The sequence below is a fragment of the Hemicordylus capensis genome, chromosome 4 (assembly GCF_027244095.1).
Source record: "Hemicordylus capensis ecotype Gifberg chromosome 4, rHemCap1.1.pri, whole genome shotgun sequence".
In the NCBI taxonomy this organism is placed as follows: domain Eukaryota; kingdom Metazoa; phylum Chordata; class Lepidosauria; order Squamata; family Cordylidae; genus Hemicordylus; species Hemicordylus capensis.
The window spans coordinates 186852689-187429404 of NC_069660.1; the positions used below are offsets into that span (position 1 = coordinate 186852689).

At 44.2% G+C, this 576716-nt stretch overlaps 4 protein-coding genes, 3 long non-coding RNA genes and 1 pseudogene across 22 annotated transcripts; 2 read left to right on the forward strand and 6 right to left on the reverse strand.

Annotated features, from left to right (window-relative positions):
- Window positions 1–149146: 149146 nt before the first annotated feature.
- Window positions 149147–158614, reverse strand: LOC128324826 (uncharacterized). The gene is made up of 2 exons (XR_008307115.1): window positions 158366–158614; window positions 149147–150332 (listed from the first exon to the last, which is right to left on the reverse strand). It is a non-coding gene; the product is annotated as an uncharacterized LOC128324826 (long non-coding RNA).
- A 4190-nt stretch (window positions 158615–162804) lies between these two features.
- Window positions 162805–164294, reverse strand: LOC128324825 (uncharacterized). Its single transcript, XM_053249878.1, has one exon. It carries the CDS (start codon window positions 164186–164188, stop codon window positions 162806–162808), a length of 1383 nt encoding a protein of 460 aa, XP_053105853.1. The 5' UTR covers window positions 164189–164294; the 3' UTR covers window position 162805.
- A 3182-nt stretch (window positions 164295–167476) lies between these two features.
- On the reverse strand, window positions 167477–407836 carry LOC128322773 (dynein axonemal heavy chain 5-like). Of its 7 annotated transcripts, none has more exons than XM_053244679.1 (80): window positions 407583–407836; window positions 387392–387526; window positions 382242–382326; window positions 380956–381113; window positions 380434–380655; window positions 376271–376408; window positions 370546–370722; window positions 368066–368179; window positions 364756–364863; window positions 362838–362960; window positions 362227–362442; window positions 358821–358928; window positions 355927–356012; window positions 351561–351882; window positions 350895–351101; window positions 349747–349918; window positions 347474–347619; window positions 338665–338827; window positions 335896–336138; window positions 332276–332466; window positions 332091–332187; window positions 329341–329474; window positions 328194–328395; window positions 327203–327438; window positions 325397–325615; window positions 323985–324047; window positions 316644–316882; window positions 315613–315853; window positions 313165–313364; window positions 312920–313073; window positions 312527–312690; window positions 305216–305372; window positions 302238–302450; window positions 300209–300433; window positions 298060–298232; window positions 295954–296132; window positions 295003–295190; window positions 293561–293755; window positions 292152–292286; window positions 291125–291232; window positions 289032–289185; window positions 275894–276040; window positions 274877–275118; window positions 270911–271087; window positions 269784–269988; window positions 269060–269202; window positions 267362–267496; window positions 262731–262853; window positions 260070–260283; window positions 259159–259382; window positions 257206–257404; window positions 255662–255688; window positions 250520–250692; window positions 247751–247881; window positions 246833–246986; window positions 245373–245640; window positions 243418–243649; window positions 238495–238609; window positions 231751–231927; window positions 231379–231582; window positions 229682–229861; window positions 228935–229072; window positions 225175–225310; window positions 221828–222144; window positions 219134–219289; window positions 216848–217030; window positions 202913–203156; window positions 196654–196768; window positions 193289–193479; window positions 192146–192267; window positions 189569–189718; window positions 187120–187365; window positions 183927–184146; window positions 182699–182904; window positions 182041–182244; window positions 180725–180940; window positions 177241–177453; window positions 175552–175704; window positions 172622–172853; window positions 167477–169384 (listed from the first exon to the last, which is right to left on the reverse strand). In XM_053244679.1, the coding sequence occupies exons 1-80, from the start codon at window positions 407703–407705 to the stop codon at window positions 169233–169235; spliced, it is 13977 nt and encodes a 4658-aa protein (XP_053100654.1). In that variant the 5' UTR covers window positions 407706–407836; the 3' UTR covers window positions 167477–169232. The 7 variants fall into 7 exon arrangements, with proteins under 7 accessions (XP_053100654.1, XP_053100655.1, XP_053100653.1 ...); XM_053244680.1 differs by having other exon boundaries at window positions 327203–327435; window positions 335896–336141; XM_053244678.1 differs by having other exon boundaries at window positions 335896–336141; window positions 407583–407835.
- Window positions 373673–400197, forward strand: LOC128322774 (uncharacterized). The gene is made up of 4 exons (XR_008305981.1): window positions 373673–374097; window positions 387407–387487; window positions 392511–392659; window positions 398577–400197. It is a non-coding gene; the product is annotated as an uncharacterized LOC128322774 (long non-coding RNA).
- Window positions 407837–413209: 5373 nt separating the features above from the next.
- LOC128322105 (uncharacterized) lies at window positions 413210–433166 on the forward strand. 2 transcript variants are annotated; one of them, XR_008305525.1, is made up of 2 exons: window positions 413210–414383; window positions 428507–433166. It is a non-coding gene; the product is annotated as an uncharacterized LOC128322105 (long non-coding RNA). The 2 variants fall into 2 exon arrangements; XR_008305524.1 differs by having other exon boundaries at window positions 413210–414329.
- Window positions 433167–436594: 3428 nt separating this feature from the next.
- Window positions 436595–463583, reverse strand: LOC128323196 (dynein axonemal heavy chain 5-like; annotated as a pseudogene).
- Window positions 458395–541442, reverse strand: LOC128322103 (dynein axonemal heavy chain 5-like). Of its 9 annotated transcripts, XM_053242839.1 has the most exons (18): window positions 534486–534700; window positions 530941–531094; window positions 522798–522944; window positions 521776–522018; window positions 517784–517960; window positions 516658–516862; window positions 515935–516077; window positions 514238–514372; window positions 509635–509757; window positions 507029–507151; window positions 504460–504582; window positions 501921–502043; window positions 500352–500524; window positions 494419–496800; window positions 487150–487305; window positions 484879–485064; window positions 459501–459762; window positions 458395–458783 (listed from the first exon to the last, which is right to left on the reverse strand). In XM_053242839.1, exons 4-13 carry the CDS (start codon window positions 521917–521919, stop codon window positions 500510–500512), a joined length of 1311 nt encoding a protein of 436 aa, XP_053098814.1. In that variant the 5' UTR covers window positions 521920–522018; window positions 522798–522944; window positions 530941–531094; window positions 534486–534700; the 3' UTR covers window positions 458395–458783; window positions 459501–459762; window positions 484879–485064; window positions 487150–487305; window positions 494419–496800; window positions 500352–500509. The 9 variants fall into 9 exon arrangements, with proteins under 9 accessions (XP_053098814.1, XP_053098815.1, XP_053098813.1 ...); XM_053242840.1 differs by lacking the exons at window positions 530941–531094; window positions 534486–534700 and adding exons at window positions 539355–539404; window positions 541375–541442 and having other exon boundaries at window positions 494419–500524; XM_053242838.1 differs by lacking the exon at window positions 494419–496800.
- An 8800-nt stretch (window positions 541443–550242) lies between these two features.
- Window positions 550243–559496, reverse strand: LOC128323197 (dynein axonemal heavy chain 5-like). The gene is made up of 4 exons (XM_053245915.1): window positions 559374–559496; window positions 550882–551081; window positions 550637–550790; window positions 550243–550410 (listed from the first exon to the last, which is right to left on the reverse strand). The coding sequence occupies exons 1-4, from the start codon at window positions 559494–559496 to the stop codon at window positions 550243–550245; spliced, it is 645 nt and encodes a 214-aa protein (XP_053101890.1).
- Window positions 559497–576716: the final 17220 nt, after the last annotated feature.

The window sequence follows — 576716 nt, forward strand, 5'->3', positions numbered from 1 at the left end:
CAACATCATATGCCAACGGGTGTGGACTGGTCAGGTTCGGAAGCTAATGCAGAGGAGGTACCGACCTACTCTCCAGGAGATAGTCAATGGGTCATGAAGTGAATAGTGAATGGCGGATTTAAGCCCAGCCTTTTTCTCAAAGCAAGCCCATGTGGGGGGAGGGGTGGAATGCTGCATCATTCCTTCCATGTTTGTCCCGCAAAGGTTGTTCCTCTGGTATCACTGCCACCACACTGACTTTTTAACAGAGTTTAATTCCTCCCTGGTGTGGGCAAAATCCTTTTACCAAATGGAAAAATACAAAAACCTCCCACATACAGCCTACATGTGGTGACAAAACTTGGTAGGTTGCTGAACAATTAACCTTGAGGCATGTCTGCACCAGAGTAAAACCCCTTTTTCCTGAGTTAAAAATCCACTCAGAGGCAGGTGAAATTTCAAAGAATAAAAAGAGAAATACTTTATTCAAAAGACTACAGATTGCTTCAGTCTGAAGCTCTAGCAGCTTCAGTTACAGGTAACAGAGGCACTCAGAACGTGCAAGAATACTTCAAAAAGCACTCCAGTTAATAGTGGGAATGGAACACTTTAAAATCATGGTTACCCAGTTGCAAAGATAATTCAAGGAGCACCCCCAATTGCAAGGAACCTTTAAAAGCACCTTTACAGGGTACAGAGACTTCTACAGAGCCCTCGTTGGAAGAAAGGGCTCAGGCTAGCATTGCTCTTAGCTTGTTATGTTACAGATAGAAACATAATAAACCAATTGTAAGGATCTGCAGTAGTGCAAAAAGAATGAAATCTAACACGAGTAAGCTAACAAACTCTTCCCTCGCTAAACCCTTCAGAAGCCCTGACTTCCTTCCCCCTTTAAACTTACCCCAAACTCCAGAAGAGAATTCAAGCTTCCTGCAATCCTGTCTCCCAAGGATCTTCAGATGTCCTTCCATGAGAGAGTTCTTCAGGCTAGCTTTCGCCATGAGGCGCAAACTCCATTGCTCCCCACTAAGCCTTCTGACCATCCTCCCTCATCTCCTGCCTGGCTCCAACTGAATAACAAAGACCCCCTTCACTTCCTGCTGCCAGGCCCTCTATGTCCCGGTCACTGTGTGCTGAGTGGCTGATCCCTAGAGGTCACTGCCTGATGGACAGGACAGGGTTCATTTCCGGTTCATTCTTTAGGGGGGAAAGGAAAGCTGTTCCTGACTGATCACAACAGGTCACTTCTAGCACTTTGAAGTATGTCCCTTGTCTTATAGCAGGATCCAGCCCAGACACCATTCTCCCTACTCTTCCGCATGGGATGACAGATATGTAGTTTATTCAAGGTCTCTGTTTCCACACTACAGTTATGTTCATGCTCAAGACAATATGTCTTTCCTGATTACACTATGTCTACTATGCCCACTCATCCCGGGACTATTACAGGTTATCCAAGTTCCCCTTTCAGATCCAGAGTCAATCTCGATCCAGGTCCCATTCTTGAACCCATGCTCAGGAATGAAGCATCTCATGATCCCGAGATAGGAGATGGGTGAGGGGACATTACATAAGCTGCTTGCATTTCCCCACCATCTGGAGAAGGGTCACGAGTTCCTATAGTTTTGCGAACATCACAGATGCCTAAAGACTCCCATCAACAGAAACAGCTTCTGCATCAATCTCCAACTGTGCTGCCTTCATTGCCTAGCCTTCTGAGACAATACTGGGCTCTGCCTCCTCATTGCCTGCAGCGACTGACTATCCATCTGCCTTACCTCAAGAGGCTGGTTTTCCTGCAGAGTTGGACCCACTCATACACCACTTTGAGGTGGAGCGCCACTCGCATTCTGAGGTAGAATCTGAGGGTTCTGATATTAGCACCCACTCCTCTCCAACAGATGGCATCCCAGAACCAAAACCTGAATCACCATCTGATGATGTCTGCACAGACTCAGAATACATCCTACACATGGCGACTACCTTGGGGCTCCAAGTGAAGTGACAGGTGCAATCCACTGAGGATCCTATCTTTGGGTTGACTGAGGTGGATGCAAATGCTCCAGTTGCTCTTCCAGCGTTCAAGCCACTCTTGGATATTACCAAGTCCTGCTGGGAAAAACCATCTTCTACTCAACCAACCCCCAAATATTTGGAATCTTTTAACTGTGTACAGTTGGAGGACTGCTCCTCTTTGCAGAAGCATCCTACACCCAACTCCATTGTTGTGGAAGTTGTGCAGTCATGTTCTAAGCACTGATCCCTGTCCAATTGACATAGGGGGCATAAGTTGGACTGTAATGCTCGTAGACCCTACTCCACCTCGGTCCTGAAGTTGAAAGTGGCTAAAATATCAGGCCTGCATGGGCCGTTATAACCTGTCCCTATCTCGACCTACTTCCTAAAGAACAGAGGGACCTTGCCTATGTTATTAAGAAGGAGTCCTTCCATTTAGTGAAACAGCTTCACTCTTCTCTCCACCAGGATGATTGTGCAGCATGTACTATGGCAACCTCCATTGCCCTATGCTGGCATGCTTGGCTGTGGTCTTCCAGATTGAACCCTGAGGGTGAAACGCACAGATGGGGAGTCCCTCTTTGGATCAAAAACTGATGAGACAATGGAGCACATCCATAATTTAAGAAATACCGCACACTCGATGAGCCTGACTTCCACCCAATCTAAACTGTCCAGATAATATAAGTGGAATAAACCATCTTCATATAGATAGTCTTTGCAATCTCAGGGCTCAGAATATTCTTTTCATTCCCAAAGACCATCACAGTAGAAGAAGCCCTCTCACTTCATCAACCAGTGGGCTACCCAGTCCAAGTTTAAGCCACTGGCCTTTCCGAAGCGCACACATCAACTTAGTTAGCTTAATTGGTACTCACCTGAGGCCGTACTTACCAACTTGGGAAGCCATTACATTGGATGAGTGAGTGCTCACTATTATTCGTATGGGATACGCGATGGAATTTGTAACTCTCCCTACTACATCCCTTTTACATTCCACATGTCATACGACCGCACTACGGGAAGAAGTAAGAGCTCTTCTGGACAAAGATGCCATAGAACCTGTACATCCCCAGTCAAAGCACGGTTTCTTCTCCCAGGATTTCATGGTCCTGAAATCAGAAGTTGGGTTGCACTCCATACTTGATCTCCAGGCCTTCAACAAGTTAATCAAATACAGACATTTCAGGATGCTCACTGTAAAGGACTCAGCTCCTGTCAGAGGGAACTTGGTTCATGTCAATAGATCTAAAAGATGCTTATTACCATATAACTATTCGCCCACCACACCGGATGTACCTGTGGTTTTTGGTCGGCTCCCAAGAGCACCAATTCAAGGCTCTTCCCTTTGGCCTCTCCTCCACCCCCAGGATGTTTACGAAGTGCTTGGCTGTTGTTATGAACGGTCCATAACATATCAGAACCAGAGGTACCAACTCAGAAGTATATGAATATAGGCCTGTGTCTGATTTCATTTTATATTAAGAGTTCAATTAGATCTGCCTGGGTACTGCCTGGTAAATGATTTGTAGAGGCAGGGGTAATCTAGCATTGGTTATCAGCGTCTGTGGAAACTCACTGAGACAATGGGTCAGGCTTAATTACCAGTCTCACACTGCTGAAATTAACCTGCTGTCCAGTAATCCCCTCACCTCACTAACAGGATGCTCCTGCCATGTCCAAATGTGCTGTTTAACTCACATGTGCCCCTTTTTGATGTTACTTTTTGATGTTACTTTGAATATTCTTTTGTTATAAATACACTAGATAGAGGTACACAAGAAATAATGTAATTGCTGTCTCACACTAACTTTCCTGACTTTTAACACCTTTTGGGTCCAGGCTAGCACATCTGGGATGCAGATTTGCTTTGGACTATGTCCCCTCCTCAAGATAGCAGTTTACAGAAGATAAGATTGAGATCTCTCTGAACTGACCAAATATCCTGAGCTAATTTTGGTAATTAAAAGACAATATTCAGAGGATAGCAGGAATGAACACCTTTTGTGATCCAGAAGACTCAAATGGACATCAGAGGATGGAACCACTATAAGAAGGAGTCTCTGGACATGGCAGTTTAGCAATCTTTTGCCTACAGCAAAAGCTGCTCACGAGGATCCCAGAGTTTGCTGCTAAGCCGCGGGGCAAAGCAGGAACTCTGTCCATGAACAGGAACTGTCTCCTACAAGCTATCTTGTGCCTACAGCAAGATTTGCTCACAGCAAGCAGTTCTGTGCCTACGGGCCATCTGCTCACACACCCAGAGTTTGCTGCTAAACCGTGAGGCAACAAGCAGGAACTCTGCCCATGGTCAGAGGCTGTCTGTGACTTCTACTGCGCAGTGAGAAGGCAAGACTCCCCAGCCATGGTGCTCCGGCTCTCAGCCATGATCTGAGCACTGCAACAACTCCTGTCTCCAGCCAAGCACCTCACTCCTTCAGCTGACGAGAAGTCTCTGGTCCTGGGTAAATATGCTGCTCCTACATGCCTGGAATTCCCCCCCATCCTTTCCCCTCCTTCTCCTTCCCCCCCTTTCCCCCTCTACTAATCCCCTCAAACCATGCCAGCCCTCAGCCTATCTGAATTGTATTAGGCTCTAGGAAGATTTAATTGCACACACATATGTTAGTTAGGCACACAGGTGAATATTGGTACTGGTTAGGATGTCCTGTTTAAATACTGTTGCTGATATGATAGAGTGTTCTGCTTTCTGCTTTGCTAGATTATGTTGTTAGTCTTTTTATACTCAATAAAGCCCATTGAACTCTTTGAGGATTGGTTTGATCTCCTTTCTTCCATGCATCCAGATCACACATGGTCACCATATAAAAGAACTTGGTCACGTTGGTGACACTATTTATGAGCCAGACCTATTTTGTATACTAGCTAATGAGCATATTTAGTATATAGATCAGGCCTGGTCTGTAACACTGTGGTCATCGCTTTCTTGCATGAACACAATGTTAAGTTTTCCTCTTTCTAGATGACTAGCTCCTAGTAGCGTGAACTCCAGAAATCTTAGCCAGCAACGTCTGCACTACCCTGCTCCTACTCGAAAACCTCAGCCTCCAAGTCAACTTAAAGAAGTTGAACTTGGCCTCCTTCCAGATAATCCACTTCTTCAGCATAGTATTCAGCTCGGTCACAAACCAGATGTACTTACCCAGAGAGCGGGCCCAAAATCTATCTATCTTTGGCCCGTTGCATTCTGGCCCTCCAGGGCCACTCTCCCAGGACCCTCCAGAGACTTTTAGGCCTCATGGCCTTGACCACAGTGGTTCTTCCGCATACACACCTGCAGATGCGGGTGCTACAACACTGGTTCCTGGATCATTTAAATCCACTTCAACCACCCCAAATCCACATGACTACTCTGCCTGAAGTCATTCACCAATCTCTTCATTGGTGGATGCACTGTCAAAATCTAGAGCATGGCATGTCGTTCATCGCTTGCCCCCTGCAAAAGACAATAACAGCAGATGCATCAGAATCCAGCTAGGGAGCCCATTATTCCAGTTTTCAAATGAGTGGGCACTGAACCCCGCTCCAAAGCATGATTTCATAGAAATTATCTCAAATACAGGGACCCATTGTGCATACATGGCAGCCTCTAAAATGGCCACCAAGATGTGGGCAAGGTCTGGAAAGGACCAAAGATCAACTGAATGGGCACTTTTATACATAAGCAGGTGGGCGGGGGAGGGGGAGCATCCGTGGACCCCCTGTGGCCTCAGAGAAGCCCCCAGAGGGGGTAAGTAGTAGTACCAAAAAAAAATCGTGAATCCCCTGAATGGCCGGCGGGGGTTCGGTCCATTGTCTAGCCAAACCAGGGTGGTTTCAGCTCGACATTGAACCATCGAACTGAACTGGTTTGACTTTGAACTGGTTTGAAATCGAACCTGTTTGCACATCCCTACTGCAAAGTTGAGGTTTTCCACCATTTTATATGCATGCTTTTGGGAGAAGAGGATATTCATATTCATGATTGTAAATACTGTAAGTATCCTATATTAATTATCAAAGACTCCAGTGTATTGACCTTGTCAATTTAACATTATTAGCTTAACTTGCACAGAGCATCTGTATGCTAGTACTTGATTGCTCCCCTCACTGCACCGCCACAGCCCCCTCACTTCAGAGTACTCTCCACCCTCATCTGAGCTGCATTCCTGCTCCTGCTCCTCCATCCCATTGTTCTATCGCCCTCACTCCTCTTGGTCATGGCTGCAATTTTGCCGGCAACAAATGGCCAAGCCACAGCCCCCTAACTTCAAAGACCTCCGAGCCAGAGCCCCACTCCTGCTCCTGCCCCTCCCTGCAGGAACAGCAGTTAACCGGGCCCTTCTTCACTGCTGCCGCCATGGCTGCCTGTTCTCCTCAGGACACTGACAGGTTTGAGCCCATCCCTTGCCTGCCTGCCTCCCTCCACCAATGGCCTCTGTAGCTCCGAGCAGTGACAAGGGTTGACCAGGCCCTTCCTCGCTGCCACCACCATGGCCACTTGTTCCCCTCAGGCTGCTGACAGGCCCAGGCCCATCCCTCATCCTTCCTTCTTTCTCTCTTCCCCTCCCTTCTTTTTCTCTCTCTTCCACTCAATCTTCCCCTCTGTTTTTCTTCCCCTCCCTTCTCTCTCTCTCTCTCTGTTCCTTCCTAACAGACCTCTTTCATCTTGTTTCCTCATCTAATTCACACAGTGTCGGCCTCCTTCTCCTGAAGGGGCTCTTACTTCCCTCAGAACCCCTCTCTTCACAGACCCCTGCCCTCTATCCTTTTTAAACCTACTTTCCAGTAGGCTTATGAGATCACCCGGCATTCTGTGTGTGTGTCCGTCCGTGTATGTGTTCTTGTGTCCGTCAGTGTGTCCCCCCTCTCCATCAACTTCACAGCACCTGGACCAATATGAACCAAATTGGTTACAGATGTAGGGACACATAGGAACACCTCAATGGCATAGTTTGTGTTGATGTCATCCACCCCAATCCAAGATGGCAGACGCATAAACTTTTGAGGCACAAGTGAGGCACTGATTTGAACCCAATTTGCTACAGCTGTAAGGACACATAGGGATGCCCAAATAGTGTGGTGTGTGATGATGTCATCCACTCCAATTTATGAACATGAACATAAATGAACATCTGGGGTGCAAGAGGGCTAATTTGTGGACTGTCTAACAAATTTAAACAAAATTAGGTACAGTTGCAGTGAGTGACAAACAGGGACACTCCGTGGTGTAGTTTGTGATGATGTTATCCACCCTGATTCAAGGTGGTAGACACACAAACTTTTGAGGAGCAAGTGAGCTAACTTGTGGAAAGTCAAACCGATTTGAAACATATTTGCTACAGCTGTAGGGACACGTAGGGACAACTCAACAGCAAAGATTGTGATGATGTCATCCACCCCAATTCAAGATGGCAGATGCATAAATTTTGAGGTGCAAGTGCACTAACATGAGGACTGTCTAACCAATTTGAACCAAATTTGGAACAGCTGTAGTGAATGACACACAGGGACACCTCAGTGGTGCAGTTTGCAATGATGACATCTACCATGATCCAAGTTGGCGGACACATGCACATTTGAGGTCCGAGAGATCTAACTTGCGGCCCTTGATTTGCACCAAATTTAGTCCAGTGAAACATGACTAAAGACTAAAGAAAGGACTAGAGACAGTGAAAGGAAAGTAGGCTGATTAGTTCTTACTAGAACAACTTGTATATATATAGATTCTTTTCTCTTCTACAATCTTCCCACCAATAACAGCTGCATTCCAATTGAACTTAACCATCACAGACTCCTCTTCCCTATCTACATATGGAATTCCCACTGCCCAATCACCATGATGCTCCTGCTCTGTTACCTCCAATTGGTAAAGCACTGTGTGGGCAGGACTTGCCATGTACCATTTGCCACGGATCACCTAAGCCATATATATATATTGCACTGCCCCTTGTTCAATCCTGTGCCAGCCAGCTGGTCCTGTTGAAAGATCTCAGTATGATTCAGCTAATATAGTTATTTGATGGTTCCTGTTTGGCATCTGTTTGCAAAGGCTTCTTCCTCAGACAGACTGTTATAATAAACTTTGCAAGAAACACAATCCCTTCAGTCCACAGTGCAGTTATATGCCTTATCTAAGGATTTGCATTTCTGATTTCTTTGGTCCCCTTAGCACATAACAGAAAGCCATGGGTCCAATAGACCTGCAGTTTGCCTCCACACACACATACCACAACATGCTCCCAGATGATCAAAATCCCTGCCTGGGAGACAGCAGTGGAAGCAGGACTAGCTGCGCAGGGTTCCTCTGACCCTGGAAGGACAGCCTGCACCAGCCAATAGTGTGAAAGTCCACAGGAGGAGCTTCCCCCCTTAACTCTGGTTTGGAGTTAATTCAGAATGCAGAAGTCACGCTGTAGGGAAGGTTGGGTGAGTGAAATTCTCTACAATCCAAGAGTTCATTCAGAGGTTTGGTGGCAAGATCGGAACCCTGGTTGGGTTCAGGAACCATGGTTCCAGTTATTCAGATGACACAGCAGGCGGACAGGAGGTGAGTTCACCTCCGGTTTGGCATTGTGTGCAAAAGCGGCATTTGTCTTTTCCATTCTAAGAGGGCATCATTTCACAGGTATGTATGTATGTATGTATGTATGTATGATTATTATTATTATTATTATTATTTATATTTTATATCCCACTCTTCCTCCAAGGAGCCCAGAGTAGTGTACTACATGCTTAAGTTTCTCCTCACAACAACCCTGTGAAGTAGGTTAGGCTGAGAGAGAAGTGACTGGCCCAGAGTACCCAGCTGTGTTTGCATTTGGAGCCTCAGGTGTATCCTTTTATTCAGGGACTATTAGAAACCCCTTTGGTACCCACAGCTGGCTCTGACCAAATATGCAACCTTCTGGAAAAATTGAGAAGCAAGAGACAGTTCCTTCTAAAAACAAAACTACTAAAGACGAACAGGAAAAGGGCAATGACAGAAAGGAGCTGAAAAAGTGGAGTAGCTGTCTGTCAATAAAAAGAGCATCTGAGAATATTTTTAGTAGGTAAATTCTGAGAGACACTTTGAGAACTTCTTGAAAATCAGTATATAAATATTCTAAATAAATAAATAAATAAAATGTCCCTCATATATTTTGCAATTGGCTCAATGGATAAATTATCGCACCCACACCTACATACTCCAATTGCCATGGTGACCATAGATCCATTCTATAAATGTCTAGAGGCCAAGTTAGTAATCTAAGCAGGGGCACAGAATATTAAATGTGTCTGGGCCTAGTAGGGGAATTGACTCCAGATGCCATGTAATAGGTGCCCTTGATCAAAATGTTTAATAGATCTTCAAAGATAATGAAATAAATTTACCTGACTTTCATTTCTTGAATGCACATTCTTCTTTGAATCCACAATGTGAACTAAAGGTCCAAATGCTCTGTTTCAGTGTGATGACAGTACCTTTATCTACAGATGCCTGGAACTTTTTTCCTGAGGTCATTAAATATTGGCCCATCTCCAGAATCCCACCATAAGACAAAGCCGGGTCTCACGATCCAGTTTGTGATCCGGTTTGAGACCCGGTTTGTGGCAGTGAGTGGGAAGAGCGGGCTAAGCCGCTCTCCCCGCTCACGAGCTGAGAGGGAGCCCTGGGTGGCCGGATTGGCCACCCACATGATTGCCGGCTCCGAGCCGGAGCTGGTGGGGGCTGGGGGGAGCGGGGGCCAATTGGCCCCCACAGGCTCCAGCATGCCCTGCGCAAGAGCACAGGGCATGCTGGCGAGACCCCCGGAGATGGGAGGCAGCTTTTCGCCTCCCCTCCAGGGGTCTCCTCATGAGTAGGTGTGGCGCGAAGCTGCACTACGGCTACTCATGACCTGGAAAACCAGGTTTGCAGAGCACTCGCTCCGCAAACCTGGTTTGGGGGCAGGGTTCTTGAGCGGGTTACCAGCTCTAGAACGAGCCCGGTGGTTCTGACGATCTGCAAAAATCGGGCTAGGCTCTCCTAGCCCGATTTTTGCAGATTGTGGGAATAGCCCCAATGACTGCTTTTGCCCCTCAATGATGACCACCAGTCAGTGTGATAGAAGGAAGGCTTGGGGGCACAGAGGTCAAGAAGGAGTCTTGATGCAAATAATTGTTGAGGGATAGATATATGAGAAAACCAAATTAAAAATTGAGATATGAGATTAAAATCTCAAAACCCTAGCCATCCATAAGCACCAATCTGCAGTTGTCAGCTCATCCCTTCAAAATCATTCCAGAATTTTTAAAAAAGTATTCAACAATTTCCCAAACACACCAAGAAACCCGATATACTGCCCTGACCAAGAAGTTCCATAATAAAGATTCCATTGCTGGAAAGGCTCTGCTTTTCTCAAAAACCAGCTGAGGTACCTGAAGCAGAGATTCTGCTGGGTGTTTTCTGGACTACAAAATTTATAATGGGTAAAGCATTGCGAAATGTGATGGAATCGTGCAACAGTTTAAAACCAAGAGTAAAGCGTTATTCAGTGCTTTGTTGTAGGCTGGTAGCCATTCATATTTTCCATCCATTGCAATGGAAATATACAAAATCAGTTAAAATGAGAGAGAAAATCATTAAAAATCAACCATGTGCCTCATTTCTTTGAAATTTGGGTGGTAAGTGGCACCCATGGGGATCTACCCACCACTCCAAATTTGGTGCCCCTAGGACCTTGATAAGTGGTCCAAATCGATCTAAATCCAAATTGAATCAAATCCAAATCAAATCTGGGGTGATTCAGGGGGACAGATTTGGACACAAAACAAATCGGGGTGGTTCAATTCAGGCACAAATTGAATTTTTTAAAAAATCAATTCATGCATATCCCTACCATCAGGGGAAAGTGCCATACCAAAATAAAAAATCTAACTTTGTCTTGCGTCATTCCAGTTTTCCAGTTTTCCACAAGAGAAACCGAAGAAAAGTTTTTAAAAGAAAAGAGGGGGAGTGGGGTGCATGAGGAGATAATTTGGAGTGACAAAACAAGGGAACTGCTTATGGGATCCCATAAGCATGGCAATTCCATGGGAGAAGAAATTTTAAAAGAAAGAACACCTGGACCCAAACTGCTTAGGGCTTTAAAGGTCAAAAACAGCATTTTAAATTGCACCTAGAATTGCAGCTAGAAGCCAGTGAAGACCTTTCAAAACAGATTAATAGGTTCTCTATAGCCCCTGCTATTTAACACCCAAGTTGCTACATTCCAGAGCAGCTGAAGTTTGCAAATGGTTTTCAAAGGCAATACCACAAAATAATATCCTACCCTCATGTGATTCAGTATAACTGTTTTGCCATATACCTTTACCTCATTACTGTCATTCGGGTGCTCTGAGAAGATGCAGAAGTGAGGGGACATGAAGCATTTAGGAGAAAGAGAAAGAGAAAGAATTAGCATAATGAAGGGTCATTAAGTGTCACTTCTTTGCATAATGTATGTACATATATAACAGCCAGTTCCATACATTCCATCCCACTCTCCCAACAATTGATCATTGTCTTAACATAACCAAGAACTGGAAACCCAGGAATGGCTGAGTGAGTTCTTGGTAACTCTCACCGAGTTCCATTTGACAAAGTAAAGGAGTTGCAGTCTGGGGCATGTATGCACCCCACCCATCATGATAATGAGCATTTGAGTAGCTCATTTAGTATTTCAGACTAGGCTTCAGGTGTCTTGTTTGGCTGAAGAACATTTTTAGATCGTTTTAGTTCTCTGTGCCTTATAGTTTTGCCTCTGGTAAGGCTTTGTGAGAGTTGATATGTTGTGCATTTCTTGAGGTGTTTTGTCTTTTTTGAGCTCTCGTCTGAGGCAATGTCTAAGACAGCTGGAGATTGCCTACCACACCTTCCTTTCTTTCCATAAAAAGAGCACACAGACCCATTAATTGCCTTGTCAGAAGATGCTCTTTTAAAACCTCAAAAGGAAGAAAGATCTGAAGATTGCACAGCCAGAAATTGTCAGGACAAAGCTCCACATAAGGCCCTTCCTGGCAATGTCCCCATTGTTCAGTACCATGCAGGAGCTTTAGATTATGAAGAGAATGGACGTTTCAGGCTGGTGTATTAGTGTTGCCTGCTCATTTGGAAATGATGTTTCAGGGCCAAACTAGAGATTATATGCATTGAGTTGCTGTCCTCTGGTTTTGTGTTTGTTTGTGTTTGTTTTTGGGGGGGGGGTTGGCAATGAAAAGCAGCCCAAAATATCTTTAACCCCCCACCCCCGCCCCACTGCAGCTGCTTTTCCATCACAGAATTTCCAGCATGGGTGAAAAAAACATAAGCAGCCTGTGGAGCAATTTTAAGTGAACAAATGGCTGGAGGGGAAAGGATTAAGCAGCCCCTCTCCCAATCACTCTTCTGCTTCCTATCATACTTTTCAAGACTGCCTTTCATTAAACTAGCATTGCCAGCTATTGGTGAAAAGAGACATGTGACCTTCTGTCATGTCAAGGTTGGCTCTAAGGCCTTTGACATTAGGAATGGTGCACTATGTCTACTATGGGAAAGATTAAAAGAGGCTCTGCAGTCCACATACCCAAGCAGCCACTAGTGTCCTAAAAGCTGACTAACTGGCAATGAGAGCAAAGAGAGCATGAAGCAGTTAGTAAATAAAGGGGCGAAGGGCTGTGAGCATACGCAGAATGCCTTTTTCTCACCTCTGAGTAATTGTAACCAGAAGTCACTCAGAGGAACGTGGCTCCAAAGTCAGAGTCTATGACCTCTAGATAGGCTTGACCCTGACACAGTTCAATTAAGCACTGCCTGGAAGGAAGGTGATTAAAAGGAAGAGAGAGGGAGGGGGGGAGGGCAGTGCAAAACAGGATTCCTCCAGTCACTAGTCCACCAGAAAATCCAACTAACTCATAAGTTTCACAACAACAAACAAAAATGCATCCTTTGTTAAAGGGGTCATCCAGGTACTTGGATTTTTAACTCATGGCATTACTATCCATTTTCCATGGGGTTGATTCCTATGAGGCAGGGTTTTTTGGAGACATGATACTGTTTGTCATTATACTGATCATCTTGATTGGTTCCATTTGGTTGGTTGATTGGTTCCATTTCACTTCCAAATGGATAGGCACTTGACCGACTGAGTTTGCTATTCAAGGAAATGATGGTGATACCCACAGAAAAGCAGTGGCAAGGGCGGAATGTAATTCCATTGCAGAAGCATGGTCTTGTCCCCTGCAGAAGCATGGTTTTGTTCACTGTCCTGACATTCTTCACCAAGTACAGCCCCACTCTCAGAAGAGTAAGGAAGGGGAAAGGAAGAACACTCTTACCAAACACCATTTTAAATATACCACTGCCCCAGTCCAGATATTCTTGCACAAAGCAGCAGGCTGCAAGAAAAAGACTAGGGTACAAGGATTGCTCCACACTCACCTATGGAACAGTGATGCTTTGGTAGAAGAAGGGCTAGAAATTACAGAAAGTTATGCTCTTTAAATTCATTTTATTTATAATATTTATATACTGCTTTTGGGGGGGGGGATTCACAAAGCAGTTTTGCTTACATAGGAAACGAATGAGTTGAAGAATGAGAATGAATATTGAGAAGGGACCTCAGAAATGACTCCAAGAGGAAACGGGTGTTCCCTCCCCCAAATATATCCCACTTCACCAGACTAGAACTCAACAGCAAAGTGTTAGACAATACAATCATAGTAACTTTGTTACTATGGCCTCCATTGTTTAAAGAAATCTCATTCACTCACTCCCCTATTCAGAACAAGCAGTAGGAGTAGTCAGATAAGTAGGAAACTCCTCCAGCCTCCCAGGAGCCAGGTCAACCCCTTCCCTTCCTTCCTGGCCAGGAAGTGGACTGGGTGAGACCATGTTTGTAGGGTTACAGAGTAATTTCCCCAGATTTCAGCTGGCCTGGTACAGACCTCCCTGCCCCATCCCAGTCTTTCCTGCTACATAATCTTGGACAGGAGGAGAAAACTATCCTGGAAAGCAGACTGGAAAGTTTGGCCTACTCCAGAATGTTAGTATTTTGTAAGAGTAATCTGGCCCAATTTCTGAATAAGTTTCAACATGTCAAACAAGTAATCATTGACAATTTCAGAGCTGTTTATGAAACAAAACAAAAAATGCAAAGCAAAACAGATCCTCTACCAGCATTCAACAAGACATGCCTTCCATGTATAGCAAAATCCTCACTCTCCTAAATTAATTGTTCTTTGCCACAGATTTGCTTCTTCAAACTAGCTGCTCTAGAATCGCCCTGAGGAACCCCAAATAAAGTTGATTTATAGACAATACAGGATGAACAGATAATGAGCAAGCAAATACCACAGGTAGGCAGAACTAGCTCCAAACCAACATTTGCAGCACCCCAGGAGGCCCAGGGTAATCCTCGTCAACCAACAGTCTTTTCAGAAAGGTAAGAGAGTAACCAAATATCCATAGAAACAGACTGATATTTGGAACCCAACATACAGAGAGGCTGAGTAGGCCTGGCCAGACTTGGGCAGCCCTACCTGGGAAGGGCTGCTCATGTGAAGCGCCGGGATCAGTCCTGGCGCTGCCTCCCCAGGTGGCCCAGGACTTGTATTCACCCTTTTACCCAGATATGGGGTTGCGTGTATGCTTGGGCTGCATTCAGCCCAAGCAGACACAGAGCTGGACACCTAGAGTGGAGAGCTGGTATTGTGGAAGCAAGCATGACTTGTCCCCTTAGCTTAGCAGGGTCTGCCTTGGTTGCATATGAATGGGATACTTGATGTGTGAGCACTGTAAGATATTCCTCTCAGGAGATGGGGCCGCTCTGGGAAGAGCAGAAGGTTCCAAGTTCCCTCCCTGGCTTCTCCAAGATAGGGCTGAGAGAGATTCCTGCCTGCAACCTTGGAAAAGCTGCTGCCAGTCTGTGTAGATAATACTGAGCTAGATGGACCTATGGTCTGATTCAGTATATGGCATCTTCCTATGTTCCTGTGTTGTAGAGTGCCTGACTCCAGGGGAAATCCCTCAATGCACCATTAGGGATACTTAGAGGCTGGGCTTCATTTTCCTCCCCTCCAGAGATCCACACTGGCTGCCCGGGCTGTGTACCACACAGATGATGACAATCGTCTGAGGGGAAGGTAAGTTCAACCCTGCCTTCCCCCACCCATCCCGGTAACAGTCATGAAAACAACCTTAGAGTATTTTGCATTTTCTGACCAGCATTCTTACATAAACGTGTAGGCAACAACCTCTGTCACATCCCTAAAGCACTTCAGTTGTGTGGTACTTGGAAGATATTTACATTTAAAACTATTAAGGAATCCAAAAAAACTCACCAAAGCAATGCCTTGCCATGTTCAAACTAGTTTCAGTCCATTGCCTTTAGTGCAGATTAGTTGTCTTGTTAGGCTACACTGTTTGTTCATAATCAAAAGCCTTGACATCTTTTATGTTGATTTGTTGCTCAAGTCTAAGAATGTGCCCTGCACTTTTAAGTATCCTAGAAATCAATAAGCCATTGAAATGATGATTGCTTTAAGGGCTATTTGGAGTCCTGAAACAAGTTTTACATTGCTTCTGTTATTGCTTCCTCAGTCTCATACCCCTGAAACTATTAGGTCTCCAGACCTCCAGAACAACCTCTGAATGACAATCACAGATCCTTACTTTAAAAAAAAAAAAAAAGTTGTATTATTGCTCTGTGGAATTTTCCATACTAATATTTTCTAGATCCCCTCTTCTTTTCACCAATGTACAAAACTGTTAAAAAAAACCCCCACTGTACGTTAGGCATCACAGCCTTAATTTGATTTCAGATTTGTGAATGCATTTGCAAATAAACATTAGGCAGACTGATTCTTCTTTGATCCTCATTTCAAGAGAGGCAAGTGGCCAGTTCTGATATCCAGAGAATGGTCCAAAGGCACATGTGGCAGTTCTACCGCTGAAGCTAAGCCATGTAAGCTGCCCAGCTGGGAAACCAGCTGGGAACCATTTGGAGTATAATTCTGAGCTCTTTGGAGGAACAGTGTACTACAATAAATGAGAACAAAAGATCTTCACCTCCACTATAGAAGACCAAAACCTTCATCAATTCATGAGTCCATCTGTGCACAGCCCTTTCCTCTTTATTCCAAGGCAGTCAACCAATTAAAGAACTTTTAGCTAATGAATCATCTGCCCTTTAACCAGTTAAATTATTAAATTTGAACTTATTTACTTGAAATTAAATAATTCAAATTTATTTCAAGAGTACCTTCTTGAGATATTGAAGGGAGTGAGAGAACGTATAAATTTCTAAACTACCCTTTAGTATTTTCTTTTTCATTTTTCATTCTCAACTATGTTGGTTCATCACAACCATAATAGCTTCAGAAAGAAAGAAAGAAAGAGCCCTTAACTCACAGATTAAAATTTGTCTACATCAATTATAATTGGTAGCTACCAATTAATTATCTACAGCTTTAGTTGATAACTCTAAATATTAAAGCTTGCCATCCTTCTTTATTCCTTTTCATAGTAGACTATACCACTTTGCTAACTACAGCCAAATCTGCAGCAAGTGTATCACAGAAGTGTTGCAAAGAATAGATCTGGGAATGATTCCTTGATTATTCTTGTGACGAGGCCTAAAAATAAACGTACACCCTTGGGACACTATAGATGGGATATCAGTAACCAAACTGTATATACCAGTTAAGCCTTCCAGGTGTTGAAGAACATAACAGACACTCTCTCACACACAAACATCATGAACTAAACTCCAATCACACACACCCCATTTTAAATACAGTGCAAAAGTCTATTCATCAGTTGCTTTCATAATGCATGATAGGCACAGGAAATCTTCTTTCACCTTGAAACATGCAAGACTTCATCTCCCAGGGAAGGAGCTAAGGAAAAAAGGCAGAGCCTCCTCCTAAGGCTACATTATTCTCCTGCCTTAGCACAGAAATGATTTTATCTTACTACAATAGATGTGTGCAGTTAGATCAAAGATTGGAGCTGCTGAGTGCTTCTCCGGTGAATGCTTTGCAGTTCACAGTCTCAGCCTCGGGCCAGCTCTGCATGATTTCTTTTGCTCTTTCAAGAGGCAAGGAGATTTTTAAAAAGATTCTGAACAAACATGGAACATGTAAGTGAAAAACTTCAATGATACCTCTGTTTCCTTATTAATGGTGTATAGTTAAATTGAAGAGGTATTCAAACAGTTAGGCTGGGGTGGGGGTGCTGTTTGCCAGGTGTGGTACTGAGAAGTTCCTTTAAAAAGAATTATGTTTCCTTCTTATCTGTACACCACTGTGATGTCCTCTCAAGTACACTGTGGTGCTACAAGGGATACCTTGTAACAATGCCTCCCCCATTGCCGCCTTTGGACATAATGCCAAACCAGAGGCAGCCGTGCCAAAGGTTACAGATTTGTGTTGTCCAGATGCGTGAATCTTTGGTTTCATCCATGTCCCAGCCTGAAGTTTCCAACTGCAAACCTTAATTTGAACCTTCGGTTTGTAGTGAGTTTTGGCACGGAAACCTCAGGTCAAAAAGCAGCATCATGTTGTCTGGATTCTGCCGCTGTGTCCTAACCAGAGTTAAGGGTTGCACGCTCCTCCCTCTCATCTACTCGATTGGCTGCCATGGCTGTCCTTCATGCTTCAAAGGAAGCCTCCACAGCCTGTTCCCCCTCCCCTTTGCAGTCTTCCAGACTGCAGATTGGATTGTCTGGTAGGCGCAGGGGGGAATGGAGGTTATATGCAAAAGCGGCCTCTGGCTACTGTATTGTAGCAATACATGTCTGGGGTGGGGCGGGTACATAAAACAAGACTGTAAATAACGCATTTTCTGCTCTTTAACTTTATAAACAGATTACATTATAGCACTGATAGTTGGATTGGTGTGTCTGTCTGTCCCTGGATTTATTTTAGTTCAGAAAGTAGTCAAGCTTTTTTTTTTTTTTTAAAGAAGAGAAATAACTCAACTTAATCTTTCCAACTCAATCCAAATTTGCTTCCCCACACTCTACCCCAACCTCCAAGCACATTCCTTCTTTCCTTTAACACTCTCAGGCAGGTGGCAGTGCTCTGCTTCAATTGCTGGAAGAGGGGAGATCAAGTCTCTCTCTCCTTCTCCTCTCTGGTGTGCTGCTAGCGCATCACAAAAAGAAAGGTAGCCCTTATAAAGTGTCCTTTTCCTGGGGGGTAGCCATTGCAGTAGCCCTTGAAAAAACTACATTCCCCAAGGGCCACTAGAAACTTTCTTTTTGTCACATGATCAGAGTAAGCCAGAAAGGGGAAGGCGGGGGAAAGAACTCCCTTCTTCCTCTCCTTATGACCAAAGCAGAGCACAGCTGCCACTCATACTGCCTTTCCCCACAAGGTTGAAAGGAAATGGTGCTGGGGCTTTGAGAGACTGCACATGAGGCAGGGAGTTTGAGAACTGAGTAGGGTAAGCCAAAAAATCTCCAGCTTCTAATGCTCACCTTTCCTTTGAATGGAGCATAATGGGCCCTCAAAACCTGTTTCCAGACACAAGTCCAGTGTGCTTCACTAGCATCTCTATTGTGACCATACCATTTCATCAGGCTTATTTCTCTTTCAGGATGTATTGAATGGCTGCCATCTTTCTATAATATGGTAGTTACTACCTGTCCATATTTGTTTAAATGCTGGGGGCCCTGACACTAAAGAAGAAAATACAAATGACAGTTAACTAACTGACAACTTCCTGCTCTCTTGACACTCCATATTTGCCATCTCAGTCTGCCTAATGGTAGAGCCAACCCGGAATAGGTATTGGTTTTCAATCCAGTGGACTATAAACAGAAGCACCCTGCTTTTAAAATGAGGACATGTCAGGTTGAATTGCAATGAGTTAAAATACCTGCCCGCAAATAAGAGGGTAGCTGCCAACCTTATTTGGGAGAATAGCAGAATGCTTTATTCTTTTTTATTCTTTTTTATTCTTTTTCTTTTTTTGCACTGCAGAATAGAAAATGGCTGCATTCTCAAAGGCTTGGCATTATAAACAGGAAGAACTACCACAGGTAGTTGTTTTGCATCCTTGTGGTGGACAGAAATAACTCTTGGATCAACCAAGACATTCTGGCAACATTAAAGGGAATGTATTCATCCTAATATAAATTATGCAATAGATGTGGAATTATGCAAGAATCTCTTCATACATAACCACATCATCTCCCAAGCCCTATAAACAAGACTGAATTGCATATCGTTCAGGATCTCACAGAAGTTGGAACAGAGTAGGAGCTAGAGTTGCAAGCCCCAATTTCTCAAAGGTTGTCAAGTTAAATGCCAAGTTAATATCCTTCTCACTTTATTTACCCTGCAATGAATAATACATTTTGACTTGGCAGCACCCAGCCAATATCTGTTTGGGTGACATTAATAATATACAATTGCTATACTATAGAAATAAAATATTAGTCTTGCACAGTCTCTCTCCTCTGCCCAGCAATATATAATGGAAGCATTTCAGTCTGTTTCACATTTTCTCTAGATGACCAAAGGAGAACATCCTATTACTACCAGTATATAATACTGGGCTCTAGGCAAGCGCATTGAATCCCTTAAGGCTATAGTCCAATTTGTAGCTATGAACTACTTATAATAGCCTCACTTGTACCTGGATTTCAGACCAGATTTGTTCAGGGACAATCAATTAGCTGAGGTTTTGTTCTAAAACGCTGTTAGGTCTGGCCTGGAAATTATTCAACTTGATCAAACAAGATGTCTGCTTTTATTGTGGAGCCCCAATGTGCCTGCATATCTACTGTGGTAACCCTGGTCTAGCATGTTCAACAAGGAGAGAGACCTTTCCCAACCTACAGCTGAAACATTTGTGTCCCTTAAGTCCTTAAGGCACATAAGTCCCAATCAGAAATCCAGAAAGGATCTAAGGATTTGTGGAATCTTGTGGCAGTTCTAGCACTAGGGCTGCCAGATGGATTATCAACCAGCCTCCCAAATGTCAAGAGTAAGCTCTGTGTTGCTTCTGTGTAAGTTCCCTGCTGGTTGCTCGGTGTTTTTAGTGTTTTCTGGCTCGACCTCAGGGCAGTGAGCCAATAGAAATCCATGGAAGCACAACTAGCCCATCTCCAGACTCTTCAAATTGCTCATTAGAATTAAGTCTGCTGGGAGCTGTGTCAGCATCCATTGAGTCCAGCTACAGGCATCAGGTTAAAGCTATCTCAGCCCTTGGCCAGTTAAGCTCATTAATAACACTTCTCTAACCTATGTTCTTCACATTATAGCCTATTATACAAGAAATAATTATGTCATCACAAACCTCTGGGCCACACTGAAACTGATTCTGGCTGAGAGCTAGCCCAGCTCATTAAAAGTAATGGTGTGAGGAATACAGCTATGTTGCTTTTCAAAGAGCTCAGTAATCTGTATTGTTCACTTAACAAGGCATAGAAAGCAGCATCACACAGGATCCTCAGCTCCCATTCACTTTTAAGTGCAGCAGACACACTTAACCATGAAATGGATAAAATCCCAAGGGAAATTTTGTATTCTGTGGCAAATACTAGAATTGCAGTGTTGAAACAAAGATAAAGGCTCATTCTAAATGAGTATCTGCAGTGTTTGGGACTTGGACAGTGGAGACCTGGGTCCAAATCCTTAATCGTCACAAAAGTCACTAAGGGACCTTGGGTCCATCATACCTTCTCAGCCTAAGCTAGCTCACTGTGTTCCTTGAAGATAAAATAGGATCACCTCATGTATGCTTTCCTGAGCTCCTTGGAGGAAGGGTAGGATATAAATGTGAGAAATAAATGCCGGAATTAGAGTAGGGCAAGAAAGCAGAAGAGTTTAGGAAAGGAAGTATAGAAGAAGTAGAGGCCAAAGAAAAGATGATGTAGAAGCCTGATGGAAGACTAGGAAAGAAGGACTGGAAGAGGGAATGATCCACAGAAAAATGTGAAAAGAGAATTTTTTGGGGGGGAGAGGGAGGGAGGGAGCGATCTGGGAAGAAAATGGGGAAGAACAGAAAACTGCATAAAGCCAGAAATGCAAATACAAGGAAATTCATATATTAATTTGATAATAACTAGGCAAGGCATTAGCACTAGGCCTCTAGTCACAGTGGCTGCAAGGAGCGATAGGTTTGAGGTAGTGCTGAACAGTAGGGATGTGCAAAACGTTTTGATGTCAAAACGTTTCTACTAGAAACAGGCCATATCAAGAGTTTCAAGCTTGAAACAAAATACCCGTTAATTAAAGGGACTGTTTCAAGCTTGGAATGAAACAACCCTGTTTCGAGTTCAAACATTTCGATGTTGCAAATGCTGTAAGGGATGTGTGAATCAATTCTGGTACAAAATGATTTGTACCCAAATCTACCTGTCCGGGGCAATTTGTGGACAAAACAAATCATCCCTGTGCTAACTGGCCAGATTCAGGTCCAAAACAAATCACCCAGATTTCAGACCTAAAAAATTTGTAGATTCAGACCTCCATTTTATGATGATCTGTCTTGCTATATCCATTCTGTGTCAGGATTTTTTTTTTTAAAAACCCACCCTCCCAAGCTTCAGATTGGTGACTTACAGTGTGCAACGATTGGCTGGTGATTCCTGCCAGGATCCAGGTTGGTTCGTGTCCATTCAAATCTTGTGTTGCCGGGGTGACAGACCCCAAACTGGCTAGGGGAATGATATAACTGCATTTGTGGTAGGCCATGATGAATGCTACCTACCTTCCAACCCACAAAATAAATGGGCTACCACCCCTACCACCCAACCCATTTTGGTGTCCCTAGGAGCTACCGATGGGGAACAATGGGTGTTTCAAGGTTTCCCGTTGTTCCCTATGGCCAAAACATTCTAAACATTTTGTGTTTTGTTTTGTCAAATCAACTGGTTCAACCACTGTTTTGATGAAACGTTTCAGCCATTTGCATTTTGTTTCAAGCTCGAAACAAAATGCAAAATCCGTTTTGTACACATATCTATTGAACAGTACAGAGAATAATAATGTTTGTTTTTTCATAGTAAAGGTAAAGTGTGCCGTCAAGTCGATTTTGACTCCTGGTGCCACAGAGCACTGTGGTTTTCTTTTGATAGAATACAGGATGGGTTCACCATTTCCTCCTCCCTCACAGTATGAGATGATGCCTTTCAGCATCTTCCTATATCGCTGCTGCCTGATATAGTACCAGTGGGGATTCAAACTGGCAACCTTCTGCTTGTTAGTCAAGCATTTTCCCACTGCACCACTTAAGGTGTAAGGGAGGTAAAATGAGAAGACCGCTAAGAATGATTGATTCTGAAATGGGGAAAAGTAAGTTATCACAATGAGGTAGATAGTAATGTTTCACTTTTTTATGACAGAATAATGTGTGTGCTTATGGCTGTGAACCTTAGCACAGAGCCAAGCAACCTCTATGGTCAGCTCCCAAGCAGACAGCTTGTTCTCCCAATAACCTCCAGAGCAGAACTGAAGCCTACAGAAGCGTTAAACGCCCTGAAGACTGCCTGAAACTTTGTCAGTGAAGAATGGATGGTCTTAAAGACACTGTTCTCTGGTTTGGAATCTAGCACTCTTTTGTTCTATGGTTTGGAATAACAGCACTCTCTGTTATAAATTCTGTTGGTGGACTTGGTGACTCAGAGGGAGAGAACACAATGGGCTGGGTCTCACGATCAGTGAGACCCGGTTTAGGGTGCTGAGTGGGCAGAGCGGCTACTCACAAGCAGATAGCCCAGGTTTGCGGAGCGCTCACTCTGCAAACCCCGGCTAAGGGGCGGGCTGCAGGAGCGGGTTAGCCGCTCCAGAACCACCGGGCTCAGCTGCAAGCCCGATGGTTCTTACGATCACAAAAATCACGCTAGGATTTTCCTAGCCCAATTTTTGTGATCGTAAGAATAGCCCCAATGAGTCAACATGGGATAAGTGGGATTCCAGATAATTGAAGAGGTCACTCCTCAGAAGTCTAGCTACTTGGATGGTATGGACTGTTTCTCTCCCTGTTCAACAGAGGATCTCATCCTGTGAGCAGTCACCACGCTGGGGCTTCAGATTCCTTGGGGACTCATAAACCCTGTGACCCCACAGCCTCTAGTTTCATGTTTGAGTTATGACCCAGGACTGGTAAAGTGATGGCATTCTTCTCTGAGTCTATGTCGTTGATTGCTCCTATGACAACAGGAGTCAAAGAAAGACAGCTGGTATGGTCTCTGAAGCAGCAGCAACAACAAAAATAGTGAAATTAGAAATTCCAAACCCTCAGTATGGAACAAAGGGTGACACACACAGAGACAGGCAGTGATAGCTCTGCCTCTGATACAGTTTATCACTGGCTATTAGTATTACATTCAAATCTGTGAGTAGCCTGTTTCTATAACCACTGCTGCTGTTAGGTGTTTTTTTTTTTAAAGCCCACTTGCCACATCTGGAGTAACCATTGAGCTTTTTAAAAATAAGAGACACACCTTAAAATGTATTCTTCTGATTGCTGCCTTGCATTAGAGAGGCATTTATATGCTAGGAATTAACTTGAGGAGGTTTGAAATTAATGGTGCAGATTTCATGAGTTTTTAATATTCACTTCATGCTAATTTTATTCATTCCATTTTAAATTCACCAGCATTGCTGTGCAATGTCCTAAGGGCTCCGCAGGTTCATTTAGCAGTGCCTAAATCCACAGACACTAATGACTATGCAATCTCTCTCCAGCTGGAATACTTTTAGCACAGTGTTTTACTGAGGCATTGAATGAACCAGTAAAAAACTGCACAAAAATAATTTTAATGCAATCCTAAAATAATCACTTTAATTTTTTCCCCAGTGTTTTATTTTATATTGGTATGGTGCAGGGAAGAAAACATGCAAATCAGCTGAAGGAACATCAGGAGATGTCTAAAAATAAGAATGGTGGGACTGGTTTACTGAGAAGAATACTCTTACTAATGTTTGAGAGATGATCTTGTCTGGAAATATCACAATACTTGTTTGAAATATCTGAAACGCCTACTCTGCCAAACTCTGCAGTTCAGAGAAAACAGCACAGTAATAAAACAAGCCGAAATGTGGGTCTGAGGTGGGTGTTATATTAGGGTGGGGCTGGAGGTCTTGGTTAGAGTTTGTTGGTCCTCTTTTTTATTGGGCTGTGCCAGGCCTCTTGCTGATATGTGTTTGGGCTCTCTTAAGAAGGGTGATGCAGGGGTTGCATCCAGCATCTTTGTGGCAGCTATTACTGTAATGGTGGGGAATAGAAGAACTGGTGCTGGCAGAGAAGCTGGCCATCACAGAGGAAGGGAAACCAGTAATTTAGTAACTGTTTCCACTTCTGGCTGGCCTGTCAGCTCTCAGGCCTCAGGGAGCAGTTCCAACTACCCACAGAACTAGCCATTCTCCTTTGTGATGCCAGGTTGGTTCAGAATAAGACCAAAATCATCCATGACTTGATCATGGTTGAGGGAGCCAACCTGGCATATATAATTGAGACCTGGTTGGTGGAGGCAAGTGGCCCCGTTTGGGCCCAGCTTCTCCCACTGGGCTACCCTGAGCCTTTGGAAGGGCAGTATAAAAATTGAATGAATGAATGAATAAATGAATGAATGAATACATACATGCATACATACTCTGTCATGGCACAGGTTAGGGGACGTGGGTGGAGTGGCTGTGGTCCATAAGAATACTATCACCCTTACCAGGGCCCTTGTGAGACAGTTGAGTTATATTGATTGTGTATTTTTAAGTTTAGGAATTAGGGATGGATTAGGTATTCTGTGGGTATACTGTCCACCCCGCTGCCCAACTGACTCCCTAAATGAGCTGATAGAGCTAGTCTCTGGGTTGGTGTTGGAGTCTCACAGACTTTTAGCATTGGGGAACTTCGATATCCCCTTTAGTGCTATGTCTGGTGCGGCTCAAAAGTAGGGTTGTGCATTTTGTTTGTTTTTCTGTTTTGTTTTTGGCCCAAATCCGAAACACCCCCGTTTTGTTCTTTGTTCGAAATCAGCAAATCCGAAGCACCCCAATTTTGTTCTTTGTTCGAAATTGCAAAATCCGAATCCAAAATGTTTTGGATTTTGAAAAATGGCCCCGGGGGGAAACTAGTGGGTGGGGGTGGTAGTGCCCAATGGGTGGAAACTACCACCCAAATTTCAGAGGAATTGGGCAAAGGGCTGATTTTTGGTGAATTTTTGAAGTATACGATTTTTCCCATAGGGAAGAATGGAGGTTTCAGCAAAAGTATAGCTTCATGTTGGGGGGGGAAGGGGTGGCCCAAAGCAGAGTAGGGTGGGTGGTAGTGCCCAGTGGGGGCAAGGAAGCTGCCAGAATTATTTCAAAGGAATTGGGCAGAGGGCTGATTTTTAAAGATGTAATGGAGTTTGCACGTCTGTAAAGTTCTTCCCCATAGGGAATGATGGACCCATGGGGTACTGGGTTCTGTTGTTTCTGAGATGTTTGAGTGTAGATTCAGATTCTCTGGTAGCATATGAGAGTGGATTCATGGTTTGTCACTGTAAATCTCATATGCTACCAGAGAATCTATACTCAGAACACCTCAGAAACAACATAACCCAGCACCCCATGGGTTAGCACCCCGTGTGCACTACACCACCACTCGCTCCCGGCTACCCTAGTGCCCCCCAGGTGGAGTTATGGGTCTTCTGAAACCTCCTTTATTCCCGGGGGGGAACCTTAAAGAAGCATAAACTTCAACAATTCCTAAGAAATCAGCCCTCTGCCCTATTCCTTTGGAATAGGGCAAGTGGCAGGCACCCCTTGGAGCACTGCCACCCAACCCACTGTTTTGCCCCTCAGGCCCCCTTTCTGCCCCAAATCTGCTCCAAAAACATGTCAACTTGAGAAATTCTTTAAAAATCAGCCCTTTTCTCAATTCCTTTGGAATCTGGGTGGCAGCAGGCACCCATTGGGGCACTATCACCTGAACCACTCTTCTGCCCCCAAAGCCCCCTTTCTGCCCCAAATCCACCCCAAATAACATCAACATCACACATTAACAACAGCAGAGCTTTGGAAAAAATCAGGCAGATTTCCAAAGGTCATACACATCCACATCCCTCCCGCCCAAAATGCAATTGATCTATACACAACAGTGTGAAACAACAACAATGAAATGCACACTGCCCCACTGGGCAATGAGGGTAAATGCACACTGCCCCACTAGCCGATGAAGGTAAAATTTACCCTTAAATTTGCTTAAAAGGAATAAGGAGGCAATTGCCAGCAGATCAGCCCATGCTTTCGCTGGCCAGTCTGTGGGCTGGAAATTCGAACAGATGCCAAAACTCAAAATGGAGACTGAAGGAGAAAGACTTTTTGCGATTGCAAAATGGAGTTCCAAAACAGCCGAAACAAGAAAACATTTTGTATCCGAAACAGGGACGTTTTGTTTTGGCTACAAAATTTTCTGTTTTGAGCATTGGGTGTTTTCTTTTGGCTACAAAACAGCCGAAACGGCCTGTTTTGTGCACAAAACGTTTTGTATCCGAAACGAAACGCACATCTCTACTCAAAAGTTCATAGCAGCCATGACAACTATGGGCCTATCCCAATTAGTTTCAGGACCAACTCATGTTGCTGGCCACACACTTGATTTAGTCCTTTGTTCAGATCGGGGGGTAAGGGATCCTGTGGTTTCCCCATTGTCATGGGCAGACCACTACCTGGTTAAGGTTGGTTTCACAGTCAGCGGAGGGGAGAAGACTGCTCAGCTCCCCACATCTGCAGCCACCCCTCGGCCACGGTAAGAATTAAAAAAATTAACAGCTGAGGTTGGGTGGGGCCTTGCGCACGGGGGGGGGGGGCGGGGCTCACTGCTGGGAGGTCTGGGTGCCCAAATTACTTAGATGCACCCCTCATCTGCGTCCTCGTCTGACTTGGCTACTTCTATCTAGCATGGAAATTGTTGGAGGTGGCCTAGTTAAGACGCCTCCTTGTTTGAAGGAGGCAATGGTTAGACCACTTCTCAAAAGTCTTTCCTAGGTCCCTCAGTGATGGATAGTTACAGGCCAGTATCCAATCTCCCTTGGTTTGGCAAGGTGATTGAGAGAGTGGTGGCTAGCCAGCTCCAGGTAGTTTTGGAAGAAACTGATTTTCTAGACCCATTTCAAACTGGGTTGAGACAGCCTTGGTCAACCTGGAGGATAACCTTTACCAGAGAATCAACAGAGGGAGTGTGACTGCTGGTTCTTTTGGATCTCTCAGCAGCGTTTGACACCATCGGCTATGGTATTGTTCTGGATCACCTGGAGGAGCTGGGGATAGAAGGCACTCTTTGCAGTGGTTCCGCTCCTATCTCTCAAGCAGATTCCAGCAGGTGGCGCTTGGTGACGGTTGCTCTTCAAAATGGGAACTATTATATGGAGTCCCTCAAGGCTTCATTCTGTCACCAATGCTTTTTAATACATATATTAAGATGAGTAAGGTCTCCACTGGGTGAGGTCATCAGGAGATTTTGTGCAGGATGTTATCAGTATGCTTATCACACCCAAATCTATTTATCATCAGTCATCATCATCATGAAATGGCATTCATTCCCTAAATGCCTGCCTAGAGGCAGGATGAGAGATAACAAATTGAAGCTGAATCCAGGAAAAGACAGAGGTGCTCATTGTAGGGGATTGGAATTTGAGGGATGAGTTAGAACTTCCTGTGCTGGATGGAGCTACATTCCCCCAGAAAGAATAGGTACACTGCTTGAGAGTACTCTTTGATCCAGGCCTCACCCTGCTATCTCCGATGGAGGCTATGGCCAGGAGCGCCTTCCATCAGCTTCAGCTGATTAGACAGCTGTGACCATTCCTTGAAGAGAACAATCTCAAAACAGTGGTACATCAGCTAGTAACCTCCAGGCTTGACTATTGCAATGTGCTATATGTCGGGCTGTCTTTGTATGTAGTTTGGGAACTTCAGTTAGTCCAAAATTCAGCAGCCAGATTGGTCTCTGGGTTAACCCAGAGAGACCATATTATGCCTGTATTTAAACAGTTGCACTGGATGCTGATATGTTTCCAGGCAAAAATACAAAGTGCTGATTATCACCTTTAAAGATCTGAGTGGCTTAGGTCCAGGTTACTTTAGAGAGCACCTCTATTGCATGTTGAGGTCATCTGGGGAGGTCCATATCCAGTTACCACCGGTATGTCTGGTGGGAACTCAGAACCGAGCCTTCACTGTAGCTGCTCCTTGCCTATGGAATGCACTCCCAGCAGAAATGCATGGTTTGGGTTCATTGTTGGCCTTCAGGAGAGCCCTTAAACCTTATTTGTTTGGCCTGGCCTTCCAAGGTTTTAAAATGTTCTTCAAAGTTTTTAACTGTTTTAAAATGGTTTTCAACTGTTTTTACATTTATTTTTATATTCTTTTAAATTGAATGTTTTGAATGATTGTTTGTTCTGTTGTTGTGTACCACCCAGAGCCTCTGGATAGGCCGGTATAAAAATGTAATAAGTAAGTAAGTAAAATAGAGAGGTAGCAATACTGTCCTCCAATTGAACTGAATGCTGTAGCAAAGTACATATGCTGCAATTTCAGAATTCATTTTAGGAAATCTTATAGAAATTCAAAAGGAGTGGACTGCAAGGCACAGTGAGTGAGCTCAAAGAATGGGGTGAATCCAGTCACCCCAGTCCAAAATTTGAAGTCTCTTAATTTTTTCAGTAAAAAGATGGTGGGTCAGCTGTCCCAGAATGCTATATGCCATTTGCACTTGAGGCCATCTTGGAGGCATCATCACACCTCCACAGAGTTTGAGAACCAGGTGCGTGTTAAAAAAAGTGAGGCAGGCAGGCAGGCAGGCAGGCAGGCAGGCAGCAAGAAAGAAAGAAAGAAAGAAAGAAAGAAAGAAAGAAAGAAAGAAAGATAGATTTAGTTCAGGCATCATAACAGCTACAAATGGCCATTCCTGCAATGACTTTGAAGCACATAAAGAATATTACACAGTCATAAATATTCATAGCAAACTGAATAAATGGGTTCATTTCAAACTCAGGTTTGTAACAAAGCCCACAACTATCATAGTTCAGCTCCTTCTCTCCTGGCCTTCAAACATGCACTTAAAACTGATTTATTTTGCTGGGCCTTTGGTATATACTGAGATATCTCTTTTGTCTGTGGTTATGCTAGTATTTATGCTGTTGGCTTTTATGCTGTCTCTAATGTTGCTTGCATTGTTCTTACTGCTTTTATTTTGTTAAACAAATATATGAGGGTCATGAGACAAAAAGTAGCATATGAATTTGACAAATATAATTTCCTAAAGAAGTAAAGATTGTTAGGAAAGATTGTTATATCAGTTTCTTTACACACTGAGATTATTCTCACAAGCAGCCTACGTAGGTGAGAATAGGCTATTGAGGCTATTCTCACAAGTCCAGCCTGGGTTAGAAATGTTGAGCACCGGGATCGAGCCCAATCCCAGCACTGCTGCTCTGCCTAACCTGACGTTTTACCCTGGCCTTTACCCCGGGTTAAGGGCGCAAACACACTCTTAACAGCAGTGCCAGAGTTGTGTGTATGCTCAGGCTCCACACAGCCTAAGCATACACAGAGCCAGGCAGCAAGAGTGCCCAGCTGAGGGAGGATCCCTCAATGCACTATGCACCTGGCGTGGTGCATTGAGAGATGCCGGAGGACTTCCTCTTCCAGCTCCCTGCTCTGCCGCTCACCGTGGTGCCACTCATGTGCCTCGGTGAGCAGCAGAGCAAACTGGGGAGGGTGATTGTGTGGGTGGAGGCAGGCAGGACTTTATTGTCTTCATTCTTGCATCCTACATCAGCCATTCATAAGATTTTTTTTAAAGTCAGTGATATTTTTGCAAATGTATCATGTGTTACAATAAAAAATAATCTTCATTAATACCCTTATTAGCCATTCATAAAAATGACTTGATTGATTTCAAAGGACAAAATTCTGTTCAGATGCCAACAATGATTAAAATGACCAACTACATACTTTTCTTCATGCCGAATAATCACAGCTAGTGTTACCTATATTCCTGTTTCATGAAGAAAACTAACACAGTTTATGCAATGGAAATCTAACTATCCAAAGGAAACTATCTTTCCCCTGATATTTCTTCTCTTGTCATTGTGCTGAAATAAAATATTGTCTTCTGGATGGGAGAACAAAGGTATTACTGATGTACACTTGTCATTTTGAGCAACTTTGTCAAACTTTTTGAAAAATGAAAAGATGTAATGCTTAATAAAATCTCATACTAACTAGAGATTAAATGATACATCAGGTATCACAATTAATATTGTCATTGACTTTGGTAATATTGTTCAAATGAGGAGTTTCCTCTCAAAAATTAAATTGATCTAAACAGAACATTTCATAGCGAGCATAAAAAATGTGTCTCTGCTTTGTGAACTAGAGAAAGCTCCTTTCTTGAAGGCTTTTCAGAATCCATAATTCTAGCACAGCATTTTAAATTAATAACATATTTTCCGTGTTCACAGTGGTTAAAATTTAAACCACATCCAGATTGGGTTTACAGTAATAGCTCTCAACAGTGATACGCTGAGAACTGCAGTTCTGTGGAAGAGGTAGTAATTTTTTGAGAGTCTACCCAGTTTCACAAGTAACTCTTCAGATAAGGGTACTTGTATCTGAACAGTGTAACAGAAGGACAACCTTGCATGCTTGTAGCTCCTCTTCTTAAACTGGAAAAAGCAAATCTTGTCACAGGCAGGGGTGTAACGAGGGTGGGGCAGGCAGGGCACATGCCCTGGGTACCATTGCAGGGGGCACAAAGTGCCTGCCATGCCCTGCCCCAATTGCAGTCTGGAGAGCCCCCCCCCCCCGTGAGCACTTGCAGTTTATTTCAGGCAGTGTTTGCTGCCTGAAAGCGTCTATTCCCCTTTCTCTCCCTCCAGAGAGGGAGAGAAAGGAAGAATAGACGCTTTCAAGGCAGCAAGCACTGCCTGAAATGACACCAAAGAGCTTGCTCAGGCTCTTCGGGGCTTAAGGCCATGCCCCTTTGCATGTGATGTCAAAGGGGGCATGGCCTCAAGCTCCGGAGCTTGAAGCCATGCCCCTTTGCATGTGATGTCAAAGGGGGCATGGCCTCAAGCTCTGAAGAGACTGAGCAAGCTCTTCGGCATCATTTCAGGCAGTGCTTCCTGCCTGAATCCCCCTCCCCTTGCCTCGTGCAGGGGGGAGGGTGTTTGTCCCAGCCCTGTATGGCATGAGGCTCAAGAAGCAGCCTGGTTGGCTGATCGGCTTTTGGGGGCGTGGCTTCGACCGCAGTCGGTCGATCCACGCCCCGGCTTCTCAGTTTACTCTCTGTAATCATCAAGGAATGAGCTCTTGGTCCGAGCTCCTTCCTTTTTGGCCTTGGGGAGGGTTTGCCCAAGAGCGGGCGAGGTGCTCATTTGTCGGCTTTTGGCTGCCGCGGGGGCCATAGGTCTTCGGCAGGTTTCCTGCCCATCGCGGGGGCCTTCATGCCGGTGCCCAGGCCGGCTGCATCAGCGGCCGCATCGACGCGGGGCTTTTCGCGGCCGTGCGGGACTCCTCTCGTCGCAGCGTTTGAACTGCTACATCAGGGCATCTGCCCACGGGTTTGCGGGGTGCCTGGGCAGTTTGGTGGGGAACTAGCTGCTGAGTTCCTTCTCCTCTTTTTTCTCCCTCTCCTTTTTGGAATTTCATTCCCTTTCGGGGCATTTGGTGACTGTGGGTGGTGTTGGTGGACGGTGTTGTGTGGTTCCTGGGGCCCCCCCCGGGATTTGGGGCCTCTGTGCCTAGCATTGGGGTGATTTGCTGGGTTTGCTGTGTTGCTGGTCTTTAGCCTGGGCTTGGCCAACGTGGGACTCCCTGCTGCCTTGGGTCTTGGCTTGGGGGGGCTCTGTTTTTTAGACCTTCTTCTAGGGGCCTGGGCGGTAGGAAATTGGAGGGTATTATGCCTAAGAAGGCTAAAGAAAAGAAAGGGGGCGGCCCATTCGGCAACCTAAGTGGCCTCCCCCCCCCCCCACCATCTTCCTCGGACGAGGAAGATAAAGAGATGGTTTTGATTCATGGACTGATTAACAGGATGGAAGCGTTGGAGAAAGCCAAGGCCGCTCCTTCTGACAAGGGTGCTGGGCCTTCAGGTGTGGGGGGGTGCCACCCCCTAAGGTTCCCCGGCGGACCAGGGGATCCGTTAGGAGCCAGTTGCTAACTTCTCTTTCTAGTAGGTTGGAGGCGCTGGAGAAAGGAGTGAACCCAGTCGGCCCGGCCCCTCCTGCTCCCATGTTGCTGCTCCCTTCGCCTGAGAATCCGGTTCCGGAGCTGCCTGTGCCGTCACCACTTCTGCCTGCTGCACCAGTTGACCAGCCGCCTGCGGACCCGACCAGACCAGCAGCACCTACATCTCCCAGCGTCACCGGCCAGTGGCCTTCCATTCCCTGGCCGATGCCTGCCATGGGGGGCTGGGGACCAGACCTGTACTGGTCCCCATACACACAAGCATGGGGTACTGGTTTTCCTTTTACCTTTCCTGGGGACATGGCTGGTCTGCAGGGCACGGCGGAGCAGGTTTGGCTGGGTAACAGGCCTCCCAGTGGTCCTTTGCCCCCTTCTGGGGCTGTTCCCACTCCGGTGCCAGAAGCTGGGGGCCGGCTGGGTTACTACCCAATGGGGATTTTGCCCTCAGCGCAGCACGCTCCCTATGGGGGCATGGGGCTCCCGCTAGGGGATCACCTGCTCTCTGCTACCAAAGAAAAGATCCTCAAAGGAGAGTACATAGATATTTTTAGCTTGCTGTTTAGGGAGCCTGAAGTTAAGCACAAAGAGGGGGAGTCGTGTAAAGAGCATGAAGCCACTAAACGGAAACCGGTCGAAAAGACATGGAATAATTGGTTATCCAGCTTCACCATCTATATGGGTGTGATAGTTCAGGCGCAGCCGGCCCGCGGTCCGGCGCTCCTGAAGTACATGGACATAATTCACAGGGCAGTCTCTGATTTTGCGGGATCCTCATGGATCCGGTATGACGAGAGTTTCAGAATGAGGGCAGCTTTGGACCCCACGTTGCCGTGGGATGCCCCCTTACAGGAATTATGGTTGGTTATTATGTCCCCGGCCCGTCCGGTGGAGGGGGATCGATTGGACAGCTGGCATCTGCTGTCTAGGACATCAGGGGCTTTGCCAGCATCAGGGGTGGGCCAGCATTGGGTTCAACCCCACCTGGTCTGCTGGGAGTACAACACTAATGGCAAGTGCTCCTGGTCCCTCTGTCGTTTCAAGCACGCCTGCGGTGCCAAGCACCCGAGTGCTTCCTGCCCTAGGGTCAAGTTTGGTGGTCCCGGATCGAAATTCCGGCCGGGAAACAAGAAGGGTGGCCCTCCCCCACCCCCTGCGGGTAAAGGGTCCCAGTCCTATCAGGCTTGAGGTTTTGGAATGGCTGCTACTGGATTATCCAGACCGGTCAGCAGCTGCTTATTTGTTCTGCAGCTTCCGGGATGGATTTAGGATTCCTTCTTATGCCCGGAGTGGCCGGGGTAGTCCCCGCAATCTCAAATCGGTGGTAGGAAAAGAGGAAGTAGTGATTAGGAAAATTAACAAGGAGGTGGCTGCGGGTAGGGTGCTGGGCCTGTTTGGCGGCCCCCCCTTCCCGGTTTTCAGGTTTCGCCGCTGGGGGTGGTCCCTAAGAAGATGCCAGGTGAATTTAGATTGATTCACCAGATGATTTTCTTTTTGTAGGGAGTGGTAATTCCAGGGAGTGCAATCATTTGCTGCGCTCCTTTATGGAGCTAGCGGATGAACTTGGGGTGCCTCTGGCGAAGGATAAGACAGAAGGGCCGGTCACGCAGCTCTCCTTTTTAGGTATTGAGCTGGATACGATGGCAGGTTGCTCCAGGTTGCCTCAGGTTAAACTTTCAGTCCTGCTGGAGCTAGTTAGGACGCTGTGTCGCTCCCGTAAGGCTACCCTTAGGGAGCTACAGGTGGTGGTGGGTCACCTCAATTTGGCCTGTAAGGTAGTGGCCCCTGGCCAGGCCTTTTTTGTGCCAGTTATGTGACCTGGCAGTTGGACTCCGGGCTCCCCATCACAGGATTAGGATTACGGAAGGAGTTCGGACCAACCTGGCTCTTTGGGAGGCTTTCCTGCTTGACTTTAATGGGGTTGCGTTCTGGCAGAGTGCCCAGCTCTTGGAAGCTGACCTGCAGGTCCATTCTGATGCCGCAGGTGGTGCGGGATTTGGGGTCTACTTTAGGGGCCGCTGGTGTGCTGCCCGGTGGCCTGTGGAATGGGTTGAACAGGGAATTGTTCACGACTTAACTTTCTTGGAACTTTTCCCAATTGTTGTGGCGGTACACATTTGGGCTTCTGAGTTTGCTGACTCATCAGTCAGGTTCTGGTGTGACAACCAGGCTGTAGTCCAGGTTGTCAACACGCAGACTTCCCATTCTCAGAGAGTTATGGGACTGGTGAGAGCCTTAGTCTTGCAGTGCCTCCGGGCTAACATCCTCTTTCATTCTCGCCATATCCCGGGGATCCGGAAAAACATAGCTGACGCTCTGTCTCGTTTCCAGTTAAACAGGTTCAGAGAGTTAGCACCCGAGGCTGTGCTGCACCCGGATCCCATGCCAGCCTTTCTGTGGGAGCTTGGCAGGCGGAGGCACAGCAGGCCATAGCGGCGTCTCTGGCACCCAGCACCAGAGCGAGCTACGCAGCTAAGCTCGAGGCTTTTTCCCTTTTTCGAAGGGCCGAAGGTTTGGTGGAGGTTTGGCCGGTTCCCGTGGAACAACTCCAGCAGTTTCTGGTCATCTTACGTAGAGCGGGGTGTGCCATATCCACTTTGGGGGGCTATCTAGCCGCACTGGCTTTTGAAGTCCAAGTTTGGGGGATTTGCAACTTTTCCTCTGACCCTCGAGTGAGGTGTATGTTGGAGGGTTGGGCCGGGGGGGACCCAGGAACCAGGGACTCCAGACGCCAGTTTACTTTGGACATGGTGGCCGCTACACTGGGTTGCTTAGCAAGATGCTGCGCGAGTCCTTGGGAGGTGTCCCTGTTTCAGGCGGCGGTGTTGGTTGCCTTCTTTGGCGCCTTTTGTCCGGATGAGCTGCTGCCCCGCAGTAGGGGCTCTCCCAGGGACCGTTGCTTACAGTTTTCTGACCTGTCCTTTGTCGAGGGGGAGGCTCGTTTGTTCTTCCGCCGCTCCAAGACGGATCAGCGGGGTAGGGGCCAGGTTGTTCGATTGGCGGCTGCCAGGGATCTGATTTTGTGCCCGGTAACTGCCCTGAGGTGTTATGCAGGGTTGGGGCCTTCCTGGGGTGTGTGTGTTTGTTTACTCACGGGGATCAGACTCCTCTCACTCAGTACCAATTCTTAGCAGTGGTGAGGAAGGCTCTTGAGGCCGCTGCGGTCCCTCTCGAAGGGCTTACTCTGCACTCTTTTCATATCGGAGCAGCTACCACTGCCACCCGCATGGGCCTTCAGGAGTCTGAGGTGCAGAGGATAGGGCGGTGGAAGTCCGTGGCGGTCAGGCGCTATGTGCGCTGACAGCGGACGCTATCAGTCACTATTGACTTGTTGTTTGGCAGGTGCTGGTGGGGCAGCGGCTCCGGTTCGGGTCCTGATGTGTGGCCATTTGTTGGTCTTCTGGGCCTTCAAGCAGGCCAGCACCTCCCACTGGGGATCCCAGTTGAGGTTTGGAAGACGGGCTTCAGTTTATTGGTTGGGCATGCGGGGCATGCTCTGGAATCAGTTGCTTCCAGCGGTCAGGGATCACCTAGCTAGGTTTCCTATGCCCAATATTCTAGTGTTGCATCTGGGGGAGAACGACTTGGCCCGGCGGACTGGCCTGGCTATTATTCAGCAAGCCTCCTCAGATCTGACGGTTTTGCGTAGGTGGATGCCGGGGGTCCGCATACTCTGGGTTAATTGGCTCCAACGTAGAGTCTGGCGGGGTGCCCACTGTGGTTTAAGCCTGGAAAAGGCTCGGAGGAAGATTTTGGCAGCTATCGGCAAGTTTGTGGTAGCGACCGGGGGGGGGCCATTGTTCGGCACCCTGATTTAGCTGCGCGCTTCCCTGAGTTATATCGCCCAGTTGGGGTTCATCTTTTGGAATGCGGATGTGACTTGTATTTGCGCAACATACAGAGGGGGCTTGCTGAATTTCTAGGCAGGTATGGGACAGGAAGGTCAAGCAATGGCTAACCTTCCTGGGTGGCAGTAACAGTGCGGGCTGAGGGGTAAGGAGGTATAGATTATCGGTGAGCACCCTTGGATATTTAAAGGTGGATTGGTCAATCGCTCCTTTGTGGCCTGTGCAGCATGGGGAGAGTTTGATTGCCATGAAACTTGCTTCAGGAATTCACCAACCTTTGGGCTGTGCGGTCCGGGTGTGTGTGTGAAGATCTGGAGCTGTCCAGATCCCCTCTTCTAAAGGGGGTGGTTGGCTTTGAAGGAATTGGGCGGGATGTATCTGCCTCTTTCCTGAGCCAGGGTGTGTCGCCCATTTAGGTAGGATGTTTGAATCCTAGCCCATGCCTAGGTGCCCGAACTGTTTATGACGGTGATTAATCACCTGGTTTTCAGTCCGCCATGCCTGTTGTTCTGTTAATAAAGCGTGGCCCATTTTTCGCCCATCAAAAATGTCTCTGTGTCTTCTTGGGCTGGGGTCTGGGTACAAAGCATCTATTCTTCCACGGGAGTAGATGCTTTCAGGCAGCAAACACTGCCTGAAATAAACGGCAAGTGCTTGCTGGTGGAGGGGTGGGGCAGATGTGGATTGGGCAATCAGGTGCTGGTGCAAGCACCTAATGTGTTGGTTTTTCCCATTTATAACTTGCTTTTACTCCAAGAAGCTCAGAGGACTGCATGGTTATGTTTATCCTTGTAACAACCCGTGAGAGAGGTTAGGCTGAGAGACAAGTGGCTGACACAGAGTCACCTGTAAGTTTCATGGCTTGAATGGGGATCTGAACTTGGGTCTCCCCAGCCCTAGTCCAACCCTCTAACCTCTACACACAACCATTTTCCTCAACCACCCTCTTCCCCCCACCCCCTGCTCCTGGGTAAATTAAAAGAAAAAAATTTCAACTGTATCAGCTGATCTGCTACAACATGGATGGGGATGCTGACTGTTCATTTGCAAAAGAAATATTCAGTTTCACCTTCAGTGAAAGAGAAGCCATATAATAGTGAACAGAAATCAATATTTCTTTTGGAATGGATGTACTCATGCCTGAGAAATATTCACTCTGTACTCATGCCTGATAAATCTTTAACACAATACAAGCATTTCACCTTCCATTGAAAAATGGGTGTCAGAGGTTTGGATGGCGGGGGCAATTTCAATGCTTGCCCTAGGCGCTATTTTCCCTAGATACACCCCTGGTCACAAGAGACAAATTGCAATCTAACATATATTTGCAGCATCACTCCAGTCCACACAAATAAGTCAATCACTCACATAAGCAGTTATTCACACAAGTGAATAAAAGTTGACCATGAGACCTCATGCAAAATTCCCAGGTTTCTTGAGGGAGGAGTGCCATGACAATTAAATCAATCACTACTATACTATATTAAGTCTACAAATCAAGTGAGCTTCAGGGTGTAAGATTTGGCAATTTCCATCCCATTTTATGAAATTAGTCATCTGTTTAATTTCCAGAATTATTGTCATAATTCTAGACTCCTCAGATTATCATTATAGAAAGTCTTCACACTATATTAACAGATATATTACTAAGCCCCACAAAATTAGTACTATAGCAGTGGTGGTGCATGGTGGGGGGAGCTGAATGCATCACACTGTTGTCACCATTGTATGGTGAACGAGGGAGAGGAGGCCTCTTTAGCAGGGCTAAAAGTGCTGAGGGTGTGTGTAAGCCAATTACACTATTGGCTCACACGGGGCACTGTAACCATTCACCAGGTGCAGAGCCTGCACTGTGAAGAGCCTGCACTGGTATTTAAGAGAACATCTTCTTCGCCATGAACCCCATCACCCATTGAGAGCATCTTAAGAGGTCTGTCTGCATTTGCCACCGGTTCGTCTGGTGGCTACTCGTGGATGGGCCTTCTCCACTGCTGCCCCGAAGCTTTGGAATGTGCTCCCAGTTGAAATTCGAGCCTCCCCATCTTTGACTATTTAAAAAAAATATTGAAAGACACATCTGTTCACCCCAGCTTTTAATTAAATATTGTTTTAATTGTTTTAACATTGTTTTAAAACATTGTTTTAGAATGTTAAATTGTTGCAATGTTTTCACTTTTTTGCTGCCATTTATTTTAACTAATATTATTTCTTGTTTACACAGTCAGACAGGTGTTATTGACTGGTTTGTTTTATACAGACATCGAGTCCTTCCCAAGGACCTGGGATGGCTGAATTTATTGTCAATGTTGTTGTTGTTATAGATATCATGGCAGAATATAGGCTGTTCCCAGCAAAGCTGCTTTTTGTAATTGGCTGGTGGTGATTTCTGTGGCCCCTATGGTGTTGAGGTGCTCTTCAAGGTCTTTTGGAACAGCACCCAGGGTGCCAATTACCACGGATTATTTTGGTCTTTTTCTGCCACAGCCTTTCAATTTCAATTGGTAGATCTTTGTATTTGGTGATTTTTTTCTATTTCTTTTTCTTCTATCCTGCTATCCCCTGGTATTGCTATGTTGATTATTTTAACTTGTTTTTCTTTCTTCTCGACTACAGTTATATCTGGTGTATTGTGTGGCAGATGTTTGTCTGTTTGTAGTCAGAAGTCCCATAATATTTTTACATCTTCATTTTCTTCAACTTTTTCAATTTGATGGTCCCACCAATTCTTGGCTACAGGTAGCTTGTATTTTCTGCAGATGTTCCAGTGTATCATCCCTGCTACCTTGTCATGCCTTTGTTTGTAGTCAGTCTGTGCGATCTTTTTACAGCAGCTGATTAGGTGGTCCACTGTTTCATCTGCTTCTTTACAAAGGCAGCACTTGCTGTTTGTGGTGGATTTTTTGACTTTTGCTCTTATTGCATTTGTTCTTAGTGCCTGTTCTTGTGCAGCCAGTATTAAACCCTCTGTTTCTTTCTTCAAGTTGCCATTCTTAAGCCAATGCCAGGTCTTGTTGATGTCTGATTTTCCACTTATATTGTGTAAATATTGACCATGCAGGGGCTTATTTCTCCATTTTTCTGCTTGGTTCTTGACTTGTTCTTTCTTGTAGGCCTGCTTTCTTTCATTTGTGTTGAATAGTTTCTTGTTATTGACCATTTGAAGTGCATCTTCTTCACTGTCCCTTATATATTCTTCAAGGCCTCTTTTCTCCTCCTCTACTGTTTGATGGACTTGCAGCATTCCTCTTCCACCTGAGCTGGGAGGGAGGTATAGCCTATCTACATCACTGCAGGGGTGCAGAGCATGATTGATGGTCATGATTTTCCTGGTCTTACGATCTAGCGTCTCTAGCTCTGCCTGGGTCCAGTCTATTATTCTTGCAGTGTATCTGATAACAGGTATAGCCCAGGTGTTTATGGCTTGTATGGTGTTCCCGCCATTGAGTTTGGACTTGAGGATTTTTCTAACTCTCCTGATGTATTCACTTCCAATTTTTTCTTTTAACTTTATTATTATTATTAATTCAATTTCTATACCGCCCTTCCAAAAATGGCTCAGGGTGGTTTACACAGAGAAAACAAATAAATAAGATGGATCCCTGTCCCCAAAGGGCTCACAATCTAAAAGAAACATAAGCTAGACACCAGCAACAGTCACTAGAGGTACTGTGCTGGGGCTGGGGCTAATATTTTAATTGTTTCTGTTGTCATTTATTTTGTTTTGTTGTAAACCACCCAGGGACATAAGTTTTGGGAGGTATAAAAATATGTTAAATAAATAATAAATATTGGCCCTGCCTCTGCAGTTGTCCAGCAATGTTCTTTGGTAGTGGCGGGGTCTTCTCACTGTTTGGTCACCACACCACAGCACTCAAGTAGTTCATTCAGTCTCCCCATGCACTGCCACTATTCTCTAACATCAAGATATTTCCACCACACCTGTGTAAATATTATATTGTATATGTCCTTTATTTACAGCCCAAGTGAGCACAAAAATCCCACTTCAATTTGAACTTGTAAAAAAAGACTAAATCATGGACTTGCTTGCTTGAACTACAGCGCAACAGGTAGGCTCTCTATAATGCTCCCCAGTACAATTGTACAATCTGGCAACATACCGTAATTATTCTCACAAAGTACATTGGAAGTAATAGGATGTTTTACAGGTCTTTTACAATTCCTGCAAAGGATTCATTCATGGCCTTCCTTTTGCATCTCTGGAGTACTAACAAAGCATTTCAGATCCTGCTTTAAAAAAAATAAATCAATGTTCCTCTTTAATATTTGGCTCAACAGCAAAAGGTTTTGCTCAAGTAATGGACTGTAATCCTTCCAAAAATCTGAATGTCTCAGATCTGTATTGACATTTACCTCAAAGCAGCCTACTGAAGAGGCTTACCCGAGCACAAATGAATGCCTTCCAATAAATACCTCAAGTATTCTACAACTCAAAGCCTCTCAAAAATATAATGGAAATTAAGTCAGGCCTTCTATTTCTATCGTTTGCATTTCTCATAGCTAACAACTACTTGCATTCTATTCTGTGTTTCCCATACACAATAATGCAGGGTAGAGTAGGTTCACATACAGAGCTCAGAGACCCTATAGCATTGTTCAGACTTTATCAGGCCAGGGTTGCTCTAGGAACAGTGAAGGAGTATATATCCCCCCTCTCGACACACACACACAAATATAATCTCATGCATGAGGTGGGCTCTCTTCACAATGGCCAATCTCCACAGCGTGCTGATCTCTGTATTGTGAAGAAAACTGATGAAAACTGATGTCTGCTAACAACAAAGCTCTTTATTGTCTTTGTACAGAGCCTGCATGCAAGCAAGCCTTTTCAATTTGTTTTCCTGCTCCCTCTGATACATCCCCACCTTCAACCTGTATCTACTTGTTCATTCCAGCCAGCTCTTGAAGCACCCCTGTTGTCAACACAGAAGCCCAAACTGCACAATATATTGGATCCATTTACATCAAGATTTTTGTTTGTTTGTTTCTCTTTTGACAAGGAACTGAACACACATATAGTAGAAAACTTCCTATCTGTGCCCTGCAGTTGAAAAGGTCTGTACCCAGATTCACTTCAAGCATTAATGCATGCAGAGTCATTCACACAAAATGACGCTCCGCCCAGCAAAGAATGCTGTCAGGTGGGGTGGGGTTTGGGCCTGGGCTCCATGGAGGCAGGACAGATGTGTGTGTGACGTGTCCACCCTCTCCATGAGATGGGGGAGGCCACATGACTGGTGCCAGCCACTAGGGAGCAGGAGCCGTGCTTTGAATGTGTGGCCCGCGTTCCCTCCTCCCCACAGTTTTTGCAGCCAGCTGGCTCCAACCCCACCCTCTCCTTACACAGTGAGAGATTAATTGGTCATTTAGCAATAGCACTTACATTTATATACCGCTTTATAGCTGGAGCTCTCTAAGCGGTTTACAATGATTTAGCATATTGCCCCCAACATTCTGGGTACTCATTTGGGGGCCGAGTAGGAATTTTTCATCTTCACCCAGATTGACATGGGGTGTGGATTTTTTTTTCCACCTACTTCTCACTGTAGTGTGTTTAAGGGAGTTAGGGGTGGGTGTCTTTAGGATTAGGCATTAGGTCACATGGGCAGGTGAGTGCAGGGAGGGTCAGGTAAGGAATCAATGGTATGCAACTGGAGGCACCTGTTTTGGATGAAGGGTGGCTCCATGGAACAGAACCTCAGAGTTTTGTGGCCTGAGGTTGGCTGTGAATGGTCCACCTTTTGGAGGCTGCTTGGCTCACCCACTCAGAGCTTTGAGACTCAAGGGGGGCATGACCTGGGCGGTTGCCTCCTTAGCACAACAAACTGTGTGGCTGGATGAAAATATGCAGCAGTCGCTGCTGGCCTCTTTTTGACCCGGTTGCTTCACCCAAAAGTAAAAAGGGGGCAGGTGGTTCTCGATAGGATGCTGAATGCCTCCTAGGGGTTTTGGAGTGACCTGCACTCTAGTTAATTGTTATGCTTGTTGCTCATTCATTCATTCATTCGATTTCTATACTGCCCTTCCAAAAATGGCTCAGAGAGGTTTACACAGAGAAATAACAAATAAATAAAATGGATCCCTGTCCCCAAAAGGTTCACAATTTATCCTTCATTGATAGTTAATGAAGTGTGGCCCTAGATTATCCCATACACGTGTGTCCTGTCTTCATTTTAGGGGGCCTGGGGGCAAACATGTATATGTTCTGTATATAGATAACTGTACACACAAGCACATAACCGTGCTTAAGTCTACTACAATAGTTGATTATTTCCCCCATTCAATCATGACTTCAATTAACATTTTTTCACACATCACACAATTCACGTTTTTTACATTGATACTCCGCTTTTCCTCCCAGGAGCCCAGAGTGGTGTACATAGTTAAGTTTCCCTTCACGACAACTCTGTGAAGTAGGTCAGGCTGAGAGAGAAGTGATTGGCCCAGAGTCACCCAGCAAGTATCATGGCTGAGTGGGGATTTGAACTCGGGTCTCCCTTGTCCGAGTCCAGCACTCTAACCACTACACCACGCTGGCTGGAATTTACTTCACACATACTGCCACATACTAACTAAGCTAGATTATTATTATTTTTTAAGATAAATTCATGGGCAATAGGTCTCTCGATGGCTATTAACCATGACATTTAATAAGAATGTTCCTGTTCAGAGGCAGAATATCTCTGAATATCAGGTGATCAGGACCAACAATGGGGGTGGCTATTACCTTCAAGTCCTGCTTACAAGCTTCCCAAAGGCACCTGCGCAGCCACTGGTGGACATTCTGACTCACTTTATTCAAATAAGTTATTTATGTTATTTTATTTAATACATTTATATACCGCCCAAAACCTATGTCTCTGGGTGGTCTACAATAAGTTAGGCATGCCTAACTTGTCCTTTTAGTTAGAATGGGACTTCCTTGAGAAAATTAGTCATGATATCAGCCACTGTTCACAACAAAATGCTAGTCTAAATGGACCCTTGCTCTGATCCAGCAAGTTTCTTTTCACATTATATCTTACTGTCGGATCTTCAGCATAGATAAGAAAAGTAGTTTGTTTTAACAATGCTTATCTCTTGACTACCCATAGGACTCATGACAAGAGGCATGACTTCCAGGGCTCTGCATCACATCAGGTCAATAATCAGAACCGATTTGATGCAAGCCTTACTGGACAATTATTTCATCAGATATGATCTGATGAAAACTTTGTCCGATAAAATAGGTACAATTTCATACAATACAATATCATATTGTATCACATTGAATTGTTTTGTATACTTGATGGGGGCCTACCTGAATGCAAGCAGCAGGGTTCCTTCTAACTGGAAATTGGTTGCCTTCCAGGAAGCCACAATGGTGTGCTTTACTATCCTGCTCTTTCTCCATGGCGTCTGGCCCACAATGCACTAGGGTAAGAAGTAACACCACAAAATTCATCCTTTCCCAGATGCAGGGGAGGGGGGATTCAGATGCAATGTGAGGGTGGGAGGCCCCCCACATCCCTAATGATACATCAAATGGCCTCCACACATGCACGGTCACATAAAAATGGCCTCCGCGCATGCACAGAGGGATGCACAGAGGCTGGTTCAAATCCGGTCCAGATTCGAACCTAACTGGCCAAACCATTTCCGTATACATCCCTAACTCCAATTATTAAATAGAACTTTTGTTGTTAAAAAACTATTCTCATAAACAAAAAGAATGAAGATTGAGAAACTTCTGTGCACTCTTCAGAATAGAGCCCTACAAGAAACAGCAAAAGATGAAATGAGAATAATGAATGGAAAACTGCTCAGAGATGCACAAGTCAGAACTACGTACCATATATCTTCTTTCATCTACTAGCATAGTTGTAATGTTTGAGCAGACTGGAAGTTTAAAAAAAAGTTAGCAGTGTTCTTAGACATGAATGGCATTCCCTCCAACGTTCCAGTGATGAAAATAGGGAGGACACTTTTATTTCTCTGTAACTGCCCTATTCTCACAGCAAGCCACCCCCCACAGTATTGCACACTGATGGAGCAGATTCTTCTCTGCTCCCTGGATGCTGCATTCATTTATTTTGAAATAGCCTGTCCTCAATTGGTTTCTAAAGCAGGTGGTGTGTTACCAGCTCATCACAATTCCCTCTTTTTCCAAACAAACAAGCAAGCCTTAACAATGTTGATTGAACAGCCACAGCAGCAGCAACATCTAGGGCCTGGAGAATGGGCATTTTTCATAATCAACCTCCTAGAGCCTTCATCAGTCACTCCAGTCAATGGAAACAGCAAAGAATTGCAGACTGCCCAGTTGCTCAGGTGAGGAGATGCCTCGTCTCCTTTGGACCAGAACATCTAGCCCTAGTTGCTAGGTTGCACATTTGAGGGGCTTCTCTTCTCTTTAGTTACTATGGAACCTTCAAAGAGCAGCGGTTGGAACAGCCACCGTAGAAGCAGGTGTAACATCGAAGGATTACAAAACGGGCATTTTACACCCTTCTCCCTTCAGATACTTCACCCACTGCTTTTAAAATAAAACTTATATTTATTTCATAAGTTTTTCTCATTATCAGCTGCCTTAGAGGCCTGTTCTCAGGCAGAAAGGTGAGCTATATAAATATTTGAAATAAATTAATGACCAAATAATGTTTTAATGGGATATTTTTAATCCTACAGTGGATGTGGGTGCCTTTATTTTAGAATAGTTGTGACTCAAATATATTCACAATATTAACTATCTGGGTAGTTGATTATTGGTAGTGGAGGGAATAGAGTATTAGTGGTGTGCCAACATGAATGCATTTACATATATATGCACACTAGAGTGAAACTGCATTTGACCCCACAGACATTTTACTTCTAGAACTTCCGGTCAGGGAACTGAAACTGGAAGAACTGTAATGCATGTAACAGAGGCAGCTAGAAGGATTGGAGTGGAGGGGCATATGGAGGGACTGGGTGACTAGAAAGGTGGAATATGCTAGAAATTTAGCCATTTAAGTATTGATTTAATGGGGGGGGGTTAAGGTGTTGGTTTTAGAGTTTCCTTTTGTATGACGCTGTTAACATGACTGTGCAGGTGGGTGGGAAGGCAGGATTCAACCTGCCTTTCCCCAAGCAACTGCTCGCAGACCCGAAGGTGCACAAGCCACACACCCACATGACCAGCATTGCCGGGAGCAGTGTGAGGAATCTCCATGCTGCTTCTGGCAGCACAGGTAAACAAAGCCCAGGACATGTTGTCCCAGCCTCTGGAAATTTCAAAATGCACCAAGTGACATGCACAATGCATTGGGGGATTCCCCCAAGAGATAGGTGTTCTAGGCGTTTTGGAAGCTGCTCAGCTCACACATGAGCAAGTAGCCCAGATTAAGGGAGCACTCACTCCCTTAACCTCAGCTAGCAGTCAGTCTAAAAAGGGACAGGCTAGGCAGTACTGGCCCTCCAGGATCAGGCCTGATCCTGTCAGTTTTCATATGCAACCTAATCCAGGCTGGGTGTCCCTAGCCTGGGTTAGGCTGTGTGTGAGAACACCCTTTATATCTCATGCATCCTGATCCTATCCATGTTTACGCAGAAATAAATTCTGGCAAATGGGGCTTAGGATGACATGTTGTAACTATCCAGAACCACACAGTCCAGTTAAAAAATAATAATTAAAGTACAGATACATTATTAACTATCATCAGCACCACCACCACCACAATATGGCGGTGAAATATTGATAGCTAACTTGTTGCCTCCCAGTGATCAGCAACTGGGAGTCCCTGGCCAATCTGGCTTCTGGAGGGGAACCATCTCCCCTCCCCTGAGTTGCTAACTCAGAGGCAAGATTGTATGTGAAAAGATTGGTAGCTGTGGCCATGGAGCATCTGCTTGCCTGTTTTGGGTAGGAGAAGGCATTCTCACCTGCTGTGCTCCATCACAACTCCGCAAAGTGGCTGTCCATTAAAACCAGTTGTTGACTAGGCCCATAGGCCCTCTTTTACCTTGAATTTATATCACTTTCGCCTGGGAGGAATCCTGAAATACTCTTCAGTTCCCACTCTGAAGACTTTGAAATTCCAACCATACTTCTACAAATACTTCCAGCATTGTTTTTGAAAATATTTGAAAAGCTTATGGATACAGTTGCCAAATCTTGACATAAAAAATGCTTCACCTGGGTAGAGCCTGGGATGATGTACAGCAGTTTTTCATGGGTCCAGGTGTGGATTTTTCATGATTTATGAAGGTGGAGCCCAGCATGGGATCTGTTTATTCAGCTTAGTATGATTTTATGTAGTTTTTAATAATAAAACTTAACTTGCCCTTTGGTTGTCTAGCAGCTGACCAAAAAGCAAAAATACCTGGCCATCTGGATACTTGGCATATTTATACAAGAGTAATCCTATTAATCTCAATGGGATGATTCCCATGTAAGCATGTATAGGGTTACCGTCTTTCCATTTCCTGCTGCCTCTGACCAGAAGGTTATTCTTTACCACCCTTTTGGTTGTCCTGCTGCTAAGTCATTGGGGTCAACATCTATATATGGTCCATGTGTCTGTTTGTAGTCCACCCACATATGAACTGTTTGTTGTCGTTTTGGTCTCCAGCAGCCAGAAAATAAATAAGAATGGTAAACTGTAATAACAGCAAAGATCTTTTGCCACTCAGCAGTTCTTGCCAGAAGATGTGTTTGTGTGTGCACGCGTGCATTCCACACACACTGTACTAGAGCCAGAAAATCCTGTTAGCACCACTGCTTAGCAGCCTTATTGACATAGCCATATGAAGCACCACCCTAGCTCTGTCCTCAACAGCACAGTGTTGTACATGCTTTAAAGTTGTGCCATAGAGTCGGTGTCGACTCCTGGTGACCACAGAGCTATGCTTTAATTTGGTACTATTGAGTGAGCAGCTGTGTTTTGCAAAGTCCTCTGCCCTGGACAAACTATAGTGAGAAAGAAAAGCGAATTACTCAGCACCATCAAGATAGATGACAATATCAGATTTGAAAGGAAACTGGTGATGTCTACTTGATTGGATGACAGCTCCAAGATCTGTCAAACCTCTAATGCCCTATAATGGAATTTTAATGACGAGTGCACTGAAGCAGAAAATTATTGACAGAAATGGCTTACTGACAAAAATCGTCAAGAGACATAATGAGCCGTGCATCTGTGGAGTAGAAATCGTGTATTTTATCCCCGTGTGGAGCATTTCACCTCTGTAAAGGTGGTAGAGGAAACCAAGACAGGAGAGAAATTGAAGGAGCAGAATGTTGCCAGTTCATTTAAGAATCACTTGGGGGTTATAATGAAAAGTTATACAAAATGAGAAGAAACTGGCAGACAAAGGGTCTTCAAAAACTCAGCACAGCACCACACAGCTATCACCCCAGCATGGTAACTCCTGAATGTGCAAGCCACTACCACACAGTGAAGCGGTCCTAGTGGCAAACTACCATGACCAAGACTTTTCAAGCAATTCCAGTGACATACAGGAAACTGACCTGCACAAATTTCTGTGCAAGTGCTCAGCAGACAGTTGCTGCCTCACCACATGGGATCAGCAGTTGCATGTGCTAGGACAAAGAGCCAGAAGACCCAACAAAAAAAAAATACCCATCTGACAAAGTTCTGAATAAGAGAAAATAACTTTTTTTTTAAAGTCTACAAATTTTTTCAGCACATGGAGGCTGCTCATCAAGAAGAAAAATAAGTGTTTTGGATAAAGCTGCCATGGAATTTTGCCCAAAGCACATTTTTTGCAACAGATTTGGAGGTTCCTCCTCAAAAGAGCCAAGGAATTTCAAGAAAAGAAAACATGATTTTAACATTAGTCAAATATCTCAGAGCAGTTCTGGTAAAATTCCAAACAACTTTAGAGGCTCCTGCTCAGCAGAAAAATGCAAAGATGGTTATGCACTCTTTTGAGTATGGTTTTCAATCCAGTTGTAAATCCACTTAATGGTATTGTCATCTAGCCCATATTTGACCAGTTTATTAACCAAAATATCATGAGGAACTTCGTCAAATGCTTTGCTGAAATCAAAATGAATCATATCCACAACATTCCTACAATCCACCAAGATGCAGTAGTAATCTGATTTTTTAAAAAAGATAAGATTACTCTGGGAGGATTTATTCTTGACAAATTAATGCTGGTTTCTACTCATCACGCCTACTAAAACCAATCTTCTAGTAATAATTTTTTATCAAGATAATTGCAGATTTCTGATTTATAATGTGATTTATAATCTGTCCTAGGTAGGGGTATGCATGGAACTGGTTTCTGCGGTTCAGTTTGAATTCGAACCAGACCACCAGTTCATGAACTGGTTTGATTGAACTGGTCAGTCTGGTTCATTCATCGAACCATTTCAGACTGGCTCACCCATAGGGAAAAATAGGACTCCAACCAGCCCATTATTCCCCATGGGCAGTGCCTAGTGACACTAAAATGGGTTGGGAGGTAGGGCACTGTGGGTTCTACCTACCACCCAACCTGCAAAACAGCTAGGCAACTGGGCAATTTTTAATGAATGTTTGAATTTTTTTCTGGGTCAGTAGGTCAGCCCTAACGTAGGTCAACATCTTTACCTTACACACACTAGAGAGAGCTGAGCCCATAGACCAGTTTGGCAACCCGACTGGACCTAGTTTGGCTGGACCCGGAACTGGACCAGGCTGGTTTGATTCAAATCTGGTTTTTATTCGAACAGAACCAGCACACCCCTAAAAGGCAGCCAACTCTTCCTCCAGAGATCTAGAGGCAGAGTGAAGTAAGGCACACACTGCCTGGCTTTAAACACATTTTGAAATGCTCTCCTTTTTGTTCCCCCCCTGCCTCATCCCTCCCCTCTCCCCCCCCACCAGCTATTGGGGGCAGAATTGCCCTGACAACACTTAATTTTGAATGAAAACAAGCCAACCAGAGCAAAGGAGATCACAAGCCAATCAAAAGGCAGTGGCAGAAAACCAACCAGCAAGGGACAAAATGAGTAAACACACCAGACAAAACGGTGACCGCCATAAACATATGAACTGTCTAACCGGTTCAAATCAAACCCGGTCTGATTCTGTTCGATCACAGAATGACTGCCTTTTTTTGAGGGCAATCCAGTTCATGATCTAACTGGTCGAACCAGGCCAGTTTAATTTGAGCCAGTTTTGCACATCCCCAGATCTAGGATATTCTCTGGTAGCAAAGTCAGACTGACTGATCTGTATTTTCCCAGATCCTCCCTTTTCCCCCTTGGGGAAGACTGGGACAATATTAGCCCACCTCTATGCTGGTGACGCCTTACCTGTTATCCAGGATTTCTCAGAGATTATAGAGAGAGTTCTGAGAGTACATCAGCAAGTTATTTAAATACCCCAGGATTCAATTTATTTGGCCATGAAGATCTGGACCCATTTAAGGTAGACAAGTGTTCATCAACTCATCATCAATCTTGAACTGCAATCCTGATTCCTCACCATTTACACTGCCTTTATGAAGCTGCATGCAGTTCCTCTTTGGAAAGAAGAAAGAGCTAAAATAGGAGTTCAGCTGTCCCACCTCCTTTTTGTCACCCGTTAACATTTCACTGTCATTACTGAGCAGCAAGCCTACCATTTCCTTCCTTTTATTATATCTAAGAAAATCCCTTTTTGTTTCTCTTAGCATCTCTCCCTATCCTCAGCTCACTCTGAGCTTTAGCTTTCCTGACACTGTCCCTACAGGTCTGTACTACTCATCTGTATTTGTCCTTATGCCCTGTCCTTGTTCCAGACATGTCTCTTTTTTATTTTAGGCTCTTCACTAAGCTTTGTGTGTAGCCACACAGGCTTTCTTAAATGTCTCCCATATTTCTTTCTCATTGGAATTGTTAGTGATTGTGCTTTCAGGAACTCCCACCCACCTTGGACTCCTTTCCCCATTAGTTTATTTAGCCACATAATCCTACCTAGCTTTTTTGAGGTTATTAAAATCAGCTTTCCTGAAATCCAAGGTACATGGGTTTGACTATGCTTATCTTTAGCTTTCCATAAGATCAAGAATTTCAGCATTACATGGTCTTTGACCATTGACTTATGACCTGACTTGAATACTGAAGTCAGGTCATTGACTTGAATACTGAAGTTATACTTTGCTATATGCAAAGCCATGATGAGAGACAATGCCCACCTCAGTGAGAAAGCGAGCATCCTCATATGTTCCTGCTGCTGTCTGCCTCAAAGAAAGAAAGACACAAACATTGTGCCTAAAAGCTGCTGCCCACTTCAGGGAGGGAGGGAGGGAGACTGGCCATCCTGATGTTCATCCATGTGCTCTCATCCTCAGGCTGTTCACAACAAAGAAACTGACCAATGTGCCCTCCCACAATTGCAGTGCACCAGATGAAGACATTGGCTCTGGACCAACATGTTGTCAACCTCTTTCATGTGACCTTTACATAGTGGACTAGATGTGGGTTTCTCAGTTCATCTCCCCCAACCCCAGGAGTTTGTGTTGTTGTTACTCTCCCACACCATCAAGTTTCACTTTTCCTCAAGCAGGCAAGCACCACTGTTCTCTGATGCTTTTTATGGCACAGGATGACTGGCCACTAATTCCTGCTGGTTTGCAATAATGGTCACAATCTGTGCTATGTCTACTTTCTATTCATTTCTCTAATGAATGGGAACCACTAAACAGTTAGTAACCACCATTTGATGAAAAGCAGAGATCCAACCTGAGAGGTGTCATAGTTATTTCTAGGCCTGTGCATCAGATATATCTTATATTGGAACAATATCAACTATATTAGATATGATCAAAAACAATTCCAATCTGATATAGGGAAGCCAATTTCAGATTGGAATTATCCAGATCAAATATCAGGGACATGGGGGTGGGAATCAGAGTTACTATCAGAGCACAAAATGGTGGTTGTTGGTGGAAATACAAAATGGAGTCTACATCTGAAGAAAAAGTCTTCACAGTTGCAGATAGAAAATAAAATTGCCACTTCAGTCATCTATTTGCCTGTCTGCACATTTATTTATTTATTTAGCTGAGTATTTGCTTACCAATATAAAAATCTCCCCCGTTGTGTCAGACTGAGACTGGTGACAGGTCTAGTCAAGGTGGAGGCTAGATATTGGATACTGGATAAATTTTTTACTGGATTAAGATCCATAATTCCCATGGTAGTCTGGTACCTCTTACATTACAAGATTCATTTCATGCCTCCTGAGAACATAAAATACTTACTAAATTGGAAACATTTGGGTTGTTTCCGTTTACCCTGCTTAAAATGGAAGTACAACAAGCCTTGGTGAAACAGAAAATATTAGACACGGAGCGGCAGGAATATTTATCTAAGTCCCTAGGTTTTTATTGTAATGATACCACAAGGTAGCTTGTTGCTCCTTTAACTTACTTGCAACCATTAGACATCCCCAAATATAGGTTGGCTTTCACACAGGCTAGATGTAGATGCCTTCCCTCGGCTGTTCTTGAAGGTCGCTACAGTGGGACTCCTTAAGCACAGCGTCTATGCCCATGTGGTGATGGGGAAGTTGAATCAATTGAACATGTTCTGCTTCATTGCTCCTTTTATAGGGACTTGCGTCTAGAATTAATGTTTCCATTGCTGGCTCATTCCCCAGGAAATTTGCCTAGCCAACAAGTGGCCTTCCTGCTTGAGGATAGTATTCCTGCCATTACTTGGAAAGTAACAAAACATATATATAGAACAGTATACAGGTGAAACTCAAAAAATTAGAATATCGTGCAAAAGTTCATTAATTTCAGTAATGCAAATTAAAAGGTGAAACTGATATATGAGATAGACGCATTACATGCAAAGCGAGATAAGTCAAGCCTTAATTTGTTATAATTGTGATGATCATGGCGTACAGCTCATGAGAACCCCAAATCCACAATCCCAGAAAATTAGAATATTACATGGAACCAATAAAACAAGGATTGTAAATAGAACAATATCGGACCTCTGAAAAGTATAAGCATGCATATGTATTCAGTACTTGGTTTGGGCCCCTTTTACAGCAATTACTGCCTCAATGTGGCGTGGCATGGATGCTATCAGCCTGTGGCACTGCTGAGGTGTTATGGAAGACCAGGATGCTTCAATAGCGGCCTTCAGCTCTTCTGCATTGTTTGGTCTCATGTCTCTCATCCTTCTCTTGGCAATGCCCCATAGATTCTCTATGGGGTTCAGGTCAGGTGAGTTTGCTGGCCAATCAAGCACAGTAATCCCATGGTCATTGAACCAGGTTTTGGTACTTTTGGCAGTGTGGGCAGGTGCCAGGTCCTGCTGGAAAATGAAGTCAGCATCCCCATACAGCTCGTCTGCGGAAGGAAGCATGAAGTGCTCCAAAATCTCCTGATAGATGGCTGCGTTGACCCTGGACTTAATGAAGCACAGTGGACCAACACCAGCAGATGACATGGCTCCCCAAATCAACACAGACTGTGGAAACTTCACACTGGACTTCAAGCATCTTGCATTGTGTGCCTCTCCATTCTTCCTCCAGACTCTGGGTCCTTGGTTTCCAAATGAGATGCAAAAGTTGCTCTCATCAGAAAAGAGGACTTTGGACCACTGAGCAACAGACCAGTTCTTTTTTTCTTGAGCCCAGGTAAGAAGCTTCTGACGTTGTTTGTTGTTCAGGAGCGGCTTGACAAGAGGAATACGACATTTGAAGCCCATGTCCAGGATCCGTCTGTGTGTGGTGGCTCTTGATGCACTAACTCCAGCCTCAGTCCACTCTTTGTGAAAGTCCCCAACACTTTTGAATGGCCTTTTCCTGACAATCCTCTCCAGGCTGCGGTCATCCCTGCTGCTTGTGCACCTTTTTCTTCCACACTTTTCCCTTCCACATAACTTTCTATTAATGTGCTTTGATACAGCACTTTGGGAACATCCAACTTCTTTTGCAATTACCTTTTGAGGCTTTCCCTCCTTATGGAGGGTGTCAATGATGGTTTTCTGCAAAACTGTCAAGTCAGCAGTCTTTCCCATGATTGTGATTCCTAATGAACCAGACTGAGAGACCATTTAAAGGCTCAGGAACCCTTTGCAGGTGTTATGGATTGATTAACTGATTGGAGTGGGACACCTGGAGCCTAGACTGTTGAACCTTTTCACAATATTCTAATTTTCTGGGATTGTGGATTTGGGGTTCTCATGAGCCGTACGCCATGATCATCACAATTATAACAAATTAAGGCTTGACTTATCTCGCTTTGCATGTAATGTGTCTATCTCATATATCAGTTTCACCTTTTAATTTGCATTACTGAAATTAATGAAATTTGCATGATATTGTAATTTTTCGAGTTTCACCTGTATATACTGTGTATAAAGGTCTATTCACACACACAACGTACATAAAACGTACATAAATTTGGCATGTATTGGTGAAACACACAATTACTGAAGAAAGAAAGTTTCTATTTGATAAACCCCAAATGGTGTTGCTTGAAGGTCAATTATGTCCACAAATGTCCTCAATTATGTCCTTATTACATGTAGATTCACAAAGTCCTTCCAGATCTTTACTCTTGCAAGTTCTTGTTCAAACTGTTGCTCCTTGTCCAAATGTTACTCAACAAGTATCCTAGGTAATTTTTACCTGTTTCTTCCTGCTTGCGCAGGACTTCATCAGGCGAAGTGAACTAAATCACAATAACACATGTATTATTTTAGCATAAAAGTTCCTTCAACAAATTGCTATGTTAACTCAAAGGGTTAGAAATTTATTTGTTATTACTCACCTTTATCTCTTCAAAAGTGACTCAGCACTTGCCAGTGGTTTCAGGTTGGAAATCCTACTGGATACAAAGTTGTACTAGCTTCACATGATACTAGTGATGTTTAATATATCCTACGGCGTCTGCCAGATGTTTTCACTCCCATTTAATCGCAAGGAATATGCTCCTTATCCAATCTCATGTCTAAATGACCAATTATATTACGTGTGCGTGTGAAAAAAACAGCAATGCAGAACTTCAGAGGAAGCCCTGGGCTTTTTATCCTATAAATTCCTGAATATGATATGGGACCAAGACATAGAGGCTAAGAAAGCTTATCAAAAGTATGAAATATTCCAATTTTCCAACAGAAGAGATAGTAATTATTTTCAAAAGGATATCCATTAATTTTATGTCAATATTAGATTTCACCCCGCTATACCCCTATCCACATCCAAATTAAAAAAAATAAAAAATCTCTAAGTAGCACCAGGATCAAAAAATTATTATCACATGGTACCTATAGGTAACTAGAAAGGTCATTAACCTGATTTAAACCAAAAGGCTCTAAAGTCCGGAATTGATGTATAAAAAATGCCTCCCTCTATAGGAGGACAGTTTTGATATTTGCATAAGAAAATTCTTTTTGTTTATACCTATAGATAACAAAAAATTCAAAACCATTGGAAGAGTGCCCTGCCTGCATGAAATAATCAACCATAGGGCATTCCAAATTTTGATTCCTAATGCGGGAACGAGACCGGACTATTCTAGTCGACATGCCTACATATCTAAGGGAAAATGGGCATTGTATTATGTATATGATGTTTTTTGTGGAACAGTTTGCAAAAAAGTCCAACCTATATTTCTTGCCAGTATTGTTGTCCCTATATTCTGTGGTTTGCAATGCCATACGGCATGCCATGCAATGACCACACTTGAAAAAACCTTTTGGTTCCACACCCTCCCTCCGAGGTAGGCTATCCGCTCTGACAAGAAGATCTTTTAAACTAGGACTTTTTTGAAAGGCTACTATTGGGGAATTAGTGCAACCTGGTAAATCCGATACTAATCTCTGATGTCGTCTAATGATATTTTTAATTCTATAGCTTAGAGATGAATATTGCATCGACCATGTAATCTGAGATTGTTTCCTATTGACATATGGAGTTGTCCTAAGTAAAGATAAACTCTCTCTACTCTGTGTCCTACATCTAGCTTTTTGTATAACTTGAGTGGGACAACTCTTCCCATTAATTGAGAGCTCAGTTTATCAGCTGCTAGCTCAAAACCCCTAGAATATGAAGAATTTCTTTTAAGCCGCAAAAATTGGCTGTAGGGCAAAGAATTTTTTAATTGAAAAGGATGAAAGGAAGAATAGTGTAAAAAACATTTCTATCAGTAGGTTTGGTGTACAACATGAAATATATTCTATTGGACTCACTAATGTTCACCCTAGTATCAAGAAATGGAATAGTCCTACGATGTACTTGGCTGGTGAACTTGATGGTGGGATGTATAGTATTCAACCACTCATCAAATCTCTGAAAATTGTCCAAGTTTTTAAAAAATCATCTAAATACCTTTTGAAAAAGGTTTCTTCAAAAAAAGGATTTCGAAGGGGATTTAATATAATAGTATCCTCCAAATTTGACATGAATAAATTGGTTAAATTGGGGGCAATTTTGTTCCCCATGGCTTATTTGCAAATAGAATTGGGTTTTAAAATGAAAATAGCTATGCTCAAAAATAATATCCACACGTTCCAATAGAAAATAAGAGGGAGAGTCCTGACCTGGTCTGTTATCAAAAGCCTCTTGAATAACCAAACATGCCTCCTCTAGAGGTATATTGGTATATAATGAATTCACATCCAAGGTAACTAACACAGAGTTCTTAGGAACTAACATCCCTTCTGCCTTTATTATAATGTCCCGAGTGTCCTTAATGTACGTTTGCACTTGAAGAACCGAAGATTTCAAAAATTGTTCTATATAAGATTATATTGGTTCAAAAACGAATTAGAGCCAGATACTATAGGTTGACCTGGTGGATGAATTAAGTTCTTATGTATCTTGGGGAGGATATAAAAAATCGGAACCCTAGGGTATTCAATGACCAAAAAATCTGCTAACCTGTCAGAAATTACACCCATCATTAAAGCTTCATTGACCACAATTTTAATGAGTTTCTGAACTTTCAAAGTGGGGTCATGAACTATAAGGACATATGTACCAGGTGAGTATTAATAAGCCAGGTGAGTATTAATTTCTAGATCATACTTTTCCCAGTCCTGAATAACCAAAGCCCCACCTTTATCCCCGGGTTTTATAACTATACTGCCATCATTAGACAGAACTTGAACAGCTTCCCATTCCCACCTTGTTAAATTTCCATGTTTAAATTTTATAAATTTGTATTGTTTTTCCAATTTGTGTATATCTTTTTAAACTTCATTCATGAAAACAGTAACAGCTGGATGTTCACGATATGGAATAAAATGGGATTTGGGTCTAAAATGGTCCTGATCAAATTCCTGGGTATCCCCAAACATAATACATAATTTTATAAGTCTCTCCAATTTGAATAAATCCACTTCTAATTTAAATTCATCATGAAGAGATAATGGGACAAAGGACAATCCTAAATTTAGAACTTTATATTCCATTGGAGAAAGTACTCGACTGCTTATATTTATCACTATGTTTTCCTTCTGGCTGGTGGGCATGATCTTTGTTGAAAAAAAAATTTTTTCATTAAATGAACATTTCAAAGCACGTTCCAATCGTGGTCTTCTACCAGCAGGAACCTCATTCTCTGGGAGAGCACTAGATGAAAGAATTAGACTAGAACTAGAATTAATGTTTCTATTGCTGGCTCGTTCCCCAGGAAATTCGCCTAGCCAACAAGTGGCCTTCCTGCTTGAGGATAGTATTCCTGCCATTACTTGGAAAGTGGTTGACTTCTGTGTGGCAGCTCGAAGATTGCATCGGCTTCTAATTAATAAATCCAGTACTGCCCTGTAGCTTTTTAGTTATAGTATAGTTGGTGGTTTTTGAGACTGTTGACCTGTTATCATTTTAATTGTTATTTATGTTTTTATTTCAACTGTATATTCACTCTGTCTTATTTATAAATTTTTTAGTTTTAGTAATTAACTCCCTCTTAAGATTGGGAGGCTTTTGGTGGTTTCAGTAATATACCCTAGGGTATTGTGATATAAGTGGTATTATGTTTTTATAACTGTGTTATATGTTCTATTCTATTTCCTTGTTGTGCTGGTCATAGACTGTAACAAACCTTGAACTGAACTGAACTGAACTGAACTGATGTAAAAATCAAGTGGTAAGTTCTCAGATGTGACATCACTTCTATACCGCAATTCTTAGATGTGAGTACCATTTCTGGTTTAATTTTTTTAAAAAAAATTTAAAAAATCAAAGTATGGCCAAATTCACTTAACATTAAATACACAGAGTCCTGCCATCCTCTACTAGGTGTTTGCCAAATTTGTATTGGCCTTCCCTTGCTTGGCCTTCCCACCAATTTTTTAAATTTCCCCATAGACTTCTACGGAGATTTTTATGGATATTTTTAATAGATTTCCCATTGGAAATCCAATAATGATGTTGATAACAATATTTAAAGGGCTGATTGATACCTATTGGATCCAATCCAATCCAATATTTTCAGCTGTACACAGGCCTAGTTATTTCCACAGAGAACAATGAACACCTAAAACTAAATGAAAATAATAATGCTGAATTAAAAAAAACACAACACTCTAAACTATAAATATTATCTTCTGCATAGCCCTAAGCCACATACTCCTAAACTCTAAGAATTACTAACTATTAATTACTAATTTACTTAGCTAGGAAACCTGATTCATCTCAACTTGACAAGGTGACCTAGGAGACTGGCATCCTAACCACAGCAGACTAATGAAGCCACCTACAGAGACCTAAGAAGAAATATCAAGGATATACCCATGAATCTTTAACATTACTGTCAAGGAAAACTGAGGAATAAATTAAGATTCCCAAGGAGAAGAGAGATACATTAGATTTAATATCACATTTGAGAGTGCTTGCATTGGCAGCCTTTTTACCCATATCCAGAAAACTCACAGGAATAAAGTTTAAGCAAGGTTCCTTCTTTATCAACCACAGTTCTATACAACACATCACATCCCTACATACTGATATGTAGGCCTTTCCTCAAGCTGTGAGATCTTTTGGGTAAAAGTAAAATTAAATCAGCCAAGCATTCAGTGACTATTGAGAATCAACAGTGTCCATGCTGTCTCTGGCTTTTACAGGAAAACCTCATTAAGAAGCAAGGCAAGCCACAGTGTCTCGGAATTGAAAATTAACATAAGGAAGACATGCTAGAGATCAGAAAGGGTCAAACAACTCCTCTGAAACCTCTGAAAGAGTTCAGCTGTTTGACATGGGCAATACTTACAAAGGAGTGACTAAAGGCATTTCAAGAAAACAGGAATGGTTTTCAACATATTCTAAAAAGTCAGAAGTCATATCATCATCATGCAACAGCACTTCAGAGTGTTCAAAGTGCTTCACATAGTTATCTTAGTAATTTTTACAACAGTCCTCTAAGGCAGGTCAGTATTATTATCCCTACATTGGAAAGGAGTGCCGGAAAATAGAGACTTGCTTAAGACTTGCTTGTGAGTTTGAGACTCAGACAAGATTTGTGCAAGTACGATAGGCCTGCCCATGTGAACAGCCTCATTATGAAAGCTGTTGCCTTAGCATGTTACAACATGGATGCTTTAAACAATGAAAAACAAGGAAATGCAAACTGACCAATGCAATTCAAGCTCTCTTTGGCTGTTGCAGCAGTCGTGAACTCTGCTCTGGGAAACAGACCACCCCATCCCTAACTTCCTACCATGTCTTGTTTAGTCAAGACATGTAGTCAGTAGATTGAGACAAAAAGTATTAGGGCACATGCATTCAGGTTGGCCTTCCACTGCTGAAGAAGCAGAATTCTATAGGGTTACTATTATGAGAATCATTTGCTAGACAGAATACACACAAGAATGCCATAGAAGCAGAATAAATGGAGATTTTTGCCACATGAAGTCTGTGTTAGAACTCAGGCTTTAGATATCAATAAAGCACAGCACAATCTGAGGCTTAATTCCAGTTTTATTTGTACAAAACCTGTCAGCAAAGTAATGCTGGTTTTAAAAGCCAGTCTGCGCAGATTTTCATAGGATGCTACATGACATTTAAACAAAACGAGGAAAGGGTACACAGAAGCAACCTATGCAGTCAAGAAAGAGTCAAAAGATATGAGGCAGTCATTCCTATACAGACATGGCTTTATGCCATCATGTCACTTTAAAGATCTGCATTTTGTTGATAATAAAAAGAAGAAGAGAGACACCTTTGCTGAGATGGTGTCTCTCCCCCACTCCACCCCATAAAGATTTAGGCATATAGTATTAAATGCCTAACTCCAATAAGATTTCAAGGAACCCTCAGGGTTCCCTGAAACATAGTTTTAAAACTACTGGATGGGGTTGTTTTGCTCAGTGTGAAAAAGGACTTTGAATCCTCTCCAACAAAGGTATTGCTGGCTATCAAGTGATTGCCCCCAAACATTTGCCTTGACAGTCTGTTCTCTTTCTCTTCACAGTGTTTAAAATGCTACCAACCTGATGTGGAAATAAAATACAAGCTAGCCCTCTCCTTTGGTTCATAGCTTTTGTGATAGTGGTGGGGGCGGGGGTTCATTCATTGCTTCAGGGGGGATTTTTCCCTCTAGCTTGACAGAAATAATATGATCTTTTTGATTAATTTTATACCTGCACATTTTAGGGCATTCTTTGAAGTACTGGAGTTTACACTTTATGAGCCTAGCCTTGCTCTTGCAAATCATATGGACACTTCTAGTATTATGAACGGCAACCTTTACCTTTTGAAGTTATAACGCACAGCACCAGAGTCAAAGTAAAAAAAAATATTGTAAAGTAACATTTTCTTCTGTCCTAATTTTGAAAGTAAGATATAGGACTCCATCCAGAATGACAGACAGTTGCTAATAGGGGTGTGCGGAACCAGTTCAAATCAAACCAGGTTCAATTCAAAATGGCCTGGTTGGACTGGTTTGAACTCAAACCAGGCTGCCACCCCCCCATAGAGACCAGTTCAACCCAGTTCGACCGCTTCAAGGGCTATGCTTGTAAAGAGGAATCTGGTGAGGATTCCCCGTTACAAGCAAAGGGGTGGGGATGTTGTAAGGGCATCCGGGAGGGCAGCAAGAGGACACATTAATCGCTTCTGCAGTGGGAGCAGCTCGTCTAAGCACCACCGGCACTCCCCGCCCAGCAGGCTCCAGCCCCCGTGGATACAGCCCCCGTGGATACAGCCCCCGTGGATACGATGGCCATTTGTATGACCACAAATGTGTGGATTTGCATCACCACAATCATTCAAATCAGTTTTAGTTTGGTTCAGATTCAAACCAAACCACCTGAACTGGTTCAATGCACACCCCTAGTTGCTATGAAAGGCCTTTCCTCTTCCCTGACTCCTCAGCCTGTTTTATGTGTGACTGGATTGGTCCTGAAGGAAGAACAGAGGTCAGTGAAAAGATCACGGGGCTTCTTCCTTGCTGTTACTTAAGGCCTTTAAAGCATGCAATGGGCTCTTCATGGCCTTTCTCATTTGGATTTGTTGGTTTACAAGCCTTAAGTAAACAACCTCAGTCAGGGACATAGCAAGGTTGGATTGGGCCCTGGGACAAGTAGTTAAGATGGGCCCCTGCCCCCACTTTCCCTGCCTTCTTTTCCTTCTCCCTTAATCTTTGCTGCAGAAAAACAGCAATAACAAGGTAAAAAAAAATTGGCACACGCAGAGGCAGTTCCCATGGTCAGTGGGAGCCGCCTGGGGATGGTGAGCGGGGAGAGTGGGCTTAGCCCGCTCTCCCTGCACACGAGCAAACAGTCTGCTCCAGGCAGCCAAACTGGCCGCCCACACGACTGTCGGCTCAGTTACTGAGCCGGCGGGGGCTGGGAGGATCGGGGGGCATACGGCCCCTGGAAGCTCCAGCATGCCGTGCACGAGTGTGCAGGGCATGATGGTGAGACCCCCGAGTCAGAAGGCTGCTTTTTAGCCTTTCGGTCGGGGGTCTACTCGTGAGTTGCTGCCATGCGGAGTTGCACCGCAGCAGCACATGAACAAAAAGCCCAGGTTAGCGGAGCACTCACTCCACTAACCTGGGCTTAGGGGAGGGTTATTTAAGCGGGTGACCCGCTTTCGTGAGACCGGGCTCGGCTGCGAGCCCGGTGGTTCTCACGGCCATGTAAAATCGGGCTAGGCTCCCTTAGCCCAATTTTGCATGACCGTGAGAACAGCCTCACACTCTTTCCTGCTCCTGTGCAAATATGAAATATATTCATAATATCACACACTCTCTCATACACACACACACGTGTGTATTCCTCTGTTTCAGAAACATTTTTAACATATCTACAACACACACCCCATGTATTTATACTACATCTACAACACTTCTATCTTACTTGCTTACTCATGCTCCCTCGTACTCCCTCCCCCCGCCTCTCTCTCACACACACAACCAGTCAAGGTATTCTGCAGGAAACTGAGTCCCAATTTTGGACCCCCAGGATTTAGGTGTAAATGGAACCTAGTTGCTAAGAAATATAAATAAGGTCTTTTCGGGTCTATTTCAGCTTCAGGAAAGAAATGGGAGGGGGAGGAGTGTCAGGTAGCATTCCTCACTTCCCCTCTCTCCATGACTGGCTGGCTGATGCATAGCAACATTCTTCACTGCAGAGCCTGTCAGTCGGGATCGGTGATCTGAACCTGAGCGCTAGCCAGTCAGCCAAGAGAAGAGGAGAAGAGGAGAGACAGTGATGCTGCTTGACACTCCTCACCTCTTCCCTCCTAGAGAGGACCTATCTTACTTGAAGCCAAGATGAGTATTCTAATCAGCAGTTAACAATGTGACAGCATGTCAGGGTGGTGGAGAACAAAGAGAGAGCCGCCTGTCACCTAGCCAGGGTGCCCCCTCCATCACAGCCCCAGGATATTTGTTCCATATTGCTCAATTATAGTTATTCCTCTGATCTCAGCCATACTGTCTATGTTCGAAGCGGAGGAGGAGGACACATTAAGATGCACCTTCACCAGCTAACATTTCCAATACAGTTTTCAGTGCAGGGGAATAAATTTCATGAATGGCAGTCCTTCAAATGCCATGCCTGCAAGTGCCAGGCTTGCAAGTTCTTATACTTGAACACAGGCCTGCATTCCTTATGACATTACCTGATCTGCTATCTGCTGCACCATTGGAGTAAAGAGGCACAGAAGCACAAGAAAGCAACTCTGAATATTACTTCAAGAGAAAATGGTATAAAGAATAAAAAGATGGAGAGATACAAGATGAAGGATAGCATCAAATGTCCAATGTGAGATGGATGGAGTAGGAGAGGGGAAGAGAAGAGTATTGGTACTGTATAGCAAGTCGTGGGTGTAAAAATGTACTCAGGTTAGTGGAAGATGCACCCTAAGTTTCTGCTTTCCCTTACTGTCTGGTACTTTGAAAGAGCAAGGAACTCTATAGAATATTTAAACTTAGCTCCGCTTTTTGATCAGCTGAGGAAATCAGTGATCCTGCTGGATAAGACATTGGTTTGCAAAGACTGGATAGATTGCAAAGACTTATTTACCCCAGCTTTCCTTTTCTGAGAGACTGGGGGTCATTATTCATTTCAAACACAATAACCCAGGGATACTAATAATTTAATATTGATTGTGGAATCAAGCCTCAAGTTCTACCTCAGAGTTTACACAGACTAAACAGCAGTTTACACATCCTAGAATCGTAGAAAGTGTAAACAGCTGAAGACCCCATAGAACAGATATTACTTCACCCCCAAGAAAGGCAAAGCTGCACAAAAAGTATCTCCATTCTTTAAGAGGAAGTCTACTGTCATAAAGGTAAAAGCTAAAGTGTGCCGTCAAGTTGACATCGACTCCTGGCGCCCACAGAGCCAAGTGGTTTTCTTTAGTAGAATAAAGGAGTGGTTTACCATTGCCTCCTCCGATGCAGTATGAGATGATAGGATTTCAATAGCATTTCAAGAAGCCTTGGAGGGATTTAGTGTCGGCTCTGCTGGTGATCCTGTTGATGCCCTAGTGGAGAATTGGAACAGCAAACTCACTGGGGCAGTAGACATGATTGCTCCTAAGCGTCCTCTCCAACCCGCTTCAAAATTGGCCCATTGGTATACCAAAGAACTATGGGGGCTGAAGCAGTGAGGTAGACGACTGGAGTGCAAGTGGAGAAAGAATTGGCTTGAATCCGACAGATTGCAACATAGAGCTCATTTGAAGACCTATGCTCAGGCAATACATGCGGCAAAAAAGCAATTCTTTTCTGCCTGTATTGCATCCGCAAGTTCATGTCTGGTGGAGTTGTTCAGGGTTGTGAGAGGGCTAGTGAGTGCCGCTCCTCCCTTGAATCAGAATCTGGAACCATCGATTACCTTCTGTGATGTGTTTAATGAATTATTTGTGGGGAAAATCTCTCGTATTCGGGCTAACTTAGACTCCGTCTCCACAATTACTTCAGTGTCTGATGTGGAGGTGTCCAGCGACTCCTCTGGTGTGATTAGGTTGGATCAGTTCCAGTTTGTGACTCCTGAGGATGTGGACAAGCTGATTGGAAAGTTGCGGCCCACCACCTGTTCTCTTGCCCCTTGCCCGACATGGCAGGGGGGGGTTGTTGTAGAAGGCCTGGTAGAGATTATAAATGCATCTCTGAGGGAAGGTAGGATGCCTCCTTGTCTTAAGGAGGTAATTATTAGACCGCTTCTGAAGAAGCCTACCCTGGATCCCTCAGACTTGAACAACTACAGGCCTGTTTCCAACCTTCCATGGCTGGGCAAGGTAATTGAGAGGGTGGTGGCCTCCCAGCTCCAGACAGTCTTGGATGAAACTGATTATCTTGACCCATTTCAAACTGGCTTTTGGGCTGGCTATGGGGTGGAGACTGCCTTGGTTGGCCTGGTGGATGATCTCCAATTGGGAATGGACAAAGGAAGTGTGACTCTGTTGGTCCTTTTGGACCTCTCAGCGGCTTTCGATACTATCGACCATAGTATCCTTCTGGAGCGTCTGAGGGGGTTGGGAGTTGGAGGCACTGCTTTGCGGTGGTTCCGCTCCTACCTCTCGGGCAGGTTCCAGATGGTGTCCCTTGGAGACTGCTGTTCTTCAAAATCTGAACTCTTGTATGGTGCCACAGGGCTCCATATTGTCTCCAATGTTGTTTAACATCTACATGAAACCGCTGGGAGAGATCAGGAGATTTGGTGCATCAGGAGATTTGGTGCAGGGTGCTATCATTATGCTGATGACACCCAAATCTATTTCTCCATGTCAGCATCATCGGAAGAGGGCATAACCTCCCTAAATGCCTGCCAGGAGTCGGTAATGGGCTGGATGAGGGATAACAAACTGAGACTGAATCCGGCTAAGACGGAGGTACTCATTGTGGGGGGATGGAATTTGAGATATAATTTTGATCTGCCTGTTCTGGATGGGGTCACACTTCCCCAGAAGGAACAGGTACGCAGTCTAGGGGTGCTTCTGGATCCAAGCCTCTCCCTGGTCTCCCAGGTTGAGGTGGTGGCCAGAAGTGCCTTCTATCAGCTTTGGCTGATACACCAGCTGCGTCTGTTTCTTGAGGTTAACGACCTCAAAACAGTAGCAGAACAGTGGTACATCTGCTGGTAACCTCCAGACTGGATTATTGTAATGCACTCTATGTGGCGCTGCCCTTGTATGTAGTCCAGAAACTACAGTTGGTCCAGAATGTAGGAGCCAGGCTGGTCTCTGGGTCATCTAGGAGAGACCATATCACTCCTGTATTGAAGGAGCTACACTGGCTGCCGATATGTTTCTGGGTAAAATACAAGGTGTTGGTTATAACCTATAAAGCCCTAAACAGCTTGGGCCCTGGGTATTTAAGAGAACATCTTCTTCATCATGAACCCCACCACCCACTGAGATCATCTGGAGAGGTCCGTTTGCATTTGCCACCAGCTCGTCTGGTGGCCGCTCAGGGACGAGCCTTTTCCGCTGCTGCCCCAAGGCTTTGGAATGTGCTCCCTAGTGAAATAAGAGCCTCCCCATATCTGACAGCTTTAAAAAAGTCTTTAAAGATGCATCTGTTCACCCAGGCTTTTAACTGATACTGTTTTGATTGTTTTTAATGCTGTTTTAAAATATTCTTTAAAAATTTTTAAATTGTTGTAATGTGTTAAATTTTTCATTTTTGTCTTAACTAATGTTTCACTTTGTTTTTATTCTGTTGTAAACCGCTCAGAGACGTAAGTTCTGGGCAGCATAAAAATGTTTTAATAAATAAATAAAATGATGCCTTTCAGCATCTTCCTATATCACTGCTGCCTGATATAGTACCAGCAGGGATTCGAACTGGCAACCTTCTGCTTATTAGCCAAGCATTTCCCCACTGCGCCACTTAAGGTGACTCCTCATCATCATAGACTACTCTAAACACCACACTTGATTCTTTATCAGTCCATGCAGCATAAAGGCAGGTCATATCCAATTGGATGAAACCCAAACTATGTGCTGAGATACAGTAATGTGCCATGAAAGAACCGCTAGTGCACTGCAATAAATAAATGGATGCCAGACTCCTGTGAGCCCAAAGTCTCCACCCACAGAATGGCTGCCCACTGCATGATTTACTGCTCTGGCCTTGTGTCTTTTCAGAATCAACTTCCATTTAGGATGAGTAAAGTAACTCTTCTACTTCTCTGCATCAGTTGTGATGGGAACATTCAAACAGTCCCACCATCAAGATGGAGCAGAATGGCCTGCCCTTGAAGAGCTCTCCTCTTGCAGCTATGTTTGTTTTGCCTCCTTCCAATCAAAAGGCATGTCCAGAAAGTGAGTCATTGCAGAAACACTGGAGGTGAGCTCCTTCAAAACGGGGCGGTGGTGTATTTTTATACCCCCAAAGGCTTGATTCTGGAATGGGTGCATGGTTTAAGTGGGCTTCAGCTTTCAGAAATTTGAGATGCAGTGGTTTAGACATTAAACAACCCTTCAGATAGACTGGTAGTGCAATTTTTTGGATAGCCTGCATGGCAACCTTCTACAGCTCACATCTTCTTTTCTTAGTGAAACAAGCAAAGCCTGTTTTGGTACAGGCTTCCTCTCCACTGTCAGAACAATTTTATGACTCTGTTTTATAGGTTAATTCTGCTCTCATCTCCACTAGCATAAACCTGCAATAACTATATGGATATGATTTATACAGACACAATTATGAAGAAGTAGAAGATTCAAAGATTCGTCAAGCTTAGCACTCTCATTTGGAGAGATATAAGTTAACTTTATGATTCAGACATCTCCAAGCCTGGCATTGCATGCTCTAGCCATACAGATGCTGGTTGTCAAATGACCCGTAACCACCTTGGGCAATGCTTGAAAATGCACTGGTCAAGTTGCATTTTTGGATGTCCATAGTCTTGTTACAGCACTTAAGTCATACAAGAGTACTGAATGCTGGCATGTTTCATATTCTTTTAAGAAGACACTGTTTAGTTGTGCGTACGGTTAGGCAGATTTATTCTGTTCCAGTTCCCAAGTAATTCAGATTTACAGGATTATTTTATCCAGGCAATTAGAGGCTGTTAACTTTTTCTTCCAAAGTCCAAATAGTTTTGCTAGGTTCCTGCACACATGAATGATGGTTTTTGTCGTGAGGCTGCCACCTATGAGGAGTCATCTAAGCAAGTGAGGAGAACCCACTTCATGCCACGTGGGCTCAATAGAGGCAGCATTGTGCCAAATCACAGGAACTGTAGCTTCCATCTACAGTGTGAGACTAGATGCCGTGGCCTGCACAATGCAACATGCAACTCTGCATTACATTGCTATCACGTGATGTTCAAACAGATGGCTTCTGCCCTGCTATCACAACTCAACTTGCCAGGAACTTAAGTGGAAGCATTACCAAGCCAGACTGCAGGACAGTTAGGCCTCCACTTCCTGGTTCATTGCTGCAGTACTTTCACACCCTGAAGCCTGCTGTGCAATTCACTGCTGGATTCCTAGCATAATTTAATGAAAGCTATAATTATTGCCTTGCTGTGCTGGGGACTGACAGTTTAGCAGGATATTGTATAGGTATGTGGTGCTAACAAATCTTATGGTTTATGATCAGCTGAGGTATATTACGTAACTTACTCCATGGCTTAGTGGCATTCCAACCTTCGCCATTTATTTAGAGAAATAGTCTCTGAATAAATTGCCATCATGTCTGCAAAATGTTCACAGGGCTTCTGTCGGGAAATAAACCATCCAAATTAAACTTCTGAAGCAACATTAGCAAGTGCCTTTAAATATGAAATATAAATATATTAAACTTTTTCAAAAGTTGGAGAAGGAGATGGCAGACTGCAGAACTGGTTATGCAAGGGAAGTGGAGCATTTAAGAAAATACAGGGAGAGGTCAGTATGTAGACTGACCTCTTCCAACAGATTGGAAGAGGTCAGTCTACATACCCATACCAAAGAAAGGAGACATAACAGATTGCACAGATTATTGCACAATATCCTTAATTTCACATGCTAGCAAAATAATGCTGAGGATCATCCAAAGTAGATTAGAGCCCTACGTGGAAAGGGAAATGCCAGATGTTCAAGCTGGTTTCAGAAAAGGCCAAGGAACAAGAGACATCATTACTGATGCATGCTGGATAATTGAGAAAGCCAAAGAATACCAGAAAGAAGTCAATATGTGCTTTATTGACTACAGAAAAGCCTTCAATTGTGTTGACCATGTCAAGTTGTGGAATATCTTTAGGAAAATTGGCATCCCAGAACACCTCATTGTTCTCATGATAAGCCTATAAACAGGACAGGAAGCGACAGTCCAGATGGAACATGGTGAAACAGACTGGCACCAAATCGGCAAAGGAGTAAGATAAGGCTGTATACTTTCTCCTTCTTTATTCAATTTATATGCTGATATACTGAGAGAAGCTGGATTGGAAGAAGATGAGCATGGTTTTGAAGCTGGTGGAAGAAACATCAATAACCTGCGCTATGCTGATGACACCACTCTGATAGCTGAGAATGTGGATGATCTGCAAGCTCTAGTAATGAAAGTCAAGGAGCACAGTGAAAAAATGGGACTACGACTAAATGTAAAGAAGACTAAACTAATGACACTAAACTAATGAAGGGCCTAGAGCACCTTTCTTATGAGGCTAGGTTACAACACCTGGGGCTTTTTAGTTTAGAAAAAAGACTACTGCGGGGAGACATGATAGAGGTCTATAAAATCATGCATGGTGTGGAGAAAGTGGATAGAGAGAAATTCTTCTTCCTCTCCCATAACACTAGAATCAGGGGACATCCCATGAAATTGATTGCCAGGAAATCTAGGGCCAGCAAATGGAGGTGTTTTTTCACACAACACATAATCAGCTTGTGGAATTCTCTGCCACGTGATGTGGTGACAGCCAACAACCTGGATGGCTTTAAGAGGGGTTTGGATAACTTCATGGAGGAGAGGTCTATTGATGGCTACTAGTCGGAGGGCTGTAGCTCTGGGTACCAGTTGCAGAGGAGTAACAGCAGGAGAGAGGGCATGCCCTCAACTCCTGCCTGTGGCTTCCAGCGGCATCTGGTGGGCCACGGTGTGAAACGGGATGCTGGACTAGATGGGCCTTGGGCCTGATCCAGCAGGGCTGTTCTTATGTTCTTATGACAATGGGTACAGCAACCAGCCTCAGAATTGACAATGAAGACATTGAAGTGGTGGATAGATTCTGCCTTTTAGGATCAACCATCAACAGTAAAGGATCCAGCAGTCAAGAAATACGCCGGCGACTAGCACTAGGTTGGGTTGCAATGAAGGCCTTGGAAAGGATATTTAGATGCTATGACATGTCTACACCTACAAAGATTAGAATCGTTCGGACAATGGTTTTCCCCATGACACTCTATGGATGCGAAAGCTGGACTTTGAAGAAGCAAGACAGAAAAAGCACTGACGCTTTTGAACTTTGGTGCTGGAGAAGACTTTTGAGGATTCCATGGACAGCCAGGAAAACTAACAAATGGATTATAGAACAAATCAATCCAGAATTTTCACTCAAGGCACAAATGACCAGGCTCAAACTATCATACTTTGGACACATTGTACAAAGACCCATCTCCCTTGCTGGGAAAAGTTGAAGAAAACAGAAGAAGAGGATAACCAGCAGCAAGGTAGATGGACTCAATTACAACAGCAATGACTCCACCACTGAGAAACCTTAAAGGCCAAGTTGAAGACAGATCATCCTGGAGAGAATCTATCTATGTGGTCACTAAGAGTCGACACTGACTTGATGGCACTTAATCAATCAATCAATCAGGGACATGGTGGTATCTGGTTGCTTCAAGGGGGAACCAGAATCCTGATTTATGCCCTTCTGGCTCTCCATTCTTGGAATTTTTCTTTTCTTTTCTGATTCTGATTTCACTTTCTAGATTACAGTGAAGCTAATTGATGGGTGTCTTTGCAAGCCTTCTACTTCCAGTACAACATTCCTCCAGAATTTTCACCCCTGCTTAACTGGGTAAAGTGGCACCTTTTAAAGGGGTGGCTTTCTTATATTTAGCAGGGGGGAGAGCAACTGTCATTCAGTCCAGCATAGCAGCTCTCCCAGTGGCTGTTGCTCATGCTTCGCTTGTGATTCTTTTTTTAGATTTGGAGCCCTTTTGGGACAGGGAACAATCTTCTCATCCCTCTTGCTAAATAATGACTTTGAGAACTATTTTTAAAGCAGTATAGACATTAATAATAACAATAATTTTGGACTCTTTTCCTCCAGTGACCATGAAATTCTGGAATATTTCCTCACTACTATGACAATGAATACCACTCACTGCTACTTACCAACAACAGCTTACCAACAGCTTACCTACTTACCAACATCTTGGGGTGGGCATGCAACCGTCAGTGGTGGTTCTGTTTGAATTCAAACTGAATTGAAACCAAACCATCAGTCCGCATAAGAACTGGCCAGCTGTTTGATTCGTGTGGTTCAGTTTGGCATGGTTCCACTCAGTTCGAGTGCAAAGGGAATTCCCTACATATAAAGGGATTTGAGGGATGGGCAGGTGAAAGGGCACATAATTGCTGGTGGCTCCTCAGCAGTGGCAGCCCCTCTCAGTTGGGCCAGCAAGTGGCCTGGTTCCTCACTACTAGGACTTGGCTTGCCAGCCCACAGTCCAGGGGCAGGAGAGCACCAGCAGGGCCAAGAGAGACCACCGCTGAGGAGCTGCCACCGGCATGCCACCACTGGTAAGGTACCTTCTCACCCACCCACCACCTGCCTCACAAACCCCTTTATAAGCAGGGAATCTCCTTTGCTTGTAAAGGGAAATCCTTACCAGATTCACCTATACAAACATGGCTGAACCAGACCAAACCCTTGGGGGCGGGGGCGGTCCAGTTCAAGCTAAAACCAGTCAAACCAGGCTGGTTTGAATCAAACTGGGTTTGACTCAAACTGGTTTTGCACACCCCTAACAAAAACCACCTGTGAAAATGAAATGGTAAGCAAACCCAGGTTGGTGAAATCAGCTTTCTTAACCAGGTTGTGGATCAGTAGGACTTGAAAGGTAGCTGCTCTCAAAGTGAATCTGTTGCCTGCACCCATCAAGACGTGACAGGTAAGAAACCAAAATGAACCAATAATAACTAAATCAAGAGTACACACAAAGGGACACGGAACTGCAGAGAGGAATTTAGCCAGGAATTTTATGGTATGAAATGAGAAGTCAAGGCCAAATCAGATGAATCTTTATCTAGTTAGGGGCTTGATTTTACTGTCATTTTTAGGTATCTGGGAATAAAATGTCATGATGCACTGAAAATCCACTAGAATGGGACATATGGGAGCATCCAGGCTTCATGTGTTTAAAACTGTTAATGTAGTCTTAAATTTAACATGTTCTAATGAAAGCAATTTAGTTAGCCTAACATTAAAACTTTATGAAGGGAACATTATTCCCCAGTTAACTTACGGAGCTAGAATGTTGGGGATTGCTTTATTTAATGAAAATGACAACATCATTTCTGTACATTCCTTGTGACACAACTTCAGTGATGCTGTGAGCTGAAACTGAAATTCTCATGAGTAAGTCTTAAGTACATTCTGCAATCCTTTCATATTGGCTCAAATTATAATGCATGATGGAGACTGGATTTCTAAAGAAGTGTTATCCATAGGAAATCAAGAAGATTATTGTAAGAATTCATGGACTAAATATGCACATGCATGCACACACACACAACTTCAAATTATATTCTAGCAGACAACTGAACTCTGTTTCAGGGTATTTAGCAGGGTTGTAGTTAGAGTTGAACAAGTAGGGGTAAAATGTCCCTGGGTCCATGGGCAGGGCTGGCTAGGAAACAGCCTGCTCTTTGCTCTCCTCTCCCACCTCCCTGACTCATTGGAAGCTGCTGGCTCCTGATTGGCATATGGGGAGTGCCTGGTATTATTTGCATAGGAGCAAGAGAAAGGGCATGCCAGAATGCTTTGTTTCTCACCATGGTCTGTACATATTCCATACGTTCCTTATGTTATTCTGTAGCAAAGACATGGGGGGGCGGTTAAGGGGCTAGGGGGGCCATATTAATTTCTTATCTCAGAGCCCACTTCAACCTTGCTATATCCCTGGTATTTAGCCAGGAACGGAATTATAAATAATATGTAAATTACATACAGGTTGACAGGAAATTTGTGTCCAACATGCAGTTTTGTCAAAAGAATCGGCTCTTAAAAACTTAATTTTGCTCCAGAGCCATAGTTTAATGATCTAACATTTTCTGCTTCAAGGAAGTCCTATAGTGCTCTGTGCTTTCACACTGTGCCTACCAATTATTTGAAGGTAAGTTACATAAAAAGTCCTGTTAACAAAAACTGGTGTATCTGTGGTCAATAGTGTGTGGAAGATGATGTACATTACTCCTTTTATATGATATGCATCCATTATGTACATTCTCTAGAGAATGATGTCACTCAGATTCCTTGACCAGAATTATGTCTGGGAATAATTTTTGAAACATCTGGTACTTTTTATCTAGCAAAGGGAATTCTGTCAAACATGAAGTAGTGTTATATGCACTTTCTGCTCTAAAAAAATTAAATGAACATTGGCCCAACATGATATTTTCTCCTGTTTGGGGGGACCAGCAGGTTTGTGTTTTAGAAGCTAGAGCTTTGCTGTTGGTTGCACTGTTTTTGTGCATTGTTTTTCATCAAGCTAGTTCGAATCACGTAAGAAAATATGACAGCTACAACTGCATACTCGTGTGCATTTAAAGTTGAATTCTTGTACTTCCCTTTTGATTATATCAATTTGTGATGTTATCTTTTTATTGTACTCTTTAAATTGAAATAGTTGTATGTTGTGATGACATGATTTTAAGGGGGGGAACTGAATTGAATAGAGTAGGTTTTTTAATTTAACATAATGCATCAGAGTCAATATATATGGGACCAATGTTGAGTCATAGACTTTTGAAATGCATATGTGCATTGCATGTACAATGCATATATGCATTGTATACAGTTGACTGTTATAGAAATTTAATAAATTTATCCTGTTAATATATCCATCCAGTTTCTGTCTTCATTTTTAAACACAAGATATAATTTGTTTTTTTGCCATTGAGGTAGGGATGTGCAAAAAAATTGGGGCACAGATTGATCTGTGCCCGAAATGAGCAATTTTGGGTGATTCGGGGCCGAACCGAATCACCCCCGATGTCCCCCGATATTTTTCAGGGCCGAGCCGAATCACCCGAATTTCGGGGCTGAAAAATTCGGGTGATTTGGCTCATGGCCGATTTTAGGGGATCTTTTTAAGTTTTAGTGACTTTGGGGTAGTTTGGGGGCATAGAATGGGATCTGGGCAAAAAGAGTGGGGTGGGGTGGTAATGCCTAATGGGTGCAGGCTACTACCCCAATTTCAGGGGGATTGGGCAAAGGGCTGATTTTGGGGGAATTTCTGAAGTTTTTGTGTCTTTGGGGCAGATTGGGGCAGATTGGGGCAGAAAGTGGGGCCTGGGGCAGAAGAGTGGGACAGGGAGGTAGTGCCTAATGGGTGGAGGCTACCACCCCAATTTAAGGGGGATTGGACAAAGGGGTGATTTTGGGGGAATTTTTGAAGTTTTTGTGTCTTTGGGGCAGTTTGGGGGCAGAAAGTGTATCTGCCCCAAAAGGGTGGGGTGGAGTGGTATTGCCCAATGGGTGTCAGCTAACACCCCAATTTCAGGGGGATTGGGCAGAGTGCTGATTTTTTGGGAATTTTTGAAGTTTTGGTGTCTTTGGGGCAGATTGGGGACAGAAAGTGGATCTGCCCCAAAAGAGTGGGGTGGGCTGGTAGATAGTGCCTAATGGGTGGAGGCTACCACCCGTCCCCAATTTCAGAGTGATTGGCCAGAGGGCTAGATTTTGTTGATTTTCTGAGGTTTTTCTTCATAAAGTGCTTTGTGGTAGATTGATTCATTCATCATATTCATAGTAAATGCGAGTGTGAAAAAGTGAAAGTGGGGTCATGAGAGTTCTTTAATTGAAAAAAATCTCATTTGCTATCATTGAATCAGAATTCACACCTCAGAAAATAAGGGAATAACATCCCTTCAGAAAAACTTCTGAGGTGTGAATTCTCATTCAATGATAGCAAATGAGATTTTTTTCAATTAAAGAACTCTCATGACCCCACTTTCACTTTTTTCACACTCTCACTTACTATGAATATTGAATGAATCAATCTACCACACTGCACTTTATGAAGAAAAACCTCAGAAAATCAACAAAATCCAGCCCTCTGGCCAATCACTCTGAAATTGGGGACGGGTGGTATCCTCCACCCATTAGGCACTATATACCAGCCCACCCCACTCTTTTGGGGCAGATCCACTTTCTGCCCCCAATCTGCCCCAAAGACACCAAAACTTCAAAAATTCCCAAAAAATCAGCACTCTGCCCAATCCCCCTGAAATTGGGGTGTTAGCTGCCACCCATTAGGCACTACCACTCCACACCACTCTTCTGCCCCAGGCCCCACTTTCTGCCCCAATCTGCCCCAAAGACATGACAACTTCAGAAATTTCCCCAAAATCACCCCTTTGCCCAATCCCCCTGAAATTGGGGTGGTAGTCTGCACCCATTAGGCACTACCACCCCATCCCACTCTTTTTGCCCAGATCCCATGCTATGCCCCTGAACTGCCCCAAAGTCACTAAAACTTCAAATATTCCCCAAAAATCAGCCCTTTGCCCAATCCCCCTGAAATTGGGGTGGTAGCTTCCACCCATTGGGCACTACCACCCTACCCCAAACTTTTGCCCCTGGGCCCTTTCCCCCCCGAACCGATTCGGATTCGGTTTAAATCCAAATCCGAACCTAATCAAGGGTGATTCGGGTGGCCCATATCCGGGCACAAAACAGAACAGGGGTTATTCGGTTCAGGTCCTGAACCAAATCACCGAAAATCCAAATTGCACACCCCTACATTGAGGTATATTCCCACATTTTATCCAACCATTCTTCAATAGCGAGTATTTCTATCTATCCCCCAATAACTAGTTTGTGCAATTCTTGCAGTGGTAATGATATGGGGGAGTTATTCTCTGTGTCTAATAGGTATTTTATCATGTCAGATGAAAAAGTAGTGGCCCCCATTTATGCTGTATTGTAAAAACAAAAAATCAATTTAATTTAATTGTTTCAAGCGCCTTTTGTCATCAAACATTTTCACCATAAATGATAGAAATTACTTCTCTCTTTCTGTCATTTCCAACAATTTGGGTAATAGTTCTTATTTATTTTGCTTATCATTATAGGGGTGACATTACCCCTGCTAACTTGACAAAGAGGTACCTCTTAATGTGGTGATTCTCTTTATTTAGCAGGGGGGAAGTAACTGGCCCTATCCACCCCCAGCACAGCACCTCCAGAGACTGTTGCTAGAGTCTATCTTGTGTTTCTTTTTAGATTGTGAGCCCTTTGGGGACAGGGTTCCATCTTATTTGTTTTTTTATTTCTCTGTGTAAACTGCCCTGAGCCATTTTTGGAAGGGCGGTATAGAAATCTAATAAATAAATAAATAAATAAATAAATAAATAACAAAAAACTTGTGAAAATATTTAAGACTTTTTTTATTTTATGATTTTAAAATTGTTTTGTTTTTATTATGTTTTATTTATTTATTTAAGCTGCATACACCACCTTAAGATTTAGGTGTTAGGCATGTAATAAATAAATAAATAACAACAGATAGACAGTATTTTTTAGCCATTATCTCTGAACTTCCATATTCAAAGAAAAGATGTGACTACTGGTTTAGAGATATTCCCGTAACTGAATGGAATAGATATTACCATATATTTTAAAATTGGTATTTTTAACACATTGCCCAGTTGTGATTTTGGCAATGACCCTACCCTGAAACAGGCTGGGAAAGAAATCAGCAGTGGCAGTGGCCGGCGCGCAGGGGAAACTAGAGGCACAGATGCTCTGCACCCAACCCAACTAGTTAATATGAACACATGAAGCTGCCTTATACTGAATTAGACCATGGTTCCATCTACATCTAACTTAGTATTGTCTACACCAGACCTGTTCAACTTAGGCCTGCCCAGCTGTTTTTGGACTACAACTCCCATAATCTCTAGCCACAGTGGCCAATAGCCAGAGATTATGGGAGTTGTAGGCCAACATCTACAGGAGGGCTAAAGTTGAGCAGCCCTGGTCTACACTGAAGAGCAACAGCTTTCTAGGGTTTCAGATGAAAGTCTGTCCCAAGTCTATTCTGAAATGTCAAGAGACCGAACATGAGGATCTTCTGCATACAAGAACAGGTATTCTGCCACTGAGCTACCATCCCTGTAGCTCAGTCACATTAAAAAGTGGCTGGGCATCAGCTAAGAGAACTCTTCCTTTTCCTCCAATTTTACAGGCCAAATCAGATAGTTAATTGAAAGAACTAACCCAACAGGATCCAAAACCTCCTTTTTGAGGTACTATCCATTACACTTGCTATGGTAGTGCTCTAGTCACTGCGAGCTGTTGTCTGGAAACATCCTTAAACTATTCTGGAAGATATAGATCGAATCTTCTTGTTTTTCCTTTCATTGAACTATCTGACTTGTAGTTCTCTCACAAGGCAATTTCTTAGGCAAAATCCTATGATTATTAATTAGCCTGTTATACAACTTTTTCTATATTTACAACTTTTTCTATAGATGCCAAACCAGGTATAAGAGCTAATCACGCCAAGGGAGGAATTGCTGTCTTAATTTCAAACAGGTTCAGCTTAAGGTCATTCCAAATTGGCAGATTAGATGATTTAGCGCTTGCAGTTCTCATTGATGTTCATGATGCTCAAATCTTGGTGATTTCAGTCTATATCCCGCCAGAAGGGTCCAGCTCTATGACTTATGATGTCTGGAATAAATTAGAGGATTTTATATCCTCTCTCGAAGCAAAGTACCCTGGCTCACAGATTTTTAGTTGCAGGGGATTTTAATGCCTGGCTTGGGTCGGATAATAACTCCCTTTTGAGTAGATTTCATTGTCATTTTGAGGACGATTTTGTTCCTTTTCCACTGCTGTCTAGACTCTCTGGAGATGCTAGATTAAATTTGAGAGGGTTTAGACTACTAATGATGTGCTACTGGCTTGATCTTCATATTCTAAATGGTGCTATAGAGTCAGATCATCCGGCCCATTTTACTCATTGGACCAGCAATAATCCTTTGTTGATTGACTATATGGCCATTTCCCGTAATATTATACCCTATTTGGCTTTTTTCAGGGTGATTCCTCGCCCTGAAAGTGATCATCTTCCCCTTGAGTGTTGCTTATGGGTAACTGACCGGACACCTGTGCTAGACTGTGTAAATGCCAGTGGAAAAACTGAAAATTTGGTTCCAGGTAGAAAGTGGACAAAAAGCAGTGCTTTGCAAGTTTCTGCTTAGCTGCACTCTGCAGAGATGTGGATTCTCCTGGCCATGTCAAATTCTAATATGGAGTCTATGCACCCAACCCGACTCCCATCCAAGTGATGGTATGACAAAGAATGTCAGGCAGCAAAAAAGGAATTGGTGGGAGCTTTTAAAAGCTTTACTATTGACCCTGGTAGCTTTCCTAGAGTGGAGGTTGCAAAAAAGAAAGCACAGTATAAACAACTAATTAAGAGGAAGAAGGAGGTATCAATCAAAGAGGGTTGGAAACTTTTGATAGAGGCGGCTTAGGAGAGAAATCAGATTAGGTTTTGGAAATTGGTGACCCCTGCATTAAATAAATCAACACCTTGTCTCCCACCATGTATTTCTGTTGAAATCTGGGAAGCCCACTTTCTTACGTTGTATCAAAAACCAGCCATCAAAGTCAGTGGTAGCACTGACTTTGAACAGCAACTCCAAACTTTGGATACTCCGGTGTGGGCCCCTGTAACACATGCAGAGGCGGAGAGGCTGATTAGTTCATTCCCTTCGGGAGAAGCCCCTGGAATTGACAGTATCACTTTAGAGGTTCTTAAAGCAAATATGACCTGGTGGGTTCCACTCCTCTCCTCTCTCTTCACAGCTATAGATGTAACAGCGTTAATACCAAATGAGTGGAAAGTAGCTATAGTGGTCCCAATTTATAAAAAAGGACTTAGGAGCGATCCAAAAAACTATCGTCCAATCAGCTTGCTAAGCATAATTAGCAAAATATATGCTAAACATTTGTACTTAAAGCTAAAAGATTAGCTTGAGGAAAGGGATGTCCTGGCTCTAGAGCAGGCGGGCTTTAGAGAGGGGAGATACACTTTGGATCATGCCTTCGTTCTTCAATTTCTGTTGACTAAGTATTCAACGAAGCCACATAGAGGACTTTTTGCAGCCTTTGTTGATTTAAAATCAGCGTTCAACCTTATCCCTCGAGAAAGACTCTGGAAAAGACTCTGGGATTTGGGCATCGAGAAAAGACTGCTCTTGTTAATTTTTACTTTATATTCTTGTTCCACTCTAAAGGTACATTACAACCTCCAAGAGGCTTTGACAGCTGCAATCCCCTCAGATAGAGGGGTCCACCAAGGATGTATACTGGCCCCTACGCTATTTAACCTGTATGTCAATTCTATAGTTTCTTTTATTTCCTCCCCTTCCACGCATCCTCCCAAGGTCGTGAATAGGCATATCTCCATTATATTATATGCAGATGATATGGCGATTCCTTCGCTAACACCAATTGGCCTAAAGCGTGCTCTCCTTCTGTTAGATAAATACTGTACACAGGAGAACTTGGAGATCAATTATCAAAAGACAAAAGTCATGGTCTTTGCTAACCGGCCCAGAAGGCATCAGTGGTCAATAAGCTCACATAGGATAGAGCAGGTTAAGTCCTTTAGGTATTTAGGAGTTCTATTTCATTCTTCCTGTTCACGTAAACCTCACCTCGATTAGGCAGTTTTAAAGGCCAAACCAGTAGTTAAATCAATACTCTCTTACTATTACACTAAGGGTGCATCCTATGTCCCGGCCGTGGTCAAACTATTCTTGGCAAAGATTTTGCCTCAACTTTTTTATGGAGCTCAGTTGGGCATAGTTAAAAATCTTGATTCATTGGAGGCACTGCAGTCAAAATTTTTAAAAGCTGTACTGGCTGTTCCCAGATGTGTCCCCACGGTGGCTCTGAGAAGAGAGGTCAGAATGATTAGGCTTCAGACATGCTAATGGAGAGTCATTATTCTTTACTGGTTAAAAATTTATTTTTTGCAGGAGCGTTTGATTGCTTTTATACAACAGGACTCCTTTAAATTTAGATGGCACACTGAGAAAATTGATAAGTTGGCCCGCTGTGGATACTCCTTAGAGGCCATACAGGAGCTTGGTTACGACAGAGCTCGTATCCAAATTATTCAACGCCTAATGGATCTTGAGTTGCAATATGAAATTTCCCAGATATCTAAAAGATCATTCTTGGGTGACCAATTGAGTGGATTTAATTTGGCCCTCTATCTCCAGGTAGTTACGATTCCTGAATATAGACAAGCCATTACGCTGGCCAGGTTGGATGTCCTTCCTTCTACAGTTCTGTTTGGTAGATATGCAGGAATTTCCTTGGCGAATCGTGTATGTCCTTGTGATAAAGGCTGTGTTGAAACAATAGCACATGCCTTTTTACATTGTAGCCTCAATGATGAAGCCAGAGGAAAGCTACTTTCTCCCCTTCTGATAAATTTTAATGGAAGAGCAGGTGATGTTTTATTGAGGTTTTTATTTTCTCCATGTGATGAAGATAAAATTAGAACTGTGCCTAAATACTGTTATATTCTTTGGAAAATACGTGCTAATGTTTAGTTTATGTTTGTATGTCTGTATTTGTAATACTGCTGGTCAAGGACCGAATAAAATATTATGTACGTACTAATTAGCCTGTACACAAGGAAAAAATTCCATTTCAAATTGTGCTCCAAGCCACTGATCATCTCAGTAGCCCTCTTCGGCACCATTTCCAGTTCTACAATGTCCTTCTTAAGATATGGTAACCATAACTGAACACTGTACACCAAATGTGACTGTACCATAGATTTGTATAAAGGCATTATAATACTAGCATTTTTATTTTCAATCCCCTTCCTAATTATCTCTAGCATGAAATTTGTCTTTTTCACAGCTGCCGCACACTGAGTTGACACTTTCCATGAGCTGTCCACCACAACCCCAAGATCTCTCCCCTGGTCAGTCACCAACAACTCAGATCCCATCAGCGTATACGTTAAGTTGGGGGTTTTGCGCCAAAATGCATCACTTTAAATTTGCTTACATTGAACCGCATTTGCCATTTTGTTGCCAATTCCCCCAGTTAGGAGAGAATTCTTTGGACCTCTTCACAATCTGTTTTGGATTTCACTACCCAAATAGTTTGGATTCATCTGTTAATTTGGCCACTTCCCTGCTAAACCCAGCTTCTAGATCATTTATGAACAAGTTAAAGAGCACTTGCCTCGGAACAGATCTTTGAAGACTTGTTACTTCCATCCACTGTGAAAACTGACAATTTATTTGCCGTCTCTGTTTCCTGTCCTTCAACCAGTTTCCAATCCACATATGAACCTGTCCCCTTATCCCATGACTGCTAAGTTTATGCCAGAGCCTTTGGTGGAGAACTTTGTCAAAATCTTTTTTGGAAGTCACAAGCCTCTGAGCCAAGATGGGTGAGCTGGAATACTTGGTTGCTAATGAAAACATAGATATAGTGGGAATAATGGAAATCTGGTGGAATGGTGAGAACCAGTGAGACACTGTTATTCCTGGATACAAACTCTACAGAAAGGGCAAGGAAGGAAGGATTGGGGGTGGAGTAGCACTTTATATTAAAGAAAGGATAGAATCCAACAAACTTGAAAACCTAAGAGGACCAGAGTCCTCCACAAAATCATGGTGGAGGACTCCTCAATGTTGACGTCTGCCACCTTCACACCAGGCAGACAAGTCACCATGCGGTCTTCACAGGGGTCATAAACCATCTCTCCATGCCCCTAACAATCAAATGACCCACTACTACAAGGCTCCCACCCCTGGAGGAATATCCTCTGTGCAAGAGAATATGGGCACATCACCCAAGGAAGGAGTCCTTTCTAAGGGAGAATTCCTCTCTTCCACAGACTGATGTCCTCATTTCCCGAGACCTTCATTCTCCATGACAACAGAGGAGCTGTCAGCCTGGGGGTGCAATGCTTCTATCATATCCTAGAGGATATCACCCACACACCTCTCTCCCTCTCTGAGCTTCTCCAGGTCAGCCACCTTGGCTTTGAAGAAACAGACTTGTTCCGTGAGAGTCAGGAACTGTCATGGCTCAGACTTCTGACTCAGAAGAGTCAGAGCAGGAATGGGAGGATTCACCTGCTAGTGAGGGCTCAGAGGCACAGCAACAGGACTTGGCAGGGAGCCCAGACTTTGAAGCTGAGGATTTGTAACAGCTGCCAGACATTATTTCTGATGGGGAGGAGCCTGGGATTTCACCTGTCTTGAGAAGATGGCTCAAGAGGGAGGCTCAGTGAAAGTCACGCAGGCACAGGAGATCACTAGAGAGGAAGCCGAAGTGCTGATTCAGGGAAGCCTGATTGGCTGCTGGTTCTCTTGAGCCATATATATTTGGTAGTCTCTCAATTGCTCAGGTGCTGTTTGCAACGTACGCTGGCTGCAGACAGTGTGCCATTGAATTCCCAAACTTTGTCCGAGTTCCAGTTTGCCTTGTTTATGCTTCCTGCTTTGTTCTGTTAATTCCTTGCTTCTGTTGTCCTTTGCTATTTTCATTCCTTTGCTCTGTGTTTTCTTTCACTTATTACTCAGTTATTGTTAGAGGGAGGTACCTAGTGCAGTTCAGGGGACTTAATTCATTTACTGTTTTTCTTTGTGAGCCTTTTATTTTTCACTCGTGCAGTTCTGCTGCCGCTCTCTGTTAACTCACCGGGGAGTGCTGAAGGGGGTTGTAAATCCTATTGGGTTAGCCGAGCTAGCAGATTTACGACAGGAACTCTTTGCACCGAGTGCACACCCACAACTTCTGCCCCTCAGGCAGATAGTCATACATGCAACTGGGAAGCACACCATCCCCTGTTGGCATTCTACCTTCATAACCGGTTTGATTGGCTATTTAGAATGTATGGAGCTTGTCCTTCAAAAAAATTACAAAAGTGGGGTAGTACTCAACTTCTCCTTCTGCTGGATGTCTTCTTTGTGATAAATGGGGCCCGCTTGTGTGCCTCCATGCACAGTACTCTGCCAAACTCCCACTAAACTCAAGCAAAACCCATTCAAAATCTGTTTGCAAACTTCCAGGAGGAAAGCTCTGCTGAGGTGCCTCTTGCCTTTTCAAGAGCAGCTTGCAAACTCAGCCAGCTAAGGAATGTGGCCCCTCCCACAAGATGGATTACTCAACTGCAGCTAATCCCTGTCTAGTGTCCCTTGAGGCACAACTGAAACTGAAACTGAAACTGCCCTATCAAAAACACACCCCTAGCCAGCCAGAAATCAAACCCTAGGGAAGTCTGGCCCTAGCAACCTAACCTTATCCTTTCCCCCTTGTTTTCTTGTCAATTTTGCTTGCTTGCTTGCTTGCTGTCTTGAGAAAGAAAGTCAGTTTTTCTGCCTCCCCTGGTGCGCCTCTTGCCTTCTCAAGAGCTGCTTGCAGATTTGTGTGCGTAGGTGCGTCAACACATACCTATGCATTTTCCTTTTCTGTGGAATTTATTTAGTAGCCTATTTCCATGATATTTAGAAGCCTTATAACTGGGAATCTGGCAGTATTGCAAAGAGACTGTGGGGAGTAGCAATGGAGCCTGCAGGAGGCATCTTTGGCAGTGGGAGAAGAAATGCGTATAATCAAGGCATGAGTAAAACTAGACTAGACTTCTCACTTTACTGTTCTCAGTTTTATCAGTCACTTTTATATCTAACATAATACAACTTTTGCATGACTTGAATTTTTGAACACCACAAATGTTCTTTTAGAATAGCACTTTTTATTTTTAGCCTACTTTCCAGTGGGCTTATGAGATCACCCGGCATTCTTTGTATGTATCCATGTGTCCCCCCTATCAACTTTGCAACACCTGGACCAATATGAACCAAATTGGGTACAGTTGTAGGGACACATAGGGACACTTCAATGGCATAGTTTGTGATGATGTAATCCACCCTGATCCAAGATGGCAGATGCATAAACATTTGGGGTGCAAGTGGGCTAACTTGTGAACTGCTTAACCAATTTGAACCAAATTTGCTACAGCTGTAGGGACACATAGGGATGCCCAAATGGCATGGTGTGTGATTATGTCATCCACTCCAATTCAAGATAGCAGCTACATGAACATCCGAGACACAAGCAGGTTAATTTGTGGACTGTCTAACCAGTTTAAACTAAATTGCTTACAGTTGCAGTGACTGACACACAGGGACACCTGAACGGCATAGTTTGTGGTGATGTCATCCATCCTGATCCAAGATGGCAGACACATAACCTTTTGAGGCACAGGTGGGCTAATTTGTGAACCACTTAACCGATTTGAACCAAATTTGCTACAGCTATAGGGACACCTCAATGGCATAGATTGTGACAATATCATCCAACCAAATTCAAGATGGTGGACACAAACTTTTGAGGCACAAGTGCACTAACTTGTGGACAGTCTAACTGCTTTGAACCAAATTTCTGAAGCTGTATGGACACCTAGAGATGTCCTAATGATGTAGTTCATGATGTCATCCACCTTGATCCAACATGGTGGACGTGTGAACCTTTGAGGTGCAAGTGCACAAACTTGAGGGCTATCTAACTCATTTGAACCAAATTTAATACAGTTGTAGTGAGTGACACACAGGGACAACTCAATGGTATAGTTTGTAATAATGTCATCCACCCTGATCCAAGATGGTGGACGCATAAACATTTGTGGTGCAAGAGATCTAACTTGTGAACCTCGATTTGAACCAAATTTAGTCCAGTTGTAGTGACAGTGAAAGGAAAGTAGGCTGATTGGTTCTTACTAGAACTTGTTATTTTTTGAACTGCACATTATGTGTCTGGTTGCACACCAAAAATAGCCCTACCAAATTGCTCAGTTCTTCACTGACTCATCGCTAATGCATTGCTTCTCTTTATTAACATGTATGCAGTGAAATACCTTAGGTGTAATAGGCATCAGATAGGAATAAGCAATTCAACCCCTTTGTCTTTCTGAAGAAAAGCCACCAATCAAGAGTTATCACAAAAAAAGTCTGCTGTCAGTTACTAAGCATGTACAGTACTATAAGAACCATGCACATTGCCCCAGCATTCAGTATTTCAAAAAAATATCCAAGGAATTAGAGCTTCATCTCACAGGATAATTGCTAAAAATGTTTACATAACAGAGGAAGTGCTATATGTACAGAAAACAACTGAACACTCTCTACAATAAGCCTCAGATGTTTAAACCTATTCAGCATGTATACTAGAAATGGAACTTCTGCCTACACAGAGTAATTTAAGTATTTGGAATCCTTTATGTTTCAGAATAAGGAAAATTGTAAGAAAATAACAAAAAGCTTTATGATTTTCTGTAAACAGCAAGCACTCACCAGTCCACTTTAGAAGTTTATCATTTCAGCTTCCTTAGAAACTGACTTCCTCAGGTTGTTATGGCAATTCAGTTCATTCTCTCTGATGAGAGGCACCAAACAAACCAATCAGAGTCCATTCTATTGTTACTATTTGTGTCGGCTGGCAAACATATAAATTGGGGTGTATGCAATCATAAGGTATTAAGAAACACACACATATGTATTTTTCAGAGAAGGTTCTTCATTCAGCAAATCTTCCAAAGCAAGGACAGAGAAATGTTTCTTAGAAATAAATATGTGATGTCTCCCTTCACATTATGTTTGTGTACAGCTGAAGTATTGCTCACTTTTAAAGTAAAGGACAGGATTGTGTGCATGTGCATATTTCTCTCATGGCTACACTGCACCATGGGTTTTGTAGTCTAACACATTCCTGTACATGGGGTTTTAGAAGCATGAAGATGTATACTATAACATACAAATATTATGATATGCAGATTATTTTCAAAAAATCAGCATGCTGCAACTGTGATATCACATGAATACAGAGTGATTGATATCTTATTGAATGGATGTTTCTTTCCATCAGTGAATGACAAATGGGGCCCGAACTCATTAAATTTCAAAAAGAAAGAACTTAAGCACGGGGAGAAGCATGGGTAAAATTAATGGGGAAGCACTGACAATGTTTGCCTTAGAGCTCTTCTTAGTCCCTTTTAGAGGAGACCCAGAGAACTGTAATGCTACCATTAAGCTTTCTCCTATTATTGTTTTGACTCTTATTACACATCAGAATATGCAGTAGGGACTTGTATTTTTCTAATTACATAATGTGCTTGTTCAAACATAATCAGACTTCTTGGTCACAGACATAGGCCTGGTTGACACACAAAGCAGAATGTGGTGGAAGTTAGTAGAGACCTGAGGTAGTACAACATATAATGGCTGATATAATTTCATGGCTGATATTATAATTTAACAATAAATATCCTGGGGCAACAGAAGCAGATTTTGTAGTGGTGCTTCTGAAGAGATTGGCTCTCTTCGCTCTATTGCTAGCTCGGTGGGGTGTGTGTGTGTAAATTTTGAAGGCCTCCCTTTTCCTAAGAAGCACTTTGTGCCACTCAAAAATATGTCCCTGAGGGTCACACAGCACTCAGGGACATATTTTCAGATGACACAGAGGGCTTCCAGGGGAAGGGTAAGTCACTGAAATTTACACACAAACACACACACACACACACACACACACACACCACTGCAGCATTAAAATCTGAAACTGTTCAGAAGCACTGGAACTATACTAGTAGTTCTGCTGTTGCAGTGTTTCATTAAACAGGATGTCAGCCACTGTACCATTTCAGAATGCAGGTGGAGGAATCTCATTTCCCAATTATCCCTTATAATCTATTTTGGAGAAATTGCTGGTCTGTTGGTCTGTTTATGAGAAATAGTCATGCTTCCCGATGACCTACAGATACCAGTACATAATCCTGCCACTGAAATTAGCTGATGCTCTACTTTTTACACTAGAATATGTTAGGGGACAGGGTTTTTAAAAATGTATTTTTGAGAAGAAATTCTGAATATAATCAGCAGATTTTAACTGCTACTGTTTGCAAAAGGTTGTTAACACTCAATAATCAGATCAATAATTCCAACATGATATCATGCCCAAGAAAAGCAGATCTTTTTCAGATTCAAATTTACTATTATTCCAATTTACCATGTATAGTAATTATTAAATAAAATGAATAATGTTTGAAGTTGAAATCCTACAAATGTCAAACTATTCTTTTACTTCCCTTTTGCAAGCATATTAATAAAATCATTCTTTTACATATATTTAATTTCTTGAACTTTCTTATAAGTGTAATCTATGCAAAATGACTTTACCCAGTCAACAACAGGCCTCACCTACTAGTATTAAAATATTGTCAAAAGCAGAAAACTATCACTATAGGAGCAGATGGCTAACAATTTTCTCCCTGATTTGCTAGGTTTTTACTTTATAGGGAGGATTTTATGTGGGAGAACATTCCAACATAGCATCCTCCCACTGCAACCTGACATGGTACAGTCTACTCTGTTACGGTTGCTATTTCCTGGTTTTTACTGGATTTTAAGCATGTTCCTGGCACCCAGTTTCCCAGCTTTCCCTGGATTCCCAACACCCTCACCAACACCATTGTACAAAAAATAGACCTGAGCCATTCAAGAATTCCTGGTTGGGACTGCCTTTTAAACCCGACGCCAGGTATCACCGCCCTGCTTAAGTTGCCATCTCGAGTGCACATGCATGTGAACATACATCTTTGTCACTTCATTTTCAGAGAGCAAAGCACGTGATGCCCATCCTGCCATCGGGCCCCCTTTCCTTCCTGATTTCCAGGAGAGGGGGCAAGGGATGGAGTGGGAAGAGGGCACTTTGCCATTTGACAGGCTGACAAGCTTGGGATGGGACGTGGTGGCATCCCTGTTACCGGGCAACCGCTTTGTTGGATCAGAGACAGTGGGTAGAGCATGTGCAGAGAGGTGGCCAGCGAGAAGCGCCGCATGCATGGAGCGGGCGTGATCCTGCGAGGATCTGCGCTGTCATCTCTATGATTACGGTTCCAGAAAGTGAATGAAACCATGGTTATGGCACCATCTGCATTCAGACATAGCACAGCTGGCAAAACTCACTACAAACCGAAGGTTCAAATTGGAGTTTGGCAAGGCAAACCGCAGGTCGCTTTTGCTACAAAACCAGTTGCATGCATTCAGATGTAATGGTGTTCCAACTCTGCCCTGTTTAACGTTATGCATGAATGCAGCCAATAAGTAATCTCCCTGAAGAATGTTGCCTTTGTTTGTTTTTTTGTCAGCAGGGGATCTCTCTAGGGCAGTTGAGGATCCCTTGATTTTGATGTAAACCACTGCCTACCTATGTATTGTAATATTTAAGGTTTTTGGCTTTATAGTGCAATACATTCTGTGCATGCCTACTTAGAAGTATGTACCATTGGTTTCAATCAGATTTTCTCCCAGGTAAGTGTGTACAGGATTGCAGCCTTAACTGAAAAGCTCAGTGTATTTTTTGTTCTAGTGCTGCTATGAATATCTCAAACTTAATGTAGTCTCCATTTATTTTCTATAGATATTGTTTTATTGTGTGTTTTTTAATTTTGCTTTGAGCCACCATGAATTCGCTCTGCTTCCTGCTCTTTTCCAGCCTATATTAGTACTCTAAATCAAAAGAAGTCATTTCTCAGGACATAAATGGTGACCATGATAAGGCTCAAGCATGAAAGCCTTAATCCTTATAACATGTTTTCTAGGGTCAATTGTAGAATTTAGTACTGATGAAAATGCCCTCAGCACTGCTCCTCAGCATGAGCTTTGATTTGCTATCTTCATCAACCTTATCTGGTATCTTCACCTTCACCAATAAATAACATATTTAAATTATCATATTTAAACCAATAAATAGCACATTTATTCACAAATAAATAGCATATTCCAGTATTGGAAAATGGAGTGGGTGGTAGTTTGCAGTTGGTGAGGAATCCATGACAGCACTACATACAGCTTATTAGACAAGGTTAAAAACTGAACTTGTATATTAGAAAGTGTTGGGATACAAAGCCTGGGTGTTTAATACTCAGGTAAATTATCAAGTAAATAGATCCTCCACAACTGTTGTTGGTAGATATCCAGAGCAAAAAAAGTTGTCTGGACAGTGCATCAATTAATTTGCATAATTTGCACAATATGATAATTCTTTGCAAGCTAATTTGCATATCATGCAAATCTGGGTGCCCAGATTTGGAGAGCTTGAATATAGCAACCCTAATTCTACTGCATGTGTAGACTAGGCCATAGCCTTCCCATAATGGCAACCAATGGGTAGTAATCTATAGGAACCCCAAAAACAGCAGGCCCACAACATACTACTCTTGAGCTGTTCGTAGGTGGTATTATGGAAGCTGAGGCAGTTGCCTCTTGAAAGGGAGGTCCAGCAAATGAAATATTGTTAAAGGGGTGCGCAAAATTCCAAACCAAAATTCTGCCTTGAACTTTATTCATCTTTACCAGACCGATAGATTTTTATCAAAAGTCTATCTGGTCTTTAGGCTTCTGCCTGCTTCTGCTTGTACTAACGTGAATCAGTGGCACACCTAGGTGATTTTGGCACCCAGACCTGAAGGGCTTTGGAGCCCCTCCCCCGCTGCAAGCCCCCCCCCCACACACACACACACCACAAAGCCCCAACACGACTAGGTCTGAGGGACCTGTGGGAGCCCTAATGCCTCTGAAGGGCCGCCACATGAGGTCAGAAGTTGGGAGAAGGGTAAAGAAGGCAAAAAGGGGGCAATCTACTTTATTCTTCAGCCCCATCACCAAAGCCAAGCCCATTGACTCCCGTGAGGTGATGGTGGAGGGAAGCTACCTCCTCTCCCCAAAAAGAAGAACAAATAAAAAGGGTCTGTTGGCCACAAGCCACTGCCACCATCGCAACAAAAAAGGCTCATTTCCAATTGTTTGTGTCAACAGCTCCATTGCGGGGGAATTCAAGAGCCCCAGGGGTTGTGGAGGTTTTCACAAAGCTCCGCACAGCAATGCACCACTGCAACCATCCCAGCAACTGCTGCCTCAAACTGCCCCATGCTCTAGTTGCACGGCCCCTTCTCCAGCCATGTGGCCCCTCCCCCCAGCCACACAACTCACGGTCTGCTGTGGTGTGAGGAAAGGGAGGGGCAAGGACTCCTCGAGAGCTGGGGGTAAGGAGCCTTGCTAGACTCTGGGTCTAGCAAGATGTGGTGGTGCAGCAGGGTGGGTGCAGGGTGGTGACAGGAGGCCCCCCTCAGGATACTTGGAGGCTCCCCCAGAGACAGGAGGCCACGGGCCAGTGCCAAGGTCTGGGGGTAAAAGCGCCTCTGACCTGAATTATTCATGCCATTGATGTTTTTGCACAGGCCTAATCTGATCACAACTAAATTGCATCATAGTTTTTGTAATGGACTACAAAACCTATTGTTTGATGAGGCTCTGGACAAAGTATATTTGTGCAAAACCAGGAGCAAAGAAAGCAATTGGGAGACGGGGGGGGGGAGACGGGACTGAGCAGAAAATGGAAAGGCATAATACGTCCAATAATCAAGAGAAACAGAATAATTCCATGAAAAGAGATTTTAGACTGTGCATAGTCCAAGAATTAAAGTTTGTATTACTATTTAGATGGTTTCTTTTTTCTACACTTTGGACACTGGTACTTGCTCTTTGGCCACCACAGTATAAAGAAAGTATGAAGAGCAGAACACTGTATCCATGGCAGCACTCTCTTGCTCTCAAGTTCTCTGTCATTTATCTGCAGTTTGCTTTTTATAATACGTCCTTCCTCCAAATTATTGTTTCTTACGCCTGCTGGCCATGAGGTTCATAAGAAAAGTGAACTTTATATTCATTTAGTTTCTCCTGGTTCTCACCTTCCCGGTGGGCATAAAATTCAACCTTTAAAAGCCTTGGGGCAGGAGCAATTTCAGTTTTGTTGATATGTTATCATCCAACATTGACTCTTGCCTCAGATAAGGAATGATCAGTGTTGCCTGTTTGGCAATATTTGATGCATTTCTCAAACCCATTCAGACGTATAGGGCTTTTTTCTATATATATATGACAAAAATCCCACCCCCGTCTCTCTCTCACACACACACAGACACACAAACTCGCTGACCCAATTCTGCACATACCTGCAAACATGATTCCAAATGGGGGAAACGGAAAAAACTACTTGAATCAAAAAGCTGCAATATTTTCCCCAAAAACAATTTGGTATGGACATAAACAATATGTCCACAAACTCTGCAGAATCACATGGGGAAACAGTGTGTGCACACATTCCCCCCACCACCACCACCTGGCACACTGTTTTGCTGCAAAACTGCATGGGAGCTGTTTCATCTGAACTGCCCCTCATCATGCTATCTAAATACTACTACTTAAAACATGCAGTGAAGTGGGTCATACACACACACACACACACCCCATTATGTGCTGGCATGACACCACGCCAGATTGGGGAGCAGAGAGACACGTGCATGCACAGCACACACTCCTTCCCTGTGTGATTCTAAGTAGCTGAAGGATGCATCTTCCAAATCAGCCCCTAGGGATTTGTGCCAATGAGCATGGATTGATGTTAATGGCATTTTATTGTGTTTATAAAACACAAGAATCATCTTACGTATGCAACTTGTGATTAGGGATGTGATGGCGAATTCTAATATGGTGTGTAACATTTTTTTCAGGTAGATATTAAAGCCTGTTTTGATGGCCAAAAACTGAAAAGGGGAAGCTTCCAGCCAGGCTCCAAGCCCTGTGCACACTCCTGGGAACTGGTCATCTATTGTCAAAAATCAAGGTAATGAGACGATGCCTTTCAGCACCTTCCTATATCGCTACTGTCTGATATAGGTGTTTCCCATAATCTGAGAAACATTATGTTTCCCAGACTATGGGAAACATACCAGCAGGGATTCAAATCAGCAGCCTCTGGCTTGCTAATCAAGTCATTTCCGCGCTGTGCCATTAGTAGGAGGTCAGAAAAGTGATAATGTGCTAGCCATGATCTGGGTGTAGGTTGACAATGGCCAACCAATGTTGCTTACCCAGCATTGTAATAAAGAGGGAGGAAAAGCACATCCTGCGCCATCCTACCCAGATTGCATCTAGCACACGATCACTTCCCCATTCTCCTACCTCGATTTTTGCCAACACACAATTGGTTCTCAAGAATGTGCATGGAACCTGACTGAACACTTCTCCTACTCAGCTTCTGATCATGTGGACAGACCAATATTATTAAATTGTCTTAATTAAAGGGGCACTCATTTGCCCCTTTAATTAAGTTTTAAGAAGTTTTTCTTAAGTTTTTAAGAAGCTCTACTTGGCAGAATGTATGAAATTGTCCTACTTATACATCATACACACACAAAAACCCATTATGATATTTCAGTGGAGTGGGATGGAATTACAGAACATGGGGTCTCTCGGGATAAAACTCCAGGCTAGCCTCATCACAGAGACAAAGGAAAGATGATCAAGCATTAATGGTGGAGCAACTTTTCTTTTTAAACATTTTTCTTTCAAAGGGGAAACCTTCAACATTAGAATCCACAGTACAAAGTTAATTGATATGAGCTCTTAAAATCCAGAATATACCCTATTTAGTTAATCTGAAGAGCATTTTATTTTCTCCTTTTAAACCACCCCTCATAGCAAATGAGATTTTCAATGACACACCATGAATCCACTCTAATTTGTTATCATAGAATCCACACTCAGAATACCTCAGAAACAAGAGAACCCTATACCCCATGGGTTAGAAACCCATGGGGGTGGTTGGCACCCTATGTGCACTACACCACCACTCGCTCTAGGCCACCCCAACACCCCCCAAGTGCACTTATGGGGCTGCTGAAAGCTCCATGTATACCTTATGAGGAAAAAGCTTAAAGACGCATTAGGCACTACCACTCCACCCCACTCTGTTTGCCCAGATCCCACGCTATGCCCCCGAACTGCCCCAAAGACACTAAAACTTCAAAAATTCCCCAAAAATCAGCCCTTTGCCCAATCCCCCTGAAATTTGGGCGGTAGCCTCCACCCATTGGGCACTACCACCCCACCCCACTATTTTGCCCCTGGGACCTGTTTTTCTAACCCGAATCGATTCAGATTTGGATTTAATCTGAATCCGAACCGAATCGGGGTGATTTGGGTAGCCCATATTCAGGCACAGAACAGAACGGGGGTGATTCGGTTCGGGTCCCGAACCGAATCACTGAAAACCCGAATTGCACACCCCTAACACAGACCTGTTCGGGAGGGGGTGGGGTATGTCCAAACATGGGTGTTCGTCCTGCACCTGCTCTGGGCAGGTCTGAACACACCTGGACTTGAGGGCCTGTTCTGAGCATGCCCAGGCATGTTCTGTGGAGGCTCTCCACATGGTGTCACTATACCCTTAGAAGGCTGTGGCTTAAACTTGCCTTTAGTTAGAAGCTTTCAGCTCCTCCCAGCTGTGACATCATCATGCCCTTCAGAGGGCATGGCTTCAACTTGCCCTTACTAGGCTCTGGCTTCACCTTGCCCTTAGTTAGAAGGTTTAGACTCCACTCAAGTATGTAGGTAATACTACGACCCTTGGCTTGGCAACCTGGACTTGTTTGTTCCCAGTGCTAACAGACACCCCCATGCCTGACAGACTCAACAGCATGGCCATGTAATTTTAAATCTCTCCTTTTCCCTTTGAGTACTCCAGATTGCTTCCACTTTCGCTTCCACTAATTTCTCCCCAGTTTCAAAGCAGTGCCTCTTGCTCTCCTCTTGTCCTACTGCAAAATTCTCCTAGAATGCGGTGATTCTGGTGTTAAAATCCCTCATTTTATCAGTGTAGATCAGGCATCCCCAAACTGCGGCCCTCCAGATGGTGCTGAACTACAACTCCCGCCTTACCCAGCCACAATAAACTGTGGCTAGGAATGCTGGGAGTTGTAGTTCAGCAACATCTGGAGGGCCGCAGTTTGGGGATGCCTGGTGTAGATGTTCATACAAGCTGCCATTTTGTAACTGGCTCCACTTCCTCAAGCTGCCATTTATAACAGGATCCACCTCCCCAAGCCACTGTTTCATGCTGGAAGCTCCCAAGGCTGTAGCACACATACACAAAAGTCCACATTGCATAGATACCCAAACAGTTCTGAAGTTTTCTGTGCAGTTATAATCCTCAATTATAATGTAGTACAGTGGAAATTATGTCCTGTAGTCACTGTCCCCAACTCCACGGTACTATACCCCAAATATAAAATACTTTATATTTTTCTATTCCTGTTCCTCATATGTATTCCCCCGAGTGCCAAAACAAGGGACCCTGAGATTAATAGTAAACATCGACCAGCGGAGGATGGGTTACCTTAGCAACAGAAAGTTCTTAGAATGTCTCTTTGCTTCAGGCTGTAATTGAGTTTATGAGCCTTCACATCTGCTTGTAAAGTGAACGAGGCACCTGGGAATACATTTGTAGAGTGAGGAGCAAGAAATTAGAAAATAGCAGACATTACATTGTTAATTTCCTGCATGCTGTGATGAGAATGAATGTTCAGATGTTTGTAGTGATTGGTCACATAAAAAACCTAGATGGAATAGGACTCAAAACTGGAAAACAAATTGTTGTAATGTTTTAAACTTTTCATTTTTGTTTTAACTAATGTTTTACTTTCTGTTTTTATTTTGTTGTAAACCACCCAGAGACGTAAATTTTGGGCGGTATAAAAATATGTTAAATAAAAATTAAATAAATACATAAATACATAAAATATCCAGGCTGCACTAAACAGTTGTCTTTGCTAAACAGTTAACATGGTGTTATGTTATTGCTAATGAAGATGACAAATATCCCTAGCTGTCAGGGAGAGCCCTTATTTTCTGGTATACAACCCTGGTAAATTACTTTTCCAATTTTACATTTTGGGGAGATTTGGCCATTTTCAAAATGTTGTTAATTTTGAAAATGGCCAAATCTCCCCAAAATGTAAAATTGGAAAAGTAATTTACCAGGGTTGTATACCAGAAAATAAGGGCTATCCCTGACAGCTAGGGATATTTGTCATCTTCATTAGCAATAACATAACACCATGTTAACTGTTTAGCAAAGACAACTGTTTAGCAAACACAACTGTGTCCACTCATGTGTACTAGAATTGCTATTCTTGGTTTTAGCCTCCCCACCTGGTTTTTCAGTAGTTAAATTTCTGAGTGGGGGTGGTGTGGTGTGTGTGCATCTTGGATCTAGAACAAAGCACATGTCAATGTATGCGCAAGAGACATTAGGAGTGAAGATAGGTGATCATGAATTCTTCACCTGTGGCATGAGCCCAAGTTTACCATCATATGACAGATGTGGGTACTAGGTAATTGAATCTTTGTTCAGCTTTGCCTCTCCCTTAATTGTTAGGGCTGCTACCACCCCACCCCGCTAATTCTGTGGTAATTTCTGTTACCATAAACACATTGATTAGCTGATCTGTTCATTCTTCGCCTTTTTAAAAAAAAACCTTGCAGACATTTTAAAAAATGTAGCAAAATTGTGGGGCGGGGGGAGGGTTGGGCACATGACAACATGATGCCAGTCAATGCAGCTATTCAGACGAGCAGAAAACAGGGTTACCCCCTGAAAGCAGATAGAACCCTATTTTTACCTCATAGCAAACAGACGGGCACATGCTGCAAACCCGGCAGGGAGACACACGATTAACATTTTAAGTTTCTCTCCAGCCATTGCTAGCATTGTTGGTCCTCCAGCCACACTCCTCACAACAGCAGTCCCCTGAGTGGACAGGGCAAGCACGTGACCCAAGGAGACCACTCAGAGGGCTCCAAGCTGCAGTCCCTCTTTGCTGCTCTCTGATTGGTAGCCTCAGTTAACCCTTTCCTGGCAACTGCAGCACTGTCAAAGGCATTGAACTCCGTCCCCATGCCCAAAACACCCTGCTCATAACAAGGCAGGAGAGAGAAGAGAGCCACTACAGCTGCCGCTGCCAGCAGAGTAAAAGCCAACATGAACACACACAAACCCCAACACACACCCCAGATCCAGGAGGGACACAGCAGATGCCCCCTGGAGCAGTTGCCAGATGCCCCACAACTAGCCCAGGCACTAAGCTGGTGGCAAGGGCGATGAGATGTGTCCCCTACCACCCCTGTCCAGTTGCCCCCCTGATCACAGTGGACAGGTAGACAAGCAGGCAATGGGGAGTGTGCACCTGCCCTCCTTGCCACATGTGCCACCACCCCCTTCACTCTTGCTGTGGCAGCCCCCATCGCCCCATCCCACCGTACAACAGCATGGTTTGGGATTGCAGAAGGGGGAACCTGCCTCGCCCCCTCACCCTCCCCACAGCTGTGGCCTCCATGCCACCCCTCCATCCCACTGTATAGTGTGTGTATATGGTAAGAACCCCCCTTGCCCCCCCCCACTGCCACTGTAGCCAAGTGGCGACTCTAAGCGGACGGGCAAGTGAGTGAGCAGGCAAGTGAGCAAGCAGTTCTTCCACACTCGCATCACCCTATCAGTAGTGCCCCTTGCCACCCATCCTTCTGCACTCCACCCATCTATGGGTGGGGATTCTCTTTCTTCCCAGGGATCTTGCACCGGGACTGCACCACCTCCCTTGAGAAGAAGCAGCCTTATCTCTCCACAAAGCTCACCCTGTCGTGCCATCCTGCAACACCCTGCGGTCATGCCTACCCCCTACCAAAGGACCCAAGATTTCACTGTCCATACACCTCATCTCCTCTCAGGTACAAGTGCCCATTGGGCAGGCTAACACAAATAAGGGGGGCTATGTTCCAAGAAGCTGGACCCAGCATCTTTCCTCAAAGGAGAAATTCACATGGATTACAGTGTTTCAGAGCGTGTGCAGACAGCAGTTCCTGAAGCCCGACATCTGCATGGCTGCTGCCTTGAGCTCCTGTGCCTTTTGTGCCTAAATGTCACCCACAGGCAAGGAACACTCTTTGCTGTGTGCACTGGCCCTGCTACCTCTGGGAGGGGAGCACCAGTGGGTCCCCGCTAATCAAAGCCATTCTTCCCATGGCAGCTGCTCTCTCCTTTGATGCTGCTGCCCTGCTGCAGGCTTCTTCCCACCATATAGTAGACAAGCATGCACTCCCTCCCCCACTCCAGGCACCAGGACAGGAAGGGGAGAGCAGCAGCCCTGTCACCTGTGCATTTTAGGAACCGGCGGAGCCCAGAGCAGTGTACTACACACTCAAGTTCCTCCTCACAACAACCCTGTGAAGTAGGTCAGGCTGAGAGAGAAGTGACTGGCCCAGAGTCACCCAGCAAGTCTCATGGCTGAATGGCGATTTGAACTCGGGTCTCCCCGGTCCTGGTCCAGCACTTTAACCACTACACCACACTGCAGGCAAAGGCAGGGACACTCCTGCTCTTGTCCAGTGACTTGCAGGGGACAGGAAGAAGCACAACAATCCCCATTCAGCCATGATACTTGCTGGGTGACTCTGGGCCAGTCACTTCACTCTCAGCCTGACCTACTTCACAGGGTTGTTGTGAGGAGGAACTTGAGTATGCCATACACTGCTCTGGGCTCCTTGGAGGAAGAGTGGGATATTCTATATTATTAATTCTTCTAGACGGACCATGTGCCCTGTGGGGTGGCTGGAAAGCAGTTTGACAGTTGGATCGGGGGCGCTGTGAAGCAGCAGGGAGCTCAGAGGCTGGGGGCAGCTTCGGGAGCTGGACAGTTGGCTCTGAGGGCTGCGGGCGGCAGACGGTTGGCTGAGCTGCACTGTGAAGCGGCAAGGAGCAGGGAGCTCGGAGGCTGTCAGGCGAGCAGGCAACAGTCCCTGGCAGTGGCAGGGGGAAGCAAGGACTGTGAGACAGAGACAGAAAGACTAAGGACAGAGAGCAGAAGCACGAGACTTGCGGGGGGCGAGTGGAGGTGGCGAGAGCAAGCGAGAGTGTTGTGGGAGTGGCGAGAGACTTGCGGGGGGCGAGAGCAAGCGAGAGCATTGCGGGAGTGGCAAAAGACTTGCGGGGGCAAGCGGGGGGCAAGAGCAAGCGAACGTGTTGCGGGAGTGGCGAGAGATTTTCAGGGGCTAGCGGGGGGCGAGAGTGAGCGAGAGCGTTGCGAGAGTGGCGAGAGACTTGTGGGGGGTGAGTGGGGGTGGCAAGAGCAAGCAAGAGCATTGTGGGGGGCAGAAAGAGCGAGCAAGAGCATTGTGGGGGGTGCAATGCCACAGGCTCAGTGCAAGACCACACAGATGCTCCTTGCAGGGTCAGCTAGTAAAATGTAAAATGAAAGAATAGTATGACATGTGTCTGTGCATCTATTCCCCTTAGGGGATATAGGAAGAAGGATTTGAGCTGCTTTAGGAAGAAGGATTTGAGCTCTCTGCCTGGCATCTCCAGGTCGGGCTGAGTGGGAATCCTGCCTGAGAGCCTCGGGACAGTACTAAGCTGGATGGACTAATGGTCTGACTCAGTGGAAGGCAGCTTCCTATGTTCATATTTTCCCTTGGGCTCATTTGCAAGGTGCCTGCCACTTTAAGGAAGCTCAGTGCTGTTTGCTGGACAGGCTTTACCCAAGCAAACTTCTGTTGTGCTTTGCAGCCCACTCTGTTATCCTGGCTCTATTTTATCCTGGGGGAAGGAGCCTCAAGCAGCATCCCACAGCGTTCCGTGGCTCCACACGGGTACTGGGAGGGGGTAGGCAACCTCCCCTGCTTGCTGAACCTGGTTTTAGAGGAGGGGCTGGGAACTGGGTGACCCTCTTTTGACAGAGTCCTGTTTAAGGGTTTGCTGAGGTTCCACACAGTAGTGCTAACCCCGCCTTCAGACCTCAAGCCCTGTTTTTGCTGGTCGTGAGAATAGCTTCAGTAAATACTCTCCACAGATTCATCTTCCCCATTCCAGTTCAACTCTTCAGATTTCTTTTAATGAATTCAAAGTGGATTTGAAGTGCACTTATTTACAGAGCCACAAACTACATCTGCCACTCTAATGTCACTAGGGTTCCCTGTTGTGAATGGCTTGCCATGTTATAAACTAGTGCAGGCAACATTCATTTTTAATTGTTAAATGTGATTATATATTTCTAAAACAAATAGGTTTTTCTGGTATTCTTTTTAACAAAAAGAACAAACACTCTCTTTGTCATAGCCCAAGCTTTAGACACCCCACTATCAGAGGAGAGGTCAAATGATATGAAAGATGGGGAGGAATGGATTTCAGGACCACTCCAGGAAAGAGTGCCTGAAGTAACTACCTCGATAGACTCCCATGGATTAGGAGCAGTAGGGCTAGTGATGACTCAGTTCTTGGAACCTGAGGAGATAACTCTGCTCCTCTCCCTGAATTAGAAGACTCATCTTAAGAACCACCTGCTGTATAGGAGGGTATAGCTTGACTACTAAACCATGTCAAGGGGCAGCATCATGTCGAAGGACTGAGGAGATTCCTGCCAGACCCAGTGCCTGTGGAATAAGGCACAGCCCTTTTAAGCTCAAGCATTGGGCACCAGTGATATAGGAAGATGCTGAAAGGCATCATCTCATACTATGAGGGAGATGGCAATGGTAAACACATCCTGTGTTCTACACCAAAGAAAACCACACGGCTCTGTTGTCACCAGGAGTCGACACCGATTCGACAGCAGAACTTTATCTTCCTTCTGAAGAACAGAGCTTGCGACAGCCATTTTATGTAATGCTACTTAAGCTCTCTATGTGTTCCATACTAGTGCTGGAGCAACATTCCAAGCTCTCTGCCTCTTCAGCTCCATTCATTTGTTCCCCTCACATGGTCAATGCATGTATGGGGAGGAAAACAGGACTTTTTAGATTATGAGACCTTTTGGGACAAGGAACTATCTTATTTATTTATTCTTTATTTGTCTATAGAACCCCTTTGAGTACATTTGTTGAGAAGCAGTATATACATATTTGGAGGAGGAGGAGGAGGAGGAGCAGGAGGACTGGGTTGACTGGACATGCCCCAATATCTGCACATTCAGCTGAATCTATGGAGGGACTCCTTACAAACATAGGAGCGTTCACATATACCCTATTCAGACATTGCCTTGCACGAATGTAAAGATGTCTATACACTTGTACATGTTTGTGTGAATGGGTTCATCTTAAAAGTGATCATGGGTACAGGCCCCTCAAATGCATGGCACGTTAGGAGGTGTATCCTGTGTCCAACAAAACATGTGAATTAGGGGTGTGCACGGAACCGCGGAGCTGCGGTCCGGCACTGGGGTGGTGGGGTCCATTAAGGGCGGGGGGGCTTTACTTACCCCTCCCGCGCTTTCCACACTCTGCTGCCGTATTTACTGTAAAAATTGCTCCTCCGATGGCTCCTCCTCCGATGGCTGCTCCGTTTAAAAAAAATGGCTGCCCCCTTGAAGCCCCGGCCCCCTGCTGCTGCTGCCCTCTTGAAGCCCCCTTCCCGCCTCCTTAAATCTCGCCCGGGCCCCGAGATGACTCTTCAGAAGCGGGCGGCGGGGAGATGTCCTCCCGCCCCCTTCCCTGCCGGGCTCAGGCTGCAAAAGACTTTAGGAAGGCTTCTGCGCGCGCACGCGCAGAAGCCTTCCTAAAGACTTTTGCAGCCTGAGCCCGGCAGGGAAGGGGGCGGGAGGACATCTCCGTTTCCCTGCCGGTCTGCCAAAGTACTTTTACTTTTGCAAAACTAAAAGTACTTTGGCAGACCGGCAGGGAAACGGGCGGCGGGGAGATGTCCTCCCGCTCCCTTCCCTGCCGGGCTCAGGCTGCAAAAGTCTTTAGGAAGGCTTCTGCGCGTGCGCGCGCAGAAGGCTTCCTAAAGTCTTTTGCAGCCTGAGCCCGGCAGGGAAGGGGGCGGGAGGACATCTCCCCGCCGTCCGCTTCTGAAGAGTCATCTCGGGGCCCGGGCGAGATTTAAGGAGGCGGGAGGGGGCTTCAAGAGGTCAGCAGCAGCAGGGGGCCGGGGCTTCAAGGGGGCAGCCATTTTTTTTAAACGGAGCAGCCATCGGAGGAGGAGCCATCGGAGGAGCAATTTTTACAGTAAATACGGTGGCAGAGTGTGGAAAGCGCGGGAGGGGTAAGTAAAGCCAGCCCCCCCGCCCTTAATGGAACCCCTCAAACTACCCTTCCGAACCAAAACCACCCCGTGACCAGACCGGTCTGGAGGCCTTTAGAATGGCCTCCGAACCGGTCTGTGCACATTCCTAATGTGAATAGCTGTACCTGAGTACAGATCTGTACCTGTGTACACTGAACACTCATTGTATGAGAGTTGTATATAATGTGTGTATAGGGCTATAGTCTAGAACCCTGATTGTGCAGTGTTCCAGATCATGAGGAAGCCCTTTTGCACATACAGCCGTATGCTCCTTTTATACATTCAGTTGAATATGTGGGCATTAGGGGATGAGACCTTAGGCACAATGTTCAGTGGGGCTCACTGAATACATGAAAAGAACATCTACATGAGGCTTTGGTTTACCTTGTATCTAATCCTACAGTGAGCTGCCAATGGCCCTGAGCACCTGCAACCCAGCCTGGATTCTTGCTGTGCTTCGTCATTATTCCTGTGAGCCCCAGCTTTAAATAGGATAATCTTTGCTGTGTGGTAAGTTGATTATTCCTTAGCTTTCAAAGTACAAAATGCCAGTGTATTGATTCCTTTCTGCTGCCGCCAAGGCCACCAATTCAGAAACAAATATTACTACAGTATGTTTGTTCAAGTTGCAGATAGTCTACAATATGTACACACAAATCCACTGTGAGGTTAAAGTTATCTAAAATCCACTTCTAAATTATAGACAAAGGAAACAGTAATGGTCAGTTTGTTAATACACCCTGACACTGCTCCAGAAGCCAGTACAGGACAGAGGACAGCAGATTACATGAATACATGATGTACAGCAGGTGGAGATGAGCCCTCAGCAGTTATAATGGGGAGGGGGTCATGCTCTGGAAGGATTTGGGACTAGGGATGTTACAAGTATGTAAGAGAGTCATTTACAACTGCAAAATGGTGGTGGGTACTAACAAGCATTTTCTGCAAGAGTTAATAACAAGGCCTTTCTCTTTCAGAAAAACAGATGAGCCAAATCAGGAAAAGAACTAGAGCAAAAATAATCAGAAGTCCTACAAGATTAACTTCACACTTGTTTTTCATTGAAAATGAATCCACTCTCATCTACACTCAGAATACCTCAGAAACAACAAAACCCAGTACCCCATGGGCTTGTGGGTATGGGGGTGTTTGGCACCCTATGTGCACTACACCACCACTCGCTCTGGGCCACCCCGGTGCCCCCCAAGTGCAGTTATGGGGCTGCTGAAACCCCTATTATAATGCACAAACTTCACAAATTCTTTAAAAATCACCCCTTCGCCCAATTCCTTTGAAATCTGGATGGTAGCAGGCACCCATTGGGGCACTACCACCCGACCCACTCTTCTGTCCCCCATACTCCCTTTCTGCCCCAAATCTGCCCCAAAGACATGCCAACTTCAAAAATTCTTTTAAAATCAGCCCTTTGCCCAATTTCTTTGGAATCTGGGTGGTAGCTTCCTTGCACCCATTTGGCACTACCACCCACCACAACCCACCCTGAGCCACCCTGGTGCCACCCCACCCCCAAGGAGTTATAACTAAGGCTGCTGGAATCCTCATTATTCCCTATGGGTAAAATCTTAAAGACTCATAAATTTCAAAAATTCTTTAAAAATCACCCCTTTGCCCAATTTCTTTAAAATTTGGGTGGTAGCTTCCACCCATTGGGCACTACTGCCACCTCTACTCTTTTTGCCCTGGGACCCTTTTTTAAAAACTGAATTAATTTGGATTCAGATTTGGAAAATTCAGGTACCAATCTAATCTGGGGTGATTCGGAGGGGGGAGTCAGATTCAGACCCAAAACAAATTGTGTGTGTTTCGATTCAGGTACAAATTGAAACAAAAAAAATTATTTGTGCACATCCTTAACATTTTGTATAATTTATTCCAACAGTTTTAGTTTGTTGATTTGCATTCACTTGAAGACAACACAAGCATTTCCTCCGTTTATGATATGCAACAGGAAAAGCTGTAGCAATGACCTTGCAAACCATGAGCAAACATCTTGAGCAACAAAGAACAAGAAATTCAGCAGCAGATCAGAGAACTGAAGGATGAGGCAAAGCCAGAGGCGTAACTATAGGGGGGGCAGGGGGGGCACGTGCCCCGGGCGCCATCTTTTCTGGTCACGTGGGGGGCGCCGCCATGACAACTTTTTTTTTTAATTTTTGTTAATACAAATGTTTCCTGCTCAGTGCAGCAGCACTGCAGCAGTCAAGGGAGCGCGTCGGCGCCCCCTCCCCCACGAGCGGTCCCTTCCGCACCACCCACGCCCCCCCTCCATTGCTTTGCTGGCACCTGGCGGCCAGTCAGTGGCCTGGCTTGGCGGCGGCGGCGGGCGCTTGTGAGGAAAAACCTAAGTATAATGTAGTATGTTGGGGGGGGCGGGGGGCACCATTTCAGTGCTTGCCCCAGGTGCCGTTTTCCCTAGTTACGCCTCTGGGCAAAGCCACAGTCTTTAATTGTTCAGGATATGACAAGCCAAAACATTCAAATAGTTTGATCCATTTTTATTTGTTTAGAGTAAAATGTATGAGCTACCTTTTGCCCCAAAGGGCTCCCAAGACATATACAACATGCTGAACCCGTAAGCAATAAGCATAATAAAAAGTAAAGCAGCACAAAAGAAGACAGAAAATGCTATCAGCACTAGAACCTATTGACCAAGGACAAACAAATTATCCAAAGTTGATGGCCCATCAAAACAAGATAGTCACCCAGTTCTTAAAAGCTGATTCAATACATAATGTTCCTAGCACCTAGTGGAGCTGCTTTACCAGCCATTTTAATATAAATTGTATGAGAGTAAGGACTATGTTCAGAATGTATACTCATTGAGAACTAGTTCACACTTGCATGTACACACACGTCACTTGATGACCTGAATATATGTGCTGAATCCAGAATTTATACATCACTGAATATGTGTGCTGAATCCACTGAAGAGCATTGTGCTTGAGGGGACATTGGGTGATATGACATTTGGTCAGTGGTATTATATCTGTGATGGCTCATTTACCGCTGCAAAATATCTCAACTTTGGAGTCATCCAACGATGAACATGCATGCCTGAAACAGACCTCAAGGGGAGTTCTTTTAACACAGTCTTCATATAGGAATGAGTTAAGGCAAGGGTTCCCAACATTGGGTCCCCAGATGTTGTTGGACTACAACTCCCATCATCCCCAGCCTTCAGGCATTGTGATTGGGAATCATGGAAGTTGTAGTTCAACAACATCTGGGGACCCAAGGTCGGTAACCTCTTTTAAGGTGCTGGTGGTCTGCCGTGACACAGAGTTAAGTGTGTTTAATTCTAGCCCTTTCAAGATGTTCCCCTTTTCAGGTGTTTCTACAATGCATGCTATGAGTATGTGATCTGAAAACATGCCAACTTTTCCCAGGATTTCCAAGCACAAAAAGAAAACTGTACATGCATACAGCTGTATGCAGGGAAGTCTTTTCATATTGTACAATAAATGTGCGTATATTCAGGGTACAGCCTGCAGGCATAACACACACACACACACACACACCACAGACAAACTAAAAGACTACAATTAGAATGTCTGAAAAGGGCTTATGTGATGAGTTGCAGCCAGTAGGTATTAAAAGAGACAAATGTCTGAGTACGTCATAGGAATGCAACTATATTTGTCAACATAGTACATTTTGAACATTTCAGATTCTATTCTCTAACACAGCTTTATTTCTATGGCATTCAAGATGCGCAACACATATATGCACTTCTTTTAACTGAGTAGGAGCTCAACATTTCAGACTGTTGAAAAGTTTCTCTTAAAATTTAATAATAATAATAATAATAATAATAATAATAATAATAATAACATCATCATCATCATCGGGTTTAATACTGGCTGCACAAGAACAGGCACTAAGAACAAATGCAATAAGAGCAAAAGTCAAAAAATCCACCACAAACAGCAAGTGCCGCCTTTGTAAAGAAGCAGATGAAACTGTGGACCACCTAATCAGCTGTTGTAAAAAGATCACACAGACTGACTACAAACAAAGGCATGACAAGGTAGCAGGGATGATACACTGGAACATCTGCAAAAAATACAAGCTACCTGTAGCCAAAAATTGGTGGGACCATCAAATTGAAAAGGTTGTAGAAAATGAAGATGCAAAAATATTATGGGACTTCCGACTACAGACAAACATCTGCCACACAATACACCAGATATAACTGTAGTCAAGAAGAAAGAAACACAAGTTAAAATAATCGACATAGCAATACCGGGCAACAGCAGAATAGAAGAAAAAGAAATAGAAAAAAAATCACATAATACAAAGATCTACAAATTGAAATTGAAAGGCTGTGGCAGAAGAAGACCAAAATAATCCCTGTGGTAACTGGCGCCCTGGGTGCAGTTCCAAAACAACATGAAGAGCACCTCAACACCATAGGGGCCACAGAAATCACTATCAGCCAATTACAAAAAGCAACTTTACTGGGAACAGCCTATATTCTATGACGATATCTATAACAGCAACAACATTGACAATAAAATTCAGCCATCCCAGGTCGATGTCTGGATAAAACAAACCAGTCAATAACACCTGTCTGACTGTGTTAATAATAATAATAATAATAATAATAATATAGTCTAGGAATCACGATGACCAAAAAAACCCCTATATTAAAAAAGAAGCCGGAACTTTCAATGACAAATATAATTACACTAGCTGAACCCTCACAGAGCATCTGTGCAGTAGTGCACTGAGCCTGTGGCATCCCCCCCTCACCTCCCACAACTCACTCTCCCCCCCACAACTTGCTCTCTCTGTCTGTCTCCCCCACAACCCTCGCGCTCTCTGTCCCCCACAACCCTCTCACTTGTGCTCTCCCCCCACAACCCTCTCGCTCAGGATCTCCACCCATAACTTGGCCCTCATCCTTGGCCGGCCGGTGGCAGCTTTCCTTTGGCCCGCCAGCGGCTGCTCTCCCCCCCACAACTCAGTCCTCTTCCTCAGCCCACCGGCACCTGCTCTCCCTTCGGCGCGCCGGTAGCTGCTCCCCCTCAGCCCGCCGGCCCGCCCAGCAGCAACCGCGTCTCTTTGGGCCACTGGCCAACCTGGCAACAGCCGCCTCCTCAACCCATGCCCTTTTCTCGGGCCACTGACCAGCCCGGAAACAGCTGCCTCCTTAAACCGGGCCTGCCACCGCCGCCTCCTGCCTCCTCTCTCCTGAGGCTGGTGGGGCTTTGCCCGCTGGCTGGGCTTCTCCTGAGGCCAGCGGGGCTTCTCCCCCCTCCCCACCAGGCCGCTTCTCCCCCTGCTGCCACAGAACCTCCTCCTAAGCCCACCGGTGGCCTCCACAGTGGCGGGGATTTGCCTACCACACGGCTCCCTCCCTCCCTGCCTGCCTGCCAGCCAGGCAGCCATTTGGGGGCAGCCGTGCTGCCGCCACATTGCCTCCTAAGCCCATTGTCTGCTCCACCCCTGCCTTTTCATTGGTTGTGGCTGCAGCGGGGGTGGGGCTTGCCAAACATCCACACTCATCCCCACATCCCCACACAGTTCTCTCCTCAGTCGGCCATAAGAGAATTAAATATATAGATATGAACATAAACATAAGAACAGCCCTGCTGGATCAGGCCCAAGGCCTATCTAGTCCAGCATCCTGTTTCACACAGTGGCCCACCAGATGCCTCTGGGGAGAAAATACTATTGATGGGTGCAGCTGTAGCATTATAATTTGAAAGGAAGGCTTTAAGAAAAAAAATAATGTGCACAATTATTTTTTCCCTTATTAAGAAAAAACCCTTAACAACTATATGTCAAAGTGGAAAAACATTCACTGTTTTACAAAATGTGATAAAGCAAAATTAATCTGTACATGTATTGTACAAATGAGGTCTTCTACATCTTTGTAGATCTTAAGTAAAGCCTCTGTACAAACCTTTGATCCAAATTCCCAAAGGAATGGAAATACAGTTTAAATTCTCCTGTCAGTGCGAGTAACATAGCTTTTACTACCTTCTGCCTTTACTGTTGCTCTGCATGACCTCCTACACAGACTAATCAATCACCCTCAAATTCTGAACCCATGTTCTTCCATTCATCCAGTCTTACCTCTTTTGGCCAAAAGGTACTTACAGTTAACTTGAAACCATTTGGTGAACTTCGACTTCTTAATAAAAGTACATATATAGCACCTTTCAAAAGCGTTTTACATAGCAAAATGAATGAGGGGGAAGAAAAAGAAAATGGTTCCCTGTCCCAAAGCAGCTCATTATCTAAAAGGAAACAAAGAAAGAAAGAAACATTAGCAACAGCCACAAGGGACAGCTGCTCTCCTCCTGCTCACTATAAGAGAGCGTCTATCTATCTATCTATCTATCTTAAAGGCTCATTGCTCAGTTAACAGGGTCCTTATTCTGTGATGTTAATTAACAATGACTTACTTGACAGTCAAAGTATTTTCCTTCCTCCATAATTTAAGTTATTCTCCATATTCAGCAGAAATTGCTTTAGAAACATTGCTAAAGCAATAAAATGTAACCCAGTCTAAAAACACAGAGACACAAATCTAACACAACTACAAGCTGTCATTTCATTTTGCAGCCATAATGCTGGTTGACATGATGGGCAGCAGTACGTCAGCTTAAGAAGGGCTGCAGGTCGGCAGGCTGCCTATAGAGTCCCTAAGGCGATAGGCCATTGCACAGCTGCGTGGGTGCAGAAGGGGGAGTGGCTTTTTGCTTCTCTGCCCCTGCCCCACCCACACACACACACACACACACACACACACACTACAAATGCCCTTTGCACTTGCATAACTATGTTCCTGAGGGTTCCTCAGGTGCACACTTATGCAAGTGCAAAGGGCTTTTAGAGAGAGGGAAGAGAAGAGAAAATCCCTCCACCCTCCACCCTTCCCCTCCACACCTGCTCAGTTGTGCAATGGGCCATTATCACAGGGACACTATCCGCTCCCTGCAGACCCACAGCCCTTCTTAGACTGCCATACTGCTGCACATCATGTTGGCCACTATGTGCAAAACAATACCAAACAAGGCTTTGACCCTCTACCATTTGGATAATTTATTAAACACTATTCTTGGCCTTCTCAGTAGGTTCAAGCCATGATTTCAACTTTCCATTTTAAAAGATTGCTTATAAGAGGAATTCTGAAAAATGTTACCTGTGTCACTAAGATCAGTGTCTGTTTTCCCTGGGGCTTTCAGTTTATGAATCCTGTTTTTTGTGTTTTCTAATGTCCTGAAAATACCTTTAAGCAGATTGTAAGCCTTTGCATAGTCATGCAGAGCTGAACAAGGCTCTGTTTTATTGTGTTTTATCCAGAACGTATATTCTCTGCTCTTTCGTTTATTCTTGGCTGCCCTGATTGAACATCACTTTGGGTAGGTATGTATCTGCACTTTTGTTTGCAGTGCATTTGAGCCAACACTGTGGAAGATTCTGGTGGTGCTTTATTTGTTAGCTAGCAACGGCCAGATGCAACTTGTATCTCATTTTGTCCTACCTCTCATAGCTGAATAGGATTGTTCTTAGCAGTTGGGGAGTTTTGAGCAGTGAGCAGATTGTATATGCAAATGACTCATTTGAATCTTAAGTGCCTTTTTCATCAAGGCCAATTTCCCCACCTGTCTTCACAGAGAAGTGACTAGTCAGAGATAACACAGACCTTTTCCTTCAGAACACAGAACAGTAGGCGTAGAGTCAGTGAACATATTTTCACATTTCCTCAAAACCAAGGCAACTTTGGCAATCACAAATCAACATCTGTTGCGAATCCCGTCCGATTCTGCTCCTCTTTTGAGAAAAAGAGTGCCATTCAGTATTGTTTTCATTTGAGAGAGTGTGTGTACCCGAGGGAGTGTAATGAAGAACAGTTTCTGTTTTCTCATAAAGACAAAACCACATTCTTCCCAGGGGGCATATTCAAATAATGTGTGGGTTCAGTACTACACTTTTTTCCATTTCACTTTATTTTAGAAGCACACAGGAATGTTTAGCAGTGTTTCTTCAAGATCACTGAGTTAAGTCCTTCCTTGTTATATCAGCTAAAGCTTGGATAATGGAGAAGCATTCTATTCCACCATGTTTATACACAATGGCCCAATAACTCTGAGCCAAGTGTAGGGCGTACAAACTTGTATTCATTGGTCTGACCAGTACTGGAATCTGAAAAACCATCCAGGCTCTACCCTGTTCCTGACAGGTTCTGCCAGGACTCTGCTCTCTGGCCCCATTTAGGGGCCCAAGTATTTTTTGCATCAAAAGTTTGCAAAACACCCACCCCCAACAGACCATCGACAATGTCTCTGGGATCAGTTAATGGACCACATCATGTAACTAACCAATGGAGAAATGCAGAGGCAATTCCACATGCGTACAGATCAAAATAATTGCCTGGGCTTTGCACCATGGACCCAATCCTTACCTTGATCAAACACTGCCATCAGTATTTCATGCTGACCCTTAGTTCTCTCTCAGGTGAAAGATAACAGCCAGTGTGGTACTGTGACTATAGAGCTGGGCTTAAATTAGGGAGACCCAAGGTCGATTTCATGCTCAGCTGCAAAGCTTAAAGGATTATCTTGCACTAGTTACTTTCTCAACCTAACCTACCTCATATGGTTGTTGTGACCTCACACATCCACAAGTAGAAATGGAAACCAGCAAAAAAGGTTGATTATACAGAAGGTTAGGGAAAATGAGACTCCCAAAGACAAGATCAAAAGTCCAAAACCAGACAAAGGTTGGAGGGAAAGCAGTTAAGCAGGAAAGACTGGCACGAGTTCTATATTTTAGTTTGTTGGAATCATGAGTCATCTTTTTAAAAAAAGATGCTTCTTCATAAACAGCTTCATTTCTATAAAACCTTGATGCTGGATCACAGATGGTAGGAGAACCAATTCTTTGTTTCTTTATTACCCATATTAACTATTCAGCCAAATGGTAGCTGTCACAGCTATTAATCACAGCAGGAAATGTTTCACGCTGCAATTACTTCAAGGGTCAGTACAGGTGAGAGTTTGGCTTTATTATTTTTGTTCTGCATTCTGCAGGTAGCAGGAGCTTATCATTCATCAAATGGCAGGAAAACAAGCACATATGAAGTAAGGGAAATAAGTTACAAAGGAAGATAAGCACCTTTGATTCATATTCAGCCTCCCTACTGTATATGAAAAATGGTTCATTCTAAAAACATAATATTTTCATAAAAGGTTGTAGTTTATATTCCATTTGCTGTGTCATGATGACACAACGTCAAACTAACACCACTGAGGGAAGCAACAAAGAACTTAATGGCAATTCTGAAGGCTCCCTCCAGATAAGGTTGAAGGTGGATTGCCAGAATAACGCCCCTTTTCTTTTGGTGGTTGAAGCATTGTGGAATGGTCTAAATTTAAATGAGCTACAGTGCACTTAAAAAGAAAAAAAGTAGACTGGTGGCCCTTGTACTATTGAGCTATGTGCTGTATATTTCAAGTGGTGTCATGGTGTCCTTGTGCTTTCTGCCAGATCATCAGATCATATCTGCTAGATCACTTTTTAATATACATTAAAGGAGAGAGAGAGCAGGAGTTGAACTCAAGACCTTTTGCATGCAGAGCATGTGCTCTGCCACTGAGCTTTGACCCTTCCCCTTAATCAAGTTCCTCAACATGTGTGAAGCAAACAATTGGGCTTCTTATGTGCATTATGCCTCACACTTTAAGCCGTTCTACTCACTATTTCTTTATTTGCAGATGAAATAACGTTCTTCCTGGGAGATCTATAAAAACCAAAAACCCCAATACTTATTGCAGATTAATGTTGTCAATGATGACAGAAAATGTACCCAAAATCCTATTTTGCCAGAGCTAAGTGAAAACATTTTAGCAGCGTTAAGTGAAATTTTTCCAGACATCATTACCAAGCCATCTGGTCTCCGGTTCCATATGAATGCATTTTCCATGTTGTTTTCATGCTGTGCCACATTAACAAATTTGTATGGCACCAAACCATGTAAACACCCCAAGGTGCTTCGTAATAGAAATGAATACCACCAGTAGAATAAGAGTGCAACAGAAGCTAATGAGATAACAATACCAGAACACATCCGGTTATATAAGCTGTTGAAAATCAATGACACTAAAATGAATATAACTAAAGCATGCAGAGTTGCAGTCTAAGACCATAGCAGCAACCATCTCTTTGCATTTTCCCTTATACTGTGTTAAAGTATGCCTACCACACACACACATACACACACACAAGCCCCAACAAAGATTAACAAAGATTAGCTGGCACCATATCATCTGTGTAACACCAGCAAATCCCAGGCAGAGTTATCAGATTGTTCTCTGCTGCAAACCTCACTGGGTAGGCTGTTCCATAAATGGAGTACAACCACCAAAAAGGCCTTCTCCCTGTAACCACCCACCTCACCCCTTTTGGTAGGGGAACTCAGAGCAGGGCCTCCAAAGATCTTTCGGTCTAAAGAGGGACATATGGGGCAGGTCACTCTCTCAGGTAAGAACGTAAGGACAACCCTGCTGGATCAGGCCCAAGGCCTATCTGATCCAGCATCCTGTTTCACACAATGGCCCACCAAATGCCTCTGAGAAGCCCACAGGCACAGGCAAGAGCTGAGGGAATGCCTTCTCTCCTGCTGTTGGTCCTGTGCAACTGGCATTTAGAGGCATCTTGCCTCTCAGGCCGGAGGTGGCCTATAGCCACCAGACTAGCAGCCATTGATAGACCTGTCCTCCATGAATTTGCCTAAGGCCCTTTTAAAGCCATTGAAGCTAGTGGCCATCACCACATCCTGTGGCAGAGAATTCCATAGATTAATTATGGGCTGGGTGGAAAAATATTTCCTTTTGTTGGTCCCAAGTTTCCCAGCCTTCAGTTTCATGGGATGACCCCTGGTTCTAGTGTTGTGAGAGAAGGAGAAAAATTTCTCTCTGTTCACTCTCTCTACTCCATGCATAATTTTACAAACCTCTATCATGACTCCCTGTAGTTGTCTTTTTTCCACACTAAAAAACCCTAGATGCTGTAGCCTTGCTCATTAAGGAAGGTGCTCCAGGCCCCTGATCATCTTGGTTGCCTTCTTCTGCACCTTTTCCAGTCCTACACTGTCCTTTTTAAGATACAGTGATCAGAACTGCAAGCAGTACTCTAGATATGGCTCACCACAGATTTGTAGAAGGGTAATATAATATTAGCATTTTTATTTTCAATCCCCTTCCTAATGATTCCTGGCATGGAATTTTCCTTTTTCACAGCTGCCGTGGACTGAGCCAACACTTTAAATGAGCTGTGTCCACCATGACCCTATGATCTCTCCCCTGGTCAGTCAATGACAACTCAGATCCCCTTCAGGAAGGTAAGGTACTGAGGTGAGCCCATTGTGACCTGAGCTCAAACTTCAGTGGGAGGTTGGGTTCAGCTCATAATCAGATAAAACCATGTTTGTCATTCCAACCTCCATCCACCCACCCACCCACCCATATAAAATAGATTATTATATATCTTCTGTTCCAAGATATATAATTATATATATATCAGCACCTTCACCATTACATACTGGACTAATTCAGATAATTCTTAATCCACCAACCTGACCACACATGATAAGGATGTGCATGCGCTGTGAGCACATGTCTCTTCTCCCCCCACCCCCACCCTTCAAACAACTGGATACCTTTCCCTAAAGGGGGGGGCATTCATCCAAACTATTCATCTACATAGTGTTTGCAGTATATCCAGAGTTACAGTTTGGGTGAACCTCTCTGCAAAGCGATAAAGGAAAGATGCCCCAGAGCGTTGACAGGGAGAGGAAGTGTGCACTCATGGCATGTAGTTGAGCTAGTGTACAATGTAGAGTCTGAACTGACCCACGTTCTGAAAGACCTGCCTAAGTCTGCGAAATGATGGACTTAATCACTGAGGACCTGCCCTGGCCACCAACTGTAACAGTAGAATAATCTCCCCACAACTTTGTGGATTTCCACTTCCCTTTCATATTCTCAAGATATCTGAATCACAAGTGTCATGGATAGTTTTTGGAAGGTACTAAAAGCAAACAAAATGCCCCTTTTACCTAACCAACTCGCTGGAACAATTTCTATATAACTGTAGTTTTCCAAGAAGGGCCTTCTGAATTATGGATAGCATTAAAGCCAGCAAGGAATTTTTCCTCCAGCATCTACACTTTGGCCTTAGAAACCTGTTTCATATTAATACAAAGTCCATCTCTAGTAAAGGGACAGCCTTTGGCAAAAGCTGTGCATCTTTGGAAGACAGTAATTTTTATACGTGAACTTGACAGGAAGCTTCAAACAGCTTGTGAGAGAAAAACCTAATTTGGTGGCATTGTATTTACATTAGATTGAATCTGACCTTGCTAGAGGAAATGCGAAAACCCGTTCATATTTTACATACTGCAATGAATCCCGTGCCCAGTATCTTAAAAGGAATTTTTTAAAAAACTGTTTCTCATGTAAGAACTAGTGAGGGATATTTAAACATTATTGGCATCTCTGTCAATTGGAGCATCAAAACTACAAATAGAACAGTCCATGAGAGAGTATTAAGAAAAGTTATTTGCTGAGCAGGTGAGGTGAAATGTAGCACAACATTGCCTTTTGATAGGTTTTCATTAGCCTCAAAACAAATACCAGCAATTAAAAATGAGCTGACAATAAAGAGCTGTTCCAGCAGGGACATTCACTAGCTTAACTCTAATTATAGTTGTACCAAGAGAATACATCCAGATCTTTGCAGAATGGGATCTGTCAGTTTGGATTGACACTTTAGGAATGAAGCAGTGCATGGATTGCTATGGCTCTTGGATAGCATTAATGTAATAAAAGGTTACAATTAAGTGCAATGTCTCCCAGTAATTGATCAATTGCTCTACACTAGAAACAATATCAAGTATTTCCATAGTGCTGAAGTTAAAGTTTTAGTACATTGTACTGGCTAGAAAACAGGTCATAATTTAGAAACCATTCATTCACAGGATTCCATTCCCAATCCAGGTATTACAAGGGCACACACACCTTGGTATTCCCTTGGGATTCCAAGGGATTCTATATGGTCCCCACACATCTGGTCCTCACACATCTGGTATAAAATTTCAGCAAATTTTAGAAAATCAGCGTACGTTGATAGTTATTGATAATACATTGAAGGCCAGAAAGCTCTGCTATGTACTAGAGGTAAGTTTTCAACCCAATCCAATTATCTCAATAAATGACAAAAATTTAATCCTAATTTCTATCATTTACTGGTTAAAGACAACTGTAAAGGAACCCAATGGAGTCTGGGCAGCGTAACTCACTCACCCCTGCTCCAGTGCAGTGTCTGGTAGTGCTGCTGCCACCACTCTCTGCTTCCAGAGAGAACTTGTTTGGGTCTGAACCAACCTTTGGAGGATCCCTCCCTGTCTCTGCAGAAAAGCAGCCTGGCTTAGTTCTAGGGATGTGTGAACCGGCTTGACCTTCAGCCAGTTTGGCATCGAACTTGGCTGGCTTGAGGGCTCACCCTCAAGCTGCACCAAGGCCAGTATGGCTCACAACTGAGCTGACCAACCTCCCCCATGGACCCCCCTACGGGGTCTCCAGTGGTACCCCCTCTCCCACTGCCTCCCCCCATCTCAAACCGGGGTCATGCTGATGGCCTGTGTGCATGCACGGTGGCCTCTAAAACTGCCACTGCCAGCGCGAAGAGGCTCAGAATGGGCTGAAAATAGAGCAGAATGTCCCACAAACCACTCGAACTGGGCCATTTTGAGACTGGGGGGAGGCCAGTGGGAAACGTGAGGCTGCTGGAGAAACCCCCCCATGGCCAAGGCAGTGCCCCCAGAGGCAGTGAGTTCTTTAAAACATGTTTTTCATTAGAACCCCCAGATCAGCTTGAATTCGAGCCGAGCTGGGGGGTCTGTTTGGGGGGGCCAAAACCGAACATGCCTATTTCTTTTCAAACTCAGACTGAACTGGGCATACCGGTTTTGTGCACATCTCTGCTTAGTCCACTCCTTCAGTTAAGTTTCCACCTAAGTAGTTCAACCAAGTGGTCAGTCTGTGCGGAGCCACAACTCCAGAGTCTTTGAGCAACTCACACAAGAGATGAGATTGTTCTCTCTAAAAGATTACTTTATTAATCTACAGGAACCAAGTTGGGGAAGGGGAGCAGGTAGGCACTGGGAAAATAAAGTAAAAGTCATTTCTAACTCTTAGCACAATCTAAAGTCTAAAGCAAAGTACTTACAAATCTTGATGGAGAACAGTTCAGCCAGTAGATGGGGAAGTAGCTGACTTCTAACAAAGGCAACAGACAACTTTCAATAGAGTTTTTTAAGCAACGCAGTTAGGAGGGCGGTGAGCCCCTTCTGCCAATCAGAGGTATGCCACAAGGGCTCAGGATGACATCTTTTCAGTCAGTGAGGAGGTGAGATGCCTTGGTGAGTAGAGGCAACTGTGGGACTGAAAACTGCCCATAGTTCAAAGAGTTTTCAGTTACTGTCTCTACAGGGTAGACGAGGTATGAAGTGTCCATTTCTCCTGTGCTAGACAGGATTAGGTGACGGGTGAGTGGAAGGTCTGGTGGATGCTGTGTATGTGATGTTCTCACTTCAAAATGATGGAGGCTAACTCCCATCATGCACACTGTTCATTGACAACAACATTTACTAGAGCTTGCACCTGGGCCACCCCCAACCTCACTACACCATTGCAAGTAAATGTCTCTAATTAACATGATTATTCCAACCATTCAATGTTAGTAGGCACAAGGAAGAACCAATCTAATATATATTTTGAAAAGTGTGTGTGTTTGTGCAAAATAAAGTCATACCTCCCAATGACCTACTAGGGATGTGCAAAATGTTCCAACATAGAAACATTTCAAATTGAAACAGGCTGTTTTGAATGTCTCAAGCTGAGGGGAGGAAGGTCCTTTAAATAAAGGGTCTGTTTTGAGTCAAAATGTTTCAGTGTTTTGAGCACCATTTTGGAGGCCTGCTTTCCCCTTGCTGATTGATTTTCTGTCACTGGCTTTCGATTGACTTATGATCTCCTTGCTTCTTGGCTGGCCCCTGCTAACTGAGCAAAGAGGCACCTTTTTAAAGTGGTGATTCTCTTTATTTAGCAGGGGGAGAGCAACTGGCCCTATCCATCCCCAGCACAGCATCCCTCCAGTAGCTGTTGCTGGTGTCTGTCTTACATTTTCTTTTTAGATTGTGGACCCTTCAGAGAAAGGGAGCCATTTTATTTATTTATATCTATGTAAACAACTTTGGGAACATTTTGATGAAAAGTGATATATAAATATTCGTTGTTGTTGTTGTTGTTATCATACAAATCAAGTGTTGTCATGGGCAATTGTGCCCACATTGGCTGGTGGGATGGGGAGCCCAAAGAAGGAAGTTGTTCTAGTTGAGCTTATGGCTATGCTTGCTGTTAAGGGTGTTGCTATGGCAGCTGTTGCAATGCTATGAAGTAGCGTGGTGTAGTGGCTAGAGTGCTGGACTAGGACTGGGGAGACCCGAGTTCAAATCCCCATTCAGCCATGAAACTAGCTGGGTGTGACTCTGGACCAGTCACTTCTCTCTCAGCCTACTTCACAGGGTTGTTGTGATGAGAAACCTAAGGATGCAGTACACCGCTCTGGCCTCCTTGGAGGAAGAGTGGGATATAAAATGTAAAAATAAATTAATAATAATAATAATAATAAATTGTGTGTGAGAGAGCAACTTGTTCCAAGGATGTTACTGCAGCACAGGCACTGTGGCTGGCAGTGGATTCTGAGTCAGTGATTCTTTTTTGGCCATTTTTCAACTGTTTTTGAAATGTGTGTTCTGTATTGGGAGGGACAGATTCCCTTTTACTGTGTGCTTCTGCTGTGTTTTTATTTTTCAAGTTAGGGTTGCAAAATGCATTGCAAATTGCAATGCAAAACCTATGTGCACTCTGTGACTGCAGCTTGTTCCAATCTTAGGGAACAATGGGGAAACTCAAAACACTCATTGTTCCCCATGGGTGGCTCCTAGTGTCACCAAAGTAGGTTGTATAGTAAGGCATGATGAATGCTACCTACCACCCAATGTGCAAAAGAAATGGGCAAGCGGGTGATTTTTAACAATTTTTTAACTTCCCCCCAAAACCCCTATAGGATCCTATCAGGGTTATGGGGGAAGGTTTAATTTTTTTTAAAAAAAATCACCCACTTGCCCATCTCTTTTGTGGGCTGGGTGGTAGGTAGCACCCATCATGCCCTACCACCCAACCCACTTTGATGTCCCTTGGAGCTACCCATGGGGAAAATAAGGTGCTTTGAGTTTCCCCATTGCTCCCTATGGCCAAACCACTCAAAACATTTCCAGTTTTGTTCTGTCAAAACAATCAGTTTGACCACTGTTTCACTATTTAAATACAGGCATAATATGGTCTCTCTGTGTTAACCCAGAGACCAATCTGGCTGCTGAATTTTGGACTAACTGAAGTTCCCAAGCTACATACAAAGACAGCCCGACATAGAGCACATTGCAATAGTCAAGCATGCAATTAGTCCATTAGGTGAAAGAAAGCTGCCACCCGATGGAGTTATGACTTGGAATCATGCATGAAAACAGCATCATAGTTAGTACGGCGTGACATAGTTTTCATAGCATAACTGCTGATGCTCTTCAGCTTGTGTCAGCGCATGTGTAGACTCAGCTGGTCCAGTGAGGCTGCCTGGTTCAGGAAAGAGAAGAGACCAGACCAAAGAAGCAGTATAATCTCATCTGGCATTACAGTCAGTTGCTGGCCAGCTGCTTCTATTCTGGCAATGACTATTGATCCAGACCTGTTTTCCTGGTCCCGGATCAATTTTAAATGAACTAACTTCAATGTAGATGAGAATAGGTTTGTGTACATTCTCCTCATCCTCATTTCAGAGAATGACAAAGGGTACTGAATTATTGCCATAAAAGCTTGGACAGTAAACTTGTATGCAACAGGTTAGAGTAGACATATATCAACTCCAAGAAACCTTGAGACTTAGCTCTCACAAACAGCTGTAAACTCTCACAACCTATTTGTAAACTGTACTAATTCAGACCATAAGTGGAAGCTCACATGAAAGTTCATCCATGCAAATAAATTCCCTGCAGATAGAAATCTACCATGTCAAGGAGAAGAGTATCTAACATCTAAAGGCCATTCTCACAACCATGCAAAGCTGGATAGGAGTGGGAAATCTAGAGGAGAGAGGCTTATGTGGAGTCTCGGAAACCATTCCTACCCAGCCACTCTGAAGTAGGGCTACCTCATCTTACTTTGGATTTAACCAAGGTAAAAAGTGAGCAGCCCCTTCTTACCTCTACAGACCTGAGCGCGTGCACATCTGGGGCTGTTTGCAGCAGCTCCCGGCAGCCTGTCTCCCTTTCAATAACAGAGTGCTGCCCATAGAGTGGCCAGGAAGCCAGGAGCTGCTGTATTGATGTGGTCAGCCTCTCCACTGCCTATGCAATGCGTTGTGGGATTCGGAAGAACTTCCTCCTCCAGATCCTTTGTGCAGAGATCTCCCCTACACCGATCATGATCTCTGCCACACCGATCCAGTGCTCCATGACGTGGCGGGGCACTGGACAACCTTTATTGTTTGGGGGAAGGTAGGTATACTCCTGCCGACACCCCCAGCCCTCCCTAGCCCCTGGGATTTTGGTTGTGTGAACAACCTTCTGGTCTTTGATGTGTCCATAATTCTTTAATTGTCCCCTTCACGAAGCAGGTTTTGCCCCAGTTTGTGTTTGAATGGGAGACTACATTTGTGCTCACTGTAAGATATTCTCCTTAGTGGATAGGGTTGCTCTGCATGCAGAAGGTTCCCAGTTCCCTCCCTGGCATCTCCAAGATAGGGCTGAAAGAGACTCCTGCCTGCAACTTGAAGAATCCACTGCCAGTCTGTGTAGACAACACTGAGCTAGATGGACCAATAGTCTGACTCAGTATTAAGCAACTTCCTAGTTCCAGCATTCCAGGGCTATGCATTCACTGGCCAGGATCAGTGAATAACCCCTCCCTCTTCCTAGTCTGCCAAGGCTCCATCCCAGCAACCTCCATTCTGCTCACGTTGCCAGACTGTGGGCATTGCATCGGTGTGTCAGTCACCCAGCAACTATTGGCCGCAATGCGAGGGGGGGGTGCTCTGTGCAATCCTGTCTTCTCGGCATCAATCAACCACCTTTGGTAGAGAAAAGATATATTAAATCTTTCCTACCACTCCTTATAACGGTGACCTTCCTGGAATTCCTAAGCTACACAGCCATGCATATGCACAGTTAGTGATGCCCCAGGATAGCAAGGGGCTCTTCCAGATGGGAAGGGGATCTTGGGGAGAATCATAGAAGACTCACTGAGAAATAGGAAGGAGGGCACAGTGGGTGGGTGGATGGATGAGAGAAGGGACAGTTCAGCAGAGTTTATGCCACCACATAGCTGCACAGCTGCTACCAGATCCAGTGGCAACTGGTGAGGGTGATGCTTGTGGGGGGCAGAGTGAGGTACCTTTTAAAAATGATTACCAGCAGTGCCATCAGCACCTGCAGCTGTCATGGCTCCAGCACTCACTTGGCCTCTGCAGAAGCCATTTGTGTGGTCATCACAGTTTTGCTGACCGTGCAAATGGCCTCTGCACATGCACAGAGGCAGAAGAGAGCCGGAGCCATGATAACCACCATGCAGAATGCCAGGCGGAGTGCTGCAGCTCACAGCAGCTTGCAGGTGCCAGCAGTACTGCTGGCAATCACTTTTAAAGGAACCTCTTGCTGCCCCCCACCCCACCCACCTGCACCACCCTCACTAGCTGCCACAGGATCTACCTTAGACACCAGTAGCGGCTGTGCAGCTTAAAGGTACTTCTCGCTGCCTCCCCAGTGCTGCCCTCAACAGCCGACACTGCTAGAGAGAATCCACTTGCAGTGTTGCTGCACAAAGGTTCCAATCTGGATGGTTTGACAGACTCAAATTAAACATCCAGGAAAATGGTTTGTCACAAGGATCCCTGTGTACCTCTTTTGGGTGTCCTCTTTTAATCTCCCTTGGGAAAGACAAACTGTCTTCTCAGTTGGGGAGGTAGGACTTGGGGCCTCCTCCCTCCCTCCCCTGGGAAGAGAGGATTGGGGCCCTCTCCTCCCACCAATACTTGTGAAAAGAAGACTCAGCCTGGGGATCCTACAACTGTCTGCTGGGGACTCCTTTTCGTACATGCTGCCATTCATTGTTGGAATAACAAAGCAGGGAAAGGTTCCTCAGTCCCCAGAAGCGAAGGGAAGAAAGGGAATGGAGGGAATGCTAAATTGCCTTTCCAGGGTGATGGGGTTGCAAGAAGATCTCAGGAGCATAGGTGAAGTGCAGCTAGCTGAGAATCTTGAGGATGACTTCAGAAGATTGTATACCCAATTCAAAAGTGGGGTCATCTTATTTATGACAAAGTTTCCTTAGCAGAACCAGATTGTACTGCATCATTCTGGGTGACCACATAAAAATATTTTTTTAAAAAATAGGGGCAAGCTATACCTTGAGAAATGTATGACCAATATTGCCATTTACAAAGCAGTAATTTTTTATAAGTGCACATGCACTTTAAACATGTACGTCACATTCAGCCATACTAGACACCTCATGTACTGGTGTCCAGTCAGACCACACATGCAATTCCTTCAACAGAATGGGTTCAGAAACAGCTGCCCCAGATCAGGTGCTAGGTCCATGAAAGGGTTCCTTGCATGCCTGCCTCTTCCTCTTCTTTTCTTGGAAGCTTTCTCATCCATTCCGATGGGCATTCTAAGCAGAGGTCCTCCATGCAAGGCACCTCACTAAGGGGTGACCTGGAGGCTGCCAAAGCAGTCCAAGCAGCAATCGCTTGTAGCATTAGCAATCGCCCAAACCAACTCCCTTCACCTCAGAAGCAAGGCAGACCTTGCCCTTTAAACCTCTCTGAACCCTTGGTTCCTATGGCAACTCAGGCCCACAACCACAGAACCCCTGAGTTTCCAGCCTCCCCCCACATGCCAGTACTCATGCCCCACTGTGAATTTCTTGGGTCACTGGACTGGGAGGGAAAGACCTCTGCCTGGGAGACCCTAGAGTGTCACTGCCATTTGTGTAAACAACACTGACTGACTGATAGACTGACTTTGTAAGAGACAGTTTCATTTGGGACTTTTAATAATGTGCCTTGGGTACCTTTTCAGCATTAGAGTAGCAGTGTTGTAGACCAGGGATTCTCAGCGTTGGGTCCCCAGATGTTATTGGATCCTCCTCTTTGGAGCCTTTCTCCCTTTGGACAAGGTTCCAAACCCCACACCCCGTCGTAACCGGCAATTCAGACAGCATTAATTCATTGACAGGGGCAGCATTAATTCATTGGAGGGGGCAGCATCAAGTCATTGATTGGGGGGTAGCCTTAATTCCTCGATTGGGGGCAGTGTTCCCTCTAAGGCAGTTCTAAGGCATGCTGATGTGTGTGTGCTCACATGATTTTGGTGTCTGCTCAGTTGATTTTGGATCCTGCTCAGGTTGAGTCAAGGGGCACTCTGAGTGCATGTGTAAACACACTGCCTTGGTGCTGCTGCCCCAAATGAAAACTCATTCCACACACAGATTTAAAAATAAATGAATGAATAAATAAAAATAAGTGAGAAAACTGACTGGGGAGCAGCCTTAATTCCTTGACTGGGGGCATCCTGAATGCATCAATTGAGAGCATACCCTCTTGATGGCACTGGAGAGCATTAACTTATTGACTGCCATTGGGGGGCCTTCCCCACTCTGTGGGGGCACTCGGTTGATTTAGTTGCTGGGGGCACTTGATTGGTGGCTCCAGCGATGTGCAGCTAAGAAGGGACCCAGCAAGTCTCCTGGGAAGGCACCTGCCCCTAAGCGTACGGTGCCCTGGACACAGAACCAGAGTCTTCCTTCGCTTCTGAGGATGAGGGCCAGCTTGTTATGGTGCGGATATTGTCCCGCCTAGGGGCATTAGAGTCCTGTTAGCAGGTCCCCCATGGTGTGGGGTCCAGAATGGGTACAAAGGGGGCATAAGAAGATTGAGTACATCTGTCTGACTGGGGGAATGAGCTGTTCCTCCGGTACTTGCAACTAGGTATTCAGGAAGCGCTAGTGGGGTGAGGTAGATTGATTAATGGTGTTTGGCCCTATTTTACTCCATTTAAGTGTGCCCTGTCTTCATTGGGACCTGGGCATTCAATATTAGTTTCACTGAGGCCATACTTCCTCGATAGATGAATTTGTGTTCTGTAGGCAGATTTCTGCCATGGGTGTTTTTGGGTTGTTGTTGTTTTGGCGGGGGTGGGGGTTGTTTGGCAGTTTCAGCACTGCAAGAACTGTTTTTTAATCTTTAAAAGAAGTTATTTGCTCAGCACTTCCATCCGACACAGCATGACTTGGCAGCTACAGCCTTAGTTAGCACAAAGGCAGTAGGCCCTCAAGTGGAGGGAATTAAGCCCATAGCCTCCTTTTTTCTCTGATTTTGACAATCATTTTGTGTGAATAGGTAATTGTGCTATTTTTGTGGGCTCATTACAATCAGTTTGAGAAATGACCTCATTGGGTGCTATTCACTATTCTCATCAGAGCCACTGTTACAAGAGCTAAGAGATCATCGCACAGATTTGGTGTCTTTTCCCATCTCGTTTCCCCATGATTAAAGGCACAAGACTTTAAGAAGCCCTATCATTGTCACACTATCATGCACAGCTCAGCCAACTATTCACAGTTTCCCATGAACATTTTCAATGACATCAGTAAACACCTTGTTTTTGGTGATTTTTTTGGCATATTCTTTGTGAAAATGTTTGCTTATTCATTTAACTGTCCTCACTTGCATCTGTGAACATAGAAAGCCGCCATATACTGAGCCAGACGATTGGTCCATCTAGCTCAGTATTATCTACCCAGACTGGCAGCTGCTTTTCCAAGGTTGCAGGCAGGAATCTCTCTCAGCTCTATCTTGGAGATGCCAGGGAGGGAGCATGGAACCTTCTTCATGCAGATGCTCTTCCCAGTGCAGCTCTACTGTTGGAGATGGACTTCCAGTGCATCAACCTTTTGCACCAACTATCCTAATGACTACTAGGGGCATTGGGAGTAGAGGTAGCTAGTGAGGGTCTCCTTACCTGTACCGGCTTTACTACTATGACCCCTACCTTAACTTTTCAGGTACTTCCTGTAGAGAGTCAGCCCTCTTCCTTTCCTCTTAGACAGTAGATGGAAAAATCTCTCCCTACCTATTCATTATGTAGCTGGTAGTTAGGATAGGTCTTTCCTATCTCGAATGTACTTAACTAACAAACCTATTTAATGTAGATTGTACAACAATCTCCATGAGTGTTCTTAAAATAACTGCAACAACTAAACACTGCACTCTACTCTGTAACTGGAGTGGATAGCTTCCTTTTGACACTTTGCTAAATAATCACAAACCCCAACGTCTACCCCCTAAGGGGAATATCTTACAGTGCTCACATGCAGACATGACATCATCCGGTATCTAAAGTGAATTGTGATGTCTGGGAGGAATTATCCATGCGACTAATCTAGGAAGCAGCTAGGAAAAACAATGGCTCCAAACAGGATCAAAAACATGGTTATTTTCACAGCAACTATTCGAAGTGAAATATGTATGATCCCCCAAAATTGCCAGTGGTATCCCCCCAGTGGTATCCCCCAACATATGGTGCCATATTATCACCTCACTTTGGTTCTCCCACAACAAATTAATCTAATTATGTAGCAAGAGCCATGACTGACATTGGTGAGGGAGGAGGGCAACTTCATCAAGCCCCTTCCTGTGAGGAGTGATTCTCTAGTTAAGTATCATGTACATGAAAGGCACTACATACATAAACAAACAAAACACCAACCAACCAACCAAACAACCAAGAACAATAATAACAGATGTTCAATGATATTATGCTGCATAACAAGTCCAGGACATACAAGCAGAAAGATTTGCCTGCATCTCCAGCTTTAGGGAATAATAGCTAGACTCAAGCCCATACCTTCAATTCTCATTTTCTCATAGCTGGGAGCCAGAGCCTTTTCATTTCAACTGTCACAAAACTAAACAAAACCCCTTGCCGCAGGATACTCTTGTACCCTGGACAACAGTGGGTATTTACAAATCAGTTTATTTCTCCTTTTCTAGGCTTACCGTGCTAAGGCATGAATTATGTGCAGTAACATCTCCATTTACCAGACTGTATTCTTTACTGCATTTTTTAAAAGAAGGAAATATGTTTCCAGTTTGCAAAGAGGAGAGAGAATACAAACAGAAGCCGTTTGTGTCACCTGAAACAGCTGGAATGTTTGATGTCTGCACAGCAGCACAGCTGCTCTCACATAGGGTGGTGTATAATTTTCTGAAGAAGGGCTGCTGCATTCACCTTGAAGTATTGTGCCCAGAGTTTGTAAATTTATAGTGTCCCATCGTGCAAAACTCTTTGGAAAAGACATATGGAAAGAAAAGAACCTGATTCAAAGTTCTACTTCCAAATCAAAAGGAGGGGGAAAGCTGGCCACGAAAGAGGCCCAAACAGACTCTGGCTAGTTTCCAATGAGGCTTGGAAATCAATTCCTCATCATTTTTAGCTCTTTTTCTGTAAGAAGATAAACTCCTTTACTTGGTTCTTGCTGGGTGCATGGGAAAGGCTGCAGGAAGTAGAGTATGTATGGGAAGACTCTTCAGCCCTGGCCACCAGAGCCTAACAAAGGCAGGGAGAGCAGCTTGAAGACCATACAGGTTCAGCACTTAAGAAGGTTGTCTGTAATTTGTCCCCTGCCTCTCCTATAACAATTTACAACCATCTAGAAATAAATGCAGCTCTCAGAAAAAGGAGCTGGATACAGACAGTGGTTTTTAAGAGAGCTGAACATACAACATGATCTAGGTATTAGGACACACTTGTTTTATCAGGCTTTCAATTAAAACTAATTTTAAACTGATTTACTCTGTGAAATTGTCTTAATTGTTTTTATTCTGTTTTTATATTGTAATTTGGACTATGTATACCATGTGTGTTTGTGTATAAATATGATAGATAGATAGATAGATAGATAGATAGATAGATAGATAGATAGATAGATAGATATTATTGCCCGCTCTTTCCTTTTGTCCTACTTTCATCTCTAGTCAAAACAGTTATTAAAGCACTATAAGAAATGTGAACAAAGTTGGTAGTGAGATGAGTGCACATATCACGGGCAATGCCCCTACAACAACAAACTCCCTGGGGGCAGGGGCGTAACAAGGCTGGAGTGGGCCCAGAGACAAAATTTTAAAATGGGCCCCTCACTGATACACACACACACTCTTCACAATATATCGTTATGTGACATGCCTCTGGGGGGCCCCTCGAGGCGTGGGGGCCCCCAGGCAGCCGCCTCCCCTTGCCTAATAGTAGTTACGCCCCTGCCTGGGGGTGGCAGGGGTGGGGCGGCTACTGCCTGTCCGCAGACTAAGCCTCTTTTAAACAAGGCCAGCTATAGATTTCAGGCAGGGAGGCCTCAGGAAACAGGCCTTAAAGACCCACTTCTACCTGGGCGATCCCTGCAAAAGACATTCCACAACCAGCTCAGAAAGGATGTGGAAACAGATGTCCTTAGGAATCAGCAGCTGGCCCTTCTGAGAGCTCCTGGGTTGTCTCCGGCCACCTAATTTGCCAACCCCTAGCATCAGCCTGCTTGCAAACAATGCTTGTATCATTGCCAGAGAGCCAGTTGGGTGTAGTGGATAAATACTGGACTGGGACTGGGGTTCTTAGACCAAGTTTCTCGCTCATCCATGAAGCTCACTGACTAACGCTGAGATACTCATCCAGTTTCAGCCCAATGTTCCTCACAGAATAGGGTGAGGATGAGAAACTGGATAACTCCTATGTATGCCACCCGGAGGTCCTTGGAGAAAATATGAGATACAAATGTGAAAATAAATAAATAGTTGCATTGCCTTGATAGGAGTCAAATAGTGTGTTGCCTTGATAGAGTCCAGAAGGTTGGTGAAGTCAGACTGAGGGCAGAACATCAATAAAGTTTTTCAGTAAGAGCACAGTGACTCTGGCTATGTGGAGAGGCAGTCATGCATAGTCTCCAGCCAAAGACATTATTATTCTGAGCATCTTCTAGTACTTTGCTGAAATATATTCTGCATAAATGAAGGAAAATGCAATGAAAGCAGAGTATTATTGATTTTTTTTAAACTGCCCAGCCCTACAATCACTGTAGCCCTGATTGCTAATCACAGTTAGCAATCACATTACTCCACCTACATCCTCTCTTCATTAGGGATTTTATTCCCACTGTATAAACACTGCTGATCTTTAGTGTGAGCTGTGTGCCCAGAAGCTGCTAGTTCAAATCTTACCTCAACACAAACTTACCATATCATCGCAGGCAAGCGATGGTTCTCTCACCTCAGCCCCATGTCTGCAATACAGGGGGTAATAATACCAAGCAGATTACATGGTATGTTTTATTTATTTTTATTTAAAATAAATTATAAACCACCTTTCACCAAATCCATCCCAAGGCAGTTTACAAAAGTTAAAATACCATAAATGAATAAAAACATTAAAAACAATAAGAATCCTAAAAATGCACAAAAAAACAGCCATCATAAAATACCAAGACAATGCAGCAGGTCTCTTCAATCCAGTTCCAATACATTATCCACTAGACCAGACTGGCTCCTGCTTTAAAAAAGGAAGTATTCTTTTTGGAATAAATTGGTATTCAAGTTCTCTGATAGAATACATTATATTCTAACTTCCTTCACTTCATAATTTGATACTTTTTTCTCTCTATCATTTATCACAAATGTTATCAGTTCAGTGCTTGGTCACATCAAATTGTCATTGCTGTCAAGACCCATACAAAAGAGGGAGGTTATTAACTATTCTTAACTAGGGGGAAAGTCTCAAAATGTATTGAAATCAGATCAAAAATCTATGTAATTTTATAAGAACTCTGGACTTCATCAGATATTGGGACCTGCATTTCCCCCTTTTTAAAATCCCATTAGATGTTGTTTTATAGCTGCTTCCCTCATACACACAAGGAAGTCTTATGTGCTTTTAATTAAAGGATTATTCAGCAACCACTCTCATTTTCTCCTTCTCCTCTCCATCCCTTTTGCTTCCTGACTCCTCCTCCATACTGTGTACAGGATCCCCTTTGGGACAAATGTCCAAACAAACAAACTGCAAAAGATTACTGGATATGTTCCATTGGCTACTAGTTTAAAACATGTGTTTTCTCTTTTTACTGTGTATATGCTGTGTATATTGATGTTTGATCTAAGATCGTAAATAAACAATAACAATAACAAACATGTGTAATGTGAACTATATTATGAGCAGTTTATCGCAGTTTATAATTTTACTGCTGCCATCTTCCTGGTCCTTGGTATTTATTGCCACACCCTTCTTATGCCTATTCCTTGTGCCACTAGTCCTCAGTGAAAGATCTCTCTTGGCAGAACCCCAGTTATGGCCTCCCTTGCAGCCAATATGCCAGGTGAATCCTGGTAATAGCACTGGAATTCTGTACTCAGTGTTCCGCATCTCTATGTCTATAAATCCAGTCCAACTGTCCTGCTGACTGGAAAAGATACACCTTTGAAAGTGTTGGCTCTCATATTTAGCACTGTCCCCTATTCATCCAAGCATAGCATCTCTCCTAGTGACTGTTGCTGATGTCACCACTGTGTTTCTTTTTAGACTGTGGGATCTTATGGGACAGGGAATCATTTTCTCATTTCTTTGCTGTATAAACCAATTTGTGGACATTTTCTGTTGAAAAGCAGCATATAAATATTCTAAATACATATAATTACTAGAATAAATGTAATAGAGGTGGGCCTGAGAAAGGAAACACCTCTTAAAAGCACCTAAATACCATTCAAACACACTAAAATGCCACTTAACTGTGCTAATTGCCATGGTTATATTGGTAAATGTAGCTAAGCTTATGAGTTCTTCCATTTCCTTAATTCTTTTTAATGGATCTTCTTCTCAGGATTATTCAATGAAATGTGAACTTCTTCTTAGCTCTATCTTATCACTTTCTAGGGGAACTAAAATGATTATTTTGCTTAGACTGCTCAGTCTATACTGCTTTTCAAGATGTAGCAACACTCCATAAAGCCTATAGGTCCATAGCGCCTCATTCCATAAAACCTTCAGCAAACTTTCCTTTATACATACAGTACAGATGAGCTAGCTAGGGTCCTATTCAGGTCATTGTTATTGCTGCTTATTCTCCTGCGCTCTTTGAATTACATATGCAAAGAATGACAGATACAATCTAAACAAGGTGGCCTTTACAAAGATCTCCCCATGAGATCTTTGTGTAAAGAAGATAATGTAGTGGCATTCTGGAAAACGTGCTGCTACAAAATGTTTCTGTAATAATACACCCCATTGATTCATGCCATATTTTCTTCTTTGAGATATAAGTCTTCTAAGAGATTCATGCTAATGTCCACAGGAAGAATGTCAGTGTTATGTTGCAACCAAGTGCAGTCACTGAATGCTAAGGAATTGTTTGCACATGCAGGTTTATCTCTTGATGACAGCAAGCAAGTAACTATCAAGTGATACCTTGATCCCTTCTATGTAAAGACCCACACCAGGGTCTTAAGCAGGCCCTGGTGGGCAGCCCGGCCCGGGATGAGTTATGAGTGTGCCTAAGAACCTCCTTCCTAAACAGGGCACTACCCATTGTCTTACCTTCTGACTCCCGGGTCTCCCCACCACCATGGATACTGGCAGGCAACTAGCCCCTCACAAAGTTCCTTTATCATACCAGCCTTGGCAGCATGCTGCTGCATCAAGTCTTCAACCAGTCTTTCTTACTGATCAACAGCCATTGTCTGAACTGAAACATATCTGCTTAATGATAGGGCTATTCACCAAGTGCAGCAACAGACAGGGATGAAGAAACAGCTTGCCCTTTGAATACAATGCAAAAAGTCTATGCAGTCATCCTCTTCTACCAATTGTAGGGTCCTAGGTTAGGTGGTCTCCTCTTCTCGACTGTTGTTTCCTTCTTTGAACCTCAGAAGTGTGGGGAGGGGATTATGTCACTCTGCTTCCTCCTCCACTGGCCAGAGAGAGAGTGCCTTGCTCCTCAACAGGAGATCCAGGCTGCCCTTCCATCTGTCTCCGCCAACTACCTTCATCAGTGGTCAGGGGCGTAACAAGGCTGGAGTGGGCCCAGAGACAAAATTTTAAAATGGGCCCCTCGCTGATACACACACACACACTTCACAATATATAGTCATGTGTCTTGCCTCTGGGGGGCCCCCAGGCAGCCGCCTCCCCTTGCCTAATGGTAGTTACGCCCCTGTCAGTGGTGCCAGGCTCTCTAAATATCCATGCACATTCCTTGCATTCTCCCTGGTTCCACCCCACATCCTGTCTGTCCTGCAGCTGTGCTGGATGTCACAATGACCAATTTCTTGACTCCCTGGTGACCAGTGGTAAATGCTCTCTTCCCTCTTCTGCCTGCTGGCTGAGTGTCTGGCAAGTGGCAGGTCCCCTTCCCCTCCGCCCCTGGTGCAGCCAGAAAGCTGTGCACTGAGCCAATCCTGCCCACCTGCCAACTAGCCTCTCTGCAGGGTGCAGGCCTGCTCCCATGTCAGCAGCTTGGGAAGAGTTGTGGTGGCTGGTGCTGTCGGCAGCTTGGGAGGAGTTGTGGTGGCTGGTGGAGGCCTCAGAGAGGAGGACTGCACTGCTGTGGCTGCAGGGAGTTGAATCCTGCCCCATCCAGCCATGGTGAGTACCGGACATGCATGCAATGTATATCATGTCAGCATACATTGTCCTGCCGCATGATTGGCTTTTGGTGGAAAGGATGGTGCAACAACAGTGCAATGGTGTCATGTCACATGTGTTTAAGTAGATGTTACAAGGAAGGGGGAAAGGTACAGCAAGTGGTCAGGCCTGTAGCCAGCTGGTGGCATGGTGTGTACCTGCCACACCAAAAAATTCTCTTTCCTTCCCAGCCTCACGGTTTGTTTTCACTGAAGATTTTATAACCTGCCTCCCCTGACTTCTGCAATCCCTGCAAAAAAACATTTGAGGCTGGTTACAGCTCTACAAGTAGTGGCAGCTCCATATCTTTGATTTTAGACTCTTTGCTGGGGCAGAATTGATCAAATGAAACCACATCTTGTCAAATATATTACCATGCAGTACTGCTCATTCCTGAACTATAGAGCCACATAAAATATAGCAATAGCAATAGCAATAGCACTTACATTTATATACCGCTTTATAGCTGAAGCTCTCTAAGCGGTTTACAATGATTTAGCATATTGCCCCCAACATTCTGGGTACTCATTTACTGACCTCGGAAGGATGGAAGGCTGAGTCAACCTTGAGCCCCTGGTCAGGATCGAACTTGTAACCTTCTGGTTACAGGGTGGCAGTTTTACCACTGCGCCACCAGGGGCTCTTGTATATAATATATATATACATATATAATATATAGCTGTATGCATACAAATAATCTTGAAGCCATTGACAACACAATCCTATGCATATCTTTTTAGAAGCAAGTCACCCCAGCTGACATCCTGACTAAAATTACTCGATGGAAGTCCTATTGAAATTAAGCAACCCATTAGAATAAGTCCAGAGTAGTACTATTGAGTAGCTTTTTATTCAGGCTTTTGACCAATGAGCTGTCCCTGCTCTTTTTAAATTTTTAGCTACGTTTTGTTCTGTTTGTTTTAATATTTTATTGTATGTTATTGTTTTATCTTGTTGTTAACCAGCCTGGGATTTTAGGATGAAGGGCGATATATAAATATAAAGAAAAAATAAAAATAAAAAATTTAATCTGGGTGTCAGGCACTGAGTTCTATGGGCCTTACTCTCAGGTAGGTGTATACAGGATTGTAAACTGAGAGTAAGTGAACTTCTGGTTTAATAGTATAAAGAGCTGCACTTGTATAATCTCAGTAACCTTTACAACAAACTTGCAAGGTAGGCCAGTGCTATTATATCCAGATAGCAGGTTGGGGTGTGCCAAAGACAGCAATTTAGCTAAAGCCACCCTGTAAATTCATGACTGAGACTGAACAACTTAATGGCTTACAATTTGCATTCTTAATACACTACACTCAGTTACTGCCTAACTGAGGCAGTTACTGCCTAACTGAGGTAGTTACAGTTACTAACAGTTACTGCCTACACTCAGTTACTGCCTAAAAATGTGTCAACCTGTCTTATGGGTTAAGTCTCTGTATCTTTTCCCCTGTGGGTAGAAAAAAAGCTTGAAGGGGGATTTTTTTAGAGAGAAAATAGCTTATAGGAAAAGGGTTATGCATCTCCACCCTTCCTCCATCTCAAAGGTAGCCTCCAGCTTTTCATTTGAAAATAAACTTTGGGGAAGATTGCACAGAACCCCATGTCTTGTATTGTTCAGCCCCAAGTCTTTTTATCTTAGAACATTTTGCAACCCCAAACACAGCCGCTCTTTCCAACACAACCCACATCCATCCATGTAGACTGCTGCGCTCCACAACCCACAGTGGTATGGGTGACATTTCTTGGTGAAAAGGCTGCACATTGTACAGCTGGTATTTGGGTATTTGATCTCTGAAATGTGGTAAGCCATTTACTATCGGACACTTTGAAACTAACAGAACTGTATCGATGTGTTCAGAGATTTGGGCAGCAATTAATGAAATATGCTCATTCCAGTCTAAAGGTCAATCTCTATCTTGTAAAAAAGCAGTCAGATTTCAATTGAGCTAGAAGGGGAATAAGGATAAACAGCGCCAAGGTGAGACGTCAGGGTTTCAACTGAGGTTACCCTTTCCAATACATCAGCTCTTGGGAACATTGATCTTGAGCTGAAGACAGCCCTTCTTTAAAACAGACATGATCATGCCATAAGTAGGAAGCTCAGGGCAATCTTTATACACCTGTCACCAGATCGTTTTCCTCATGGTCTGGCTTGCTTTCTGCAAATCCCTAATGAGAATGAACTTGAAGCCAGGCTGCGCAGCACATTACAACTACCTTGGGGACCAGCATTGCCTTGTTAGGTTTTACATACGCAAGCACAGCCCAGCCAAAGCATTTAGCAGCACTCACCACGTCAATCAGGTCACAATTTGTTAAATAAATAATAATGTAGTGTGTTTATCCAAAGCCTTATCCAGATGATCAAGTTAAAGCATGCACCTATCACAATATAACTGTGGCAGATTGGTCCTATTTCAGAAAGAGTAGCACAATATTCAGTTCACATCCGACGGTAATGAGTAGGCTGTCGAGCATGTCCCCAAATATACTCACCATTTCCATTCCATAGATTATATCTTCCCACACTGAACATATTGCGGGGGTGGGGGTAGCCTTCCTGTAGGACTGGGTGGGAACAGCCATGCACACTCTCAAGGCTTTTTTATTTGTTTGTTTTATTAAGTCGCATTTTGCATCTGGAGTTCCCAAAGCAGCTGACAACATTAATGAAATGTAATTGATAAGTGAAAAACCAGTTCCTCTGGAAAGACTGAATGATATTCAATCAAGTGCATGAAAAGAGAGTGTTCAACCTACTGCATGTGAGAGCTAATACAGACCAACCTCAGGTCAAAATCTGAAGAAGCCCTTTGTCAGTTTCACCTCAACATGAAATCCAACTAGAATCTCAATGCAAAGATCTTCCAGCATGAGATAAAAGGAGGAGCTTCTCTATTCTCTTTGCCTTGAGGCTAGGCAGTGGCAGTTCCTGTGGGAACTGAATCCCCTCACTGTGCCCTGAGCATTACTGTTAGAGTTACAGCACAGTGTGGTCTCATGAGCAAGGAGGAGGAGTTGTAGCTCATCATCAGTGATGCCATAGGGATGATGTGATAGGTACCCTTACAGCATATATTAACTGCATGCCAGCTAGCACTCCCAAACTGCAATGCTGCCACTAGCCAGGAAAAAAGGGGCATTTTCTCAACATCTCTTGCCTGCTAAGTGGTAGGAAAATGTGATATCCCTGAAATAGGAGAGATTCCTATGATGGAAGATGCCTGGACCATGCCCCAAAATAGAGCAAAACTATTTGTTGCTCTGTTAAGAAGCCTAAAGCTAACATCACTTTTCTAACTGAAACTTAAAGCTTGAGTTGGAAATGAATTTAATTTTCCTATTGGTCACTACATGGTCTTGCAATTACCAAGAACAAACCAGCATAATCTCCTTGGCAACAAGACCTGTGGCTTCTTTCACAAAGATACTTGATTCTTTCTGTTCATTTCTGCCTCTCTCTGGGGAACACATTTGATCTGAAACTACCAGTCAGCCTTTGAAATGTGCCGAAACTTCCCGACTGCTCACTACCCACTCTTATCATCCTGCCACAGACAGCCTCCATTCTTCCCCTGAATCATCTCAGTTATCCAATCAATCCCTACTCTCTTAGGGCAATGCTAGACATTACAAGCAAACACTTGGATTGAAACTCCAGCAGCTGCTTTGTCTAGTGCAAAGCAATTCTCAGAGGTGGCAATTTGGAGCAGAAGAGCAGCAGGGGCACGCGCATCTCTCTTCCCACCTGCCACTTTTCCGTTGCAATTCCCCATGCAAGCCGTTTTCCCCTCTGCAAGGGTCCAGATATGCCTTTACCCTAACAGGCGGTTGGCCCCTCAGCCCCCTTCCTTCCGGCCCTTGCCATACATCACTCATTCACACCCCAGTGACTGTATGCATCACTTGCCTTTTCCCATCCTCCATGCCAAACAGTTAACTGGGTGTGTTCAGCGTGATGGACAAATGTGACAATCTCATCCACTGCTGACACATGAGTCCATTGGCTTGCCAAAAAGAACAGGAAGCCACAACAAAGCTGTGCACTGGAAGCAAGCACTGTCAGTTCCACAATGAGAGCCTGTCTCTAAAACATCCTTGATGGTTTCCTACCAACACATTGACCACAACCCCCTAGCAATGTCATCTGGAAGGCAGGGAATAGAAATTCGCAACAAGAAAAGAGAAGCTAAGTGAAAAAGGCTGCTCCAGAGTGCTGATGTATTTTTTAAAAAAAACAACCCAAAATTTAAAAACAACATTAAAACATATATAAAATTCAAATTAAAACCCCAGATCAATAAAATTCAACCAAAAGCCTGGCTGAAGAGACGGGCCTTCAGTTGTTTCCTAAAAGCCATCAGGGATGGAGCAGCTCTAATTTCAACAGGGAGTGTGTTCCACAATCCTGGGGCAACTACAGAGAGTCACCACCAAGTGACCTGGCGGCACCCACAGATGAACCTTAATAGGTTCATCTTAACAGGTGATGGGGGTTCATAATGAAGAAGGTGTTCTCTTAAGTACCCTGGGCCCATGCTTTGTAGGCAATAGCCAGCACTTTGTATTTTGCCCTATTATAATAGTAGTATTGCAGCAGGGAAGTAGCTTGCCTAGGGAGCAAGATGTTGCTGTTTTGAATCCCCACTGGTATGTTTCCCAGACTATGGGGAACTCCTATATCGGGCCGCAGCGATACAGGAAGATGCTGAAAGGCATCATCTCATACTACGCGAGAGGAGGCAATGGGAAACCCCTCCCATATTCTACCAAAGAAAACCACATGGCTCGGTGGTCACCAGGAATCAACACTGACTCAACGGCACAACTTTACTTTAGAGACCAACTAAGCATCTGTACTTATCCAGTACGGATTCCAGCTCATTGGGACAGCAGAATATCCTTCAACATTGCACAGATTAGAACAAGGACTGTAGCCATGTTCAGGCATTATACTCTTCAGCGAGGGCAAAAGTGTGAAGGGCACAGCAGGATCATGCATGCTAGCCGTGCCCCCCCCCCCCGCATCACACCACCTAGCCATACACCACCACCCCCTCTTCCCATTTTCAGTGCTTGTCTGTAGAGGCAAGTGCTGCATGCAGGGAAGGTTTATCCCCGAGTGTTCACTCTTCTTTCTGAGCACTCCAGGGTTCTCAGTGATGGAGAGGGAGCCCCCCCCTGTGCATGTTTCACACTTGCTTTTGCAGACAAAATCTGTATAGGGGCATCCCAGTTGGGGCATGGTGGGCCAGTGCTTCAATGCCAGGGGCGTGTTAGCAGGTGGGAGCCCCTTATGCACCTCACATATATGCTGTCACTAGGAAATAATGTCTGAACAGGCTTCCATGTAGTTGATAACACTTCTGTTCTTATGCCAAAGACCACTGGCTGATTCTCCATCTTACAAAATAACGACAGATAGATAGACTTTATTTTTATTTATTTATTTATTTATTTATTTTATTTTTACATTTCTATACCGCCTTTCATTAAAAGAAAACCCCAAGGCGGTTTACAAAAATTAAAACATACAATAAAAAGCAGTAAAAACATCAAGCTAAAAACAAGCATAAAAACAAGACAACAGACTTTATATGTTAGACACCCCATTAAAAATTGTTCTTTGGGCGGCTCACAATACAACAGTAAAAACATCCCATTAAAACACATAACAGAAACCAAGCAAATTAAAATAGAAAATAAAAAATACAACACAAAACTTGGCGGGGGGGGGGCAATATTTAAAAGCCTCAGTAATAAAAAGCCTGATTGGAATCTACATTCCCAATGATTCTTCTCTGCCTGCTATAATCTACATTTATCTACTCTTACAAATGCTTGCCCTGCACAGAGTTCAAAACCAAGAGCCTATTTCATTATTTTGCTTAGGCAGAGACTTGAAAAGCATATTTGCCAAAGGTTAACAAAAGTTAATGAACTTTGTCATCTGCAGTGTGTGCACAATAGCAACAGACCCACGTCTATGATTTCCCACATTTTAAGAGGGAATTAAGAACAGGACCCTGGTGTGGGAGGAGGGGAGATGAATCATTTCTCCCCATATTGTTTTTCTGATTGAAATCCCTCCCAAACTGCTATCATATTGGTGCTTGTCTGCTTTGGCCCATGGGGCAAATAGCAGCAGGGGATAATTTATCAGGAGAATGGCAGAGATAGAAGTGAGTACATCCTCTCCCCAGAGCCATCGTCTCAATTAGGGATGTGCACATACCAAGGTCCATGCACTGGTTTGGCACTGCGGGGATGGGAGCAGCGAGCAGGATCTTTTTTAAAAAGAAGAGAGCAGGTCCTTACCTGCCCACCACCACTGCATGCAGCTTCCTGCTGCAATGGCGCTGCCCCCAAGAACTCGCACATGACGCCGGCATGCACATGGCATCTGTGCATGCTCAGGCACCATTTGGGGGTCAGAATGGTGTTGCTGGCCATGCCAATGGTGCCTCCACATACACGGATGCTATGTGCGTGCCAGCACCATGCACGGGTTCTTGGGGGCAGTGCCATCACAGCAGGAAGCTGCATGTGGTGGTGGAGAGCATGTGCTCTCCTCTTTTTAAAAGATCCCGCTTATCGCTCCCCTCCCTGCAACACCAAATTGATTCAGTGAACCAATGCATAAACCTTGGTTCATGCACATCCCTAGTCTCAGTTGGTTGATGGGCACTCTATCCATCTCTTAAAGCAGGGCTGCCCAACTCTGGCCCTTCTGCAGATGTTGGACTACAATGCCCATCATCTCTGATTATTGGCCATGGTGGTTGGAGATTATGGGAGTTGTAGTCTCAAAACATCTGGAAGGCTGAAGTTGTGCAGGCCTGTCTTAAAGAGACATGGGAAATCTTACCTGGGAAATGACAATTCTAGCAAATCACACTAACAAAGTTTTAAGGAGGCATTCCCTCCAATTTCTCCAAATAGTCAAAAAGTCAAAATGGGAGCAGTGATTGACCAGGATGTTTGTGAGTGCTAATTGCAACACAAGCATTATACCTATTCTGAAGCAGCTTCACTGATTTCCAGTTTGCTTCTGGGCCAGGATCAAAGTACTGGTTCTGACCTTCAAAGCCTTAGACAGCTTGGGACTGGGATACCTGTTGAACTGCATTTCCCCATATGAAACTGTCAGGGTCATTCATTCCTCCATGTAGACACAGCTCTCAGTCTCACCACTGACACAAATGCAGCTGGTGACCAGGGACCAGTCAATAGTGTCTTCTCAATAGTGTCTTCTCAATAGTGCCCACCTCCCATCTTTCAAATACCCTCCCAATGGAGTTTCACCAATTTATTGTTATTTTATTGTAAGCCACGAGGGCGTTTTTCACACAGGGCATTTAGCTCTCATTTCCTCAGGAATGGAGGTGTGCATTCACATATCAGATTTACCCTGAAGTGCCTGCCTTGGGTCTGGTTTAGGTCTGGGTTGTGACCCCGGCCACGCAGATGGCCAGTGTAGATATGCAGTGGCCTCCAAAATGTCCACCACCAGCACAGAGGTGGTGTCCACCACGAAAATGGCCCAAAAGGGGACCAAAAATGATTGGGGGAAGGCCAGCAGGGAGAGGGGGAACCTCAGGAGAGCCCCTCCCCCATGGCTGCGGCAGCACCCCCTGAAGCCCACAATGATGTTAAGTCTGCCATTTTGTGGTTGTTGTTGTTTAAAAAAGTAAACACCTGAACCAGCCTGGACCAGACCGGTGGGTTTGGCTCAAGCCGAACCAGGCCTAGTTCAGCTCAAGGGTGAGCACTCAAGCTGGGCCAGTTTGAGTGTGAGCCCCGCCAACATGTTGTTTCCAGCGGTTGTTTGCTGCCCACACCACCTGATTTATCGTCCTTGGCCTTAATTGATCTCCTCCCCCGGCCAGCTGCTAGAGATTCGTCTTTCTTGCTGCCTTCCGATGAGGCACTGGCTTCTCCCAAGTGCCTGCACTTGCTGTTGCCTCTTCTCCTGCCTGCTTTCTTGGGGAGTTAAGGGTCATTCACCCCACCCGGCTTAGGGTCTGACATTTCACCCCCAAAGTCCTCTGATCCTGATGTGTATTGAACCTTCGCTCTGGCCCATCTCAACTCTCTCCTGAGGCCCAACGTCAGACCACTCTCCATCAGATGCCTCTCCACCTGCTGGATGGGTGCCTGCCTCCCACTCCTCTTCACTGTCCGCGAGTGAGGGCATGACAAAGCTGGCCTGAGGTCCTGACTTCTGACAAGCATTCTAGAGATCAGCCAAAAAGAAGAGGATTCTACATTTGACTGTTTTTCGATTGCCAGGGATTCAGAGTCCTCAAATGAAAAGTGGAATGCACAGCTCTGTCACATTTCCAGTCATCTCAACTTCTGGCATTAAAAACAGATATTATAGTTGGAGGCTACTCAGAGATGTCAAGGTCCAGGCTCCAAGCAGATTGTAGTGGGGGGCAGGCAGGGCCACACAAGGCTGAGGCCACAACATACTACTGCTAACTGAGCAAAGAGATTTTTTTTTAATTGGTGATTCTCTTTTTTTAGTAGGGGGAGAGAACCTGGCCCTATCCATCCCCAGCACAGCATCCCTCCAGTGGCTGTTGCTGGTGTCTCTCTTATGTTTCTTTTTTTTAGATTGTGAGCCCTTTGGAGACAGGGAGGCATTTTATTTTATTATTTTATTTATATCTATGTAAACTACTTTGGGAACTTTTTGTTGAAATGTGGTATATAAATATTCATTGTATTCATATACTACTATTGTTATCTACTGACAGAGGGCTGCAACACTATTTTGCCCGGGTTACCTCTCCACCGCCTTGTCTTCAAGTCAAAGTGCTATCCGTTTAAATTCTTGCTGACTCGGAACTAGGGGTAAAATTTGGACATTCAGTAGGTCTGCTTTGCTATTTAGTGGGTCACAGTTTGAGCTTAGACCTTCATCCAAGCAACTTCCATTGCTACTGGAAGTTTAAAATTGAGAGCTGTTTCAGGTTCTAGCCTGCCTGGCGTACTGGGAATGTGGGTACTTGCTGCTGGATTGATAACAAACGATTAGCACCTTTCAAGCTTACAACATTACCAGACAAGCTCCATTCTTCCATTGGCAGTTTCAGCAGGTAATAAGCCTGTACTTGGTGCTTCATGTGCAGAAGAGTCTCATAGAGAAAGGGCTGCAAGGCATTCCACCCAGCTCTCCTTGTTACAATATCATATTATTCCACTGTCTCCTCCTCATTTCAACTCTTCCTGGCTGTACCTTGGCTCCACAAGACCTATAGGACATGGAGCTTTTTTTAAAAAATGATGATGATGATGATGATGATGATGATGATGATGTATATAACACTCTTCCAAAAATGGCTCAGGGCAGTTTACATCAAAATAAAAAGCAAAACAATTAAAATCAAAACTAAATCAATTAAACAGTTAAAATCATTTAAACACTAAACATTAAAATCATTTAAAACCAACATTAAAAATTCAAAACCATGAATCTAATTAAAAGCCTGGGTGAATAAAAGTGTCTTCAGTGCCTTTTTAAAAAGTTGCCAGAGATGGGGAGGCTCTTATTTCAACAGGGAGTACATCCCAATGTCCAGGAGCAGCAATGGAGAAGGCCCATTCTCAAGTAGCTGCCAAACAAATTGGCGGCAACCACAGATGAACCTCTCCAAATGATCTTAACAGGTGGTGCGACTCATGGTGAAGAAGGCGTTCTCTTAAATACCCAGAGCTGTTTAGGGCTTTATAGGTAATAACCAGCATCTAGTATTTTGTCTGGAAATGTATTGGCAGCCAGTGTAGTTCTTCAGAAGAATTGCACAAGCATGTCACAATCTCACATGCAGTCGCATATGCAATGGGGGATTGCAGCAGAGTTCAGTGACCTGCTCAGATGTGTGGGCTACAGCTTTTGGACATGAGCACTGTGTGAAAATGCAACTTCCCAGTTTTATTCAAGAAGAAATTCAGGCAGCCAGGACAGATTTCTAGCATTTACACACCCCAAATCTGGAAGTTGGACAGACCCTTTCCCCCTCCATCAATTGGCAATCTTACATACAGGATGCCATGATGAGGGAAATGATTCCCCCAAAAGGCCTCCTTTTCCTTCTACCAAGGAAACCTTTTGGCCATGCTTCATGATATTGAAATTGCTTGACTCTTTACAAGAAGCTAGGCTGGTACCAGGAAGTCAGCCTGCAGAGAAAGCCATCAAGAGGTATGAAAATGTTCCGGATTAAAATATAGGCTTCAGTCAATAGCACCACTAAAGTTGTGAATATTTATGTCATTAGCAAGAAAAAGGACTGCACACTTGTGTCACAAAGGATTGCCAAATGCATGCTGGTAACCATGGAAACCAGTGGCACCATCAACTAGTCTACCTTTGTGTTCAACTTGGTGCATTCTCAAATGGACCTTAAGGCGCAGGTCTGCTCTCCACAATTCTAACAGGCTGTAAACAAAGATGGTATCTTAATTAAGATGTATGTTCAGGGGGAAATCAACTCAAGGGGGATTTCTACAAGTACTCATTCATGACTAACTGATGTTTTTTTAAAAAAGGACTATTACTGTAGGTAACAAAAAGGGTTGCCAACTCAGAAGAAGGTACCATGGCTTGACAGTCCATTCAACAATTTATCACCAAGTAGAACATGAACTGGTTGGCTGGGCTCACACTGTTGCCCTCTAAATGATGCGTATCACTGCAGTATCTATCACCTCTGAAAACTGGCACTATAACAAGTTAACATGGACGTTTTATTGCTGAATGCAAAGGAGGTGCCCAATTAAACACAGAATGAAACGTTCTCCTCTCCCTGGGTTTTATGGTGGTATTTTTAACTCCCCCTTTCCCAAAGCTGGCACTGTGAAAACCTCTACTTCCCTTTTCCTCCAGTCACAATGGGGATATCTTACTGCATATCAGCTAGCCTGGCATTGCAAAAGATTAAATGATTCCAGTTGAAATAGTCCTTCTTTTAGAACAGCTGAGCAAGCATAACCATAGCCAGCAGGCTGGGGCAGCTTAGCTGACTTCAGGCATCAAGTACAATACAGGGCAGTGAGGGCACCAAGCAGTAGTGAGTGTGGGCTCCCTACCACCAGGCTTCACTCCAGTAGCCTGCTGCCTCCTCCTCTGCCTCATCTCCACTGCCAGCTTTTGAGAATGTTATTTAAATAATTTAAGTGAATCACTCTGGGCTTGGCCACAACCTCAGAAAAGATTTAGGCCGCCTTCATACATAATGGGAAACCTCCTGTCCAATGGACCTGAGGTTTGCCCCCATGCCCCCCCCCGCTCCCAAATGATCCTTTCTGGAGTCTGGGAGATGGGCAGGGGGGACTTGCTGCATGGTTTCCCTCCTTCTCATGAAGGACAGCCATAGCAGCCAATTGAGGAAGCAGTGGCAGCCTTCAGATGGCATGGCGCTGCTTTCTAAATGCAGAACCCACAAAACCGAAGAGCAATGGAGGGTGAACACTGAGGTTTGTGGCTGGGAACCTCGGGTCGCTTTTGCAACAGAACCAAGGATTCCCACATTTGGATGATCACAAATCCCAACCTCTGGTATTGTTGCCTGCAGTTTCATGTGATGTCCAAAGGCGCCCTTAGACTCAGAAGGAAAGGTCTTCTCAGATATTTACTCTAAGGACTCAAGAAAATGGCCAGACTCTTAGTGTTTCCCAGCAGTTTATTAGGCCGTACCACAAATCAAAGAAAGGAAGCAGAAGAAACAAGGTACATCAGCCGGCTGAAGGTGCCCAGACTTCCAGTGAAACCTGAAGCCCCTGTGTTGTGGTTACCTGTTTTTCTGCTTCAACGTTGCGACCCTTCTAATGTTTTTAGCATCACTCTATGTTACTTCCCCACTTAGACAGCCTCTGACTCACACAACATCTGTAAGGTCATCCGAGGGGACAAGAGGCCTACTATCTTATAACTGCTAATCAGGTCTGTGCTAAGTTTGGTCAAGCTAAAAGCTCTACACATCAATTGACCCTAGTCCACCATGACACTAAATGGGTGATAGGGAGCAGGGTCAGCAAGATGTGGGGTGGGACAGTATTGGTACTGGGCTTGCCCAGAGGGCGCAGGCAGCCAACCTGAAGTTGTGGTGAATCCCCTGATAACTGGGCAAAGAGGCACCTTTTTAATGTGGTGATTCTCTTTATTTAGCAGGGGTAGAGCAACTGGCCCTATCCACCCCCAGCACACCTCCAGTGAGTGTTGCTGGTGTCTATCTTGTGTTTCTTTTAGATTGTGAGACCTTTGGAGATCCATTTTATTTATGTATTTATTATTTCTCTATGTAAACTGCTTTGGAAACATTTGTTGAAAAGTGGTATATAAATATTGGTGGTAGTTATTGGATAGCTCATTGAAAGTGTTGACTTCGTGTGTGAAAGCTCTAAAAAAGGCAAATTCCATGCTAGGGATCATTAGGAAGAGGACTGAAAATAAAAATGCTAATATTATAATGTCCATATACAAATCTATGGTGCGGCCATATTTGAACAGCTCTGGCCACTGTATCTTAAGTGCATTGAAGAAATTGAAAAGATGCAGAAGAGGGCAACCAAGATGATCAGGGTCCTGGAGCACTTTCCTTATGAGGCAAGGCTACAGCATCTGGGGGGGTTTCGTTTGGAAAAGAGGCAACTATGGAGAGACTTGATAGAGATGTATAAAATTATGCATAGAGTAGAGAGAATGGACAGAGAATTTTTTTCTCACAGTACTAGAACCATGGGTCATCTCATGAAATTGAAGGCCAAGAAATGTAGGACCAACAAAAGGAAGTACTTTTTCACATAGCCCATAATTGATCTATGGTATTATCTGCCACAAAATGTGGTGACAGTCACCAGCCTGGATGGCTTTAAGAAGGGTTTAGATAAATTCATGTAGGATGCATCCTAATTCATGTTAGAATCAATGGCTACTGATTTGGTGGCTATAGGCCACCTTGAGCCTCAGAGGCAAGATGCCTCTAAATACCAGTTGCAGGGAAGCAACGGTAAGAGAGAGAACATGCCCTCACCTCTTGCCTGTGTGCTTTTCAGAGGCATCTGGTGGGCCTCTGTGGGAAACAGGATGCTTGACTAGATGGGCCTGATCCAGCAGTGCTGTTCTTATGACATGCAAACTGAAAGGGGTGGAGACCAATCAGTTTTATGTATCTTTTCCTGATAGCTTTGCATAGTATTCATTCAATGCATTCATGCATGAATAGTGCCTCAAGAAAAATTAATTAGAAGAGGTTTTGTATTCAAAAATATTGAAGTGGTAACAGGTTGATACAAAAAGTGTTTATTTAAAATGGGCACCTTTTTATTGAAGTATTCAAGGGAACTGAAGCTATTAAATCATGCACAATGATGAATTTAACATTCCCTGTGGTCCACCAGCAAGAAAAAGAGCATAAATTAATGCTACTTAATGCTGAAAAATGTCTTTTCTGACAATGCAACAGCTACTTTCATTGGTAATACAAGTGCTACAAGTACAAGGAGGACAACCTATTTCAAAAAGGTATGGAGGTTTAGGTGGACATCAGGGACAACTCATGAACTGAGCTAGACACCTCTTTGGTCAAGGCAGCAACAGCAGTTAATTGACTTTGCAAAGTCTGATCACTACAGGAAAATTCCAAAGCAAATGAAGCATGGGACACATGGGACGAAGACAGAATTTGATATATGCTTGGATTTGAAATATGCTTCGCATGGGCTCATTTGTATCAGAAGGTATAAAGTGGCTGAACATCTTATTTCTATCCCTTCTTCCATCTTCCCATTATATAAGGGTTCCTGGTTGCCTACTAACTTGTCCTTTGGCCTGCTGCATGGCTTAATGCCAAGTTGGTCCAGAACAAAATCTCTATTAACCATAATTTAGTTGTAGTGGAAGGGGCCAACCTGGTTTGTATTACAAAGGTCAGGGTGGGAGGCTAGTCTTTCTCAGCTGCGTCCACCTGAGTATTTAATGCAGCATCAGCATAGGCTGGAGGGCCAGGGAGGAGGTGTCACTGTATCTATACAAATTCTATTTTCCTCTCTAGGACCCCTGTTCAAGTGCCTGGTGTTGGACTCTCGGGCTATTAAAATGGGTCACCCCTGGAGACTGGTGGACACCAATGGATTCCTGAGGGCTTTGCAGGATTTTCCAGGCGCTCCTGTTGAAACTCTAGATGCCTCTGGAATGGAGAGATCGCTCAGGCAGTTGACATGATTGCTCCCAAGCACCCTTTCCTGCAAAGCAGAGCCCACGCAATGCCTTGGTATACACCTGAGCTGAGGGCAATGAAGCAAGCTGGGGGACAGCTAGAATGCAAGTGAAGGGAAACTCAGGGTGAGTCTGAGAAAACATGGATTAGAACTCATGGAAGATAAGAAACTTGTTTTTCATCCATTATTGCATCCTCTCAATTATTATTTATTTGATTTGATTTGATTTGATTTGATTTGATTTGATTTGATTTGATTTGATTTGTATACCGCCCTTCCAAAATGGCTCAGGGCGGTATACAATTAAAACAAACCACTAAAACAGTAAAGAGCTAAAACAAATTAAAAACAACATAACAATTAACAATTCAAAACATTTTTAAACAACAATTAAACAATTACAGTGATTAAAATCCCAAAATTGGATTCTTAATTCTAAAATGTCATCCAGTGAGGCTTTTCTGGGTGGTGCAGGTTCTCCTGAAATCCAGCCCAGCGCAAGATGTGATAGACCCCTCAGTAGCACACTGTGATGCACTTGCACAGCACTTTGAGAGTAAAGTTCACATTCATCATGAGGTGGACTCTACAGTGAATGCAGTGTAATTGGGAGAGGTGTCCAGAGTATAACCTGGCCCAGTTTTACTGGAAGAATTTCAATTACTGGTGCCCAAAAATGTAGACAAGGTGTTCAGTCAAGTTCAAAAGACCACATACATGTTTGACCCTTCTCCTTCATGGCTTATTAAATATATTAGGGAGGGAATCTTTGGCTGAATCCAACAGGTTCTAAATGCTTCATTGAGAGAGGGAGTAGTCCCAGCTTTGTTGAAGGAAGCTATTATCTGACCACTCCTAAAGAAACCCAGTCTGGATTTGAAAATACTGTGTTTGAAAACATGTGTGTCATACATTTACACTCATCAAGGAGCCAAGAATGACTATGGTTCAGGGTTTAGTGTATTTGCAGTGGAAAACTAGGGTTTGTTGCTATATAATAGTGAAACAGCTCCTAGATTACATGCCTCAAAATATCAATGTGAAAATAATGTGGTCAGTGTGTAAGAGAATCTATGGAGGGTTACATTAAGCAAACATATGCATTTAAGATCTGAAGTGCCTAACCCAGGTTCACTAGAGATATTTACTGGGAAATGGAACAAAATGGAACAAAGTTACATCAGTAATACCAATATTTAAGAGAGTGCCCTCTTTGTCATGATCCCCGCCGCTTACTGAGGTCACCTGGGGAGGTTAAGAATGGGGGGTGTAGAAAGGACATATTTAGTAAACCAAGGAGGTTTCGAATTACAAGCTGGGGTTAGAAATCATCAGTCTGGAAAGGCTGAGCACTAATGGGACAGATCCTTGGTAGATTTCAGTTGCCAGTGCCCTTATGTTGAACCTCTAGCGAGTGCATTGCAGCCAATGGCAGTGCATTCCCTCTCAGGGATCTACAACCAGCTGTGCTATAGCGCACTGAACAAAAAACAAAAGAGAAAAAACCCTGACATGACTTGGTTTTCAAATATGTTTATTATTAATGTCCTTAATGCTCATTTTGTTCACATGAAGTAGAACCTAGCATTGGCATCCGATCCTGTTTGGGGGAATTAAGCTATTTTGTCTAAAGATCCATTCAGATTTTAGTGTTTTGTTTTTCAAGAATGTGTCCCTTCTAGTGGAACATATGGTTTTCTTTTCCCTACCCTTAATGGCCTGTTTGTCGTGCTCTGTCTGAGGAGATTCTTTTATTTCCTCTTCAAACTATGTCACGCTCCAAGAGTTTTGTTTGCTGTGACTGCTGTATTTTTATCTGACTACAGTAAGGGTTTTAAAAACAAAAGTTGGTTTCTGACAAGCCGTGTTTAAGCTCCATCATCTTCTGGCTCACCTATGCACACGCGCTTTCCTTTTCTGTTAGCTGATTCACTGCAGACAAAATCCATCCCTCTTAGGTTACCATTTCAACAATAATAAAAGTGCATTCAGTACTGAACTCAAAACATTTTGTTATTTTTCAGTTAATAACACCATTTTGCCTTTCTATAGTGTGCATTTATATAATGTGCTCAAAACGTTTCACATACATTCCTTCGGTATTGCTTTCAGCCCTGTAAAAGAATATTCAACACTCTCAATATTGTGGATTTGTTGGGGGGGAAGGATCAGACTGAGAGACAGTGGCTTGCCTCAACCCCCGCCCTATTTCATACAAAGGTGAGATTCAAACCAGGGACTTCCTAGTTCACAGCTCAGTCTCCTAGTTACTATGGAATACTTCGCTTTTAATATTGAATATTAACCTGATCATGTGTTCTCAGAACAGGCTGGGGTGGGGGGTAAAATAATTAAATCAACACAATAACAATGTAATTTCCAAACTAATTTGAACAGCTAAAAAAAAAGATTTTTAAATGAGTCTTGGGTAGCTGTGTACCTAAACCCACTAGTAGGTGCATGGGAATTGGGCTATTCCAGGTGATGGCTGTGGTGAGGGTGCTACTTCTTCCCTTCACAGCTGACAAGGAACAATGACAGCTGTACTACAGAACAAGGCAGAAAAAGAAGCAAGGGCTCAGTGCAGTGCCTGTGATACAGCCTGCCCCCATAACAATTTGAGTCTATAACATTTTTTAGCTTGCTCTCCCCTGGCCTTCCTATGGACCTTCCTTGCTTGGCCTTCACTCTTCCGGGCTTTACTTTACTCTCACCTCGTTTTTGCCTCCTCCTGCCCAGACTTGTCTTGTGCTCTGGACCTTGCTCCCCTGGCCCTGTTGGAACCATGTGAGACACAACAGTTTCTCCATAATGGGCATGGCTGCTGAGATGGTCAGCTGATGCAGAAATGGCTGCACAATTCTTCCCCTGAGAAACACTGCATCTAGAAAGCCGCCTCAAGAGGGCCAATGACAAAACGAGCTGCTTGTGGGCTATGCAGGGCTCTGTCGGGTAAAGGAGATCCTCTTGAAGAGAGTTGGAATTGTGATCTGTTCAGTTCCCTCAGTGCAGGTAACTAAGCAAAGCTAATGGTGTGCATTTAAACTGAGAAAAGCTTGTTGACAGTCAAAATGGAGATGACAAAGCAGAATTATTTGTCCGCAACTCAAGAGCAAAGTTATTTGAATGAAATTTTGTTATTGATAACATCACAGCTCACCAACACATTCCTAAAGCGTTTACAGCATTGTATAATTTAATTTTATTTCATTTTCTCCCTCTAGAGTCATATAGTTAGAACATGTCTGCAGCTGTCACGACCAGCTATTCTTAGTCATGCTGAACTTTCATTTATTTATTTATTCCATTTCTTTAAAATTTGATTTTAAAGTAATGGTAAGAGGATCTAGTCTTCTTCTCTCCAGGCCTTTAGATGGTGATATCGTCAACTATTTTTTAGCCTGATACCCAGCTTGAATCACTGCCTATGATCCTTCAAGTCCTAGGCTGAATAAGTGGACTTGAATATGGACAAGAGTTCTTCCTGCCCAACAGGGACTTGTGAAACATGCTGCTTTGTCATATTAATGTGGCATGACCCAGGTCACATAGAAGCCCATTGTGCAGGTGCAGCAGCCTCTGAAATGGCCACCACACTGGGGGGGAAAGGCCCCAAACAGGCTGAAGAATGGCCGAAAGGCCAATTTTGCAATTAAGGGAGGCCAGCGAGGGGAGGGGGAACCTCCGTGAACCATGCCTCCCCACTGCTGCCGCCTCGGATAACTCCCCAGAGGGGTAAGTTATAATAATAATAATAATAATAATAATAATAATAATAATAATTATTATTATTATTATTATTATTATTATTAAAAAAATCTCGCAACCCTCCCCCTGGACCAAACCAAACCGGGCGGGTGCTGGACCAAACTGGCATGGTCATTTGGGTCTGGTTCGGACTCTAACTGTACCGGACCAGCCAGTTCCATGTGTACCCCTAGTATCCCAGGACTGATGATTGTTCGTTTGAGTCCATCGTCAGCCCTTTATAAGTGGGATGCACTGGTACTGCAAGGGGATCTGTGATCCATTCTGCATCCTCATCGTCTGAGCTCTCATCACTTGAGCCAGATGTGTGGGATGGCGGGCTGGGGTTCATGACATATGGTGTGAATGATGCTGAGCTAGGAACTGAAGGTAGATGCTAGTGGAAAAGGCTCGTTAGCACTGTCTAGTTTTCCTCAAGTTAAACTGTGCTTAAGTAAATACCTACACTGCTGAAAGATTTCTGCCTTTCATCTCAAAGCAAGCTGCTTTGCTCTCAGACCACATACAAGAATTCCATTGCTTGATTTTGCTGCCACCAAGTGGTCACATCCCAGGGAGGTTTTTGTTGCTGTTGTTCCTTCACAACAGCCATATTTTTGAGAAAGCAAAAAGGGTAAGAAATTTAACTGGCTAGAATATTTGCAAATTAGGGACACTTCACACATTATATGAACTGTAAGTTGTACATATGAGAAGGATGCGGGGAGATTATAGTCAACACAGTCTAGTAGGATGGTTTTGTTTTTGGTAGAATTCAGCTTTTGGCTTACAATTTCCACATGCAAATCCGACATTTCAAAACTCAGTCACAATTCCACCCACCCACCCTAAAATACTTTCCACTCGTAGTCTCAATACTGGTGTGCTTAGAAATCCCAGAAATATAATTAACACATCTATCCCGTTCCCCACAAGAGAAAACACTCAGTATATCATACAATGCACCTTCTGGATATACAGGTGAAACTCAGAAAATTAGAATATCGTGCAAAAGTCCATTAATTTCAGTAATGCAAATTAAAAGGTGAAACTGATATATGAGACAGACGCATTACATGCAAAGCGAGATAAGTCAAGCCTTAATTTGTTATAATTGTGATGATCATGGCGTACAGCTCATGAAAACCCCAAATCCACAATCTCAGAAAATTAGAATATTACATGGAACCAAGAAGACAAGGATTGAAGAATAGAACAATATCGGCTCTCTGAAAAGTATAAGCATGCATATGTATTCAGTACTTGGTTTGGGCCCTTTTTGCAGCAATTACTGCCTCAATGTGGCATGGCATGGATGCTGTCAGCCTGTGGCACTGATGAGGTATTATGGAAGACCAGGATGCTTCATTAGCGGCCTTCAGCAATTCTGCATTGTTTGGTCTCATGTCTCTCATCCTTCTCTTGGCAATGCCCCATAGATTCTCTATGGGGTCAGGTCAGGCGAGTTTGCTGGCCAATCAAGCACAGTACACTGTATACTTTTCAGAGGTCTGATATTGTTCTTTTCTTCAATCCTTGTCTTCTTGGTTCCATGTAATATTCTAATTTTCTGAGATTGTGGATTTGGGGTTTTCATGAGCTGTACGCCATGATCATCACAATTATAACAAATTAAGGCTTGACTTATCTCGCTTTGCATGTAATGCATCTGTCTCATATATCAGTTTCACCTTTTAATTTGTATTACTGAAATTAATGGACTTTTGCACAATATTCTAATTTTCCGAGTTTCACCTGTATTTGATGGCAAAGAGCCAAGGAACGTATACAAGTTGCAAATGCTGCTCATTTTCACTGAAATTTATCTTTAACAACCAAAATTGTATTTTCTCCCAAATATATACAGCCATTTTAAAAAGCTCTCTTGAAACTTAAAATCCAAATTTTACTGAGAACTTTGAATTTTAAAACTCTATTGGATTTTGAGAGGTGCCTATATACATTCAAGCTGAAAATGTGGCAGGTTCTTTCTCTCCCACCAGTAACAGGCAGCAGCAGGAACACCAGTCAGTTGGTAAGAAGCTTAACATCACATCCCGCCCCCCACCCAGCATCTCTCATTATTAATTTTGTTGTTGTTGTTTACACAGTCAGACAGGTGTTATTGACTGGTTTGTTGTATCCAGACATCGAGTCCTTCCCAAGGACCTGAGATAGCTGAATTTTATTATCAATATTGTTGCTGTTATTATTATAGATATCATCGCAGAATCTAGGCTGTTCCCAGTAAAGTTGCTTATTGTAATTAATTAATTAATTAATTTATTATTATTATTATTATTATTACATTTATATCCCGCTCTTCCTCCAAGGAGCCCAGAGCGGTGTACTACATCCTTGAGTTTCTCTTTCACAACAACCCCGTGAAGTAGGTTAGGATGAGAGAGAAGTGACTGGCCCAGAGTCACCCAGCTAGTATCATGGCTGAATGGGAATTTGAACTCGGGTCTCCCCGGTCCTAGTCCAGCACTCTAACCATTACACCACGCTGGCTCTCTCTCTCTCTAATTGGCTGATGGTGATTTCTGTGGCCCCTATGGTGTTGAGATACTCTTCAAGTTGTTGTTGTTGTTGTTGTTGTTGTTATGCTGAATTGAATTATATCATCTTTTTTGTTTAGTTATCATCCTTTAATGTGGCTACATAGAAAAGCAAGACAAACACATTAAATAAATAAAGACACTTTTATAAATTTAAAAATCCACTTTTTTTCTCCACACCAATACCCCATCAGCACAGACAGTGCAGCTTAGAGCTGAATTGATCCAAATTTTCCAAACAGGCATTTCATATGCAGACATTTTTACATAAAAATCATCAATTTGTATATAGTAATAGGGCAAATGGGGTGTTTAGTCTGAGATTGTCAGTTTGCGCTCTCTCTCTCTCTTTTTAATGAAGGGGGTCAATGTCATCAATTAATTGTCTGTGACAAAATCAGCATTCCTTTGCCACCAATATACTGTAATACAAGCACAGTCGTCATATTTATTATACAATAGACAAAAGAAACCAATGAAAAGCAAGTCAGAAAGGAGGGTTAATAACATGTCTTTATTTGGCATGAATACGTGGACCTCACATCAGTTGAAGCAAATATTCTTTTTATGCTAATGCTAGAGGAAATACCAGAGGACCTTTGCCATGCAACCTGTTTACAGCAGATATTATTGGTGAGCGTTTCCTAGTACTAATAATCAGAACTAGAATCCAGTCATGTCACTTAATTCAAAGAGTAGCAATCTATTTCTCCTGAAAGAAATATTAGCTGAAAGCAGAATTTGTCAAGCTCTGAAGGACAGAAATGGAGCAAAACTGTACCCTTCTTTAGTGGCAGTAGGGTACCTATTCACAGCAGAAAACATCCCAGAATCCCCTTTTCCCTAATGAGTCTCATCTTCTCTCAGAAGCAGATGGGTATCTTTTCAATATGGCAGTGTGTGGGTGTGCGTGTGTCTGTGTGCGCATGTTTAGACAAATAAAGGTCGACATTTTTATTATACCATAAGCCTTGTACAAGATAATAATGTAACTAATAAAAGAACCCTTTTCACTCTTGTTGACATTTTTGCCAGACGGGGATATCTAGGACCTGTTTGGTAACATTAAGAGCGTACGTTTGCTCTTGGAGAGTTCACAGCAGACGTAATGGCTTGGCTGACAAGTCAAGGTATGAGAGTTTGCTTCAAATATTTGCTCTAAATGGCAATGTACTACACATCCTTATTATGCTTATTGAGAATCGTGCTGAGGGAAATGGTGGAAACCGCTGTTCTACAATGGAACTGACCCGCAAATGAGCTCCAGTCTGTATGGATGAGATGAAAGAACCCCAGGAAATGTTTCACTTTTAAAACTAAAAAGAAGGGGAAAAGCAACTTTATCTTTCCAGTTTTTGTTAAATCACCCGTAGCCCATCCCTTCCATTTACCTTATGCTTTCCAAGCAAGGAATATACACAATCATAGCACATTTTCAGCATCTTGCAGGCATACCACAAATACTGCTTTCATGGCCACCTGACTTGCTACAGCCCCAATGCGACTCGAAGTTCAGCAGTTCTTTGACTCTCCATCCCTACCCCTACCCCTACCCCCTACCCTTTACACTTCAAACCCCATGACAGATATATAGGAATCAATCAGTTTGAAAATCAACAGCTGACATCTGGGCTAATGCTGTGTGCATACTTCAAGCAACCCTGTGCTTCCAAAATGCAGGCACTCTTCCACAAGAGTGCCACATTGCATTTGTGCACACGTCGCATTTGTCAGGATCAGTTAGCCACTGTATCTTCAAGTTTCAAAACTCCAGGGAATTAAGAATGGATCCTGGTGAAGATCAGTGGAAGGTGTCATAGCTTCCTACCTGAGATACCTCCCTGCTTGTCAGCTATACAATCTGCCCCTCAGGTGATGATCATTTGGGGAAGAGAGCTCTCACGTGGCACCACCCCTGCAACCCAGAAGCTTCACCAGAGGCCTGCCATTTCAAATGGACACTCATCCTAGCCCTTTGGATATTCACATCTGCCTATATTTTGTGTGACTATGTAATTAACCTGTGGTGCTCACAAACACAATATATGCAATGGTCTCTAGCATGGCTTTAAAAAGAACTGAAACACTCAGAGAATAGGTATATCAGCACTCATATTCAGCAGGAGAATATCTATGAATACTAGATGCCAAGGACAAACAACAGAGAAGGTCATCATCCTGCATGCTCTGCCTCTAAGTTCCCGGAGGGATCTGGCTACCTGCTGCTGGAAATGGAATGCTGATCTTGTTGGCCATTGGCCCTAACCTGCAAGGCATTTCCCCATACATTTTTGGGCATTCAAAATACATATGGCTTGGGTCCAGGCTATTTGAGAGAGCACCTCCTTTATCATAATCCCTGCCACCTGTAACGATCTGCTGGAGAGGTCTGGTTACAGTTGCCACCAGCTCGTCTGGTGGAGACCCAGGACTGGCCTTTCTTTGCGGCTGCCCCAGGGCTTTGGAATAAGTTTCCTGCTGAAAAAAGAGCATCTCCTTCTCTGTTTGCTTTCAGGAAGAACCTCAAGACCTTCCTGTTCTCTCAGGCTTTCAATTAGAATTAATTTTTATAATTTTAAAAACTTGTTTTAATAATTTTATTCTATTGTTTTTATTGTCATGTATTTTAATTTGTGACATTTAAATATTTTAAATTTTGTACACCGCTTAGAGATATACATATCAGGTGGGATAAAAAGATGGAAAATGAATGATTAAATATAATGAATATGTTACTAATGCTTACGAAACCACTGGAGCTGAGGCCTGCTTTTTTCCGTAATTAAAACTGGAGGCATACTTTGCTTTTGCAACCAAAGAACTTCCCAAGCTTAGATCTGGGCAAGTTTTGTTCTAGATGTGCCTCCTTTGAGAGCAAATAATTCTGCTGTGTTTCTGAATCAGAAATGGTTAAATGCTCTAAACCACTGTTTCTCAACCAGTGGTCCGGAGACCACTGCGGGTCCATGGAGACTTGAGTGGTGGTCCACAGCTGGGAGGTAACACCCACCACCACAACAACAATGGAAGAGGCAGTGCCGGATTAACCTAGGGCCCCTGCACTTTGTCTTGTTTCTTAACTGCTGCCTTTCTTTTTGTTTCCTTCAATTTGCTTCTTATCATTTGCATGCCTCTGACTTCTCCTTTTCCCACTCTTTTGGACAGGCTTTTGGTCCCACCCCCAAGCACAGGCTCAAGGAGACCCCTGATTGGTCAGGGCTAGGAAGGGGGCACGGAGTGCACACTCTTTGTATGGCTCTCTAGCTTCCCCTTCCTCTTTGGGCTCTGGCTGGCATCCCTTCCTCCCTCCCCTCAGCGCCAAACGGGCTTCAGCTGGTCATCCTTTTGGGAAAAGGCAGGAGTGTTTTCAGACTTCTTTATTTCTCTTCCATGGGTGGAACAAGTTGGAGAAGTGTGTGGCAATGGACTGAAGCTTGTGCATGAGGGATGGCCAGAAAAAGGATGAGCTGGAAGTTTTAAGGGGTCAGGTTCTTAGGGTGAGGCAGCAGTCCTGCTCCTTTTCCCTTGGAAGTGACTTCTAGAATCAGTGGGCGTTTACTTCCAAATAAATGTGTGGAGTGGGGAGGGGCATGGGAACTACTTTCTCCAAAGTGGAGGTGCGTGCATCTTTCCAAGGAGTTTACCCTTGGTTTTGTAGAGATGTGCAAAAGTTGGTGCCCGTTGGCTTACTTTGCCCACAAGCATGAGAACAGATAAAGAGTTGTAGGGCTACTTCTGAACGGGAGGGAGAGACTTCTGTGCCATAATCTCCAGACTGTAGAATCGCCCCATTGACTAGAGCAATAGCTGGTGGGTCTCAGATGTTTGTGGGCGCTGGTGGATCTCGGAACAGCGAGGGTGAGTGTGTGTGCCCTTCTAGCTTGATCCTGCCCAGGAGAAACCAGTGGTGGTGGGACGCTTCTCCTTTTCTAAAGTGCTGCCGACTAGTTGGTGGGATTATATCCAGTTTCACATTAATTTAAAATCTTGTGTGTTTTTTTTATGAGTATGTAAGCAAAATACATTCTTTGTTAACAAATTTTACTTTATTATTAACTGAAGACATATGAAGGCATACTGAAGACATATTTGTTCACCCAGGCTTTTGCAGGGGCTCTCAGCCTTGAGTCCCCAGATGTTGATGGACTTCAACTCTCATAATCCCCAGCCATAATGGCCAAATGCCATTGTGGTTGGTGGTTATGGGAGTTGAAGCCCACCAACATCTGGGGACCCAAAGTTGAGAACCTCTCATTTATAGTTTTAATGTATATTTGCTTTTAAATGATTCCAATTGTAATGATTTAATGCTCATAATATTATTTAAATTGTAAACTGCCTAGAGATGCAAGTTTTGGGCGGTATAGAAGTCTGTAAATAAATAAATTAATAAACAAACTTAAACTTGAAACCTCTTTACTAACTGCTGGTTTGGGAAACTGCACACGAAGAATGTAGCGGTCCTTGACCCCCAAAAGGTTGAGAAACACGGCTCTAAACACATTTTATGCAGAGACATGGCAGCCACTTCAGTGGAGGTGGATTGGAAAGAGGCACAGTCCAAACAGTACATCATACAGAGATGCAGTAGGCAGTCTCCTATGGACACTCCCAGCTCCCAGAAGCCTTTGTTTATTTGGCATACTAGCCAAATAATCATGACATACTAGCAGTTACCTTGTGGCACACTGGAGCACCTCAGCATGCATACTAGGAATTACTGTGTGAAAGTAGTGCAAACATTGTTCAGAATATGGAATGGAATGTACAGCTTGTTTCAGCAATTCCAACAAATATTTAGATTTTAATACATTAAAAAAATCATGAACAGCTAACAAGCGTCAAAGTGGGCGTTTTACTTCTTCCAGGTATTTGTAACACATATTAGCTGGCTACTGTGTACATGATGTGCACTGTGGTGCTCATGATCACAATAATGAAGCCTTGAAAAGCATATTTATACAGAAATCGGTGAAGACATTCAAGCTAAGTATGACAGGAAAACGTAAAGTTTCTATTTACTAGTCAATTAGATGGCCAATGAAAAGTACTCTGAGGAGGAGACATTTCTCTTTACATTTAAGTGGGCAGAAAATGGAATTCTTCTTGGCCCGTCTCATCTGGATTTGTGAGAATGTATTATCCTCTGGCATTCCTTAAGCAGTGATTTCCACCATCACCGTCTCTTGATTATCTAATCATTTGAACGTTTTTGCACTTGAGAGACTTCCAATATTATGCTAACAGCTAGCAGAGTTAGCCTTCCAAAGGAGGAAGGAAGTTTGCACTGTGACTTTTTGAGCTGCCTGAGGCATCTTGTATTTGGACAGTGGGGGACAAAATGGATGAGCCTCAGGAAAGGGTGCCTGAAGACCCACAATGCCAAAGAGGGGAGGACACAGAGGCTGCGCTGAGGCTGTGAGTTCAGATGTGTGAGACTCTTAAAGGCCCACATAACACAGTGATCAGATGCCCCTATTCACATTACATACAGTCCCATGACTAGTACCACAGAATCCATGGAACTTCGCTGCAAACTGTAAAAACATGGCAGCAAAGGACAAAGCAAGATCAGGACATGATGGTGCTCTAGGAGCTGAGGGCTTTGCCACATCCTAGTATTATGCTGTAGCACAGGGGTTTCCAGCAGAGGGTGCTAGTACCCCAGGGTACTTGAAGGGTTTCCAAGGAGTTGCTCAGGGCCTTCTTCCCTCCCCATGCTGTAGCCACACTATTTGTTCCCCATCCAAGAACTGTCAGTTTGAAGCTGTCAGGTCCTTAGCAATGTGTCCCCTAGGAAGGGGAGCGAGGAGGATGAAGACCCCATCCTCCTCTTCTCCTGAATGGCCAGCTATGTTCTGAAGTTCAGCATCCTTCTCCACTCAGCCTGACACATTTCAAAAAATTAGCACTTTGTACTCCCTATGAAATTAAGGGGGAAGTAAACTTGTCCCTTTAATTTCATTAAGACTGCTTATTAGTAACTTAGTGCAGATGTGAACCAGAGACCATAGTAGCCTCTCTCCCTGTAGCGCTTAAATTTGTGTTTTTGTCTATGTGTATGTATGCAGAGACAAATTTAAATGTTATGGGATGGCTACTCTAGTCCCTGGCTTACATCCAGATTAAGCGGTCTTACTGAAATTAATGGGACACATTTACTTGTCCCATTAATTTCAATACAGGGGCGTATCTAGGGGTAGGGCAGGCAGGGCACGTGCCCCGGGCGCCACTTGAAGGGGGGTGCCATTTTGTAAAATTAACTTTTTTAAAAAAATTGGCTGCCAAAAACAAAATGGCCACCGTGCATGCTCAAATGGCCTCTGTGAGGCTCTAGGTCATGCCAGGCTTTGCAGAGGCCATTTGAGCATGCACAGTGGCCATTTTGTTTTCAGTGGCCTTTTTTTTTTTTTAAAGATTATTTTTAAAAACGGCCACTGCACAAGCTCAAATGGTCCCTGCGAGGCCCTAGAGGCCAGCAGGGTGAGGGGGGAATCCTTGCAACCCCCCCAGCCTTTAGGAAGCCCCCCAAAGGGGCTACGGGTAAAATAATAATAATAATAATAATATAATATGACACTGTACACATATTCAGATTGGCACTATGTACAGAGAATCAGGGCTTGTGAATACTGAGCTGACGCTTAAGAGCGAGGATTGTATTCATTTGCTCTTATTTTGCTTCTTGTGATAAGTGAGTTAAATGTGATGTCTTGCTAATATGGCTATTAATGGTGAGTTTGTCTTTGAATCAGTGTGAAACCCTTAATATTAAGGCCCACTGGGAGTTTCTTGCTCTCTTTCTCTCATTTTAACTGTCTTTCTGAAAGACTAGAATATATTCCAAGCAGTGACACAGTTTACTCTGCATATCCTTTAATTATACAGAGTGTCTGGGAAAAGTCAAATTCTCCATTGATTTTTAAAACTTATGTAATAGTGATGCTACAATGCATAGTAGAGAATTAGACAGGCACTTCTGTTTAGTTTTCCAAGTACATCTCCACATAGTATTTGGGTATTTCATGAGCCCCCACATACTGAAATTTGTAGTTTTCCAGCATTTTTTGGTCTGGCTACGTCCACTGCTAAATAGTTTTTGAAATATTAAAAGATTAACGAGCTTGACTTGTATTTTTCAGCTGATATTATGGTAATATACACCCTGCTAACTTGGCAACGAGGCACCTTTTACCATGGTGATTCTCTTTATTTAGCCGGGGGAGAGTAACTGGCCCTGTCCACCCCCAGCACAGTACTTCCAGTGACTGTTGCTGGTGTGTATCTTATGTTTCTTTTAGATTGTGAGCCATTTGGGGACAGGGATCCATTTTATTTATTTATTATTTCTCTATGTAAACCGCCCTGAGCCATTTTTGGAAGGGCGGTATAGAAATCGAATTATTATTATTATTATTAAAGTTATCTGAAAGATGGGTGTCAGATGCTTGTACAGTGGGCGCAATTTCACTGTTTGCTCTAGGCGCTATTTTCCCTAGATACGCCTCTGTTTCAATATGAGTACTTATGAGTAACTTTGGATGTAAGCCAATGACTGGAGTAGCCTATCTCATAACTGCAACATTTGGATTTGTCTGTGTGTGAACACCCACACACAGTCTCTGTTGGATACCTCAGCTGAAGTTTTGCGACAGAAGGGGTAAAACTGTTCCAAAAGGTTGCGAATCCCTGCTTTAGCATAACCCCAAACATAATCCAGAGTCCTATGAAATCCTTTCTAGCTCCTCTCTTGTTCGGTGAGACAATATGAATGGGCTGCCAGCTGGGATATGGCATCAGCATGTATTAAGTGGCGCAGCGGGGTAATGCTTGACTGACAAGCAGAAGGTTGCCAGTTCAAATCCCTGCTGCTACTATATCGGGCAGCAGCGATATAGAAAGATGCTGAAAGGCATCATCTCATACTGCGCGGAAGGAGGCAATGGTAATCCCCTCCCGTATTCTACTAAAGAAAACCACAGGGCTCTGTGGATGCCAGGAGTCGATTTGATGGCACACTTTCCCTTTATGTATGTGGAAAGACTATGTGCTGCTCCATGCTCCATACTCTTACACGGCACAGAGCTTAAATTTGGCCTCTATATCCATTGGTGTTCCCAAAAGCATCCTTCAGTATCTGCCATATATGAATAAGGTTTTGTTTTCTATAGGAAACGTTCTGTAGGCACCAGGTTGAAGGGGAATGGCGCAAAGCCTGTAGTCATGCATTCCTCCCCTGGTCCCTGAATAGAGGCCCTTTCTCCATACATAACTTTGTGCATCAGTCATGGACATGTTATGAGCTTGTTAAGAAACATAACTGAAAAGCTCTTTTGTTGGCTGATGTTGGGGTGAATTGTACCTACTAAATACTAATGAATTGGATGCTAAGCAAACTTCTGCATGTAACCACTACTCCCCCTTGGTTTTTCAGAACGGAAGCTGTTTCAGGAAAGTCATATGGCCGCATAGCTTTGACAAAGAAGATTTAAGGAGGCACAGGGATAGATTCCTGGTCTATCTGCAATCAAATCAAGCCCAGTGAGACATTCTGGCAGACGGTGAGAGTCTAAAGAGTAGCTGTACATCTCTTCCTTTGAAACCCACACGGGGTTGCCCAGACTTTGCTTTGCTTCATGGGCTGCTGCTAGCAAAAGCAAGAACACTCAAAACAAAGGGATGCCACATCACACTTTTTGCATAGTTAGAGGTCAGAAAGGGAAAGGAAAGAACAAGACATGGGCTGTTCTTTTCAGCAACAGCAGCCCTGCAGACACCATAAGACCCAATGGGCTTAAGTTACAGGAAGGTAGATATTCTTAACAGAAATTCTTAACAGACAGAGCCGTTTGGCAATGCAACCAATGGCTTGGGAGTGGATGGGCTCTCTTTTGTGGCAGGTCTTCTAGCAGAGGCTGGACAGCCATCTTCCAGAGATGCCTTAGTTCTGGATTTCTTCCATTGAACAGGGGATGGGCTAGATTGTCTACAGTGACCCATTGGGTGTCATTACTCTAACTTCAACTTAAGGAAGTTGACTGGTGGAATTATTTCAGATCTAGAGCAGTACCTTACTAGACCTGATGGTAGACGCAGGGCTGCTGCTGCTGAAAAGAGCAGCACTCTTTCTTCTCCATGGTCACACCCAGCAATGCAAAACGTGTGATGTGGTGTCCCCTTCCTTGGAGTTGCCTGGCCCTTGCGAGCAGCAGCCCATGACACAGAGAAGGGGCAAGGCCCTTGAATTACATGGCACCAAAGTGGGAAGTGAAGTGACCCCACCTATCAAACAGCAAGAGGAACATTTGATCAGGGTCATGCTCCCTTTCCCACATCACCCGCTGCTTACCATGATTCTGCGGCCAATGCCACGGAATCCAAGGATGGACCCAGCAAAGAGTTAACAAGTGGAAGAAATGCTGAGAAGCCTCTCGTCCCTCTCCCTCCTCTGCCCCTTCCTCTGCCGGTTTTCGAAGTAGTGATGAACAGTCATTAAACTCATCTCCCTGTTGTTGGACATAGGAATAGTGATTTAATTGATTTTCTTTTTGAAAAAGAAAAAGAATAAGAAGCCAACAGAAAAACAGGTTGCTCACCTGTAACTTATGATCTGGTAGAGATCCGTCGACATCCATAAGAATGGGTTCTGCGCCTGCGCAGGAATCCCCGCGGTAGCCATGCCTCAGCTTGTCGAGGCGTCCAAGCCCCGCCCACACGCAGCACGTGCTATTTAAGAGTGGGGCTGGGCGCCATGTTCCTCAGTTCTTTGGACGACTGCCAAAGAGGATGATCATAGCAGATAGACATCATGAGTGGAGACGAATAGGTACGGTAAGCATCACGCACACAGAGGAGCACCACTACTGCAGAGGGGAAGGATGGGAGGGTCTTATGGATATCGACGGATCTCTACCAGATCATAAGTTACAGGTGAGCAACCTGTTTATCTGGATAGAGATCCGTCGACAGCCATAAGAATGGGTGTTTAGCAAGCTCCCCAAGGAGGGGGGTGCAGTAGTGCTATTGCAATACCCGTTTAAGAACACTCCTCCCAAAACTAGCCTCTGCAGCAGAGCGCAAGTCTATGGCGTAATGTTTGACAAATGGGAGATTGGATGACCAGGTAGCTGCTTTGCATATGTCCAGGAAGCCAATCCCCGAGAGGTGCGCAGCTGACGATCCGTAAGTCCGTGTGGAATGGGCTGTGATGGATTTAGGAGGTGTTTTATGCTGCATCTCATACGTGAGTAAGATGAGTTGGACCAACCACCTAGACAATCGTTGGCGAGAGATTGGGGTGCCTTTGGTTGCACCAGCATACGATACAAAGAGACGTGTGGTGGCCCTAAAGTCTTTGGTACGCGCTATATAGAACAGAAGTGCTCTGCGAACGTCCAGGGAGTGCATGGACTGTTCCAAAGCCGATTGTGGGTTTCTAAAGAAGGTAGGTAGAATAATGTCCTGATTTAGGTGAAAGTCCGATACTATTTTTGGCAGAAAGGTAGGGTCCAACCGCATACGCACTTTGTCTTCATGAAATTGCGTGTTCGGAGAGTCGACTCTCAATGCAGTGAGTTCACTCACTCGACGTGCTGTCGTTATCTCAACCAGGAATGCTGTTTTCAAGGATAGCAGTTTTAGAGACGTTGTGGCCAGAGGTTCGAAAGGCTTTAGCGCCAGGGAAGAAAGGACCAAAGATAGGCTCCAAGGTTCCACCGGCGGTCTTAGACATTGGAGAGGCCCTTCAGGAAAGCTTTGCTGAGGGGGTGCGAGTGACACCGTCGCAGCCCGGGTGAATGGATGACAGGGCGGCCAGGTGGACCTTAAGAGAGACATTCGCCAATCCCTGTGATTTTAGAGTGGACAAATAGAGGAGTACCTGACGAACGGAGGCATGCCTTGGCAGAAAACCTTGGGACTTGGCATAGGTCTTAAACCGCAGCCACTTGCTGCTATAATTTCGTCTGGTCGACAATTTCCTTTGGTTCAGTAGTATATGATCTAAAAGTTTATCCGCCAGGCGGTCAGACGGAGAGTGAGAACATCTGGGTGGAACACGAGGCCGTCGTCTTGTGAGAGAAGATCTGCTTCGGGTGGGAAGCGATGGAAGAGATTCTTGGACAGTCTGCGTACCTGTGGAAACCATGGTTGCCTCGGCCACCATGGTGTCACCAGGATGCAAGGCGTTGGGTGCGCCAGGAGTCGAGCTACGACCCTGGAAATCAGGGGTTGAGGCAGGAACATATAGGGTGTTTCTGACGTCCAGTTGAGCTGAAAACATCTCCCAATGACAGGGGGTCGTGACCCGCCCTGGAACAGAAGCGGGCGCACTTCTTGTTCGCTGAAGTTGCAAACAGGTCTATTGAAGGATGAATTCACTTGTGGAACAGCGGATTGATGTATCTCGGATTGATTTCCCACTCGTGGTGAGTGTCGTTCAGAAAAATTCGACTGAGACTGTCCGCTAAGATGTTCTCTAGGCCCTTGATGTGGCTTGCAAGAGGGTAAATCTTGTGGCGGATGCACCAGTGCCATATCTGGAGAGCTAGAGCGCACAAGCTCCTGGAGACTGTCCCACCTTGGTGGTTTACGTAGGCTTGCGCTGTCATGTTGTCTAATTGTATTTGAACGCATTTGCCCTCCAACAGTGGTAGGAAGGATCGTAACGCAAGGAAAACTGCCAGTAATTCCAAAAAGTTTATATGGAGTTGACTCTGGTTGAGGGACCATTTGCCCTGGGCTTGCCTCAACCTTGCACAATGTGCGCCCCTCAACCTTGCACAATGTGCGCCCCACCCTAGAAGGGAGGCGTCTGTCGTGAGCCAGATGGTTGGGGCAGGAGGCTGGAAAGGTACTCCCTCCAGAAGGTTTCTGCGTTCTGTCCACCAGGTGAGAGATTGAAGAATGGGAGTAGGGATCAGCAGGCGTTTCTCTTGATTGTGTCTTGCAGGGTGAAAGACTGAGAGAAACCAGAGCTGAAGCTTCCTCATCTTTAGACGGGCATAATGAATCACAGCATTGCACGAGGCCATGAGTCCCAGTAAGCGCTGGATGGAGCGTGCAGGTTGAACTGGGTGGCCTTGAAATAGCGTTATCATGTCTTTGATCAGGTTGTACCTCTCTCCTGGTAAGAATGCTCTTTGGCGTATCGTGTCCAATACTGCTCCTATGTAGCTTGCCACTCTCATAGGTTCTAGGCGTGACTTTTTCCAATTGACTTGGATGCCTAGGTCGCGGAGGACCGACAGAACATAACGGATATGCGAACGTAACTCGTCTTGATCCTTTGAGGCCAGGAGCCAGTCGTCCAGGTAAGGGTATACCGTGATGCCTTGCGTTCGCAGGTATGCAATCACTGGAGCCATACACTTTGTAAAGACCCTTGGGGCGGTGGAAAGACCGAAGGGTAATACATTGTACTGGTATACTTGGTGGCCGACTGTGAAGCGGAGGAATTTCCGATGTGGAGGTTGAATATTTATATGGAAATAGGCGTCTTTTAGATCCAGCGTTGCCAGCCACTGCTCCCCTTGGGAGGAGCGGGAGGATTTGTTGCAACGCCATCATTCTGAACTTCTTGACCTGGACAAACTTGTTCAGGTTGCGCAAATCCATGATCGGACGGATGCCCCCGTCCCGTTTGGGGATTTGAAAATAACGGGAGTAGAATCCATCCTGTCAGTCCGCCCACCACACCTGGGCAATTGCCCCCTTCTCCAGTAGCTCCTCGACCTCCTTCCGTAAAGCCTCGGAAGGAGGAGTGGATGTTATCCCCCTGAATCGTGGAATTGTCCTGAATTCGATGGCATATCCTGAAGAAACAATCTTCAAGACCCAACGGTCTGATGTTATATGTTGCCATGTGGGGGCATGGCTTGCCAGCTTGATGGAGGGTTGAGCCAGCAAGGGGTCGGTGTAGGGACCCATTGGTTGAGATGTCAATACCCCCGACGGCGGGGATGGGGAGTGGAGAAGTGATGGTGGACGGACTTGTGTCTCAAAGACGCTTCTGGGTCTCTGAACCCTTGGGTCGTTGAGACTGATTTTGCTTGAATTTGTTCTGGTAAGCCCGTCTGTAGTAAGGCTGGTAGGACTTGCGGAAGTCCCTACGGTCTTGTTGTCTGAAGGGAGGACGTTGTTTATTATATGTAGAACGATACCTGGATGTATACGTGGATGTAGAAGACTGCGCCGTAAAGGTCTTCGCCGTGAATTTTGATTTTTTAAGCAGTTCCATTGTGGCATCCGTGGTTTCACTAAATAGGCCGGTGCCATCAAAGGGAAGACCCTCAATTTTATCTCTCATGTCCATTTGTAATGTGGTAGATCTGAGCCAGGCGTGTCTGCGGAGGGTGATGGTGGCAGTCATGGCCCTGGACTCGCTTTCAGCTAGGTGCTTGGCGATACTCAGTTGTTGCCTGGTGAGATCTCCCGAGCATTCTAGGACTTTCCGAAAAGCAACCTTGAATTCTTCTGGTGATAGGTTGTCCAGTTCAGGGAGCAATCCTTCCCAAAGGCTGTGAGTATATTTTGCGGTACATGCCACGTAATTAGCCACCTTGATTGAGAGGCACGCAGTCGAATAGATTTTGCGGCCTAAGAGGTCCAATTTCCTTCCTTCCCTTTCAGTAGGAACGACATGACGCTTTCCAGATTTAGACACAAAGGCACAGTCAATTACAAGGGAGTTGGGTGCCGGATGCTTCAAAAGGTACGTGTTATCCTTCTCCATTATCCAATATAGGCTTTCCAGTCTCTTAGAGGTGGGGGTGGAAGTATGCAGCACTTCTCAAGCACATTTGGCCGCCCTTGTGATTACAGGGAGCATCGGTAGGGCCACCGGGGCCGTCGATTGAGATTTTAACATAAAGTTGTAGACGGGGTTGTCTATAGTGGTCAGTGCAGAACGAAGATCTAGACCTAAGGCGTCTGCCATGGCACGAACGTGACGGTGGTATGCTTTCATTTCTTCATTGGGTGACACATACACCGTTGGTGCCACATCCGTGGGGGGTTCAATGATGGTCTCCTCCCGCTCGGGGTCCGACTCAAAGTCTGATGAGCTGTAGTGTTCGGAAGGCGAGGCTGCCGGGGAAGTTGGCGCTGTTCCATGGGATCGCTCTGAAGGTGTAGGAGGTGACGGCAGGGATGTCGTCTGAGTTGCCATGGCACGGGTTAATGGCGGCTGTGTCTGCACACAGGAGTCAGAAGTAACAACCTTGGATGTCTGTGTTGATGAGTGTCTGGTCGCTATTGAGGGACTGTTAGTGGACGCAGATATGGTGCGTAAAAACAATGTTGCAGGTAGAGATGACCGTGGTTCCCAGGTTCCAGTTGGTAAGGAAGCTTGGGAACTGGTTGAGACTGCTGGACCCGAACCAGGTACATGCGGTGGAGGCGTATGGGTGAATCCACAGGTGTGCCAGGGTAGAGGGCTTTGCAACTGGGCCGCAGAGAGTGAAGAACCCGGGTGTGCAGGAGGAGCTGAAGTTGGTCGCGGCTCCTCTTCAGATGCTGGGAAGCCTCTAAACGTGGCCTGTGAAGGCGTGCTCACTGTGGAGTCCAAAAGCGACAAGAGCGACTGAGTTGTAGATGGATGCAGGCCTATTTCGGCGTCTTGAGGATCCCCTTCGATATCGAAGGTTGGAGGTGGAGATCGATATCGAGGAGTGACATGACTGGACGTCGTAAGCAGTGGTGTGTGTAGTGATAGAGCAGAGCTGGGTCCCGGAGCCGTCGGTGTCGAAGGCGGGGACGAGGGAACCGGTGTTGGAGCAGGCGAGAGGGATCTTGCTCTCGGTGCCGAAACACTCGGCGTCGACGGTCTTGGCGTCGAAGGGTGGGCTGGTGTTGAAGATGGTCGGTGTCGAGCAGACGGGGGTGATGGTGTTGTGTCTCTCATCAGATCGATCATTCTGCGACGTTTCGTTGTCGATGCCGTCGCGGCATCATCGGCATCGGGATCACTGCCAGAGGTCGAGGGAACCTGGCATTCACGGCTGCTCGATGTCGAGACTGTTTTCAGTGTCGAGGGTCCGGAGTCCTTCGAAGTCGAGGATTTGGACTTCGAATGCGGTGATCCCGGACGCGTTGACGTAGAAGTTTTCGACTTCGTACGTGGTGTAGAAGCGGATCGAGCCCTCGATGTCGAGGGGTGAGGTGTGCCCGGCATCGAGGGACTTAACACCTCATCATAAATCGCCGCTCTGAGGCGAAGCGCTCGATTCTTTCGCGTCTGCTTCGAAAATGACAGACAAATCTTGCATGTAGAAACATTATGCTCTTCGCCTAGGCACAGTAGGCATAACTCGTGGAGGTCTTTGGAAGGGAGCTTACATGGAACCAAGAAGACAAGGATTGAAGAAAAGAACAATATCGGACCTCTGAAAAGTATACAGTGTACTGTGCTTGATTGGCCAGCAAACTCGCCTGACCTGACCCCATAGAGAATCCATGCGGCATTGCCAAGAGAAGGATGAGAGACATGAGACCAAACAATGCAGAATTGCTGAAGGCCGCTAATGAAGCATCCTGGTCTTCCATAATACCTCATCAGTGCCACAGGCTGATAGCATCCATGCCATGCCGCATTGAGGCAGTAATTGCTGCAAAAGGGGCCCAAACCAAGTACTGAATACATATGCATGCTTATACTTTTCAGAGGTCTGATATTGTTCTATTTACAATCCTTGTCTTCTTGGTTCCATGTAATATTCTAATTTTCTGAGATTGTGGATTTGGGGTTTTCATGAGCTGTACGCCATGATCATCACAATTATAACAAATTAAGGCTTGACTTATCTCGCTTTGCATGTAATGCGTCTGTCTCATATATCAGTTTCACCTTTTAATTTGCATTACTGAAATTAATGGACTTTTGCACGATATTCTAATTTTCCGAGTTTCACCTGTACAGTGGTGTATGAATGGATTATGTAATACCACACCCTGCTGCCCAAAGGGCCTGCACATTCTGAACCCCAAAATACACAGTCGTCTTTGCTCATTGCAGCACAGCCCCCAATAAACAGCTAGACTAATACGCTACACTCTCTTTCTTGAATATGAACCAAAAAGAAATGGTTTCATACTGGAGTTCCAAATTGACAGCATCATCTTTTTATTTCTGAAATGCCAGAGTATTGCCCCCATATTGATCTGGGAACTCTCTCCCACTGCATCATCAAACCAACGCAGGCTAGTCCTTCGCTCGTCATCCACACAGACTGGGCATTTGACTTCATGAATTAGCAGCCTGTACAGCTCATCTTAAAGTTGGGGTTCCCCTCACTTCTCCTCTGGGATGGGGGTGTGCATCAAAATCACACTAATTGCACCTAGGGCACCAAAACCCCTAAGTCCGGCCCTGAAAGTAACACACAAGTGATCCTAAAACCAAACCAACTGTGGGACAAATCAGACTCTTTCCTGAACCTCAGCCCAATGTTTGTGTGATTTATAGATTAAGGAAAGAAATGTTTAGAGCTGTAAATGGACTTAAAAGCTGACTGAATGTAGCAAAATAAAAATGGCTGGAGTCAGGGCTGATTAGGCTGCCTGGAACTGGGAACCTAGAACCTAGCAACCCTATGCATGGCGGCCCATCAGGGCAGGGCTGACTCCAGCCCTTTGGGTTGTGTGTGTGCATTGTGCTTTAAAATGTTTTAAAACTCAAAATTATTACATTTTTCATACAAAATACATGAAATGTGTACAATTAGTAAGCAACTTGCATTATATGGATATCAGGCTGCCTAGAATTGGGCATCAGGAACATAGCAACCCTATGCATTGAAAAGCACAATGTGTCTGCATATACTGTAAGTGACTAGAACACAACCTCTGCATACAACTGAGTGCTTGATTTGGGCTGGGGCAACTGTACCTGATGGACCATCTTCTGGAATGGACCTTCAAAGACAGAAGGGTCTTCTGTGTGGGGGATTTTTGGCTGGAAATTCAAAACAATCTCAGCCTCATTTATAATCTGGACTAAACTGAAAGACTGCTGTAAGACACTCTCTCTTAGATACCACCCTCCCACAACCTGTAATATAGGGTACAGAGCTGTATTGGCATTGCTAAATGTTTTAAAATATTTTAAAACTACATTTTCCATAGGAAGTGTTTTCTTTCATGGGGAGGGTATGCTGCTGTTCAATTTCAGCTATGCTAAAATGGTGAATTTTGTTTTTGCTGGGTACTGTAATTAAATTGTGATGATAGTCTTCTCCTGTCTCGATGGATATCTCTGCTTCCCTTACATATCAATCATAGCTATGAATCCCCTTATTGGCTACAGAGAGTGAAGGTGGCAGTGGGCTTGTTTCTCAATAAATGATTGGGCAGAATACTGCTGACACATTTTGCTTCATATCAAGGGCTAGAAGCTTGATATTTAAATATGTATATAAGCTGGAAATCTAGCCTAGCTAATGGTTCAAGCTGGATGGCATGCCCAGAACTGCACAAAACCTGAAGAACCTGGCCATATGGCAATCATAACCATGCATGGCATGGTAGTATTTTATAGGTCTCATGTGGGCGAGGAACTTCTGTCTTAACAAATAATGCAGCAACAATAATAATGCTGATGCATTATTTGCAAGTCCAGATAACAAAGAGGCAAGGGAAAATTTGGCAAAAGGTCTTGATGAAGTTCTGAATCTACAAAGCACCTCTGAAATCTTACAAGACTTAAGTAGGTTTACCAGTGTACTCTGCAACACCAAACATTATTGGAATAACAATATGCATTAATATTCTTCTTTAAACTTGTAAGGAAATAAGTTGGTGTTCCACTTTGTTCTTTAAATGTTTCCATGAGTGCTTTGTTTATGCAAGTGACATTGTGCAATGCCAAGCAATGTACTGACTGCAATTAGTCATTCTGAAATTGGTTTTAGTAATGGAAAGGATTCCCCTTCAATCAAGTAATCAAAATGCAGTTCAATATACACATAGTTGTGTATGAAATATGTGAACAGTACACTTGTTTTTTAAATTTATGATTGTGCACTTGAATTCATATTAAAAACTAGTGTCTTTCCTAAGTGTGGAAATGGTTCTTCTCTTTGCATGTGCAAATGATTTGTCATACTAATTAATCTATTTATCATTCATAAACCTTAGACTTTTGACTAACATATTTTGTGGATCTAAAGAACAGCCTCAGCATTATCCACTACAATGCTAAATGCACCTGAATTTTAGTTCTCATTCAAAATTCCTATTGGGAGGGCAGGTTTGCACAAAGCCAAACAACTGCTTTGATAAATCAGCTGAGTCATTGTATGTGTTGCATTCCATTATGGCAATGTCTTCAAAGTTCAGTAACAAATGCACTCAAGGCCATTGTGAATTCTGCCCTTTTCACCTCACAAGTGCCAAGCAAAGCTTTATGCCAAACTTTGCTTAGCATAAATGCACTCTGAATCAATTAGACACACTTTCACATAGGTAATCCTTTTGCAATATTTATTTTGTTTCAGAGATTCAGATCATTAAACAATTTGAGTCTGAAGACAGCTAAAGCAAGACCAACAAATATCAGAAGGAAAGACTCCCTTTTTACAAGCATTAGGCTTATAGAGGGCAGGACATAGTTGCTGTAGGTGGGGGACTGTGGGAGGCAGTTAATGCCCCCCGAGGAGCTGTTCTCTGTCTCAGTTTGGTTTCTGGTCCTTAAGACAATATCCACACATTTCAAAGTTTGACTGTACTTATGAGCAGATGAAGTTGCCTTCTATCCAATCAGACCATTTGCCCACCTATCCATTACCATCTACTGACTGCTAGCTTCTCTTCACCATTTCAGGCAGAGGTCTTTGCTATCTCTGGCACTCAAGAGTCTTTTAAACTAGAAGTGCTTGAGATGAATCCTGGCTTCTTGTGCATGCAAACCAGGTGTTCTACCACTGAAACCATTTAGCTATACACTTGGTGGCTTGTTTGTTTTAAATTAGAGTATCAGATATTTGATTCTGCACTGACATTTTAAATTTGAAAAACACAAAAAAGCAGCATATACATAATCATTCTGGAGATTACTTTAAAAAATCTAGACAACAGAACTGAATTGTAAGGGTTTTAGGTCACGCAAGGGCTGCTTATGCAGATGAAAGCTTTTAAACTTAGTCAAAACCTATTGGACTTGTATTTGGAAACATATTGGGTTTGGATGTCTGTTTCAATGAACTTAAGCTAGGCTGTTTTAACAAATTCTAGATATCCAGCTAGTAGTTTAGCACTGAGAAACAGGACTTGACATGAAGTGTGACAGAGCAAAGTTGGCTGGCATGGTCTACATTTTTCTTCAGCTGAGTCCAAACATGAAATGTTAACTGCACTTAAAAAAAAAAAAGTCAGAAAAGTCTGGATATCAAAGGAAGGAGGACAGGACAGGACAGGAATGATAACAAGGAAATGCATGAATGGAAAAACAAGGCAGAAAAAGATGGTGGTGTCCCCCTCCCCATTCAGTTCCTTGAATAATACTGGCCCAACAATATAGAATTATGCTTATGAACTCTGTTCACTGACATTCTGTCCAATAAAGAGGTTATAATCCAGAGAATATGGTGCGTGCTCAACTCCCATTGATTTCAACAGGACTTCTACCATACCAGCTTTCTCTGGATTGCAGCCAGTGAATTTCAAGTCTGCCAAAAAGGCAGCAAAAACCTTAGTTAGTTGAAGAAACATTGCAAGTCAGTCATCAAAATGCTGCCAGGTTGCTTTCAACAACTGTGGGGGGAAGCCCACATTTTATGTGTAAGCTGGCACTCCATTTTTTTGCTCTAAAGAAATGGCCAAATATTTGTCAGACTAGGAGGTCATGGTGAAAAATTAGTTCTGCCTGACTATACTAAGTCACTTAACTTTGTGTTAAAAAGCACAATTTAGTGACAAAAAGTCCCCTAGAGAAAAATGAGGATTTTTCCCCTCTCCATTGAGCTCTCTAGGTAAAATTCAGCTTTTCCTAACTGTTAAGTCCATAAGCCTTTGAGAAAAAGTAAAAGGTAAACTCTAGTCTTAATTTTAAACACACACACACACACACACACTGACCAGTCACCCCCTTGTGAAGTGGCTTCTCTCTCTCTTTCACTCTTTAATGATGTGGATTCTCATGTGAAGAATGTGAAAGAAAGGGCGTGGTTCTAAAAAGTGTGGTGGAGAAGAACACTTAAAAACATGCAGGTGTTCTCTGAACATTACTTGACATCACACAGTAGGGCAACTCCACGCAGTATCCAGTGCTCGGGAGGTTGGGTGGTCCGCAGGTCCACGACAGCAATACAATTCAGATCTGTCCGAACTGGTTTTTTGTAGATTGGACATGAGTACAGGCGTGGATCTCTCAGTACTAGGAAGAAAGAAATGACCCATTGTTAGGTGGCTATGAACAACTGGACACGTTAACCCTCCCCTTGCTCTGTTGTCTTGGTTCCAAATTGTAAAGTCCTTTGGGGGCAAGGTTGGTGTAACAATCACAATGGAGAAAGCCACCCAAATTAAAATCTGTGTTACAGCTGGGACGTTCAAATTAAACAGAAACATGGGCAAGACTTTGAACATGGAAGGCCCATGGTCAAACCCTATCTCAGCAGTGGAATTTGACAGGTGTGGGCAAGCCACTTTCTCAGAGCTGGCAGAGAATCAGTTGAGCGGGTGCAGGGATGGGGGGCTTTTAACATTTTAACAATGTTAGCCTTTTCTTCTAGGGAAGGTAGTCCCCTTGATCATTTTTGGCTGTCTTTTTCTGAACCTTTTCCAGCTCTGCAGTATCGTTTGCAGGCCATAAATGTGTGCAGTATATCAAGTGTGGTAGCACCATACATCCGTATATGGGAATTATGATAAGGCACTTTTCTTTTCAATCCCTTTCCTAATAAACCTAGAATAGAATTTGCCTTTTTCACAACTCTTGCACCCTGGGTCAGTATTTTCATTGAGTTATCCACCACAATTCGAAGATCTCTTCCACGGTCAATCACCACCCATAGTTATATACGGCTTATTCTGCAAAAGTGCTCCAAGTGCAATAAAAGCTCAAAACACAGAAGTGAATTGCCAAAGCAGCAGATTACATAAGCCCCAAAGGACAAACACCATAGGTCTGCAGAAAGAGAGAAGTCTTAACACATTGGCAAGAAGCAGGAAATGAAAGGCCAGTCTGGCTTCTAGTGGGAGGACCTTCCACAACCTCCACAAGAGGAGAGCTGGTCTTGTGGTAGCAAGCATGACTTGTCGCCTTAGCTAAGCAGGGTCGGCACTGATTGCATATGAAAGGGAGACTAGAAGTGTGAGCAGTGTAAGATATTCCCCTCAGGGGATGGAACTGCTCTGAGAAGAGCATCTAGGTTCCAAGTTCCCTCCCTGGCTTCTCAAAGATAGGGCTGAGAGAGATTCCTGCCTGCAACCTTGGAGAAGCCACTGCCACTCTGTGAACACAATACTGAGCTAGATGGACCAATGGTCTGACTCAGTATATGGCAGCTTCCTATGTTCCTTCCTAACCTAGGCAGCACTGTCGAAAGGTCTTGCTCTCAGTCACCATCAATCAAGCCTCAGATGAAACATGGAGCAGAAGTTCTCCTGATTTATATATTTTTATTTAATACATTTATATCCCACTCTTCCTCTAGGGAGCCCAGAACATGGTTATAGTTACCCTCACAACAACCCTGTGAGGTAGGTTAGTCTGAGAGATACATGACTGGCCCAGAGTCACCCAGAGGCCATTTGAGCATGCGTAGTGGCCATTTTGTTTTTGGCAGCCATTTAAAAAAAATTTAATTTTTAAAAATGGTGCCCCCTTCAAGTGGCACCCGGGGCAAGTGCCCTGCCTGCCCTACCCTAGATACACCCCTGACAGTAGGCTGCCACCATCCACTTTATTTTAATGTGAGACAAACCACTCTCTCCATATAAGAGTCCTGGAAGTTATGCACACATATCTTCATGCCCCAGGATATTTGAAGAGCGAATCTGCTTCTCAACAGATTCGCAAGATGTTTAATTCAGGGATTTAAATTGACAGTTCACATAGGCTTGGCTCCTCTCTGCAATCCCTGGCAGATCTTTTTCCTTTGTGTTCCCACTGGCTTAGTCTGGGTTTTTCTCCAACCAATCACAAATCACAGCAGAAAGGAGAAGAGTGAGAGAGCTTTTTTGTTGCTGTTTGACAGCTATGGAGGAGGAGGAGTGGACGACTGGCGTTGGAGGCTTCTCTGCTGCTGCCACCGATGGACTATGGTCTGCAGAAGACCACTCGTCCCAACAACACAATCATCCCGTCCCTCCCTATGCAGGCATGGGGGGAGGGGTATGGGGAGTTCTGACCATTTTAGGGCTGCTTGCTTTCCTTTTTGTGCTGGCCACCCTGGACAGAGAAGGTGGGGGAGAACCTCTGAGGGACCTAAGATGTGGCAGCACAGTAGAGGCGAGGCAGGGGGCAGAAGACAGGGATACACGCCTGGCACCATGTGTGGTGTCGTTGAATTTGCAAGATGCAGTTGTATGATGGGCTGCAGTGTGTATTTGTTTCTATTCCATGCTTGTGAGGACTGCTGCCACATGCTGGGGGCGGCGGCGAATGGGCCACAAGACTTTGCCCTTCACAGCTCTTGTATTATTTCATGTGGGATTTTCTTTCTTACAACTGACTGTTTTCAGGCAAACAGCACAAGCTAAATTTCACAAAGCAGAACAGCTTGGGCTTTGGATGTCTATCTCTGCAGCCCACAATCCATTTTGACAGCTGCTTCCCTCCTACAAGGACCCCAGAGGTCCTTCTCTTCACTTCTAAAGTTGCTCTTTCAATCTTTTGACTTGTTTGCTCAAGCAGATCCAGACTCCGTACATTTAGCTGTCAACACTAGTGCCAGCAAACCCAGTTACAACTTGTAGCCTCCCCAACACTTGCTGAAAACTTGCATTCTTGCAACAATGAAAAGTTGATTTTAAACTGACTGACATTTCTTTTAAAAATCCTTTAAGGAATCTAAGCAGCAAAAGAAAACCATGTAATTTCCTTTCCCCCTTTGCTATTGAAAGGATTTTCTTTGGTGCATTAACAAGATTTTTATGAATTGCTTTCTTTCTGGATCTCATTGTGGCTTAAATGGCAGATATGGCATACAATCAATGTATATATAATATTTATTAGCCATTTCATTTTTATGAACTAATACACGTAAGTTGTGTCCAGTTGACTAGCCAACACTCCTAGCAGAAGGGGAAGAAGAAGTGACAGAGAGATGAATTCCATCAGTCTTTTTGGACAATATGCCACTTCGCCTCTATCCAACCAGCCCAGAATTTATCAGAAGCCAAGCCCTCCCCACCACACAGCTGACAAAAGGCTCCTCATCTGGCATCATAAGACCGACTGGCCTACATGCTGTTGTGGGAACACCTTCCCTAATCCTCAGGGGCTGACGTTAGCAGTCATTTTCATTTGATTAGCAACTCAGTCTCATGTGCTATGGAACTTGGCTGTAATGAGACTATGGGCAGGAACTGCCACAAAAACTGCAAAAGCACTGTTAAAATGTTAACGTCTGTCAATGTATTATATTACCATCAACTTATGACTTACTGTTGTTTTCCGCATATATCTTTATGACTGGCATCAGTTCGAAGAGCACCTTAGGTTTCGATTCTATGAGCTTCATGTTCCTTTTGTCCCAGCCAGCTCCTTCTAGATAGAGGCCATAAACGTAGACACCTTCAGAAGGAGGACCTGTGATGTCATCCTTCATCCACTTGGTGACCTCATTGCACAGAACTACGCTGTCAAGTGCCCATCCCTTGTTCGCTCGGGTAATTTCCTGTTCAAAGCAATACAGTTGCTAAAGTTTGACACCCTGGATTTCATCAGGCAATGAGCCAATTGTTATACAACTTCAGAATCAGCTATCAAATCATCAAGAAAGACAAATGCTGTCCAGCTTACCATACCTAATATACACACAACCTTTTCCTGTGGCTCACTGAGGTGTAACCAAGGTGTCATTTTTCCAGAAATCATTTTTTTCACATTGCTCATTACCTTTGTACCCAGACCCAATGAAGACACAAGACAACAGTAATGGAGTAAAAAAGGCCACAACTGTATTGATTGACATTCTGATAAATGAAGGAGAGTTGGCACTCCACCCTCTACAGTACGGAAGTTAAAGACTCACTGCTGCTGCATGAGTCAAACCTAAACATATAGGGTGACACACCTTGGCTCCAGACAGCATCAACCCTATGGCTAGTGCTGCCCATCTTAGCCAACCTAATGCCAAGGGACCTGCCTTAGGGATCACCACCCCCAAGCTGCCAAGCCTTTAAGGCTGGTGATTCCAGAGCAGGTTGGAGTAAGTCCTAAGCCAGTGCTCCACAATCTACAAAGCCCCTAAGGACTTTGCCAAAGGCTCCTCCGTATGCCAAACACGTGTCTAAAGTTGATCACCAACCCTACACTACCCCATATAAACTGCACTGTGCCTGCCATAGTTAGGCACTGTGCCTGCCACTGAGTAGGAAACCTAACTAACTAAAGCCCATAGTGCGAGGTAGGCGAAAAAGACCCCCAGCCAAGGCCAATCTTCCAGGGGTAAAAAGTTCCTACCCAGCTCCCCGAAGGACAACCAGCTGAAGCCCACACTATGGTCAGGGATTGGTGGTAGGGGTCAATTCTCGAACACAGACTGAGGGGCTGAGACATGGCCAAAGCTAATCGGAGGCCCATGTTTGCCTCATGCCTCACTAAGAGGCTGGGATAAAACATCTGTCCACCAGATGAGCTGGTGGTGCACTCTAATTCATTACAGACATCTAGTCTTGCACAATTCATTGCATTTCTAACCATCTTATAAGTGAGAAAAGCTGGAGAAACCAATTCCTGAAAAAGAGACACTGAAACAGAATGATGCTGAATGATCAGTTTCAGTGCCCTGGAACCCAGCAACAAGGAATGTTAAGTCCGATCAAGAAAGCCCACGTGATGCCAGTTACCAGAACCCAATCAGAAAGAAGGGGCAAATTTAAATGACTCTTTCCTGGAAGGACCAAGAAGACGTTCTTGTCCAGATAGCAGCCTTTCAATGAATCATCTGTAAGCAGAAGCCAAATTTTTCCCTGCAGAGATAACTGACTAACAGTAGGGATGAGCGAGCCGGCCTGGCTCACTCTGAGATGGGCTTGACATTGAGCCGGCTCAGTTCGGGAGGTCTGAGATCGAACCAGCCTGGCCCCCGGTTCTAAGAACCAGTTTGTGGACTGTCTCAGATAAGGGGAATCCCAGAAGCCGCGGAGAAGCATCGAGGTGGTGGGGGTGGTGGCTCCTCCAAGCTCCCTGCTAGTCTCCCAAATGACAGCCTGGGCTGGCTGCAGCCTGGTTCAGGCCTCTGCACAGATGCAGAGGCCATTTTTGTTACCTCCATGCATGCACAGAGGCCATCTGAGTCACCACACTTTCTCTTGCCACCGCCCCCCCACCCCACGCCTTTACCATTAAGATTAGGGATGCCCAGTTGTGAAGGGGAACCCTCAAGGATTCCTTTACAAGTATATCCAAGATGGTCCGTAAACCTGTTTGGCCTGGTTCAGTGGCCGAACCAGACTGGACCCAGTTCAGCCGAGCTGGACTGGGCCAGGTTGGTTTGAATCTGGTCCAGATTTGAACCAAACCGGCTAAACCAGTTCCGTTTACATTCCTAACTCACACAGTACCAGAACATTTCCTTACCAAACTCCCTTACCCCTTTCTCTCTGCAAGGAGAGCTACTGTTGTCACCCACTTACTGTCTTCATCCTCTCAGAACAACTATTTTTCTTACTGGATGCAAAGAACAAGGATAAAGAAGAAATTCTCATCTCATTGTTCCCTGAATCAAGAGCAATAAAGCATGGCTGCTGTGCAGATGATGGTGGTCAATATACTGCAGCTCAGTACTTCCAGAAAGGAACATGTAAGAGAGGGTTACATGAATGCCTTCTGGCTGTGTAAGCCTAGAGAGCCCATTTGAGCCACAGACATCTACAGGTAAACAAAGGCTTCTGGTCATGTGGTGGTTCATTAATAGGCAATTGTCTCAACCAGAACTTCTGTGTAAAACTTAAAGGAGAGAAGAAATACTATAATTTTAATTCCCTGTATTGTGATTAATAGCTGCTATAAGCTCCAAAGAGCAAGATTCCTGACATTCTCCACTTCTAACAGCAGAAACCCAGAATGCCTGAAAAAGTTAATTTCAAGAAAATAAAATCAACAGGCCTAGTTCACCGTCAAGTCCTGTAACTCCACTTTGCAGTCCACAGCATCAGGACAGGAATATTCTTCACTCACAGCTATGAAGAAATAACAAACCTACACAATGTGAAGTCTCAGGAAGGCCTGCAGGAGCTGCCTTTTAGGGAGGCTAAAATCTGTTTCATAAAAGAACAGGAATGATCTCCTTTCTCATTGAAATAGTAAGCAAAAAAGTGAACAGAAATGGGGGAAATGCACAGAAAAACATTGAAAATGTGTTATTTCACCTGTCTCATTGCAGTTAAAAAGCCCTGAGGGTTGAAGAATCCTGTCATCCAAAAGCAGTTTGGTCGACCCTCAAATATCCAAGAATGAAATTGCTTGTTCCTTTCCAGAAGCTCAGTAAACCAAAATCCAAGAGTGCTAGAAGCCCAAGATGCCTGGGGGAAAAGAGAGAGTGGTTTATTTTAAGAACATACAGAACTGAACTCTAGGCACTTACTGCAATGCAAAAATGTGAACATAGGGTTTGGATATCAAGGCCAGTTTTTACTGAGGTGGCAAACCCGTATCTAGATTGTCCCACTTCAGACTGCAGGAAGAGGTACACATGACTGAATGTTCCTTCACAAAGAAAACTAGATATTAGAGAAAAGGCTAGAAAAAATTATTGGTAGATTTTGATTACCATGCTATTCACATGAGAACTTCAATTTGTTTATCCTAGTAGAATCTACAGATAACAGAAATGATCAGATTGGCATGGTGTGGCGGAGCAATCATATCATAATTCTTTCCTGTGTGGTCTTGTTATATCGAATGTTAGAGTGGCATGGGTTGTAGCTATGCAGAGGTGGCAACCACACCAAGGTCATCAACTGGTCTTCAACTACAAAGAATCTGTTTCAGAAATGCATGTTTTAAAAACTGTTTTCCATGCTTTGTGTAGCAGATTAAAGCATTTGTCTCAGAGCAGGCTCACATGAGGGAAAGAAATGTTGAATCATCCCTGCTGAGCTGCATGGCTATGCTTCTCCCAAAACTATTCTGTATTATTGGTAAGTTCAAAATGCTGCCACTGCCACCCCTTTTGACTACAGAAACTCTCTGGGCTTGAGGTGGGATAACCCAGAAAAAAAAAACTCTTAATATGGCTCTTGGACAAGTACAAGAATCTTCCACATGCAAGTCTACACGTGGTGAGAAAAATGATAGCTGCTGAACGTTTAAGGACATGTTTGCACCAGAGAAATCCCCCTTCACCCTCCTAGCCTTTCTTCCCAAGTTAAAAACCAACTAAAAAACCCCAGCTTTATTCAATTACTACAGACTGCTTCCGTCTGCGGCTTTCTCAGCTTTTAGATATAGTTAAGAATACTTAGTAGGATCACAAAAATAGGTTGTCTTAATCCACACTTAAATGTCAACAGAGGCTTTTGCAACACCCTATGTGTATTAAAAGCATAGGCTAGTGTTTCTTATTCCCATTACGTTGCAGGTAAACTATAATAGAACAGTATCCAGAATATGCACACACCAAAGAAATATAACATCCCTAACACAAAGTCTGACTAAACAAACTTTCCCCTAAACTAAACTCCCCTTTCCCTTGAGCTCACCAAACTCCTGATGGGACTTCAAGCCTCCTATAATCCTGTCTTCCCAGGTTTTAAAGTTATCCTCCTGTAGCCAACCTCCATGGCCACATGTCCTCCTGTGCACCTCCAGCCAAGCTTCTTTCACAAAGAACTCCCTCTTCTTTGCAACAGCTCTCTAGCTCCCACCCACCTGGTGTGCTGATTGGCTGAGCCCTGGAGTTCACCAGCCTGTCAGTCAAGACAAGGGTTCACTTCCAGTTAACTCTTTAGAGGGAGGCAAAGCTGATTACTACCTAATCCTAAAACAGGAGATACAGTCCAGTGCATTGGTGATCAAACACTTTTATTTTCTTCCACAGTAAAGGAAATGGTACCAACCTTTCTCCAGCGTTCTGGAATCCTTGCATCGTACATACAATCCAAAGCATCTCGGAGGTTCTCACTCATTATTATGGTTCCATCAATGGCAAGTTTTAGATCTGTCAGAGTGTTTCGCACCAGGCAAATAATCCTCTGCATTCTATCAATTTCCTGTCGCAGAAAGATGTTCATAGGCTGGATTGCTCCCATGTGCTGCAGTCTCTCCTTTACCTACCATGAGAATAGGAGAAAGAAAGAAAAATTTTTATATATATATATATATATATATATATATATATATATATATATATCTGGCATTGTAAGCTCCAAAGCCCTGTATGCAGCCAACATCAGGGGCGTATCTATGGCAGGGCAGGCAGGGCACGTGTCCCGAGCACCACTTGAAGTGGGGGCGTCATTTTTTAAAATGACTTTAAAAAAAAAAAATTGCCGCCGAAAACAAAATGGCCACCATGCATGCTCAAATGGCCTTTGTGAGGCCCTAGGCCACGCCAGGCCTCACAGAGGCCATCTGAGCATGTGCAGTGGCCATTTTGTTTTCAGCAGCCATTTCTTTTAAAAAAAATTTATTTTTTAAAATGGCCACTGCACATACTCAAATGGTCCCTGCAAGGCCCTAGGCCTTGCCAGGCTCACAGAGGCCATTTGAGCACGCATGACGGCCTCCAAAATGGCCACTACGCCGATCTTTGTAGGCCCGAACAGGTCCGAAAATCAGCCTGGAACAGGCTGCAGCGGTGAATTAAGAGGCCGGCGGGGGGGGGCCTTTTCAGACCCCCCCCAGCCTTTAGGAAGCCCCCCGAAGGGACTACAGGTTTTAAAAAATTAAATTAAATATAATATAAGTCATTGTACACGTATATGGCTATTAATGGTGAGTTTGTCTTTGGATCAGTGTGAAATCCTTAGTATTGAGTCTCACTGGGAGTTTCTTGCTCTCTTTCTCTCATTTTAACTGTCTTTCTGAAATACTAGAATAAATTCCAATCAGTGACACAGTTTACTCTGCATATCCTTTAATTTCAGAGTATCTGGGAAAAGTAAAATTCTCCATTTATTTTTAAAACTTATGTAATAGTGATGCTACAATGCATAGTAGAGAATTAGACAGGCACTTCCGTTTAGTTTTCCAAGTACAGCTCCACTTAGTATTTGGGTATTTCATGAGCCCCAGCATACTGAAATTTGCAGTTTTCCAGCATTTTTTGGTCTGGCTACATCCACTGCCAAATAGTTTTTGGAAGATTAAATGATTAACAAGCTTGACTTGTATTTTTGAGCTGATATTATGGTAAAGTTATCTGAAAGATGGATGTCAGATGTTTGGACGGGGGAGCAATTTCAGTGCTTGCCCTAGGCGCTATTTTCCCTAGATACGCCTGTGGCCAACAAACTAATCTACATAACTTACTATCAGAGATGTGGGGTTGAGAGAGCAGAGTTTTCAAATGGCAGTAACAATTGGGAGCCGACAGTTGAATCCTTTGAATCCCTGCCCCCACCCCCGAGGCCTGTGTGAAAGAGATTTACCCAAGGATCTCTGACTACTGAGAAATATTCTCAGGTTACTAGTATCAATAGATTTTTTTTTGTCTGTACAAGAGCAGGTGCAATCAGTATCAGCTTTGGAGAACTGGACCCTTCTCACACAACAATAAAAGGGAAGCTGCAGACCCACTGGAAAGCTTTTAATTATGTCCTTATAAACTGCAACTGCCTAAATATCCCACTAACATTATTGTTTCCAACTCAAGTCAAGTCATTGAGTGATAGACAGAATCCTCATCCTTCATGATTATAAACTTTATTGATGTCTGTGGAAACTTCCTTTTGATGTTTGGATTTATTTTCTTCCAAATAAGTACAGTTATTTGGATATCTTGATTAGATTGCTTTCTTGCTTATTTATGAACCTGTTGTAGGAAATTTGGAGGTGATAAATGTATTTTGTATTATGGTAATATACTTTTGTATAGCTATACAGATTTTTGTCTGTTTTAGGTTACTTATTCCAGTGTATGTATATTTTACATTTTTGTTTATGTGTCTAAAGTGTGTGGAGAGATAGATAGATAGATAGATAGATAGATAGATAGATAGATAGATAGATAGATAGACAGATAGACAGACAGACAGACAGACAGATAGACAGATAGATAGATAGATAAACCAGGACACCTGATCCACACTCTAGTCCCCAATTCTAATCCTCTAATCCACAATTTGAATCTGATCCATTTGGCATGCTCCTCCTGTAAGCAGCATTCTTAAAAGAAGAAGTACTGGTAAGCACTAATCTGCCTATTTTTCTTTCACTATAATCTTAACTGATAATTACCATCTTCACAAGCTAGCCCATTTCCACTTCAAATGTTCATTCATCCACCATTGGGGTGAATGACATCATCAAAAACTACACTGTTGAGTTTTCCCTAAAACTGTACCAAATTTGATCCAAACCAGTTAGGTGGTTCACATGTTAGCCCACTTGTGCCTCAAATGTTCACGCAACTTCCATTTTGAGGAGTTGTTGTTGTTGTTGTTGTTATTAATTCGATTTCTATACCACCCTTCCAAAAATGGCTCAGGGTGTTTTACAAAGAGAGATAACAAACAAATAAGATGGCTCCCTGTCCCCAAAGGGCTCACATTCTAAAAAGAAACATAAGACACACACCAGCAACAGTCACTGGAAGTACTGTGCTGGGGGTGGATAGGGCCAGTTACTCTCCCCCTGCTAAATAAAGAGAATCACCACGGTAAAAGGTGCCTCTTTGCCCAGTGAACATCATCACAAACTACACCTTTGAAGTGTCCCTACATATCCCTACAACTGTATTCAATTTGGTTCAAATTGGTTCCCACTTCCACATCAAAGGTTTATGTGTCCTCCATCTTGAATTGGGATGGATGACATCATCACAAACTATGCCACTGAAGTGTCCATGTGTCACTACAACTGTACCAAATTTGGTTCAAATTGCTTAGGCAGTTCAGAAGTTACCCACTTGTGCCTCAAACGTTCACATGTCCGCCATCTTGAATTAGTGTGGATGACATCACAAACTACATCATTGAGGTATACTATGTGTCCCTAAAACTGTATCAAATTTGGTTTAAAATGGTTAGGCGGTTCACAAGTTAGCCTACTTGCGCCTCAAACTTTCATGCCTCTGCCTTCTTGAATTGGGATAGATGACATAATCACAAACTATGTTGCTGAGGTGTCCTTACAACTGTACCAAATTCATATCAAACCAGTCCAGGCATTGTGAAGCTGATAGAGGATGCGCGCGCACACACACACGCACACACACACACACACACACACACACACAGAAAGCTGGGTGATCTCATAGGCTTACTTTCCTTAAGGCAAGTAGGCTAAAAAAAGAAAAAGAAGAACAGAATACCTTACTTCAAGCCTATCAAGAAATCAAATGCAGTCAATTTCTTCTGTTGTGAGGATTTCTTAACTTGCCTCAAATGGTGCATAGTCTGCAGGAAGCTTCTCCAGCATGTCATCAGCCAGTCTAGCAACCACAGCCTCTCTGGTCTCACCTCCTCCACTAGAGCTGTCTTTAGGCTGAATGCTGAGGATGGTGTCCAGCACATCTTTTGCAAGCTTGCTCTGGTAAGTAATGTCTGCATTGGGATGCAGCCCAAACACTTCTGGAGTATCATAAGCAGGCAGGCCCTATACACAGAAAACAGACCAGAGTCACTCAATGGATTATGGAACACAAGTTTTACAAACACTGATGACTACAGAAATTAAAAATTAATATTAAGTTTACAACATAAGGAAAGGAAAGGTTGACCACAGAGCCATGTGGTTTTCTTGGTAGAATACAGGAGGAGTTTACCATTGCCATCTCTCATACAGTATGATGCCTTTCAGCACCTTCCTATATCACTGCTGCCCGATATAGGAGTTTCCCATATTCTGGGAAACACACCAGCAGGGATTCAAACCAACAGCCTTCTGCTCTCTAGGCAGGTTACTTCCCCGCTGCACCATTAGGTAGCTTTACAACATTAAACCATATCCTAACTTTCTATTTTCAAACAGAACAAAAATATTACCTTCCAAGAACAAAAATCAAACTTGTATTTTAAAAAACCCTCCATACTTGGCATGCCTTTTTGAGAAAGCATACAAGTCCTTTAGAAAAATATGGATGAAATGATGGACTTGTATTAAAGAATAATTCAAATAGATGGGGTTTAATTAAAGAGCATAAGATAAATATGAGTTACATACTATTGTGCATACATAAGCAAGTATTATAGCAACACATGAATATTCAAAGCAGCCTCTCAAGTGCTGGAATCTCTACAGAATGTAGAAAGTCATCTTGATCATTCCTTGCATACAGATAATCCATTTCTTTCATGTCCATAATGTACCAGACAGTCTTCAAGAAACCATTATATGAGACAGGAGAAAAGTAGTAGCACATTTCACCCAACCCCACATCGCAGCATCCCAGCCTTTCTATCTGAAAGGTCCTTATGTATTTCTTTAGGGCTCCTTAAGTGGCGCAGTGGGAAAATAATTGACTAACAAGCAGAAGGTTGCCGGTTTACAGAGCTCTGTGGGCGCCAGGAGTTGAAATCGACTTGACGTCAGACTTTACCTTTACTTTTTGCATGTCTGTAAATTTCCTACCTGTAACTAGCATAGAGGAAACTTCATTAAAGATCAAGTATACCAATGCAGTGACATACAATAAGGAAGTTTTTTCTTGGCCTTTCTTAGCCTTTCCTCTTGATATACTTGCTAATTTTACCAACCTGTATGTACTGAAGATATTGATCCACTGCAGTGCACTTTGGTATGCTATAGCCTTTATAGAAGGAGAAATCTTGGCTGAACATGGTTTCACTGAACCACACTTTAGCAAATGTATTAAGCAGCCTTTTGTCATAGTCATCAGTAACCCTTCCACCATACTGAATCTCCCCTATCATGTAACGAACAGTACTCCAAGATACCCCCTGAAACAAAAAATTCCAAGTTGATGACATAATTTCATGCAGCAGTACACCAAGATGCATCTCCTTATAAATACATCACTATAAACCAAAGTCAATTTCCACCCCCCAATCAAATAACTTCATTTATTCAGAAACAATGATCACCAAATTGGACTTCATTATGCCCTCAGTCAGTGTCCAAATTCCCTTAACTCCCCTATGAGCTACCAACCCTCTCACCCCTCACTCACCCTCCAATCAAGCACTGCCTGTCTCTCAGGCCCATCAGCATCCTGATGTTCAAAGTTGGGAAGCAGATGGTAGGGATGGGAGAAGGGCTGGACTTTCCCATTGCGATAAAACTGGGTGGTCTTGAATTAGTTATGCAATATGCAGAGCCACAGGAACGATTTCATCACCCATATTTCAAATATCACACCAAGTGCCAGACATTTATTTTTGTGGTGCCAAGTACCTTTTTGATGTCCATGTCATCCAAATGATTCTGAACAAACTGCACCGTGGCATTGAAATCAGCTTGGTTGAACTCATAGGGAATGTTCCATCCTAGAGGTCCAAATTTTCTTCTTTCCTGGACTGTGGAGTGTAGAAAGGCCACAGCATACAGCATTGGTTTCCACTGTGCCATGTTGCTGATATCCAGAAGATCCTGACTCACACCTGTTATAAAGAAACTCTTTGATACTATCATAAACCAGGAACTTGAGGAAGTTTCCTATGTAGCCCCATTAAAGACCTCCATTACTGAAGATACCTGTATATAGAGAGATATTTTCCTATACCAATAACCAGTACAAAAATAGTACCATGATACATAACGATGCTTACTGTTGGCCCCTGCTAACTTTGGCAAAGAGGCACCTTTTAACCTGGTAATTCTCTTTATTCAGCAGGGGGAGAGTAACTGGCCCTATCCACCCCCAGCACAGTACCTCCAGTGACTGTTGCTGGTGTCCATCTTATGTTTCTTTTAGATTGTGAGCCCTTTGGGGACAGGGATCCATCTTATTTATTTTTTCTCTGTGTAAACCACCCTGAGCCATTTTTGGAAGGGCGGTATAGAAATCGAATAAATGGATGAATGAATGAATAAAATACTGAAGTTAAAAGAGCCTGGACAGAGAATTTAAAGTTAAAATAAAATCATATAGCCTTTTCTTCATGCAAAAATGCACCTAAGAGTTTGGGTTTGTTTTTTTTAGGGGGAGGGGAGCACAGAAAACATAGTAGTCTGTGAACAGACCAGATAGAAATAATAGTAAATAATTCTAAAATCAAAGAATAAATAATAGCAAATAATTCTAAAATCATGCTAGCATCATCCACAAACATGTCTGAACAAAACAAGGGGGAAATGTAACTTTCTGTGAAATATTCATATGCAAGAGCTCAGCTTCATGACGAAAATGAACATTACAACATTATTGCCTAGCCATCTATTTATAAACTTATCCAAAGCCATTTATTAGGGCAGCTTATACATTTAGGTAGTTGCATAAAGCAGAACACCCTGTATGGACTCACCACTCAAGATACCCCTTAAATGCTACAGGTGCACTCCAGACAAACTTGGAAATGGTTAGGTCCCACTGAAATCAACTGGACTTTAATATATGAAACTGTGTGCTGGGATTTTCTCTGGAAGTCCTACAGAGTTGGTGAGAGAAAAACAAGTCAATTACCTCCGTAAGTTCTCTTGAGGCCAGCTTTGAGTCCTTGAGGAGGCTCGTTGGTGAATTTGATAGACATTTGTAGAAGGGTAATGGGGAAATGTTTGTGAACCTCTGTAGTCATCCACAAGCGAAAATCCTCATGAACAGTCTCCGTTTCCACAATAGTATCCATCAACTCATCCATGAAGTCAAGACCTAGATGGCAGTTCTGCAAAAGTGCCCATCCACCCTAAAGGAAACAAAATGGGGGAACTTGCCTATATTTATTCTTAATTTTAGAAGTCAACACAATTCAAAACATTTACACTATAATCATCTGCTGGTGACACTACAATTTACATCCTTGTAATGCTGGCATAATATGTCCCATGCCAAGGTGTAAAATTCTATTTCTCCCTGTTCCCAAATGAACACCAAGTTGGGTCAGGAAGACTCAGACTCCGTTCTCCTCTGACCCTCTCTAGGTAAACAGGCAGATGTTCACAGCATAATTCTACTGCAGGAAGATTCTGTCACTAAAGGGATGTTATTTTTGGTGTGAAGAATCAGAATTTTGATGAGCAAGCACTAATATTTTATTTCAACCCCTAATGAACCAATTTTGTATATTAAGGATACTGATCAACTTGGCATATGCATAACGTAAGTGTATGTCACACTAAACAACAGTCCATCTTCATTAAGCAATGGACTTTATAGTCCTGCTGTACAGTCCCTCTCCCCAACCTCCAGCTGCATAGACACAGGTGGTTCTAAAAATACATTTCTGTTATCACTGGTGGCTGACTCTCTGTGCAGTCTAACTTCAGCATTAGGAAGTGAGGCTTGTTGAGGAGATGGGCTGTTCTGAATCTCCTTAAAACAAGAGTGCGGGTGCTTGCTTCACGCCACTTCCATTGTTTCCAATTGGAACAATGGAAGTTCCACAGTCCCACAGTTTCCAATGGAAGTTTCACAATTTCATTGTTTCCAGTGGAAGTGGTGCGAAGCAAGTGCCCACACTCTGTTTTAAAGAGATTCACCAACAGCCTGTCTCTCCAACAGACTCAGAGCTCCCTTTTACCTGTGTGGAGCTCCAACAGCTTCTTACAGCCAAGTTTAGACTGCACAGAATGTCAGTCAGCATGTCATGAATATAGGTCCAGCTTCAGTCTGAAACTATTTGCATCTGAATCTAGCTGATTTGGGTGATTTGTAGACAGAACAAATCACCCCTATGCTCAATTGCCCAGATTTGGGTACAAAACAAATCACCCCAGATTCAAACCTGAAAAATTCAGAGATTTGAAGGATTCATAGGATTCTAATTTAGAATCCACAATCACTGGTCATCTTTGTTCATTCATAATCTTCTTTTGGTGCAAAATGATGAATAAACTTTGAAAGAATCCACTCTCATTTTCTACCAGAGAATCTACTCAGAACATCTCAGACATTGTAAACAACAAAACCCAGTGCCCCATGGGCTTGTGGGTGGTTCGCACCCTATGTGTATTAGACCACAACCCACTCTGGACCACCCTGGTGCTCCCCAAGTGGAGTTATGGGGCTGCTGAAATTCCCCATTACTCCCTATGGGGGAAAAGCTTAAAGAAGCACAAATTTCAGGGGGAAATTAAAAATAACCCCTTTCACCAATTTATTTGAAATCTGGGTGGTAGCAGGCACCCATTGGGGCACTACCACCTGACCTACTCTTCTGCCCCTGAAACCTCCTTTCTGCCCTGTATCTGCCACAAAGAAATGCCAACTTTAAAAAAATTGTTAAGAATCACCCCTTTGCCTAATTTCTTTGAAATCTGGGTGGTAGCTTCCTTTCACCCACTGGGCACTACCACCCACCACAACCCACTCTGGGACACCCTGGTGTCCCCATGTGGAGCTATAAGGCTGCTGAAATCCCCATTATTCCCTATGGGGAAAAGCTTTAAAACGTGCCAACTTCAAAAATTCTTTTAAAATCAGCCCTTTGCCAAATTTATTTGAAATTTGGGTGGTAGCTTCCACCCATTGGGCACTACCACCCACCCCACTATTTTGCCCCTGGGACCCCTTTTTTGCCCCAAATCGATTCAGATTTGGAAAATTCGGCTACAAATAGAACCTGGGGTGATGGGGGGGGCAGATTTGGACCCAAAACAAATCAGGAGTGATTCAATTCAGGTACAGATTGAATTTTTAAAAAATTGATTTGTGCACATCCTTACTACCTATCCCCAGCACAGCATCCCTCTAATGGCCATTGTTGGTGTCCATCTTATGTTGTTGTTTTTTAGACTGTGAGCCCTTTGGGGACAGAAAGCCATTTTAGTTATTTTATTTATATCTATGTAAACTGTTTTGGGAAATTTGTTGAAAAACATTATATAAATATTTGTCATACATTTCCCTGCCATGTTATCCTGGCTGCCATGGGGAGGACACTGACATCACCACATGTTTTAGTGTAAAACATGTGGTGTTTTACCTTCCCTCCATCACCAGGGAAGGAGACATAGAGGCTATTCACACGATGGGAGAAAATCAGGCTAGCAGATGCTAGCTTGATTTTCTCCCATCGTGTGAACCACCAGGCTCGGATTGAAGCCCAGTGGTTCTTAAGCGGCTCACCCGCTAAAGTACCCCTCCCCTTAAACCAGGTTTGCGGAACACTCTGCAAACCCGTTTTTTAAAATCATGAGTTGCCATGGCGCGGCTCTGCGCCACAGCAACTCATGAGGAGAACCCCAACCAGGAGGCCGGAAAGCAGCCTCCTGGCTCGGGGGTCTCTCCAGCATGCCCTGAGTGCTCATGCAGGGCATGCTGGAGCTTCTGGGGGCCGCGCAGCCCCCAATCCACCCCAGCCCCTACCAGCTCCATGACTGCCACCCTGCTTGTGTGTAGGGAGAACGGGCTAAGCCCGCTTTCCCCACGAACCCCCTAGAGGCTCTTCTCAGAGATCGTGAGACGAGCCTCATAGAATGACTGTTATTGGTGGCATCTAAGAAGTCTGTTACATCTAGTGTCAGCCTTATTATGCTGCTGATTACAAATAATCTTATTTTGGCTTTCTAGAAATATAAACAAGTTGGTCCTGCATGGATCAGTAGCCCATTTATTAAGTTCTTCTAATGCTTAGCCTAACTTGCTTTGACGATTCACATCATCCCGAAAAATTCAAAGACGGGCCTGCACTGAAACACACATTCAGAATATGCCTTACATGTGCCATGGTTTGCTGCAGAAGTTTGCGTGCATGGACCTCTTGCCCTTGGCCCATAGAAACATAACGTGTCTCAATCTTCAGTCTTTTCCCCAGAGCAATGATAGAATCGGTAGGATCAGAACCCATGGAAAGGAAGCAAGTGAGAGGCATGCATGGATCAGATTCCTCCCAGGTCTTCTCCAAATCTAAGATGACCCCTTCTGCATATTTTTCTCCCATGGTATCCATAATATATTTCCTTGCCTGGTGGGGAGTGGGGAGCCAAAGCAGGGAGAGAGAGAGATGGAGATGTATTGATTAGTTTACCAAGTATACCTTTTTGTGAAACATTACATTATGGTGGAATTACATACTAGCCTAGGAAACACGGGTTCATATTTCTTGAGTAAGATGTATGCAGTGGTGGCAGGCATTTTCAAGAAAGAATTGGTAAGCAAGAAAGTGGTGCTGAGCTCTTCCTTTACTTTCCTCCAACAACTCTTCAGCTGCTTTCCTCCTACATCTCCTTTCCCCATTCATTGTGCTTCAATTTTTCTCTGAGCAGGTATCAACCCAGCTGGGGGAAGCATTGCAGGGAAGATGCAGAAGGTGAGGCAACAAAATGTTCCTCCCACATTCACATTATCAGGAAAGAGGTAACATGTAATTATTTCAACTCTTTGTTTTCTGAAATCAGGTTATAAGGGCAAAAATAGAGCTAAAGATACAGTAAAAACCAAATACGAGATATCATGAGTAGCAACATGGAGTAAACAAATTCAATATCCTATTGAATCACAAGAGGCTAACTCCCGAAAAGCGATTTTCATCTTAATGCTGTCAACTGCTAAGTTTCTTCACTCATGTAATATGTTGCATGTCTAATTGCAAATTGCTCACATTTTTCTACAATATAGAAATTCTGTTAAACCCTTTTACTGAATGGGAAGTATTCAATTATTCAAAACAGCATTTGAACCTCAAGGTTCCAATGTGATTTTGGTTGTAAATAGGTAGGAAATCTGGTTTGCAAAGTTGCAACTACTAGAGCTTGCTAAAATCCTCCTGCGATATATACATACAGAAATGATAAACTCCGTCATTTCATCAGGTTCACCACAAATATTTACTGGAATTAGTATAAACTGTGGATGGGATGTCTCTGCATTGATCCATCTTCTGAAGACTTCTCATGATACCCCAAAGCTAGGTTTGCTGCTCAGAGTGGCTTTAGGGATGGCCCATAGTTCAAATGCATACTTTGAACAAAGGAGGTTCCAGGTTCAATCACCTGAATCTTGAATGAAAGGATGCCCTATAGCACGACTGGGAAAGGGAATTCTATCCAAGACTTTAAGAGAGCTGATGCTAGTTAGAGTAGACAGTCCTGGGATAAATGAATTAGTGGTCTCACTCACTACAAAGCAGCTTCATATGGTTGGGTCGACTCACATTTGAAGCACCCTCAAACTTTTCTAACACTGACTTATCTAGCTAAAAAGAGTTCTAAGCCTTTCCTAGCTTCAGGATCTTCACCTGCATATACTGAGGAGCCTCTTCAGATGATAGCAGTAAGAATGGCCCCTCCTTGCCTCCTACATTGCATATGCTGCAACAATGCAACACAATATTGAGGACTAGAACAGATATTCAGCAGCTCAGTGCAAGTTGTTCTCCTTCCTATAGAGAAAATTGCCATCTCCATTTTCCTTCTTGTTATGTAAGAGACAACTAACCCTAGCGGTTCCTGTACCCCTGGGAAGTTCAGGTTTAAAATCTGGAAATGGCCAAAGGTCCTATTATGTGTGACTGAACTGTCTGGACCTGTTTTAATGGGATGCTCACTTCACTACAATTCGAAGAGTCCTGTCCTTCAACAAACAGAAAGAATCCAGCTAACAATTCTGCTTTGAATACTAGCAGTCTTGTAGCAAGAATATCCAGTCAATCAAGGCAACCTGGACTAAGCATACAAGCAGGAAAAAAACCACCCCAAAAACTATGATTGATAGACCAGCTTTAAGTACCCGGCATTGCTTGGGCTTATGGTGCGAGCTTCTCTTTGTTATTGCATCCATATACCCATTGTATATCCGTCTGTCTGTCTGTGCGAGGTGGTTGTTGGGGTTCCCAGGTACCCTATGTTGCTCATTGGGTAATAAGAAGTGGTCCCAATAGCTCAAAGGTTGTGGGAATGTATAGGGGACAGACAGACAAACAGACATTCACTTTGAGAGAGAGAGAGAGAGAGAGAGAGAGACAGACAGACAGACAGACAGACAGAGACACTATTTCTGGACTCAAAGCGCTTCAGATCAGTTGATTAATGCAGTAAGCAGAATTAAGAATTCTTGCTGTTCTGTGATTAAAAGGTTTCAAATAGATTATCCAGATTTTAGACTAGAACTGTACTACTCTGTGGCCTGGTACCATTTTATTCATATCATTTACAAGCACACTTGTCTACCTGAGCTATGGTTCTATCAGGACACCAAGACCTAATGAGGAGGAGGCGTCTGAAGCAGTCCAGAGCTTGGTCATAGCCACTGGGAACCAGTTCTTCTTCTGGTGTCTCCTTGTCAAACCAAATTTTCCACTGCTTTTCCGTTCGTGAGATCTGCCAGCACAATGGAGAAGAAGCCAATTATATTCCATTGACAGTAGGACTTTTCAGATTCAAATACCCATATTTACCCAAATTGAAGACAACTCTGAATTTAAGAAGACCCCCTTAAAAAATAAAGGTTAGATCAGGTTATACTTGCATTGAATTGAAAGGAACAGGACTCTGAATTTAAGACAATCTCCTGATATTAAAAAAACTTGGAAAAAACCTAATCTTGGATTCAAGTAAATACAATAGTGTAATTCATGTTCTGGACATTATAAATACACAAACCTATTTGCTAGTAAATTATGTGCCACATTTTTTATAATAAGATGTAATTTATTTAACAAGCAGTAGAAGATAGAAAGGGGATCCGTTCTGTTGTTATAATGTGTGGTGTATGCATTGGATTTATTGTTGTTATACTGGTTATAGACCAAATAAAATGCCTATCCTAATACAAAAACCAGCTTCCCGGGTCCTCTAAGATGCTGCCACTCCAGCCTTAAATGGCCATTTCCCCCCTAGAGGTTGCTCAGAAGCACATTGCCTCCATAATACATACACTCCCTTCTCTTGGGCCTGATAAAACAGCTGAGAGCGCTGGTGCGTGTTTGCCATTAGCCGCATGCTTTGCGAGTATAAAAGCAATGTCAGAAATAGAACTCAGTCATGATGACTGCAGAATTGAATGAATTTCAGTGTGAGGCACATCCTCACACTAAATACTTCTCCTTTCTATCCAGTTCTTATCAGAAATTGGTTGACCAGCATCAGAAGCTTTGCTCCTGAAACATCTCTTCAGCATAGGGCCAAACTAAAAGCATCATTGTCTACTTAGGAGCTTAAAGTCTCTTTAACCCTCAGTTGAAATTAGGGTGAATAATACCCTATTTTGGGGGGCGGGGAGATTGAGAACTTTGTGTTCAGTGTTCTGCAACTCCATGTTCCAGGTCAAGATCAACCTTAATTGGATTAAGTGCCCTGTGATATTTCATCCACCATCCTTCATAATATTTTTTAAAATTGCAGTTTTATTAATATGGTTATTGGGGTACCACAACTTCTATTGCACTGCATGTTAACTGAAAGTACAACGAATTTCAGGCACTGGAATCAAAGAGACCACACAAAATGCTGTTGTAATATTGTAAGCATTTTTAATGTCCTTATATGCTCAGACCAGAACCTGTTCCTTCCATGCCTTGTGGAAAGGAGCATAGAGGTTGAACACACCAATCTTTTCTAGATTCTTAACAGATCAAGTGCTCACTCTTCTCAATATCTATATAATTAATTCCTGTAGAGGGGATGTGTGGGGATGTAGCAAGCTCTGCCCCCGCTGCAGCTGCGACCAATGGCAGGCCCAGAGGGGGCAACACATGCAAGGGTGGGAGGGAGGAACACACGCCAGAAGCCGGTTGGGGCGGCGCATGCCAGGAGGTGGTTGGGGCGGCGGGCAAAGCCCTGTCACCCTGAGGAGGAGGGCGAGAGGACGACAGTCAGTGGGAGGAGGAAGAGGGCAAGCAAAGCCCCGCCGCCCCAAGGAGGAGGATGGTGAGGCAGAGGGAGGCAGCGGCGCCACCCTGAGGAGGAGGGCGAGGCGATGACAGGTGGCGGGAAGAGGACGAGTGGTGGGCGGCGAAATGGAGGGAAGCAGAGGAGCCGCCCTGAGGAGGAGGGTGAGAGGACGATGGGTGGCGGGAGAAGGACAGGCAGTGGGTGAAGCCCCGCTGCCCAGAAGAGGAGGATGGCAAGGCAGAGGGAGGTGGCAGGATGGCCTGGCCCTGGCCCCCAGGGGTGAGACAGCGGTTGCGGCATGGGAGGGGGACAGCTGGGCCCAACTAGAGGCATAGATGCCCACTAGTTTCTATAAACAGTTTAAAATAATAGCTGCATGTGGTGGTGGATCTAGAATGATCCAGAATGGAACTTGGTGCAGAAGTATGGGATGTTTTACATTTACTTCCATGCCATCAATTCTCATTCTCTATCGCACACACAGAGACCAAGCAGGCAATTGTTGGCCGTAAAGTAGTACTGACAGGTTGATCACCCCTCACTTGTGTGCCAAAGTCATGACCCAGATTGTGCCCCCTTTTGGCATTACTTTTAAAGTTAAAATAAACCTTTAATTATGTGAGTGAATAGTTTTATTATGATCATTGATCAGTTATAATTAATTATGTGAGGATTGGTTAATATCACATCAACTTTGGCCCTTGGTCTTTCTAACTGGCTCTCTATGTACCCACTAACCAGGAAGACAATGCATTTCGAGGTGGACGCTAACCTGACTTTCAAATATTCACGTCAGCAATTCTCACCAAATGCAAAAATAATGTGTCGTTATAGTATCTAAGATGTTAAAGTATTGATTTTAAGAGCAAAATATGCCCCTTTGTGTAACCATCTTGCCTTATGTCAGTCACGTACTTGGTCAAGAACATCCGAGAATTGTCTCAGTTTACTAAGCTCCACCAAATTTAACCACGTCATATCCAGGATCCATTTAGCTGGCTTAGGGGAACAAGCCTTCAGATCCAGAGAAGCCCCACCTGAAAAGAGAAATAAAAAACACTGACTGAAAAGAATCTCTACAGCTTTAAAAAAAACACTAGCTGGGCCGGGCACAGAGCATCTGCGCCTCCGCCAGCCTGCTTCTCCCCCCACCACTCACGTGGTTTCCGGCTGGCAGGCCTACCACATTCTCCCGCCCACCAATTCCCAGCAGCCGGGCTGGCCTGCCACCGATGCCTGCTTCTGGTAGCCGGCCCAGCCCACTCCTGCCTGTTGCTCCCGGCGGCCAGCTCGGCCCGCCACTGCCTGCTCCCTCTGGCCAGCCGCTGGTGGGAGCAGCCCGGTTCTTCGCCTGCCCACCCACAGTTTCTGGCTGGCCGGAAAGCCGGCCCACCAACACCTCCTCCGCCCAGTTCCCGACAGCCGGCCCACCAGCAGCCACATCCCTATTTTCTCCCCCATCCTGCCACTAATTGGCAGCTACTTGCGAACTCTCGCGAGAGCTACCATACATAGGATTAGTGGCAGGTACATCTAGGAGAAATAAATATAGAGAAGATGTTTCAGATATTATAATGTTAACAAGAGAGGGCGGGGGTGAGGAGTGAGATCATGGTACTCCACCTGTCACTTGTACGTTGAGCTTTGTGTTTGCATAGAAGCCTACACGACAAAATCAAGGAGCACAGGTACAAATCAAGGAGACAATACATACATATCAAACAAACAGACAAATCAAGGAGACATAAACGTACATCGTACGTAGACAAATCAAACAAACAGACAAATCAAGGAGACAGAAGGTACATCGTACGTAGACAAATCAAATTGTCTACGTATGTAGACAAATCAAGGAGACAGAACAAACATACACATACATAAGCTATGTATGTGTAGGCCCCTATGTACACATGAAGTCCAGCAGGCAGGGTGAGCACACCACACGGGATAGAGAAGGCTGGAATACTCCAGATACACTACTGCATGTTGAATGTGCATGTCTGCACAGGTCTAAAATAGAGAGCAAATAAGCTATATATTTTATATACTGGTTATGACCTTTAACCAATGTTAGGAACTCCTCGTGCTTGACTTTGCCCCGCTGCAGGTCAATCTTCAATGTCAGCAGCAATGTGAAAAGGAACTTGTGCTCCTCATAAAGCCCTCGTGCAGCATACTTATACACTTCATAGGTCATATGCTCAATGATATTTGCGATTCTCTTGCTGGTAATTGGGCTCTTGACAGACCTATTCAAAAGAAAGGGAAAAGGAGAAAATGAAAGGGTAATCTCATGCCTTTTGGGTGAAGGCATTAAAAAGATTTTCCTTTTCCTCTGAAAAGAAAGCATTTTCAAAGAAGCACTTCATAATCCTGAGCTCCTGCAGAAGCAAACAGGGTCACAGAGACCAAATCAACCTGACACTAAATGCTGTTCAATTGACACAATCCAACACAGCTTCTACCAGACTAGATCTATTTGAACTGCTGGGAATCAAGCCTCCTTGTTAAGGGGCTGAAAGGCACAGGGGTGCTTTTTGTTTTTTTGCTTCCTCACCCTTTTGCTTCCTCACCCTGTCTGAATTATTGCTGTTTGTTGTAGTTGGTTTTTTTAAAGCCTGGCACAGGTGAGAAGGTTCTGAAAACAGAATTCTAACTAATAGCATACATTCACCATGTAGAATAGAATGTATGCTACTTGTTTTAGGGTAGTCTTTGTTTAGGGTAGTCTTTGAAGAGTGAGCCGTGAAAAACAGCAGTTTTCTTTGCCAAGGAAGCTCTGTCAGTAGTCATAGCTCTGTAGTAGAACACAATGTTGGACTACATGGACCAAAGCTCTGGTAGTATATGGCAGCATCATACGTACAATCATGTACACACTGGAGCCAGTGTGGTGTAGTGGCTGGAGTGCTGGACTAGGACCGGGGAGACCCGAGTTCAAATCCCCATTCAGCCATGAAACTAGCCGGGTGACTCTGGGCCAGTCACTTCTCTCTCAGCCCAGCCTACTTCACAGGGTTGTTGTGAGGAGAAACCTGTGTAGTACACTGCTCTGGGCTCCTTGGAGGAAGAGCGGGATATAAAATGTAAAAATAAAAATAAAATACATACAAGTAGTACTTGCAAGAAGTAAAAAAGAATACACACACACCCTTACGCAATGCACAGAGGAATTAAATAATTCATTAAGAATTATATGTGTAAAAGGAAGTTATAAATGAAGATCTTGCCGATTTGGCTATCCCTTCTGCAGACTCACCCTTTCACTTCCTACTGGGCAGACTGCTATCGCATGAGAACAGGCCTTCTTCTACAGAGAGATACTGTGACTGTCACTCACACCATGTGACTGACAATGGGTTCCTTCCATCTCAACTGGAAATGCCTCTTCCACATGGTGCATTCAAGGGTGGGCAGGAGATTCAGCATTCATATCACTGTGCATAAGCAGTAGTCTTGGGTGACTTGTTTTTGGACTACAACTTCTATCATCTCCAGACTTTGGCCACTGTGACTGGGGATGATGGGAGTTATAAAAACAATACATGACCCAAGACTGGTCAGAAGACCAAATCCATTCCCACTAGGGCAGAGAGTGTAGCTCAGTGGCAGAGCACAGGTTTTGCATGCACAAAGTCCCAGGCTTAATCCCTGGCATCTCCAGACAGGGCTGGGGAAGACCTCTGTCAAAAACCCTGCAGAGCCACTGCCAGGCAGTGTAAAGGGAACAAACCTAGATAGTTCCATGGTCTGATCCAATATAAAGCAATTTCATATGTTCATATATGCCTGCAGCTTGCTTGCTTGCTCTCTCTCTCTCTCTTTCTCTCTCTCTCTCTCTCTCTCACACACACACACACACACACACTTACTTGCTTATATAGGGGAAAGAATATTAGTTTTCTTTATGGGCGAATTACTTCTGGCTATCTAGCATCCTTCAGGATGCTATCTGGCCTTCTCTGAAGTGTTTCTACCATCAGAGAGAATGAAAGTTCGTACATCTGAAGCAGCTTCATGCTTACTGTGTCAGGACACTGTATACAAACCTTTTTGTATTCAAGGTTGCAGGGTTTTGTTTTGGGGTTTTGTTTTGCTTCCTTTTGTTATGCTGTCCCTTTTCCTCTCCCTTCTAAGAAAACTCAATCTCTTTTTGTGGGGGAAAGCTTAGCAGAAGTAATCAGAAATATTCTCAAAATCAGAAATTGACTGGATATTGATTAATAAAGAATTGTGTAATGTGCTACAGTATTATAATGGGAGCCTTAGATTAACTATCTGATAATATTCCTAGTAGTAGAAAAAGTTGTAGTAACAGCAGCAGCAGCAGAAATGGCAAAGAGGAAAATGGAGAAAGAGAAATCTACCTGACTGGGAACAGACAATAGTTTTGCAGGACTTAAACATATATGACACAGCTGTCACTTATCACAGGGTGTACAAACCCCCGCCCACTTAACAGTGGTCAAACAAATTTGACAGGATTTTGTAGTGATCAAAAATCTGTAAACTTGTTTGACCAGTGATAATTGTGAAACAAGAGAAATAAGTGTGCAGATTATGAGCGATGATGTCAAATGACAGGCAGAATGATAGAATCAAAATCAAAAATGACAGGCAGAATGATAGGGAATAGTTTTTGGTTGTGTGTCACTTTTCTCTCTGTTCAGTTGTCTCCTTTCCTCCCTCCTTTCTTTCTTTACTTTATCTGGAAGAGTCCTTTCTTCCAGGCCTCCCACTCCCCACATTTTCTTCTCCAGATTCTCTCCCTGAAACTCCCCTCTTTCTCTCCAGACCTCCTTCTGCCCACACTTCTTCTCTCCAGCCATGCCTCTTCCAATTTCCTTCCAATTCCTTCTTCCATTCTTTCTTTCCTTCCACCTACTCTCTTCCCCAGCACTTCTTCCTTACCTACATTTGCTTTGTCTGATCCTCCATCCCAGTGCCTAATTTTTCCATCTTCCCTACTCTTCTCTTTCTCAACATTGCTGTTTAGCCATCATCCATTCACCCTTCCCTTCCCAAAGTGCATTTGCTGCTGCTCAAACACAGAACATCCACTGCGTGAACTTCCCAAGAGCCATTGCTCCATTGAAAGCAATGTCACTAAATTGAAGAAAATTAAAGCCACTTAAATGTCTGAAGTGCTTATTTTGTATATGGGCATGGAGTGCCCACCAGTTCTGAATTTTGTAAACCCTTCAATGTCCTAGCAGATGAGAGGAAGAAGTGGTTTTTACGCATGAACAACCAAATCACAAATATACACTTGGAAAATAACTGTATCTTATTTGTGTATCTATATGCTGCTTTTCAACAAAAATTGTGTTCTATCATCCCTTTTTCTGCTCTCTTAAAAACTGTCTGCCTGTCTAATTACTACAATCTCCAGAATGGGAAATATGTCAAGTAATCATAGTTACCTGGCAAGTGAAAGATCAAACAACCCCAAGAACTGTCGAAGAGATGTTTGATACATGACATTAACCATGCTCATCTCAGTTATCAGGAAATAGAGAATGCTGCCTCTTGTAGCAACTGAAGAAAAGAAAATTGGATTTGGTCAATGCAGGATACAGAACAAAAGCATCCCATTAAAACAACAGTAGCAAGCTTTCATATTGACAATTAGTAATACATTTCTCATGACAGAAAGTTGCTTTCAAGCTATAAACTTGACTGCTTATTTAAATCAAAGGACAGGCCACACAATTCCTTCTCTCCCTATTTGTTGCTTTGGTATAATTCATCAACCGATTGAAATGCTGATAAATCTGTCTATTCAAAAATTGCAGTATGGGCGCCAGACTTTCATCTTCTTGTTACTCTTTCTGCATAGGTGAGATTCTAAAAATCCACCAATTCAAGAAACCACTGAAATTTATTTATTTTATTTATTTATCAAATTTGTACACTGCTCCAAACTTTTGTCTCTGGGCGGTTAACAATAGCATAAAACCAGTTAAAAACATATACAAAAACGTAAAAACAATTTAAAATAAACCAAAGATTAAAACCCAGACATTTTTAGGAAGCTGAGAAAGCTTAGGTGAAAAGATGGGTTTTCAGGTGTTTTTTGAAAATTGCCAGAGATGGGGAGGATCGTATCTCAGCAGGGAGCACATTCCACAATCTTGGGGCAGTGACCGAGAAGGTCCATCTCTCTGTAGCTACCAAACGAGATGGCAGTAACTGATAACCTCAATGGGTAGTGGGGCTCATAGTGAAGAAGACACTCTCTTAGATACCCAGGGCCTAAGCCGTTTAGGGCTTTATAAGTTATAACTAGCACTTCTTATTTTGTCTGGAAACCTATCGGCAGCCAGTATAGCTCCATCAACAGAGGAGTAATGTGGTCTCTCCGAGATGACCCAGAGGCTAACCTGGCTGCTGCATTCTGAACTAACTGAAGTTTCTGGACTATGTACAAAGGCAGCCCCACATAGAGCGCATTACAGAAGTCCAGTCTGGAGGTTACCAACAAACGTACCACTGTTTTCAGGTCATTGATCTTGAGAAACGGACGCAGCTGACGTATCAGCCAGAGCTGATAGAAAGTACCCCTGGCCACCGCCTCAACCTGAGAAACCAGGGAGAGGTGTGAATCCAGAAGTACTCCCAGACTGCGAACCTGTTCCTTTTGTGGAATTGTGACCCCATCTAGAACAGGTAGATCACAATCATCTCTAGAGTTCTGACCCCGCACAATAATCTTATCCATCTTGAATCCATCTTATCTGGATTCAGCTTCAGTTTATTTTCCCTCATCCAGCCAATTACTGCTTCCAAGCAGACATTTAGGGAGGATATGCCAGCTCTTGAAGTAGTTGACATGGAGAAGTAGATCTGGGTGTCATCAGAGTACTGGTAACACCCAGCTCCAAATCCCCTGATGATCTCTCCCAGCGGTTTCATGTAGATGTTAAAAAGCATTGGAGAAAGTTCGGAGCCTTGAGAAACACCATATTTAAGCTCAGATTTTGAAGAGCAACAGTCTCCAGTTGACACCATCTGGAATCTGTCCGAGAGGTAGGAGCGGAACCAGTGCCTCCCACCCCCAACTCCCTCAGACGTTCCAGAATGATACTATGGTCGATAGTATTGAAAGCTGCCGAGAGATCCAAAAGGACCAACAGAGTCACACTTCCTCTGTCAATTCCCAATTGGAGATCATCCATCATGCTGACAAAGGCAGTCTCCACCCCATAGCCTGCCCAAAACCCAGTTTGAAATAGGGGTGTGCATTTTGGAATTCTCTTGTTTCGATTTGTATCCAAATCAAAACACCCCCATTTTGTTTTGTACCCAAATTTTCTGAATCCGAATCAGCCCTGTTTTGTTTTGTAGCCGAATTTTCCGAATCCGAATCCGAATCCGAATCGGTTTGGATTTTTAAAAAGGGTACCAGGGCAAAAAAAGTGGGTGGTGCTGGTAGTGTCCAATGGGTGGAAGCTACCACCCAAATTTCAAAGGAATTAGGCAAAGGGCTGGTGTTTTGTGAATTTTTTAAGTTTACACATCTTTAAGAATTTTCCCATAGGGAATAATGGCGATTCCAGCAAATGTATCGCTTCAAATCAAGGGGAAAGGGATGACCCAGAGTGGAGTGTGATGGGTGGTAGTGCCCAAAGGGGGCAAGGAAACTTCCAGAATTATCTCAGAAGAATTAGGAACATAGGAAACTGCCATATACTGAGTCAGACCATTGGTCTATCTAGCTCAGTATTGTCTTCACAGACTGGCAGCGCCTTCTCCAAGGTTGCAGGCAGGAATCTCTCTTGGCCCTATCTTGGTGAAGCCAGGGAGAGAACTTGAAACCTTCTGCTCTTCCCAGAGCGGCTTCATCCCCTGAGGGGAATATCTTGCAGTGCTCACACATCAAGTCTCCCATTCATATGCAACCAGGGCAGATCCTGCTTAGCTATGGGGACAAGTCATGCTCAGCCACAAGACCAGTTCTCCTCTCCATTGGGCAAAGGGCTGATCTTTTGTGAATTGTTGAAGTTTATGTGTCTTTTAAGATTTCTCCCATAGGGAATAATGGAGATTTCAGCAGCCCCATAATTCCACTTGGGGGGCACTGGGGTTTCCCAGAGCGAGGGGCTGTGTAGTGCACATAGGGTGCCAACCACCTCCATACCCACAAGCCCTTTGGATACTGGGTTTTGTGTTTCTGAGGTGTTCATTGTAGATACTCTGGTAGTATATGAGATTTTCAGTGAAAAACAAGAATCCACTCTCATATGCTACCAGAGAATCTACACTCAGAACACCACAGAAACAACAGAACCCAGCGCCCCATGGGTTAGCAACCCTTCCCCTGGCCAATGTGGGGTCAGTAAGGAGTGGCAAGAAGCAAAAGAGCCAATGGGGAACAAGGAGGGAATTGTCAGCAGGTCAGCCCATGATTTAGGTCACCGATCAGAAGGCTGGAAGGGTGGGAAATTCAAAGAGATGTCAAACACAAAATGGAGACTGACTCAGAGATCACCACAAAATGGAGGTCCAAAACAACAAAACGTTTTGTAGCCGAAACAGGGACGTTTTGTTTTGTATACAAAACTTTTGGATCTGGAAAATGGGTGTTTTGTTTTGTCTACAAAACACCCGAAACAGGCTGTTTTGGGTACAAAACGTTTTGTATCCAAAACATTTCGCACATCGCTAGTTTGAAATGGGTCTAGATAATTAGTTTCCTCCAAGACTGCCTGGCACTGAGAGGCCACCACCCTCTCAATTACCTTGCCCAGCCATGGGAGGTTGGAAACAGGCCTATAATTGCTCAACTCTGAGGGAGCTAATGCAGGCTTCTTTAGAAGAAGTCTAATGACTGCCTCCTTAAGGCAAGGAGGCATCCTGCCCTCCCTCAGAGAAGCATTTATGATGTCCACCAGTCTACAACAACCTCCCTGCTAGAACAAACAAGCCATGTTGGACAAGGGTCAAGAGAACAAGTGGTAGGCCTCACTGCTCCAAGCAGCTTGTCCACATCTTCAGGAGTCACAAACTGAAACCGATCCAGTCGAATCACATAAGAGCGGTTGTTGGGCACCTCCAGCTCAGACATCAAATTAATTGTGGAATCTCCATCTAGGTCGGCCCGAATCCGAGAGATTTTATCTGTGAAAAACTCTTTGAACACATCACAGCAGGTAACTGATGACTCCGAATTCTGTTTCAAGGGAGTGGGAGCAGATACTAGTCCCCTCACAACCCTGAACAACTCCGCTGGATGTGAACTTGCAGAAGCAATACGGGCAGAAAAGACCTCTTTGCCACACGTATTGCCTGAGCATAGATCTTTAGATGTGCTCTATGTCACAATCTGTCAGATTCAAGTCGCATCTTTCTCCACTTGCGCTCCAGTCGCCCACCTTGCGACTGGAGCGCCCACCTTCAGTCCCTGTAGATCTTCCGTATACCAAGGGGACAAATTTGAAATGGGTCAGAGGGGATGCTTGAGAGCAATTGTGTCTACTGCCCTGTTGAGCAAGTTGTTCCAATTCTCAACCAGGGCATCAACAGGATCACCAGCAAAGCCAACACTGAATACCTCTAAGGCTTCTTGGAATCTTACTGGATCCAATAACCTCTTTGGGCGAACCATTGTAATGGGCCCCTCAGCCTTGCAGAGGTGGGAAGTGGTTGTAAGTCCAGCCTTGACCAGATGGTGGTCCGTCCATGACAATGGGGAAATCACAGGAGTCCCCACCCATGGAACACCACCCTGATCAGAGTAAAAGACCAAATCAAGAGTGTGGCCTGCAATATGCGTCGGTCCAGAGACCACTTGGGATAGGCCCATAGTTGTCATGGCCGCTATGAACTCCTGAGCTACCCCGGACAGATTGGTCCTGAAATGAACACTGAAGTCCCCTAGCACCAAGAGTCTGGGAGACTCCAATGCAAGTTCCGCGACCAAGTCCATGAGCTCAGTAAGGGATTCAGTTGGGCAGTGGGGCGATCAGTACACCAGCACAAGTCCCAATCTATCCCTGGTCCCCAAACTCAAGTACACACATTCAATATGGTCCAATACCCCAACAGGGACCCTGGTAAAGGAGATGTTATCCCTATAGACCACAGCCACTCCACCTCCCCGCCCATGTCCCCTTACCTGCTCCTCTATAGAATATCCTGGAGGGAGAAGCTGGGACCAAACTGGACCACTAGCCTCCCCCAACCAAGTCTCTGTAATACATACCAGATCAGCCCCTTCATCTACGATCAAATCATGGATGAATTCAGATTTATTTTGGACTGACCTGGCATTACAGAGGAGCAAGGAAAGGCTATGTGGGTTGTTGGCAAGGCTCAAAGAGCTGGCAGGACAGCCAGAAGAGGAGACAGCTATTAAATTTCTGACTACACTTCCCCTGGAACGGCCTGCTGACCTGCCAACGTTACTCGTCTATTCCCCACCACCACCGGGATAGCTGCCCCATAATCAACAAAGGCACCCCCTGTCCCATCTCCAGACGAACCCAAACACATTACAGCAACTTCAACCCAAGTCTAAAACAGCCAACTTCAACCCAAGTCTAATTAAACAGCCCTCTAGCCCTCGCCCTCGCCCTCCACTGAAGTGGCTCCCCCAAAAGGGCGACCCCCTTTGGTGTAGCCCCTTTGGTGGCGGGCCCGCCGCCACAAGCAGTCTTCCTATAAAGCCCAAAACTGAGCAGGTGACCCGAGGAACAGCTGAGTCACTCAGGGCCTGGTCCCAATACTGCGCACACTTCCCACAGATGTTAACCTGAGGCTGCAGCCCCACAGGGGAAGCAAAAGCAGGCATGCAACAGCAGAAGGAACCCCAGCACCCACCTGGTCTCTCACGCCAGATAGCACTGGGTGGGAAGTAGATGGACTCTCCCTTTCCCTCTCTGCTGGGCTTGTTAATGCATCACAGTGATTAATCAAACCTGAAATTGCAGGGATGTGGACAGTGCATTTTTGAAGTCCATGTCCCTGAATCCATTTTTTCATTAGACTCTGATCCCTATGGAGTTTGGGTCCAATTCCAAATGGGTCTGTTTCACCCTGAAGTCATTCCCAGGAGCCATTCCACTGTCCCCTTCCACCAAGTTTGGGAAAAGGGCAAGCTGTATGAAGGACTCCTGAGAACCACTAAAGGAGAACCTGAAGCTCTTAGGGTATAGCACGTGGCAATGTCATTATTGTGTGCCAGGCCATAGGGATCTGGTCCTTTCTAGAAGCAATTTGGAGTTCAGATTAGGGATGTGCAGAACATTCCAAGCTTGGAACATTCTGACTCAAACGGGGCCATTTCAAGTGTTTCAAGCTCAGAACTATACTGGTCTAAGTGTTCCAAGCAGCATTTTGGACTCCAAAATGGCACTCTTCCTGCCTCTGTGCATGCGCAGCAGCCATTTGCACAATACTGCCAATTCAGTAAGAACCGTTGCGAACTGAAGCAAGGCACATCGTTGCAATTCGATTCTGGTGATCATCATAGTTATTTCACATGCTGGTCTGGAAATGCCTGCAAAACACCCTTCAACATTCCACTGGTTTTATAGATATTCAAAGAAAATCACATCTTATATGTATGTATATAAATAAATAAAATCCCTTTGCGTCATGTTTCTGCTCAGAGCTCCAGTCACAATTCTGATCATTGGCTTGGGATGTTTGGGTTACTATCACCAGGGGCTTTCAACTCACCTGGTCTATATTCCTCCCGGGCTGAGTTAATTTGTATTTCAGTCTCAGCAGAAATTTGCAATTTCTGTGTCACCTCTTCTGCTGTCTTCTTTGTGTTACTGAGTACAACAATGAGACTCTCATCTTCCACTAGAGAACCTTGTGTGCTTGTCAGTCGATACAGCAAGTTATCTTCCAGCTCTTTCATCTTTCTTTTGTTAGCAGTCACATCTTCAATAAGATCAGTTCTCTCTTTCTCCAACTCCTGTTGAAGTGCATCACAAAGCCATACATCAATTGAATGCATTGTCAGAAGCAGACTCATTAATGTATACAGTACAGTATATCATATACATTGCAATAATGAAGGTAACACAACTTAACTGATAGCCCAGATAGTTAGAGGAAGACAGATGAAACCTGATACCTGAATTATATTTCCAGAGGGAACACATTTTTTGCTCCTTTGATCTTGGCAGGAGTCTGCACTCTACAATGGCATGGCCTACTTGAAACCCTGAATGTTGTGCACAGTTTGCACCATCTCAAAATAAGATGTAATAGATTGGAGGAGGTACAAAAAGAACAGTTAAAAGGCCTGAAATTTTGGAGCACCATCACTAGGAGGAAAAGCTAAAGCACCTGGGGCTTTTTAGTTTAGAAGAAAATAACGGGGTCGCCGATGCGTGGGGATGTTTGGCAGCGACCAATGAAAAGGCGGGGGCAGAGCTGCTGCTCAGCAATGGACAAAGAAGAAAATGGAGGAGGAAGGGAGAAGCTGGTGAGGACAGAGGAGACTGGCCCTGGCACGGTAATGGAGCTGGCGGAGGCCTGGCCTGGCCACAGTGAGGGGAGGGAAAGGTGAGAGGAGCCCGGCTGGGGCAGATGCTGTGTGCTGGTCTGTGGGCAGACTAGGGTGAGGTAGGGGGAAGGCAGGAGAGACTGGGGCAGAAGATGGGGGAGAGGGCAGGAGAGAATGGGGCAGTAGGTGGGGGGAGGGCAGGGGAGACTGGGACAGAAGGTGGGGGGAGGGCAGGGGAGACTGGGGTAGAATGGAGCATTGGTTTCATTTACCGTGAAGGCTTCTTCTGGTTGCTGGGGCCAGGGACATCTCATGGGTTATCCTCTCCCAGAGCTCCAGGCAGGACAGAAAGTAAATAGTTAAAAAACTAAGCCACACCCACTAGAGCCTGAGGGTGATAACCCCGCCCCAGTTCTTTCGGGCCCAGACATAAGAGGACAAAGGCAATACAAAACAGTAGAAAACAGCAGGTCAGAATAAACAGGTTTAAACATTCCAGAATAACAGAGTGTAGCAACCAACTGTAGAACTAAATGTCAGTCTCCACCATTTCAACAGAAGTAGACCAGAGCGCAAAATCACAACTGGGTGGGCCGAGATGTCCCTTGCCCCAGCAACCAGAAGAAGCCTTCACGGTAAGTGAAACCAATGCTCCGTTCTCGGTTGCTGAGGCCAGGGACATCTCATGGGACATACCACAGCTGTCCAACTCGGGTGGGAGCACTCTGGTCTACTAGCGAGGAAGAACTTGTTGCAAGACCCATCTGCCAAAGGTTGCCCGGGCAGATGCAAAATCCTTGATCTTGTAAAGTTTGGTGAAAGTGGAAGGCGACACCCAGGTGGCCACCTTGCAGATCTCTTCCATTAGTGGAAAATGCCACTGACGCTGCTGCTGCTCTAGTAGAATGTGCAGAGAGATGCGTTGGTGGCCTGAACCTTGTAGGCCATCGATATACACGCTATAATCCACGATGCAATAGTGGTCGAGGAATCTGGGATCCCCATGGAATGCAAACAGAGCGTCTGACAATCTGAATGAGGCTGAGCGTCTAATATAGACCTTAAGACATCGCTTAACGTGCAACTTGTGCCATTTCCGCTCCACAGGATGGACGGGTTTGGGGCAGAATGAAGGTAGGAAACCATCTTGCGATGGGTGGAAGGGGGACACCACCTTTGGCTTCATGAAGGGGTCCGGAATGAGCCTGATGGCCTCTTTCTGAAATATACAATATGACTTGTTTTACAGACAGCGCCTGCAGCGCCGAGATGAGCCTTGCAGAAGTGATGGCCACCAAAAAAGGCCAATTTAAACGATAAGACCCTGATCAGAATAGCTGCCAAAGGTTCAAAAGAGTGAGCGTGCAATGCCTTGAGGACAGTATGTAGTTCCCAAGAGGGTAACCTATGCACTGTTGGAAGTGACATCAGCGAGGCTCCTCATAAGAACCTATGCTGGTGAGGATGTGACTGAGATATTTTGCCCTTTTCTGCTGAGAGCAACTCCACCAATGGCAACGCCTGCCGTTTCAGGGTATTTGGACATAGTCCCTTCTTGAACCCTTCTTGTAAGAAGAGCAGGAGATGACATAACTTAGCCGTGCCCTTCAGAACGGAGTTGCATGACATCCAGCGAAGGAGTGCTCACCATGTATATTGATAAATTCTCTCTGTCGATGGACTTGCGTGACGCCAGCATAGTGCTGAGAACTCCCTCCGAGTAGCCATGTTGGTTGAGGACTCACTGCTAAATTTTCAAGCGGTGAGCCGAAACCAACATGGATCCGGCTGTAAAACTGGACCCTGATGGAGCAGGTCCGGGGTCTGAGGCAACCCCCAAGGTGGCTCCACCGCCAGATGGAGGAGCTCTGGAAACCAGGGTCTCCTGGGCCAGAATGCTGCCACTAAGAATACTGTTGCTCGAAGACACATCCATTGCAGGACTCTGGCCAACAGAGGTGTCGGAGCATACGTATAAAGGAGAGCATCTGGCCATGGACTGGATAGGGCATCCACTGCCATCGCCTCCCTGCGTGGAAATCTAGTCATAAATGCTGGTAGTTGCGCATTCTTCGGAGTCATAAAGAGGTCTACCTCAGGCATGCCCATCTTCTCTGTTATCTGGGTGAAAACTGATGGATTTAGAGCCCACTCCCCCAGTTGGATGTCAGCCCAGCTTAACCAGTCTGCAACCAGGTTCAGCTCTCCCTTGACATGGTGTGCCATCAGGGAAGGGAGGTTGCTCTCTGCCCAGGACAGCAGAAGGACAGCCTCCTGGTGAAGTGACCTGGACCTGGTCCCCCATTGCTTGTTTACATACACCTTTGCCGTCGTATTGTCGGTCTTTACGAATATGACGGTGCCTTGGATGATCTCCTGGAATGCTAGTAGCGCTAGGCGAATTGCGCGGAGTTCCCTCCAATTTATGTTGTGAGAATGCTTCTCCTTGTTCCATAGCCGCTGCGCCGACTGGTTGAGGCAGTGGGCTCCCTAGCCCATCACTTGCGTCTGTTGTTATGATGAACGTCTGTGGGTCCAAGAAGGTCTTTCCCAATTCAGGTTGTTGGAGTTGATCCACCAGTGGAGAGAGTGACGCAGGTCTGGTGGCAACTTCAGAAGCAGTCTACACCTCCTTAAGATTGCCTTCTGGTGGGGTAGGAGAAACCACTGGAAGTCGTGCAGATGAAGTCAAGCCCACGGAACCGAGTCCGGTGCGGCCACCATCAAGCTCAGCAGTCTTGACAAGGAAGCCAGAGGAACTCTTCGACTCGCTAGAACCAGGTGAACCTCTGTCTGGATAGTCTGTAACCTGTCCAGTGGAAGCAAGAGGCAGTTCACTAAGGTAACTATGATTACCCCCAAATGGCGCAGCCTGTGGCATGGCGTCAATTGACTCTTTTATCCATTTATGATGAAACCATGGTTCTCGAGTGTTGCGATAGTTATGATGAAACCATGGTTCTCGAGTGTTGCGATAGTTAAGGGCCATGTCCCGTTCTGCCTCTGGGAGAGATCTCGCTAGCAGCAACAAATTGACTATATATGCAAACAAACGAATCCCTTTCTGATGGAGTTACTTTGTGGAGACATGAGGGGCTGCTGTATTGAAAATGCCTTCCAGCATATTTAAACCGAAGGTACTACCTGCTTTCCGGGTGTATAGGAAGATGCAGGTAGGCCTCCCTTAAATCTATGGATGCCAGCACATCCAGATGAAAGAGTGCCTCTGAAACTGCTCTTAGAGTTTCCATCTGGAAATGAGTTCTGCGGACCCATCTGTTCAAAAATGTTTTAAGTCTAAAACAGCTCTCCTTGAGCCGTCCCTTTTTGGGATGGTAAATAGAAGTATTTTGTTTTGTTGTTGTTTTGGTTTGTTTGTTTTGTTTTAACTCCCTCTCCCTCCTGTGCCAGAGGCACTGGCTCCACTGCCCCGATGTCCAGGAGGTGTTGGATCGCCTGGACCATCAGCAAATGCTTTGAGAATGCTTTTGACCTTGGAGTGGGGATAAAGAAGCAAGGGGAGAGGAGTGAAACTCTATCCTGTAGCTGTGATGGATGAGCTGCAGAACCCAGTTGTCTGAGGCTGAATCTTCCCAGGCTGGGGCGAGGTGAGACAAATGCCCTCCAAGCCTGAAATGCTTCAAGTCATTGTTGTGGCTTTTGCTGCTTTGACTGAGCAGCTTTTTTTTTTGTAGGTACCAAACCCTCTAAAGGGTGCTCTCTGATGATTCCAAGATCCCCTCTGGAATTTTGTATCTCTGTCCCAGCCCATGAAGGGCCGGAAGCTATGAAAGGGAAGGGCCTTTTGAAAGGCTGTTTATCAGTCTTTTTATTGGTTGAAGGCATCGTGTCTTTCACTTATCAGACGACTCTACAAGAATGTCTTGTAGGGCAGACTCACCAAAAGGCTTCTTGCCGTCATAAGAGACAGTGGCGACGTTAAGCCTAGAGGTAGAACCAACTGTCCAACTTTGAGCCACAAGTGGCGTCTGCCAACAAATGATGAAGCCGCCACTTGCGCTGAGAATCTAATCGTATCAAGATTGGCATCGGCCATAAGGGCCTGCGCTTTCTGGATCTTTAATAGTTGCTGTCACATCTTAACTGGGTCCCCTGGAGGATCACTCAGAAGATTGACCACCCATAATAAGGAGGCACGAGCTGCCCTGGATGCTGCCACTGTTGCACGGATCACCAGGGACACGTTCTCATGACACACTCAAATGACAGCTCGGCCTTCTTGTCAGCTATGTCTTTTAGAGAAACCTCACCCTCTCGAGATACCAGGGAATCCGACACCAATTGCGAAATCTGGGCATCCACATTTGGTGTCCTCAACATGTCTGTAGTGGTTTTCTGAAAAGAATAAAGTTTGTTAGTCATGGACGTAGCCTTGCATTTGGAAGCTGGTGTCAACCATTCCCGTTTGACTACATCCACAAACAACTCTGGCATGGGCATCAGCATGTCCTTGGGGCGTGCTCTAGGAAAGACCAAGTCCCCTTTGGCGCAAGAGTCAGAACTCTGCCCAGCCTCTGATTTCAGTCCAATTGTATTAATAATTCTGGACATAAGTGGGCTGAAGTCCTCTGCCACAAAGAGGTGCTGTGACACTGAGGCATCACCAGTGTCCTCCCCTCCAGACCATTCCCCGTCATCCTTGTCTAACGGAGTCTCTGGGTCCGGATCAAAACCTCCCCCTGCATTAATTGGGTCTTCAGAGTCAGAAGGCAGATTAGGCCTCTCTGAGTTTGCAAAGACTTTTTTTTTAAGGTGCAAGTAAACCCCTAGGGCCCCCAGAGTCTGATTGGAAGCATCAGAGGAATGGTCCCGTGCCACCTTGCCAGCCAACTTGCCCAGCTCACTATGCTTAAGCTTGCTTTTGGCCTTCTTGGGAGAAGGACTGACAGACTCGCTAGATGAGGAGCTCACAATGGGTGATCTATGCCTTCTCCCCTTTGGCGATCTCTTACTCCTCTTAGGGGGCCTAACCTGGTAGATGGTGCCAATGATTGCATTGCGAAACCATGCTTGCCACTCAGGTGGCAGCACAGACTTAGGTAAAACAGCAGGGTTAGAACTGGATTCTTTAGGCCCAGTCTCTGCAGCAGACTCCCCCTGCTGGCCAAACACCATAATCACAGTCTTAGGCTTTTCCCGCCCTTTTAGAGACTGTCTCCCTTTTACATTACCAGCTCCTTTAGGTAAAATGGAGGAATTCTTCGCAACCGTCGCCATCTTAGGAACAGAAGATGCCTGTGATGACCTCGCTGCCCTGCCGGTCAGGTTGCTAGCCAGCTTGCCAATCCTCCTAATCTCTTCAGAGGTTGGTACGGCATTGGCAATAGGGAGCCTCCGAAAGTGCTCTTCAGAGCCACTTGAAGCTGCCTGCAGCAGCATGGCGCGCCGGGCCACGGTAGTATGAGTCTCGCAGCCCGAGGGCGGGAGACTCGACGCGGCCCCTTCGACGATCGGGACGGGCGGCTCGAGAGCGGCCGTCACCGACGCGGGAAAATCAAGCCCTTCCAGGGGGGACTCTGTGGCCCATAGAGGAGAGACGGCCGATCACGGACTGTCAACTCACTGCTGGCGAATTTTCTGGGAGGTTTTCAGGAGGTCGGAAAAGCGGCCTTGCTATGCAGAGCTTAAAGCAGCCTGCGCCAGTGGGGCCTACAAACGGCCCTGAAGCCTCCCAGGCCGAAAACACTCAATCTCTTCCCCTTGTTGGAGAAATTGCTCTGTACCTCTCTGACTGGCTCCAAGCAACAGAGAGGAAAGAGGAGATGGGGGGGGAGAGGAGTGGGCGGGGGAGAGAAACAGACGAAAGAAGGGTGGTTTTCTTTCTTTTCAGGTAATAGCAAGCAATAAGGATCAGAGACAGAAAAAAGGATCTGGAGAACAGAATACTGTAGTTAGGAAGTCAATTAGAGAATTAATATCAGCAGAAAATAGAGAGAGCTAGAAAAACGCTGCCTTGGAGCTTGCTGAGGACAGAAAGAACTGGGGCGGGGTTATCCCCCTCAGGCTCTAGTGGGTGTGGCTTAGTTTTCTAACTATTTACTTTCTATCCTGCCTGGAGCTCTTGAGAGAGGATAACCCATGAGATGTCCCTGGCCTCAGCAACCGAGAAGGTGGGGGGAGGGGGATCCGCCGGCCCCAAAGAGCACACAGATGCTCTGTGCGGCTTAGGCTAGTTTCTTTTTAAAATTCAGACTGTTTACCACAATTTTCTGCAGTTTTTGGAGCCATTTTGTCCTTTGGGGGGCATTCCTGGGCACAAGGGGGACCCTCAGAGCACACCCCAATAAGTTTTTTCTATGTTCTGGTCAATTTTGGGCTCGTTTTTTTGGCTTTTTCCATTAATCCTGGAACCTAACCTCCCTTTCCCCATAGCCATAATGCCTTCTTACTCATGGTTTTGTTACTCATGGTAGTAGGCAAGGAATTGAACTCATGCAAGTAATGAGGTTCTTCTGTATTAGCATTTTTATTTACAATTCCCTTCCTAATGATCCCTAGCATGGAATTAGCATTTTTTTTACAGCTGCCATGCAGAGTCAACACTTTCAATGAGCTGTCCACCATGACCTCAAGATCTCTCTCCTGGTCAGTCACCCCATCAGAATAAATGTAAAATTGTGGGGTGGGGGGGTTGCTCCAATATGCATCACATTCCATTTGCTTACATTGAACAGCATTTGCAATTTTGTCACCAACTCCCCCAATTTGGAAAGATCTTTTTGCACAATCTGTTTTGGATTTCACTACCCTAAATAGTTTGGCATCATCTGCATTTGGTCACCTTGGTGCTCACCTCAAGTTCTAGATCATTTACAAATAAATTCAAAAGCACCTGTCCCAGTACAGATCCCTGCGGGACCCCACTTCTTACTTCCCTCCATTGTGAAAACTGTCCATGTATTCCTACCCACCGTTTCCTGTTCTTCAACCAATTACCATTCCACCCATGAACCTGTCCTTTTATCCCATGACTGCTAAGTTTACTCAAGAGCCTTTGGTGGGGAACTATGTCAAGAGCTTTTTGGAAGTCCAAATATACTATGTTGACCAAATCACCTTTATCTACATGCCTGTTGACACTCTCAAAGAACTCCAAAAGGTTAGAGAGGCAAGACTTGCCCTTGCAGAAGCCATGCTGGTTCCCCTTCAGCTAGGCCTGTTCTTCTATATTATTTACATTTATTATTATTATTATTATCATCATTATTTTACATTTTATATCCAGCTCTTCCTCCAAGGAGCTCAGAGCAGTGTACTACATACTTAAGTTTCTCCTCACAACAATCCTGTGATGTAGGTTAGGCTGAGAGAGAAGTGACTGGCCCAGAGTCACCCAGCAAGTATCATGGCTGAATGGGGATTTGAACTTGGGTCTCCCCGGTCCTAGTCCAGCACTCTAACCACTACACCATGCTGGCTCTCTGTTTAACAATTTTGTCCTTAAGTATGCTTTCCATCAATTTACCCGGCAGGGTAAAGAGTTACATTAGCTACTTTCCAGTCCTTTGGTACAGAGCCTGATTGTAGGGACAAGTTACATATTTTTGACAGGAGATCAGCAATTTCACATTTGAGTTCCTTCAGAACTCTTGGTTAGATGCCATTTGGCTCTGGCAATTTGTTAATTTTTAGTTTTTCAAGACAGTTTAGAACATCCTCTCCCGTCACCTCAAATTGGCCCAGTTCTTCAGCTTCCAAGCCTGAGTTCTTCAGCCTCCAAGCCTGAGTTCCAAGTTCAGTTTCGGAGCAGTATATGGTCAGTTATCCTCTGCCATGAAGACAGATGCAAATAACTCATTCAGCTTCTCTGTAACCTCCTTAATAATCCCTTTCACACCCTCATTATCTAAAAGTCCAACTACCTCCCTGGCAGGTTTTCTGCTTCTGATATACTTAATGAAGTTTTTTTGTTATTTCCCTTGACACTTCTAGCTATATGCTCCTCAAACTCTTTTTTCGTCCTTTATTGTCTCCTTGCATTTTTTTTGCCAGAGTTTATGTTCCTTTCAGTTCTCTTCGTTTGCGCAGGACTTCTATTTCCTGAATGAAGTCTTCTTTCTTTTTATCACTTCCCTGACTCTACCTGTTAGCCATGCTGGCATCCTCCTGAACTTGATGGTACCTTTCCTCCTTCTTGGTTGCATTCCAACTGAGCTTCTATTATTTTGGTTTTAAATAAGTTCCATGCCTACAGGCTTGAGTTTCCTCAACTCCAGGTCACTCTCAGTGTTTTGATCCAGAGGGAGATAGAATGTCCCTAGTAACACATTTCCCTTTCAGTCCTTGTATATCATTATACCCATAATGATTCTGTGGAGGATTCCAGTCCTCCTAGGTTTTCTAACTTGTTGGATTCTATTCCTGCTTAAATATAGTGTGCTACTCCACCCCCAATCCACCTCTCCCTGTCCTTTCTGTCGAGTTTGTATACAGGAATTATAGTGTCCCACTGGTTCCCGTTATGCCACTCTATCTATGTTTTCATTAGCAACCAAGCACTCCAGCTTGCTCATCTTGGCTCAGAGACCTCTGGCATTGGTGTATAAACAGCTATACACCAAGATTCTTACCTGGCATTGGCATGTGCTATCTCTCTTACTATCATTTGTCCACTTTGACCAACTGTCATGTGTTTCCATCTGCCACCTTTGGCAGAGGGGATCAGAGACATCACTTAGATCCTTTTAAGCCTTACCAGACCTGTCCCTGTGGGAGGAGTTACCTCCAGCTAGACCAGGGGCTGTAGTATAAAGCCTTCAGCCAGCCTCTGGCTATTGGAGGTACAGTTCATATAGACCTTCTGTGGACTGGTGACTTTATCCTATTGTATTCCCAGTAGTGGTTTAACCATGCTTCTGCCTAGCTCTCCGTATCTGTTGACTGCTGGTTTGACCTTGCCTGCTTGACCTTGTCTCTGCCTTGCCCTTTGCATATCTTGACCACTGGTGAGACTTTGACTTGCTTGATACTGCTCCTGCCCTCCCTTGTAGCAGCTGTACCACCTTGTTCTAATTACTGTAAGTGTCCAGAGCAGGTGATGAGTAATATCTTAGTTTTTAAAAAATTTAAAAGGGTAAGATAAATCCATGGAGGATAGGTTTATTAGCAGATATTAGCCATGAGAACTAATAACTAAAGGGAGTTTCTCTGTTCAGAGATGGTACACTTCTGAACAAGGATGCTAAAGACATACAACAGGGGAAGGATATCATCTATATACCTGCTTGTGAGTTCTCAGAGGTATCCAGTTGGCCTCTGTTGGAAACAGACTAGCAAAACAGTTTTCAGATAAACATTTCTGATCTTATGAGTCTGTATGCAAGCATTAGTTTTGTGGTGAACTGCCCAGAGACATGAGTTTGGGGCAGTATAAAAATATGTTAAATAAATAAACCCAAAATAAAAGATATTGGATGGCACCCTAGCATTGTGTTTATGCTCCTAACAGTAATGTGTGTGCTGTGCTAGCCTTGGTGCTTCCCAAGTGCCGCCACTCTTTTTGTACAAGTGGGATGATTTTTGCTGTTCTTCCCATGTTCTGGAACCATGGAAACATGTCATTGAAGCCTGAATGACCCTCAAGGATGTCTTTCCACAGTCAAACAGCACTTCTGGAGACATTATAAATCTACACCAAGACATTATGCAATTCACAATAAGTTAAGAGCTTATTGTGAATTGCATAATGCCTTGGTGTAGATTTATGATGTCTCCAGAAGTGCTGTTTGACTGTGGAAATACATTTGTCTTTCTTGTGCTGGATGCCTCCATGCTTACATCAAGGGCCAAAGACATCACCTCCTCCATGTGAAAGAGGACAAGGCACATGCACTGAGATCATTTAAGAGCTTGGTTCAAACCAGGCAACAAACAGAACACTGTGAAAACCAGTAGGTTTCATTTCCAGAAATTGGAAATGAAAATGGCAAGTAGAATCCAACTTAGTCTATAACTGAGATAAAATTTAGCAGCATTCCTAATTTCAGCAGCTCCTGATTACTGTGGAATCCATGGCAAATACTGCATATCAGGCATCACAATCAGGTTGAGTGGCAACGGAGGCAGCAATTAGTTCGTCACACCACCACTGGCAAAATTCTTTTGGTGAGTTTTCCCTGCTATGCTGCAGGAGATCTAGACATTCACACAAGCAACGTGATAGGACATATTTACATCGATTAAAATACCACAGTATATCCAAGTGTTGTACAGACAGAAATGATTAATTTCACATAGTTAGTGCTACCAAAAAGTTAATTTGCATCTAATTCAAAATGGGGTCTCATTCTGTGGAATGTGGAATGGCCATAATGAGCTCAATATCTTCCTTGCATAAAAGAAAGACCTATGGCATGTACAATCTGTGGAAACAAAAGGAAATGTAATTGGGGATTGTGAGAGTAACTTATGAGAATTATGAGTTTTCTTTGGACAAGCTGTGATAGGAAATCTGAACATTAAAAATGCAAATATCTTTGAAGCAAAAGGATGAAAAGGTAATCTTGAAAGAAATGAGGGAACATTTGCTCATTTCATTTGTTTTAATTAGCTTCCATTTCAAGATGAAAAGGTTTCAGGGAAGAGATGTCTTTGGAATACAAACAGGTGTAAATTGTAAAACTCCAGCATGTGCTTTCATATCTACAAGCGAGGACAGGGAGAGGTTTGGACAGAACCAGCAATTTGGGCAGTTAGCATGGACAGCCATTTTGCTATTGCATTCTCAACACCATTCTATAAGATATGCCCACAGTGTAGATGTGTTAGACACTTTTCAGCAACCTTAGACCTCAATATGTGCATAACTTCCTCCTGGTAACTGGGCTAAGAGGCAACTTTAAAAGTGATCGCTCTTCTTTATTTAGCAAGGGGACATCCCTATTTAATTGCAGCACTGAGCACAGTGGCCCACCAGCGGCTGTTTCTAGTGTCTACCCTAGACACTACTCTTTTATACTTTCTACCCTTAAGTGGCACAGTGGGGAGATGCTTGACTAACAAGCAGAAGTTTGCCAGTTTGAATCCCCGCTGGTACTATATCGGGCAGTAGCGATATAGGAAGATGGTGAAAGGCATCATCTCATACTGCACAGGAGGCGGCAATGGTAAAGCCCTCCTGTATTCTACCAAAGAAAACGACAGGGCTCTGTGAGCACCAGGAGTCAAAATCGACTTGACGGCACAACTTTACCTTTACCCGAGAAAGTATAAAAATAGGAAGCCTAAATGAATTCATGGTTACTACCAAAAGTGATATGCTCTCCAGTAAGGCTTCTTTTCTGGCTTATTTGGCATCCTGATGATCAGCCACAAATGTACCAGTTCAAACTATTGATGGAGACATTTAGAGATGACCTGAAAACTCCTTATTTTATTAAATCCTCATTGCTCTACGAATTTGAAAGCTCTTTCACAAACAGAAGCAATTTGCTTCTACTTAAGTAATGTAAGGAAAGGAGCTGACAACTTAATATATTCAGCAGATATTTCACTGGGATCAGAAAAAGGGCTGCTTTAGAGAACTAGCACAAGCCTCAGATTCATGCATTCACTTCCCCCCCCCTCCCCTCACGAGCTCCCATTCCATCCCAGTCCTTTTGGTTCCAGAAAATCCATAGTTGTTATATCCAAACCAACACACTATTGTTTCTGCTTGATCTCAAATCAAAATTTGACTTGAATCAATTTCAAACCACGGCTCCCAGTTCTGATTGGGAAGGCGAACGCAAACCATATGTTGCCAGCTCAGGTGCAATGACAAACTGTGAGTCTGTTCACATGAGCAGCCCTACCCAGCCCTTATTTGGGTAGGGCTGCTCTTCTGAAGCACTGGGATTGAGGCAAATCCTGGCATTGCCTCCCCAGGTAGCCCAGGAATTTAACCTGACATTTGACCTGGGTAAAAGGGAACAAGCGCGCCCTTTTACCGAGGTATGGGGTTGTGTGTTTATGCTCAGGCTGCATGCCTAGAGCACCCAGTTCATGGGGGAATTCCTCCATGCACCATGCTCTAGAGGCTGGGATGCATTTTCCCAGCCTCTAGAATGCTGCATGGCTCACAGCAGTGCCAGTCATGTCGGCACATGAGCCACACAGCTGAGATCACCGTTGGATCTTCTGATGGTGTGGGGAGGTAGGTGCTAGCGTGCCTTCCCCCTGCCTACCCTCCCCAGCTCTGTGTGAGTGGCCCGAATCGGAAAGCTAGGGAACGAATGGAGCATATGATGGCAGAAGGAAGCACATGAACCGAGGATGAAGCCTAACAGCCAAATAACTGTCTGGCCATTACATTCAAACTAGTGTAATGTTTGGTATGAAGCCAGGGCAAAGACTAGCCTTTTACCTTTACACCATTGCATCACACAGCTTTAATCGGAGCTTGCAACTCTAGATCTACTCACACAATTGTCCTGATTTTCTCCTCCTGGGAAATGTAGTTCTATGATACGGTCAGTGGCCGCTTACTGAGAAACTTGACCATTCTCAAATAAGACTATCATAGCTAGGCTTAGATTAGAAGAGCAGATGTGCCCTGGTCTCTCAGGGTTAATGTTATGGATACATGAAAGGGGATTTGGAAAGTGACATGCAAAGGAGAAGTCCTGAGAAATACTCTTCTTAAAATCTCTTCTTAAAAAATATTCTTCTTAAAAAATATTTAGTCAACTCCCAGTGGGGTCTTAGAAAAATTAGTTTCTTTGGCAAGGAACCATAGTTCTGTTGTAGAACATATGTTCTGCATGTACAAGGTACAGAATCTGCAGTTAAGGAATTTCAGGAAGTAGGACTGAAACCTTTCTTAAGACCTCGGGAAATCACTGCCAGAGTAGACAATGTCTGAATCAGCATCAGCCAGTTTCATATGCAAGATTTTTTAAATAAATATGCACATAAATAGTAGGTAAACGGGATGGAAGGAGAAGAGGAAGTTCTAAAGAAGGGTTGCAGAACTGTCTTAATTTTGCTTTGATATTTGCCCAGAGGATCGTTTTGTGTTGGCTCCACTGTATCATAGGAAGCTGAAAAGTATATCCTTCCGATGTACGAGTATGAAAAATGACTTCAGTAAATTATTACAAATCAATTTACAAATCTTGCATTCTAACATTGTTGTCAATCATTTCCCCACTAACCTGTTTTTCAGTCACAATGACTCTTCCTAGGAGCTGATCTTCTAGACCCTTCATGGTGACAGTAAAATCAATGATAGAAGTGCGAGCACTAATCTCAGGGGTATATGCAGGATTTGGAAGCTTGGTGGTAATATAAAGTCTGAAGCCATTCATTACATCCACTTCTTTATCCCCAACTTTTACCTAATAAAAACAATTACAGGAGTGACAGAGAAATACAAGCCTACAAGATCTATTACACCTTCAAATATCAGCTGGTTATTTATTGGAGAACATCTAGCTTTCATTTAGTCACTTCAATAAAAGTCATGTTTATTATTTCAAACTACCACCCTGAAAATAGTAACTCTCCAAGTAATGACATCTCTGTTACTGCAACATATAGTAGACCAATGCAGAATGTATCCTTCCTTCTGTCTATTTAATACATGGGGAATGGGTGTGTCCTGGCTAGCCATACATCCCTACACTGACACAGTCACTGGTCTCACCTGTCAGGTGTCCGTGCAGTCAACACTTGTCTGCAAAGGGCAGTGTGGCGGGCTGGCACACTCCCATTCACTCCCTCCACACATCCAATGAGTGCAAGGGTAAAAACCTGCATAGGGCTAGTGTGTGACCTCTAAAACTAACACACAATCCGTACTAGGAACAGAAAAAGCTAGTTCTCCCATTTCTTGTGTGTGACATGTTTATTAAATATATTCATATTGTGTCTTATCAAAAATTATTTCCAAGGCAGTTCAAAACAAGAGCACACTGGCACTTGGTGAAATCATCCCCTGCCCCTACATATCTGAAAACTAGCTGTTCTTGAACTGTGGTCTAGAGACCACCAGAACTCCTTGGCACATTTTCAGGTCATCCCCAAGACCATGATGAAAATGAGAGAGAACCATGACGAAGAGCCAAAAGCTCTCTTGCAAGTGTACACTATATGCTGAAGAGGCAAGCTGCCTTTCAATGTAAACATGAAAACAAACTGAAAAGCAGCTTGCCTCTTCAGCAACACAATGGAGTTGTGAGCATGACTTCAGTCATACACTTGGGAGGGCTAGGGGGAAGGCAGGAGCTTGCCTGCCTTCCCCTGCAGACATGTGGTGGCCATCTTGGCCTCTGATGCACCACGCAGACCCACATGAGCGGCGGCGCATCAGAGTCCAGAGCTGGGATTGGGAGGAGGAAGTCCTCCAAAATCTCCTGATAGACGGCTGCGTTGACCCTGGACTTAATGAAGCACAGTGGACCAACACCAACAGATGACATGGCTCCCCACACCAGCAGTGCAGCGGCTGCTCTCAGTTGAGTAACCCTTGCACAGTGCCTCCCCATGGCTCGCTGCCCAAAATGGCAGCAGGCAAGGGGGAAAGCTACCCAGTGGTGATCACCCAGATGATCACCTGCCAAGGTAGAATGAACTCACGGTCTGTTCTACCTTGGTAAAATGCTGGGTAGAAAAGGCAGGCTACCGTTGACTGGAGCAGCTGGGAGCAGAGGGCTTCCAACACTCCAGATGACATGAGCTGCCTGGGATAATCCGGGCAGCTCATGTCGTGAGAATAGCCTTCATGTGTTAAAGGGGAAAACTGCAAATAATTGAAGGATGATAAATGGAACCAAATGAAGAACATCTGTTTTTAGAATGGGAATGCATTTGGACAAGTAACCAAGAAGCCTGCAACATGAAGGTGGCAGGAGAGCCCCTTGGAATGCACTGAAGAGGGAGAAGGAAGAGAAAATATGGCTCATGAGGAACCAACTAGAGAGAAGCATGTTCCAGAGCACTGTAAAACATTCCCCTTAGGTGATGGAGCTGCTCTGGGAAGAGCAGAAAGTTCCAAGTTCCCTCCCTGGCATCTCCAAGATAGGGATGAGAGAGATTCCTGCCTGCAAACTTGAAGAAGCTGTTGCCAGTCTGTGAAGACAATACTGAGCTAGATGGACGTATGGTCTGACTCAGTATATGGCAGGTTCCTATGTTCCTATGTTCCAGAGTGGGGAGAATTTGGGCAAGGGACCTTACAAGCATCCTTCAATGTGGACAGCCACAGAGTAAGAAAGTGTGGTGGTTCAAAAAGAACAAATGTATCAGAAGGTTAGTCTTCACTAAAGCAAAAGTTAAGGACCACTTTTGTAAACAATTATCTAATTTTGTAAACACTTTTGTAAACAAGAAGAGCTCAAATAACTTCATGACACCAAGACAGGATTACAACTGGAACATGGAACCTAGCATTATTTTAATAACTGAATGTATTCTTTGAAACAGATATTCCCTTTTCTCACCTTGTATGTTGAACCTGTTTTGATGAAGTTTTTTTCCAGCACATTATCCAAAGCTGGATCCAGCTCTTCACCAACATCTTCAATTAACAGTGGTCTACCAAGTGAAAGGCTATCCTCCAAGTGGTTTCTAAAATATTTGTGATTCAAAGAGGTGATCTGAGGGGGAAAACATGCTGCCTTTTTATTAAGCTATTGCATCATCAGGGGGAAACACCAGAAATTTTGTACAGGACAAACTTTGTTTTAAAAACAGCAAAGCTTTCCTAATTTCTGTATCAAGTCAAGCCAAGAAATTAGCACATCTGATTTACCACTGTAGCAACATGCTTGATTAAATCAACATTTAATCCAACACACTTAATGCACCTGAATGTCAGGATTGGAGTGGGTGTTGAACAGGTAATTTGCAGGATGGTAGCTATGAATTCAGTCTGTGTGACATAAGTTATGACCAAAGAAGGAAACTGCAGTGAGATCAGCCACATAAGTTTCTTCACACCAATATAAAACAGTTTAGATTATCATTCCTGACCCCTAAGAAAATGTACTGGGTATACCGAGTACGTACCTGGACAAGGTGCACTCACTAATCTGAACAACCAAGAGACCTTTCCTTGCTGGCTAACGACAGCTTTCTCCTTATCCCCCCCCCCCCGCCTTTTCCTCACCCCACCCTCTGCTTCACAGAAATCATCTGATTCTGGGCTGGTCACATACAAGATTTATTTCCAGTGTTACAAAGCTTCAACTAGACGACAGCACAGATACAGACTTAATTGATTCATTATCTCTCTCAACTTCAGGATGACCAAGTTTGGGTTGCAAATTTACTGGGATTGCTGAAAGGGAGAAGCGTAGTCCCAAGAACCTGCTCTGAGTTCAACAAGGCCGCACTGGCAATAATATGGCATACTGGGTAGAAATGTGTCAATCAATTTTGGTACAAATTGATTTGTACCCAAATCTAGCTGACTCGGGTGATTTGGAGACAGAACAAATCACCCCTGTGGTCTATTGTCTAGATTTGGGCCAAATCAAATCACACCAGATTCATTTTGAATGGATTCGAGATTCGGATTCCTCCTATGAATTTCCCTAGATTCCCAGCGTTCATTTTTTTTAAAAGCTGAACTCTAGCCCTTGTAGAAGTGTCATTATGGAGCAAAATGTGTGGTCACTATTTTTCAAGTGTTTGGATTCTTTGGTGTATAATAACTTATCCTCAATTAATCCCTATAAGGTTTCATTACAAACTTTCATTTCTTCTGTTCATTTTGACTGTCTTTGGACAGTGCCGGCTGTCAAGGGCCATGTGCCAACTATACTCCTCTCCCACCTGCAAAGCAGTGGAATACTACTCAGTTTATGTTCAAGGAGGTGTTTAGACTCTTTGGTGTCTAATAAACTTTCCTCATAATGAATCCCTACGAGGATTCATTACACACCAAAGAGTAAACACTTCAAAAATCTCTAAAATATAAACTGAGTACCCACTGGTTTGTGGGTTGGGGTAGCTGGCACATGGGATGCCACTAATTCCTCACCCTCACCCACAAAGCAGTAGGGTCAAAATGAACAGGAGAAAATAAGGTGTGTAATGAAGACACCAAAGAATCGAAACACTTCAAAAATTCCTAAAAAATAAACTGAGTACCCCGGGGGGGGGGGGCATAGCTGACACATGGCAGTTGACAGTTGGCATGGTCTAATGACAGTCAAAAAGAACTGAAGAAATGAAGGTGTACAGTGATTTCTCATAGGGATTCATTATGAGGAAAAGTTATTATACACCAAAGAATCCAAACACTTGGAAAAGAGTGGCCGCACATTTTGCTCCATAACTCCACTTCTACAAGGGCTAAAGCTTAGCTTTTTAAAACAAAAAATTAAAGCTGGGGGTCCATGTTAAGGTTAGGATATGGTGACTACAATTCCCCATTATTTCCTATGTAGAAAATATACACAATCAGTAAAAACTAAACTAAATCATTAAAAATCAACCAAGTGCCCCACTGCCTTGAAATGTGGGTGGTAGGTGGCACCCAAGGGGACCTACGCACCACTCATATTTGGTGCCCCAGGACCTTTATAAGTGGTCTGAATCGATCTGTATCAATCTGAATCTAATCTAATCGAAATCGAATCTGGTGTGATTCGGGGGGACAGATTTGGACACAAAACAAATCAGGATTCAATTCAAACAAATTGAATCGGAAAATTTTGGATACAAAACAAATCAGGATTCAATTCAAACAAATCGAAAAAATCAATTCGTGCACATCCCTAATACTAGAGTGTGAACAGGAGTTGGGCAGAGATACTCAGTACATTTTCTAAGCTGGATGATACAGGTGAGTCCCTTATTTGGTGGGCAGGGGGAGAAGCAATGACCTAATCAGTTATGCTGCTGGAAAGAAGATCAGGTATACTAATAAGGATATAAATGAAAAGGGCCATTTTACTATGCTGTCATGCTAAATCTAAATTATATGCAGAAAGCTTTGTATGCAATGTTGCTATTTTCCAAATGCACTCTGATGCAGTTGTGCAATCATATCCTCCTAATTAGTTTGCCATTTTGGACTATAACAGTGATGTCTGATGCATGCCATTGATCATATATTCATCACTGCTTTCCAAAACATCCTTATACCGAATGGAAGTATAAGAAAAACTGAATCTCATTTAGTTTACCTGCAATTCATTCCTGGTTTCCTTGTTTTTAATCCAGATCTTGCCCTGTGTCTGTGGATCAATCAGCAAAGGGTAACGAGCTGCTTTTGTGACAATTATGCCATTCTGTATGGATAGATCATCATTTGGCAGTCCTTGAAGGTTCCATTCACTGACAGTAGGAGCATCGATCAGCATCTCTGTGAGATTTAGATTGTTTCCAAATGGGATTTTCCGGGTTTTCATTTCTTTTTGCCAACCAGTTAACAACAGATTGCGGAACTCTTGGTTAAAAGGACCAGAATAGGATAGAAAGGCTGTGGCTAGCAGTACATCCCCTAAATGAACACACAAGAGAGATAACTTTTTACAATGTGAAAGCACCATTGGAAAAAATGAATAAGCTTTCAGGGAATAAAAAAGGATGGATTTTCAAGGAGGAAAACAGAAAACTAAGATTTAAAAGGCCTGCTCCTAAGTGTGTTTTCACATGGAAGGATTAAATCACCTCTCTTGTGCTATTTATGTGAACATTGGATGATAGTTCTTGCAGAAAATAAAGCACATGAAAGGCATTTGTATTATGAATGAGCATTCTGGTCACTGTAAATTTTACATTCTCATTACAAATCATATTTACATTCTCATTACAAATCAAGAGCAGCTTTAAACCTAATCTGTGAAGACACCCCAGGATTTTCTGTATTATTTTATTTATTTATTAGATTTTTATACCGCCTCGCCCAGATGGCTCTACGTGGTTTACAAATATAAACAAACCAACAGGGAAGACAAATATTATATACTGATGTTTTAATATATAGTAATAGAACCATATAATTAAAAGTCTGTGCAATTGCATAAATTATAATAATGCGGAATCAATAAAAATATATCTATGTATTTCAATAAAATTTAAGCAAAAATAATCATTAAAATAGTGCTTAGATCCAATGAAAAGATTGGATCCAATAGTTCACTTCAAAGATATCATAATGCTGGTGAGACAGGAGAAGTGTAAGTGAATCTTCTCAAGATCATATTGTAACCAGAAAATGTCCTGATTGTGCCAACATCAAGTCCTGTGTTTTTGCCATACACATTTCAACTCCACCAAGTCTTTTTCAGTGGCAGTTGTCCCGAGAAGGGAGAAGCTAAAAGCAGCTAAACCCTTGTGTTAGGTAGAGACCACTAGCCGGGAGTGGCCAGTGAGGGCAGCGCCAGAGGCGTGGCAAGAGGCACCTTGAAGGAATACTAAGCAGGTGCTTACCAGCATGCAAGCAGCACCTGCAAGGTGCCACACTCTGCCCGCAATCCCGTGCGGGGCAACAGCGCTCTGCCCGGCATCCAGCGTGGCTGTGGTGTGGCCCTAGCCTCTGCATGTGCGTGGAGCCTCTGCATACAAGCAGAGACCAGGGGAAAGCCGCAAACTCCATGTCAGATGCCGGGCGGAGTGCTGCTGCCCCATGCAGGATTGCGGGCGGAGTGCGGCAGCTGGTAAGCACCTGTTTAGTATTCCTTAAAGGTGCCTCTCACCGCCGCTGCCATCACCACTTCTGCCACTAGCAGAAAGAGATTCTCCAGACAATGGCATTATTGTCAACTAGATCTAATTGAACAAACTATCCAGTTGATAATAAGGTGATGGATATTGGGTTCAGGGAGATCCGGGGTACAGATGGAGCTAGTATTGTGCTGGGTCAAACATTATTTATTCACTATACTTATACCTCATTCTTCCCCCAAAGAGTTCAGAATAGCTTCTATCTGGTTGTTCAGTAGATGCCAAAATTCTGGCTCCAGAATTCTGGGGATCCCTGGGACTTCTCAGCCAATGAAGGGTGGAACTACAGAATCCTCTGCAAGTCCAGCTGACATGTCAAATACTTTAAAAGAAAAATACTTTCCAACTATCCATGGTGAAATTACTAGGACAGCTTCATCACTCTTCATACCTGCATTCTCTATTGGGCTGTCTATGCCAGCCCACAACTTTATATTCTGCAAAGACACCAGCACACATTTGTAGGGGTGTGTGAGCTGGCTTGGCTCAACGGGTTTAGGATCAAACCGGACTGGCCTCGTTTGGTCCACGTTTGAACCAAACCAGGCCCCATTTGAACCAAACTGCCTCAGAACTGTACTGGTAAAGCGAAATCCAGTGAGGATTCCCCTTTACCAGTAAAGGGGGGGAGCGGCTTCCCTAAATGTAAAGCAGGTGGGCGGGGAGTAAGAAAAGTACTTATGAGTGCCACCACTGTCGGCTGTGGTGGTGGCCATGGGGGTGGGTGGCAGGGGCAGCGGCAGCTCCCCCCCACCCCCACGACCTCCCTCAGGGTAGCAGAGCCAGTTCAGGCCTGGTTCAGGTCTCTGTGCAGGCATGGAGGTCACTAAAATGGCCTCTATGCACACACACCAGGCCCCAACAGGCCCTGCCTACCCTGGAAGAGAGGTTGGCAGTTGTGGGGCAGAGCCCCCACTACCCCCCTCATGGCCGCAGCTGCCACTGGTGGCACTCATAAGTTCTTTTCTTATTCCCCTCCTGCCCACTCTTCATTTAGGGAAGCTCCCCTGCCCCCCGCCACCTTGCCCTTTACTGGTAAAGGGGAATCCTCACCAGATTCCGCATTATCAGTAGTGCTCAAAGCCCTTTCGAACCGGCTCGGTTCGAATTTGAACTGGGTCCAGTTCGTGTGTGCACAAAACTGGACCAGGCCAGGTTTTGTGCATATACCTACACAACTGTTGCTTTTTTAAAATCACCCTTCTGTCACCAAGGTGGTAGGAACAAGAAGATAACAAACCTGTTAAGGCTAAGCTGAAAGCAGAAACCCTGTGGTACTTCCCAAGATTTTGTAGAGCTTCCTGGGATCTGTTCAATGGGCCCACTTTCAGACACGGAGACTCAAGGTATACCCCACCTGGCTATCCTATGGAGCTGGCCATGAGTTGCTGATCAAGCAAGCAACTTTGATGAGTTGCTCATCATGGAAGCCACCAAAAACAGATATTACCTTACCTCTGGAGAGGCAGTGGAAGTGTGCAAGAGCCCGAATCTTGCTTCCTTCTGTTAAAAAATGAAGTCTAATCAGGACCTATGATAGTGGTCTGCACTGTTACTGGAACACTTCAGGTAGCCATTACTTACCCAAAAGATATATTTACACACTCAAGCCACCACAGTCTTGTGACTTTCAAGTATAATGGGGCATTGAAAAAAAGAAAAAGATTGAGGAAATCCCCATGGACCTCCAATATTTTAGCTAGAGAATATGAATACAATTTATATTATCTCAGTTCATATTTTCTGAAACATAGTCAACTTTGCTATTTTCCAGAATAGAGAAATGACAGTATATCAGCCTTACCCACAAGCCTCTTTGTTTGTGCAGCAAACTCTTTACTCTGTTCAGTCCACCTCTCTTTTTCACCAGCCAATCCACCGATAAGACTGGAGGCTGTTTGCATTTTATGCCTGCAGCGTTCTGCATCCTCACGCAATGTCTATCAAAATAAAAATGAAGATATGTGAGTGGAGGAAGGAATTTAGCCAAAATTCTATGCATAATGACTCATCATCAGTCACATCTCCATGCATGGGGCATTGTAAATGATGCACTCATTGGCCTACATCCAGACTTATGTGTGGAGAATACGTCTATGCATACACAGAGGGAAGGAGTGATTTTCGGTGATTCCCCCTTCCCTCTGTAGCTGCATATGCCTTCCAAAAATCCATCTGTGGGGCCCTTAGGGACATATTTTCAGGAAGCACAGGTGGCCTCCTTCAAACATGGAGGAATCCTGCCCTTCCCCAGTGAGGCATTTATGATGTCAACTAGGTCATCTCTAACAGCCTCCCTCAGGTGCAGAGCCAGCCGAATGGCACTCTGGGTCCGGCCCCGCCTGCAGCCCCTCAAGCAACGTCCCATGCATGTGACGTCACGTGCACGGGGCGTGGCTCGGGCTCCGGAAAAGCCCCGAAGGAACTCCTGCCCACGCTCTGGCAAGCCCCAAGCCAGCTCTGCATGTCACATGCAAAGGGGGCATGGTCTCAAGCTCTGGAGCAAGAGCTACAGTGAACAAGCTCTACGCTGTCATTTCAGATAGCACTTACTGCCTGGAAGCAGCTATTTCCCTTTTTCTCCTTCAATGGAGGGAGAGAAAGGGAAATAGAGGCTTTCAGGCAGCAAACGGTGCCTGAAATGAAAAGGCAGAGCTGGCTCGGGACTCACCAGAGCCCGGTTGGGAGGAGTTTCTTCAGGGCTCTTCCAGAGGCTGAACCACACAACCCTGCGGGCTTCGGCAGCCCTTCCCATTGGCAGCCCGGCTTCTTTGAACTTGTTCACACAATGGTAGCTCCACCCCTGGCCCCTATTAATAAAATTTGTATACGCTTTTGTTAATTTTTAAAATTATGGATGTATCTGGCTTTACTCCCTGCATAGACTTTGGATCTAGATTTCACAGTTACCAAAATATGCAAATACACTGTTACCAAATGCAAAAAGCATCTGAGAACTGCCTGCCATGGTGGTTTGAATCCTGATTGTACAATAAGACATGCTCTTGTCTGTGTTCCCAGTTCAAGAGTGGGGGAAATGTCCTGAAAGCATCCAGCTTTCTATTTCTAACTTTAAAACAAACAAATCCTAGTAATTTTTCACTAGCACCATGTTGACATGAATTAAATACAAAATCATCAGAGAAGGAAGTAAGAATGTAAGAAGTTTGAAAAGGAGTCTCAGATTGCAGAAGTGGTGAAGGACAACTCAATAAGTAAACATGGGATAAATACAGATGACCACTTGCCAAGCGGTAACTCACCATAGTCCACATTAGGGGTGTGCATTTTGGAATTCTCTTGTTTCGATTTGTATCAGAATCGAAACACCCGTTTTGTTTTGTACCCAAATTTTCTGAATCCGAATCAAGTTTACACATCTTTAAGAATTTTCCCATAGGGAATAATGGGGATTCCAGCAAATGTATCGCTTCAAATCAAGGGGAAAGGGATGATCCAGAGTGGAGTGTGGTGGGTGGTAGTGCCCAAAGGGGGCAAGGAAACTTCCAGAATTATCTCAAAAGAATTAGGAACATAGGAAACTGCCTTATACTGAGTCAGACCATTGGTCTATCTAGCTCAGTATTGTCTTCACAGACTGGCAGCGGCTTCTCCAAGGTTGCAGGCAGGAATCTCTCTCAACCCTATCTTGGAGAAGCCAGGGAGGGAACTTGAAACCTTCTGCTCTTCCCAGAGTGGCTTCATCCCCTGAGGGGAATATCTTGCAGTGCTCACACATCAAGTCTCCCATTCATATGCAACCAGGGCAGATCCTGCTTAGCTATGGAGACAAGTCATGGTCAACCACAAGACCAGTTCTCCTCTCCATTGGGCAAAGGGCTGATCTTTTGTGAATTGTTGAAGTTTATGTGTCTTTTAAGATTTCTCCCATAGGGAATAATGGAGGTTTCATCAGCCCCATAATTCCACTTGGGGGGCACTGGGGTTTCCCAGAGCGAGGGGCTGTGTAGTGCACATAGGGTGCCAACCACCTCCATACCCACAAGCCCTTTGGGTACTGGGTTTTGTGTTTCTGAGGTGTTCATTGTAGATTCTCTGGTAGTATATGAGATTTTCAGTGAAAAACAAGAATCCACTCTCATATGCTACCAGAGAATCTACACTCAGAACACCACAGAAACAACAGAACCCAGCACCCCATGGGTTAGCAACCCTTCCCCTGGCCAATGTGGGGTCAGTAAAGAGTGGCAAGAAGCAAAAGAGCCAATGGGGAACAAGGAGGGAATTGTCAGCAGGTCAGCCCATGATTTAGGTCACCGATCAGAAGGCTGGAAGGGTGGGAAATTCAAAGAGATGTCAAACACAAAATGGAGACTGACTCAGAGATCACCACAAAATGGAGGTCCGAAACAACAAAACATTTTGTAGCCGAAACAGGGACGTTTTGTTTTGTATGCAAAACTTTTGGATCTGTAAAATGGGTGTTTTGTTTTGTCTACAAAACACCCGAAACAGGATGTTTTGGGTACAAAACATTTTGTATCCGAAATGTTTCGCACATCCCTAGTCCACATGTAATTATTTGGTACGCTGGTCATCCTTACTGCCCTCCCCTACTGCTGCAAGTGGAGAGGAGAATCTTATCACTTCCCTGCATTTTTGAGCAGATGTAGAAGTGTAGTAACATTCCCCTCTCCACAACAGAGATGAATGGCTTACATACATGGTACTAAGCTGCCACTTGACAAATAGTTGTCAGTGTGGACCCCATCAACATAAAGAGCTGCCTTATACTAATTCAGACCACTGGTCCATCTAGTCCAGTATTGTCTCCTGTCAAGCTGCACCTGCCTCACAATTCTGAATACTGCTGTCCTCCTGTGACAGCCAAGGCTTCTCGCAGATGAACTCTGGGGATTTACAACTTGGAGCAGGCCCCACCCCAGACTTTCACTCATTGGCCAGTCCTCTGGCACAAGTAGTATGAAGGGATTTCCCAGCTGGAGTAGCCTTACCTCAGTATCAAGGTTCACTTGCTCTGGTATGCATCTCCTTCTTGACTCTCCTGACTACTCAGCATGACGCCTGGCCTGTTAGGACTCTTCCTTGTCCAGCTCTCTAACTCCCTGTTCCTGATCTGGCCCATTCCTGTGGCTCCTGACTTTGACTCCCCTCTCGGTCCCCTGATTTGACCAACCTTCCGACTTGACCCTCCTGCTCATTCCTGGACTTTGTATCCTGCCCCGGACCCTGATTCTGCCTCCTGGTGGACTCCCTGGCTTGACCTCCTTGCATGTGCGTGATTCTGGACCACTGCCTTGTCCTACAGCCCCAGGTCATCGGCCTCTCCAACTCATAGCTCCTGGCGCTCCCAGCCATGGCTCCCTGCACCAGGTCCCACTGCCCATGACTCAACCTTTCTGACACCTCCTCTAATTGGCAGCACTTCTCCAAGGTCTCCAAGTCAGCAGCTGCTGAGATCCCTGCATCTAGAGATGGTGAGGACTGAGCCTGGGACCTTCTGCATGGAAAGTAGGTGCTCTATCCTCAGATCTACTTCCCTCGCCTTATGGAATCTCTCTCTGGCAGAATACTCTATGTACCTGTTTCTCCCTCATGGCCTTCTCATACTCGGCCTGTACAATATCTAGCTCAGCTTGCTTGGCATCGAGTTCGGCTTGAGCTTTCTCTAGATCCAAATTGGCAGTTGTCAGACGGTTCTCCTGGACTGCCAAATTAGCCTATAAACAACCAGTTCACACAAAATAGGTTAACAAAATGCTAAGCAGAATTGCATCACTGACAAAGCTGCCTTTTGAAGAAAACTGTATTTGGGCGAAACGCTAACCCTCTGCCAAAACAATGGAACTAATTGACAGCACATGATTAAAAAGAAATATTGACAAATGAATTATTAATAAGATAATAATAAAGCTGATTTGGCTAGAAGTTGCTTTCCATAGAAATGCTAGTGCCAGATCTATGCACACATAGTAGACCGCAGGGAGCAAATTGTTAATGCTCATCTGTATTTTGTTTTAAAGCCCTCCCTGCAATAAGGGAACAAAGACATCAAGGAGAAAGATTCTAGCTCAGCTATCTCTTTGCTGTGCTACGCTAGTTTTCTGCTTCATGTAGGGGTAGTTGATTTTTGCCCAGAGGAATATTCAAAAATGTACCCCCTCCCCAGCCTGAAGTGTTACAGTCCATTCCACTGGAAATCTACACCTTGTTTTGTTGCATGTGCAGATCCAGCCTATTCTTCTTCCATTGGGTGGAATACTACTATACATACTAGCTGATCTGATTTAACTCTGGTTTCAAGTCATGCCATTTTCATTTGGGCTTACCTTTAAAGGTAGAACTTCCTTGTTGATAGCAAAGAAGGAAGCCATTGCTTTAGTCCACGAGCAAAGGCCAGCCACATTTCCACAAACTCTTTTAGCTGTCTCAATGTTGTAGTCTCCCATTTCAAAGTAAGGGCTCAACAACTCCACTACTTCTTCATTAATTGTATCTTTTGGAAATTGCTAGAAATACCATGAAGAAGCCAGCTTAGTTCCATTGACAACCCAACATTAAATAAATGTGTTGCCTTCCTATTAACTATTACGTGATGTCAAGCACACAAAAGAGAACAGCAATGGGTATTCAAATCTTAAGTGACTCCACATTGGGTATGGCATACTGTTTGGAATAATTCAAAGTTCGTTTTGATTACATTTATTACAAAAATAGGTAGTAATTTGGCTATTCATATAAATACTCTAAACCCAGGAGTGTTAGATGTCCCTTGTTCATCCAAGGTCCTGGTTTCTCTTGCCCAATACAAATCCCTTACCTGAAGCTGACTTGGTTCCTTATCTGCTCCTCTCTTTTAGCTAGTCTAACTTTTGTTGCAACTGCTCTATTTCACATTACAGCCAAATGTCTAATTGGCTTCCTGAATCATCCTAAGTGTTGTTCTCTTTTATTGTACCTGCATTACACTTTCTATTGCTGTACCGCTTCTCAAATTTTACACCCTGCTTTGTGATGCAGATTTTACATCTTCTTTTACATCAAAACAAAACCACAAATTCTGTACTATTATTTTTTGTGCTGATAAGAGCTTAGTCATTTAATGTCTACTGCCACTGTCTGCATTGATCTTACAATTTAATAACCTGTGACCAAGCCTCAAACTGGGGTACAATTTATCCTTATGCATTTTAATTAGACCTGGTTTATGAGTACTACTGCAAAAAGTTTATTCAGGAACAAAATCCTCAGTCATTTACTGTTCAAGAATATAGGATTACATATATTAAAAGGTGGGGAAAGAGAAAAAAGGAAGAGAGCTTCCCCTTGCAATTGCCTCTGAATAAATCCCAAGATAATCATTTATCACAGTACCTCACATTAAATGGTCCTGTGTCCAGGGCTCCAGCATTTTTATTTGTGAACTCAGTACCACCTCCCATGCAGGCACTTTAGAACTAAACTCATACATATATACCCCAGCAACCCATTTTTAACAGGGACCCATTTTTTAAACTGAGAAAAACCCGAAAGGCCAGCAAAATAGGTTCTATCCCACTGATTCAGTCACATACAAGTACACATATGAGCTAAGAGATCTTTAATCCTCTCTTCTTCAGTGCAAACTGCCACAAGGCTTTGGCACAGACCTTCCTTTAGGCACTTAAGCTGCTCACTTCAATTTCTGTATCTCTGGTTTGTGCACAAGAACCCAAGTTACATAATTTAAGGCTCCGCCCAAGTTTCTCTTGCTATTCACTCTGAAGGGGAAAGCACTGAAGAGCCCTGTGCTTGTATCTCAACTTGGGAGAAAGTGGCTGAGGTGCATGTGTGTATGAGGAGGATGTCTTTGGATTCAGGAGCTTTGTTGGGGCCAGATGGAAAAGCCTTTGTGGGAGACAGAATGTTGCCTCTAGCTGCCTATTTCTACTGTATATAGTATTTTATTTCCAACAAGTTTACTGAGTGTTATCGATTCCAATTTTATTCCTACCCATCAGGTCTACATCCTCAGTTATTGACACACCTGCAGGTTCTGTAAGAAGTTCCCTGCTGTCATCAGTTTCAAGGACTCCAGCCATGATGGAATGGTGCAATTTTTCTCCACATCCATTTTGACCACATTGACCCTCCTCTGGAACAGCAGCAGCACACAGTCCATGATACGCATGATAAGATGAGGTGGGCGACCCAGAGTCCGGACAGTGGCAATATCTGCAGGCTTGATAGTCTAGGTTATTGAAGTGGGGTGGGGAGAACAGAATTAGTACCTCAACCATCAGCTCGCGAACTCCTCGTACAAGCAGGACAATCTAGCATTAAATCTGACATTCCTGGGGACTGGGTGACGTATCTGAGTAGGGACAAAGATTACACTCCCCACATGCCTAGTGCTAACCTGCAGAGCAGCCTCCGCCTCTTCTAAGGCGGGTCTGGCAGACTCCAGTTTTTCTTCAGCAATAGCTTTGTCAGCCGAGATACTGTCTACAATAACCTGGGCTTTGTCCTTCACTTTCTGTACTTCTGCCTTCACCTTTTCAGCAGCCTGTGCTTTTACTGTGACTTCTTTTAACACCTATTAAAGGAAATCAAACACCAATGGGCAAATGGAAAGTAAATTAAAAGTATATCCATTCTGCTAGAATATCTTCTGTGTAAAAGGTTAGGTTTTTTGTTCATGAGTCATCAAAGTTGATCATATATCAATAATTCAGCAATAAAAACAGGTTGCTTACCTGTAACTGATGATCTGGTAGAGATCCGTCGATATCCATAAGAATGGGTTCTGCGCCTGCGCAGGAGTCACGCGGTAGCCATGCCTGAGCTTGTCGAAGCGCCGAAGCCACGCCCCCACGCTGAGCGTTCTATATAAGGCGTGTCTTTGGCGCGAAGTCCCTCAGTTCTTGGACGACCGCCGTGGAGGACGACCATCCAGAAGACGAAGGTGAGTTCATCCAAGGTAAGTGCTCAATAAAGGACGTTGCAAAGGGCTGCACACCGCAATGCACATAAAGGTAGTCCTACTGCAGAGGGGAGGTCGGGAGGGTCTTATGGATATCGACGGATCTCTACCAGATCATCAGTTACAGGTAAGCAACCTGTTTATCTGGATCGAGATCCGTCGATACCCATAAGAATGGGTGTCTAGCGAGCTCCAAAAAAGGAGGAGGGGAGCAGTAGGAATTAAGGCAGCACCCTTTTCAAGATGCTTCTCCCGAATGAAGCCTCTGCAGCAGAACGTACATCTATGGCATAGTGTTTGATAAACGGGGACTCAGAGGACCATGTAGCTGCTTTGCAGATGTCCGTGAAAGAAACCCCTGCTAGGTGTGCAGCCGAGGAAGCGTGGGCTCTAATGGAGTGGGCCCGTATAGCTTCTGGAGGTGCTTTGTTTTGTAGTTTGTATGTGAACAGTATCACCTGCACCAACCATCTCGACAGTCGTTGTCTGGAGACTGGGGAACCTTTGGAAGAGCCTTGGTAAGACACGAAGAGACGTTTGGAGGCTCTAAAGGCTTGTGTTCTGGACATATAGAACAGCAGAGCACGGCGTACATCCATAGTGTGCAAGGATCTCTCCAAGGAAGTGGAAGGAAGTCTGAAAAACGTAGGCAGGATTATATCCTGATTGAGGTGGAAGGAAGACACTACTTTAGGTAAAAAAGAAGGATCCAGACGCATTCGGACTTTGTCTGGATAAAAGATAGTATAAGGGGAGTCTACTCTGAGTGCTGTGAGTTCACTGACTCGTCTAGCAGTAGTAATTGCTATCAAAAAAGCAGTCTTCCAGGAGACCAGTTTCAATGAACATGTGGCCATGGGCTCGAAAGGAGGCTGAGTGAGGGATGAAAGAACCAGAGATAGGCTCCATGGTTCCACAGGAGGCTTAACTGGCGGGTACACATTCGAGAGACCTTTTAGAAAGGCCTTACTCAACGGATGGGAAAACAAAGTCTTTCCATCACTGCCCGGGTGTTGTGCGGAGAGGGCAGCCAGATGGACCTTAAGGGAGACATTTGCAAGACCTTGAGTTTTTAGTATCGTTAGGTAACGTAAGACTTCCTTGATCGAAGCCTGCTTGGGTAAAAACCCTCTAGACCTTGCATATATTTTAAAACGGTGCCATTTGCTCTGATAATTCTTACGAGTGGATGCCTTCCGTTGGTTGAGCAAAATTCGTCTTAGGAGAGTATCCGCCAGGCGGTCAGATGAAGGGTGAGAACGTCTGGGTGCAAGATCTGGCCGTCGTCTTGTGTCAGCAGATCTAGGCGCTGAGGTAAGTGGTGGTAACAGTTCTTGGACAGTCTGCGTAGCCGCGGAAACCAAGGTTGTCTTGGCCACCAAGGGGTAATCAAGATCCCGTCGGTCGGTTGAGACAGCAGACGTGCCACTACCCTGGGTATCAGTGGGAGTGGGGGAAACATGTACGGAGTCTCTTCGGACCAGTTCAGCTGAAAAGCATCCCCTAGAGAACGAGCATCGTGGCCCGCTCTCGAGCAGTAACGGGAACATTTTGTATTCCTGGAGCAAGCAAAGAGATCTATGGAGGGAAACATCCATTGGTCGAAGAGCGGGGTCAAGACTTCTGAATGTAGTTCCCATTCGTGTTGGTGATCTTTCAAAAAGACCCGACTGAGGTCGTCGGCTAATACATTCTCCAGGCCTTTGATGTGTACTGCTGCAGGGGCAATCTGGTGTTGGATGCACCAGTGCCACAGCTGGACGCTGAGGGCACACAGGCTCCGGGACACCGTTCCGCCCTGACGGTTGATGTATGCTTGTGCAGTTGTGTTGTCGAGCTGGACTTGAACAATCTGGCCTTGTATGATTGGAAGAAAAGCTCGCAGAGCCAGAAAAACTGCTAGTAGCTCTAGGAAATTTATGTGTAGTAGGGCTTGTTGAGGAGACCACCTGCCTTGGATCTTGTGCCCGTTGCAATGTGCACCCCAACCCTGTAGAGATGCATCTGTGGTCAGCCAGACAGTAGGGGAGGGATTTTGAAAGGGGACCCCACTGAGCAGATTGTTCCGGCGCGTCCACCACGTTAGAGAACGAAGGACTTGAGGAGGCATTAGTAAGCGTTTGTCTTGATTGTCCCTGCATGGGTGAAAGACAGAAAGAAACCATAGTTGAAGCTTGCGCATTTTTAGGCGAGCGAAGTGTATAATCGCATTGCACGAAGCCATCAGCCCTAAGAGGCGTTGGACGGCAAGGGCTGGTTGGGTTGGTTGTTGCTGGAAGAGACGAATCAGGTCTCCAATACAGTTGAACCTGTCCTCTGGTAAGAACGCTTTCTGCACTCTGGTGTCCAAAACTGCTCCTATGTAGGAGATAACCGGAACCGGTTGTAGATGTGACTTTTTCCAATTGATTTGAACACCTAGGTCGTGGAGAAGATCTATCACATAACGGATATGCGAAAGTAACTCTTCTTTGGTCTTTGCTGCCAGAAGCCAGTCGTCTAGGTATGGATAGATAGCAATCCCTCTGGTATGTAGGTGTGCAATCACCACAGCCATGCATTTTGTAAAAACCCTCGGTGCGGTAGACAGTCCGAAGGGCAATACATTGTATTGGTACACTTCCCGTCCGACGGTGAAACGTAAGTACTTTCGGTGGCAAGGTCGAATACTTATATGAAAATAGGCGTCCTTGAGGTCCAGCGTTGCAAGCCACTCTTCTCCCTGAAGGAGAGGTAGGATGTGCTGTAACGCCATCATGCGGAATTTTCGGACGTGAATGAATTTGTTCAGGCGACGGAGATCCATAATGGGTCGTATACCCCCATCCCGTTTGGGAATTTGGAAGTAACGGGAGTAGAACCCGTCTAGCCTGTCTGCCCATGACACCGGGGATATTGCCCCTTTGCAAAGAAGATCCTTCACCTCTTCCCTCAGGAGATCCGATGCAGGAGTGAGCTTCATCCCCATAAAACGAGGAATGGTCTTGAATTCGAGTGCATAGCCTGAGCTCACAATCTTCAGGACCCATTTGTCTGATGTTATGTGGTGCCATGCGGGGACATGGCTGGCCAGCCTGATGGTTGGCTGGGACAGAATAGTCGATGGTGAGGACGGTACCCGCGCTGGCTGGGAAAGGGAGAGAGGAGGAGGTGTCAATGGGCAATTGCAATTTTCAAAGACGCTTTTGGTTGTCCTGCGTCTTGGAACGCTGGGGTTGAGAAGCTTTATGCCTCTGCTGGTAGGCTCGCTTTTGATATGGGGTATATGGCTTTCTGAAATCCCGGCGATCTTGGGTTCGATAGTTGGGCCTATATTTTCCATAATTGGGTCGGTATCTTGATGACTGCCCGGAGGATGATTGGGCAGCAGTGAAGGTTTTTGCCGTGAACTTGGATTTTTTTAACTGTTCCATTGTGGCGTCTGTGGTGGTGCTGAAAAGACCAGAGCCATCGAAAGGCAGGCCTTCGATCTTTTCTTTCATGTCCATCTGGAGATTAGTGGACCGCAACCAAGCATGCCTGCGTAGAGTGATAGCTGCTGTCATGGCCCTGGACTCACTTTCCGCTAGGTGTTTAGAAATGCTTAGCTGGCGACGAGTCAAATCCCCAGTGTTTTCCAAGGTCTGGCGGAACTTAGCCCTAAACTCATGTATAGGCAAAGATTCCAGGTCTTTTTCTAAAAGTTCCCAGAGGCCATGTGTGTATTTGGCCGTGCAGGCCGCATAGTTGGCCACTTTGATCGAAAGGCACGAAGTCGAATACACCTTCCTGCCTAAAAGGTCTAGTTTTCTGCCCTCTTTATCCGGAGGAACTGTATGGCGTTTGCCTGACTTAGAAGAAGTGGCGCAATCAATAACAAGAGAATTGGGCGCCGGATGCTTCAACAAATATTCATTGTCCTTATCTTGTACCCGGTAGAGGCTCTCAAGTTTCTTGGAAGTTGGCGTGGAGGTGTGGAGTACTTCCCAAGCGCACTTAGCCGCCCTAGTGATCACTGGTAGCATAGGGAGTGCCACTGGAGCGGTAGATTGAGACTGAAGCATAAAGTTGTATACCGGATCATCTATTGTCGCCAAAGGAGAGCGAATGTCCAGCCCCAGGGAATCCGCCATCGCACGAATGTGCTTGTGGTAAGCTTTCAGCTCATCATTTGGAGATACATACGTGGGTGGAGCCACATCCACTGGAGGATCCGCAATATTACTGTCCTCATCCGAATCCGACTCAAAATCGGACGAACCATAATGTTCAGAGGGGGAGCAAGGAGACGGTTCATTTCCATTAGTTTGAGCAATGGTTTGTGTCTCTTCAGTGCTGACAGATGAGTGTGGCAGGACATCTGTCTGAATGGAGGCAGATCTTGTGCTCATAGGAAAAGTCTGTGAAGCACGGTGAAATAGTTCTGGGCACTGCGTCTGGGTAGATACAGTAGACACAGAACGCAGTGGCAATCGTTGAGACCCGGTGTCATCAAACACATATGGTTCTCCAGGTGAAGTTGTACCCATGGGATCCTGGGGGTATTCACAGGTGTGCCATGTTAGCGGGGAGCGTCCTTGGCTGGCGGATTGAGGTCTGGAGGAGTGTGCTGTGGAGACTGAAGGTTGAGATGGGCCTGCATCTGTTGGCAAGAAACCCTTAAAGGTAGAGGTTGTCCGTCTACTCGACGTTGAGTCCAATAGCGAAAGCAGTGAGCGAGTCGCTGATGGTAGAATATCCTCGGCATCGACGTCTATGATCTCGAAAGCAGGAGGTGGGCAGCGTGGCGTCACCTGAGAAGTGAGGACCGGGGTGTGCAGTACAGTATCTCGAAGACCGACCGACGGTGTAGATGGCGAAGCCGAGTGTAGTGGGGTCGGAGCTGGCGATAGAGCTCGAGCAATCGGCATCGAAATCGACGTCGAGGCAAGCACCGGTTGAACAGCAGGAGTCAATATCGAGGCAACTGTCGATGCTGAAGGAGCCGTCGACATCGAAGGATTTGTCGGCATCGACTGAGCTGTCGATATCGAGGGAGCAGGTAGCGCCGACTGATCAGTCGTCATTGGTGGCACTGCAGTGGTCGATGGAAACCCCGATGTTGATGGTAAAGCTGACGACTTCGATACACTTGGTGGAGATGGAGTACGCGGAGGCAGGTCTGGGGATCTTCGACGTTTTCTAGGTGGAGAACTATGCCGATCTGTGTTTCGACGCCCAGAAGGAGAGTCGTTACGTCCACTTGAATGAAGATCCGGTCTCGATGGGGAAGACGAAGAAGATGTACACGGCGTCGATGTTGACTTTACCGGTTTCGATGTCGATGTGGATAACTTGGATACACGCGAAGGAGCTGGAGATTCCTTCGACTTAGAATGTTTCTTCGGCATCGAAGTAGGCTTCGAAGAATCAACTTTCTTCGATGCTGAGGAAGACTTTCGGTGGCGGCTCGACGTTGATGGAGGTGCCGACTCCGCCCTCGGGGGCAATTTTGAAGACGAAGTTGAGGTCGAGGGACGATGAGTACCCGGAGTGGAGGGGCTCAGAACCTCGTCATAAATAGCGGCCCGAAGGCGTAGCGCTCGGTTTTTTCTCGTTTGCTTCGAGAAAGAGAGGCAAATCTTGCAGGAGGCGACATTATGTTCCTCACCGAGGCATAATAAGCAAAGGTCGTGAAGGTCCTTGGAGGGGAGTTTCGCCCTGCAGCCTTCACACCATTTAAAAGATCTTTTCTCCTCAGTCATATTCACACTCGTAGTGGAGTCCGTTCCGAGGTCGAAGAGCCGGGATCGTCGTCAGTCAGTCCGCGTCGAGAACCGGGAAAAACCGAGAAGTCAGTCCGAGTCAAATTCCAAACAAAGGTCGCTTTCCAGTCCGTCGTCAAAACCAAAAATCAGTCAGTAAAGGATGAACTCGTTCTTAATGTAAAGAGGAACTTTTCCAACAGCTGAGGTGGCAGACCGAGGTCCAAACGCAAAGGCGGTCGGAAAAGAACTGAGGGACTTCGCGCCAAAGACACGCCTTATATAGAACGCTCAGCGTGGGGGCGTGGCTTCGGCGCTTCGACAAGCTCAGGCATGGCTACCGCGTGACTCCTGCGCAGGCGCAGAACCCATTCTTATGGGTATCGACGGATCTCGATCCAGATTAAATCATTAGATTCTGTCTTCAGGACGTTCCTGAAAGCAAAACTGTCCTTACCATATCTGCTTTTTGATTGGCAACCTGGAGCTCTTTTTCCTTGACTTCCAGCTCTTTGCTCAAAGCAGCCACTGATTCAGAAGCCTCTTTCAGCTTCTCCAGTCCGGTATTCATTCTGCAATTTAACATACAGTGGCATCACAATTACAACAGGATCAAAACACATAAATATGTTTTGCAGTCAGATTAGTTGAGCTGACTGGAAGAAGGCTTGATCTTGTATTTTATTAGTTTTGAAACCAAGATAATTTCTCATTTTTTATTCCACCTAAAACCTTAAGAATCCAATAGTTCACCAAGGGAAGGAAGGGCAAGGGGATGAGGTAGAGCTGGGAAAGCGAAGACAGATGTGTATAAAACCTATACAAATACTGACTTGGCTATGCAGAGCTTTTACCACCGGTTCAGTATAATCATCACCATGTGCTCATGATGGGATACATAACAACTATGCATACATATAAAGGAAGGGTTACTCCAAGAAAGCATCAAAACAATGTACTGTCAATCAAACCCTGAGCAGTCTAATGTGTATTTAATATATAGTGGTATGGGTAAAGGATGTGAAATTCCAGGTGTCCATTTGCAACTGGCACCTGGAAAAAATGGGTTTCTTCTTATGCCATCTTTGCTGTTTCATGTAAGAGCTGGATACCTCCTTTTCTTATCCCCTTGGCCTTACTTCATTCATTAATCTGAACCAGAGCATACCTGTAGTTTCAAAACTCCTTCCAATAGAAGAACTCAGCTCTGGAAGATACAGGGTGACTGGTAATCATTATTGCTGTGCAAAGGGCAAATATTCAGTTCAGAAGCTGCCTTGGAAATTCAGAGGGGAGTGTAATTTGATTTGGTGCCTCAGCTGCACACTGTGCTTTGATTTTATCCAAGCATCACTTCTATTAGGAGACAATGTTTTTGGACTATAATGAGAATCATTAAAAAGCCTAAAACTTTTTTATTTCTTGGCAGAATCATATGAAAACTGAAGGAATGGCACTATCTTCTGAAAGCATGAAGCCTGCCAAATTTCTGATGAATAGGTGCAGGAGTTTTTAAGCAAGAACATTTTAAAGGTTATGTTTTCCTTCCCCTTTTGACATCAAATGATCCTTCAGCTTATAATAAGAGATCACTTTTTATTTCTTGACAGAATGAGATAAAAATTGCAAGGATGGTAGCCCCTTCAGAGGTTATGAAGCCTGACTAATTGCAATGAAATCTGAACAGGGAGGCTTTACATTTTGAATTTTCCTATTAAATATAAACTTTTAAAACCTCTCTGAAGTGACAAATCAGATCGAAGTGGGCCAATTCAGACAGGTTTGCATTAGTTCAACCCAATTTAGATAGCTGCTATTTTGGGTTCCAATGGAAGCAAATCGGTTCAAATAAGCCTGCTTCAGTTCATATCCAGTTCTAGCTTCAAAGCATCACACAGCTCTAGTGGGTAGCAAGGGAGATCAGGATAGCCCTGTGAGAACACTGCACCTCCTCTCTCTGCTCCCTCTCACAGGGATTCCCAGGTGTTGTTGACTACAACTCCCAGAATCCCCAGCTGCAATCCCAAGAGCTGGGCAGCTAGAATGCCTGGTAGCTGGGAAGTTCCCCAGTGTGCTGCACTCTTGGTAAGGCGTATTGTGGGATGCCAGATGACTTCCTTCTCCAGCTCCTGGCTCTGTCAATCACCACCACGCTGCTAATGTATGCATGCAATTGGCAGAGCCCTGCAAGGACAGCAGGTCCGAGCCTGCCTCCCTGCCAGCCCTCCCCAACCCTGTGTAATTTGATCATGTGCACAACCTTATTGGCTGCTTGACATAGATACTAGGCCTGTTTAATATCAGATTGGGAATACTGGATCCAGTCAGATATTCCGGGTATCGGATCTTCTCGGATATAATTCTGATCCAATATAGAGAAGCCTATATCAGATCAAAAATATCCGATCCAGAATTGAGAATATCGGTAAAAATATCTGCAATAAAATAAAATAAAATAAATCAGAGACTCGGAGACAAAGTGTTTCCAAGCCCACTCCTGAACAGAATTTTAAGCACTTCACCCATGAAATTGGGTGTAGGGGCGGGGGCAAAATAACCCACCAGCAAGCACCCTCAGTGGGTGCTTGATGGTGGGTTACCTTGGCCCCCTAACGCCCCAATTTCATGTGCCTGCTGGCGGATGCTTTAAAATGAGATCTTGAGCTGGCTTGGAGACACAATGTATCTGAGCCAGCTCCCAACCTGGAAAATTCCCTGATGGGGCTTTTAGCTCGCTTCTCCACAAGAATGGTTGATGTGTGTTCGCACATTGGCCGGATTCACACCGTGCGAGATAATGGGGAGCACTTCACACACGATTCAGGTTTTTCATTGTGCGTTAGAGCCTAGCTTAATTTATGTCCTGGGGTGGGGGATCCACTTTTTGCATCGTTTTGTTTGGTTTTGGCAAATTCGAACTCACAGTAAAGCTTTGCAGTAAAGCCTGCTGTCTGGGAAAGGTCCTGCTAAAATATGGGATTTCTGGCTGGAACATCTTACTCCAACTCCAATATTTCGAAAGGATCTAAAGACCCAAATCTGACATTTCTGTATTGGATCCAATCCAATATTTTTGATTGTGCATAGGCCTAAAAGACACCTTTTGACACATTTCCCTTCCCTATAAACAGTGGCCTGTCTTATAGGGCCCAATGGTGCAGTCCACCATGTCATGGTACTTACACCTGCTTGTCAACTAATGTGGTGTACTTAACAACATGCATTGAATGCTCTCTGGCAATATATTAAACTGGCCTGTCATTGAGACAATGACTGAATGGATGCAAATTGGATATTAAGACCAAAAATACTACGAAGACTGTTGATGAACATTTTAACCTCCCTGGACATAAGGTCACAGACCTCAGGGTGCTGTATTTAAGAAGATAAGTTCAGGAGGACTGCAACAGCAGAACAAAAACCCAGATGCAAGAAATTTTATCTGCAAAAAATAACCAGAAGTGGCACAGTGAGACATTGTTTCCGAGAACAGATTGGACCCCTCACAACCTGGGACAGCTCTGCTGGACATGAACTTGTGTATGCAATACATGCAGAATAAAATCGCTTCTGCAATATATGCAGGATAAAATTGTTTCATTACTGCATGCACTGCCAACAGAGACAATGTTGGATCAAATGGGAGTGCTCTTGGATCTTCAAATGGGTTCTATGCTGTGTTTTAATTCAAGACTAGTCCTCCTCCATCTGCACTCCAGTCATCTACCTTGCTGCTTCAGCTCCTGTAGCTACACGTGAATATAAAAAGTTCATCATCTTTGGAGTCCTCCAAGAGTGCCATAAAGACTCATCCTTTCAGTCTGGCTTTTAATAATATTTAAGTTTTTTAAAATGGTTATTTAACTGCTAATATCATAATGCCCTTACACAAATCTATGGTGCAGCCACATCAGGAGTACTGTGTACAGTTTTGGTCACCTTATCCAAAAAAGGACATTTTAGACCTGGCAAAGGTGCAGAAGAGGACAACCAAGCTGATCAAGAGCTTATAGCACCTTCCTTATGAAGCAAGGCTAAAATACCTGGGGCCTTTTAGCTTAGAAAAAAGATGACCAAGTGGAGATATGATAGAGGTCAATAAAATCACGCATGATGTGCAGAGAGATACATTTTTCTCCCTCTCTCTTAACACTTGAATGAGGGGTCATCCCATGAAACTGATGGCCAGGAAATTTAGGACGCATAATTAACCTATGTAATTCTCTGCCACAGGATGTGGTGACAGTAACCAGCCTGGATGGCTTTAAGAGGGACTTGGACAAGTTCATGGAGAACAAGATTATCAATGGCTACTAGACTGATGGCTATAGGTCACCTGCAGCCTCAGAGGCATGATGCCTCTCGGTCCCAGTTGCAGGGGGTGCAACAGCAGAAGAGAGGACAAGCCTTCATCTCTTGCCTGTGGGCTTCCCAGAGGCATCTGGTGAGCCATTGTGTGAAAGAGGATGCTGGACTAGATAGGCCTTGGGTCTGATATAGCAGGGCTGTTCTTATGTTTTAAAATGAGTTTTATGCTAATATTTTAACTGGTTTTATGTTTTGGGTTAATACTTTACATGGCTTTATTTCTGACTGTGAACCACCCTGAGCCATTTTAGGATGGGCAGTATATAAACTAAATTAAATTATAAATTAAATAAATTGGATTGGGTCAATTTCTCCTTGAATAGTGATTATGCACATTATAGAGACCATTGGTACTCTCTCCCCTTTGATACGTAGTACATAAAAAACCATTGTAAATATCTCTTTAAATATAGATAGAAAGTTTGCCACTGCCTGCTTCAAGTGACTATCCTTGCTTTCACCCTACAGCTGAAGAAGTGGGTTAAAACCCATGAAAGCTTGTATATTAAAATATCTGTTAGTGTAAAAGGTGCTACCTTATTCCTTTTTGTTCTATATGATTGACTAGCGTAGCATGTCACAACTATTTTTACATGAGTCTCGTATATTTATTTATTTTTACATATTCTGAGAACCAGACTGGACTTTGGGCATTATTTGAAGGGGGAAAGCAGCAGATAGTAACGGGCTGCAAACTGATTTTCAACAAGCTACAGCAACCCCCTCTCTGGGAAACCTGGCTAATCTGAGAGAGAGCAGTTGTGGTGTTTCCCTTGTACTCCTCCCCCAAATTGTGGGGAAAGGTTAATATTGCCCCTCCAAGTCCTTCTCCCCTTCTAATTGTGCTTCCCTCCCCACTGCTTTAGATATTCATCAGACACCTGGATTTCCAGTTTGGTCTTGAGTATGATAGCTTGGAGTACAACAAAGAGATATAATATCATGAGTGGCTAATATATAAATATCACGAGAAGCATAACTGAAGGTGAAAATACCAAAGAAAACACTTCACCTGTTAGCCAAAGTCTGCACCTCTGCATGTTTTTCTTTGTATATAGCTTTATATCCTTGAATAAAAGACAGGTAAGACTTGGGAGTCACATGTGTTGACCGACGGTATCTCTGGAAATAGTCAACACATTTCTCAGCAACTCCATCTTGGAAGGACCCCATGCACTGCACCATCTCTTTTTTAATTTCATCAGTGCAGTCAACTTCATAGGATGACAAGAAATGTTCAGACACTAAAAAGAGAAAAATATTTGAAGTATTAAACATTAATAGGATAACTTTGATTAATAACTCAAAAGTTTAAGGCAAAAGACAATTTCTAGGGGCATCAAGTGCTTCACATAATCTCTCGTTTTAGCCATCATGTAGGACAAGACCAGGGGCCTTGTTTATTCCAGGGCCTCGCTGCAAGGTAGAGAGGGGAAACTCACCCAACTCCTTGCCTCAGCCTGATCAAACTTGAGAGTTATCATGAGCTCACTGTTTGCCCTAATCTCCTGAATCACCAACTCAGATGCTTCCCTTCCTCCCTGTCAACAACCAGTCCCAATCACTTTGAGGGAGTCTGCTCCCAACACACATGACTGGTAGAGCAGTGTGAATTATATAATCTCACTAAACGCAGCCCTGCTAAACATACGGCCTCAGTTATTTGCACTACAAGGCATTTTTAATTCCCCCCGCCCAAAACAGTGATATTTGTATTACTACATCCTTAAACATAATTTGCAGCCATGCATCTCTCCAAATATTTAAATTACAGGCCGAGATTCATACGTTTAATTGTTAAGTCATTTATAACAATTAAATTCATACATTTAATTGTTATAAATGCACAGTTTTTTTGGGGCAATGCCCCCCACCCCCCATTTTACAAGTTATGACTTCTGGCTCTTCTTAATTTGCATGTCATAGGGCTCTCTGATAATCGCCCCAGAAGTGAAATCAGCGTAGCACTTATCTCTTTTCACTGCTGGGTAATCCTCCTTTTGTAATTACTGGGTAGCTATGCTAGTATTCTTGTCTTGATAGGATTAAGAATTCCTTTGGTGAGAGAACAGGTAAGTGGGTTTCATTTAATTCCCGCATTTGCAATTCTCAAGACTTTTTAAAAGAGAAAATATTTCAATTGTGCAATAGGTTTTATGAATGTTTCCTCATTTACTAGTAATCTCATTTGGATTGATGAAACCCTCTAGCATTTTTAAAATGAAATATAAGCTAGGAGTGCTATGCGTCATTACTTAGATGCCCCATCAACATGAAATTAATGCACTTATTTTCTTGTAAATGTGCTATAATGGTCCCTTGAATCAACTTATACCTTTTCAGAACCTAGTGAGCAATACAAAAAGGGCTGGGGATTATGGGAGTTGTTGTTGTTATTATTATTAATTCAATTTCTATACTGCCCTTCCAAAATGGCTCAGGGCGGTTTACACAGAGAAATAATAAATAAATAAGATGGATCCCTGTCCCCAAATGGCTCACAATCTAAAAAGAAACACAAGATAGACAGCAGCAACAGTCAGTGGAGGTACTGTGCTGGTGGTGGATAGGGCCAGTTACTCTCCCCCTGCTAAATAAAGAGAATCACCATGTTAAAAGGTGCCTCTTTGCCAAGGTAGCAGGGGTTACAAAGGAGTTGTAGTCCAAAATCAGCTGGGGGACCTAAATTGAGTAAACCTGGTCTAAGGCAGGGCTAAGCAAGCTTTGCTCTCCAGCTGTTGTTGAAGAACACACTGCAGTTCCAATTGTGGCTGGGGATGATGGGAGTTGTAGTTCAACAACAGCTGGAGAGCCAAGCTTGCCTACCCCTGCCCTAAGGCACACAACCTCTTTTCTACAATGTAGAATCTCATCTGAGAGTGTTTGCTTTGCTATAGAAAGCACTAGCAAAATTATCAGCCATTGTGATGTCAGGAATTTGAGACAGCAAAAGCTCCCAAGACTCACCTGCAATCAGAGCATCTTTGGGCCAACGACTAAACCAGTCTATAGTACAACCAGAAATAAGAGCAGGGAACTTCAGTGCTCTGTTTCGGAATTTTTCACCCACTGGCGAGAAGCAGAGAACTACATGCAAGTTCTGACGAACTCGGGTCATGAAATAATTATACAAGTTCTCATTGGTTGGAGGCCGACGTGGATATTCCTTCTTCATAACAGATATGAGATCACCAGTGATTTCATCTATTTCATCACGTGCAAACAAGTTGGAAACCTTTGGAGGGAAAAGCCAATTTTAAAAATGCAATTGATGTATTCTATGACCTGCCAGATTAAAGAACTCAGTTAATTTGTCATCTGCTTTTTAACTACTGACTAAATTGATCAGTTGAGTAAGAATTCTGTTACAAAAAACTCCACAGAGGCATCTTTTACAGTTATTGGAGAGTATAAAACTATGTTACCACTCCTAGTTAGGAGGCAACTTTTCTTTTCCCTTCTCTATTCCATGTGTACACTAGAACCAAGATGTTCTCAGAAAATAAAGTGCTTCTAACAAGCAGCCCTACCAATTATTATTTACTCAGAAGTAAGTTTGTTGGGTTCAGTGAGGCTGACTTCCTAATCAGTGTATTTTAGAATCAAAGAAGAAGTGGACATTAAATGAGGTGCAATCTTACAATGTTTAAACTTTCTTTTAAATATCTACAGGGGATCTTGATCAGAACTGAAGTGCAGAGACAGGCACTAGTGCTTTTCCTACATGGCTCCAGATCAGACCTCCAAAGTTGCTCTTTGTCCCTGGAAGGAAGCTGCAATTCACACCCATATTTGCTTCCCTCCTGGGGCAAGTAACAATTTTGGGAGCTCAGTCTGGATCAGCACAGAGGAGAAGGTTTAAACTCTCCCTCCCCACCCAGTTCTAATATGGATCCCCACCCCAGTTGAGTTTTTAAAAACATTTAAATAGAAAGACATTGACATCACATCCAGTTTGTGGATTAATCTATAGTTTGCCACTCTAGTTTGACGTAATGAGGACCAATCTAGACATAACATTAAATCACATTATCTGGCCCTGTTGTTGTTTTTCAAAATGGTAACAGCTGTGGGGAATGTTCAGGATCCGAACCCTAGCAAGGATGGAGGAAGGCTTTAACTTTGTACCCTCACTGTTGTTGCCACCCAGACTAGGAACTCCTACAGCTATCATTTGCCTCAAAATGGAGGCTGGGATCATTGGCATCTGGGAGAGGCTTCTCTCTCAGAACAAAATGGCAGCCATGGAAGGGCTCATTAGGAGGGAAAGACTAAGGTCCCAGCTAGTTAGTCTCTTAGTCCCGTTATCATCCAGAAGAATTCATGCATCACCTCCCCTATTTTCATTGTTTGGTCACCACAGGCAGAAAGGAATGATAAACTAGAAGCCAAGAGGAATAATAATAAGAAATATATATATATATTACTTCTCCTGATGAGAGGACATTATTCATGTATTCCAAGAAAGCCTCATCTTTTATTTCATTGTCTGTAAAAATAAAGCTGATTCCTTTTCCTTGCTGCCCAGCAGTCCTATACAAGTGTTTAAGATCTTCCATTAGGTTGGAAGTATTGTAAGACCTAGAGAAACAGAGGGAAAGGAGCATACTTGGTTAGGTCTTGATGGCAAACACACACACACACACACACACACCCTGCACAAGCAAAGATATCACAAGGAAATCAAGTTGTATAGTTCATGTGAAATTTTGACTGAGCCATTTTATGATTTCAGCAAAGTACTTGACCATGTCTCAAAAGCTAATACCATTTTTAAGGTGTAGTAAGATCCAAAAAGCATAGGACATTTTTATATCACAAACACAACTGACAATACCACTGAGGGAAGGACCAGCTGTAGCAAAACTGTCAGTCTGTAATGGCCTTTTTCCCACCAGAAGCTGGACATCACAATATATTGTAGTGGTGGGACCAAGGTAAGAATACTACACCTGCCCTCTCTTTAATCAGTTCTGTAATTGTAGAAAAGCAATTTTCCCCCAAACATATTTGTAACATATAAGTTTGAGATTAGAGAATTTTGAGGATTTTGAAAAGTGTCTTGAAATCTACCTACATTTGGGCAGGGAGACTAGTAAAAAAGTGTGGACTTGGGGAGCAGGGAGTGCTTTTTTTAAAAAAGGCTGCATTAGATCACAGAAGAGGTTTTCCTGTTAATAATGTTATTCTGTTTTATCATTAAAAACCTGCAATGATGTAGCATCAAATCAAGAACACATTTTTGAAATCAAATGTCTGAGCCATCCTTACGCTACAGCTAATATGTTAAATGTGAACAAAAATCATCCTATATCATTCCAAAGGCTTAAAGAATATGTGCCTACCTTGTTAATGTGATCTGGAATATATCATAGCCAGCTATGAATGACGCCAGTTTAGTCAAGCTCTGTTTTCCAGACCCACCAACTCCTACAAGCAGAGCATTTCCACGTGGCGTGCGGATTACACGAGAGATCTGCAGAACATAGTTAATGCGTATTGCTAAATATACTGATGGCCACAAATTACTAAACAGATTTTTTTGGCCAGGACAATGCAGATGCCAGAGGTCCTTGGCCATTCATTGGCCACTCACCCAACCTAACTGCCATCTTCATCCCTAGCAAAATGAATTTTGAGTTTTTCTAATCATATCTGAAAAAAACAAATGTCAATTTCCATCTAACAAGGTAGGGCAATAAGATCTTGAGAAATGCAAAGATGAATAAGGTACCTTGGAACCAAAGTACTTATGAGAAATGTTGAAACTACTGTATTACTTTAACAGTTCAACTCTCATTCCTTAAGGCTAGGATTTTTGATGCAGAGATAAAAGGTTTTACAGAGTACAGAATATTCCTCTGTAACCTAGATTCAACAGACGCTGTGCAATCATCTGTGGGAGCAGTCATGGCCACTAGAGGGCTCATAAACCAGCTGGGAAGTGTGGAAGCACCAACTGTATTAAGTAATATGGAGACTCGACATGCGTCTTCCACAGTTTTGCATGATTGTGGGGCTCCAGAAATGCGCAAATTGATTCAAGTTTGATTTGAGAAATGTTGAAACTATTACATTGACAGTTCAACTATCGATTCAAGTGATTCGAGCGCCATTCTGGTATGCTTTTCCCCCTTGCTGATTGGTTTTCTGGCACTGGCTTCCAATTGGCTTGAGATCTCCTTGCTTCTTGGTTGGCTTGTTATCATACAAAGCAAGTGTTGTCATGGGCAACTGTGCTCTCATTGGTTGTGGCGAGGGAAGGGAGGGGAACAAAAAGGAGGGAATTTCAAAATGTTTTCGAAGGGCCTGGGAAGGGGAGGCAGAGAGGGCCCTTAGAGAACTCTTAAAGAGGCTATATCAGGAGAGGAAGAAGAAGGAATCAAGGGAAGTTTGATTTTATGGTTTTCTTTTCTCAGTACTAAGTATAATATGCTATATTACTAACTATTAGATTTTGCTGCATCTCAGATTGACAAAAGAAGAACTTGGATGCCTGCCTTGAGTTGTGGTTTGGTCTGTTAATATTTACTGTTAAATGTTTTATGAAAAGCTTTGGACTAGATATATGAGCAGTTTGTGAGATGGTGTTGCAGCAAGAAATGGGCAATGTGGCAGTTCAACTCTATGTATGTGTGTGTAATATTTCTTTGATGAATGCTGTGAGATGAGCCCCATGTCTGGCCATGAGACTATCCTGTGCTTCACTCACTGCTCTGGTGTGCTCTGCAATCTCTATTCTGCATTGCAAGGTGTACTCAGTCAAAATGTGGCTGAAAATGTTGCTCTAGTTATGCTTATGGCTATGTTTGCTGCTGCTAAGGGTGATGCTGTGCTGTGGCAGCTGTTGCAGTGCTAAAGTAAGAAGTCCTAATAGTGTGTAAGAGAACAATGTGTGTCAATGATGTCATTGCAGCACAGGCACTGTGGCTGGCAGTGAATTCTGGGTCAGTGATTCTTTTTTGGCCATTTTTGGACTGTGTTTGGAAAAAAAAGTGTGTTCTGTGTTAGAAAAGACAGATTCCTTTAACTGTGTGCTTCTAATATGCAGTGTTTTGCAAGGAAGGGGCATAAAATGAATTGCAATGCAAAACTTGTCGTGTTCATTCTGTGAGTGTAATTTGTTTCAGTCATAGGGAACAATGGAGAACTTGAAACACTCCATTGTTCCCCCTGGGTAGGTCCTAGGGATACCAAAGTGGGTTGGGTGGTATGGCGTGATGGGTGCTACCAACCACCCAACCCACAAAAGAAACGGGCAAGGATCTTATGGGGGTTTGAGGGAAAGATTAAAAACCATTTGCCTGTTTCTTTTGTGGGTTGGGTGATAGGTAGCACCCATCATGCCCTACTACCCAACCCACTTTGGTGTCCCTAGGATCAACCCATGGGGAACAATGGAGTGATTCAAGTTCCCCATTGTTTCCTATGGCTGAATCACTCAAATCAATTTGAGTTGATTAGTCGAAACAGCCGGCAATGGTTGCTGTTTCAACAAATCAATTCAATGATATCGCTATTCAATTCAAGCTCAAACCAAATCGCAAAATCTGATTAGTGCACATCTCTAGGGGGCTCTTATTAAAGCCACTGTAATTGCACAAATCATGGCACCATTATGTATATCCTGCATATTGATGCATCGGTTCATACTTTTACCAGCTCCATGTAATTGGATGTGACCCCAGCCACAACTCTGAATGACCCTGACAATGATGGTGAACATAAATGACCTGGATGGCACAATGGATTCTCAGTGAAACCTTAGGGATATGTGTTTCCAGCCTTCCTAAACCCACAAATACTGGTTATTAAATTCCTTAGTAGCAACTTACCACCTTACAAGTATCAGAAAGAACACCAAGCATTCACCTGCTGGTTGCAGAGTTCCCTATTTAAAATGCCAGACATGCAAATGAAAGAACATGCTAGCATTCTAGATACAGCACCCTGCACAGGGCTTCAACCCAGAAAGATTTCCTAGTATTTTGCTCTTTCCATCATCAATATTTTGTATATGAAATTGAGAAGATGACAGAAATTTATGCTAATCCACTTAAACATTTCAAAATTAAGAATTTCTAATCTAAAACAATCGGCATAGCTCTAAGTACCTTTACTAAATGAATCATAGCATCTTCAAAAAATACCAAATCCATCCCTGCTCCACGGATACTCTCATTGTATATTTGTAAGAACATGTTCAAACGCTCCTTCAGATGATTAAAAGATTCAATTGCCTCATAGATTTTTGGCATATCTGCTTCTGCTTCATCTGGCTCCTCTCCTGTCATGAAAATGGCATACCATTATATACTTCAAATTAGGGACAAGGGTTGGTTTTACACAGTGTTCTTGTAGGTCTTCAAATTGTAATCTCCTCTATCTCTGAGAAATTGAGAAAGCCTTTCAAGTTAAACTTGATTAAAACTAGCAAGATTGTAGTTTGTAACAGTGACGAGTAGCTTTTTCACATGTAGCTTGCAAATCATGGGCCAGTTCAGATGAACACAGCATCCACAGGCCCCCTACATGTGTTAACACTGGGTTATGCCAAGAATGTGTGCACCCCAATATTACTGAAGGATGTGCCAACATGTTCTCAGCATGTCCTTTATTCATGTGTAAAGGGTGATCATGCAAAGTGCCCCTCTACACACGCTGCAAAACCCTGGATTTTGCAGCAATTGTAGAGGGAGGTTTTGCATGATCACCCTTTATACATGAGTAAAGGCTGTCCTAAGAATGCTCTCGAATGCCCTTTGATTATGTCAGGGCAGGCACGTTCTCAATGCAGTCTCAACATTAATGTGTGTAGGAGGCCATGTTCATGGGAACTTGCCCCATTTTAATACTGTTTTTGGACATATCAAACTAGACACGTTCTTGTCCCCATCCTTCAAATCTTCTAGCTATTTGAGCCTGAAGAATAAAAAACAAAGGAGTACCTCATTATACCCAAGGGTTCTGTTCCCGTAGATTAAAAAAACAAGCATCCATGGTAACAAAACCATAGATAATGAGTTATTGAGTCTATGGGATTTATATATTCATTTTATTTAATACATTTCTATACCTCCCAAAACACAAGTTCTCTGGGCGGTTTACAAAACAACAAAAACAGCCAATAAAAGATTAAAACATTTCAACAATTAAAATTAAAACACAATTAAAACAGTATCTAATTAAAAGCCTGGGTGAACAAATGTGTCTTAACTGCCCTTTTGAAAGTTGTAAGAGATGGGGAGGCTCTTATTTCAGCAGGAAGTGTGTTCCAAAGCCTCAGGGCAGTAATGGAGAAGGCCCGTCCCCGAGTAGCCACCAGACGAGCCGGTGGCAACTGCAGACGAACCTCTCCAGATGATCTCAGTGGGCGGTGTGGTTCATAGCAAAGAAGACATTCTCTTAAATACCCAGGGCCCAAGCTGTTTAGGGCTTTATAGGTTATAACCAAAACCTTGTACTCTGCCCAGAAATTTACCAGCAGCCAGTGTAGATGTTTTAAGACAGGAGTGATATGGTCTCTCCAAGATGACCCAGAGAACAATCTGGCCGCCGCATTCTGGACTAGCTGCAATTTCCAGACTACGTACAAAGGCAGCCCCACATAGAGCTCATTGCAGTAGTCAAGTCTGGAGGTGACCAGCAGATGTACTACTGTTCTGAGGTAATTTATCTCAAGAAATGGACGCAGCCGGCATATTAGCCGAAGCTGATAAAAGGCACCTCTGGCCAGTGCCTCAACCTGGGACACCAGGGAGAGTTTTGTGTCCAAAAGCACCCCCAGACTGTGTACCTTCTGGGGAAGAGTGACCCCATCTAGAACAGGCAGATCAAAGTCATCTCCCGAGTTCCAACCCCGCACAATAAGTACCTCCGTCTTATCTTGATTCAGTCTTAGCTTGTCACCTCTCATCCAGCCCATCACTGCCTCCAGGCAGGCATTTAGGGAGGCTATGCCTTCTCCTGATAACGTTGATATGAATAAATAGATTTGGGTGTCATCAGCATACTGATAACACCCTGCACCAAATCTCCTGATGATCTCTCCCAGCGGTTTCATGTAGATGTTAAACAACATCTGAGACAATATGGAGCCCTGAGGGACACCATATCGAAGTTCAGTTTTTGAAGAACAACAGTCCCCGAGAGGCATCATCAGGAATCTGCCCGAGAGGTAAGAGTGGAGCCACTGCAAAACCGTGCCTCCCACCCCCATCCCCCCAGACACTCCAGAAGGATACTATGGTCAATAGTATCAAAAGCCGTCAAGAGGTCCAAAAGGACCAACAGAGGCACACTTCCCCAGTCAATTCCCAATTGGAGATCATCCATCAGGCTGACCAAGGCAGTCTCCAGCCCACAGCCCACCTGAAAGCCGGTCTGAAATGGGTCTAGATAATCAGTTTCATCCAAGACTGCCTGGAGTTGGGAGGCCACCACCCTCTCAATTACCTTGCCCAACCACGGAAAGTTGGAGACAGGCCTATAGTTGCTCAACTCTGAGGAATCCAAGACAGGCTTCTTCAGAAGTGATCTAATAATTGCCTCCTTAAGGCAAGGAGGCATCCTGCCCTCCCACAGAGAAGTATTTATGATCTCTACCAGGCCTTCTACGACAATCTCCCTGCCAGATAGTATTAGCCACGTATTAGGATTGCGTGGGCTAGGTTCTCAAACTTCAAAAAAATACAAATATTACCTCCAAAATGAGTACATGGGCCAAATAAAATGCAATACCATGCTCTGTGGGCCTTAAGCAATCCAAGGATGCCCACCCCCCACAAGTCCAAAAGATGCCAAAATCTGGCAGAAAATCATGCTTGTTTTTTTTTTAAAAAAATTAGCCATATAATTGCTCCCTTCCACAAAATGGCAATCGAAAATTATTTCCAAGGTCATTTCTAACCACCTCCAACCTGCAGATATGCAGAATTAACCCCTTCTTGGCCATGCTTTCCCCCGTGTATGCTGAGGTTGGGCATCCATTACCCAACCACAGATACTTGAAACTGTGGGTGATGAGACTGGATAATGAGGTAAGCCTGTATTGTGCAAATAGCACAGTATTTCCCAGATTTCTGAGACACGACATGGGTTTTTTCTTAATTAAGATTGGAGAGATTTAGTTGGACATTAAGGGAACATTTCCCATCCACTTCCTGCTTTAAGCCTGTCTGTCCATGAAAAGTTTATCATCATGTATAGGCCTGGCAGTAAAAGTAAGAGTTGTCCACTCCTTGTGTTTATGTGAAAGTCATTGTTCTGGGTCTGCCTCCCAAATGGAAAGAGGTAAAGTAAGGACTCAAGCAGCCTGCCTCTTCTCAGGGCAAGTAATTCTGGTGTGTCTGTATCACACCCAATACAGAGACAGGGCAGGCTTACCTACTTTCAGCAGAAGCTGATGAAAAAGAGTCTATGACAGAACAGTAAATTGAAAGAGAGACTCCTTTCAAGGAAGGGATTTTGAATTTTCAGGAACTTTTAATTATTTAATGGTTTATAAAACACAGTAACAGTTCTCCCATGGCACAGTAGCATGCCCACAGTTGGGAAATGATTGAGAAAAGGGATGCCACGATTCCCAAAAGCCAGGTTGTTGGAGTGAAGGGACATCTAATACTACAGGCTTGCTGGGTACTGAAGAAAAATAAAGATAATAAAGAAATTGCTGGTGACCTACCAGAGACAGAGAAGCATCTGCAGGAGAGGAGAAGCAGCAGTAACATTTTCGTTTGGCAAAAGGATGATTTTTATTCATTAAGCTTAAACTTTATGCCACCCCTGCCAAACATACTTCAAAAAGTAAGAAAAGCAAAAAGGAAGGGCTCTTTTGGAGGATTTCAGTTATAGCTGAACCCTGTTATCCACAGGGGTTCTGTTCTCTACTACAACCATGAATAACAGAACTGAGGATAATGGTCATTAAAGTCAATGGGATTTGGGGGGGGGGTTAGGTTCCTGGAGGCTGGAAAATGGGCCAAAAAATGGAGGGATGTGGGAGAAAGGTCCAAAGAAGTGCTCTACCATGCTCCATGGGTCACCAGGAATGCCCTCCCAAATTCCCAACTTTTCCATGAAAAATTGCGAAGAGAGATGATTTTTTTAAAAAAAGCAAATGAGCCACAATATGGCTCCTCTGCACAAAATGGTGGCCAGAAATGACCTCTGAGGTCATTTCCGGTCATCCTGAAACCTCAGATATGTGGGTTTTAACCCTTTTGTATTCACGGATAATGAGATTAAGTGTCAATTTGGCACCCACAGATCTATGGAACCGTGAATAGCAGTATTGCGTATAGCGAGGTCCAGTTGTACTGTGTTTGTGTATTCAAGTCATGTTTCCACAGTTCACTTTACATGGAAGAGCTGGCCAATTCACTCCCACTTCATCTGTCCCTCACATGAGGAATGCCAACAACTTCAAGACATCATGGTTTATTTAAAGACCTAATGAACACCAGGGCAATGCAGAGCAACAGACACTGAAGGAAACCTAAAGGCTTCTCCCGAACATACTTTGGAAGTTCACATAAAGGACAGCTCTGCAAGATCTTCCATCAACTATGCTCTGTTTGCATGCTAAAGCTCACCATTCTTTGCTTAAATTAAATAAAAGCAGACACTAATTTTTCCTACAAGCATTCAATAAAATAAATCCCACAATTAGCAACTTTTGAAACATGCAGAAGTGTGCCAAGACTATTATTAGTTGTACACAATAAGTTCATCTCAAAAGCTGAATCCATCATTAAATGCTATTTAAAGCTGCGTTCAAAACTTTGATATTACAAAATTACACTAACTACAGAATTCTTACTGTATTTCTCCAATATAGGGAAGGCTCCTCAACACTGCTGTTCTGGTAGTTCTGTTCTGTTCTGGCAACTTTTTATTAATTATGACAAAATGTTTTTCACAGTTACCTTTTCTATATGGAGAAAGATAGTATATGAAGCTGTAGTATATGTACGTTAAAAAACAAACAAACCAATATATCAGTGCTTAATTGCAGCTCTGTCAGACTGCAGCATCAGCTATCAAGATGAAGATTGTTTCAGCCATGCATGCTAGGTGCATAATTTAGTACCATTTAAAACTATTGTCCTTTTAAAGCCAGAAAAAATGTCATGGTCTGTTAGACATGCTTAGGTGCATTAACTTCTGTGGAACTAAACATGCACAGCTGGGTGCAAAACTCTGAAAAACCTATACACACCTCTAACTTCTGGCTGGCTCGGGTACCCATAGCTTACCTTTTAAAGACTTTTCCTTCTCCAGACCTAGTTTGAAATAAAATAGGGTTCTTTTTAGGAAAAAGAAAAAACTACGTTCTTTTTCCATAGCTGGCAGTTCGGTGGCTTCTCAGTTTTATTGATTCTGCACTGAATAAGCTTTGAGGTCATTCACACAAACAAAAACTGTGTTCTACCCAAGGTTTGGAAGCTGTGTGTGCTCCCAGTTTTTGGTTGTGTGGAAGCAAGGCAGGAGGAAAAGCTACCCAAGTGTTCCTCCTACCTTCTTCCACACAATCACTTCTATCCAGGTTTTCCTCCTACCTTGCTTTCACACAACCGAAAAATGGGAGAACACACAGCTCCCAAACCCAGGTAGAACACAGTTTTTGTTTGTATGAATGGCCTCAGTATCAAATGACAGGAAAGATGCTGCCACACACATGCTTGTTTCCATCCTGCCTCAGACTTCAGTATATTGGAGTGAGAAACACACAGCCTGATCCTATGGATGTTTATTCAGAATCACAAATTCAATGGTACTTACTTCCAGGAAGTGTGTGCAGAATTGCAACCATGGACTGCAGTCCTAAATACATTTAGTAGGGAATAAGTCAAAGTAAATATACTTAGCATCATACTGCGCATATTACTCCAGTGGTGTGGGGAGGTGGCCTAAATAAACTGGAATATGGGACAGACTGAAAAGAAGACATAATGGAAATTTAAAGTTCTCCCAAATGGCATTCAAGGCTGCTAGTAGCTTAGGTAAATAAAAGTTACAAGGATTTGTCACTGTATCTTCCAGTCCTCCTTGTTCTCTGAACTACTATAAAAAACCATACAGGCCACTAACACATCCCTGCCTGTTATCCAAGCTGTGACCTGGGCTGATTCTCACCCTCCATTCCTTCGTGTATTTTGTTATGAATATACAACTACAAAAATCACAAGCATTCATGGGAGGTATGAAGGGAGCAAAAATTTAGGGATTCCTTAGAAAAAGTATGGTGCCCCTATTTTCAGGTACTTCAATATTTTATTACAGTCCTTGACCAGCTAATTTCCAGGTACTTTAAAGGGATCTATGCCAAATTCCTCATGGCTCCCTTCATCCTTGATTAGGGGCTCTTGCACTCTGTATTTTGGTTTCCATGCACAGTTTATTTTGGGCAGCATTGAAAGATGGATTTCATAGTGCATGTGCACCTGCACTCTCAAACAACAGTGGCAGTAATTTCAGCAGTACAGTACTTCACTTCTATATGGCTGGCACTGCCAAATCAGTTTCTCCCGTGAGTTGGCAACACAAGCAGTCCGGGGTGAAATACTTCACTGCTGCAGTTACTGCTAGAGTGTACTACTGCTGATGAGAACCCAGATATTATATTTTATATTATTTCTTATATTATTATTATTTCTTCCATCCTTCCTCATACAACCTATCTCATTCTGCTGTCTGACTACCAAGTTCTTCCACACTGCTCATTTTATAGATGCCCTCTGACCAAGACCATTAATTTTTCACAGGGTGAACAGATGTTTTTTTAAATTAAAATTTTTACCTGTTGCTTCAGGTGCATCTCTTAGGAAGTCAACAAAGTATGCATCAATGCTAGGATCTACTAGAGCCTTTTTATCCCCACCAAATTCCCCTTCAACCAGTTTTGCCAGGGTCACATCAAACCAATCCACATCCTCAGGAGCTGTGAAACGATCCGCAATCACACGCTTACATTCGTGTTTCCATAGTTTTAGAAGCACCTGTTTAAAAGGCAAATAGAAAAGGCAAACTGAAAAAGGCTTTTCACCACAAGTTAGAATTTTGCAGCTCCAAAACAACATATAGATCTCTATGTGTAAAATGTAGCTGATTGGTTTTTAACATGTTAATGGATATGTTATGGCAAGTATATCTCTATGTGAGAGGCTGATATAAATATGGAAGGTAATCTGGGGGCATTGTTTAGGGATGGTAGAAGCGCACCATCATTCCCGCAGGATATGTTTCATACCTTTCCTCAGAAGCACCTGTACTTCTGGCCAGTTCACAGGTTCCAACGCACCGACTGGAAGTTGTTATAGCCAATTAAATGGGCCTATATATGTACAAGCTGTACAATTAAATGGGCCTTGTATATACACAGAGGCACAAATCTCAGTGCTTTCAAAGTGCCAAGTTGCCTTGTGTTGATATTGGGCTGCACCAAATATTCATGAGGGAACATTTCCACTGATAAAAGGGGAGTTTCAGGCAGGTAGAAAAAAATTACAGGCCTCCCCACACCACACCCCTGTCTTGGTTCACCTTATGTGACTCCTGACTACTACCAGCTCATGGCTGCTTCTTCCTCCCCAACCCATCTACACTTCCTGTCCCCAATCCACCCCACCCCACCCCACCCTTTCCCCACCCCCCACCCCCCTTTTTTTTGCTTTCTCTTACCAGCTATATGATGCCAGCCAGCTGGTGATTATGTATTAGTATTATTATTATTTTATTTTCTATTTTTTACATTTATATCCCGTTCTTCCTCCAAGGAGCCCAGAGCAGTGTACTACATACTTGAGTTTCTCCTCACAACAACCCTGTGAAGTAGGTCAGGCTGAGAGAGAAGTGACTGGCCCAGAGTCACCCAGCAAGTATCATGGCTGAATGGGGATTTGAACTTGGGTCTCTCCGGTCCTAGTCCAGGACTCTAACCACTACACCACACTGGCTAATAATGCATCCAGTTTAGGTTGAAAACAGGAAACATTACCCTCACTATGAACGGGAAGGAGGACAGTGGTCGCCAACACTTTCATTCCATCTGGAGCCCCCCTTCCCAAATCAGTCAAAGGGGCCTTTCCCAGACAGTGTGCAACATCCAGACTAAGTTAGTCATGACTAAGTCCCCTGCAAAGTAATGGTATCAAAGTAATGATCAGTCATGAGTAACTTATCCCATTGATTTCAATGGTGCTAGAACCAGCAAGAACACAAGGAAAGTCCTCTTCCCCCATTCCTTCTCAGCCTTGATATCCCTGCTACAATTATTGCTAGGTAACAGAAATAAACACAACAAATCATCTAAGTTACATTGATTTTGTTTGTTTTGCAGTTCAATTGTGAAGGCTTTTGGATGTTGCTGAGCCTCCTCCCCAGTCCATATCTGAAACACACTGCTCCCCAGTCTGACCTGAAATATTAAACAGCATCCCTTGGTAATCCCTGGCATCTCATCTGAGAGAGACTCTTGCCTGCAATCTTGAGAAGCCACTGCCAGTCTGTGTAGACAATACTGAGCTAGATGGACCAATGGTCTGATTCGGTATAAGGCAACATCCTATATTCTTATGAGTTTATTTATTCATTTGTGAATCTGCTGTTGAATTTAATATTTATTATTTATATGGGACTGCCTGTCTTTCTGTTCTCTCTGGTTGCAGTGAGTAAAGAGCCATAGTAAAGTAAAAATTCTGAACAAAGATTATGACAATAGTTGATACATGAAGATTCTGCTTGCATTACTTACATTGGATTCATTTATTACTTCTGAAATAGTATTTAGCATCCCTTGCCAAATCCTGGAAAGGTCGCGGAGATTGAACACATAATGGAATTTGGCTGGAGTCGGCAGCATCTTGATCTTGGTCATTTGCCACAGTCGACGAGTCAGTGGTACCAACCTGCAAACTGTAGCTCTCACTTCTTCCAAAAAGCCCCTCTGGCTACAATAATGTCCTACACCAATCACACCTGGAGAACCCAAGTTTTATAATGTAACAAGTTCTAAGTAGCACTAATGCAATGCACTTTCTGCCTTAAAAAAAACAACAACATGGTGACTAATCTAGGACACCTTGCCATTTGCAGTGAATTTCTTTGTATCTGAATATTAGCATAAGGGTTACAAAGAGGTGTTGTCTATACTTTGAATGGCTGCCAACTTGAAACAACATGGCAAATTTGCAAAAAATATACTCCTTTTAGGGTCCCCAGTACCCTCTCCCATTTACTATGAATTTGGCTTGTAAATAAACACCTATAAATACAAAAGTTATTATGAGACACACACACAGAAACATGGTGATCTCATAAGCCACTTTCTTCCCTTCAGAAAGTAGGCTAAAAATTCCATGCATCTCAGCATTTCTCTCTGTGAAACCCAGACATCAGTATGCCACAACCAGGGAGTGGATTCACTACAAAAAAATATGAATGAAGCAAATACATCCAGGAGGTTCAAACCAGTACTAAGGCCAGAGAGCAGTGGCCTACAAGGAAAGCAAAGAAAAATCCAGACAGAAACGATATTCCGGGGTCTCCTAATCTACTGCTCTTGTTTATATGAGTAAGAGTTGTCAGCCTCAAAGCCTTAACCAAAGTGAAACAACTCCAAAGTAACATTTATGAGTAACATTATTAACAATTGTACCACATTACCAAAAATCTTGTCAATGGATGAATTAGAAGGCAGAGTGCAGTTAAAAACAGAGAACTGCCTCTTCAGTCTCTGAGGGATGTCATTGCGTCCACCACCAGGATGGATCATGGCAGCCAAGAACTGGATGTCTACAATGTTGGAGAACTCTCCAGGCTTCTCCAGGTTATAGAACCCATTTTGTTCCATCAGCTGTCTAACAATCTCATTGGTTACCTGTAAAATAAGTTGGAGTTTAAAAAAGAGAGAGCACCAAGTTATCCAAATGAGCAACAGAGAGGCTCACACTGTTCCTTCACCACAGAATTTCAGCACTAGATCCCAGTAAATGGATGAAGTGGGGCTACAGTATAGTACTCAACATTTGATGAGGAGCTGCTGAATGTGTGAATGGACCACATTAAAAGCATTGTGCTTGAACTGAAGTTATATGAGGCAGGATGAAAATTCTGTCTGTTGCGTTTAATTTATGGGAGTTCATAAAGACATGCAAATCCTTAATTGATTTAATATTATTTTATTATTTTTATACCACCCTTCACCCAAAGACCCCAGGGCAGTTAAGAACAAGATAACATCAAGTAGCAATGCATCAATGCATCATGATCATCAATGCATCAATGCATCATGCATCACTTTTATGTGAGAACCAGCCCTCAGGTTGTTTACTTTTACAGTGTTCTTTTTTATTAAGACTTGTAATTAACACATACAAGCTAAGCAAATATTTATACAAGCATATTATGTATATCACAAAAAGAATAAATCTATGTAATTTTTCCTTACTGGAACTTGTTTTGTATAAAAATAAAGAATAAGCAATCATTATATTACTTAAAAACAGATGGATGTTAATAACAATACCATGGGGGGTGGGTTCAAGAGGCAATATATGATTACTAATCTTGACAACTGAGATTATTTTAATTGAGATTATTTTTAAGAGTTGATTGATATTTTAATTAAGATTATTTTAATGAAAGGCAATACAGGTGAATTATTTTAATGAATGGCAATATATTATCCATGGGAGCTCTGTTTTCTGCTACAACTGCGGATAATAGGGCATTAAAGTCACTAGTATTGGGGGGTTAGGTTCCTGGAGACTGGAAAATGGGCCAAAAAACAGGAGGGAATGTGAAAAAAGCCTCCAAAAGTGCTCTATTTTACCCTGTGGGTCTTCTGCTGTCCAATGCCTCCCATCCCAAATACCCCATTTTTCTACAAAAAATCACAGGGGAGAATCTTTTTTTAAAAAACCAAATGAGCCGCAAAATGGGCTCCAGAAATGATTTCTGAGATTATTTCCGGCCATCCCGAAACCACAGATATGTGGGTTTTAACCCTTTTGTATCCATGGATAATGAGGTCGGGTGTCAATTAGGCACTTGTGGATATGTGGAGCCACAAATAGCAGTACCGCATATAGTGAGGTCCACCTGTAAATAAATCTAAGAATCAAAAACCAAAAGAAAATCTATAACCAACTTTTTTGCTTTGTCTTCTATCATTCAACTCTTTTCTTTCATTTAATTTCATCAGTTTTGCTATTTTACAAACCTTATTTATTATCTATTTAATTGAAAGTAAATTCAACTATGCCAGTTTTTTTTACCACTATATTTTTTCACAGCATCACTAAATCAGATATCAGGGATTAATGCATTGATGAAACACCATCCTTTAGAAATAAATTAAAAGGAAGGACTTTGGGGGCACATTCAATTTGTCATCACAATTTATCATTCTGTAAACTTCACATTTGTTTTCCCAACACATGTAGAATGTCCACTGATGGAAGAATATTTCCAGCATATTTTCTTCAGCATATTAGGTCTTTCAGGAATATAAGATCTTATTTTCATACAACATGGTATGAACATATCTTGCTGTGCCTGCTACAAATACTGGCTGATATCCCAACTAATGGAACATGTGTGTGCCAGGAAAATGCACCCACATTGCAGAGATCTTTCCTTGCTGCATGGCATTAGGTGTGCAGTGGGGAGGGGGTAGTGGATTTTACCAATCTCCTCTACTTTTGGAATTGCCCTGTTTTACTGGAAGATACATTTCCAAGGGTCTTCTGGAACCTTTTCAGGTGGAACAATGCACTTTCAGAAGCAGAGGAGATTGGTGAAGACCCACCCCCCCACCAACTCCACTACAAGTCTGATGCTACATAGATAGGAAAGCTCTCTGAAGCATGGATGATTCTTCCTGGCATACCCATGCTGCATTAATCAGGATATCAGTCACTGTTTCCCACTCAATTTCCCCACAAAAATGATTCACTTGCATTTTCCCCATTGACTTTGGGAACTATTTTCTGGACTTAGCTCTTTCATAATAAACATAATAATAATCTTGTTACTTTACATCCTTTATCTGCTTAATAAAAATGGGTACCCTGCAAAACTTGGTAATAATCTCTAGTAATCTAAGTATTAGATTAAAATATATTAGGATATGTGTCACATTAATATCAGAAAGCATTCTCTGATAACTTAAAAGGAAATGTTCTGGAATAATTTTAGAGCATCTTCCATTGCAAACAAATACCTGAGTAAAATGACATTCTTCACATTAGTCACTAATTCAAACCAGGAGTGTTGTATAATACAACCTATGATAATAAATTAGATCCTATTGATTTAACTGACCTGGTCTCCCCATTCATTGATTATAGGCATATTCACATCATCAATAAATACTGTCATTTTCTTTCCTGCAGGTGGGCCATATGTTGTGCCCATGCGCTTATCCACGTAACTTTCTATTGTGCGCTGTAAGAAAAAAATATGCATAATTTGCCAAAAACATTACACTCTTCAGAATTGATATCTAAACTACTTGAGATGGATAGATATCTTCAGAATTGATATCTAAACTACTTGAGGTCTTAGAAATGACAGTTATGTGCTTTACATACAGTCTACTTGGGACAATTAATATTAAAAAATGTTAAGGCAAATGCAGATAATATGCACAAAGAGGGTTTTTTTTAATACTTATCCTGTTCTTCCTCTGAGGAATGCCATACATAAGGCTCTGAGGCTTGTCTTACCCAAGCAGTTAAGAGGGTCAGATCTGCCTAGCTTAAAAAACAATCATATCAAGGCAATCTTTGGGCCACTCCAGTGAGGGGTGCTGCATCCGAGTTTACAGCGAAACTTCTCATTTAAAAATTCATGGTGCATTTAATACCTCCCTTTCAATATCTCCTGTTATTTATATTTAAAGTATTTATATGCATAGTTTCCTAGCTCATTTTTTTTAAATTTCTATACCACCAATTAACTCACAGTGGTTTACAACATAACATTATGTCCTTGACGTAACACCTTCCTGGACTGTTTCACTGCCCAGATAATGTATATGAAGCAATTGGCACTCATGCAAATGTTTGTCTGGCTGTCTGGCTGTCTGTCCAGAACAGACACTCACATGCTTTTTTATAATTAAAAGCATCAATCAGTTCCCAACACTGATATGCAGGGCAGTGGGGGGGAGGGGGGCTGATCCCACACTGGGATCATCAGAGGTAAAGAGCAGGTTTAGCCCCCTATCTCAGTGATGCTTCCACACATTATGTGACTCCCTGAGTGAGAGTCAGAGGGCCCTGGTGGGAATGAGAAACTGAGAGGGGCCGTTCTGAGCTGGCATCTCTGAATAACCAACTTAGCACCCAATGAATGGGAGGCTAGGGAAGATGCCACTCCCACCTGGGCTATGGTACCTGAAGGAGAAAGGGGCCAGTGTTCCCTCTAAGGCATGTGCATGTGCCTGTGTCCACAAGTTTTTTGATGTCTGCTCAGTTAATTTTTGATCCTGCTCAGGTTGAATCAGGAAGGCCCCATTCTGAATGCATGTGCACACACTCTGCCTTGATACTCCTGCCCAGAACAAAACTCATTCCACACACAGATGGGGGGAAACAATTAGAGAGAACACTGAAATGGGCTTTTATAATTCTAATCAAAAATCTGTTTCAAGATACCCTGTTCAAAGTTCTTTGAACAGTTCAAAGTTCAACTGTCTCAACAGTTGTGTCCAATCAGCAACTTCAAATATAGCAAGGAGAGTAGCCTGAGAAAAGAGGAAATAAAACTAACTGCCATTAGGATGTTTCTAGACACTATGGGAGAAAGGGAGAGTGAAGAATCAGTGTTACCAAGCAAATAATGTGCTAATCAAGGGTCTTTCAAATGGCATATGCCACAAGAATGCAGTTGGGACTTTCCACTGCTTTGCTGAACAATCAAAAGTCACTAAGGAAAATGCGGAACATAACCTTTAACCTGAAGCCTAAATTCTTTACTCATTAGTATTAAGTAAAAAAAATGATTGGAAAAAAATATTTGGGGCTTTCTTGGGTAATGGGTGAAGCAACTGACTTTGGTAAGCATTAAAAAAGTTGTCCTAGTAAGAACTAATCAGCCTACTTTCCTTTCACTGTTTCTACATCTGGACTAAATTTGGTGCAAACCAAGGGCCACAAGTTAGATATCTTGCACCTCAAATGTTCATGTGTCCACCATCTTGAATCAAGGTGGATTACATCATCACAAACGACATCACTGAGGTGTCCCCTGTGTGTCATTCACTACAACTGTACCTAATTTGGTTCAAATCAGCTAGACAGTCCACAGGTTAGCCCACTTGCACCTCTGCCATCTTGGATTGGGGTAGATGACATCACCACAAACTACAGCATTGTGTCCCTATGTGTCCCTACAGTAGCAGCAAATTTTATTCAAATCAGTTAAGCGGTTCACAAGCTAGCCTACTTGCACCTCACAAGTTTATGCATCCACCATCTTGAATCAGTGTGGATGACATCATAATCAACTATGCCATTGAGGTGTCCCTGTGTGTCACTCTCTGTAACTGTACCCAGTTTGGTTCAAATGGGGTAGGGAGCACACAGATTGGCCCACTTGTGCCTCAGCGGTTCACATGGCCACCATTTTGAGTTCGAGTGGATGGCATCTTCATACACCATGCCATTAGGGCATCCCTATGTGTCCCTACAGCAACTGTGGTTCAAATTGGTTATGCAGTTCACAAGTTAGGCCACTTGCACCTCAAAAGTTTACGCGCCTGCCATCTTGGACCAGGATGGATTGCATCATCACAACCTATGCCACTGAAGTGTCCCTACAACTGTACCCAGTTTCATTCATATTGGTCCAGGCGTTGCGAAGTTGATGGGGCGGCGGGGCCAGGGACACATACACAGAATGCCAGGTGATCTCATACGCCTATTGGAAAGTAGGCTAAAAACCCTTATCTCATCAGGTCAGCAGTCAGGAAAAACCTACATCTATTTTAGCAAACTTGTCAGCAGTCATCAAACACCCACAATACATTTTAACTGACAGTGTGAACATCAGATAGGTGGTCGTTTCCAATCTGTAATAGCCTCTCACAAAGCAAAAAGCAAATTAAGACCTTCTCCTGAGAAATTAAGACCTTCCTTTGAGAAAAAGGCTATACAAGTTTGAACCATGGTGTTGGTAATTGGCATTATATTCTGTCACTACACCAGGTCGTCACATTGGGTTATCAGATACACATCGGGTTTCCAGTTCAGGGTTTGACCATCCCATACCAGTATTATTTTTTCTGAGTTGCTGGGCTTTGATTTGCAGACTACCTGGACTGGTGAGATATATAATAAATTCTAAACTTTTCTCTTTTGAGTGTGCGCTTCATTTTCTGAGCAGTGAGCAAACAGCTAAACACAAACCTCAGTCCCATAGCTAAGTTCTGGCCAAGTAAGGCTAACAGGAAATATGGAGCACAACAAATTCCAACATACCCCAGTTACTGTCATACTTGGGATCAATGGTCAGGGCCTGGCCTCATCTCCTCCATATCCCCCCTTTAAGAAGCTGAAGGAGAAAGTTGGGGAAAGTTAAAGTGGGGGGAGGGGAGTGAGCTACACCCTCTAGCAGGAGACAGCCAAGCAGTGCTGTGGAAGTGGACAGAGGCTTCCTGGGCCCAGTGGAAACAAGTGCTGCTCACTGTAGTCCAGATACCTGACAAGCAATAAGGGATGAGATGAGATGCCATGAGGAAACAAGCCAATGGACATCTGCTTAGGAGGGAGACAGCCAGTGGGCACTCTAACTGCCGTCTCTACCCCATCTAATAAAGACCCTTTGAACACACAACTGGCTACTGGACTCTGATCCATGGACATACTCCACCCCCCCCCAGGGATCTTTGACATGAAGCCACCCCCCTGGAGGGAGGGGCCAACACATCCTGGAGGGAGGGGCCAACACAATTTATCCCGCATAGCTGAACAGTTGCCTCTCACTCCTATGGGGCAAAAATAAAGCACTGCACTCAGGACAGTGCTGAGGTGACAATAAAAGTTGCCCTTCATCCTTTGTGCTGTGTAACCTGGCCTTTTACAGCAGTGATGATGCAGAAGAGCACACTGCACCTCCATTCCAAAGATCTTTCCAAAAATATAAATCTTCCTTCCAGGCATGTCTGCCCATTTTTATGAAAGACATATTTCTAGATATTATGCATATGTAAAAAACTAAGGGATGGCTTACACATACCTAACTAGATCTCATCATTTAACAAACCAACCAAATGTGTGACTTTTTCTCTGTTGAAAAGTATTGTTTTTGGGTGGACACTAATGGGTGACATTCTGTGAGGATTAATCTCTGGTGGTTCAATCATATGCGCAAATCATTGATGCTACAGTCAGAAAATGATGAACATGCACATGTGAACCAGCCATGTGTGCAAGCATATTGAGCTGGAGATAAGGCCAACTCTTCAAAGAGTAAGAGGCTGCAAGTGTAGCATGTGTGTTCAGCTTAGAGTGTCTGAAACACTTCAGTCCAGTTTTTATGGCTTATATCTAATGCACTTTGTTAAAAAGTCTTCCAAAATATTTTAACGGGAACTTGATGAGACTTCTTGGCAGCTGCAGACATTTTGCTAAGCCTCACATATGCTCTAAGAAAATTATCAGCAAAACAGAAACATCCCAGGAACTGTCAGAACATGGCAACATGCAGAATACCTGAAAAATACTTACGTATTAGGAATTGGCTGAAATTTTTCATCTTCAAGTGGTATGAACAAGGTAAAAACGATGCAAGAGAATTTTTTCCCAAAATACCAAAGAAAATATATTATGAAAATATGTACTCTTGAAATTTAACAAAATGGTTTTTCACAGTATCTTTCTGGCATGTTCTCAATGTACCAAAAGGCTAGCTATACTTTCAATTCAGAGAAAGAGAATTCTAAATACTACCTGAAACATGAAAGGGGTTGTTGCCGATGAAAAGTTCAGACTCTTGGCCATGTGGCTTTCAGGATTATATTTTGACATATACCCTTTGATGATGACAGTTTTAGCAGTCCCCTGTTCACCAATTAGCAGCACTGCCTGAAGATGAGAAGAGAATTCAAATGAGTTTGGGGAGCTGAGAGCCAAGGGTATTGGCAAAAGCTCAAATTTCAAAATTATTCATTTCAAGAAATAAAGATGAAGTCAACATGGAGCTTTCATGAGAAATACACCATCACTTGCAGCATTACTACTTATTTATTTTGGGTATGCCCATACATAATCAACATAGAGCTATTTCTGTCAGCAGCACCTATATTTTAATGTACTACAGGATTTTGTGATAATGTTATCTCTAGTAGTGACTTGCTAAGCTACCCTCATGTTAGGACAGACAAGAGAGTCCAAAGGGTCTCTGGCTTCTCTCAGAAGTTACTCTGCTCCTGAGAGGAGGAGGCGGCAGGCAGAATGGTCTAGGCCTGGGCTGTCAGACTCAAGCCTTCCAGCTGTTGTTGGCCTACAGCTCCCATCATCCCCAATCACAGTGGCTAGTAGCCAGGGATAATGGGAGTTGTAGGATGATGACAACAACTGGAGGTTGCAGTTTGACAGTCCTGGTTTAGGCAAAAAGAGGAATGGGTCCTAGGCAGGGTGACAACAGTAGGCCAAGGAAAGTAGGGGAACCAAGGAAAGAGGATTGTCTTGTCCAGGTGAAAGAAGATGAGAAACGGTTATGGTAGAAGTCCAAATGGAATTAAAAAATGGGAGAGAGGCATGGTATATAGCAGTGCTCAAGGTGGTTTACAATCAAAAGAGTTCTAATAAAAATACAGTAAGATACAGTCTAAAGCCAGCAGCAAAGAAAAGCAAAATGGCTTGAGAGAACACGATTCAGCAATCAACTAAGCCCAAACTCTCATTCAATAAAATAGCAACAAGAGGAGAGTGTGCATATGCAACGGTGTTGGTACACATTCTTTCCTCCTAATTCTTAGTCTCTCCCTCCCTTCTTCATTTCCCCATTGTCCATTTTAGATTGTAATCTTCCTGGGAGCAAAGATCTGTCCATCTTGCTTAAATAATTCTGTATGGCATCATGTACACTGATGGGACAGTATAAATAATTAGTAATAATAGAAATCATAATATTGCCAAGAGCTGCAGAACCTCATACCAGTCATATATCTTTTTGGTGCATGCCTCTATCAATATTTGAAAAAGCCACACTATAGCATTTGCACAACCAAGTACCTGGGATATTTGGTCACACAAGGTAACCAGACAGCTGATATATGGGCAGGAGGAAACAGCTTTCGCTTCTAACACACAACAGCAACTTTCCAGGATACTTATTTTTGAAAGAGCTGATGTAATACAATGGACAATGCTACATTTGGATCTGAAAGGCCATCATTCAAATCTCTGCTGACTATAAAGCTCACTTTGTTGCTGTGAGCTAACTCACAACCTTACAACCCAAGCCTAACCTAACTCACAAGCTTAGTAAAAGGATAAAAGGGATAACAGCTATAAGGCACTATGAACAATAAGAATAAGAAAATAAAATGCATACAGTGTTTACAAAATGAAATTCCCTGGCTCTTTTGTTCCTCCTCTCTACAAAGGAAGTAAATATGTCAGCATAAATGGTTAGAATATTACCTTGCATTGCTTTGCCATAGTTTGGATAAGGAAGTCAGTTCTCACATTGTCAACATTTGGTACCAAGATGGATCCATACTCCAGAGTGCTGTTGGCAGGACACACATATTCTTCAACGCAGGTATTCCAGTGCATCCATTTGCCTAGCCAGAAGAGAATGCAATGAACATCCCTTCAATGAGTCTTGTATTTAAAATTAGAGATATTTTAGGAGTTAGACCAAAAGGAGGTAATCAAGGAGAACCAATCGGATGGATTTTTTAAAAAAAAAAACCCTCTTCCCATATGAATAAACTAAAGCAAGGAAGTAACTGAAACCTTTAATAACAGTCATGGAGGATTTAAAATATGGAGCAGCTGTCTCATCATTCTAATCTTACATGTTGAGGACATTCATAAGTCATGGGGACCAAAATGACAGCACAGCTTGGCAAAAGCATATGATAAAAACACTGGCATGACTTACTTTGTCATCTCAACAAAGTGCCTTGGAACTGAAAGAATAAAGATTAGAGGGGAGAAAAGGTGGAAAACTACATAGACTTTTCAAATACTGAAGATTCTTGAACTCAATGTGAGAGAAAGCCATCAATGAGCAAAACGCAGCTGGAGATATATGATAATCAGCTGTAATTTTCAGCAAACTTTATAACCCATTTACTCATTTTTATCATTTGAAGGTGGCAATTAGCTACACCTAGCAACTTATCAGTGGTTCACTAACCATCATTGGTAACATAGTAGTCAAACATAGTATCTTCACATGCTTCTGTAATATTAGGAAGATCAAGTTTTATAGTGTCATGATGACGAAGCCAATGTTCCATCTTGCAGCGGTCTTCTAATTCCATCACTGCTCCAACACTCCACATCAGGGAGAAGACGTACAGTCTTTCCAAGTACACTGCTGTTATTTCTCCTCCCTGCTCCTGGTTGGGAAAATGTCATTACTTTGAGTTATTTAGCTGATAAGAGCTTAGAAACATTTGGAAGGCAAAACATCTACAGGAGTCCATGGTAAGGCATAGTAAAATTGTTTATATCAACACAGATTAGCCAAGATCTCAAATGAATTGCATGTCCACCCCCAAAATAATTTTCTCAAAATTATCCAGCAGTCTTTGGCAATATCTGACATGTAGCAGTGAACAGTAGACAAGATTTGGTAGCCAGCATTCAGTAAACCTCAACATTTGACAGTATCTGACGTGTAGTTGTCATTATTTGAGAGATGACATGCATTAGATGTCAATGTTAGAAGATATAAAATATGCTGCACCTTTGACAGCACCAGACATGGGGCATACAGTATTTGACAAGATCGGAAAGTTTACTTGCAGCAGCATTTGGTACATTTCATTCATTCAGCAAATATAAACAGGAAGGTTTCACATTCTGGTGTCAGATGTTAATGCTTGGATTCATTTGTAGAATTTTGTGAATAAATCATTTTGAATTTGCAAACTGAATTTCAAAAAAGGGGAGCTACATTCGCTTGTTGTAGCAAAAAAAATGGAGGGGGAGAGATTTGTGGCTAATAGAGAAATCTATTACTCTTAGAGACTAATCATTATTTGCAACATCAACTTCTCACAAGAGCTATTTTCACCATTGGTCATAAGAGCACTGTGCTTGACACATTCTTCAGTTACTGGCAATCAAGCATTGTTTTTGATGGCGAGAACGGGAATAGGTCCAATGGCTCTGCTAACGCTATCCTATGGTCAAATATATGGAACAGATACAGACCCATAGATCCCTATCAGCTGGATCATGAACACACCAATAAATTCACATCGGCCCACATCTCCCAGAAGAGAAGTCTACATCTTAAAAGCATAAATCATTTACCTTACAAGGGATCAGGCCCTGCAGTATATTAATGCTCTGCATTATCACAAAGGCCTCCAGCATCTTCATCTTTGACTCCAAAGACTGGATGCTGTAGCAGTACAAATCTGGGAAAGATGCCGTATACAACTGACGCAAAATCTCAGCTTCCTGTGGAGAACGCTTCTTCAAAAAGCCCTGTTATAACCGGGATAGAACCAATAAATGATTTTTCAAAATGTGAAATTAATTTACAATATCCATTTCTACTGCACTGAACACTCAAGTTGTGATTTTGATGGGATACACATTTTCCCAAAAAGGAAAGTCGATTGTGATAATGTTGGTGCTGTTTTTGATTGTACAAATCAAGGAAAAATAGGTTGCTTATCAGTAACAGGTGATCTTTGTGGTGATCCATGTTCACTCACAGTGCACAGTGAGCCACACAGAATAATTCAAAGCTCCTTAAGGTGCTCTTCAGCTCCACCAAATTGCTTGCGTGATGCAGCTGTTATTTTTGGCAGAAGAGTGCCTTTCTCCTCTGTTCCTGTCCAGTGAGGGAAGAAGAATGTCCCTAGAAGGAGTCAAGTAAGACACTATATCTGTGGAGGGATCCTAGCAGCGGGGAAGGCCAGGCAGGTGTTGAGAGTGAACACGGATCACCAGAAAGATCACCTTTTACAGGTAAGCAACCTGTCCATCTTTGTGATGATCCGTGTTCCCACCAGACCTGGGTGGTTAACAAGCTCACCAGGATGGAGGTGGAAGCCAGGATACTGTTAGAGGGCTTTTTTGAGAATTGCCTGATCAAAGTTGGCCTCTGCTGCCAAATGGATGTCCACAGCATAGTGCTTAACAAATGGCAGGTCTGAAGACATGTGAGCTGCCAACGTGGCCATGGCTGCAGTAAAATGTGCTCTGATCTTCAAGGGGGGTTTACTCCTTCTTGGTTGTAGCACAAGATAGGTTCATAAGCAAGATGAGAAGTAAAATCTCCAGACTATAGCATCCAGTTTCCTGCCCTCTTTATCTACTGGGGCAGAATGTGCCCTTCCTGACTTGCTACTAAATCACACAATTCACCACCAGGGAGTTGGGTGTGTGCGCGCGCTTAAACAGGAAAGCGCAAGAGTCTTCCTGGATCCAATATAAACTTCCAAGCCTCTTGGGTGTGGTAGTAGGGCAGACGGGGCACCCCAGAAGACTTTAGCCAAACTAGCAAGGACTGGGAGCATAAGTAAAGCTGCAGGCTGAGCAGCTGACGTACTGGACATAAAATCATTTCACTTCAGGGGTTGGTGCCTTCAATTCTAGGTTCAACGTCTTTCTGTCCCCTGAAGATGGTAGGACCTTGTTTCTTCTGTAGGTGAGCTCAACAATAGATTGGTTACAGTCTCATTTGGAGAAGGATACAAAGGGTTTTCAGTATGAACAGAGTCTCCTTCAGATAAGAGGCTGAGTTGTATTGTCCATTGGAAAGATCCTCTTGTGGTGACTTTTCTGAAGTCAGGTGAACTATGTGCACATCAGGATCTGTCAGGTGGGTAGGAACAGGAGATATTTATTTTCCCTTACCCAGTGGAGCTGAAGGCATTTGGGGGCACTTAAAAGGAGCTGCAGGAACAGGTGAAGAAACAGACTCCTGAGCTTTTACAGGAGTAGAATCCAGGGCACCCTTAAGTTCCATAGTCTATATTCATTGAAATAATAAGGCAAAGCAGGTGAAGGCGATCTTGAGTCTCGACATCTACTGCCATAGGCTTCTTGAATGTTGAGTCCCCATGATCTCTGTGAGAAGGGGCTTGAGAAGTAAATGTGGTGGCTGTTGCCAAAGTCACCTTTGGTTCCAAAGGGCAATGGTCAGCAGATCCCAAAGTCGCTCTCGGTCCCAACAAGCGGCTGTCAGTCAACATCAAAGCCAGCAATGTCCAGAGGCCTGGATAGTTCAGTACAGGAGTGGTAGTTGAAATACAGTCTTGTAGAGGGCCGCCCTCAAGCAAAGTTCACAGCTTTTCCTTGGCCTTGAAAAGGTCAAACAAATTTTATAGGCTTTTACATTGTATCCTTCACCCAAATTAAACACTTGTATTTATCCAACCAAGGTAGAGTACACCCACAGGAGGTACACTTCTTAAGATTTTTTACTGTCCATTCAAGCTACCGAAAAGGGGAAAGATGAAAGAGAGAAACCATAAAACAAACCATAGCTGCCAAAGCCAAATATCACTGGAGAGACAAATCCTGAGGAAAATCTGTAGTCAAGTAAACAGTCCGAGTCAAGCTGAAAACCAAGACTAAAAATTTAACAAATGAGGAGAGCAGAACAAATCCTTCCCAATGCAAGCAGTATGGTGGTCGAGAAGGAACTGAGAAAAAAGGCACTCTTCCACCAAAGAAGAGTCATGTGACATGTGCAATTCAGCAGAACTGAAAAGCACCTCAAGGAGCTTTGTATTCTTCCACGAGGCTCACTGTGCAGGCACAGAACCCAGGTTGTGAGGAAACATGGATCACCACAAAGATCAGATGCTTGCCATATAGTAAGAATTACAGTTGTGCCTGCTTCTTTTCTCCAACTGTGGGAACTGGAGACATGATCTTAGCAAACCGGGCCTGCAAGATGCTCCCAGTCTATGCTTGTCCATACAGTTAATCAAGATTAGCCCAGGCTCTGTAGACCATATAACTGGCTTCCTGGAACAATAAGAGTGTCCTGGAAGAAAAGGGTCGCCTATCAATCTTTAGGCATTACACACCATTCCTAGGATATAGCTCAATTCTGGGTTCACATAGAGGACATGAAAAGCTGTCAGGAAGGGCTTGGATGATAAGTCCTAAGCAATTAGTTTTCTGATTAGAAACACATTCATAGTTTCACATCTTCACCATCTCCATCCTTGTCCCAATTCCAGGTGGCTGAGAAAGACTTACAGTGGGGCAGTTCAGATGGTACTCTTCTCCTCCTGAACTGACACACACAATTAAGAAGAAAACACACAGGGTGTGCCCATCCTGACATATTTCCTGGACATTCTGACATCCTCCTATTCTTTTATCATGTGTGAGTGTAGCCATTACCTGATGATGAAGACTCAACAAGGACTTCACCTAGACCTCTGTGAAAAAGCTGCTCCAGTGTTCAAATGGGGATAATTCCTATCCTTTAGGCACCAGGAAGCAGAGGAGGCCACTGCCATCACACTGCAAGTGCACAGTTGTTAAATAGACTATCACCCCTGATGATTTCAGCAGGCTGACAGGGCAATGGTCCAGTCAGCAATGCCATGGTTACATGGCATAGCACCACCTACCTCCTCTACTGCTGCCTCCTTCTGCCCAAAGGTAATCATGGTTATTCCCATCCCCCTTCTATCCCCACAAAGGGGCAGACAATGGTTTCACCTAGCAAACTGCCTCACTGGAGTCATCACTTCAGTGATGACTCCACCGAAGTCATCAAAGGTCATTGCCAGCACCCTGAAACGGGCTTGGAAAGCTAATCAGAAGCCAGTGGTGGAAAGGAGCAGGAATACATGCAATACATCATTTGAATAAGTGATGTATATGTGTAAATTATGATATTTAAACATCCTTGTCAAATGCTGTATAAGTCCATTCTTCACCAGATCAAGTTTCCAAAGTGCCTTCAAGGGCAGTCCCACACACAACACATGACAGTAATCCAACTTGTATGTTACTAGAATATGCATTATGGTGTTCATATCTCTACCAATGAGAAATCAGGAAACAGTGGTGGTAAGGCGTCTTGTGTGATTCAAAACTTCATTGTGTTAAACATTAAGATGGAAGCTGAACAGTTCAGCAGGCTGATAAGACCACTTAAGACCATAGGATAAAAAATTTCTCATACATATCGGCCAACTAAATGTATGTTCAGAGTATGTATTAGTTATATAGATGCATCAATATTTTAATGGTCCACAGGTTACTGATTGAGATTTGAACTCAAGCAAACATTTATACCTCAAGAACAGGGCTCCAATTGAGAACCGAGGAACTCATAAACACCATGCCATTTCTTGATACAGTAGCTGGAGAGGCGTTGTCAATATTATGAGGCTCAAAAACAATTTTACAGTTTGGTGCCATAGGGATTCGATCACCATTAGCTAGTGTTAATGTTTTGTTATCATCCAGCACTGAATTCAGGTTCTCAATCCAAATTGCATCAACAGGACCATCAAGAACTATCCAGATGTGTTCTCCTATAGCCCAAAGGGTGAAAAAAACATTCTATGTAAACATATTATTTTAAAACACATCAAATGAGTTCAAACACGTTCTCCTATTTTTGTCCTGATATCCTTTTTTTTTAAAAAGTTCTGCATAACTAGTGGAGAACACTTGAAAAAAAATGTACTTTTAAAAAGTATTCTTTAAAAAGCTAAATGCCACCTGCCAGTTTTCTCATCCCAAACAAAAAAACCTTACTTTGACAGGAGGGCGGGGCCACCAGTGATAGGTAGCCCTCTCTAGAGGTAGGAAAGGTCAAAAAAGCATCTCCTTAACTGGAAATGAGATGCAGCTTTTCTTTTGCTTCCCAAATGGATTCAGCAAGCAGAGAAAAGTATAATCCAGGCTAAAACCCAGGCAGGAAATGATGTGATTTCCAGTTAAGGAAAATATGTCAATGCCTCTACTGACTCAAGGGAGCCCTCTTTGCCACGGATTATTCTTTCCCCTTTCTCAAAAGATCAAGCTTTTTATTTTTCTTTCTTTCTTTTTTGCGTGGGGAATGTATTAGCAGGAAGATGAAGCTAGAAGAGGGATCAAGTCCATTTTGAGTCAGGCCCAGATTTGAAGGGATCTAGTCCCAACTTGAAATAGAATGAGGCTTCTCAAAGTGGGGAAGTTTGTATTTTGAACTCTTTTAATAAGGAATTCGCCTCATCACTAAGCATGTCTAAGAAATTCAGACAGTGTGGGACAAAGGTGAGTGTGTGTTGTTGAGAAACATTAATCGGCTTCCATTATAAGTACCTTTCTTAGCTCTCAATGTTTTCCTCCAAAGAGTAGAGAAAATCCCATCTGTCCAATCATTGGTTGCGACGTCAAGGCGTCCAAACATCTGAGGTGCGGTGATGGCCTTGGGATTCATTCTCATTTCACGGTGGGGCTGCCCACAGTCTGCAGAAGTCAAAATTTAAAATATCAATTACAATTATTTCAAACGCCACAGCATGACATTGCACTAACGCTTCCATCTTCAACAACAGAATTTGACAGTCCCATTAAGTTCAATAGAATGGAAATATTAAACTTATAAATATACAAATAGAATAAAATCCATGATAAATTAAACATGAGAAAGGCTGAAGTTAGCGAAATGTGTATACAATGTTTTCGTTTTTGAGATATAACAGTGGTCACTATCAGGTCCTTTGCCTAAAGTTTGATCAGTGCTTTACAGTATCAGGTCCTTTGCCTAAAGTTTGATCAGTGCTTTACAGTAAAGCAACTTTACTGACAAGTTGCTTTACACGCAATCATCATAGTAAGTTTAGTAGTCAGCAACAACAGTTTAGCAGTCAGGCTTGCCCTTCACCTCATGCTTAAGGGAGCTCTCCACCATTTTGAAAATATTTAGCATACCTCTATACATTGATATTAAACCTTCACTTTTCAACATAGAGATACTGATAAACATTTTTTTAAAACCTGCTTTAGGGATTTGAGCAGTGGGGAGAAGAGGTACATTGATGATGCCAAGACAGACAATGCAGTTTTCCAGGTGAGTAGACAGAGGTCACATGTAGCCAATGGTTCAAATGGTTTGCCTACTAATTGAGTGAGTACCAAAGGGAGGGTCCATGGGGGTGGGGGAAGAAGTGGCACGTCTGGGTACAGACTGAGTAAGCCTTTGAGGAATCTTTTACTTATTGGATTTGTAAAGGGGGATTCTCTACCCGGTAGTGTAACTTTTGCTGATATTGCTGCCAAATGTACTCAAAGCAAAGACATGGGGAGTCCAGAGGATTTCAAGTGGAGGAGGTAGTCAAGCAGGAAAGAAATAGTTGTCCTGCAAGGATCAATGTTCTTGGTTTTGGCGAATTCTGAGAAACACCTCCATTTTCGTTCATAAGTTCGTCACGTAGAAAGCTTCACGTAGAAAGATCAGACATCATAGGAAATTGTCAAACATCATAGGGGATCGACTCAAAGCGAACACTAGAACCTTGGAGTGGCCCTGTATGTGAATGGCTGAAAGTTCCACGTTGCGTGCAGTTGGCCAATGTAAGATCTGGAGGAGCCTGTCCCTCCTTCTCTGTTCAGGCAGGCCTTGACAGTCATATTGTCTGTGTGGACTTGAACACGATAGCCCCGAAGAAAGGGCAGGAAGCCCCTAAGGCTCTGAAGACTGCGAGGAGCTTTAAACAGTTAATGTGATGCCCAGCTTCCCAGGGCGACTAGTGCCTATTGATTCGATAGTCTAAAACATGAGCTCCCCAACCAAATTCCAAGGCATCCGTCTTGAGAACAATTAGAGGCCTCTCCGAAGTAAAAGGAAGGCCCACCTCCAGGTGGTGTCAGGACATCCACCAGTAAAAGGATTTCCTCACCCATAGCATTAGACAGAGGTGCTTTCTTTGTCTATCTACAGTGAGGGAAATAAGTATTTGATCCCCTGCTGATTTTGTCCGTTTGCCTCTGACACAGAAATGACCAGGCTATAATTGGAATGGTAGGTTTATTGTAGCTGTGAAAGACAGAATAACAACAAACAAACCCTCAAAAGCCCAGTGCCCAAAAGTCAGCGATGGGTTTGCATTGTAGTGAGGGAAATAAGTATTTGATCCCTTCACAAAAGATGTCTTAGTACTTGGTGGCAAAACCCTTGATGGCAATCACAGAGGTCAGACGTTTCTTGTAGTTGGCCAACAGGTTTGTACACAACCCAGGAGGGATGTTGTCCCACTCCTCTTTGCAGATCCTCTCCAAGTCAGAAAGGTTTCGAGGCTGATGTTTGGCAACCCGAACCTTCAGCTCCCTCCACAGATTTTCTATGGGATTAAGGTCTGGAGACTGGCTGGTCCACTCCAGGACCTTCATGTGCTTCTTCTTGAGCCACTCCTTTGTTGCCTTGGCTGTGTGTTTTGGGTCATTGTCATGCTGGAATACCCATCCACGACCCATTCTCAATGCCCTGGCTGAGGGAAGGAGGTGCTCACCCAAGATCTGACGGTACATGGTCCCGTCCATCATCCCTTCGATGCGGTGAAGGTGTCCTGTCCCCTTAGCAGAAAAACACCCCCAAAGCATAATGTGTCCACCTCCATGTTTGACGGTGGGGATGGTGTTCTTGGGCTCATAGGCAGCATTCCTCCTCCTCCACACACGGCGAGTTGAGTTGATGCCAAAGAGCTCGATTTTGGTCTCATCTGACCACAACACTTTCGCCCAGTTCTCCTCTGGATCATTCAGATGTGCATTGGCAAACTGCAGACGGGCCTGTACATGTGCTGCCTTGAGCAGGGGGACCTTGCGGGCTCTGCAAGATTTCAGTCCTTCACGGCGTAGTGTGTTACCAATTGTTTTTTGTGTGACTATGGTTCCAGCTGCCCTGAGATCATTGACAAGTTCCCCCCGTGTAGTTCTGGGCTGCTTTGTCACCGTTCTCATTATCATTGCAACTCCACGAGGTGAGATCTTGCATGGAGCCCCAGACCGAGGGAGATTGACAGTTATTTTGTGTTTCTTCCATTTGAGAGTCATCGTGCCAACTGTAGTCACCTTCTCACCAAGCTGCTTGGCGATAGTCTTGTAGCCCAGTCCAGCCTTGTGCAGGTCTACAACCTTGTCCCTGACATCCTTCAACAGCTCTTTGGTCTTGGGCATGGTGGTGAGTTTGGAAGCTGAGTGATTGCTTGCTTCTATGGACAGGTGTCTTTTATACAGGTACTGTAACAAGCTGGGATTAGGAGCACTCACTTACAGAGGGTGTTCCTCATCTCAGCTCGTTACCTGAATATAGTGAAAAGACACCTGGGAGCCTGAAATCTTGCTGGTTGATAGGGGATCGAATACTTATTTCCCTCACTACGATGCAAATCCATCGCTGACTTTTGGGCACTGGGCTTTTGAGGGTTTGTTTGTTGTTATTCTGTCTCTCACAGCTACAATAAACCTACCATTCCAATTATAGCCTGGTCATTTCTGTGTCAGAGGGCAAACGGACAAAATCAGCAGGGGATCAAATACTTATTTCCCTCACTGTAACTGTGGACTGAAGTGGTCCGGGAACCAGCGTTACAACACCTTCATGTGGAGTCTCGTATGTGGGACGGCTGAGGTGGTGGAGGCCATAAGCCCTAGCATTCATTGCACAGTGTGTATGTTCTGCGACGGCTGAGCTGAAAGGCATCTGGCCAGATGAATTATGGCCTGAACACTGTTCTGGGAGGAATACTCGCATTGCCACGGAGTCCAAGATTACACCCACAAATGGAATAACTCTCGTTGTAGTCAAATGATACCTTTTGACATTTACTTGCAGGCCTAGGTGTTTCAGTAGAGAAATGGTGTCTTTCACCTGATGTTGAAGTACTTGCGGTGATGAAGCTGTCAGCAACAAGTCATTGAGAAATGGAAAAATTGTGACATTTTGTCGATGGAGATAGGTGACGACTACTGCCATACACTTTGTGTAGACTCTTGGGGCCATTGAGAGGTCTAATGGAAGTGCCATGAACTGAAATCTGTAGGGTCCTACCTGGAAGTGTAGTGGAAGTGTAGTGGAAGCGACAGTGTTGTGGTTGGATGGTTATGTAGTAAAAGGTGTCTTTTAGGTCAATGGCTGCAAACCACACACCTGGAGACAAGAGCAGCACTATTTCTGGGATGGTCACCAAGAGGAATCTGGTGTACTTCATGAAGCACTTCAGGTCCCAGAGATCTAAGATGAGATGTAGGCCCCAATCCAGATTTGGGACTTCAAAGAAGGGAGTAGAAGCCCCTGTGTGGGTGCTCTGACTCTATTGCATCTTTCTGTAGTAATGCTTCTATCATCTCAGGAGTTGTGGTGTATTATTATTATTAGGGTACAGTGACCTGGGTGGGGAGAAGGTCTTTGAAAGAATTCTATTATGTATCCAATCATAATGATGGTTAAGACCCACTGATAGTTTGTCAGAGAGCCCCAGGTTTCCAAGAAAGACCGGAGGTGAGTTGTACAAGTGCGCACCAGGGAGCCACTGTCACTTGTTAAAGTGGACTGCTTAGACCTTTGTTGTTGAGGCTTCAGAGAGGAGTAAGACCCAGGCTTGTGAAAGGACCCTTGGTGACTGGACCAAAAAGTAGATTCATAAGAGGATGCTGGAGTTGAGGGATTAAGTCATGAGTGCTGTGGGAGACCCCACTTGCTTGATCTGTAGGGTCTTTGTTGAGAAGAGGATGAATAACTCTTAGACTGGGCAGTGCTGTGCAGTTTATGAAGCCGCTCCATGGTGTCATCAATCTTGGTCCCAAATAGGGCTTCCCCTTCGAATGGGAGGTCCTCTATGCAAGTGCGTGCTTCGAATGTAAGCCCCAAAGAACAGAGCCAGGCATGATGGTGCAGCCCAGTAGAGGATGCCATGACATGGGCAGCACAACCCACCTGCTGGCGATAAGAATGTAGTTGTTGTTTTCCAAGGCTTAGCCCTTCCTTTCGTATGGTGTTGGCCAGGTCTCTCTGATCCTGGGATAACTGATCCAGAAATTGGGTCATTTTGTCCCACAGAAAGTGGTTGTATCTGCCTATGCAGGCTTGGTAGTTGACTACCTTTAGTTGGAGAGTTGAGGTGGAGTATTGGTGCCTACCAATATAGGCCAACCTTCTGGCTGGTCAATCAGCGCCATTAGAACCCTATTCCTGGACCTTTTCTGTGCCATTTCCACCATGATTGGTATCGGGTGTTTCTAAAGGAAGCCACAATTATCCAGTTAGACCCTATACAGGGCTTCAATTCACTTTGAGGTAGGCTGCGTGGAGGAGGGCTTCAGCCAATAACTGTGCACTATGTCTGGTACAGGTTTAAAAATTGGCAGTGCCACCGGTACATGGGTCGAGGAGTAAATGATGCCAAATATAGGGTCATCCAGAGGTTTCGGAGTTGCCTGAAGCCCTAGCAAAGTCGCCATACGTTGCACCCGTTCCATGTGGGATGGAAAATCTTCAGACGGAGAATCTGGCTTGGCATCTCCAAAGGCGTCCAAATGGGACGTGTGGTCCAAGAATTCAGAGCCCTCCAAATCTTCCCCAGGAGACTCCTCTGGGCAGTCCATTTGGGGGGGTTCCTCCTGAACCTGCACCTGAGGCATCACCAGTTGGGATAGGGTGATAAGAGGTAGTGCAGGGTCCTGGGGCACTGCAACCTTCTGGTGGTCAGTTGGAGTAGAGTGGCATGGGCGTTGTTCCACAGCTCTCCTATCCTCAGGAGTCTTGGACCTGGAACGTTGCACCTGGGTCCTGGAGAAGGAACGGTACCAAGAGTGATGCTCGTTGGAAGAGTAAAGTCTTTGCGGAGACCAATCTCACCGTCAGTACCATGGATGAGCAGGGGACCTTGAATAGCTCTCACTTCTGTCTCGATGGTATGGAGAGGGGGGCGGGGGCACCTACCACATGGATAGGATCTGTAGTCTTCCCAGTGGTCCCAGGCATACTCATGGGGAAGACGACATCTGTGGGCAGGGTACTCTTCGTAGTCGAAGGGGCTCTCATAATAACCCTCTTGGATATCCAGGTTGTCTCTCTCATCCTGCCAAGGGGGAGAGGCCATCAGGAGTCTAGGCTTCGGTACTGAAGATACAGCCGCCGGTCTCAGTACTGTGATGGACACCTGGCCGTGAGGAGTTGGCATTTCAGGGTGGAGTGGTGTTAAGGAGCCCGCCGCTTCCTGCAAAGTTTCTGCCTGTAGCGGTGGAGTCACTGGGGGGAGCAGTCGGATGTTTTGGGGATCAGCAGAAACGTCTGTTACATTGAAGGTGTCAGCGGTGCATCTTGTGCCAGGAGTTTGGTGGGAGGGTCCCCCTTGGACCTTCTTTTCTTCTTCTTTTTGAGCGCCAAGACAGAAAAAGCCTTGCACTTTGCAATCAAAGGTGGTTGGATCTTTGGTACAGAGGTGGAGGCGGTCGAGGAAGAGGAAGCCAATGGGTCTGGCTTGAGGGATTTGTGGCTTTTCAGTGCCATCTCCAGGGGCCAAAGCAGTAGAGGATGGGTCCAAACTGAGGCGCTGCTATACCTGGGGCTGAGGCAGCCATACTGAAAGGTTGCTGCAAAGCAGACAATGCTCATTCCCACAAAATAGCTCTGAGGTGTTGAGCGCAGTTTTTTTCATGCCTGTTTTCCAAACTGGAGGCTAAAAGTGCTGGAGTCAATCCCATGTTCTTCTCCCAGGCAAACAAGGAAACGGAAATGGCCATTAGTAGACGGCAGCTTTGTCCGACAGCCAGAGCAACGTTTGAAAGTAACTTTTTGTTTTCTTTTCTTCTCCATACACCAACCAACAAATACGTTTTCTTAGGGAAAGAGGCAAGCAGAGGAAAGGGAAGCAAACCATATAAGAATATAAAAGTCTCCCTTTTTTTGATGGGGGGGGGAACAGCTACAAAAAGGAAATAGGCAAAACAGGAAAGGTTGGAAGGAACTACAATAGATAGAGAGGCAAGCTAGAATAAACTTGAAAATAGTAATAAGAGAAGGAATTTCTCACAGGGAGTAACGAGGATCAGTAATGGAAGGAACCTTGAGCCAGAGCTGCAAATGCAGCAGCGGACAATGACAAACTGAGGGAAGGAGGGCGTGATGTCACGAGAGGGGGAGGAGCTCCCGCCAAAAAGCTAGAACTAAAGAGAGCTTCGGAAGGATCCCGAATGGTCTTCTATGCATGTATGAAGCCCATCACAGTGTGAACAACAGACACCACGACGATGAACTGGTAGTTCAAGCCCAGTCGTTATTAAGTCAGCAGCAAGGTCGCCACAGCCTAAGGGAGACTCAAATAATGGGCTGCTCTTCTCCATGGCTAGTGGACAATGACCACAGGAGGAGAAAAGCAGGAGAAAGAGGGCAGAAGTGTAGAAGACATTCAAGTGACCACAAAGAAAAGAGAGAGAAATTCAGACAAGTCACTAAAAAAAAGATGTCTAAATTGTGACTATGCCGAGATGTACTGAAAGTCTATGTGCATATATGTTCAAATGGAAGGGAGTCAAGAGGGGAAGAAAAAATCCTCCAGGCACTGACGCTGAGATGGGTGTTTCCTATACTGCTAGTTACATTTTAGACTGTCCTCCTGATTTCCACTACCACCCCATTTTCTCTTTTTATCTTGCTGGCTTTTCTCACAAACTATGTTTATAGACCAAATTCTCCTTTGGGGAAGGGGAGATGAATTGAAGAAAAAAAACAACTTTCCCAGCAATTAGCATTACACATATTTTTATTGATCACCCCAGCTATCCACAGAGGAGGCTGGGCATGGGCGGAACTGGGGGGGGGGCATGCCAGTTCCTGCCACCCCCACCCCACTGCCCACCTGCCCAGCCCCAGGGCCCCTCAGCCACTTGCCATCCTGCTTGCCTTGCCCTCCAGCTCCGGCCTAGGATGGCCTAGGATCGGAGCAGCCTGCAAACTGCAGAGCTCTTCTCTCCCCGCCTCTCAGCTGATCAGCAGGCCTTCGAGAGAGGCCACCATGTAGGCCTCCCAGAAGCCTGAACTCCGCAGGCCCCAAGGAAGCCAGGAAGAAGAAGGCGGGCCGAGTTCTCTGCAGCAGCAGCAGACCCTCTGCCCATCCAGCACAGCGTTTACCAGGTAGACTCTGAATTCCTTTTTGTGGTTACCCTCCCCTCCCGCCAGATATATCGGGATCTGCTTGCCATAGGGCTTTGATATTGGGGTGGGGGGAGAGACTGAGAAGTCTCTGGATATTTAATTTAAAACAGATTGGAAAATTTGCTGGCTTTAAAAACAAAAACTATCTAAAAAGGCCTATAAGTGGCTTGTTTCATGGCAGAAAATTACAAAAACCTCTGGAAGTGAACCATATTATATGCATTCATTCATTCATTCATTTATAAATGCACTTATGTTCAAGTTGTTTTGCAACCCAGAAGGTCTGAGTGAGAACTGTGAAGCACATGTGATTTTATTTTATTTTATTTTTCTTGTGTGTGAACTGCTCCCTAATAACTCGCAGGGACTTCAGGGTAAATCTAGCCAACATGTGAATGCAGCACCTCTCCATGTGAAAAACCTCCTGGAATCAAACTTTACTGAATTTGTTCAGAATTCTGAGAAAACATACATAGGCTAACACTCCATAGTTGAAAGTCTCCTTTGCTAATCTGCAGCGAGGGGCCCATTTTAATAATTAGTGTTTCTAGTGTGTTGTAGGCATTCAAAGTAGCACAAATATATAGTACTCAATGTATATCACTATATATTGTGAAGTGTGCGTGTGTGTATTCAGTGAAATGTATTTCCAGGCAGCATACTTATTTTGAAAGATCAGACTTAAATCCTTGGGGGCCTGGGGTGTGTGGAGGCCCTGGACTTTGAGGGGCTGGGGGCGCATTTTAAAATCTTGTCTCTGGGCCCATTCCAACCTTGCTATGCCCCCAGCGGTCACTACACATGGGTTTCTGCACAACACCTGCACAGAAGAAACTTCCCTGTAGAAAATGTGTCTCTTGTAAATTGACCCTGAAATTTCCATCCATGACTGGGATATCTGAGAGTTAGAGTCAATGATAAAAGAACAGCACACTGCTTGTGACAGGAAGGGGCAAATTACAATGATTTCTTAGTCTGGCAGGGGCTGGTTTTGGCCCTAGCAGAACTTGGCTGTCTGCTCCTGTTGCAAATTCCTCTGTCTAGTGTGGCAAACTAATGTATCCTCCTCCCTCTTGGTGTCAAAGTAAGCACTAGTGTGGTGAATGCACATATACCCCATCATGAGCCAACAATCATCACAAGACAAAGGCTGGCAGGAATCATTCACTGGTTTATAGATCCGCCCCCCCACCCCCGCCACCTTCTTCTCCCCCTATTTTGCTAGTGGCTATTTGGGCAGGTGATCCTCTAGGTCCAGGACAAAGTCATGTTTTTTAAAAAGATGAGATGAGACAGAGAAAATGACACTTGGAATCCTCACATAACTCCTGACTGTTGATCTAAGTCTTTTACAGAGATGGCTCATGTTTTCAGGTTTTGATCAACAACCATGCCTAGATGGTACAGTGTTCCTTTTTACAGGTGCTATTTTCCCTAGATATGCCTCTGAGGCTGGGGGAAATTGTGCAGCAACAATACATTGCCAGCCAGTCCTCTGACACAACCTACCCCACAACTGCCTACTCCTAGATTTACAAGGAATACAAGCCACACCTAATGGCACAGCAGGGAAGTAACTTGCCTAGGGAGCAAAAGGTTGTGGGTTCGAATGGAAACACCTATATAGGACTGCCAACTCTGACTGAAGCGATATGTGGGGCCCCCCCTCCAATATTTCACAATATCAAGCCATTTACATCTCTAAGATAGTTTTCAATAATATCCTGGAGATTCATGCCAACTACATCCATGATGGTATTTGCTGCAAAAAGTGGAGTCATAATCACAGAAATGGTCACTGCATGTCCCTCATGAAACAATCTTTCTTCAAAAGGGCAAACGTGTGTTAAGAAATTGAATTGTACAAACAAACCTTTTAAAAAGGGAGAAAGAGACTTTAGCTCACCAAAAGCTGGGAAGGTCCAAGAACTGTGCATGTGTGTTGCACTCATGCTGCCTATGAACACTGATACCATTCTCCTAGAATTCTCTAGAAGCACTTAAAACCAACTAAGCAATTTTTTTCAAACATCAGACTTGAAGCAACGTGGGGGAAGTGGCAGGGCAGAGGGGACGGGGAAAAAACACATACAGGGCTAAGGAAGGAGCGCAACCCTAAAGAAAGCGCCTGGGGAAAGCAACGTGGGGGGAGTGGGGGTGGGGGGACACAAACAAACACACACACACACACACAGGGCTTAGGAAGGAGAGCAGCCCTCATCCATCCAAAAGTAAATAAGAGTAAAATGAAGAAGGAAGGCGAGAGGGGAAGCAGCGTGGAGGAAGGGGCGGGGGGAACCAACACACACACACACACACACACACAACACACACAGGGCTTAGGAAGGAGCGCAGTCCATCCATCCAAAAGTAAATAAGAGTAAAATGAAGAAGGAAGGCGAGAGGGGAAGCAGCGTGGAGGAAGGGGCGGGGGGAACCAACACACACACACACACACACACAACACACACAGGGCTTAGGAAGGAGCGCAGTCCATCCATCCAAAGGTAAATAAGAGTAAAATGAAGAAGGAAGGCGAGAGGGGAAGCAGCGTGGAGGAAGGGGCGGGGGGAACCAACACACACACACACACACAAAACACACACAGGGCTTAGGAAGGAGCGCAGTCCATCCATCCAAAAGTAAATAAGAGTAAAATGAAGAAGGAAGGTGAGAGGGGAAGCAGCGTGGAGGAAGGGGCGGGGGGAACCAACACACACACACACACACACACACAGGGCTTAGGAAGGAGCGCAGTCCATCCATCCAAAAGTAAATAAGAGTAAAATGAAGAAGGAAGGTGAGAGGGGAAGCAGTGTGGAGGAAGGGGCGGGGGGAACCAACACACACACACACACACACAACACACACAGGGCTTAGGAAGGAGCGCAGTCCATCCATCCAAAAGTAAATAAGAGTAAAATGAAGAAGGAAGGCGAGAGGGGAAGCAGCGTGGAGGAAGGGGCGGGGGGAACCAACACACACACACACACACACACACAGGGCTTAGGAAGGAGCGCAGTCCATCCATCCAAAAGTAAATAAGAGTAAAATGAAGAAGGAAGGCGAGAGGGGAAGCAGCGTGGAGGAAGGGGCGGGGGGAACCAACACACACACACACACACACACAGGGCTTAGGAAGGAGCGCAGTCCATCCATCCAAAAGTAAATAAGAGTAAAATGAAGAAGGAAGGTGAGAGGGGAAGCAGCGTGGAGGAAGGGGCGGGGGGAACCAACACACACACACACACACACACACAGGGCTTAGGAAGGAGCGCAGTCCATCCATCCAAAAGTAAATAAGAGTAAAATGAAGAAGGAAGGTGAGAGGGGAAGCAGTGTGGAGGAAGGGGCGGGGGGAACCAACACACACACACACACACACAACACACACAGGGCTTAGGAAGGAGCGCAGTCCATCCATCCAAAAGTAAATAAGAGTAAAATGAAGAAGGAAGGCGAGAGGGGAAGCAGCGTGGAGGAAGGGGCGGGGGGAACCAACACACACACACACACACACACACAGGGCTTAGGAAGGAGCGCAGTCCATCCATCCAAAAGTAAATAAGAGTAAAATGAAGAAGGAAGGCGAGAGGGGAAGCAGCGTGGAGGAAGGGGCGGGGGGAACCAACACACACACACACACACACACAGGGCTTAGGAAGGAGCGCAGTCCATCCATCCAAAAGTAAATAAGAGTAAAATGAAGAAGGAAGGTGAGAGGGGAAGCAGTGTGGAGGAAGGGGCGGGGGGAACCAACACACACACACACACACACAACACACACAGGGCTTAGGAAGGAGCGCAGTCCATCCATCCAAAAGTAAATAAGAGTAAAATGAAGAAGGAAGGCGAGAGGGGAAGCAGCGTGGAGGAAGGGGCGGGGGGAACCAACACACACACACACACACACAACACACACAGGGCTTAGGAAGGAGCGCAGTCCATCCATCCAAAGGTAAATAAGAGTAAAATGAAGAAGGAAGGCGAGAGGGGAAGCAGCATGGAGGAAGGGGCGGGGGGAACCAACACACACACACACACACACAAAACACACACAGGGCTTAGGAAGGAGCGCAGTCCATCCATCCAAAGGTAAATAAGAGTAAAGTGAAGAAGGAAGGCGAGAGGGGAAGCAGCGTGGAGGAAGGGGCGGGGGGAACCAACACACACACACACACACACACACACACACACAAGGCTTAGGAAGGAGCGCAGTCCATCCATCCAAAAGTAAATAAGAGTAAAATGAAGAAGGAAGGCGAGAGGGGAAGCAGCGTGGAGGAAGGGGCGGGGGGAACCAACACACACACTTCTCTTCCGTATTGCCCCCTCTCCCCAGGCTCGAAAGCCGGGTCCCAAGGCAAGCACGCCTTCTCGAAAGCACACACGCCCCCCCCCCCGCCAGAAGGGAAGCATCAGAAAACAAGCAGCGATGATTGCATTTAAGCAGCAGCCCAGCAGTGCATCAAGGAAACGGAGAGAGAAGCTCCACAGACGGAGCAGCCTGGAAGCAGAAGTGATTCTGTACACTAGAGACCCGGCGGCGCTGGCAACTTGTTGTTGCAACAAGCCACTAGAGGGCCTCTTAAGGGACTCTTCTTAAATTCTGGCTGGCGCGGCGCCTGCTGCTGATCAGCCCGAGAGCGACACTGCAGCCAGCGAGCTGAGAGCAGCCAGTGAGCAAAAGGCGCCCGTTGTGCTGCGGCGCCCGCCGGCAGGCCAGCCAGGAAAGAAGTGGGGGGGACGCGGGTGCGGAAGGGACCGCTCGTGGGAGGGGGCGCCGACGTGCTCCCTTCCCGGCGAAATTTGTATTAAAAATTAAAAAAAAAATTCGGGGATCGGTGGGGGTCATGGCGGCGCCCCCCACGTGACCAACGAAGATGGCGCCTGGGGCACGTGCCCCCCCTGCCCCCCCCATCGTTACACCTATGGATCCAACAAAAGAATTTTTATGCATTCTAATATTTCTGCCTGTCACCTAGTTATCGTTATCCTTTCCATACATTCCCTAGTTACTCTTGCAACCTTAGTAACGTTGATTGGTTTAGATCCTGCTGCTGTCATAATAATGGAGTTCTGACATCTTCTGACACAATGTCTAGAGTAACACCATAATTCTTCAAAGAAACCCCAATTTCAGCAGCAAGTCACCACAAAATTCCAAATGCCTATGAAATGGGCAAGATTAGACCATTTGGACAGCATTACCCCCAAAACATCATCTCAATGCTGACCTTTAACGTTGTTCCTTGCTAACAAAATGTACTATTTTATTAACCCTGTGAAAAGGTTTTTTCATACCTGTCATAGCTTTCATAAGGGTGTGGATGCACGTTGTTTTTCCTGCCCCACTAGGACCTAGAGCCATCATGCCATGCCTCACTCTCTGTGTTTCAAACAGCTGAATAACTTTCAGTGTCCATGGTGGGTGATTAATCAAGCCAGCGTCTTCAACCTGTCATGAGCATCAACAACAACGCTATTTATCATTTCATCCACACAGCTTGTTGACAAGTTCTCACACACAAACACAATACCCTAATACTTTTATCCATTCCTTCATAGGTCCAGGATGGTGACTTAGCCAACCACTTCTAATCACGGTAAATGGGAAATCAGTAATGGCTATACAAAAGAAGCAAAAGATGAGGGGGGAAATGGTTCACAGGTGCAAAAGGAAAAAAATAATATTTAAAAATCCAATTTGCATGTGTTTCAGACTTCACCCTTCTCAGAAATGTTTTTAAATAAATAAAACAAATATTTACATTTGGCTTTTGCAGGGGGGAGGGGGATTAATACCTGTTTTTTGTGAAGAAAATACCTGGTAAGCGTCTTTCACAAAGTACCTGGCAAGCTTCCTTCACAATAACAGGATGACTGCTTCCATGGTTTGTCTGCCTGACAGTGCATAAAGGGAACTTCATTCCAGTTTGTCTTCTGGAAGTCCAGTCAAGCTGGCAAGAGAGGGATCAGTGCCAAGGGTGCTACTGCCCCAAACTTTGTAAGAATGGCAAAGAGCACAGGGCTTTGTAAGGATGGCAAAGAGCAGGTGAGGAGCAGTGGGGTCCCCTCAATTTCTCTCCTAAATGGAGGGCGGGGGGTGGGTGGCGGCGTTGTTTATGAAGTCTTGAATATGGGCCACTACAGGATTTCTTACACCATTGACAATGACACATGAGAGGTCTTCTGGTCTCTGATGATGATCTGCTTTAACCCAGGCTGTATTACACTTTTGAAATAATCATGTACTACTTTACACTTTAGTTAGAATGCACTCTTTTGTGCACAAAGGTGTGTGCACATCAAGTAGAGGTACTCCCCAACTTACAAACACTGGACTTACAAATTACCCATATTTACAAACAAAGCACCGTACCACATTAAATTAATGCAGTCCCCGACTTACAAATGCTAGTCTGCACATACAAGTGAGCCAGCTCTCACAGGAATTATATGAGTTACAAGTTAGGAACATCCAACTGTGGTTTTTAACTGTTTTAAGGTTTTCATTTTTAATCTGTTTTATGTTGTTGTAAACTGTCCAGAGACAGACGTTGGGGGCGGTCTACAAATTTAAAAAATCAACCAAACAAACAAACTTACAAATGAACTTTTGAAACACAACCCATTTGTAAGTTGGGATTCCCTGAACTCAAATATGCAATCTTCCAGTTCAAATTTGTAAGAGTCTAAACAAGACTATACAACATGAATATGCATGTAGACTATTTTTATTCTGGAAATTTACCCATAATATAGGCAATGGACACCAACTAAAATTTTACTGGATTTTTAATGTTTTATAAAGGAGTATTTTTAAGACATACAATTGTACTATGGTTACTGGTTTTAACAGTTCTACTATTGTAAGTCACTGAATACTTCTTAGTAGAAAGAAGACACTTGCATACATCTAGTTTCATCATTTAAAATATATTAGAGTACTTCAGAGTCATTTTAAGCTCCAGTTCAGTGAATAATTACTGTCAGAGACCCACTGTGGTGACTGCCACTTAATTATGTGCTTCATGCCCTGATATAAAACAGGACATTTTGGCACCTGATTGTCCCAGTTACCCAAGAGAAACAGAAAATGCTACAAACAAGCAATTCAAATGCATGTCGCTTTTTCTATGTTCTAGCATAAAAAACTGTGGATTTTGGAGTTCACAAGGGATGCGGATTTTTGCCTAAATATAGCCTGCCTGGTACCAAAATGAAGAATCCCCTTTACTCTCTTGTATCGTAATACTTTTTTTTACAGAGCACCCATATATTGGTTTCACATAGCGCATCTGTAGTTGAAGCAGTTTTTCAAGGAATTTATTAATTTTAAAAGGGGCTTTTTGTCATGCTGAGCAAATAGTATATACATGTTTTATTAGCATTACCTGTTTGCTAATGGCAGCTTCTAACTCTGGGTAGCGTGCCTTGTCGAGCTGTATGCTTGGGAAAAGGTCTTCGATCAGACTCAAGAATAAGGGCTCATCCTCATCAATCTAACAAAAAAACACAATTGAAAAGTTACATTTTTCTTCAATTACTGCTTATTTAGATTAAGATTGCTAACCATGGTATGCTGCTGAATTTTACACCATTTCACACTATGGAGAAGAGGCTCAACTCACCAATATATACACATTTCCACTGCAATGCTGGCAAATATAACGTACAATTTCCAGTTGTAGCAACCTGGAGAGGAAAGAGGGGGATACTGATAGGAAAGAGAAAGAACAGCGCAAGGAAAACTGAAATAGAATAAATCGAATAAATAAATCGAATAAATAAATAATAATAAATAGAGCCAAGGCAAATATAGTAAGGAAAATATAGAAATTACATGAAAGAGATAGAATTTGGAAACATGGAATGAAATTATATCTGAAAGCGTGTGACACAGGAACTACATATGTGATGATTGGGAGAATGTGTTTTTTCCCCTTTACGTTCAAAGTGCATGGCAAAAACGATCAGTCTGGCTTTACCAATTTTCATTGTTTTCAGTGTAAACACCAATATAGGCCGGGGATAGGCCTATCATAGATGGGCACTAAATTTCAGGGACCATTGGGTTAACAGATGTAGCAAAAGAGAAGGCAAATTATTACAGACCAAGTGGTTTACAGAGAAGTGATTCTAAAGAAGCCAGAAAAAGATAAAGCAATATCTCCAGAACAGAATTTCAGTTGATCAATTGACATTAGATTTAACAGATAATAGAGTTTATCAATGAAGATCATTCACACTTGTCTTAATCAGAGAATACATACCGGTAGTAATCTGCCAGAATTACTTTAGAAGCAAACTGAAGACAACCACCTAAAGAAACTTAGGGCATATTCTAACCTCTTTCTCCATCCACCATTACAACATGCCATAAGACTGAATTTGCATAAAGCATGTACATTTCAGGCTTACCAGCTTAGAAAGATTCATGTCTCTCAAGACACGCATTACAGTGGTGGATTCTGTGTCATCAGGGTTTGATCTTTTGGCTGCTCCCAATGTCCGCAATACAGACAAGATATTCCTTAAACCGAAGTCATAATGCACCTAGGAATAAATCAAAGGGGTTTTGATAATGCAGCCGCAGACTTCTCAAGAGACAGTATTTTTAGGGAAGCCGGGGACAACTGTGGAGAAGATGGGAGAGGAAAGCATGAGCAGCTTCCTCTAATTCAACTTTGGCTCCACCACTCAATTTAAAGGGGTGGGGGGAGATAGCTCACTTCCCCAAAAGAAAAACCCACATTCCTTTGCATTATTTATGTTTTATCATGTTACCTTTGAGCGTTTTTCAGCATAGTGGGGGGGATTAGAATATTGATACATATTTTTTAAATAAAGAATGTAAACAACTAAAAACCACTTATCTGGAAGAAAAACATGTTTATTCCTTTATTTCTTAAAAAAAAATTCATAGGAATATATCACCAGAGCTCTTAAAAAAAATTAAGTAAAGGTTTCACTTTCTCTGGGGGCTGGCGGGGGGTCCTTTAAAAAAAAGTCTTTTCTTTCTTGTAGGGTAAAAGTTCTGGAAATAAAAATCCAGAAGCACTATGCATTCAGGCATGATGAGTGCCACTCTGTAAAATGTTATGATACTTCAGAACACCAAAATAAGCTAAGAAGTTTGAAAGGCAAGAATTCCATATCATACTGGCTCTCAACAGATGTAGACGCAGACTTATGGTGAAGGTATTGCATGTTAAGATCATTTCTAGGCATTTTAAGTAACTGTTTTTACTGACTGGTTATCTTGTATCTAATCATAATGTGTCCAGATTTATCTATAGACTAAACCAAGTCTGTAGATAAAGGCTTAACTTAACTCAGCAGTAGCTCCCGGTGAGGGCAGAACAGAGTGGGGTGGCAAGATATACCTTTAAAAGTAGTTACGATACTGCTGGCACCTGGAAATGCAGGGAAGCAGCAGCGCCCTGCCCAGCATACCACACGGTGGCCATCTCTTCGCCTATGGTACTCATCTGGCCACTCCGCATGTGGGGCTTCCAGGTGCCGGTGGTATCACTGGTAAAGACTTTTAAAGGTATCTCTCGCCGCCCTCACCGGCTGCCACTGACTATCAATTTAATTTAGTTTGCTTATGGAGGTCTCAAGAATCAATTGTAAAACCTGAAGCTGTGTTCCTCCTCGCATATCAAGATAATTCAAAGATACATTGAATTTTGTGGACTTTAAACAGCACAACTAACATAAAAACAGGTTCTTCTGCAGTGCTGATGACTACATTTAAGAAAGCTAGCAGTTCTTCGGTTTATTGGTCGAACAAAACCTTTCATACGCTACAACTGAACCACACCTACCTGCTTTGATAATTGTTCTTCACAGAGCTTATAGAGGGTAAAGAACTTCCTTGCCAGCACAATATTATCAATGAACCCACAGCTAGCCAGTTTGACACGGATGATAATCTGTCGATCTGGAACCATCATGGCCACTGAGCGGAAGTTGATCTTCAGGTTTTCAGGCAGTTCTTGACGGCCAGCGTATCCAGGATTCTGAATTAACAGATAGGTTATCAGTCTTAACTTTTCATATGACAACAGGCACATTGTATTGTAATTTCTAGAGACCTCTTTTACAACAAGGTTCATTTTACATGCATAATTAGCATGTGCCAGTAACATCCTATCCAAATCTCTGTCAGGAAATAACCCTAAACCTCCCCTTTTCACTGGGCGAGTTTGGATGATACAGTTCTGCGTAATGTGAGCAAACACATCCAATTCCATCCCACCTCCAGGTTCACTGTTCTGCCCCCTCAAAATCACATGGGGTAGATGATTCATTCAAATTGACCCCTTATGAAATTATGAGGCTGCATAATGGGATGCAGGAAAGAAACAAGACATTTGTCCCAAACCACTCAGTCGGAATATTATTTGACTAACCATCTATATTGTATAAGATTAATCTTCCTTTACAGCATTTAATACCCTTTGCTCAGTTTGTCAACACAAAGGGGCAAACAAGCAATACTTTACTCTTTGTATCAAACCTAACTTTCCAAACGGACAGCTTTATTTCACAAGCATGGGCACATTAACTTGAATAACCCAATATATCATGCACAGAAGAGATGGCATCCATACAGAACTCAAAAAGCACATACTCTGCAGTTGAGTTCATTATTTTTACTAATACACAATGCATGATCTAGAAAGAAAGAAGCATTACACATAATTCCCAAAATTTTACTCCACAAACTACTGAATGATGTCTGTTGACAACCAATGCTTAATTTGAACCAATTAGAATAGTATAGATTACGCTCTGGGTCCTAGATGGTGTGCCAACAATTCTTGCTTGCCCTGAAACCCAAACAACAAATCTTCAGAACATTTTGATTTCTGTGCCTGCAGCCGGGGCATAGCTACAATTGAACAAGGGGAAAGAAATGTCCCTGGGCCCCTGAAGGTGTGGCATGATGGCTGGGTGGCAGTTTTCTCATTGCTTTCCCCCTCATGCCTGAAGAAGATGGAGAGACATGGGCTCATCTTTCTGTGCCAAGGCCCACTCCAACCTTGCTCCACCCCTGACCTGCAGTCTAGTTGTAAAGGGCAGTACAGCTGAACAATAATTCTCTCTGAACATCAAATCAGACAGCCCGCATCCATTCAGAGGAAACTGCATGGTCGCTAAGCAAGCCTGAACTCTGGTGCATGCTTCACAAATTAAAACTTAAGGGACTGCAAGAACTGCCATTTCTCCAAATGGATATTCACCACTTCCTCAGAGTGCTTACCATAGTCAAAAAGAGTCCAAATTCAGGGTTCATTTCCACATTATCCCCATCTGTGAAAATGAAATTCTTCTTGCGCTCCTTCTTACATGTCAGAACAATTGCAATTTGCTGTGCAGCAACAGATAACACTGGTAAATCAATGCGGTTAAACTCATCAAAGCAGCCCCAGGATCCAGACTGAGCAAGACCTTAAACATGAATCAAAGACATGGCTGAGGTTAAAGTTGTAACATTGTGCTCACTTTATATGACTAGATGTCAATGACACCCCACATCACAGGACTTACAAGAATTACCAAAACCCCCCACAAAAAAACAGTTAACTGAAGCAAATTAATGAATGCAGGCTCAAACAGGAGCTCAACGTCAGATGCTTAAGGTACACTTCTAATCAAATGGACTTTTAGAGTTAAGGGTGATTATGTAGGTTGAGAGGCAAAACTGAGAGATTGTTGGTCCTTTCACATTGGTAGACTGCTGGATTCGATGGCCTTTGGTTCCCTTCAGCTCTGCGATAGCCTCTACACTTTTTTCAGTTACTGGACTTTTAATCAGCATTACTGCCTAACTCTGTTATACAATAAGATTAACAGCCATCTGCATCCAGAATGGAATCAGTCATCAAAAGGCACTGGAGACATTTCAGAAGAGCAGCAGCCTATCATCCACATCCGTAAAGGCACACATTTGCTGATATTCGTGTTACTGAAATTTAGTTTTAAAGTATATAACGTTTCGTGAGATGAAGTGGCATCATATAGAATTTACATATGGGGGGAAAGTCTAATCAGTTTCTGGCTTTGAAATGCTTAGTTCATGCCTAGTTATACAGTACTTTTGAATAACTAATGTTCACACCAAAAAGCAAAAGTCACACACACACACACAGACACACACACACTTCTATTGCATTAAAAAGGTTACTGTTTCCAAAGCAAAACCCATCCTGACCTTTAAAGATTCTCCCCAGTCCTCTAAAATCCATCTGGTCAGAACAATTAAAGACCACAACGTATTTTCCAAGGCACCTTCCCATGTCTTTGGTTGTTTCCGTTTTGCCAGTTCCTGCAGGCCCGGCAGGTGCTCCCCCCATGCTCATTCCTAAGGCTTGAGCCAAAGTAATGTAACACCTAAAAGGAAAGGGACTCCATAAGCAACGTGCAATTACTGTGCCCAGCTGGCAACCTCAAAAGCCAATCTATGTGAAATGCAAAGCAAGCCTAGTAATATTTAGGTGGCGGGGGTGGGGGCAACAATTCTAGGTATGGTAGTTAGAAAGTATAGAAACCAATGGAAAAGGAGGAGGGGAGAGCGATACGGTAGCAGCTGTTCCTGAGCTTTTCAGCAATATTTATTCCATTCAGACTCAAGGTGTATGGTGTCAAGTGCCAGTCAGCCACGGTACCAGTCATGGGAATAGACAGTTACTTCACATAGTAATGGGTTGGTTCAGACATCATGTGGAACCTCAGTTAGAGCCAGATCCTGTGTGACATTCCTGAGCCTCAGGAATCCATGCTCCCCTGCTCCCATTCCCATACATAACAAGTTGTATGTTGGGATAGCACAACCAGTCTTGGCTTATTTTAATCTAGATAGGAAGTAGACACTCACACAGGGATTGGAAGGGGAAGCACGTGTTCCAGAGCCTCAGAAATGCCACACAGAACCCGACTTTAACTGAGGTTCCACAGGACGTCTGAACCAGCCCAATGAGGTATTTCAGCAGCTGAAATTGAATTGTATACTTCACTACTTTCCAAGCAGTAGGAAACCTGTAGTGATTGGTAGATGACCTAAATCCATTCTAGTTTTAATCTAGAGTTATCCAGATTAGGTTCCTGGGTATCTGTAACATTTATCCAGGGACTGGGCCACTAGACCCATCGCACAGCACTGTCATCATCAGGGCATGCCCCAGCACAGCGAGCTCAATCCCCGATGCGAAGTTGAATGAAGTGGAAGACAGCAGGAAAGGCTTCACAGAATGCCACAGCATAGACTAAGGGCATCATTTATTGGTTGGTTGGTTTTATTTTATTTATTCAGTTTATATACCCCCCCCCCCTCCTAAAGTGGCTCAGAGCAGTTTACATTAAAATCAACAACACATAACATAAAAATTAAAAGCAAAAAACATTTAAACCAGAATAAAATTAAAACTAGATATCATTAAAAGCCAGGCTAAAAAGATGGGTCTTTAAGGCTCCCCTGAAGGCCTCCAAGGAAGATAATCCTCTCATATCCATGGGGAGCATGTTCCACAACCCGGGGTGACAACGGAGAAGGCCCAATGCCAGGTCGCCATCAGATGAACTGGTGGCACCCGAAGCCGGACCCCTCCTGATGATCTTAATGAGCAGTGGGGATCTTGTAGAGAAAGGCACTCTCTCAGGTAACCCAGATTGAAGCCATTCAGGGCTTTAAAGATAATAACCAGCACTTTCTACTTTGCCCAGAAACATATTGGCAGCCAGTGCAACTTTTAAGAACAGGAATAATGTGGTTTCTCTCCAGGATACCCCAGAGACCAATCTGGCTGCCGCATTTTGAACTAACTGAAGTTTCCGAACTACATACAAAAGACAGCTCTACATAGAGCATTGAAGTAGTTATTGATAAAGTACTTATTGATAAGCTATAGTTAAAGTAGTAGTTATTGATAAAGCCAGACCCTAAATGGTCTGAGGTTCAGTCTGAAATGGATCTCGGAAGGGTGGGCACATAAAATGTCATGTCCAAACCCCCTCCTTTCGGTTTTGGAGTTTGTTGAATTTCTAGAAACCATGCCAAGGACACCAACCACACAATACCAGAGTGTTTAATGGAGTTTATTTATCTTTAGATTAAAGTGCATGCAGCTGAAGTTCACAAATCTGACACAAATTATAGAGGAACCCTTTTTCTATCATCATTTCCACACTTGCAAACCCTGAAGTTAATACTCCACTGAATAAAACCGAATGAGACTCTCTCAAACAATATGCTGGAAAATGCTATTGGCATGCAGAGTTCATAACACTTTCAAGCAATTTGAATGACCTAAGTGCCTCTCACCTGTCTGTGAGAGGAGTGATGACAAGCCTGTCTGTACAGCCCAAAAATTCATTCTGATATGTGAAGGGCACATCTGTGATATTAATCATCATCTTGTCTGCATCTTCATTGAAATAAAATCTGCATTGCTTCAGCCACTCAAAATCTGTAGGACTCTTGATATGCATACGACACTAGGGACAAGAGACGATGCTGTCATAGATCAAGTGCTATATAACAACTAGCTAGATCACTAATGGACTTACATTCAGTTATCCAGTTGGAAACAGCTACTGTGCATGCAGTCAAATCTGGATACTTTTTCTTTTTTTTTAAAGTATGCCTTATCTTTCTTCAGCAAACTCAAGGCAGAGTTTGCTGAAAGAAAAACAAAAAATTTAAAATGACATTTACAAAACCTAAACAGAAGGTGCAAAATAGATCAGATAACAGATTACATAGAGTTCCTAACCAATTGTGGAAATGCCAACAGAAATAAGTGGGATTTAGTTAGCACGGAAACACCTTTAAAGAGGGAGCCAGCTGGATCTCTTGAGGGCCACAGCGTGGAGGCAGCCACTGAAAAGCCCTCTCCTATGCGGTCACCCAACAAACCTCCGAAGAGAAAGGCACCCACAAAAGGGCCTCACCTTTGGAGGTGCATTGAGTGGATACTTACATTTATTGTAAAAGTACTGTGGAAAGACAATACAATACAAAACATACAAAAAGAAAAGCTTTAAATAATTTTTGAGATACATTTTAATTGTACAGAGCAACATACTAGCTTTAGCCCAACAAAATCTACCGTGTTAAATTTTTAAAATGCAAAATGTTGAGAGCAAATCTTCTGCTGTCTTGAATTCTGCAAAGGTTATTGTGAATGACTACTAAATCCAGATCAGGTGGCCATGAAAAGCAAAGCGGGGGGGGGGACTGGAATAATAAGAAAAAGATCTGGATAAGCAGATAAAGAAATGCCTTGGAGCCAAAGTCTATGTGCAAGACAATGTAACAGCAAGATGTAATGTTTTCAGTCAGAGATCGTCCACAGGCCCCTGAAGCAATTTTATCTGGTCTTCAAAAGCCAAAAGAAAGATTTTGCAAGAATTATTTAAACCTTTTATTAAAAGAGGGATGAGAATGCTATGCATTTACAGTCCCCAAGTCACTGATTGGAAGGAAAATAAAGCATCCCTGGGGAACGCAAAAGTTTACCTTCTTTGTTTTATGTATTTAGATGGAATCTGAAGGGAGGAGAATTCTCTAAATTCTCCTAATCCAGCATCTGAATCCTTTGCTCAGTTATTCAGTTATAAATCCCAGCAAGTCAAATTTTAATCACGTCTAAAATCATTCTAATTTGCAGAGTAGTAAAGTGGGTGGAAAGTGTCAACCAGATCAGATATGTTGACAATTCAGGTGACCAGAAGCAGCAGAGGCCAGATCTCCCATACCTGAAATCCTTCTTTTATTTAAGCAAGCGGAGCTTCCCCCTCATTCTTTTGGCCAAATGGCTCCTACCCAAATTCCCCCATCCATGCAACTATTAAAGGTGCAGCGGCCCCTGTCGTCCTTTACTGGTGGTCACTCTGTAGGCAATGGAAGTGGGGAAAGGCAAAGTAGAGGGGCTCCATGTGTGTTCAAGAAGCCCTGAAATTTTTTTCTGCCAAGCAAAAAAGCTGTTCAGAAAATTACTTATGAACAGGAGTGGCGCTATAATTGAGTGAAAGGGTCCAAAGAACTCAGGCCCGCAGCTCCTGAGGGCCCCCCAGCTCCACCCCTCCCCATTTTCTTCATTATCTCCCTCACTCTGAGGGGCCGCCAGGAGAGGGGTGAACACAGGCCCCCTCTCTCCTAGCTATGCCCCTGCTTATGAATGTAACTAGATGTGGATGTAATAGTACTACTGAGCCTTGGAGAGAAGAGACTCAGCACCTTTATATGAAGACAATAATCCTCAGGCAAGTTGGAGCAAACACATAGCAGTGATGAAAACATTATCATGCCTGGTCAACCAAGACAACTTAGTGGAGGTTTTTGGCCCTTAGCTTTTTGAATATATATACCACAGACAGACAGACACACACACACACTTCTGCCTCTCTCTGATGGTTGTCTATGACTAATTTCTTTTAAAATGAATATATTTAATCATAAGCAGTTTTACCAGGTCATCAAATATGTCTCTTTGGTGCACATGAATGGTGATCAGTGTCTCATATTTAATACGTTCCACTGGACTCAGATCTTTCGTAGTCATGTCTATCAGTGTGTTCAAGAGGTCCAGGAAAAACTGATTTGTTTTCTGCATTATTTTCTTATCATATTTTGCATTTGTCAGTGCTTCTTCAGCATCTCGCGTCCAGATCATTTGAATTCCCAGCAAGCCAACCTTAAGAAGTAGAAACCTTTTAAAGTTTTATAATATTCTTTTAATTAGTTCAGCTTTCTCAAAAATGTTTTGCTTAAGCATCAATGCATTAACTATACTGTTAAAAAAGAAGTGCATCCCATCCTTCTATATCAATTCACAAGTATCTATTCCAATACGCATATGGCAGTTAAATCACATACAGTATTAGATGTGATGTGTATTAGGGCTTGTGCACATGCAACATTCCTGATTCCAGTTAAAGTACAGCATGTGCCTCTCACCAGCTTTGACCATTGTTAAAGGCTTACATTGGCACGGATTTTAATCATGGTAAATGCTAGCCAGATTTGCTGTTAATCAATATTTGAAGCTTATTTCAAGGACTGATTAACAATGGGGCTCTTCATACGATCAATGCAATGTCTGATGAAAATCATAGATGCTGGTAGCATGGACGCTCTCATTGAGTGTGTCATATGAATCCTGACCTTTTTGGCAATCTCCAGTTGACAATACACCAGCCAGATATGGAGCCAAGAATCTGATGTGGGCTTGTTGAACTCAGCTCCATATCAGGTTGGTGTGCTGCCAACCAGAAATTACTGAAAAAGTCAGGGTTCACATGACATGCTCCATGACAGTGCACACATGCTGCTGGAATCTCTAGCTTTTCTTTGACATCACTTTGATCATGTGAAGAGACCCAGTGAATTCTGATTTGCATTATCAATACAATTTCGACAATCCTCAATAATGACTCAGGCAGATGACAATTGGGGAGGGAGTATATTTCCACTAAAATGGGGGGAGAACCTAGGAAGACAGACTGCACAAACCCATGTCTTGCTCCCAAAATCTTAACTGTGGTTACTACATTGGCACCAGACCTAACTGATCTAGTTAAAGGAATATTTCCTCTTGGGGGGGGGGGAGAGAATGTGTGTGTGCTTTCCTACAATCACCTTGGGTAGATTCAGAAATGAACTGAGCTATTTCTGGAAAAAATGGGAAAGAACTCTGTTCCTCATCAGAGCCAATCTGAGGCTTCAAAAAGAAGGATATTGGGAAAGCAGGAAAAAAACCACCCCTGTTGCTTTCCTAAGAAGCTCTCCTAAAACAGAATATACTCTGGAAAATGCGGGGGGGGAGGCAGAGGAAATAACACCTTTGGGTGACCCTCTGATCCTAAGGTTGTATTTCCTTTCACATCCCCATCTTCCAGGGTGCAACCCTTCAAAAGGACTCAGCAAATCTATGGGTCTTTCCCACTGTAACTTTGGTTTTTGTCCCAGCAGGGAGTAGGGACTGAATTTGCACCCCCGCACACACACCATTTACTGTTATGGAGCCAGAGAGCTCCTTTACATTCAATAAAGAGTGGGGGGACCCAGAAATTCTCCACTTGGGTTTTAATTCAAACCAGAAGAATTTGGAGACTGGTAAGGTTAGCCTATCTTTGGAGACAGGCTTTAATGAGCCCCTGAATTTCTTTCCTAGCATGGCTAGAGAAAATTTTGCTTGAATTCCATTTTTCTTTTTAAAGAAGAATTATCCATGATCCTTACTTTTGCAGATACCAACTGATGAATTAAGCTTTTTTCCCTGGCAGTATAAGAAAATCCCCAAGTACAGACCTTATCTTTCTAAGGTCAGAGCACATGTAGCTCTGAATTAATGCTCTGTTACACAAGGACCCAAAACCTGAATTAAGAGCCAAAGGAAAAAACCAGTTTCCCATTAATATGCACAAATTTTGCATGAAGCAGACCCTTTGAAAAAACTGAACCATTAATCCCATTGCTGTTTCTATTAAGAAACTTGCCTGGGCCGGATAAGAAGAAAGAAATTCTATTAGTTGGAAATCTGCTTCCTGGATACTTGCAGCTGCCTGTCGAATCACAAGATGCAGTGAGCCTTGGGACTCCTTCAGAAGTGAGTTGAGCCAAACTTCTACATTGCCTTCTGCCATTACAGGCTTTTCCAACTCAATTGTCTCACCCTCTCTTGAGGAAACTGAAAGGATCCGATCATAAACCTGTAGATCATAACATACTGTGTGACAATTTTTCATTGAATATTCAACCTTCACATCTTTCAGGTTATTTTATGCTACTCTTACAACTGACAGACCTCTGCAGCTGGCCCACTAATGAGACAGGGTGGGGTGTCGACTCAGGTGGCAGACTGGCATATTTGTATACCACCTAAAACGCCAGTCTCTGAGCGGTTTACAACAAAAACAATAAAAGCGTTTTACAACAAAACAATAAAAACAGGTAAAAAGTTAAAGCATTACAACAATGTAAAATTTAAAACGTTAAAACTCTTTAAAACCATCTAACTATTAAAAAAGTATCTAATTAAAAGCCTGGGTGAACAAATGTGTCTTGACTGCCTTTTTAAAAGTTGTAAAAGATGGGGAGGCTCTTAGTTCAGCAGGGAGTGTGTTTCAGAGCCTCAGGGCAGCAATGGAGAAAGCCTGTCCCCGAGTAGCCATCAGATGAGCCAGTGGCAACTGCAGACAAACCTCTCCTGATGATCTCAATGGGTGGTGTGGCTCATAACAAAGAAGATGTTTTCTTAAATACCCAGGGCCCAAGCTGTTTAGGAGTTAGGTTATAACCAAGACCTTGTATTTTCCCCAGAAACTTATCAGCAGCCAGTGTAGATCTTTTAAGATAGGAGTGATATGGTCTCTCCGAGATGACCCAGATACCAACCTGGCTGCCACATTCTGGACCAACTGCAGTTTCCGGACTATGTACAAAGGCAGCCCCACTTACAGTGCACTGCAGTAGTCAAGTCTGGAGGTGACCAGCAGATGTATTACTGTTTTGAGGTCATTTATCTCAAGAAATGGACGCAACTGGTGTATCAGCCAAAGTTGATAAAAGGAACTTCTGGCTACTTCCTCAACCTGGGACACCAGGGAAAGGTTTGTGTCCAGAAGCACCCCCAGACTGCATACCTGTTCCCTCTGGGGAAGTGTGACCCCATCCAGAACAGGCAGATCAAAACCATCTCCTGAGTTCTGATGCTGCACAATAAGTAAAGTAAAGTGTGCCGTCAAGTCGGTAAGTACTTCCATCTTATCTGGATTCAGTCTGTTTGTTATCTCTCACCCAGCCCATCACTGCCTCCAGGCAGGCATTTAAGGAGGTTATGCCTTCTCCTGATGATGTTGACATGGAGAAAAAGATTTGAGAGTGTCATCAACATAATGATAACACCTTGCACCAAATCTCCTGTTGATCTCTCCCAGTGGTTTCATGTAGATGTTAAACAACACAGGAGGCAATATGGAGCCCATACCAAAGTTCAGATTTTGAAGAATGGTAGTCCCCGAGGGACACCATCTGGAATATGCCCAAGAGGTTGGAGTGGAACCACTGCATAGCAGTACCTCTCTCAACCCCCTCAGATGCTCCAGAAAGATACTATGGTCGATAGTATCGAAAGCTGCCGAGAGGTTCAAAAGGACAAACAGAGTCATATTTCCTCTGTCATTAGCCACTATCACTGGCCTCCTACCTCTGGCCACCAGTCTAGCCATTCCCTATAGTAAGCAGGCAGACAGCCATCGCTACCCACCAGAGGGGGCAGTGCTCCTGCCACCACCACACTGTCTTCCTCCTCCTGCCCATCCCAAACTCGTTGCAGGGCAGGAGGCAGGAAGCAAAGCAGTAGGGAATGTAGGGTTCTCCACACACTTCAAATTGTTCTATGTCCTGTTCCATGCATCTTCAAAAGGCAAGGGCAGCAGGATAAGCAGGAGAGCCTACAAATCTTAGACTCCTCTTACATTCCAACATAATGTCTTAGGTGCGCTATTCCATTTGCATGTCAAAGCTGGATATGAAAAGCATGTAGAAAAACTTCTTCAGTGATCTTGTCAAAGGCATGGAGCATCTTTTCCTAGAGCTTCAGGACAAACTGCATGTTACCTTAGAAGTATCACTGTGCTCCTAACATTTTGGTTTTTTTTAAAAAAGGCAGCCCCATTGGAGGACCACTGTGAAGGAAAGGACATATAAACCTCTCTAGATGCACCATGATCCTGACTAAAAAAAACCCCCAAACTATTCATCCCTGGAGGGAAGTTACTGTTAGCACCCATAGCAGCTTTAAAGAAAAACAAACACAATGATGCCTTTAGTTATTCACAGTTTGTCCCTCAGACAGCTATGATTCCACAGAATTGTTAAACTCCCAATAGCTTAATTTTCAAATGTGTCACTTCAAGGTGTGCTTTAATGTCATGATCTGCTCCAGCCTCATGAGAAGGGGTTGGGTCTAAAAGTTCAAAACTTTTGAAAGTTTAAAACTAAAATAAAAACGTGAGCATACATCCAAATTACACATTGCAGGCAGGCAAATCCTAGCACAGAGGGGAGGAGCAAGTTTCAACAACCTCATCCCCACTTTCCCACTGCAGCCATCTGTGCCTCCCAAAAATATGTTCCCAGGGGTCCTGAAACCTTCTTACATTCACCACCAACCCATCTTGGATGTAGGCCATTAACATTTCCCAGACTTTCCTAAGTGATGGTTTGGAACTATGCAAGACAGCAGCAGATGAACTCCATCTGAAAAGGCAACTTCTTTGCCTACCCTAGGCTCAGCAAGGGTGAGGTCCAATGTTGTGAGCAGCAAGCTCAATGGCTGCATTGGGTCCCAAGCTGATTTCACGCAGTCAGTTTTTCTGAGATTAGGGTGGGAAGTCTAAGGGACTGGTGAGCATTTAAAACCTCAGGATAGTCATTATTCCTCTCAGAAAAATTATTTTGCAGTTTCACAAACCTTATCATGGAATTTTACAGTTTTTATGTTATCAAAGACATTCAGCAAGTGAGCCTGTATTGTGTGAGAATCTGAAGCCTGGCCTAGAATCTCCAGGAGAGCAGGGTCCGACACGAAGAAGAAACGGGGAAACGAAAGCCGCTTTTTCTCCAAGTACCTGAATTTGGAGGGGAGATCCAAAAGAAATATAACTTTATATAATGTGGTCTTTCAAAACCAAGCTTCATCATAGTCCCTCAGTTATCAAGTCTTCTCATCACACTGCTTTAGAGAATACATAATTAATGCTGGAAGGTGATCCTCATCCTGCTCCAGTGGGTTTAACAAGCTTTGATGTTTCTGCCCAGTATTGCAAGTCATTTGTTGCATGCACTAATGAAGGTTGCTTATCACCCAGACATACCTAATTTAAATGATGGGAGGGTAGCAAAAAAAATCCAGAGCTGCTGCTAGAATAACCCACAGATGAGCTCAAAGCAGCATGGTGCCAATAACTACTCTTGGTTTCACTCAGCTTTAACAAATATCATCTAAATGCAATACAAATCCATATTTGGAAAGCAAGGTAAACATGCTGACTTCCTTTAAGTGCCTAATTTTGAGCTAAATATTTTTCTTATTTAGAGATACTATATATCCTAAATTTGTCCATAACACAATAGTGAGCAACCACCATGCAACTAGGAAAGTTTTAAGCAACTTCCAAGGTTTTTTCACAAGTTTTGCCAGTAAAGGCAATTTATGTCAAAAGCTAAATGATATGTATTCTGTGTTTTGCTCCTTTAGGTTTGGCATGCCAGATCATTTACAGAGAGGCAAACACAATCAGATATCTCTTTAGCTTTCAGTGGGGATTCAAACTGCCAAGCTTTGGGTAAAAGTCAAGTATTAGGTTATGTCAATGTCTTGTTGACAGAGATTACTATGAAGTAAGATTATTTATTATGGAGATTTATACCCTCAATTTTCATTTCAAGCTGAAATACTCAAGATGATTAAAATCAGAGTTAAAGGGGGGAAGTTCAAACATAACAATTTAACAAGTTGTTCTAGTAAGAACTAATCTGCCTAGTATCACTATCTCTACAACTGGACTAAATTTGGTTCAGATTGAGGTCCACAAGTTAGATCTCTTGTGCCTCAAATGTTCACGCATCCACCATCTTCAACTGAGGTTATGACAGCATTACAAACTACACCATTGAGGTGTCCCTGTGTATCACTCACTACAACTGTACCAAATTTGATTCAAATCGGTTAGAAATTCCAAATGCACTTGCACCTCAAAAGTGCACACGTCTGCCATCTTGGATCGGGGTGGATGACATCATCACAGACTAAACCATTGGGGCATCCCTGTGTGTCCATACAGCTGTAGCAAATTTGGTTCAAATCGGTTCGGCAGTTCACAAGTTAGTCCACTTGCACCTCAAATGTTTATGCATCTGCCATTGTGAATCGGGGTGGATGACATCATCACAAACTATGCCATAGAGGTGTCCCTGTGTGTCACTCACTACAACTGTACCTAATCTGGTTCAAATCGGTTAGACGGTCCACAAGTTAGCCCACTTGTGCCTCAAACGTTCACACACCCATCATCTTGAACTGGAGTAAATGACATCATTACAAACTACGCCATTGGGGCATCCTTATGTGTAGCCCACTTGCAACTCAAAGGTTTACACATCCACCATCTTGAGTCGGGATGGATTACATCATCACAAACTATGCCATTGAGGTGTCCCTACATGTCTCTATAACTGTACTCGATTTGGTTCATATTGGTCCAGGTGTTGTGAAGTTGATGGGGCGGGGGATGGGGGACACACACGGAATGCCAGGTGATAAGCCTACTGGAAAGTAGGGTAAAAATACAACAAACACACCATAAGTAACAGCAGGATATTATAATCTTATTGATTTAAAAAAAAATCTAAAAATCCTAAGACAAGGAGAGTAAAACAATCAGTTAAGAAATGCATGGAAAGGCTTGTTTGAAGAGAAAAGGTTTTTCTATTTCAGAAGGTTGGCAAGGAAAACAGATCCCAAAACAGATATCCAAAACAAATTGCGAGAAGCTCCAAAAGGACAGGAAGCCACAGTCCAGGCAGAACATGGTGAAACAGACTAGTTCCAGATTGGCAAAGGAGTAAGACAAGGCTGTCTACTTTCTCCTTATTGATTCAACTTATATGCTGAACATATACTGAGAGAAGCTGGACTGGAATAAAATAAGCGTGGTTTCAAAGTTGGAGGAAGAAACATCAATAACTTGGACACCACTCTGACAACTGAGAATGCAGATGATCTGCAAGCTCTAGTAATGAAAGTGAAGGAGCACAGTGAAAAAATGGGACTATGGCTAAATATAAAGAAAACTAATGGCAATGAGTACAGCAACCAGCCTCAGACTTGATAATGAAGACAGTGAAGTGGTGGATAGCTTCTGCCTTTTAGGATTGACCATCAACAGTAAAGGATCCAGCAGTCAAGAAAGAAATACGCCGCAGACTAGCACTTGGTAGAGTTGCAATGAAGGCCTTCGAAAGGATATTTAGATGTCTTGATGTGTCTATATCTACAAAGATTAGTATTGTTTGGACAATGGTTTTTTCCATGACACTCTATGGATGCAAAAGCTGGACTCTGAAGAAGCAAGATAGAAAAAGTATTGACGCTTTTGAACTTTGGTGCTGGAGAAGACTTTTGAGGACACCATGGACAGCCAGGAAAAAAAACAAATGGATCACAGAACAAATCAATCCAGAATTTTCACTCAAGGCACAAATGACCAGGCTCAAACTTTCATACTTCAGATACATTATCCGAAAACCCAACTCCCTTGAGAAGTCCATAATGCTGGGGAAAGTTGAAGGAAAGAGAAGAAGAGGATGACCAGCAGCAAGGTGGATGGATTTGATTACGACAACAATGAATGCACCACTGAGAGACCTTAAAGGCCAAGTTGAAGACCAGGGGCCCTTTTGCCGGCCGTAGTCAAGCAAGGAATTTTCCACACCCCCTCCCCCGCCTCTCTGACAAGTATGTGTCCCAAACCAAATCCAATCCCCATCAGCCCCGGTGTCATGGGCATGCTGGAAGACTCCGAGGAAGAGTTGGAGACTGAGACAGAGCAAACAGCAGATGAGGGTGGGCAAGGATCAGAGCTTGCTAAGGAGAGTGGGTCTGCCATACAGGGAATAGAAGAAGAATTACAGCCGGGTGAGGCAGCTCTTGTGGAGGAGGCGCAACCAATCCCAGCTGTGGAGAGGCGCTGATCCAAAAGACAACAAGAGCTAAAAACTCACATGTGTAAAACAGGCAAAGCTGCTGACTCAGCAACTCTTAACTGGCAGCAATGCGGGGGCTCAGCCTATTTAAGACACCTGTAACATAACTCCCCTGCTGATAGCAACAACAGTTTCTTCCGTGCTACTTGGCTGCATTCCTGTGTTTTTCTTTGAAAGTGTTTAGACCTTGGACTGACTGACCTTGCCTCTGGATTTCGCTTTGGACCTTGTTGAATTTCGGATTGACGGACTGGTTTGGACAATTTATTCCCATAGAAGTTTGTTATTCTCCTTATGCTTCTGGCTGCATCTGGCTAGGCCCGGCAGATTTACGACACCCGGCTCCCCACAGGTGATCACAGAGGTTGTCAATAGTGGGTTAACTTTCCAACGTTTTGCACATGATTCATGGAAGGGCGAGGTACAGCTGGTTCTCAGGATGTGCCATTCTTTAAAGGAAGTTTTTCCTTTTAAAGGCTGTTCCTTCCAAGGCACACCACAGCTCCCTTGAAACCTACCAATTTGCCCCTGACTTCAACACCACTGACATTTTTCACAGCGCAAGTGAAATACCCACCCCATTCGGCCATTTTGATCTGACATCTTTCAGCCCGTGGGATGTGATGGGCAATGCCCCATTTCTAAATTGGTGCTCAAACCTGCCTCTGCTTTATAAGCATTTACCCCCAACTTGTGATTGACTGGTTGTGGAGAGGGGAAACCCAAGAACACCCTTTTAATCTCACAGTTTCTTCTAAGGCTGAGCTCTGGCATTGCAAACAGGTTGGGGTGCAAGCTCCAGCTTCAATGAAGCCCTGCAGTACCGTCTAGATCTTTCTGCCGCTCGCTTCCTGCCATGTAAGTGAATGAAATGCCAGCCTCGCTTGCTGCTTCTACTTCTGCCCCTCACCAGCCTCTCTTGCAAAAGCCGCTGTCTCTGGGTTCCCATTGCCTCCTTCACCCTGGCAGGAACTGCCTGCCCTTCCTCCTGCTCCTCCTCCATGAGGGAGCCTGTGTCATTCAAGCACAGTGTGACGCGCAGGGGAGGGAGCCGTGTACCAAAACCTCATGGGTGGGTGTTGAAGCAAGGTGGTGCTAAGTAGCCCAGATGACATGGCAGACGGGGAAGGGAAAGAAAGGCTCTCCACATGGCTATGTTTGGGGACTTCTGGCTGTTGGCTCGGAGAATCGCCCATGTGTGCTCTTGGAAGGTTCCCATACCTAGGCTGCTTCCAACAAAAGCACCTGACACAGCAGTGTGAGATCAATGGTCTTTGCTGCCAGTGGACTTCCACTCCCTGTCATGGATCCTCCAAGAGATAGGAGACGAAAGGGCGGAGGAGAGTCGATTAGCGGAGGAGGAGGGGCTCAATGCATTCTATGGCAAAAGTCCAGTGGGAGCTGCTGGAGATCTCCGGGCCCTGAGGCAACGTGATCAATCCCCTCCTCCCACGCCCCCCCGGCCTGCCTCAGTCATTCTTGTAGCCTTAATCATCCCAGCAATGTCATGTATGCAGTGAGAACTTGAAAGAAAAAACACACACACACACACACCACCGCGTTTCAGGCAGCTGCCGCTGCTGCTTTCAAATAGCAAGGAAGGATCGTTCCTTCCCCAGGCCCCGGCAGCAGCAGTCAGCCCCTGCCTGCAGTCTGCAGAAGTAGTCCCCTGCTGGCTGCCAGCCCCAACAACAACCAACGTATATCGCAGCCTGCTGGCTGCTGCTGCCGTCCCTGTCCCGCCCACGCCGTGACAAGAGTTCAAGACACAAAAACACAATATAAATATATTTCATTATTTCAAAAAATGTCGCTGGGGGCTATTTGCCACCATAAGCAGCTCTTGCCGTAATCCGCCTATGTTGAAGACAGATCATCCTGGAGAGAATCTATGTAGTCTCTAAGAGTCGACATCGACTTGACAGCACTTAATCAATCAATCAACCAAAAGGATATTTCAAAACTGTGTGAGTGGGCAACAAAATGGCAGATGCGATTCAAGATACTTGGTGGTACCTTTCCTCCTTTGTGGTATACGTTCTAACTGGGCTTCTATTACTGTGGTTTCGAATAAGCTACATGCATTCTGGAGCCAAGTGACTCTCTTGATTTTTCCTTTCCATTTTCTTTCCCAACTCCTCATTTTAGAGAAGTTTCCTCTTCTGAAGTTCAAAGTGTGTTAGACCTCCTTAGCTATTCTCTCCCTACATGTATGCTGAATTTGATTACACTATGGTCACTGTTCCCTAAAGGTTTCATGACACTGACATCTCACACCAGGTTCTCACATCAGGATTAAGTCCAAGGTCACCTTCTCTCTGGCTGGTTCCATGAGCAACTGTTCTATGGCACAGTCATTCAGTGTATCTAGAAATCTGGCCTTTGTTATTACCTGAATGTGAATTTACCCAGTCTATGTGTGGGTAATTGAAGTCACCCATTATTACAGCTCTGTCACTCTTTGATGCCTCCCTGATTTCCTACTTTAACTCCCGGCACTTCCGGCCAAGGAGGGAATGGGGTGGCAGGGAGGTATGCTGCCGCCCCGATGGGGTCTTTACAAACCGAGCGCAGGTGAAGGGAAAGTAGTGGAAGGGGTAAGTGCACCCTCCACTGCCCTTAAAGTTGCCCCCCACCCGCCTCTGAGCCTCCAAACCAGCCAGTGTTCAAACCTGTTTGGAGACCAATAAAAGGGCCTCCGAACAGGTTCATGCACATCCCTAATTCTCACCAACTGTATGTAGCCTTCAATTTATCCATATAGCACCAGACTCATAAAGGCAATTTTAAAATATCTTGTCTCAGATATTCCTGGCTGTATTTTAGTTTTACTTGCTGTATATTATTATATTAGCATCAAGGTTTTATTTTTCTGTTACCTATAATGGCGCAGTGGGAAATGACTTGCCTAGCAAGCATAAGGCTGCTGGTTTGAATTCCCGCTGGTACGTATATCAGGCAGCTTTACCTTTATATGTGAGCTAGCTGTCCCATGTGTTATATCTACCATGATTTAAAGTAAAGTTATGCCATCACGTCGGTGTCGAATCCTGGCGACCACAGAGCCCTGTGGTTTTTCTTTGGTAGAATACAGGAGGGGTTTACCATTGCCATCTGATGCCTTTCAGCATCTTCCTATATTGCTGCTGCCCGATATAGGTGTTTCCCATAGTCTGGGAAACATACCAGTGGGGATTCAAATCGACAACCTCTGGCTTGCTAGTTAAGTCATTTCCCCACTGTGCCACTAGGTGGCTTAGCATGATTAGGTAGTCTTAATATCTCTGCTATACTGTTTGAACTTGATAGCTTGTCTGTAAGTTATTTACCATAATCTTTATTGTCCTTGTACTAGAAGTTCTATCTTATTTTTATTTGTTTTATAAGTTTATAATTATGGCTTGTTTTTATCTCTCTTCAAATTTGTGCAATATGACTATTACGTTTTATATAGTCCTTTTGATTTTATATCATTTCCTTATTCCTTATTATTCTAATTGGTATATTTTACATATTGTATTCCCCTGAAGAAGAGTTCTACTCAAAACACATCGGGACCTACTTCTGAATAAACTGCCAATGCACCATTCCTGTTCTCTTCTTTTGTTTACATTGACGTGGTGTCCCCCCAGCCCATGTGCTTCAAGCAGTGGTGGGACACGCAAAAGGGCCTCTTGAACTGACCTCACTGAATGGACAGAATCATACAGAAGGAGACTGCTCTTTAGGTGTCCTGGTCTCAACTCATTTTAGGGCCTGAAATCTGATAACCATCACTTTGAATTACACCTGGACCAGCAGCCAAGACCGATTAGTTTCAACCTACGCAACTGCCTCAATTTCTAGCTTTAAGCATAATAATATCAACAACTGTATAATATTTTTCAGCCACTTATGGAACATGGAACCCATGGCATATACTAGGGGAAGACAAGCAATACGTCACCACAATCTGTTCTGTTCTTCTAACCAATTACCCACCACTCAAAGATTAAACAACCACTGCAGGTAGCCTTACCCTGTAAGAGATTTTTGACAGATTTCCAGCTGTTCCAACAAATGGGGCAGCAGTTGTCCCATAGTTTCATCTCCAACACAGCACTGGACCACATTTGGTATTTCATGGGCTCGGGTCATGATCTTCACCCACGATTTGTCAATGTTAGAGAAACGCTTGGCTTCCTGTTTTAAGATAAAATGAGAGGCACCTCAGTGGCCGTGAGGCACACAGATGGCAGAATTTCAAAGAAGACAGTCTTCAGGGTCAATATTTTTTTTGACTTGTACAATTTTCTTGTGGTCACATGAAGATGTTCTTCAGTCATATGTTCGAGCACACGTTACGCTGATAGAGATAATCATATTAAGAACTTAATAGGCAGGTTTCGTATGACAAAGGAAAGGTTCATACCTTAGGAAGTTGTTTTGCAATGTCTCCACCAACAAAAACAGCCTCTAAGTATATCCACAGATTTTGCACTGTCAGCCAATTCTCTATAATATCAGTTGTGTTCGACAAGTAGTGTACCCACTTTTGTATTTGAGTCTTGAATGGGGTATTGTACCTGAAACAATTGCATATGTTGAGCAAGGGCATTAAAAATGATCATGTTACATATCTGATTTGGTGAGGAAAGGGTCTCCTCTATTTATTACCTGTTGCTCATTAGAGAACCCAGAATCATCAAGCTGTCCTCCATGCTTGCAATAGTTTCGGAAGTGCTGTCTCCTCTCAAGAGCAGCTCCCCACGGGTTTTAAAGTTGGCAAAGGTAAATGTTTTGTTGTCCCACTCGGCAATCACTTGTTTCAGCTTCTGTTCAATATCCCTCTCCTTCCCTGCACTGATGCAGATATCCTATACAATCAAGCACATGCAATTACTGCAGAGAAAACAGCTTCATGCCAAACATATCAGAACAATCCCCAATGCAGCAAGACCCAGAAGCATTGTACACACTGCTTCAGACAAGGCTAGAGTCCCTCATGTGGCAGCTTCCAGCTGTTTGATACAGTAAGCAAAGCCATGATAAGCGTTCAGCAGCAGCAGAATATTTCTTTCAGAAAATTAGCTTGTGCCCCGACCGAATAATCATCAACACTATTATAACTGAAGATGGTGGGGGGAAACCAGTACGCATTGGTAGGAAGCAAATTAATTCAGTCGGTGCTTGAAGATTAGTTGGCAAATGAAACCCATGCTTTGTGGATAGTTGGGAAGAGAATTCTGGGAAACAACTCCCTATAAGATTGAAAGGGGGAAAGGGGGGGGTTAGCAGTTGATCTATGAAGGGAGACATTGCTGGCATGGAGATGGCTGGGGAGTGGGAAGAACTGGTGAGCAGAAACCTACAGAGCACAAGACTAGTTCTGAGGAACTTATTTGTCACATAATTTCAGCTACCCTTTTATAACCGACAGGCTTACCAACAGTTCTGGCAATAATTTTTCTTGCAATCATTAATAGGCCTGTCAATTCACCAGAGCCCTAGCAACACTCCAACACCATCCCCCGCACCCCCCGTTTTCAGACTAAGTGTTTTTCTTGGCATAAATGTAATGCATGAATTCTTAGGAACTGATAATCAGCCAACCAGTTCATTCTCTTAGCAACACCACAAAGCACTATCCAAATTCAAGGTCTCTAACCAGAAATGGTCTCAAATTTCCTGATGTGGGTGCATTGCAGAATCTATTCAAGCTGCTGGCAAAACACAGATCTGCCAATAGCCCACAGGGAAACCCCATGGGCATTACAAAGAGCTCACCGCTGCACACAAAGGCAATAAATTTAATAAATACTGTGTGCATTCTGAAAGCATAAATATGTTCAGTGCCAGCTGAAATCCCCCACCCTCAATCAAAGTTGTGAATAGGTAGCTCCTGCACGCTCCATTCTGCCTCAACTGTTGACTGTTATAATGAGGTGAGCATCATGTCCCAAGTTATGAAGGAAGACAAAAAGGCTATTCTCACATGCAGTATAATCCAGGCTAGGGCAACCTAGCCTGGGTTAGGCTGCTCATGTGCAGCTGCCTCGCCTAACTCTACTTTTTACCCTGACCTTTAGCCAGAGTCGTGTGCATGCTCAGTCTGCACACAGCCCTAACATACACAGAGTCGGGAGCATAGAGTATCCAACTCCTGGGGGAATCCCCCAATGTACTACTACGCTTGTCACATGGTGCACTGAGGGAATCCCGGAGGCTGGGAAAACAAATCCCAGCCTCCAGTGATCTGCACTGCATGGAGCAGCGTGGATTGTGTGGGCACACTGCAGCACACCAAAGGTGTGGCAGACAGTCATCTGGGGGGAAGGTAGGTTAAACCCTGCCTTCCCCCCTGCTGCCCTCTCCGCCCCAGGGACGATCATCTGAACAGCCTTCAAGTCTTGCCAGTTTTCAGTCTTTTAACAATCAGGGTGGCTCAAACTATGTGTGGAACAAAACTTCAGTAATTTCTTGCAGCATAATTCTTGCATTGTGATGAGCAAGTTAATAAAATAGGCCCGAGCAGCTTCCTAAATATAATTCGTTTAGCTGCCTTCATTTCTGCTGACACAACATATGATGATTGAGATGCAAATACGTTTGCAAGGGTGGAGAAGACAGTAAAAATACGAAGACCCAATATTTCATTGCTGATTGATGTTGCCTCATCACTTAGGACCAAATTGCATTTTATGTTAATAAGAAGCTTGGCTTTGACGTGCTCAATTTTTATCTAAATTGCAATCGTGGCAGGGGAGATGCAATCCAGATCAAGATTGTGGTGTAGGAAGTGGGTCTTTAATCCTTTTCCTTCGTAATGTCTTGATCTGGATAGGGGGTCCTGTAGCTGCTATTTGCTCTGGGAGGGAAACTCCCATTGGCCCATTGGGACTAAACAGCAACAGAGCATGAGGGGCCTGATCTGGATCAAGATCATGGCGGGAGAAAGAGTTAGCGACTCCCCCCATGCCATGGCCTTGATCTGGAACCACCCCTCTACCCAGCCACAATTCAGAACAAAGTGTTAAAACACATCAAAACCAAGTCCATAATTAATGTAATGTATCATTTCACCCTTACTAGCGGTTCATCTCAGTCTGTTCAGCATTAATATACCTCTATTTCTTCTTTGTACTTCAACAACGGTGCTTCCATAATGTTTCTTAGTTTGAAAGTCTCATTTTCAACATCAAAATTATGGTCAGTGAGATCTGTGATGCGTTTCCAGTGACGTGCCATCATGGCTTTATTGGACATCAGCTCAAGTAAAGGGCAACATTCATTGAAGTCATCAATTGTCTTCTTCAGATCCAGAAATGCTTGCCATTCTTTCAAAGCACGGGGTAGTTTACGACATCTAGATGTATACACACCCACATATTTTTAACATTGATTTCAAATAGTTGTTTTTGCTTCTATAAGCATACAAAATGCCATACTATTCTTATTTCTTCTCACAACCTCCTAAAAGACTAGTCTCAATTTACACAAATTTAAAAGGAATATTATAACATATGTAGGATAACCAATCCCTGTAAGTCAGCTTATTTCTCTAGATGAGGTGATGAAAACCATTTTTATGAATGATAAAAATGCTGAATGATAAAAGTGCTGAAGCATCTTAGTAGATATAAAACAAGGATAATCAAGATTACTACCATAAAGAAGCAAAAAAGTGATATACACAAAGGAAAGAAATATGCTTTTTTTGCCTTCAAATCTTATTTGTAAAATGGGCACAAGTATCCTCTGTGTATTAAGCGACTTCTATCTATAGTAGAGGAAACAAAATCCAGATTATTGTTCAATAAATCTTTTTTAAAGGAGTCCCACAATCATTTTTCCCATTCTCAGTAACAGAAGAATACCTTTGCAATTATCAGCCATGGTGAAATCTTCATCTGGGAGCAACAACACAAAGGATGAATGCGGAATGTGTTAAGCATTATGCTTAGCAAGACAGATGCTAAAAAATATACTTTAAAAAACCACTAAGGCTAAATCCCCCTAGTTCAGAGGTCTAATTTAAGCAGCCAAAGATCAGCACTGAGTCTAAAGGAGCAAATATATACCTTACCCCAACTCACACAGTACAGTTCACAGCAACTTATACTAAATACAGACTTAACATCCTCATGTTTTCTCACCTATTCTGAAACTCAAGGAGTTCGTTGTTAATCTTCTCAATGTTCACTTCTGACCAGAGGATATCATAGTAGCCATTCACAGTCTCGATGACATTGTTGTACAGGCTGTAAAGCTTCTGTAGCAAGTTCAGTTGCTTTTTTATCTCAAGGAGTTGAGGATACTGAGTAACAGGCAAACCGAATAGCTCTTCGCCTCCAGTGTAGGTGATGTATTTCCGATAAAGGTTGTCAAATTGATTCTAGGGTTGAAATACTCGGTTTGAGCACATTGAAATTACACAGATAAAATGAATAAACCTTGAAGAGGCTACTATTTTAAGGCTGACTGCTAGATATTGTCAACTGGTAACCAACAGGCTTCTAAATTTCAATAGCCCAGGCAGATAAGAACTGAAGAGAGAAAAACTAAAAGATGGAATTTGTCATAGGTCTTGTTTCCTTCCTTGCACCAGAAATCACCACTGGATTTCCACTTGTACATTCTAGTTTTAAGATAAGTCTGAAAACTGAGCTTATTCAGCAGCAGGACTGTCTGCCATCTTGAGAAGGTTCATATGCACATCAAGAAAGGAAACAGAGGAAGAACAGTACTTTCTCGGCTGGTGCAGGAGGTCACCCAAGCTTGGGATTACATCCCCCCCCCATGCTCCAAAAGGCAGGAAGTAGTCATACTTGAAGATCCTTAACCCAGTGCATGTGGGCGGATCTCCTCAGTTCTACTTCCTGCCTTTGCTCCAGAAGGCTCGCATTACCTTTGGCCTTGTTAAGTAGGCCTCTTCTTTTCTTCTGCTTATATTCCTATTGTTTTTGACTATTTCCAATCTATTCTTCACCTGGTATTCTACTACTATTAGTTCTCTCTAGTTACTAAAGAAAAAAGAAAAAAAATCATATCTGTTCTTCTACTGTCCTTTCTGTTATTCGTTACCTCTCCTCACCTCTTGCCGACCTTTTGGCCGATGTCCGCTAAAAAGACCTTCGGACTCCTGGCTATTAGGGAGAGATCCGCCCATCAGCGCCTGTTCCCACCAAAAACTCGGGACTGCGCAAATCCTGTAAGGAAAATGGCAGATGTATCAGATGACCTTGCTGGCGCCTGTAGGCCACAGCGGTCCTCTCTGTCGCCAGATACCGGTGAGGAGACTGGGCGCAATTCATGCCACCAGCAATCCACCGAAGCAGGACGCAGGTGGCGGCACCAGAATCGGAGGCTTCCCTACAAGAGGCCCCGTTGGTGGCCAGATACCGGTGAGGAGACTGGGTGCAATTCATGCCACCAGCAATCCACCGAAGCAGGACGCAGGTGGCGGCACCAGAATCGGAGGCTTCCCTACAAGAGGCCCCGTTGGTGGCCAGATACCGGTGAGGAGACTGGGCGCAATTCATGCCACCAGCAATCCACCGTAGCAGGACACAAGTGGCGGCACCAGAATCGGAGGCTTTCCTACAAGGAGGCCCCGTTGGTGAGAGAGCTTTCGCCCAGCAGCACGAGCAAGGTAAGCCTGTGATATTTGGCCTCGCCCCTCCCCCCCAACTCCTTTCCCTAGCAGTTGGGCATGCAGGAGGAGGACTGCCTCAGCGAGTATTGGGGTCACGCCGAAAGGAACGTCAGCAGGAGTGGCCGCCCCAGAGCCTGTTGGAATCAGATAGGGAAGACGTGCAGGATGATGAGGCAGGCGGTGCTGAGCCCCTGGATGGGGCATCGGAGCACCCAGAAGGCCATGAACAGCTCCCCCCGGTAAGATCAGGACTTGTTCAGGGGGGGAGGAGGTGAGTGCAGATGCCCCCTATGTGGCCCCTCCCTCAGGGCCTACTCCTACAGGGAATGTGGGGGTTCCCCCTGATGCTGCCACTGTAAAGGGCTGGATTCAGGAGGCCGTTCAGGTCTCACTGGCAGCAGCACTTAAAGTGCGGAAGCCTGCAAGGCATTGCAAGGCAGGCTGTGATCCATGTGTTGCCCTCAGACTCTCAGGAGGAGACAGTGCCCGCTAAGCAGCCCAGGGTGGCTATACGCCAGGACTCTGTGCCCTTGGGTAGGGGGAGGTCTTCAGACTAGTCAGGAGAGGACTCCCCAGATTTATTGCGACCCAGGGTCAGTGGGTTGGAGACATTGCTGGGCAACCCAGACAAGGGGCCCTCCTCCTCGGAAGAGGGGGAGATTATTGAGGACTCTGCAGCAAACCTACACAGTCAGAGGCTCTCTCTTATGGTGGATTTTCAGCCACTAATTAACCAGCCTACTGCTGCGCTTGATCTGTAGCCAGTTACAGAGAAACAGATCTCTCCTGTGTCCAAGGGCTCCTTGGTGCTGCCTAAGGCTAAGGTACCACAGATTAAATCAATGATACCTGAGGGCTTTACTAATACCATCAAGGAGGAATGGGCGGCTATTGCGACTCCCAAAGCGTATGTTGGCATTGGCTTGCAAATTGTACAACTTTGAGGAGGAGACTCTGGACTTGCTGAAGGTGCCACTTAGGGATGCTCCCTTCGGGGCCCTACTTAGTAGCATAGGGTACCCAAGGATGGGTTAAGGATTAAGGAGCCAGGAAACAGAAAAGCAGAATCTGCACTGCGCAGGGCCCACGACTCTTGAGCAGTGGCCATCAGAGCTGACACCACTGCGTCCTTGGTGTCTAGAGCATCGGTCTTGTGGATCGGCGAGTTACCCAATGACCCTCCCGCTGATCAATCTAAGATGTGGCGTAAGCTACTTCGTCTGCAGAGGGCGGCTGCCTTTTCAGCGGATGCTACTCTGGACAGTGTTCAGTTCTCAGCACGTGCGGTCAGTGCAGTCCTGGCAAGAAGCAACATATGGCTAAAATTTTGGAAGTCGTTAATACGTCTAGGGCTAAATTAGCTGCTGTTCCCTATGCTGGGGGGAAGCTAATTGGGGATGAGGCCCTGAAAGAGGTCCTCATTGAAACTGCCATCAGCCCCTAGGAAGGAGGACAAGAGTTTTAATCGTAGACCGACGCAAACCTTCAGGGCGTTTAGACCTCAGTTGGTCAGAGGGAGCCTTTTAGGCCTTTTCGATCGCAGTGGAACAGATCCAGAGGCCAAGGCAGGCAAGGGTTCACTCAGCAGAACCATCAGTCTTTCGGAAACCAGCAGCGGGGGCCCCAAGCAGCAGTCCTGACTCCCACTCAGGCAAAGTGGGGGTCTGCCATTTGGCCCGTTTGGAAAGAATCCATCGACAGGTGGGTTCTTTCCATTAGCCTACACGGGTACGAAGTGGAGCTGGCCAGCCCCCCAGGAAACAGATTCCTCCTTACCCCTAGATCCGGGAAACTGGAAAAGCACAAGGGGTTGTCCATGGCCATTCAGTATCTGGTGGCTATAGGGGCCATAGAGGAGGTCCCACCTCTTCAGAGAGGCAAGGGCATCTATTCTGTGATTTTTACGGTGCCAAAAAAGGACGGATCGGCCAGGGCAGTTCTCAACCTATGCCCAGTCAACCGTTTTGTGATAAAAAGGAGGTTCAGGGTGGAAACCCTTTGTACCATCTCAGAGGCATTGCAGATGGGGGACTACATGGCTTCAATAGATCTCCAGGAGGCCTATTTACACATCCCCATTCACCCACGCAGTCGACATATACTCCACTTCTGCTACATGGGGAGGCATTATCAATACAGAGCCCTTCCTTTTGGTCTCTCATCAGCCACCCGAATTTTTATGAAGGTTCTAGTCTGCTAGTGGCCACTTTATGCACTGAGGGGGTCCACCTGTATTGTTACCTCGACAACTTGCTCAAGAAGGGGCAGTTCAGTCGGCTCTGTCCAGAACAATGTCTGTGTTACGTGCCCATGGGTTTCTGATAAATGTGGGCAAGAGTCACCTGATTCCCACACAGAGCCTTCGTCATTTGGGCATGGTAATGGACACCTCAGTAGGCAAACTGTTTCTGCCACAGGATCGGATGGAGGTCTTATCGTCACTGACTCGTGTGATTGCTTCGAGACTGTGGGCCAGCCTTCTCAATCTAGCAAGTTTGTTGGGTCTCATGGTGGCGGCTATGGACTCGGTGCCTTGGGCAAGGTTTTCATCTACGCCAGTTACAGTGGGCTTTCCTCCCTTACCAGCACAGGATTGCCCTCAAACGTGACAAGAACATTCCTCTCTAGGTGTCTCTTCGCGAGTCGATTCGTTGGACAGCCCGGGGAACCTAGACAAGGGCAAGCTGTTCATAGAACCCGAGAGAGTGATGGTCACGACGGACACCAGTCTATTGGGCTGGGGGGCTCACTGTTGGAACAGTTCTGCCCAGGGGCTTTGGTCGGTGGAAGAGTTGCTCCATAGCATAAACTGGCTCGAGCTGCGGGCTGTCTTTCTGGCCCTAAGAGCCTTCATGCCCTTGGTGAAGGGAAGGAATATCTTAATGTGTACAGAACAACTTAATATCCATTCTGGACCATCATGTAAATGGAATTTCCAATGTTCGGGCAGATTGGCTAAGACGGCAGGAGATCCAGCCGGCAGAATGGGGCCTGCACCCTCAAGTATTTAGGTGGCTGACAGAGCGGCTGGAGTGTCCCCAGATAGACTTGTTTGCATATCCTCAGAATGCCAAGATTCAGAGGTTTTACTCACGTTTCCCGATGTTGGGGGCAGAAGAGACGGATACGCTATCGGTGCCATGGCCTCCGTGTCTGCTGAATGCATTTCCTCCAGTGCCGCTGCTCTCCCGTTGCCTCAGGAAGCTGCGGGGTTCCCGGGCATCCCTGATATTGATTGCGTCTTTTTGGCCCAGGGGGCCTTGGTTTTCCAAGATCATCGACTTGACCATAGGTCATCCACTCAGTTTGCCAGACCATCCAGTTCTGCTGTGTCAAGGTCCAATTTACCATCCTTGCATCTAGAAAGTGTTCAGCCAACAAGATTTACCAATCGACTTGGCGTAGTTTTCTGCGCTGGACAGCAAAGCTCTCCCTGCAGCTGGACAAGTGCAGGTCGAGGGGATTACTAGGTTTTCTTCAGGATGGCCTTGCGCTTGGTCTGAAACGCAACACGCTTAAACACCAGGTGGCGTGCTTGATCCAGATGTTGTTTCCTCATCAGCGTTTGTTCAGGCGTGGCACCCTCTTCTACGCAAGTTCTTGAGGGGGGCAGCTTTGTTGTCTCCTCTGGTCTGCCATCGTTTTCCGTCATGGGATTTGCATATTGTGTTGTGGGGTCTGCAGTTTCCGCCATTTGAACCACTTTGATCTGTATCATTGCAGATGCTGTCCTGGAAGGTGGCCTTTTTAGTAACTGTAACATCAGCCAGGAAGGTTTCTGAATAGCAGGCTCTGTCAGTTAAGAGTAATTTGTGTATTTTCTCTAAGGACTCTGTGAGACTTATCCCGGATCCTTCGTTTATCCCTAAGGTAAAGTCTCAGTTTAATCGTGAGGCGGTCATTTAATTACCTTCTTTTTGTCCGGATGCTCGTCACCCTGCAGAGAAGGAGTGCAACCGGACGCAGGCTTTTCGTAAGTCAGATGCTCTTTTTGTGGCCTTTAAGGCTTCTAAGATGGGATGCAAGGTCTCTTCAGCCATTATTGCTCGATGGGTTCATTCATGCATTACGATGTTGTATGAAGCCCAGAAACTTTCGGTGCCTGGTCAGATTACGGCGCACTCAACTACATCAGCAGCCACTTCCGCTGTGTTATCTTCACCGGTGTCCCATGAAGAGATTTGCAAGGCGGCTACTTGGTCGTCGCCTTTTACATTTTCAAGGCATTACAAGTTGGATGAACATGAAGCTGCCAGAGCAGCATTTGGTCGGAGGGTCCTGCAACAGGTCCTTCCGGGTCAGTAGCTCCAGCTTGGGTATTTTCCCTCCCGTGGTTGGTGCTGTGGTATGTCCCAAGCTTGGGTGACCTCCTACACCAGCCGAGAAAGGTACATTGGTACTCACCGTGAAGGTGTCTTCTGGCTGGTGTAGAAGAGGTCACCCAAGGCCCGCCTGGGTTGTGTTAGGCTGGAGCTGATGATCTGGTTGTAGGGGGACAGTTTTTCTGTCTTTCTCTGCATTATTGTTTGTATATTGTTGTATATTCTCTGTTGTGTTTCTGTGGTTTTCATTCTGTAGCTTGAGCTGTTTTAAGCACTGAGGAGATCCGCCCACATGCACTGGGTTAAGGATCTTCAAGTATGACTACTTCCTGCCTTTTGGAGCATGTGGGGGGGATGTAATCCCAAGCTTGGGTGACCTCTTCTACACCAGCCAGAAGACACCTTCACGGTGAGTACCAATGTACCTGTCTGGGGTGGTTTCATATATGCAAAATCTAGCCTAAAATTCAACCTTTCTCTGTAAGTGTTACTTTTGACCTTGCCACATTTTCCCATGCACAGCGAATTTAATCAGTACCACCACACCAGCAGTTGAGATGGATATGTGCAAGAATGTGTGATATATTATTATTATCATTTACATTTTATATCCCGCTCTTCCTCCAGGGAGCCCAGAACGGTGTACTACATACTTAGGTTTCTCCTCACAACAACCCTGTGAAGTAGGTTAGGCTGAGAGAGAAGTGACTGGCCCAGAGTCACCCAGCAAGTCTCATGGCTGAATGGGGATTTGAACTCGGGTCTCCCCGGTCCTAGTCCAGCACTCTAACCACTACACCACGCCGGTTCCTGTATAGGTACAGGGCACACAGCAAGACTGTTCTCACTGGGGGCAGGGAGGAAGGCAGGGTTGAACCTACATTCCCTCCAGACAATCAGTCGTCGTCTGTGTGTCATGCACCTTGTGCACCCACATGATCCACACTGCTCTGAACAGCATGGATCTCTGGAGGCCTGGAAAATGAAGCCTAGCCTCCAGTTATCCTTTAATGCACCATGCACAGTGGATTGAGGATTTCCCCTCAAGCCGAGCGCTCTAGGCTCCCAGTTCTGTGTCTACTCAGGCTGTGTGCAACGCAAGCATACACACGGCCCCGTACCTGGGTAAAAGGGCATGCTCAGGATTGACCACGATCCCAGCACTTCACACAAGCAACCCTACCTAGGTAGGGCTGCCAAAAGCTGGGTAAGGCTGCTCATGTGAACAGCCTCAGTATGTATAAAAACTATGGTTTAAGTGCACACTCCAGTTGGATTTGCACACGCACTTAAATATGGACATACATGCTTAAAAAGTTTCAAAGCAGCAGTGCTAAACTTGGTCCAATTCTCATGAGTCTGGTTAGCAAAATCAGAACAACATTTAATAATGACATTTTAAAGACTAGTACTATTATATTCCATTATTTATTATTTCACTTATTTCAATAATTAAACCAATTATTCGCATACTTTTACAGAAACTGCATACTAATTGTGCAAAGAAGTATGAAGAATACCTGGAACATGATCAGTCTGTCACTAGCTTCTTGGGGTTCAAGACCAGCAATCATGGGGCCATTCTGAAAAAGGAAGAGAAAACTGAAACATGTACATCAGGTTAATAAAGCCGTTTTGCTCAACACAAACGTCTTCAGAAAAATCCCAGTCTTGGTCTTAAGAGCTTCTATTCTATCTTGACAATCTTACAATCTTGACGAGTGTGTGTGTGTGTGTGTGTGTGTGTGTGTGTGTGTGTGTGTGATTAAATTTTATGTCACACAACTAATTGTGTGAAATATTAGCTGTACTTTCCTTAGAACATCTAGGCAGCAGCTTCTAGGGCTTCTAAGTTTGACAGTGCGGTGAAATCAAGATTCAATCCCCTGAGAATCCACAGGAGATCAGCTCCATGGATTTTACCATTTTCAACGGCCCATCAGCCATGTGGGTAGATTGGGGCCCTATAAAGAACAGAGCCTTCAGATTTCATGTACTACAGGGATTGAGCACATCCATACTGAGACACCCAGTTACCAAGGACTGGCAACATCAAGTGCTGCCTTGCATGAGAAAATGTGTCATTACAGATGTAATACTACGAACAGAACAATCATATCACCCAGTGTCACGTTTAATGCTTTTCAACTGAGCCAGTTCACACATTCAGGTACAAGTCATCGGATGTACATAATTGAGCGGAGAGTGGGGCGGGGGGGTGCGCACGCACGCACGCACGCGCATGAACCAACCCTTATATTAGAGCCAGCTGGTCATAACGCAAAACATGTGAACTCTTCCTAAAGAAGATGGCACTTCTTCTGGAAAGTTTGAGAGAGTCTTTTTGCTTGTAGCACAACTTCCTTTTCTACAAGAAGACCTCTGAAGTCTGACTTTATAAAAATCATAAAAGGCAAGTAGAACAGTTTCTGTTTAGGGCCTTATAGGGCGATGTGATTTATTAGACTGATTTTATTCTATCTTTTAAAGTGTTTCCTGTTGCTTTTTGTGAACCACCTTTCCATAAGGACAGATATTAAACTTTACATACATACATGCAGTTAGAGCCAGTTTTATTTTGGTGTTGTGGCAAACAATTAAGAGGGAGATGTTTGCAGAAGACTCTGGCCTCCACCCTTGACATATCTCTGAAATAAAAGGTCTGCTCACAAACACCCTTTTTGCTCTAGCCTTTTTGTCTACATTTCACAGCCCAAACTGCTCAATGGAATCCTGGCTACCATTACCTGTAACCTGTATTAAAAATAGCCTGAGCTGATTATTCAAGGGGGATGAATGTTAAACAGCCATCCTCAGAGGGATAAAATATACTTTCCAGGCGTATCAGCCAAAGTTTTTCAAGCAGCTTCTAAAAAGATACCTAACCACCAAGAAGAATTCTACATTTTTCCAACGTATTATAGTCTCATACCGTGTCATAATCCAAGTAGTACTGATCACAGTCTTCAACAAATATCTCCACTGTGCTTATTAGCTCTCCTCTGAATTTGGGCTGTAATGCTACCAACTCATTCTGCACTTCATTTGCTCGGACCAGCAGTTTCTCCCAGGTGTAGCGCAGTGTGTCTACCTTTTCCATCTCTTCCTTTGCTACCAGTAATTCATACTTGTTTAACATCGCATAGGACTCCTGCCAGGAGAAGGGTTGTTTTTATCATCACATAATCTACATTCATGTATGCACAAGATGAAATATTCCTTTGGCAATTCATTCAAAATAGCACCAGAAGTTCCTGTTAAAGATGCAATGGAGCTAGGCTAATGCAAAAGGTAACTTAAAACCAGCAGCAGCACAGAAGTTTTAACTAATTGGTACATTTTCTACTAGAGATGTGCAAGCCGGCTCAAAATGTGTGGATATGCGAGCCAGCAGCCAAAAGAAGTATTCACAAGTTGCGGCGGCTGCGGTGGCCCTGGGGAGCAGTGGAGGCTCCCCCAACCTCTGCTAGCCTCCCCCAGAGTATCCTGGCCCACTTCGGGCCCAAACTGGACCTCTGCACAGGTGTGGATGCCATATTTTTTACCTCCATGCAAGCACACAGGCCATTTGTTTCACCACAACAGACTATGTGTGTCACCATGCCTGCGCAGAGGCCCGGTTCAGGCCTGTGATGATGTAAATTGCCCGTGCGCATGCACAGAGGTTAAAAAAAATGGTCTCCACACCTGTGCTGGTTCAGGCATGAACTGGACCAGGACACTCTGTGGGAGGCCGGCAGGGTTTGGGGGAGCCTCCACCACCCCTGCTCCCCGCTGTGGCCACCACTGCTGCCACCACAACTTATACTTCTTTTTACTGCTGTAAAAAGCGAGGGCTCCTTGGGGAAGCCCAAACCGCCGCCCCCCCCCCACCCCTTTACCAGTATAGGGGAATCCCCACTTCAAGCCAGTTCCAAAACAATTTGAGCTCAAACTGAACCAGGGGCTGGTCTTGAGGGACCAAAGCCAAGCCTTCCCATTCCGTTTCGAATCTGGTCCAGATTCGAACTGAGTTAGGAAACTCGATTATCTACACATCCCTATTTTCTACCAACAGGTTTTTATACCAGATACAGCCTACATTTTTAGTTCATACGGATTTCTATTACAGCAATCAACAAGCCACTAGGGGTACAATGAATATCCATGATTGTTGTTTTTGACAGATAACATATTCACAGATGCACATAAGTACCCCAAATACACTGGTTTCCCAAGAATTACGGCAAATCTGCAAGAAAATTGTTTGTACTGCAGATGCTGAACAATCATGTTTGGTCTGTTATGCAATAGCCGACATCCCATGCAATAGCAAACCTGTCAGAGATACTGGAAGAATATGGCACAAAGTGAGGAAGGTACTTTTTTACAGGGCAAGGCGAGCAATAAAAGAGATTCTAGCTCCATCTTGGCTACTTTTGATCCACTTAATGGGGGAAGCAGCTTCTTTATGGCATGATTTCTAATGGTTACTAAAAGTACCAATGGGCAGGAGAGCTGAGACAATAGAATCTGACCAATTTGTATGTTTTTAACTATAACTTCATTGTTGCTGTAAAGTTCCAATGCAAAAGAAAGGCAAGATATAAACTCAATGAATAAATAATACATAAAATAAATAAAAGAGTAGAAAGGATTATGACAAACTGCAAACTGGAGATGAGGTTGAGGGATCAGACAGGATGCAATTACAAAGCTCAGAGAAGGAAACAGGAGCAGAGGCTCCCTTTCCAATTACCTCAATTGGTCCCACTTGGAAGTCTATGGGGATCTGCTGCTCTCTGATCTCTTTCAATGCAGCCATAGCTATTCTTATATCATCCAAGTCTTTGATTGGACGGTTCAGTTTTTTGCTGATTTCTTCTACAAATGTGAAGATATTTTCCATCTCTGTCCTGTATTTTTTGTTACAGTGACGTCCAAATGCAATCATCCAAGCTTTTGTTTCCATGGTAAGGGCCAACTTGAGGTCTGCTGTAGAACGAAAATTCAACCAGTGGCAATTAGTTAAGAAAAAATATAGCCACAGCCCTTCCTAAATCCATCCCACTCCCATCCTTTTCTTTCCCATTCTGTGAATTTCATGAAAAGGAATGGTTTTAGAATAATCCTATAGTTGTTAGAGTTAACAAGTATAGCAAGAAAAAAGAGATTTAACATAGTTTTAAGCAGCACTCTCAGACTGAATTAGTATTGCTCAAGAGTAGCCGCAGAGTTGCTGACCAATGAAAATTAATGTCCAGATTCATCCTTATCAAGGCTCGGAGCCCAATGAAGCCTCCTCCAGGGAGCAGGAGAAGCCAGCTTCCAGCACTGATAAAGAGCCCATGGTGGCCACAACCCCTGAAGGGTAGTCTGACCTCACCCCTCCTGTGGGTATTCCTTCTGAGGAGTCCAGGAACCTGGATCTCCCATCTGGATCTCTGCTCCAGTTACAGACCTCTTCATCACTACCAGGTCTCCAAGAACAGCTCCAAACTGGGGGCTCCTCACAGAGACATCTTCGAGTTCTCTGCTCAAGCCCTCAGCTCCTGCCTTCTTTCTGAGTCTTCTGTTTTAGCCTCCTGATCCAATCCCCTGCCTCATTCCTAGTTGCCAACCTAAAGCTTCACCTCATTTCTCCTGCCTCCTGCTCCACCCAAATCCTCAAGCCAGACTCCACAGTGGAGCTTCATGCAACCCACTTGGCTTCCCAAGGGCAGTAGGTATGGACAATTAAACTACTGTACCAGTGTAAAGTGCAACAGTTCCCACACATATGTATTCAGGCTCAGAGTTAATTTCTAGTTCCAAGTCTCTATAATAAAGGATCTGAGATTCAAATTCAGAGAGCAAAGGGCTTTCTTTTATGAAATTTTCAATGGTTTCCTCTTTCTCCTTCTTCCAAATGTGGTGATAACATTTAAAACGTTCCAAGGCTGCAAGAACCTCCTGAAACATTAACATTGAAAAACATGTTAAAATCATAACAATGGACTACTTGTGTAAGTGAGTTGGCGTGGGGAGGGGTGGGGACTCCACCAAGGCAACTTCCAGTCACAAAGATTCCAGTGCATGCCATATATACATAGATCATGGAAGCTGCAGCAAATACAGACCATGACCTTCTAAACAACCAGACTAACATTATAAGCTTAGAAAGTGGCCTAAAGTACCATGTGAAGTGGCTCATATGCTTTCCAAATGGAGTTCAGCCCACATGAGCAAATCATGTAATCTTGGATGACTTTTTAAAAGCAACTGATCCTTATAGTTTCATGGAATTATATGCCAAAATATCTTTATGTTACAATGTGGATTAGATTAACTGAGAACACAAGGAGCCCAGAATGTTTCACCAACTCCCTGTCTGGTACACTCCTTCATACATTGATTGAAATAAAGCCCTTGAGTGGAAATACACCCAATAAAGAGTCTCATTTCAGTCATACGTTAAAAAAAAAAAGTCTCAAAGGTAGTGACGTACTCCAATGGCCCAAGAAGTTTATCCATCTTCTCCTAAGTGGGGTCTGCACATTTTTGAACCAATGGAGTACTGCCAGCTCAGAATGCTGAAAATCTGACTGAGACTTGGTCCTGCAACAGCTGTGTGAGCTTCCTTCTCTTCTCCCTAAACGTACTTTACAGCTCTTACCTGATTAAACAAAACCCACTCCCCTTGTTTTTACTCTCCTCCTCCTCCTCCTCCTCCTCACTGGAATTACCCCTCCCCTTCTCCTTTCCATCTACCTGCCCTTCCTCTTCTTCCTTGGGAATGACTCTCTTTCTTCCCAGAGATATGACTTGGTTTCTCCTTGTAGCCCTGCTCCTGATTTAGAGTTCTTTTTCTCTGCCTTCCCTTTTAAACACAAGATTCTCTCTTTACATCTTCCTTACCCTTTTGCTGGAATTGATGGTTGAGCTGAGAACAGACATCAGTTTAATGATTTCCTTATTCTCTGAAATGCCTTTATAGTAGTTCTTGTTTTGGATAGAAGGCAAAATCAGAGAGGTAGTATCTGAAGCCGTATCTATATAAAAACACACACACAAACACACACACACCAAACAATTATAAGTATCATGTAGGTCTCAGAGAAGGGAAGTGTTTCAGTCTTCCTAAAGTATCTTTGTTATAAACTATAGTTTGCTGTCTCCATCTGAAAAACACAAGCATAGTCTAAAATACCATGCTTACAGGCAATGTTTTGATGTTAAGTTCCATTGTTTCCTTTAGAGCATTTGACTGTTCTGAGGGTGATAGCATGCTACATCTCATGTCAGACTTCGAGTGACTTTGCAGGTTACAGCATGTTTCAAAAGATTCGGGTGCACCTGCTCATCAGCTTTCACTGTATATTTTAACATATGAAGCCATCCTTGTTGGATACTCCAGAGCACTTGCAGGAGCCACCTCATCTATTCCTCCAAAAGTGATATTGAACACTTGCAAATTTGGCTTGCTTTGGGGTTCTAAGCTAATAGATGTTCCTAAGAAAAAAGTACAAATCTCCCCTAAGAATCCCACTGTAGGGATGTGCACGGATGTGCACTGTAGGGATCTAGCCCGGTTCAGTTCGAGGCCAGACCAGCCTTGAACCCAACTGGGCCAGTTTGGTCTGGCACCCCCTCAAACCTCCCCCCCAGGTTTGGTTCGGTCTGGGGGGGGGACTTTGAGGACCAATTTTTTTTTTAACCTTGTACTCCCCTCGGGGGAGTTCCTGGAGCTGACTGGGGGGGCGGTGTCTGAAGAGATTCCCCCCCCCCGCCGGCCTGCTAAATCACCCCCTCGCCCAGTTCAGACACTCTTCGGCCGGTTTTCATCCTTCACTCGGCAGCCCAGTGGCCATGTTGGGGGCTGGGCACCTGCACACATGGCCTCTGTGTGGCCAGGGCAGAAAATTTTTTTTAAAAGAATTTTCGGTACCCGAAACCCCCCCCCCCAAACATGGGGTGTTTGGTCCAAGTCCGGACCAAACCAGGGGGGTTCAGTTCAACCCCGAACCATCGAACCCCCCGAACCATCAAACCCCCCTGAACCATCAAACCCCCCAAACTGAAACCCCAAGCCTGTTTGCACATCTCTATCCCACCACTGTGCCTGCATGATGAGGCGGGTGGTTGTGCCCCCATCACCTGAAGCAAGCATCTTTGGTTCCCCCTCCACGTGGCCTCAACTGGCCAATCAGGGAAGGGAGGCAGGCCAATCGAGCCTGGCCGCCTTCATTCAGAACAGTCGCCCGGCAGCCTGGCAGGAGGAAGGAGTGCTGTCAGGAGCTCCCTGCGGCCTCGTGGGCTGGCAAGTTTCACAGTCGGCACAACTGTGGGGAGACCAGGGAGCACAACATTGGTGGCAGCGAGAGCATGGCTGCCTTCATTCAGAGAAATTGCCTAACAGCCTGGCACCCACCCAACTGACTCAGTGAGGGATAGCCGGTGGCCTGCGGGAGCCAAGTAGGAATTTTTTGGGTTGCACAGATTGGCACTTAGCACTGCCTTTTTTCACCTACTTCTCAGAGAGTCCCTTCAAGTTGGGTCTTGGATAGGCACTGTAGATAACTGGTCACTTGGCAGGACAGTGCAAGTGTGGGGTAGGTAGATTGCTGAACGGTGTTCGGCTGGAGGGTCATTTGGGTGAGGGGGGGCCAAGAGACAGCTCTTCAGGGTTTTGGCGGCCCGGAGAGCTGGGAATGGCCCCCTCTCGGGGGGTGGCTTGACACACAAACGCAGAGCTTTGGCGGCTTGGGTTGGGAGTGGGTCAGGCCACCCCCGTGCCCTCAGCGGGGGAAAGCCTTGTGGTGAGACGAGGTCAGGACATGGCACCTGACCAAATCAGTACCCGCCCTTTGCCCTGGTGTGGGACGGCCCTCCCTAGGAGGCGGTACCACACAGGAGGAGTACCCGCACGCTGGTTAAGTACCTCATTGCAAGTCTTAGTCCATTGTATTTTAATAAAGTGGACCTATTTTACTCCAAATAAGATGACCTGTCTTCATTGGGGTCTGGGGGTGCAATAAGCAACACAAAATGCAGACAAGTGTTAGTTATCCTTTCACTCACATAGTAGTTTAAATACCAACATTTAAAAATGAAAAGGGGATTTCCTATTGTTTATCATACTGCTTCTAATGTTACCTCATTGAGAGCATTCCCTCATTATGAGCATAACATGTGAATCGGCCTTTTACCAGATGGCCAGTGTGCCTCTCTGCAAATAATTCTACTTGGCAGGTGATGGCACTAAGGTAGTCTTCTTAGCACCAAGAGCCCCAGTGATAATTTTAAAAGACACTCCTACACACGAAAGGCACTTGTGTCTTTATGTTGAAATCTCTTTCCATCAATCTAGGTTTCAGTCTCTTCCTGTTCGTTCCTTGGCACTCTGGCTCAGTTCATAAATCTGAGTAACTCCAGCTCAAGAACTAGCATATTAAAGTGCATGCACATGACTTGTAATGCAATGAAATATGATCTTTTATACATTTAAAATGTAGTTGCATTAAGCATGGCATAATTTCAGAGTATTTGCCTGAAGACCAATTATGACATCAGCAATTTACAGTTACACAGCAGCAGTAGAATGATTCCACAATTAAATCCTAATGAAAGCAGTATTCAGATACAAATCTTGAGGAGTCAAGTATTACCACGGATGTTTCCAACTTCAGTTTCTTTCATTTCACTCTCGGGATCACTATCTCCATCACTCCGTAAAGCTGCCATTTTTCTTTCTAGCATCTTTTTCTGTGCAGAAATCAAGAAAAAGGTTCTGTGATATCTAAATCTGAACATAAATTATCAGGAAATCTCTCAGAAACATACAAATACATACCTTTGAAAGTCTCTCTTTACTCCACTGGCCAACTCCTTTCATAACACTTACAATACTGTCCACAGCTTTGTTGAGTGTTTGTTGTACTTCTTCAAGAGCTGGCATCATAGCAAAATTTGGGATAGAAAGGATAACACTAGCCTTAAAGATGGGCTGAGCATTCTGTTTCTGCTTGGAGGCATTCTCATGATCTAAATGAAATGACCAAAAAAAAAAAAAATCCTTATTGTCTGCTAAGTAAGGAGGTGACAAAAATCCAACTGACAAAATCCAAGATTCACAGTGGTTCAAGTCTTGTTACATTCAGCTGAGCTTGCAGTCAAGATGTACTTGAAAAAATCATGTGCCAACCAACTTTGTGACTAACTAAGGAGTTTGCACTAGATGTTTATGATTCTGGCTTGGTGCTAAACTTGAAAGAAGTGACGCTAGTAAATTTCAGTATGATGTGAAATTTGAGTTTGGGGAAGAGAGCTGGTCTTGAGGTAGCAAGCATGACTTGTCCCCTTAGCTAAGCAGGGTCTGCCCTGGTTGCATATGAAAGGGAAACTTGATGTGTGAGCATTGCAAGATATTCCCCTTAGGGAGTGGAGCCTCTCTGGGAAGAGCATCCAGGTTCCAAGTTCCCTCCCTGGCATCTTCAAGATAGGGCTGAGAAAGATTCCTGCCTGCAACCTTGGAGAAGCCGCTGCCAGTCTGTGTAGACAATACTGAGTGAGATGGACCTATGGTCTGACTCAGTATATGGCAGCCTCCTATGTGGCACAGAATGTCCCTTTCTGGATGGCATACATCCAGAATGTATGGATGGCATACATCAGATCTTGTAGACTATCTACCCCATACTGACCATGATGAGGAGAAGACCAACAAAGCAATCTTGCTTGTGGTCTGTGGAGATTAGATGTGCAGTGGGGGTACAAACTCTTCTGTGCTTTAAACATTTCTAAGGTGTGCCTTCCTAGAGCAAGCTCACAGAGCTGATGCACACAGGACCTCCAGCATCTGCACTATGCCCCAAACTCCATGTCTCTCTGAACTGCAAACAAAGCTGGGTGTGGTTTCTGTGCAAGGAGAATACTTTGAAATGTGAGCACAAAGCTGTTCCTAGTTTTACTTAACACACCATATCCTTTTCTGTTTAAACAGCAACGTTCTGTCAATTCATAATGCCTCTATCAACTATTATTTCACTGCAGTCTTCAAGAACAAAATCATTGCACAATCATAAATAAAGCATTAAAATTTTATTTGCAATGAGCTATTGCAAATAATGTGCCACCTAATGGCACAGCAGGGAAATGACTTGCCTAGCGAGCAAGGGGTTGCCAGTTAGAATCCCAGCTGGTATGTTTCCCAGAATATGGGAAACACCTATATCGGGGAGCAGCAATATAGGAAGGCATCATCTCACACTGCGCGGGAGTGTGGCTATGGTAAACCCCTCCTTTATTCTACCAAAGAAAACCACATGGCTCTGTGGTCACCAGGAGTTGACACCGACTCGATCTTACTTTACTTTATTGTCCTACTAGTCAGATCCATTCACATTCTTTTCTTCTGCATGGAAGAGTGATGTACAAGAACACAAATCCATCTCCACTAAATCAGAATGGTTATTCCACTGTTGCCAAGTGGAAGTGGATAGATTGCCCTGGAAATGCCCTGGAGACTGCTGTTGTGTTTTGTTACTAACTCGTTTTGTGCATAAGACCACACTGCAGCACACAATCTTGAGGGCAGAAATGGAAGATGCAATGCTAAGAAGAGGTGATACCATGCATGCTTAACAGCTCAATCTCCTAGCAGCTATATTATTATTATTTTACACAGTCAGACAGGTGTTATTGACTGGTTTGTTTTATCCAGACATCGAGTCCTTCCCAAGGACCTGGGATGCCAGAATTTTATTGTCAATGTTGTTGCTGTTGTTATAGATATCGTCACAGAATATAGGCTGTTCCCAGTAAAGCTGCTTTTTGTAATTGGCTGATGGTGATTTCTGTGGCCCCTATGGTGTTGAGGTGCTCTTCAAGGTCTTTTGGAACTGCACCCAGGGCGCCAATTACCACTGGGATTATTTGGGTCTTTTTCTGCCACAGCCTTTCAATTTCAGTTTGTAGATCTTTGTATTTGGTGATTTTTTTCTATTTCTTTTTCTTCTATTCTGCTATCCCCTGGTATTGCCATGTCGATTATTTTGACTTGTTTTTCTTTCTTCTCGACTACAGTTATATCTGGTGTATTGTGTGGCAGATGTTTGTCTGTTTGTAGTCGGAAGTCCCATAATATTTTTACATCTTCATTTTCTTCAACTTTTTTCAATTTTATGGTCCCACCAATTTTTGGCTACAGGTAGCTTGTATTTTTTGCAGATGTTCCAGTGTATCATCCCTGCTACTTTGTCATGCCTTTGTTTGTAGTCAGTCTGTGCGATATTTTTACAACAGCTGATTAGGTGGTCCTCGGTTTCACCTGCTTCTTTACAAAGGCGGCACTTGCTGTTTGTGGTGGATTTTTCGACTTTTGCTCTTATTGCATTTGTTCCTAGTGCCTGTTCTTGTGCAGCCAGTATTAAACCCTCTGTTTCTTTCTTCAACTTGCCATTCTTAAGCCAGTGCCAGGTCTTGGTGATGTCTGATTTTCCACTTATATTGTGCAAATATTGACCATGCAGTGGCTTCTTTTTCCATTTTTCTGCTCCGTTCTTGACTTGTTCTTTCTTGTAGGCCTGCTTGGTTTCATTGGTGTTGAATAGTTTCTCGTTATTGACCATTTGAAGTGCATCTTCTTCACTGTCCTTGATATATTCTTTAAGGCCTCTTTTCTCCTCCTCTACTGTTTGATGGACTTGCAGCATTCCTCTTCCACCTGAGCTGCGAGGGAGGTATAGCCTATCAACATCACTGCAGGGGTGCAGAGCATGATTGATGGTCATGATTTTCCTGGTCTTACGATCTAGCATCTCTAGCTCTGCCTCTGTCCAGTCTATTATTCCTGCAGTGTATCTGATAACAGGTATAGCCCAGGTATTTATGGCTTGTATGGTGTTCCCGCCATTGAGTTTGGACTTGAGGATTATTATTGTTGTTGTTGTTAAATACTGTTAAATAAAGAGAATCACCATGGTAAAAGGTGCCTCTTTGCCCAGTTAGCAGGGATAATAATCAAGACATAACTGCACTCTCCCTGACGCATGCCTCATTTGGGGCAAATTTTCATCACCACAAACACATTATAATATAGCTTGCTATAAAGAAATCAAATGGTTCAGCTTTCCTATCTTATGACAGTAAAGTTGCTACAAATCAGTTCTCAATGTATCTGAACATAGTTGTATACATCTTACCTATGACCTGTTGATATTCTCATGTTAAATTTTCAACAGGAGACAAATGTTCTGGCTGTTCTGATAAAAACTTTAAAGAGGCAAATGCCTCTTTAAAGAGGCAAATGGATTTTTGCACACCCCAGTGTAGTCTCTACCACCACTGCTATCACCCTCATCAAAAAAATGTCCACTAGAACAAGGAACATGCATATGAAAATTAGCCACCACTTTAAGAATGTTATGCATTGATGCTTCTGCTGAACACAGCAGAAAGAAGACCCAGTCATACCTAAGAAGCTGGTCACAGAAGTAGCATTAATCCGCTTGCGTATGGCCTCCAGAGTGTTGCGGGTAACCTTCAGAAGGGCATCACCATTGCGATGGCTGAAATGGGACAATAGTTCTTGGGCTTCTTCCTCTAGCATTTCCATTTCTTTCCTTTTTCTCTTGGTTAAAGGGGAAGATAATCCAGCTGAAATCTGGCTGCCCGTGTGTGAAGATGCCAAGGGATCCAATCGCCCATCCTCTTCTACTGCTGGAATTAAGTCAGTGGAATTAAATCAGTGGTAGCTTTCTCATCACTCATTAAACAAAAAAGCACCTCTCATAGCACTGATGTGGCTTGATAATGATAATGGCCAAGAAGTCTCTTTAAGCAGATCATTAACCATTCCACACCTTCTAATTTTGGGAAATAAAATTAGACTGGTAAAAAGAAAGTGATCTGAGTTTGGAGCAAAGCTAAACAAAACTGCTAGAATGATTCTGCCTGGCAGTCTTGCAGATCCAGAAGTGCTGTATTTAGGGTTTAGTACTGCCTGCTGTGTCCTTGTTTCCACACCCTTCTGATACTTGAACAATGATAGGTTATGGGTACAATCACACCAGCTTGTTTTCTGCTATATAGTCATGATGTTGGTGTGTACCCCGATATGTTTAAATGTTTTAAAGAACATTTTTTGTATTTTTATTTTTACTTTTGCTTTTCTGTATTTACTAGTCAATGACTACTACTACTACTGCTGCTACTACTACAGTCTGGGAATGGCTCGTTACATTTGCACTAAATCCTATGTGATTGTGAAAGCACTTCTGAACATATATATGGCATTTTGAGAAACCTTGGAAAGAAGTTAATTAATGAGGAACACATTAATCTCTGCCACCCCTTCGCCCATTCTTGGCCTGAAGTAACGTCTGCACGTGCGCCCGGGCCCTGCATGTGCACACACATCGCACACGGTGCACGTGCTGGGCACGATGTGTGCACACGTGGGGGCTGGGCACATGCACAAACGTTACTTCCGGCCACTTCCGGCCGAGAACAGGCGAAGGGGCAGCAGGGAGGTATGCTGCCGCCCAATATATTTTCCAAAAAAAAGGAGCGCCAGTGGGGGAAGAGCAGCGGGGGGAGGGGGATAAGTGCACCCTCCCCCACCCTTAAAGAGTCACCCCCCAGCATCGAACCGCAGCTCCGCAGTTCCGTGCACACTACTGGGCCTTCCACTGACCTCTCTCCCCACCCTATTCTTTCATGCCACATGGTCTTCGCCTGACACATGGACTAGAAAATAAAATGAGCCTGAAAAGCAGACTGGACAGTTTTGTTATGATTAGACCTTATCCAAAGAAACCTACATTGGACGCCTCATAGTTGGCTAATTACAGACATGTTTCTAATCTTCCTTGATTGGGCAAAGTGATTGAGCAAGTGGTTGCTTCTCAGCTACAGGCAGTTTTGGATGACACAGATTATCTAGACCTATTCCCAACTGGCTTTCAGGTGGGCTATGGGGTTGAGACTGCCATAGTCAGCCTGATGGATCATCTTCAACTGGCTATTGACAGAAGGAGTGTGACTCTGCTGATCCTTTTGGATCTCTCAGCAGCTTTCGATACCATTGACCATGGTATCCTGCTGGGTCACTTGAAGGAGGTGGGATTGGGTGGCACTGTACTACAGTGGTTCTGTTCCTACTTCTCTGGCAGATTCCAGATGATGTCACTTGGAGACTGTTATTCTGCAAAGTGAGAGGCTCTGTACTTTCTTCAATGCTTTTTAACATCTACATGAAACCGCTGGGAGAGATAATTAGGAGGTTTGGTCTGAGATATTATCAATATGATGATGACACTCAGCTCTATTTCTCCATACCAACTTCATCAGGAATGGCATGATACCTCTAAATGCCTGCCTGGAGGAGATAATGGGCTGGATGAGAGATAACAAGGTGAATCCAAATAAGACAAGTGTACTGTTTGTAAGGGTTGGGACCCAAGAGATGGTTTTAATCTGTCCATTTTGGATGGGGTTACACTCCCCCTAAAAGATCAGGTTTGTAGTCTGGGAGTACTGGGATATGTTTCCCAACAAAATACAAAGTGCTGGTTATTACCTATAAAGTTTTCAACTGCTTGGGTCCAGGATTCTTAAGAGAGTGCCTTCTCTATCATGAACCCTGTCACCTATTAAGATCATCCAGAGAGGTCCGGTTACAGTTGCCGGCACCTCGGGACCGGGCCTTCTCTGTGTCTGCCCCGAGGCTTTGGAATGCACTCCCTGCTGAAATAAGAGCATTTCCTTCTCTGTTTGCTTTTAGGAGGACCCTGAAGATATACCTGTTTTCCCAGGCTTTTAATTGCAATCTAAATTTTAATGTGTTTCTATTCACTGAGATTTTAATCAATTTTATGTATTTTAACTGTTTTATATTGTTTTTACATTATGTTTTAACTTGTACACCACCTGGAGATTTCTATTTCAATCCAAAGAGACCATATTTTCTAAAAGGAATCTGGGCCCCTTTCTGAATAAGTTTGAAAATGTCAAGTTAACCTCATTAAATATCTTTCCTCTAGAAGTATTTAATGCATAGCAAAATAATCACTCCCCTAATAAGGTTCTCTGGCATGCTTTTGCTCCGCCAAACTAATTGTTCTGGCGCCACCCCTGAATGCCTGCCTGACCATAATATCAGCAAGCCCCTACTAGTTTAATGACTCATGACAAACCAGTTATAAACAACTAACTGACATACAGTTGAAGGTCAGTGCTTACCTTCATTTGTTTCCTCAGTTTTGCTTGCACTCAGAAGCTTATCATCAGTATCCCCTTTGTTTTGTACATCAGTGTCTAGCAATGTATTAATAAGTTCATTTGCTGCTTCTTCTACCAGTGAGCTTTTCAGATGCAATGTGCATGCTCCTTTAATACACAGTTCCTGAGAACAAAATGTGAAAAAACAATACCATATTCCAGGAATAATTCTGGAGAATCAAGATCTAGGTAAACTCAGAGTGCATTTATATACTCAAATTACTGCATTTATATTAAGATATTGCACTCCTCACTCCTGCTGGATCAAAGGAATCAAATGGTCTAAACAGGTTGCTTACCTGTAACAGGTGATCTGGTAGTGGTTCCAACATTCATAAGGACTGGGTTCTGCGCCTGCGCAGACCATTCTTCGGATAGAATTTTCTAGCTCCTCGTGACGCCCAGCCGTTGGCAGCGCATGGCTGCAGTACCCTTAAGCGACGGTTAGGCATCCCCTTTCCTCAGTTTCTTGGTGATAAGCCCCAACTGGAGAGGGATTGGGCAAAGGGCTGATTTTTGGTGAATTTCTGAAGTTTTAGTGTCTTTGGGGCAGATAGGGGCATAACGTGGGATCTGTGCCAAAAGGGTGGGGTGGGGTGGTAGTGCCTAATGGGTGGAGGCCACCACCCCAATTGCAGAGTGATTGGGCAGAGGGCTGATTTTTGGTGAATTTCTGAAGTTTACGCGTCTTTAAGGTTTTCCCTGTGAAGGGTGTATCGCTTCACGTCGGGGGGAAAGGGGTGTCCTAGAGTGGGGTGCTGTTGGTGGTAGTGCCGGGTTGGGGCAAGGAAGCTACCTGAATTTTTTCAAAGGATTTGGGCAGAGGGCTGATTTTTGGTTAATTGTTGAAGTTTTCGCGTCTTTAAGGTTTTTCCTCATAATAAGTTATAATGGAGCTTTCATCAGCCCCATAAGTGCACTTAGGGGGTGCTGGGGTGGCCCAGAGCGAGTGGTGGTGTAGTGCACATAGGGTGCCAACCACCCCCATGGGTTTCTAACCCATGGGGTACAGGGTTCTGTTGTTTCAGAGGTTTTCTGAGTGTGGATTCTATGATAGCAAATGGGATTTTCAATGAGACACCATGAATCCACTCTAATTTGCTTCATACACTTCATCCTGGATGCGGTACAAGACTTCTAGCCGCTTAGAGGTAGGTGTCGAAGTCTGGAGCACTTCCCACGCAGACTTCGCCGCCCGTGAAATATGAGGCAACATCGGCAGGTACACTGGCTGCAAACCCGCTGCTTTGTTCATCATATTGTACACTGGGTCATCCAAATCCAGCATCTTCTGTTTCACATCCAATCCCAATACACGAGCCATTTCTGCTATTTGGTGATATCCCTTCATTTCTGCTATTTGGTGATATCCCTTCATTTCCTCATTTAGGGAAATGCAAGGGACGGATGCCACATCATCACTTGGATCCGGTAGTGTCGGTTCCTCTGGGGCATCTGGTTCTGTCGCGTCCGATGAGTAGCCATCAGGATCCTCGCCGTCATCCCCACCATCATCATCTTCATCCTCCGATGAGGGAGGTGGTGGTGAAGCAGAAGGAACCCTGTCCACACGCCGCGAAGGAACTTGAGGTTCTGTCTGGAGAGATACAGTCTTTCTGGTCAGTGCTTCTCTCTGAGGGAGTTGCAGGATCGAGTGGAGTGGTAGGTCAGCCTGAAGTGAAACTGACCTCCTTGGCAAAGTCTCTTTTTGTGGGAGTTGCGTAGTCTGCAGTGAAACAGATCTCGTCTGCACAGTCGGTCTCAACAGTGCCATAGGCCAATCTGCCTGCAGGGAGACTGTGCGATGCAAAGCCACAGGCGCGGCTGTCTGCACTGAAGATTCTCTCACTTCCTTCTGTAGATTTGGATGGTCTCTCCCAGATAGCCACAGCTGAAAGAGGGAATACTCCTCCGGGAAGACGGTGCAAGTACTGCGCCACCCTCCCGGGGGCAGCAGGCCCGTCGTAGGAGTCTAGGGACCCGTAAAAGAAGGTGTTCTTGGTAAGGGAGGAGTGGGAAACCCTTGAAATGTTTTAGTGGAGGGTGTTGTCTCTTCTGACCGTAGCATGCGGTGCAGAGTGCTCTCAGCATCCACGGTTTGATCTGTCGTCTGCACTTCCAAACAGATTCTGTCCATCTCATCTTCTTGCACCGGTTCCAGTACAGAATCATGAACTATTACTATGTCTCCGAAGGGTCTCGTGTCCTCTGTGTCCATCCCCGATATCAGCATTGGAATTGCCTCGAGTTCTGTTGGTTCTGTCAAAGCCTGAACTGCTAGTGCCGGGCTCGACACCGATGCCGATGCCGTAAACTCTGCTGTAAAAATCGCCCTCGACGTCGAAGCCGTTCTTGAAGTCGACAGCCTCTGCAGTGCATCCTTTGATGTCAACGCAGCCTTCGACACTGATAGCGAGTGTTTCGACATCATAGGAAATTGGTTCGGTGTCGGTGCTGGCGAAAGTGAAGCTGCGCGGCGCCTAGGGCTCCGGTAGGACTGCAACCCGGTCGGAGAGGGTGTGTGCTCTGAGTCCTTCCCGGCATCTTTAGACTTGTGCTTCTTAGCTCTCTTTTCTCACAGCCCCGACAGCAATGTCGAGCCTTTTCGTTTTACGGCTCCATCCGGCTTTTTAAATACTTGGGCTGCAGTCGAAGTCGACGCACTCGAGGTCGAAGCGTTCGATCTCGTGGCGGATTTCCCTGCGCTTTTCCTCGATGTCGAGGAATGCCCCTGCGGAGCAGTCGACACAGCGCTTCCCGATGTCGTCGACTCAGAGACATTAGACTGCGCCATAGCAGGTCTCGAGTCCGGGGCTCCCCGATACTTGGGTTGCAGAGCCTGTTCCATTAATGCAACCTTTAGACAAGCAGCTCTATTTTTAAGAGTCTGCTTATTGAAGGTAGCGCAGATTGGACAATTTGATAAATTATGCAACTCTCCCAAACAAAAGAGGCAGAGATCATGCCCATCCATAGACTGGAGTTTCCCGCGGCAATCACGGCACCTTTTGAAGGTGGTCTTCTCCCTAGGCTTTTCTTTGCCCATACTCATAAGAAAGCCAGATTAGCCAAGCCCTGGGGCCGCAAATCTCACCAAAGAGTAGTCTGTGTTCGATCCAAGTCTTTCGCCAGTCTTTGTCTGTCATCCTTTCCAAGTCGTTTCCGTTTTCTTTCTGTTTTGGGGGTTTTTTTTAATCAGGTCGTCTCAGCCGAGCGTCGTCCAAAGGTTAGTCAAAGTCCGTGCCTTATCCAAGTCCGTGTCCGTTATCCAAAAGATTATTCAAAGTCCATGCCAGTTGTAAAAATCCAAATAGCAATCTGAGGAGCAAAAGTTTCCCGAAGATGTGAGCGCTTTGGCGGTCAACAAGAAACTGAGGAAAGGGGACGCCTAACCGTCGCTTAAGGGTACTGCAGCCACGCGCTGCCGACGGTTGGGCGTCACGAGGAGCTAGAAAATTCTATCCGAAGAATGGTCTGCGCAGGCGCAGAACCCAGTCCTTATGGATGTTGGAACCACTACCCAGATCCAATGGTATTTGTATGAGTAGTTCCATTTCTCAGTTCAGCCAGGGGACAGGTAAATCAACAGTGAACTTATCCCCAGGTCTTAGAAGCCTGTGTGATAAATATTTCATTTTCTCCCTGTCTCTGCCTGTTTTGCATTTCTCTATCCCCTGTTCTTCTTCATCCCCTCATTTTCCTAGCAGCTGCTGTCCCTATCACAAGAGTTCCACAATCTCCCCAAGACTTGGTGTTAAAAGAACACTGCCAAGTTTATTTATGTATTTATTATGTTTGTATACCACCTCAAACTTTCATCTCTGGGTAGTTCACAACAACGCAAAATGAATTAAAATAGAAACTAAAACCTGAAAACAATTTGAAACCCACAAGTCTAGTTAAAAAGTTGGGGAGAATAAATGTGTCTTTAAAGACTTTTTTTAAAGATGTCAGAGATCAGTTCAGGTGAGTAGTTCTATTGCTCAGATGCTCTCTCTGCTCCTAACTCCTGCTGCTGAATGCTGACTGCTCCCTCCACCCGTTATATCGGGGTTGCCTCACCCCACCAAAACAGCCATCTGTTTTGATGCCAGGCTATCTGATAGTACTTGCTGAAAAAGAAGCCCTGCAATAGCTGGGGTGCCTGCCAGACAGCTCTTATCCTCTCTTTGCCGAGAACTTTCTTGACAATGAGGTGCTGCTGCCAAGTTCAATGGGAGAAGAAAGACCATACCCACCTGTTCTCCAGAACACTCCCACCTTGATAAGAAAGAAGCTGTGCTCATATGCCTGCTTCAGTGAGAGTGAAAGGGAGGTTTGTGCTACCTTGTGGTACTGCTTCTATGAGAAAGGAAGAGATGGGCTACTATACCCTCATGCTGCTGTTGCCGCTGGACTGAAGGACAAAGACTGACCATTTGTGGCCTCAAGCTGATGCCCATGTGAAAGGCAGAGAAACTGGCCAATGTGCCCTTCCACAGTTACTGGTCACCTGAGGGAGACACACACCAACTCCTGATCCCACACACGGCTGACCCGTTTCATGTGAATGATGCTCTTTGCATCTAAGGCCAGTCAAGAATTACTATCCCATCCTCTCAAATGCAGTTCTCATCTCTTCATTCTGGCAAGAAAACAACACTGTCCAAAGAGTTTTAATACATGGAATGATGGCCCTCTAATTATTGCTAGCTTCCAGTGACATGGAAGTATTTCTGTGCTATGTCTGCCTGTCAGTAGGGAGCCCAACCACTATTTGAGGATGACAAGGTATCCGGGTGCCAACCTGAGAAGGGATGTAGGAAACCAAACCTAAATTAATTTTTTTATTATTTATTAATTAAATGTATTTAATTTATATACCGCCTGACACCAAAGGCTCTAGGCCAGGCTTCCCCAAACTGTGGCCCTCCAGATGTTGCTGAACTACAACTTCCAGCATACCCAGGCACAAAAAGTTGTGTCTAGGGATGCTGGGAGTTGTAGTTCAGCAACATTTGGAGGGCCGCAGTTTGGGGAAGCCCGCTCTAGGCGGTTCACAAAAGTAAATACAATAACAGCAGAATAAAACAACCATTAAAACAATTTAAAACATTCACAGTTTACTAAAAGTGTTGGAGATGAACTTCCAGTGCACTGACCTTTTGCACCAACTGTCCTAATGACCACTAGGGGCATTGGGAGTAGAGACAGTGAGTAAGGGTCTCCCTATCTGTCCCTACTCTATAACCCCTGAACTGACTCTGCAGCACTTCCCGTGCTGAGTCACAATCCTTCCTTTCCTCCGAGAGAGCAGATGGAAACATCTCTCTCTCCCTCCTTACCTATCCATTATGTAGTCCTTTAGATTAGAGATAGGTCTTTCCTATCTAAGTGTATTTAACCAATACATATTTAGTGTTTAGTCATACAAGGATCTCCATGTGTTTTCTCTAAATAGCTGCAATATCCAAACCATCTTCTGCTACCTACTCCGTAACTGGAGTGTGTGCTCATTCCTTAGTGTTCTGCTGTTTTACCTATTGTGGGTAAAAATCAACAACCTCTAACAAAAAGCCAGGCTAAAAAGATGTGGCTTAAGGGCTCTTTTAAAGGCAGGTAAAGATGTTGAATCACAAACGGCTACAGGGAGTGCATTCCAGAGCCCAGGAGTGACTACAGAGAAGGTCTGCTCCCGGGTCACCGCCAGGCGAGCTGGCAGCATCCGGAGACAGACCTCTCTCAATGACCTTAATGTGCAGTGGGGATCATGCAGAAGGCAACACTCTCCCAGGCAACTCAGTTGTATGCCGTTTAGGGCTTTAAAGGTAGTCACCAGCACTTTGTATTTCACCCGGAAACCTATTGGTAGCCAATACAATTGCTTTAAAACTGGCATAATATGGTCTCTCTGAGAAACCCTGGAGACCAATCTAGCCACCACATTCTGGACCAAGTAAAGTTTCTGAACTACATACAAAGGCAGCCCCATGTAGAGTGCATTGCAGTAGTCAAGCCTAGAGGTTACCAGAGAGTGCACCACAGTTCTAAGATCATTATCTTCAAGGAACGGATGCAGCTGTCATATCAACCAAAGTTGATAGAAAGCACTTCTGGCCATAGCCTGAGAGACCAGAATGAGGCCTAGGTCCAGAAGCACTCCCAAGCTACATACTTGTTCCTTCAGGGGGAGCGCAACCCCACCCAGAACAGGAAGACCTATCATGTCCCTCAAAATATGACCCCTTACCATGAGCACCTCCCTCTTGTTTGGATTCAGTTTCAATTTATTATCCCACATCTAGTCCATTACTGCCTGTAGGCAAGCATTTGGGGCGCGGGGGGGGGGGGGCGTTATGCCATTTCCTAATGATGAAATTAAATATTAAATTAACCTACCATATTACTCCTATTTTAAAAGAACTACACTGGCTACCAATATGTTTCCAGGCAAAATACAAAGTGCTGATTATAACCTATAAAGCCCTAAGCAGCTTTGGCTGGTTAGAACTTTAGCTATAAAACCCTAACCAGGGTATTTCAGAGAACATCTTCTCTATGAGTCCAACCACCCATTGAGATTATCTGGAGAGGTCCGCCTGAAGTTGTCAGCAGTTCGTCTGGTGGCTACTCAGAGATAGGCCTTCCTGATCAAATAGGAGCCTCCCTATCTCTGACAGCTTTAAATTAGACTCTTAAAATGCATCTATTCACCCAAGCTTTTTAAACTGAAATTGTGGTTTTAAACTGTTCTTAATGTTATTTCAGTTTTATGATTGTTGTAAACCACCCAGAGAAATGTGTTGGTGGGGGGAGTACAAATATACTAAATAAATAAATGTAAAACTAAATTAATGAAAACTAAAATATTAAAACTAAATAAAACTAAATTGCAATTGAAATATTACCTTCTGCACACTCTAAATTGGAGAGAAACACTATTTTATGGGAAACAGAACACCTCTGAGAATGGGTAAGCAGAACAAGCAAGATAGGAACAGATGACTTGCAACGTACACATAAATTACTAGTATTAAAACTGGACTTTTACAATTATATAATACTGTAGTCAGATGACCACTAACTCTTTGGGTCTATTCACATGCACTGGCAAAACGGGGCTAAGGAAGCCCCGTCCAGTTTTGCCAGTGTGTGTGAACCGCCAGGAGCCACGTGGCTACTGCTGGCAGCAAACCTGCTTAGGGAACCCACCACTTAGCCTGGGTTTGGGGCATGAGGGCGCCCTTAAACCAGGCTTAGTAGTTGTGTGTCGGTGTCGCGCTAATCTGTGGGGCACCTACACACGGGTAGCCACCCTGCCAGTGCTGGGAGGATCCCTATAATGCACCATGCTCTTGCACGGTGCATTATAAGAGTTCTATGGGCTGGGAAGACACATCCCAGCCCCCAACCCTCCACGCTGCTGGCAGTCGTCTGGGCGAACAATCTGCCCGTCCAGAAAGGAACCCTCGATCATCTGCTGGGGAGGTAAGCATTTTAAGGCTCTTATTAAATACATTATCTATATATATAATTCTCTAAGGCATACCCGTGGCTAATCCCATGTGTGGCAGCTCTCGCGAGAGTGAGCAGAAGCACCATGGTGATTGGGCAGTGGGGATTCCATATGCAGATAGGGAGTCGGAGCGTGTGGCACCATGGTGATTGGGCAGTAGGGATGCTATATGCAGATAGGGGGAGGAGTCTGTGATAGTTAAGGTCAGTTGGAATGCAACTGTTACTAGTCGGAAGATGATCTTGGTTGTAGAGGAGAGGAATCTATATAGATAAAAGGATAGTGGGCGGGGTCTGCGAAGAGAGGGGTCATAAGGAAGCAAAGAGGACCTTCAGGAGGAGGCTGTTGCTGTGTGAATTAGATGAGGAAACAAGATCTGTTAACTCAGGAGGGGAGAGAGAAAGAGAGAGAGAGAGAGAGAGAGAGAGAGAGAGAGAGGAAGGAAGGAAGGAGCGAGTAGAGGAGAAATAAAGAGAGAAAAAGAAAGGAGGAGAAGAGAGAAAGAAGGAAGGGTGAGGGACGGGTCTGAGCCTGTCAGTGGCCTGTGGGGAACGATTGGCTATAGCGGCAGTGGCAGCAAGGAAGGGCCCAGTCAACCCCTGCTGCTTTGGGGGGCTACTGAGGCCACTGAAGGAGGGAGGCAGGCAGGCAAGGGATGGGCCCGGCCTGTCAGTGGCCTGAAGGGAACGAGCAGCCATGGCGGTAGCAGCAGCGAGGAAGGGCCTGGTCAACCGCTGCTGCTCCTGTGGGGAGGAGCAGGAGCAGGGTGAGGGTGGGAAGGTCTCTGGGGATAGGGGGCTGCAGCTTGGCCAACAGGCATCACAATACTGCAGCCCCAAGCAACAGGGGTGAGGGGTGTGGAATAAAGGGATGGAGGAGTGACCAAGAGGGTGAGGGGGATGGAAGCAACCAGACAGAGGAAGAGGAGCAGGAGTGCAGCTCAGGTGAGGGTGGAGAGATCTCTGAGGTGAGCGGGGCTGTGGCAGGGGGTGAGGGTAGCAATCCAATACTAGTGCGCAGATGCTCTGCGCGGGTTAAGCTAGTTGTTTATACTTCACTATGAATTCAACTCTTTGTTCAATTAAACATCTCAGTTTCTAACAGTTGTTTACTGCTGTGACGATATGCATGAATTCAAAACAATCAAGCTCCTATAGATTTTCTATGTGCCTGGAATTTTTTGTATGTAGGAACAGTCTATTGTGTCAGTCTGGAGTGGTATAGTCCAGATGCAGATGTCCTACCTCAGTGAAAGCTAAGCCTAAATTATTATACCTGTGTCATGTGAAGGAATTCCTCGCAGGTAAGTGGATCATCTTCAGGGAGGCTGCAGAGAGGCACAGCGCTCATTTCTTGAAGAACAGCATTAATCCGAAATTCTATCAAGTCATTTACTCGATCAAGCAGAAGTTCAAGGTCAGCTTGAAGGGCAAAGAGGAAAAGGAGTATAATTAACAAGGCCAGGTACTTTCAGAAACCACCTTCACACTTCCTTTAAACCTAAAAATGCTAATATTTATATTGGGCAAGAGTGGCGACTTTTAATACCACAGTGAAAGGGCTTCTTTCTTATACACAGCAGCCAGTTGAGCAGCAGAGGTTATTTGTCATTAGGACAACTGAAGCATATCAAATTCCATCACTCTTATACAAAGCGCAGCACTGCAATATAACTGCACAAAATTTTTGGACGCAGGCCTCAAACAGCTGAAGATTTAGTGGCCTCACAACAACCCTGAGTACTGCTCAACAGCTGCATAGCAATATGGAGAACGTGTGATTGCAGCAAGCAAATGGCAGGCAGGGAACATCTATTTACGTTCTCACAGTTCTTTTCCCTCCATTCCCCTCCCTGCAATTGCTTTTACCAGCAATACAAGAAAACACGCACTAGACACCCTGGCTGGAGCGAAAGTAGTGGGTGGGGAAAGTGCTAAGCACAGAAACAACTTTGCCATTTCTCTGCTGGGAACTGGACCCTCCAGTGTTCCTTTGCAGCTGCTAGGTCAGTGAGGGGCATTCCGAGCCCCATGTCTGGTTGGCCCATAGTGTGGCCCATAGACCAACTCTATCTTGGCCTATAGACTATCATTCAGTCTGGAGGAGGATACATTATCCACAGCAATAGTGAGAATTCTTTTATTTATATTCCTGAAGATAAAAGTGTCTGCCTGGAGATTTGAACTATCCAGGGAGATGACAGAAAAGATTTTTTTTTTAAAAGGTTGTTTTTGCAATGATATTAGGGCCAAACTACATGTTCATCCAGACCAGGGGCATCGCAAGTTGAAGTGGGCCCTGGGACAAGCAGTGAAGATTGGCTTCCAGGCTCCCTGTCTTCTTCTTCTCTCCCCACCCCCGAGTCTTTGCTGCAGAAGAAGTATATGAACATGGGGGGAAATGGACTGTTCTCAGCGTGCCCTTTCTCTTGCACTTTTGCAAATAATGTCATACACACTGATCAGGAGACAGCAGCCTGCCACTGAGTCAGGGAGGCAGGAGGTGAGAGCAAACAGCAGGCTGTTTCCCAGCCAGGATCCCCCCACACCCACATGAGCTCAAGGACATTTGTTTCCCCACCTCCATTTGATTATAGCTATGCCCCCATCCAGATGTATGCTAAAAAGGTACATTTTCATCCAGAAGCACCTCTTTTTCTCAAAGAATAGCCATGGCAGGGGGCCCAGCTGGAACTGTGGTACACAGGGTGGATAACTTATTTATGTCATTTTATTTCTGTTTATTTTTATGTGTAAACCACTTTGAAAAATTGGGTTGAAAAGCGGTATAGCAATATGCACAGTAGCAGCAGCTCTTTCCCTCATGTCATTTACTGATCTAAAACCTTCCCCTGGAGTGGTGATTTGCCCTCAGAGTATATCTTTCTGCAAATAGCCACTTCAAGGGTAAATTGCTGGTTCAAATTGGTGATTTTTGCTGGGGAAAGACTGCAAAAAGAAAGACTTGGCCTCCTCCTCCCTGGATGCCACTGTCCCAACTAGGAGCACACGTGCACACAGGCACGCACAAACATGCACACGCACACCCTGTGGCTAAGAGAGAGAGAGAAAGGAGCAGTTCTGGTTGGAAGCACATCTCTTAAACACATGCTCTAATGAACATGTATTTTGATCCTCAGATTATACTTATTTCTTTTTGCTGCCTTTTAACACACTTTTTGAAAGTCATATATAAATATATATTATATCTATTATATATTTTGAAGAATTTGTGCAAAATAAAATCATACTTCCCAATGACCTACAGATACCAAATTTTACATACAGAATCCTGCCACTGAAATTAGTTGAATGTACTACTATTTACACTAGATTATGCACGGTGAACATTTACCTTTTTGTAGTAGTAGTAGTTTTTTGAAGAAATTCTGAATATTAAATTCCCTGATTACCTACAGAGGCTGAATAAGCCATATGCAAAGGTTGTCTCTGTATCTCAAAAGATGAATACAGCTCCACATTTGTGCACTTCTTGTGCATATTTCTCTAGGAAAAAAGTGTCAGTGTCATGCCTAACAGTAAGCTTACCAAGTTTATCTAAAACACTTTGTAGGTACTGCTCAATATTCAGGGATGTCCAGGTCAATGTAGTCATCCCAGGCTGGATGGTATCATCCACTTTAGCCAAATGTGGAGTCATTAGTATATTAAGGGGAGCCTGGATTTTCAACTTCACTCTCTTGTACTCTGCCAGCATCATCTGAAATGAGGCCCAAACAGACACAGAATAAGCCCTTATTAACTGAATGTGCTGAGCCCTGTTCTATAAATTTTAAGATAGTCCTGCACAACAACTAACCCACTAAGCTGAAAGCAGCCTATCAGTCATGTACTGTAATTTTGCCAGGTATCTGGCCACCTCCCTCCACCTTTACTACACCATGTTTTTGCAGGCTCAGACAGGAAGCATAAACCGTGCTTTATTAAGCTCCAGGTGAGCTGCTGGTAGGCAGAGTACAACTTGGTGGGTCATGAATATGCAGTTCTGCTTTAAATGCTACCAAGATGCCAATAACAGGACATTTGACAAGGTGCCTATTCTTTTATTTAATTTAAAGGGGGAAAAACAAGATGGGGAGACAAAGATTAGCAGAAGTTTATCATTACAGGGCTATTCACACATTACACTGTACACATAAGGGTGTTGGTACGAGTGTACATGTTAGTGTGTAAAACTATACATGCATCTATTATAAAAGCCAGGACAGGCACTAGATCCCTAGAAAATGCACATTACAGATTGTGTGTATTGCTGTATGTGGGTAACTTGTGAATAACTGGACAGGCATAAAGGTCAACCATCATGCATACACTGTGCTCAGATGGCATGCAAAGTGAAGCTAACATGTGAACAAGGCTTGCATTTTATGGATCTCCAAGTTTTACTTAGTGGGGCGGCGGGGAGTTCATCAAGATTAGCAATGTATGGATGATTTCAGCAGGCAATACTATATACCATAGATAATTATTCCCTTTCTTGTTAAACTAACAGTCAAACTAAAGGTCCAGGAGATTCTTAGTCAACTTTGCTTTCATGACAGTTACCTGTAACAGCACAACAAACAAGGTGGTAGAATCTCTCTCACATTTAATTTGGAATTATGAAGGAACTAGATTGTAAAGGGTCAGAGTTTCCCCGTAGATCTAATGAGGATATCTAAGCAGTTCAAAAATACCTGCAGTTTATTGAAGTTTTGTTGGTAGGAGCTGCGTTTTTGTTGAAGGGCAATGGCAAATGGTGGAATTTCCAATCCCATGCGTGACATGCATTCTGTTTCCCTTATTAACGTGAGGATCTCTGGGTCAAAATTCACAAATATTTCTCCAGTTTCTGGAGCTTTCACCAATAAAGACGCCTGAAGTCCTGCTTTGGTTAATTCAACCTGTAGACAAAGAATGTTTCAGACATTATAGTCTCAAAAACAATATTAGCTCTGATTGGCCTTTTCCAAACTATTTTTATAAGCAAAGAAGGACATTGCCATCTGATCACATGGGATGGAACCCAGGGCTCTTCTAACTAGTTGGACCTATTCAGAATTAAGTTTTCCGTGAGTCTTTGGAATATCCCATGCTTGTTCATAGAAACTATGCCAGTCATTAACAATTCCATCCATTAACTATTCGTTAACAGAGCTTGTGACAAAATACAATGTCTGGAGACCAGTTCTTAGTCTTATTTCCATAGCAGTAGCTCCATCTACAGTTTTATTTGTAAGCCTTATAAGAAAAATAAAATTTAGAGCTATTACTTTTGGTTAGCATTAGTAGAAAGACATTCCACATGGTAAGTCCAGTATGAAAATGTTTTTATTTTAAAAGCCGCCAGCATGCCACATTACCTGCTGAAGCCATCCTCTGTGGTAGATAACTTCAAACTCTAGAAGGACTTTGGCCACCCTGTTATAGTTGCGGATTATGGGCTTGGCTTCTGCTGTTTTCAGTACTGTAGAATGCTGCTGGAAAAGGTTCATGGGTTCCTGGATTCTGTGGAACAACTGCCGTGCCCACAAGATCTTACCAGCCATGGGTGGAAGATTACGAGCCATTGGGGGATCATTCTTTTGCTTGGAGTAGAGCTTAGAGACCATCTCAATGTCATGGCCATAGTTCTGAAGGATTATCTGGTATTTGTCAGCAATGCCAAGGTTAGGGATTCCTAGCCTATCAGAAAGAAACATCACAATCAGAATACATCTCCAGCACATCAGCTTCTCTTATTTTACCTTACTGCATGGTTCTGCACAGCCCATTACCACCACCAAATTGGCATGCCAGTAAAGTGAGGTGGTCATATCTCGGCCAAGTTGTGTCTATGGTGAAGCAATCATTTGACCACAAACACAGCATAGTTCAAATGGTTATACCTACATTTTAACACTGCCATGTTAATGGAAACTAGCATGGTTAGGTCTCTAACACCACTAACAGGCAGTTTAAAAAAAAAACCTAAACCAAAAAACCCAGGTCAAATATTTGTTTTCTCCTGAAGCATGAGCAGAATCTGAACCACTACTTGAAACCTATGAGAACCTTTATAAAAAAAAGTTTAGTGGCTCTTGTGTAACCTATAGCACTTGTACAAGATCTCTTTCTTTAATAGCAGTCTCCAAAGTGTAGCTATTATTATTTGAGAACGTTAGAGCAGATTCTTGCAAGTCTGAAGTGAGGTGAGGCAAGACGGAACCAAACAAGGCAGAACACCACAAGCTAGCAGTAGGAACAGTCTCTCTTGTTGCTCTGACTTGCGATTAGACATTTTATTTGTTATTTATTACCTATTTATTACCTATTTATCTATCTATTTATCTATTTAACACATTTGTATACCGCCCAAAATGCATCTCTCCGGGTGGTTTACAACAAAACAATAAAAACAACAGATTTAAAAATTAAAACATTACAACAATTTAAAATTTGAAAGGTTAAAACTATTAAAAACACAATTAAAACAATATCTAATTAAAAGCCTGGGTGAACAAATGCATCTTGACTGCCTTTTAAAAAGTTGTAAGAGATGGGGATGCTCTTATATCAGCAGGAAGTGTGTTCCAAAGCTTCAGGGCAGCAACAGAGAAGGCCCGTCAGTGGCAACCGCAGTCAGTGGCAACCGCAGACGAATTGCTCCAGAGGATCTCAATGGGTGGTGTGGTTCATAGCAAAGAAGGTGTTCTCTTAAATACCCAGGGCCCAAGCTGTTTAGGGCTTTATAGGTTATAACCAAAACTTTGTATTTTGCCTGGATACTTATCGGCAGCCAGTGTAGATCTTTTAAGATAGGAGTGATATGGTCTCTCTGAGATGACCCAGACACCAACCTGGCTGCTGTATTCTGGACTAACTGCAGTTTCCGGACTACATACAAAGGCAGCCCCACATAGAGCACATTTCAGTAATCAAGTCTGGAGGTGACCAGCAGATGTACTACTGTTCTGAGGTCATTTATCTCAAGAAATGGATACAGCTGGCATATCAGCCAAAGCTGATAAAATGCACCTCTGGACACTGCCTCAACCTGGGACACCAGGGAGAGGTCTGTGTCCAGAAGCACCCCTAGACTGTTTGACCCCATCCAGAACTGGCAGATCAAAATAATCTCCCAAGTTCCGACCCTGCACAATAAGTACCTCCATCTTAACTGGATTCAGCCTCAGCTTGTTACCTCTCATCCAGCCCACCACTGCCTCCAGGCAGGCATTTAGGGAGGTTATGCCCTCCTGATGATGTTGACATGGAGAAAAAGATTTGGGTGTCATCAGCATACTGATATCATCCTTCACCAAATCTCCTGATGCTCTCCCAGTGGTTTCATGTAGATGTCAAACAACATTGGAAAGAATACAAAGCCCTGAGGGACACCATACTGAAGTTCAGTTTTTGAAGAACAACAGTCTCCGAGGGACACCATCTGGAGTCTACCCGAGAGGTAAGAGTGGAACCACTGCAAAGCAGTGCCTCCCACCCCCATCCCCTCAGACGCCCCAGAAGGATACTATGGTCGATAGTATTGAAAGCCGCCAAGAGGTCCAAAAGGACCAACAGAGTCACACTTCACAGCGGGTAATAGATGGTTCCAAATTCTTATTCAAGGGAGGAGGGGCACCTACTAGTCCTCTCACAACCCTGAACAACCCTAACCCTAACCCCTTCATCCAGAATCAAATCATGAACTGAAAGTATTCACCGAAGTCAGGGAGTACCATTTGTCCCAGCCGTCCCCCTGGACTATTGGTAGTTATGAGGCTTCCTGGCTTATCTGGACCCCTTAGTGATGAATAGTTACAGGCCAATCTCCAATCTCCTTTGGTTGGGCAAGGTGATTGAGAGTGTGGTGGCCAACCAGCTCCAGGCAGTTTTGGAAGTAACTGATTATTTAGACCCATTTCAAACTGGCTTTAGAGCTGGCTATGGGATTGAGACAGCCTTGGTCAGCCTGATGTTTGACCTTTACTGTGGAACCAACAGAGAGAGTATGACTCTGCTGGTTCTTCTGGATCTTTCGGTGGCGTTTAATACTATCGACCATGGTATCCTTCTGGATCGCCTGGGAAGCTGGGGATAGAGAGCACTGCTTTGCAGTGGTTCTGCTCCTATCTTTTGGGTAGATTCCAGATGGTGGAGCTTGGTGACAGTTGCTCCTCAAAATGGGAGCTGTTATATGGAGTCCCCTCAGGGCTCCATTCTGTCACCAGTGCTTTTCAATATCTACATGAAACCGCTGGGTGAGGTCATCAGGAGGTCATTTGGTGCTGGGTGTTATCAGTATGCTGATGACACCCAAATCTACTTCTTCTTTTCATCTTCAGGAAATGGCACTCATTCTCTAAATGCCAGCCTACAGGCAGTAATGGGCTGGATGAGGGATAACAAGTTGAATCCAAGCAAGATGGAGGTGCTCATTGTGGGGGCTCAGAATTTGAGGGGTGAGTTAGATCTTCCTGTGCTAGATGGAGTTACACTCCCCCAGTAGGAGGTGTGCAGCTTGGGAGTACTCCAGGACCCAGGCCTCACCCTGGTATCTCAGGTGGAGGCCATGGCCTGGACTGCTTTCTATCAGCTTCAGCTGATTCAACAGCTGCACCCATTCCTTGAAGAGGATGACCTCAGAACAGTGGTGCATCAGCTGGTAATCTCCAGGCTTGACTATTGCAATGCACTCTACATGGGACTGCCTTTGTATATAGTTCGGAAACTTCCATTAGTTCAAAATGCGGCAGCCAGATTGGTACCTGGGGCAACCTGGAGTGACCATATTGTGCCTGTCTTGAAACAGTTACACTGGCTGCTGATATGTTTCCGGGCAAAATACATAGTGCTGGTTATTACCTTTAAAGTCCTGAACAGCCTAGGTCCAAGTTATCTTCGAGAGCGCCTTCTTCTGCATGATCTTCACCGCACGTTAAGGTCATCTGAGAAGGTCCGTCTCCAGCTACCACTGGTTCATCTGGTGGTAACTCAGAGGCGGGCCTTCTCTGTTGCTGCTCCTGGGCTATGAAATGCACTCCCGAAAGAAATCCGTAAATTGAGTTCATTATTGACTTTCAGGCGAACCCTTAAGACCTATCTGCTTGGCCTGGCCTTCCAGGGTTTTTAAATTGTTGTAAACTGTTTTAAATTGTTTTAAGTGTTTGCCCTGGTTTTCCAGGGTTTTTAATTGTTTGAATGTTTAATTGATTTTATTCTGTTTTTATATTTTTGATGTTAATTGTTAACTGGTTTTAATTGTTTTTATCCTGTTGTAAACCACTCTGAGTCACTTTTGGAAGGGTGGTATATAAATCAAATAAATAAATAATAATAAATAAATATCTATGCTTGTACATTGGTCAGAGTGCACTAGTAGTGCAAAGGCTGAATCCCCTGCCAGACATCCATTAGGTCTGCATCAGTTAAGGGTGGACTAAGATAAATTAAGCCATTTATCATGTATGAAGAGTGTCTGTGAAAAGATAAAAGTACTATTCTACCAATACGGAGAACATCAATAATGCACTGAACATGTCATTTTCACTCTTTGTGAGAACTGTTTTCACTTAGAGATTTCTTGTTCAGATGAGTCAATAAAAGGTATGCACTACAAAAATAAATTTTCTGAATCCATCATCAAAACTCTCCAGATTTAATTCAAAAGTATGGCAGAAAACATTACAAATGTGCCAGTAGTTTCTTATTCTGAGATATCTCAAGATTAAAATGAAAAACTGTTACCGTTCAAATTTCTTCAGCATATCAAGGGCTCTTTCAGTGTTTGTGATCTTTTCAAAAGTAATATCCATAAATGACAGTAATTGTTGCTACAGGAAGAAAATATGAAGATGGAAGATACTGGTTCAGAATATTATCTTATTTCCATAAATATATATATTTATATAAGCTGGTTCCCAATCTTCCATCACAATGTTTATTTATTTAGGAAAATAATATCCTGCCTTTTCATTATAAGCATATAATGTTCACACTCTCGTGTGGCCAAGAAACAGAAAGCAGAGGACTGCCTTGACGCTCAATGACTAGGGTCACCATGAAACTGAGCCAGGTTTAATCTCTACCCCAATGGTAACCCCTGAGTACAACTCCTTTCTTCAATACCCAAGAAGGTTTCCCCTTAGTTCCAATGGGGACAACTAAAGTGCTGCACTTGGAGACATCACTGTGCTGAGGGCAAGACTTGCCTTCTGACACTGGGTGAGACAGCCCTCACTGACAGAGATCCCACAGGGAGTGCAATCTGTCTCTATTGATTCACAGCACCCCAAAGGGTCTTGCAATATACAAGCCCTCCCAACATACCATCTCAAAATTAGAATGCATACTAGTAAAACTATTCCCAAGTAGATTTCCTCAAATGTTTCAGTGCAATGTATAGTGCATCAGTATGCACTGCAGGAAAGCTACACTGTAGAGATTTGTAGAGCTGTTTATTTATTAGATTTATATCCCATCATTCAGAGTTAAGATCTTCAAAAGAACTAAGCCACTGTGATTAGTTTTGTCAGCAACTGCCAAAACATGTTCACAGTATGTTGACCTATGATCCACAAAGAGTGTTAAGTCACCATCAGAAAGTGCAGTCACCATCAGAAAGTGCAGTCACACTCAGCATATTTCATATAGTGTGTACAGTCACATCAAAGATCTGAATCAGTGAGTCTGAATCAGTCATGCTCTGGTGGGGGAGGACAGCAGGGGGTGATCTGTGATGTTAGATTGATAATTAATCCTCTACAAAATGTCATCTCTACAAAATACTTGGGTTGTGTTCTCCATGTTGCACAGTGTTTTCTGTCCACATGGTATACAGAGCAAACAGCAGTGAAAGGGTTTTAAGGTAACTTTACTTGTGAGACAAAGGCACTCAGAGATCAGAACAGAACTTGCTGTGCACAAAGGAACAGGAACAAACAGGAACAGGAAAAAGAAAAGAAACTCCTAGCTAGCCCAACAATACAGAGGAAACTATAGCACCCCCTCTGGCATCATAGTAGATTACATGCAAACTATACAGCAAGCTAGGCTGCAGCTGTTGCATATCCCAACACACCAAACATGTCAAATAATGCTGCACCCAAGAGCTGACCTGCTAAGTTACCAAGCCATGCTCAGAATGCGTTGACCTGCACAACTGCTGAGTCAAACAAAGCATATTTTGTGCCAAGTCATATTAGAGAGTTCTGAATCAGTAAGTCTCAAATAACACATTGAAGACTTGTCTGTCAAAAATAAATAAATACTGTCATTGTCATTAATTACCTACCTCTGCAATCATACAAGCTTACACATACTTTGCTTCATACAGAATTCAACTGTGTGCTGAGTTTCTGGAGAAGTACATCTTTGCAGAACTTTTGCATTAATGTAATGTTGCAGTAACAGTGTTATGATGATCCTCTGATGCTGTAGTAACTGCAGATTATTTAAATCTAATCTGATTTTCAGCCCAGTTTTAGGAATGGAACTGCCTTCGTTACCCTGGTGGGTGACATGAAACCCTGTTGATTCTCCTAAACCTCTCAGTAGCTTTTGATACTATCAGCCGTGGTATCTTTCCAGGCTGACTTGCTGGGATGGAATTATGGGGCACCACTTTACAGTGATTCCAATCCTTCCTGGTGGGTAGCTCTCAGATGGTGGTAGTGGTGAACTGCTGCTATACCCCCGTGGTCTTTGGCTGATGGCGTGCAACAAGGTCTGACTTTGTCTAAGTCAGCTTCCTATGTTCCTAAAGTCATCCAGAGATTTGAAATTGGGTCTCCATCAGCATGCTATCTCTCATTTCCATCATCTGATCACAAGGAGGCAGTAAGAGTTCAAAACTGCTGACTAGGCGCAGTTTTTAAATGGATGAGGGGGAACAAATTGAAGCTTAATTCAAACAAGACAAAAATACTGTGAGGACAAAAAGTCCAAACTCTTTTAGATGGGGTTACATTCCCACCAATGTACTCCATACTAGATATTTGATATCACTGCAAACTTCAAGACTGGACCATAAATCAATTCCAAATGTGGTTGCAATTACACCGCTGTTCATGAAGTTTGTATTGTCATGAAGTATTTTATATAGTTCTTTACGTGGATCCAAGACAAAACCTAGAACTGAAGGTAGAACTGCATCCCAGCATCAAAAGTGGGTCTGAGATCTCTACTAGCTGCTGCAAAATGGAGAGGAAGAAACTGAATGACAGTAGAGAAGCTGCAAGTGAGGGGCCATACTTAACCCTCCTTCCACCTGCCATTTTCCTCTTGCAACCCACCCTCCACAGCTGCTTTTCCATGCATTTCCCAGATATGTGTTATATCAAGAAGGACTTCAGGAGAAAAATAGCAGCTGGGAAACAGTGTACAGTTTTACTTAGGAATTATAAAGGAAAGATTTCCTATATTACACTGAAAATGTGCAGGATTGAATATTCATAATCAGGTTTCATAATCCTGATCTCTGACAATTCTATTCTTGATCTGTGAACAGATGTACTTAACTATTTTAAGACCAAATGCAAAACATTCATGCAGAAGTGAGTATGAATCACAGTATGAATACATTACCCAATCAGGTTTTTAGGATTAGCAATCAGTATATAATTTGTGACTATCAAACTTACATGAAGGTCATTTGTTTGCTTGCAAAACTCTTCATAGTCCTGGTCAAAATCAGTTTTCCTCTGATCTAAAAAGTTGTACTGCTTTTTCTTCATGGTGACAACAATGCTCTAGACATAATTAGGAACATGAATATGGATATTCATTAAAGGTTAAGTCACTCGTCAGGAAAGGCTCTTAATGCAAGGCTAAGCAGTTCTCTTCCCATCACTGACAAAGAATACATTTTCCAAGTGACAGTACTAAATGGCACATCCTACCTTTACAATAAGGGTCCCCAAGGGTCTCACATATAATATGAAGACCAGCTAACTAGGTAATGAGGCACCTTTCAAAGTGGCAAGTCTCTCATATTGAGCAGGGGGAGAGCAACTGGCCCTATTCAATCCCAGCACAGCAGTCCTCCAGTGGCTGTGGCTGGTATCTACCTTGTGTTTCTTTGTCGATTGTGAGCCCATTGGGGGCCAGAGAGCATTTTTCTTATTACTCTTTTTCTTTATAAACCTCTTTGAGAACTTTTGCATTGAAAAGGAGAATATAAATAAGAGAAGAAAATAGTAGTAAGACAGACCAGTGCTGCATCCATTAACTCTATAACAAAGTTTTGCACACTGTAAGACACAAACAGCTCAACCCAAAAAGTCCACATTTAAAACAAACACATATGCTTTCAAGTAAAACAGGTATTCAAACATGCAAAAATCTGCAACACTTCCAGAGATCACACTCTGGTAGAATGACTTTTTTGACAGAAGATAAATGGAAGGAGAAATATATGTGGGTCCATAGAAATTAAATATTACATCCCAACATTCTCTTTTTTAGAAGACCTCTAGTGAGAAGCAAAAAGTCATTTTCATAACACAAGCCACAGCATTAATAGCTCTGGCATAAGTTACCTCCCACTGTTCCTGCATTGCCGCAGTCTGTACAAACGAAAGTACAATAAGACATCTTACTACATTAAGATTAAGAGTCAGCAAATTCAAGGCAGAGGGGTAAGGGTCTCTGTTCAGCACATTCAACAAGTTGCAGTTCCTAGGATTGTTGGCAGGAATCTATTACAGTAAAACTGACATAAAACCAATGTCAGCTGACATTCTCCACAACCCTATGAGGGTGGAGCAAAGTAAGGAGCCAGTAAACTAGCTGCATTCAAGGTGTACCTTGCAGCATGCTGGACGCTGGAAGGAGATTGGGACATCATTTTTGCTTATCTTCCCTCCCCACAAAAACCATTTTTGTTGCCAGGAATATGTCCCCAAGAGTCACGCAGTCCTCAGGGACATATTCCCGGCAATGAAAAGGGATTTTGTGGGGAGGGAAGAAAAGTAAAAGTCATGTCACAATCCCCCTCCCTGTGTTCTGTGAGACATGCCTTGAATACAGCTAGTCAACTGGTTCCTTGCAAGGGCAGAACTCTATGGGACGGGACAGAAGCTCAGTGGTAGATCATCTGTTTTGCATACAGAAGGTCCCATGTTTAATCCCTGGGATCTCCAGGTAGTGCTGTAAAAGATTCCTACCTGCAGCCTTGCAGAAGCCACTCCCAGTCAGTGTAAACAATATTAAGCTAGATGGACCCATGGCCTGACTCGGTATAAGGCAGCTTCATATGCAAGGTGCAGAGAATGTCAGCCAGTATATGCTTGTAGCCTAGATATGCCCCAAACAGTGTTCCCTCTAACAGGGATTCCCAGATGTTGCTTACTACAACTCCCATAATCACCTGCCAAAGGCCACTGCAGATGGGAATGCTGGGAGTTGTAGTCAACATCTGGGAATCCTTGTTAGAGGCAACTCTGGCCCCCATGAGACAAAGTTCTAGATTTAGGCTTGAGACACAACTTCAGCTCCCTACTCAGACCTAGTTCTCACCGAGGTGATAAATCTGTGTCTGGGTTCAACTTGTAGGTCAACTCACATGTAGGCTCAGAGAACTTAATACTCCTCTATTTAAAAAGAAAAAACAACTTCCTTTATACAACCAGAGGTATACCCAACATCCTTTCCCATATGCTAGCTTTTTATGTGCACAGAACTTTTCATGGAGAAGCATTCAGTCACGTGATTCCCCATATGCAATCTGAAATGCAACAGCCCAAGCCGAGGTTTACCACCTGAAGGAGAACTAAGCCTTAGTTATGCATTCAGCAAGTGAACCTGGGCAAGTTAGATGTTTTAGGATGAGTTTACATATACAGTCACACCTCACCAACTGCATTTTTCCCAGTCACTGTATCTGTAACTGGGAAATTGTGACCAGTCTCGCCAAGTGTATACTTGCGACCCAAGTATACACTGTTTGTCAAGATTTTTTAGTGATGGGGAGGTCCGCAATTTTCGTGGGTTCAGAGGTTCAATCCACTCATTCCTCTTGCTGACCCTGCCAACTCCTCACAATTTAAAGTGACTTTGAGTGGTTTGGGAGGGGGGGTTCAAAAGTACCTTTGAGCAATTTGGTGGGGTACAAAATTGTCCAGAGGTTCAATTTGCTCACTTCTCTTGCTTATTCTTGGTGATTTTAAGGGATTCCTGGGTGATTTATGGCAAATGTTTTGGTATTTTTTCTTTCTTTTTTAAGTCTTTTCATGACGCAGTTCCCCTAACTCCCTGTTTCCTATTGATTTCAATGGAAAACTAACCGCAAATTTGCCAATGGCAAGGTTTTGCTGGAACTGAACCCTCATGGTTGATAAGGTATAACTGCACATGCTCATCAGATCAGCAAATTCAAGCAATGATGAAAATGCACGTACAGATCATGAATTTACACACAACAGAGCATCACAAACAGAGCTTTCATATTGCCTCAAACATCCAACAAATATAGTTTTTGTGGTCAGCTAAGAAGCCATTGAGTGACCACAGAGTGATATGATACCAAGTGACGTTTATGCATGAGCAAATCAGCCTTGGTCTCATAGGTCATCTGTATAGTGGAAAGAATAGCAGTGCTGAGACTAGTACTTTAAAGTATTGGGCACGTAAAATGGTAAATCCCATCTGCAATTTTGTTCACAATATCAGAATGAGGACTCTAAATTGATTTTACTCCCCTACTAAATATCAAACAGACCCCTCAGCCCCTTTCGCTACTGTCTTTGAAAAGCAAACTCTCATACTTTTGAAAATGTTATGGAAACAGTGATACTCCAAACCAAAGACTTTGTGCTGCCCCCTGTAAGTATCCATATTGTCCAACTGGATAGTAATAGAGAAGTGGTGCAGGGTGGAGTGCCCCTCCTTGCCTGCACTGGCCTAGGAGAGTTCAACATCCTAAAAGTACTTATCAAATCTACAGGACACCATCTTGTACTGAGAAAAACCTCCTCTTAAAACCTGTCCCTTATTTTTAGGAGCGATTGGTGAGTAGACCAAATTCATTAAGGTAGATGTTCTGCATACCTGGTATTTAGTTGCCATGACTTCCAGTCCTTCCATCTTGGAGTCTTGCAAAACCGAATAGGTTGTGATAGTACTGAAGATGTGCATGATCTTAAGTAGACGGCGATGAAAGGTTTCAAATTTTCCAAAAATATACATCTCACTAAAATCAAACTGTCGTTCAGCTGGACTTTGTTCCAGTCTTTCTTTGGTCTTGTGAAAACAGTTTTGGTATTCCTTGAGAACATACAACCAAGATTTAATTTTTATTTAAAAGTAACTGGAACTAGGTTCCATAATAACATGGCATATTTGGCACTCTCATGATTAACTACATTAGTGTTGCTTTGATACAGTGTGGTACTCTGTGGTATTCTTTATACAAGCCAAAAACACTTTTTAAAAGATGTTCCTTGGTGAAGTGCTACTAAAATGGAATATTTTCACTAATTTTCTTGCTATTATTTATTGCATTCGTATACCACCTAACAAAAAGATACCTAGGTGGGTTACAGAAAACAAAATAATTAAACAGTTTTTTACATTCCCTCTCATCCCTTCAGTTTCTTAAACTTCAAGCTGTACAATTTATCTTTGATTTATGTTATATCTTATATCAAGTTACAGATTACCTGCTTAAGCCTTATAGCAGCTTCTATTTTTTCCAAAACAGCATCTTGTGGTTGATCCCAGATGGTGGCAGTGTTGTTGTTCGTAATATATGCTTTACAGGCAGTTATCATTTGATTTGTAACCTATAAGTAGAAGATAAGGTCTCACCTAATTGTTGTGTAATCAACAAATGTTGATCCCTGTTTTATCTTAGCGCTAGACTACTAAGGCTAACCCCTACACTGACCAGCTCTGTCCACTCAGAACTTTGAAGGAACTTTCCCACTGGGGGAAAAGCTGGAGAATGAGCTCAGGTTCATACTAGAGATCGAGGGAGTGTGGGGAGGAAAAGCTGGCCACTTTTTCTGGGAGGAGGAGCTGGTAATGAGAGGAGAGCTAATTCTGTGGTACCAAGCATGAATTCTCCCCTGTGCTAGGCAGGGTCTGCCCTGATTTGCATTTGGATAGGATACTACATGTGTGAGCACTGTAAGATATCCCACTGTAAGGTATTCCTTTTAGGGGATGGGGCTGCTCTGGGAAGAGCACCAGCATGCTTGCATGCAGAAGGTCCCAGACTCCCTCCCTGGCATCTCCAGTGAGAGAGACCCCTGCCTGCAACCTTGGAGAAGCTGCTGCCAATCTGTGTAGACAATCCTGAGCTAGAGGGACCAGTGATCTGACTTGGTATAAGGCAGCTTCCTATGTTCCACCTCTTCTTCGTGTTGTTCAACTTCCATTTGCTGTCTTGTTCAGCCAGTTTCCCTAGTCTCTCCCGACCCATTCACCAAGCACGAGGAAAAATGAAGCACAACAAGGGAGTTTTCACATACGTAATATACAGCCCAGCTCTCAGGTAACAAAACATGGAGCCGGGTCTCACGATCAGTGAGACCCGGTTTGGGCAGCTCAGTGGGGAGAGCGGGCTAAGCCGGCTAAGCCCTAACCGGGCGGGAGCCCTGGGCAGCCAGATCAGCCACCCACACGATTGCCGGCTCTGTGACAGAGCCAGCGGGGGCTGGGGAGTTCGGGGGTCGTGTGGTCCCCGGAAGCACAAGTATGCCCTGTGCGAGCGCACAGGGCATACTAGGGAGACCCCCAAGCTGGGAGGCTGCTTTTCAGCCTGCCACCCGGGGTCTACTTGTGAGTAACCGTGGCATGGAGCTGCGCCGTGGCTACTCACAATACAAAAACCCAGGTTTGCAGAGCACTCCCTCCGCAAACCCGGTTTAAGGGGCGGGCTACTTGAGCAGGTTACCCGCTCAAGAACCACTAGGCTCGCAGCCGAGCCCAGTGGTTCTCATGACTGTAGAAAATCGGGCTAGCAGACTAGTTCAGATGTCACATGGAACCACAGTTAAAGCCTGGTTCTGCATGATGTCCTTGAGCCTCAGGAGTGTTTGGTTCACCCATTCTGTGCCTGCATGAGGATACTTCCAATTTAGAGCAATATAACCAAAATCAGGTACCACGGCCAAACTGACTGACCTTGCTTTATTCTAACCTGTTTGAAATAAACCATGTTCTGTAATTCACTTCAAACCTTAATTCAAGCAGGTAGGTTAGAATAAAGCAAGACAATCAGTTTGGACATCACAACCGATTCTGATTTATCCTAAACTAAACTGGAAGTAGACACTCTGTGGTTCCATATGATGCTTAGCTTCAATTCAGTGCCATGGAAAAACAAACAAGTCTCAACATAATTGAAAGTTGGACCTAAGAGATATGTCAACATGTCTTCATTTCAAAACACTATTCAGTATAATTGTGCACTGTAGCTTTGCATTTCATATATGTTTATTCTGCACTTCAAGTTTATATTTGCTACTGAAATAAAGTTTGTGATATTCTATGATAGCTTTTTTAATTGTTCATATTTGCCCTACAATTTCCAGTGAAAAGGTGCTGATTCAGAAGAGCTGTGTGTACACCCACCTTCACAAACAGGGAGGTTATCTTCTCAGAGGTGTTGTAATAGCGTGAGATATTGTGGATCATTTTGATAGCATGTATGAGTCCTGGAATAGCATCTACCATGGCCACCTAAAAGACAAGATTATCAGTTCAATTTTCTCCAGCATCACTTGGCTAAAGTTATTTACTAGCACTGTGCATCTCATCAAACAGATTAACGGGTCCAAGGTGGTGCAAGCTTTATCTTACAGGAAACGATTCCAATGAAAAATGCCTTCAATATTGGTAATCTATTGAATGCCATACCACATCGTATTAGTATGGCATTGATTAGGATCAGAAGTAAGAGTGGGGTTTACCTTTACAGAAGAGTCAGCTTCTCCAGAGCAGTAGGCTGCTTTCTGGGCAGCGGCATTTCAAATTGCTACCTTTCCTTGCCTGGTCTCATCCTATAATGCACCAGGAAAGGAAGCAGTGTCATGACCATGCATCTTTTTTTAGGGGGGAAGAAGAGCCAGCACCCTATAGTTCCAGGGCATGGCTATTTTTCCACAATGCCATTATGTTACAGTAGTTCTTTTCCTGGTGCATTATAGGGTGAGACCAGGCAAGGAAAGACAGCAATATGAAATACTGTGGCTGCCTGGAAGGCAGCCTCTTTCCTTGGAGAAGTTGACTCTTCAGTAAAGGTAAGCCCTTCATCAATTAGTGATGTGCACGGTCCGGAGAAGTCCGGACCGGCACCGAAGGGGGGCCTTGTTTCTAGGGCGGGGAGGGCTTGCTTAGCCCTCCCGCCTCCTTGCCCCCGCCAGCGCCCGTATTGAACAGTATAGGGGCGCTGGAAACCAGCCGCCCCCCCCGCCGCCGCCGCGGCGAAATAACCCCCAAAGTCAGCCAGCCAGCCAGCCCTCCCTCCCTCCCAGCTAGCTGCCCTCCCACCCACCCACCCGCTCGCTCACCCGCTCGCTCACCCGCTCGAACACTGGATAAAAAACGAGAGGAGCTCCGGCACAGAGCTCCTCTCGTTCGGAAGGCCTCCTGAAGAATGGCAGCTTGCGCGTGCCGCAAAGCACGCCGTTCTCCGGAGGCCCGGTCTACCCGGCGGGAAAGGGCCGGGTAGACCGGGCCTCCGATCGCTGAGTAGACCGGGCCTCCGATCGCCGGAGGCCCAGTCTACCCAGCGATCGGAGGCCCGGTCTACCCGGCCCTTTCCCGCCGGGTAGACCGGGCCTCCGATCGCTGAGTAGACCGGGCCTCCGATCGCCAGAAGCCCGGTCTACCCAGCGATCGGAGGCCCGGTCTACCCGGTGGGAAAGGGCCGGGTAGACCGGGCCTCCGATCGCTGGGTAGACCGGGCCTCCGGCGATCGGAGGCCCGGTCTACTCAGCGATTGGAGGCCCGGTCTACCCGGCCCTTTCCCGCCGGGTAGACCGGGCCTCCGGAGAACGGCATGCTTTGCGGCGCGCGCATGCGCGCGCGCGCGCAAGCCGCCATTCTTCAGGAGGCCTTCCGAACGAGAGGAGCTCTGTGCCGGAGCTCCTCTCGTTTTTTATCCAGTGTTCGAGCGGGTGAGCGAGCGGGTGAGCGAGCGGGTGGGTGGGTGGGAGGGCAGCTAGCTGGGAGGGAGGGAGGGCTGGCTGGCTGGCTGACTTTGGGGGTTATTTCGCCGCCGCCGCGGCGGGGGGGGCGGCTGGTTTCCAGCGCCCCTATACTGTTCAATACGGGCGCTGGCGGGGGCAAGGAGGCGGGAGGGCTAAGCAAGCCCTCCCGCCCTTAAAGGCATACCCCCCACCCGGACCCGAACCAGGCAGGGCCGGACCGGTCCAGCAGTTCGGCCATTCTTTGGAATGGCCGCCGGACCGGTTCGGGCACACTGCTATCATCAATATGTCAATTCAATGCAATCTGGACCACCCCAAGGATCAAGTGCATGATTTCTGTCATTACTAGGTTCAGGTTGACTTTGATCTTGATAATGACGGTCGTACACTGCCCTAACATTAAAACTATAAACTCTGAAGTCACAGTTCATGCACCCTTGCAGTCTCTGTTCTTTGGGCTCATTTTAAATCCAATGCAAGTTTATTTGAGGAATACATTTTGGCACTCTAGACATAAATCTTCCCTACTTCTTCAGTGTTCTTGGCATTTCCACTGTCAAGTGTGATGGGTGCAAACTCCCATTCCAGCATGGGATGGAAAAGGAGACCAGCATCTTGAGGGTTTCATTGTTACAGGTGTACAGTGTCAACTGTACTAATGTTTACCAAGTACTGGTTACCAGTTACAGTGTCCCTTCACACAACAGCTCAAACCAAGTGAGAGCCGCTAGTTGGGGGAGTTTTATTCCAGAAACCTTTGATTCCTTCCCCATTTCTTGCAAGTGCTTGTACTGCATTCAGTAGTACCATGATAATTTTTCTTCTCGCTGAAGAAAACGGGTTCTGCAGTTTTCAAGCTCTGAAGAGAATAGTTTCTGCAGGTTTGCAGCAAAAAGCCAGCTGTGTGCAGTGCCACCTGACTAGTGCCCATCATGCCAACACACACACCAATCTCTGCAGCAATTTTGCAATTGTTTTTCAAAATATCTCTTTTTTTAAAAAAAGATGGGAGAACATGTAAATAAATAGACACATGACGCTTTTTAAAAAATGTAAATGATGGATAGACATCTTGAATTATACAAGAGTCAGGACTGGTGCAGTGTTCAACTGGATGGAATTACAGTCATCGCACAAATTACAAAGCTGGGAGGAAGCTGGTTCACAGCACAACTAAAGAACCAGCTGAAGCCTCTTTAAAAATTCCATCTGTCTTCACCACTGAAACAGTATCACCTTAGCCTCTATGAAAGACTTTGCCTTGATATTCTCTATGCAACTATGCTTGTGGTAATCAAAACATAAGGCACATTTTTCTTACAAGTGGGGAAAAGCATTTAACCAAAAAAAGTTATCGGTATTTTTGAAACCTCACTTTAAAATATATATTTAACATTATATTAAGATGTCTGGATGAGTGTACCCTTAGTCATCTCCCCAGGCCAGCTTTGGTCTATAAAACCCCGTTCCATGCATTCGTCATATATATGTTGCTTCTTGCAGTTGTGGCATGAGTGTGCCTGCATTTATTTTCTCCCAGTCCCTTTTCCCCAGGTTTGCTACAATCCTAGAGGTATCTCGTCTGTATACGTGCAACACAGAGACCTCTTGCATGGGATGTCTCCCCCTCCCACTGCTCCCAATGTATATTCACTATCAGTAGCTTGCAGCCTGAAAATTCCTTTGCTGTACAGAAGTATATCTTTACAATGAGGAAAAAAATTACTTACAGGGTCACTGTTGTATAGAGGATCACAGCATTTTTCAAGGGTGTACAAGTACTTCACATTGTCTTTGGCTTCGTTGGCTGCATCAGTGATCCTAGCATCCAGCTCTCTCCAGTTCTTGGAAAAATTAAAATCCAAGTGACAATTCATATAAAGAGCATGTGCTGAAATCAAACCTTTTTTTAAAAGAGTATTTCAGTTGTTTTGGTTGGGTTTGGGTTTGTTTTGCAACCTGGGCACTAAACAGATAATCAAAAGGATTCTCTGTCTCGGGTAACGAAACTAAAATAGTTCATTCAATAAGCAATAAACTATTACATCAGAGTATGAAATGCTTCTTCTTGCTGTAGTGGTAAAAGGTAAAGTGTGCCGTCGAGTCGCTGTCGACTCCTGGCACCAACCTCTATTTACTACTTATCTACTCACTAGACAATTGCTATAGGGCAATTTATACGTAGGAGACATTTAAAAGAGCCATGGATGTAATAAAATATACACTATATCAAGGTGTATATACATAAAGCTTCATACAGAAAGCCTGAGGGACAAGTTCCCTGTTGCATTTTTTAGAAAGCAAGTTAAAGCCTTTTGTTTTTGACAGGTATCAACTTCTGTGATGATTTTTGTAAACTGTATTGCAGTTATGCATTTTGTATTTCAGTAGCTTAGTGTTCTATTACAGATTGAGTATCCCTAATCCAGAAATCTGAAATCCGGATTGCTCCAAAATCTGGAAACCACCACAGTGTGTGCCCGCAGCACCAACTCATTGTGGCTAAGCACCTCGTAACAAAACAAAAAACAAAACGCCTCAGCTCACTCACTCGCTTTGGCACTAGAGACTTTAAATAAAACCTAAAAATTTAAAATACAGTATACAGTAACCTTTCGTGTTTAAACTTGGATCCCATGCCCTTGTCACCTGATCCTAGGGAGGTGGTGGATGTCCTGAATCGGGGGCTGGAGGCCATGATGGGTTGGATGTGGGCTAATAAACTGAAATTGAATCCCAGACAAGACGGCAGTAATGTTGGTCAGTAGGAGAGCCAATCGGGATGAGGAGATTTTACCAGTTCTCGATGGGGTTGCACCCCCCTTGAAGGAGCAAGTACGCAGCTTGGGGGTATTATTGGACCCGGCTCTGCTTTTGGAAGCTCAGGTGGAGGCGGTGGCCAGGAGTGCCTTTGCACGGCTTCGGCTAGTGCGCCAGCTGCGTCTCTTTCTCGAGAAGGCAGATCTGGCCACAGTTACCCATGCCTTAGTCACATCAAGGCTGGATTACTATAACGTGCTCTACATGGGGCTGCCCTTGAAGAACATCTGGAAACTGCAGCTAGTGCAAAATGCAGCAGCTAGGGTTTTATCTGGAGCTGCCCGGTGGGAGCACATCACACCCATTTTGAAAGAGCTGTACTGGCTACCAGTTTGTTTCCAGGTCCAATTCAAGGTGCTGCTTTTGACCTTTAAAGCCCTAAACGGTTTGGGCCCGGGATACCTGAGGGACCTCTTGCTCCCAAGGGTTGCTGCCCACTTGACAAGATCATCTAAGGGGGCTCTGCTCCGGGTGCCGACAATGAGGGAGGCTGGGTTGTCGTGTACGTGGGACAGGGCCTTCTCTGTTGCTGCCCCCAAACTCTGGAATGCTCTCCCGGTGGCTATTCGCTCCTCAGTTTCCATCACAGCTTTCAGAAAAAAATGTAAAATCTTGGCTTTTTGCCCAGGCATTTATTTGATTCTCTGCTGCTGCTCTTTATAATCTTTATTGCTTTTATGCTTTTTGTTTTAATTTTTTTAATCAGATTTGTTTAATTCCCCCCCCCCCACTTAATATTTTAATTGTGTCTTTTTTACCATCTTGTGTTAATTTTTTTTTTGCTGTAAACCGCCTTGGGATTGCTTTAATGAAAAGCGGTATATAAATTTAACAATAAATAAAAATAAATAAAAATATATCTCATTACAGTATGCAAATATTCCAAAATCCAGAAAAGTCCGAAATCCTGACCACTTCTGGTCCCAAGCAGTTCGGATAAGGGATACTCAACCTGTACTGGAATATTTTCAGAGTTTCTTGCCATTTTATTATTATTTATTATTATTATTAATTCGATTTCTATACCGCCCTTCCAAAAATGGCTCAGGGCGATTTACACAGAGAAATAATAAATAAATAAGATGGCTCCTGGTCGCCAAAGGGCTCACATTCTAAAAAAAACACAAGATAGACACCAGTGACAGTCACTGGAGGTACTGTGCTGGGGGTGGATAGGGCCAGTTACTCTCCCCCTGCTAAATAAAGAGAATCACCACGGTAAAAGGTGCCTCTTTGCCCGGTTAGCAGGGGATTTTATTGTCGTAAGCTGCCGTGTAAGCTACTGGGCTGAAAGGCAAGACTTGTTTATGTATGTGTGTGTGTAAACACATACACAAGAGTTTTAGATGTAAAGGCTGTTGTTTGAAATCATATACACCAGTATACAAACCTTGAGAAGTTTGGATTTAGCAGCAGTAAGCACTCCAAGCACAGCCTTCACATCGGAGGTCTTGAGCTGGTCTAACAAGTAATCAAACTTGGAAAGTCGCTTCTTCCAATGATCCAGCTCTGCTCGAGGGCCAAGGTCATCTGCTTCCTTTCGTAGTTGGTCATTTTCTGCAATGACCTACAATTCATTCAAACGTTGAAAAAAACTTTATGCTGGAACAGAATAACATCAACATATACTACAGGACTTTGTGCCATTAACATCTTGATATTTTCTAGATGCCAAGGACTTAAGTCAAATAAGTTAGAAAACCTTAAAAGTAATAAACAAGGACCCGGTTCATACCTAACATGAAACAAGAGGCTGGAGGACCTGTGGTTTCCATTTGAAACTGTAAATCACTCCACAGACATTGCAGGAGAGGGTAGCCCCTCCAGTTGCAGGAGAAGGTAGCCCCTCCCTGCTGCTTAACTGTTGAAGCCGATTCCAGCAAGCTCCACGGCCAGACTGTGGGCAAAGCATCAGCACATAAACAGAGCGGCTACAATTGGACATGATCTCAAAGGGGGCATGCAGAGTGTGACTGTGCATTTTCAGAGCATGCTGCCTGCCCTCAACAGGGAAATGGCATTTAAATCCCTTTAAGTGCCCTGTCATGCCAGCGCGTCTTCTGGCAGCGATGGCACCGGGGGACCCCAAGGATACCTGCACCCTGATAGTCCCACACAAGCACAAATTTGGGGAGGGGGGATTTCCCTATTCCTCTGGGGAGGAGGCGAACATTGTGACTTCCTAGGAGGGAATATGTAAATGAGGAAGGACAAAGGATGCTGGGGGTCTGTCCCACCGGTACCAAGAATGATATTGCGAGGGGTCACCCTGCCAAAGAAGACCATCCAGACCCAACAAACATCCAGCTCAACCGGCAGCTTGCTACCAGTGGGCTCGCCCTCTCATGAGGACCAGTATCTTGGGGAGACCAATGCAGCTGTGAGGGTGCTGGCCAACCCATGACTGCGAGCTCATAAGTAAAGCTACCTCACCCACCCACTTAAGCGGGCCCCGCTTGTATGGGCCTCCCAACTGTCCATGGTAAAAGATAGAACAGAATCTCTTCCCATGTGAAGAGTTGCATGCACCCAAAGGAGATCTAGATGCTCCATGTGCCATAGCCTGACCGAGTGTGTGGAGCAAGGAGACAAGGGAGACACTAGGATGGACCTTTAAATCCATTCAGAATTCAAAGGCGTGGTCCAGCATCATGCCGTATGCAGATCTGCCGGAGCAAATAATTGCAGAAGAGGGGAGCCCCCATTTTCAAGCACCTCCGGGACAGCAGGGTCGCTGGTTTGTGGTTCCAGAAAGGGTTCACATATCCACTTGGGCAGAGGGGCTTGCAGGGGGCATGCTCTGATAGCTACTCAGTGGCAGTTGCCAAGGCAAGAAAAGCAGTCTGTAGTGTACCCCTCCCCATGGCTTTCCTCCAGACAGCAACCTGGCTCGATATAGAGCCCCCAGACATATCACTACCATGAGGGAGCAATCCATGTGAGTAGGGGATGTTTTGCCATTAGGCATCATGACTGAATTTGCTAGGCATTTCTCTTCCCTCCCATCTGATGGTTTTTCTCGTGAGCTGTGTGGGGGTGTCCCCATGGCCTTTCACTCTCATGATTGAGCAGTGCGCCCCGGGTCAGGTGACTCTATCTTCACAGCAGTAGTGCATTTCCCTAAGACTGGAGCACAACCGACTCTGGCGACCGGCCTTGCTCATGAGTAAGCCTAGGGAGAGCAAACCCCCAAAGTGGAAGTGGCTGTGGCCCCCTTCCTCAACTTTTTCAGAGAAAAATAGATTGCAGCTGCTCCTGAATCCCTGCTTGGGGCTGCCCTTAACACCCAGCCAAGAGCAACACCACCTGCAAAGAATCTGCGCTGACGGAGGAGACACCAGGTTCTGGGACGGATCTTTAAATCCATTCAAAAATTCCTAGGTCCAGTCCGGTGTTGCGCCTTATGGAGATCTGCTGGTGCAGGGCTTCATGGGAGAGGGGAGCCCCAGTTTCCAGCTGCCCCAGGACCACAGGTCCACTCTTCAGGGCTGCAGGAAGGATGCATATGTCCACATGGGTGGGTGGGTTGGCAGGGCACACGGTTTAACAGCTATTTGGTGGCAGTCGACAAGACTGGGACAGCAGTCGCTGAAGTACCTATATCCTGCTTTTCCTACATAGAGTATCCTTGTGTGGTTACTGAGCCCAGATGGCTAGCACACTCATGAGAGCGCAGTCTGTCGGATAATGGGTGGCAAGTGCTCAAATACCATCTCGTACATTTGAAATTAGTTCTCAAAGATGGGAAGGGTTGCAAAATGCAACAAGAACAGCTCTAAGCACACACCCTCCTCACAGAAGGTTCTTCTCGTGAGTACACCTAGGGACTGATAACCCCCCAAGGGGAAGGTGCTGGGCCCAGATTCCCCAACCTTTCTGTGAAAAAAAACTATTGAGCTTGGCTACTCCAGGATCCCTGCTTGGGACTGTATTTTAAACCCAACCACGGGACTCTCACACATACACATACACATACACACACACACACCATACGTTCCCCTCCCGGCACTGTTCCCCTCCCAGCACTGTGATGCTTATGCTGCCACCTGGAGTGTTGGTGCTCATGATTCTGGCTTGAAAATAGGCACAAAAGCGCCATTATGGCAGTGCCTGGAGTCGGATGTAATGCTTTAGCAGCCATACCAGAGGTCTCGACAGAGAACCTTTGTACAAAGCAAAGGTTCAAATTGGAGTTTGCTGAGGCAAACCAGAGGTTGCCCTTGCTTTGAAACTGTGGTTTCACCCATTCAGATGTACAGAAGTTCCAACCTCTGCCACATTTAACTCCAGTTTGGCGTGACATATGAAACGAGCGAAGCTAGTATTGAATTCTATATGCTAATAAGGCTAGAAGGAAACTGACTGCTATTCTAGAGTAATATGTTTTACTTCTGCGCCTCTAGTTCTCCTCCCCATGACCTGCCCGCCCACCACCGCCGTTTTCTTCCTCTGCCCACCCACCGGCCGCCAGCACAGTTTTCTCCCCTCCCCACAGCCATTTTGTTTCCCACCTCGCCCGCAAGCCTGTCTGCCAGTGCCGGTGCTTTCTGCTGGCAGTTCGCTCACGAACTCTTGCAAGAGCTGCCACACATGGGATTAGTGACAGGTATGCCTTAGAGAAATAGAAAGAGAGAAGAAGATATGAGTAGCCCTCTGTTGGAGCACAAGAACAGGTGGGTTTTTTGGACCTTTGGGGTTACCGTAGTGTAAACTCTAGGTGAGGGCTGGACTGAGGGAAGAGAAGGGAACAAGAGGAAAACATTTAAGTTCTGGAGTGAGAGGATTAGAGTGAGAGAAAGAAGCCAAGCAAGAAGCCAGGACAAGCAGGAAGATAAGAAAAGACGGAATAGAACATCAGCTCTCTTCAGGAGAAAAGTGGAGCAACGAGGGACAGGTCTGACCCAACTGAACTGTTGGACTCTGAGGGCTTTCCACTGTGTGTGTGAGTGAGGGATTTATTTTGAATTATATACGTGCTGGAATCATTTTTATCATTCCTCCACTCCACCCACCCACCCCACCCCCGCTTTGGTTAAATAAACCTGGTTATATAGATTTGAAAGTAGCTCACCGGATTCCTACCCTCACCCTGCCTAGGATTAGAATAGGGAGGGACTGCACCACACTCATCTGGGGGTTCACTGTATTCTTCCTCCCCCCCACACACACCTAAATGAGCTCAGGCCCTACCATCTCATTCACAACGGGGAAAGTGCTGAGTGGAAAGGTAAGGGTTACATCTAAAATATGGAAACTCCTCTGAGACCAAGTCTCATTTACTTTCTGCAAGAATGCACGTCAATGTCACATTGTTTCATTCTAGGTTTAGTGCATTGTTGTCACCACTGGAGATCCATGAATAGGCTGTCTCTATCACCTCAGGTGTGTGTGTGTGTGTGTGTGTGTGTGTGTGTGTGTGTGTGTGTGTGTGCAAGAGAGAGAGAGAGAGAGAGAGAGAGAGAGAGATGGATGGGGGGGGGGCATTTGGCATCAAAGAACAGGAGAGTGTATATTCAGTTAAGTCCAACCAAACTGAAATGGTATCTACGGTATCTAGTACCCCCTTAGTGATAGGGCATTTTGTAGTGCCTCTGCAACTGTGGATCAGTCTGTCTAAAGAAGTATGGTGGTTACATACCACATGGGTTGCTACCCAACCCATCTATACTGCATAATTCACTTGCCAAAAAAGTCATACATAAATTTTAAAAACCCAAGAAAACCAGAGAAATGACTGTCATGAGGGAAATCCATCACTCAGGACAATGCAAAATATAAGAGACATCTTGTTTTGATTCTCTTTCATCTCTATAATAAAGCACCACCAGAATAGGTTCTTAGGTGAAACCTAATTATCGCAATGCATGAGTTTGTTCAGGAAAAGCCGTATGCTGCCCAGCAATACTAGTCAGATATGGCAAATTCATGCATAGAAAATATTTTGGACAAAACAGTGGATTAATCCTCAATGGCAAGACTAATATGGTTGAACCACCACAGTAAAAATTCAATGAGAAATCACTGCGGTCTTTTAAAAAATGTTTTCCCACTTCAACCAGTCTTTAAGGTGGTCATTCTGGAACACTACACCATTTCAGTGCCAAGTCCATAGGCACAAAGCCTAGTTAAAGAGAAAGCTAATAAAATTAGTTGCCATCCATTAATGTCCTATAGTCATTCATCATTACAGTCTCTACTTGAATACACTCAAGATCACAGGTTATAACTGAGTTAATGAACTAAAGACAAGGAAGCAGTCTGGGGCAGGGATCCTCAACGTTGGGCCACCAGATGTTCTTGGACTTCAGCTCCCATAATCCCCAGCCAAAGGCCACTGGGCCTGGGGATTATGGGAGTTGAAGTCCAAGAACATCTGGGGGCCCAACGTTGAGGATCCCTGGTCTGGGGAACCACACCCATGTATGAAAACGTCATAACAAAATGATTTATACACTGAAGTAGCTCCAAAAATGCTGGATGTGTTGTAGGACTCTAGAAGCCATTTCACTTTTTCTACATCTCCCTCCATACTTTTTACTTTCATTAAATGTTCCCAGATCACATATTCAGACATAGGCTGTAACTGGAAAAGATGTCCTAACAACCTAACAGAATGAACTAAATATTTGCCAATATTCCTCAAGGCATTACAGAGTGTATAAAATATTTGTTTTGCTGCTATGAGAACAATAATTGGCAATATTGTGATATAAAGGCCCATGGCCTAAATGGCAGTATCATTTCAGAGCAAAAAAGGACATTGATTTGAGCAGTCATCAGCTAGTATAATTATTAAGGCCATTAACTCAAAAATGCAATACAGATTTCCAACATCAGCTCTCACTGAAGACCGAAACAAGCATTGATCTAAGTAAACATTGAGAAAGAGAATGGGGAGGGAGGAGTTTACACCTATGTCAGAGTGTTGAAAAAAACAAAATGCATTCTTTAAATAAGAAGCCATTTATACAATATAATCTCTCTGGTTTCATGGTTTACTTATTATCAAAGCCATCAGTGTACTGTTTCAGTATTAAGACATTTATGTGCATAAATACTGTAAGTGACTAAAGGCCCTTTAATCCCACACGCAGCAGCACTCATCCAAATTTCACCTGTTCAATTTGTTTAATCCACACTTTCATGCAGGCCTCTATTCGTTCCAGAGTCTCCATGCTGTTTGCTGCAATCAAGTAGTCTGTAGGACCTTTTAGGGTTTTCAAATCATAGGTTTCACAATTCTTCAGGTTCACCTAAGCAAGGTTTAAAGGAATTATGGTTCTAAATATATATTTTACTCTGAGATATAATGACTTTGGACACACTTTCTAAAATGTATAGGACAGGTTCATATCGCCCTCAAGCACAAACTCCTGGAGGGTTGTGTGAACCTGCCAACTGCCACTTCCCAATCCGTCCAAGATGCTACCGATTTTCTCCACCCTACTGGAACTCAGATTTGAAATTAGGAGGAGAAAGTCAGTAGAATATTGGATGGATGGGTCAGGAACCAATGGTTGGTGGGTTCACAAAAGACATGGCAGGAGTGCACGTCTGCTGATTTACTGACGTGGCAACAATTGTGCAAACCTGCGCATAGTTTAAAATCTAGTTGAAGGTTGTTGTCCCTCCAAGAACTAGGGCCAAGTCTCTTAGGATTCCATACTTCTGGATATCAGTTGAAAGAAATGTGCAAAAGCAGACAGTGTTTTGAGCGACCTTGAGGATGAGAGGAGAACTAGTCTTTTGTTAGCGAGCATGACTTGTCCCCTTAGCTAAGCAGGGTCCCTCAGCCTAGCCTACTTCACAGAGTTGTTGTGAAAGAGAAACTTAAGTATGTAGTACACCGCTCTGGGCTCCTTGGAGGAAGAGCGGGATATAAATGTAATAGTAATAACAACAACAACAACTGTAGCCGAGAAGAAATAAAAACAAGTCAAAATAATCGACATAGCAATACCAGGGGATAGCAGAATAGAAGAAAAAGAAATAGAAAAAAATCACCAAATACAAAGATCTACAAATTGAAATTGAAAGGCTGTGGCAGAAAAAGACCCAAATAATCCCAGTGGTAATTGGCGCCCTGGGTGCAGTTCCAAAAGACCTTGAAGAGCACCTCAACACCATAGGGGCCACAGAAATCACCATCAGCCAATTACAAAAAGCAGCTTTACTGGGAACAGCCTATATTCTGCGACGATATCTATAACAACAGCAACAACATTGACAATAAAATTCTGGCATCCCAGGTCCTTGGGAAGGACTCGATGTCTGGATAAAACAAACCAGTCAATAACACCTGTCTGACTGTGTAAAATAAAATAAAATAATAATAATAATAATAATAATAATAATAATAATAATAATAATATGAATGGGAGACTAGAAGTGTGAACACTGTAAGATATACCCCTCAGGGGATGAAGCTGCTCTGGGAAGAGTGGAAGGTTTCAAGTTCCCTCCCTGGCTTCTCCAAGATAGGGCTGAGAGAGATTCCTGCCTGCAACCTTGGAGAAGCCGCTGGCAGTCTGTGAAGACCATACTGAGCTAGATAGACCAATGGTCTTACTCAGTACATGGCAGCTTCCTATGTTCCTATAATGAGTATTCAGAAGTCTTAGAAGCTGATCAACATTCCTCAATAGGAAGAGCAATAATTAAGGTTGCCAAGTCAGATGCATCCTGAAAACCTGAAGTTTCCAAAGCAGGGGCTAGTGATGTCACAAGACTGCCAACTCTTAGAAATGTGGAGGAAACATCTGGTAGTGGAGCAGAGTCCAGATGTCAGGGAAGGAGCTGATGACTTCCTAAAAATAGCCTGTGATTAACCCTTGCTGCCTGTCCACTTGATTAAAAAAAAGAAACGATGCTGGAAAAACACTATCATTTTTGTCAAACTGGCAACCCTAACAGAAATGGTAAACAAACTTTATACAAGTTAAATAAATAAATAAATAAATAAATAAATAAATAAATAAATAAAGCTTCTTGTCAAACAAAATTGATTTTTCCCTGAAAAGCAAAGTGTTCAGTGTGTTCTAGGATGCAATCTCAGATCATAGAGATCATAAAGAAGGCCAAGTCAGCACCTCAAGTTGAGTGTGTGTGCCTTACAACACCCATAGCCCAAATCCTCTCCAGTGCACATCAGTCCCTCATAAGATAAGCTGACGCAGAGAGCATTATCTGAAGGCAGGAAGTTGGAAAGCTATTCGACTAACCAATAGCAGTTAATTACTCGTGTTGATCTTTACCAGCAAGTCCTGTATTTAAAATGTGTGCAACTAAAGAATAGTCAGATATACATGCCATCTCTCTGCCTCTGTGCCAGTTTTCTGGCACAAAAAAGGAGGGTGCAAAGGGGAAAGGGTGCCTTTTCCTGATAGGATGGCATACTTTCTATCCCTCTCCCCTACCTTTTCAACTTGGAATATCAGGGACAGAGGGGACAGTACACCAGAATGCAGAATCATACTGTAACCTAGTCTTCAGATTAATTGTGCAGCACTTCTGACATACTTTGGAACGCCCTCCCTGAAGAGCTTTGCCATGCTCCCTCCCTCAGTGTTTTCAAAAAACATCTCAAAACGCACCTTTTAAAGGAGGCTTTTTAATGCTCCATTATTGTTTTGTTATATCTGGTAGGTTCTTTAGCTTTTTATAATTTTCAGTTTTAATTTGAACCTAATAACTGTGATTTTTAATCTGACTTTTAAAAATTTAGTTACTTTTATTACTTTTATTGTATCTGTGTCTATCTTATTGTTGTGAGCCACCCCAAGCAGTAGTGCACTGGAGGGGCAGGGTATAAATATTTCAAATAAATTAAATAAATAAATAAATAAATAAATAAATAAATAAGATGCAACTTATTTGAATATCAGAAGCAGTATCTCAACTTTAATATGAGGAAGAGAAGGGTATGGTTGAGTATTGACCTGAGAGTTGTACAACAGTTAAAGTTTCGGCAAATAGTTACACACTCATTATTCACATCTAAAATTTGTATTGAAAAATCAGTGAGCCAGCTATGAAAACCAGCTGAAACCAACATATACTTGGCCTTTCAAAACTGAGCAGGGATAGTGGCTAAAGAGTATGTCAGCACACAGGTGTGACTAGTGAACACACTTCCAATCACCTTGTATATCTGGCTACACCTGAACAGGCTACCAATGCAAACCCTTTCCAACAAACCATCTTCCATGAAACCTTCTCTTGGATAGCTAGTTTTTTATACGGAGCAAATGTTTTGAATGGAAGTGAACTCAATCATGCAAGGATGAATGATATAGCCCAAGTACAGGTTTACCACCTCAGTGAGAACTAGGTCTTATCACTACTAATTTGAGCTAGATTGGCCAGTAGCCAGTATATATAGTACGTAGAAATAAAACCTTTCTGCTATCCAATGTTAAATTATTGATAACACTTGTGTTGCATTTCCATCTCATAGGAACATACGAAGCTGCCATATACTGAGTCAGACCATTGGTCTATCTAGCTCAGTATTGTCTTCACAGACTGCCAGCGGCTTCTCCAAGGTTGCAGGCAGGAATCTCTCTCAAACCTATCTTGGAGAAGCCAGGGAGGGAACTTGAAACCTTCTGCTCTTCCCAGAGTGGCTTCATCCCCTGAAGGGAATATCTTAAGAATGTTCACATGTGGTTTCCCATTCAAATGCAGCCAGGGTGGACCCTGCTTAGCTAAGGGGACAAGTTATGCTCGCTAACACAAGACCAGCTCTCCTCTCATTTAAGCATATTCAAAAATATTCTAGAAGGCTGCTTGTTTTCCAGAAAAGATAATCAAGCATACTGAACTCTGCATTCCCATAAGTGTCTCAAGGGAGTGAGTTTGCTCCTTAATACACTGCCTCACTTTTGTTCTCCATTCTTCTACCCTTGAGATTCATTTTCCCAATATTTCACCAATAATACTGTAATTGCATTCAATTTATAACAACTTCCCCATCTTTCCCGATAATACTGACTTTAAAAAACCCCAACAGAATTGCTGATGGATTAACTGGAATTTCAGAACCCATTAATTCTTTAATACACTTAAACCCTTGCATATTACAGTTCTAGAGATATGAATAAAAGCAGCTCCAAGATCATCCCTTTGACACCTCCAGTCGCCACACACCACTTTATCCTAGCAGGAGTAAATTACCCCTGAGCATTGTATAAATATTTTCCTCCATTACCTTGATTAACCAGTTCCGTTCCTGACACAGTTAATTTTATTCTTCCAGCACATAAAGATGCAAGCCTACCTTCTCCATCAAGCTCTGTTGGGCTCCTGCAAGGACACTAACAAATCCCTCTAGAGAAGCAAGGAAGTCCTGTTTAACATTAGCCCCTTTCTGGGGACCACTCAATTCTCCCCAGCCATAGTTCATAGTCTTCAGAGCTGGAATGAAGATGTCCGAGAGCAAGTGCTGAATACTGTTCAGCAAACCACCTTGAGCAGTATCCAGCATATTAAAAGCCACTTCCTGACAATGAAATAACAAATGGCATTGTTAGTTGGACATTTTTTACTTCAGCCTTACATGAATGAAAATGTGTTTAGAATTGGAGCCACCACACATGGGATTGACATACATTTTATTTATATAGCAAACTGGCAGAACCCAAATGGACAAGAAAGTATCTTGGATGCAATTGCTAGCTAAGTGCCTGTCAGTGTGATGGGCAGAGGAAGAGGCAATACTGATGTTCAGCATGTTCAAGAGATGGAAACCAAATGTGTGTGCGCACATACATACAAACACGCACAAACACACACTACTTACACGATGAATGTTCTCTGTAGTGACTGCTTTGGAAGAATTAGTTCTAATGAAGAATACACATATGCCCATTAAGGCAACATCACTTCCCTCTGTCACAAATACTTTAGGCTTTCTGCTCTTGGCAGAGTGTGACTTGGCTCCCGTTGGACCACCATGTCCTGGAATATTTTAGAAGAAGAAAAATTCAGGGCAGCACACTGAAGAAGAGCACAGGCTGTTGCAAAACAAGACTCTTCCCATCTCCTCTAAAAATAAAGGGGGGCTCACCAAGTTTGCAGTAAGCAGACAGATTAGGGTTGCTTCATACATGCATATACAGTACATTATTTTATTTGCCACATTTGATGACTATATGAATTGCCTCCACTGAAAAATAGCATTTGGGGGATAATCCAAGGCAATATGAAGGTTTTCTCTGTGGGGTTTGATCCTCGATGGGTCATAGGAACACAGGAAGCTGCCTTCTGCCGAGTCAGACCAGTGGTCCATCTAGCTCAGTATTATCTACACAGACTGGCAGCAGCTTCTCCAAGATAGCAAGCAGGAGTCTCTCTCTCTGCCCTGTTTTGGAAATGCTAGGCAGGGAATTTGGGACCTTCTTCATGTAAGCATGCAGATGCTCTTCCCAGAGTGGCCCCATCCCCTAAGGAGAATACCTTACAGGGCTCACATGTAGTCTCCCATTCCAATGCAAACCAGGGTGGACCCTGCTAGGCAAAAGGGACAATTCATGCTTGCTACCACAAGACCATTTATGTGTGTATATCATCATTTCATAATACAGTCAAATCCTGATTCATATGAACATGATTTACACACCCCATGATCTTGGACAACGTTTTATCATGAACCAATGTCCACTGAAGCATAAAAAGCATTGTCTGACATGCCATCTAAACTGAGAGATTCAGAAATTGGTATAGCCAGGTCATTAACATGCTTAAATTCTATAAATCACATACAAACAACACAGACCTACCCATGAGACTCAATGGGTCACATGAGACTTCAAGTGACCCAAGCATACATGTTAGTAGCCTACATGTTTGGCCCTGAGAAGTATGAGACAGCTGGATTGTTCTATGGGTAATGTGTACAGACCACCCATTATATGTAGCAGACACCTGCTCTCCGTGCTTAGTTGGGGAGGTGGAGCGAAAGGGTTCCCTAAAGGGTTCACTTAAACACCAAAGACATCCCCCTCCCGTGCATACAACAGGGAGTGTATTGTGCACTATATTCCTTGGAATATGCTAGTAAAACACTAGGAGCATTTCTTTGCCTACCTGTGTCAGATGCCTCCACATCTTGATAGTAGAACATGATATGACGAAAACCTCCCACAGTGAAAAATTTGTCAATACGCTCAATCTGTTAAAAATTAAATTCACATATTTCAAGACTAGATATCTATGCATAGCTGGTTAGAGAAAGCACACCCAACCAAGTACAAAGCACTACTCAGACTGCACATGCCTCAATGAGGAGAGTCAGGCCCCACAATAACTTTCTTATTCTTCTCAACACCCTGGTAAGGTAGTTGGGTCTGCTGTAGTGTAATGCCTTTTTGATCTGTCACTTATTCCAGTGTAGGAATCTATCTCCATGTCAGAAATATTACACACACACACACACGGATTGGCACTCCAAGTGTGGATACACAGATCAAGAAGCAACCACGGGTACCAGCTAGGGATGTGCATGAAATAGATTTTACATTTTGTTTTGAGCTCAAAGCAAAACACAAAACGGTCAAAACATTTCATCGAAACAGTGGTCGAACCAGATGTTTCAACAAAACAACTCAAAATGTTTCAAGTGTTTCAGCCATAGGGAACAATGGAGAAACTTGAAACACCCCATTGTTCCCCATGGGTAGCTCCTAGAGACACCAAAGTGTGTCGTGTGGTATGGCATGATTGGTGCTACCTACCATCAACCCACAAAAGAAATGGGCAAGTGGGGAATTTTTTAAAAAAATGTACCCTTGGGGGAAAGGTTAGACATTTGTTTAAAATTGCCCACTAAGTCTTGCCGATTTCTTTTATGCGTTGGGTCAGGAGTGGAGCCACCATTGAGGGGTGGTGAACCCGGACTGCAAATGAAAAGGGCTGCGCAAGAAATCGGGTGCACGTGATGTCACGCACATGTGGGTGTGGCCCAACTGTCTGAAGGCCCGCCCCATTCCTCCAGTGAAGGAAAGAAAGGGAAATAATGCAGACAGCCAGAGCTCCAGAGAGCTTGCAAGGGCTCATTGGAACCCTGAGCATGCCCCTTCTGCGTGTGACAACATGAGCAAACAGGGCATGTCTAGGGCTCCCAAGAGCCTGTGCAAGGTCTCTGAAGCTCATTTTCAGCCAGCGTTTGCTGTCTGTCTGCATTATTTCCCTTTCCCTCTCTGGAGTAAGAGGAAGGGAAATAATGCAGGCAGCCGCAAATACTGCCTGGAAATAAGCTCCAGAGTGGAGAGATCGCACAGACTCTTTTGAGCCTGGACACACCCCATTTGCATGCAAGGAAGGGTCATGAGAGAAGAGCAGAACAGGGGCCACTGTTCTGTGGGCTCCGCCACTGGGTTAGGTGGTAGGTAACACCCACCATGTCTTACCAAACAACTTGGCCAGAACAAGCTGCAGTAACAGAGTGCACTGTACACACATGTTTTGCATTGCAAATTTTGCAACCCTGCCTTGAAAAACACTGCAAAAACACACAATAAAATGGAATCTGTCCCTCCCATGACAGAGCACACATTTTAAACACAGTCCAAAAATGGCCAAAAAAATAATCACTGACCCAGAAACTAGTGCCAGCCCCGGTGCCTATGCTGCTGTTACATCATTGGCACAAGTTGCTCTCTCACACACAATTATGACTCCTTACATCTCTAGCATTGCAACAGCTGCCACAGCAGCACCCTTAGTAGCAAGCATAGCCATAAGTTCAACTAGAACTACTGCCACATTTTGACTGAGTACACTTTTCAATGAAGATTACAGTGCAGACCAGACCAGAGCAATGAAGAAAGCACAAGTCAGTCTCAAGCCCAGATATGTTGCTCATCACAGCAATCACCAAGAAATATTACAGAGAGAGAGGGAGGGAGGCGCACTGCCACTGCCCATTTCTCACCACAGCACTATCTCACAAACAAAACAAACCACAACTCAAGGCAGGCAGGGTTGGACGCAGTGTTCCCACTAACAGGGATTCCCAGATGTTGTTGACTACAACTCCCAGAATCCTCAGCTATAATGGCTTTTGCCTGGGGATTCTGGGAGTTGTAGTCAACAACATCTGGGAATCCCTGTTTGAGGGAACACTGCTTGGGTGCCTTTGTCAATCTGAGATTCTGCCTTTGTCAATCTGAGATCCAGCAGAAATAGTACAGAATATAAACAGAAGGGAGCAAATGGATGTCAGAACAGTCAGTGGAAATTAGGGATGTGCAAAAAATTTCGGGCACAGAACGATCTGTGCCTGAAACGAACAATTTTGGGTGATTCGGGCTGAACCGAATCACCCCCGATGTCCCCCGATATTTTTTGGGCACGAGCCGAATCACCTGAATTTCGGACCCAAAAAATTCGGGTGATTTGGTTCATGGTTGATTTTTGGTGATTTTTTGAAGTTTTAGTGACTTTGGGGCAGTTCGGGGGCATAGCATGGGATCTGGGCAAAAGGAGTGGTGTGGGGTGGTAGTGCCTAATGGGTGCAGGCTACCGTCCCAATTTCAGGGGGATTGGGCAAAGGGCTGATTTTTGGTAAATTTCTGAAATTTCCATGTCTTTGGGGCAGATTGGGGCAGAAAGTGGGGCCTGGGCAGAATAGTGGGGTGGGGTGGTAGTGCCTAATGGGTGGAGGCTACCACCCCAATTTCAGGGGGTTTGGACAAAGGGGTGATTTTTTGAGAATTTTTGAAGTTTTTGTGACTTTGGGGCAGTTTGGGGGCAGAAAGTGGATCTGCCCCAAAAGAGTGGGGTGGGGTGGTAGTGCCTAATGGGTGGAGGCTACCACCCCAATTTCAGGGGGATTGGGCAGAGGGCTGATTTTTTGGGAATATTTGAAGTTTGGGTGTCTTTGGGGCAGATTGGGGGCAGAAAGTGGATCTGCCCCAAAGGAGTGGGGTGGGCTGGTAGATAGTGCCTAATGGGTGGAGGCTACCACCCATCCCCAATTTAAGAGTGATTGGGCAGAGGGGTGAATTTTGGTGAATTTATTTTTATGAGGTTTGTCTTCATAAGGTGAAGTGTGCTAAATTGATTACTTCCTCATATTATTCATAGTAATAGAGAGTGTGAAAAAGTGAAAGTGGGGTCATGAGAGTTGTCTAATTAAAAAAAAAATCTCATTTGCTATGATACAATGAGAATTCACACCTCAGAAGTTTTTTCTGAGGTGTGAATTCTCATTCTACAAGTCAAAATGTTTTGCACATCCCTAGTACAAGAACTGAGTAAGTGCAATATGAAAGAGTCATTTAAACACTACAGTAATACTTTCTGACATGGAGAGTAATCCCAGTATTTGTATCCATGGCTTGTGAAGCATAGGACAATATTTGTAGCAATCCTAAATCATAAAAAGGTCTGCCTGTAATCTCTGTCTACCTAAATCAAACAGGAAATTCACATTTGTAAGTGAGAAGGCATCTGTTACAAAGATTTTGGAGCTATTATCATGACCAGAGCCACCTGGGTAGGAGAAGGTTATCCCAGGTAGCTCTGGTCATCTGGTGTACTGGGAGCCATCTCGACTAAGAAGCTTCATTCTTGGGTAACCCAGATTAGCTATCCAGGTTAAAAGTGAGGTAAGAAGAGAACAAACCTCTTCCTACCTCCTCCTCCTCTGGTCTCCTCTGCGCCTCTACCGCCTGCAAAACTGCTCCTGGGCAGCTGGCAGCCATGTTAATCAGAGTCTCAGGGGCGGCGGGGAGAAGGGCTAGGCAGAACGAAGCTGCTGCAAAGCTGAGGGCAGTCACTCCACTGCTCACACAGTGCATTGTGGGATCCTGGAAGACCCAGCACGAGTTCTCCTCCTCCTACCTTAGGAGGAGAACCCAGTGACATGAGCACTGCTCATGTGGATATGCAAGAGGCAGAGCCCAGAGCAGGCTCATGTCATGTCGAAGGTTGTAGCCTGCCTTCTCTTCTGCACCTGCACCACCACCACCCCTCCCCACCCACACCACGCAATCTGGTCACGAGAATGGCCTTACTGGCTGACTAAATTATTTTTGAGCAGTTCTCTTGAAATCCTATAGAGTAATTCCCAAGTAACACTAACTTAATCTGCAAGACAGCCGCTGTATTTTATCGTTATGCCTATCACATTTTTCTGTATTTAACAGGTTTTATAATTATCTCAAAGCCAATTTTGACAAATACTAAATTAGGATAAGCATAATCTATTCCACCAACAGAATATAAACAGAGAGTGGGCTGCTTCACACAGTGAAGAGATGCACAAGGCCAAAAATGTTGGGCAAAAGTATTATTTCATCCCAGAGAAATGGTGCCAAATGTGCCTTGATGTACAGGTTCTTCCTCAAGGGAAGATGAATATTGCAAAGAAAACCAATAAGGGTTAGCAAATTCATTAAAATACGCAAATAATCACAAAACAAAATCCATATAAAAATAGATTAAATATAGTGGCTGACCTCCAGAATTACTCATGAGTAGTTCTACCAAAATTAATGGGACAAGTTAGTCATGAGGAGACAAAATTAATGGGACTAACTTGCCCCATTAATTACAGTGAAACTACTTATTAATAGTTTAATCAGGATGCCAGCCAACAAAAGCATATTCAAAGGACTTTTTCAAAGGTGATATTTTAGTAATGTGCATTATATCTTTATTTAAATTGAGTTAGGATAGCCTTTTCATTTATTTTGTTGCTCTGATTTATAGTTTACCCCTGAGAAAGAACTTGCATACAGAGTTAAGATTAAGGGGGAGGCCATTTTTCCAGGATCAGTTATGTTTTTCAGTAGCGTTATGTTGCCACATTAGATCATCTTTGTAGTCTTATGACACATTCGCATACAGTATGTAACTCCTTGTTGGCTAGGATCACCCTGTGGCTATTCCGAAGAAGATGACCCATTAAGTGACCTTCTGAGTAAATTACTCAACAGAAGTCTTATTGGAATCAAGTATTCCTTTAGTGCAACTTCTGAGTAATACTATTGAATAAGTCAGTCTGGATGTTAGCCACTAATTATAAAGCAGCAGCGAGGCAAAACAAAGGTAACCAAGAACAAAATGCAAAAGGTGAATATTTGAATACTGAAGAGGTTTTTCAGGAACCATACCCCCTCCGCTTCAACATAACGTGACTTCTGATCTGAAAAACCAATATGGCTGAACATCTGGCAGACCTCTACTTGCAAATGATGCCTGTACCCAGCGGGTTATGCACATTAACATACCTGATTTCCTTCCAGAATAGCATCTTCCACTTCCGTTTTCTCAAGACCCACACAGGAAGCAACAATTGACAATATATAATCATGTCTACCATCCAGGTGAGCTCGTTTGGCCTCTTTCTCCTCCTTCAGCTTTTGCTGTGGGAGAAATGTCTCATTATTACCTTGTTTGGAACGCAGAGATTTTCTTCAATCACTGCATTTGGAGCTCAATAAGTTCCAATTTATGAACCTGTTGGTCAAAAAACTTCACCATATCTTCATTCCAAGGTCCTGAAACCAAATCAGGTGCTGAGCCTCATGTAAGTTTACTGAGGAAAGTGAGGGGGAAGCATAAGGAAATCTGGATGTTCACAGGAACTAAGCACAGAAGCAGAGATGGCAGCTCCTTTCTGCTTGTCTGGTAGAGAAGGAGAAAAAGAGAAGAAATCCCTGCCTCGTGTACCAATGAAGGGACAATAGTACATGTGAACCCACCTACAGTGGCTCCTTCTCTTGCTCCTCCTCTGCTAGAGAAGCAAGTGAGAGCCCCTGATATTTGCTTGCTGGTGTGCCCATTTGTTCCTAATCCCTAGTCATGGTAACAGCTCATTTTCTGGCAATAGTCACTTCTCCTCTGGTCTCTGGAATGTTGAGTGCATAATTTCCCCTATCTGTAGCCAGAGCCCTAGTGGACATCTCAGTTTCTTGAATTTTCTTTTTGATAGTTACAGTCCAATTGCGTTCTATTGGTGAAGAATTAAAATGGCCCCTGGAAAAGCAATGAAAAATTAAAAGTATTAAGTAGGAGAATTAAGTTCAGCTGACTATTCTAAATGTTGAACTGGAGAACTGGAGTCAAAGGGGAAGATGACAGCTAAGTTTGCCTGTCTTCCTCCATCAATCAATGGCTTAACCCAAAGGAATGTTTCTAGGGTCAATTTTTAATTGAAACATTGCCCACAGAGCACATACAGGGTTGGCCCTAGGGTTTTTGCACCTTAGGCAAAGTTTAATTTTAATGCCCTCCCAGATGAAAAATGCAAAGCTTTGGCTTTAACTTGAGCTGAGCACACTGCTCATTCATGAGATTGAATTACCAGCCCTTGTGGATGACTAGCCAATGACTATCCCACACTGGTGTGAAGTTGCACAACACCTTAATTTAAATTTAAAAAAACCTTTAACATTAACACTTCATAAATGAAATGATGCTTCTCCTAATTTTGAAACCCAGTATGAAATCAAGCTGAGCAACATATCCTGTTGCTATTACTAGTTACATTCAAGAGAGGAAGTGCAGTTTATGAAACTAGCTGGTTATTGGGTGGGCTAAGATGCAATGAGCAAAGAAAAATTTATTTTGGGGGTACAGAAGCAGGTCCTTTGTGGAGCAGGGTGCAGTATTACAGATTACATTCTTATACCACTGTACAGTCCTAGATAACTGCCTAGGTCTGTCTAGCGGATGGGTTGATCCTGCCCACAGAATATCCTATCCTTTATTACTATCTACTAGCAATTTTGTTCGAGTATGCATGCCTTATGATATACCTTACCCCCCAAAAAACGTGTAGGCACATGCATTCCCTCTTGCATGCATGGAAGATCATCACTGGATGTCTATTAAGTCCTTCACCCCACTTCAAGTTACATGTTCTGCCCCCAATGTGCTGTCCGTTACTGTGAATGCAGAGTTCTTTACATGCTTCACAGGAAATATCCAGCAGTCCATACCTCTCCAGGTCTTTAGCATGCAGGTCACTTTTACCAAAGGTAGTACCTGCATACTGGGGAGCTAGGAAGAGGAGGTGGGTCACTGAATGTCTCTATATGAGGAATGTAAAGGCCTCATCTCCATGGTAACTGACAGACATATTGCAGTGCACCTGGCACAACCCACCCTCTGCTGAAGGCCAGCGAGACAGAAGGGCATGGTGAAAGAGGCTAAGCTCTGGTCTAAATACACAGGAGGGGATTGTTGTACCATATACAGTATTTTGCTGGTGGCCAATTGGGCAGAGTGAACATTTTGCCAACTCAGTTCTGCCTTCAACAGATTCTGTCTTTCGTGTTTCTCAGAAGAAAACATAAAACAGGACTCAAACTTTGGTTCTCAAACAATGTGTCATTTAGCTTTTCAAAGATGTCTCATGATAAGCTTAAAAACAAAGTCAATTACTAATTAAGCAACCTGTAAGACGGAAAGATCTCATCTCAGCCAGAGAGCAAAAAGCCTTCAACCGCTTGACAAAAGCACCAGTCAAAGCTGCTAAGCAACAGGTTACCCAAGCAGCTGCTGCAAACAAAACATTCTGGCATACTCATTTCTCGTCTCAAGCTATCCATTTCACTTGTGGCCCTAGTTCATCTTAGGGCCACTAAACTAGAAAAGGCATGCATTTTTCATTCTTGCATTAAAAAAAAAAATGTTAAAGGAAAGGGAAATTAAGAACCAGTGTGCTGTTTCCAGCAGTGGCTAGTCAAAGGCCCCTGGGAAGCTTAGAAGCAGGGTGTGAAGGAAACAGCTCTCCCCTCTTGTTTGTCCTCAGTATCTGGATGTGGAAGTGCACTGTTTCTATACATGGAGAATCCATTTAGTTGTCAAAGATTACTGCAATGCACTCTATGTGGGGCTGCCTTTGTATTTAGTCCGGAAACTGCAATAGGTCCACAACGCAGCAGCCAGGTTGGTCTCTGGGTCATCTAGAAGAGACCACATTACTCCTGTGTTGAAGGAACTACACTGGCTGCCGATACATTTCCAGGCAAAATACAAGGTGCTGGTTATTACCTATAAAGCCTTAAACGGCTTAGGCCTGAGGTATTTAAGAGAATGTCTTCATCGCCATGAGCCCCACCACCTGTTGAGATCATCTGGAGAGGTTCGTCTGTGGTTGCCGCCAACTTGTTTGGCGTCTACTCAGGAATGGGCCTTCTCCGTTGCTGCCCTCGGGCTTTGGAATGTGCTCCCTGTTGAAATAAGAGCCTCCCCATCTCTGGCAACTTTTTAAAAGGCAATGAAGACACATTTATTCACCCAGGCTTTTAATGAGATTTATAGTTTTAATATTTTTAATATTGGGTTTTAAATGTTTTCAATGTTTTCAATGATTTTAATTGTTAATTGAGTTGATGTTTTAAATGAAAAAGTTTAAATTGTAAACCTCCCAGAAATGCAAGTTTTGGGTGGTATAGAAATATTTTTAATTAATTAATTGATTGATTGATTGATTGATTAAAATAGATGCTCCAATACCTATTTACATGAATTTCTCTAATCCTGGCACCCTTTCCAGGCATTATGTTGTTGTTGTTTATTTACGATCTTAGATCAAACATTAATATACGCAGAATATACACAGTAAAAAGAAAATAATGGAAACAAAGTCTAAAATGTCATCAAATATATAAAATCAGGAATCTTTGACAGTAACCGATTGCTGTGCTCTAGCTTCTCTTAGTTTGGTCAATGTATAACAAAATTTAGCAACCGCCAGGGATATTGTTGGGTCCCTGTCTTCTAATAAGCATATAAGAATTGTCTCCACTGAGTGGCTTTGGAGATCTTTCAGATACTGAGATAAAAATAAATCTCTTTCATCTGTATAAAGTGGGCAATGTAACAGTGAATGTGTTAGTGTTTCGGGAGCAGCTCCGCAAAGGCATAGTCTCTCCTCATAGGGTTTTCTCTCAAATTTCCCTACTAGCATCGCTGAGGGTAAAGCATTCAAGCGAGCTCTTGTAAACGCCCAGCGCAGCTTTGGTGAATAGATTGTATAGAAATAAGAGGCTGTGACCCAGTCTTTCTTAGTGCTTAGGAATTGTAGCAGCCTATTTACGGAGGCCCTTTCCTCCTGGAAATTTATGTCCCTAAGCCTTTGTTTAACTAGTGATCTTGCTGTTGACTCGCCCTGTTCTAACAATTGTACTGGGCAGAAGCCCATCTTCCGGAGTCTTTCCTCAACCATCATACACCAACGGGGTTGTGGGGTAGCGGCAAGGAGATGAGGTATAAGTCCTGTCGGGTAAAGATAAGTCTTAATCCAATACAGGATTATGAGCAGCCAGGCCCCCAGGCATTATGTAACTATATAACCCCAAACTGGCAAGTGCACTGGCAAGCCTTCCCTCCCCACTCTCCATAAAACACAGCTTTTTTCTGCTGAGACAAATGCTGTATTCCGGGAGAGATCCTCCCCATAACTGGGAATACTGGGTCCTCAACATCCTGAATCACACGGAGGATCTCTCCTCAAGTACAGCATTTGTTTCTGCAGACAAATGCTGTGTTGAGTGGAGAGTGGAAGCTGATCTACTGTTCGAGCAGCACTGACCAGCACACTCCTGCTGGCACTGTAACCATGCATAGCATACACAGTTACATAATGCCTGAGAAGGGCTGGAGAATGTTAAGAAATGGGGGCATGTTACAGGCAGCTTATAAAGCAACTCAAGCAAGCCACCTAACATGTAACAGGAAACAAGCCAATATCAGTTTGTGCATAAAAATATGGTTTGTATCACTGATACACATTTGTGTATCAGTTATACACAGGTTTGTATCACTGATACACATTTGTATCACTGATACACATGCACACAGCTCAAAATCTTCTAAAGTATCTGAAAACAAGCCTTCATCTCATATCAAAATACTTCATGTAAAACACACATATACAGAATTACAATTTTATCATACAAAATGCATAGATCATCCGTCCATAATAGATGGAAGGGTCATGCATGAAACAATAATTGTTATGAAGCACTAATAATTAGTCTTCCTCAAACGTCTTCCTCAAAACATCTTCCTTTTTGTCTTCCAAAAAGCTTTCCACAAGAAAACTTTGTCACAGACTGCCACATCCTTGTAGAGGAACAGGAACCTGCCTAACAGCTTTCCAAAATTTTCTGGTTTACACAGTTTAACATACATTAAATGAAAATACATCCCACAAAAATGGCTGTAAGCAATCCTGTTTGTGCCTTTATTTTTTTAGATTATTCTTTATGGATGTGGCAAGGTGCCCTTTTGAATTCTGACTACATTACCAAATGGAGTACTTGGATTTTTAATGAAGTGCAACTCCACTTCTAAGTCTCTCACCTTTAAAACTCTGCCAACGCTTTCTTTCCAAAGGTGTCGCCTTCCAGACCTGAACATTTTACTAGCCAAAATATGGACACTGCAAACAGCAACCTGTTAACTTAAGCCAGTAATATCCTCATTTGCCTTGCTGCTCCGAATCCTTAGTCAAAGATTTTGGAGCATTAGGATCTCTTACAAAGGTCAGTGCCTTGAAAGTTTAGATTTCTTCATTAATCCACTGCTGTTTGCCCACAACTAGACTAGATCTGAAGAGCTCCTGATCCATCCTAAGTAGCCGTCCAGTGTCCCAGAACTCAAGAGTTTGAGCTATAGAAATAAAACCAACACAGCTTCAGGGTTGTTATGGTAGCATTGACATGAAACTACTGGTCAGGATCCACATGTAAATCTAACAGTCAGGGTTTTGATGCCCTTTATAAACAAACATGCCTCGTCTTGATTCTTGTTTGTTCTTTTGATCTTGGGCAAACACATTTTTTCCTTTGTTAGGCAATGGCTGTTAATGGCTATACAAAGTGTCAATTTTTACTCTGGTTTTGATTTATGAAACTACAGGCAGAACCTGATAATTAACTTTAAGCTAAGCTCTATCTAGGTGATCACAATGTTTTTTGCAACACAATCTTTCATTATTATTATTTTAAGACAATGCAGTTTACTCTCCTCTTAGTTGTACAGACATCCTGAAAACCTGATTGGAAAGTGTTCTACAAGATGAGCAGCTGCTATGTTTATGGCAGAATATGTGTACTTTACCTCATTAACTATGGTACACACTTCCCTACACAGTGGTTATTTCTATTTAGGGTGGAAAGTAATGTACTAGCTGGTCCTCAAAGAGATGCAACATCAAGGCCAGGGGATCCAGATGTTTAAGGTAGGAACACGGAAGTCAAGGGCACACTCAAGCAAGCTTTGCAGAGTTCAGAAGGGACAGGAAGGTTATGCACATGGCCTGTTACCTGGGTGGTGGGGAGGGCAGGAGTTGTGTGTTGAAATGTTTCTGCTACTGCATATTTGCATGAATATACTCGTTTTATATTCTTACATTCTTGTGAGTTCAGTTGCTTGTGCCCTCAAGAACCCATGTGCTAAAAATACTGTGTTTGTCACAGTATGTGTAGGGGGATGATGCTTAATTTGCAGCAGGGAAGCAGAGGAGGCTCCATAATTACCTAAGAGCACCTCTGCCTGTTAGTTGGTCAAACTCCTTAACATTCCTGCCTTCTTCTTCCTCAAAGCATACAGAACCCCTCCTGACGTTTACCACTGTTGTTTCTTCAGAGCCTCTTTTTGCCCTTGTGTCCCTTCCTTTAAGCCTCCTCCTTCCCTTAAGTTCCCATATGTCAGCCTATTGCTTGCCCTTCAGCCTTCCGTCATCCACCAAGTGTCTAAGCTACGTTACTTTCTCTGCCTCCTAGAACCTGTTCCCAGACCTCTACCTTCTTCACAGGCTAATCCACTGCTGTCCCTAGAGCCTGTGTAAGATTTAAATTCCTGACAAATATTCATTGAAACTGCAGACACTCATAGTTTTGTTCCTTGAGCAATTGAAATATTCATAAACATTCCATAACATCATACCAGCTCAACTAATCAGTGTCAGAGGCACTAACTCTAATGTTTAGATAAGTATGACACATATCTCCAGTACATAGGGAATAGTTTTGCAAACACAGAAAAGAAAGAGCCAGTAGCTCCCAAGTTTGGGCATAGAATTAATTGGTTCATGCTGCGCAGTACGGTAATAATATTGTACCAGAGTTAACTCACTGCAGTTTAAATCAACGTTTGCTTTTAAAACATACAGCCAGCAGGATGCCACCTACAAGGCTCACTAGAACACACTTGGAAAAGGGGGGAATTTCTCTTTCAATACAAATGTAAAAAGTGGTGTTGTGGTGCCACCAAGTGACAAGATCTGTAAAATGTACCAAACTCAGCTTCATTTTGTAAGCACTGCCATTAGAAAAAAGTTTTTGCAAATTTCAAAGAAATTTTTTTAATATTCATCTATGACATAACAATAATGGCTTTTTTTTTTAAATTAAACTCAGCAAGACTGAGTTTCTATTCTTTTTGCCCCCAAGAAATGCAAAGCGATTATATAGAAGATTTTCCAGGACTGAAGTTTAAATTAATCCAGTCTGGGGAAACCTGCTCATTTTTTCATGTGTTATCCTTGGTCATTGTCCCAAAATTACTGTAACTGCCATTATTGGCTTTAGTAAGCATCAAAGATGGGGCAGTAGTCTGGCTTCATTTGCTACTATTCTGATCAAAGAATTGAGATTCTCTCTTTCCTGTTAGAGCCACTTGGGGTCATTGCTATGGATGCATCTGCTACAACAGCAGTAATTTTGTCCAGGAATAGAACAGTTGGATCAGTCCAAGAGATATCAATGGAGAATGAAATAGAAGCAACAAAAACTTCAGTCCAGAAGTTGACTAATGAAGGCTTCTACACTGAACCCTTAACTGAGGAGGACAAAATGTTCTTGTTAAACCAGCTGAAGTAGTACACAGATTGAATTCATCTTTACAACAGCCGTTTCTGAATTCTACTCAATCCCTATGTCGCTTCTGCACTACAGTGAAGCATAGTACTATCAGCAATGGGGATGTCATCAAAACAAAACAAAACAGAATTTGAAGAGTCCAATATCATTTGACAAATGCACAGTGATTTAGATTCATTGTTTTGTCATCAATAGGAGTTTGACCCAATCTTGGTGCTATGTTTCCTGGGATGAAAGAAACAGGAAATCATTTCTGGCTACTTCCAAACAGCTCGTTGAGCATCTGCTGAATAGAATACAGTTGATCAATCACTGAACATAATTTTGTGACTTTTCTTAAGAAGCCGCATTCTGTGTGATCATAAGAATGAATCATCTGACGGACTGCCTATTTAAGTCCATTTCTATCAGGAGTCATCCCACCTGAAGCATCCGAGGGAGAAGTGAGACAGTGAGGTCCCTCTATTGATCTACCTGAGACCAACTGCTGTTTGGCTCCTTTGCTCCCATAAGTGTCTCTTGGACTGGCCAGTGCCTGAATTTGCTTATTTTCATCTTCCCTCTCTATCCCTTTTTCTAGCATGTCTATTAAAATACAAATCATTATTTTATACTCTGAATTGCCTTGAGTGCATTGACAGAATGGCAGTATATAAACATTGTAAGTAAATAAATGAAAACTGAGATCGCTGGATACACAAGAAGACACTTAAGATGAATGACTGCATTTTATAAGTTAATTAGCAGAGTTGTGCAAATTACAAGAAGCCAAAAAGATGTACTTAGACTCTTAGCCTTCAGATTCATATATCCTTCTCACTAATTTGAATTCCAAGCAACACACTGATTGAAGCTAATTGTCTGTTTCTTTAATGAAGAGACATGGTTACATGGGAGTAAATACAATAATATAATTCAAGGAGGAATACTGGGATTGTTTATTTATTCCTTTTTATACCACCCCATCCAAAGGCTCTGGATGGAGCACAAGTAAAATACAAACAAACAAACAAGAAGTTCAACCCTCATCACTCCAACTTCTTGCTCCTTATCCTAAGAGTCTGAACACATTTGTGCACTAGAATTCAGATGTGCCTTGAAATTTTATATATAGCTGCAAAGGATGGAGGAGTTCCTTATTTTCTCTATCCAATTATTCAAGCTCATCTTTTCAAACAGATTTTTAATTGGAAGACTAAAATGTACTTCATCTGCATTTTTCTTCACCTTCATATTTGCCTCTTGATTTTAACTTTCTTTGGGCTAATATATTTAAAAATACATACTCTATCAACATAGCCATGTAACTCACAGAATGACCTTGGGCCAAACACCTTCTCTCAGCCTAACTTAATTCACATGGTGAAAGCTGACAATAAAATAGAGAAAACCCATTTAGGCCACCATAAGCTTCTTGGAGGAAGGATAGGTTACAAATGCAATAAATATTAAACCAACAATGTCCTTGTCCAGGTTGCTAACACATTTCATTGTGTAAAGAGAGATTTAAAGCACAGTTAGTCATCTGGAACTCTTTAGTTTATATTGCTAATTACATGCTTGAGCTTATTTTTGTTAATGACCTTGTTATTCATCTATCACTTGGTCAGTTTAACTTGTGCTTTGCTTGTTTTGCTCAACAGTGCAAACTGGCTGTCTTTGCTTTCATATTTCATTGTCATGGTACTGCAGTCCTCTCTGGAATCTCCAGAAAATACAATTTAAGTCATCCATTTTAAGCAGTTTGTTGAAACAACTTCAAAGGAAGGGTGCTGCCTTTTCATACCAACTTCCATCAGCTAGACAAATTAGATTCTACTGATCACTGAAGATCAATCTGTAATGGTTTCATCCATCCCTCCTCCAAAACAATGTGCACTTCCTATAAGGGCAGAAGTGCAAGTTGCAAAGAACAAATAAGACCATAAATAGCAGCCCCACATCAAGTTATTCCCCTCTTTTGTGTGCTGTAGTACAAGCATCCCGTATTGTGATGCAATTACTGTACACTGAGAGTTTTGTTGATCTCTGGGGTGTAGTTATAATTGAGCAGATGAGTTCAAAGAACCCAGGCCCCCAAGCTCCTGAGGGGCCCCCCAGCTCCACCCCACCCTATTTTCTTCATTATCTTCCTCACTCTGAGGGAGAGAGGCATGAACACGGGGGCCCCTCTCCCCTAGCTTCATCCCTGCCTGATCTCACTCCCCATTATCAGCCAGGAAATATACAGCATAACATAATCAAGATATGGTCTATTTTATGCCAACGCTGTGCTCTTTGCAGTGGGTTATTCCTTTCTGGCTTGTTCTTTTTTGTGTAGTTTAGTTATCAATTTAACTTGCTTTTAGCCCAGACTAAGGACTTTTTCTCAGTCAAGTTTGCACTGAGCCTGTGGCATCCCCCCCCCAATGCTCTTGCTCACTCTCGCCGCCCCCCAATGCTCTCGCTTGCTCTCGCCGCCCCCCACAATGCTCTTGCTGCCCCCACAACGCTCTCGCCGCCCCCCACAATGCTCTCGCTTGCTCTCGCCGCCCCCACAATGCTCTCGCTCGCTCTCACTGCCCCCCACAACGCTCTCGCTTGCTCTCCCCCCCACAACTCTCTCACTCACTTTCTCCCCTCCACAACTCTCTCGCTCGCTCTCTGCCCTCCACAACTCTCTCGCTTGCTCTCCCCACAGCCCCCTCTCTCTATCCTCTGTCTCTGTCTCACAGTCTTTGCTTCCCTCTGCCACTGCCAGGGACTGTTGCCCGCTTGCCTGACAACCTCTGAGCCCCCCGCTTCCTTCCGCTTCACAGCACAGCTCAGCCAACCGCCTGCAGCCCCCAGAGCCAACTGTCCTTCTCCCGAAGCCAACCCCAGCCTCCGAGCTCCCTGCCGCTTCACGGCACCCCCAAGCCAACTGTCAAACTGCTTTCTAGCCACCCCACAAAACTCCCTGCTGCTCCAGAACTCTCTCCCCCTCTCAGTCAATTGCCTCCTCCCCCTCTGTCAGCCAATCACCTCCTTTCTGCCACGTCCCCACTCATGGCCCGTCTTGGAGATTAATAATATAGATGTGTTGGGCAGGGACACACACACACACACACACACACACACACAGAGTCCCTTTCTCTAAAAAAGAAAGGCATAGATTAAGCTGTTAAGAGGTCCTTCACTAGCCCTCTTCAAACCTGATAAGGTTTGCCCTTATAGGAAGTGTAAGTTGTTTTGCAGGAGGGATGGGGAAAACCAGTACAAACTGATCTTCAATGATCAGTGGAATCTAATCAAGTCTGTGGAATATCAGCTCACGAGAGTTCAAATGGGAGCATGCCGCCTAGTCATGCCCCTGCACCAAACCACTCTTTGACCACTCACTCTCCAGACATCCCCACATTCAGTGTTTGTCTGCAGAGGGCAGCACTGAATAACACGGGGAGATCTGCAGACAAGCACTGAACACTGAAGCACTTGAGGCCAAGGAGGAGCATAGCAAGTCAACACACTCTTGTATGCCTCTCTCATGCACTGGCCTCAACAGATTCAATATCATCCAAGGATGACTAATGTGTTTACTTTTTTTCCCCTGAGCCAGAAAAACGATCAGGACCAGACAAGGGCTATGAGCAGCTATACCCAAATCTAGATCTGGAGAGTGTGTTTTGCAGTTCAGGATCCCAAAGGTCAGAGACTGGAAGCTGGAGCCTGAAATGCAGCAGATTAAAGGGTGCTACTATCCTGCTGACCGGGAAGCTTTACAGACAGGGCTGTTACCGTGAATCTCCTCCAGAAGAGAGTGTGTCCGTTCACACACCAGCCAAACACACTCTGAAGTCCATTTGAGATCCTTGGAAGCACTCCACACACAAATGGGACTTTGTCTTCCTAATTCTAGCTTATCCCAATGTATTTCTGAGTTTTTTAAATGCTGGTTTTAAGGAGTTTTTCTGAAAACGCTGGAGCAAATAGGGAGAGGCACTGCCGTAGAATCATTAACATGATAAGAGGGATACACTCTTTTAGGAATGCAGATACAGGCTTTAGAATTCTCTCTCCCCACCCACCCCATTGGCTAGAAGAAAAACAAAAAGGCATGCAATGTGAACCGGCACCTAAATAAAACCTGAGAGCAGAGGGGAGGGGCTGCTTCCCTCAATGACATGAGTGTAATTTGAAATGGCTTCACTCAACATTTACCCCGCAGCATGAAGCCATGTGTGAATAACTCCCAGGTAAAGGCAGAAGGACGGGATCCTAGCATTTTTATCGAGCCTGCCAATTCAGAGACTTCATACTACCTGCCAATCAGAGAGGTTTATGTGGCACACACCAGTTCCCTTTTGCTCCAGCTCTGAGGCTTAAGCACCCCCAGCCTACACACCTCACTAGACTAAGTCCCTGTTTCCAACTTGGAGGCTTCTGATCCAAGCCCTGAAGTTTCTATGATAATTGTGGTGCGGGTGGGGGGAATCTGTAGTGGCTGGCTGAAGATGTACACTCATCTTTTGGCATATATTAAGGCCATAAACATGACCAGAAGTCAGGGAGGGAGGGGGGAAGGCCTCCCCCAAGATGATCCTGCAAAGGTGGCGGGAAGCACCGACTGCTGCACACAGTGCGGATCTCTGGAGGCCAGGACAATGCCTCCCAGCCTCAAAATATCCTACAATTTACCGTGCAACAAGCATGGTGCATTGGGGGATATCACTGTGCAACAGGCATTCGAGGTGCCCATCTCTGTATCTTCTCAGGCTATAAGCAGCCCGAGCTCACACATAACCCCAGTGCTGGGGTCAAAGGTGTGCATGCAATATGCATCAACGGAAATCTTCAGACGAGTTCTCGGTGCAGATCTGGTACCCTCGAGTTTGGCATGTTGCCACAAATTCGTTTGGCATGTTGCTCTCTTTGGAAAACCCAGTGCATGAAGGAAATCTCTCCAGAAGCAAGGTAAAACCAGACCCTGTAGAAATTGTCTGGTCCCCATTGTGTAATGCATGCCGACAGAGGTCACTTTCTCTTTACAAACCACAAAAGCACTTTCTCTTTACAAACCACATTCTCTTTACAAAACATTTTGGAGAGGCACTCCTTGAGGCCCATGACCCTTAATGCAGCTCACTGGGCCTTTTTCATTTGTTTTCTCTGGTTTGATGGTGTGCTATATCTTGCATGATGTCACTGTAATCTTTAACACTCAATAACAAATCTCTATTCAAGAATGAGGAGACAGTTTTTGCTTCAGCCAAACTGTATCATTGTAATGTTAATGTAAAACCTGTGGCTACAATGCTCACTCAGATTCCAAATGGTCACATATTAATATAAACTAGCTGGGCCGGGCATAGAGCATCTGCACCTCTAGTTCTCCCCCTGCTACCGTGAACCAGAAATGGCTGGAAGTGCCTGGTGCCTGTTTGCACACACATGTCACGTGCACCGGGCACTTCCGGCCACTTCCTGTCCATGATGCACCAGGGCGGCAAGGAGTTATGCTGCTGCCCCACGGGACCAATTTTGCACACTGGGCCAGCAGGCGAAATGCGGGGGGGGCACCCTCCCTAGTCCTTAAGGCTATCCCCAGCACCACCTTCAAACCAGGGGAACCTCCAGACTTTTTAACTGGTTCAGAGATCCGTAAAAGGCCCTCCAAACCAGTTCCGTGCATATCCCTACTAGGAGGAAACTCACAAGCAGGGGATGAGGGCACGCCCCCACTCCTGCTCTTACTTCCCTGCAACTGGTATTTAGATGCATCTGCGCCTAAGTAGACTGCCACTAGACTACACAGACTCTCCTCTTCAAACACGGCTACATCTTTGCTCATAAGAAAGGTTATCCTACACAATATCTGCCCACATCTTGACACCTTTGTAATCAGGTCCTGTAACATTAGAAGCAACCCAGAATAAAGGATTCTGCATGCAGCACTCATGGCTTATTTACAGCCACATCTGCTTGATCAGCTAAATTTTAATCAGAGCAGTCCACGTTCACTCATTAAATATTGCCGTTGGACACAGGACAAAAGAAGTGGGCTCTTAAATTAGCAGGAGACTGTTCCTTGAATGGAAGTAATGTACACATCTTGTTGATTTGGAGCAATCTGGTTCCAGTCTCCTTGATGGAAAAGAATTACTAGTAATCATACATTGGCAGAGCAGACTCGAAAACCATCACTTCAATTTCTAACTTACAGATACTATACGAGGGATATATAGGCCAGTGCAGCCCATTACCCACCAACTGCCTAGTCCTATTTACACATTATGTTCAACACACAACAAGTGTACCGTGACAGAGGTATAGATATTCACACATTATCTTGAACTCAGGTGCAGCAGTATACTTCCCATTTGTATCATGTATTTGAGGGGCCTGTACCCAGGTTCAGTTTTAAAATGAACACAGGTACAGCTATTCACACAAAAACTATGTGTGAGTGTACAGAAGTCTATATACTCATAGAACATAATGGGGCTATTCTCACGATTAACAAAAATCGGGCTAGGAGAGCCTAGCCCGATTTTTGTTAATCGTAAGAACCACCGGGTTTGCAAGCATGGTTCTTGAGCGGTTCTTGAGTGGCTAACCCGCCCAAGTAGCCCGCCCCTTAGCCCAGGTTTGAGGAGCGAGTGCTATCTCGGGGCTATCTGCTCATGAGTAGCCGCAGCACAGCTCCACATCATAGCTACTAGAGAGTAGACCCCCAACCGGGAGGCGAAAAGCCGCCTCCCGGCTCTGGGGGTCTCCCCAGTATGCCCTGAGCACTTGCATCACGGAGCCAGCAACCATGTGGGTGGCCGATCTGGCTGCCCAGGGCTCCCTGCTCGGTCGTCTGTGGGGAGAGCGGGCTTAGCCCGCTCTCCCCGCAGTTTTGGAGGAAGCGGGTCTCACGGATCATGAGACCCACCTCAATGTCTGAACAGAGCTCCTCCTGACTGCCAGCCTCTGCAGCATAACCGCTGATCTGAAGGACCCTCTCCTTTGTTATGCCACTCTGCTTTCTCCCAAACTGGCGCTTTCCAGGCTAGCTGCTGAAACAGCAGCAAAATGCCTCCATTTGGGCAAGTCGCATTCAGAACGTAAACAACAGGGGGAGCAGTCTCGCAGCAACTAACAACCCGAAAAAACAGCAACTTTTTCACGCCGGATGTACAATGTCCTTGCTCTATATCGCAGCGATTAAATTAGCAACAAGGCATTGGAAATGTGAATGGCAGCCTGCTGTCCGCATAGGGACTGCAGTGTCATGGTGTAGGAAGTGTGGAAGCACACTTCCTAGATACGTCCTGACCCCGTTGTAGGGTATAGTCTGGAAAGCACCCAGATGAGCTAGCATTTTACTCAAACAAAAATGAAAGTTTAATTGCCTTCTTTGTTATAGAAATATAACAGAGCAGCATCACTTTGAAAACCGATTTTAGCAAGGTGTCATATGTTAGATCCATTCATGTCTGCTTTTTCAACCTATACAAAGTAACCTACAGGCAATAAACTGATACCTTGCACACAGACAAGGCTTTCTGGGGGAACAAGCACCTGTATTTGCTAACACCCAAGGAATATTCTAGATTATACACTTCCATTGTATTTCATAGGCAAACACACTAATTTGCTGGCCCTTCTGTTCCCTACTGACCCTTTGTTCCCTACTGACCGCACAGTGACCAACCAGATGCCTTCAAAAAGCTCACAGGCAGGGGTGAGGGCTGGCCCCCTCTCCTGCAGTTGCTGCCCTGCAACTGGTATTTAGCAGCACCTTGCCTCTGAGGTGGGAGGTGGCCTATAGCCACTAGACTAGGAGCCACTGATAGACCTGTCCTCCATGACTTTGTCTAAGCTTTGTCCAAATTTTAAAGCCATCCAAGCTGGTGACTATCACCACATCTTGTGGCAGAGAGTTCCATAAGTTAATTAGGTGCTGTGTGAAGAAGTACTTCCTTTGGTTTGTCCTAAATTTCCCGAACTTCAGTTTCATGGGATGTTCTAGTGTGAGAGAGAGAATAATTTCTCTCTGTCTACTCTCTCTACTCCATGCATAATTTTATACACCTCTATCATATCTCCCTGTAGTCGCCTCTTTTCCAAACTAAAAAGTCACAGATGCTGTAGCCTTGCATCATAAGGAAAGTGCTTCAGGCCCCTGATCATCTTGGTTGTTGTCTTCTGCACCTTTTCCAGTTCTACAGTGTCCTTCTTACGATATGGTGACCAGAACTGAACGTAGTACTCCAAATGAGGCTGCACCATAGATTTGTATAAGAGCATTATAACACTAGCATTAGTTTCATTTTCAATCCCCTTCCTAATGATCCCTAGCATGGAGTTTGCCTTTCTCACAGATGCCACACATTGAGTCAACACTTTCAACAAGCTGTCCACCCCGACTCCAAGGTCTTTCTCCTGGTCAGTCACTGACAGCTCAGATCCCATTAGCGTATATGACAAGTTGGGGGGGGGTTGACCCACTATGCATCATGTTACACTTGCTGACTCTGAACCACATTTACTATTTGGATGCCCACTCCCCCAGTTTGGAGAGATCTTTTTGGAGCACCTCACAATCTGCTTTGTATTTCACTACCCTGAATAGTTTGGTGTCATCTGGAAATTTGGGCACTTCACTGCTTTCCCCAACTTCTAGATCATTTATGAACAAGTTAAAGAGCACCGGTCCCAGCACAGATCCTTGGGGGACCCCACTTCTTCCTTCCCTCCATTGTGAAAATAGTCCATTTATACCTACCCTCTGTTTCCTGTCCTTCAACCAGTTACCAATCCACACATGAACCTGTCCTCTTATCCCACGACTGCTGTTGTCCATTCTCTACTTCACTTCTTAACTAGACTATTCAGAGCCTTTTCTGGCCCTTATGATTGGGCACTGCAATGAAGGATTACCAAAAGAATGCCCATTTTGTTTGGGGTGTGTGGGTGTGCGTCCATGCACATATTAGAACATGCCATGGATAGGCCATCTTTCCATAAAATGTACCCCAATTGAATGCACAGTATATTCAAAGGTGTTGATACAGTATTACAATTCCTACTCCTGAGTTTTTTCTGACTTTTTGTTTTCCACAGACGTTCAGCAGATCAGTTCTGTACTATATTGCCAGAAAACAACAAGGTCATTCTTTACAGCTATTTCAGTTATTATAGGCACTATAAACATTATAGGCATGCAGAAGTATAAACTCCCCCTTCCCCAGCCCCACTGCCATACCCACAAATAGCATCACTTTTAATGGCAGCAGCCAAAAATCAAAAGAAAGTGAATGACAAAAGCATAGGTACACTCTGCCATGTAAGTAAACTGCTGAGGGAGATCATCAGGAGATTGGGTGCAGGGTGTTATCAGCTTGCTGATGATACCCAAATCTTTTTCTCAGTGTCAACATCATCAGAAAGCAGAAGCTCCCTAAATGCCTGCCTGGAGGCAGTGATGGGCTGGATGAGAAATAACCTACTGAGACTGAATCCAGCTAAGACGGACGTACTTATTGTGCAAGGTCAGAACTCAGGAAACTATTTTGAACTGCCAGGTCTGGATGGAGTCACACTTCCCCAGAGAGAACAGGTATACAGTCTGGGAGTGCTTCTGGATCCAAACCTCTCCCTGGTGTCTCAGGTTGAGGCGGCGGCCAGAGGTGCTATCAGCTTCGGCTGATACGCCAGATACATCCATTTCTTGAGATAAATGACCTCAAAACAGTAGTACATATGCTGGTCACCTCCAGACTTGACAATTGCAATGAGCTCTGTGTGGAGCTGCCTTTGTACATAGTCTGGAAACTGCAGCTGGTACCGAATGTGGCAGCCAGATTGGTCTCTGGGTCATCTCAAGGAAACCATTAAGGATGTGCACGTAACCAGGCGGGGTGGCTCGAAGGGGTGGGGGTGCCACTTTAAGGGTAGGGGAGGGTGCACTCACCCCCCCACACACAGACACTTTCCCCCCACCGGCGCTCGTTGCCCGTAAAAGCCTTCGGGTCGGCAGTGTACCTCCCTGTGTACCTCCCTTCCCCCTCTTTGGCCGGAAGTACCGGGTGCATGTGTGCACATCGCACGTGCACGTCAGATGGGCATGCACACGCAGCCACAGAGGGGGAATGGGCAGTAAGGAGGTACACTGCCACCCCAAAGGTTTTTACAGGCAATGCGTGCCGGCGGGGGAGGGAGCGGGGAGAGCGGTAAGTGCACCCTCCCCCGCCCTTAAAGTGGCACTCCACCGGCCTGGAACTTGTGGGGGGACCCGGCGTTCGAATCTGTTTGGAAGCCCATAAAAGAGCCTCCAAACAGGTTCGTGCACATCCCTAGAGACCATATTACTCCTCAATTGAAAAAACTACACTGGCTACCAATATGTTTCCGGGCAAAATACAAGGTGTTGGTTATAAAGCCATAAACAGCTTAGGCCCTGGGTATTGAAGAGAACATCTTCTTTGCCATGAGCCCCATTGCCCACTGAGATCATCCAGAGAGCTTTGCCTGCAGTTGCCACCAACTCATCCAGTGACTATACAGGGACGGGCTTTCTCTGTGGCTGTCCCAGGACTCTGGAATAGGGATGTGCCCGAAACGTTTCGGAGGCCATTATAAAGGCCTCCGAAACGTTTCGGCACTGGGGGCGTTTCGGCGCCAGCAGGGGTAGCGCTTTAAGGGCGGGGGAAGGTGTACTCACCCCCCCCGCCGCGTTTCCCCCGCCGGCGCTCTTCAAATTGCAAGCCCCTCGGGGCGGCAGCGTTCCTCCCTGCCGCCCCATCTTCCCCGTCGGCCGCAAGTGGCTGAAAGTCGCAAGTGCGCGTGTGCCCATCGTGCGCGCACACGCGCACGGCAGAAGGGCACGCGCGCGCGCAACAGGCACACACGCACTCGCGACTTTCGGCCGACAGGGAAGACGGGGCGGCAGGGAGGAATGCAGCCGCCCCAAGGGGCTTGCAATTTGAAGAGCGCCGGCGGGTGAAATGCGGCGGGGGGGTGAGTATACCTTCCCCTGCCTTTAAAGCGCTACTCCCACCGGCGCCAAAGAGTCTTCGTGCACATCCCTACTCTGGAATGCACTTTCTGATGAAATAAGAGCCTCCCCATCTCTGACAACGTTTAAAAAGTCTTTAAAGACACATTTTTTCTCCCAAGTTTTTTAACTAGACTTGTGGTTTTACGTTCTTCTAAGGTTTTAATTTCTGTCTTAATCTGTTTAATGTTGTTGTAAACCACCCAGAGCTGGAGGTTTGGGGAGGTGTGCAAATATAATAAATAAAATAAATAATAAAATAATAAAAGTAGAGGTGTAGCAATTTGGTTCAGCTCCTGCCCTTGTCACTGAGCATGTCAAAACCATGCCTATCCAAGAGGATGGAGAAGTTGTGCTAACAACAGTCCACATGTTAACTGCACAGCTGTACCACTGTTCTCCAAAAAAAACCAAAAAACCACCCACTGAATTCTCTGCATTAATAAATAGGATGCAAGCTCAGGGAAAGTCAGGTTGGCAATGAATGGTTAACAACCTTATGTGAAACCCCTTTAAAATGTGAGTTAACAAGGTGCAACAATTCTGGTCTAAAATCCCCATCTGGAAATGCCCTGAGTTTTATTGAGACTACATCTCAGCCTGTCTGAAGAAACAATATTAGCTCTGTATACTAAGACAGTACTTTGCAAATCTGACTTAACATAGCTTTTACATAGTTTTCTTTTTAAACAGACATATCAGAGATGACTGAAGATTTAGTCAGCTCTTTCTTGAGTATCATGTTGAACTAGGGGTTTTACATTTTCCAGGATCTATAAACCAGATTTATAAACCAGCTGATGCACCAGGTCTCGGCTTCTAAATGCAAAATAACAATTGAAAGTGCCTTTGCGTGTGTGTAGAGTCCATTTTTGTTACCACTAAGTAACCACAGTGAATCCCTGTAATATGCAAGATGTCTTCCGGATCCAAGAGCAGGTGAGCTCAATGCCTTTCATCTTCACATTAAAACATTAAAAACTGTTTACAAATACACTGAACTAACTAAGAAGGGGTTTCTGTGTACCAAGCACCTGGCAGCCCTTACAACAAGCTACTAAGTGTCTGTCTGTCTTGTCTTTTCGGAGCAGCAGAGTTAAACTCTGGGCGACCAAACTGAAAGGACCACAGAACTCATGTGCTTTAAAACAGGTGTGGATAAGGGAGAAGTTCTGCAGGTGCAGATTTCCTGCCTGACAAACAAAGCCTTGCAAAAGGGAGGGGGGCTTCTTTCACACTACTGTTGAAAAGGTGGATTTGTCTTTTTGCAGATCCGGTTTGCCATGCAGAAGTTCAAAGTGAGAAGCTGCAGCCCCAGAATTTCCCCCCTTTACACTCCCTGTTCAAGGCATAGGACAGGACTGGACGGAATCCCGTCTTCCTTTGCATCAGGTGGTCACTATGTTGCCAAATCCTGGAAATGCAGTATGAATGGAACAGAGATCTGGGGCCACCTTCGTCCCTGCTCCGGGATCATTCCGGAGGGGGAGGGGGGAGAGTGGCGTCGGCTGTTGCTACTGCCGCCGCCACTGCCGCCTCAGCACTCGCTGCTAAGCTAAGGACCAAAGCAAACATTTGCACCTGCATTTCTTTGATATTCTCCATTGGAGCGATGGGCTGAGTCGGCCTGGGGTGGTGGTGATCGGAGTCGGACTGGCTCGGATGAGCAGCCGCAGCTTGTGGGCCCCCTTCCCCGTTCTCCATCTCCTCCAGGAGCTGCGCCGCAGCGGCTGCCGCTTGCTGCCCCCTTCTCTCAGGCGCCCGCCAACCGGCCCGCCCCCTCCAATGGGCCTGTTTGCTGCCGCGGCTGTTTCCATGGTGAGCCTGAATCCTCAGACATTTTGCAGGGCTCTGCCTGCTGCTTGCTCTCCTCTCCCCGCCCTCCGCTTTGCCATTTTTGCCGGGCTTCCCTCGGTGGTGTTGGAGAATTATTAGCCTACAAATGACCAGTTTAGCAAGAGCCTCTACATTCCCTGGAAGCGGAATTGCCAAGCATTCCAGCTATGTGTTCCAGTCCTTGCACTCTTGCCATCCATCTCCTCCATGGCCCCCCTCCTCTTGCCCCTGCACACCAGCGGGCTCGAACAGGCCTGCCCGGCAGGCAGGAAGGCATTTGCCCGATGCGCCCTGAGGCCCTCTGAGTATGAGTGCCCTCCCGTCTCCACAGCGCCTGCCTCTCTCTTGCAGGGCGCGGACACCAGGAAATCTTCTCCGAGAGAGTGTGAGCGGCGCCTCCTCCCTCAGCCCCAGCCCCCTCATAGGAAACATAGGAAACTGCCATATACTGAGTCAGACCACTGGTCTATCTAGCTCAGTATTGTCTTCACAGACTGGCAGCAGCTTCTCCAAGGTTGCAGGCAGGAATCTCTCTCAGCCCTATCTTGGAGAAGCCAGGGAGGGAACTTGGAACCTTCTGCTCTTCCCAGAGGGGCTTCATCCCCTGAGGGGAATCTCTTGCAGTGCTCACACATCGAGTCTCCCATTCATATGCAACCAGGGCAGACCCTGCTTAGCTATGGGGACAAGTCATGCTTTCTACCACTAGACCAGCTCTCCTCTCCCCTCCCTGCCTGCCTCTGTTGTCCTGGCAGCTCCCAGCAGCGCCTTCTTCTCTTGCAGGGCGCAGCCAGCCACCAGGGAATCTTGCCTGGTGCACCCTGCCTTCCAAGAGTGTGAGTGGCGCCGGCGCCTCCACCTTCAGCCTGCCTGCGCCGTTCGGTTGTACCAGCGCGCAGCGCCTTCCTCTCTTGCAGGGCGCAGCCTGTGTGTGCATGCGCCCTGCTGCTTTCTGAGAGTGCGAGCGGCACCTGAGTGCCCCCAGCCCCCTCCTGCCTCCGTTGTACCAGCAGCCGAGCCAGCGCGCAGCGCCTTCCTCTCTTGCAGAGCGCAGCAGCCTGTGTGTGTGACTGTGCGTGCGCCCTGCTTCTGAGAACGTGAGCGGCGCCTCCGCCAGCCTGCCTGAGCCCCGGCCCCCTCCTTCCTGCGTTTCACCAGCACCTGACTCTCTCTCTTGCAGAGGGCAGGGAATCTCTGCATCCAGGCAGGTTGCTGCTGTGCCGCTCAGAGAGTCCACTGAGCGAGTCAGGCCAGCGGGCTTCCTGTCATTCATTCTCCTTGCTGCCCTCCTCTGAGTCAAGTCAAAGTCGTTGCTTAATTTGAACGTGGCGCTTCCAAATCGCTGCTATTATTAACTGCAGAAATAAATGATGTCAGCCTCCAGTCATGTCTCCCAAGTGCTGGGAGTGGGAACCTGGTCCCTCTCCTTACTAATCAAAACGTTAGAAAGAGGCGGTCTCCTCCCACTACTACCTTCCTGCTTCCTCCTCGCTTGCTCTCTCACTCTGTACGTGCACAGACTCACTCTTCACCTCAGTCACGTGAGTGAGGATCTTCAGGTCAGAGTGAGGAGAAAGGAGACATGGGGAGCAAAAGCACACGCACACACAGTCTCATCCATTTCAAAACAGTAAGCAATGCATCATTTCAATCATTCATATTTCAATCAGTAAGCAAAAATGGAGGGGGTGGGGTGCATGCATATGGGGAAGTTCTGTGAAATGGGGAGATATCAGTCTGTCTGTGATTCTGCTGGTGGCTGTGATTGAGTGGAGAAGAGGGGAGAAAGAATTTCAGAAAGTAAGCAAAAATGGAGGGGGATGCATGCATATGGGGCAATGGGGGCCCCATATGCATGCATCCCCCTCCATTTTTGCTTACTTTCTGAAATTCTTGGGGGATGTGAAATTTTATTTATTTGTTTTACATTATATATCCTGCTCTTGCTCCAAGGAGCCCTGAGTGGTGTACTACGTACTTAGGTTTCTCCACACAACAACCCTGTAAAGTAGGATAGGCTGAGACAGAAGTGACTCTCTCAGAAATGGGGAGATATCAGGCATAAAATCACTCTCTGTGTGTGATTCTGCTGGTGGCTGTGATTGAGTGAGGAAGAGGGGAGAAAGAATTTCAGAAAGTAAGCAAAAATGTTGGGGGATGGGTGTATATATGGGGCAATGGGGTGTGTGAAATGGGGAGATATCAGGCATAAAATCACTGTGTCTGTGATTCTGCTGGTGGCTGTGACTGACTGAGTGGGGAAGAGTGAGGGGGGAGAGAATCATTTCCAAAAGTAAGCAAACCTCTAACAGAGATTCTCAGATGTTGTTGACTACAGCTCCCAGAATCCCCAGCCAAATGCAACTGCAGCTGAGAATGCTGGGAGTTGTAGTGAACAGCATCTGGGAATGCCTGCTAGAGCGAACAGTGATCTGGTGTCACTGAGAGGGAAGAAAAGTGAACTTTGAGAATAGTCAGCACTGATGCTGCTCTACTGTGAAATGTCAGAGAGCTTCTGGTTTTCTAGAGCATGAAATAAACCTCATCTATAAGTATTGCTTTTTTATAGGACTTCCATTATGTTTTAAATTGTTCTGGAGTTGACAGCAAATGTGAAGGCCTTAGGGGATGGCAATGTATTGAGTGCAAAACATGCAGTGCCTGTAGAATCCAGGGCAAAAATGCAGTACATTTTAATTCCTTAATGGAGTATAATGCTCAATTTAATTTTCAGTATGATTATTTTGACTTAATTGAGTCAAATTTACAGGCATAGGTAGGGACTATTTTTAAGATAGTCAGCATGGTGTAGTGGTTAGAGTGCTGGACTAGAACCAGGGAGACCTGAGTTCAAATCCCCATTCAGCCATGAGACTTGCTGGGTGACTCTGGGCCAGTCACTTCTCTCTCAGCCTGACCTACTTCACAGGGTTGTTGTGAGGAGAAACTCAAGTATGTAGTGCACCACTCTGGGCCCCTTGGAGGAAGAGCGGGATATAAAATGTAAAATAAATAAATAAAAGGGTGAAAATAAGGAGCAAGGACTACTTGAGTATTTTGCCTGCTTAATCATGAATGTATGCACAAACAGTACTGCAGATTATTACTTATTTAGCCAGCAGGGGTAGATTAAAGTAGCTGAGGTAAAAATTGTCCAAATCCAGGCCAATATAAGATACAACCCTGGCCAGCATGAGAACTGCCCTGGGGAGAGTCCAGTACCAGGCCTTTCTTCCACACAAGAAAAAGTTAAGGAAAGCACCTGCTATACAAGCCACAAAACAAGTTTATCCCTAGTCTGAGTATATATACATATATATTTGAAAGAAATTGAAAACAAAAACTCTGGGGATGACAAATCCTGTAGGTAGCATTGCTAACATTTAGCGGCATACTTCCGTATTAACTTTATGTTGCCAAAATTGACCATCTAGAGTTGTTAAACTAGTTCTGGCATTTCCAAAAGTGCTTATGAGCTGCTGATGGGGTGAGCAAGCCCCCCCACACACCCGCAAACACCTTCTTGGGGCTATTATTTACATCATAAGGTATACGGATAAAACAAGCAGTATCTGTTGGGGAAGAACGTACATAATTCCAAACTGTCCAACCTGACTGACATTGTAGGGGCTTAACCCCTTTCAGACCACTCTGAAAAGGAGTAACAGGGGGCCATAAATTAAGTCATAAGATACATGGCTGAAACAGATACCATTTGGTAGAGATGACTTTCCTGAATCTTAAAATGTGCAATTTGACTGCTTTATGTGGGACCAAACCCAAATCAGACCATTTAATGTGCTCAGGGCCCATAACCGCTTTCACTGTACTGAAGCAGATTCCGATCAGCTGGAATGTTTGTGAAAAGAAAAGGGGAGGGGGAAGGGAGGGAGGGAGTAGACACCTTCCACTGATCTGGAAATGTGCATATCATTTTTGAAATTATGAACTCCTTTAAGCAATAAAGCTTTTATCTGGTGGGCTTTTCATTTTTTAAACTTTCTAACTTTCAGCTTTTGAATTTGGTTTTAGCTATGTCTGGTTTTGGTTATTAATTTTGTATGGTTTTATATTGTTTGGCTAATTTTGACAGCCACCCCAAGCAGTATTACAGCGGAGGGATGGAATATAACTCAAGTTCATACATATATAAAATGATGAGGGTTTTTTTGCTACCGGAATACACATGTTATATTTCTTTTTTATCAGTTAGGAAAACATTGAAAACAATTAACATGCAACCCTCAGAAAACCTCAACATGACCCCTTTTCAGAGTGGTGTGAAAGGGGTTAAGCCCCAACAAAGTCAGTCAGATGGGACAGTTTGGAATCATGTATATTCTTCCCCAACAGATACTGCTTGTTTTATCCATGTACCTTATGACTAAGTGATGGCCCTAAGAAGACATTTTGGGATGCTTGCACCGCTTAAACACCCCAGCAGCCACTCAGAAGACTGCCACTTTTGGAAATGCCAGAACTAGTTTAACACCTCTAGATGGTCAAACTTTTTGTACCTTATCATGCATGTTTTTTGACACAGTCTCTTGGACAATCAGTACTGTGGTAGGCTGTAAAACATTAACATGGGAGGATGAGTTAGTCTAGTACATCTCTCTCTATAACTACATCCAGTAAACAAAGCTCCTCTTAAACACTGCATGACATCATCTACAGATAACAAATGCCCAAGTGCAGCTATCTGCTGTGCTCCCTAGGTGCAACAGAACGAACCAAGAGGAAAACCACATCGCAGCCTTGTCGACACATTTCATAGACTCAACAAGGGAAGATCAGAGTCCTGCTCAGCTCTCGCAGGCTGAAATTGAACTGTGAAAACATCCTGAGTGAAGTGCTCTGCTAGGTGTTAATCATAGCAAGGGGGAAGCAAACAATCCTTCTCTCTTACACTGCACGCCCCCTCCCCTCGCCCCCCGGAGGAACAGGTGAGGTGAAATGCTCAGCTCCTTTTTCAAGCTTTCTTTGAAACGACGGGAAGAAGCCATTCGAGCTGGATATGGCGAAGGCTTCTCAACAACGCAGCGTCCACACGGCCGGCCAATTAAACTTATTCCCGTTCTTGCAGGGTCTGAAGCTTTCGGCTTGTCTGGGTGCAATGGAACTGCTTTTGTATGCTCATTTCTTTCAGCTTACTGACGTCTTCCAAGGTGTTGGTTTTTTTTTTTTTAAATGTATCTATAGGGAGGCTGGTCTCTTGGGGGGAAGCACGCCTTGCAATATAGCCTCCTCCAGAAAGAGGGCGCTCTTTGTGTAATGCGTTCACAAGGCGCATTAAAGACCTATATATTAAAGCACCTATGTATTCATACCCTCGTTGGGTTCCGGCAGCTGCTCATAATACGGCCACGGCCAATAGAAAAGCGCTCTTTTCTTTAGTTCTGAGCTCCAATCAGAGCTCATGCTTTTCTCTTCCTGTGTAGCTTGTCCAGACCTGCCGAATGCTGACGGAGTGGCTCGGAAGTTCCCGAGAGGCGCGCGCTCTCTCTCTTGCTCTGCCCCTCCCGGTTTTGCGACTGCCCTCTCCCTCTCTTTCTTGTCCCTTCGCTTCCCTGGGCGGGGAATTGTTTCTCTTCCTTCCTTCCCTGTCCCCTCCCACCTTTGCAATTGCAATCAAGATGGAGGAGCGGGGTGGCTTCTGCACCCTTCTAGGGCACTGTGGTTAATGCAGCTGCTCCTGCCTTGCTCCCTAAAGACTGCAACACCCTTCCTCCAGCTTGCGCGCCCGTCCGCTTGCTTACTTCCATTCTTTTCCCCCCTCCCACCAGGTTCCTGCTGCTGCACTGATTGCAGCCCCCTCCTCCCATTTCCATCCATGCGCCCTCCCTTCCCCCTCCTGCAATTGTCTCTGCTTTTGGGGTTTTTTTTGCTCCTGCGTACATCCATTGCTTATGCATGCGCTGCACACCCTGCCTCTCTGGGGGGGCTGCCGGGGGCTCCCCTAGAGCTGTGATCTCTGCGCGCACACCTTCAATCGCCTCCTCCATCTATTATTACAATCATTGCTGCTGTCTGTGCAAGCGAGCGAGCCATCCAACCAGCCGCCCTTTTCTTTCCCCCGTTCTCTCTCCCATTTCTCCCCCTCCTCTTTGCACCATTATCATCATCATCACCACCACTACTATACCACCACCACCACCACCATCGTGTCTCTGGATGGATTTCCTCCCTGGGGTTTTTGCTAGAACGTGAAGCCGGGGACCTGGTGGCAAAATTGTAGATACTGTTTGTCTCCTGCTGCTGCCAGGATCCAGCCAAGGAAGAACAAGGAGGTCGATCAGAGTGGCGGTGGCCGTGGGATCTGGTCTGGAGGAACCACCAACCGCGTCTAGCAGCCATGAGCGGTTCCACGACCGCCTCCTCCACCAGCGGCAACGCAGCCGGGGAAGGGGCGGAGGACGCTGCCAAGGATTCCGCAGACATCGCGGCTTTCTTCCGATCGGATGAGTCGCCTTCTGACTAGGGATTGGGAAAGTGAGAGCTTGCGGACGAGGCCGTGTGAGAGCAAGCGAGCGAGAATCTTATCTTGTAAAGGAGTTTGGGGGACGAACGCGGGGGGGGGGGCATCTCCGTATCTGTTTTCCTCCCTGGCCGCTTCTCAGGGAGTTAGGCCAGTGAGGGTGATGCTCTGTATGTCCGTGTCTGGGAGCAAAGGTATTAGTGGACTTCCGTGCCTCAGAGCTAAAATCTTACTCCTAAGAGAAAGCTGCTCTCCTGTATTCTTGCAGTTCCGTGACCATGCTTTCGAAGGGGAGAAGTGGTCCAACGACCATGCTTGTACTGACCCATCTCTTACTGTCGGCTTGATATCGAGGTACTGAGACGAGTGGAGGTGGAGAGAGAGCCCTCCCCATAGGAGAGAATTTTATCCTGTTCTGGCACCTTAATGCCTAGTCATAATGCCCATTTTTTACACATTTCTCTTCTCCTTAAAACAATGTGCAGAAGAGCATAGAAAAGACCAGCTTTACTGTTATGTGAAGTACTTGTTCCCTAGACTTGCTTATTTCTTCCTAACTCCTTTGCATATTTGGTAGTAAGACTGTATTTGGCTTTTTATTCCCAGCTAGTAGTAGAACTCTGTGTTTATGTAAATTCTTATAAATTCTCTTTTCTCATATATGTATCTTACACATGCAGTTGTTGTTTCACATGGCATTTTGCCTAAATGTACAGTTTTCAGAACTTTAGGTGCAATTAAGAATGAAAAACAATTGCAGAACGTGAGTAGCCTACTTCCTGAAGGGAAGAAGTCTTACGAAATCTCTTTCTGTGTGTGTTTGTCTACCCCAAATTTTGTGTGTGTGATAGATGGACACAAACCAAACTTACCATGTGGGGGGAGAGGTCCTAGGGGGATCCTGATGGGGATTGTTTTTAACTTGGGTTTAGAGAAGGGAAGTGGGCTGTAGGATTGCCTGCTCCTTTACTCCAGCCCTTTCCTTCCATCCCTGGAGCAGATTCACATCAGTCAGATCAGTACTGCTGATAAGCCTAGCTAGGATTCTCAGCTGACTTTGAAAGCACCCTTACATTATATACAATTGTATTTTCAGATCCTGGTTAAGTGGGATGGGAACCTTGTGTAACTTTCATGGTACTGGTATAACACTTAACCAAATGTAAACTGCCCTGAGCCAATTTGGAAGGGTGGTATATAAATCAAATAAGTAAATTAAATAATAATAAACCATAGTTAAGTCAGAGAGAAGGAGTTTGGTCCAAGGATAGAAAGGAGGATGTGATCCATGGCTAGTTTCCAGTTGGTTAATGCTGGCTCTTAACCACAGTTCTTTGTGCTCTGATCACCAGACAAGGTACCTAATTTGAAGAATCGTATGAAAGACATTTTTGTAATCTCAACCCTGTATCAACATTCTGTATCAATCCATTTGTTTTGTCACTTGCTGCATTTTTCAAAATGCTAAATATAGTCATCAGTAAATTCCAAATGCCTGCCATTATCTCTTTAAATTGGCAGCTAGTGATGGGCAGACTGCTCCTAGCTTGTCTTGTAATGAACTCATCCCTCTCCCGCCCCCAGATTTCTTGGAGGAAAAAGTTTGGAAAAACCAAGCCCAGAGGTAGATTTAGCCACGGTCCTTGAGGATTAGGTCCATGGCTGCCTCGGGTGGGTGCGGGCTCCCCTGATCCCTACCACTGTGCCGCTTCCCCATGCCCACTGCAGCCACGCCGATATTTGCAACAGTGGCAGCAGCCACAGCCCTGCCTGGGAGAAGAGGCCGAACAGCAGGATGAGGAGAATTGGGACAGAGATGAAGAGGAGGAGGAGGCCGGCAGGGCTCTCAGGCAATGGCATGGCAGCAGCAGCCTCCTGCTCTACAACCTTTTGCCCCCGCAGTGGAGAGAGGTAGTGGCCGTCGGGGAGCAGCAGACTTGCAAGCTGAGCCGCACACCTAAGTGTGTGCGCTGCTGCAACCATGGCGTGGTGTCGTGCCTGAAGGGCTTCTGCTGCTGGCGGGACTGCCAGGGTGCCAACTGCCTGCTGGTGGTGGAGAGGAAGCCCACCGCCACTGGTGGGGGGAGGCCTGTTCTGCTCAGCCGCTCAGCCTCCCAGCAGTGAGGAGGACAAATATCGGTGGGGCAGTGGAGGGTGCGGGAAAGTGGTGAGGCTTTGGACGGCCTCCCCCTGATTATTTGGAGGCTCCCCCCGTCCCACCCCGGTGACAGGAGCACAGCAGCAGCCGTGGTGGCAAGTAAAAAGAAAAAATTACTGTGGGGCCTTGTGGCAGGGGATTGGGCTCCGAAGCCCTTCAGGTCCGGGCTCCTTTTTCATTCATTCATTCATTCATTCATTCATTCGATTTTTATACTGCCCTTCCAAAAATGGCTCAGGGCGGTTTACACAGAGAAATAATAAATAAATAAGATGGGCCCCTGTCCCCAAAGGGCTCACAATCTAAAAAGAAACATAAGACAGACACCAGCAACAGTCACTGGAGGTACTGTGCTGGAGTGGATAGGGCCATTTACTCTCCCACTGCTAAATAAAGAGAATCACCACATTAAAAGGTGCCTCTTCGCCAAGTTAGCAGGAGTTTTTGCCTTAGGTGCTCCACTGCCAGAGGAGTTCTTGATGTCCAGCAAACTGTGTAGTGTGAAAGGAGAATTCATGGTAAGGAGGGTTCCCTGAAGGCAGGAGAGGTCATATAGGCCTTGTTCTAAAGGCCCTGGATGTTCTGTGCTGTGCTTAGGAATGTTGTTTTCTGGCTGGGTGCATGGAAGTTTTAGTTTCCTGTGCCTCCTGACTTAATCCATTGAATTGGGAGGTATAGGAAGCAACTTTGATCACCCTGGAAGGAAACGTTTCTGAATATGATCAGGACTATCCATCCCTTAGAGGTCTACAAGGCCTCTCACTTCTGTTCCCCTATTTTAACAGGAATGCTTGCTTGGATGAGGGAACTGGCAGGCAGGGCTGGCCAGTAGAACTGAACCAGTATGAGCTGAGCCCCAACTTTGGAGTGAGATTGTGCTTCTGTTTCCTCGGCTTCTGTTTCCTCGTCTATGGATTTCCAAACTATGAAAGTTCACTATTTGTGAAGTTCATTCCATCATTACTGGCAACCATTTCTTTCCTTACTTCCTTTAAATTGCTGACTGAACCGTGCAATCATTTTTCCTTTGAGTACCTTGCTTACCAATGAAAGAGCTCATGAAAATCATTGTGAAAATACAGGATGCTGCTGTACCTTTACCCCATCAGAATGCAGAGAAGATTAAAATGAGAACTGCATTTTTTCAGCTTAATTCTGAGAAGCGTTGGTAGGGTATTCTCTTCTGTAGCTTGAAGTTCTTGTGATGCATAAAACGTAGGCTGTGATTCAGTGATGTACCAGCCTCTGAAAAGCTGAATCACTTTGTTCAGGAAAAATACTGCATGAGTAGGAAGTGATTCATATACTGGTGATTTTTATTTTTGTCAGCTGCTTTTGTTGTGCCCCTTGCCATTACAGAGCAAACATGGAGGGGTAGAAGAGAGGGAAACTTTCACTAATATAGGGCCTTTTACAGTGAAAAAGCTGTGTGGCTTTCCAGTGGCCTTTTAAATAAGGAAGATCCATGCAACAAACATATGACCACATAAATCATTTCATCCCAAAGAATGAAATCAAAGTCCAGATCAAAGTTTAAAAACAACAAATGCTTTGGAACTTCAGTGCTTTTAGTCTAAAGGGATCTGTTGCATTCTGTGAAGATAAGAGGTGAACACTTAATCTATGGTACGGCTTGAAATTCCCAGGTGTCTGGAAATCTAAGTGTTGTGTCTGAACCATGTGATGGACAAATGTATGTAAACAGGAGGAGGACTGAGCAAACAAAGCAGGCAATTGGCCCTCCAGGTGGATTTAAAAGACTGTGCTGGCGGGGGTAACGTGGCGGGAAGGGTAAGAGCACCCTTCCCCATCTTTAAAGATACTCCCCCACACACACCTTCGAACTGGCTGAACTACAGGACTTTTGATCCAGTTCAGAGGCCTATAAAAGGTCCTCCGAATCAGCTTGTGCACATCCCTAGTCTTTAGAGCTGAAGATAGGGACAAGGCTGCATTAACCAGACTGTGCTAAACTTTGGAAAAACAAGGACGTGTCTACATATGTACTGATACATCTCCATATTCTTGACATGACTTCAGTGTGACTAGACTAGAACTTGACGTAGACTGTGGGGGTGTGTGATTACAATTGAAAATGCTCCCCATTGACAAGAACGGGGGAGCATTTGATCTGATGAACCTTTACCTGAAGTTTGAAATTATATAGCCCAGGCAAAGATTTACACTCTAGGCCTAACTTAGCTTGTGTAATTGGTTTGCTGACTGGTCATGTAAATAATCTAGAACAGACTTGTAAATGTCCATTTGCATGGTCGCCTTTGGTGAGCAGAAATCTCCAGGCAGGAGAATATTACAGAGGTTGATTTGTTGTTATCTAAAGTTACAAATGATTATATGGGCATGTAAGCTTGTAAAATTTCTTAAGAACTTGTGAGGTTATTCTAGAGTTGATCAGGAGAAGTTCAGGTGTTCTCTCCCTCTTTTAGCTGTCTCTCTTTAGCCCTGCATACTGTCTTTCAGCTCTATTATTATAGTGAACACTGCTGACAGATTGTCAGCTTGACCAGGAAATATGGTCTGGGAAGAGATCTATCGGTAACAATGTGGGGATGTGTGAAAAAAAGCTTATGGAGCTGGAGAAGCCCTAGTAAAGCTTCAGGAACAGGAAACAACCTCTGCTACAATCCTGTAACAATTGGACTGGCTTTGTCTGAGGGACTCAGTTCTTTCCCTGCCTCTTAGTTTGTTTGCAGGAGGAAGTGGGTAGCACTTCCTTCCAAACTGAAAAACCTGTTCATTGGAATTATTATTATTATTATATTATTACTACTACTACATTTATATCCCACTCTTCCTCCAAGGAGCCCAGAGCAGTGTACTACATACTTAAGTTTCTCTTTCACAACAACCCTGTGAAGTAGGCTAGGCTGAGAAAGAAGTGACTGGCCCAGAGTCACCCAGCTAGTTTCATGGCTGAATGGGGATTTGAACTCGGGTCTCCCTGGTCCTAGTCCAGCACTCTAACCACTATACCACGCTGGCTCTCATTGAATTAGGCAGGGATCATGCACAAAGAGAGCCAGCATAGCATAGTGGTTGGAGTATTGGACTAGGACTGGGTAGCTAGGCTAGCTACCTATCAGCCTAGTTGCTGTTTCTCAGCCTAGTCTGTTCCTATTAGGAATGTGCACGGACCGGTTCGGAGGCCATTCTAAAGGCCTCCAGACCGGTCTGGTCACGGGGTGGTTTTGGTTCAGGTGGGGAGTTTGGGGGGTTCCATTAAGGGCGGGGGGGGCTTTACTTACCCCTCCCGCGCTTTCCACACCCCTCCCGCGCTTTCCACACACTGCCGCCATAATAATTGTAATAATTGCTCCTCCGATGGCTGTTCTTCTGATGGCATGGCTGCTCTCTGGTTAAAAAAAATGGCCGCCCCCTTGAATCCCCGGCCCCCTGCTGCTGCCGCCCGCTTGAAGCCCCCTCCCACCCCCTTAAATCTCGCCCCGGGCCCCGACCGATAACTTCAGAAGCGAGCCGGCGGACGGCAGGGAGATGTCCTCCCGCCCCCTTCCCTGCCGGGCTCAGGCTGCAAAAGGCTTCTGCGCGTGTATACAAATAAAGGTCGACATTTTTATTATACCATAAGCCTTTTCAATCAGTCTTGAGTCTCTAATTTCACTTCTTTTGTCATTCATATATATATATATATATATATTTGAATATGATAGATAGATAGATGCTCTCTCACTCTTTCTTTAGCATGTTTTTTGTTCTCATTTGCTTTGCTTGCCTGGAACCTTGTACAAGATAATAATGTAACAAATAAAAGAACCCTTTTCACTCTTGTTGACATTTTTGCTAGACGGGGATATCTAAGAGCCTATGTTTGCTCTTGGAGAGTTCACAGCAGAAGTAATGGCTTGGCTGACAAGTCAAGGTATGAGAGTTTGCTTCAAATATTTGCTCTAAATGGCAATGTACTACACATCCTTATTATGCTTATTGAGAATCGTGCTGAGGGAAACGGTGGAAACCGCTGTTCTACAATAGAAATGACCCTCAAATGAGCTCCAGTCTGTATGGATGAGATGAAAGAACCCCAGGAAATGTTTCACTTTTAAAACTAAAAAGAAGGGGGAAAGCAACTTTATCTTTCCAGTTTTTGTTAAATCACCCGTAGCCCATCCCTTCCATTTACCTTATGCTTTCCAAGCAAGGAATATACACAATCATAGCACATTTTCAGCATCTTGCAGGCATACCACAAATACTGCTTTCAGGCCACCTGACTTGCTACAGCCCCAATGCGACCTGAAGTTCAGCAGTTCTTTGACTCTCCATCCCTACCCCTACCCCCTCCCCTTTACACTTCAAACCCCATGACAGATATATGGGAATCAATCAGTTTGAAAATCAACAGCTGACATCTGGACTAATGCTGTGTGCATACTTCAAGCAACCCTGTGCTTCCAAAATGCAGGCACTCTTCCACAAGAGTGCCACATTGCGTTTGAGCACACATCACATTCGTCAGGATCAGTTAGCCACTGTATCTTCAAGTTTCAAAACTCCAGGGAATTAAGAATGGATCCTGGTGAAGATCAGTGGAAGGTGTCATAGCTTCCTACCTGAGGTACCTCCCTGCTTGTCAGCTATACAATCTGCCCCTCAGGTGATGATCATTTGGGGAAGAGAGCTCTCACGTGGCACCACCCCTGCAACCCAGAAGCTTCACCAGAGGCCTGCCATTTCAAATGGACACTCATCCTAGCCCTTTGGATATTCACATCTGCCTATATTTTGTGTGACTATGTAATTAACTTGTGGTGCTCACAAACACAATATATGCAATGGTCTCTAGCATGGCTTTAAAAAGAATTGAAACACTCAGAGAATAGGTATATCAGCACTCATATTCAGCAGGAGAATATCTATGAATAGTAGATGCCAAGGACAAACAACAGAGAAGGTCATCATCCTGCATGCTCTGCCTCTAAGTTCCTGGAGGGATCTGGCTACCTTTGCTGGAAATGGAATGCTGATCTTGTTGGCCATTGGCCCTAACCTGCAAGGCATTTCCCCATACATTTTTGGGCATTCAAAATACATATGGCTAGGGTCCAGGCTATTTGAGAGAGCGCCTCCTTTATCATAATCCCTGCCACATGTTACGATCTTCTGGAGAGAACTGTTTTACGGTTGCCACCGGCTCATCTGGTGGAGACCCAGGACTGGCCTTTCTTTGCGGCTGCCCCAGGGCTTTGGAATAAGTTTTCTGCTGAAAAAAGAGCATCTCCTTCTCTGTTTGCTTTCAGGAAGAACCTCAAGACCTTCCTGTTCTCTTGGGCTTTTAATTAGAATTAATTTTTATAATTTTAAAACTTGTTTTAATAATTTTATTCTATTGTTTTTATTGTCATGTATTTTAATTTGTGACTTTTAAATATTTTAAATTTTGTACACCGCTTAGAGATATACATATCAGGTGGTATAAAAAGATAAAAAATGAATGATTGAATGAATGATATGTTACTAATGCTTACGAAACCACTGATAGCTGAGGCCTGCTTTTTTCCATAATTAAAACTGGAGCCATACTTTGCTTTTGCAACCAAAGAACTTCCCAAGCTTAGATCTGGGCAAGTTTTGTTCTAGATGTGCCTCCTTTGAGAGCAAATAATTCTGCTGTGTGTCTGAATCAGAAATGGTTAAATGCTCTAAACCAGTTTCTCAACTACCGGTCCCTGGACCGCTGCCAGTCTCCGAAGGGTTGAGTGCCAGTCCCTGACTGGGAGTCAACCCCCCCCCCCCAACAACTGCAATCAAGGCACTCACTTCCTCAATTTTGCACATGGCACGGAAGAGGAAGAGTATCACGGAGGCGTGGGACCCTTCTTGTGCCTTGCCTCCACATGCTGCTGAGATCTTCCTACAGCTATCTTATTCTCTATCTTTACAGCTTCAAACTGTATGCAGCGCGGGGGCATCAAGGGAAAAGTATGGCATTGGGTGCCACTTGAAGGGCTGCTGGTTCTTGCATGCTCATTGTTTGCAGCCAAAGGTTGATTGATTGAAACCCAGCTGCCTGTTGCGACCAAGGTGCCTTGAGAGGAAACCCTGTTTCCCTCTTGCATTGGTGGGGCGTTGTGGTTCCTCGGTCCCCTGTAACCCCCTGGTCTGCACTGCTGGTGGAAGATGGCGGTCCCCTTTGTGACCTCGCCAGGGGGTGGAACCTCTGGCCAGGATCATGCCGCAGTGAGGGCTAAGTGGCGGAGGGAGGGAGGAGGGCCGCCTTGGCTTGGGCTTTGCAGAAAGGGAGTGCACGTGGACCTTCCTCGGGGGAGGGGGAGCAAGCATGCATACCAAGGAGGGCTAAGTGGCGGAGGGAGGCGACGTGGTACGGGGATACCATTTTGTGCGTTCATACAAAAGGATCATTGGATGAATGGCACTGGAATGAAGTGATCCTGGGGATTTGATACCCAGCACGGTGCATGTCTGATCCAAACCGATTTAAAACCAGCTGCCTGTTGCGGCAAAGGCACCTTGAGAGGAAACGCCGTTTCCCTCTTGCATTGGTGGGGCGTTGTGGTCCCTCGGCCCCCTATAACCCCCTGGTCTACACCGCCGATGGAAGACGGCGGTCCCCTTTATGACCTCGCTGGGTGCAGGGGACAACCTCTGGCCGGGATCATGCCGTGGTGAGGGCTAAGCAGAGGAGGGAGGGAGGAGGGCTGCCTTGGCTTGCCTCGCAGGTATGCGCGGGCAGCATGTGGGACCACGTGAGCTGCGTGGCCCCAAAGGCAGGCTGGTGTGATTGGCGCATGCAGGGGAGTTGGGAGGGGGGCACAGAAGCGCGCATTGTGAGAGAGGATGGGGAAACACCTGCTACACTCTGGTGCGCAAGCACAGTGGCGGCAGCTCTTGGATCCAGGCGACCTTCCGAGCGCGGTCCGGTGCACCATTGCCTCACCCACCCTGAACAGTGTCTCGTCTCCCCAGCGAGGAAAATGGGGCATCCACCACTACAACGCCCCACGCCCTCTGCCATCTCAGAATCACCCCCTTCCCTTTAATGCCAGGTCCCCACCGCTCTTCTTCACATTTTCTTTCACCGTTAAAAAAAACCCCATTCCCAACACCTGCCATGTAACCATTTTTAAGGAGCTTTGGAGGAGCTGCGCGGGTTTCATTAGGTCCACCTCACAAAGTGCACATCTAAGAGCAGGATCCAGATCAAGCCAGGTGATCATGACTAAGCAGCATTGACACAAATGAGAGATGAATAAATTAATTTCAGTGGGTGGTCCTGACTAACGTGGTCTGGATCCGGCCCTGCGACTACACAACTCCTGCTAAAACTCCACCTCCATCATGAGAGGGTTAAACTGTAGATTTCCGGCTCTACTGAACTTGCCCAGCTCTCCTCTCATCACCTCTTTTTTGCTTTGCTTGACATCGAGCCTGATGAAGCGTTTTGGGGAATTCAAAAGGTTGCTTGTGTGTTGTTTTCATTGGCCCCATGTAGCTTTTGAATTTTTCTAATGGCCCAACATCCCCTCTCCATTGAGTAATCACACAAGCACCCCCACACCCCGCACATACTGAAGACAAATTTGTTCACCCAGGCTTTTAGATTCAGGGGTTCTCAACCTTGGGTACCCAGATGTTGGTGGACTTCAGCTCCCATAATCCCCAGCCATAATGGTCAAATGCCATTGTGGTTGGGGGTTATGGGAGTTTAACTGAGGGAACCAAGGTTGAGAACCCCTAATATTCCATGTTTAAGTTTTGGGCAGTATAGAAGTCTGATAGATAGATAGATAGATAACCTTGAAACCCCTTTTCTAACTGCTGGTCCGTGAAACTGTGCATGAAGAATGTAGCGGTCCTTAAAACTCTGCACGAAGAATTTAACGGTTCTTGACTCCAAAAAGGTTGAGAAACACTGCTCTAAACCACTGTTTCTCAACCAGTGGTCCGGAGACTTGAGTGGTGGTCTGCAGCTGGGAGGTAACACCCACCACCACAAAAACAATGGAAGAGGCAGTGCCGGATTAACCTAGGGCCCCTGCACTTTGTCTTGTTTCTTAACTGCTGCCTTACTTTTTGTTTCCTTCAATTTGCTTCTTATCATTTGCATGCCTCTGACTTCTCCTTTCCCCACCCTTTTGGACAGGCTTTTTGTCCCACCCCCAAGCACAGGCTCAAGGAGACCCCCGATTGGTCAGGGCTAGGAAGGGGGCACGGAGTGCACACTCTTTGTATGGCTCTCTAGCTTCCCCTTCCTCTTTGGGCTCTGGCTGGCATCCCTTCCTCCTTCCCCTCAGCGCCGAACGGGCTTCAGCTGGTGATCCTTTTGGGAAAAGGCAGGAGTGTTTTCAGACTTCTTTATTTGTCTTCCACGAGTGGGACAAGTTGGAGAAGTGTGTGGCAATGGACTGAAGCTTGTGCATGAGGGATGGCCAGAAAAAGGATGAGCTGGAAGTTTGAGGGGGTCAGGTTCTTAGGGTGAGGCAGCAGTCCTGCTCCTTTTCCCTTGGAAGTGACTTCTAGAATCAGTGGGCGTTTACTTCCAAATAAATGTGTGGAGTGGGGAGGGGCATGGGAACTACTTTCTCCAAAGTGGAGGTGCGTGCATCTTTCCAAGGAGTTTACCCTTGGTTTTGTAGAGATGTGCAAAAGTTGGTGCCCGTTGGCTTACTTTGCCCACAAGCATGAGAATAGATAAAGAGTTGTAGGGCTACTTCTGAACGGGAGGGAGAGACTGCTGTGCCATAATCTCCAGACTGTAGAATCACCCCATGGACTAGAGCAATAGCTGGTGGGTCTCAGATGTTCGTGGGCGCTGGTGGATCTTGGAACAGCGAGGGTGCGTGTGTGCGCCCTTCTAGCTTGATCTTGCCCAGGAGAAACCAGTGGTGGTGGGACGCTTCTCCTTTTCTAAAGTGCTGCCGACTAGTTGGTGGGATTATATCCAGTTTCACATTAATTTAAAATCTTGTGTGTGTGTTTTATGAGTATGTAAGCAAAATACATTCTTTGTTAACAAATTTTACTTTATTATTAACTGAAGACATACTGAAGACATATTTGTTCACCCAGGCTTTTGCAGGGGCTCTCAGCCTTGAGTCCCCATATGGACTTCAACTCTCATAATCCCCAGCCATTATGGCCAAATGCCATTGTGGTTGGTGGTTATAGGAGTTGAAGCCCACCAACATCTGGGGACCCAAAGTTGAGAACCTCTAATTTATAGTTTTAATGTATATTTGCGTTTAAATGATTCCAATTGTAATGATTTAATGCTCATAATATTATTTTAATGGTAAACTGCCTAGAGATGCAAGTTTTGGGCAGTATAGAAATCTGTAAATTAAATAAACAAACAAACAAACAAACAAACTTGAAACCTCTTTGCTAACTGTTGGTTTGGGAAACTGCACACGAAGAATGTAGCGGTCCTTGACCCCCAAAAGGTTGAGAAACACTGCTCTAAACACATTTTATGCAGAGACATGGCAGCCACTTCAGTGGAGGTGGATTGGAAAGAGGCACAGTTTGAACAGTACATCATACAGAGATGCAGTGGGCAGTCTCCTATGGGCACTCCCAGCTCCCAGGAGCCTTTGTTTATTTTGGCATACTAGCAGTTACCTTGTGGCACACTGGAGCACCTCAGCATGCATACTAGGAATTACTGTGTGAAAGTAGTGCAAACATTGTTCAGAATATGGAATGGAATGTACACCTTGTTGCAGCAATTCCAACAAATATTTAGATTTTAATACATTAAAAAATTCATGAACAGATAACAAGCTTCAAAGTTTTACTTCTTCCAGGTATTTGTAACACATATTAGCTGGCTACTGTGTACATGATGTGCACTGTGGTGCTCATGATCACAATAATGAAGCCTTGAAAAGCATATTTATACAGAAATCGGTTAAGACATTCAAGCTAAGTATGACAGGAAAACGTAAAGTTTCTATTTACTAGTCAGTTAGATGGCCAATGAAAAGTACTCTGAGGAGGAGACATTTCTCTTTACATTTAAGTGGGCAGAAAATGGAATTCTTCTTGGCCCGTCTCATCTGGATTTGTGAGAATGTATTATCCTCTGGCATTCCTTAAGCAGTGATTTCCACCATCACCGTCTCTTGATTATCTAATCATTTGTACGTTTTTGCACTTGAGAGACTTCCAATATTATGCTAACAGCTAGCAGAGTTAGCCTTCCAAAGGAGGAAGGAAGTTTGCACTGTGACTTTTTGAGCTGCCTGAGGCATCTTGTATTTGGACAGTGGGGAACAAAATGGATGAGCCTCAGGAAAGGGTGCCTGAAGACCCACAATGCCAAAGAGGGGAGGACACAGAGGCTGCGCTGAGGCTGTGAGTTCAGATGTGTGAGACTCTTAAAGGCCCACATAACACAGTGATCAGATGCCCCTATTCACATTACATACAGTCCCATGACTAGTACCACAGAATCCATGGAACTTCGCTGCAAACTGTAAAAACATGGCAGCAAAGGACAAAGCAAGATCAGGACATGATGGTGCTCTAGGAGCTGAGGGCTTTGCCACATCCTAGTATTATGCTGTAGCACAGGGGTTTCCAGCAGAGGGTGCTAGTACCCCAGGGTACTTGAAGGGTTTCCAAGGAGTTGCTCAGGGCCTTCTTCCCTCCCCATGCTGTAGCCACACTATTTGTTCCCCATCCAAGAACTGTCAGTTTGAATCTGTCAGGTCCTTAGCAATGTGTCCCCTAGGAAGGGGAGCGAGGAGGATGAAGACTCCATCCTCCTCTTCTCCTGAATGGCCAGCTATGTTCTGAAGCTCAGCATCCTTCTCCACTAAGCCTGACACGTTTCAAAAAATTAGCACTGGGTACTCCCTATGAAATTAAAGGGGAAGTAAACTTGTCCCATTAATTTCATTAAGACTGCTTATTAGTAACTTAGTGCAGATGTGAACCAGAGACCATAGCAGCCTCTCTCCCTGTAGCGCTTAAATTTGTGTTTTTGTCTATGTGTATGTATGCTCGGACAAATTTAAATGTTATGGGATGGCTACTCTAGTCCCTGGCTTACATCCAGATTAAGCGGTCTTACTGAAATTAATGGGACACATTTACTTGTCCCATTAATTTCAATATGAGTACTTATGAGTAACTTTGGATGTAAGCCAATGACTGGAGTAGCCTATCTCATAACTGCAACATTTGGCTTTGTCTGTGTGTGAACACCCACACACAGTCTCTGTTGGGTACCTAACCTAAAGTTTTGCAACAGAAGGGGTAAACCTGTTCCAAAAGGTTGCGAACCCCTGCTTTAGCATAACCCCAAACAGAATCCAGAGTCCTATGAAATCCTTTCTAGCTCCTCTCTTGTTCGGTGAGACAATATGAATGGGCTGCCAGCTGGGATATGGCATCAGCATGTATTAAGTGGCGCAGCAGGGTAATGCTTGACTGACAAGCAGAAGGTTGCCAGTTCAAATCCCTGCTGCTACTATATCGGGCAGCAGCGATATAGAAAGATGCTGAAAGGCATCATCTCATACTGCGCGGAAGGAGGCAATGGTAATCCCCTCCCGTATTCTACTAAAGAAAACCACAGGGCTCTGTGGATGCCAGGAGTCGATTTGATGGCACACTTTCCCTTTATGTATGTGGAAAGACTATGTCCTGCTCCATGCTCCATACTCTTACACGGCACAGAGCTTAAATTTGGCCTCTATATCCATTGGTGTTCCCAAAAGCATCCTTCAGTATCTGCCATATATGAATAAGGTTTTGTTTTCTATAGGAAACGTTCTGTAGGCACCAGGTTGAAGGGGAATGGCGCAAAGCCTGTAGTCATGCATTCCTCCCCTGGTCCCTGAATAGAGGCCCTTTCTCCATACATAACTTTGTGCATCAGTCATGGACATGTTATGAGCTTGTTAAGAAACATAACTGAAAAGCTATTTTGTTGGCTGATGTTGGGGTGAATTGTACCTACTAAATACTAATGAATTGGATGCTAAGCAAACTTCTGTATGTAACCACTACTCCCCCTTGGTTTTTCAGAACGGAAGCTGTTTCAGGAAAGTCATATGGCTGCATAGCTTTGACAAAGAAGATTTAAGGAGGCACAGGGATAGATTCCTGGTCTATCTGCAATCAAATCAAGCCCCAGTGAGACATTCTGGCAGACGGTGAGAGTCTAAAGAGCAGCTGTACATCTCTTCCTTTGAAACCCACACGGGGTTGCCCAGACCTTGCTTTGCTTCATGGGCTGCTGCTAGCAAAAGCAAGAACACTCAAAACAAAGGGATGCCACATCACACTTTTTGCATAGTTAGAGGTAAGAAAGGGAAAGGAAAGAACAAGACATGGGCTGTTCTTTTCAGCAACAGCAGCCCTGCAGACACCATAAGGCCCAATGGGCTTAAGTTACAGGAAGGTAGATATTCTTAACAGAAATTCTTAACAGACAGAGCCGTTTGGCAATGCAACCAATGGCTTGGGAGTGGATGGGCTCTCTTTTGTGGCAGGTCTTCTAGCAGAGGCTGGACAGCCATCTTCCAGAGATGCCTTAGTTCTGGATTTCTTCCATTGAACAGGGGTTGGGCTAGATTGTCTACAGTGACCCATTGGGTTGGGCTAGATTGTTGGGCTAGATTGGGCTAGATTGTCTACAGGGGTTGGGCTAGATTGTCTACAGTGACCCACTAACTTCAACTTAAGGAAGTTGACTGGTGGAATTATTTCAGATCTAGAGCAGTACCTTACTAGACCTTATGGTAGACGCAGGGCTGCTGCTGCTGAAAAGAGCAGCACTCTTTCTTCTCCATGGTCACACCCAGCAATGCAAAACGTGTGATGTGGTGTCCCCTTCCTTGGAGTTGCCTGGCCCTTGCGAGCAGCAGCCCATGACACAGAGAAGGGGCAAGGCCCTTGAATTACATGGCACCGAAGTGGGGAGTGAAGTGACCCCACCTATCAAACAGCAAGAGGAACATTTGATCAGGGTCATGCTCCCTTTCCCACATCACCCGCTGCTTACCATGATTCTGCGGCCAATGCCACGGAATCCAAGGATGGACCCAGCAAAGAGTTAACAAGTGGAAGAAATGCTGAGAAGCCTCTTGTCCCTCTCCCTCCTCTGCCGGTTTTCGAAGTAGTGATGAACAGTCATTAAACTCATCTCCCTGTTGTTGGACATAGGAATAGTGATTTAATTGATTTTCTTTTTGAAAAGGAAAAAGAATAAGAAGCCAACAGAACCTTTCATTACTGACAGGCATTCTTTGGGGTCTGGTCACTGACGAAAATCTTTCCCCCAATATTTACATTTTATATTTCTGCATAACACTATTGTTTTAAGATGATAATCCTGTAAAAACTGGCAAAGAATGAAAGGTTCCTTCTTACATCTCTCTCTAAAAAAATGATTCTTGATTCTTTCGGTGGCAAGGAGAGTTGTAAGCCACACATCTTTCGCAAGGTCAGGCAGTTTACTATCTAGTTGACACAGATAGTGTTCAAATATGCTGTTCTTTCTCTGGATTACATTCAAATATATTAGGCTACAATAATCTGCCTAGGAACATTTTTTAAAAAACATTTTTGCTTCAAACATCTACAGAAGAGTTCTGTGTAGCTTAAAAAAACCACCCTTCATTTTAACCACCCTTATTTTAACCACCCTTCATTTTTATGATTATAACTGACCCCAAAGGGGTCTAAAGCATGATGGGGGGAAAAGAGAGAGCAAAAAAACCCAACACCCCACCTCAAACGGGACACATTGTACTCCATCTACATAAAGGGAGCCAATTGTTCTGTAGTGTTTCAACCCCATACTCCTAGCGTGTGTGTTTCAGAATGGCACTGGAATCATTTGAAGACCAATTTAAGTGAATATGAGGAAATAAGCATTGCATATCCTAGGGAACTGGAAGGGGGGGTAGGTCACTACAACACTAATACCATAATGGCTACTTTATGCTGATGCATCATACATTAAAAATGTGCTAGTTAGAACTGGATTCTTTAGGCCCAGACTCTGCAGCAGACTCCCCCTGCTGGCCAAACACCATAGTCACAGTCTTAGTCTTTTCCCGCCCTTTTAGAGACTCTCTCCCTTTTACATTACCAGCTCCTTTAGGTAAAATGGAGGGATTCTTCGCAACCGTCGTCATCTTAGGAACAGAAGATGCCTGTGATGACCTTGCTGCCCTGCCGGTCAGGTTGCTAGCCAGCTCGCCAATCCGCCTAATCTCTTCAGAGGTTGGTGGGGCGTTGGCAATAGAGAGCCTCCCAAAGCGCTCTTCACAGCCACTTCAAGCTGCCTGCAGCAGCGTGGCGCGCCGGGCCGCGGTAGTGCAAGTCTCGCAGCCCGAGGGCGGGAGACTCGACGTGGCCCCTTTGACGATTGGGACGGGCGGCTCGAGAGCGGCCGTCACCGACATGGGAAAATCAAGCCCTTCCAGGGGGGCCTCCGTGGCCCATAGATGAGAGATGGCCGATTACGGACCGTCAACTCACTGCTGTCAAATTTTTGGGGCGGTTTTCAGGTCAGAAAAGTGGCCTTGCTATGCAGAGCTTGCAGCAGCCTGTGCCAATGGGGCCTACAAAAGGCCCTGAAGCCTCCCAGGCCGAAAACACTCAATCTCTTCCCCTTGTTGGAGAAATTGCTCTGTACCTCTCTGACTGGCTCCAAGCAACGGAGAGGAAAGAGGAGATGGGGGGGGAGAGGAGTGGGCGGGGGAGAGAAACAGACGAAAGAAGGGTGGTTTTCTTTCTTTTCAGGTAATAGCAAGCAATAAGGTTCAGAGACAGAAAAAAGGATTTGGAGAACAGAATACTGTAGTTAGGAAGTCAATTAGAGAATTAATATCAGCAGAAAATAGAGAGAGCTAGAAAAACGCTGCTGTGGAGTTTGCTGAGGACAGAAAGAACTGGGGCAACCGAGAATATGTAATACCACACCCTGCTGCCCAAAGGGCCTGCACATTCTGCACCCCAAAATACACAGTCGTCTTTGCTCATTGCAGCACAGCCCCCAATAAACAGCTAGACTCATACGCTACACTCTCTTTATTGAATATGAACCAAAAAGAAATGGTTTCATACTGGAGTTCCAAATTGACAGCATCATCTTTTTATTTCTGAAATGCCAGAATATTGCCCCCATATTGATCTGGGAACTCTCTCCCACTGCATCATCAAACCAGCGCAGGCTAGTCCTTCGCTCGTCATCCACACAGACTGGGCATTTGACTTCATGAATTAGCAGCCTGCACAGCTCATCTTAAAGTTGGGGTTTCCCTCACTTCTCCTCTGTGATGGGGGTGTGCATCAAAATCACACTAAGTACACCAGGGCACCAAAACCCCTAAGTCCGGCCCTGAAAGTAACACACAAGTGATCCTAAAACCAAACCAACTGTGGGACAAATCAGACTCTTTCCTGAACCTCAGCCCAATGTTTGTGTGATTTACAGATTAAGGAAAGAAATGTTTAGAGCTGTAAATGGACTTAAAAGCTGACTGAATGTAGCAAAATAAAAATGGCTGGAGTCAGGGCTGATTAGGCTGCCTGGAACTGGGAACCTAGAACCTAGCAACCCTATGCATGGCGGCCCATCAGGGCAGGGCTGACTCCAGCCCTTTTTGCGGGGGGGGGGTGTACATTATGCTTTAAAATGTTTTAAAACTCAAAATTATTACATTTTTCATACAAAATACATGAAATGTGCACAATTAGTAAGCAACTTGCATTATATAGATATCAGGCTGCCTAGAACTGGGAATCAGGAACATAGCAACCCTATGCATTGAAAAGCACAATGTGTCTGCATACACTGTAAGTGAATAGAAAACAACCTCTGCATACAACTGAGTGCTTGATTTGGGCTGGGGCAACTATACCTGATGGACCATCTTCTGGAATGGACCTTCAAAGACAGAAGGGTCTTCTGTGTGGGGGATTTTTGGCAGGAAATTCAAAACAATCTCAGCCTCATTTATAATCTGGACTAAACTGAAAGACTGCTGTAAGACACTCTCTCTTAGATACCACCCTCCCACAACCTGTAATATAGGGTACAGAGCTGTATTGGCATTGCTAAATGTTTTAAAATATTTTAAAACTATATTTTCCATAGGTAGTGTTTTCTTTCATGGGGAGGGTATGCTGCTGTTCAATTCCAGCTATGCTAAAATGGTGAATTTTGTTTTTGCTGGGTACTGTAATTAAATTGTGATGATAGTCTTCTCCCGTCTCGATGGATATCTCTGCTTCCCTTACATATCAATCATAGCTATGAATCCCCTTATTGGCTACAGAGAGTGAAGGTGGCAGTGGGCTTGTTTCTCAATAAATGATTGGGCAGAATACTGCTGACACATTTTGCTTCATATCAAGGGCTAGAATCTTGATATTCTTCTTTAAACTTGTAATATTTGTAAGGAAATAAGTTGGTGTTCCACTTTGTTCTTTAAATGTTTCCATGAGTGCTTTGTTTATGCAAGTGACATTGTGCAATGCCAAGCAATGCACTGACTGCAATTAGTCATTCTGAAACTGGTTTTAGTAATGGAAAGGATTCCCCTTCAATCAAGTAATCACAATGCAGTTCAATGTACACATAGTTTTGTATGAAATATGTGAACAGTACACTTGTTTTTTAAATTTATAATTGTGCACTTGAATTCATATTAAAAACTAGTGTCTTTCCCAAGTGTGGTAATGGTGGACTGGAGCACGGGCCCACTGGCTTTTTAAAAGGGGCCGGTCCACCCGTCGCCGAAGCGGTCGATGTCGAGGCGGCCGCCCTTGAAGCGGTACCCTCCGCGGCTGAAGTCGTCGCTGCCGGGGCAGACAAACGAGAGGACTCTTTGGGCATCAGAGCGTCTTCCATTAGAAAGACCTTTAGCCGCGCCACGCGGTTTTTCAACATCTGCTTGTTGAAAGTCTTGCAGACGTGGCATTCAATGGCATCATGTCCCTCACCCAAGCAAAACAAACATTGGGCGTGTCCGTCGGTCGAGGGGATCTTACCGCGGCAGTTGGAGCACCTTTTAAAGGTGGTCTTTTCCTTTCCTAGTTTTCCTTCAGCGGACATTATTTCCGAAAGAAGTGGTCGTTCGTTCCGAGGTCCGATCGGGGAGAAAGTTAACTAGTCCGGAGATCCAAGAGAATCGTCAAATGAAGTCCAAAATCCGTTGGCCGTTAAATCAGAGAAAGTTTCCAAATCCAAAGTTGCAAGGCAAAGAATTTTCAAAGTCCGATTAGCGAGAGGTCAAAAAATATCCAAGAAAAACACTGAAAAAACCGAGGAGCAAAGTTACCGAGGTCCGATCGCTATGGTGGTCAGAAAGAAACTGAGTGAAGGGACGCCTAACCGCTGCTAGAGGGTACTGCACGCACGTGCAAGCGGTGGTTGCAGGCATCGTGAGGAGCTAACGATCTCTGCCCGAGGCTGGTCTGCGCAGGCGCAGAACCCACTACTTATGAATGCTGGAACCACTATCCAGATCTAGTGTCTTTCCCAAATGTGGTAATGGTTCTTCCCTTTGCATGTGCAAATAATTGTCATACTAATTAATCTATTTATCATTCATAAACCTTAGACTTTTGACTAACATATTTTGTGGATCTAAAAAACAGCCTCAGCATTATCCACTACAATGCTAAATGCACCTGAATTTTAGTTCTCATTCAAAATTCCTATTGGGAGGGCAGGTTTGCACAAAGCCAAACAACTGCTTTGATAAATCAGCTGAGTCATTGTATGTGTTGCTTTCCATTATGGCAATGTCTTCAAAGTTCAGTAACAAATGCACTCAAGGCCATTGTGAATTATTCTGCCCTTTTCACCTCACAAGTGCCAAGCAAAGCTTTATGCCAGACTTTGCTTAGCATAAATGCACTCTGAATCAATTAGACACACTTTCACATAGGTAATCCTTTTGCAATATTTATTTTGTTTCAGAGATTCAGATCATTAAACAATTTGAGTCTGAAGACAGCTAAAGCAAGACCAACAAATATCAGAAGGAAAGACTCCCTTTTTACAAGCATTAGGCTTATAGAGGGCAGGACATAGTTGCTGTAGGTGGGGGACTGTGGGAGGCAGTTAATGCCCCCCCCCCGAGGAGCTGTTCTCTGTCTCAGTTTGGTTTCTGGTCCTTAAGACAATATCCACACATTTCAAAGTTTGACTGTACTTATGAGCAGATGAAGTTGCCTTCTATCCAATCAGACCATTTGCCCACCTATCCATTACCATCTGCTGACTGCTAGCTTCTCTTCACCATTTCAGGCAGAGGTCTTTGCTAGCTCTGGCACTCAAGAGTCTTTTAAACTAGAAGTGCTTGAGATGAATCCTGGCTTCTTGTGCATGCAAACCAGGTGTTCTACCACTGAAACCATTTAGCTATACACTTGGTGGCTTGTTTGTTTTAAATTAGAATATCAGATATTTGATTCTGCACTGACATTTTAAATTTGAAAAACACAAAAAAGCAGCATATACATAATCATTCTGGAGATTACTTTAAAAAATCTAGACAACAGAACTGAATTGTAAGGGTTTTAGGTCACGCAAGGGCTGCTTATGCAGATGAAAGCTTTTAAACATAGTCAAAACCTATTGGACTTGTATTTGGAAACATATTGGGTTTGGATGTCTGTTTCAATGAACTCAAGCTAGGCTGTTTTAACAAATTCTAGATATCCAGCTAGTAGTTTAGCACTGAGAAACAGGACTTGACATGAAGTGTGACAGAGCAAAATTGGCTGGCATGGCCTACATTTTTCTTCAGCTGAGTCCAAACATGAAATGTTAACTGCACTTAAAAAAAAAAAGTCAGAAAAGTCTGGATATCAAAGGAAGGAGGACAGGACAGGAATGATAACAAGGAAATGCATGAATGGAAAAACAAGGCAGAAAAAGATGGTGGTGTCCCCCTCCCCATTCAGTTCCTTGAATAATACTGGCCCAACAATATAGAATTATGCTTATGAACTCTGTTCACTGACATTCTGTCCAATAAGGAGGGTATAATGCAGAGAATATGGTGCGTGCTCAACTCCCATTGATTTCAACAGTAGGGGTGTGCACGGAACCGCGGAGCTGCAGTCCGGCACTGGGGTGTGGGGTTCCACAAGAGAAGCCATTTGCAGCCCAGCCAGGGAAGCGGACGGCAGGGAGTTCTAAATTTTAGAGAGCAGGCGGCGGGAGAACTCCCTGCCGTCCGCTCGCTTCCCCGGCTGGGCTGCAAATGGCTTCTAGGAAGCCATTTGCAGCCCTACCAGGGAAGGGGACGGGGTCGGCAGGGGAGCTCTCCTGCCGACCCCTTGAGTATGGGAAGGGAAGGGGCGGCAGGGGTCTCGGGGCTGCTCAGGGGGTGCCTGCCAGCTGAGCCGGGGGCATGAAGAGCCGGGCAGCAGGGACTGGGAGATACCCTGCCGCCCGATTGAGTATTCAACATACAAAGGAGGAGGAAGCCGAGCCGCGCGCCGCCGAGAGGAGGGGGAATGAAGCGGGCGGCAGGGAGGTATGCCGCTTACTCACATAAATACGGCAAAATTCTTGAGGGGGTAAGTAAAGCCCCCCCGTACTCCTTTGGAACCCCCCACCCGAACCAAAACCACCCCGTGTCCGGACCGGTCTAGAGGCCTTTTGAATGGCCTCCGAACCGGTCCGTGCACATGACTATTCAACAGGACTTCAACCATACCAGCTTTCTCTGGATTTCAGCCAGTGAATTTCAAGTCTGCCAAAAAGGCAGCAAAAACCTTAGTTAGTTGAAGAAACATTGCAAGTCAGTCATCAAAATGCTGCCAGGTTGCTTTCAACAACTGTGGGGTGAAGCCCACATTTTATGTGTAAGCTGGCACTCCATTTTTGTTGCTCTAAAGAAATGGCCAAATACTTGTCAGGCTAGGAGGTCAGGGTGAAAAATTAGTTCTGCCTGACTATACTAAGTCACTTAACTTTGTGTTAAAAAGCACAATTTAGTGACAAAAAGTCCCCTAGAGAAAAATGAAGATTTTTTTTTCTCCATTGAGCTCTCTAGGTAAAATTCAGCTTGTCCTGTTAAGTCCATAAGCCTTTGAGAAAAAGTAAAAGGTAAACTCTAGTCTTAATTTTAAACACACACACACACACACACACACACAGTGACCAGTCACCCCCTTGTGATGTGGCTTCTCTCTCTCTTTCACTCTTTAATGACGTGGATTCTCATGTGAAGAATGTGAAAGAAAGGGCGTGGTTCTAAAAAGTGTGGTGGAGAAGAACCCTTAAAAATATGCAGGTGTTCTCTGAACATTACTTGACATCACACAGTAGGGCAACTCCACGCAGTATCCAGTGCTCGGGAGGTTGGGTGGTCCGCAGGTCCATGACAGCAATACAATTCAGATCTGTCCGAACTGATTTTTGTAGATTGGACATGAGTACAGGCGTGGATCTCTCAGTACTAGGAAGAAAGAAATGACCCATTGTTAGGTGGCTATGAACAACTGGACACGTTAACTCTCCCCTTGCTCTGTTGTCTTGGTTCCAAATTGTAAAGTCCTTTGAGGGCAAGGTTGGCGTAACAATCACAATGGAGAAAGCCACCCAAATTAAAATCTGTGTTACAGCTGGGACGTCCAAATTAAACAGAAACATGGGCAAGACTTTGAACGTGGAAAGCTCATGGTCAAACCCTATCTCAGCAGTGGAATTTGACAGGTGTTGGCAAGCCACTTTCTCAGAGCTGGCAGAGAATAAGTTGAGCGGGTGCAGGGATGGGGGGCTTTTAACATTTTAACAATGTTAGCCTTTTCTTCTAGGGAAGGTAGTCCCCTTGATCATTTTTGGCTGTCTTTTTCTGCACCTTTTCCAGCTCTGCAGTATTGTTTGCAGACCATAAATGTGTGCAATATATCAAGTGTGGTAGCACCATACATTCGTATATGGGAATGATGATAAGGCACTTTTCTTTTCAATCCCTTTCCTAATAAACCTAGAATAGAATTTGCCTTTTTCACAGCTCTTGCACCCTGGGTCAGTATTTTCATTGAGTTATCCACCACAATTCAAAGATCTCCTCCACGGTCAATCGCCACCCATAGTTATATGCGGCTTATTCTGCAAAAGCACTCCAAGTGGTGTATAGCAATTAGTATAAAAATGCAATAAAAGCTCAAAATACAGAAGTGAATTGCCAAAGCAGCAGCTTACATAAGCCCCAAAGGACAAACACCATAGGTCTGCAGAAAGAGAGAAGTCTTAACACATTGGCAAGAAGCAGGCAATGAAAGGCCAGTCAGGCTTCTAGTAGGAGGACATTCCACAACCTCCACAAGAGGAGAGCTGGTCTTGTGGTAGCAAGCATGACTTGTCCCCTTAGCTAAGCAGGGTCCGCCCTGATTGCATACGAAAGGGAGACTAGAAGTGTGAGCAGTGTAAGATATTCCCCTCAGGGGGTGGAACTGCTCTGAGAAGAGCATCTAGGTTCCAAGTCCCCTCCCTGGCTTCTTCAAGATAGGGCTGAGAAAGATTCCTGCCTGCAACCTTGGAGAAGCCACTGCTAGTCTGCGAAGACAATACTGAGCTAGATGGACCAATGGTCTGACTCAGTATATGGCAGCTTCCTATGTTCCTTCCTAACCTAGGCAGCACTGTTGAAAGGTCTTGCTCTCAGTCACCATCAGTCAAGCCTCAGATGAAACATGGAGCAGAAGTTCTCCTGATTTATTTATTTTTATTTATTACATTTATATCCCACTCTTCCTCTAGGGAGCCCAGAACATGGTTATAGTTACCCTCACAACAACCCTGTGAGGTAGGTTAGGCTGAGAGATACATGACTGGCCCAGAGTCACCCAGAGGCCATTTGAGCATGCACACAGAGGCCATTTGAGCATACGTAGTGGCCATTTTGTTTTTGGCAACCATTTAAATTTTTTTAAAAAAATTAAAAATGGTGCCCCCTTCAAGTGGCACCCGGGGCACGTGCCCTGCCTGCCCTACCCTAGATACACCCCTGACAGTAGGCTGCCACCATCCACTTTATTTTAATGTGAGACAAACCACTCTCTCCATATAAGAGTCCTGAAATTATTCACACATATCTTCATGCCCCAGGATATTTGAAGAGCGAATCTGCTTCTCAGCAGATTCGCAAGATGTTTAATTCAGGGATTTAAATTGACAGTTCACATAGGCTCGGCTCCTCTCTGCAATCCCTGGCAGATCTTTTTCCTTTGTGTTCCCACTGGCTTAGTCTGGGTTTTTCTCCAACCAATCACAAATCACAGCAGAAAGGAGAAGAGTGAGAGAGCTTTTTTGTTGCTGTTTGACAGCTATGGAGGAGGAGGAGTGGAAGACTGGCATTGGAGGCTTCTCTGCCGCCGCCGCCGATGGACTATGGTCTGCAGAAGACCACACGTCCCAACAACACAATCAGTCCGTCCCCCTCCCTTTGCAGGCATGGGGGGGGGGTATGGGGAGTTCTGACCATTTTAGGGCTGCTTGCTTTCCTTTTTGTGCTGGCCACCCTGGACAGAGAAGGTGGGGGAGAACCTCTGAGGGACCTAAGATGTGGCAGCACAGTAGAGGCGAGGCAGGGGGCAGAAGACAGGGATACAAGCCTGGCCCCATGTGTGGTGCCGTTGAGTTTGCAAGATGCAGTTGTATGATGGGCTGCAGTGTGTATTTGTTTCTATCCCATGCTTGTGAGGACTGCTGCCACATGCTGGGGGCGGCGGAGAATGGGCCACAACACTTTGCCCTTCACAGCTCTTGTATTATTTCATGTGGGATTTTCTTTCTTAAAACTGACTGTTTTCAGGCAAACAGCACAAGCTAAATTTCACAAAGCAGAACAGCTTGGGCTTTGGATGTCTATCTCTGCAGCCCACAATCCATTCTGACAGCTGCTTCCCTCCTACAAGGACCTCAGAGTCCTTCTCTTCACTTTTAAAGTTGCTCTTTCAATCTTTTGACTTGCTTGCTCAAGCAGATCCAGACTCCGTACATTTAGCTGTCAACACTAGCGCCAGCAAACCCAGTTACAACTTGTAGCCTCCCCAACACTTGCTGAAAACTTGCATTCTTGCAACAATGAAAAGTTGATTTTAAACTGACTGACATTTCTTTTAAAAATCCTTTAAGGAATCTAAACAGTAAAAGAAAACCATGTAATTTCCTTTCCCCCTTTGCTATTGAAATGATTTTCTTTGGTGCATTAACAAGATTTTTATGAATTGCTTTCTATCTGGATCTCATTGTGGCTTAAATGGCAGATATGGCATACAATCAATGTATATATAATATTTATTAGCCATTTCATTTTTATGAACTAATACACGTAAGTTGTGTCCAGTTGACTAGCCAACACTCCTAGCAGAAGGGGAAGAAGAAGTGACAGAGAGATGAATTCCATCAATCTTTTTGGACAATATGCCACTTCGCCTCTATCCAACCAGCCCAGAATTTATCAGAAGCCAAGCCCTCCCCACCACACAGCTGACAAAAGGCTCCTCATCTGGCATCATAAGACTGACTGGCCTACATGCTGTTGTGGGAACACCTTCCCTAATCCTCAGGGGCTGACGTTAGCAGTCATTTTCATTTGATTAGCAACTCAGTCTCATGTGCTATGGAACTTGGCTGTAATGAGACTATGGGCAGGAACTGCCACAAAAACTGCAAAAGCACTGTTAAAATGTTAACGCCTGTCAATGTATTATATTATCATCAACTTAGGACTTACTGTTGTTTTCTGCATATATCTTTATGACTGGCATCAGTTCGAAGAGCACCTTAGGTTTTGATTCTATAAGCTTCATGTTCCTTTTGTCCCAGCCAGCTCCTTCTAGATAGAGGCCATAAACGTAGACACCTTCAGAAGGAGGACCTGTGATGTCATCCTTCATCCACTTGGTGACCTCATTGCACAGAACTACGCTGTCAAGTGCCCATCCCTTGTTCGCTCGGGTAATTTCCTGTTCAAAGCAATACAGTTGCTAAAGTTTGAGACCCTGGATTTCATCAGGCAATGAGCCAATTGTTATACAACTTCAGAATCAGCTATCAAATCATCAAGAAGGACAAATGCTGTCCAGCTTACCATACCTAATATACACACAACCTTTTCCTGTGGCTCACTGAGGTGTAACCAAGGTGTCATTTTTCCAGAAATCATTTTTTTCACATTGCTCATTACCTTTGTACCCAGACCCAATGAAAACACAAGACAACAGTAATGGAGTAAAAAAGGCCACAACTGTATTGATTGACATTCTGATCAATGAAGGAGGGTTGGCACTCCACCCTCTACAGTACGGAAGTTAAAGACTCACTGCTGCTGCATGAGTCAAACCTAAACATATAGGGTGACACACCTTGGCTCCAGACAGCATCAACCCTATGGCTAGTGCTGCCCATCTTAGCCAACCTAATGCCAAGGGACCTGCCTTAGGGATCACCACCCCCAAGCTGCCAAGCCTTTAAGGCTGGTGATTCCAGAGCAGGTTGGAGTAAGTCCTAAGCCAGTGCTCCACAATCTACAAAGCCCCTAAGGACTCTGCCAAAGGCTCCTCCATATGCCAAACACGTGTCTAAAGTTGATCACCAACCCCACACTAGCCCATATAAACTGCATTCTGCCTGCCATAGTTAGGCACTGTGCCTGCCACTGAGTAGGAAACCTAACTAACTAAAGCCCATAGTGCGAGGTAGGCGAAAAAGACCCCCAGCCAAGGTCAATCTTCCAGGGGTAAAAAGTTCCTACCCAGCTCCCCGAAGGACAACCAGCTGAAGCCCACACTATGGCCAGGGACTGGTGGTAGGGGTCAATTCTCGAACACAGACTGAGGGGCTGAGACATGGCCAAAGCTAATCGGAGGCCCATGTTTGCCTCATGCCTCACTAAGAGGCTGGGATAAAACATCTGTCCACCAGATGAGCTGGTGGTGCACTCTAATTCATTACAGACATCTAGTCTTGCACATTTCATTGCATTTCTAACCATCTTATAAGTGAAGTGAGAAAAGCTGGAGAAACCCATTCCTGAAAAAGAGACACTGAAACAGAATGATGCTGAATGATCAGTTTCAGTGCTCTGGAACCCATCAACAAGGAATGTTAAGTCCGATCAAGAAAGCCCACGTGATGCCAGTTACCAGAACCCAATCAGAAAGAAGGGGCAAATTTAAGTGACTCTTTCCTGGAAGGACCAAGAAGACGTTCTTGTCCAGATAGCAGCCTTTCAATGAATCATCTGTGAGCAGAAGCCAACTTTTTCCCTGTAGAGATAACTGACTAACAGTAGGGATGTGCGAGCCGGCCTGGCTCACTCTGAGATGGGCTTGACATTGAGCCGGCTCAGTTCGGGAGGTCTGAGATCGAACCAGCCTGGCCCCCGGTTCTAAGAACCAGTTTGTGGACTGTCTCAGATATACTTGTAAAGAGGAATCTCCGAAGCTGTGGAGAAGCATCGAGGTGGTGGGGGTGGTGGCTCCTCCAAGCTCCCTGCTAGTCTCCCAAATGACAGCCTGGGCTGGCTGCAGCCTGGTTCAGGCCTCTGCACAGATGCAGAGGCCATTTTTGTTACCTCCATGCATGCACAGAGGCCATCTGAGTCGCCACACTTTCTCTTGCCACCGCCCCCCCACCCCACACCTTTACCATTAAGATTAGGGATGCCCAGTTGTGAAGGGAAACCCTCAAGGATTCCTTTACAAGTATATCCAAGATGGTCCGTAAACCTGTTTGGCCTGGTTCAGTGGCCGAACCAGACTGGACCCAGTTCAGCCGAGCTGGACTGGGCCAGGTTGGTTTGAATCTGGTCCAGATTTGAACCAAACCGGCTAAACCAGTTCCGTGTACATTCCTAACTCACAGTACCAGAACAAACTAATCTACATAACTGACTATCGGAGAGGTGGGGTTGAGAGAGCAGAGTTTTCAAATGGAAGTAACAATTGGGAGCCGACAGTTGAATCCTTTGAATCCCTGCCCCCACCCCCAAGTACTGTGTGAAAGAGATTTACCCAAGGATCTCTGACTACTGAGAAATATTCTCAGGTTATCTAGTATCAACAGATTTTTTTTTGTCTGTACAAGAGCAGGTGCAATCAGTATCGGCTTGGGAGAACTGGACCCTTCTCACACATCAATAAAGGGGAAGCTGCAGACCCACTGCAAAGCTTTTAACTATGTCCTTATAAACTGCAATTGCCTAAATATCCCACTAAAATTATTGTTTCCAACTCAGGTCAAGTCATTGAGAGATAGACAGAATCCTCATCCTTCATGATTATAAACTTTATTGATGTCTGTGGAAACTTCCTTTTGATGTTTGGATTTATTTTCTTCCAAATAAGTACAGTTATTTGGATATCTTGATTAGGTTACTTTCTTGCTTATTTATGGACCTGCTGTAGGAAATTCGGAGGTGATAAATGTATTTTGTATTATGGTAATATGGTTTTGTATAGCTAGACAGATTTTTGTCTGTTTTAGGTTACTTATTTCAGTGTATGTATATTTTACATTTTTGTTTATGTGTCTAAAGTGTGTGTGTGTGTGTGTGTGAGAGAGAGAGAGAGAGAGAGAGAGAGAGAGAGAGAGAGAGAGAGAGAGATCAGGACACCTGATCCACACTCTAGTCCCCAATTCTAGTCCTCTAATCCACAATTTGAATCTGATCCATTTGGCATGCTCCTCCTGTAAGCAGCATTCTTAAAAGAAGAGGTACTGATAAGCACTAATCTGCCTACTTTTCTTTCACTATAATCTTAACTGATAATTACCATCTTCACAAGCTAGCCCATTTCCACTTCAAATGTTCATTCATCCACCATAGGGGTGAATGACATCATCAAAAACTACACTGTTGAGGTTTCCCTAAAACTGTACCAAATTTGATCCAAACCAGTTAGGTGGTTCACATGTTAGACCACTTGTGCCTCAAATGTTCACGCAACTTCCATTTTGAGTTGGGGTGAACAGCATCACAAACTACACCTTTGAAGTGTCCCTACATATCCCTACAACTGTACTAAATTTGGTTCAAATTGGTTCCCACTTCCACATCAAAGGTTTATGTGTCCTCCATCTTGAATTGGGATGGATGACATCATCACAAACTATGCCACTGAGGTGTCCCTGTGTCACTACAACTGTACCAAATTTGGTTCAAATTGCTTAGGCAGTTCAGAAGTTACCCACTTGTGCCTCAAACGTTCACATGTCCACCATCTTGAATTAGTGTGGATGATATCACAAACTACCTCATTGAGGTATACCTATGTGTCCCTAAAACTGTATCAAATTTGGTTTAAAGTGGTTAGGCGGTTCACAAGTTAGCCTACTTGCGCCTCAAACTTTCATGCCTCTGCCTTCGGACCAGACCCAGAGAAGAAAACGTAGCAACTCCAAGGCAGGAGATGGGAAATCTATGCAAGAGAGCAGCCAGTGACTTCAGTGCCTCCACCCTCCACACTTTGCTCAGGTTAAAAGGAGCCAGCTGTTTGTCATTTCTTTGAGGTTTGCAATGCATTCTGGGAGTGGTAGTTCACAGCAAGAAGAAAGTTAAGGCAAGTGGAAACATTTCCAGCTCAGTTTCCCCCCTAAATGAGCAAAGTGCCAAGGCACTTTTAGCATAGGAAACTTTTCCAAAATGAGGAGTATGGTGAAAAGAAAGCTGAAAGGGAAAATCAGGAGAGTCACTTCGCTCCAGTATGCATGGAGTTTACTCAAAACCAGAATACTAGAAGCCCAAAACTATATACCCAACAGGAGGAAAGGTACCTCTAAGTCCAGGAGGATGCCCGCATGGCTAACAGGTCATCTCAAGGAAGCCATAAAAGGGAAGAAGACTTCCTTCTGAAATTGGAATGCCTATCCAAATGAAGAGAACAGAAAGGAACACAAACTCTAGCAAAAGAAATGCAAGGTGACAATAAAGGAGGCAAAAAGAGAGTTTGAGGAACCTTTAGCTAAAAGCATCAAGAGGAATAACAAAAACCTATTTAAATACATCATAAATTTTTGAGTCAGATGAAAAATGGTTTAGATCTGTTGGAAATTCTCTGTGGTGAGAGAATCCCTTTCTCATTATAGCAGAGTGCACAGAGGCACAACACAGCGGATTTAGTTAGGCATGCGTGTATGCTGAGAGTGAAGTAACTTGGAGCCAATTCATAGTTTCAAATCAATATATAAGGCATTTATTAAGGAACTCCATTCTAGATAGGAAAGTGAGGAGTTAGGATCTCTTATCTATCTATCTATCTGGATGCAGATAGATTCTGCATCTTCTCTGCACACATGGTGCAGGGAGAGGCCCTTGCCATGTTGCAAGGTAGAAGGGCAGGTAGGGAAGAGAGAGAGGAAGGAAGTTAATCCCTAAGAGTACCAATCTACATTTCAAAGGGATAATGTCAGAGCAGTGGAGAAGGGATGACCAATGTCTTGACCCTCTAGCCCTCTGACTCACTAGTCTGTCCTCCACTGTCTGAGACAAAGAGACAGCGCAATGTCCTTTAACTTCCAACACCCCCTCTCGATGTCTCGTGACTCAGTTCACAAGATTCATTTTCTCTCTCAGCTTTTCAAAGCGGGGTCTTGGTAGTGGCTTAGTGAGTATGTCTGCAAGCATTTCATTTGTTGGGCAGTAGATTTGCTTGATTAGTCCATCCTTTTGCAGACTTCTCACTACATGGTACTTCACATCAATATGTTTGGTACGCCTCTTTACATCTTCTTGTTTGGAGAGTTGAATGCAGCTTTGGTTGTCTTCATACACCGGTATGAGCTGTGGTACATCTGTACCTAGGTCCTTCAGTAGTTGACACAGCCATTGTATCTCGTGACAGCCCTGTGCAGCTGATACATATTCCGCTTCAGTGGTTGATAATGCTACTACTGTATGTCTTGCTTTGTGCTTGACCAGCTTATGGCTCCATCTCCATAGAAAATTATGTGACGGCTGGTGGATTTCCTTTCTGTTAGGTCTCCACCCCAGTCTGCATCTACGTATGCTTCTAGTTTTGGTTGACTGTTAGCTGGCAACTTGAGCTTAAAGTGTGCAGTACCCTTTAGGTACCTAACAAGTCTCTTAATAGCATTCCAGTCCTTGACTGTTGGTGATGCAGTCTTTCTACAAAGTAAGCCAGTGCTGTACTAATATCTGGCCTAGTGAGTGTACTAATGTATAGAAGCTTACCCAATGCTTCACGATGTCTGTGGTTGTCAGATAGTGGCTCAGTTTGATCTTCTTGCTTTATGTAGTTCACTTCCATTGGAGTTGGTGTAGGATTCGCATTTTCCAGTCTGAGCAGGTTTATCAAGTCTTTAATTTTCTGTTCTTGGTTGATGAGGAAACTTCCATCTTGCTCTCTTTGTAATTGAATGCCCAAGTAGTGTGCAATGTTGCCAAGTCGCTTGACTTCCACATCTCTGTTCAGATGATGCATTATTTCCTTGCTGTCATCTGGATTTTCATAGGCAAGAATCAAATCATCAACATACGCCAAAATGTAGGTCCACGCCATCTATGCACCTCGTGTATAGGCAGGGATCTGCGTTGCTTCTTTTGAAGTTTGCTTGAAGCAGCATATCATTGAGTTTTATGTTCCATGCTCTGGCAGCCTGTTTTAAACCATAAATGCTCTTTTGCAGTTTGCATACATAGTCCTCTTTGCCTTTCTCTAAGAAACCTGGTGGTTGTTGCATGTAAATGTCCTCTTCCAGTTCGCCATGCAAGAATGCAGTTTTCACGTCTAGGTGTTCAACATGCATTCCTTTGCTAGCAGCAATACTTAACAGAGTCCTTACTGTGGTATGTTTAACCACTGGTGCAAAGGTTTCATCATAATCTTCTCCATATTTCTGCGAATATCCTTTTGCTACTAATCTGGCTTTGTAGCGCTGAATCTCACCTTCAGCATCATGTTTGAGTCTGAAAACCCATTTGCAGCCTATAACTTTCCTTCCTTGAGGTAACTTAGTAAGAGTCCAGGTTTTGTTTTTCTGTAGAGCCTCAAGCTCTTCAATTGCAGCTGGTTTCCACTCCTGGGCTTCTGGTTGTGGTAGCTGGGATATTTCCTCTCCTGATGAAGGTTCTGGTTGTTCCACCGTTCTTACAAGGTAGGACAGTCTCGGGGCTGGAACACCTCTGACTGAGCGCGTTGATCGCCTCACTTCACCCTCTGTGGTCTCTCCCATCTCAGGTGCGTCTGGTGGATCGCTGGGGGTCTCTGTGTCGAGTGTGGTTGGATCTGGATCTGCTGTCTCCTCCCCCTCAATTCCTCTGAGATCAGGAAGCATAATCTAGTCATCAGGCTTGGTCTGGTTATTTGCTTCGGTGTAGGCCCCCTCTGAAGGTGTAGCTCTTTCATTCTCATCAAAATACACCACTCTGCTTATGGTTATCTTGTTGGTGTCAGGATCCAGAATTCTGTAGCCTTTGGATTGTGCTGATTAGCCTACAAAAATCCCTTTTGTGGCCCTAGCCCCTAACTTAGTTCTTTTTTCCTTTGGGATGTATGAGTAAGCTGTGCTTCCAAAGACATGCAGATGCGTCATGGACGGCTTATGACCATGCCAAAGTTCATCTGGTGTTGTTCCTATAGGCTTTGTGTGCATTCTGTTTTGTATGTATGTAGCAGTCATGATGCTTTCTCCCCAGAATTTCTGTGGGAGGTGTGCGTCAGCAAGCATGCATCTTACCATGTCCAGGAGGCTTCTATTTTCTGACACTTCATTCTGTGATGCGTTGGAAGTTACCGTGGTTTGATGCACGATTCCATGTTCTCTCAGGAACTGCTGTGTGGCGCTGGACATATATTCTCCTCCATTGTCTGTGCGCAGGATCTTTGGCTTCCAGCCAAATTTGTTGCTTGCCATGGCCACATAGTCCTGGAGTTTCTCCAGCATCTGTGATTTCTCCTTTAGTAGAAACACAACTGAATATTTTGTGTAATCATCAGTGATTGTGAGAAAAAAATCTGTGATTACCTATAGTAGCTGGTAGTGGTCCAGATATATCGCTGTGGATCAGCTCCAGGGGTCTTCTGGTCTTCCTTTCACTCTGCTTAGGAAATGGCTTGTTAACTGCTTTGGACTCAAGACAACAAACACAGTTAGTTACAATGTCACATGGTACAAAATCAATGCCTTTAGCTAATCCCTTTTTCTTCATGTTCTGGATTGACTCATAGCTCCTGTGTCCTAGGTGTCTATGCCACAGTTGTAAGCAGTTTTCATGCAGGCATGACTTAGCAAGGTTCACTTCATTAGGCTGGTATGCCTCAGGTTTAGACCGGGCTGGTCTTTCTCTCTCTGTCTTTGATACAGATTGCTCCTCCACACTGTAAAGCCCTTTGCATTTAGAGTCTACAAGGCAAACTTCTCCATTCTGGGTAACAACACATTGTCCATTTTTAATACAGTTCACAGCATTTTTTCTCTGACTTACTAGTCTGTCCTCCACTGTCCGAGACAAGAGACAGTGCATAGTCCTTTAACTTCCAACAAGATCGATGGTCAGTGATACCCTTGAGTATTTGGGGAAAGACAAATGCACTTAAGATGAATATAACACCAAAGCCTATGTATATTTTAAGAGGCCTCCCAGTTTTTATACCTTTATCTTATTTTAAACAAGTTTATAAGATAATTAACAAGTTTATATGGGGAGGTCGTCCAACGAGATTTCCACTGGGCAAGCTTCAATTGCCGGTGGAGGAGGGTGGTTTTAATTTTCCCCTCTTCCAAACTTATCACTGAGCTTTTATTCTATCTTCAACATTAAGTTGGAAACCTGAGCCCCAAATTTTGGATACCCCATGGGCACGACTGGAGAGTTACCACTTAGCTCCACTATCTGCTTATCAGGTATTGGGTTCGTTATTTATTCGCTCTTCTGGCAAACTACCTGCAGTCCAGGCAGCTAGATGTATATGGAGGAGCTTAGGCCTTAAGAATGGCTTTGATCCTTTTCAGCTCGCAAAGCTTACATTATGGATGAAGCCGGATTTGAAGATTGGGCAGAAATCTTTCTATTGGGCCAATTGGGCAACTTCTAATATTATCACTTTAGATCCATTAATTACCTCAGAAGAGGTTTTTAAATCCTTTGATTCCTTGAGAAATGAATTTACTATCCCTTCGAATGACAGCTCGCAATGTATACAATTAAGGAACCTTTTAACACAGCTATTTGGACATGATGCACTTGCTGCCTCAGAAACTCCATCATTATTACTTGATTTGGAACATTTATCAGAACAAGCTAAACCTACAGTTTCCTTTTATTCAAAACTTAATGGGAAGGATAAAGTTGATATTGGTTATATTTGTGTATTATGGAATCAGGGTCTTGAATATATCATTACGGCTGATCAATGGTTAACAGCATTAAAGATAATGAAATGAGCATATATAGATCTCAAATTGAAACTTGTTCAGCAAAACCTTTTATTTTGCTCTTACTAGACTCCCCAGAGGATGTTCAGGATGGGCTGGGTCCAGAACGCGGTTTGCTGGAGATGTAATATTTATGAGGGAACATTCTCATGGAACATTCCCTGCGCAGCAGGGAAATGACTTGCCTAGTGAGCAAGAGGTTGCTGCTTCAAATCTCCACTGGTGTGTTTCCCAGACTATGGGAAACTCCTATATTGAGCAGCAGCAATATAGGAAGATGCTGAAAGGCATTATCTCACACTGCGTGGGAAATTTATTTATGTATTTATTTAACATATTTTTATACTGCCCAAAACATACGGGAATTATTATGGGCTAAAGATAAGAAAACTTTCTATGTTGATAGCAAATGAACTTGAACGGAATTTGAAATATGTTAAACAAAGGACATTTGCATTTGCAAACAAACCAGGCAAGCTGTTAGCTTGGAAAATTAGATCTGAGAGGAAGAAAAATTATATATCCAAAATACTTACAAAAAGGGGGTTCTCTTATGATGGGAAGGAAATAAGAGCGGAATTTTAAAAAATATTATTCAGCATTATATAAAGGCAAAATAGTTGAAGATAAAAAAATTGAGCAGTTTCTCAGGACCAAAAATATTCCAAAATTCACTAAGGAACAAATAGAAATTATGAATGCTCCGATAACAATTATGGAAGTAACAGAAGCAATAAATCAAGCTAAGCCCAACAAGGCCCCAGGGCCTGATGGACTGTCAGCTTTGTACTATAAATCATTTAAAGATCAAATCCTACAACCTCTTCAATGTACTATGAATGATATTCTACAAAAAGGGATTATGCCGGATTCATGGAAGTATGCAAATATTGCAGTAATCCCAAAACCAGATCAAGACCTAACGTCAGTTAAAAACTATAGACCAATTTCACTTTTAAATAATGATTACAAACTTTTTGCTGCCATTTTGGCAAGAAGAATGAAGGTTATATTAAGGCATTTTATTCATGAAGATCAAGCTGGATTTTTGCCAAAGAGACAACTGAGAGACAATGTCAGAACAGTCTTGAATGTATTGGAGTACTGTGAAAAACATAATGATAAATAGATGGCAATGATTTTTTTAGATGCAGAGAAAGCTTTTGACAATATTTTGTGGCAATTTATGTGGAGATTACTAGAGGTAATGACTGCTGGCAACAATTTTATTAGGGCAATTAAGACAATTTATTCAGAGCAATATGCTAAGATTATTATAAATGGGGAACTATCAGACAATTGTGTAATACAAAAAGGGACTAGACAAGGATGTCCACTTCCCCCATTGCTTTTTATATTGGTTCTAGAAGTCCTTTGTAGAACTATCAGAGAAGATGATAAATTACATGGTCCTAAAATTGGGAAACAGGATTACAAGTTGAGAGCCTTTGCAGATGATGTTGTGCTGTTTTTAGAGAATCCAATGGACAAGATTGAAAGACTCTTGGATAAAATACAACAATTTGGTCAGCTGGCTGGATTCTATATAAATAAGACTAAGACCAAGGTCTTAACTAAAAATATGGATCAGAAAACCAAGGACAGATTCTCTGAAATAAGTGAGTTGAAAGTGGAGAAGAAAGTTAAATATCTGGGGGTCTGGTTATCAAATAACAACTCCTTGTTGTTCATAAACAACTATGTTAAAATATGGAATTCAGTGAAAATTGATCTACAAAGATGGTCTAAAATGAATTTGTCTTTAATGGGAAGAATTTCAGTGGTGAAAATGAATGTCTTGCCTAAAATGTTGTTTCTCTTTCAGACTATTCCCATAATTAACACTTTAATTTGTTTTAAGCAATGGCAGAAGGACATAACTAAGTTTGTTTGGCAGGGGAAAAGACCAAGAATTAATTTTAAGAATTTAACAGATGCAAAGGAAAGAGGTGGTCTTACCTTGCCTGACCTAAGGTTATATTTTGATGCTGTTTGTTTGACATGGTTAAAAGAATGGATAACATTAAGGAACCCTAGAATTCTTGATTTGGAAGGATTTGACAGAAGGTTTGGATGGCATACGTATCTGTGGTATGAAAAAAGTAAAATGCATAAAGACTTTTTGAACCACTATGTGAGAAGGAGTTTAATGAGGGTGTGGTTAAAATACAAAAATTGGTTTGAACCTAAAACTCCGTTATGGATATCTCCGATTGAGGCCCTATCACTTAAAGAAGTAAATATGCAAATGTGTTGGGGTACCTATAGGGATTTGTTACATTTTCAGGAAAAGGATTGTAAGTTAAAAAGTTTAACTGAAATACAAGATTTGGTTAGAGATTGGTTTCAGTATCATCAGTTAAATGAGATATATAAGAAAGATTTTAAGGTTGGATTTGAGGATCAGACTTCAAATTTTGAGAAGGAATTATGTCAAAATGATGAAAAATTAGTTTCTAAAATGTATAAACTGTTGCTTCTGAAGGAGACAAGAGAGGAAGTGGTTAAAATGACTATGATAAAGTGGGCTCAAGATGTGGGGCGTAATATAGAAATGGCAGCCTGGGAAAAGTTATGGAAAAATGATTTAAAATTCACTGCATGTTATGCTCTAAAAGAAAACTATTATAAAATGATGTATAGATGGTATCTGACACCAAAAAAATTGGCATTAATGTATAAAAATGTTTCAAACAAATGTTGGAAGTGTGGACATTCTGAAGGTACCTGTTTTCATATGTGGTGGACCTGTGGGAAGGCTAAAGCCTATTGGGATATGATTTATAATGAATTAAAGAAAATATTTAAAATGAGATTTCCTAAGAAGCCAGAATCCTTCCTGCTGGGAATAACACAAGGTGTAATCTCTACAACTAATTTAACATTTTTTATGTATGCTTCTACGGCGGCTAGAATTATATATGCACAGAAATGGAAGAGTAATGAACTGCCTTCAAAAGAAGGCTGGCTGATAAAAATTTTGGAATATGCGGAGATGGCAAAACTTACAGCACTAATAAGAGACCAAAACTTGGAATGTTTTAAAGAAGATTGGAAACCATTCTTGTTGTATCTAAAGAATTACTTTCCTACTATGGACTTTACAGCAGGGTTTGAAATTTAGTAAAAAACTGCAGGTTGGGTAGATTAGCTATGTTTGTAAGGGTTTGAATTTATGTTTTGAATTATTATTATAGCAAGGGTAAATTTTATAGTTGATGATTCACGAAGAGATGTGTGCGGGAAGTCCACCTTTTTGTGTGTATTTGCAATGAATGATAATATTACTAGTGATAAAATTAGACTTATGAGTGCTGTTCTTAATTTAAAATTGTTAAATTGTAATATTGCTGGGTGGAGGAGATTTTAGTTGCAGGGGATTTTAATGCCTGCCTCAGATCGGATAATAACTCCCTTCTGAGTAGTTTTCACTGTCATTTTGAGGACGATTTTGTTCCTTTTCCACTGCTGTCTAGACTTTCAAGAGATGTCAGATCAAATTTGAGAGGGCTTAGATTACAAACGGTATGTTATTGGCTTGATCTTTATTATTTTAAATGGTGCTATAGAGTCGGATTATCCAGCCCACTTTACTCATTGGACCAGTAACAACCCTTCGCTGATGGACTATATGGCCATTTCCCGTAATATGATACCCTATTTGGCTTTCTTTGGGGTGATCCCTCGCCCTGAAAGTGATCATTTCCCCCTTGAGTGTTGCTTTTGGGTAACTGACCAGACATCTGAGATAGACTGTGTAAATGCCAGTGGAAATACTGAAAATTTGGTTCCAGGTAGAAAGTGGACAGAAAGAAGTGCTTTGCAAGTTTCTGCTCTGCTGCGTTCTGCAGAGATGTCTAAATGGCGGGATCGGATTTTAAAATTATCCCGCATCCATCAGATGGAAGACATCCTTGGTTCCTATGAGAATATTGCGAATTGTATTTTCCTGGCTATGTCAAATTCTAATATGGAGTCTATGAACCCAATCCAACTCCCATCCAAGCGATGGTATGACAAAGAATGTCGGGCAGCAAAAAAGGAACTGGTGGGAGCCTTTAAAAGCTTTACTGTTGACCCTGGTAGCTTTCCTAGAGTGGAGGTTGCAAAAAAGAAAGCACTGTATAAACAACTACTTAAGAGGAAGAAGGAGGAATCAATCAAAGAGGGCTGGAAACTCTTGACAGAGGCAGCTAAGGAGAGAAATCAGATCAGGTTTTGGAAATTGGTGATCCCTGCATTAAATAAGTCAACACCTTGTCTTCTAGCATGTATTTCTGTCAAAATCTGGGAAGCCCACTTTCGCGTGCTGTATCAAAAACCAACTATCAAAGTCAGTGGTAGCACTGACTTTGAACAGCAACTCCAGACTCTCGATACTCCAACGTAGGCCCCTGTAACACATGCAGAGGCGGAGAGGCTGATTAATTCATTCCCTTCTGGGAAAGCCCCTGGAATTGATAGTATCACTATAGAGGCTCTTAAAGCAAATATGAGCTGGTGGGTCCCACTCCTTTCCTCTCTCTTCACGGCTAGAGATGTAACAGCATTAATACCAAATGAATGGAAAGTAGCTATAGTGGTTCCAATCTATAAAAAAGGACTTAGGAGCAATCCAAAAAACTATTGCCCAACCAGCTTGCTAAGCATAATTAGCTAAATTTATGCTAAACATCTGTACTTAAAGCTAATAGATTGGCTTGAGGACAGGGATATCCTGGCTCTAGAGCAGGCGGGCTTTACAGAGAGAAGATCCACTTTGGATCATGCCCTCGTTCTTCAATTCCTGTTGGCTAAATATTCAACGAAACCACACAGAGGACTTTTCACAGCCTTTGTTGATTTGAAATCACCGTTCGACCTTATCCCCCGTGAAAGACTCTGGAAAAGACTTTGGGATTTGGGTATCGAGAAAAGACTGCTCTTGTTAATTTTTACTTTATATTCTGGTTCCACTCTAAAGATACGTTGCAACTTCCAAGGGACTTTGACCACAGCAATCACTTCAGATAGAGGGGTCCATCAAGGATGTACACTGGCCCCTATGCTATTTAACCTGTATATTAATTCTATAGTTTCTTTTATTTCCTCTCCTTCCACGCATCCTCCTAAGATCGCGAATAGGCATATCTCCGTTTTATTATATGCGGATGATATGGCAATTCTTTCGCTAATACCCATAGGCCCTTGCCCTGTTGCTGGTTGGGGCACAGTTGGGCCCTTATGCAGATATACGGAAGGTAGAAGCGGTTCAATCTAAATTCCTTAGGGGTATGTTGAGGGTAGCTCGTTCGGCTCCCAATGCTTGTCTTAGATTAGAAGTGGGATGGCTTCCTGTCGAAGCCAGAATCTGGAAAGCCATTTTTGGCTATTGGCTTAAATTGGTATTTTTCCCAGCTGGCCTCGCCCCACTGGTTCTGCTGGATGATTATAAGACCAGATGGGAAAGTGCAATTGACAGGAAATTAAGCTGGTTGGAGTTTTCACTTCCGGCAATAAGGGAGTTAGGGTTTACCAAGGCCAGAGATATTATAAACCAGCGTATAAGTGACATAGCCAGACAGAGCGATATCAGTAAAGTGGGATATGGAGCACAGATGGGAACCCAAATAAATAGACAATGTTTGGCACGATACTTATGAAAGATAACTTATGTGGCGTATCGTAGGGCCTTAACAGCGGCTAGGCTGAATGTGTTGCAGTCGGCAGTGATGGAAGGGCAATTTCATAAGGTTCCCTATAACCAGAGATTATGTCCATGTTTGGCAGGAGAAGTGGAATCTACCGAGCATATATTGTTGAAATGTAGTTTCTATAGGGATCTCAGAGAAGAGTTAATTACCCCTGTATTAAGTCAGTTTGGGTCAGCTTCAGAGCAAGTGAAAGTAGATTTTTTTATTGGCGGATCTGAACGATTCTATTTCCTTGAGAGTTGCAAAGTTCTGCTTTATAGCAGGCAAACTACGGCAGAGGAGGGTCGAAAGGAATGATGCAGGGTTTGAGTGGCAGAAATTTGGTGAAGGTTTACTGTATTAGTATTTGCTTTCTTTTTGTTTTATTGTATTATTATCTGCTTTTACTCTGTAAACTGATTGTATTATTCTGTAGTTGTTTTATTTTATTTGGCCGTTGGCCGTAATAAAGTGGATGGATGGCTAATACCAATTGGCCTAAAGCGTGCTCTCCTTTTGTTAGAGAAATACTGTACTCAGGAGAACTTGGAGATCAATTACCAAAAGACAAAAGTTATGGTCTTTGCAAACTGGCCCAGAGGGCACCGGTGGTCAATAAGCACCCATAGGATAGAGCAGGTTAAGTCCTTTAGGTATTTAGGAGTATTATTTCATTATTCCTGTCCGCGCAAACCTCACCTCGACTTGGCAATTTTAAAGGCCAAACCAGTAGTTAAATCAATACCCTCTTATTATTATACTAAGGGTGCATCCTATGTTCTGGCTGTGGTCAAACTATTCTCGGCAAAGGTTTTGCCTCAACTTTTTTATGGAGCTCATTTGGGCATAGTAAAAAATCTTGATCTGCTGGAGGCACTGCAGTCTAAATTTTTAAGAGCTGTACTGGCTGTTCCTAGATGTGCCCCCATGGTGGCTCTGAGAAGAGAGGTCGGAATAGTTAGGCTTCAGACATGCCTATGGAGAGTCATTATCCTTTACTGGATAATTTTATTTTTTGCAGGAGGGTTTGGTTGCTTTCATAAAACAGGACTCTTTTAAATTCAGATGGCATACTGAGGCCATTGATAAGCTGGCCCGCTGTGGATACTCATTAGAGGCTATACAGGAGCTCGGTCATGACAGAGCTCGTACCCAAATTATTCAATGCCTAATGGATATTGAGTTGCAATATTAAATCTCCCAGATATCCAAAAGCCTGTTCTTGGGTGATCAACTGAGTGGATTTAATTTGGCCTTCTATCTTCGGGCAGTTACGATTCCTGAATATAGATGAGCCATGATGCTGGCCAGGTTAGATGTCCTTCCATCTGCAGTCCTGTTTGGCAGATATGCAGGAATTCCTTTGGCGAATTGCATATGTCTTTGTGACATGGGCTGTGTTGAAACAATAGCACATGCCTTTTTACATTGTCGTTTTTATGATGAAGCCAGAGAAAAGTTACTTTCTCTTCTCCCGATAAATCTTAATGGAAGAGAAGATGATGTCTTACTGAGGTTTTTATTTTCTTTATGTGATGAAGATAAAATTAGAACTGTGGAAAAATATTGTTATATTCCTTGTAAAAAATACCTTCTAATGTTTAGTTCATGTTTGAAAAGTTTGTATTTGTAAACTGCTGGTCAAATGACTGAATAAATATTATGTGTGTGTCTCTCAAGTTTCGACCCCGCACAATGAGTACCTCCGTCTTATCTGGATTCAGTCTCAGTTTCTTATCCCTCATCCAGCCCATTACTGACTCCAGGAAGGCATTTAGGGAAGTTATGCCTTCTCCTGATGATGCTGACATGGAGAAATAGATGTAGATGTCATCAGCATACCGATAACACCCTGCACCAAATCTCCTGTTGATCTCTCCCAGTGGATTCATGTAGATGTTAAACAACATCAGAGACAATATGGAGCCCTGAGGCGTACCATACAAAAGTTCAGATTTTGAAGAACAGCAGTCTCCAAGGGACACCATCTGGAACCTGCCCGAGAGGTAAGAGTGGAACCACTGCAAAGCAGTGCCTACCACTCCCAACCCCCTAAGACACTCCAGAAGGATACTATGGTTGATAGTATCGAAAGCCGCCGAGAGGTCCAAAAGGACCAACAGAATCACACTTCCTCTGTCAATTTCGAATTGGAGATCATCCATCAGGCCGACCAAGGCAGTCTCCATCCCATAGCCAGCCCGGAAGCCAGTTTGAAATGGGTCAAGATCATCAGTTTCCTCCAAGACTGTCTGGAGGCCACCATCCTCTCAGTTACCTTGCCCAGCCACGGAAGGTTGGAGACATTACTGACTCCAGGCAGGCATTTGGGGAAGTTATGCCTTCTCCTGATGATGCTGACATGGAGAAATAGATTTAGATGTCATCAGCATACCGATAACACCCTGCACCAAATCTCCTGATGATCTTTCCCAGCAGTTTCTACAGGCCTGTAATTACTCAGTTCTGAGTGATCCAAGGTAGGCTTCTTTAGAAGCGGTCTAATAATTGTCTCCTTAAGACAAGGAGGCATCCTACCTTCCCTCAGAGACACATTTATAATCTCTACCAGGCCTTCTACAACAACCTCCCTGCCAGATAGTATAAGCCATACTATAATAGTATAATGGCAATGGTAAACCCCTCCTGTATTCTACCAAAGAAAAACCACAGACCTCTGTGGTCGCCGGGAGTCGACATCGACTCGATGACACACTTTACCTTTGACTTTGTGGGTTAAGTTGCAGCTTTTCTACACAGGGAAGAATGAGCCATATAGTACAAGACCAACAGAGTGGTAAAGCAGTTCTTTAAGACGAGCCTAGGGAACAACTTTACCTTTATACCCATGCAAGACTCCTGCGTAAGGGCTGGATTTCCCCACGAACAACCACTTGGTGGGAGACAGAGGTTCTGGGCTTCTGGCCTGATGGGGAGTGGATGAAGACCTTCGGGATGACTAGAGCAACTATGGAGGAGACCATGGAGGCTCTTTGCCTGTATCTTGAAAGAAGCAGCACCTAGCTGAGGGACCCCGTCCCAGTACTAAAGTGCATGGGGGTGGCGATATGGTGGCTGGCCAGTGTGAAGCCTGACAGGGAAATATCCAGCCGGTGTCTCCACCACCACAGAAATTGTAACCTCAGTACCAGCCCTGGCGGCTCCCGCTATTCTTCCTCCCTATCTGTTTTCACTAAGATCCCACCCACCCCAATAATGGAAGGAGCTGCTCGAACTGGCTCCCCTCCACTGCCCAACTGCCTGGCTCTCCCTTTGGACATTAAAGCACTCATCACACTCTTCCTCCCCTCTCTGCTCTGTCACAAGTTATGGATGGATTTTATGCAGATGGGAATTTCTACAACACATTCATAGGAACATAGGAAACGACCATATACTGAGTCAGACCATTGGTCTATCTAGCTCAGTATTGTCTTCAAAGACTGGCAGGGGCTTCTCCAAGGTTGCAGGCAGAAATCTCTCTCAGCCCTATCTTGGAGAAGCTGCCAGGGAGGGAACTTGGGACCTTCTGCTCTTCCCAGAGCGGCTTCATCCCCTGAGGGGAATATCTTGCAGTGCTCACACTTCTAGTCTCCCATTCATATGCAACCAGGGCAGACCCTGCTTAGCTATGGGGACAAGTCATGCTTGCTACCACAAGACCAGCTCTCCTCTCCAAATTCGAGTTCAGTTGCCATTCCGCCGAGAGAGTGAGTTCACCAACAAGAAATCCTACTACTCCATTCTCCTCCAAGGCACCACAGAGCATGAAGGCAGGTTCACAGACGTTGATGTGGGCTGGAGTGGCAGCAGCAATAACAACACTTTCGTCCTTCGACATTGCAGGTTGTGGGTTTTATTATATTGTGAGAATAAACAATGCTTTTGAACATGTAGACCTTTGCTATATTCCCCGCTGTAGCCCACATATGGGCTACAGATGCAGCTCCAAGCATAATTCATCATGAGCTGAATGGCATCCAGAATGAAGACACAGAGGAGTGGTGAAAGTCAGTTATTTAGGGACCTCATCCAAAATTAAAATGTCCAGCACTGAATTTAGAGGTCATTCCGTTTTTTAATGCAGTGCTGCCTCTGGTTGAAGCTTTTCCTACACACACTCTCCAGTGATGTTCCTGGCTTCTGGCTGAAGCTCTTCCAGCACGGGGAATACGTGCACGGTTTCTCCCCTGGGTGGCACACAAGGAATGGTGGAGCATTGCTCAAGTCCACTGTGCAGTGTATCTCCCTGTAGACAGAAAAGAGAAAGCGTTAAATGGGCAGTGTAGGCAGCAACACTTTGCTAGGTGGACCAATGGCCCAATCCCAGTGGCGAATGGGAGGGCCCCTGTAGTGACCAGCCTCCCGCTGGGGTGGCCCAGAGTGAGTGGTGGTGTAGTGAACAGAAGGTGCCAGCCACCCCCATGGGTTTCTAGCCCATGGGGTTCAGGGTTCTGCTGTTTCTGAGGTTACCTGAGTGTGGATTCTCTATATTCCCAGGGGTGATTTGTTTCAGGCACAAATTGAATCGAAAAAAATCAATTCGTGCACATCCCTAATACTGGAGTGTGAACAGGAGTTGGGCAGAGATACTCAGTACATTTTCTAAACTGGATCATACAGGTGAGTCCCTTACTTGGGGGGCAGGTGGAGAAGCAATCACCTAATCAGTTATGCTGCTGGAGAGAAGATCAGGTATACTAATAAGGATATAAATGAAAAGGGCCATTTTACTATGCTGTCATGCTAAATCTAAATTATATGCAGAAAGCTTTGTATGCAATGTTGCTATTTTCCAAATGCACTCTGATGCAGTTGTGCAATCATATCCTCCTAATTAGTTTGCCATTTTGGACTATAACAATGATGCCTGATGCATGCCATTGATCATATATTCATCACTGCTTTCCAAAACATCCTTATACTGAATGGAAGTATAAGAAAAACTGAATCTCATTTAGTTTACCTGCAATTCATTCCTGGTTTCCTTGGTTTTAATCCAGATCTTGCCCTGTGTCTGTGGATCAATCAGCAAAGGGTAACGAGCTGCTTTTGTGACAATTATGCCATTCTGTATGGTTAGATCATCATTTGGCAGTCCTTGAAGGTTCCATTCACTGACAGTAGGAGCATCGATCAGCATCTCTATGAGATTTAGATTGTTTCTAAAACAATCTAAAACATTGAATGGTGGAGCATTGCTCAAGTCCACTGTGCAGTGTATCTCCCTGTAGACAGAAAAGAGAAAGCGTTAAATGGGCAGTGTAGGCAGCAACACTTTGCTAGGTGGACCAATGGACCAATCCCAGTGGTGAATGGGAGGGCCCCTGTAGTGACCAGCCTCCCCACCCTCTAAAGAGTTAACAGGAAGTGAACCCTTGTCTTGACTAACAGGCTGGTGAACTTCAGGACTCAACTAATCAGTACACCTAGTGGGTGGGACCTAGAAAGCTGTTGCTGGAATTTCTGGAAGGAAGGAAGGAAGCTGGGGCTGGAGGTGCAAGGAGGGCATGTGGCAATGGAGCTTTGCTGCAATCAGAGGTTAACTAGATTCTTGAGAGACAGAATTACAGCGGCTTAATTCTCATCAGGAATTTGGTGAGTCAAGGAGCAGACACCAGGACTTTTGGCTTCAGGAATTTAAACTAGGGAACAGTTTGTTTAGTCAGACTGTGCATCAGGAATTTATTTTGCTTGTGTGTGTGTGCTTTGTATGTTCATAAATATCTGTTCTTTGCAACTAAGTAACTAAGATTTTACTGTATGCCGCCCCAGCATCATTTGAGGTGCTTTTGAAGAATTCTTGCAACCAACTAGGTATTTTTAAGTGTATCTAAAAAGCCAAAAGCCTCAGACAGAACCAGGCTTTAGTAAGTGAATAAAGGTTTTTCTCTCTGTTCTTTTTTACAAGCTTCAGAGGGTTGATTATCTACTGAGCAGGAGAAGAGGGGGTTTCTCTGGTGCAGAACACGTCTCAAAGACAGATTGACTAAATTAACAATTAACTCTACGTGTAGGCAGACACCTGGGAGAACAATTGGGTTTTTTTTCTTGCCTACTGGCAAGGGGAAGAAAAGTGAAATGGGGATTGCTAGCCACCCCAAACCCCGCTGGGAAAGACTTTTTATAGTGCCATGGCTTGGTGGCAGTGTTAAACTACCAGAGTTTCTGGGGTTACCAGAATCCTTTTCTTAGCTTTCTGGGTTTTGAAAGTTAACGGTTTTTAAGCCAGCGAGTCTGCTCCTCAGAACTCTCTCAGGAAAGGGATGACTCCGCACTAAAGTCTCCCTCGTGCTGCAGAACTAGTTAAATCTGGCCAATCAGTTAACCATTTGCCAGGTTGCTGGCTGAGTCAGAGAGGAAAGGGAAAATTTCCACTACCCACAATATGTTACAACCCTCATCATTAGGCTGGAGTACGAGAGGCTGATGCCACCATGCATCTGAGCAAGATTTCTGCACTATTGACATTTCTGCACCACTCCTGCACAGGCTGAGTGGTGGGAGAAAGACATACCATCCTCAGTGGCAGCCATCTGGGCCTCCAGCACCTGGAAGTGTGGCCCCCATTCCTCCCGACCTGCAAGGCAAAGAGCGTAGTTCTTTGCCTGAAGTTTCCCCACTCTCCCAGCCACACACCCGGCAGGACTACCCCATGGGCCATAGAATGGCCATTGCTCACCCCTGCACTACCCACCCCCACAGTACCCTGCACGGCAGTGGCCCCCTCTGGGCACCCAGCTGTGATAAAGAGCAGAAAAGAAGACATTGCCGAATGCACATTCTGCAGTGCTGCATCCCTGCCCATGCACACACCTGTGGGGTGCACACGAGGAAAGGGGGGGGCTTTGCTGCAGCATACATAACAATCTCAAGGGTGGCCACTCATGCCTCGAGTGATTGAGGCACAGCGCCCACTCCTCCTGACCTGCATTTGGGGGGGGGGGTTCCTCGATGCAGCCCCTCTCTCCTAACCACACACCCAGCAGGACTATCCCAGGGGCCACTGAATGGCCATTGCTCACCTCCTGCACCGCCTGCAGTGCCCACTGTGGCTTCGTCATGCTGCATGTCCACAGCACATTGCGGAATTTCTGCAATGCAGCATCCCACCCAACCCCCAGGCTCGGACTGGCCTACAGGGCATATTCCCGGTCTCAACATAATCACAAACTATGTTGCTGAGGTGTCTCTACAACTGTACCAAATTCATATCAAACCAGCCCAGGCATTGTGAAGCTGATGGAGGATGCACACACACACGCACACACACACAGAAAGCTGGGTGATCTCATAGGCTTACTTTCCTTAAGGCAAGTAGGCTAAAAAAAAGAAAAAGAAGAACAGAACACCTTACTTCAAGCCTATCAAGAAATCAAATGCAGTCAATTTCTTCTGTTGTGAGGATTTCTTAACTTGCCTCAAATGGTGCATAGTCTGCAGGAAGCTTCTCCAGCATGTCATCAGCCAGTCTAGCAACCACAGCCTTTCTGGTCTCACCTCCTCCACTAGAGCTGTCTTTAGGCTGAATGCTGAGGATGGTGTCCAGCACATCTTTTGCAAGCTTGCTCTGGTAAGTAATGTCTGCATTGGGATGCAGCCCAAACACTTCTGGAGTATCATAAGCAGGCAGGCCCTATACACAGAAAACAATAAATCTCTTCCACTTACACATGTAGCTACACCTTGTTGACAAGCGCCTACTGTTCAGCAGAATGTTTTTCAAAAGCCTATTCTCCAAGCTGTTAATCGCAGTGTCCGGATCTCTGGATGCAGTATCCGTCCCCTTTCTCTTTGTAGAAGGTCCGGAACATCTGGAAACGTGTAATAGTTCCTCCCTGACAGCCGAAGTAGTGGTGCAAACCACGGCTGACGTGGCCACCACGGGGCTAGAAGTATGCAAGTTGCTTTGTCTCTCAGGATCTGGGCTAACACCCGACTGAGAAGCGGCAGCGGCGGAAACAGGTATAGGAGTCCCCTGCTCCATTCGTGCTGAAACGTGTCTCCCAGAGATCCCACACCCACGCCTGCTCGTGAGCAATATTTTCTGCACTTCCTGTTGGTTGATGTGGCAAACACATCCACTGACGGGGTGCCCCACAGACTGAAGAGAAGTTCGATACACTCTTGTTTGATCTCCCATTCGTGCTTCTGGCTGATCTGGCTGTTTTGACTGAGAGCATCGGCCAGGTGATTGTCTACACCTCGAATGTGTATTGCAAGTGGATATATATGGTGTGCATAATGCACCAATCCCACAATCTCATGGACAAGGCACACAGCATGGGGGAGACCGTCCCTCCCTGTTTGTTTATGTATGCGATTGCCGTTGTATTGTCCAGGTGGATCTGAACTACCGCCCCCTTCAGCTGAGGCTCGAAGGCCTTTAGTGCCAGAAAGGCTGCTAAGAGCTCCAGATATGACGCTGAGCTTGCTGGGGTGTCCACTGTCCTTGAATGCAGTATGGGCCGCAATGTGCTCCCCATCCCAGCAGGGAAACATTTGTCGTGACCCATGCTGTCGGTATTAAAGGCTTGAACGGAACTCCCTGCAACAGATTTGTCTCCGACATCCACCAACGCAGGGAACTCAGTACGGCTCTGGGAAGGTGTAAAAACAACTTCTGGCTGTCTATGTTGGGACGAAAGTGTCCCAGGTACCACCGTTGTAGGGGACGCATCCAAAGCCGCGTGTACCTGACAGTCGTGTTGCAAGATGCCATCAAACCTAACAACCTTTGAACCTCCCTTGCTGTTTGACAGGGGTTGCATGTGAACCGGTGTGCCAATGCCTTGATCTGGCAACACCTTTCCTTTGGCAAGTACGCTCTCCGCTGTTCTAAGTCGAGGGTGGCCCCTATGAAACTTAGTTGTTTTCTTGGTGTTAAATTTGTCTTCTTCCAATTGACATTGACTCCTAAGTCCTGGAGAAGGCGCATCATCATCTGGATTTGAGTACCAATCAGCTCCTTGTCCTTGCTCACCATGAGCCAGTCGTCTAAATACGGATAAACAATCAAGCCCTGTGTTCGAAGGTAAGCCACCACCATCGCAACGACCTTGGTGAATACCCTCGGGGCCGTTGAAAGGCTGAAAGGCAGGACGGTATACTGTTATATCGCTTCTCCCACTGTAAATCTGAGGTATTTTCGGTGGTTCTCCTGGATGCCCACATGGAAGTATGCATCCTTCAGATCTAACGTCGCCGCCCACTCCTCCTGATCCAGGAAGGGGATAATTTCCTGCAACATCATCATCCTGAACTTCTGGGCCCAGACAAAGTTGGGGCAAAAGACAAAATACATTTCTATTATCATTGGTGGCTGACTCTCTGTGCAGTCTAACTTCAGCATTAGGAAGTGAGGCTTGTTGAGGAGATGGGCTGTTCTGAATCTCCTTAAAACAGAGTGCGGGTGCTTGCTTCACGCCTCTTCCATTGTTTCCAATTGGAACAATGGAAGTTCCACAGTCCCACGGTTTCCAATGGAAGTTTCACAATTTCATTGTTTCCAGTGGAAGTGGTGCGAAGCAAGTGCCCGCATTCTGTTTTAAAGAGATTCACCAACAGCATGTCTCTCCAACAGACTCAGAGCTCCCTTTTACCTGTGTGGAGCTCCAACAGCTTCTTACAGCCAAGTTTAGATTTTAGGTCACTTTAGTCACCTCTTTTCCAAACAAAAAAGCCTCAGATGCTATAGCCTTGCCTCATAAGAAAGGCAGCCTCCTTATCATCTTGGTTGCCATTTTCTGCACCTTTTCCAGTTCTACAATGTCCTTCTTAAGACATGGTGACCAGAACTGCACACAGTACTCTAAATGTAGCTGCACAGTAGATTTGTATAAGGGCATTATAATATTAGCATTTTTAAAATTCTCAGTCTCCTCCTTAATGATTCCTAGCATGGAATTTGCCTTTTTCACAGCTGCCACATACTTTCAACAAGCTGTCCCCCATGACCCCAAGATCATGCTGTCACCTTTCACCCAGTTTGGATACGTCCTTTTGGAGCTCCTCACAATCCGTTGTGGATTCTACTAACCAAAATAGTTTAGTGTCTTCTACACATTTGACCATTTTGCCCCCAACTTCTAGATCATTTAGGGGAAGGTTGCAGTACACTGGTCCCAGTATAGATCCAGGGGGCGGGGGCAATTATTACTTCCCTCCGTTGTGAAAATGGTCCATTTATTCCTACCTTTTGTTTCCCGTCCTTCAATCAGTTACCAAACCACATATGAAACTGTCCCTTTATCCCACGATTGCTAGGTTTTCTCAAGAGCCTTTGGTGGGGAACTTTATCAAAAGCTTTTTGGAAGTCCAAGTATACTATGTCAACTGGATCTCCTTTATCCACATGCCTGTTAACACTCTCAAAGAACTCCAAAAATGTTAGTGAGGCAAGAATTGCCCTTGCAGAAGCCATGCTGGTTCTCTTTCAGCAAGATTTGTACTTCTGTATGTTTAGCAATGTTGTCCTTAAGTATGCTTTCCATCAATTTACCACGCACCAAAGTTAAGCTAACAAGCCTGTAGTTTCCTGGATCCCTTTTTGAAAATTGGAGTTATATTAGCTACTTTGCAGTTCTCTGGTACAAAGCTTGATTATAGGGACAAGTTACCTATTTTTCTAGGAGATAAGCAATTTCACATTTGAGTTCCTTCAGAACTCTTGGGTGGATGCCATTTGGCCCTGATGTTTTTGTTAATTTTTAGTTTTTCAAGACAGTTTAGAATATCCTCTAATCACCTCAAACTGGCTCAGTCATTCAGCCTCCAAACCTGAGAAGATCAATTTTTAAGCAGGTATATGGTCATTATCCTCCGCCCTGAGGACATATGCAAAGAACTCATTCAGCTTCTCTGCAATCTCCTTATTATCCTTAATAATTCCTTTCATGCCCTCATTGTCTGAGGTTCCAACCACCTTCCTGGCAAGTTGTCTTCTTCTGATATATTTAAATAAGTTTTTGCTATTCCCCTTGACACTTCTAGCTATATGCTCCCCAGACTCTCTTTTTGCATCCCTTATTTTCTCCTTGCACTACTTCTTCAAGAGTTTATGTTCCTTTCTGTTATCTTCATTTGGGCAGGACTTCCATTTTCTGAAGGAATTATTTTCCCTTTTATACCTTCCCTGACTTTACTTGTTAGCCATGCTGGCGTCCTCCTGAACTTGGTACCTCCTGAACTTGGTACCTTCTGGTACCCTTCCTCCTTCTTGGTTTGCATCCCAACGGAGTTTCTATTATTGTGGTTTTAAATAAGTTCCATGCTTTCTGGAGTGATTTGATCTTCCTGACTTTCTCTTTGAACTTTAAATGAATTGTTTGTCTTGATTGTTGATCAGAATTCAGAAAATTAAAAAATGAAACAAAATTATACAAAATCCCAATAAGGAAAATCAAAAGAAAAAATAACTTTAAATCCATAATTCAGTTAAAGGTTTAACTAATATAATAACACATAAGAACATAAGAACAGCCCTGCTGGGTCAGGCTCAAGGCCCATCTAGTCCAGCATCCTGTTTCACACAGTGGCCCACCAGATGCTGCTGGAAGGCACAGGCAGGAGTTGAGGGCGTGCCCTCTCTCCTGCCATTACTCCCCTGCAACTGGTACTCAGAGGCACCCTGCCCTTGAGGCTGGAGGTGGCCCACAGCCCTCTGACCAGTAGCCATTGATAGACCTCTCCTCCATGAAGTCATCCAAACCCCTCTTAAAGCCATCCAGGTTGTTGGCCGTCACACATCCTGTGGCAGAGAGTTCCACAAGTGGATCACGCGTTGTGTGAAAAAGTACATATACTTCCGTTTGTTGGTCCATATACTTCCGTTTGTTGGTCCTAGACCTCCTGGCAATCAATTTCATGGAGTGACCCCTGGTTCTAGTGTTGTGTGAGAGGGAAAATAATCTCTCTCTCTCTCTCCACTTTCTCCACGCCATGCATGATTTTATAGACCTCTATGATGTCTCCCCGCAGTCATCTTTTTTCTAAACTAAAAAGCCCCAGGTGTTGTAGTCTTGCCTCATAAGAAAGGTGCTCTAGGCTCCTGATCACCTTGGTTGCCCTCTTCTGTACCTTCTCCAGTTCAACAATGTCCTTTTTAATATGTGGTGACCAGAATTGTACACAGTACTCCAAGTGTGGTCACACCATAGTTTTGTATAAGGGCATTATAATGTTAGCCGTTTTATTTTCAATCCCCTTCCTAATGATCCCTAGCATGGAATTTGCCTTTTTCACAGCTGCCGCACATTGAATCGACACTTTCAACGAGCTGTCCACCACAACCCCAAGATCCCTCTCCTGGTCCGTCACCGACAGCTCAGATCCCATCAGCATATACTTGAAGTTGGGGTTTTTCATCCCAATGTGCATCACTTTACACTTGCTAACATTGAACCGCATTTGCCATTTTGTCACCCACTCCCCCAGTTTGGAGAGATCCTTTTGGAGCTGCTCACAATCCGTTTTGGATTTCACTACCTGGAAGAGTTTGGTTTCATCTGCAAATCTGGCCACATCGCTGCTTACCCCTGCTTCTAGATCATTTATGAATAAATTAAAAAGCACCGGTCCCAGTACAGATCCCTGGGGGACCCCACTTCTTACTTACTTCCATTGTGAAAACTCTCCATTTATACCTACCCTTTGTTTCCTGTCTTTCAACCAGTTAGCAATCCACACATGTACTTGTCCCTTTATCCCATGACAGCTAAGTTTCCTCAGGAGTCTTTGATGAGGAACTTCGTCAAAAGCTTTTTGGAAGTCCAGGTAGACTATGTCAACTGGATCACCTTGATCCACATACTTGTTGACACTCTCAAAGAACTCCAAAAGGTTGGTGAGGCAAGATTTACCTTTGCAGAAGCCATGCTGGCTCACCACCACTCAAACTGTCCCTTTCAACTTTCCTATTACAAGTCCCCTCATTTTTGAGAAGTTTCCTCTTCTGAAGTCCAACACATCTATGTTGAACTTCCTTGGCAATGCTTCACTTGCATATAAGCTGAAATGGATCACACTTTCCCTCAGTGGTTCTACAACTCTGACATCTTGCACCAGGTCTTGGGCACTACTCAGTATTAAGTCCAAAGTCACCTTCCCTTTGGTTGGTTCTGTGACCAACTGTTCTAAGGCACAGTCATTTAGCATGTCTAGAAATTTGGCCTTTCTGTCCATACCCGCTTGTGAATTTGCCCAGTCTATATGAGAGCAATTAAGGTCCTCCATTATTTATTTATTTACTTAACATATTTTTATACCACCCCAAATTTACATCTCTTATTACAGCTCTGTCCCTCTTTGATCCCTCTCTGATTTGCTTCTGCAACTCCAGGTCACTCTCAGCATTTTGATCTGGAGGGCGATAGCACATCCCCAGTAACACATTTCCACCCCCCAAATCTATCCCTGCTTGTCCTTTCTGTAAAGTTTGTATTCTGGAATAACAGTGTCCCATTGGTTCTATTCCACCAGGTTTCCATTATGCCCACTCTATCTATTTTTTCATTAGCAGCCAAGCACTCCAGTTCACCCATCTTGGCTTGGAGGCTTCTGGCATTGGTATATAGACACCTATACGCCAAGTCTCTTACCTGGCATTGGCATGTGCTCTCTCCTACTGTCATTTGACCTTTTTGTCCAGCTGTCATGTGTTTCCATCTGCCCTACACCTGGCTCTACCCTTCTGGTTTATCTGAAATGTTTGCACCCTCGCACCTTAGGGGGTTTTGCTTGTGAAACAAGATACCACCACTGGTATCCTGTCAGCAATCCCCCAGGCATAATTTTAAAAGCTGTTCTGCGACCTTCTTGATTTTAAGTGCCAGCAGTTTGCTTCCATCTTGGTTCAAGTACAGCCTCTCCCTTTTGTGCAGGCTTTGCTTGCTCCAAAATGTATCCCAGTGCCTAACAAATCTAAACCTTTCCTCCCAGCACTACCATCTCATCCATGCATTGAGATTCTCTGCCTGTCTTGCTGGCCCTGCATATGGAACAGGCAGAGAACTCTACCCTTCAGAGAACTCTACCCTTGGAGTCCTGGACTTCAATATGCTTCCTAGAAACCTAAATTTGGGTTCCAGGACTTCCTGACTGCATTTCCCAACATCGGTGGTGCCAAAGTGCACCACAACAGCTGACTTCTCCCCAGCACTATCCAACAGCCTATCTAGATGCTGCATGATATCCACAACCTTCACACCAGACAGGCAAGTCATCGTGCAGTCTAAATCTCTATATGCCCCTAATGATCGAATCACTCACTACTAGGAGGCCCACATCCCCTGGAGGAGTATCATCTGTGTGAGAGGATATGGGTGAGGCACACAAGGAAGATGTCCCTTCTAAGGGAGCATTCCCCTCTTCCTCAGACTGATGTCTTTTACAAGCACAGGGGATCTCCTCGCCTTAAAAGTCTTTCTCAGTGGGATCATTTTAAAAAAATCTATTTAAAAACAAAAAATGCAGGCATGAACTTCCCCCAGTAATTTATAGCATGCATTAAGAAAATTTTTAAAGCCTGTTACCTCAAAATCACTCAGTTCAATTACATCTAGACTTGCCAACAAATTTCACCCAAGGCAGAGTTCAAAGTAAATTGGAATGTTGTGCCCAAGAAAAACACTGGTAAGAAATCTGAAGGAATCAAGAAGCTGGTGGGATTGGCTTTGGGTCAGGGTGGGGAGAGGCAAATGCCATGAATGCATTGATCCATGCATGGTATTCTAATATTGGAACCATATTTTTAATGCTGTGGGCCTGCAACGGCTTAGCTCACTACTCATGAATCTCTGTTACAGTTGTCATAACTTGTCTCAGGACTGCTTCATGCATAAAAGTAGAAGTAGATACACATTAATAATGTAGTGTGCACCCTCTTCTCACCCAGCCCATATGAGGTGGCTACATTTCCCCCCTCCACATATATGCTGTGGAAACTTCCAGCAGAAAGCTAAGGCCAATTGCAACTCTCTGAAGCACGCTTCTCCATTTGTAAATGGCAAACAAAGTTGTGGAGCTTAATTTTATATGTCAACCAGCTTACACTACAATATGTGAAGCAGCCCTGAGTTCCTCAGTTCTTAAATATTCCTGATTCACATAGGACACTTTACAAACCAGGGCTGCCATTTAGGGAAGATGTAAGGAATCACACACACACAGCCTCTCCTGTTTCAGACATATGATTATTCCTTAAGAACACAGGGTTTCTTGTATGATCAGGCAGTTGCCAGGACCTATACATGGGTGGTGGTGGTGGGGGGCTATCCTGGGAGACTCTGGCTCTGTTACTTCCTGTCACTATGCCCATTCACACAGTATATTCAACACTTGTATGATGAGTGTACACAGGTACAGATCTGTACACAGTTACAGTCATTCACATGTTAAGCTGAAGGAAGTACAAAAGTACACTTCCTATCTGTACCATGCAATTGATGGTACAGATGTGTACACATGTACCATTGTACAGAAATCTGTACACTGCTACACATGTAGAAGTGTACAGAAATCTGTATACTTGTACAGCATAATATCTGAACTGGGCTACTGTTGGTGCCTGAATGCTCACCCAAAAGCAATTGCAGTGAGAAGAATGAGGGCCCATTGAGGAAGGGGCCCCACACTGAAGACATTTTGCTGAAGGTCCCTCCCTGCAAGAAAAAACCTGGAGCTAGCACTGATATATTGCTATAAATAATTAAATGGTATTACATATTAGGTATGCATTCCAGAGGTCCGATTCCGTTTGATCCCCCCCCCCAAATAAGTGACTGATAATGTTGCTATAGTTATTATGAATATTTTTTAAATTCTCAAGGAATTCTCTTAAAATATTCTGTTTCCCTCAATTTAATTTTGCATATATTCAAGAGTGAATCTTTGAATCTTGCTGATATTTCTCCTGTATCCCCCTACTGAAATGTCAGCCCTATTAAAAAAATATCAAAGGATTGGAAGTTCATGGTGTAAAAATAACAGAATAAATGACCTTTTTAACTGTAGCGAAATGCTGTTGCTTTAAGTTTTGATGGCTGATAAGATTGGTTGCCCCCCTAATTTTCTGTTTATCTGAAGGAACTGTGTGCAGCACATTGGATTAAAGTGAAGATGTGTCAAACTATTTGGAAATAATGTGGATGTGTTGTATCTGTGCTAAGTACAAGCAAATATTCAAACATTAGTTCTGCTTTATTCTAGTACAATTTTGATCGCATGACTGCCACTGAGCATTGCAGGTGTATAGGAGAAAAGTGTCTTTGGTTGAATGCGCTGCCTCCTTAAGAGTGTGAGAGACAGAGACTCAAAGGAAGGGAAGGGAGAAGCCGAGACTGTGAAGGCTAACTCAGGAAAACACGTCACAGAGACTTGTTTGCTTTAACAGAGCTTGAATTAAAATTAAAACATAGCATAAATCTTCCTCAGGAAGGTTCTATTTCTGTGAAGGTGTTTCTTCTCTCTATTCTTTGCATACACCTTCCAAATTCAGACCCCGGCACAGACCTACCAAGTGGAGTGTAGCCCACCCACCATGTTTTGTGGCCTGCACAAATTGTGACCTACCAAGCTGAATGCAGCCCACCAGCTATGTTTTGTGGCCTGCCAGGTGCTTCACAACTCCCCTGTTTTCCACTTCCTTGCAGGCAGTAAAAGCAGGAAGTTTTTTTGATCCTTGCTGGGCTGCTACACATGGCTGGTGGGATAATTTTGGCTAAGGCAATGGCATACTTAGAAAGACCTTGTCCTGTACACCTTTACATTCCACCTGTTTTCTGCATGTGGTACCTTCTAATTGGTTGATCTGTAGGGGACTCTGCCTTTAGACTGGGCAGAGGACATGGAACTAAATGAACTTTGGGAGCCTTCTAACCTGTGGTTGTGATTCTGCAAGTATTAGGTATGTCCCATTTAAATTAGTGGACCTAAAACTCACAATTAAATGCACTGACATTTGGGCAGGTTCACCTGAGGATGCTGCCATCCCAGCAGCAGATGGTCCCACACATCCCCACACAAGCCTCTACTTCCATTATAAATTCTGATATTCCAAGATTAGTTATGTTGCCAAAACCCACCAATCTTGGCATATCTTGCCCTACTTCTGTCAAGAAACTGACACCTGTCACTTATTTGTAATCTTTTACAGATGTCTAATTCCCTGAGGGAAGTAGGCAATGGTATGCATGGCATCTGAGTGAAGCAAGAGGTTGTGGGACACCAAACTCCTGTGGTCAGGTGACTGGCAATCTGGGGGGTGTATGCCATGAACCATCTGCCCCATGCACGCTTGTGCAGCACTGGATGCTTGTACTGTGCACACCAGTGTTTCTGCACAGATGGCTGTGAATATGGCTTTAATGGCTCAACATGTACAGTGGCAGGTAGGACTGCCTCCCCACTTGTCACTATCCCCATCTTTCTCTTCCATATTTCTGCAGGGAGCACCCAGTTCCCCTTTAAAGTGGCAGAAAGCCAGAAAAACCTGAAAGGGTTGTGTCTTTTTAAAAACTCAGAATGTGTTACTGTTGCTGGGCAGAATAGGGAAGGGAAAGGAGGATGGTGGGGGCATGGCACTTTAGCCAAGAGGAGACCATCAAGAGCTGCATTGAGCATACAGCTACAATGTGCCTGGGTGGATCTGGGCCACCCTCTCTGTTATTACAGTTCCAAAACCAAAATGAAACTGCAGTTATGGCGGTGTCCACATTCAGACATAACACTGCAGCAACCAAATCTCAGGGTGCGGCAGCAAATCTTACTACAAACCAAAGGTTTAAATTGGAGTTTGGCAAGCAAAACCACAGGTTGCTTTCAGCTCAAAACCATGGTTGCATGCATTCAGATGTAATGGAATCCCAACCTCTGCCCCATTTAACTCCAGTTTCACGTTACGTCTGAATGTGGCCAGTGTTATAACAAATACAAACTTACATTTGCAAAAGGAACTTGAACAAAAACACATAGTCCAAGTGTTCATAGGTTTGCTGATGTGACTGAGGCTGAAACTAGATGTTAATGGTTGGCATGTAGCTGCCACTGAAAACATTAGCCCCATGTGTTATTCCCCCACTACCTGTGGTAATGTCTGGGATACCTGTGATAATACTTCATTATGCTACAAGTTTTCTTGCCTCCCACAATTGGCAACTAATGAAACTTAGTGGTGGTGGTGAGAAACACATAATATAATGATGTCACATCACATGGGGGAGAAGAAGAGAAGATGTGGGGCTGCTGTTTTCAGTCGTGATTGTAATCTCTAGATCCAGCCTAAATCCATTTCCTAGCACAGTATCTTACGTAAGTGCTTCTCTCCTAGGATTTCTTCCAATCTGTGTGCATTAGTGTACTCAACCAACTGCTGTGTTCCAGAACTGAATAAATTGCTGTTTGGGATTATATACTGAGACTTTAATTATACTACACTTAAATATAAACTAGCAAAGAAACTGGGTGGGGGGAGAGAATTCACAGTAACTAGCTATTGGCTGCCATTTTAAAAAATCATCCCTCCCTAGCAACAAGTCCCTATGGCAACTTGTTAAGCATCATTCCTTGAGTTGCAAAAACATATTTGAACATAATAAAGGAACTTCGCATCTGAAAACAGTTCCAAATGAAAACAAGGCTTTCCAAGCTTTGTAAAGTCCATAGAGATTTGACACATTCAGGGGAACAGAAATCCAAAAGGCAATCAGTTTAATGGCTGACACAGAGCTCTCAAACTCTGCTGCTGCTTTTCCCACCAGAGACACAGCACTCTTAAAGAGTGTAGGCTTTTATTTTCTTTTGTGGAGTCTCCAATTAAATATGAAATCCAAGCCCTGCCTCTTTAGTTTCCTCCCCCAGTTGAGGACTTCCATCCACTCCCCAAATCTTAAAAAAGGTGTCAGTGATGTCAGAAAATCACAACTTATTATGGGTGACACTCACTGGAACAATAATTCCCAAACTGTGCGTCATGATAGTATTAGGAGGATGGCATGAGAAATAAATGAATCTAACAAATGTCTCCTATGAATTCAGAGTACCCATCCACAGGTACTGCCCAATTAAGTCCCTTGAGAAGTAAACAGTCTGGTATTTAGTCAGTTTCATCTCTGAAACCAAGAGAATCAGTTCCTGGTCATTAGTTAGTGAGAGACTGCCGAGCAACCTCCAGTAGTCCAAACAGAACACCTTGTAGGGTTTAGGTCCTTTCCAGTAGGGGGTACAGATGAAACAATTCTTAAACCAAAAATTCAAAATAGAGTTTTTGCACAATGATTCTGCCTATCTGAGGCACTGAAAGAGATTGTTGGTAGGGATGTGCATGAAGCATTTTGTGTACTCCTGGGGTGGGTGGTGGTGGAGAGTGAGCTCCTAAAGAAGAGGAAAGCAGGTATTACCTGCTCCTCCATGGCCCCTCCCCCCACCCACCTCCTGCTGCTCCAGCTGTCAGTATTAAACAGCTGTCAGAATTAAACACCCTGCTGGTGGCATCTGAGCATGTGCAGGTGCCATCTAGGGATTCGCATGGAACTGGCTGGTCCAGTTCAGTTCAAGTCTGAAATTGACCCAAACCAGTCATGACCAGTTCAGTCCAGCACCCCCTCCCCAGTCTGGTCTGGTCTGGGTGGGGTTTATCCCCACAAGTTGTATTTAAAATAGAAAATTTATTTTTTTGAAAAACTTACCCCCTACTAGGGAGTTGTCCAAGGTGGCGGGGGAGCCGCAGAGGTTCCCCTCCCACCACTGGCCTCCCTCTGTGTGGCCTGGCATGACCCAGGCCATGCAGAGGCCTATTGTGTAGGTGCGGTGGCTTCCAAAATGGCCACTGCGCCAAGGGGGAAAGGCTGAAAAACAGCTGAAGAGCAGCTGAACAGATGATTTCTGAAATAAGGGAAGATGGCAGGGGGAGGGGGAACTTCTGTTGACCCTCCCCCCGCAGCCTCGGACAATTCCCCCGGAGGGGGTTAGTTAGAAAAAAAATAAAAAAAATTTAAAAAGCGCGATCCCCCGGAGGGATGGTGTCAGTCCAGGGTCGGACTGAACAGGGAGGTGGTTCAGTTCAACCCTGAACATTCGAACAGAACCAATTCAATGTTGAACACATTCAATGTCAAACCTGTTTGCACATACCTAGTGCCATCATGAGTTGTCAGCATGGTGTTGCTAACCACTCAAGTTGGTGCCCACACATACTCAGATACCATTTCCATGCTGACCCCACCCATGGGTTGCTGGGCGCAGCCCTGCAGCTGCTGGTGGGGCATTTAATCCTGACAGCTCTGCGCTGGGGCAGCAGGGGGTGTTGGAGGGGCTATGGAGGATCAGGTAAGACCTGCTTTCCTATTCTTAAAGCACTGCTTGCCATTTTGCAGGGGAAGCTCAAAGCATTTCGGTGCCTTGAAATAGAGGTGCTGAAAGTAACTCTTTGTGCATATTCCTAATTGCTCGTGTGACTGGCTACATCCCTTATCCTATTGCTGTACTGATTCCTTAAATATCCTATAGTAAGCAAAAGTCCAGTTTTTCTCCATAGCAATTGGGAGAAGATGATATTAGAATGAGCTAGTAAAGCGCAAAGCACAGTGGCTACATAATCTCCTTTGATTTCTGAGCTTTTAAAGGGGCAGATACTATCTGATGTGATACTATCTGTTGTGTGAGATAATAAATAAATAAATTGTATTTTATTGCAATAATTTATTTTATTAAGCCAACATGTGAAATGTCGTATTAGTGCAGTGTCAGCCCGACATCACCAAAAATTTCCGGGTTCTTCTCATTGAAAATCAGAAGCACTCCCACCTCAAGAATCTCCTGTTTCCTGAGCACGCTTTCAGCATACCCCTGCCACTATTGTGCAAAGAGCTGAGTGATTATTTGAACTAATTCAATATCACCCTAAATTAGACCTTGAATTAGAATTGTCACCCTGGTCTTCACCCAAAGGTAGTGTCTGCCCCTTTAAAAGCTCAGAGGTTTAAAAATATTATTTATTTATTCATCATATTCATATACCGCCTAGTATCTCTCTCTCTCTAGGTGGTGTCCATAATCCAAATTTCAATATAAAACCAAAATAAAAACAAAACACTCTCACAGAATAAAAACAATTCAAAACAATCCACAGAATAAAACAATTAGAACAAGTTCAGAGGGTAAAACCATTAAACAGTTTTAAATTAGTGGTAATTAAAAGCCTGAGAAAATAGGTGTGTCTTAAGGATCTTTTTAAAAGCATTCAGAGATGGAGAAGCTCTTAGTGGATTGCATTCCAAAGCAATTATGTAGCCATTGTGCTTTCTGCTTTACCAGTTCCTTCTAATATCCTCTTTGCCTACTTGCTGTGTAGAAAAGCTGGACTTTTGCTTACTATAAAAGTATTAGAGGACCAGAACAGCAATGGGATAAGGGATGTAGCCACAGCAGCAATTTCTTTTAGGACCTCAGAGCTTTTAAAGGAATGGGCACCATCTCTGTGCAAAGAGTGTTCTCATACACTCCCAGTCCAGGATCATAGAACTGGTAACCTCCAAGTTTTTTTTTTTTACTTCAAATGATGTGGGAAAGTTCCAATGTGACTTGCAGCAAGTTTAAAGAGTCTTGCCCTCTTTGATTAAGATTTGCCCACTTCAAATAATTGCCTCATATCTGGGTTCCATCAAACTATGTCTTTATAACTGATGGAGTGCAGGGAAATGGGTCTTAACAGATGCTTTCTGAAATGGATTTTACTGCTGGATCCTTTTGTGTTAATGTAATGAGTGTTGCAGATTCAACATATCTTATCTGCTACCCAAACTTGATTTAGAGTCATCTCTCATGGGTTGGAGATCTGAAATCTGAATATCACGTTCACGGCTTTGTGCCTTTCTTATCCCAAGACAAAACACAGCACAGCTCCAGCTCATGTGGTATGTAATAGGGGTGTGCAATTCGGGTTTTCGGTTATTCAGTTCGGAACCCGAACTGAATCACCCCCGATCTGTTCTGTGCCCGAATCTGGGCCATCCGAATCACCCCTGATTCAGTTCGGATTCGGATTAAATCTGAATCCGAATCGATTAGGGAAGGAAAAATGGGTCCCAGGGGCAAAATAGTGGGGTGAGGTGGTAGTGCCCAATGGTTGGAGGCTACCACCCAAATTTCAGGGGAATTGGGCAAAGGGCTTATTTTGGGGAAAATTTTGAGGTTTTGGTGTCTTTGGGGCAGTTCGGGGGTATAGAGTGGGATGAGGTGGTAGTGCCTAATGGGTGAAGGCTACCACCCCAATTTCAGAGTGATTGGGCAGAGGGCTGATATTTGGGGAATTGTTGAAGTTTACGCGTCTTTAAGGTTTTCCCCCATAGAGAAGCACTGAGGTGTCAGCAAATGGATAGCTTCACGCGGGGGGCAAAGGGAGCTATCATAGAATCCACACACAGAATACCTCTGAAACAACAGAACCCTGTACCCCATGGGTTAGAAACCCATGGGGGTGGTTGACACCCTATGTGCACTACACTAACACTCGCTCTGGGCCACCCCAGCACCCCCCAAGTGCACTTATGGGGCTGCTGACACCTCAATGCTTCTCTATGGGGAAAAACCTTAAAGACGCATAAACTTTAACAATTCCCCAAAAATCAGCCCTCTGCCCAAATCCTTTGAAAAAATTCAGGTAGCTTCCTTGACCCTACCTGGCACTACCACCAACCCCACACTGCTCTAGGCCACCCCTTTGGGTACAGAAGTCGGGCTGATATCACTTCAGACCTTTTGGCATTCAAATCAATGGATGCAAAAAGGCGGGAAATTCAAAGAGATGTCATCCTGAATCACCCGAATTTTTCAGACCCAAAATTCAGGTGATTCGGCTCAGCCCCGAAAAATATCGGGGGACATCGGGGGTGATTCGGTTCGGACCTGAATCACCCGAAATTGCTCGTTTCGGGCACAGATCGTTCTGTGCCCAAAATTTTTTGCACATCCCTAGTATGTAATCATATTGGGTTCACTGATGCTACATTAGAGATGAATTTAGCCATCTGTCTAACAATACCTGACAGATTTCAGGTGTCCTTTCTTCCTGAGTATTATACAAGATTTAGATTGCAACTTTAGAGAAATAGTCAGAAAAGCTCTGTATCCGATATTCTGTTTTATAATAAAGAATGACTCAGCCTGCAAGGCAATAGTCTTAGTATGGATTGGACACATTTTGTCAATGTGCAATCCCAACAGCTCATCAGGATTTATGGATTACTTTGAAGAAGAAAAGATAAGTCCCAGGATGCCCTGCACGAGTGTGCAGGTGTAGTGGCACTGCAGAAGAGGAGGCAAGGAGGCCTAGTGGTGTAATCCACTTTTACCCTCTATACATGTAGACTTATATGCACTACTTGCATTTAAGCATTTAAAGGGTGCATTCTGAGTTTCTGTAGCCTCAAATTTTAGTAACCTTGCACTCCTGCTTGTCACTGAAGGCTGTATATTCACTTGCACCGCTGTACTTAGAATTTGGGTTTAATGTCTTTGTGCCAATTAGCGTAGCTAGGCAAAGATAAGGCTTACTTAGAGACGCACTTGTTAGACCCCCCACCTAGGAGGGGGAGGCTGAGGAGATGTGCTCACACAGGCAAAAATGCATTTGGCAAGCGGTCAAGTGTTTGGGTTTTGCACGCAGCTCCTGCTAAGATGTACCAGTAGACCCAAACCAGGTGGTGTTTATGAGTTTTGTAAACCTATAAGAAAGACAGAAAAACAGCCTAGCAGTTGGAGCTTCAGCGTAGACCAAGACCCGGGAAGGTGCTACGCTATTGCTGGCTTGGGGTATCGTCCTTCATCGAAACCGGGGTTTCCCAATGAGCAACTCAAGTGAGAGCGGGACGTATAATTTATTTATTTTTTGTTCTGTACTGCTCTGTAAGACATCATTTAGTTCTGTCTAATAAAAATCCTCTTTGGCACTTTCACTGGTCTGAGCCTATTGCCTCCAAATCCCAGAACCTGTTGGACACCGGCTGGCCTCTGGTGCCAATACAGCGGGGCATTCTGAGAGAACCCCTGAGGCCAGGAGGCTTGTTGTTGCTTCCCAGTTGGGGGTCTACTCTTGTGTTGCCATGTGCCGTGGTGGCACACGATTAAAAAAAAAGGGGGAGAGGGAAGTAAGTGGACTAGCTGCTGTGAAACCACTGGGCTCACCCGTGAGTCCAGTGGTTCCGACCATCACTAGAAAGTGGGCTAGGTTCCCTTAGCCCGCTTGCAAGTTATCATGGGAATAGGCTTAATTTCCCTTGCCCATGCCTGCTGAAGAGCAAGTTCTTCAGCCAAAATATTTGTCTCTGATCCTGAGGATAGTTACACTTGAGTTCAGGTGAATGGGGAAATAGGGACCTGTTGGCAGGCATGCAAGCCCTGGGATTTCAATGTGAAATAAGTAGATTCCACCTGAACTCAATGTTATGGAGGATGCATGCTGCCATCTAAAACAGCACCTCCATATCTCCTCCCTTCTCTTCTCTCCCCCATAATGTCTAGTAATACAAATTGTATGATGTGACATCATTGTGCCCTGAATTTCTCCATTCCTGCTCCATCGTACTGGCTGTGATTTCTAGTGGGGCAGGGTGGGGAAAGCATAACATGGTCCACATTTTATTACTAGATGTTACCTGGAAGAGGGGGAGAATAAGACCTGGGTCTGCTATTTTCAGCCACAAGTGCTCTGTAATGCCTAGCTCTGGCCTACATATTATGTCAAAAAACTAAGCCTTGTGAAATTATTATGCTCTCTGAGGATAACTATTCCAATATTTATGTATTATTATTATTATTATTATTAGTAGTAGTAGTAGTAGTACTAGTATAGTGTTTAAATTCACTTAATGTTTTACACAGATTTAAAACACAGCTTTAAGACTATTTTGCAGGTGCATAATCTAAGTAAAGACAAGACACAAAGGGCAATGATGCAGGGAGGATGAAAAAGAAGGCATGCATTTGTGGGCTAATGAATTTGAATCCCACCATTATGAAAGTGGATAATTGTTACAAGTGAATGGAAATTTTCTCTCTTTTTTGGTAAAATAATAACAATAATAAAGGAGTGAGTGGGCTCAAGGGCTGGGCGAGGATAGGTGAGCAACAGGGGCTGCTCTTTTGATGGCTTGAACTCTCTGCTGGCCTTGGCAAGTGGTCTGTGTTACCTTGCCTCTTTCACCCCCAGCTAGATATGTGCACTCTTCATATTTCTGATACAAAAGCACACAGAAAAATTAGCACCGATTTGCTGATCAGTGGACAATTTTGTGCAGTCCTTTGCTGAAATGCCTTTAATGTTTACGGTTTTGTAACATCTCCCCAGGATCATTTCAAAATCTCTCATTGGAGAACTTGGGGTTTTACTAGTAGATGGTCGCAATTCTTTTCTTCTCTCATCCTAGAAACTAAAAACAGCCCAACATGTAATTCTCAATAAGCCAAAACTGAAGGAAGGAAATAGTCACAATTTAACAGGCTGAATATCTGATCTCCCATCTTGTTACCAGTTACACCTTCATTGAACTGATCTAGGGACATATTTCTGACATACAAGGTAGGTTTCAAATAATTCACATAAATAGTAATTTACTTTATATGTTGCATAGATACATATTCCCACAACCGCTGGGAAGTGGGCTAAGGGAGCCCCGCCCACTTTCCAGTTGTTGTGAGAACCACCAGGCTCGTGGGTGAACCCGGTGGTCTGGCAGCAGTTAGCTCACCTAAATACCCCTCCCCTAAAATGGGGTTAGCGGAGCGAGCATTCCACTAACCCCATTTTGGTGATTGTGTGTGGTGGTGGCACGGCTGCATGCCAAACGACACACAAGTAGACCCCCACCTGGGAGGCTACAACAAGCCTCCTGGTGTCAGGGGTCCTGCGCACAGGGAATTTCCGCAGGGAATGCTGGTCTCTGCTGCCACAACCGGCTCTGTGACAGAGTTGGTAATCCCCTTGGTGGCCAATCCGGCCACGCAGGGAGGGTGGAGTGCTCATGTGCAGGGACAGCAGGCCAAGCTGCTCTGCCCACCAAACCCTCCTTGGCTCTCCACACTGCTCATGTGGAGAGCCTCATTGTCAGGATGGGAGTGGGTTCCAAACCTGGAACCTGCAAGGAGTCAGGTGGTGTACTACTACCCGGCTCTGGTCAAAGGAGGGAACTATAGGGTGCTCAACCAGACAAGCAAGGAAAAACTGTAGCAGCAACAGCCTGGAGCTGGTCATGTGATTTTTCCTGGCCCCTATAGAGACTTCCAGTTCAGTTTTGCTCACTCGTCTGAGCTACTGGGGGACTGCCCATGCCTTCTTTGCTCTTCTCTACCTTTCCTTGGCCCAACCTTGACTGGAGCTGGATCAGACACCTGTCTTGAAATAGCTCTACATGCATCTTTAATTCATCCATGAATGACTTAATCTCAGGCTGCAGGGCATTTCCATCCTTGCAAGGAAAGCAAAAACAATTGTTTCTGAAGCATTGCGTGAACTGAGTAAAACTACAAACAGCTGAGTCAAGTCTTCTCAAGAAGCTGCAGGATGGGATTTTCCTTCAGACTATCCTCTTGTTCTGAATATCCTTGTAGTTTTATTGAGGATAATGCTATGTTTTATTTTCTTGAAAGATAACGGAAGAGCATTTGCACAGTTCTTACATCTTGCACTGTTATCTTCACATCGGTACACTGTTTTCCTATTTGTCTTCCAACAGCGATGTGCATTAGATACACCCTGCACATCAGTTTCTACTCACTAGAGTGCATGCCTAACACTGAATATTTGGTTACACTGAGTTGCATAATGGGTGGACACCTGCCAGAGCATATATATTACTTCAATCTGATGGTGGCTTTATGCTTATTTTTATTTTTATATGCTGCTTTTCAACAACAACAGCAGCAGCAGCAGCAACAACAACAACAACAACAACCTCTCAAATAGTTCATACTGCAAAAGATGGTTCCCTGACCACAAAGGGCTTACAGTCTTTTTAAAAAGCCATAAAAGAAACAGAAGCAATAGCCATTAGAGGGATGCTCTGCTGAACTGAATAGGGACAGTTGCTCTCCCCCTGCTGAATATAACAGAGCCATCATTTTAAAAGTGCCTCTTTGCCTGATTAACAATTGGGCAGCACTAGGATATAATATCAGGTATTACTGGGATGTATCTGTGTTAGCAGCTGTTAAGTGTGAGGGCATAGGATAGAATTAGAGTTTGTAAAGTATGGTTTCCTAAGGCTCTAGGACTGCCAGATCTCAAAGATGTTCTGAAACCATGAGGCTATTCACACAAACATGTAAAATCGGGCTAAGGGAGCCCAGCCCCGGTTTTGCACACACATGTGAACTGCTGGGATTGGGCCGATCCCAGGGGCACCACGGTGGCAAACCCGCCTAACTAGCCACCCTTGAAAAGGAGGATAAGGAAGAGAGCACCCCCTTAACCCCGATTTCTGATTGGGGAATGCAGCTACCAGACTTCAGGGGGCCTGGGGTGGGGGGATCCCTATGATGCACTGAGGACTTACACAGTGCATCATGGTATTTCTGGGGGCCAGGACAACACATCCTGGCCCCTGACACTCCTCACTGCCTGGGTGCACGGCGAACTGTCTGGGTGCGCGGGGAGCATGCCCAGCAATGCCGGATCGATCATGGTAGGTTTGACCCACCTTCCCTGCAGCCCACTCTGGAGCCCTTCTCATTGTTCCTGAGAAGCGGGCTCCATATCCTTTCTCCAGAGTATAGCTGGAGAGTATAGCTGCTGGATCTTCCTTCCTCCAGAGTATGGCTGCAGGATTTTCCCTCCTTCTCTTACATCCATTTCACAGGGCCAAGTGTAAATTGGGCTTGTTATTTGCCACTCCACAACACCCAATGTGGTTGGTGATCTGGCATCGATCATATGCATTAGCATGTACAGGTGGAACTCGGAAAATTAGAATATCGTGCAAAAGTCCATTAATTTCAGTAATGCAAATTAAAAGGTGAAACTGATATATGAGACAGACGTATTACATGCAAAGCGAGATAAGTCAAGCCTTAATTTGTTATAATTGTGATGATCATGGCGTACAGCTCATGAAAACCCCAAATCAACAATCTCAGAAAATTAGAATATTACATGGAACCAAGAAGACAAGGATTGAAGAATAGAACAATATCGGACCTCTGAAAAGTATACAGTGTACTGTGCTTGATTGGCCAGCAAACTCGCCTGACCTGACCCCATAGAGAATCTATGGGGCATTGCCAAGAGAAGGATGAGAGACATGAGACCAAACAATGCAGAATTGCTGAAGGCCGCTAATGAAGCATCCTGGTCTTCCATAATACCTCATCAGTGCCACAGGCTGATAGCATCCATGCCACGCCGTATTGAGGCAGTAATTGCTGCAAAAGGGGCCCAAACCAAGTACTGAATATATATGCATGCTTATACTTTTCAGAGGTTCGATATTGTTCTATTCTTCAATCCTTGTCTTCTTGGTTCCATGTAATATTCTAATTTTATGAGATTGTGGATTTGGGGTTTTCATGAGCTGTATGCCATGATCATCACAATTATAACAAATTAAGGCTTGACTTATCTCGCTTTGCATGTAATGCGTCTGTCTCATATATCAGTTTCACCTTTTAATTTGCATTACTGAAATTAATGGACTTTTGCACGATATTCTAATTTTCCGAGTTTCACCTGTATATACCGTTGACCCTGGACTTAATGAAGCACAGTGGACCAACAACAGCAGATGACATGGCTCCCCAGTTCAACACAGACTGTGGAAACTTCACACTGGACTTCAAGCATCTTGCATTGTGTGCCCCTCCATTCTTCCTCCAGACTCTGGGTCCTTGGTTTCCAAATGAGATGCAAAAGTTGCTCTCATCAGAAAAGAGGACTTTGGACCACTGAGCAACAGACCAGTTCTTTTTTTCTTGAGCCCAGGTAAGACGCTTCTGACGTTGTTTGTTGTTCAGGAGCGGCTTGACAAGAGGAATACGACATTTGAAGCCCATGTCCAGGATCCGTCTGTGTGTGGTGGCTCTTGATGCACTAACTCCAGCCTCAGTCCACTCCTTGTGAAAGTCCCCAACACTTTTGAATGGCCTTTTCCTGACAATCCTCTCCAGGCTGCGGTCATCCCTGCTGCTTGTGCACCTTTTTCTTCCACACTTTTCCCTTCCACATAACTTTCTATTAATGTGCTTTGATACAGCACTTTGGGAACATCCAGCTTCTTTTGCAATTACCTTTTGAGGCTTTCCCTCCTTATGGAGGGTGTCAGTGATGGTTTTCTGCACAACTGCCAAGTCAGCAGTCTTTCCCATGATTGTGATTCCTAATGAACCAGACTGAGAGACCATTTAAAGGCTCAGGAACCCTTTGCAGGTGTTATGGATTGCTTAGCTGATTGGAGTGGGACGCCTGGAGCCTACTGTTGAACCTTTTCACAATATTCTAATTTTCTGGGATTGTGGATGTGGGGTTCTCATGAGCTGTACGCCATGATCATCACAATTATAACAAATTAAGGCTTGACTTATCTCGCTTTGCATGTAATGCGTCTATCTCATATATCAGTTTCACCTTTTAATTTGCATTACTGAAATTAATGGACTTTTGCACGATATTCTAATTTTTCGAGTTTCACCTGTACTGAGAAACTTGACCATTCTCAAATAATACTATAATAGCTAGGCTTAGATTAGAAGAGCAGATGTGCCCTGGTCTCTCAGGGTTAATGTTATGGATACTTGAAAGGAGATTTGGAAAGTCACATGCAAAGGAGAAGTCCTGAGAAATACTCTTCTTAAAATCTCTTCTTAAAAAATACTCTTCTTAAAAATATATATAGTCAACTCCCAGTGGGGTCTTGGAAAAATTAGTTTCTTTGGCAAGGAACCATAGTTCTGTTGTAGAACATATGTTCTGCATGTACAAGGTACAGAATCTACAGTTAAGGAATTTCAGGAAGTAGGACTGAAACCTTTCTTAAGACCTCGGGAAATCACTGCCAGAGTAGACAATGTCTGAATCAGCATCAGCCAGTTTCATATGCAAGATTTTTTTAAAAAAATTGCACATAAATAGTAGGTAAACGGGATGGAAGGAGAAGAGGAAGTTCCAAAGAAGGGTTGCAGAATTGTCTTAATTTTGCTTTAATATTTGCCCAGAGGATCGTTTTGTGTTGGCTCCACTGTATCATAGGGAGCTGAAAAGTATATCCTTCCAATGCATGAGTATGAAAAATGACTTCAGTAAATTACTACAAATCAATTTACAAATCTTGCATTCTAACTTTGTTGTCAATCGTTTTCCCACTAACCTGTTTTTCAGTCACAATGACTGAAATGACTAGGAGCTGATCTTCTAGACCCTTCATGGTGACAGTAAAATCAATGATAGAAGTGCTCGCACCAATCTCAGGGGTATATGCAGGATTTGGAAGCTTGGTGGTAATATAAAGTCTGAAGCCACTCATTACATCCACTTCTTTATCCCCAACTTTTACCTAATAAAAACAATTACAGGAGTGACAGAGAAATACAAGCCTACAAGATCTATTACACCTTCAAATATCAGCTGGTTATTTATTGGAGAACATCTAGCTTTCATTTAGTCACTTCAATAAAAGTCATGTTTATTATTTCAAACTACCACCCTGAAAAGAGTAACTCTCCAAGTAATGACATCTCTGTTACTGCAACATATAGTAGACCAATGGAGAATGTATCCTTCCTTCTGTCTATTTAATACATGGGGAATGGGTGTGTCCTGGCTAGCCATACATCCCCACACTGACACAGTCACTGGTCTCACCTGCCAGGTGTCCGTGCAGTCAACACTTGTCTGGAAAGGGCAGTGTGGCGGGCTGCCACACTCCCATTCACTCCCTCCACACATCCAATGAGTGCAAGGGTAAAAACCTGCATAGGGCTAGTGTGTGACCTCTAAAACTAACACACAATCTGTACTAGGAACAGAAAAAGCTAGTTCTCCCATTTCTTGTGTGTGACATGTTTATTAAATATATTCATATTATGTCTTATCAAACATTATTTCCAAGGCAGTTCAAAACAAGAGCACACTGGCACTTGGTGAAATCATCCCCTGCCCCTACATATCTGAAAACTAGCTGTTCTTGAACTGTGGTCTAGAGACCACCAGAACTCCTTGGCACATTTTCAGGTCATCCCCAAGACCATGATGAAAATGAGAGAGAACCATGACGAAGAGCCAAAAGCTCTCTTGCAAGTGTACACTATATGCTGAAGAGGCAAGCTGCCTTTCAATGTAAACATGAAAACAAACTGAAAAGCAGCTTGCCTCTTCAGCAACACAATGGAGTTGTGAGCATGACTTCAGTCATACACTTGGGAGGGCTAGGGGGAAGGCAGGAGCTTGCCTGCCTTCCCCTGCAGACATGTGGTGGCCATCTTGGCCTCTGATGCACCACGCAGACCCACATGAGCGGCGGCGCATCAGAGTCCAGAGCTGGGATTGGGAGGAGGAAGTCCTCCAAAATCTCCTAATAGACGGCTGCGTTGACCCTGGACTTAATGAAGCACAGTGGACCAACACCAGCAGATGACATTGCTCCCCACACCAGCAGTGCAGCGGCTGCTCTCAGTTGAGTAACCCTTGCACAGTGCTTCCCCATGGCTCGCTGCCCAAAATGGCAGCAGGCAAGGGGGAAAGCTACCCAGTGGTGATCACCCAGATGATCACCTGCCAAGGTAGAATGAACTCACGGTCTGTTCTACCTTGGTAAAATGCTGGGTAGAAAAGGCAGGCTACCCTTGACTGGAGCAGCTGGGAGCAGAGGGCTTCTAAAACTCCAGATGACATGAGCTGCCTGGGGTAATCCGGGCAGCTCGTGTCGTGAGAATAGCCTTCATGTGTTAAAGGGGAAAACTGCAAATAATTGAAGGATGATAAATGGAACCAAATGAAGAACATCTGTTTTTAGAATGGGAATGCATTTGGAAAAGTAACCAAGAAGCCTGCAACATGAAGGTGGCAGGAGAGCCCCTTGGAATGCACTGAAGAGGGAGAAGGAAGAGAAAATATGGCTCATGAGGAACCAACTAGAGAGAAGCATGTTCCAGAGCACTGTAAAACATTCCCCTTAGGTGATGGAGCTGCACTGGGAAGAGCAGAAAATTCCAAGTTCCCTCCCTGGCATCTCCAAGATAGGGATGAGAGAAATTCCTGCCTGCAAACTTGAAGAAGCTGTTGCCAGTCTGTGGAGACAATACTGAGCTAGATGGACGTATGGTCTGACTCAGTATATGGCAGGTTCCTATGTTTCTATGTTCCAGAGTGGGGAGAATTTGGGCAAGGGACCTTACAAGCATCCTTCAATCATGTGGACAGCCACAGAGTAAGAAAGTGTGGTGGTTCAAAAAGAACAAATGATTCAGAAGTTTAGTCTTCACTAAAGCAAAAGTTAAGGACCACTTTTGTAAACAACTATTGTAAAAGAAGAGCTCAAATAACCTCATTACACCAAGACAGGATTACAACTGGAACATGGAACCTAGCATTATTTTAATAACTGAATGTATTCTTTGAAACAGATACTCCCTTTTCTCACCTTGTATGTTGAACCTGTTTTGATGAAGTTTTTTTCCAGCACATTATCCAAAGCTGGATCCAGCTCTTCACCAACATCTTCAATTAACAGTGGTCTACCAAGTGAAAGGCTATCCTCCAAGTGGTTTCTAAAATATTTGTGATTCAAAGAGGTGATCTGAGGGGGAAAAACATGCTGCCTTTTTATTATGCTATTGCATCATCAGGGGGAAACACCAGAACATATGTACAGTACAAACTTTGTTTTAAAAACAGCAAAGCTTTCCTAATTTCTGTATCAAGTCAAGCCAAGAAATTAGCACATCTGATTTACCACTGTAGCAACATGCTTGATTAAATCAACATTTAATCCAACACACTTAATGCACCTGAATGTCAGGACTGGAGTGGGTGTTGAACAGGTAATTTGCAGGATGGTAGCCAAGAATTCAGTCTGTGTGACATAAGTTATGACCAAAGAAGGAAAATGCAGTGAGATCAGCCACATAAGTTTCTTCACACCAATACAAAACAGTTTAGATTATCATTCCTGACCCCTAAGAAAATGTACTGGGTATACCGAGTACGTACCTGGACAAGGTGCGCTCACTAATCTGAACAACCAAGAGACCTTTCCTTGCTGGCTAACGACAGCCTTCTCCTTATCCCCCCCCCCTTGCCTTTTCCTCACCCCACCCTCTGCTTCACAGAAATCATCTGATTCTGGGCTGGTCACATACAAGATTTATTTCCAGTGTTACAAAGCTTCAACTAGATGACAGCACAGATATAGACTTAATTGATTCATTATCTCTCTCAACTTCAGGATGACCAAGTTTGGGTTGCAAATTTACTGGGATTGCTGAAAGGGAGGAGTGTAGTCCCGAGAACCTGCTCTGAGTTCAACAAGGCTGCACTGGCAATAATATGGCATACTGGGTAGAAATGTGTCAATCAATTTTGGTACAAATTGATTTCTACCCAAATCTAGCTGACTGGGATGATTTGGAGACAGAACAAATCACCCCTGTTGTCTTAGCTTTTTCAAACAAAAAAATAAAGCTGGGGGTCCCTGTTAAGGTTAGGATATGGTGACTACAAATCCCCATTATTTCCTATAGAGAAAATATACACAATCTGTAAAAACTAAACTAAATCATTAAAAATCAACCAAGTGCCCCACTGCCTTGAAATTTGGGTGGTAGGTGGCACCCAAGGGGACCTATGCACCACTCATATTTGGTGCCCCGGGACCTTTATAAGTGGTCCGAATCAATGTGTCTCAATCCAAATCTAATCTAATCAAAATCGAATCTGGTGTGATTCGGGGTGACAGATTTGGACACAAAACAAATCAGGGGTGATTTGTTTCAGGCACAAATTGAATCAAAAAAATCAATTCGTGCACATTCCTAATACTGGAGTGTGAGCAGGAATTGGGCAGAGATACTCAGTACATTTTCTAAGCTAGATCATACAGGTGAGTCCCTTATTTTGGGGGCAGGGGGAGAAGCAATGACCTAATCAGTTATGCTGCTGGAGAGAAGATCAGGTATACTAATAAGGATATAAATGAAAAGGGCCATTTTACTATGCTGTCATGCTAAATCTAAATTATATGCAGAAAGCTTTGGACTATAAAAGGAGAGACAGAACTACAGGTGAAACTTGGAAAATTAGAATATCGTGCAAAAGTCCATTAATTTCAGTAATGCAAATTAAAAGGTGAAACTGATATATGAGACAGACGCATTACATGCAAAGCGAGATAAGTCAAGCCTTAATTTGTTATAATTGTGATGATCATGGCATACAGCTCATGAAAACCCCAAATCCACAATCCCAGAAAATTAGAATATTACATGGAACCAAGAAGACAAGGATTGTAGAATAGAACAATATCGGACCTCTGAAAAGTATAAGCATGCATATGTATTCAGTACTTGGTTTGGGCCCCTTTTGCAGCAATTTCTGCCTCAATGCGGCGTGGCATGGATGCTATCAGCCTGTGGCACTGATGAGGTGTTATAGAAGACCAGGATGCTTCATTAGCGGCCTTCAGCTCTTCTGCATTGTTTGGTCTCATGTCTCTCATCCTTCTCTTGGCAATGCCCCATAGATTCTCTATGGGGTCAGGTCAGGCGAGTTTGCTGGCCAAACAAGCCCAGTACACTGTATACTTTTCGGAGGTCCGATATTGTTCTATTCTACAATCTTTGTCTTCTTGGTTCCATGTAATATTCTAATTTTCTGGGATTGTGGATTTGGGGTTCTCATGAGCTGTACACCATGATCATCACAATTATAACAAATTAAGGCTTGACTTATCTCGCTTTGCATGTAATGCGTCTGTCTCATATATCAGTTTCACCTTTTAATTTGCATTACTGAAATTAATGGACTTTTGCACGATATTCTAATTTTCCGAGTTTCACCTGTACTCTAGTCCAAAGCAATTTGAACCAGAAGGAGGAACTTTCTTTAGTTAACCAGCAAATACGAAATGCTGGACCCCGCTTGGAAACGAAAAATCCCAGGGTGCTATAGTACAATCTAAAAACATTGTGCTCTGTATTGATTGGGGGAGCCCAAGAATATTTCGATGGCAGGATAGGCAGGGGGTTCTGGTAGCCCTGAGAACACTTCTTAATGTCTCTCTCTCATCTGCTGAGGTGAACTCTGTGTATTGGCTCCCTCGCTGCAGTTTTTACAAAAGGATAATGATTAAGTTTAATACACCTGGATTTCCAACGAAACTTCTGTACAGGGCCAGACAGTTAAATGCCTGTGGAATTTTCCCAATTAGAGTCTTCGCTGACTCGGAGCCTGTCCCTCTATTCCCTGGCATACAAGGGGTTAAGGTCAAATCGGCACCTGTTGCTGCAAATTCTGACCTTGGACATTCCGTAGACCATACAGCACGGGCTGGGCTCCTGGCCAAAAGGAATTTGCCAGAAGGCCCAGGCTTACTGCCTGAGAGCCGGAGAAAGATAAAGAAAAGCAACAAAAAGCAGAGCCCTGTCTCACTCAGACATGCAGGTAATATAAAAGACATACTTGCAGCTTATAGAGGAATCAAGAAAGATTGGGGGCTAGAAGCGAATACCTCAGAAATCCCTCCTGGCTCGCCCAGGATCCAACGCGTGGCAGATACCATGGTGAACCGAGTAAGTCCAAAGAACACTAATGACTGCCTACAGTTTTCCCACGCAAGGGTGGAACCAACAGCTCTGTTTAAAATAAAGCCCCAAGTAACCAACAAAGTTGATAATCCCAGTGCTGACAAGGAGAGTAAGACAGGTGCAGCCCCAATAGAGGAAGATCTTGCATTGGATCTACAGTTGGATGAGAACCCGACTTAGAAGCCCCCTTATTCCCTCAGCCTTCACTTATCAAATACTTCACTCCCTTGGGATTCCTGAATTTATGTATCAACCGACGATTCTCCGGCACACTCATCTCGGATAGAGACATGTATACAAAATGATGCCCCTTGTGCGAAGGAGGGAACTCCAGTGGTACTGGAAATAGACTCAAAACCCTTGTTTGAGACATTAATTGCTCATCGCAATGAAGTCCCCCCCAAGTCATTGGCAGCAGAGATTCCAGAGACGGAAAATAGAACTCAGATCAGTCCATCTTATCCACCTATGGTGGCGAACCTGACTGATCAGGGGGAAAAGTGACATTCACAGGCTAGCCATGCAACCCAAACCATAAAATTACTCTCATGGAATGTCGGCGGTTGGCTTCAAAAGGATCAGGACCCTGAGCTATTTGCATTTATTGCTAAACACGAGGTGTTCCTCCTACAAGAGACCTGGAGGACTGACAACTTCGATGTCCCTAATTATAAAGTTTTTTTGGCTCCTGCTTCCCAGAGCACCAAAGGAGGCAGAAACATGGGGGGGGCTTGCAATAGGTATCTCCTATGGGCTAAGAGCAGAAACCTTGGCTCTCCCTTGCTGCTCTAATATCGCGATGGCAGTCCTGCTTCTCACACATGAAACACAAATTATTATTGTCAATCTGTATATGCCTATTTTACGTCTCAGAATACATAGTAAGTCCCACTGGGGTGACTTGGAAAGATACCTCATGCAGCTGATGATGGACTATCCGAGGGCAGCAATAATGATAGAGGGTGACTGTAATGCCAGAATTAATGCGCTTGAAGACTCAGGTATTGGGGATATGCCCCACTTGACACCAGAAGATTCACCTCTTGCATCAACGCATATCCTGCTAGACCAGGGCAGTAACTTTACTGGCAGGCTGCTGATACAGCTGGCTAACAAACTAGATCTCCATATTCTTAATGGAGCTGTCAATGGAGACTGCCCTGGCCAATTTACCTTTTTTCTCAGTACAAAACGCTCGATAATAGATTATGTAATGGTATCTAGAGGGCTGATAGACAAAATAATAGAGCTGAAGGTTATCCCAAGACCAGAGAGTGACCATTTCCCTCTGAGGGTCACTTGCCGGCTAACCAAGGAGGGGGTCATAGAACCCTCACTCAACCGCAGGGATGACCCAGAGACGAAACCCCGTTTTGGCCCAGAGAATTAAGTGGTCCCCAGAGTTGGAGGCTAGATTCACGAGCTGGTGTTATTCAGAAGTGGGGATGGAGGAGCACAAAAAATACCCTAGTTTGCATTAAACGGTGTGAAGAACCTGCCCCTGAAGGGGCACTGGCATCTCAGTCTGAAGTGATTGTTAATTACGAAGCCTTGATTTCCCTACTTATCCCTTTTCTGGTCAGAGGCACTCAAGCCAGGGTCAGGGCCGCCTCGCACGTATCTTATAACAAACCCTGATTTGACCAGGACTGTAAAAAGGCGAAAAAAGTACTGTTACAACTCTCGGCTGACCGCAAAATAAATAATACCTTATCTTTAGACACGAAATTCAAACAATATAAGGGTCAATATAAGGGTTACAAGTCTCTGATTAAAGCCAAAAAGGAGGCCCTGAAAGAAAGACAATGGTCAGAACTTATAACGGCCCTTAATAAAAAGGATGAAGCCAGTTTTTGGCGCTTAGTATCCGGGGTTAATTCGTTCCCCAGAAAAATTCCAGTGCCAGAGGAAAGATGGGTAAATCATTTCACCAAAATCTATGCTGCCCCACAAGCACACTTAACCTTTCCATCTTGGCCCAGCATCCCCCCGGAGGAATTGCCTGTATGGCCTCCAGTTACCACTGAAGAAGTGGAGAATCTGATTGGACAGCTAAAGAGAGGCAAATCCCCAGGTAAAGACTACATTCCCCCCAATTTCTTAAGGGCCAATGCTAGCTGGTGGGCTCCGCTCTTAGCTTCCATATTCACTCATATAGACCGAACAACAAATATGCCCAATGGCTGGGGACAGGCAATTGTCGTGCCAATTCACAAAAAAGGCCTGTCTGATGACCCGTTGAATTATAGACCCATAAGTCTATTAAGCGTAATTGGTAAGCTATACGCTAAACATCTAAACTCCAAATTGTTGGACTGGATGGAGAAAGAAAACATTCTAGAACAAGAACAAGCGGGGTTCAGAAGAGGAAGATCTGTGATAGATCACTGTTTGGTCCTCCAGAATTTAATAGAGAAATACGTTGAGGGCAGAAAGGCGCCGTTGTATGTCGCCTTTATAGACTTTAAGAGTGCCTTTGACTCAATATCCAGGGATGCTCTGTGGGAGAAATTTGCAAACTCTTCTATTGACAAGAGAGTGCTATCTCTAATATATAAACTCTACGAGAACAGGAGTCTGAGAGTAAAATGCAACCACAATGGCCAATTATCCAGATAGATCCCTGTAGAAAGGGGGGACCGGCAGGGATGCATACTAGCCCCAGCTCTCTTCAATTTCTATGTAAACAGTCTAATCACCCGTCTACGGCAAGTTGAAACTCACGCGCCAAAGTTAGGGGACAGGTGTTTACCTATCCTGATGTATGCAGATGACACAGCCTTATTGTCACAGACCAGAGTTGGTCTAAAAAGAGAGTTAGAATGCTTGAGTCTGTTCTGCAATGAGGAATTTTTGGAACTCAACTACACCAAAACTAAAATTGTGAGATTTGCAAAGAAGCAACGGGTTTTTAGATGGTCCACAGGTGGTGCCAGAGTAGAGCAGGTGAAGTCTTACAGATACCTGGGGGTGGTGTTTCAGTTTAATGGCGGTACCTCTATACACACCAGTGCCACTAAACTGAATGCCACTCGATCTTCTATGGCAATCAGGAAATTTTTCTGGGCACAAGGTGGTGGCTATATTCCGGCAGCTAATAAAGCCTTTCAGGCTAAAGTGATACCTCAGCTGCTATATGGGATCCAGGTTAGACCGCCAAAAGGATTACAAGCTTTAGAAAACGTACAATCGGGCTTTCTGAGATCACTATTGGGGGTACCAAAATGCGTCCCGAATTCCTTAATACGGCTGGAGACTGGGCTATGGAAATTGGAGACCAGGGCCTGGCTGCTCATTATCCTGTATTGGATTCAGACTTATCTTTACCAGGCAGGACTTAAACCTCATCTCCTGGCCGCTACCCCACAACCCCGTTGGTGTATGTCGGTTGAGGAAAGACTCCGGAAGATGGGCTTCTGCCCAGCACAATTGTTAGAACAGGGCGAGTCAACGGCAAGATCCCTAGTTAAACAAAGGCTTAGGGACATAAATTTCCAGGAGGAAAGGGCCTCTGTAAATAGGCCGCTACAATTCCTAAGCACCAAGAAAGACTGGGTCACAGCCTCTTATTTCTATACAATCTATTCACCAAAGCTGCGCTGAGCGTTTACAAGAGCTCGCTCGAATGCTTTACCCTCAGCGATGCTAGTAGAGAAATTTGAGAGAAAACCCTATGAGAACAGACTATGCCTTTGCGGAGCTGCTCCCGAAACACTGACGCACTCACTGTTACATTGTCCACTTTATACTGATGAAAGGGATTCATTTTTATCTCAGTATCTGAAAGATCTCCAAAGCCACTCAGTGGAGACAATTCTTATATACTTATTAGAAGACAGGGACCCAACAATATCTCTGGCGGTTGCTAAATTTTGTTATACATTGACCAAACTAAGAGAAGCTAGAGCACAGCAATCGGTTACTGTCAAAGATTCCTGATTTTATATATTTGATGTCATTTTAGACTTTGTTTCCATTATTGTTTATTCTTTTTACTGTGTATATTCTGTGTATATTGATGTTTGATCTAAGATCGTAAATAAACAACAGTAACAGATTCTGAAATACACTGATTAGGAAGTCAGCCTCACTGAACTCAACAAACTTACTTCTGAGTAAATAATACTTGGTAGGGCTGCTTGTTTGAAGCACTTTATTTTCTGAGAACATCTTGGTTGTAGTGTACACATGGAATAGAGAAGGGAAAAGAAAAGTTGCCTCCTAACTAGGAGTGATAACAAGGTTTTATAATCTCCAATAACTGTAAAAGTGCCTCTGTGGAAATTTTTGTAACAGAATTCTTACTTAACTGATCAATTTAGTCAGTAGTTAAAAAGCAGATGACAAATTAACTGAGTTCTTTAATCTGACAGGTCATAGAATACATCAATTGCATTTTTAAAATTGGATTTTCCCTCCAAAGGTTTCCAACTTGTTTGCGCATGATGAAATAGATGAAATCACTGGTGATCTCATATCTGTTATGAAGAAGGAATATCCACGGCGGCCTCCAACCAATGAGAACTTGTATAATTATTTCATGACCCGAGTTCGTCAGAACTTGCATGTAGTTCTCTGCTTCTCGCCAGTGGGTGAAAAATTCCAGATCAGACCTCCAAAGTTGCTCTTTGTCCCTGGAAGGAAGCTGCAATTCACACCCATATTTGCTGATCACCACCCCAGTTGAGTTTTTAAAAACATTTAAATAGAAAGACATTGACATCACAGCCAGTTTGTGGATTAATCTATAGTTTGCCACTCTAGTTTGACGTAATGAGGACCAATCTAGACATAACATTAAATCACAATATCTGGCCCTGTTGTTGTTTTTCAAAATGGTAACAGCTGTGGGGAATGTTCAGGATCCGAACCCTAGCAAGGATGGAGGAAGGCTTTAACTTTGTACCCTCACTGTTGTTGCCACCCAGACTAGGAACTCCTACAGCTATCATTTGCCTCAAAATGGAGGCTGGGATCATTGGCATCTGGGAGAGGCTTCTCTCTCAGAACAAAATGGCAGCCATGGAAGGGCTCATTAGGAGGGAAAGACTAAGGTCCCAGCTAGTTAGTCTCTTAGTCCCGTTTTCATCCAGAAGAATTCATGCATCACCTCCCCTATTTTCATTGTTTGGTCACCACAGGCAGAATAAACTAGAAGACACGAGGAGGAGGAGGAGGAGGAGGAGGAGGAGGAGGCGGAGGAGGAGGCGGAAGAAGAAGAAGAAGAAGAAGAAGAAGAAGAAGAAGAAGAAGAAGAAGAAGAAAACATATATATTACACCCATGCTGCATTAATCAGGATATCAGTTACTGTTTCCCACTCAATTTCCCCACAAAAATGATACACTTGCATGTTCCCCATTGACTTTGGGATCTATTTTCTGGACTTTGCTCTTTGTACCCAGACCCCGGCCCAAGAAGACACAGAGACATTTTTTTTAATGGGAGAAACGGGCCACGCTTTATTAATATTTAACAACAACAGGCATGGCGGCCTGAAACAAGGTGATTAATCACCAACTTAAACAGTGCGGGCACCTAGGCATGGGCTAGGATTCAAAACGTCCTACCCATTGCCCGCAAGGGCGACACACCCTGGCTCAGGAAAGAGGCAGGCAGCTCCTGCCCAATTCCTTCAAAGCCAACCCCCCCTTTTAAAGAGGGGATCTGAACAGCTTCGGATCTTTACCGCCCCGGACCGCACAGCCCAAAGGTTGGTGAAGCCCTGAAGCAGGTTTCTTGGCAATCAAAGTCTTCCCGTGCCACACAGGCCACAAGGAAGCGATTGACCAATCCACCTAAAAAATGCCCAAGGGTGCTCACCTAAATCTATACCTCCTTACCCCACAGCCCGCACTGTTCCTGCCACCCAGGAAGGTTAGCCATCGCTTGACCTTCCTGCCCCACATTTGCCTAAACTTTCAGCAAGAGCCTCACGGATATTGTGTAAATATAAATCACAACCTTTTTCGGAAAGATGCACCCCGTCAGGGCGAAAGAGCTCGGGGAAGCGAGCAGCCAAATCCGGCTGCCGAACCACCGACCCCCCAGCTGCCATCACCAGTCTGCCTATTGCAGCTGAAATTTTTCTGCGTGCCCGCTCTAGACTAAGACCAGAGCGAGCACCACGCCAAACTCTGCGTTGGAGCCAATTAATCCAAATCACGTATACACCAGGCATCCACCTGCGCAAAATAGCCAAATCCGATGAGGCTTGCTGAAAGATGGCGAGACCAGGCCGCCGGCCCAGATCATTCTCCCCAAGATGAAGAACAAGAATGTCAGGAGAAGGAAACCTGTCTAAATGATCCCTTAACGCTGGAAGCAACTGATTCCAGAGCATGCCCCTCATGCCCAACCAGTAAACTGAAGCTTTGCGTCCAAAACCCAGCTGGGATCCCCAGCGGGAGGTGCTGGCCCGCTTGAAAGCCCAAAAGACCAAGGAATGGCCACACATCAGGACTCGGACCGGGACCGCCGCCCCACCAGCACCTGTCAAGAAAAATATAAAAAGTCAACAGTACATAAAACAACCGCCCGCTGTCAGCGCACGTAACGCCTGACCGCCACGGACCTCCATCTTCCAATCCTCTGGACGGCAGACTCATGCAGCCCAATATTCGTAGCGGTGGTGGCTGCACCGATACGAAATGAATGCAACGTCAATCCCTGGAGGGGAACCCCCGCAGCCCTCAGAGCCCTCCTCAAAACCGCCAGAAACTGATACTGCGTAAGAGGAGTCTGATCACTATGACTAAAAAGACAGCTCCCTGCAAAAGGGGCTAACCCAACGTAATGCCTCAAGGCCGCTACGGGGCACACACTCACCTCCCTGGCCGCTACAAGGCGAACTGTCTGGCCCCTGCCCCTCTGATCCGTCTTAGAGCGACGAAGGAACAAGCGGGCTTCCCCTTCACCGAATGTTAAATCGGAATATTGCAAGCAGCGGACCCGGGGGGAGGACCCACTGCGGGGGAGCAGCTCGCTTGGGCGAAAGGCCCCAAAGAAGGCAACTAAGACCGCAGCCCTAAACAACGACACCTCCCATGGCCCCGAGCAGCACCCCACCAGGCGGTCCAATGTGGGAGCCACCAGATCCAAAGTAAAAGGGCGCCTGGAATCCCTGGGCCTGGGTTCCGCCCTGGTCCAACCCTCTAACATACGCCGCACCCGAGGGTCGGCGGATGAGTCACCAACCCCCCGAACCTGGGCTTCAAAGGCTAGCGCGGCTAAATAGCCCCCCAGGGTGGACACCGCACGCCCCGCCCTATGAAGGAAAACCAGAAACTGCTGGATGTGTTCTACAGGGACAGGCCAAACATCCACCAAACCTTCAGACTCCCGAAAAAGCGAGAAAGCCTCCAGCTTGGCTGCGTAGCTCGCTCTGGTGCTAGGCGCCAGAGATGCCGCTATGGCCTGCTGTGCTTCCGCCCGCCAAGTTCCCAAAGAAAGGCCGGCATGGATTCCGGGAGTAGGGCATCCTCGGGTGCTAACTCTCTGAACCTGTTTAACTGAAAACGAGACAGAGCGTCAGCTATGTCGTTCCGTATACCCAGGACATGGCGGGAGCGAAAAAGGATGTTAGCCCGCAGACACTGTAAAACCAAAGCCCTAACTAAGCCCATGACCCTCGGTGACTGGGAGGTCTGGGTATTGACAATCTGGACCACCGCCAGGTTGTCACACCAGAACAAAACTGAAGAATTGGCAAACTCAGCTGACCAAATATGCATGGCCACCACAATTGGGAAAAGTTCTAAAAAGGTCAAATCACGAGCAATCCCACGCCTAACCCATTCCATAGGCCACCTAGCGGAACACCAACGTCCCCTAAAATAAACCCCGAACCCAATTCCACCTGCCGCATCAGAGTGGACCTGTAGGTCGGTTTCAAGTAGTCTATCCTGTCGCCAAAACGCGACCCCATTGAAGTCAGTAAGAAATGCTTCCCAGAGGGCAAGGTCAGCACGAACGCCCTCCGTAATCCGCACTCTATGATGGGGAGCCCGAACACCCACCGTCAAGTCACACAGCCGGCGCAAAAAGGCCCGGCCCGGAGCCACCACCTTGCAAGCAAAGTTGAGGTGACCTAAAACCACTTGCAGCTCCCTCAGGGAGACCTTACGGGCTCGACCCAGGGACCGAACCATGTCCAAGAGGACAAACAGCTTGGCCTGAGGCAGCCTGGAGCAACCAGCAATGGTGTCCAGCTCAATTCCTAAAAAGGAAAGGCATGTGACCGGCCCTTCCGTCTTGTCCTGTGCTAAGGGCACACCCAGCTGGTCCGTCAGCTCCATGAAGGAGCGCAGTAAATGGTGACACTCCCCAGAATTCCCTCTGCCTACAAAAAGAAAATCGTCTAAATAATGAGCCGTGTAGGAGAGGCCCGCTAGACGCCTGACTGCCCATTCCAAGAAGGAGCTAAATGCTTCAAATGCCGCGCAGGAAATCGAGCAGCCCATAGGCAAAGCCCGATCAAAATAAAAATTACCTGCAAAAGTAAAACCCAGCAACTCGAAGTCATCCGGATGCACTGGCAACAGGCGAAAAGCGGACTCAATATCGCATTTCGCTAAGAGGGCCCCTGGGCCCCTGCTCCTAACCACCTTTACGGCCTCGTCAAATGAGGTGTAACGTACAGAACATAGGCTATCAGGGATGCCATCATTTACCGATGACCCCCTGGGATGGGAAAGATGATGAATCAACCTGAATTCACCAGGGACCTTTTTAGGAACCACCCCTAACGGCGAAACCCTAAGGCCCGGGAAGGGGGGGCTAGCAAAAGGCCCCATCACCCGGCCCGTGGCCACTTCCTTTCTAATCTTCCTAAGTACAATCTCCTCCTTGCCCACCACCGATCTTAGGTTGCGGGAATTACTTAAACCCCTACGCGCCGAAGAGGGAATCCGAAACCCATCCCGGAAGCCACTCAACAAATACAAAGCCGCTGAATGGTCTGGATAATCCAACAACAACCGTTGCAGCACCCTTAACCTGACGGGGCTAGGACCCTTTATTCGAAGGGGGTGGGGGAGGGGCACCCTTTTTGTTGTTCCCTTGTCTAAACTTGCCCCCGGAGCCCCCGAACTTGGCCCTAGGACAGGAGGAACTTGGGTGACGTGCCCCGCAGACACCACAGGCATGTTTAAACCGACAGGGGGAACGGGAGCACCTGCCATTGGTGTTGAATTCCCAGCAAACAAGGTGGGGTTGAACCCACTGTTGCCCCGTACCCCCCGCAGGTGGAACCCCGGACGGTTTAGAAAGCAAATGCCCACTGTCCGACCTGTCTCCCTCTATCGGCCGGGCTGGAGACATAGTAACCAGCCATAGCTCCTGCAAAGGAGCATCCCAGGGTAAGGTGGGATCCAAAGCTGCCCGCATTCTAAAACTCTCATCATATCGCACCCAGGAAGATCCGGAAAAGTCGGAGACCGCCCTGTGAATAATGTCCATGTATTTAAGAAGGGCAGGACCCCTTGCAGGTTGGGCCTGAACAATAACCCCCATATAAATCGTGAAGCCGGAAAGCCAGTTGTTCCAAGTTTTCTCAACTGGTTTCCTCTTGGTGGCTTCATGCTCCTTACAGGATTCCCCCTCCTTGTGCTTAACCTCGGGTTCCCTAAACAATAAACTAAATATGTCTACATATTCCCCCTTCAGAATTTTTTCCTTCGTAGAAGGGAGCAAGTGATCGCCTAGCGGGAGCCCCATACCCCCATAGGGCGCATGTTGTGGAGACGGCACAATACCCATTGGGTAAAAACCTGGTTGGGACCCCATAGTGGTAACTGAAGCAGGAGCCACCCCTGGGGGCGGGAGCGACCCACCGGGAGGCCAATTACCTGACCAAACCTGCTCCGCAGCACCTTGTAAGCCTGACATAACCCTGGGAAAAACCAGCGGGGAACCCACACCCCAAGATTGTGTATATGGGGGCCAGTAGGAAGCTGGGCCCCATCCACCCATGGCAGGCATCGGCCAGGGAAAGGAAGGCCACTGGCCGGTGCCGCCAGGTGGTGTAGGTGCAACTGGCTCACCCGGGGGCAAAGGATTAGCCGGATCCGTTGGCAGCTGGCCAGCCGGTGCTGCAGGCGGAGGTAGCAATGGTGAAGGCTGCTCCAGCGCTGGGACCTCAGGTGCAGGAGGCGGTAACGCTGGTGTAGCAGGGCCCGGTCCGGCAGGGCTTAGCCCCTCCTCAAGTGCGGCCAACCTACTAGAAAGAGATGTTAGCAGCTGGCTTTTCACAGAACCCCTAGTCCGACGTGGGACCTTAGGAGGAGGCACGCCACCCCCACCCGAAGGACCAGCACCCTTATCGGAAGGGGCTGCCTTGGCCTTTTCCAAAGCCTCCATTCTAGCAATTAACCCACGGATGAGAGTCATCTCTTCATCCTCTTCATCCGAAGACGATTGTGGGGGAGCAGGCCTCTTGGGCTGTTTGACAGGGCGCCCCCCTTTTTTATCCTTGGCCTTCCCCGGCATCTTCCTGAATAAAGGTGCACCCACAAGGATAGATCCCACAACAAACCACCCACAGAAAACCAGCACAAAACCACCACCTTTTTTTTTTTTTAATTTGTAAATTATAGCTAGAAATATATAACGGAGAACAAAAAGACCCTTAGTCACCACCCAGGCCTACAAGCCCACTCAGAACAGGGTGGGAAGGCCAACCTCACGCCCCCTCCTAAGCAGGCCCGATAAGCCCCAAAAGAAAAGCAAACCCAATCGCAGTGGCACGAGACCCTTGAAGGAAAATAGGCTGCCTTGGGGGAGAAACACCAGCCCCAACCGCCCAAGCAACCCCCCCAACGCCCAACAAACCGAAGGGCAAAAGCCCTGGTGGAGAAGCGCCCAAGATGTGCCGCCGCGGGCCCGCTAGGCCCCGAAACGCTGCAGCCGCGACCGGGCCGAAAGCCTCCCAAGGAGGTCACCAACAACTAGGGGGACCACTGCCGCCGCCGACCCTGTAGCCCCCACGACAGCTCGCTGCCGAAATTGCTCCCCGCCCGCTTGTCGGGCGCTCCCCCCACCTAGCCTCCAAGGAAGGAGCTCTGCAAGCGAGCTCCTTCCACCACGGAAGCCAGAAAGCGACTGAGAGGCTGAAGCGAAGAAACGCTCAGCCTCTCACGGAGCCCCGCCCACCACGGGCCAGCCAGCCAATGAAGGCTGCTCCTTGGGCCTCGTGTCCCGGGCTGGGACAAGCACCCTCCCATCTGCACGAGGCAAGGGGAGGGGGATTCATAATAAACATCATCATAATTTTGTTACTTTACATCCTTTATCTGCTTAATAAAAATGGGTAGCCCGCAAAACTTGGTAATAATCTCTAGTGATCTAAGTATTAGATTAAAATATATTAAGATATGTGTCACTTTTAGGTCTTTGTAAAACTAAATATTTGAGATTTTTGCTGTTCCATATCATATCAGAAAGCATTCTCTCATAACTTAAAAGGAAATGTTCTGGAATAACTTTGGAGCATCTTCCATTGCAAACAAATACCTGAGTAAAATGACATTCTTCATATTAGTCACTAATTCAAACCAGGAGTGTTGTATAATACAACCTATGATAATAAATTAGATCCTATTGATTTAACTGACCTGGTTTCCCCATTCATTGATCATAGGCATATTCACATCATCAGTAAATACTGTCATTTCCTTTCCTGCAGGTGGGCCATATGTTGTGCCCATGCGCTTATCCACATGACTTTCTATTGTGCACTGTAAGAAAAAAATATGCATAATTTGCCAAAAACATTACACTCTTCAGAATTGATATCTAAACTACTTGAGATGGCATCTAGATCAGGTCTTAGAAATGACAGTTATGTGCTATATATACAGTCTACTTGGGACAATTAATATTAAAAAATGTAAAGGCAAATGCAGATAATATGCACAAAGAGGGTTTTTTTTAATACTTATCCTGTTCTTCCTCTGAGGAATGCCATACATAAGGCTCTGAGGCTTGTCTTACCCAAGCAGTTAAGAGGGTCAGATCTGCCTAGCTTAAAAAACAATCATATCAAGGCAATCTTTGGGCCACTCCAGTGAGGGGTGCTGCATCTGAGTTTACAGCGAAACTTCTCATTTAAAAATTCATGGTGCATTTAATACCTCCCTTTCAATATCTCCTGTTATTTATATTTAAAGTATTTATATGCATAGTTTCTTAGCTCATTTTTTTAAAATTTCTATACCACCAATTAACTCACAGTGGTTTACAACATAACATTATGTCCTTGACGTAACACCTTCCTGGACTGTTTCACTGCCCAGATAATGTATATGAAGCAATTGGCACACATGCAAATGTTTGTCTGGGTGTCTGTCTGTCCAGAACACTCACATGCTTTTTTATAATTAAAAGCATTAATCAGTGGGGGGGGGGCTGATCACCAGTGATTTCATCTATTTCATCACGCGCAAACAAGTTGGAACCCTTTGGAGGGAAAAGCCAATTTTAAAAATGCAATTGATGTATTCTGTGACCTGTCAGATTAAAGAACTGTTAATTTGTCACCTGCTTTTTAACTACTGACTAAATTGATCAGTTAAGTAAGAATTCTGTTACAAAAAACCCCACAGAGGCACCTTTTACAGTTATTGGAGAGTATAAAACCATGTTACCACTCCTAATTAGGAGGAAACTTTTCTTTTCCCTTCTCTATTCCATGTGTACACTAGAACCAAGATGTTCTCAGAAAATAAAGTGCTTCTAACAAGCAGCCCTACCAATTATTATTTACTCAGAAGTAAGTTTGTTGGGTTCAGTGAGGCTGACTTCCTAATCAGTGTATTTTAGAATCAAAGAAGAAGTGGACATTAAATGAGGCGCAATCTTACAATGTTTAAACTTTCTTTTAAATATCCACAGGGGATCTCGATCAGAACTGAGTGCAGAGACAGGCACTAGTGCTTTTCCTACATGGCTCCAGATCAGACCTCCAAAGTTGCTCTTTGTTCCTGGAAGGAAGCTGCAATTCACACCCATATTTGCTTCCCTCCTGGGGCAAGTAACAATTTTGGGAGCTCAGTCTGGATCAGCACAGAGGAAAAGGTTTAACCTCTCCCTCCCCACCCAGTTCCAATATGGATCACCACCCCAGTTGAGTTTTTAAAAACATTTAAATAGAAAGACATTGACATCACAGCCAGTTTGTGGATTAATCTATAGTTTGCCACTCTAGTTTGACGCAATGAGGACCAATCTAGACATAACATTAAATCACAATATCTGGCCCTGTTGTTGTTTTTCAAAATGGTAACAGCTGTGGGGAATGTTCAGGATCCGAACCCTAGCAAGGATGGAGGAAGGCTTTAACTTTGTACCCTCACTGTTGTTGCCACCCAGACTAGGAACTCCTACAGCTATCATTTGCCTCAAAATGGAGGCTGGGATCATTGGCATCTGGGAGAGGCTTCTCTCTCAGAACAAAATGGCAGCCATGGAAGGGCTCATTAGGAGGGAAAGACTAAGGTCCCAGCTAGTTAGTCTCTTAGTCCCGTTATCATCCAGAAGAATTCATGCATCACCTCCCTATTTTCATTGTTTGGTCACCACAGGCAGAATAAACTAGAAGACAAGAGGAGGAGGAGGAGGCGGAGGAGGAGGAGGCGGAAGAAGAAGAAGAAGAAGAAGATATATATATTACACCCATGCTGCATTAATCAGGATATCAGTCACTGTTTCCCACTCAGTTTCCCCACAAAAATGATACACTTGCATGTTCCCCATTGACTTTGGGATCTATTTTCTGGACTTAGCTCTTTCATAATAAACATCATTATAATTTTGTTACTTTAAATCCTTTATCTGCTTAATAAAAATGGGTAGGCCGCAAAACTTGGTAATAATCTCTAGTGATCTAAGTATTAGATTAAAATATATTAAGATATGTGTCACTTTTAGGTCTTTGTAAAACTAAATATTTGAGATTTTTGCTGTTCCATATCATATCAGAAAGCATTCTCTCATAACTTAAAAGGAAATGTTCTGGAATAACTTTGGAGCATCTTCCATTGCAATCAAATACCTGAGTAAAATGACATTCTTCATATTAGTCACTAATTCAAACCAGGAGTGTTGTATAATACAACCTATGATAATAAATTAGATCCTATTGATTTAACTGACCTGGTCTCCCCATTCATTGATCATAGGCATATTCACATCTTCAGTAAATACTGTCATTTCCTTTCCTGCAGGTGGGCCATATGTTGTGCCCATGCGCTTATCCACGTAACTTTCTATTGTGCACTGTAAGAAAAAAATATGCATAATTTGCCAAAAACATTACACTCTTCAGAATTGATATCTAAACTACTTGAGATGGCATCTAGATCAGGTCTTAGAAATGACAGTTATGTGCTTTACATACAGTCTACTTGGGACAATTAATATTAAAAAATGTAAAGGCAAATGCAGATAATATGCACAAAGGGGGTTTTTTAAATACTTATCCTGTTCTTCCTCTGAGGAATGCCATACATAAGGCTCTGAGGCTTGTCTTACCCAAGCAGTTAAGAGGGTCAGATCTGCCTAGCTTAAAAAACAATCATATCAAGGCAATCTTTGGGCCACTCCAGTGAGGGGTGCTGCATCCGAGTTTACAGCGAAACTTCTCATTTAAAAATTCATGGTGCATTTAATACCTCCCTTTCAATATCTCCTGTTATTTATATTTAAAGTATTTATATGCATAGTTTCCTAGCTCATTTTTTTAAAATTTCTATACCACCAATTAACTCACAGTGGTTTACAACATAACATTATGTCCTTGACGTAACACCTTCCTGGACTGTTTCACTGCCCAGATAATGTATATGAAGCAATTGGCACACATGCAAATGTTTGTCTGGCTGTCTGTCTGTCCAGAACAGACACTCACATGCTTTTTAATAATTAAAAGCATCAATCAGTGGGGGGGGGGGGGCTGATCACCAGTGATTTCATCTATTTCATCACGCGCAAACAAGTTGGAACCCTTTGGAGGGAAAAGCCAATTTTAAAAATGCAATTGATGTATTCTGTGACCTGTAAGATTAAAGAACTCAGTTAATTTGTCACCTGCTTTTTAACTACTGACTAAATTGATCAGTTAAGTAAGAATTCTGTTACTAAAAACTCCACAGAGGCACCTTTTACAGTTATTGGAGAGTATAAAACCATGTTACCACTCCTAATTAGGAGGAAACTTTTCTTTTCCCTTCTCTATTCCATGTGTACACTAGAACCAAGATGTTCTCAGAAAATAAAGTGCTTCTAACAAGCAGCCCTACCAATTATTATTTACTCAGAAGTAAGTTTGTTGGGTTCAGTGAGGCTGACTTCCTAATCAGTGTATTTTAGAATCAAAGAAGAAGTGGACATTAAATGAGGCGCAATCTTACAATGTTTAAACTTTCTTTTAAATATCCACAGGGGATCTCGATCAGAACTGAGTGCAGAGACAGGCACTAGTGCTTTTCCTACATGGCTCCAGATCAGACCTCCAAAGTTGCTCTTTGTCCCTGGAAGGAAGCTGCAATTCACACCCATATTTGCTTCCCTCCTGGGGCAAGTAACAATTTTGGGAGCTCAGTCTGGATCAGCACAGAGGAAAAGGTTTAACCTCTCCCTCCCCACCCAGTTCCAATATGGATCACCACCCCAGTTGAGTTTTTAAAAACATTTAAATAGAAAGACATTGACATCACAGCCAGTTTGTGGATTAATCTATAGTTTGCCACTCTAGTTTGACGCAATGAGGACCAATCTAGACATAACATTAAATCACAATATCTGGCCCTGTTGTTGTTTTTCAAAATGGTAACAGCTGTGGGGAATGTTCAGGATCCGAACCCTAGCAAGGATGGAGGAAGGCTTTAACTTTGTACCCTCACTGTTGTTGCCACCCAGACTAGGAACTCCTACAGCTATCATTTGCCTCAAAATGGAGGCTGGGATCATTGGCATCTGGGAGAGGCTTCTCTCTCAGAACAAAATGGCAGCCATGGAAGGGCTCATTAGGAGGGAAAGACTAAGGTCCCAGCTAGTTAGTCTCTTAGTCCCGTTATCATCCAGAAGAATTCATGTATCACCTCCCCTATTTTCATTGTTTGGTCACCACAGGCAGAATAAACTAGAAGCCAAGAGGAGCAGGAGGAGGCGGAGGAGGAGGAGGCGGAAGAAGAAGAAGAAGAAGAAGAAGAAGAAGAAGAAGAAATATATATATATATTACACCCATGCCGCATTAATCAGGATATCAGTCACTGTTTCCCACTCAATTTCCCCACAAAAATGATGCACTTGCATGTTCCCCATTGACTTTGGGATCTATTTTCTGGACTTAGCTCTTTCATAATAAACATCATCATAATTTTGTTACTTTACATCCTTTATCTGCTTAATAAAAATGGGTAGCCCGCAAAACTTGGTAATAATCTCTAGTGATCTAAGTATTAGATTAAAATATATTAAGATATGTGTCACTTTTAGGTCTTTGTAAAACTAAATATTTGAGATTTTTGCTGTTCCATATCATATCAGAAAGCATTCTCTCATAACTTAAAAGGAAATGTTCTGGAATAACTTTGGAGCATCTTCCATTGCAAACAAATACCTGAGTAAAATGAAATTCTTCATATTAGTCACTAATTCAAACCAGGAGTGTTGTATAATACAACCTATGATAATAAATTAGATCCTATTGATTTAACTGACCTGGTCTCCCCATTCATTGATCATAGGCATATTCACATCTTCAGTTAATGCTGTCATTTCCTTTCCTGCAGGTGGGCCATATGTTGTGCCCATGCGCTTATCCACGTAACTTTCTATTGTGCACTGTAAGAAAAAAATATGCATAATTTGCCAAAAACATTACACTCTTCAGAATTGATATCTAAACTACTTGAGATGGCATCTAGATCAGGTCTTAGAAATGGCAGTTATGTGCTTTACATACAGTCTACTTGGGACAATTAATATTAAAAAATGTAAAGGCAAATGCAGATAATATGCACAAAGAGGGTTTTTTTAATACTTATCCTGTTCTTCCTCTGAGGAATGCCATACATAAGGCTCTGAGGCTTGTCTTACCCAAGCAGTTAAGAGGGTCAGATCTGCCTAGCTTAAAAAACAATCATATCAAGGCAATCTTTGGGCCACTCCAGTGAGGGGTGCTGCATCCGAGTTTACAGTGAAACTTCTCATTTAAAAATTCATGGTGCATTTAATACCTCCCTTTCAATATCTCCTGTTATTTATATTTAAAGTATTTATATGCATAGTTTCCTAGCTCATTTTTTTAAAATTTCTATACCACCAATTAACTCACAGTGGTTTACAACATAACATTATGTCCTTGACGTAACACCTTCCTGGACTGTTTCACTGCCCAGATAATGTATATGAAGCAATTGGCACACATGCAAATGTTTGTCTGGCTGTCTGCTTGTCTGTCCAGAACAGACACTCACATGCTTTTTAATAATTAAAAGCATCAATCGGGGGGGGGGGGGGGGCTGATCACCAGTGATTTCATCTATTTCATCACGCGCAAACAAGTTGGAACCCTTTGGAGGGAAAAGCCAATTTTAAAAATGCAATTGATGTATTCTGTGACCTGTCAGATTAAAGAACTCAGTTAATTTGTCACCTGCTTTTTAACTACTGACTAAATTGATCAGTTAAGTAAGAATTCTGTTACTAAAAACTCCACAGAGGCACCTTTTACAGTTATTGGAGAGTATAAAACCATGTTACCACTCCTAATTAGGAGGAAACTTTTCTTTTCCCTTCTCTATTCCATGTGTACACTAGAACCAAGATGTTCTCAGAAAATAAAGTGCTTCTGACAAGCAGCCCTACCAATTATTATTTACTCAGAAGTAAGTTTGTTGGGTTCAGTGAGGCTGACTTCCTAATCAGTGTATTTTAGAATCAAAGAAGAAGTGGACATTAAATGAGGCGCAATCTTACAATGTTTAAACTTTCTTTTAAATATCCACAGGGGATCTCGATCAGAACTGAGTGCAGAGACAGGCACTAGTGCTTTTCCTACATGGCTCCAGATCAGACCTCCAAAGTTGCTCTTTGTCCCTGGAAGGAAGCTGCAATTCACACCCATATTTGCTTCCCTCCTGGGGCAAGTAACAATTTTGGGAGCTCAGTCTGGATCAGCACAGAGGAAAAGGTTTAACCTCTCCCTCCCCACCCAGTTCCAATATGGATCACCACCCCAGTTGAGTTTTTAAAAACATTTAAATAGAAAGACATTGACATCACAGCCAGTTTGTGGATTAATCTATAGTTTGCCACTCTAGTTTGACGCAATGAGGACCAATCTAGACATAACATTAAATCACAATATCTGGCCCTGTTGTTGTTTTTCAAAATGGTAACAGCTGTGGGGAATGTTCAGGATCCGAACCCTAGCAAGGATGGAGGAAGGCTTTAACTTTGTACCCTCACTGTTGTTGCCACCCAGACTAGGAACTCCTACAGCTATCATTTGCCTCAAAATGGAGGCTGGGATCATTGGCATCTGGGAGAGGCTTCTCTCTCAGAACAAAATGGCAGCCATGGAAGGGCTCATTAGGAGGGAAAGACTAAGGTCCCAGCTAGTTAGTCTCTTAGTCCCGTTATCATCCAGAAGAATTCATGCATCACATCCCCTATTTTCATTGTTTGGTCACCACAGGCAGAATAAACTAGAAGACAAGAGGAGGAGGAGGAGGAGGAGGAGGAGGAGGAGGAGGAAGAAGAAGAAGAAGAAGAAGAAGAAGAAGAAGAAGAAGAAGAAGAAGAAGAAGAAGAAGAAGAAGAAGAAAACATATATATTACACCCATGCTGCATTAATCAGGATATCAGTCACTGTTTCCCACTCAGTTTCCCCACAAAAATGATACACTTGCATGTTCCCCATTGACTTTGGGATCTATTTTCTGGACTTAGCTCTTTCATAATAAACATCATCATAATTTTGTTACTTTACATCCTTTATCTGCTTAATAAAAATGGGTAGCCCGCAAAACTTGGTAATAATCTCTAGTGATCTAAGTATTAGATTAAAATATATTAAGATATGTGTTACTTTTAGGTCTTTGTAAAACTAAATATTTGAGATTTTTGCTGTTCCATATCATATCAGAAAGCATTCTCTCATAACTTAAAAGGAAATGTTCTGGAATAACTTTGGAGCATCTTCCATTGCAAACAAATACCTGAGTAAAATGACATTCTTCATATTAGCCACTAATTCAAACCAGGAGTGTTGTATAATACAACCTATGATAATAAATTAGATCCTATTGATTTAACTGACCTGGTCTCGCCATTCATTGATTATAGGCATATTCACATCATCAGTAAATACTGTCATTTCCTTTCCTGCAGGTGGGCCATATGTTGTGCCCATGCGCTTATCCACGTAACCCTCTATTGTGCGCTGTAAGAAAAAAATATGCATAATTTGCCAAAAACATTACACTCTTCAGAATTGATATCTAAACTACTTGAGATGGCATCTAGATCAGGTCTTAGAAATGACAGTTATGTGCTTTACATACAGTCTACTTGGGACAATTAATATTAAAAAATGTAAAGGCAAATGCAGATAATATGCACAACGAGGGTTTTTAAAATACTTATCCTGTTCTTCCTCTGAGGAATGCCATACATAAGGCTCTGAGGCTTGTCTTACCCAAGCAGTTAAGAGGGTCAGATCTGCCTAGCTTAAAAAACAATCATATCAAGGCAATCTTTGGGCCACTCCAGTGAGGGGTGCTGCATCCGAGTTTACAGCGAAACTTCTCATTTAAAAATTCATGGTGCATTTAATACCTCCCTTTCAATATCTCCTGTTATTTATATTTAAAGTATTTATATGCATAGTTTCCTAGCTCATTTTTTTAAAATTTCTATACCACCAATTAACTCACAGTTGTTTAAAACATAACATTATGTCCTTGACGTAACACCTTCCTGGACTGTTTCACTGCCCAGATAATGTATATGAAGCAATTGGCACACATGCAAATGTTTGTCTGGCTGTCTGGCTGTCTGTCCAGAACAGACACTCACATGCTTTTTTATAATTAAAAGCATCAATCAGTTCCCAACACTGATATGCAGGGCAGTGGGGGGGAGGGGGGCTGATCCCACACTGGGATCATCAGAGGTAAAGAGCAGGTTTAGCCCCCTATCTCAGTGATGCTTCCACACATTATGTGACTCCCTGAGTGAGAGTCAGAGGGCCCTGGTGGGAATGAGAAACTGAGAGGGGCCGTTCTGAGCTGGCATCTCTGAATAACCAACTTAGCAGCCAATGAATGGGAGGCTAGGGAAGATGCCATTCCCACCTGGGCTATGGTACCTGAAGGAGAAAGGGGCCAGTGTTCCCTCTAAGGCATGTGCATGTGCCTGTGTCCACAAGTTTTTTGATGTCTGCTCAGTTAATTTTAGATCCTGCTCAGGTTGAATCAGGAAGGCCCCATTCTGAATGCATGTGCACACACTCTGCCTTGATACTCCTGCCCAGAACAAAACTCATTCCACACACAGATGGGGGGAAACAATTAGAGAGAACACTGAAATGGGCTTTTATAATTCTAATCAAAAATCTGTTTCAAGATACCCTGTTCAAAGTTCTTTGAACAGTTCAAAGTTCAACTGTCTCAACAGTTGTGTCCAATCAGCAACTTCAAATATAGCAAGGAGGGTAGCCTGAGAAAAGAGGAAATAAAACGAACTGCCATTAGGATGTTTCTAGACACTATGGGAGAAAGGGAGAGTGAAGAATCAGTGTTACCAAGCAAATAATGTGCTAATCAAGGGTCTTTCAAATGGCATATGCCACAAGAATGCAGTTGGGACTTTCCACTGCTTTGCTGAACAATCAAAAGTCACTAAGGAAAATGCGGAACATAACCTTTAACTTGAAGCCTAAATTCTTTACTCATTAGTATTAAGTAAAAAAAATGATTGGAAAAAAATATTTGGGGCTTTCTTGGGTAATGGGTGAAGCAACTGACTTTGGTAAGCATTAAAAAAGTTGTCCTAGTAAGAACTAATCAGCCTACTTTCCTTTCACTGTTTCTACATCTGGACTAAATTTGGTGCAAACCAAGGGCCACAAGTTAGATATCTTGCACCTCAAATGTTCATGTGTCCACCATCTTGAATCAAGGTGGATTACGTCATCACAAACAACATCACTGAGGTGTCCCCTGTGTGTCATTCACTACAACTGTACCTAATTTGGTTCAAATCAGCTAGACAGTCCACAGGTTAGCCCACTTGCACCTCTGCCATCTTGGATTGGGGTAGATGACATCACCACAAACTACAGCATTGTGTCCCTATGTGTCCCTACAGTAGCAGCAAATTTTATTCAAATCAGTTAAGCGGTTCATAAGCTAGCCTACTTGCACCTCACAAGTTTATGCATCCACCATCTTGAATCAGTGTGGATGACATCATAATCAACTATGCCATTGAGGTGTCCCTGTGTGTCACTCACTGTAACTGTACCCAGTTTGGTTCAAATGGGGTAGGGAGCACACAAATTGGCCCATTTGTGCCTCAGAGGTTCACATGGCCACCATTTTGAGTTGGAGTGGATGGCATCATCATACACCATGCCATTAGGGCATCCCTATGTGTCCCTACAGCAACTGTGGTTCAAATTGGTTATGCAGTTCACAAGTTAGGCCACTTGCACCTCAAAAGTTTACGCGCCTGCCATCTTGGACCAGGATGGATTGCATCATCACAACCTATGCCACTGAAGTGTCCCTACAACTGTACCCCGTTTCATTCATATTGGTCCAGGCGTTGCGAAGTTGATGGGGCGGCGGGGCCAGGGACACATATACAGAATGCCAGGTGATCTCATAAGCCTATTGGAAAGTAGGCTAAAAACCCTTATCTCATCAGGTCAGCAGTCAGGAAAAACCTACATCTATTTTAGCAAACTTGTCAGCAGTCATCAAACACCCACAATACATTTTAACTGACAGTGTGAACATCAGATAGGTGGTCGTTTCCAATCTGTAATAGCCTCTCACAAAGCAAAAAGCAAATTAAGACCTTCTCCTGAGAAATTAAGACCTTCCTTTGAGAAAAAGGCTATACAAGTTTGAACCATGGTGTTGGTAATTGGCATTATATTCTGTCACTACACCAGGTCGTCACATTGGGTTATCAGATACACATCGGGTTTCCAGTTCAGGGTTTGACCATCCCATACCAGTATTATTTTTTCTGAGTTGCTGGGCTTTGATTTGCAGACTACCTGGACTGGTGAGATATATAATAAATTCTAAACTTTTCTCTTTTGAGTGTGCGCTTCATTTTCTGAGCAGTGAGCAAACAGCTAAACACAAACCTGAGTCCCATAGCTAAGTTCTGGCCAAGTAAGGCTAACAGGAAATATGGAGCACAACAAATTCCAACATACCCCAGTTACTGTCATACTTGGGATCAATGGTCAGGGCCTGGCCTCATCTCCTCCATATCCCCCCTTTAAGAAGCTGAAGGAGAAAGTTGGGGAAAGTTAAAGTGGGGGGAGGGGAGTGAGCTACACCCTCTAGCAGGAGACAGCCAAGCAGTGCTGTGGAAGTGGACAGAGGCTTCCTGGGCCCAGTGGAAACAAGTGCTGCTCACTGTAGTCCAGATACCTGACAAGCAATAAGGGATGAGATGAGATGCCATGAGGAAACAAGCCAATGGACATCTGCTTAGGAGGGAGACGGCCAGTGGGCACTCTAACTGCTGTCTCTACCCCATCTAATAAAGACCCTTTGAACATACAACTGGCTACTGGACTCTGATTCATGGACATACTCCACCCCCCCAGGGATCTTTGACATGAAGCCACCCCCCTGGAGGGAGGGGCCAACACATCCTGGAGGGAGGGGCCAACACAATTTATCCCGTATAGCTGAACAGTTGCCTCTCACTCCTATGGGGCAAAAATAAAGTACCGCACTCAGGACAGTGCTGAGGTGACAACAAAAGTTGCCCTTCATCCTTTGTGCTGTGTAACCTGGCCTTTTACAGCAGTGATGATGCAGATGAGCACACTGCACCTCCATTCCAAAGATCTTTCCAAAAATATAAATCTTCCTTCCAGGCATGTCTGCCCATTTTTATGAAAGACATATTTCTAGATAGTATGCATATGTAAAAAACTAAGGGATGGCTTACACATACCTAACTAGATCTCATCATTTAACAAACCAACCAAATGTGTGACTTTTTCTCTGTTGAAAAGTATTGTGTTTGGGTGGACACTAATGGGTGACATTCTGTGAGGATTAATCTCTGGTGGTTCAATCATATGCGCAAATCATTGATGCTACAGTCAGAAAATGATGAACATGCACATGTGAACCAGCCATGTGTGCAAGCATATTGAGCTGGAGATAAGGCCAACTCTTCAAAGAGTAAGAGGCTGCAAGTGTAGCATGTGTGTTCAGCTTAGAGTGTCTGAAACACTTCAGTCCAGTTTTTATGGCTTATATCTAATGCACTTTGTTAAAAAGTCTTCCAAAATATTTTAACGGGAACTTGATGAGACTTCTTGGCAGCTGCAGACATTTTGCTAAGCCTCACGTGTGCTCTAAGAAAATTATCAGCAAAGTAGAAACATCCCAGGAACTGTCAGAACATGGCAACAATCAGAATACCTGGAAAATACTTAAGTATTAGGAATTGGCTGAAATTTTTCATCTTCAAGTGGTATGAACAAGGTAAAAACGATGCAAGAGAATTTTTGCCCAAAATACCAAAGAAAATATATTATGAAAATATGTACTCTTGAAATTTAACAAAATGGTTTTTCACAGTATCTTTCTGGCATGTTCTCAATGTACCAAAAGGCTAGCTATACTTTCAATTTAGAGAAAGAGAATTCTAAATACTACCTGAAACATGAAAGGGGTTGTTGCCAATGAAAAGTTCAGACTCTTGGCCATGTGGCTTTCAGGATTATATTTTGACATATGCCCTTTGATGATGACAGTTCTATCAGTCCCCTGTTCACCAATTGGCAGCACTGCCTGAAGATGAGAAGAGAATTCAAATGAGTTTGGGGAGCTGAGAGCCAAGGGTATTGGCAAAAGCTCAAATTTCAAAATTATTCATTTCAAGAAATAAAGATGAAGTCAAGATGGAGCTTTCATGAGAAATACACCATCACTTGCAGCATACTACTTATTTATTTTGGTTATGCCCATACATAATCAACATAGAGCTATTTCTGTCAGCGGCACCTATATTTTAATGTACTACAGGATTTTGTGATCATGTTTTCTCTAGTAGTGACTTGCTAAGCTACCCTCATGTTAGGACAGACAAGAGAGTCCAAAGGGTCTCTGGCTTCTCTCAGCAGTTACTCTGCTCCTGAGAGGAGGAGGCGGCAGGCAGAATGGTCTAGGCCTGGGCTGTCAAACTCAAGCCTTCCAGCTGTTGTTGGCCTGCAGCTCCCATCATCCCCAATCACAATGGGCAGTAGCCAGGGATAATGGGAGTTGTAGGATGATGACAACAACTGGAGGTTGCAGTTTGACAGTCCTGGTTTAGGCAAAAAGAGGAATGGGTCCTAGGCAGGGTGACGACAGTAGGCCAAGGAAAGTAGGGGAACCAAGGAAAGAGGATTGTCTTGTCCAGATGAAAGAAGATGAGAAACGGTTATGGTAGAAGTCCAAATGGAATTAAAAAATGGGAGAGAGGCACGGTATATAGCAGTGCTCAAGGTGGTTTACAATCAAAAGAGTTCTAATAAAAATACAGTAAGATACAGTCTAAAGCCAGCAGCAAAGAAAAGCAAAATGGCTTGAGAGAACACGATTCAGCAATCAACTAAGCCCAAACTCTCATTTAATAAAATAGCAACAAGAGGAGAGTGTGCATATGTAACGGTGTTGGTACACATTCTTTCCTCCAAATTCTTAGTCTCTCCCTCCCTTCTTCATTTCCCCATTGTCCATTTTAGATTGTAATCTTCCTGGGAGCAAAGATCTGTCCATCTTGCTTAAATAATTCTGTATGGCATCATGTACACTGATGGGACAGTATAAATAATTAGTAATAATACAAATCATAATATTGCCAAGAGCTGCAGAACCTCATACCAGTCATATATCTTTTTGGTGCATGCCTCTATCAATATTTGAAAAAGCCACACTATAGCATTTGCACAACCAAGTACCTGGGATATTTGGTCACACAAGGTAACCAGACAGCTGATATATCGGCAGGAGGAAACAGCTTTCGCTTCTAACACACAACAGCAACTTTCCAGGATACTTATTTTTGAAAGAGCTGATGTAATACAATGGACAATGCTACATTTGGATCTGAAAGGCCATCATTCAAATCTCTGCTGACTATAAAGCTCACTTTGTTGCTGTGAGCTAACTCACAACCTTACAACCCAAGCCTAACCTAACTCACAAGCTTAGTAAAAGGGTAAAAGGGATAACAGCTATAAGGCACTATGAACAATAAGAATAAGAAAATAAAATGCATACAGTGTTTACAAAATGAAATTCCCTGGCTCTTTTGTTCCTCCTCTCTACAAAGGAAGTAAATATGTCAGCATAAATGGTTAGAATATTACCTTGCATTGCTTTGCCATAGTTTGGATAAGGAAGTCAGTTCTCACATTGTCAACATTTGGTACCAAGATGGATCCATACTCCAGAGTGCTGTTGGCAGGACACACATATTCTTCAACGCAGGTATTCCAGTGCATCCATTTGCCTAGCCAGAAGAGAATGCAATGAACATCCCTTCAATGAGTCTTGTATTTAAAATTAGAGATATTTTTGGAGTTAGACCAAAAGGAGGTAATCAAGGAGAACCAATCGGATGGATTTAAAAAAAAAAAAACCCTCTTCCCATATGAATAAACTAAAGCAAGGAAGTAACTGAAACCTTTAATAACAGTCATGGAGGATTTAAAATATAGAGCAGCTGTCTCATCATTCTAATCTTACATGTTGAGGACATTCATAAGTCATGGGGACCAAAATGACAGCACAGCTTGGCAAAAGCATATGATAAAAACACTGGCATGACTTACTTTGTCATCTCAACAAAGTGCCTTGGAACTGAAAGAATAAAGATTAGAGGGGAGAAAAGGTGGAAAACTACATAGACTTTTCAAATACTGAAGATTCTTGAACTCAATGTGAGAGAAAGCCATCAATGAGCAAAACACAGCTGGAGATATATGATAATCAGCTGTGATCTTCAGCAAACTTTATAACCCATTTACTCATTTTTATCATTTGAAGGTGGCAATTAGCTACACCTAGCAACTTATCAGTGGTTCACTAACCATCATTGGTAACATAGTAGTCAAACATAGTATCTTCACATGCTTCTGTAATATTAGGAAGATCAAGTTTTATAGTGTCATGATGACGAAGCCAATGTTCCATCTTGCAGCGGTCTTCTAATTCCATCACTGCTCCAACACTCCACATCAGGGAGAAGACGTACAGTCTTTCCAAGTACACTGCTGTTATTTCTCCTCCCTGCTCCTGGTTGGGAAAATGTCATTACTTTGAGTTATTTAGCTGATAAGAGCTTAGAAACATTTGGAAGGCAAAACGTCTACAGGAGTCCATGGTAAGGCATAGTAAAATTGTTTATATCAACACAGATTAGCCAAGATCTCAAATGAATTGCATGTCCACCCCCAAAATAATTTTCTCAAAATTATCCAGCAGTCTTGGGCAGTATCTGACATGTAGCAGTGAACAGTAGACAAGATTTGGTAGCCAGCATTCAGTAAACCCCAACATTTGACAGTATCTGACGTGTAGTTGTCATTATTTGAGAGATGACATGCATTAGATGTCAATGTTAGAAGATATAAAATATGCTGCACCTTTGACAGCACCAGACATGGGGCATACAGTATTTGACAAGATCGGAAAGTTTACTTGCAGCAGCATTTGGTACATTTCATTCATTCAGCAAATATAAACAGGAAGGTTTCACATTCTGATGTCAGATGTTAATGCTTGGATTCATTTGTAGAATTTTGTGAAGAAATCATTTTGAATTTGTAAACTGAATTTCAAAAAAGGGGAGCTACATTCGCTTGTTGTAGCAAAAAAATGGAGGGGGAGAGATTTGTGGCTAATAGAGAAATCTATTACTCTTAGAGACAAATCATTATTTGCAACATCAACTTCTCACAAGAGCTATTTTCACCATTGGTCATAAGAGCACTGTGCTTGACACATTCTTCAGTTACTGGCAATCAAGCATTGTTTTTGATGGTGAGAACGGGAATAGGTCCAATGGCTCTGCTAACGCTATCCTATGGTCAAATATATGGAACAGATACAGACCCATAGATCCCTATCAGCTGGATCATGAACACACCAATAAATTCACATCGGCCCACATCTCCCAGAAGAGAAGTCTACATCTTAAAAGCATAAATCGTTTACCTTACAAGGGATCAGGCCCTGCAGTATATTAATGCTCTGCATTATCACAAAGGCCTCCAGCATCTTCATCTTTGCCTCCAAAGACTGGATGCTGTAGCAGTACAAATCTGGGAAAGATGCCGTATACAACTGACGCAAAATCTCAGCTTCCTGTGGAGAACGCTTCTTCAAAAAGCCCTGTTATAACCGGGATAGAACCAATAAATGATTTTTCAAAATGTGAAATTAATTTACAATATCCATTTCTACTGCACTGAACACTCAAGTTGTGATTTTGATGGGATACACATTTTCCCAAAAAGGAAAGTCGATTGTGATAATGTTGTTGCTCTTTTTGATTCTACAAATCAAGGAAAAATAGGTTGCTTATCAGTAACAGGTGATCTTTGTGGTGATCCATGTTCACTCACAGTGCACAGTGAGCCACACGGAATAATTCAAAGCTCCTTAAGGTGCTCTTCAGCTCCACCAAATTGCTTGCGTGATGCAGCTGTTATTTTTGGCAGAAGAGTGCCTTTCTCCTCTGTTCCTGATCATCCAGTCCAGTGAGGGAAGAAGAATGTCCCTAGAAGGAGTCAAGTAAGACACTATATCTGTGGAGGGATCCTAGCAGCGGAGTAGGCCTGGAAGGTGTTGAGAGTGAACACGGATCACCAGAAAGATCACCTTTTACAGGTAAGCAACCTGTCCATCTTTGTGATGATCCATGTTCCCACCAGACCTGGGTGGTTAACAAGCTCACCAGGATGGAGGTGGAAGCCAGGATACTGTTAGAGGGCTTTTTTGAGAATTGCCTGATCAAAGTTGGCCTCTACTGCCAAATGGATGTCCACAGCATAGTGCTTAACAAATGGCAGGTCTGAAGACATGTGAGCTGTCAACGTGGCCATGGCTGCAGTAAAATGTGCTCTGATCTTCAAGGGGCGTTTACCCCTTCTTGGTTGTAGCACAAGATAGGTTCATAAGCAAGATGAGAAGTAAAATCTCCAGACTATAGCATCCAGTTTCCTGCCCTCTTTATCTACTGGGGCAGAATGTGCCCTTCCTGACTTGCTACTAAATCGCACAATTCACCACCAGGGAGTTGGGTGTGTGTGCGCGCTTAAACAGGAAAGCGCAAGAGTCTTCCTGGATCCAATATAAACTTCCAAGCCTCTTGGATGTGGTAGTAGGGCAGACGGGGCATCCCAGAAGACTTTAGCCAAACTAGCAAGGACTGGGAGCATAAGTAAAGCTGCAGGCTGAGCAGCTGACGTACTGGACATAAAATCATTTCACTTCAGGGGTTGGTGCCTTCAATTCTAGGTTCAACGTCTTTCTGTCCCCTGAAGATGGTAGGACCTTGTCTCTTCTGTAGGTGAGCTCAACAATAGATTGGTTACAGTCTCATTTGGAGAAGGATACAAAGGGTTTTCAGTATGAACAGTCTCTCCTTCAGATGAGAGGCTGAGTTGTATTGTCTGTCGGAAAGATCCTCTTGTGGTGACTTTTCTGAAGTCAGGTGAACTATGTGCACATCAGGATCTGTCAGGTGGGTAGGAACAGGAGATATTTATTTTCCCTTACCCAGTGGAGCTGAAGGCATTTGGGGGCACTTAAAAGGAGCTGCAGGAACAGGTGAAGAAACAGGAACAGGTGAAGAAGAGTCCTGAGCTTTTACAGGAGTAGAATCCAGGGCACCCTTAACTTCCATAGTCTATATTCACTGAAATAATAAGGCAAAGCAGGTGAAGGCGATCTTGAGTCTCGACATCTACTGCCATAGGCTTCTTGAATGTTGAGTCCCCATGCTCTCTGTGAGAAGGGGCTTGAGAAGTAAATGTGGTGGCTGTTGCCAAAGTCACCTTTGGTTCCAAAGGGCAATGGTCAGCAGATCCCAAAGTCACTCTCGGTCCCAACGAGCGGCTGTCAGTCAACATCAAAGCCAGCAACGTCGAGAGGCCTGGATAGTTCAGTACAGGAGTGGTAGTTGAAATACAGTCTTGTAGAGGGCCGCCCTCAAGCAAAGTTCACAGCTTTTCCTCGGCCTTGAAAAGGTCAAACAAATTTTACAGGCGTTTACATTGTGTGCCTCACCCAAATTAAACACTTGTGTTTATCCAACCAAGGTAGAGTACACCCACAGGAGGTACACTTCTTAAGATTTTTTACTGTCCATTCAAGCTACCAAAAAGGGGCAAGATGAAAGAGAGAAACCATAAAACAAACCATAGCCAAAGCCAAATATCACTGGAGAGACAAATCCTGAGGAAAATTTGTAGTCAAGTAAACAGTCCGAGTCAAACTGAAAACCAAGACTAAAAAGATTAACAAATGAGGAGAGCAGAGCAGATCCTTCCCAATGCAAGCAGTATGGTGGTCGAGAAGGAACTGAGAAGAAAGGCACTCTTCCACCAAAAATAACGGTCACGTGACACGTGCAATTCAGCAGAACTGAAAAGCACCTCAAGGAGCTTTGTATTCTTCCACGAGGCTCACTGTGCAGGCACAGAACCCAGGTTGTGAGGGAACATGGATCACCACAAAGATCAGATGCTTGCCATATAGTAAGAATTACAGTTGTGCCTGCTTCTTTTCTCCAACTGTGGGAACTGGAGACATGATCTTAGCAAACCGGGTCTGCAAGATGCTCCCAGTCTGTGCTAGTCCATACAGTTAATCAAGATTAGCCCAGGCTCTGTAGACCATATAACTGGCTTCCTGGAACAATAAGAGTGTCCTGGAAGAAAAGGGTCGCCTATCAATCTTTAGGCATGACACACCATTCCTAGGATATAGCTCAATTCTGGGTTCACATGGAGGACATGAAAAGCTGTCGGGAAGGGCTTGGATGATAAGTCCTAAGCAATTGCAGTTTTCTGATTAGAAACACATTCATAGTTTCACATCTTCACCATCTCCATCCTTGTCCCAATTCCAGGTGGCTGAGAAAGACTTACAGTGGAGCAGTTCAGATGGTACTCTTCTCCTCCTGAACTGACACACACAATTAAGAAGAAAACACACAGGGTGTGCCCATCCTGACATATTTCCTGGACATTCTGACATCCTCCCATTCTTTTATCATGTGTGAGTGTATCCATTACCTGATGGTGAACTCAACAAGGACTTCACCTAGACCTCTGTGAAAAAGCTGCTCCAGTGTTCAAATGGGGATAATTTCTATCCTCTAGGCACCAGGAAGCAGAGGAGGCCACTGCCATCACACTGCAAGTGCACAGTTGTTAAATAGACTATCACCCCTGATGATGTCAGCAGGCTGACAGGGCAATTGTCCAGTCAGAAATGACATGCTTGCATGGCACAGCACCACCTACCTCCTCTACAGCTGCCTCCTTCTGCCCAAAGGTAATCATGGTTATTCCCATCCCCCTCCTATCACCACAAAGGGGCAGACAATGGTTTCACCTAGCAAACTGCCTCACTGGAGTCATCACTTCAGTGATGACTCCACCAAAGTCATCAAAGGTCATTGCCAGCACCCTGAAATGGGCTTGGAAAGCTAATCAGAAGCCAGTGGAGGAAAGGAGCAGGAATACATGCAATACATCATTTGAATAAGTGATGTATATGTGTAAATTATGATATTTAAACATCCTTGTCAAATGCTATATAAGTCCATTCTTCACCAGATCAAGTTTCCAAAGTGCCTTCAAGGGCAGTCCCACACACAACACATGACAGTAATCCAACTTGTATGTTACTAGAATATGCATTATGGTGTTCATATCTCTACCAATGAGAAATCAGGAAACAGTGGTGGTAAGGCGTCTTGTGTGATTCAAAACTTCATTGTGTTAAACATTAAGATGGAAGCTGAACAGTTCAGCAGGCTGATAAGACCACTTAAGACTTAATAGGATAAAAGATTTCTCATACATATCGGCCAACTAAATGTATGTTCAGAGTATGTAATAGTTATATAGATGCATCAATATTTTAATGGTCCGCAGGTTACTGATTGAGATTTGAACTCAAGTAAACATTTATACCTCAAGAACAGGGCTCCAACTGAGAGCCGAGGAACTCATAAACACCATGCCATTTCTTGATACAGTAGCTGGAGAGGCATTGTCAATATTATGAGGCTCAAAAACAATTTTACAGTTTGGTGCCATAGGGATTCGATTCACCATTAGCTAGTGTTAATGTTTTGTTATCATCCAGCACTGAATTCAGGTTCTCAATCCAAATTGCATCAACAGGACCATCAAGAACTATCCAGATGTGTTCTCCTATAGCCCAAAGGGTGAAAAAAACATTCTATGTAAACATATTATTTTAAAACACATCAAATGAGTTCAAACACGTTTTCCTATTTTTGTCCTGATATCCTTTTTTTTTTTTTTTTAAGTTCTGCATGACTAGTGGAGAACACTTGGGAAAAAATGTACTTTTAAAAAGTATTATTTAAAAAGCTAAATGCCACCTGCCAGTTTTCTCATCCCAAACAAAAAAACCTTACTTTGACAAGAGGGCAGGGCCACCAGTGACAGGTAGCCCTCTCTAGAGGTAGGAAAGGTCAAAAAAGCATCTCCTTAACTGGAAATGAGATGCAGCTTTTCTTTTGCTTCCCAAATGGATTCAGCAAGCAGAGAAAAGTATAATCCAGGCTAAAACCCAGGCAGGAAATGATGTGATTTCCAGTTAAGGAAAATATGTCAATGCCTCTACTGACTCAAGGGAGCCCTCTTTGCCACGGATTATTCTTTCCCCTTTCTCAAAAGATCAAGCTTTTTATTTTTCTTTCTTTCTTTTTTGCGTGGGGAATGTATTAGCAGGAAGATGAAGCTAGAAGAGGGATCAAGTCCATTTTGAGTCAGGCCCAGATTTGAAGGGATCTAGTCCCAACTTGAAATAGAATGAGGCTTCTCAAAGTGGGGAAGTTTGTATTTTGAACTCTTTTAATAAGGAATTCGCCTCATCACTAAGCATGTCTAAGAAATTCAGACAGTGTGGGACAAAGGTGAGTGTATGTTGTTGAGAAACATTAATCGGCTTCCATTATAAGTACCTTTCTTAGCTCTCAATGTTTTCCTCCAAAGAGTAGAGAAAATCCCATCTGTCCAATCATTGATTGCGACGTCAAGGCGTCCAAACATCTGAGGTGCGGTGATGGCCTTGGGATTCATTCTCATTTCACGGTGGGGCTGCCCACAGTCTGCAGAAGTCAAAATTTAAAATATCAATTACAATTATTTCAAACGCCACAGCATGACATTGCACTAACGCTTCCATCTTCAACAACAGAATTTGACAGTCCCATTAAGTTCAATAGAATGGAAATATTAAACTTATAAATATACAAATAGAATAAAATCCATGATAAATTAAACATGAGAAAGGCTGAAGTTAGCGAAATGTGTATACAATGTTTTCGTTTTTGAGATATAACAGTGGTCACTATCAGGTCCTTTGCCTAAAGTTTGATCAGTGCTTTGCAAGTTGCTTTACACGCAATCATAATAGTAAGTTTAGTAGTCAGCAACAACAGTTTAGCAGTCAGGCTTGCCCTTCACCTCATGCTTAAGGGAGCTCTCCACCATTTTGAAAATATTTAGCATACCTCTATACATTGATATTAAACCTTCACTTTTCAACATAGAGATACTGATAAACATTTTTTTAAAACCTGCTTTAGGGATTTGAGCAGTGGGGAGAAGAGGTACATTGATGATGCCAAGACAGACAATGCAGTTTTCCAGGTGAGTAGACAGAGGTCACATGTAGCCAATGGTTCAAATGGTTTGCCTACTAATTGAGTGAGTACCAAAGGGAGGGTCCATGGGGGTGGGGGAAGAAGTGGCACGTCTGGGTACAGACTGAGTAAGCCTTTGAGGAATCTTTTACTTATTGGATTTGTAAAGGGGGATTCTCTACCCAGTAGTGTAACTTTTGCTGATATTGCTGCCAAATGTACTCAAAGCAAAGACATGGGGAGTCCAGCGGATTTCAAGTGGAGGAGGTAGTCAAGCAGGAAAGAAATAGTTGTCCTGTAAGGATCAATGTTCTTGGGTTTGGCAAATTCTGAGAAACGCCTCCATTTTCGTTCATAAGTTTGTCACGTAGAAAGATCAGACATCATAGGGAATTGTCGAACATCATAGGGGATCGACTCAAAGCGGACACTAGAACCTTGGAGTGGCCCTGTATGTGAATGGCTGAAAGTTCCACGTTGCGTGCAATTGCCCAATGTAAGATCTGGAGGAGCCTGTCCCTCCCTCTCTGTTCAGGCAGGCCTTGACAGTCATATTGTCTGTGTGGACTTGAACACGATAGCCCCGAAGAAAGGGCAGGAAGCTCCTCAGGCTCTGAAGACTGCGAGGAGCTTTAAACAGTTAATGTGATGCCCAGCTTCCCAGGGCGACCAGTGCCTATTGATTCGATAGTCTAAAACATGAGCTCCCCAACCAAATTCCAAGGCATCCGTCTTGAGAACAATTAGAGGCCTCTCTGAAGTGAAAGGAAGGCCCACCTCCAGGTGGTGTCGGGACATCCACCAGTAAAAGGATTCCCTCACCCATAGCAGTAGACAGAGGTGCTTTCTTTGTCTGTCTAACTGTGGACTGAAGTGGTCCGGGAACCAGTGTTACAACACCTTCATGTGGAGTCTCGTATGTGGGACGGCTGAGGTGGTGGAGGCCATAAGCCCTACCATTCATTGCACAGTGTGTATGTTCTGCGGCAGCTGAGCTGAAAGGCATCTGGCCAGATGAATTATGGCCTGAACTCTGTTCTGGGAGGAATACTTGCATTGCCACGGAGTCCAAGATTACACCCACAAATGGAATAACTCTCGTTGTAGTCAAATGATACCTTTTGACGTTTACTTGCAGGCCTAGGTGTTGCAGTAGAGAAATGGTGTCTTTCACCTGATGTTGAAGTAGTTGCAGTGATGAAGCTGTCAGCAGCAAGTCATTGAGAAATGGAAAAATTGTGACATTTTGTTGATGGAGATAGGTGACGACTACTGCCATACACTTTGTGTAGACTCTTGGGGCCATTGAGAGGTCTAATGGAAGTGCCATGAACTGAAATCTGTGGGGCCCTACCTGGAAGCGTAGGAAGCGACAGTGTTGTGGTCAGATGGTTATGTAGTAAAAGGTGTCTTTTAGGTCAATGGCTGCAAACCACACACCTGGAGACAAGAGGAGCACTATTTCTGGGATGGTCACCCAAGAGGAATCTGGTGTACTTCATGAAGCAGTTCCGGTCCCAGAGATCTAAGATGAGATGTAGGCCCCAATCCAGCTTTGGGACTTCAAAGAAGGGAGTAAAAGCCCCTGCGTGGGTGGTCTGACTCTATTGCATCCCTCTGTAGTAATGCTTCTATCATCTGCAGGAGTTGTGGTATCATTAGGGTACAGAGACCTGGGTGGGGAGAAGGTCTTTGAATGAATTCTATTATGTATCCAATCATAATGATGGTTAAGACCCACTGATAGTTTGTCAGAGAGCCCCAAGTTTCCAAGAAGGGCCGGAGGTGAGTTGTACAAGTGCGTATCAGGGAGCCACTGTCACTTGTTAAAGTGGACTGCTTAGACCTTTGTTGTTGAGGCTTCAGAGAGGAGTAAGACCCAGGCTTGTGAAAGGACCCTTGGTGACTGGACCAAAAAGTAGATTCATAAGAGGATGCCGGAGTTGAGGGATTAAGTCATGAGTGCTGTGGGAGACCCCACTTGCTTGATCTGTAGGGTCTTAGTTGAGAAGAGGATGAATAACTCTTAGACTGGGCAGTGCTGTGCAGTTTATGAAGCCACTCCATGGTGTCATCAATCTTGGTCCCAAACAGGGCTTCCCCTTCGAATGGGAGGTCCTCTATGCAAGTGCGTGCTTCGAATGTAAGCCCCAAAGAACAGAGCCAGGCATGATGGTGCAGCCCAATAGAGGATGCCATGACATGGGCAGCACAATCCACCTGCTGGCGATAAGAATGTACTTGTTGTTTTCCAAGGCTTAGCCCTTCCTTTCGTATGGTGTTGGCCAGGTCTCTCTGATCCTGGGATAACTGATCCAGAAATTGGGTCATTTTGTCCCACAGAAAGTGGTTATATCTGCCCATGCAGGCTTGGTAGTTGACTAGCTTTAGTTGGAGAGTTGAGGTGGAGTATTGGTGCCTACCAATAGAGGCCAACTTTCTGCCTTGTCAATCAGCGCCATTAGAGCCCTATTCCTGGACCTTGTCTGTGCCATTTCCACCATGATTGAGTTTGGTATCGGATGTTTCTAGAGGAAGCCACAATTATCCAGTTAGACCCTATACAGGGCTTCAATTCACTTTGATTTAGGCTGCGTGGAGGAGGGCTTGAGCCAATAACTGTGCGCTATGTCTGGTACAGGTTTAAAAATCGGCAGTGCCACCGGTGCATTGGTCGAGGACTAAATGATGCCAAATATAGGGTCATCCGGAGGTTTCAGAGTTGCCTGAAGCCCTAGCAAAGTCGCCATATGTTGCACCCGTTCCATGTGGGATGGAAAATCTTCAGATGGAGAGTCTGGCTTGGCATCTCCAAAGGCGTCCAAATGGGACGTGTGGTCCAAGAATTCAGAGCCCTCCAAATCTTCCCCAGGAGACTCCTCTGGGCAGTCCATTTTGGGGGGTTCCTCCTGCACCTGAGGCATCACCAGTTAGGATAGGGTGATAAGAGGTAGTGCAGGGTCCTGGGGCACTGCAATCTTCTGGTGGTCAGTTGGAGTAGAGTGGCATGGGCGTTGTTCCACAGCTCTCCTATCCTCAGGAGTCTTGGACCTGGAACGTTGCGCCTGGGTCCTGGAGAAGGAACGGTACCAAGAGTGATGCTCGTTGGAAGTCTTTGCGGAGACCAATCTCACCGTCAGTACCATGGATGAGCAGGGGACCTTGAATAGCTCTCACTTCTGTCTCGATGGTATCGAGAGGAGGGCGGGGGCACCTAACACATGGATAGGAGCTGTAGTCTTCCCAGTGCTCCCAGGCATACTCATGGGGAAGACGACATCTGTGGGCAGGGTACTCTTCATAGTAGAAGGGGCTCTCATAATAACCCTCTTGGATATCCGGGTTGTCTCTCTCATCCTGCCAAGGGGGAGAGGCCATCAGGAGTCTAGGCTTCGGTACTGAAGATACAGCTGCCGGTCTCAGTACTGTGATGGACACCTGGCCGTGAGGAGTTGGCATTTCAGGGTGGAGTGGTGTTAAGGAGCCCGCTGCTTCCTGCAAAGTTTCCGCCTGTAGCGGTGGAGTCACGGGGGGGAGCAGTCGGATGTTTTGGGGATCAGCAGAAACATCTGTGACACTGAAGATGTCAGCGGTGCATCTTGTGCTAGGAGTTTGGTGTTCTTTTCTTCTTCTTTTTGAGCGCCAAGACAGAAAACGCCTTGCACTTTGCAATCAAAGGTGGTTGAATCTTCGGTATGGAGGTGGAGGCGGTCGAGGAAGAGGAAGCCAATGGGTCTGGCTTGAGGGATTTGTGGCTTTTCAGTGCCATCTCCAGGGGCCAAAGCAGTAGAGGATGGGTCCAAACTGAGGCGCTGCTATACCCAGGGCCGAGGCAACTATACTGAAAGGTTGCTGCAAAGCAGACAATGCTCATTCCCACAAAATAGCTATGAGGTGTTGAGCGCAGTTTTTTTCACGCCTGTTTTCCAAACTGGAGGCTAAAAGTGCAGGAGTCAACCCCATGTCCTTCTCCCAGGCAAACAAGGCAACAGAAATGGCCATTAGTAGATGGCAGCTTTGTCCAACAACCAGAGCAACGTTTGAAAGTAACTTTTTATTTTATTTTCTTCTCCATACACCAACCAACAAATACGTTTTCTTAGGGAAAGAGGCAAGCAGAGGAAAGGGAAGCAAACCATATGAGAATATAAAAGTCTCCCTTTTTTATGGTGGGGGGGGGCAGCTACAAAAAGGAAATAGGCAAAACAGGAAAGGTTGGAAGGAACTACAATAGATAGGCAAGCTAGAATAAACTTGAAAATAGTAATAAGAGAAGGAATTTCTCACAGGGAGTAACGAGGATCAGTAATGGAAGGAACCTCGAGCCAGAGCTGCAAATGCAGCAGCGGACAATGACAAACTGAGGGAAGGAGGGCATGATGTCACCAGAGGGGGAGGAGCTCCTGCCAAAAAGCTAGAACTGAAGAGAGCTTCCGAATGGTCTTCTATGCATGCATGAAGCCCATCACAGTGTGAACAACAGAGACCACGATGATGAACTGGTAGTTCAAGCCCAGTCGTTATTAAGTCAGCAGCAAGGTCGCCACAGCCTAAGGGAGACTCAAATAATGGGCTGCTCTTCTCCATGGCTAGTGGACAATGACCACAGGAGGAGAAAAGCAGGAGAAAGAGGGCAGAAGTGTAGAAGACATTCAAGTGACCACAAAGAAAAGAGATAAATTCAGACAAGTCACTAAAAAAAAGATGTCTAAATTGCGACTATGCTGAGATGTTCTGAAAGTCTATGTGCATATATGTTCAAATGGAAGGGAGTCAAGAGGGGAAGAAAAAATCCTCCAGGCACTGACGCTGAGGTGGGTGTTTCCTATACTGCTAGTTACATTTTAGACTGCTCTCCTGATTTCCACTACCACCCCATTTTCTCTTTTTATCTTGCTGGCTTTTCTCACAAACTATGTTTATAGACCAAATTCTCCTTTGGGGAAGGGGAGATGAATTGAAGAAAAAAACAACTTTCCCAGCAATTAGCATTACACATATTTTTACTGATCACCCCAGCTATCCACAGAGGAGGCTGGGCATGGGCGGAACTGGGGGGGGGGCCACACCAGTTCCTGCCACCCCCACCCCACTGCCCACCTGCCCAGGCCCAGGGCCCCTCAGCTACTTGCCATCCTGCTTGCCTTGCCCTCCGGCTCCGGCCTAGGATCGGCCGAGGATCTGAGGCCTGCAAACTGCAGAGCTCTTCTCTCCCCGCCTCTCAGCTGATCAGCGGGTGGGCGGGCCTTCCAGAGAGGCCACCATGTAGGCCTCCCAGAAGCCTGAACTCCGCAGGCCCCAAGGAAGCCAGGAAGAAGAAGGCGGGCCGAGTTCTCTGCAGCAGCAGCAGCAGACCCTCTGCCCATCCAGCACAGCTTTTGCAAGGTAGACTGTGAATTCCTTTTTGTGGTTACCCCCCCCCCCCAGATATATAGGGATCTGCTTGCCACAGGGCTTTGATATTGGGGCGGGGGGAGACTGAGAAGTCTCTGGATATTTAATTTAAAACAGATTGAAAAATGTGCTGGCTTTAAAAACAAAACCTTTCTTAAAAGGCCTATAAGTGGCTTGTTTCATGGCAGAAAATTACAAAAACTTCTGGAAGTGAACAATATTATATTTATTTATTCATTCATTCATTCATTTATAAATGCACTTATGTTCAAGTTGTTTTGCAACCCAGAAGGTCTGAGTGAGAAATGTGAAGCACGTGTTGTGATTTTATTTTATTTTATTTTTCTTGTGTGTGAACTGCTCCCTAATAACACGCAGGGACTTCAGGGTAAATCTAGCCAACATGTGAATGCAGCACCTCCATTCCAGAGGAATGCTCCATGTGAAAAACCTCCTGGAATCAAACTTTACTGAATTTGTTCAAGAATTCTGAGAAAACAAACATAGGCTCACCCTGCATGGTTGAAAGTTTCCTTTGCTAATCTGCAGCGAGGGGCCCATTTTAATAATTAGTGTTTCTAGTGTGTTCTAGGCATTAAAAGTAGCACAAATAATGTATATCGCTATATATTGTGAAGTGTGCGTGTGTGTATTCAGTGAAATGTATTTCCAGGCAGCATACTTATTTTGAAATATGAGACTTAAATCCTTGGTGGCCTGGGTTGTGTGGAGGCCCTGGACTTTGAGGGGCTGGGGGCCCATTTTAAAATCTTGTCTCTGGGCCCATACCAACCTTGCTATACACCCAGCGGTCACTACACATGGGTTTCTGCACAACACCTGCACAGAAGAAACTTCCATGTAGAAAATGTGTCTCTTGTAAATTGACCCTGAAATTTCCATCCATGACTGGGATATCTGAGAGTTAGAGTCAATGATAAAAGAACAGCACACTGCTTGTGACAGGAAGGGGCAAATTACAATGATTTCTTAGTCTGGCAGGGGCTGGTTTTGGCCCTGGCAGAACTTGGCTGTCTGCTCCTGTTGCAAATTCCTCTGTCTAGTGTGGCAAACTAATGTATCCTCCTCCCTCCTGGTGTCAAAGTAAACACTAGTTTGGTGAATGCACATATACCCCATCATGAGCCAACAGTCATCACAAGACAAAGGCTGGCAGGAATCATTCACTGGTTTATAGATCCGCCCACCCACCCCCCAACTTCTTCTTCCCCTATTTTGCTAGTGGCTATTTGGGCAGGTGATCCTCTAGGTCCAGGACAAAGTCATGTTTTTTAAAAAGATGAGATGAGACAGAGAAAATGACACTTGGAATCCTCACATAACTCCTGACTGTTGATCTAAGTCTTTTACAGAGATGGCTCATGTTTTCAGGTTTTGATCAACAACCATGCCTAGATGGTACAGTGTTCCTTTTTACAGGTGCTATTTTCCCTAGATACGCCTCTGAGGCTGGGGGGAAATTGTGCAGCAACAATACATTGCCAGCCAGTCCTCTGACACAACCTACCATCCTTGTTCTGAGTCTCTAACATGCATTCGAACCCAACCAACCTAGCTAGTCATTTGGATAGGATTCAATGCACCATTTCATTTAACATTCTCAGAGCATACCAAGGGTGCAACTTCTATTACCTTGGAAATTTGTCATTTCTTAAAAGTAACTGGAATTGATCCAACAAAAGAATTTGTATGCATTCTAATATTTCTGCCTGTCACCTACTGTAGTTATTGTTATCCTTCCCATACATTCCCTAGTTACTCTTGCAACCTTAGTAACGTTGATTGGTTTAGATCCTGCTGCTGTCATAATAATGGAGTTCTGACATCTTCTGACACAATGCCTAGAGTAACACCATAATTCTTCAAAGAAACCCCAATTTCAGCAGCAAGTCACCACAAAATTCCAAATGCCTATGAAATGGGCAAGATTAGACCATTTGGACAGCATTACGCCAAAAACATCATCTCAATGCTGACCTTTAACATTGTTCCTTCCTAACAAAATGTACCATTTTATTAACCCTGTGAAAAGGTTTTTTCATACCTGTCATAGCTTTCATAAGGGTGTGGATGCACGTTGTTTTTCCTGCCCCACTAGGACCTAGAGCCATCATGCCATGCCTCACTCTCTGTGTTTCAAACAGCTGAATAACTTTCAGTGTCCATGGTGGGTGATTAATCAAGCCAGTGTCTTCAACCTGTCATGAGCATCAACAACAACGCTATTTATCATTTCATCCACAAAGCTTGTTGACAAGTTCACACACAAACACACAATACCCTAATACTTTTATCCATTCCTTCATAGGTCCAGGATGGTGACTTAGCCAACCACTTCTAATCACGGTAAATGGGAAATCAGTAATGGCTATACAAAAGAAGCAAAAGATGAGGGGGGAAATGGTTCACAGGTGCAAAATAAATAAAAAAATTAAAAATCCAATTTGCATGTTTCAGACTTCACCCTTCTCAGAAATGTTTTTAAATAAATAAAACAAATATTTACATTTGGCTTTTGCGGGGGGGGGAGGGGGATTAATACCTGTTTTTTGTGAAGAAATACCTGGTAAGCGTCCTTCACAAAGTACCTGGCAAGCTTCCTTCACAATAACAGGATGACTGCTTCCATGGTTTGCCTGCCTGACAGTGCATAAAGGGAACTTCATTCCAGTTTGTCTTCTGGAAGTCCAGTCAAGCTGGCAAGAGAGGGATCAGTGTCAAGGGTGCTACTGCCCCACACTTTGTAAGAATGGCAAAGAGCAGAGGGCTTTGTAAGGATGGCAAAGAGCAGGTGAGCAGCAGTGGGGTCCCCCCCAATTTCTCTCCTAAAGGGGGGGGGCATTGTTTATGAAGTCTTGAACATGGGCCACTACAGAATTTCTTACACCATTGAAAATGACACATGAGAGGTCTTCTGGTCTCTGATGATGATCTGCTTTAACCCAGGCTGTATTACACATTTGAAATAATCATGTACTACTTTACACTTCAGTTAGAATGCTCTCTTTTGTGCACAAAGGTGTGTGCACATCAAGTACAGGTACTCCCCGACTTACAAACACTGGACTTACAAATTACCCATATTTACAGACAAAGCACTGTACCACATTAAATTAATGAAGTCCCCGACTTACAAATGCTAGTCCGCACATACAAGTGAGCCATCTCTCACAGGAATTATATGAGTTACAAGTTAGGAACATCCAACTGTTTTAAGGATTTCATTTTTAATCTGTTTTATGTTGTTGTAAACTGTCCAGAGACAGACGTTGGGGGCGGTCTACAAATTTAAAAAATCAACCAACCAAACAAACAAACTTACAAATGAACTTTTGAAACACAACCCATTTGTAAGTTGGGATTCCCTGAACTCAAATATGCAATCTTCCAGTTCAAATTGGTAAGAGTCTAAACAAGACTATACAACATGAATATGCATGTAGACTATTTTTATTCCGGAAATTTACCCATATTATAGGCAATGGACACCAACTAAAATTTTACTGGATTTTAAATATTTTATAAAGGAATATTTTTAAGACATACAATTGTACTATGGTTATTGGTTTTAACAGTTCTACTATTATAAGTCACTGAATACTTCTTAGTAGAAAGAAGACACTTGCATACATCTAGTTTCATCATTTAAAATATATTAGAGTACTTCAGAGTCATTTTAGGCTCCAATTCAGTGAATAACTACTGTCAGAGACCCACTGTGGTGACTGCCACTTAATTATGCGCTTCATGCCCTGATATAAAACAGGACATTTTGGCACCTGATTGTCCCAGTTACCCAAGAGAAACAGAAAATGCTACAAACAAGCAATTCAAATGCATGTCGCCTTTTCTATGTTCCAGCATAAAAAACTCTGGCTTTTGGAGTTCACAAGGAGTGTGGATTTTTGCCTAAATATAGCCTGCCTGGTACCAAAATGAAGAATCCCCTTTACTCTCTTATTGTATCGTAATACTTTTTTTTACAGAGCACCGATATATTGGTTTCACCAGAGGTGTATCTAGGGAAAATAGTGCCTAGGGCAAGCACTGAAATTGCACCCTTGTCCAAGCAGGAATGATGGGACTAGTAGTCAACAATATCTGGAAATCCCTGTAAAAAGGAACACTGTACCATCTAGGCATGGTTGTTGATCAAAACCTGAAAACACGAGCCATCTCTGTAAAAGACTTAGATCAACAGTCAGGAGTTATGTGAGGATTCCAAGTGTCATTTTCTCTGTTTCCTCTCATCTTTTTAAAAAACATGACTTTGTACTGGACCTAGAGGATCACCTGCCCAAATAGCCACTAGCAAAATAGGGGAAGAAGAAGTTGGGGGGGGTGGGCGGATCTATAAACCAGTGAATGATTCCTGCCAGCCTTTGTCTTGTGATGACTGTTGGCTCATGATGGGGTATATGTGCATTCACCAAACTAGTGTTTACTTTGACACCAGGAGGGAGGAGGATACATTAGTTTGCCACACTAGACAGAGGCATTTGCAACAGGAGCAGACAGCCAAGTTCTGCCAGGGCCAAAACCAGCCCCTGCCAGACTAAGAAATCATTGTAATTTGCCCCTTCCTGTCACAAGCAGTGTGCTGTTCTTTTATCATTGACTCTAACTCTCAGATATCCCAGTCATGGATGGAAAATTCAAGGTCAGTTTACAAGAGACACACTTTCTACATGGAAGTTTCTTCTGTGCAGGTGTTGTGCAGAAACCCATGTGTCGTGACTGCCAGGGGAATAGCAAGGTTGGAATGGGCCAAGATGAGATTTTAAAATGGGCCCCCAGCCCCTCAAAGTCCCGGGCCTCCACACACCCCAGGCCCCCAAGGATTTAAGTCTCATATTTCAAAATAAGTAATCTGCCTGAAAATACATTTCGCTGAATACACACACTAACACTTCACAATATATAGTGATATACATTGAGTACTATATATTTGTGCTACTTTTAATGCCTAGAACACACTAGAAACACTAATTATTAAAATGGCCCCCTCGCTGCAGATTAGCAAAGGAAACTTTCAACCATGCAGGGTGAGCCTATGTTTGTTTTCTCAGAATTCTTGAACAAATTCAGTAAAGTTTGATTCCAGGAGGTTTTTCACACGAGGCTTTTAAAGCCCTTTAACACACATCTCCTCTGGAATGGAGGTGCTGCATTCACATGTTGGCCAGATTTAACCTGAAGTCCTGTGAGTTATTGGAGAGCAGTTCACACACAAGAAAAATAAAATAAGATAAAAGCACAACACATGCTTCACAGTTCTCACTCAGACCTTCTGGGGTGCAAAACAACTTGAACATAAGTGCATTTATACATGAATGAATGAATGAAAGAATATAATATTGTTTGTTCCAGAAGTTTTTGTAATTTTCTGCCATGAAACAAGCAACAGGCCTTTTTAGATAGTAAAAAGCCAGAAATTTAAAGCCAGAAATTTTTCAATCTCTTTTAAATTAAATATTCAGAGACTTCTCAGTCTCTCCCCTCCCCCCCCCATCAAAGCCCTATGGCAAGCAGATCCCTATATACCTGGGTTGTGGGGGGGGTAACCACAAAAAGGAATTCACAGTCTACCTTGCAAAAGCTGTGTTGGATGGTCTGGGCAGAGAGTCTGCTGCAGAGAACTCTTCCTGACTCCTTCCTGGCTTGCGGGGGAATGCCAAGTTCAGGCTTCAGGGAGGCCTACACGGAGGCCTCTCTGGAAGCCCCGCCCACCTGCCAATCAGCTGAGAGGCGGGGAGAGAATTAGAGCTCTCTGCAGTTTGCAGGCCGCTCGGATCCTAGGCCAGAGCTGGAGGGCAAGGCAAGCAGAAAAGCACCCTGGAGGCTAAAGGTCTAATCTCATTGCTGATCCTGCATTTGGGAGGAGGCCTGCTATGTAGGGGGCATCTTCATTCTCTTTCCCTGAAGTATCAGCAGGGATGGATTGCCCTGGGTGGAGGTCTGATACAGAGCTCTCATGATATAAAGGTGGTCTCCTTGGGTTCTTCTCAGGGCCAGATTAACGAAGTAGCAAATGTAGCATTTGCTACGGGCCCCGCGCTTTCAAAGGCCCCGCACGTTCTGCCTGCCTGCCCCTTCTTTCCGTTCTGTTGACTGTCAGTCTCCTCACTGCATTGCATTGCATTGCCTGCTGCTGCCCATATAGCCCATTCTAATCTCCTGTCGGGACGGGACTCACGGAAGATGGAAATGACTAGAAGAATCAGCAGCGGCGGCTGCCAGCAGGCAGTGAGGAGGAGAGTCCCTCCTGAGTTGGCTGCGAGGCGAGCGTCCTAGCGTCAGCCACCTGACCTTATCTCTATTCTCTATAATTCTAATTGGCTGCCAGCCTTCCCGGCGCGCATGCGCTCCCTCCTCAGGTTCCGTTTCACTGTCAGGGCCACACAAAACATGCCCCGACTCTGCAGCTACGTTTTCTATTGACTGAGGATGGGATTCCTCCTGACAAGATAAGCAACCCAAGAAAGACTACTCATCTGTGGCAATTGAAAATCAAGTCCATCACTAACAATACAGATCTAGTTTGACCGGGATATCCTTACGGAGAGAAGAGCCATCTATCTTCTTCGGCTCCCTGTGTGAGAGCTGCAGTAGACAGAGCTGGCCGCTCCCATTCGTGCCTTTCCAGGAAATGTCCCATTCCCAAGCACGAAAACGAAAGCAGAACTCAAAAGAATTCAAACGCCTCGCACAGACTGCCGGAGACAAAACGCAGCGTTCCTGCTGCCTCTGCTCCCCACCTCGCCCTCTATTCTCGTCTCTAGGCTGTCTCGTCTCCTCTAGTCCAGTCCCACTCCCAGTCCCTCTCTAAGTGATTCTAATTAGCTGGCTGCCTGCCTGCACTGCAGCCTGCCTTCCCTCTTCGCCCATGTGCTTGCTTATCGTGGCTGGGGCTGGCTGAGTTGCAGGCAGCCTCGGCGCGCGCGCGCTCCCTCTCCTCATGCTTGAGGCGCCGCCTGCACGGCATTGGTAAAATCACTCCTCCCCCCTCTATTCAGCAATGCACGCTGAATCGCACGCACCGCGTGCTTACTTGTGATCATCACAGAGCTGCTCCGTGGGGGTGTGTGCTGGCTGGGCAGGTCAGGTATGTGTTTGGAGTGGGTCCGGGGAAAGAGACTCTCAGCCCTCCAGCTCCTGCCATGGCTGTCTCTGCACAACTGCAGATTGAACATAAAAGGGTGGGGGATGTTTTGCAAAGTTGGTTGACTTGGCTGGCTGAGTGGTGGGGGCATGGGGTGGTTGGTGGGGGCACTAGGGAAGATCAAGGGGCAGAAATGCAGAGTGCTTGCTTATAATATTGGTCTTTCCCCCTTCTCTCTCTCTCTCTCTCAAAATGCATTCTTATAAAACATTGAGGCGAGGGGGTGGAAAGAAACTTGCCCAATCCAGATGAACCCAATGTGTGCTGGAGTTAAATTTTTTATTATTATTTATTCACTTTCTATACTGCCCTTCCAAAAAAGGTTCAGGGCAGTTTACACAGAGAAACAAACAAATAAGATGGATGGAACCCTGTCCCCAACTTGGGCTCACAATCTAAAAAGTAACATAAGACAGACACCAGCAGGCAGCAACAGTCACTGGAGGGATGCTGTGCTGGGGGTGGAGAGGGCCAGTTACTCCCTACTAAATGGCATAAATAATGCTAACAATTGTATCCAATGATGGGGCAGTGTCTAAAAATGATATACTTTCAGCCATACATACTCTCTGTCAGTCTGTGCGTGAACAGCGCCTGTCTGTGTAAACATGCAGCAGTCATAGTCTGGAGCCTGATATACAAATCCAAAAGATAATATTTTGCATTTGTATATCAGGCTCCAGACTACGACTGCTGCATGTTTTGTATTGTATATTATACATACTGTATAATATTTTCCCCATTGCAGATAGCAATGAGCAATAGATCCAGAGATATTGGATGTCATTATGCTTCTGGAAGTGCAAAACGTAAAGCAAAGGAAGAAAAAGAAAGAAGAGACCAACTTGTGATATCAAAAACCCGTAAATTGACCAAATATTTTGATGTTCCTGGAGATGGTGATGGAGCTATAATGGCTGAAGCTGGAAATATAGGAGCTAGTACTAGTGCAGCAGAAGGCATGATACAGCAACAGCCAGCATCCACTGAATGTGAAAGAACAATTGAAAAGAACAAGTACTCTGATGATATTGGTGCATGGCCAAAGAATCTAGATGATTGTGATCGTGAATATTGGATAGCCAAGGGGAGTGATGAATGTCAACATGCTGATAGTGACTTCTCTTCATCCATGCGACTGTATGACAATGAAAAGAAACCTCGGCACTGTCAGAAGTCTTATTTCACATATGTTTAAACCTACAAACAAGCAACATGCAAGAAAGTGGTTATGCTATTCAGAAAGCAAAGGAAGCCTATTCTGTTTCCCATGCAAGATTATGACTTCAGGATGTTCATCAAAGTTTAGTGAAGAGGGGTTTAATGATTGGAAAACTGCAAACAATCTATTACGTCGACATGAAGAAAGTTCCTCACATAGACAAGCTTTAATTTCATTGTCGATGCGCAAAAACACAGCTAGATGTGTCAATTCCCAACTTGTGAAAGAAATTGAGAATGAACAAAAGTATTGGCGCACACTTCTAGAGCGTATAATTGAAGTTGTGAAGTATTTGGCAGAACGAGGCCTTCCATTTCGTGGTAGTGATGAAACTGTTGGCTCTCCTCATAATGGAAATGACTTGGGGTTGTTAGAATTAATAGTCAAGTTTGACCCTTTTCTGGCAGAGCATATAAATACTCATGCAAACAAAGGAAGGGGACATAAATCATACCTATCTAAAACAACATGTGAGGAATTCATTGATCTGATTGGATCCAACATACTGGATCACATTACTGCTGAAGTGAAGAAATACAAGTATTATTCTATTTCATTGGATTCCACTCCAGATATATCTAATGTGGACCAGCTGACTTTAACTGTGCGTTACGTTTTGCAGTCTGGACCTGTTGAAAGATTTGTGAAATTCTTGGATATGGAAGGTCATAGTGCTGAACAGCTCAATCAAAGTTTACTCAACTTTTTAAAGGAAAATGACATTGATATAAAAGACTGCTGTGGCCAAAGTTATGACAATGCCAGCAACATGAGTGGCAAGTATAGTGGCTTGCAAGCACGAATTAAAGAGCTGAATGAGTTTGCAGATTACATTCCATGTTTTGCACATTCACTAAATTTGGTTGGAAAATGTACTGCTGAATGTTGTCAAGAAGCATTAATTTTCTTTCAATTTGTAGAAAACCTGTACACATTTTTTTCAGCTTCTACTTATCGGTGGAATCTCCTTTCTGCTGCATTATCTGATTGTGGTGCTCATTTGCCCATTGTGAAAAGATTGTCAGATACCAGGTGGTCAGCTCGTGCAGATGCAACAAAAGCACTTTTGCACAGCTTTTCTGCAATAAAACAAGTCTTGGATGACATTTCAAATAACAATGATCAGAAGGCAGAGTGTCAACAACAGGCTCGTGGACTACTTTCAACCATGATGAAGTTGGAAACAGGAATAATGGTCATATTGTGGGATCAAGTATTACAGCGTTGTCAAATGACCAGTGCTTCTTTGCAGTCTTCTGGCCAAGACTTGAACACAGCTTGTGCACTCTATGAATCCTTGCATGGATATATTCCAGCTATGTGGTCTACTTTTTCAGACATTGAGCAAAAAGCCAAGGATCTGACCAAGTGTGAAGATTATCAGGAACAAACTCGAAGAGAACACAAGTGAAATCGTGCATATGATTATTTCAGTGCTTCCAGCACTCTTGATCCACTTGTTGAATCTCAAACGCCTTCTCAGAAGTTTAAAAGCTGGACATTTCTTGCCATTATTGACAGCTTGCTTTCTGCCCTGTCAAAACGCCAGAAAGCTTATCAAAAGGTGAATGGTGTATTTGGATTCCTTCATCAGTTACAGTCGTTTACACCTGAAGAGATTGTAAAGAGGTCATCAAATCTTATCAAATCATATCCAGAAGATCTGGAAGAAAGTCTTGGTGAAGAATTTGTGCAGTTTACTGAACTACTGAAAACTGATCTTGCTTCTCATATTGGCGCCAAACAAGACCTTGTAGAGTTACAGTTGTACTGTCTGATAACTGACAATTCCTTGGAGTCTTGTTTTCCAAATGTAGAAAATGCCTTGCGCATCTATTTTTCCAACTGCAGTGGAGAACGCTCATTTTCAAAATTGAAAAGGGTTAAAAATGAACTAAGGAGCACCATGGGCCAAAACAGATTGAACAATCTCACTCTAATGAGCATTGAACATGAACTTCTGCGTGAAATAGACATTTCTGGCATCATCAACAAATTTGCTCATGCTAAATCTAGAAAATGGAACGTTTAAATTGTAGTTTTCTTACTTTTGACATTTGAAATTGATACCTACATGTAAGTAATAGTATTGCTGAAGTGTCAGACATTTGTTGTATTATCTGGCTGTATAGCAAATGAAAAAAATTGAATCACTTTACTATGCAAATAAATAATTTATGTTTCTATATTTATGTGCATTTTTAAAATTTGGGGCCCCTTCATAACATATGCTACAGGCCCCGCACTAGCGTAATCCGGCCCTGACCCCATCCAGAACAGGCAGATCAAAACCATCTCCTGAGTTCCGATGCTGCACAATAAGTAAAGTAAAGTGTGCCGTCAAGTCGGTAAGTACCTCCATCTTATCTGGATTCAGTCTGTTTATCTCTCACCCAGCCCATCACTGCCTCCAGGCAGGCATTTAAGGAGGTTATGCCTTCTCCTGATGATGTTGACATGGAGAAAAAGATTTGAGAGTGTCATCAACATACTGATAACACCCTGCACCAAATCTCCTGATGATCTCTCCCAGCGGTTTCATGTAGATGTTAAACAACACAGGAGGCAATATGGAGCCCATACCAAAGTTCAGATTTTGAAGAATGATAGTCCCCGAGGGACACCATCTGGAATATGCCCAAGAGGTCGGAGTGGAACCACTGCATAGCAGTACCTCTCTCAACCCCCTCAGATGCTCCAGAAAGATATTATGGTCGATAGTATCGAAAGCCGCCGAGAGGTTCAAAAGGACCAACAGAGTCATATTTCCTCTGTCATTAGCCACTGTCACTGGCCTCCTACCTCTGGCCACCAGTCTAGCCATTCCCTATAGTAAGCAGGCAGGCAGCCATCGCTACCCACCAGAGGGGGCAGTGCTCCTGCCACCACCACACTGTCTTCCTCCTCCTGCCCATCCCAAACTCGTTGTAGGGCAGGAGGCAGGAAGCAAAGCAGTAGGGAATGTAGGGTTCTCCACACACGCCAAATTGTTCTATGTCCTGTTCCATGCATCTTCAAAAGGCAAGGGCAGCAGGACAAGCAGGAGAGCCTACAAATCTTAGACTCCTCTTACATTCCAACATAATGTCTTAGGTGCGCTATTCCATTTGCATGTCAAAGCTGGATATGAAAAGCATGTAGAAAAACTTCTTCAGTGATCTTGTCAAAGGCATGGAGCATCTTTTCCTAGAGCTTCAGGACAAACTGCATGTTACCTTAGAAGCATCATTGTGCTCCTAACATTTTGGTATGTTTTTTTAAAGGCACCCCCATTGGAGGACCACTGTGGAGGAAAGGACATATAAACCTCTCTAGATGCACCATGATCCTGACTAAAAAAAACCCCAAACTATTCATCCCTGGAGGGAAGTTACTGTTAGCACCCATAGCAGCTTTAAAGAAAAACAAACACAATGATGCCTTTAGTTATTCACAGTTTGTCCCTCAGACTGAGCCTCTTTTTCTACCTGAGATAGCTATGATTCCACAGAATTGTTAAACTCCCAATAGCTTAATTTTCAAATGTGTCACTTCAAGGTGTGCTTTTATGTCATGATCTGCTCCAGCCTCATGAGAAGAGGTTGGGTCCAAAAGTTCAAAACTTTTTAAAGTTTAAAACTAAAATAAAAATGTGAGCATACATCCAAATTACACATTGCAGGCAGGCAAATCCTAGCACAGAGGGGAGGAGCAAGTTTCAACAACCCCCTCCCCCCTTTCCCACTGCAGCCATCTGTGCCTCCCAAAAATATGTTCCCAGGGGTCCTGAAACCTTCTTACATTCACCACCAACCCATCTTGGATGTAGGCCTTTAACATTTCCCAGACTTTCCTAAGTGATGGTTTGGAGCTATGCAAGACAGCAGCAGATGAACTCCATCTGAAAAGGCAACTTCTTTGCCTACCCTAGGCTCAGCAAGGGTGAGGTCCAATGTTGTGAGCAGCAAGCTCAATGGCTGCATTGGGTCCCAAGCTGATTTCACGCAGTCAGTTTTTCTGAGATTAGGGTGGGAAGTCTAAGGGACTGGTGAGCATTTAAAACCTCAGGATAGTCGTTATTCCTCTCAGAAAAATGATTTTGCAGTTTCACAAACCTCATCATGGAATTTTACAGTTTTTATGTTATCAAAGACATTCAGCAAGTGAGCCTGTATTGTGTGAGAATCTGAAGCCTGGCCTAGAATCTCCAGGAGAGCAGGGTCCGACACGAAGAAGAAACGGGGAAACGAAAGCCGCTTTTTCTCCAAGTAACTGAATTTGGAGGGGAGATCCAAAAGAAATATAACTTTATATAATGTGGTCTTTCAAAACCAAGCTTCATCATAGTCCCTCAGTTATCAAGTCTTCTCATCACACTGCTTTAGAGAATACATAATTAATGCTGGAAGGTGATCCTCATCCTGCTCCAGTGGGTTTAACAAGCTTTGATGTTTCTGCCCAGTATTGCAAGTCATTTGTTGCATGCACTAATGAAGGTTGCTTATCACCCAGACATACCTAATTTAAATGATGGGAGGGTAGCAAAAAAAAATCCAGAGCTGCTGCTAGAATAACCCACAGATGAGCTCAAAGCAGCATGGTGCCAATAACTACTCTTGGTTTCACTCAGCTTTAACAAATATCATCTAAATGCAATACAAACCATATTTTGAAAGCAAGGTAAACATGCTGACTTCCTTTAAGTGCCTAATTTTGAGCTCAATATTTTTCTTATTTAGAGATACTGTATATCCTAAATTTGTCCATAACACAATAGTGAGCTACCACCATGCGACTAGGAAAGTTTTAAGCAACTTCCAAGGTTTTTTCACAGGTTTTGCCAGTAAAGGCAATTTATGTCAAAAGCTAAATGATATGTATTCTGTGTTTTGCTCCTTTAGGTTTGGCATGCCAGATCATTTACAGAGAGGCAAACACAATCAGATATCTCTTTAGCTTTCAGTGGGGATTCAAACTGCCAAGCTTTGGGTAAAAGTCAAGTATTAGGTTATGTCAATGTCTTGTTGACAGAGATTACTATGAAGTAAGATTATTTATTATGGAGATTTATACCCTCAATTTTCATTTCAAGCTGAAATACTCAAGATGATTAAAATCAGAGTTAAAGGGGGGAAGTTCAAATATAACAATTTAACAAGTTGTTCTAGTAAGAACTAATCTGCCTAGTATCACTATCTCTACAACTGGACTAAATTTGGTTCAGATTGAGGTCCACAAGTTAGATCTCTTGTGCCTCAAATGTTCACGCATCCACCATCTTCAGTTGAGGTTATGACAGCATTACAAATGACACCATTGAGGTGTCCCTGTGTATCACTCACTACAACTGTACCAAATTTGATTCAAATCGGTTAGAAATTCCTCAAGTTAGTGCACTTGCACCTCAAAAGTTCACACGTCTGCCATCTTGGATCGGGGTGGATGACATCATCACAGACTACACCATTGGGGCATCTCTCTGTGTCCATACAGCTGTAGCAAATTTGGCTCAAATCGGTTAGGCAGTTCACAAGTTAGTCCACTTGCGCCTCAAATGTTTATGCATCTGCCATTGTTAATCGGGGTGGATGACATCATCACAAACTATGCCATAGAGGTGTCCCTGTGTGTCACTCACTACAACTGTACCTAATTTGGTTCAAATCGGTTAGACGGTCCACAAGTTAGCCCACTTGTGCCTTGAACGTTCACACACCCGCCATCTTGAACTGGAGTGAATGACATCATTACAAACTACGCCATTGGGGCATCCTTATGTGTAGCCCACTTGCAAATCAAAGGTTTACACATCCACCATCTTGAATCAGGATGGATTACATCATCACAAACTATGCCATTGAGGTGTCCCTACACGTCTCTATAACTGTACTCGATTTGGTTCATATTGGTCCAGGTGTTGTGAAGTTGATGGGGCGGGAGGGTTAGGCTGAGCTCTGGCATTGCAAACAGGTTGGGGCGCAAGCCCCAGCTTCAATGAAGCCCTGCAGTGCCGTCTAGATCTTTCTGCTGCTCGCTTCCTGCCATGTAGGTGAACGAAATGCCAGCCTCGCTTGCTGCTTCTCCTTCTGCCCCTCCGCCGGCCACTCTTGCAAAAGCCGCTGTCTCTGGGTTCCCATTGCCTCTTTCACCCTGGCAAGAACTGCCTGCCCTTCCTCCTCTTCCTCCATGAGGGAGCCTGTGTCATTCAAGCACAGTGTGACGCACAGGGAGGGAGCCGTGTACCAAAACCTCATGGGTGGGTGTTGAAGCAAGGTGGTGCTAAGTAGCCCAGATGACATGGCAGACGGGGAAGGTAAAGAAAGGCTCTCTGCATGGCTATGTTTGGGGACTTCTGGCTGTTGGCTCAGAGAACCGCCCATGTGTGCTCTCAGAAGGTTCCCACACCTAGGCTGCTTCCAGCAGAAGCACCTGGCACAGCAGTGTGAGATCAATGGTCTTTGCTGCCAGTGGACTTCCACTCCCTGTCATGGAGCCTCCAAGAGATAGGAGAGGAAAGGGCAAAGGAGAGTCGATTAGCGGAAGAGGAGGGGCGCAATGCATTCTACGGCAGAAGTCCAGTGGGAGCTGCTGGAGATCTCCGGGCCCTGAGGCACCGTGATCAATCCCCTCCTCCCACGCCCCCCAGCCTGCCTGAGTCATTCTTGGAGCCTTAATCATCCCAGCAATGTCATGTATGCAGTGAGAACTTGGGGGGGGGGACACACGCACACCCACCCACCACTGCCTTTCAGGCAGCTGCCACTGCTGCTTTAGAATAGCAAGGAAGGATCATTCCTTCCCCAGGCCCTGGCAGCAGCAGCCAGCCCCTGCCTGCAGTCTGCAGAAGTAGCCCCCTGCTGGCTGCCAGCCCCAACAACAACCAACACATATCGCAGCCTGCTGGCTGCTGCTGCCGTCCCTGTCCCGCCCACGTCGTGACAAGAGTTCAAGACACAAAAACACAATATAAATATATTTCATTATTTCAAAAAAATGTCGCTGGGGGCTATTTGCCACCATAGGCAGCCGCCTCCACCTCCCTTCCCATAATCCACCTATGTTGAAGACAGATCATCCTGGAGAGAATCTATGAAGTCTCTACGAGTCAACATCGACTTGACAGCACTTAGTCAATCAATCAACCTTATTGTTTCAAAACAATTATATTAAAATCTGGAAGGAAATAAAGATAGACTTATGTAGATGGAATAGATTGAATCTATCGTTAAGTGGAAGAATTTCTGTTATCAAAATGAATGTTCTTGTCACACCCTCGATCTCAGATAGCGAGGAGGTAGGGGAAGCTGACAGCCTTTCAGCCGATGCAGGGGTGCCTAAGGGGCAGAGCCCAGTTGTCAGTTCCCAAAAGATGGCTGAGGAAGGTCTGGCTGATGTTTTAGAGCAGGCACAGCAGTCAGAGCAGGCACAGCAGTCTGAGGCAGCAGAGACAGCGATGGACAGACTAGAAGATGAGCAGTGCAGGCAACCCCCACTGACTCCACAGCAACGGCGTGTCACAAGGCGGAGAGCACAGCTGGAAACTATCAGCAGGACTAAACGCCTCTTGCAGAGGGCTGATAAGCCTTGAATCCCTGCCAGCTGAGAGTTATCAGCTTGGACTATAAAGCGCATCAGCAGCTTTCTGTTAGCTGCTGGAAGACAACATTTGTCAACCCTTGTGTCAACCGTTTTCAGCCCGAGCCTGATATAAAGAACTATTCTGAGCCGTGTTTCGTTTCTGCAGCCCAGTTTGTATTGTGGACTATCTTCCTGGACTTCCCTTCTGGGTGGCCAGATTGCTGACAGTTCTTCCTAAAATGCTATATTTCTTCCAGACAATACCAATAATAAATACAATGTCAATTTTTGATCAATGGCATAAAGACATAAAGAACTTTATTTGGCAGGGTAAAAAATCAAGAATAAATATTAAGAACCTAACGGACAACAGGAAGAGAGGAGGGTTTGCGTTACCGAATTTTAAGTTATATTTTGGAGCAATATGCCTAAACTGGATGAAAGAATGGATTACATTAAAAAATCCAAGACTGCTAGATTTGGAATGATTCAATATAAAATATGGTTGGCATGGATATCTATTTTATGATAAGGTAAAAGTAAATAAAGACTTCTTAAATCACTATGTTAGAAAAAGCTTATATATGGTATAGATGAAAAACAAACTTGTGTTAGAACCAAAAATTCCACTTTGGGTATTCCACTGGAAGTTATATCTAGAAAACAGAAAAATATCCAACAGACATGGCCTACGTATCGACAACTGCTTGTTCCCCAATGTGCAAAATATGAACTTAAAAAACTAGATCTTATGCAGGATTGGAATATTTCTTGGTTTCAGTATCACCAGATTAGCGCCTTATTCAAGCAAGATTGCAAAAAGGGTTTTAATCAATCAAAGTCAGAATTTGAACAACAGCTGTGTGACAAGGAAGACAAACTAGTTTCTAGGATGTACGATCTGTTATTATTGGAAGATTCAAGAACGGAAGTAGTGAAAACTTCAATGATTACAGTAAATGGGCTCAGGATTTTGGTTACAATATGACTTGGAGAAATGGGGAAAACTATGGATAGAAGACATGAAATACACTGCCTGTTCTAATTTAAAGGAAAATAATCTTAAAATGATGTACAGGTGGCATTTAACTCCTAAGAAGTTGGCTTTAATTTACAAGAACATGTCAAACAAATGTTGGAAGTGTAAAAAAGAGGAGGGTTTCTATATACATTTATGGTGGACTTGTAATAAGTCTAAAGGCTATTGGGATTTAATATACAATGAGCTTAAGAAAGTGTTTAAAATGACTTTCCCTAAGAGCCCAGAAACAATACTATTAGGTATTGATAATAGTTCATTGCCTAGGAAATACTGGATCCTCTTTATGTATCTGACTGCAGCAGCAAGATTGACAATTGTATACAAATGGAAAGACATCCATTGCCCGAGTAAAGAGGATTGGATACTTAAAGTGTTAGAGTTGGCAGAAATGGCAAAGCTAACAGCATTATTAAAAAATAAATTTGAAGTATTTAAAAGTGAGTGGGACCCTCTTCTTATTTACCTAAAAACATATTATAAAATGGATTTCTATCAGGCTTTTGAGTGGTCACAAAAATGTTTTTAAAATGCCCTAGAGCTGACTTTCGTCGATTTATCAGGGGGAGAACGATTAAATTACAGACAAGACTTGGGTATTGATACTTGTTCTAATGATGAGATGGAAGTCCCCTTGTTGTTGTTGTTGTTGTTGTTGTTGTTTTGTTGTTGTTTTGTTGTTTGTTTTGTTTGTGTTTTCTTTCTTTTTTTCTCTTTTTTCTTTTTGTGTGTGCGTGTGTGTATCTTATGTTGTGAAAAACTGAATAAACAGTTATTTTTTTAAAAAATCAATCAATCAGCCAAAAGGATATTTCAAAACTGTGTGAGTGGGCAACAAAATGGCAGATGCGATTCAAGGTACTTGGTGGTACCTTTCCTCCTTTGTGGTATACATTCTGATATAGAATAGAACTGGGCTTCTATTACTGTGGTTTTAAGAAAATAGAACTGGGCTTCTGTTACTGTGGTTTTAAGTAAACTACATGCATTCTGGAGCCAAGTGACTCTCTTGATTTTTCCTTTCCATTTTATTTCCCAACTCCTCATTTTAGAGAAGTTTCCTCTTCTGAAGTTCAAAGTGTGTTAGACCTCCTTAGCTATTCTCTCCCTGCATGTATGCTGAATTTGATTACACTACAAGTGAATTTTAGCCCGTTGAAAAACGGGCGCTAGTAATGCTTTCGGCCCCCGCCGCTGAACCTCCCAGCTGCCCGATCCCACCATTTGTACAGGAAAGAGGAGCTCGCCAGCAGAGCTCCTCTTTCTGCAAAGGCTCTTCTCAAACTGGCGCTTTGAGCGGAAAGGATGCCCTTTCCGCTCAAAGCGCCAGTTTGAGAAGAGCCTTTGCAGAAAGAGGAGCTCTGCTGGCGAGCTCCTCTTTCCTGTACAAATGGTGGGATCGGGCAGCTGGGAGGGCGGTTCGGCGGCGGCATTTTTCAGGGCCAATTTGGCCCTTAGTAATTTGGCGGGGGGACGGGAATGGTGGGATCGGGCCCCAAGGTTCCCCCCCCCCGCCCGGCTTTACTGGCGGCGCCAGGCCTCGGCGGAGCCGCCGCCGCCGCCACCTCGGCCAGCTTCCCCGCCGCCTCTTCCCCCGGCGCCTCTCTCCTTTATTTGCGGCGGCCGCTTCTGGCCCCGCCGCCGCCTCACCCGCACTCCCGCCGCCAGTTGCCCCGTCGCGGCCACCGCCACCTCTGGCCGTGGCCACGGCTGCGCCGCCGCCTCTCCCGCACTCTCCTCCTGGCGTAGGCGGCGGCCACTTCTCCTTCTCCCGGCCCCAACATGGCCGCCGGGTCCTGCCGTTCGTGCCTCCCTTGCCCTGTTCTGGGCATGCCCAGAACAGGCCAGGCACGAACGCACGCTTGGTGTCCGTCCACGGACGGACACCAAGCGTTTTATTAGAGAGGATGGTCACTGTTCCCTAAAGGTTCCATGACACTTACATCTCACACCAGGTTCTCACACCAGGATTAAGTCCAAGGTCACCTTCTCTCTGGCTGGTTCCATGAGCAACTGTTCTATGGCACAGTCATTCAGTGTATCTAGAAATCTGGCCTTTGTTATTACCTGAATGTGAATTTACCCAGTCTGTGTGTGGGTAATTGAAGTCACCCATTATTACAGCTCTGTCACTCTTTGATGCTTCCCTGATTTCCTACTTTAACTCCCGGCACTTCCGGCCAAGGAGGGAACGGGGCGGCAGGGAGGTATGCTGCTGCCCCGATGGGGTCTTTACAAACCGAGTGCCGGTGGGGGGAAAGCAGTGGAAGGGGTAAGTGCACCCTCCACTGCCCTTAAAGTTCCCCCCCCCACACGCATCTGAGCCTCCAAACCAGCCAGTGTTTGAACCTGTTTGGACCCATAAAAGGGCCTCCGAACAGGTTCATGCACATCCCTAATTCTCACCAACTGTGTATGTAGCGTTCAATTTATCCATATAGCACCAGACTCATAAAGGCAATTTTAAAATATCTCATCTCAGTTATTCCTGGCTGTATTTTAGTTTTACTTGCTGTATATTCCCCCCCCCCCATTATTATTAGCATCAAGGTTTTATTTTTCTGTTACCTGTAATAGCACAGTGGGAAATGACTTGCCTAGCAAGCATAAGGTTGCTGGTTTGAATTTCCGCTGGTACGTATATCAGGCAGCTTTCCCTTCATATGTGAGCTACCTGTCCCATGTGTTATATCTACCATGATTTAAAGTAAAGTTATGCCATCACGTCAGTGTCGACTCCTGGCGACCACAGAGCCCTGTGGTTGTTTGGTAGAATACAGGAGGGGTTTATAATTGCCATCTCCTGCACAGTATGACATGATGCCTTTCGGCATCTTCCTGTATCACTGCTACCCAATATAGGTGTTTCCCTATATCGGGTATAGATATAGGGAATGTTTACCCCATAGGAAACATACCCCACTGGTATGTTTCCCACAGTCTGGGAAACATACCAGTGGGGATTCAAACCGACAACCTCTGGCTTATTGGTCAAGTCATTTCCCTGCTGTGCCACTAGGTGGCTTACCATGATTACGTAGTCTTAATATCTCTGCTATACTGTTTGAACTTGATAGCTTGTCTGTAAGTTATTTACCATAATCTTTATTGTCCTTGTACTAGAAGTTCTATCTTATTTTTATTTGTTTTATAAGTTTATAATTGTGGCTTGTTTTTATCTCTCTTCAAATTTGTGCAATATAACTATTAGGTTTTATATAGTCCTTTTGATTTTATATCTATTCATTATTCTAATTGGTATATTTTACATATTGTAATCCCCTGAAGAAGAGTTCTACTCAAAACATGTCGGGACCTAGTTCTGAATAAACTGCCAATGCGCCATCCCTGTTCTCTTCTTTTGTTTACATTGGCGTGGTGTCCCCCCAGCCCATGTGCTTCAAGCAGTGATGGGACACACAAAAGGACCTCTTGAGCTGACCTCAATGGATGGACAGGATCATACAGAAGGAGACTGCTCTTTAGGTGTCCTGATTAGGGGTGTGCATGGTCCGTAGTCCCCCCCCCCAAATCCAGCATGGGGGGGACTGTAACTTTAAGCGGGGGGTGGTAGTACTTACCCCACTCTGCCGCTCTTCCCCCTCCGGCACTGTTCCTTTGAAGAATCTTCTTGGGGTGGCAGAGTTCCTCCCTGCTGCCCCTGCCCCCATCGTCGTTCCTTAAAGTCCAAAAGAGACGAGCACTAGCGGCGTGCATGTGCCCTGCGCGGCGCGCACTCATCTCTGACGCTGCTGTGAGCGTGCTGCATACGTCACGGTGCATGCGGCAGCGTCAGAGACGAGTGCGCATGCCGCGCAGGGCGCATGCGCACCGCTAGCGCTCGTCTCTTTTGGACTTTAAGGAACGATGACGGGGGCAGGGGCAGCAGGGAGGAACTCTGCCGCCCCAAGAAGATTCTTCAAAGGAACAGCGCCGGAGGGGGAAGAGCGGCGGGGGGGGGGAGTACTACCACCACCACCCCCGCTTAAAGTTACAGTTCCCCACACATCCGGACCGCCAGACCTCCGGACCGGTCCGGTGGTCTATCCAAAGGCGCCGGACCAAAACCATGCACATTCCTAGTCCTGGTCTCAACTCATTTTAGGGCCTGAAATCTGATAACCATCACTTTGAATTACACCTGGACCAGCAGCCAAGACTCATTAGTTTCAACCTATGCAACTGCCTCAATTTCTAGCTTTAAGCATAATAATATCAACAACTGTATAATATTTTTCAGCCACTTATGGAACATGGAACCCATGGCATATACTAGGGGAAGACAAGCAATAAGTCACCACAATCTGTTCTGTTCTTCTAACCAATTACCCACCACTCAGAGATTAAACAACCACTGCGGGTAGCCTTACCCTGTAAGAGATTTTTGACAGATTTCCAGCTGTTCCAACAAATGGGACAGCAGTTGTTCCATAGTTTCATCTCCAACACAGCACTGGACCACATTTGGTATTTCATGGGTTTGGGTCATGAACTTCACCCATGATTTGTCAATGTTAGAGAAACGCTTGGCTTCCTGTTTTAAGATAAAATGAGAGGCACCTCAGTGGCCGTGAGGCACACCGATGGCAGAATTTCAGAGAAGACAGTCTTCAGGGTCAATATTTTTGACTTGTACAATTTTCTTGTGGTCACATGAAGATGTTCTTCAGTCATATGTTCGAGCACACATCACGCTGATAGAGATAATCATATTAAGAACTTAATAGGCAGGTTTCGTATGACAAAGGAAAGGTTCATACCTTAGGAAGTTGTTTTGCAATGTCTCCACCAACAAAAACAGCCTCTAAGTATATCCACAGATTTTGCACTGTCAGCCAATTCTCTATAATATCAGTTGTGTTAGACAAGTACTGTACCCACTTTTGTATTTGAGTCTTGAATGGGGTATTGTACCTGAAACAATTGCATATGTTGAGCAAGGGCATTAAAAATGATCATGTTACATATCTGATTTGGTGAGGAAAGGGTCTCCTCTATTTATTACCTGTTGCTCATTAGAGAACCCAGAATCATCAAGCTGTCCTCCACGCTTGCAATAGTTTCAGAAGTGCTGTCTCCTCTCAAGAGCAGCTCCCCGCGGGTTTTAAAGTTGGCAAAGGTAAATGTTTTGTTGTCCCACTCGGCAATCACTTGTTTCAGCTTCTGTTCAATATCCCTCTCCTTCCCTGCACTGATGCAGATATCCTGTACAATCAAGCACATGCAATTACTATACAATATCCTATACAATCAAGCACATGCAATTAACATATCAGAACAATCCCCAATGCAGCAAGACCCAGAAGCATTGTACACACTGCTTCAGACAAGGCTAGAGTCCCTCATGTGGCAGCTTCCAGCTGTTTGATACAGTGAGCAAAGCCATGATAAGCATTCAGCAGCAGCAGAATATTTCTTTCAGAAAATTAGCTGGTGCCCCTACCGAATAATCATCAACACTATTATAACTGAAGATGGTGGGGGGAAACCAGTATGCATTGGTAGGAAGCAAATTAATTCAGTCAGTGCTTGAAGATTAGTTGGCAAATTAAACCCATGCTTTGTGGATATTTTGGAAGAGAATTCTGGGAAACAACTCCCTATAAGATCGAAAGGGGGGGAAAGAAACATTGGTAGACTTACCGTGAAGGGTTCTTTTTCTGGTATGGGGAGGGCATCCATCACGTGATGGGTTGTCAAGCTCTGCATGCTCTGAGACAGGGCCAATCAAATTCAACCACATACTCCATCCCTTCTGTGTCGCCCTATCGTGCCCAGTTCTGGTCTTGTAGAGCAAAACAATTTAGCAGAACATCTGGACTGCGGATTCCAAAAGCTCAGCCAAGGAAGGAATGAAAAGCATAGAAGAAGGAAGCAGAATAGACACCCTACTGACACGTCTGCCTGCTAATAAATAAATACTAGGCACAGAAAAAGAAAGTGATAGCAAAAAACTTAGTGCCCTAGGAGTTGCCCCCGCCACTCACAGAAAGACCCGACCATCTGGTCACCACATCCGCGGGTGGGCTGGATGCCCTCCCAATACCAGAAAAAGAACCCTTCACAATAAGTCTACCAATGTTTCTTTTTCCAAGGTATGGGGAGGGCATCCATCACATGATGGGACCTACCCAAGCTAACTACTAGGGCGGGCAGCGGATGACTAGACTACCCTTTGCAGAACCGTACGACCCACGGCCGCCTGGGTCTCATGAAATGAAGGGATCTTATAGTGTTTTACGAAAGGAGACGCAGACGACCATGTAGCCGCTTTGCAAATTTCTTCTAATGGAGCTCTAGCCGAGAAGGCAGCCGATGCTGACGCTCCTGGTCGAATGGGCAGTAATGTTAGGCAGAACCTGAAGCTGCAAGGAGTCATATGCCAAGGTTATAGTCGCCCTAAGCCACCTGGCAAGGGTCTCCTTAGACACCTTGGCTCCCATCTTGCAAGGCAAATAGGAAACAAACAACGAATTCGACCTGCGTAAAGGTCTGGTACGCTTGATGTAAATACGGAGAGCCCTCCGTACATCCAGGGAATGCCAAGCCCGTTCTTTAGGGTGACGAGGTGCCGGACAGAAGGAAGGCAAAACAATGTCTTGACTCCTGTGAAAAAGGGAATTCACCTTCAGTAGGAAGGTAGGATCTAACTTCATCACCACCACCTCCTTCTGGAACACACATAGTTCTTTTCAGACCGACCAGGGCTGCCAACTCGGACACCCTCCTCATTGAAGTAACTGCAACCAGAAACAACACTTTAAACGAAAGCAATCTTAATGAAACCTTACGCAGCGGCTCAAAGGGCACCTTAGTGAGCGCACCCAAAACTTTGTTCAAGTCCCAAGAAGGAAACCTATGAACTGGCGGTGGGCCTATGTTGGATGCGCCTTTAAGAAAACAGCACAAATCTGGATGTAGGCCAGGTACATCTCGTCCTGAGACATTGAGAACCGACGCTAGAGCTGAAGTCTTATGCTGCAGAGTCCTGGGACGCAGCCCTTTCTCAACTCCCGCCTGTAAGAATCCAAGAACCTCCAGGACACCGGCTCCCGTCGGACTAATGCCGTTCTTTCTGGCCCAGAGACAGAAGGCAGCCCAAGTGACTTGGTAAATGCGAGTGGTCGATGGGCATCTTGCTGCCATAATAGTCTCCTGCACTCCTCGAGAATAACCCTTCTCACTTAATCTTTGGCGCTCAACTTCCACGCGTGAAGGCGCAACCACACTGGATCTGGGTGAAGCACCAGCCCCTGACTCAGCAGGTCCTTTCTTAGTGGAAGGGACCATGGAGCCTGGATGGAAAGGGCCATCAAGTCCGAAAACCACAGTCTTCGTGGCCAAGAAGGTGCTATCACAATGACCTGTGACCTCTCGAACATGAGCTTCCTGAGGACCGACCCCAGAATTGATAGAGGCGGAAACGCATAGAGTAGCCCCCGAGGCCACTTGGATACCAGAGCATCCACTTGCTCCGCTTGGTAACACTGATGCCTGGAGAAGAACCTGGGGAGCTTGTGATGCAGAGCAGAAGTGAACAAATCGACTCTGGTTCGGCCCCACCTCTGCACTACGAGCTCGAATACCTCCGCATGTAGTGCCCATTCTGTCAGATCCAAGGTCTGACGGCTTAGCCAGTCCGCCTGCAAGTTTTCCACACCGGAAAGATGTTCTGCGGAGACTGACTGCAGGTGCTTTTCTGCCCACCAAAATAGAAGTTCCTATTCTAGCATCAGGGACCGTGATCTCGTCCCGCCCTGGTGGTTTATGTGGGCTTTTGTCGTAATATTGTCTGTCCAGACCAGTACATGACGCCGCTTCATGACGTCTTGAAAACTCAGTAAGGCCAGGTGGGCCGCCTTCAGCTCCAGCCAGTTGATGTTGTGAATTAAATCCTCCTGTGTCCACTTGCCTTGTGCTTGCATGTCGCGACAGTGCGCCCCCCAGCTGAGAAGGCTCGCATCTGTCGTGAAGATCACCTTTTCTGTGACCTCCAGTGGGAGACCCCGATACATGGCAGAGGACAGCCACCAGTGGAAAGTGCGTCGCACTTTTATGGGAATCTTGATCCAAAAGTTCCTCTTCTCCATAATCACCTCCTGGTGGGGTAGAAGTAACCACTGGAGGGGTCTGGAATGCCACCGCGCCCATGGTACGCAGTCCAGGCAGGCGATCATCAGACCCAAGATCAGAGCTAAATGCATCAGAGGAGCCTTTTTTCTCTGCAAGTAAGGGCTTATGGCCAGGAATATCTTCTCCCTGCGTTCCTGTGGAAGGCTCACTGTTGCCACCACCGTACTGAACTGCACCCCCAGATGCTGAAGAACTTGCGATGGCACCAGATGACTTTTGGCCTCGTTGATGATGAAACCGTGTTCCTTTAGGACCCGGATAATAACCCCCACGTCCCGCCTGGCTTGGTCTGCTGAGCTTGATCGGATCAAAATGTCGTCTAAATAAGGGTAAGAGTGGAACACCCCCCCCCCCCCCCCCCCCCGTCTGATATGGGCAATCACTGCCACCATCAATTTTGTGAAAACTCTTGGGGCTGACGACAGGCCAAACAGGAGTGCCCTGTACTGATAAAATCTGTGGTCATACGTGAATCTGAGATAACGTTGGTAGGATGGGTGTATCGCAACGTGCAGATAAACCTCAGATAAGTCCAGCGAGGCCAACAATCCCCGGGTAGGACGGCCGACTTGATGGTTCTGAACGACTCCATCCTGAATGGTCTCCTCTGCACGAATCGATTCAGCCTTTTTAAGTCCAGCACCGCTCTCCAAGATTCGTCCTTCTTCAGAACCAGGAATAGGAGGGAGAAAACACCGTTCGGTGCTTCCGTCACAGGAATGGGCTCTATTGCCTGAATATCCAATAAGTGCTGGATGGCCAATCTCATCGACTCCCTCTTGGAGTGGTCACGTGACACCGGAGTCTCGAAGAAGGAACTGGTAAGAGTCACAGAAAATTATATACAGTAGCCCTCAGACACAGTTTGAATCACCCAACGGTCGGAGGTTGTGAGCTTCCACTTCCTGGCAAAGTCTCCCAACCTCCCCCTGATTGCGGTGGAGTCATTGCTTGCTATTACGGCGGTCCTGTGAAAAGGAGAACGCTCCCGCTCCCGCTCTTCCCTTGCCTGTACCTCTGTTCTTATTGTTCCATGCCTGGCACTATGGTTGTCTGAACTGGTTCCCTCGGAACTCCCGATCTCTGAACCCGTCTCGGGGAGCTGAGGAGTAGCCCCGGCTAAATGACCTGTAGGGATGAAAGGAAGATTGAAAACCGCCCATCCCTCGAAAGGGCCTCCTCGTGTCCCCTCTGCCTACCGGCATGGCTTTTTTCTTATCCCGAGTCTCCACCAATACCGGTTCTAGAGACTCCCCAAATAGCTTCGCACCCCTGAAGGGGGTGGCTGCCAAGGCCGATTTTGATTTTGAGTCTGCTCGCCAGTGCTTCAGCCATAAGCCCCTACGCACTGCTGCCCCCGCAGCCATAGACCTGGCTGCATGTTGCAGACAATCCAAACTAGAATCCGCCATAAGAGCCGAAGCCCTGGCGATTTTATTCAAACTTTGCCATAGTCTCATGTTTTCAGGGGGAACCACCTTCACCAGTTCCTTAGTCCACAAAATCGTGGCCCTCGTGAAGATGGAATTAGTCGATGCAGCCCTTATCACCGTCGCTGACACCTCGTGCCCTTTACGCAGTAGATGGTCGGTCTTCTTCTCCTCAGGTGATTTCAGAAATTCCTCACCTTCCTTATTTACCAAGGCTCCAGTCACCAATTGAGCCACGGGTGCATCCACCACAGGGACTGCTAACATGGACATAATCTCAGAAGGTAAGGTATATAACTTTTTTGGAAAATGCAAGGCGGGTTTAGACGCCACCGGAACCCCCCATTCTGCCAACATAACCTCCTTAAAAAGAGCGGGAAAGGGAACTGTAGCTGCGGATACGGATGTAGAAGGGAAGACCTCTTGGTTCAAACCTGTGACTGGTGCAGTACCTGTCTCAGTGGAGACATCCTTGATAGCCCTTTTCGCTTTGGCTAGCAAAATCTCAAACTCAGAGGCAGAAAAGAGCTGAGAGGAAGTGGGCTTTTCAGCAGGGGCCTGTTCATCAGATAATTCCCCTTCTTCCCTTTCTGATCCAGAAGAAGTAGAGCCCGGGTCCCTAGGAGACACTGGACGGGGCTTAGTTGCAATCCCTGCAGCCTGGTGTGAGACCTGACCAGATTTGGGCACATTGCAGCAGGGAGGTCGCTCTGTAATGCTCTCAATAGGAGCCAATCGCCTATAGTCTCCAGCCAGCTCCTCCTCCGAGGAGGAGGACAATCCAGCAGCATTTTTATGTCTAAGGCGCCTTTTCTTAGACTGCCTGTTTAAAATAATATGTTCCCCCAAGGGAATAGCTTGTCTCACCGAGCTAGAATCCGGAGATGACGAAAAGGATGGGTGACGTCCCCTACGCCCTCTACAGGGTGGGACTGGTGGAGCCGAGTTAGCGTCTAGGGCCCCCTGTACCCCTGAAACAGTAGGGACAGATTGAACCAATAGAGGGGGTACTATGGACATGCATTGTTTTTTCACGAATTCACCTAGCCAGCGAAGTTCCTTTGCAGATAGTTTTTCCCCGTTCGGGCCAGTCACATCCGAGAACTCCGTGCCCCTCGCATCACTCACCAGCTCTTTCTGCGTCTGCAAGGTCTCCCCCAGCACTATCTCCATCCCGGGTGTTTCAATCCCGGCTATCCCCCATTTCTCCGTTACCAATGAAGCGCTCGGAGGCGCGGTAACCGGTCGGGGTGGACTTAAAATGGCAGCCGCGATTTGAGCGGGAAGCTCCGTTGGCGCCGAAACTGGCTGTTGTTCCCTCACAGCCCTGATTTGCAGACGCTCATTGAGCGGAGCTGCGCCACTCGCGCCTTTTTTAACCTTCTTCCTCTTTTTTAGTTTAACGGCATCTGTTCCCTTGAGGTGCTTTGTCTTTTTGGGAACCTTAAAATGCCCAGCTTGCGACGCGGCAGCAACCAGAGAAGCGCTACGCACTTTCTCTCTCTCTCTGCTCATTGAATGCATCGGGACTTCATCAATCGCTCCGTCCCCAGTTCCCTCAAGAACTATCGGGGCATGATTAGGAGCATCAGAAAGAGGGCCCTCCGAAAGGGAACCTCTGAGCATGTCCCCAGTATGCGCCAGTTCCATATCCTTCACACAAAAAGAGACGGGGAAGGAGCCAAAAAACTATAGCCAACGATCACGGAACGAAAATGAAGACGCAAAACAACAAGAAGGCAGTAGACAGAGCTGGAGGGAGGAGGGGGGAGGAGGGGGGGACAGCCGGAGATCGAAACGAGCAGGACAGGGGTAAACGGAAAAACTCACAATCACCAACCAAACTCATGACCACACGTAAACCGACAATCATGGCAACTCCTCCCCCCCCCCTGCACACAGTAGAAAAGATAGGATGGCTGATAAATTTCCACTAAGGACAAAGCGTACCGTCTTCAGAGCGAGACAGGACCAGAACTGGGCACAATAGGGCGACGCAGAAGGGATGGAGTATGTGGTTGAATTTGATTGGCCCTGTCTCAGAGCATGCAGAGCTTGACAACCCATCACGTGATGGATGCCCTCTCCATACCTTGGAAAAAGAGGGGTTAGCGGTTGATCTATGAAGGGAGACATTGCTGTCATGGAGATGGCTGGGGAGTGCGAAGAACTGGTGAGCAGAAACCTACAGAGCACAAGACTAGTTATTTGTCACATAATTTCAGCTACCCTTTTATAACCAACAGGCTTAGCAACAGTTCTGGCAATAATTTTTCTTGCAATCATTAATAGACCTTTCAATTCACCAGAGCCCTAGCAACACTCCAACATCATCCCCTGCACCCCCCGTTTTCAGATGAAGTGTTTTTCTTGGCATAAATGTAATGGATGAATTCCTAGGAACTGATAAACAGCCAACCAGTTCATTCTCTTAGCAACACCACAAAGCACTATCCAAATTCAAGGTCTCTAACCAGAAATGGTCTCAAATTTCCTGATGTGGGTGCATTGCAGAATCTATTCAAGCTGCTGGCAAAACACAGATCTGCCAATAGCCCACAGGGCAACCCCATGGGCACTACAAAGAGCTCACCGCTGCACACAAAGGCAATACATTTAATAAATACTGTGTGCATTCTGAAAGCATAAATATGTTCCGTGCCAGCTGAAATCCCCCACCCTCAATCAAAGTTGTGAATAGGTAGCTCCTGCACACTCCATTCTGCCTCAACTGTTGACTGTTATAATGAGGTGAGCATCATGTCCCAAGTTATGAAGGAAGACAAAAAGGCTATTCTCACATGCAGTGTAATCCAGGCTAGGGCAACCTAGCCTGGGTTAGGCTGCCCATGTGCAGCTGCCTCGCCTAACTCTACTTTTTACCCTGACCTTTAGCCAGAGTCGTGTGCATGCTCAGTCTGCACACAGCCCTAACATACACAGAGTCGGGAGCATAGAGTATCCAACTCCCGGGGGAATCCCCCAATGTACTACTACGCTTGTCGCATGGTGCACTGAGGGAATCCCGGAGGCCGGGAAAACAAATCCCAGCCTCCAGTGATCTGCACTGCATGGAGCAGCGTGGATTGTGTGGGCACACTGCAGCACACCAAAGGTGTGGCAGACAGTCATCTGGGGGGAAGGTAGGTTAAACCCTGCCTTCCCCCCTGCTGCCCTCCCCGCCCCAGGGACGATCATCTGAACAGCCTTCAAGTCTTGCCAGTTTTCAGACTTTTAACAATCAGGGTGGCTCAGACTATGTGTGGAACAAAACTTCAGTAATTTCTTGCAGCATAATTTTTGCATTGTGATGAACAAGTTAATAAAATAGGCCCGAGCAGCTTCGTAAATATAATTCGTTTAGCTGCCTTCATTTCTGCTGACACAACATATGATGATTGAGATGCGAATACGTTTGCAAGGGTGGAGAAGACAGTAAAAATACAAAGACCCAATATTTCATTGCTGATTGATGTTGCCTCATCACTTAGGACCAAACTGCATTTTATGTTAATATATAAGAAGCTTGGCTTTGACGTGCTCAATTTTTATCTAAATTGCAGTCGTGGCAGGGGAGATGCAATCCAGATCAAGACCGTGGTGTAGGAAGTGGGTCTTTAATCCTTTTCCTTCGTAATGTCTTGATCTGGATAGGGGGCCCTGTAGCTGCGATTTGCTCTGGGAGGGAAACTCCCATTGGCCCATTGGGACTAAACAGCAACTGAGCAGGAGGGGCCTGATCTGGATCAAGATCATGGCGGGAGAAAGAGTTAGCGACTCCCCCCATGCCATGGCCTTGATCTGGAACCATCCCTCTACCCAGCCACAAGTCAGAACAAACTATTAAACACATCAAAACCAAGTCCATAATTAATGTAATGTATGATTTCACCCTTACTAGAGGTTCATCTCAGTCTGTTCAGCATTAATATACCTCTATTTCTTCTTTGTACTTCAACAACGGTGCTTCCATAATGTTTCTTAGTTTGAAAGTCTCATTTTCAACATCAAAATTATGGTCAGTGAGATCTGTGATGCGTTTCCAGTCACGTGCCATCATGGTTTTATTGGACATCAGCTCAAGTAAAGGGCAACATTCATTGAAGTCATCAATTGTCTTCTTCAGATCCAGAAATGCTTGCCATTCTTTCAAAGCACAGGGTAGTTTACGACATCTAGATGTATACACACCCACATATTTTTAACATTGATTTCAAATAGTTGTTTTTGCTTCTATAAGCATACAAAATGCCATACTATTCTTATTTCTTCTCACAACCTCCTAAAAGACTAGTCTCAATTTACACAAATTTAAAAGGAATATTATAACATATGTAGGATAACCAGTCCCTGTAAGTCAGCTTATTTCTCTAGATGAGGTGATGAAAACCATTTTTATGAATGATAAAAATTCTGAATGATAAAAGTGCTGAAGCATCTTAGTAGATATAAAACAAGGATAATCAAGATTACTACCATAAAGAAGCAAAAAAGTGATATACACAAAGGAAAGAAATGTGCTTTTTTTGCCTTCAAATCTTATTTGTAAAATGGGCACAAGTATCCTCTGTGTATTAAGCGACTTCTGTCTATAGTAGAGGAAACAAAATCCAGATTATTGTTCAATAAATCTTTTTTAAAGGAGTCCCACAATCATTTTCCCCATTCTCAGTAACAAGAATACCTTTGCAATTATCAGCCATGGTGAAATCTTCACCTGGGAGCAACAACACAAAGGATGAATGCGGAATGTGTTAAGCATTATGCTTAGCAAGACAGATGCTAAAAAATATACTTTTAAAAACCACTAAGGCTAAATCCCCCTAGTTCAGAGGTCTAATTTAAGCGGCCAAAGATCAGCACTGAGTCTAAAGGAGCAAATATATACCTTACTCCAACTCACACAGTACAGTTCACAGCAACTTATACTAAATACAGACTTAACGTCCTCATGTTTTCTCACCTATTCTGAAACTCAAGGAGTTCGTTGTTAATCTTCTCAGTGTTCACTTCTGACCAGAGGATATCATAGTAGCCATTCACAGTCTCGATGACATTGTTGTACAGGCTGTAAAGCTTCTGTAGCAAGTTCAGTTGCTTTTTTATCTCAAGGAGTTGAGGATACTGAGTAACAGGCAAACCGAATAGCTCTTCGCCTCCAGTGTAGGTGATGTATTTCCGATAAAGGTTGTCAAATCGATTCTAGGGTTGAAATACTCGGTTTGAGCACATTGAAATTACACAGATAAAATGAATAAACCTTGAAGAGGCTACTATTTTAAGGCTGACTGCTAGATAGTGTCAACTGGGAACCAACAGGCTTCTAAATTTCAATAGCCCAGGCAGATAAGAGCTGAAGAGAGAAAAACTAAAAGATAGAATTTGTCATAGGTCTTGTTTCCTTCCTTGCACCAGAAATCACCACTGGATTTCCACTTGTACATTCTAGTTTTAAGATAAGTCTGAAAACTGAGCTTATTCAGCAGCAGGACTGTCTGCCATCTTGAAAAGGTTCATATGCACATCAAGAAAGGAAACAGAGGAAGAACAGTACTGTCTGGGGTGGTTTAATATATGCAAAATCTAGCCTAAAATTCAACTTTTCTCTGTAAGTGTTACTTTTGACCTTGCCACATTTTCCCATGCACAGCGAATTTAATCAGTACCACCACACCAGCAGTTGAGATGGATATGTGCAAGAATGTGTGATATATTATTATTATTATTATTAACATTTTATATCCCGCTCTTCCTCCAGGGAGCCCAGAATGGTGTACTACATACTTAGGTTTCTACTCACAACAACCCTGTGAAGTAGGTTAGTCTGAGAGAGAAGTGACTGGTCCAGAGTCACCCAGCAAGTCTCATGGCTGAATGGGGATTTGAACTCGGGTCTCCCCGATCCTAGTCCAGCACTCTAACCACTACACCACACCGGCTCCTGTATAGGTACAGGGCACACAACAAGACTGTTCTCACTGGGGGCAGGGAGGAAGGCAGGGTTGAACCTACATTCCCTCCAGACAATCAGTCGTCGTCTGTGTGGCATGTACCTTGTGCACCCACATGATCCACACTGCTCTGAACAGCATGGATCTCTGGAGGCCGGGAAAATGAAGCCTAGCCTCCAGTTATCCTTTAATTCACCATGCACAGTGGATTGAGGATTTCCCCTCAAGCCGAGCGCTCTAGGCTCCCAGTTCTGTGACTACTCAGGCTGTGTGCAACCCAAGCATACACATGGCCCCATACCTGGGTAAAAGGGCATGCTCAGGATTGACCGTGATCCCAGCACTTCACACAAGCAACCCTACCTAGGCAGGGCTGCCGAAAGCTGGGTAAGGCTGCTCGTATGAACAGCCTCAGTATGTACAGGTGAAACTCGGAAAATTAGAATATCGTGCAAAAGTCCATTAATTTCAGTAATGCAAATTAAAAGGTGAAACTGATATATGAGACAGACGCATTACATGCAAAGCGAGATAAGTCAAGCCTTAATTTGTTATAATTGTGATGATCATGGCGTACAGCTCATGAAAACCCCAAATCTACAATCCCAGAAAATTAGAATATTACATGGAACCAAGAAGACAAGGATTGTAGAATAGAACAATATCGGACCTCCGAAAAGTATACAGTGTACTGTGCTTGATTGGCCAGCAAACTCGCCTGACCTGACCCCATAGAGAATCCATGGGGCATTGCCAAGAGAAGGATGAGAGACATGAGACCAAACAATGCAGAAGAGCTGAAGGCCGCTAATGAAGCATCCTGGTCTTCCATAACACCTCATCAGTGCCACAGGCTGATAGCATCCATGCCACGCCGCATTGAGGCAGTAATTGCTGCAAAAGGGGCCCAAACCAAGTACTGAATACATAGGCATGCTTATACTTCACCTGTATAAAAACTATGGTTTAAGTGCACACTCCAGTTGGATTTGCACACGCACTTAAATATGGACATACATGCTTAAAAAGTTTCAAAGCAGCAGTGCTAAACTTGGTCCAATTCTCATGAGTCTGGTTAGCAAAATCAGAACAACATTTAATGACATTTTAAAGACTAGTACTATTATATTCCATTATTTATTATTTCATTTATTTCAATAATTAAACCAATTATTCGCATACTTTTACAGAAACTGCATACTAATTGTGCAAAGAAGTATGAAGAATACCTGGAACATGATCAGTCTGTCACTAGCTTCTTGGGGTTCAAGACCAGCAATCATGGGGCCATTCTGAAAAAGGAAGAGAAAACTGAAACATGTACATCAGGTTAATAAAGCCATTTTGCTCAACACAAACGTCTTCAGAAAAATCCCAGTCTTGGTCTTAAGAGCTTCTATTCTATCTTGACAATCTTACAATCTTGACGTGTGTGTGTGTCATTACATTTTATGTCACACAACTAATTGTGTGGAATATTAGCTGTACTTTCCTTAGAACATCTAGGCAGCAGCTTCTAGGGCTTCTAAGTTTGACAGTGTGGTGAAATCAAGATTCAATCCACAGGAGATCAGGTCCATGGATTTTACCATTTTCAATGGCCCATCAGCCATGTGGGTAGATTGGGGCCCTAAACAGAACAGAGCCTTCAGATTTCATGTACTACAGAGATTGAGCACATCCATACTGAGACACCCAGTTACCAAGGGCTGGCAACATCAAGTGCTTCCTTGCATGAGAAAATGTGTCATTACAGATGTAATACTACGAACAGAACAATCATATCGCCCAGTGTCACGTTTAATGCTTTTCAACTGAGCCAGTTCACACATTCAGGTACAAGTCATCGGATGTACATAACTGAGCGGAGAGTGGGGCGGGGGGGTGCGCACGCACGCACACACGCGCATGAACCAACCCTTATATTAGAGCCAGCTGGTCATAACGCAAAACATGTGAACTCTTCCTAAAGAAGATGGCACTTCTTCTGGAAAGTTTGAGAGAGTCTTTTTGCTTGTAGCACAACTTCCTTTTCTACAAGAAGACCTCTGAAGTCTGACTTTATAAAAATAATAAAAGGCAAGTAAAACAGTTTCTGTTTAGGGCCTTATAGGGCAATGTGATTTATTAGACTGATTTTATTCTATCTTTTAAAGTGTTTCCTATTGTTTTTTTGTGTACCACCTTTCCATAAGGACAGATATTAAACTTTACATACATACATTCAGTTAGAGCCAGTTTTGTTTTGGTGTTGTGGCAAACAATTAAGAGGGAGATGTTTGCAGAAGACTCTGGCCTCCACCCTTGACATATCCCTGAAATAAAAGGTCTGCTCACAAACACCCTTTTTGCTCTAGCCTTTTTGTCTACATTTCACAGCCCAAACTGCTCAATGGAATCCTGGCTACCGTTACCTGTAACCTGTATTAAAAATAGCCTGAGCTGATTATTCAAGAGGGATGAATGTTAAACAGCCATCCTCAGAGGGATAAAATATACTTTCCAGACGTATCAGCCAAAGTTTTTCAAGCAGCTTCTAAAAAGATACCTAACCACCAAGAAGAATTCTACATTTTTCCAACGTATTATAGTCTCATACCGTGTCATAATCCAAGTAGTACTGATCACAGTCTTCAACAAATATCTCCACTGTGCTTATTAGCTCTCCTCTGAATTTGGGCTGTAATGCTACCAACTCATTCTGCACTTCATTTGCTCGGACCAGCAGTTTCTCCCAGGTGGAGCCCTGTGTGTCTACCTTTTCCATCTCTTCCTTTGCTACCAGTAATTCATACTTGTTTAACATCGCATAGGACTCCTGCCAGGAGAAGGGTTGTTTTTATCATCACATAATCTACATTCATGTATGCACAAGATGAAATATTCCTTTGGCAATTCATTCAAAATAGCACTAGAAGCTCCTCCCGATGGAAGGAGGATGGGTTTGGGAGCCAGGCAGCCTATGGAAGGAGAAAGTGTGCATACTTCTGATGGGCTCATGGAACGAGGTGGGTCTGGAAGCTGGATCACAGGAGGTGGAGGCAGCTGTGGCAGCAGTGATAGTGGGGGTGCTATTCAATCAGGTGGCCAGCTGGAGGGGGGAGGGAGGCAAGTATTGGGAGAGTAAGTGGGGGTGGTTGTGATGGGGGTGTTTGCTGCCACCGTGAGGGGGGAAGCCGCCTGTATTCACGATGTGTCATGCGAACACAAGCCCACATTCCCCTCACTACACCCCGTGACAAAGGGCTGTGCCTCATGCTTCCAGTGCTGCATTCCCCAGCTGGGTGCAGCCATAGCAGTCCCCAGATCCTGCAGGCCCAGGGACATTTGTCCCCCCCCCCCCCAACTTGCCCAATAGTGGCTATGCCCCTACTCCTGCCCAAAGGACTAACAAGCTTTAAGGCAGCAAAAGGGAGACAGCAGCAATAGCCATTTGGAAGGACACTATGCTGCATTGAGCAGGGATAGTTGCTAACCCCTTGCTAAACATACAGGAGCCACCATTTCAAAAGGTAAATCTTTGCCCACTTAGCAGGGCATTTTTACCTGAAAAGTATCTGAAGTTGGGGGGGGGGGAGTGAGACGAGCAAGAGGACCAAATTGCCTCCATACTCCTTACTCACCCCTCATTCACTGAACTTAGGGAGGGTGAGTGAGACTGAACTTGTTGGCCTTATCCCTGCTCTATACACTGATGTGCCCACTGGTCATACTCCTGGGCAGCTGCCCATCCATCATTCTTGTGCACAAGGCCACACCTGTGTGTACTGTGGGTGGAAGCAGAAATTCTGGATGATTAAGGTTTGCTCTTTCTACACCCTGTCCTCCCCAACAACTGGCACTGGGTTGATTTAAAACTGGTTGTGGACTTCCCCATCCCTACAGTACTGCTAGCCACCTAATGGCATAGTGGGGAAATGACTTGACTTGCAAGCCAGAGGTTGCTGGTTCAAATCCCCACTGGTATGTTTCCCAGACTATGGGAATCACCTATATTGGGGAGCAGCGATACAGGAAGATGCTGAAAGGCATTCTCTCATATTGCGCGGAGGAGGCAATGGTTAATCCCTCCTGTATTCTACCAAAGACAACCACAGGGCTCTGTGGTCGCTAGAAGTCGACACTGACTTGATGGCACACTTTACAGTACTGTTGAAATTCTAAATTCTCACAGTGCAGATAGACTGCTCCTATCCATTAGCTGTGTTGCAGAAAACCTACTGGCTGCTGCACAATGTCACATGTCTCTGATCTCCTCCTCCTACACCAGCAGGAGTCAGGGACTTCTTAATGAATAATTTCATTATTCGTTTGCAATCTCTAGACCAAAAAGATGCTGCATTATTGCTCCTCTGGTTTTGCTTCTCTCATTAAGCCTCTGAGTAAACTAACTGGCTTTCATTTACTGTCTGGAAAACAGGTTGAATAGTTTGATGCTGAAAAGAAAGTATTTCTTAACATGTTAAAATGACATTGTAAATGCCAGCGTGACTTTTTGAACTAATTTTGGTTCCCAGGGTGGATGCCTCCTGTTGCTCTGAACCTGCAAGCCATACACACCATTTCAACAGGGAGTAGGACTGATCTGAGCGCCCAAGGCTGAATGATTTCCTCATCAATGCAGAGGGGCCTGAACTTGAATACTTGTGTCACAGTGAGTTTTTGCACCTTCTTCCGTTGCTATGGAGACCGTTGTTGGTGTTCTTTACACTTCCATGTACTGCTGCAGGAAGCCAACCAGAGCATAGGGGATGGAAGCTACCTTTCTATCTACAGAATATCTGAAGAGCCCACAATGCCAAACAGAGCCACAGGTGGCCAGTGTAGCTAGCTCAGGCTTGCACAACCTAACGGGGCCATATCCAGCCCTCGGAGACATTTTCTGCTGGCCCCCAGTAGTCATAACCTGCAGCAACAGCACCCCAGAAAGGCAGGGGGGCACTCTTGGGATCAGTTCTCTCTTCTCCATCTTCCCATCCTCTGTCCTCCCTTAAATTGCCTTACCATCCTATGCATGTTTACTTGGAAATATTCCCACAGGGCTCCCAGTAAGCATGCTTAGGATTGCAACATGAAAGCAACAGCAATTTAGGGAGAGGAGAAGACTTGGTATTTGTTTGGGGATGGCATGCTTTCCAGATGCCCCACTGACTGAGAAGGGATAGGGCTTATTTTCTTGCCACTATCCTTGGTTAAAATTGTGGGTCTCTTGATAAGGGGAAAAGATCCACAAATAATTAATAACTGATTTCATTAAATATTTTATTAATTGTAATGTAATAATGTAAACTAGCTTAACCCATGCAGACCATCTACACGCTAGTAGTTGACTACTCCCCTCCCCCCCGCCACAGCCCCCCTCCCCTCAGAGATCTCTCCACCCTCACCTGGGCCACACTCCTCCTCCTCCTCCTCCTCCATCTCCATCCAATTGCTTCCATCCCCCTCAGCCCTCTTGGTCACGGCTGCAGCGTTGCTGGCATCTATTGGCCAAGCTGCAGCCTCCTATCCCCAGAGACCTCCCAACCCTTACCCTGCTCCTGCTCCTCCCCACAGGAGCAGCAGCAGCAGCAGCGGTTGACCGGGCCCTTCCTTGCTGTTGCCACCGTCATAGTCATTTGTTCCCCCCAGGCTGCTGATAGGCCCGGGACTGTGCCTTGCCTGGCTGCCTCCCTCCACCAATGGCCTCAGTAGCCCCCAACAGCAGCAGTGGTTGACTGGGCCCTTCTTTGATGCCACTGCTGCCATGGCTGCTCATTCCCCTCAGGCCACTGACAGGCTCGGGCCTGTCCCTCGCTTTTTCTTCTTTCTCTCTTCCCCTCCTTTCTTTTTCTCCTTCTCTCTCCACTCACTCTTCCCCTGTCTTTCTTCCCTTCCCTCCTCCTCCTCCTCCTTCTCCTTCTCCTCTCTCTCTCTCTCCCTCTCTCTCCCTCTAGTCCTGAGTTAACAGATCTTGTTGATCTTGTTTCCTCATCTAATTCACACAATGGCAGCCTCCTTCTCCTGAAGGCGCTCTTTCCTCCCTCATGACTCCTCTCTTCACAGACCCCTGCCCACTATCCTTTTATATATATAGATTCCTCTCATCTACAATCAAGAACATCTTCTGACCAGTAACAGTTGCATTCCAACTGACATTAACCATCACAGGCTCCTCCTCCCTATCTGCATATGGAAGCCCCAATGCCCAATCAGGTGGGCAGTTGTCACGAGAGTTGCCATGCACAGGATTAGCCACGGGTACACCTTAGAGAATTATATATATAGATTATTGATCTTGGCCCTCAAACACAATGTCATGGTTGGTTCTGGCCTACCAGGGCATTTGAATTGTGCACCCCTGAGCTAGCCCAAGGGCACTATGATTTAAACCTGACCCTAAAACTGCACTTGAAAAATAAGTTGGTGAATTGGATCATCAATGGTATTTGAGCCTCTCAACTTCTGCAGATACCCAAGAAAAAGAAATTCAATTCAAATTCAGCATTTCGAGAGGGAGAAAGAACATGTGCATGCAGGGCAAGCACAGAGGTAGAAGGAAAGGCATCCAAAACACACACCCTTGTATGCCGTATTCACTGATCTAGAATAACTACTCCTTTCACCCTGCCCACTAGAGACATGCTCACAATTAAAATGGATTTGAATCCTAATTTCACTGAAAAGCAGAATGTCCACTCTTTAGTTAAATGATTAATTACATTGTTAATCCACTGATTTGCATGAATACTACTGAAGAACCTAAAGATTCCATGCCTTATTCTGCAGGCATTGGCTGCAGCATAGCTAGATGGTGACTGAGTCAGTGGGGCTATGGCCTTGTCAGAGGCACTCTTACCGCTGGACTTCAGGGCCAAAAGTCCAGGGCCTCCACACGCCCTGGGGGCCTCCAAATCCTCCCTTTGCCAGGTGGCTGAGTGTGACCTCTGCTTTAAAGACAGAGGGGGGGATGGGGAAAGAAATATATGAGATGGGAATATGTTAAGTTGCATGTTGAAATGTTTCTGCTAATGTATGTTTGCATAAATAGATCTGTTTTATATTCTTACATTCCTGTAAGTTCAGTTGCTGTTTGTGCCCGCAAGAACCCATGTGTTAAAAATACTGTGTGTGTCATGGGGTGTGTGTGTGTGTGTAGGGGGGCCTCTAAAGGCCTTTAGGTCCAGGCTCCAAAATTACCTAGGTGCACTTCTGGGCCTCGTCCTCTGAACTGGCTGAAGAGGGCATGGGAGCTTCCTCAGCCTGAGGTGAGGTGGTAGTGGTGAAGGAATATGTGGTTCCCTGAATCCTGGAGTGGGGTGTGTGTGTGTGATGCCATTCCTCCATGGGAGTCCTCTGATTTCATCTCAGTCAGTGAGATTTTGGGCTTGGAGGACATGACAGGAGCTCAGGAACCAACTCCCTCTGAGAGAGCAAAGCCCACCACCAGCCTTGGCACCTACCAGAAGTGCTGGGGTGCTAGCAGCCACCCAGGGATGTGATGTGTTGATGCTTGGCCTGGAGGCTTTACACACAGGGCTTTTATTTTGAATCCACTCCTGATTGGAGTGTGCCAGTCCACATATTAGCTGGATTTACCCCTGAAGTCCATGTGGGCTATCAGGGACCACCACAGACAAGACTTTGTTCCCCCCCGAATGGAGGCTGTGAATTATGGCTTAGCTCAAAGTATGTCCGGCTTTTTAAAAAATCCTTTCGTTTCAGAGGCTTTTGGGGGGAAATCCGGGGCTTCTGTTTTGTCCCGCAGTTTTCTCTGTTACGTTTGGGGTGGTCATGCCAGTAAATTGGTGTTTTCTAGGAGCCCCTGGTGGCGCAGTGATAAAACTGCCGCCCTGTAACCAGAAGGTTACAAGTTCGATCCTGACCAGGGGCTCAAGGTTGACTCAGCCTTCCATCCTTCCGAGGTTGGTAAAATAAGTACCCAGAATGTTGGGGGGCAATATGCTAAATCATTGTAAACTGCTTAGAGAGCTTCCAGCTATAGAGCGGTATATAAATGTAAGTGTAAGTGCTAAAACTCAATGAAGGGGAGTTTGACAGCTGTTTGGGGTATGGTATATTCTAAGTTATTTGCAATTGCAAGTGCTCTGTGTGTGTGTGTGGGGGGGGGTATTATTGCAGATTGGTATTATTGCTGATACTCTGTTGAGGGAGGGGGAGGGAGAAATTCCTGAGTTAAACACAAGCACAAACTGCAAAATGTGTGTTTTCCTATGTTTTACATATATGCAGGGCCATCCTTAGGGTGGGGCGACCAGGGCGATTATATACTACAGTGCAGCCTGCCCTCCTCTCTCCCCCAGTCCCGGCCACTTATCTTTCCCTGCACGCAGCCCAGCCAGAGCCGATCTTTTGTGTGTATGTGCAGCACAGGCTTGAAAAGCTCCCAGGCAAGCTGCTAGAGCTCCTTCCCTCTCTGCCTCTCAGCTGTTTGATGGGTGGGCGGGGCTTCCAAAGGGGCTTCCATGCCTGTCTGAAGCTCGGGGGGGAAAGCAAGCAGGCAGGCAGGCAGAGTGTCCAGCACCAGAGCTCTCTGCAGACCCTCTGCCCAGCCCAGCCTTAGTAATGGAGGTATGATGTGATTTCCTGTTTGTGGTTATCTCCCCCCACTTGAATATTTAGGGATTGGCTTGACATAGGGCTTTGGTAATGAACAGAGATGTAGGGCAGGGTGGGAGGAATATGTATCTTTAAATTGAAGTTGATTGGACAAATGGTTGGTTTTTAAAAATTTAAAAAATCCCATCCAAAAAGTCTTGTAAGTGGCTTGCTTCATGGCAGAAAATTACAAAAATGTTTGGAACTGAAGCCCCCCCTTAGACAACCATGACAACCATTCCATATGGAAAAATCTGCCCTTTGCCTTCATAAAATAGTGTAAAATGTGCCCTTTCTGCCCCAAGCTTTAGATAACCTGGAATGACTTGCCATAGGGCTTTGGCACTGAGCAGAGATGTAGTGCAGGGTGGGAGGAATATATATATTTAAATTGAAGTGGATTGGACAAATTGTTGGGTGTGTGTGTGTGTGTGTTTAATTTGAATATTAAAAACCCACCCAAAAAGTCCTATAAGTGGCTTGTTTCATGGCAGAAAATTACAAAAGCTTCTGGAACAAACAATATATAATATTTATTTATTTGTCTGTTTGTTTATTTATTTATTTATTTATGAATGCATTATACTCAAGTTGATTTGCAACCCAGAAAGTCTGAGAACTGTGAAGCATGTGTTGTGCCATTTATTTTTATTTCTTTAGAAATGCATTATATGTCCAAGCTTATTGGACATGTCCAAAAACCATTCACACTATTTGCACTGTATGTCATCAATCAGTATGATTCTGTAATGATATGAAATGTTAAGGAGGCCCCACACATGCAGATTCACCCCTAGCCCCGCACCCGCCTAGGGACAGCCCTGCATATACAGTGAGGGAAATAAGTATTTGATCCCCTGCTGATTTTGTCCGTTTGCCCTCTGACACAGAAATGACCAGGCTATAATTGGAATGGTAGGTTTATTGTAGCTGTGAGAGACAGAATAACAACAAACAAACCCGCAAAAGCCCAGTGCCCAAAAGTTAGCGATGGATTTGCATTGTAGTGAGGGAAATAAGTATTCAATCCCTTATCAACCAGCAAGATTTCAGGCTCCCAGGTGTCTTTTCACTATATGCAGGTAACGAGCTGAGATGAGGAACACCCTTTGTAAGGGAGTGCTCCTAATCCCATCTTGTTACAGTACCTGTATAAAAGACACCTGTCCATAGAAGCAAGCAATCACTCAGCTTCCAAACTCACCACCATGCCCAAGACCAAAGAGCTGTCGAAGGATGTCAGGGACAAGGTTGTAGACCTGCACAAGGCTGGACTTGGCTACAAGACTATTGCCAAGCAGCTTGGTGAGAAGGTGACTACAGTTGGCACGATAACTCTCAAATGGAAGAAACACAAAATAACTGTCAATCTCCCTCGGTCTGGGGCTCCATGCAAGATCTCACCTCGTGGAGTTGCAATGATCATGAGAACGGTGACAAAGCAGCCCAGAACTACACGGGGGGAACTTGTCAATGATCTCAGGGCAGCTGGAACCATAGTCACCAAGAAAACAATTGGTAACACACTACGCCGTGAATGACTGAAATCTTGCAGAGCCCGCAAGGTCCCCCTGCTCAAGGCAGCACATGTACAGGCCCGTCTGCAGTTTGCCAACGCACATCTGAATGATCCAGAGGAGAACTGGGCGAAAGTGTTGTGGTCAGATGAGAACAAAATCGAGCTCTTTGGCATCAACTCAACTCGCCGTGTGTGGAGGAGGAGGAATGCTGCCTATGAGCCCAAGAACACCATCCCCACTGTCAAACATGGAGGTGGACACATTATGCTTTGGGGGTGTTTTTCTGCTAAGGGGACAGGACACCTTCACCGCATCGAAGGGACGATGGACAGGACCATGTACCGTCAGATCTTGGGTGAGCACCTCCTTCCCTCAGCCAGGGCACTGAGAATGGGTCATGGATGGGTATTCCAGCATGACAATGACCCAAAACACACAGCCAAGGCAACAAAGGAGTGGCTCAAGAAGAAGCACATGAAGGTCCTGGAGTGGCCCAGCCAGTCTCCAGACCTTAATCCCATAGAAAATCTGTGGAGGGAGCTGAAGGTTCGGGTTGCCAAACATCAACCTCGAAACCTTTCTGACTTGGAGAGGATCTGCAAAGAGGAGTGGGACAACTTCCCTCCTGGGTTGTGTGCAAAACTGGTGGCCAACTACAAGAAACGTCTGACCTCTGTGATTGCCAACAAGGGTTTTGCCACCAAGTACTAAGACATCTTTTGTGAAGGGATCGAATACTTATTTCCCTCACTACAATTCAAATCCATCGCTAACTTTTGGGCACTGGGCTTTTGAGGGTTTGTTTGTTGTTATTCTGTCTCTCACAGCTACAATAAACCTACCATTCCAATTATAGGCTGGCCATTTCTGTGTCAGAGGGCAAACGGACAAAATCAGCAGGGGATCAAATACTTATTTCCCTCACTGTATGCATATATTTTAGATATGCAGAATGAATGTAACCTGAGCCCTTTTTCATCTAAGCTGATTCCATTAGGTGTGGGGGGGGGAGGAGGTGAAACATGATGTGATGAAGGCACTCACTCACAAAGGCAAGGGTTAAGCATCCTGCTGTTTGATCCAGCTGTTTGGTAACTCATCATGCTGGTGGCTGGTCTTCCACTCTTAGCTGTCAAACTATTTAAAAAACCCTCTCTCGCCTCTTCCTCTGCAGTTTCATTTGTGAGCGGTTGAAGGAAAAACCCGAGCAAGTAGGTGGGAACGCACAGAAAAAAGATCTGCCATGGAGTGAGGGGAGGAGCCCACAGCTATGTGAACTGTCAATTTTATCCCCCGAATGAAACATCTAGTGAATCTGCTGCAAAGCAGATTTGCTTTTCAGATACCCCGAGGCATGAAGCCATGTGTGGATAACTCCCAGGAGAGGGATATTAAGAGTGGAGAAGCAGTGTTGAGGAGGAATGGATTTCACAAGCATGTTTTCTATGAGTTAAACCTGCTATATGAGTTAATCCTGCCAGTTAAAGTTAAACCTGCCAGCAGGGGACAATCTGAAGTAGAGAAACAGAGGATAAGGAAAGGCTTGGGTGTCCCCCCTCTCTCTCCCTGTTGTTTCTCTGCTCTAAATTCCTCCCTTCAGCTGTTTTTCATGGAAACAATGGCCTTGGTGCTAACCTGCACATATTTAGACGTAATGTGTAGATTGTCTCTTAAGGGGCTAGTTTGGGCCAGGAAGGCAAGGGGAAAGTAGCCAGATGGGAGTTGCAGCTGGGCAAGTCCTTTCCCTCCTCAGCCAACAGCAACCCTCTGAAGCCTCCCCTCTGCTTCCAAAGCCTTGACTGGACCAGGCTCAGAGGTATCCAAACTCTATGTATGAGGGCTAGACATGTTTTTCTTTCTGAAAAAGAAAAGAAATGCACTTCAAAAGATAACAAGTTCCGTGTAAGATTCCAGATTTCATTCCTGTGTGATGAACCCATGGGATAAACCTTACCCTAGGTAAAGAGGAAAAAGAAGGGATGAAACAGAGGAAGATAAAGCGGGCGTGTAGAAGACTAATGCATTTTCAAGCATGTAGTGAGGAAAGCAGTCAGCTAAAGTGTTGTTGGTTGTGCTGTTGTTGGTGGTGCTGTTCACACATGTGTTGTTCTTACTAGCAACGAAGATGCAGATGAGAGAGAAACAACAACAAGAAGAAGAAATAGGACAGCTGGAAAATGGATGCCCTTGCATAGCTTCTATTCGTTTCTATAGAGTTCACTTCACAGGAGATTTTCCTGGTGATACTGGTGTATGACGGACCAGATCTTCTGTTTCTGATTATATGGTTCTCCTTAGAACCCCAAATCCACCATCTGGGACACTCAAGTTGTCTCATGGTAGGGCCATCTCTGGGTAGAAAGGTAAAGCAGTCAAGCCTAGACTGCTCAAGGCTATATCCTATGTTAAACCCCTGGATGGAATGGTGAGAATTAATTCCATAATAGGCAAATGTCCAATTTGGCCTTTACTGTAAAGTGGCATCATTTACTGTTATTTTAAAAATGCAGGGAAAGGATTTGGGCAGACTGGGTAGCTTGGCTTCAAAACACATGAGTCATAAACAAAACTTTAAAATTATATGTTCAATAATATACATTGGCTGGCATCTCAGTGCCCTTTAACAGTTCCTATTTTTATGTTAATGATTAAATCTAGATGCTATTGAACATCATTCTTCAGTTTAGCAATCTATTGATGTTGCTATTAACAACTCCCCATCCCTACATCCCATTTAACAGGAGGTAGGAATGGTAGAGGCACATTCGTATGTCACCCAGGAGGGGGTAGGCCCACACAACTTGTGACTCCACCAAGCCAAATGTTGCCTACTGCCAGGTATGATGGCCCTTGATAAACCTCTTGAGGCTACCCAAGCAGAGGAGCTGCCAAAGAGCTGGCAGTTCACAATAAACAGCTGATAAGCATTGTGGGTGAGATGCTAGGATGGTAACTTGGGACTAAGGCATATTTAATGCCGATGGCAGGCAGAAGCATAAAGCATAAGAACATAGAAAGTTGCCATATACTGAGTCAGACCATAGGTCCATCTTGATCAGTATTATCTATCTACACAGACTGGCAGCAGCTTCTCCAAGGTTGCAGTCAGGAATCTCTCTCAGCCCTATCTTGGAGATGCCAGGGAAAGAACTTGGAACCTTCTGCATGCTAGCCTGCAGATGCTCTCCTCAGAGTGGCTCCATCATTCCCTAATATGTTACAGTGCTCATACTTCTAGTCTCCCTTTCATATGCAACCACTGTCTCTTGTCTCAGACAGTGGAGGACAGACTAGTGAGTCAGAGGGCTAGAGGGTCAAGACATTGGTCACCCCTTCTCCACTGCTCTGACACTATCCCTTTGAAATGTAGATTGCTACTCTTAAGGATTAACTTCCTTCCTCTCTCTCTTCCCTTCCTGCCCTTCTACCTTGCAACATGGCAAGCTCCTCTCCCTGCACCATGTGTGCAGAGAAGATGCAGACTCCATCTGCATCCAGCTAGATAGATGGATTAGAGATCCTAACTCCTTACTTTCCTATCTAGAATGGAGTTCCTTAATAAATGCCTTATATATTGATTTGAAACTATGAATTGGTTCCAAGTTACTTTACTCTCAGCATACACGTATGCCTACTAAATTCCGCTGTGTTGTGCCTCTGTGCACTCTGATATAATGAGAAAGGGATTCTCTCACCACAGAGAATTTCCAACAGTCTACACAGACTGGCAGCAGCTTCTCCATGGTTGCAGTCAGGAATCTCTCTCAGCCCTATCCTGGAGATGCCAGGGAAGGAACTTGGAACCTTCTGCATGCTAGCCTGCAGATGCTCTCCTCAGAGTGGCTCCATCATTCCCTAATATCTTACAGTGCTCACACTTCTAGTCTCCCTTTCATATGCAACCAGGGTGGGCTCTGTTTAGCTAAGGGGACAAGTCATGCTTGCTACCATAAGACCACCTCTCTTCCTCTAAGAAGCAATAGTAACTCAGTACACCAGGGGGCCCCAACCTTGGGTCTCCAGATTTGTTGGATTACAACTCCAAACTGTGATGGCTAACACTAGCGATCTCTGGATACCCCCACCCATTAGTTTCCATTGAGGAAGCATCAAGTAGCTACCTTGGGGCCATTAACCAATAACTGGCATAGCAAAAGAATGGCAGGTCAGCAGCCAAAACAATGTCAATAGCCTCCCTTACAGGAAGGTTGCAGGGAATAACACACCATCACGCAGCAGGCAGGCTGAAAAATATAAATAAATTAGGACATATTGACAACAATGCTATATACTCTTTCCTGTGCCTCAAAATGCCTGGTATTCTGGGTCCCAGAGGGGGCTATCCTGGCCTTCTCTGCCAATAGCATTAGGAGGAAGGGATGAGTTACACAGGAGAAATGGCAGGCAGGAGGAGATGGCCAAAGCCCTTCCCCTACCAGCAGGGCCAGCACCCCCGGTGGGTCAAGTCAGGCATGGGTTGGATCCAGCTGACCTCTTTGCACTGGAGGAGCTGCAGCAGCTACTCTCATATGTAGAAACAATGAAGGCTCACATATAGAGACTAGAGACGTACCTCTGTACATGCATTGAACATGTGTCAATTACTACATGCACTGAATATATGAATAGGGTTATACAGACTCATATTGAGATAAGAAAAGGTAGAGCTGCATGTAGGAATGTGGAACATACAGCCGCTCCTCCTTGTCCCACCCCCACCCCTCATCAACCAATGGGCTTTCTTCAGGCTCCAGCAAGAATGCAATATTTTGAATAACATTTTCTCTTTTTGTTCTTTGTATTTTACCTGCCTCTGAGTGGATTTCTTCTAACTCAGGAAAAAGGGGTTTTTACTCTGGTGCAAACATGTCTCAATTTGATTGCTCAGTAACTCACTCGACCGCCAACTGTGCTTCTCACGTGTAGGCTGCATGTGGAAGGGTTTTTGGACTTTTCCCTTAGAAAAGGGAAGGAGGGTCTCCCTGGACATTCACTCAAATCCGGGGTGGGGGGACCCTTTAATAATTAGGATGCGATGGCAGCCAATCAGCAACTGAGGAAGCAGTTAAAGTTTTAAAGAAGGAACAGCCTTTGTTGAGCAAACATGGAGGAAATGATTCAGCATTTTTCTTCCCCCACCCCCATTGCGGGCTTGCTTTGAGACAAAGGCTGGTCTTAAATCTGCTACAGTCTCCTTAAAGTAAAAGT

What these genes read in the sequence shown, in the direction of transcription:
- LOC128324825 (XM_053249878.1), bottom strand. Translation starts at nt 164,188, where the DNA reads ATGCCGGGCACACCTCACCCCTCGACATCGAGGGCTCGATCCGCTTCT.
- LOC128322773 (XM_053244678.1), bottom strand. Translation starts at nt 407,705, where the DNA reads ATGGAGAACGGGGAAGGGGGCCCACAAGCTGCGGCTGCTCATCCGAGC. An exon ending in ACTGGGGAGAATCTTTAAAG is followed by an intron (nt 295,191 to 295,953) that starts GTCAGGATGGGT and finishes TTCATGTTTAAG; the next exon opens with GTCTTGCTCAGTCTGGATCC. An exon ending in CCTTATGAAAGCTATGACAG is followed by an intron (nt 276,041 to 289,031) that starts GTATGAAAAAAC and finishes TGACTTCTGCAG; the next exon opens with ACTGTGGGCAGCCCCACCGT.
- LOC128322103 (XM_053242835.1), bottom strand. Translation starts at nt 499,490, where the DNA reads ATGGCAGGTGCTCCCGTTCCCCCTGTCGGTTTAAACATGCCTGTGGTG.
- LOC128323197 (XM_053245915.1), bottom strand. Translation starts at nt 559,496, where the DNA reads ATGGCACGTGACTGGAAACGCATCACAGATCTCACTGACCATAATTTT. An exon ending in AGTACAAAGAAGAAATAGAG is followed by an intron (nt 551,082 to 559,373) that starts GTATATTAATGC and finishes TTGATTGTACAG; the next exon opens with GATATCTGCATCAGTGCAGG. An exon ending in TTGCAAAACAACTTCCTAAG is followed by an intron (nt 550,411 to 550,636) that starts GTATGAACCTTT and finishes ATCTTAAAACAG; the next exon opens with GAAGCCAAGCGTTTCTCTAA.